A 576716-nucleotide genomic window follows, 5' to 3' on the forward strand; every position below is an offset into this window, starting at 1 on the left:
GTATGAGATGGTATGCCCCTCGGAGATCCAACTTAGTAAAAACCGTTGCATGCCTCAGTTGATCGAGCAACACAGGTATCAAGGAAAGGGGATACTTGTTCTTAATAGTACCCTTATTTAGCGCTCTATAGTCTACACAGGCGCGGAGGCCGCCTTCCCGTTTGGGAATGAAAAAGATAGCAGAGGAGGCAGGAGAGGAGGAAGGACGAATAAACCCCTTAGCCAACATCTCGTCTATGTACTCCTTCAAGTGCTGTTCTTCAGGTCCGGATAGGGCATAGATACGACAACAGGGCAGTGTAGCCCCGGGGGCCAAATCGATTCTACAATCGAACGAACGATGGGGAGGCAAGTCCCTCGCTCTTCCTTTGTCGAACACCTCGGCAAACTCTACATATGATTCAAGTCAAGTCAAGTCAAGTCAAAGAATTTATATAGCGCTCTACATACCCAGAGGGTCTCAAGGCGCTTGGGAAGGGGAGGGGAATTACTTGTCAAATATCCACGTTTTAAGTTGCTTTCTGAATGCTAGGTGATTCTGAGTAAGGCGAAGGTGAGTGGGAAGGGAGTTCCAGGTTTTAGCTGCCAGGTAGGAGAAGGATCTACCTCCCATGGTGGATTTGTTGATGCGGGGTACGGTGGCAAGGGCTTGGTTGGATGATCGTAGCTGGCGGGAAGGGGAGTAGAAGGACAGTCGTGTGTTGAGGCATTCTGGTCCGATTTCGTAGAGTGCTTTGTGTGCGTGGGTTAGGAGACGGAAGGTGATCCTCTTGTTGACGGGTAGCCAGTGGAGGTTTTTCAGGTGACCAGAGATATGTTCTTTACGCGGGATGTCTAATATGAGCCTGGCTGAGGCGTTTTGGATTCGTTGGAGTTTTTTCTGGAGTTTAGCGGTAGTGCCGGCGTAGAGGGTGTTTCCATAGTCCAGTCGGCTCGTGACCAGGGCGTGGGTGACCGTTTTCCTAGTTTCGGTGGGGATCCAACGAAATGTTTTTTTGAGCATGCGAAGAATGTTGAAGCAGGATGAAGAGACGGCGTTGATTTGTTTGTACATTGAGAGTGAGGAATCCAGGATGACGCCCAGGTTCCGTGCGTGGTCTGTCGGGATGGGTGCTTTCCCAAGGGATTCTGGCCACCAAGAATCGTCCCATGCAGAGGGGGAGGTACCTAAGATAAGGACTTCTGTTTTGTCAGAGTTCAGTTTCAGACGGCTATGTTTCATCCATTCGGCAACTTCTTTCATTCCTTCGTGTAGGTTAGTTTTGGCGGTGTGAGGGTCATTGGTGAGTGATAGGATCAGTTGAGTGTCGTCCGCGTAGGAGATGATGTTGAGGTTGTGTTGGCGTGCGATGGTTGCGAGGGGGCTCATGTATACGTTGAAAAGGGTGGGGCTGAGTGAAGATCCTTGTGGGACGCCGCAGATGACTTCAGTGGCCTCTGACTTGAATGGTGGAAGGCGGACTCTCTGGGTTCTTCCGGTGAGGAACGAGGTGATCCAATCTAGTGCTTTTCCTTGGATTCCGATGTTTCTGAGGCGCTGTAGAAGGGTGTTGTGGCAGACTGTGTCGAAGGCTGCGGAGAGGTCGAGGAGGATGAGGGCGACTGTGTCTCCGTTGTCCAGTAGGGTTCGAATGTCATCTGTTGCTGCGATGAGGGCGGTTTCAGTGCTGTGTTTGGCTCGGAAGCCGGACTGTGAGGAGTCGAGGGAGTTGTTGGCTTCGAGGAAGGCGGCGAGCTGGTTGTTAACGGCTTTCTCGATGACTTTGGCCGGAAATGGAAGGAGCGAGATGGGACGGTAGTTTTTGAGTTCGGTGGGGTCCGCTGTGGGTTTTTTCAGAAGGGCGCTGAGTTCTGCGTGTTTCCAGCTTTCTGGGAAGGTGGCGGAGTCGAGGGAGCAGTTGATGACGTCTCTGAGGTGCGGTGCTATGATGGAGTCTGCTTTGTTGAAGATGTGGTGAGGGCATGGGTCTGTGGGGGATCCTGAGTGGATGGAGTTCATCAGGCGGATAGTGTCCTCAGTGGAGATTCGGTTCCAATCATTAAGGGTGTTCGAGGGTGGTGAAGGTCCAGCGGATGGTTGGGTGGAATGGTCTACGGGTTGGTTGTCGAAGCTGTTGTGGATGTCTGCAATTTTGTTGTGGAAGAATGAGGCTAGGGAGTCGCAGAGGACTTGAGAGGGGGTGATGTCGTTGGAGTTGGCCGAGGGGTTGGTAAATTCCTTGACGATGTTGAATAATTCCTTGCTGTTGTGGGCGTTGCTATCTAGTCGGTCCTTGAAGGCGGTTTGCTTGGCTTTCCGGATCAGTTGGTGGTGTGCGCGAGTGGCGTTTTTGAAGGCTTCCTTGGTGCTGGTGGTTGGGTCTTTTTTCCAGGCTTTCTCCAGGGATCGGCAAAGTTTCTTGGATTTCTTAAGATCATCGTTGAACCAGGAGGCTTTCTTGCTGCCAAGTTTGATTTGTCGTTTTTTCAGGGGTGCTAGCATGTCGGCGCTGTTGGATAACCATAGGGTGAGGTTGGTGGCGGCTTGGTCGGGGTTTGAGGAGTGGGCGGGGGGCTTTTGAAGAAGCGATGAGGAGATCTGGTCGATGGTGATTTTGTTCCAGTTTCTTTGCAGAGTGGGTTGGGGGTGGTTGTTGGGTTTGGGCTTGTTGTAGGTAAAATGGACGCAGCTGTGGTCAGTCCAGAGGAGAGCCGTAGTGTGGCTAAAGGAGACATGGTTGCTGGAGGTGAAGATAGGGTCGAGTGTGTGACCTGCGATGTGGGTGGGGGAAGTGACCAGTTGTTTAAGTCCGAGGTTGGAGAGGTTGTCCAGAAGGGTAGCGGTGTTGCGGTCGTTGTTCTTTTCAAGGTGAAAATTGAAGTCTCCCAGAAGGATGTAATCTTTGGAGGGGAGGGCGTGTGGAGTGATGAAATCCGTGATGTCTTCACTAAATTGTGCGCGGGGTCCTGGAGGTCTGTAAAGGAGGGTGCCTCTGAGTGTGGTTTTGGGATCGGTGTGAATCTGGAAGTGAAGGTGTTCAGAGTTGGCGAGATTGATGTCAGAGCTGGTTGAGATGTGGATGGATTTTTTGTGGACGATAGCGATTCCTCCTCCTGTGTGGCCGGTACGGTCCTTGCGTATGATCTTATAGTCTTCTGGGATGGCGATGGTGATGTCTGGGGCGGAAGAGGCGTTCATCCATGTTTCTGTTAGGAAGGCGACGTCCGGAGAGAAGGTGTCTAGTAGATTCCATAGGTCAATGGCGTGCCTGTGGACCGAACGGGTGTTGAGCAAGATGCATTGTAGGTTGTTGGGGTTGGGAGTCTGTGGGGTGATCGTGGCGGAGTTGTTGACGGTGCCGATGAATTTGCAGGAGTAGCATGAGAAAGATCCATGGGTGTGTCCAGGAGCGGCTTGGACGCAGTTGGGGGTGCGGCCGGGGTTAAGGGCTAGGAGGGTGGGGGCATCGTAGGTAATGCGGGAGGGCCGGGCAATGCGAGGGCCAGGGGGAATGGCGCTGGGCGCGGTCCAGGCGCGGACGGGCGTAGACGGGCTTACCTTTGGCGCACCTTCGGCGCGAATGGGGCGCGGTCGCTGCGCGTAAACGCTGCGCGCGGGAACTCCTGTCATATATGGATAGTGGAGGGGGAGGGGCGAGGGCGGCTCAGCTGGGAGGCGGGGCGGGCTGCACAAGACGACCACAACAAACAAAATGGAGGAGGGGGGAGCACAGCAGAGCGCTTGGGGAAAACGCGCTAACACAGCAGTTAAAGTTACGAATTAAAATTAAAAGTGATTTAAAAGTAAAGCGGCAGCCAGGCAGAGCTGTAGGCAATAGTAATGAGGCAAAATCGACAATAAGCGCTGTCCAACGATACCAATTGACGCCAGGGGCACTGGGAGCGACCACTCCGGCCAAAGCGAAGAGCGAGTCAGGTATCTTCTGCACTTCACTCCTTAACCCATCTCCTACTGCACAAGTTAAAGGGGTAACCCAATCTGTGGCGACCTTATAGCAGCTCTGCAGACAATAGACTGAATCAAGAGTCACAGTTCGTCTAAACCAATCAATCCTTGGATTGTGTGATTGCAACCAAGGTACCCCCAACACAATACCAAAAGAAGGAGCATCAATCAAATCAAACCCGAGGTATTCGGAGTGTCCGTTATCACATATCATACACAAGGGTTCTGTTTGTTTAGTAATAGTACCAGAAGACAACTCGGTTCCATCTATGGCCCTCACAGGTTCGGGTTGATCTTTCATGATCCAGGGCACCTTTAATCGTTCTGCTAACTTGATGTCCATAAAATTACCCGTGGCACCAGAGTCCAATAATGCAGACACAGGAGCCCTATGGCTGTTAGATATAACCAAACACGCGGTGATCATGAAATGTTTAGGGACTCTCTTGACTATACCAGAAATCTGATATGATGGATTAAGTTTATCTTCCACTACCAAATCCTCGGGTGGCTGCACACATGCTACCACCTTTTTAGAAGAAATCAAAGATGGTTTTACAGAACAATCTCTGGCATAATGACCTCCTTGGCCACAATAAAGACACAAATTCTGAGAACGTCTTCTACTCTTCTCTTCGGCAGATAGGGGACCCCTTACTCCACCTATCTCCATAGGTTCCGGAGTTGTTCGGCCCTCTCCTGTACTCTTAGCTTCACTTCTAGCAGGAACCACTCGGGATACCTGAAAGCGGTTTTTCTCACCCCTCCTTTCCAGTAGTCTGTGATTCAACTTCACTACTAGATCAATGAATTCAACACAGTCCTCAGGATGATTCACCACCTGTGAAACAATATCTTTCAAGTCTTCAGACAACCCTTGATAGAACAAGAAGGTTCTCTTATCAGCGGGCCAATGGGTTTCGGACACTAAACGATTAAACGTGGACACATAGGTCAGTAAATCCTGTTTCCCCTGTCTCAATTTTAATAACTCGGCATCACTGGCTTGCATAAAGGCGTGTTTTGCGAAAAGACAACGCATCTGTTCTTTAAATGCCCCATAGTTATACAAAACAGGGTCATCATTGTCCACCAACGGTACCACCCAAGAAGCAGCATTTCCAGCCAAATAAGAGATAACAAACGCCACTTTGGAGGAGTCGTTTGGAAACGAAGTGGGACGACACATAAAGTGAAAATGACACTGATTCATAAACACACTGTATTTACTAGAATCTCCTGTAAACCTTTCTGGGACTGCCAACAGGACCGGGGTAGGGGTAGTAACGTTCACAGTTAAAGGGGGATTACTTGCACTTGTACTCCTGTCAAAATGGAAAGTAGCAGGCTGGACTAAAGACGGTTTGCCCATCCCCCAGACTGGATCCTTAGCCTTTCCTGCACTCATTTCCTGTCTTAGCCCTTGATTCTCCTGTTGTAACTCCTGAACTTTAATCTGTAGAGCATTAACAGCCCCATCAGTTCCTGCATCGTAGGGGCCCTCTCCTCCAGAACATTCCCATCCTCATCCATTCTCGCTCGGGTGGTGTAAAGTTCGTGGGCTTGGTTTTCTGTTGGATTTCCCCCAACTCGACCCACACCACGGAAGCGAGGATGGCCCCAATCCTCTGCCCCTATTCGGAACGCAACACGCCCCTTATATCACAGCGTGGCCGCGGACCGAACAAAGGGAGAAGGTAGGAAAAAAACAAAAAGAAAGAGAAACGCCAAGGCTCTTTCTATGTTACAGCTAGGCAGACCCTGTTCTTGCAGATATGGATAGGTCTTCTAACCTGGAGCAAAACAAAAGAAGAAACAAAGAAAAGAACAGAATGTCAACTCAATTTCCCAGTGTCCTCTCACCTGAATCCTCCTCAGTACACCCTTATCACTGCCCAACACAACCCAATTCCCCTCCTTACTTGTGTAACATGGAAGAATCCTCCAATGGGAGACGTGTGGAGGGAAGTCCAAAAGGTAACAGTCGACAAGCTCCCTGTTGCCCAGCGTTTTGTTTGTAGGGGGGAAAAAGTCATAATTCTGACATAAAAAACCCCTTGAAAAGTTATTAACAGCAAAAACCGCTGTAATCACATAACGTTTACCCTACTTGTGGCCACAAACTAAAGCGCGTTCCTTGATTAACGCCAGAAGCAAACTGCTTCGTGAAATAGTCCAAACATTCACATAACGATGTGAATCGGGTTACACAAAACCCGGAAATCGGCTCCGCCGTATATCACACAATATCAAGGATGTACACTGTCCAAAAACAAAAAAGAAATGTCCCAATCCTTTCCAGTGCTCCTTCGATCAGAAGCACAACGTACAACTCTGATGGAGAACAGCAAACGGGAAGGCGGCCGACGCGTACCGAATCCAGGACGCAGAATGAAGCCTCGTTCTGCTCGGCACAGCTTCCCAGCGTCTAATATCCGAACGCGGAAGAACACACCCAAAGGGAGAAGCGCTAACTCCCCTAAACACGATCTGGATAGTAGAAAAACCAACCAGGCAAGAAACCAAGCACTGAGCACTGGCGCTGGCACCCAGATAAGGAAGGAGGAAAAAAGGGGCGGAGGCTACCAAAAAGGAGGAAACAGAAAGAGGACACCGGGATTACCATGCACAAAGAAGCATAGAAAGGAGGAAAGCCGGCTAATCCCTAACAATGGACCTCTCACACGTGTCCTCTTCATGGACCTCTCACAGGTCTCCTCTTCATGAACCTCCCACAGGTCTCCTCTTCATGGACCTCTCACAGGTCTCCTCTTCATGGACCTCTCACAGGTCTCCTCTTCACTTTAGGACGAACTCCTTGTGCCTCAAGGACGCCGTCATAGTGCTCGGTCCTGCCTCCACTCAGGCAGGCTTCGCAGGGTCTGTGACACCCATTGACGACATTGGGGAACGCCCTCTGAAGATAGCGCTGGCGCTTTATGCGCTATCAGTATTACAAGCCAGCTGTCCCTCCTGGAATACCAAAGTGCCCCGGGGATTCGCAAAGCAGGTTCAAAAGCCTGTTGCGCCACTGGGCCACTTTCATAATATAGCCCCTAGGCATGTTGCCCTCTTTCCTTTGGCATACTCCTTTGTACGGGCAGAGCTAAATAGAGAGGGGGAGTGGATTGTCATCAGAACCGGTCTCATACCACTGCTGACATTTGTAACATTTCTGGCTACATTGAAAAGTCCTTTGAAAAACAAAGGAAAAGGAGAATTCAGTTGAAGTGGGGCTTGCAAAGGGTCTGTTTTTAGGCAATTCAAAACAGATTTACCAAGTTAACGTTAACCGAAATGGACATACGAGTTACTGAGTGGTGTATGTGCTGAAGAAATATTTTTACATGATACACAACACAGTAAAATAACCGAAGTAACAATTCCAAAGATTCAACAGAGTTTAGTAATGTTAATCGTTGTTTCATAGATTGTGTTTATGTTTACAGAAAATTCACCAAGCGAGTTTAGAACTCACACTAATGGTGAATGGGATCAAACAGAAGATTCTATTGACAAGAGAATGTTGAGAAATCTAGAGTGCATAGAAGGTGTACACTTTCTGGTTGTTGTTTTGTGCATTGTGTTTAGTAGTGTAGAGGGTGACTATGCAATGTATGCACAACCAATAATCACCATCACATCCATGATCAAAACGGAATATTGCAATAATATTCAAATGAACTGTGTGCGCTAAAACATTGTAAGTGGAGTTATGTGGTAACCTCATCCATGAAAGGAATGCTGCGGCACTCCCTGGATTCTAATTGTGGGTGACCTGTATCCTCTATTAGTTCCATAGAGCCAACTGTGTTTGCCTTATCAGACTTCCATCTTGTTTTCATTGAGCTGGGTCTCACCTCAAGCAAGTGAGGATTGGCTGGCTTTGTGTCATGTAACTATACATCACACATCCTAGGCAGGACATCCAGGGTTACCTGCTCTGGATATGAGGGCAAAGGGACATATACACTTGTAGGACTTAGGACCCCTACTAAGCCCTGGAAGAACCCAATGACAGAATCCTTGGGTCACAGTACACTCACCATCTCCCACCTCCACGGTGGTCCTGCCACCTTAAGGCATCTTTGTAGGCCACACCCAGAGACAACTGGAACCAAGCAGCCGTCTACTCTGGCTATTCAAAGCAGAGGATTTTGCTCAAATTACTTACCGGGAATACTCATGACCTTAGTCCATAACATCCTCGTCATTATTATCGAGGTGATTCCCAACTCATTACAGAAAAAAGAAATCAGGAAGTAGGAGAAGCTGTGCATAGTACCCGACCACGTCCATGAGCATCATTATAAAACTTGACTATCCACAGTTCCTCCAGATTCTACCAAGCCCAGACAGGTCTGCAGCTGAAGGAGGGTGGGTGGGCTATAATGACTGTGATGAAGTTGTTATGGAATAAAAAAACTAGAGATTACCAAGAATGAAAATGTTTCCAATTTTGAGAATACGCCTTTGAGTGGAAGGATGTTTGGATTTCTGAATAGAAGAGGCTGAGAAGGAGTACCCCTGCTCTGTTGCCTTCTACTTTCAACTTCCATGCAGACAGAGAAAGACTCAAAAGTGCAGGAGCCTCTGAGGATAGTATCGAGGATAGAAGTAGAGGAGTTTTCCAAGGAGTAGTTATTGACATGGAGAGAAGAAGAGGCAATCTTGATCTGGGTTATTAAGGTACCACCACAATTACTTCTACTGCCTCAGTCTGAATTTTAGTCAGAGATGAGGAATCAAGGGAAAAGAAGGAAACAGAGCAGAATAGGAGGCAAGGTATAGCCAGAACATCCTCTGCTCAAACATATAGTGTTGGAAATCGGCAGCAGAAGTTCTCCAGCTGTGCATTGTGAGGAGAGGCAAACAGATCTATTTGACCTACCCTTGAATGCCAAGACAACCCCTACTGGAGACACAGCGGGTCCTAGCTAGGCCTCAGTGTGCACACGTCTTCTTGCACGAGCAGGGTGGGCGGCATGCTGCAGCTCTGTGAACCTAGGCGGGGCCATGGATAGTGCTGCCACCCTTGACCAGGCTCAGCTATCACCTGGAGATGCACCACCATCGTTGGGCCGGTCTCCAAGGGTCTCCCTCTTTTGTTGCGGTCTGAAGGTGGGGTCCGGTAGGGGTAGGATGCATGGCTGAAGAGGGTGTAGTCTGTGGTGTTTTGAAGCGAGTGTCCTATGCCATGTTGGCTAGCACAGTACTTTTAAAGAGGGGAACACAACTTCTAGGTCAAGAACTGACTTTATTAAGAATAGGAGCAGCAACCCCCGGCAGCCGTCCTTCTGGAGAAACCCCAGCCTCTGTCTCCAAGATTCCAACAGACTGGGTTCTAGTAGTAGAAGCTGTAGTTGCTAGGAGCCGGTTGCCAGGGAAGTAAAACACAGCATAGCAGATAGAATACAACAAGTCCCCCTGTGTGTCATATTTATTCATGAAATTAAATAGCCTTTATAATGTGTTTCTGAAAAATATTGAATTCAACAATAGTCTATTATGTCCAAAAATAGTGTTTTATATATGGATGTTGCACCCATGTCTCTCTGAATATGAAATGAACCACTCATCAGTATACCGGAGGTAGCTGAGGAACTCAGAAAAATTTAAAACAACGTTTCTGTAACTTGTGCTCTATAAGCGCATTTTAGATTCCAACCGGCTGGATTCTAGTAGTAGAAGCTTGTAGTTGCTAGGAGCTGGTTGCCAGGGAAGTAAAACACAACAAAGCAGATAGAATAGAACATATCCTCTCTCTTAATAAACAACAAAATGGAAGAGCTTTGTTTATACATATACAGACTAATTGCAGAAATAGTCTTGGAACTTCCTAGGCGGTACTCTAGAATGAACATTAAGGGGCCCATTATAATAACGGGTATGGCGTTCCGCACCCCTAAAAACCACCGCCGGCTCCCAAATTCCCCCCACTAGATTACCATGCCGGGGGGACCCCGGCGGACGTAGAGACCGTCCGCCGGTTTTCCACCCGGTCGCAGTGACGACCGGGTGGAAAAGCAGCTAACATGTTGGCGGTGTCTGGGAGACACCGCCATCCATATTAGCATGTGTGCGAGGATGTGCATTTCTGCGGCGGCAATGCCGCCACGGAAAGGCAGGAGGTTTCTGCTATTGGGGGCCCATTGCGGGCCCCCAGGGACTTTGAGTGTGGGGGGTGCACATGAGGGTACCTATGGTACCCCCCAGCAGTTCCATGCACAACATAACAGGCACCGCGCGGTGCCTGCCATGTTGTGCATGGAAGTGAACAACCTGCCTTCCTGGCATTGTGGTGGACGGTGCTGAATGCACCGGCCGCCACAATGTCAGGAATGCAGGATGCACCCGCCACCGAGTCGGGTACATCCTAATGGCCCCCACGGGACCCCCGCCCTTATGGCGGGTGGTCCCATTTCACGACAGGATGGCGGGCGGACAAAGTCCGCTCGCCATCCTAATGGGGTCCTACGTTTTCTGCTCGGAAAATCACTATATTTATTTTCATCATCTGGTTTAGATTTTAACCACTCATGAACCTCAATCTCACTGCACTCGGCAACGCGATTAGCAATCAACCATTTTCCGTCAGAGAGTTTCAAAAGGTCACCCCTGATAAATAAAATCTTCCTCGGTTCAGACAGTTTGGAACTACCTTTACTATGAATGGTTCCCATTTGTACTCTTACAAACATACCTAACCCAAACATCGTTGGTTTTTTGACCAACTTGTTATTGCTCCTCTGCTCATACGAATAATGGTAATTTTCCACCTGTTGTCCTTATTGCATTTTCATTCACAAATTTCTCGCCACTTCTTCCCATCCATGCAGGCACAGGCACAGGTATGGAAAATGGAACTCTACACAGAAAGGCGTTTCTCCTGTTACAGAATGTGGGGTGGTCCTGTAATTCGACGGCATCTTCTTCACAAGACTCTTCCAACATACGTTGCTATGCACTCGCCTAAGACACGGTTGAAACGCTCTATTCAACCATTTCCCCTTGGGTGATAGACTGGTGTCCTAAGCTGTTTGATGCCCCATTTTTTAAGAAACTCACTAAACTCATTAGACACAAATTGAGGGCTATTATCTGACAAAATTTCCGCAGGACATCCTTCTCTACGAAAAATCTCTTAAAAAAAACTATTACATTACTGGTTTTGACTTTCACACAAAGGTTACCTTAGGCCATGAAGAGAAATAAACGATTGTGTACTTACTGCCAACACCTAATATCTCAAAAGGACCACAGATATCTATGGCCATTCTTTCCCATGCACGCATTGGTCATTTCACGTGATAAATGGGAGTTTCTTGTACCACATGAGCTTTGTCACTTCGTGAACATGCCTCACATTCTCTCACAAATCTCTCGATTTGCCTGTCCATACCTGGCCACCAGAAGTCTTCTCTAGCTTTCCTCTTCATAGTGGTTATGTCACCATGGCCCTCATGTAATAGTTCTAATAACCTCAGTCTCATGGTGATCGGAACTACCAACTTGTCATTCCTCCTTAGGATTCCCTTCACCACAGATAATTCACACCAAACTTCCTTATATTGTAACATGTCATCATGTAGTTTCCATCCTTCATTCATCGGTAAACAATTCATAACTCTTCATCACAACATCATCTAAACTGGCTTGAATCTATTCAGATTCCTCAATTGCCCAACATACATCAACAATATCAGCTACCACCCAATCATCATCTTCTGTGTTCAGTTCTTCATTGTCTAGTTTAACTACAGGAAGACATGATAGGCAATCGGCGTTTATTTTCCTTACTCCTGGTACCTATTTCAATGTGAAATTGAATTCTTACTTTGGGTGAATTCAACTCAACAGAAGGTTCAACACGTGTCAATTCCTTAACATACTGCAAAGTGTTCTCTATGCGTTTGGCTATATCTATAGATTTGTCTAAAGTGGGGTCCATTAAATCCAATAATTTTTCCTGAACATTCTTGTTATTTGTTGCATTTATGAACTGATCCCTAATAATCTCATCTTTAAGATCTCTAAATCTGCATGTAGTAGCCAATCTCCTCAAACCTGCAATGTATTGTTCAATCTTTTCCCCTTGCAACTGGTTACGGGAAAATAACTTATGCCTCTCCACTAATATGCCTAATTTCTTTCCATAGTTCTCCTTCAACATTGCCATGGCAATTTCGTACACATCTTTGTCGTCATCAGATTCATCTGCATTTCTTTCAGCAGATACAGGTTTGGGAAGAGTTTTTAATACTTTCCTGCCCTCCACACCTAAATGATGTTTCAAAATTGCAAGTTTTATATTAGCAACATAAACATCCCCTCCAATTGCCTCCAAGTGTGTAGAAAAGAACTCCTTCCAATCCTCCTAGTCCATACAAGTGGAACCAGGTTCTTGTAAAAATGTGGGAGGAGGAACAATAGCATGGTTGGTCATAGTTTGTAATCCCGACAACAGATAACAATTCCCAAAAAATAGAATTTAGCACTCCTGGAATATTTTGCAGTAAAAAAGTATCTAAAAGGTGTGGCGATCACCGATGTCCTCTGTTGCTCAGAAATACATTTCTTTTTAGTGACAAGCGGTGCGCTTGTCACCGACGTTTCCTACCAATGACAAACGGTGTGCTTGTCACCGGCGTTCACTTTCTCATCCTTAATACTTCCCAAGGGGATAAGAGCGTCGCTCGCTAATGGAAATAATTCCAGCACTTCCACAGCAAAAGTGTACCGTGTGAGAAAATTGCAAGTGGAAAAATCACCACCAAGATGGCCGCATGTACAACATGACCTCAGAAGACGTGGGGTCACGCATCATTGAGCCGCATAAGCTCAGTGAAGAGGAGAACACTCTGCGTAGAGCACAGAAGCAGGGATGGCTCGTGAACTGAAGAATGAAAGTCTCACCGGAGATTTTTCTCGAGATGCTGTGATGATTCAAATGGCGTTCTCGCTCACTCTGTTGCATTCCTTGTTGTGCTTTCTGCCATTTGGTGTAGCAGCCCCTGGCCCTTCCCCCACCTCGCTCCCGCCTCCCGGCTGACCCTCCCACCCACGGAAACCACAAGCCAGCCTCGAACCCTCCAAGGAGCTGTGACCGTCCTGTCCTGGACACGAACGGCCGCTCCCCTTGCCTCCTCCTGCGCAGACGTGGTATTGTAGCGCCTGACTCTGCTGCCCTTTCACCATCACGCTGATTTTGTAGCGCCTGTCTCTGCAATTCAGATCGTAGCGCTTGTATGCTAACTATCTTACCGCTAGTAGCGATTGTGTGCTCTGCGTGTAAAAACTGATATTGCCTGCATCGTGCTCTGTGTGTATAAATTGATATTGCCTGCATAGTCATAGTCCATAAGATCGCTAGCGCGCACTTGCTGGTTGTGCTTGCTACAGAGTTGAAATATTAAAAGCGCCTCCGTTTACTCTGTTGCATTCCTTGTTGTGCTTTCTGCCATTTGGTGTAGCAGCCCCTGGCCCTTCCCCCACCTCGCTCCCGCCTCCCGGCTGACCCTCCCACGCTCCGCCCCCCCTTCACTCTCCATTTATGTCAGATGTCCCAACGCGCAACGTCCACGCGCTACGGCCACGCCGAAGGTGCGCCAAAGGTAATCCCGTATACGCCCGTCCGCGCCTGGACCGCGCCCAGCGCCAGACCCCCTGCCCCTCGCGCTGCCCAGCCCCCCCGCACTACCTACGATGCCGCCACCCTCCTAGCCCTTAACCCCGGTCGCGCCCCCAACTGCGTCCAAGCCGCTCCTGGACGCACCCATGGACCTTTCTCCTGCTTCTCCTGCAAATTTAGCGGCACCGACAACATCTCCGCTACGACCACAACACAGATTCCCGACCCCAACGACCTAGAATGCATCCTTCTCAACACCCGCTCGGTCCACAGGCACGCCATTGACCTTTGGAACCTACTAGACACCATCTCTCCTGACGTCGCCTTCCTAGCGGAAACATGGATGAACGCTTCCTCCGCCCCTGACATCGCCATCGCTATCCCTGATGAATATAAGATCACACGCAAGGACCGCACCGACCACACAGGAGGTGGAATCGCTATCGTCCATAAGAAAACAATCCGCATCTCAACCAGCTCTGATGCCAACCTCGCCAACTCCGAACACCTTCACTTCCAGATCCACATCGGCCCCAAGACCACACTCAGAGGCACCCTCCTTTACAGACCACCAGGACCACGCGCAAAATTCAGTGAAGACATCACGGACTTCATCACCCCACACGCGCTCCCCTCCAAAGACTACATCCTTCTGGGAGACCTCAACTTCCACCTTGAAAAGAACAACGACCGCAACACCGCCACCCTCTTGGACAACCTCGCCAACCTCGGACTTAAACAACTGGTCACTTCCCCCACCCACATCGCAGGTCACACTCTCGACCCCATCTTCACCTCCAGCAACCATGTCTCCTTCAGCCACACTACGGATCTCCTCTGGACTGACCACAGCTGCGTTCACTTCACCTACAACAAGCCGAAACCCATCATCCACCTCCAACCAACTCTACAAAGAAACTGGAACAAAATCACCACAGAGCAGATCTCCACATCGCTCCTTCAAACCTCCCCAGCCCTCTCTTCTAACGCCAACGAAGCCGCCTCCAACCTCACCCTTTGGTTATCCAACACCGCCGACACCTTAGCACCACTGAAAAAACGTCAACACAAACTTGGCTTCAAGAAGGCCTCATGGTTCAACAACGACATCAAGAATTCCAAGAAACTGTGCCGCTCCCTTGAAAAGGCCTGGAAAAAAGACCCATCCACCAGCAACAAGGACGCCTTCAAAAGCGCCATCCGTACTCACCACCAACTGATCCGAAAAGCCAAGAAAACAGCATTCAAAGATCGACTTGACAACAACGCCCACAACAGCAAGGAACTTTTCAACATCGTCAAGGAATTTTCCAACCCCTCGGCCAACTCCAACGACATCACCCCCTCTCAAACCCTCTGCGATTCCCTAGCCTCTTTTTTCCACAACAAGATTGCTGACATCCACAACAGCTTTGACAACCAACCCGGAAGCCAACCCACCCTACCATCAGCTGACCATCTTCCCCCCGTCAACACCCTTAACGCCTGGAACCCAATCTCCACGGAGGACACCATCCGCCTGATGAATTCCATCCACTCTGGATCCCCCACAGACCCATGCCCTCACCACATCTTCAACAAAGCAGACTCCGTCATAGCTCCGCACCTCCGAGACGTCATCAACTGCTCCTTCAACTCCGCTACCTTCCCAGAAGACTGGAAACACGCTGAACTCACCGCCCTTCTGAAAAAACCAACAGCGGACCCCACCGAACTCAAAAACTACCGCCCCATCTCACTTCTTCCATTCCCGGCCAAAGTCATTGAGAAAGCCGTCAACAACCAACTCGCCGCCTTCCTCGAAGCCAACAAATCACTCGACCCCTCACAATCTGGCTTCCGAGCCAAACACAGCACTGAGACCGCCCTCATCGCAGCAACAGACGACATTCGAACTCTACTGGACAATGGAGACACAGTCGCCCTCATCCTCCTCGACCTCTCTGCAGCATTCGACACAGTCTGCCACAGCACCCTTTTACAACGCCTCAGAAACATCGGAATCCAAGGAAAGGCACTGGAATGGATCACCTCGTTCCTCACCGGAAGAACCCAGAGAGTCCGCCTCCCACCATTCAAGTCCGAGGCCTCTGAAATCATCTGCGGCGTACCACAAGGATCCTCACTCAGTCCCACCCTCTTCAACGTATACATGAGCCCCCTCGCGGCCATAGCCCGCCAACACAACCTCAACATCATCTCTTACGCGGATGACACTCAACTGATCCTATCTCTCACCAAGGACCCCAGCACCGCCAAAACTAACCTACACGAAGGAATGAAAGAAGTCGCCGAATGGATGAAACAAAGCCGTCTGAAACTGAACTCAGACAAAACAGAAGTCCTCATCTTAGGTAAATCCCCCTCTGCATGGGACGACTCCTGGTGGCCGGAAGCCCTCGGAAAAGCACCCATCCCGACAGACCACGCACGGAACCTTGGCGTCATCCTGGATTCTTCACTCTCAATGAACAGACAAGTCAGCGCCGTATCCTCTTCCTGCTTTAACATTCTTCGCATGCTCAGAAAAACATTTCGCTGGATCCCCTCCGAAACAAGGAAAACAGTCACCCACGCTCTAGTCACGAGCCGACTGGACTACGGAAACACCCTCTACGCAGGTACCACCGCTAAACTCCAGAAGAAACTACAACGAATCCAAAACGCCTCAGCCAGGCTCATATTAGACATCCCACGCAACGAACACATCTCTGGTCACCTTAAAGACCTCCACTGGCTACCCGTCAATAAGAGGATTACTTTCCGACTGCTTACCCACGCACACAAATCACTCTACGACATCGGACCAGACTGCCTCAACTCTCGACTGTCCTTCTACACCCCCTCCCGCCAACTTCGCTCTTCCAGCCAAGCCTTCGCCACTGTACCTCGCATCAACAAGACCACCATGGGAGGCAGATCCTTCTCATACCTGGCTGCCAAAACATGGAACTCACTCCCCGCTTACCTTCGCCTCACCCAGAATCACCTAGCGTTCAGAAAGCAGCTTAAAACGTGGATATTTGACAAATAATCCTCCTCCCCTTCCTAAGCGCCTTGAAACCCTCTGGGTATGTAGTGCGCTATATAAATATTATGACTTGACTTGACTTGACTCATGCGCACCACGTCTGGCCCTAAGAAATGGTGAAAAGTAAGTTAAGCTACTTACAAGTTTCCGTATCAGCAATTCAACAGTTTATGATTCCGATATCTCAGGCACAGGCACGCACGCTGCTAGGGGACTTCAGAACTGCTGGAAAGCGAAGTACTTGCCAAATCAGTTCCGATCAGTTACTGGAAAGCAAAGTACTTGCCAAATCGGTCCCGATCCCCCCCAACATTTTTTCCAAGTTAAATTATCCACCTCTTCTTCATGGGGTGGATTCCATCCTCGTCGCCATTTTTAAAGAGGGTAAACACAACTTCTAGTTGAAGAACTGACTTTATTAAGAATAGGAGCCGCAACCCCCAGCAGCCATCCTTCTGGAGCAACGCCGGCCTCTGTCTCCTAGATTCCAATAGACTGGATTCTAGTAGTAGAAGCTTGTAGTTGCTAGGAGCTCATTGCCAGGAAAGTAAAACATAACATAGCATAGCTCGTGGAATTTGCGATATTTTGACTTTTTCACGTTCGGCGGAGAGCGCGAAAATGGATACTGTTAAGACTGATTTGGCCTTTAATATCCAAAACTGGTCTACATGTTTCAGCCTTACCAAGGTATTATCAAGGCTTTCTTCAGGACTAAACGGTGTAGTGGGGCCATTATCACCTCAAAAGAGGGTGGAGGGGCCTTGTGAAGTATCAGTACACACACTAAGGTGTGCTGTGAGTGAAAGGGTACTGTACTTATTGTTCACACCAACATTATGGAATCTGAAAACACAAAACAGAGCATGAAAACGTTCACAACAGTCTGTTATAGTGGTTAAACGTAACTTTGTTTAATCAATCCCATATTTCCATTTCCAAATGCAGAGAATGGCCACCTGGCCAGCCTTTCCCAACTGTTAGCTCTTAAAGCGAACGTGTGTCACCCAGATACGTGCACAGGTCAGTGCTGTTCTAGTGATATTGAAGTGAAATGAAGAAAAACATGTGTGGAAAGTCATGCTAATGAAAAAGAGTCTAACCAACTCCGTTCATGCAAGGAAGTAGACTCAATGCGTTCCATACAAACATACAATGGTGCTTCGGAACCAAACATGAACAAAAGAAAGATATAGATGGCAGAGAAAAACATCCCAATTATGCTCTTACTTCTATGTGGCTAAAATGCAATGACATCAATCCTGACGGGGGACGGGCACGTATAGTCACACACTGGGAAAATGTGTAATATTGTAATGTTGTAAAAAGGTTTTGCATTGATTAAAAACATTTTTGAAAGGTTGAATAATTAAATTATTAACATAGAATACATTTGCATTATTTATGATGTATTAATTAAAATTGTGTTGTGTCATTACATGCTATAGTTTTATTTATTTAAAATCTATGAACAATATTTTGATAATGACATTTTTTTTAATGGAATAAGTTCTATAGGAATATACATTTTTAAATGTAATAATTCAAATGTAATACAAATAATATTTGTATTTATACTTTGAAATTTAGTTTCATATTTTTTTCTAAATGTTATTATTTTCAATTTTGGATTATTAATATTCTTTATGTTTTGTTTCAAAGTTTAGGCATATTAATACATTTTCATAAACATATATTAATTATCAATAGTGACTAATATATTATTTTACATGTTAACATTATATTTTAAACATTAAGGGCCCTATTTAGCTGGCCGTCGGAAAGCCTCTGAATGACCGACATCTTCAGTTTCACTTTTGACCACTGTATTACAATGATGGTGGTCAGAAGTGAAACCGGCCAGTCATTCAGTGTGACTTCTGACAGGCTCAAGGAGCCCGTCGGCCAAGCGGAACCAGCACCTAATCCCTTAAGAACGACGTTATAGTTGTCAGAATTACGATGCTGGTTTCCCACTGGCTTTTCATGTTGGGCTTTCTGACATGAAAAGCCTGTCAAAAAGTGACTTTGGTGGCCTCTAGTAGTGCTACCATCCAAAAGCAGCCTCAAGTTGGGGGCTTGGTGGTCACATATGGCCCCTGTCAATCCCTGCACCGAGTGGTGCCTGCCACGTGATGCTGGGCTTAACGAAATTCCCATTTCTCTATCGGAGCTTGTGCTGTGGCTGGTTTATGGCAGCAGCACAAGGTCCCATAGAGAAATAGGAGTATGAACTGCACCCTATGTGGTCGCGTTATAATAGTGGTGTCGGGACCGCTGACCAAAGGTCGGTCCCGTGACTGCAAATGTGCTGGGCGGACACGAGTTCAACCAACAACGTAATGAGACCCATCATTTTTTTTGTTTGGATAATTATGTCTTCTAAGTAATTTTTTTAAATGTTATACATCAAAAAGAAGTGTGAGTATGGAGTAATGATTTTGTATATAAACTATTTAGTGTCCTACACCATGCCTAAAATATTTTAGATGTTAGTAGAAATAGTGAAAATCTACACTTTAGTGCTCTACATCTTCCCCTAATTGGTTTAGATTGCTGTAGGGATAGTAACTGTCACACCTTTAGGAGGAGTAATTTATGACATTTAGTTAGTATAGTTGGTGTTTGTGGAGTTTATTTAGAAAGTAGTTAGCTGTATATTTGTAATAAATAACATTATTATTTGATATTTCAGATATGTAATGCTTTTTTCCATTTTTATTTATTTTTTTCAAAATGTATTTATTGTATATTTTTACAATTTTAAACACATATATTGCTAGTTAAACACATATCTATATTTTGCTAAATAAACTATTTTTAAATACATTTGTATTGTTTAATAAAACAATGTAATCATACTCATACAGTATTGTATGCTGTACATTGTCCAGTTTTTTTTTCTAGTGTTTAACATTTGTTTGAACATTTATTAAATTACTTCATCTACGTTTTCCTAACATAATTGTAACCTACATTTTTTCAGTATATATTGAATAATTGTATGTTTGTTCTACTATTATGTAATATATATTTTGCATTTTGTGCCTTTTTCTTACAACATTTGATGACATGTTTTACATGTTTTGTTCTTTACATGTTTTAAATCATTTATTCAACATGTTTAACTTATTTACCCTTTCATTTCTATGGGTAAATTTCACAGCTTAATTTAGCAGCAATTTTTATTACCACTACCATCTATTTTGAAGTCTATTCGTCTTATTTTTAGTCTATTTTCTGGGAAACAGGTTACAGTAAGGTTCTGCTATTCATCTGAGCAGGTAAGGCCTTTTGAAAGGTGTGTTTTTTGGGGTATTGAGGATTAGAGGGAGGTATAGAGGTAAGTTAAAGCATTGTTCGTTTTTTGTACCTATAGTTGTATACATTTTCATACACGGTTTTAGTAATGTTTCTATATGTTATGTGACATTGTGTTATGTTAATTGCCTTTTGATGATTCAGTGTAATGTATTTGTACTTTTTGGAATATAATGTTTTTTGCGGATGGGTTTTCTGTTTTACTTTGCAGTTATTTCTCTATGAATATGTCCACCCTGGCCTGATCATTATTTGGTCCTTTTTGCCTGGTCTCCACAGGAGGGTGGACAGTTAAGGGAACGGGAAAAAATCTGGAACCGGAACTGGGCTAAACTTTCCATTGACGCCTGGTCATCCTTGCTCGACAGTGGGAGGCCTGTGTTTAGTAATGACCATGATTCAGATAACATTAAAATTAATCAGTGGCTAGAGACATCCTTAGATAGCAATATTCCCAAAAAGTGATCTTTTAGTAGAAAATCGGATCATGGTGCTGCCTGGTACTCCCCGAAACTCAGAGAGATGAAACAGCTCTGTAAGCGCCATGAAAGAATCTGGAGAAAGGAGTTTTCAAATCAGGAGAAAATCAAATATAGAGAAGCCGTCCAGGCCTACAAAGCAGAGATCAGATCTGCCCAATCTGATTTCTTTACTAACAAAATTTTATTAGCGGCGAATTCTTCCAGTGAAATTTTTAAAATTACAAAATCTCTTACACGTTCTCCTGAGCCTTCTATACCCCCCGAAGACTCAGCTGCCCACTGCAATGATCTGGCGCTCTTTTTCCATAAGAAAATTCAGGATATCTACCTGGCTTTTCCTCCCCTTCTTGTCCCAGGAGACGGGGTCTACCCTCCATTGATCAGAGATCTTTCCCTTTTTCCACACCCTGCTATTAAAATCACAATTGGAGTGCCTAAAATCTGGCTCCCATTAGTGATGCGGCACCCTCCGCATTTTCTATCAGGTGTTTGATTCGGTCGCCCCTGTCTTTTTAGATCTAGTTAACAGTTCTTTCTCCTCTGGGGTCGTCCCCTCCCACTGGAAACAGGCTAGGGTCAAAGCCCTTTTGAAGAAGCCCTCTCTGGACCCCAGAGTCCTTTCCAATTTTCGACCAATATCGCTACTACCTGGGATTGCCAAAATTTGTGAAAGGCATGTCAAGTCTGTGCTTTCAGATTTTCTGGAGGAAAATCATTGCCTTCACCCCTCTCAAACGGGCTTTAGGCCCCAGCAGGGTACCGAAACCGCTCTGTTATCAGTTGTCAAGGCGGCCAGGAAAATCCTTGATGCCGGAGGCTCCGCTGCGATCATTTTACTTGATCTCAGCACAGCCTTCGACACGGTCAATCACCAGCTCCTATTGGTAAGACTTAGAGAGATTGGAGTGAAGGGCTTTTTATATAAATGGCTGGCGTCTGTCCATGCTGATCGTTCATTCCTTGTGTTCAACAACAATGCCACTTCCAACTGGATGCCATTACAGTGTGGGGTTCCTGAGGGTTCCTCACTGAGCCCCACACTTTTTTTTTTTCAATATTTTTATTGTTATTGCAAGAAAGATATTCTCTTCAAATTAACATATTACATCATTTAAGAAAGAAGAAACATTAATAACCTTTTAAACTTACGACAGAGGACAGCAATATATACGTTTCATAGAATGATCTAAAATGTACAAGTTCACATTGGTCTCATCCAATAGCTATAGCCCAAAAAAATGGAAGAGATGAAAGAAAAAAAAAAAGAATCGAAAAAACAAATGAATAGTGCCCAGATTTTTTCTCTCTTACTCAAGGCCTTAGGACCTCTGAGTTTAGCTAATGCCAGTTCCATTGTACGAACCTCGTTAATCAAAATCCACCATTCCATTATACTTGGAGTTCCTTAGATATCCATAATCTAGCTATGACTAACCTAGCACATGCATATATTATTGATATTAAATCTATATGGTGGTAAAGAACATCTTTGATGTCCAGTAGAACCGAATGTGCCGAAAGCGGTGGAGTTGCAATTTGCTTCTTAGTTAAAACGTCAATGATTCCTTTCCAAAATATAGATAGCTCCGGGCATGTGAAAAGCATATGTTCAATGCCAGCCGCTTCCAAATTTCATTTCGGGCATTTGGTTCTCTCGTTTGTTCGGTTTCCTGATGACCATTTAATAATTCTTTGAGGAGTATAGTATAGCTGGCTAATAGTTCTATAAAGCTGGAGCCTTAAGTTGGAAGATTGTGCTACCTGGTTAATTTGTCTAAATGAAGCTGAGATCTGATTAGGGCTGATGTTTATATCTAATTTATTCGACCATTTGGTTGCTATTTTCTCAGAGTCATCAATCTTACCTGAAATTAAATAGTTGTAGCTTTGACTAATAAGCAATTTTGTTTTATCTGAGTATAGACATTTTAAAATATCTGAACTAGCTACTGCTTCAATTTTCATTTTTCGAACTAGAAAATCTCGAATCTGGATGTATTTGAAATATATATCATCGCTTATTTTATATAGAAGTTTCAGAGTAGCAAAACTTAAGAAACCATTAGATCCATAGAATTTCCCCAATTAAATAATACCATATCCAGCCCATTGGGTCCCAGCCCCATCCGAGAAAATATTAGGTAATCCTGGATTCCCCCATAATTGTAATTCCGCATTATAGAAAGGGATCTTCTCGATAGTCATAATTTTATCCCAAATTTTCTTAATATGTCTGGCGGTCTTAAATTTTTCTCTTTTAAAGTAATTTGGATCATGAGCTCTAAGTAGAAATCGATTACTCTCGGGTCCTAGCATAAATTGATGGTAGAATATAGGCTTCCATTTTTAAGGAGACTACGTATACGACTAATGAAAGTCGCCAAAAAATATAACTTAAAGTCAGGGAATGTTAGTCCTCCTTTTTTAATCGGTAGCTTTAAAAGTTCGATTGACCTGCAGGCTTTTTTATAGCCCCATACGAAACTGCTACAGATACCATCCAGTTTCTTTAAAAAAAAAATTGTTAAGTTGTAAAGGAATAGATCTGAACAAATACAAAAATTTGGGCACAATTTCCATTTTTATTAAATTATTACGTCCCTAAGTGGTATCTTATGACAGTTTCTTAAGGTGGTAGTTATATCCTTAAGCAGTGGTTCGTAATTCAATGTTATTATCTTATCCACATCTGCCGCTACCTTAATTCCTAGATAAGTTGCATTTGGGCACAAACCCCTGATTGGTTCTGTCGGTTTGTGATTGGGAATAACCTCGATTTTATTAACGTTCAATTTATAACCTGACACTTCTCCAAAATTGATGGCTTCTTTAATTATCTCAGGAATTGCTTTTATTAGATCAGTGGTAAATACCGCTATATCATCCGCAAAAGCGGTTATCTTTAAACGTTTCCCTCCATGTTCCACAGGGATGATATTATCTTGTACTTCCAATGAATTTAAAAACGGCTCCAGAGAAAGAGCGAAGAGTAGGGGTGACAGAGGTCAGCCCTGCCTTGTTCCCCTCTCTATCATAAAATTCGCTGACTCTACTCCTAGGTAACTAATCTTGGCAGTTGGGTGATCGTACAGTGAACAAATCCATCCAAGATACTGCCCATGGATACCATGCGTCTTCAACACTGCCCACAAGTACTCCCACCCCACTCGGTCAAATGCTTTTTCTGCATTTAACAACACTATTCCGAGTGGGGTGAGAGTAGTCGAAGCAACATTGAATGCTGTAATGGCTGTATTGATGTGTGCGGTAGTGTCTCTCCCCATCACAAACCCATGTTGTTGCATATTGACAAGTCCCGGCATTATTGGTGCCAAATGATTTGCCAAGATTGGTGCGAATATTTTAGCGTCCGCATTAATAAGCGACATTAGCCGAAATGAGCCACATTCTTCAGGAATGTTATTTTCCTTAAGAAAAAAAACGATCTTAGCTGTTTTCCATGATGTGGGGGCCTTTTCTGTTTCATCAATAGCATTTATTACTAACTCTAGAAGCAGTAATAATTCTTTGGAACATATTTTACAGAGTTCAATAGGTAGGCAATCCTCTCCTGCTGCTTTTCCCGAAGGTAGGACTAAAATAGCAGTTTTTATTTCTGTAGCTGTTATTTTCGTATTAAGATGTTTTAAGGCTTCATTATCTTTTTGGGTTGGCATGAATTTATTGAGATATTGGGTAATTTTATCCTTCATAGGGATTGTTTCCGGGGTATAAAGATTCCTATAGTATTTTGCAAAATGATCTAAAATTTGATCCGATTGATTATAGTTAAGTTGGTCTGAGCCTTTAATTTAATCGTTGTTCTAGCTTTTTTGTCAGCCACTTTGTATGCTAATACTTTGCCAATCCTATGCCCTCCTTCATATTGTGCTAACTGATATTTATGGATTTTGGCACAGTATCTCTCTCTTAGTGTCTTTTTATTTGATATCTGTAGTTTTAGTAAATTCATTCTTATCTCATTCACATTAGTTTTCCCCTGCTCAAGGGCCTCAACTAATTGTTGTTCCATTAATAGTATATTGGTTGTGGTAGCCTTTGTATCTCTCTTAGTTTCAGCGTTTTTTCTAAATATATACTGTTGGGCGAATCCCATTATGTTACATTTACAAGCATCCCACACTATACTATTAGTTGCAGAGTTGATATTTAGGGCCAGATGCATCAAGCATCCATTTTGCGATTCCTTATTAGCGAAAAATAAGGAATCGCTAATAAGGAATAGCAAAATGGAATGCATCAAACAATCACTATAAAAATAGCGATTCCTTAAAATTCCTTAATTGCGACTCGCAAATTGCGAGTCGCAATTAATGAATACCTCCCCATTAATTCCTATGGGCCTAGAGGCCCATAGGAATGATTGGGAAGACAATCGCAATTTGCGAATCGCAATTAGCGATTCGCAATTTGAGATTGCGAGTTCAAGGGTGCAGGGGTGTCCAAAGGACACCCTGTTACACCCCTGAATGTGATCTGTACACATATGTTGCGCACACACATGCCCTTAGGGCATGTGTGTGCGTAACATGAAACTTTGAAAAATGCACAAAAGTGCATTTTTCAAAGTGTTTGCAAATTACCATGAAGTTGTACTTCGTGGTAATTTGCGTGCCCTATTAGCGAATTCGCTATTTTTGATACTTTCATGCATTGCATTTAAGGAATCTCAATTTGAGATTCCTTAAATGCAAACAATCGCAATTTAGCGAATTCTCTATTTGCGATTTTTGCATTTGGGATGATGCATCCCAAATGCAAAAATTGCACTCGCAAAGGGCCAGATTCTGAGAATCTGGCCCTTTTGCGAGCGCATTTCGCTTGATGCATCTGGCCCATAGTTCAATAAATTCTCTAATATGTTCTTGTAGTTTTGAAATAAATTGGAGATCTGGAAATAAATATCTAGGAAATGTAAAGCGTCGGGCCATTCGTTTGTGATCTATAATATCAAATGTTAGCAAGATAGGATTGTGGTCTGATGTGACTCTCAGTCAAAGTTCTATTTTACATTTATCTAGAATTCGATCAGCTGCCCATACCATGTCATTTCAGGAACACATTTTATGAGGTGCTGAATAATACGTATATCCAGCAATATGGGGATATTTGAAACGCCAAACATCTCGCAAATTATGTAACATACCTAGTTCTATAATGGCAGCTCTAACTTTATGCCCCACACTTTTTAATGTCTATATGCACCCCTTAGCTGAGACTGTTGAGCCGTTTGAGGTTAAGACTGTCTCATACGTTGATGACACTCGGCTTATTGTCTCCCTCAATCTGATGAACAACGATAAGTTCATCTTGGCTAATTGCCTGGAGAAAGTTTCAGCTTCGAAGGACTCTTCTTTCCTTAAACTGAATTTAGGCTAAAACTGAGTTGATGTTTCTGGGAAAGACTACTGGTTTGGCGAATGACTCCCTCTTGCCGAAATGTATGGGAGATATGCCTGCTCCCAAAGACCAAGTTAAAAGCTTGGGAGTTTGGCTTGATCATAATTTGAGCTTTAAGACTCCGGCATCCAGGGTTGCTGGCTTATGCTATGGCATGCTTAAGAGGATTAGGAGGATCCTGCCTCTCTTGCCTTTTAATGCCAGGAAACTCCTGGTCCAAGCCTTGATTTTATCAAGGCTTGACTATGCCAACGTCCTTTTCCTGGGTTCCTCCTGTTTGACCATAAAAAACTTCAAACGGTCCAACATTGTGTGGCACGACTTTTGATGCATGCCCACTACAGAGAATCTGCTAAACCTCACAAGAGGGCGCTGCATTGGCTGCCAGTGGACAAAAGATTTCAATTTAAGGCCTTGTGCATCGTCCACAAATCACTAGCGGCTAACTTGCCTCCGATTCTCCAATCTATTGTTTCTTTATATGCCCCTAGAACAACCCTTCGCTCCGAGTCGAAACATTTTGCCATTGTCCCGAGATTTAATCGTGCCCGGAGTGGGGATAGTCTCTTTTCTGTCATTTCTGCTCAAAGGTGGAATAATCTACCAGATTTTAGCCGTCTTGAGGCTAACCATCTTCGATTCCGGAAATTCCTTAATACTTTTCTGTTTTCTTAATTGTGTCACTATTTCTAGTTTAGGTGTGTCTTGTAGCGCTGGGAGGCGTTTGGTAGCCATGCGCTTTATAAAAGCTTTTTTCATTTATTCAATGGCAATTTGGATTGATCTTTTTTTGTATGAATTCTCTTCTGGTTTATAATAAACCAATATGTTTTGCTTTGATATCCGTTTTTGGGGGTTTCCAGGTGTTTCTTTTTAAAACAACTTTTTTAGTTTTTTTATGGTTCCTAGATTCTTTGGATTGCTTTGATGGATCTCTATTGGATTGGTTTTATTTTTATATTTTTGGGGAAAATATTTTTCACGTTTTTGGTGGATGATACTTTTAGACTACATGGATACAGAGGATGATCTGCAGCTAAGTGAGTCATATTTCATTTATTTGTTTTGAGGGGGCAATGTTATATTTTGTTATTTATGTATGCGTGTCTGATTGGTATTTAGAATTGAGTATTTTATTTGTTGTAATTCTATAATGCAATTGATTGTGTTTGTTCTCTGAGGATTTTGGTTGGTGAAGTTTGGATATTTTATACATACATAATTTATGCATTGTTTTATTATATCAGCCTAATTTAAGATGGGAGTTTTATTGAATGTACTGTCAAATGTAATAAAATATTATGTTTAATATTTATATACAAAATGATTTGTAATATTGGCTAAGAATAAGTAATTCTTTTTAGGGAGATTTGTATTGATTTTATAATATGCTTTGGGCTATTATTGGCAAGTAACATACTCCTTTGTTGTTTATGAAGAGTTTTACTTTAAATTGTAGCATGGCATACATTCATTTGGTTTGTTTGCCGTGTTTAGGTTCAATGTGGGTGCAGATTGCTCGATTCATAGTTGTTGGTAGCTTTGTTCTTTTTATGATGCTTCTATAAAATTATTGGATGCAGGTTGATTTCTACCTATTATGGATTGGAAGCAATTGTGCCATCCTTAAACTGTGTTGTTTGTTTTGACTTCCTGTGCCAAGTGCTGTCATTCACATCCCACTATGGTATTTGGAATTTGAATTGACTTCTGTGTCCGGAGTGATGTAGTCTGCCAACACCAGCATCTTCGAAATAATCCATTAAGGGGTTTAGTTTGTGTTTGTTTTGTTGGCAGGAAGGGGTTTATGTTAGTAAATTGTAGTTGTTAGCTGTGTCAGTGACAAGGACATAGGCTAGTGCTATTATTCCTTTTATTTCAAAGGCAAATTGAATGTTTGCAGCATATTTAACACAGAGTTGCATATTTACAAGATACTCATGTAGCTTTCCACAGCAGCCACCTTGCTGCATCACACTGCGCCAGAAGGAAAGGGCCGGAAAAGCACTATATTTAAGCAATACAGCGCATTTCTGTCCTTTTCTCCTGCGCTGGTGTCAATTTGGCAGCCTAGCACCAATGCAGGCACCCTCTCACCATGGTAAAAGGGTGCCCGTGTTGTAGGCAAGATTCCTGCACAAAAACAATCCATAGAGGCAGAATAAGGCACACATAAAAAGAGAAAACAATGAGAAAAAGTGAAGATATTTCTTCATATTACGCTTCACATAGGGAGGATGATCTATTTGGAACATTCCCAAATTTGTCAGGTTTGGGAAATCTGGGACTTTGTCAAAAAAATTAGGATTGCATGGCAACACCCACTGCAATTCCCATGGAATACCTCCCATGTGCATAATAAGGCAACACAGTGATTTGCGCTGTTTTACCTTACTCCAGATTTTGAAAAATTTATAATTTTTATTGATTTAATAAGAGAGTACCAATGTTACAATCAGCATAAGGAAGAAAAATAGCATGCTAAAAAAGTCTCAACTAAAAATATATAACAATAAGAAGATGTGGTACTGTTATGGTAGAAAAAGACTGTAAAATACTACCTCATGCTGTAGAATAAATAAAAAGAGATTAGGGTACATATCAAACATTAGTTATTTACATATTTTAAGAAAAAGAGAAGAAAGGGGGAAAAGAAGGGAATAGAAGAGGGGAGGGGAAAAGGGTAGTCAAATAGTTATTAGTGTAAAGATGAGTGTGAAGATAAGAAAGTAGTAAAAGGCAACTAGAGTAAATCAGACTTGATTTTATTGAGATAACAATGAAGTTGAAACAGTAGAAATTCTGTGTTTATCACAAATAATATTCCACCATGTTAGTGTACATATTTTAGAATTATCTTTCCAGCAAATAAGAATAACTTTAAATGCAATTGCGATAAAAAGGTCAAATAATTTCAACTTTGACAAGGTGTCATGAAAATCAAAAGACATGGATCCAAGAAAAACATTTTGAATTGATAATGGAATACAACAGTGAAATATCTTAGAACATTTAGACCAAATAGATATCCAAAATTTAAAAATATTACGGCAGTAATATATTAAATGAAGTGATGTGCCATTAGAGGAAAGACATGACCAGCAAAGAGGAGAAGTAGATGGATTGATTTTATGGAAAAAGATGGGTGTCCAAACCACTCTATTGCATAAGAAAAATAGGGATTGAGTGATATTGGCAGCTCTAGAGGTGGTCAAAATTTTGTGCCATCATTTACCCCATTTTTGAGTCGAGAGGGACATTGAAAGGTCTTGTTCCCAGGCTATTTCAATTGGGGATTTTGGTCTTTCAGAAATAGGAGCAGATAACAGTTTATACATAAAAGAAGCTTTAGGGTTAGAATTAGAAGAAGTATTGTACAAAGGAGTCAAGGGTGTAAATGGAATAGAGTTAGCAGGAAAAGTTTGGGTTAATAAAAACGATTGAAGTTCCTGTGATTATTGGGAATATTGGAGTAATCAAGAAGAGGGTAAATCATAGCATTTTTGTAAAGTAGTCAAGAGTATAATAGAGTTATGAGATACAAGTTGGTGAACATATAGAATATCCTTCTCTTTCCAGTATTTGAAATAGAAGGATTCATGGAGAAACTTAATGAATTTACTGTACCAGATAGAGGAGGCGTGGAAAGCTTGATATAAATGTGAGCTGTCTGTGAACAGTGAATGTATCAGGTGTTGGGAATATTTTAAGATAAGCTGTTTTGAAATAAAAGTGCAATTGGACATAGATCTCAGTTGGTGACAAAGAGATAGGAATTCTTAACATCTAGCACTGGTTGCATTGGAAAGATCCTGTGAGATAAAGATGTTCTGACCAGACCAAACAAGACAAGGTTTTTCTCTGGCAAATTTTAATACACGCATCAGGTCTGTGAATTCTAAGAAGAACATTATAATACCACATAGTCTGGTTGATTGAGGCTGAGGGCGATCAAGATTATGTGCTCGCTGGATATTAAGAGGTGTAGAAGAATGAAAGTTGAGAAGGTCAGGAAATTTAGAAGAGAAGATCAGGACCTTCAAAATTTCAGGTAAACCATAAAGCCGAAGATTGTTCCTTCTGTTGCATTTTTCGAGGTCTTTGTTGTGTAGCTTAAGCTTTTTCATTTTTGTAGCCATGTCCTGAAGGTGGCCCACGCGTGGTTCGATTTCGATCATTTTGCCTTCCATGCTGATCCATCGGTCTTCAATCTTTTGCAGTTTTTCATTGGTGGTATTCATGAACGGTTTTAGTGCACGTAGTTCATCTAAAATTGTGTCCAGGACCAGGTTTGGAGATGACTGATTCGGAGATGGAGGATCATTTTTGGCTTTTTTAGGTTTGTTGTCATATGAAGATGCTTTTGTGAGGTTAAGGGAGTGGCTAGCCATCTTGATGATGTGTACTGATCGGTGAGGCAGTTTTTTAATGGTAGAAAACCTGCCCATATAATAGGTGGTCAATGAGAGAAAGTTCGATGTAGTTGTGCGATGATTCACAAACGATGATAATGAGAATTGTGATTAATTATGTGTGACAGGCACGCAACCACATAGCAGACTATGAAGCCGAAATTATAGAGGGTCCCACTGGCTTGCAAACATGCAAGGAGACAGGGTGTGGAAGATCTTCTGGGATACCGCCTCACAACTTGTGTGATCTCATTTACATCCCCTCAGGCTCAGACAGCAAGGAATAAGTGAAAGCAAACCAACAATGTCATTCTGGCACATAAGCACAGTAATTTTATATATTAATATATATTAGGGCCATTAGGCATAAAGGCTTGAAGTAAACTGGAAACGATGATTCATTTGCATGGGTCCTTTAGAGAGAAGAAATACTGAAGGTCAGGCAGAAAAAAACAATAGTTCAAAGTTGGTCCACAGCATAATTGTGCCAAAGATGCAGAAATAAAGATGAAGAGTGAAAGGAAGCTCACATAAGAGTTGTTTTCCGCATTAGAGAACAGAGGAAAATATGAGTGGCGCACTAGCAAAATGGCGGTGGCTCGTGTGTGTGGAAAATCGGCGTTGTGGCAAAATTAGATAAAGGACGGGTATGCAAACTCTCCCGTTAGCTCTCGAGTGTGCCACAACACTAAGAGGCATGAAACCAGCTTAAGGAGCATTAGACATGGTCTGGGTGCGGACGAAAATCGCTTCATAAACTCCGTGAACAGATGGAGCTTAGCAGTCCACCGCCATCTTGTCCTGGTGCATAAGCTACACCCCTTATTCCAGATTTATGAAGCCAATCAATGCCATGCACTGGAGCTTTGGGTGGATTCATAAATCAGACTCAGAGGCTTGCGTCACACATGTACCAGTTTGAGCGGTGCAAATGTGACACAAGCCTCTCATAAATATGCTACTGAGTGTAGAATGTGGGAGGCATCTCCATTTGCTTTGATTGAAATTGTAATATTTTTGTTTAATGTTTCATGTGGTTTAAGAGTCTGTAGTAGGTGTTATTTTGTTTATTTGGTAGTAGGTCATATATAAAAGGGACCTAAGTGCTAAGGTTTTCACCATGCATGATTTATATCTGAGTAAGTGGATTGGGCCACATTTTGACGGTCCCATCCATCATCCAGGTTTGACAATGGCTTAGTTTTAATGAGTTATCTGCTGTAGAAAATATTAGGATTTATCTATCACTGTTTAGGTTGTCACATAACAGGGTTATCGCTGGTGACATTTTTAGTTAGTGCAATTAAACATTTTAAAGTAGGTTGTTTTGGTAGTTGGTCTGTGATATGTTTGGGCACTTTAGGGCGCATATCTTTTATGATTTTCACTGTGGGCTCCTGGCAGAGCCGGACTGGCACCGGGCGTTTTGGTATGCTGCCAAGCTGGGGGCTGATTTCACTGTGGTGGGGGCTGATTTAGTTGATGTGGACTTGTGTGTGCTTCTAAATAAACAAAGCAAAACAAATGGTTTTAAGCACACGCAGGTCCCCATCAACAAAATCAGCCCCCAGGCTGGCAGCACACCAAAACGCCCGGTAGCCCGCCCGGCCCTGGCTCCTGGGAGCTAGTGCTTGCCTCTCTTATATCCCACAATACGTCCCTTAATTATATTTCTATCACATATGGGGGGTGGTTGTTCTCTCTTACATGAATTACAACATCATCTTTTGTAGTGACCCTCAAATAGCATGCATCAGAATAATATTTTGTTCATTTCCAATTTACATTTTCCATTAATGTCCTTTCTTGGCTGTAGGTGTAGTCCATGTAACAGAGTAAATGTTTTCCTTTCTGCAATGTAATGTATCTTGCTCTTTCTGTCATTATGTCTGAGAATAGTATAATTGTATATTGAATTACAATTTTAAAATGTTTATACGTTTGCTATTTTCATGTAAAATTATGCAACTACTATTATTATTTATACTTGTGTGTTCTTCATACGTTTCGCAATTTTTAGCAGCTTTTCCGTTGGGGGTGTTGTAATGTGTAGCAGGTGCTTTCTTTTCAGGACCAAAAAAAGCTGTAAGTTTCATTTTAAATGTTTCTGTTTTTGGTCTTTGGTAGAGGTTGAGGTTGTTAGGTTTTATTTTGCTTGATTTTGGGGTGAGTTCCTATTTTATAATATTTCATCCATGCTTACTTTGTATGTTTTTTTTCCTGGTTTATGATTGGTGTTGTTTTTCGGCAGGTCAACAGTTTCTCGAAGTTGTAGTAGTTTCTTTTAGTAAGTGCACGTAAAGATATAGAGGTCGGAGAGTGTTTTTTGTTAGTAATTTGCTATTTTACAATATTAGCTTTAATTGTCTTTGAATTTTGATGTTGTCTGCAATAATATTATGTCAGTGATCCCTATTTGAGCATGAAAACCTCTATGTTATGATATAACATGTTATGTAATGCTATGCTATGTGATGATATATTATGTTATGCTATGTTATGTTCTGCTATGCTTAGTTATGTGACGGGATTCGTGTAAAGTGCACTGCCACCCATTGATCACATCACCTAGTCCTATGGATAAAGGGAGAGAAGTTTAGTGGGATAGCATTGCCATGGTATTACAGCTATATATGTGATGAGCCAGGACTACAGAAATTTGGAGTTCTTAACTGTTGATTTGAACATGGTTGGCATAAGCTTCCTCAGTTCTACAACTCAAAAACAGAATGCACAGACTCTGAATTTCGACTCAGATTTATAAATTTTTAATGTCACACAGAGCAGCATCCAAATTTGCTGTGCTACATTGTGCAACTGGGCAAATACAGTGCAGTGCGACATCTAAAACAATTGGCCTACTTCTAGTGTTATTCCTGGCCTGGCACGCAAATAGGCTGTGTTACGCAATGTACAACCTCACATTATGGTGTAGACGAGAGCCTGCACAGCCTAGCATAGTATTTATACTGGAGGCATACTCCTACAGAACAACTACCTATGCATAGCAACCTCCGAAGAATCCCACGCATAGGATGGGTGCTGAGCACAGTAGCAGACATACAATGGATTGTTAGCTTTTGAGAAATTAATGCATGTGCCCTTGTTTATACATGTTGCAGGTAAGGATTGGCTTTTGATGTAGAGTCCGGTCTGGTGTCTTCAGAGATCAGGCTTTGCCGCAAACTTGTGGATCTTTGCGTTGGTCTGCCCCATTATCTCCCCCTTTACACAAAGCAGGACAAACCAGCAGGAAGCTGTTTCAGCTTTCACCTGTCCAGCGTAAAACACCTTCTGTGCTGGACAGTAAATGGTGAATGGCAATATGAGTAAAACTGGCCCCAGCGCAGAGCCTTAATACAATTGAAGCTTGGTGTATTAGAATGGATGGACTTAGTAAAAAGGCTTTTAGGAGGGACATAAAGGCTTCATATGCAGTTTCAGGAGACAAAGAGCTTCAATCATTTTAAGACTAAGAGGATTTTATTTTTCTGAAACACTCTTGCTGCATTTCAAGCCAAAAAGGTAGTAGCAGTGCGTTGAATGTATCGCAACCCCTGAGTGGTTCAGTTTGGACTCAATAACGGCTCATGGAGGAAACACTAGAAATGGTAGAATTCTTCAGTGAAGTTAGAAAGAGCCTCAGGAAATGGTTTCTGTTGGAGGTTTTAGCGAAAGACCCAAACACATGAAGGTGGCAGCCTATCTACTGTTATTGGTGTTTGTCGATCTCCATTGATTAGGGCCAGCGGTATGGTCTCGATACATGAACACTTTGAGTGAAGAGGATTGCAGATTTAGGGCCCAATTAAGAGTTTGGAGGTCCAAAGCACTCCGAAACGCGCGTTGGAGGCGCAGTGGCATTCGGAGACCGCTGCACCAGCGGTCCAACACGCGTATTGAGAGTACAGCGGTCGGACCTTCACGAGCCCACTGCAGTCACCAGGGATCCGTGATCCCTGGCCTTGGTGTGTCAGTCTTGAGTCCCCTGCTGTGGCACCCCAAGCATATTACAAGTTTCCTCACTGCCAGTAGTATCAGGGCGGTTCTCACGCCATGAAACCTCTGGCAGTGAGGAAACAAAGGGAACCCTACAGGGACCCCTCTTGCCCCTGTGTATCCAGGGGGCAAATGCCGGGCCCCTCCTGTGTGCTGCACCCCTGTTTCTGCATAGCATGGACTGCACAGTCCTTACCGTGCAGGAACATGCATTGGTGGTCCTCTGGCAGTTCAGTTCTAAGGCTCACATATGTGCCTTTTTTTACAGCACCACCACGTTGACGCCAGACCACGAATTAACTTGTAATCTCGCGGGCGGACCAAGGTTGTGTTTTGGAGTGGGGCACTGGCATGGCGGACCACTCCAAGACTGCCTCTTAGTCGTAATTAGACCCTTAGTTGGATTACATTATATAAATGTGGCCTTGATCCACAGTTAGGTGGATAAACAAGTATCCGGAGGTGATTGTGTCTTCTGGGACCCCAGGGTTTCCTCTCAGGGTGAATAGTACCCAAATGTCCTCTGCACACATACAGAGTCATGGTGTATGAATCAAGGAAATGGGCCAGTGGCTAAAAGATAAATATTAAATGTTAACAAGGAGGATACAGAGCCCTGCCATCCCATCCCCCAGGGAGTGTCTCAGCCCATGGGTTTACAGGTGGAAATGAAAGATTTCAGAATACAATTCCGGCATTTGGAAGTATGTCAATAGAAATTACAGGATCTATTCAAGAGCAGATCTGAGAATTATGATCTATTTACATCGTATACAGAGTAATTAATGACTGACAGCATCATTCAGCAAAATTAGGGCTCTGACAAGACCATTGTCAACTCAATGTCATCTAATCCAAGGCAATGTAGGGTCCCATTCCCAGGGCCTCAGTACCTCCTATGGCGCCCAAGTTGTTTGCCAGAAACAATAGCATAAAGATGGGCTGGAAAGTGAAAGAAGGATACAGTGAGGCTTTTTTTAAAAAGTGGTTTAACCACGGGCAGTTTTATTTCATTAGGTATTAGGTAAAGGAGGTTGGAGTTTTTGAATAATATTTTAAGTTTACCTAGAACTTAATCTCATAGTGAGCCCAGTGTCTTACAGTTGAAAATAAGTTACAAAAGGTGCCCTGATCAAGTAGATTGAAACTTCTAAACAAAGACCAACTTATATAAAACAGGTGAGAGAAGAAAATTATCTCCGCAAAAATATTGTCATTTTATTCTGAAAAACAATTAAGAGCAAATCTACAAAATAGGTTAAGTGTACTGAAGAGGCTGCCTCCTTGGAAGGAGATATTTAACTTTCCCTAGATGAAAATATTTCCCACACAGATATTTGGACATTGGAAATTTTGCTAGAAGATCATCTTTTTATTTACCCTAATCATGTAATTATGTTTTCTCAACTATTATTGAAAGACAACTTTAGCTGTAAGGCATCAGTTAGATCTCCAATTTACCTCAAGATTGTGCAGAAACTCATTATTCTTTTCATATCCGCAGACAACCTTTTGGAATTCATTTAAAGAGTTTGGGGGAGATTTACAAGAAAGTGACACATCTGAAGAGATGCATCGCTTTCCCTGCGCCAACCTGAGAAACCCTTGCACAAAAAGTGACGCGACGGCGGTGCAAAAATGAAACAAAGGGCTTGTAAATTTGGCCCTTTAAATTTAAACTCTTGTGTGTCTGACTGGGCCTATATTTTCTTAAGCTGAGTTGATGGATCTCTGGAGAATATCTAAGTTACTGGTAAGACAATTATGCGAAGTAAATTACCTCATTACTGAAACCCAGGTCGGATAAAATACTTTCAGCAGGGGCATTTTTCTAATATTGCATCCAGACAAGGAAATCATGTTTTTATGAGACAGAAGATGTAATTAATTGCTATTAAATCACTGTCAGATTTGCCTTTGTCCTTTTTTTAATGATCTAAAGTTAGAAAACCTCTGTTACACCCCATTTACCCATTTTCTGTTGTTCCTTTGACATTTTGAACATTAACATTTCTTGAAATATTACTACAATACATTTAATTGATTAATATTGTACCTTCTCAGAGTTACAATTATTTATTATTCAAGTTAATCAGCAATTCTGTTAAACTAATGTTTAGTGACTAATTGTTGTGTCTCAGTCTTATAGAAGAAACCTATACATAATAAAGTGTTTTCAATCTCTACGTCACCTATGCATTTCTTCAGCCATGTGCATACTCACTAAACTGATGCGCCACACCAGCATCTGTCCCAGCCACACTCATAACAGAACACAAGCAAGCATGCCTTAATCCAGCATCCCAAACAGCCTCATCAATATTGCACTCATTGGTACTCCACAGCAAATGCAGACACCACACATGCGGCCTCATGCTCATCAATGCACACCCAGCAGTTGCAAATGCAGTGGAAACAGACAGAATTGTCAACTTGAATAACCTGCACACCATTTTCATTATAGATAACACTGTATACATCTTCAGTGTTTGAGTACTGGAGGGCTGCATACAGATAGACCTTGATGCAAAAGAGTTGGTGTCACAATCGCCTATCAATCTGGGTGATGCTGCATACTCGAACATCAACAGCAGTCATCTTCTAGAACATCCCCACCTTCCATTTCTCCTGACTTGCAACACAAGCCATCTTACTGAACCTTATCTTTTGTACACCAGGCGGGGCATTGCTTTCAATGGTCTGCCCAATCTCATCACTGCTTCCTCTATCTCTCCAATCAAAAAGCGAAGCGTTTTCTTCAAAGACAAAACAGAGAAAATCTGGAATTTCATTCACAACATCCCACAACCTGCAATCCACCCCCACCCCATGTCTGAATTGGGATTTGTATAGCACTAGCTTACCCGTCGCGTGTTGCTGCGATCTCAGAAGGAAATTTAAGGAAACTTGTTATGATAACATTCAATTTACATTGTGTCATTTTTATTGAAACTTATTCATTTTAATATGGAAAAGATTTTAAAGTGTTGTTTTAATTCTGTTTTTTTATTCGAGTGCTTGTGGACACTGTGTATTATTTGTTTTTCCGTCTGCTGCTTACACGAATGAATCAGAAGGTTTTCCGACGCGTGAGCTGGCCACATACATTTGTCCATGTGAGAAGCACGGATTCTCCAAATCTAGTCAAAACACTTGCAGCGATTATCCTTGTGCTTTGTTGATGGTCATTGCAAAAGCGAGTCGCACCGGAAACTGTAAACGTTCAGTATTGAAAAGATTATGTGGGCCCTGGGGGGTCGGGAGACCGATATTTAACATTTTTATTTTTTATTTTTGCCAGAAACCTTTGCGGGAGTGTACTCAACAACTTTTAACAATTTTTTTTTGCCAGAAACCTTCGCGGGAGTGTACTCAACAACTTCCCAAAGTTTCATGCCGATCGGACAAATGGTGTAGTAATGCATAAAAGACAAACAGACAGACATACATTCGTTTTTATTTATATAGATGAACCAACCTGCCATGCAATGCTGCATTGTACTTTGCAAGTGGATCAGCAGAGGATGTACAAGATTGGGCACATCAAGTGGGGACTATATAGCTACATTTTAGACTCATTTAATGATTAAGTAATATGCCCAGAATCACACGGTGTTGAGTCTAGCTCTGAGACCGGAATTCAAACCTGGGTCTCCAGGTTCCACAGGCAGCAGCTTGAGCTGCTAAGCCTCATCTCCTCTTTCAGCACACCCAAATGATCCTCATTCATTGCCCTCTCCAGAGAATGCCCACCAAACAAACTCTGACACTAAGGCTCCCTTCTCCGAGGATAATGTTCTCCCATTTCAGTCATAAATGGCTTAACTGGAGATGCACCTGTACCACTACTTATGATCATCAAGGTATCCCTGCAATGAGGGACCTTCCCAGAGGACGTCAAGACTGGACAGATTCTGTCTTCATGAAATGGCCCAATTTGGACTTCGACAACCATACACACTATCACTAATAACACTACTTTTGTTCCTTGTAAGAAAACGTTGATTAAGATGTTGCAATCAAACTCTACTACATTGTTGAACACAACAATCGCTAACACTCCTATTATCCCAGGTTTCGATCATGTGCACAGAAATACCAGCAGTCTAAGTAGGTGTCAATATCCTACAGAAAGCGAAAAAAGGTGACCCCTGCCTCCTCCTACTTGATCTCTGCATAATTTGACACACCCTCCTGAACGCTCTAAACCACAGAATGGGCTTTGACGGTACCAGGTTACAGTGGTCAAGACCATACCTCAAATCATACTACTTGAAGAGTAGATCCCAGTTAGACAAGAGTCCCCAGAACATCTGATGCCAATCACATGCAAGTTTTCTCGAGGCTCTGTCTTTTCTTTAAATATTCACAAATTTTACATGCAACTCTAGGACGCCCTAGTGAACCTTCGGCAATTCTCAAATTACACTGCTAGAAATTGGTCAATATGTTAGGGAGGTGAGTACTCACCTCAAAAACTCTTGTCAGGATGAACTACTAAAGTTGCTAAATAAAACTAAGCTCAACCCCTGGTAGTTATGGCACAGAGCACATAGGGTGAACTTAGAGGCAATGTGTAAAATGTATATGCAGTATCAAGCCAGTAATAAATTCAAAATGCTTAACAATGAATCCAAATTGTAAAAATAGAGCAAAATGTAATAGCCACAATTACAAAAATTCAATTAGGGGAACTGGAAATATGAATTTGAAAGTTTTAAGTTTAAATAGGGCCAAGAACCACAAAGTGCCAATGATAATCAATGGTTGCGGTAGGACATAGGAGCAATTTGTCACTGAACACGATGGGATTGCGGGTCAAATACACTAACCATGTTCATCCTGATCAAAGATTTTACCTTTTGACTTTAGTCCTTTAAGTTCCCATCTACCACACAAGTACACTTCTAAAACCACCAGGACCTTGGGGGAGGCACTTAGAGACTTACATGGTGCCAGGTAAAACCCCGTTCAGGTCTAGTTGCCATCGATTAGTTGGGCCGTTGAAGGAAAGGCCTCCTGGAGCTTGTTGTATCCTTGTAGCTTGAACAGTCGGTCAGCCTTCTGACCCTTGGGGTCTACATCTTAGTCCTGGGTACAGGAAGGAGAGCAGGTCCAGTCTTCTAAGTTTTTCTCAGGTCTCAGCCAGCAGCTTAAGTCCCCTTCTGATCTTTCACAGGTCTAAGAGTGTTCTGAAGTGAGTACCTGAAGATGCCACATTTATGACTGTTCAGGTCAGCTCATTGTTTGTGCCTGGGAGAAAGTTGACACCTCATTCACACCTATTCAGATACTAATTACTGGCTGGCAAAAGCGGTAGAGCAAAATCGACATTTAGCTTCCAAGTGACTTCAGGCAGGTCAAATGTAACAATCTAAAAGTCATCTTTCCATAATTTTTATTATAAATCTGACTCCACTAGTGAATTGAGGTTGTGAAAAATATTTCAAACCTGCCAAACATGAAAATCCTAGGTGTTTGCTAGCCGGAGATAAAGTTTATTAAACGTAATATTGTATCTATATGTTTTCCTATAAACCAGCCGACCCTGCTGAAGTGAAATTAGCATTTAGGGTTACTCTTTTCACTGTAAAGACATGCTTAGCATTAGCTTTTACATGGCCTCCCCTGCAGCGATACTAGTCTGATCTACTCCCCTCTGAACCTATCCCCACACTTCTGTCACAAACTTCCTGGACCACTGGACTGACTCACATGGAACCCTTACTCTCAACTGCAGACCCCATGTGTGAGGCTCCCAACCACAGCTTGTTCACAGAAGCTTTCCATTATGCAGATAGTATCACCATTGTCAAAAAGGTGGTTTGGCTCGTTCTGGCCCCTAAGCCAGACATGTGTCCCCAACGTTGGAAAACCTCTGCCACAAGGAAATCTAACAACAGAGTGGCTCAATGGTTAGAGCGGCAGACCGTGATGCAGAGGTCTGGCCTGGGACCAGGGTTCAATTCCCGCCTCTGCCGGTCTTGGCGGGGTCTTAAGCTCTAAATTCCTCGGACCTGATTTCTCGCCTCGGTGCCTATTCTAATCATGGGTCCCACGCTACAACTCTGGGCAATAGCTTGCTTAATCTCCACAATGGCCACAACAGCGCTGGGAAACCTGGCTTCACCTTGGGGATGGCCAGGAGTGGACATTTCACAGGGAAAAGCCAGGAAGGGTTCCTTAGCGGTATGAGTACAAACGCCAGGAGACCCGGTCCAGGTAGCTGTGCGCTATACAAGTACAAAAACATTTACATTTAACATTTACATTTACATTTGAAGGGTTGGGGCATCTGGCTTGGTCTCCCCATCCAGCTCTTCTCTCACCTGTGGAAGTTCATTGCCAAGGATGCAGTGAATGGGAATCTTGGAACTGGAATGACAAGGATCTTCCTCTTTGCCACTTCACACACAAGCCCCACTCCAGGGATACTAAAGTGATAAAGAAGAAAATGTCCTGCCTGCGGGCCTTGGTTACCCTAAATACCTGTCCTGGTAGCCACTGCTCTGGGGAGGACAGATTTCCCACCACCATGCATAGTATTAAAGCAGTGATGGGGACTCCATTTCCTGTAATCTGGTGAAAGTGACAACTCCCACCCTCAGGGACAACTAACTTACCTGCCGAGACCACCACCTAACTAAGAGAAACAATGGTATAGTCTATTCTCTTCTCCTCGGGGCAACACACCTTAAGGCAACACCGGGCTTTTGGAGTTTCAACCTGTGGGTGGGATCTTACGACAGGCAGAGTCCTCCTGCTTGTGCCCTGATTGATAACAGTTGTAACACTTGGTGGAGAACATAGGGCACCCTGGGATTCCACCAATCAGAACCCTCTTCCTTGTGCTCATATGGGGCATGGGAATCCTTTTTCTCCAAACCCCTTAGGGGTCCTTTGGGGACCTTCTCTGTCTTATCCCTCATTTTCCTGAGGGGGTCTTGAACTACACTTCTTAGGGCCACTCCCAGGTACCCTTTTGGACACTCTTGTACTGATCCTGAGTTTAGTTTCCTTCTTAAACGCTCTGGGTAGAGTGAGCTTAGAATCACTAAGGTGTTGGTACAACTCTGAAAAACAATTATGTACCTGCTTTTACATTCATAAATTGTAAAGCCCTGCATAATCATTTATTTGACTGCCCTTCGCAAAAATCGTTCTGCTAGTGTAAATCAAAAATCTTTCTACTAGTATTAACCAAAAATCTTTCTGCTAGTATAAATCAAATTTTTTTCTGCTAGTATAAATATGGGGAGACGGGTGAAATGGTTGGGTAACACAAAAAAAAACCTCAAGGGAGATTGCCTCATTGTGAACTTTAATAGACCCTACGAGGCTTCTCGGTTATTCTGGGATGCAACGGATATGTTCACACAGGAGGGAGAGATACGAGCTCTACCACTAGGGTTCTTTTATCCCCGGCCAGAGCTGCATAGGAGGAGTATACGGGAGAGCGGGCGAATAGCTACAGTGAGAAACCCAGTAAGTCAGCCGGCACACTTAAATAGTTGGGCCACCCAAAAACCTGGATTACTACCAAAGCACATAATCTTAGTTCTACTGTGATTAATGGGGGAATTGTTATGTCAAACAGATTTACACCTTTATCTCACTTAGGTGATATTGATTGACTGATACAAGAATGCTTACCAAACCGGCCCAAATGTCCCCTAGTAAACCAGGAAAGAAGGGAGCTTCCTGTAAAGCTCATGAGCTGGAATATCGCAGGCCTACGTTCTAAGAGGGATGATAAGGTATGGATTGAATTCCTGAGGCAGTATGATATAGTGGCACTCCAAGAAACGTGGGATAGGGAGTGAAATTTTTGGGTGAATGGGTTTACCTCATACTCTGTAGCTGCCAGCACATCTAGATCAGGAAGGGACAAAGGAGGACTGATGTTCTTAATATCGGTTAACATAAAAGGCTTAGTGAAGGAGCTTAATACTACCTCCCCTAACTTCTTAGCTATAGAAGTTTTAATGCTGAACAATAACACAGTTGTATATATTAACTTCTATAATGCAATATAGGGAGAGTATCCAAATGAGCATCTCCATTCACTATCAAAATTCTTATCTTCATATAAAGAAGCTCAAACCACTTTTTTATGTTATCCTAATGGGTTATTTTAATATTCATTTATGCGGCTTAAACTGCCAGTATAAAGATTTAGATTACCCGGCTTATTCAGCTTATCAGCACTTCGAGCATAATGCAAAGGGGGCTGCCCTGGAGGATCTACTCACAGATGTAGACCTGTTCAAACCCGGGTTCGCTGATATAAAGGACCGGGTACCCACATGTAGTGCAAGGGAAAGTGAAACTATCATAGATTATATGTTCTTATCTCCTGGCTTGTTAAATTCAGTTCTATTTTATAATGCAATCCAATCCATGTTCAGTGACCATAACCCAGTGGTGCTGGAACTGGATAATACCTCACTTTGTTTTAATAAAATAGAGACTCCTAAATTAGTAACTGAGGTTGTAACCAAGGATCAGGGGAGGAGATTAAAATGGAATAAAATCATACCAGAGGAGCTTGTAATTACAATTAGATCTAAGGTTGGGAATGCATTTAAGACCTGTAGTGACCCACTCAGATTTGGGGGGGAAGTTATACCATCTTTTGAGGTAATCTGTCAACAGGTTTCAATTGAACTTACAATGAAGCGACAACAGAAAATAAAACCGGTGCATAGATGGTTTGACCATAACTGCACTAAAATTCATAGTGAGCTCCTGCACGCTCTAAATAAGAAGCCTAGAGACAAGTCTGAGGTCTCCTCTTTAAGGAGAATATATAAAACTATTTTACAAACACGTAAAAATGAAATAAAGAAAGCCTTGGGACTCGTTATATGATAAAGCTACCCTAAGGAATAGTTCTAAATTCTGGACCATTGTTAATTCTCCTTTGTTTAATGGGGTAGAAAATGCACCGTTCGAAGTTAACATCACAGAACGGGAATGGTTAAATCATTTTGAGAACATCTATGGAAGTAATTTGGAACTTGATACCTATGTGACACATTCTAGAGAATTAGTGGGGCCCCTACAGAGTTTTACCATAAAGGAAGTACAGAAAGCAATAGCTGAAACATCGGGGCAGAAAGCACCGGGCCCTGATGGGGTACCTCCTGATATGTATTAAGCCAACCCTGACCTCTGGTCAATAATACTCACTAATGTTTTCAATCTAGCAGCAAGCTCTATCCCGGCCACTCTCCCTAATACCTAGTCCCGTTCCATTATAATACCAGTCTTTAAAAAATGGCCAAAGGGGGGACCCAAGATTCTATCGGCTGATTTCTTTGATTGATTCATCAATAAAAATATTGGGGAAAGTAATCCTGGCCATGATAAATGCTTGGGCCACAGATAAAGCTATTTTATGTGACGCCCAATACGGCTTTAGAGGGGGAAGAGGCACAGAAGATCAGTGCCTAAACCTACATCTTATTATCAACAAATACACGGTAGCGTCCAAAGGTTCAATCTATCTGGCATTCATGGACCTAACCACAGCTTTTGACCTAGTCAATAGGTCAAAGCTGTGGAAGATGCTCCTGGAGTTGGAACTAGATCAGGCTTTGGTGAACTTTTTAGCTGAACTGCACAGAGACTTTCCTGCATCGATTAGAATGACGCAGGAGGGAAAATGCACTGCTGAGTTTAAATCCGGTAGAGGGGTGCGTCAAGGATGTATATTGGCCCCAATGCTGTTCACACTTTATATAAACTCCCTGGAAGATGTCCTGGTAACTGTAACATCTGATATTCCGCGTATGGGAGGAACGCCCATCCCTGTACTCTTTACGCGGACGATAAAGTAGTGTTGGCGAGAACACCTAATGCCTTACAACGACTGCTTGACTCATTTGGGGAGTTTATGGAAAAGTTGGACCTGGTTGTCAACACAAAAAAATCTCCTGTTATGTCACTAGGGAACAGAAGAAAGTACTTTAAAACAGTCTCCTGTAATGACTCCATAATAACTAAGGTTAAAGTCTTCACCTACCTAGGGGTTGTGTTTGACGATGTAGGCACTTGGGCACTCCAAATACTGAATAAAGTAGCTGGCGTAAGAAGATCAGTGGCCGCTATTTTAGGCGTTGCAAAGAGATTGGGTGGCAAACCGGGGGAAGCAATTCTGTCCATCTATAAAGCAGAAAGTGTGGCCATTGCTACGTACGGGCTGCAATATGGGGCTATAAGGACATAACTCTCATAAGAGAGAAGAAAATAAATTCCTGCGAGCCCTTTTGGGTTTTCCCCAATCAACCGCTAGTTATGCAGTACATCTAGAGCTTGGGTTGGGATTAGGCATGGGCGGAAAATCCGTTCCGCTCGCGGATTTTGCGGATTTTCGGGAAATCCGCAATCCGCGAGATTTGCGAATTTCCTGCAAAATCCGCAAATCCGCGAGCAGCGGATTTTGCTCGCACGGCTCGCACTGTTCGCGTGAGTTCGCGCCCCGCGAATAAGTGCGAAATTGCAGAAATATGATCTAAGCAAAACTGAAAGTAACTACTTACCAGGTTCAAAAGTTCAGGCACATCATTAGTAGCCATTTCCTGTAGTGCTTCCTGAGGGGCCCCTCCAGAGTTCAGTTGCCAGTTGAAACTATTATGTGACCCTGCTCTGAACCTCAGAATAGTTACACATATGCCACAAAGGTCATGAATTACAGCTAAGGGAGACAAGCAGGAGCCAGGCTGGAAGTTAAAATCCATTAATCAGCCCCTAATTCATTATTGTCAGTTGGGGCAGGGCAGGTGTTGTAACTAATTTTGCAACAATGAAAGCACTTAGCAAGTGCAAAAGATCACTAATCAGGGCGCACTAAGGAAGCAGGTGCCAGCTAAAAAAATATTCTGTGACACATTAATCAGCCCCAAATTAATTCAGGTCACTTGAGGCAGGGAAGGTGTGCTTTGCTTTGCCGAAAATAATGTACACTGGACAACCAGAGGGTGTGGTGATGAAACAGAGGGTGGCATGGGTGGGCCAGAGGGTGGCATGAGTAGTCAGAGAGTGGCAGTGGTGACAGAGAGTGGCAGTGATGAAGAAGAGTGTCCCAAACAGGTTGGACACGTAGAAACAACAAGTTCGCAAAACTTGCGACCCGACAGGTAAGTTCGCAAATTGCGAAATTGTAAAAACCCTCGCGAACTGGCAGAAACACGGGCGAACACAAAAAAAAAAAAATCCGCAAATTCGCGGGAATTCGCGGATTTTGCGGATTGCGAGTTCGCAAATCCGCAAATTCGCGGATTGCCAATCCGCAAAATCCGCTCATGCTTAGTTGGGATACATCTCAGATCTATTGAATATGGCCCCCATCCTGCAATGGATAAGAACATGGATGAACCCCAATCTAACTTTGAAGCACAAGATCCTTAAGGACTGTATGGCTCTCGATAAAGTGGCGGAAATACAATGGCTGTCCTATATTAAATCCATACCTAATTATCTTGGACGTCCAGAGATCTACTCCAATCCAGAAAATCTAATTAAAGCCGATATTAACTGGGTAAAATACATTTTTTTAAATCTAGGGAACTGGACCGTGAAGCAACAGAACTCTGTAAACCAACTGTGAGGGCTCATTATTTGTTGATATTGACATTGTCTATTTAACCGTATTTGACAATTGTTGCTAAACCCTTTCACCGATGGTTGCTCACTAAATTCCGTTCTAATCAATCGCTCGTGTTAATGGGAAAATACAAGGAGTGGAGAAAACCAGAGGAAGCTGCTCCTTGTAAATGTGACTACCATTCATACCAGGACATGATGCATTTTTTTTTTTTTTGCCCATACTACACGGAAGGAAGGAAAAAGTTTATTACTCCACTGCTGAGAAATAGGGGTTTCGTACAAGTAAAACCTGCTTTACTTTACCTACAACTAATGAAATCCCCAGTTGTTATATTTGGGGTAGCAAATTTCCTGGTAGTCTCCGTTCGTAACAAAAAGATGAGGTCATTAAGGGAAAAACTCTCAAATTAAATGTAACATCATAAACTGTAACAAATTTTATACAATTAATCGAGTATATACATGAAGTTAATTTCTTGTTTGTAAATTTGTTGTCCCATAGATATTGTGTATATTTTGTAAAATACATTGAATATTTATCAATTCGACAACACTGCGTGTTATGTATATATGAATTGTACATCTATGTAAATAATTTTTAATATTTTTGTATTCTTGATTTTAACATGTGATTGAATAGCATACTTTTATGATTTTAAATAATCGAATAAAGTGGATTTGACATGACTTGACTGCCCTTCGTGAACATTCTAGTACCTTACTTGATGAATTTGAAGAAATAACCCATGACTGACCATCCCTCACATTGAGGTGATACATCTCAGGGGTCAGACCAATCTTCTCAACAAGGGCTTCTTTTATGGGGCATATCTCCCCGTCAGCTTTCTTAAGGGTCCACACGGTATCCCCCCTGTAATGGGCATGTGCTTCCACAGTGTAGACCCCCAGTTCTCCTGTAGGATTCTAGGCATAATCAAGGCAACTTTTTAAAATATATATATCTTTATTTATCATTTTATAGTTTTTGAACAACAATAAACAAAATACATGCTTTACAGTTGAGCATAGTGTCAGCATTCGTTGTACAGTACAATCAGTGTGCATCATTGTACTCATGTATTCAAACATACATGGTATGAGGGGGAAGTTGAATATATTTGAAAGGCGGAAGCCTCAGGCCTCAACAAGCAATCCAGAACACTGAACACATAGGTTCCCCACACAAGTCGTGACAAGGGACTCATAGCGTTCCACCACTGCCAACCTATCGTGCTTCCCTTTTTGTAGAACCCCATTCCTCCACCCCATCAATCTATGTTCCCCACTCTAACATCAAATGACAATCAATCTGCGGATTCGCAAATCCAACAATCATATCCATCCACACTCGTAGATCCCTCTAGGTGGGGAGAGCCATGGCTAGCCACCTCTTGGTGAGTAGTAGCCCCCAGCGTTACCAACCTATTCCACATTTTGTGACACTCTTTGGTGTGGGGATTGAGCCTAGCAGGCAGTGTTTAATGGTCACTTCCAATGGCAACACCCTCTTATGCCTCTGCACGACTGTGGCCAACAGGGAACCAATCTGTTGCGGGAGCAGGTCATGAGCAGGAAGGTACCCTGCCACACCTCGGGCACAGCTCAGACCTAGCTGGAAATATATTGTTTTATTTGGTGAGATAGAAGTGCGGTGGAGGTAAGGGCCTTCTCTATCGATCCAGCTTTAATGCTGCGGAAAGGGGTGATAGTACACCCCTATTGGATACCATGTCCAGTATCAATCCTAACGTCAAGGACGCTACTGGTTGCTCCGGGAAATCCCTCCAGACCTCTCGCAAAACTCTGGACACCTTCACATTCTGTAAGAATTGTCCTGGACCTAAATGAAAGATCTGTCGGGAGTTTTCAAAAGCGATAAATGTAATATCTATATACAGATCTCCTAGTGTCGGGCATCTCCCTCAATCCACGAATGCAAGGGCAGCAGCATGCCCCCTCAATCCACAAACTCATGGATATCAACTATTGTATTATTTGAAAGGGTCTAAGCCACTAAATATTCAACAGCCTAGTGCATGGATACTCGTGAACAATTTCCCCGGGGACACAAATGATGGTCTGTGGTGTAATCGTGGATGGCATTTATCCTGCAGGGTAGCAGAGGGGGGTAAGGTGGGCATAGGGGAAGCAAAGTCATGGATTTCATTCCATACTGCCCTCTAAAATAAGCCTGTAGTCCATAGAAGAACCTTATATTTGTCTATACTGTGTTATGCTGTATCTGAATGGCCATCCATCTACTTCAACCTGGGGTAAGCCTTCTTTGCTTGCTATCGCTACCTTGTGAGAGTCAAGTGGAAAAAGGAGGAACTTGATTATTAAATTGGAATGAAATAGGATTGCATAATGTGAAACCAGAAAGCCTGGGATCAGTCACAGCTTCCCCACTTGACCAAATTCGTTGATCCTGTTTTATTTTATTTTGCCTTCTTTTTTTCTTTGTCACATATACGAGCATTTTGAAATACACAAGTTCAGCATATGTGCTGTACAAAAACTTCGCATGTGTCTAAGTTAATACAGTATAATGTTGTTCATGTTTAATAACAGGCCAGGCCACCCAGAGGGTTCCAAGTGTCAACTGACCTGCCTCTTAGTTCACTACTATCATGGATGTCAGAGTGGGAGGAGGCATGAATGTTGCTCTGTTTATTTTTGGAAACCATTTTTTAAAAGCACTTTACAAAACACTGATGGGACCTGATGTACTAGGGTGAAACACTTCTGGATGTTAATGAAATACACTTTTTTAAATTTTGGATACGTTTTCATATTATTTTTCCTGCAAGAGGTTTTAAAAAAATGAATGCGTTCCTAAAGTTAAGTGGTGCAGGACACCTTATTTGTTTCTTATCTTTTCCTTCGTTAGTGTATAAATAAATGCTTGCCTTTTTATTTAACTCTTTCCGTGCTGATGACGGAACCGCTCCGTCATCAGCCGGGGTGGCGCTGTGCTGATGACGGAGCGGTTCCGTCAAGGCCCGCCCGACGCGCCAGCGCGGCGCGGATTCCGCGCCTGCGCTGGGAGTTCTATTGAGCGGGCGGGGACATGACGGAACCGCTCCGTCATCAGCACAGCTCAACCGCGGCTGATGCCGGAGCGGTTCCGTCACCAGCATGTGCGCGCCGCGCGGCACCCCGCCCCCTTAGCGCTGCAGCAGAATAGCCGCCGCAGCGAAGGTGTTAACATATTTCTGCGTGTTAGTGCTCTTTCAAGTGAACAGCATCTCAGGGTGTTCAGTGGGGGGCTGCATGTGAAGATCAGGCCACACTTGAGAATCACTGGCCTGCAGTCCAGTGGATGGCACAGTGAGAGATGCAGCCACTGGTAGCCTTTAATTTACAGGACCTGCGTACTCTTGGTAACATATGCTATGGACGTATAGGTGAATTGAATAAACTTATCAGATGCATACCAATTTAACCATGTTGAGTCTAGGAGGACAAGCAGGTTACCACTGGTTAGCAGAGGTAAAGTGCACAGATTTCTAAGGCCTGCAGAAATAGGTTTCAGCATAAAATCCAGAGTGACCCTGCAAAAAAGGCACATTTCAACCAGGCACCAAGACATGCCAATAGCTTACATCATATGTGCACAGAGTACCAAGAAACGATTCAACCCTAGATATGCAGATCCTTCAAATGAATCCAGCGAACGGTTACATCCATACTGAGAATCCAAAAAGAGTTAGGCACTTACCAGAGGTGACAGGTCTGCAGGAGGGACAATTCCTGCAGGCCCGGAAATTGATGACGTTTTTTATCTTTTGTATTTCCCCCTGTGTGGAACCCAAGAGACATTTGCCATATAGCATGTGTACTATTAAGAGTAGAGTGGCTCAGTGGCTACTAGGAGAAGATGATTCCACATACCTCCTTTGCATCCAGTCCTTCACACAAATACCAAACCTTTTTTATTAACCAGCAACAGGAACCTCAGCTTCTCAACACACATGACACAAAACTAAGGGCCAAATTAATTAGTCTGGTTGTATTTGACCGCCAGGCTCGCGGTGGCCCAGTGGTGGCGGTCCTAAGGCTGCTGTATAATGAGGCGGCCATTCAGACTGCCACCACTTCACCGGCTGCACAAGGGAACCGCCGTTGCCTGACCGTGGCACAGTAGACAGGGGTATACAATATGCAAGGCAAGACCGCTGCCTTCTGCCGAGCATAGTACGAGTTTCCTTTTCATGGCGGTGAGCCCACTATGAAAAAGCTGGCAGTGGGGAAATAAAGGGGGGCCCCAGGACCCCGCCGCCATGGGGCTACATTCAGGGGTGCACAACAAGTGTCCCCCTGTTTGCATGCACCCCATGTTCCAGCACAGCATGGACTTCACAGTCCACGCCTTGCTGGAACTGCTTTTGCATTCCCATTGTGGTGCCATTTTTCAGGGCACTGCCATGGGAACGGGAAAAGAAAAGCCTGCAAGACACAAGTTGAACTCGTAATGTGGCGGGCGGGCGGACAATGCGTGGCTTTGGCGGCGCTGTGCCAGCGCAAAGCTGGCGCGCCAAAGTCGCAATCAGGCCCCATGGCATCAAACCTCTTATCTCTGAAGAGTCTATTCCTAGCAGATGCTGCATTTCCCCAGCAGTAAAGAGATCAAGGCCCTGTTCTTCATGAATCGACCAAACCCCTTTTTCAGACCCCCCCCCCACTTCAGCTCCCAACTCTGTGGGCCCAATTCACAGAATGAACTTAAGACTCAATCCTAAACTTACTACTTTTGACATTCACAGAATGCACTTACTACTTTTGACATTCACAGAAGGAACTTACTACTTTTGGTATTCAAAGAAGTTAGGATTTCGTCTTAAGTTAGTCTTAAGACAAACTTAAGACAGACTTAAGACAAAATCCTAACTTAAGTCTGTCTTAAGTCTGTCTTAAGTCTGTCTTAAGTTTGTCTTAAGACAAACTTAAGACAAAATCCTAACTCCTGTGAATACCAAAAGTAGTAAGTTTATTCTGTGAATACCAAAAGTAGTAAGTGCATTCTGTGAATATCAAAATAGTAGTAAGTTAAGGATTGAGTCTTAAGTTCATTCTGTGAATCGGGCCCTGTGTGTTATTTGACCCCCAGCCCTTCATCTCTACAGCGACACTCCAGAACACCCTTGCTCCTTCCACACCCTACCTTGTATATCATTTTGTTGGCAGGCTCATTTTTAATAAATCATCTTATGTACATCCATACAGGAGCAGTTCCACAGAGATGGCAAACTTTGCAATGTTATGAAATTGCAAAGCATTTCGCCATCATAAAACATTGTCTGCAAAACTATAATTTCGTAATTCCTTGCACCCCTAATTGTAGGCTAATTTATTTGCTGTATGTCTCTTTATATTTTCAAATAAGGCCCTCTTTAATAGAGGCTTTAGTGGAGGGTACTACGATGCTCTCTGGAGCTTCTGCAAGGCACCCTTTGGGTGTGGAAAGTCTCCAATGGATACATGTTACACCTTATACTGTCTAATTGTTCACAAAAAGACAAACATAACATGGTGTATTTAGTGCGCGGTATCTTTATTATACCCCGTGCAAACTCGTTAAAATTCTTCCTGGTCAGTTGAATTACTGCCCCCAGGCACGATGAAAAGCAAATTGCTATGCTACATTTTCTAAAGTTGCCCAGAATGAATAGAATACTGTACTAGCCACAGTTCGTACATTACAAAATATATAGCGGGACAGTGGGTGAAGATCCATAGCTAAGAGTTTTTGTCACAAATGATCATACATTGAGCTGTCTGAAGAACAAACAGTCCTGCTTCCATCGGATGCATGTGTGTTTACCCACAGGTGTGAAGTAGTAAAATCAGGGCTGGATGTTGACCTCATATTGGCCTCTTGAGATCAAAATCTTCCTGATGACCAAGAATCCTCCTCTCACCTGTGGGAAGAGATGTCCGGAGAGCTTGCCAGTGGGCACGCGTGGGGCTATTCTCAGAGCTCCAATTCCTGAATTTGAGCAGGGATACTTAGGAAGTTTGCCCCATATTCGAATCCAGGCCTGAGGGGGTGCAATGGTGGCAAAGGACAACTTTGACAATTTTAATGAAGAATACAAAGACGGAGGAGTGTTGAAAGTGATATATAAAAAAAGCCTGAAAATGTAGTTTTTGTTGGAGAATAGCCAGCAAAACCTTCCTTTTGTGGGATATACAATCTGCAAGACAGACATAACACTATATTGCACCCAACTGGAGTAAAAGTGTTAAACCTAACAACTTCACAAAGTTATAAAGTTTGAAATTCACGAGGTGAACTTTAAAGTTGCCCACCTCTGGTTTATTTATTTCACAAATCGCATTATCTGGCCCTGCAGGTCTCTTCTGCTACATCAGGGACAACATTGTGAGAGGTTCGGAAGGCAACGATGCGGGCCAAATTATTTCAATGACTGTCAGGCACTGCAGAGAAGGGGAAAGGGATATCACCCAGCTGACCACTGAGCTCTCAAGGCTTGAGATAGCAGCACACCACAATAGGAGAGGTGACTGGCTTAGCCGCATAGAGGTCATCAGCTAGGGGGTCAGGGAAACAATACTAAAGAAAGCCAAGAGAAGCTGGGTTTCCTCCAGTGCTTAATGTGTGCCGGTGCTTTCCAGTGCTAAGCACCGGCACTTATTTCTCAGGACCGGGTCTACACTATGTAGTCTACTCTACAAACAATATTGGTGTAATAACTCTCCTCCCAACATCTTCTATATAAAATGGGGGACAAGACTAGAAAACTCCTCTTCTGGTTGGCTCACTGTGACCAGGAGCTTAGGGTGGCTGCCGGTGGCCGGGATCTTTCAGGTGCAGTGGTGACCAAGTCCACAGACACAGCTGACGCATTTGCAGATTACTATAGCAAGATGTACAAGGCGCCCCCTATCCCTGAGACAGAGCATGACAGTCCCATCATAAAAGATCTCTCAGTTGCAATGCTTCGACCGGATGACAGAGACGCCCTACACTTACCCATATCTGACACAGAAATATATGCTGCGATCCACGCTATGCAATGAAAAACTGGCCAAGAGACCTGGGGATGGGGGCAGTGATGGTTATTCCCAAACGGGGAAAAGACCCCATGGAATGCCCCTCGTATCGTCCTATCTCAATCTTCAATACTGAGGTATCAACGTTAGCCGGGGTCATCCATTCTCCGGTCCAACCCAATTAGAATGCTTTTATGGCAAGATATGGAACCAGGCACAGTATCAGGAGACTACATAGGATCTTCGTCATCCTCCCCTGATCTCCAAAACTGCGGTGTTATTACACTTAGTCTTTGAGAAGGTTTTCGATTCAGTGTTGTAGCCCTTCCTATTCTAGGTGCTGCATGGATGGAACTTTGGCCCATGGTTTATCACATACATACGGCTTCTTTACAACACTCCCGGGGCCTGCATCAATATCAACGGCTTCCTCTCCCAAGTCTTCCCAATCATACGAGGATCAGGACAGTGTTACCCGCGATCCCTGCTAGTATTTGCCCTAATGATTGAACCACTTGCGACCTGGATCGAAATGGATGCCCAGGTAGAGGGAGTAGATCGAGGCAGAAACGATGGAGGATCGGATCTCCCTCTACATAGACGACATACCTCTTTGCCCGGAACGTCCACTTTAATCAGTCCCCTACATCTTTCAGATGCTGACGGTCTTCTATGGAGAGCTGTGGACTTGCATCTAATCGGTATTAGTCTTTTCTTATACCGGTGGAGACGGCTAACAAGGCGGCCCATCCAAAGATTCCTGACCATCAACAATCACCCAGCCCATTCAAGTATTGGGGCATTCCATTCTGGCAGACACCAGAGGACTTCTGGGAGCTAAATATAGAAATGCTACTGTCCAAACTTAAATCACAACTGGCAGCCTGCAGCCAGCTCAAACTTTCAATCATGTGGAGAGTAGCTCTATATAAAATTGTTCCCTCCCACAACTGCTTTACATACTCCAAAACTACACACATGTGCTGCCTGGCGCCTTCGTCAGCGGACTCCGAACCATTCTCTCCACGTACGTGAGGGAGAACGGCCCCACACATTTTCATCTCTAAAGTGGTGCAGTCGCCATGAGACGGGGAGGGACTAACAGATACATAACTCTCCATTTGAGTAGCCCATATGTTCCCAATCAATTAATGGCTTCACAAGGACCGAGATGACCCCATGATCTGACTAGCACTTCAATATGAAGTAAAAAAAACTGCCAGACCTCCACCTGCTGCAAAGCGGACAATTGAGCGAGTACTAGCTAAAGGCTCTGTAACAATTTAAATGGATGGAGTGCCTCATACTGGCAAATCGCATTCATGCACCATGCTAATGCTGTAGTCTCCTCAGCGTTCCACACCATTAAAATCATAAAAAAACTTCTCCCTTATCTCCCGCCCTCAGCCACAAAAACCTTGATTAGCACTCTCATCATGTCCAAAGTGGATTACTGCAACAGTTTATTTGTTAATGCACAAGAAAGAGCTCTTAACAAATTCCAGTTGATACAGAATGCAGCTGCTAGGCTACTGACAGGCCCTCCCAAATTCAGTTCTATCTCCAAAGTAATACAACTTCACTGGCTACCGATCAGAAACAGAACCAAGTTTAAGGCACTATGCATTGCCTATAAAGCCATTCACTCCCCCGGACTGGACTTCCTTAAACAATCCCTTCGCCCCTACAATCCCACCAGACAACTACGATCCTCCACTGCCAATCTCCTGATTGTTCCACGCACGAAGAAAGTCTCTTGGGCGACAGATCTTTTCTCTGTGCCACTTCCAAACTCTGGAACAAACTCCCTTTCCACATTAAGACTAGTCCTACATTGCTCACCTTTAGGAAACAGATAAAGACATGGCTCTTTAATGAATAAATCCAGTACTTTAACCTATCCTGCTTCAGTCCCTAGCGCCAAAACACCCTCGGGTAGTTGTGCGCTTTGTAAATTGCATAAACATAAACTCCTTTTTGGGCAGGCGATTAGTTACCTTCAGTCATGTGCCTCTTAGGGTTCGGGGTATAGGACAAAATAGGTATAACTACATTAGGGGATGTCTGGGCCACATCACACATGAAATCACATGCAAACCTCAGAACTGAATTCGACCTTCACAGATCACAATACCTCAAGTTCCTCCAATTAAGTGGCCCTCGAGACTCATAGGCAGGGCCTCAACCACATCCCGGACAACAACCTGCTCAAGGCCCACCTGACACCCAAAGTAATCAAGAGCAAAGGGGTCTCCATGCTACATGGAACACTGGTACTTAACTCCCCAGACCCTCTGATAACACTGCGGGAATGAAGGGTGGCCGAGGTAGGGGAACTAGATGATGACGACTGGCAAGATGCCAAAATGGCAGCTAGGACACAGGCCATCTCCTCCAGGCTACATCTGGTACAATTCAAATACTTCCGCCATATATACTACAAGCCAGAGAAATTATAAGTAAAGAATACATCCTTGACCACCGAATGTACCTGCTGAAACACAGAGATGGGAACCCTGCTACATATGACCTGAGACTGCCCGATGATCTGCAAATACTGGACAAGAATCCACAATACCCGTTGCAGCATCCTAGGCTACCCTGTAGACCGTGAACCTTATGGGGCAATTCTGAGCCAACGTCAAGGGTGGGATGGCACAAACGGCGATAAGACACCGTATGCTATTGGGTGTCTAGTAGTAAAAAGGGAGATAGCCAATCATTGGTGCTCACCAGAAGCTCCCACGCTGGCAGAATAGCTATGCATCATGGACCAATGAGCACCAGCAGATGCCACGGCATATAAAGGCTGGGGTTGTTCAAGAAAACATACAAAGGTCGATGGGAAATGGATGGAGCATTTCCATAATGTACTACCATGATCCAACATTGACATGTCCCGGGAACCCGGGGTGTCACCTGCCGGGACACCCCAGCTTCTGTTTATATGGCTTCATTCTAACACTTCTTTTCTACCTTTCTATTTTAGAGAAAAAATATTGCTTTTATACAGTAATTATTTCATAGACAGCAAGAAAACAGTCTTTTAACATATACATTTTTTACATATACACATTGACTAAATACATGATAAAATGAATGAAAGCATTCAGCCTCATGTTGAGGGGTTGGCACGGGATACCACAAATATTGTGGTATTACATCTAGCTTTGATCTAGCTTCTCAAAGGCCTTGTGTCCTTCTTCATGTATTATAAAGTGCTGTACATGTTCTTGGTGCTGTGGAGGTAAACACAAAGCATCATTGTGGGAAGATCCAAGTGGCACATTATCTGTCAAGTTGTTGGAGAGGCACTGTACAGTCTGAACTGTGTTCAATAGTGTTCTGCATTTCATGAGGTAATTTTCCAGAGTGGTCGCCGGACAGATTTCTAAAATACCATTACAGTCTGAAATTTAGTGCCTGACTTCTCTTAGGTCCATTGGATTGGCTACATCCAGTCATGTGAGCTGAAGGCTCCTCCTCTGTCGATGACACTGTGAACAGTAGCGTTCCTTCTTCCCGGCCTCCACTGCGCAGCCCGGGCAGATTGTGTCATTGCAGGACCTAGAAGAGAAACAACGCAGGCATGAGGGACCCTTGATCACTCATGGTCAATGACACAAACATGAAATATGGATGAAGGGCATCTACGACTGGATTACATAGTATGTCTGTAGAGAGAGAGAGAGAGTCTAAAGGAGTGCACATATTTCCAGCACTGAAATAAAGAGTGAGGGTCCTTTTCACAAACAGTATGAACATGGTACTTACTACTATACTACTACAAAAAGCTGTTCACAAACATACGAGTTTAAATCTACACATCAATCTTCCATTTTTACTGTGAGGAAATCCTCACACACGACACTGGACACTGGACACTGGACACACACTCCTCACACACTGGACAGCGCACTCACCTTTCAAGCTCAGACAGAACTAGTGGCGGGCATTTGCTTTGGTCTCCTACGTGGCCGGAGGCCACTGCTCAGATTCTTTGACCTTCACACTCGCCAAGTTATCATCCAGCCCACCATAATTTCTAGACTGGACTACTGTAACTCTTTGTATCTGGGTACCAACAAGGCCAGCATTACCAGATTACAGAGGGTGCAAAACGCCGCTGCTCGTTCCATGTTTGCCCTCCCGCGGTCTTGCTCTACATCTAAATACATACAGAAATTACATTGGCTCCCAGTAGAAAAAAGAATTAAATTCAAATCTCTGTGCATTGCTCACTGAATTTTTCATGCCCAGGCCCCCTCCATTTTAAACAACCTTCTCACTCCCTATAAACCAGAACGTGGCCTCCACTAATCACACCAACTATTAGTGTGCACCCCCCGGTGCGCCGCAAGGGTGGGAGACAGTTTTGGGCCCTGTAACAAAATCGGACGAAAACCGGCCCCGCCAAAGAGCTCGGTCGCACCCCCAGGGAACCGGCCGAGCACTTTGCCAGGGCCGGTTTTGGTTCTCAGTCCGGCCCTGTCTAGCTGCGTCTCTCTGGAATGCTCTCCCTAGTACCATCAGGGACCTACAAGAGCATACTTTGTTTAGGGAGGCTCTTCCCCTGAGTGCTCCCAGATGCTTCTTTTCCCGGCTTTGTTTTGTTGCGGATCTAGCGCTGGGATGCCCCATCGCTGGGGCAGCCATGCGCTCTACAAATCTGATAACATAACACTCATGTTTATGATTTAGTAGAAAATGTGGGAGGGGCCAGGGAGTGGGAGGAACAAGGGCATACCTACTACTAAAGGGGAAAGGTTTAGGGAAGAGTAAGGAGAGATTGAGGGGGTTAGGAAGGAATGGAGGGACATACACTCATCCACAGTAGACTTTAGCCAGATTTACTGATCTTTCATGCAACACAGCAAAGCAAGTTGCTGTGCTGTGTCACCTGAAGGTGAGGCAGATAAAAAGCACCAGATTTACAAAGATCTTATGCTGTTGAACTCTCTCTGCGCTGGGACACTTGTGACTGCCTAGTGTCAATGCAGGCAACCGTTGCGCCATGGTGCATTGGTGGCTGCGTTGCCGGCAGAATTATTCCTCTTCGTGTTAGTGCTGCAAAATTCAGCCACATGCACAAATGAAATAACGAGGAGAAATATAAATGTTTCTCCTAGTTACGCCATGGTCAGGTGCACCCTTTTGACACAAACTCAGGTTTACTAACTTTAGTAAATCTAGGTTAGTGTCAAAATACATTTGTCAATCCACAGGAACACCCCTGCTCCGCCCATGTAAAACCCAGCAGCAGGCATGGTCACCGCTGGTGCTGCAACATCCTCACACTGAAAATAATGGTAGTAGCGACTTTAAAAAACCATAGGAAATATTGTTAGATGAAATTAAATTATTGAAAGCAATGTAAACATATAACTAATTAAACATTATTGTTAAAAAAATTACAAATTATTTAATTATAAAATATTGTAACAACGTTATTTACTTTTATAAATGAATAAGTAACATTAGTGCCCATTAAAATATAATTAAATTACTTTTACTTATCTTTACATCACTTTTGATAATTATTAATGCAAAAATATTTTTACATTAGGTGGGAATTCATGCTTTCATTTAAACTTCAGAAAAATAAATGTTTGATTAAATTAATATAGTTCAAAAATTGGAGATGTAATAGAGAATTAAGGTGATAGTGCTTTAGCAATTTGTATTATTTTGTTTTACAAGGAATTTACTTTATTATTTAACATAAAAGTATTGTTTACTAATTTATTTCCAGTTAAATACACTTTTTCTTTTACTTTTGTCTTTATTTTACCATAGTGAGAATCCAAAGTCAGCCATTATGTCACCTCCAACATGCATGGCGCATTATCAGTCTTTTTTTTTTTTTTTTTTTTTTTTTTGGGGCTCTTTTGTGAAGCTGTCTGAAAATGCATTTCTTTTTTTTTTTTTTAGTTCAAATCATATTTTTATTGAAAAATAACATAAACGGTAGCAGAAGTGATAGCGGCAAGAAGGCATCTGAAGGGTTATCGTCATGTTACAAAGAGACCGCAATCAGACATGGATTATACATAAAACAATACGTGTACATAAACGAAAAATAAAGTACCAACATTGCATACTCACATTTTTATATAGTTCCATAAAGCCCTCCGTCTAAATCAAGTCATATAGTACATTTACACTTCATTGTTCCTGTTTTATGGTTATAGGATTGTCAAGTCTGTGAGCACAAGATATAATCATTACAGTTCATGTAGCGTGCACCCTAAAGTTTACTGAGTAAAGACCTCATCATTTAGACCTTCATGGTGGGTCAAAGGTGAAGGAGGCCTGGTCTAAAGAAGACCATAGTTTTTTGTTGGTGACCTGCCATGGTGATGAGTGTAAAGCGGGATTGTCAGTGCCCCTAATGCAGGACAGCCACTCCTTCCATGCTTTGAAGGAGACCTCACCTGTTGATTTCCAATTGCATAGGATCACCTTACATGCTAATGTAAGTAGAAGGTCCAAGAGTTGGCGGTCATGGTCCCCCTTTAGTGATGGATCTAAGGCTCCTAGGAGAATATAGATGAATTCCCTTGTGTGATGTATATCAAACGTGTGTCCAATGTAGTCAAAGATTTTTGTCCAAAAGGTGTGAAGCATGGGGCAATCGAACAACATGTGTGAAAGGTCACCAATACCAGAGGAGCAGTTCCAGCACTTCGGTGTGTCCCGCAGGCCAACCTTAAATAGCCTCTGTGGGGTCCAAAACGCCCTGTTAATAATCATATATTTGGTCTGTGATAGTATCGGTGACACCTTGTGTGTGAGTGCTGATGTATGTATCCTGACCCAGTCTATACTTATTCCAGTGTTGTTTGTTTCTGATTCCCATTTTACCTCATTTCGCCTCATAGACTTGTTGGCCGTTGGTGCGAGTAGTTTATATATTTTTGAGCCAAAATGTCCAGAGGATTGAAAGTGTGGTAGTATAGCTTTTAGCCAAGGGGTCACTAGCTTGAATGCCCTAGTGGATAAGGCTGATTTTAGCTTTAGGAAGGCATAAAAGTCAATCGGTAGCAGGGAGTGTCTAGCCTGCAGAGTCGAGAATGGCAGCGGCATATTATTTTCGTATAGGTCAGAGACCACGTTAATACCTTTATCAGACCAATGGTCCCATATGATGGGTGATCCGCCAATTTTAATAGACGGGTTATGCCATAAAGACGCAGAGGAAGAGTTTTGGATTTGTTGACCAGAGGCATGAACGCGATCTATCTGCAGAAGTGCTCTCTTGGTATTGAGCATGATGTATTTAGAGTTCGTGAGGTGTGTGAGGTCCATTGTTAGGACAGCGTAGAGCGGGGCTTTGCCTATTAAGGATTTTTCAATATTGACCCATAAGGGCGTGTAGACAGGGTCTTCGATAAACCAGGAGGCTCCCTGTTTGCAGAGAAAGGCGGACTGGTAGTTTCTGAAATTTGGTAATCCTAATCCCCCTTTGAGCTTTGGGAGTTGCAGTTTTTTCATGGCAATTCTCGGTTTCTTCCCTTTCCACAGGAAACCAGAGATCAATTTCTCAATTTTATGTAAAAAGTCTTCCGTGAAGGTCATGGGGAGCATACATGCCATGTAGTTAACCATAGGACTGATCATCATCTTTAGTGTTTCTGCCCTACCCCACCACGAAAGGAATTTAGGAGACCAGCCGTCTAATAGCTTTTGTATTTTTTTATAGAGCAGCTCTTCGTTAATCTTTAAGGTGGATATCAAGTCCTTTTCAAATTCCAGTCCTAAATATTTAAAACTCTTCGACTGCCAGGTAAGCCCGGAGTCGCCCAGGATTGTTTTATCACATAGGTTATTCAAAGACTTCACCTCAGTTTTATCCTTGTTCAAGGAGTATCCAGAGACAACTGAGAATTCATCTATTGTGGACATTAGCGCTGGGATAGCTTTGTCAGCTTGTTCACTCATGACCAGCACGTCATCTGCATAAGCCGTGAGTTTGATGGTACAATCAGCGAACGGGATTCCAGCGATGTCAGAATTTTCCCTTATGTAGTATAGAAAAGGCTCAATAGCCAGGAGGAATAAGGACGGGGATAGCGGACATCCCTGTCTAGTGCCCTGTTCTAGACCAAATGGGGAGGAAAAAGCGCCGCCAGCTCGTACTCTAGCAGAGGGGCAGGCATATAGGGACATGACTAATTTGGTAAATACGGGGCCCAGGTCAAATTTATGTAGTACAGCATTTAAGTAAGCCCAGTCTACTTTGTCAAACGCTTTTTCAGCGTCTAGCGTAATGGCGACGGTAGGTGTGGATAAGAGTTTCGCTTTTTCAATGACATGAGCCAGGATTCTCGTGTTATCGCTCGAGAGCCTGTTCTTCAGAAAACCCGCTTGCGAGGGATGTATTAGAGACGGCAGGACTTTTTGAATGCGATTTGCTAAAATTAAAGCTAGGAGCTTGCAATCTAAATTTATCAATGAAATAGGCCTGTAGTTTTTGGGTAGTTTGTGGTCTTTACCTTCTTTGGGTATTACCGCAATTACAGCCTCTGCCATAGTCCCCGTAACTTTACCTGTATTGCTAATTTCGTGAAAGACCTCTAGGAGAGGGGTTGAAAGAATATGGGCAAAGGTTTTATAAAATTGGGCTGTATAACCGTCAGGTCCAGGGGCTTTTCCCTTTTTGAGGGATTTGATCGCGCTAATAACCTCCGACTCAGAGATCGGCTCATTCAAGGAGTCTCTTTCTGCGGCCGTAGGCGTTGGGAGTGTGCATTTGGAGAGGTATTTCTTCATTTTTTCGTTGTCCACTTGCATGTTCTTAGCATAGAGTTTCTCGTAAAAGTTCTTGAAGATATTCGCAATCTTAGTGGGATCAGAGTTAGGATTCCCCTTTTCATCGAGCAATGATGCTATGGTATTCTTTTGAATTTTAAATTTAAGATAAGCCGCTAGTCCTTTCCCCGCTTTGTTCGAGTCACAAATTTTGAAACGCTTCCTCCTGTCTAGCCAAACTCCCGCCTTTTCGCTAATAAGTTTATTATAGGTGTATTTCTGATTGGACAGTTCAGTTAGGACTTCAGGGTTTCTACTCCTCAAGTATGTGTGTTGGAGTTTTGAAATGTCTTCCTCCAGTTTCAATAGGGCTGCAGTGCGGTTCTTATTAATTGCAGACGATATTTTTATAATAAGTCCCCTTATGGTGGATTTCAGTGCCTCCCAACGGGTGGTATCTGAAGTGTCTCCCCTCTTATTTAATAATAAAAAGTCTTTAATGGCAGTGTCAAGGGTTTCTTTGTGTTTTGTGTCATTAATAATGGTGTCATTGAATCGCCACATAGATTGACGGGTGGTCGGTTTAATATTAGACAACGTAAGTGAGATGCAGGAGTGATCAGAGACTAATCTGGGGGCAATGTCCGCGTCCTCAACTCTTGCCACCGCGTTGTTGGAAATGAGTATGTAGTCGATTCTCGAAAACGAGTCATGTGGTGGGGAATAGAATGAGTAGTCTCTGTCATCAGGATGCATCAAACGCCACGTGTCCACCATGTGAAATCTATTGCATAGTTTCATGAACGCCTTATGGGCTCTTCCCGGGCGGAAGACGCATTTAGAGTCTCTATCCAGTATTGGGTCGTATGGGAGATTGAAGTCGCCCGCCAGAATATGGACAGCCGTGTCGGGGATGGAGTTTATCTGTTTCGTTAGGCCTACCCAGAAGGAAGGATCATATGTATTCAGAGCATAGATATTTGTGACAAAGAATTCAGTGTCATCTTTGAGTAGTCTCCCTGAGACCCATCTGCCTTTCGTATCTGTTGCACTAGAGACTATTTCTACATTTGCATTCTTGGCCACTAGTATCACCACACCATTCTTCTTTGAGACTGCCTCAGAGCCCACCACCTCAGTATAATACTTATTACGTAGTGTGTGAAATTGCTGTGCTTCTAATTTTGTTTCCTGCAGTAGGGCTATATCACCACGCTGTCTTCGTAGATAGTCAAGTGTCTTTTGGCGTTTAACCGGCTGGTTAAGCCCTTTCACGTTCAGTGATAGTATTCTGAGGTTAGCTATAATTGTCGTCCCTATAGGAGTATCTATAACAGGAGCCATCAATTATGCAGCCAGCAATATCGTGTCACAGTACATGTGTATGCATAAGTATTAGGTCGTGGAAGCAGTCTGAAACCCCTTAAAAAGTCAGCAGCATCTTTTAACACGTACAATGTGCGGCCAGCATAGTATTCAGGAAACAGAAGGACAGAGTGTAAGCTTCGGAACGTAATGTGGTACATTGGATGCAAGCTAGTATGCAAGATGGACATAACTAAACAAAACCATAAGCAAAATATCAGAACAACCCCCCCCATCACCCCTGCCAACCGCCCTCCTCCCTCCTCCCTCACCCACAGCCCACCCCTCCCTCCCCAATAGTAGAAACAACAGAACATGGCGACTTGGGAGTGACGACCAAGTGGCCGCCTCCAAGCAACTTACTCCTAACTAGCAATTATATGGGCTGCAACCCAATTCTAAGCGAAAAACACAGCCCAATTGTGTAGGCAACAATAAACAATAACCAAACTATGGTTTTCAGAGCGTTAATCACCGGAAAGTCACTGCAATGGCTTCAGTATCGTGGTCAGATATATCAGTACCTGCAACGGAAACATCGTAAGCGCCTTCGATAACAGGTAGGAGTACTACATGTCAACATGTCAACAGTGCAGCATAGCGTCAACATAGCATCAACAGTATAGTAGGACAGAACAGTACAGCATAGCGCCTATCCGAGGTCCATGAGGGACGCGAACAATATAGCATGGCAGTATGACGTCATGATATCATAGTGATGTAGGTATGGTATCGTGGGTATCGTGGGTATGGTATCATGGATAGCACCATAATGATGTGGGTTTTAATGAAAGAGCATTCAAGTTAAGGATTCAAGTTAAGGATTCATGCGATCGTTCAAGGGATCGTTCTAATATAGGTCCGGAATCAGTTGATTCACTGGCCCAAGGGTACAGAGAACATTATCATGTCATAATCGGCCACAACCCAGTTGCGTTCACCAACTAGGTAACAAGTCTAAGGAGGAGACCCTCCTAGCAGATCCAGTCCGGCTAGGCATTGTTACAAGGATCCTGGATTCTGAGAGTGGCAGTACAAGATCTCCAACTCATAGTTTATCCTAGGCCAGAAGCAGAGGCTCCTTGTTGAGCTGGAGGGGAGACTTCCATATTGCCATCTCCATGGTCAAACAGGAGCTGCCGCAGTTTTCGCGGGTCTGAGAACACATGAGACACGCCTTGTATAGTTACTCTAAACTTTGTTGGACCAATAAAGCCATACAGGTGACCAAGTGATTTTAGTTGGGGTCTCAATGCAAGGAAGGCTTTCCTGATCTCCATTGTTTCCTTACTGAAGTCCTGTGAGATGAAGATCTTCTGGCCCTTCCATAGCACGTGGTTGTTTTTGCGAGCGAAGGTGAGTATCTGCTCTGTGTGTTGGTACCTCAGTGGCTTGCACACAATTGCTCTTGGGCCTTTTTGGTCTTTTGAGATTCGTCCTGGCACTCTGTGTGCTCTGTCAAACTCCAGGGGTTGAGTGAAGGTTAGATTTGTGGCCTGTGTGAACCACTCCTCAAGGAAGGGTATGCATGAGTCATGTTTTTCCTCCGACTTGATGTCTCCCAGGCATGTAGCGCCGGAAAGCTGAAAAGCAATCTCTGTTTGATCGTGCAAGGCAGCAGATTATACACTTCTCCCGTTTTTGAAGTTGATTTTACAGTAGAGAGCTATGCATGCATTACCAACTTATGTGTTGCTTTCCCTTTAACGCACTCGGTTTGCGTCACTAATTTGTATAATTTGAAATATCACTCCTTGTAAATATCCTTGTAAATATCAATTCGTGAGGGTAGTTGCAGCAGTAGCAAACTCCCCCCCTCTGGTTGTCATGTGGTCTTGCACTCTATTCAATGCTGCACGGAGCTTTCACTTCACTGTCACTTCACTTATTTGCAGGCATGTAGAATTTTCAGGCGTTTTACACTACTTCATATGACCAAACCATATACACAGCCTCAAAACACTGAGCAGATCAACAGACGAAGCCAGTAGCAGGATGACCTAGCTGCAATATCAGCGCAACGACAGACGCGCCGGGGAAACCACCATTTCAGGCTGCCTACATAAAGCTATAAATTCTGTACTTCCGTTTTTCAGACAGTTCGTCAGTGTGCCTTAACGTGGGGAGGAGACTGTGTAGATTCACAGCATTCACACGTGCGCTGTGTTTTATGAGTGAAAATAGACATTATGAGGGCAATCTCCTGTGTTGCTGCACGTTAAACCAGATACAGTACTCTGCCCGCCGCCATTTTGTTGAAGCGCTTGTTGTTCATGGATCTTTAGAGACATTAGCACAGTTTACCCCAACAGTTAGTATAGTTGCCCACGGACTGCGCAGATTGTAATAATGGGGTCACTGGGCTTTTTTCAGGTCGCAGTCGCAGTCGGGTATTTGATCAGACCGCCATTAAGCTGCCATTAAGCCGCCGGTGTATATTGCCGGTGTTTCGCGCCTTTACCTCCCTTTCGTGTTGGTCGGTTAAAATGCGGCCAAAAGCATTCTTTCTACTCACGGTTCCGGGGGCTGGGCATGCCGCTGGTCATACCGCTGGTTAGGGGTCCATTTCATTTAGATTCCTGTCGCTGACTGCGGTGAGCGGACCAGGTGCCCCGGAGTGCCGCGCTGCTGTATCCGGCATCAGTCTCCGTCCCGCTTTACAGTCTACAGCGGCCAGAGCGGGCGGTTCTGCTGCTTCAGCATTCCGTGCACTAAATTAGTTCAAAATTCAGGGCATGTTGTAGAAAGACCCCGTGAATCGATTCCTTCGCTTTCCAGAAGCTGGGGGGTCAGATAGCAGCCCTCTGTGACCGTTAAAGGAGCAGTCGCCTGGAGGAGGTCAGAGCTACGCCGCCATTCTCTCCGGCGTCCAAGCCACGCCCCCCGCGCATTATCAGTCTTAAGCATTAGTCCAACATTCAGTAATAGACTTATAACCGTGATAGAAATAAAGGGGCATATTTACAACCAAGTGGCGGAGTGTGGTTTAGCTCCAAAATTGCTGACACAGCGCTACATAATTTTTTTAATGCAGTGATGCACCATATTTACAATAATAGAGTGCCCGCTGCGTTTCTCCCTGCGCTGGTGCTAAATTAAGCTGCCTAGCACCGATGCAGGCACCCTTGCACCATAGTACAAAGGTGCCTGCGTTGAGTGACTGATAGTTTATGTGCAGGAAGGTGTCTCTTCCTGTTCGTTTGGTTTAGGCAGAAAAATGCCAACTTTTTAAAAGTGTAATTTTACGACCAGTAATTCAAAATCTAACTTTACCATTAAAGTATATTTTAAATTACAATTCATTTGAGTGGAAAAAGCATTTCTCTTTCTGTTCCCAAACTGAAGTCATTACCCGTTAGGGATAATAAAGCAACCCATAGTTGGTATATTGATAGATAGCTTTACTACAGTGAAAACTGACTTTTGAAGTTTTTCACTGTTAGGACATGTAAAATGTAAGTACATATGTCCTTTTTAAATACCATACACCAGCTCTAGGAGTGCTTAGAGCCTACCTTAATGACTTAAAAATATTAAAAAGGAAGGCTTGGCTAAAGTTTATTTTACCATGTCAAAATGGCAATTTCAAAATGCACTAAAGGCTGCAGTGGCAGGCCTGATGCATGTTTTACAGTGTTACGTTGGCGGGTGGCACAAAGGGTGCTGCTGCCCGCTAGTAACATTTAAACTAACCGCCCTGAGTAGTACAATTTATTGGTAAATTAAATGTGCCAAATTGGTGTATGTCAATGTTACCATGTTTAACCCCTCCCATGCTGGTGACGGAACCGCTCCGTCACCAGCCTCGGTCGCGCTGTGGTGGTGACGGAGCGGTTCTCTCACGGCCTGCTCGGCGCGCCTGCGCGGCACGTTCTATTGAGCGGGCGGGGCCGTGATGTAACCGCTCCGTCACAAGCACAGCGCGCCCGAGGCTCCTGACGGAGCAGTTCCGTCACAAGCATGGGAGCGCCGCGCGGCCCCCCTTCCCCCTAGCGCTGCAGCGGAACTGCCACTGCAGCAAAGGGGTTAAGGGAGAGAGCACAACTGTTTTACCACTGGTTAGCAGGGGTAAGGTGCGCAGAGTCCTATAGCAAGGAGAACAATTTTCCCTCAATGGACACAATATTTCAATGTATATATATATATATATCCAATATTTAATATAATAATGGTGACAAATACACAACAATCTTATTCATTTTATTAAAAGAGTATAAAGTTTTATTCATTATTTCCAGGTTATCATTTCTTTCATTATTACTCTTTTCTCATATTTGTTCAAAATGGAACTTGACCAAGTGCGAGGTCTCATACAGTGTTTTGAGACCGTCAAATTGGCAGGGTGCCTCTGCCAATTTGGATCCAGTTTCCTTTTTTCAGAGGTTGTGGTTATGAGTGTGGTGAGGGTATGAATGTGTGAGAATGTTGTGACAGATTGGTAGTTACCAGGGGCATAACTATTTGCGTGTAATTGATTTTTGTATACAGTTGTGTATTATGCTTATATTTATGTATTTTTCTTTCCTATGTATGAACTATGAAATTGTTCATGAATCAAATACTAAAAAAATCGTTTTAAAAAAAAGAGTCGTTCCATTTTGAACAAATATGAGAAAAGATTAATAATTAAAGAAATGATAACCAGGAAATAATACATAAAACGTTATACTCTTTTAAGAAAATGAATAAGATTGTTGTGTATTTTTCACCCATATTATATTAAATATTGGATATATATATGCATTGAAATATTGTGGCCATTGAGGGAAAATTGTTCTCCTTGCTGTGTTTTTTCATTCCCCTCCTTTCTCCGGCCAAATCTAGCTTTGAGGGGGTCCCAATAAAATTGCTATGCGCAGAGTCCTAATGCCAACAAAAATGAGTTCAGCAAAACAAGGGAGTGACGGCAAAAAGTACTTGAGGAATACCAGACCAAGGATGTCAGGTCTAAGAGCCATGTGAAGTTTTTTGAATCTACACAACTTTGCATGAAGCATAGAAACTGCAATGGGCCATTGGCAGAATCTGCTACTTTAGAAAGTCTCTGGTGGCTTTGCAGCAACACCTCCCCAAACAGGTATGACGTATGAAGAAGGGACTCAAAGTGGGTGGCAATGGGAAACAGAGGGGTGCTTCTGGGTAGCATTGGATTTCTAAGGTCTGAATGTGGTATAGATAATTAGGTGGGCTACAAAGGGGTTGCACATGCAGGGAGTAAAGAATGGGTGCAGGATAAGTGGAGATGGCTTGAGTGCTTCAGTACAGTTTGTATGAAGAAGGTAGTAGGCACCTTACAGCAACCAATGTCCAGCGCATCCCTTTGCTACAGCTGAACTGTTTCCTGCTGCAGCAAATGGCTTATGAAGTACTCCATAACTGCAAGATTTGCCTTATACAAAGATTTCTAATATATATTTTTTTAATTCCACAGCTAGTGCATCAGTGAACACCTATACAGTTACATCTGATCTTAGCCATACACTTGCATTCATTAGTTCAGGCACCAGTCTCTTTAGAAGAGTTGGATTATGTCATTACTCTCTCTTTCTGGATTAAAAATGAGAGAGCCACACACCACTCCACAGCCTGCGTGATCTTTGGAGCAGGCTACCAAAGCCTTCTAAAACTTCTTACACCTTCTGATCCCTAAGTTCAACAAGCAACAATTCCTCATCAAACTTTTATTCAGGTGGTGTCTCTAGAGTATGAACATGATATTTTCTGATTTAGAAAACTTCTCACACCCTTCCTCTTGAACCACTTGTTTCTCACCTTGCATGACATGTCTTTGCTTTCCTACTTCCTTCCCTTACAGTGCTTTGAAGTGGTTGTTTTCAACTGCATAACCATATAATAAGTGGCAAATAAATACACATTTTTTAATTCAGGATGGGAAATCCGGCAGTACCTGCACTGGTATTTTTTGGACAGCCGCTTGAAATCCTTCTTGCAGGTCTTGCACGTGTTGGGGTCTGATGCAGCCATCACCTTCTGTTCGAGGGAGAGCCCTTCTGTCTTCTTCCACAAGGCATCCTTCTCCCTAGAATGGTCAAGAGAAGGAAGAGCAAAGACATTAGTCAGTTTGGTGACATCAGTCAAATCAAACCTGATCCTATCACCTAAAATATCACGTTAACCTGGAACAACTTTGAAGGTTCACCTCCTCAAATCATATACATTTAGGGTGTGCTCACATGAAGTGGCACTGAATCCCAATGGCATAGGTAAGGTAAAATTACATCCTCATACCCCAAACTTTCCCTCTTTCACATCTTCGCTTTACTTCCTTTTGGTTGGGAAGCCCAGCCCCTTGTCATATTCACGTTGGCATTTATTTGGACAGCACCCTGACAATCTGACATCAATCACAGATAAGATTTACACAAGTTAAACAACATAGTTAAACTCTCTCCATGACACCAACCCTTTTGCCCATTTTTATCATGCACGACTTGTCCCGGTTGCATTACCCTGTGCCCGAATACTCACTGTTGGCTCGTCGCCATGGGGCAGTAGGTTTCCGGCAGACCTCAACCTTATGCCATTTGAAAAGAAAAAAGGAAAGAACTTGTTACATCTATCACCTAGGCGAGAGCTCTGCCCTGCCCTCTTTACCTTTGCTCCCTGCCTACTGGGAGCTCACAGCGGCACATGAAATCCGTTGTAGTCTCATTGTGCTTATGTGTGCTCTCTCTTTAAATGCTTGTTCTATTTGGATTCCTTGTGTGGCGGTGTTCCATGTCTGGGCTTCTTGTGTCAGTTACCTGCTAGCCTTGATGGGGACACCAGGTCTTCTCTGTGGATCTTATTAACCTCTTCGAGGCTCATGACGAGCTGAGCTAGTCATGAGCCACGGCGCTCCGGTGCTCATGATGAGCTCAGCTCGTCATGAGCCGTGGAACGCTCGCATGCGGGGATAATTCCCCTGCTGTGCTGACTGTTCCACGGGAGGCAATACACCTGTGACGAGCTGAGCTTGTCATGAGCACAGGAGCGCCGTGCGTCATGACGAGCTCAGCTATTCATGAGCATTGGGGCGCTGTGAGCGCCCCCCTCCCCCCACACAGCGGGGGATTAACCCCCGCAGCGAAGGGGTTAAATTACAATAATCTTTTAATACATCTTGGTGAACTGTATTACTTCCCCTACATCAGGTGGCGACGATTGGTTAGCGGAGTATAGAGAACACAGAGTGAGTTATCGAACTCAGCTGGTGAAAAGAACCTCGCATAGTGAGTTATTGGACTCGGCTGGTGATAAGAATCTCGAAAAATTGGTGTGTACAGCCAGTACCTATTTGAAGCTGGAAAGAATAGTGACATATTTTGTTGGAAGTACCAGAGCAAGAGGCGAATTGGTATTTGTATGTCAAGTGGCAAATCTATTCAGAGGAGCTCATGGAGGAGAAAGTTATGCTCTTGGAGTTGGAGAGTTACCAGGAGGGTTATATCGAGCGTCGGTAGTGAAGTTACCGAAAAACTGCGAGTTACACGCATAAAATTTTTGTGGAGAAAAGATTAAGTGTGGATTTGATGTGCGTGATTTGAATATTCAAAAGAAGCTTACCGAGTGTCTCGGTGGAGAGCGATGACGACTGGAGGCGCGTTCGATGCCTGTGTGACGTGCCGAGGAACAGACGGTCAAGACGTATTCACTGGAGAACGCTGTGCAACGCAGGAGGTGACGCGGCACGTTGTTGGATTGCGTCCTGACGAGGTGCTTATGAAGTACGTGGCTGCCATTTTACTGTTATGCCGAGTTGCTAAGCAACGCCGTGTCCTATCGGCTTTCGGGAATTGCAGTGGACGCGGGAGCTGAAGAATCAGCCTGCAAGCGTTGAAGTGTCCGGAGGTACTGGGACAGTGACTGATTGTGGACACATAAAAGGAGGAGCGGTGTTGTCAACAGGGCGTGGAATACCTCAAGAGGAACGAGGACATTGTTTTTGTTGGTATCCACGAAGAAAGACTGAGTATTTTATCTTGTGTTTAACATCTTTCAGTTGGGTTTGTTTTCTTTCGTTGCATTAATTTAAAGACGGTTTTATTTTTGAGTGTGGGTGTTCTCAATTAGCGTCATGGAGAGTCAAAACGTGATGATGCCTCCATTATTTTTGCAGTAGAGGGGGAATCCTCCCATTGAATGGGATGAATGGATCGAGATCTTCGAGAACTATATTGAGGCATTGGACTTCAGTGCAGCTAGGAAGAGGGCGCTACTGTGGAGTACTTTGGGGAAAGAAGGGCAACATGCATTTACATTTTTGCCGACTGGGACAAATAAAGAGGGTAGAGTAATTACAAATGTGTATTTAGAGGCAAAGGCGTGGTTGAAAAAACAGTATTCAAAGGAGGTGAATATTGTGATGGCTAGACATAAGTTTTATACGCAGCCGCAAAGACAGGAAGAATCAGTTGATCAATTTGTCACTCGTCTGCGGGAGTTGTCACTTAAGTGTAATTTTGGAAATATCAGAGACGAGATGATAAGGGATCAACTGATTGTGCAGTGCAGGAAAAAGAAGATGCAGGAGAAGTTGTGGGCTGCGAAGAATCCTTCGCTTCAGAATCCGTTGTTCGGCCAAACCAGCTATCCGCAAACTACACTGGTTACCCATCATAGAAAGAGTACAGTTCAAAGCGCTCTGCCTCACGCACAAAATTCTCAATGGAAAAGCTCCCCCCATACTCAAAGATCTGGTCACTCCTTATATCACCTCCAGACCCCTTCGAACTTCTAACACCCACCTCACACGAGTTCCTAAGATCAACAGAGCACGAACAGGAGGCCGTTGTTTTTCGTATAATGCGCCCAAATTGTGGAACTCTCTGCCCTCTGACCTTCGGGCACAACCCAATTTGCTTGCATTCCGGAAAGCACTGAAGACATGGCTGTTCCCGTGAGCCCCCTCTTCCTATCTCAGCAGTAATGGGTCAGCGCTGGGACGCTTACGGGCAGCTATGCGCTTTAGAAATCTTAGAAATAAATAAATAAATGCTATTGATATTGTGAAGGTAGTGGAGGAGTCAAGTGCATGTATGAGGGAGATGGAGCGCAAGGAGAGTTTGAAGGAAAATGTGTCTTGCGTGGAGCTGGTTGAAGGGGTTGCTGCGATAGGCAGTAAGAAGAGTAATGAGAAGAGTGAGAGGGGTGGTAGGAAGTATTATGGCAGTGCTTCCAACAACCCAGAACAGTACAGGAGTATGGATAGAATGTCCACGAGGTGTGGTAGTACATATCACACGGCAGAGTATAAGAAGTGTTTTGCTCTGGATAAAGAGTGTAAAAAATGTGGGAGGAGAGGACACTTTTACAAGATGTGCAAGTTTGGGAACAAAGGGAAGGTGGCTGTTGTACATGATGAAAGTGTCTGTATTAATTCAGATGGTGGGGTTGACGGAGCAAAAAAGATTTTGTGTGTAAGTGATGAAGAATCCGATATGAAGCCAGGGAGAAGGATGATACCAAAAGCTGTGTATGTGATTGAGGGGAAGAAAACAGAGTTGATGGTGGATTCTGGTTCATTTTGGACCATTATCCCAGAGTGCTTGTTTCGTGAGAAGTGGCCGGAGATCATTTTAAGACCTAAGGACATAAATCTGAGTGGGTACCAGGGTGAGAGGGTCGACATTATTTGGTACATGCTTATTGACATCATATTTTAGAGTAGATCCGTGAAGGGTAAGGTTTATGTGGCCCAATCTGGACCACGGATTGTAGGATGGGGACACCAGTATGATCTCCATATAATAATCAATCCTAGGGTGAAGGAACAAGTGATGGTGGTCAATGAGATATCTACTGAGTCCATTGTCGAAGGGATGTCGGACTTATTTAAAGAAGAGATTGGGGAATTAAAGGGGTATGTGCACAGGATCATGCTCAAACGGGATGCTGTTCCCTTGCAGCACAAGGTTAGGAAGGTACCCATAATAGCCAGGAGTGAGGTTAAGAAAATGTGTGAGATGCTGAAGCAAGGTGTAATTGAGCAGATTGAGACTTCAAGATGGATTTCGCCTGTTGTTATCACGACGAAATTGGATGGCAAATACAGGTTTTGTGTGGATTTGCGCACATTAAATCAGAATATAGTCGTGGATAGTTTCCCCTTACCTAATATTAATGAGTTGATTTTGTTATTGAAGGGAGGGAGATTTTTCACGAAATTGGATTTAAGTAGTGCGTATCACCATATTAGGTTGCACGATGAGTCGAAGCCTTTGACAGCGTTTATAACTTCTGAGAGTGTTTTCCAATTCACTCGTATGCCGTTCCGGCAAGCATCTGCTGCTGGAGTCTTTCAGCGCATGATGGGCTCGGTTTTGGAGGGGATAAAAAACGTTGTCTATTTCCAGGATGATGTTTTGTTATTCGGTGAGACGAAAGAGGAGCACAATGTTATCCTTAATGAGGTGTTGAATAAAATGGAGAGTGCTGGTTTGACGTTAAAAAAAGAAAAATGTAAGTTTGCTGTGGAGGAGGTTGAATATTTGGGTTACACGCTGTCTGCAGAAGGAGTAAGGCCAAAGCGTGACTTGTTGGAATCGATAAGAAGAGCACCTGCACCGGTTGACAAGGATCAATTAAGATCGTTTTTAGGTCTTATAGAGTATTACGCGAAGTTTGTGCGCAATTTTGCTGACAAGACAGAGAAGATAAGGGAGTTGCTTAGGAAAGGGTGTAAGTTTGTGTGGCGTGTTGATCTTCCTTGCACACTTGCAAATGGTGATTACTAGCCCACACCACCTCCCTTGAGTAAGCCTCAGACTGCTCTGCAACGGTACCCTCCGAGAGGCAGGCGGTACAATTGGGTGTTTGGTTCCCAGTGAAGGACAAATGTAGTCCTGTTATTTGTGCAGGCCTCACAGATGCTGCCTCGTTTTCCGACGATAATCAATAAAAAAAATTATATTACTAATTAACTGTTAATAAAATAATTATATTTAAATAACTTCCCACCCTTTACCCCAACAACTCCTAATACCATCGTTCAACTCACAGCTTTACATGTGGATCTGACCACGAGCCTGACTGACATCTTCAATCCCCTGATGCACTCCAAGGGTAAGAGGAGCCCTAAATCTACTTGGTTTAATAATTCTTGCTGAATGGCAAAGGGTGCCCTTACCAACGCTATAAAAACCAAAGATAGATCCCTGATAATAACACATAAGGCTCTTTATACTGATAGTATAAAGCCAGCCAAAAAGAACTGGGAGCTTGAAAGATGGAATGCAATCAAACAGGCACTTACCAGCAGGGACATTAAGGCGTTTTGGCTCCTAGTTCATACAGATAGCTCCACAGAGAACTCACCTATTGAGCCGAACATCGCTGCAGACACCTGGAAATTTCATTTCCACTTGCTGTATTTCACACAGGATACATTAGAGCTTATTGAGGGAACTTTGTCAACCTCAGAAGGGAATACCCTTGAACATGTTGAAGGGTTCACTCTGACTGAAGTGTTGGGTGCAATGGGGAAGCTTCCCCTTGGAAAGGCCCCCAGTATAGATAAGATCCCTGGGGATTTATTTCGGGAACAACCCAATATCTGGGGCCCCTATCTTTGGCTAATATTCAACGCCATTTTAAATGGCATGAAAATCCCGGATACCTGGTAGGGGCTGACATTTTTCCAGTTTATAAGAAGGGTTCACCCCTCTTGCCCACTAATTATAGGCTGATCAGCCTGATTGACGTCACTCAGAAGTTGTTTGCCAGGATTGTCCTGGAGCGTCTCCAGTCCTGGGTGGACGAGCGCGAAATTCTGAGTGCGTACTAGGCTGTTTTTCAGAAAAACATTTCCACTATTGACCAAATCTTCAGGCTCCAATTATTAAATTGGAAAACAGTGTCAATAGAGGGTGGGAGCCTCTACTTGATTTTCGTTGATCTTAAATCAGTCTTTGATTTGGTACCTCAAGATAAACTGTGGGTGGTTCTTGAGCAAATGGGCATTCCGCCTTACTTGCTGTCTTTGATTAAGTGCCTGCATACTGGAAATTTTGCCCAGGTGACATACGGGAAAGATGGGGAATTAACCCCTTGTTTCCCAGTAAAAAGAGGTGTAAGGCAGGGGTGTGTTCTGGCCCCTACACTGTTCTGTCGTTTTATTAACGCTCTGATCGACCAATTAAATAAGGTAGCTAACAAGGAGTCCCCAAAGCTGGTCCGTGACAAGGTGCAAGCAATGATGTTTGCGGATGAGACTTTGTTACTACTATCCAAGTTTCCCAGGGCCATCCAAAGGATCCGTGACAGCTTTTCTTTTCTGTAAAGAAGGGGTGGAGATCAACACATCAAAAACCAAGTACATGATTTTTAACCCAAGCAAAACATCTCGCCCAAATCCCTCTATAAATGGTCCTCAGCTAGAGAGGGTAGCTCTCTTTGATTACCTTGGTGTTACGCTGTCAGATATATTTTGATGGGACCCGGAGCAAGAAAAGGCAGGCTTAAGGCTAGCACAGATGGCTGGGGGAATAGTAAAATCATTCAGGAACTCATCATATAGACTGCCGGGCCCGCTGGCCCAGATTTATAAAGTCCAAATATAGAGTGCTATAATGTATGGGGCAGAATTTTGGGGTCATCTCCCTGCAGGTGGACTGGCTAAATCTGAGAACAAGTTTAGGAGGCAGCTCTTGGGTCTACCGCTAAGAACCCCTCTCATCCCCCTATGTATGGATCTTAGGATTAGACCCATAGAGGAGGAGATTTGACTTTCTGGCATAAACTATGGGCGACCCCCAAATTAACAGTCTACCAGTCTGAATTTACGGTGATTCTGGGACTCCCAGGGGTGGGAAAACTATCCTGGTTTGTACACATAAGAGATATGTGCTTCATATTAGGCCGGCCAAACCTATGGACCCACCCTGATGAAGTGTCCCCGACGATATCACAGATAGTACTAGTTAAACCTTACAGACTGCTTAGACTGGCTGAAACGCAGGGAAGCATAAAACTAGGCCACCTAACTTCTTCTTAATTTTAAAGACCAGTATTTATTTGAGTCTTTCCTTGATGTTGTTCAACCATCCATGGCAAGGAAATTATATATGCAGTTCAGATTGGGTTCCCTGCCGGTTCATGCATTTACAAACAAATGGTCAAAAGCCTCTCCCTTTAGATGTTCTGCTTGTAGCAGTCAAGAAGAGTCAGCCTTTCATGTTTTTCTTCTTCTGTCCTAGCTATAATGTAGCCAGGAGGCATTGGCTCTTACCACTTTGCAGGAACTTGGGGTATAAGCAGTGTCTGGAGGCCTTTATAGTTTTGAGAACTGACACCCATCCTCCGATTGTTTTTGCTGTGTCCCGTTTCCTTAATTCTATGTGGCATAGGCGCCGTGAGTTTTTTAATTCCCCCCCGCATATGTTAAACGTCCTTTTTGTATTTTCTACTGTTTTAACACTATTAATTCATTAAATTGCTGTTTTAAATGTTATCATCTTTTTAACTGTTATGAAACTTGATCAATTCATTCGCATTCTGGATATATTTTATAATGTTTAGTGATGTTTTTATTGCCCAAATCCAGTGATGTTTGTATTATATTTTCTGTTTTTATGGTCTATAATGACCGAAATAAAGCTTGATACTAAAAAAAAAAAGAATACTTTTTCACCCTTTATCCATACAAAACAAACAACACACACCTACTATATATACATATTTTAAATGAAAGACTTTTCATAATTAATAATCAATTAAACAATTAATATTACTAATTAATTAATAAATTATTATATTTAATTAACTTCCCACCCTCTACCTCTACAACTCGCAAATATAACATAAACGATATCTTAGTTACATATTAAATAATTCATAATCAAGCACACAATTATGCAAATTAACATTTATTAAATATTACAATTTCCTACACATCCTTTACCTATACAAAAAACAGAAAACACCCCAAAAATATAAACTACACAATTTACATAATTAATTATCAATTAAATAATTATTTATGATAATATTGTTTTTTTAAATAATTAGAATTAATGTATTACCCACCCTATACCCATACAAAACCCACAACCAACACTTTAAATTTAACATAACAAATATTCATACAATTCACATAAATAATTATTGAATAAACAGTTATAAACAATTAATATTATATTAATAATACATTATAAATAATTAACTTTTCACGCTATACTCCTACAAAATACAGAACCCACACCTCAAACTTAAAAAAAACATTAATGAGACTATTCAAATTAATAATTATCATTTAATATACCCCTACAAAACCCACATCCCACACCTAAAACTTAAAAAAAATTATACAATTAACATAAAAAATTATCAATTAAATAATTAATATTAATTTTAAAATCTCAAAAATTATTTTCAATTAATTTAGTTCCAACCCTATTCTTTTATAAACCTCACAACCTGCTACGGTACTAAAAACAAAAAAAAACAATTACATTAAATTTAAAAACTTCTTTTAATTTACAAACCAGTTTGACCAGTTTCCTCATTAGCTGAACAAAGCAGCTCCACCAGGCGTCGGACATAATCCTCAGACTCCTCTGTCAGGAAAGAGGTCATTTGTCTTTAGGGAAAGACAGAGTAGTGTGGGGGGTGGGAGGCCATGGTCCCAAGGAATTCAATAAGTTCTCTTGAGGTCAGGCACTGTCCAGGCAGGGTTGGGTAAGTAAAAGTTTAGCAAGGGGGAAGAAGTCACCAAAGTTGGCCATGTTGAGGTCAGGTATCCTAGGACCCTTTTTTAAACCGAGAGTGAGCCGGGTATGACAGAGCTCTGTGGGGTACGAAGGGTCGGACTCCCATTAGTTATTACAGAGGACACAAGATCACTCACGGTGTCCCTAGGCTCTCGAGGCATAGCGCAGACCCTGAAAGGGTGCTGGGACACATCTCCCATTACGATTAGCAGCACGGTCGGAGCCGCCATTTTGCCTTGAGCCACTCTCTTTTTATTATACTCTAGATAGTCCCTTCTCCTTTCCAACATAGTAAGAATTCTGTTTTCAATCAAGCTTTAGCTGAAGCACAAATATCCTGTGGCCTATTAACAAATTCTGGCCTCATAAACATGTTAAATTGATCTTTAACATATTTCAGCCATGGGATGTTCCATGCATAATCATGCTGAATGCAATCAATCATATCTTGCTTAAGGAGTGTTTTGTGTATTGATCAGATGGAAAGCCATACCATGAGTCGAGTTAGCAGGACATGGTCTTCCAGATACGATAAGCCTAATTCTGCATGACAGGCGTAGGTAAGGACAGATAACAGTCTTCTCATGAACGTAATCTCACTAACCTGCAGGTGTCTTGTGTTGCAATTCTTGCATATGCTGGCGCCAAACATCAGCACATAAATACACTGTGCTTTGCAGATATTAACCACCACATCTAGGGGTTTAGAACCTAACTTTCCAGAGAATCTAAAAACTGCCTCCATAGTTAGGTCGAATTGGAGTTTTCTTAGTGTCATTAGATGCGCCCAGTTACACTTATTACCACAAGCTACCCCATGTACGTTAAGGTTGGAACAGAAAGGAGTTTAGTCCGGTTAATGTAATGTGATTTCAAATTACTGGGAATGCGACCACAAGCCATGGCAGTATATCTTAGCTATATTAGCTGCCAAACCTAGGTCACTTACAGAGGACAAATCTGTCGAATAATCTTGGACGACCCACTCCAGTCCTTGACAGAAGAACGCAGTCTTATGCATTTATCAATGTACGGAGACTTCTTTCTCGCATCCTGGGAATATTTGCCTCTCTCTAATTAGAAATTCTTCAATACTTCGGTTGTTGCTTGGTGTCTTTCCTTTCATGTTTGTTCAAGACGTGTCCTTCTCAAGTACGTATCAAACTGAACAGGCTATTATTGCGATGTCCTTTTTCTCAACTCAATGGGTCGCAGTAACCTGTTGTCAGAACCATCTTGTAGTTACTTCCACCGGACAAAATAGGGCTATCCAAATCGTGATAAGTTCTGGAATCAGAGCTGAATTGGAGCGGAGATGAGCGGGAAGCGAACCTTCGAGAGCGCTCCTCAGACTGTGAAGAGACGCTGACAAGCACAGTTGCATATGTCCTGTGCTATATTAAAAGAGCAATATTATTAGCAGTGTTATATAAAAATAAGATATGAAGTTATAACAAATCAAAACATGGCAGAATGAACGTCACATATTTTATACAATCTCATGTTCCGCCCAATGCTCACATGTATCTAATAGTTTTTTCTCAGCACTATTTAAAAAATGTCATACATCAACTGGCATGTCTCTAGATGGGGCATAGGGCAATCAGATTGTGGCAGTCAGACTGTATCGCAGAACAGCCATTATACAGTAGTGCCAAATTTCAAATTTCTTACTCCGTTTTATATGAGGTCCCAGAGGAAGTTTGTTGACAGAATATAAGGAATTGCACTACTGAAGAAAGGGTGAGGCGTGCTGGCTTCCCCCATGAGGAGCAAGCCGCACCGGCCTAACGCCGGCCTCTTCCGCCTCTGCTGAGTGACTGTGGCGGCCCTACGGTGTCGCCAAAAATTCCAAACACCCTCTTTGTCGGCTCGAAGCTCCTCCGTGCTCCCATGTGCTCCAACTGTGCACTGCAATGGTCTCCTACCACTGGGATCTGTTCGTCCCAAATTCGAACCGAGCTGGGGGCAGGGACTAGGGGTCACAAAGCACTGGGAGACAAGCTTGTCTAGTGTCTCATCAGCAGTGATTCAGCATGTGATGTCAGTACGCATGTGACGTCAGTACGCATATTCCATATTAAAAAACTAACAATATTTAAACAAACATTTTACAACTTATACAATTAACATGTATATTAAAAAACACAAAAATTATTAGAATTTATAATTATTAACAATATTTTTAACATCAATATTACTTACCTTAAAATCGATATTCTTGTCCATGATATTCTTGCTCACGATATTTCTGTGTCACAATATTTCCAACTCAATATTTGTGTCGATTGATATTACTGACACAATATTTTGTCTGTACACCCTTTGGGTATACTGAAGAGTAGAAAAAGTTGAATTTTTTGTTCAAGTTTACCTTTTTAGGATACTAAAAAGTAGTATAGTTAGAATTTTGGCATTAATTTACCTTTGTGTATACCAAAAAGTAGTAAACTTACTCAAAAGTGTAAGTTTACCTTTGTGAATCGGGCTTATTGACTTCAACCAGCTCTCTTAGATGGCCAATCATCTAATATACAGGGTAGATGCATCAGTCATGCAATTTCCCAAAATTGCTTTCAGTTCCATGAAAAGAAGAGACCGTATTAACATCAACACTCTGCTAGTTTCTGATTCTTTTTGCCTCTGTCCAACCCCACTCGTTGACGTCAACATCACAGCTACACCGCTTTTCTTCGTCTTTCATATCACCATGTGTTATTGCTACAGTTCATCAATTGGGACTCTTAACTCTACTATGGAATCATCCTAAGCAGTTAAACCCTCCCTCACATGCATCGGTTTTGCCCTTAAAGGGTCTATGGAAAGTGGACAAAACTTTACAAATTTTGCTCCAAGACATTTTACAACTCTGCTCCTTTATGATATGATCTCCCACTTTACCAGGAAAGACAGTTGTGATAGATGGAGCTACCTCAGGAATAACCTGCTGATAATTCTCAGATACATTTCTGGCAGCTTTTTTTGTTGAAGAAAGCTTGATGAATTACTAAGTGAAACCATGATTATGCTGGTTATTTCTCATGTTACAAGAGCTAGAATTAAGCACACACATGGGGTTGAGGATAACGTATTACCATCTCAGCCCTTTAAGCAAGAATTTACTGGAAAAGATCATACTCCGGTTAAGGAAACAGAATGCAGTATAAAAGAAGACAGAAATTACAATGCCCAATTAGGGGAGTTTTATAAAGTGTAGGAAAAGATTAAAAAAATTGATCTATTCTTGAATTGAAACCCAATCTCAACCCTAGTTGAGTACCTCTTCTCCTGCATTCCCCATTCAATAAAGACAAATATTTAAAGCTTGTAGCAGTCTCGGGTATACCAAGACTGCCTCTGGAATGCAAGTTTTTAGAAATAAAAGCTTCACCTTGAGATCTTGAACTCAAAGACCAGGGAAGATCTGATACTATAAGTGGCTTACTGTAATAACTTAAGGACACGCTCCTTCATGCTCTTCACCATTTCCTTCTGCTCAGCAAGCTTCACTTTGTACATCTCTTCTCTTTCGTTTGCTTCACTCCTTTCTTTCTCCAGGGCACTCTTCATTGATTCCTGGTCTTGCTTCGCTCTGGGGAGAAGAAAAATCAATAAGGCTAGTCGTAAAGGTCTGTGATGAGAGGTAAAAAGACACAAGAGAGTATGTTAGAAGTGATAGTTTGAGAAAGAGAGAGGAAAAGATAGATAGATGAGCAAGAAGGAGTCAAAGCCTAAATTTTAAAATAAAATAGTGTAAAGGTTAGGCACAAAATGAAGTAGGGATAAACAAACAAAGTGAAAAGATAGAGAAAGTGAGCAATAAAGAGTTAGAGGTCAATTCAATTCAATAAACTTTATTCGGAAACATGTAAATCATGTCCATAAAAGTACATACATACAGAAAACATGCTAAAAATGTTCAAGACAATCGCAATCACTAAGAAAGAAAATACAGTAGAGTACATATAATAAATCAAAATAAGACACTTAAAAAGATTTAGAATAGGTAAAATGTTGTATAAAAAACATTAAAAAATCATGCTTTTCCTATAACTGATGGCCCTGAGTAAGTAACTAGCTGTATAAAAACAGATGTCAGGATGATGCATGTTAAAAAGTAATTTCATTGCCGCTTTAACAGTTCTGGCTCCGAATTTAATAAATAAAGGTTTTAAAAAGAATTTACGACATTCGCTATACAAGTTGCAAGTAAGTAGAAAGTGCTCTGTGCTTTGTTCTGAAGTATTGTCACACCGACATGGACCTGTGGGGCGTGTTTTAATCTCAGGGAATGCAACCAATAGATGGGCCGTACCCATCCTCAACCTGGTAAGAACAAACCTATGTTGCCCTTTAGTTACCTGAGTGAGGTATGGATGTAGGCCCACAAATTCATTCAAATGGTTATAGCGTACACAGGTAGAAAGCTTCAGATCATCCGTGGCCCGTCTTTCTGCACAATGATTTAAGAAAATTAATTTCAGACTCTTTTTAGAGAGATCCGAAGCAGAACAATGATCTGATGCAACGTCAAACCCAAACACATTAGAAAAGGATTCAATAATGTATTTAATCCAAGGGATTCTGTGAAAATAGTCAAGACGAAGGCAATCCTCAATGATGGTCCTATTAAATGCAACTTCGTCTTTGATCCAAATAGAACGCCACAACATCAAAGGTCTCAATAATAATAAATCATTTAGATGACATAGTCCTAATTCTTTATGAACCAGACTATTAGCAGTAGAAGTCGGGAGACACAATAATTTTTTCAGAAATGTATTCTCTTCTACCTGCAAAGATTCTGCCCTGGATACTCCCCATACCCCTGCTCCGTAGAGGGCAGCAGATAGACACCTGGCTTCGAAAATCTTAAGCATAGCTTTAGGACTTCTATTACCTAATTTACTTGCAAAGGCGAATATTCCATTTGCACTCCTGGCCATTTTATCACGCACCACCTTGTGCTCGGTGTCCCAGCGGCCGTTTTTAGAAAAGTTGACCCCTAGGTAACAAAAGTTTTCCACGCACTGCACCTCTTGACCATCGATGAGATACCTATAGGGCTTTTTAGTTTTGACTTTACTAGCTCCACACTCCATCACATAAGTCTTGCTCTTATTAATGATCAGCTTTCTCTTTTCGATAAAGGCCACAAATTTATCTATCAGAAGCTGTAGGCCCCGAGGGGTCCTGGAGAGCAACACTGCGTCGTCCGCATAGAGTAACACGGGGATGGAGCTTGTGTTTACTCTAGGGGCGTCCGCTGGTACCTCCTTTAGGATCGAATCAATTTCATTAATAAACAGAGTGAAAAGCAAAGGGGCCAAAACACACCCTTGTCTAATACCTCTCCTGACCCTAAATTTATCTGTGCACTCGCCCGAAGGCCCATAACGGACGCACGAGCTAAGCCTCTCGTATAGACGGGCCAAAAAGTATATAATTTCCCTAGGTGCTCCCATTTCTAGCAATATAGTCCATAATATGGCGTGGTCCACCAGGTCAAAAGCGCTGCTCAGGTCAGCGAAACATAGGTAGAGCGAACCATTTTTAGCTCGGGTGTATTTCCCTATCAGGAGCTCCAGGTTTAAGCATTGTTCAATGCAGCCTCTACCTTTCCTGAACCCGTATTGACAGTCTGTCATTATCTGATTAGACTCAGCCCACTCTTCTAATCGGACGAGGAGTACACGGCTCATAATTTTGACAGACGAATCCAGCAATGAGATTGGCCGGTAGTTTTTAACATTTCCTCGGTCCCCTTTCTTATGAATCGGGACTATTATGGATTCGGACCAGGTGCACGGGAAAGTATAGCGAACAGCGGCATTAAAAACTTTGACCAATACTGGTCCCCAAGTCTCAGGTGCAAATTTGTACATGGCGACTGGGACACCGTCGGGTCCCTGGGCCTTACCGCCCTTACTAGCCCTAATACAACTTAGGACCTCCGGCAAGGTGATGTCTAAATCAAGTACTGGCCAAGAGCAACTTGTCGGCAACGTTACCGTATTAGAGTTAAAAATACCGGAGAAGTGCTGTACCCACGACTCCTTACCCACGTTTGAGGTTAACACGGGAAGTTTATCGTCTTTTAAAAAGGGGCTATTTACTACTGCCCAAAAAAGGGTACAATTGTTCGATGCAGCCGCCAGATCCAGCCGCTCCCAAGCTTCCTCGCGTAATTCATTTTTCCTTTGCTTAAGAGCCAGGTTATAATCGGATCTAAGCTTGGCTACGACTGTTTTGTCTCTAGGTTTATTGGATAGTGCGTTTTTCAGTAACTTCAATGCCACAGTGCAGGCATTGTTAAACCATCCCCTTGCTTTGTTATTAAAATTTCCAGTCAGCCTAGAAAACTTACCACTAATAAAAACATTGATTTTCGTAAAATGAAAAGTGCAGGCCTCCAGGTTTGGTTTCTCATCGATAATTGATGTAATATCGTTTAAGCAGTGTGAGATAATGCAGTTAGAAGTTACTTCTGCTCTATCTCCAACCCACCTTATCCTGAATCCGTTCGGCCTATGTACCTCAATGTTTATAATAGGGCTGCTATCTGGAATTGTACAACCTTTCCAAAACCTAGTTTCGATAACAAGACAGTTATGGTCACTAACCAAGTAATCAACAACCTTGACATCAGAACTAAAATGGGCTAATTCGGAAGACATGCAAATTAAAATCAATTACAGTGTTTGCCCCTCTCCCCACAAAAGTTGGCAAACTATCACCCTTCCCATCCTGTTCAATCTCTAGGATTTCCATATCGTAATCTAGTAGGAAGGAGTTCAGAGTATCTCCATAAGTATTATGTTGGAAATGCGTAGCTGGCTCTCCAACACGGTTCAGGATGCCACACAACTTGTGGTTGGAGAGAGGACAAACAGAAATATTAAAATCTCCAACATATATGAACTCAAAAACTGCATTGGAAACTTTCATCAATTGTTTGATTGCGGTGTCTAATTCTAAAATAACCTTATATCTACTGGCATCAAAAACATTATTATACATATTGATCAACAAAATGTTTTTGTGTGCCTCATCAACTAGCCACAATAATTGGGAGTTATTACCCACAGTGATGTGCTCCTTCACCCTTGTTCGCATTTTCACTGAGGTCAGGATTAACAAACCACCTTTAGCCCTACCTGAGGTAGTAGCCGTTGCTGGTAACTCGTAAGCTACAAAGCCATCAAGGCCCTTAAAATTTAGGCACCAGGTCTCTTGAAAGCATATGATATCAAATGTTCTAATAAGTTCTAACCACCCCAGTACTTCTAGTTTAGAGGCTAGTCCTGCAATATTCCAGCTGGCAATAAGGCGGGATGTTGTTGGCCCCGCTAAGGTATTGCAGGGTAGACCCACATGCTTAGGCTGTATACTAACAGTAGTAGCAGTTATATTTGGGGACTGATGCAAATCAAATCCTACATCCCCTTCAACAAGCTCATGTCTGACCTCTTGTCAATCGCAATTATTAAGACCAGACAGAGCATCATACCTATTATGTAGTAGCGTTCTTGGTACTAGGGGGAGTGCCCAACGATTATGCATATTCAAGTGATTATCCCACCCTAATGCTGGTGTTTTCGGTAGAGTTACGTTTTGTTGTTCCCCATAGAAGAACTTTAATGTTAGGGGTACCACCGTACCTCTTCTACGCTGGGGTGGGAGAATATGTGTTAGGACATTAGGAAGTACGTCAGGGTGGGCAAACGTTACCACCACACAATCCCCTTTAAATCTTTTGGGGCGATTCCCTATCCAGGGAACACGTTTGGCTGATTTGATATCATGCGCCAGTTGCTGTATCCCACCAGGCGCTAACCTCATGTTGGCGAGAATCAAGAGGGAGAGAGAGGACCAGAAAGCTAGTCCAGATCCCCGGTTTATATGTATCGGTATCAATAGGAGACTAGCTCTACAATGGATTAATCTGACACGGTTATGGTAGATTAATATTAGTTATGTAGCGACTCAGTATTTTGCCGGGTGGCAATGGCACCTCTTGGGTGTCTTTTGAAAGCCCTCACCCACCAACCTAGTTGGTGGCATGCTTCATCATCGGGCCCACCCAGTGACACCTAGCGTGTCCCGGGTGTGCTTCGACGCCTGATTACAGCGGAGCAGGTATGTCACTGTGTGTGCGGTGTGAGGTGCTAAGATAAGTGAAGTTAAAACGGCTTGACAGGTGGTCCCTGGGGTGAGGATATTTTATTAAAAGGGCCTCTGCCAGCGGTTAAAAATAAGGCTGTGGGACGTTAGAGGCGGGTTACGACCTCCTACGTCCTTGAGTAGTCAACATGTTTCAGCCAGTGCCTTATGTTAATCTGGCTTTCATCAGGACAATAAATATGTGTGGGTTAAAATTAGGGGTTGTGTAGTGTAGTCTATGTGTCTACACGCCCTAAAGTGTATCTAGCTGTGAGATGGGGGATTCCCTTCTCAAGATCACCTGTACATTTAACATTGAGGACAAGTACAGGACAAACATAGGAGAAAAAGAGTCACTAGAAAGTATGGGTCATAAAGTGTGACAGCCGACATAAATTGCGACAGGTGCAGACTATGAGCGGCTCAAGTGTAATGATACTGGTGGTATCATTAATGTGGTATCGCACTAGTACTTCGAAGGTGAAGTGGTTAAAACAGCGGTAAAAAATTACAGTGAAAGGTGAAGAATTGTGGCGCAAGGAACATTTCTTACGCTTTCAATGCTTGTTGGTAGCTCCAAGGTTATTGAAGTGGCAGGGTGAAGCCCTAGTTGGGGGAGAGAGAGGTAGGACCATTGGGATTAGGGAACCTGTAGGAAAAAAGTGGGGAGCGCTTACCCTTGGTGGTGATACTCAGCATACTCACAGGATTTCTGGCCAGCACCAGCGTGGGACCTGTTGTGCCTCCTTCGCAGAACCGGTAGAGAATGACTGCTGTTACCGGCTTTTATGCTGTCATAGATTGAGTGATTGACCCCACCTGTTGGGAGAGTAATGGTAGAAAGACTCGCGGGAGGGTCTAAATAGCATTCAGCTGCGTTAGGCAAGCTCGGGTGTGGAGCGCTAGAGTAAGCGTCTGCAGCTGCCGGGTGCCGGGTGCGGCTGAGTATTGCGCATGCGCGGTCGAGAAGCGGCCCGCGCATGCGTAGAGAGCGTGCGCGGCCGGCAATTGGCCCGCGCATGCGTCAGGAGTAGTGTTCTGGGGCGCGAACGGGAGACTATCCCAGTTCGCGCTAATGATGTAAAATTTACCCTTCGTGGTGTGGCTAGGGTAATATGTGGAAATTGACAATGCACCAGAATAGCATAAACACGGGGGGACTTCTCCCTTATCTACTATTGGGGAGAGTATCTGTTGGAACTAGGTAATTGGCAATAATGCACAAAGGTGGCACATAGGTGGCACAGCTAATGCTTGCTTATTGCACCAACTATTTTCAGGTGCCAGGAAGGCGCAGAGGTATTAGATGGGGCCTACCTGGGGCAGGTAGAGGTCAGGGGGCGTACTGTCCTGGTTAGTGGATATTATGACAGGTCCATTAGGATAAATGGCCTGATGGTTTGACTGGCATCATAGGGTCAAGGAGTTCCAGGGAATTGCGTCATTGAGCCCATCAGTAGCTGTGGATAGACGATATATCCACCTTTGTTCTTTGTTCAGAAGTTTTTTGTCATTGTTGACGGGACTGACTTGTATTTGCTCAATGACTGTCCATGTAAAGTCATTGGGAGTATGCCCATGCGTGATGAAATGATTTGTTAGTTTACTGATGTTTTTCTTGCATCGCATGGTACTGCGATGTTCTGTGATCCTGGTTCTCACTTTGCGAGTGGTCATGCCCACATATCTGAGTCCACATCTGCAGGTTATTAGATAGATCACATTCTGTGAATTGCAGTTTGTGTGGCTCATTTGGGACCACACTTTATTTGGTTCCAGGTTCAGGGTTTTTGTGTGAGATGTTAAATGACAGACACTACAGTCATTACATGGGTAGTGTCCGGTTACTTTCGGCATTCCCCATGCATTAAGGATGGTATTGTCGGGTTTGGGTGGAGGTTTGGGTCTGGTGTTGACCAGTTGGTCTCTGAGATTATGGCACCTCTTGTAGGCGAACCTCGGGGGTTCCCATTTCCTTTGTCCTGAATTTATGATTCTCCAGTGTTTTTTTATTATTTTGGCCACGTCATTAGAGGCAGTGTTGAAAGTAGTCACACATGTGGTGGGTTGTGTGTCGTTTTCCTTGGTAACGTCTTCAAGCAGTGCGTCACGGTTCTGGTTTCTTGCCCTTTTCTGGGTTTTCCTGATGATTGTCTTTGGGTAACCTCGATTCTCTAGTTTTTGGGCTAGGTCCGCTGATTGAGTTTTGAAGTCTTTTACATCCGAGCAGTTTCTTCTGATGCGGAGAAACTGACCAAAAGGTAAGTTCTCTTTCAGTGGTCGGGGATGGAAACTGTTGAAATGCAGCAGTGAGTTTCTAGCCGTGGGTTTATAGTATGTGGTGGTTGTTAAGGTTCCGCCTTTGGCTGTTATTTGTAGGTCCAGGAAGGCGAGTTGTTGGTTACTGGCCGTGCAGGTAAACTTGAGATAGGGGTCCCTGAGATTGAGCCATTGTAGGAAGTTGTCCAGTTCAGGTTGTCGCCCGTCCCAGATGACCAATATATCATCGATATATCGGTACCATTTTTGTATGTGGATTTTGAACGGGTTGGCTTCCGTATTGATGTGTGTTCTCTCAAAGTGGTGGACGTAGAGTCCAGCTACACTCGGTGCGAAAACACTGCCCATTGAGGTTCCGTTGGTTTGTAAATAAAAGGTGCCCTCATATTCAAAGTAGTTTTCTTTGAGGGCAAAGGCCGCGCAGTTCATAACAAAACTTCTGGGTGTATGGTAAGGCCAGGGTGAATCCTCCAAGATGTCATGTAGGACCTGCAGGGTGGCGTCTTGTGGGAGGCTGGTGTATAAGCTTTCCACATCCAGTCCTACCAATAGTTGAGTTTCGGGGTCAAAGGGAAAGTTGTCGATGACCTGCAGAAGGTGTTTCGTGTCCCTGATGTACGTGGGGGTTTTTTGTACCAGGGGGTTTAGGTAGAAGTCACAGTATCTTGAAAGTGGCTCCAGGATCGAATTGATGCCTGATACTATTGGCCTGCCCGGTGGCGGAATGACCCCTTTATGTACCTTGGGTACTGTGTAGAAGTATGGGGTTATGGAGATATGTTCGTCTTCCGCTGCCTTTTTCACGAGGTTGTGTACTGAGTTGCGTAGTTGTTCTGAGGGATCCTGCTCCAGTCTGCGGTAGTTCCGGCCGTCGCTGAGTAATCTCCGGCATTCCGCATCGTAGTCAGTCTTGTCCAACAGCACGATGCCTCCCCCTTTGTCTGCTGGTTTGAGCAGGATCCCTCAGAACAACTACGCAACTCAGTACACAACCTCGTGAAAAAGGCAGCGGAAGACGAACATATCTCCAAACAGGAGGCCGAATACCTCTGCCCGGATAATACCAGAACCCCATACTTCTACACAGTACCCAAGGTACATAAAGGGGTCATTCCGCCACCGGGCAGGCCAATAGTATCAGGCATCAATTCGATCCTGGAGCCACTTTCAAGATACTGTGACTTCTACCTAAACCCCCTGGTACAAAAAACCCCCACGTACATCAGGGACACGAAACACCTTCTGCAGGTCATCGACAACTTTCCCTTTGACCCCGAAACTCAACTATTGGTAGGACTGGATGTGGAAAGCTTATACACCAGCCTCCCACAAGACGCCACCCTGCAGGTCCTACATGACATCTTGGAGGATTCACCCTGGCCTTACCATACACCCAGAAGTTTTGTTATGAACTGCGCGGCCTTTGCCCTCAAAGAAAACTACTTTGAATATGAGGGCACCTTTTATTTACAAACCAACGGAACCTCAATGGGCAGTGTTTTCGCACCGAGTGTAGCTGGACTCTACGTCCACCACTTTGAGAGAACACACATCAATACGGAAGCCAACCCGTTCAAAATCCACATACAAAAATGGTACCGATATATCGATGATATATTGGTCATCTGGGACGGGCGACAACCTGAACTGGACAACTTCCTACAATGGCTCAATCTCAGGGACCCCTATCTCAAGTTTACCTGCACGGCCAGTAACCAACAACTCGCCTTCCTGGACCTACAAATAACAGCCAAAGGCGGAACCTTAACAACCACCACATACTATAAACCCACGGCTAGAAACTCACTGCTGCATTTCAACAGTTTCCATCCCCGACCACTGAAAGAGAACTTACCTTTTGGTCAGTTTCTCCGCATCAGAAGAAACTGCTCGGATGTAAAAGACTTCAAAACTCAATCAGCGGACCTAGCCCAAAAACTAGAGAATCGAGGTTACCCAAAGACAATCATCAGGAAAACCCAGAAAAGGGCAAGAAACCAGAACCGTGACGCACTGCTTGAAGACGTTACCAAGGAAAACGACACACAACCCACCACATGTGTGACTACTTTCAACACTGCCTCTAATGACGTGGCCAAAATAATAAAAAAACACTGGAGAATCATAAATTCAGGACAAAGGAAATGGGAACCCCCGAGGTTCGCCTACAAGAGGTGCCATAATCTCAGAGACCAACTGGTCAACACCAGACCCAAACCTCCACCCAAACCCGACAATACCATCCTTAATGCATGGGGAATGCCGAAAGTAACCGGACACTACCCATGTAATGACTGTAGTGTCTGTCATTTAACATCTCACACAAAAACCCTGAACCTGGAACCAAATAAAGTGTGGTCCCAAATGAGCCACACAAACTGCAATTCACAGAATGTGATCTATCTAATAACCTGCAGATGTGGACTCAGATATGTGGGCATGACCACTCGCAAAGTGAGAACCAGGATCACAGAACATCGCAGTACCATGCGATGCAAGAAAAACATCAGTAAACTAACAAATCATTTCATCACGCATGGGCATACTCCCAATGACTTTACATGGACAGTCATTGAGCAAATACAAGTCAGTCCCGTCAACAATGACAAAAAACTTCTGAACAAAGAACAAAGGTGGATATATCGTCTATCCACAGCTACTGATGGGCTCAATGACGCAATTCCCTGGAACTCCTTGACCCTATGATGCCAGTCAAACCATCAGGCCATTTATCCTAATGGACCTGTCATAATATCCACTAACCAGGACAGTACGCCCCCTGACCTCTACCTGCCCCAGGTAGGCCCCATCTAATACCTCTGCGCCTTCCTGGCACCTGAAAATAGTTGGTGCAATAAGCAAGCATTAGCTGTGCCACCTATGTGCCACCTTTGTGCATTATTGCCAATTACCTAGTTCCAACAGATACTCTCCCCAATAGTAGATAAGGGAGAAGTCCCCCCGTGTTTATGCTATTCTGGTGCATTGTCAATTTCCACATATTACCCTAGCCACACCACGAAGGGTAAATTTTACATCATTAGCGCGAACTGGGATAGTCTCCCGTTCGCGCCCCAGAACACTACTCCTGACGCATGCGCGGGCCAATTGCCGGCCGCGCACGCTCTCTACGCATGCGCGGGCCGCTTCTCGACCGCGCATGCGCAATACTCAGCCGCACCCGGCACCCGGCAGCTGCAGACGCTTACTCTAGCGCTCCACACCCGAGCTTGCCTAACGCAGCTGAATGCTATTTAGACCCTCCCGCGAGTCTTTCTACCATTACTCTCCCAACAGGTGGGGTCAATCACTCAATCTATGACAGCATAAAAGCCGGTAACAGCAGTCATTCTCTACCGGTTCTGCGAAGGAGGCACAACAGGTCCCACGCTGGTGCTGGCCAGAAATCCTGTGAGTATGCTGAGTATCACCACCAAGGGTAAGCGCTCCCCACTTTTTTCCTACAGGTTCCCTAATCCCAATGGTCCTACCTCTCTCTCCCCCAACTAGGGCTTCACCCTGCCACTTCAATAACCTTGGAGCTACCAACAAGCATTGAAAGCGTAAGAAATGTTCCTTGCGCCACAATTCTTCACCTTTCACTGTAATTTTTTACCGCTGTTTTAACCACTTCACCTTCGAAGTACTAGTGCGATACCACATTAATGATACCACCAGTATCATTACACTTGAGCCGCTCATAGTCTGCACCTGTCGCAATTTATGTCGGCTGTCACACTTTATGACCCATACTTTCTAGTGACTCTTTTTCTCCTATGTTTGTCCTGTACTTGTCCTCAATGTTAAATGTACAGGTGATCTTGAGAAGGGAATCCCCCATCTCACAGCTAGATACACTTTAGGGCGTGTAGACACATAGACTACACTACACAACCCCTAATTTTAACCCACACATATTTATTGTCCTGATGAAAGCCAGATTAACATAAGGCACTGGCTGAAACATGTTGACTACTCAAGGACGTAGGAGGTCGTAACCCGCCTCTAACGTCCCACAGCCTTATTTTTAACCGCTGGCAGAGGCCCTTTTAATAAAATATCCTCACCCCAGGGACCACCTGTCAAGCCGTTTTAACTTCACTTATCTTAGCACCTCACACCGCACACACAGTGACATACCTGCTCCGCTGTAATCAGGCGTCGAAGCACACCCGGGACACGCTAGGTGTCACTGGGTGGGCCCGATGATGAAGCATGCCACCAACTAGGTTGGTGGGTGAGGGCTTTCAAAAGACACCCAAGAGGTGCCATTGCTAACCTCATGTTACCAGAGAGCCAGTGAAGGGCCTTACTACACAATGAGCTAGATGACTCGGTGACACCGTCATCCGGCAGAGGTACATTCGCTAACACCAGTACGACAGGTGAGGCTTCCTCGATAAACTGCAGGGGGTCTGTTCCATGGACTTGTGCTTGGGGTGCATTTCCTATCAATGGACACTCTACTGTAGTTGCAGTATTATGGTCAACTATCGGGGCAGGCATATGCACTACGTTTGTCGTCACACCAGATGGCCCTTCACCAGCTTGATTAGCCCTTGCAGTAGTATCTATTGTTGATAATAGAGTATTAAGACTACCTATTTCCTCAGTTAACTTTGTTTGCACACCCCCAAGTCGTTTTACTTCTGCCTGTAATTTATCTATTTTGGAGATCAGAGGTTTTACAATTTCGAAAAGTTTACCCTCAACAACCTCAAGCAGTTTAGTAAACATATCATCATCTCCTCTATTTCTTGTAATCCCTTCCCCTACAGCCTTTTGTGGAGCTCTAAAGGGGCCAGGGGATAATATTCTTTTTCTTTTTACTCTTGGCCTTTGTCCGCCCTGTTTCCGTTGGTTCTTCACACAGGCGCGCACCGGCCGTGGTGTATGCTCAGTTAATGGTAGCTCATCCTCCACAGGACCAGATACAGTTTCTGGGTCTGAGTCAGTAACGTTGTCAGAGTCTACCTCCAGAGTAACGGGAGATGCTAGCATAATCAGTGGCTGGCTGTCAGTCTCAATCCTAGATGATACGTTTGGCGAGACCCTATTTTCCACCAGCACGAAGGGGCTATCCTCTGCTGACTGAGGCAAAGTAGGGCTTAACCTACGCAAGTCTGGTGACTGGCTTAACCCAAGTGATTCCCTCCTTTGTTCGTTTATTTTCTTCACCGTTTGCACAACATAATTATCCATGGTGTTAGTGGGCAGAGCAACAGGTTTCTTTTTTGTCGCCATATCGATGTCACACAGTTCGCAAACAATGCAGCAGCAAGGTCTTACTTGTGGGCGCGTCTCTGGTGGTCCAGGGGGTTGGGCCCTGCCCCTGCCTCCTCGTGCCGATGAGGGCCGTAGAGGGCCCGCCCTTTGCCCGGGCTTCGCCCCGGGCGCTCCCGCGCGCGACTCGCGGGGCGAGAGGCACTCCGCTGTTAAATCGCGCCTCCGGGCGCAGGTGATGACGCTCCAGGTGCGCCGCTTGCCTCCGGGGCACCTGGGAAGTGTAGTCCCGCAAGTGGGAGAGCCTCGCTATCCCGGCCGTTGCCCTCACGGCGCTGAAATGGTGGAAATGGCGCCACAAACTGCCGTTTTCCGCTCGGCGTGTGTCTCTGTTACAAGGTGAGCCCCCACTGAGCGCTCGGCGCTCCGCTGTTAAATCGCGCCTCCGGGCGCAGGTGATGACGCTCCAGGTGCGCCGCTTGCCTCCGGGGCACCTGGGAAGTGTAGTCCCGCAAGTGGGAGAGCCTCGCTATCCCGGCCGTTGCCCTCACGGCGCTGAAATGGTGGAAATGGCGCCACAAACTGCCGTTTTCCGCTCGGCGTGTGTCTCTGTTACAAGGTGAGAGTTAGAGGTCAATGGAGTGAGAAACTGAACAAAATGTGACAGGGCCCAGTAGGTGAAAGAGGAAAGAAAGTGAGGAAATTAAAGTGGAAGAGAGAGGATAAACGATAGAAGATAGGGGACTGATGCAAAGGAAAAGATGGATATTGAGGGATACAATAAAAGTGAGAGAGAAATATTTAGAGAGGGGAAAGGTAAGACATGTAGAAAGACAATCAGCAAGGGAAAGATAGAGATATAAAGAATGATAAAGAAAGACAAAAGAGACAGATAGAGAGATGTTACATGATCAAGAGAGGAGTATACATGGAGAAAAATGAAAATAATAGTAGTATAGCACATGAAATAAAAAAGAAACAGAAAGAGACAACAAAAAAAAATTAGTAGAGAAGTAAAGGGAGATGGAGATGGAAAAAGACAGAGAGAGAAGTGTAGGGTAAGAGGTTTGTTGAAGGATAGGTCAAAAGCAATAGCGAAGGAGAGCGAGTGACAAAAGCTAAGAGTGAGGTAAAGACCAAGAGAAGAGAGAAAGAAAAAAAGAGATTGAATTCTTCTAATTTTTACTAGAAATTCTCTGTCTTCAGACTTATTCTCTTTCTTGGTCCTCTGCTTCTTTATCCTCACTTTTCTCTCCTCTCTCTTGCTACCCCTTCCACATGCTCTTACCCTCAATAACAAGGAACTGAAATGAACTGATTGTGAGAGATCATTTGAGAAAGGAAGGAGGGCAAGAAGGCAAGAAAGAGAGAGAGAGGGAGAAAAAGAGTGAGAATTTAGAACCCAGACTCGTGTTAGGAATAGAGTTATTTTGTACAGGAGCTAAAACATGATTAGAGATGACCTCATAAATACCTACACACAGAATGTGTAATCAATCAAGATTTTCATCAAACAAAAAAAAACTTATGACTTCAAGAAAAAGTACAAGAGGAAGAACAAACCCAAAAAGTGTTAAGATGGGTGCAAGAATGTCAAATACACTATTTAGGACCACAAAAAACCCATGTAAAGAAATGCTTTATGAATAGGTGCTATATCTGTGCCAAACTGATCTCTGCACCACACCAGAGGCTCTGCTGGAGTAATGTCATTTTTTATGAATTTGTGTGTTTATATTAAATCTTTAACATAGTACATTTTATGGTTCTATGGAACATAAATAAAGGAAACATGTTGATAATGTCTCCGACCATCATTGCAGTTCCAATGTATACAGGAGTGCGTTGTGTTTAGGGTTCTAGATGCACAGTCAAACATACAGTAACATATACATTCATGCCCTCACAATCCAACCCTGGCAATCATAATCTGTGCATATATAAAGCATATAAAGGAGAAGAACTTTGGTAAGGAGTAGTAATTCCAGGAAAAGAATATGCAGTAACTACATGGTAAAAGATCACCCCTTCACTTATCTATGTATATCATTCTGTATGCTAAAGAAGACCTGTGGAAAGAGCACTTGTGATATACTTGCTCTGGGATGTTAGGGGCTGATTAGGATGGCGGGTGGAGGCACATCCGCGGTGTTGGCGGTGGCAGAAAATGTCCTTTTCCGCACTCCATCGGCGGTCCTTGCATCCGCTGTATTACGATGAGCATAGATAGCCCGTTTCCCATTCGCTGCGGTGTTTCGGGTTCTGCCAGAAATCTCTGTCTGCTCCGGTAGCGGACAGAGCCTATAGAGAGGGACCGCCGAGCAGAATGTGGTTACGACCGCCGGACATATCATGATGACTCAAACAGCCCCTCACACCGTAGCGGAGAATCCGGCCATTCGGGGACGGTGGTAACACTACTGCGGATAGCTCCATTCGTTCCAGACCGCAAGGAAAAGGGCAGTCTTAGGCCTATACGCAGCAATTCAGACTGCCGCAGACAGATTTCCAGCTTTTCTGGCGGTGTAGCCTGAAATCCGATTACCACGGTCGGATGTTTCAGGCAGTGCATCCTAATCTGACCACCAGTTTTGCCGCTGTACCTGTGGATGGTACTTTTCTGCTACAACAGCGGTCAGAATGTTTTTCCACCCGCCATCGTAATCAACCCCTTACTTTCTGGGTAGAAGATGTGGATTTATTTATTTTATAGCATTTCTAAAGCATAAGCATTCCCAAAAGTATAGTGGTACTGAAAATTGTTAGATTGAAACAGCATTAAGAATTTACAAAAAGCTTAGTCCTATATACAAGATAGAATGCAGAAAAATGCAGGTTTTTAGTGGTTTCAATGTTGATTCAGTAGAAAGCTGAAAGGGAAGAGTATTCCAGTTTCCCTGTGGGGAAATAAAAGACGCTGCCACATGGAAAGGGGCGACCACTCGGTCCCCCCGAACGTATGGTCGGGGGCCCGGATCCTCCCGGGAAACCATTTTGGGCGGGGGGCGTGTCACGGCTGGTATGCCCGAAGCGGCGTAGCCGGGGTGCGCCTTTTTCCCGCCCAAGAGGGGTTGTCCTAGACACCTACACCGATGGCCACGCCCAGTAGGCGTACCAGCGGAGGGTTCATGCCCTCCCGAAGAGGAATAAAGAGAGCAGGAATCCGAAGAAGCATCCTCTTGTTCCTGTGCTTGGAAGCTGCACCCACTCGTTGCACGTGAGCCCTCGACGGAACAAGGAGCAATTTTTAGAACTTGTAATTCTTGTGTTTCTCTTTCAGCGACTTCGAGGCTAAGGATTCAGGACCGTGTTGATCAACTTGGGTCGAATATTCGATAACAATGCCTGGCAAGAAGGCAGGAAAGAAGTCCGGGACTGACCTGATGCTTCGCATGCTGATAAGAGATATGGCGAACATGAAGAAGCAGATGGCTGCGATGAACAATACGGGTAAACCGAAGAAGGTAATAGGCCCGGCATTGCCGGGAGTTGTCCCCACGGGTAGGGGTAAACGGGTCAGGAATAGGGCGGCAGGGGAGGAGGCCCCGGTTCCCGAGGTACCGCCGGCAAGCCCGGCCATTCCAGTCGAGGCCCCGGCACCAATCCCGGACGCGGGTCAACCGATTCCGGTTGTTGTTACGCCCGCCAATGAGGAGGACATGCCTCCAGAATTAGCCGCCCAGTTGGCCGCATGGCTCAGTGGGAAAACAGGGGGTGCTACGGCACCGGTAGACACGGCCGAAGAGGCCAAGTTACTAATGCAGCAGTTGCGGCAGTCGCGAGAGGCCGCAAAGGCGAATCTCCCTCTTGTCCCCCCACAGGTCACCTTGGAAGGACCGGCAGCTGGCGTCGGAAAAACAGCGGGAACAACAATGGAGCCTGGTAAGCAGGCATTGCCAATGGCGAGGGAGGGGTCTTTGCCCTCAAGACGGGAGAGGGTGGTCCAGCATATACCGTTGGACACGAAAGAATTGATATGGGCTGATAAGTATGTGAATATGTTTTCTCTGCTGACTGACCATCGCGAGATGGAGTATGCTAAGACGCAGAAAGATTTGTGGCACCCGAGTGTATGGCGAGCAAAAATGGCGGGATTCAGGGTTGATGAGACAATCACAAATTGGGCCAAGGCCTTTGCGATGTTTACTGCAATTATTGGGGAACGTAAGCCCGAGGTTTTGCCCGAATTGTCCTGCTATCAGACACGAATAATGGATTTTTATGAAACGTATGAGGGCAATGAGTGGATGGGTTACGATATGAAGTTCCGTAAGGCCAAGGAGTACGATTCATCTCTGACGTGGGATTGTCTCGACTCGATTTCTTGGCAGAAGCAGCTCCTGCCGGGCGCGACAAAGTCGTCCTCGCTCGGCGGAAATGGGTCGGGTCTTCCCGCCAACAGCCTGCGGTGCCCTTTCGAGCGGGCCCCGGTGGCGACCACCAAGCAAGGAATGGTGGGAATGGGGGTAAGAGAGGGGTCTGTTGGAATTTTAACAGGGGCAATTGCACCAGGCCACAAGGGACATGTAAGTTCAGACATGCGTGTGCAGGTTGCGGGAATTCCTCGCACCCCGAGAGTTCGTGCAGATCCAGAAATAGTGGGATGGGGGTAGAGGAGGGGCCAAGCAAGACTGAGGGGGACCATTGTGTACCTCTACCTACCCCCGTTGATATCATGGCGATGATCCCCTGGCTAAACGAATACCCTGATCATGTCTCCGCTGGGGTGTTGAGGAATGGCTTCCTATATGGTTTCCACATCCCGGCGGGGGATTTTCGTGGGGGACCACTTTGTAGAAACCAACTGTCGGCTCAGCATAATCCAGCGGTGGTGGAGAGGAAGATTGCAAAAGAGGTTGCCCTTGGCCGGGTTGCTGGCCCATATTGGCACCCGCCAGTAACTAATTTCATCTGTTCCCCGTTAGGAGTGGTTCCCAAGAAGGACCCGGGGGAATTTAGGCTGATCCATAACTTGTCAGCTCCGAGGGGTCTCTCGGTGAACGATGCGATTGACCCGGGAGTTTGTTCGGTGCGGTACGCATCCTTCGATGAAGCCGTCACCATGTTGAATCGCCTGGGGCCCGGAGCGCTGATGGCGAAGTCAGATATCGAGTCGGCGTTCCGGTTGCTCCCGGTACACCCACGGGATCAGCGTCTGTTAGGCTTTGTGTTCCAGAGACGTTACTACATGGATAGATGTATGCCAATGGGTTGCTCCATCTCTTGTGCTTATTTTGAGAATTTCAGCTGTTTTTTGGAATGGGCATTCACCAAAGCCACTGGCCATAGCTATGTTATGCATTACTTGGATGATTTTTTGTTCTTGGGGGCAGCCGGCGACACAAAATGTGCGCAGGCGTTACAGGAATTTTGCACCCTCATGAAGGGATTCGGAGTGCCATTGGCACCAGGTAAGACGGTTGGACCATCTACTTCACTCGAGTTTCTGGGAACAGAGCTCGATTCTGTGGATGGATGTTTCAGTTTGCCAGTTGGGAAAGTAGCGAAATTCAGGGCTTCCCTGGAACTGTGCCTTAGCAAGGAGAAAGTTACCCTCCATCAGTTACAACAAGCAGTGGGTCAGCTTAACTTTGCCCTAAGAGTGATACCAATGGCCCGCCCCTTTTCCCGCTCTATCGCACAAGCTAGGGTTGGTCTCAAGGAAGGGCACCACCGCACGAGACTGTCTGCAGAGGTTCGCCAGGACATGCGCATATGGTTGGCATTTCTGGCGGACTTCAACGGTCAAGTGGTGTGGAACAAGCCGCCAGCGTCTTCGGACGAGCTGGGTTTGTGGACCGACTCGGCGGGGAGCATGGGATTTGGCGCCATCTTTGGTAATCGATGGTCGGCGCAAACATGGCCGACGTGGTGGCACACCAGTGGTCTCACGGGTAACATTGGGTTCCTTGAGTTGTTCCCCATTTTTGTGGCTCTAATGGCATGGCCGGATGAGTTCAGAGATCGCTCTGTGGTGTTTTGGTCTGACAATATGACTGTTGTTGAATGTATAAATAATAAGGCAGCATGCTGCAAGTGGATATTGAGATTACTGAAGGAAATTGTACTACTTTGCATGAGACTGAACGTGCAATTCAGGGCGAAACATGTGCCGGGTGTACTGAACCAGGCTGCTGATGCACTCTCTCGTTCACACATGCAGGCTTTCGGGGGTTATCTACCTTCCGCGGACCTAGCGGCGGCACCATTTCCCGAAGCACTCTGGCTACTCGGTGCCCCGGATTACAAGACCTCGTGGCAGCAAGCTTAGCCCCCAGGACAAGGAAGGCATACGAAGGAGCGTTTCGTTCCTATTGTGCATTTTTGGGTCCGGCAGGGGAGGACAAATGGGGTCAGGAGGATTACTTCCTGAAGTTTCTGGTAGCACTGCACAGAGAAGGCCGATCAGCGGCAACGGCCAATAGGCACCGGGCCGCCATTTCATTCATGGCGCAGGCGCATGGCATCAAGGACCCGACATCGTCCTTTTTGGTAAAGAAAGCCCTTCGTGGTTGGCAACGCCTTGAGGGGCGTAGAGTAGACGAGAGGCGCCCGATAGGGTTAGAGAGGTTGTCCCTGCTTATGTCAACACTTCCCACAACATGTTCCTCCCATTTCGAAGCAGTTCTGTTCCGGGCCGCTTTCGCATTAGCGTTCCATGGGGCTATGCGGGTGAGCGAGCTGGTAGCAAGAAATAAGAAAGATGTGGAGGGAGGTCTGTGTCGGGATCACATCCTGATTAGGGGTGATTCAATGGTAGTCACAATAGCCAAGTCCAAGACTGACCAGAGAGCTATGGGAGACAGTATTGTTATCCAGCGCATGCGAGGGTCCCCCATGTGCCCGGTAAAGTGCGTTGAGGAATATTTGGCGCGAAGGGCGGATACATGGGGGGGAAGTTTGCTGAGACACATTGATGCCACCCCACTGACGAGGTTTCAGTTTCAGAGGGTGCTAACAATGGCAATCGCAGCGGCGGGCTTGGACCCGTGCGATTTTGGGACCCATTCCTTTAGGATAGGGGCTGCTACTGAGGCTACAGCCAGGGGTCAGAGTGTTGAAGAGGTGAAACAACTGGGACGATGGTCCTCGAATTGTTTTAAAAGGTGTATGTGCGGTTGCACATGTTGTGAAGTCAAGTTCATGCACTCACGCTTCTTGTCTTCTGTTTGATTTACAGTTTCGCGAGCATGCTATGCGGGGCGGAATTTGCAGTCGACCCGGCACCAGGGAACCAGCGGTCAGAGATCACCGGCTGTGGAGAGAGTGGTGTGGGTCGTGGGCCACTCATACGTGAGGCGCGCCGGGGACGTATTCAAAGCAGGTGACGTGACTCACGCAGCTGGGGAATACGGGTACAGAGTGACCTTCCACGGAAGGGGCGGGCTCTGTATTGACCAGTTTCAATCTTTTGTCGAGGAACTTTTAGGGCGGCAGAGGTCACCGCCATCTGTAATCATAGTACACCTGGGGGGCAATGACATGGTGACACTCGGTCGGCGACTACTACTCGAGCGAGTTTTATCTACTGTTAGCTGGCTGGCGAGAAGGATCCCGGGGTGCACGATAGCATGGTCCCACATGATTCCCAGGAAGGTGTGGCGGGGGGGCCTCTCGGTGTCAGCACTGAACCATTCAGTAAAGAAGGTCAACAACAAACTTGGTAGGTTGTTTCGCTCGGCGCAGTTGCACAGTATTCCGCATGGATGTATTCGGGGGGATCACATGTATCTCGATGATGGGGTCCATTTGTCCAGGGAGGGGAATGTCTTACTCATAGGAGACTTCATAGCATGGCTAAGGGGTTTGTAAAAGCATGACCTTTAGGAGGAGTTTGTGGGGGGGCCGGATAGCCGGTCAACTATCCGGCCTGTGGCGGTAAGGTCATGATCGGTGAGCAGTAATTTCAAGGTCCCTAGAGGGGGGCGCCACCCACTATGGATGGGAGCGCCCGGGGGGAGGCGGCCATTGGCCCCTCCCACGGGGAGGCGGCACCCACTAAGTATGGGTCGCCTAGGGGAAGACAGCCATAGGCCCCTTCCAGGGGAGGAGGCGGCTAGATGCCCCTCCTACGAATTTCCCGGGGCCCGGATATCCGCGACGGCGGATGTGATAGACAGTGTGGAGTGGGAGGGGGAGTCCACGCTGCCTTCTTACAGACACCTCACACGGGTCCTCGGACGACCTTTAAGATGGCGTCGAGTTAAAATGGGGGGCCCCCGCAAGACAAGGGAAATTGGAGTTGGCACAGAGGGTACAGTCCTCTGCGCGGCCGCCCTCACACCGTGAGGGGGAGAGTTTTGGTAGTAGGGATCTGACACCGGTTGCGACCTTGCCGTTGGCCCGTAATGCTAGGATGTACAATTTTAATTTAGAAAGTATGCATTTGCAGGATGTTAGACTCGGCTAGGAAAACCTTTGTGCTAGAGATTTGTTAAGGTTAGCCAATGAACATGTCTTCATCAAAATGTAATAAATGAAAATTGTACATGATATGAAACTGTTATTTTAATGTTTTAATTTTGTTTCATATTTTAATAAATACGGCCGGGAGGGTAACTCCCTCCCGCCTTCCAAAAGTTCAGAACTGCGTCCGTCTTCCCATCCTTGGGGATTGTGTTGGGAGGGGGTGACAGGCATCCCGGCCATATGGAAAGGGGCGGCCACTCGGTCCCCTCGAACGTATGGTCGGGGGCCCGGATCCTCCCGGGAAACCATTTTGGGCGGGGGGCGTGTCACGGCTGGTATGCCCGAAGCGGCGTAGCCGGGGCGCGCCTTTTTCCCGCCCAAGAGGGGTTGTCCTAGACACCTACACCGATGGCCACGCCCAGTAGGCGTACCAGCGGAGGGTTCACGCCCTCCCGAAGAGGAATAAAGAGAGCAGGAATCCGAAGAAGCATCCTCTTGTTCCTGTGCTTGGAAGCTGCACCCACTCGTTGCACGTGAGCCCTCGACGGAACAAGGAGCAATTTTGACCCACCCACCAGCCCCTTATGGCAATGTTAGTACTGCAATAAAGTGATTTGCTTTGATAACATCTTCTTCCCTTTGTTTAGCGGTTTATAATGGTCTAGTTTAGTGATATGATGAATGTCTGAAGGTACTGTTTCTGGTAGTATAGACAAATATTGCAAATAAACAGTATAATTTTCTCCCTTAGTAGGTAATCAAATGTCGTATTTATTTTTTGGTCGGGCGGTAAGGTCATGATCGGTGAGCAGTAATTTCAAGGTCCCTAGAGGGGGGCGCCACCCACTATGGATGGGAGCGCCCGGGGGGAGGCGGCCATTGGCCCCTCCCACGGGGAGGCGGCACCCACTAAGTATGGGTCGCCTAGGGGAAGACGGCCATAGGCCCCTTCCAGGGGAGGAGGCGGCTAGATGCCCCTCCTACGAATTTCCCGGGGCCAGGATATCCGCGACGGCGGATGTGATAGACAGTGTGGGGTGGGAGGGGGAGTCCACGCTGCCTTCTTACAGACACCTCACACGGGTCCTCGGACGACCTTTAAGATGGCGTCGAGTTAAAATGGGGGGCCCCCGCAAGACAAGGGAAATTGGAGTTGGCACAGAGGGTACAGTCCTCTGCGCGGCCGCCCTCACACCGTGAGGGGGAGAGTTTTGGTAGTAGGGATCTGACACCGGTTGCGACCTTGCCGTTGGCCCGTAATGCTAGGATGTACAATTTTAATTTAGAAAGTATGCATTTGCAGGATGTTAGACTCGGCTAGGAAAACCTTTGTACTAGAGATTTGTTAAGGTTAGCCAATGAACATGTCTTCATCAAAATGTAATAAATGAAAATTGTACATGATATGAAACTGTTATTTTAATGTTTTAATTTTGTTTCATATTTTAATAAATACGGCCGGGAGGGTAACTCCCTCCCGCCTTCCAAAAGTTCAGAACTGCGTCCGTCTTCCCATCCTTGGGGATTGTGTTGGGAGGGGGTGACAGGCATCCCGGCCATATGGAAAGGGGCGACCACTCGGTCCCCCCGAACGTATGGTCGGGGGCCCGGATCCTCCCGGGAAACCATTTTGGGCGGGGGGCGTGTCACGGCTGGTATGCCCGAAGCGGCGTAGCCGGGGCGCGCCTTTTTCCCGCCCAAGAGGGGTTGTCCTAGACACCTACACCGATGGCCACGCCCAGTAGGCGTACCAGCGGAGGGTTCACGCCCTCCCGAAGAGGAATAAAGAGAGCAGGAATCCGAAGAAGCATCCTCTTGTTCCTGTGCTTGGAAGCTGCACCCACTCGTTGCACGTGAGCCCTCGACGGAACAAGGAGCAATTTTGACCCACCCACCAGCCCCTTATGGCAATGTTAGTACTGCAATAAAGTGATTTGCTTTGATAACATCTTCTTCCCTTTGTTTAGCGGTTTATAATGGTCTAGTTTAGTGATATGATGAATGTCTGAAGGTACTGTTTCTGGTAGTATAGACAAATATTGCAAATAAACAGTATAATTTTCTCCCTTAGTAGGTAATCAAATGTCGTATTTATTTTTTGGTCGGGCGGTAAGGTCATGATCGGTGAGCAGTAATTTCAAGGTCCCTAGAGGGGGGCGCCACCCACTATGGATGAGAGCGCCCGGGGGGAGGCGGCCATTGGCCCCTCCCACGGGGAGGCGGCACCCACTAAGTATGGGTCGCCTAGGGGAAGACGGCCATAGGCCCCTTCCAGGGGAGGAGGCGGCTAGATGCCCCTCCTACGAATTTCCCGGGGCCCGGATATCCGCGACGGCGGATGTGATAGGCAGTGTGGGGTGGGAGGGGGAGTCCACGCTGCCTTCTTACAGACACCTCACACGGGTCCTCGGACGACCTTTAAGATGGCGTCGAGTTAAAATGGGGGGCCCCCGCAAGACAAGGGAAATTAGAGTTGGCACAGAAGGTACAGTCCTCTGCGCGGCCGCCCTCACACTGTGAGGGGGAGAGTTTTGGTAGTAGGGATCTGACACCGGTTGCGACCTTGCCGTTGGCCCGTAATGCTAGGATGTACAATTTTAATTTAGAAAGTATGCATTTGCAGGATGTTAGACTCGGCTAGGAAAACCTTTGTACTAGAGATTTGTTAAGGTTAGCCAATGAACATGTCTTCATCAAAATGTAATAAATGAAAATTGTACATGATATGAAACTGTTATTTTAATGTTTTAATTTTGTTTCATATTTTAATAAATACGGCTGGGAGGGTAACTCCCTCCCGCCTTCCAAAAGTTCAGAACTGCGTCCGTCTTCCCATCCTTGGGGATAGTGTTGGGAGGGGGTGACAGGCATCCCGGTCATATGGAAAGGGGCGACCACTCGGTCCCCCCGAACGTATGGTCGGGGGCCCGGATCCTCCCGGGAAACCATTTTGGGCGGGGGGCGTGTCACGGCTGGTATGCCCGAAGCGGCGTAGCCGGGGCGCGCCTTTTTCCCGCCCAAGAGGGGTTGTCCTAGACACCTACACCGATGGCCACGCCCAGTAGGCGTACCAGCGGAGGGTTCACGCCCTCCCGAAGAGGAATAAAGAGAGCAGGAATCCGAAGAAGCATCCTCTTGTTCCTGTGCTTGGAAGCTGCACCCACTCATTGCACGTGAGCCCTGGACGGAACAAGGAGCAATTTTGACCCACCCACCAGCCCCTTATGGCAATGTTAGTACTGCAATAAAGTGATTTGCTTTGATAACATCTTCTTCCCTTTGTTTAGCGGTTTATAATGGTCTAATTTAGTGATATGATTATTGTCTGAAGGTACTGTTTCTGGTAGTATAGACAAATATTGCAAATAAACAGTATAATTTTCTCCCTTAGTAGGTAATCAAATGTCGTATTTATTTTTTGGTCGGGCGGTAAGGTCATGATCGGTGAGCAGTATTTTCAAGGTCCCTAGAGGGGGGCGCCACCCACTATGGATGGGTGCGCCCGGGGGGAGGCGGCCATTGGCCCCTCCCACAGGGAGGCGGCACCCACTAAGTATGGGTCGCCTAGGGGAAGACGGCCATAGGCCCCTTCCAGGGGAGGAGGCGGCTAGATGCCCCTCCTACGAATTTCCCGGGGCCAGGATATCCGCGACGGCGGATGTGATAGACAGTGTGGGGTGGGAGGGGGAGTCCACGCTGCCTTCTTACAGACACCTCACACGGGTCCTCGGACGACCTTTAAGATGGCGTCGAGTTAAAATGGGGGGCCCCCGCAAGACAAGGGAAATTGGAGTTGGCACAGAGGGTACAGTCCTCTGCGCGGCCGCCCTCACACCGTGAGGGGGGGAGTTTTGGTAGTAGGGATCTGACACCGGTTGCGACCTTGCCGTTGGCCCGTAATGCTAGGATGTACAATTTTAATTTAGAAAGTATGCATTTGCAGGATGTTAGACTCGGCTAGGAAAACCTTTGTACTAGAGATTTGTTAAGGTTAGCCAATGAACATGTCTTCATCAAAATGTAATAAATGAAAATTGTACATGATATGAAACTGTTATTTTAATGTTTTAATTTTGTTTCATATTTTAATAAATACGGCCGGGAGGGTAACTCCCTCCCGCCTTCCAAAAGTTCAGAACTGCGTCCGTCTTCCCATCCTTGGGGATTGTGTTGGGAGGGGGTGACAGGCATCCCGGCCAAACACTATAGCTCATCTAAAATTTAGAACATCTAATCTGCACATCTTTTCTAATCCACAATTGCTCTTTGGGTTGTAAAAGGAGAATACCCCAGACAAAAGATTTCCTACATACAGTTGCTTATGAACAGAGCATAAAGCTTTAAACTTTAGATTGGTAGCCAATGCAATTTAACCAAGACAGGCATGATGGATTCTGATTTCTTCCTTTTTAGAAATCATTAGGCTGCTGCTTTTTGGACTAATTGCAATTTACTTACGGATCTAGGTACATTAAATTGCAAAAATGCAATCTGGCCTACACAAAGCCTTTTAAAATCTGGACCCTCTGTGAAAGTTAAACAAATAGATGATTATTATCAGTTCCCACATCTGCAAGAACAAACTCTTTACAAAACACATTATATGATCTTCTAGTGAAAGGTTTGAGTCAATTAGGACTCCTAGATGTTTTACTTTGTGAACAGAAGAAAGCGAGATTTCACCCAATGGGGAAGACCTGAAATTATATTTCCAAATTAAAGTCTGTCTAAAAGGCAGAAAGACCTTGGTTTTATTTCCATTTAGTTTTAATTGGTTTTGCAGCATCCAAATTTGTACCTTTGTTAGACAGATATTTAGGGGCTGATTACGAGTATGGCGATACCAGGACCACCGTGGCCATGGTGGCGGTCTGAATGCCTCAAACTAGGCGGTCCGACCACCCGATTACATGTTTGCCAGTTGTACTGCCACCAGCCTGACACAACACCACCTACACTGCCAGGATCTTGGATTCCGATGGTGCCACCAAGGTGGCAGTGAATGGCGGAGGTGCCAAGGCAGGCATCGCGATCAGGATTACAAGTTTCCTTTTACACAGACTTTTCATGGCGAGAACCCCGCAGTGAAAATAATGACGGAAAGGGAAGGAATGGGCCCCAAAACGGGCCCCAGATATGGATCATGGCAAAGAGTGCACGGATATGCAGAAGGTGCTGCACGGCAGTGGCATCTGCTGCAGGCCTTCTCAATGGCTGATCCATGCCGCTGCCGTGAGAACGCCAACTTTAGACCGCAATCCCAACAGTCGACTCATAATACAGCAGTCTAAACACTACAGGCTTTGCGGTGTTCTCCCGATCGTAGAATTGGCCCATAGTGTTTCTGCACTTAGGATAAGATTTTCATCAATTCTAAACAAGAACTGTGTAGGATCTGCATACATTAGAGCGGTCAGCCCAAATGATTAGATCAGCTTTGCTAATGCGTTCATGTGCAAATTGACTAGTAAAGTTGAAAGAATCACTCCCTGAGGCACTCCAGATGACCGACCGATTACCTTGTAATGTAATCGGTCGGCCGGAAATATTACCTAGTCGGTCTGAAACATGGGTTCCGACACGGATTAGGACGAACCAAATGCCGTTCGGAGCCTTTACGTCCAACATCGTAACTGGCCCCTAAGTAGTAAACTTATATGTGCGAGGATCTCCCCGTAAAAAAGATAGGCGAGGTGGAAGTGGAGATTTACACTCATGTGTTTGTGAACAGCATTCTGTACTACTTTAAAAGTACTCTTGTGGCACTACTAAATATAGTGAAAAATGCGGTTTGTGAATAAGGGGCCAGTTGTACATAGCTTTGTGTTTGCAATGGCCTAATAGCGAATGGTTGCGATTTGCTACTAGGTAATCGCAAACCGCAATGTGCAAATGTGTGTTTCTCCCAATTTAGCCATTCTCAGTGGGTCGTAAATAGACCTACCTCATTAATAGTCATGAGGAGGGTCTAGGTTTGTGACCCATTGGGAATTGCAAAAATGACCATGTCTGTGATCGCTTTTAAATAAAGCAATGTTTTGTTTGTTAATGCAGCCCGTATTCCTTAAAGGGACCACTACCTGCTCTTAAAAAACGTCTTTACAGATGTTCACAAAGGGAAAGGGGTCCGACCCCTTGTTGTTTGCGAATGGGTTACCATCTACTTGAAGTAGGGGGTAAAATGCAAATGCAAATGTTTTGTGACCTCATTTTAGTCTCAAAACATTCACATATACCATTGCGAGTCACTAAAGGGAAGGGACGCCATTAATACGTTCCTTCCTAAAACCAAATCGCAAACCCATTTAGTGATTCGGTTTGCTCTTTTTCAGTCATAAATGGCCTGTTTCTGTGAATCGGGCTGTTTCCGACCAAAACAAAGCATCGTACATCTGGCCCAGGGTTCTTGTATTTAGCTCTTGCAATTTTTACGGCTTCTATGTATTTTAAAAAGACTGCAATTCTAATCTAATAGTTTGAGAATAACAATTAGAGAGTATTTGTTTAGTTAAAATGGTGAACAGTTGTAGCCCAATTTTCAAGGCAAGAAATTGATGGTCTCACTCAGTTTATCTTTATACTGCTAATAGATTATTAGGGTTATCCAAATTGTAATTGTCCCCCAAACTCTCAACAGATGCATTTAATGTAGTCATGCCGAAGTTATGGTAATATATCGCTGACTATGCTGAGCCTTTTACCCTCAACTTTTGTGGAGGGCGGATAAAACCCCTAACAAAACATTTAGAAAAGGGTCAGACTGTGTGATCAGATATACTGATTTAGATGTGCATAATTCATTATCATTCCAAATCACATTTGTTTGAAAGGTTTTATAAAGCACGAACATGACCCGTCACTGTCTCAGAGCGGTCGCATCAAGCGAAAGACCGATTTGTGAGTGGAGGAAACATCTATTAAACTAATATTAAAAAAACACCAGACTTTCTCTAAATTTTGACTAATTACCATTTGATAGATTGTCTAAATGTAAATTTAAATCTGCACCTTTATATAAGTTAATGGGCTTAATGGTGAACTCAGGCCAGTCAATACCTCACAGGGGACACCAGAGGGAAGTTTATAGCAAATAAATAAGTGCCAGATTGATTACTAAGATCATTTCCCACACCTCTAGTAGCTCCAAATCAGGGTACATGTCATCACCTCTTTTCAGCAGATTTCAGCGTTGGTCTGGAATTCCATGTTGTACCACTTCCTGCTAATCTATCTAACATGGCATAATTAACCCTAAGGTAATCTTTCATTATCATTGTACACTCATCTTTTAACCTTGTTCTCATACTTCAACTGTTGCCCTAAGTAGCCTGGGTTCTAATCTTTGTAGCTCCACTTGACCAAATTGTGAGCCTGAGCTCCATTATCTGGCACATATTGGGAACACATTGTATTTGGCTTAATGAGCTAGATATAGACATTGAAATTTTACATTTTAATGTTGCTTGTATATTACCTCAAAACTTGTTCTTCCAGGTTTTTCACTTCATTTTCTTTGGCACTCAGCCTTTGGTCAAACTCTCCGGTCACGTTGTCTAGATGTTCCTTCAGATTTGGACATGAAATAAAAGGAAACAAGTAAGTGCTCTGTCAGAAAGAAAATATGTCTGTCTAATTTCATTATTTATCAATGACGTGTTTTCAGTCTCATCTTTGACATACGTCGGTTTTCCAGCACTTTGCCTGTGCAATGTTTTAGACAGATGTTCACAAGTGTTGACAGGTGTAGACAGGTGTTGACTGTATGAATCCTCTACTCGCTCTAAAAAATCTCACTCTATGAAAGCTGTAATCAGAGATACAACTTTGCTGTGTAAAAGCAGATTATTGGTACTCATTGGGGCTAGTATGTCTGTAACCAGAAGCACAGTGTAGCTGTTGTAAAATAATAACTTTAATAACTAATCTATACAATTCCAGTATTTAATTAATGTTATATAAGGAATTCACATTTTTCCAGCTCTCTACATTTCACATAGATATCTAAAGTAAACACAAACTCAATAAACTACATCTTCCAGGATCAATTATTCTGTAAATAAATCAATGGCAAATCTCAATGATTAATCAGTATGTGAATTGACTGGAGAGCTCTTTGTTCCATGCCCATTTGAAAGCGCCATGTGGCAAAATACTGACCACTGCAAGAACTGTTTCTGTGAATTGTCGACAATACGTGAAAAGATGAAATACTCTCAGGTGTTCTTCTGATACAAAGTTATCACCAAGCATGGGTTAGAATTCCCATGTCACATAAATGCCACTTGCCTGTCTAGTGTGCTTTTGTTTCTGAGACTCAGGATGTATCTTTTGAATCTTCAATTCCAGACCAAGCTCTTAGATTCTTTCTGGATCCACACTGGTGTCCACACTGTCCTTTACATTATCTTCAGGGAAGTATATTTTTCCACAACAATGGGCAACAGAAATCTGTAAGTGTACATATTACTATTGAGTCTTACCTTTTCTGTATGTCTTGGTCCATTCTTTGTTACCAGCATCAGATCACCCTCCTCCGTGTTTAGGGATCCAGCAACGTATGGCGTTTGACTTCCCATCACTTTTAACCTTTCATGTAGTGCTTTATTCACTTTTTCTAGCCCTCTCATTGCCAGAAGCTTTTCTCTTAATGTTACATTTTCTTTCTGCAATCGTGTAAGCTCAGAAACCTTATCAGTATCAATGTTCTGGCCTCTTTCTCTCTGCTGATCCAGTTCTGAGGCCATTGCTTTAAACTTCTCCTTTAAGACAGCATTTTCAGACACCGCGGAAGACATCTGCTGACTGACATGCTCCAGCTCATCCCTGGATTTTTTAAGGAGGTCTGTGGCTTGCAATTTCTCCAATTCCAACTTCTTAATTTGGTACTTATGTTGCACTACTTCTTCATTCTGAGCCAATTTGTTTTCCTTTGCGTCTTTTCTTTGTTGTTCCAAAGCATCTAACTCGGCCTGTAGGTTTGTCAATTTTTCACAAAGCTTTTCTTTCTCATGGTTTGCACTGGATTGTAACTCTTCAACTTTCATTTTCAGCTGTTTTGCTGCTGTGGTCTGTTCTTCAAGCAGAGCTCTGGTGGACTGGAGCTGTTGATCAAGTACATCCTTTTCCTCCGAGATACTTTGCAGTGTAGTCTTGAGTAATTCTTCTGCCTTTACTGCCTCTTCTTCTTTCTTGACCATCTGTTCTTCCAAAGAAGCAAACCTGCTCTTCAGTTCATTCAGTGCTTCCTCCAGTTTAATAACACTTTCTGCTTCTTGAACTTGCATCTTGGCCTTCTCTTCAGCCAGTACTGCAAGTTCTTGTTTAAGTTTCACCAGTTGAGTGTCTGTAGCTGATTTCTCTGACAGGACCTGCTTAAGTTGGGTTGATGTGTCTTCCAGTGAACTTTGTAAAAGTTTGATGTCCTTCTCCTTGCACCTTAATGTGTTTTCCTTACTATCCATATTATTTTTCAGGGAAGCAATTTCTTCTTGATAAGAAATAAGTTGTGTACTCAGATCTTTAATATCAAGTCTAGCTGAGCACAGGTCTTGCTTATGGCATAACAAGGTCTCTGAGAGGGATTTTATCTCTTCCTCAAGTTCTGCCTTCTCCATCGAACAGAGCTCCAGTTTCTTTTCTAACTTCTCCCGTTGAGTTTGACAATTTCTAAGCTCTTCTTCAAAGCATCTCTGTTCTTCTGCAAGGTTTGACTCCTTGTCATCCTTACCGTCAATATTTGTCATCTGCTTCTCAGAATCTGGTGACTGTGTTAACTTGGTCTGAAGAGACGTCAGTAACTCTTCCTGTTCCTCCACCTTTTGCTGGCTTTTGCTGAGCTTCTCCTGGAGGGCATTGCATTGTGACTGCAGCTGCTGGTATCTGAACTCTTGTGTCTCGCTGTCTAACACGTTCTTCCTCTTCTCAGCCTCCAGGACCTTAGATTTTTCAGCCAGATGCTCTAGGGACTTTGCTAGAGCCACCATCTCCCTTGTGGACTGATGATGTTCACTGATGATTTCATTCATCTCATGCTCCTTAGACTCCAAGGCTGCCTTGACCTGGTTGAGCTCATCTGTGATCTCCAGCTTGGACTTCTCTAGCTGCTCCTTCATTTCTTCGTGCCTCTTGGCTAGCTTTGCAAGCTCCTCCTCATGGGCCTCTGCGAAGGCAGCTTTCAGTTGAGCCTCAACTTCCGTTCGCTGCTTGCTCTCGCTCTCCTTCGCAGACAGCTGTAGCCTCAGGTCATTGACCAGAACATCAAGCTCCTCAAGGGTTTCACTCAGAAAGCTTTTGCTGTCTTGGAGCTCTTGCACATGCCTTGCTTGCTCCTCCAATTGCTCTCGGTGTTTCTTCTTGTCTCTTTCCAGCTCCTCCAATAGCCTTTGCCTCTCGTCTTCCTTCGCCTTCTGTGCAGCGGCTATCTCTTGCAATGCAGTCAAATGACCTTTCTGTTCCTTCTCCAGCTTCTCAATTTGGCCTTGCAGCTCTGAGTTAAACCTCTGTAGGTCAACTTCACGTTGTCCACTGGCTATTAAATCATCCAGCAGGCTACTAGCATATTGGAAATTTCCGCTGGATTCCAGGCGTATTTTATGATGCGTTACATGCGATGCGGCAGAGAGCTCAGAGGGCGGTTCTTCTGAATTTTCTTTGTATTCTTTTTTCATAGACTCAGATACTCCATCAGAGGAACTTAAATAGTCTAATGTCCTATCACCATTAAACACGGAGGTTGACACTTTCCGCAGCTGTGTTTTTTGAGTTTCTTGGCCTTTCTCAATCCCTTTTTCTGCATCTTCAGTCTAAATGTGATAAGAAGGTCAGAGAATGAAATACAATATAGGTTGGAGGCAAAACATGCTTTACTACCTTAGTTCACTCTGGAATATTTAAGACAAACTTTGCTGAAGCAGATTCTTTAATATCAAAATGTCAAGAATGAAATCCAATTAAACAGAGCTAACTGAATTATAGACTACTATAATTTATACTTCCACACAAATAAAATAATTTTAAATATTTGTGGTTGGTGTCAGTTAGAGGAAGTTAACACATTCAGAATAAGTATTACATATAAATTGAAACATAGGGATTGATTAACAAAGAATAATGCTTCAGTCCTAAACAGCACTTGCACCTTCAAACAGTGTATGTTAGGTAAATACACAAAACATTTGATGAGCATTGTGCACAAAGTGTGTAGACTGTATAAGCATAAAATGTGCATAGAAATATTTGTGATAATGGTAACATAACAGTTCACACCCAAATGCATGACTAGCACATGCCTAGGTGCTCTTGTGCATAAGCCGGATTCCACTGGATTTACCCGTAAGACTTATCATGGAGAAGGATTTGTGAACTTTCCCAAAAGTAAAGTATTGTTTTGTTATTTGCATTGCATTGAAAATATCTTTAAGGGTTGCCAGTAGGAGTGGGCAACATTTATAATTACCTTGCTCACCCTGATATTTCCAGCAGCAGAATTCCACAAAAATATAATAATAATAATATTCCTCATTTGTAAAGCGCACAATCACCCGTAAGGGTCTCAAGGCGGTGGGGGTCGTCAGGAAGATTAAGCAAGCTATTGCCCAGAGTCACATGGTGCTGGGCTAATCTGCCGCCGGTGCCGGGGATCGAACCGTGATCCCCAGATTCCGGAGTCAGTCACCCTAGCCGCGGCGCCACACCTCTTCCCCTCTGTTGGGATTGCCTGCCCAACAGAGACAAGATATAGTGGTAGAACACAAAATGATGATAGGATGACGCTGCAGAATGAGATGAAGGGCCCCCGAGTTGCCATATATCACAGATAATCATTGCCTTTCGGTTAAGTGTCCCCCCCCCCCAATAAAAGGTGACCTCCTCCTGCACCACAAGGGAAGCAAGGGCCTTTATAGCACCCCTGAGAGCATATTGTGTCATGAAAACAACTGTTCTTCTGTGCTATTCTGTGATAACAAGAGTCCCACTCTCAGGCTTCTGGCTGGGATGAATGACATGGAGTGTGGTTTAACATAAAAAGTACAACACAATGAGAGATGAGATGCACGATTTTTTCTCAGCCACTGGCATTCTCTTACGCCTCATTTTAGCCTATAGTTTTCACCCACCATGCCCCACTAGAGAAGCCAGAGTTATGCAAATCAGACTATGCTTGATCCTCATGGGAACAGTCCACCTAAAAAGCTGTAAGGAAACTACCTCCAGAAGACAACACAAGCAACTCAAGACCAGTTTCAGCCTATTTCGGTGTAGGGTGCAGTTGAGTCCTACTGCACAGAGACGACGAGACCCACGTCCGGGCACTTTTCTGTTTTCCTCAGTGCAATGCTATAAGTATGATGGGTCTGCCTGCATGTTGGTCCCATGCTCACAGTGCCACTGGAAGCAAGCTGCACACTCCAGTAGAGGCCCAAATGGGCTGAAAACGGTCTGGGGTTGCTTCTGCTCCGGTTAAAAAGGGCTGGACTGTTTTTACAGGAGAGGGAGCAATACTGATTTGCATACGGCTGCTTCCTATTTGTAGTCCTAGGGCAGGCCACAAACAATGGCGGGCATGCTCAGCTGAGTAATTACCAGTAACTGAGATTAATGTATGCACTACACCAATAAGTTTTGTTTTCCTCACTTAAAAAAAACCCATAACTGCTGGCAACTGACCCTGAGAGCAGCAGAAAAGTTGCAAAGCATGTGCAGTTTAAGAAAATAAGAAAAGGTGCTCAGTCAGCGACTTAGATCCACACTTCTGGCTTATTCACGAGCCTGCCACATCGCCGGGGCATCTCTTTTTGGGACGCATTGTTGGCGCAGATTTCTAAATCATATCTATGAGGCCACGCACAGCCACTATGCTTGGCTTTGGACGGCCTCATGCATATGGACTAAGGCAAGGCAGCACAAATCGCTGCGTTGCCTTACTCTGCTCTCAGGAGGCGATCCATGAGTGTTGCAGTGGGTTTTCCTTGATTTTAATGCTGTCTCAGATTTTACAAGATCATGTAAACCTGGGGAAGCGCCAATAGTGCAATGAGGAGAAATATCTTTATTACTCCTCGATTTTTCTCTTTATAGCACACATAGGACATCATTAGGATGGCGGGAAGACTTTGTCCATCCGCCATCCTCATGGTAATAGGGACCGCCCGCCATAAGGGTGGGGTCCCGTGGGGGCAATTAGGATGCGCCCGCCACTATGGCGGGCGCATCTGCATTCCTGGCATTGTGGCGGGCGGTGCATTCAGCACCGCCCACCACAATGCCAGGAAGGCATGTTGTGCACTTCCATGCACAACATGGCACGCACCGCGCGGTGCCTGCCATGTTGTGGATGGAACTGCTGGGGGGTACCATAGGTACCCCATGTGCACCCCCCAGCAACGGGCCCGCGGTCAATTCCAGCATGCCTTTCTGTGGTGGTAGTTCTGCTGCGGAAAGGCATCTTTCCGCACCCATCTTAATATGGCTGGCGGTGTCTAACAGACACCACCACCATATTAAACCCTTTTTCGCCCAGTCAACTCGTTGACCGGGCGGAAAAGCGGCGGACTGTTTTTCCGTCCGCTGCGGTCCCCCCCACCATAGTAATATGGCGGGGGGGAAATAGGTGGTGGGCCGTATCGGATCACAGGCAGATTGCCACCGCTATGCGGGCGGTGGCGATCCGTTCGTGATCCTAATGGGCCCCATAGAGAGGAAGATGTCGCTTAGGATTATTTCTGTGCCGGAAGGAGAACCTTCCTGCACAAAAACAATCCTTCCTGCAATGGAGAAACAATTAAACCATGGTTCAAGGATGCCAATGATGGTTCTAGACTGCCGAAATGGCACCAGCCAGGGAAAGAGGACAGGAATGCATCGTATTACTTAAATACGGTGCATTGCTGACCAGTTGTATGACGTTACAACGCAGGCTTTTACCCTGCATGCTATTACAACGCAGGGATTACAACGAAAGTCGTTACAACGACTTGCGTTGGGGTGCGCTGAATAGTGGAATAGTTTAATTTTCTATTCCAACTCCAGCCCACGTTGATAGTAGGGAAGGTGTTGGATAGAAAATTAAACTATTCCCTATCCAACAGCGCCCTCCAGGGCTTTCGTTGTAATCCCTGCATTGTAATGGCATTGTGGGGTAATCCCTCGTTGTCATGGCTGTTCCCCTTTCTGACCTTTCACTTTGGGGTAGGGCATCGCAGCATGATTCCTTGCTGCGCTGCCCTATTGCAAAATCCCTTAACAATCTTCTTCTTCGCACAGAAACTGTGGTGCAAGGTGGCCTGCGTTGGCACTAGGCTGCTAAATTTAGCACCAGCGCAGGGGGAAACGCATGGCGGCATTATATTGTTGTAAATATGGTGCAGCCCTGCGTTTCTGAAGTGGCGGAGCATGGCATTAAGCCAAGGAGGCTAACGCCTCACTCCGCCACTTCTCTAGTAAATATGCCCCTTTATGTAAAGTTCTTTGATTAATCTACCAAGCATAACATGGGACAGGACTCTTCATAATTTAAACTCCGGTCACTAAACATGTCCGCAATCGCTCTCGGTGCTTGAAATCAAGGTAAGGTGTTCTCTGTCTCAGACTCTCAACTGTGGAACAGTCTCCTGGACTCACTCCGGATCACCACAGATTATTTGTTCTTTAGGAAAAAGTTAAAACAAATTCGGTTTATCTGCTATAAATTGTTCTTTCGATCTGCTCTTTCCATCTCTGTCATGTCATCCTTCTCTTCTTACACCCTTCTTCGTCTTTAGCGCCAAGGAGCAGTCACAGAGAAAGCTGCACTCTAAATACTTGTTTCATTAACCTAAAATATTTCCCAGATGTTTGTAGGGTCTGTTGTGTTTTGAATGTTCTTGGGGTACCTGGGACCAGTGCTTAATTTGTAAAAATTTAAGTGCCAGGGCTCTCGTCATAAGGCCACTGCAGCTTGCACTACACATTGCCCCTGCCAAGCTGCCGGTGATAGTAACAACACAACTACTAACCATCACACTCCTACAAGTGTGACAATTCAGACTATTCCAAGCCCCAAAGCTCTAAGAATGGCTTGGGTGGCAAGTAATACTCGTTTCATGTAATTCATAATTAACTCCTATTGTGGTCATTTGTAAATGAGCCAGACACTGCCACCTTGTGGCAGACTGTTACAAGCACTGGTGTTGACAATTAAATGCCAGTGCTGAGCACCAGAAACCACCGGCTCAAATAAAGCACTGCCTGAGACAGAATTTTCGTGTAACGCCCTACACAAACTAACCATCCCGTTCATTCTTTCACTTGGCGCCATGTTGCCTCGCTATCGTTGAACACAGGTATCCAACGCCTTGTCATACACCTTCTCATATTTTGCTGCACTCTTCTTACCTGTGATGCTGGCGCTTTTTCTTCGTTTATAGTTGTCTTGGTGGTCGGTTCACGAAAACGCCTGAAAAAATTAAAGTTGTGAAAAAACATTAATATGTGTTTCTTTTTGTGCAAATATTATTTGATGACAGAGTTAAAATGCTAAAAACAGATGCAGCTGGTGCAACAGAGCCTTACTCTCCAGGGACTGTAGAAGGCAAACCTGGAGTGGGGGAGGGGCGGGTGACCAGGGGCAAGTGAGGAGCTCTTGGGAGTAACATGACTGATAAAATGTAGACAGGATTTAAAGAAAAATGATGCATAACTATGAGAAAGAAAGAAAAATTAAGAAAAGAGTAATGACCATTTTCTATCTAATAGTAGCAAAAAAATTAACATTGGCAACAGGAACATTTTTGTTAGTTTTTAATAAAGTCAAATAACATTGGTGGAAAGCGGTGGAAGAACAACGGGGGTTATTGGGGACTATGACAGGGGAAGGCATAGAAAGAGGGTATCAGGAGACTATAATGGGGGTCTGAGCATGAAAAAGGATAGGCAAATGTAATATGGTGGACAAGGGGATGTGCGAGTGGTTACGTGTGGAGATGATGAGCAAAAAGGGCCACTATGTAGGAAAACAAGGAGAAGAAGGTGTCAGATTAGCATTACTTAATTTGAGCAGGTGGTTTCCGGTGCTCGGCACTGGCACTTAATTGTCATCACCACACTTATGACACTCTGCCACGTTGTGGGGCTGCTCATCTCATATAGAGATGAGCAAAACAACGATTGTTTACGAATACAATATACATAAAAAAATACTAATACCTACATCCTTTAGCTTTGGGAACTTGGAATAATCTGACCTGTCGCACTTGCAGGCGAGAGAGATGGTTAGTAGCTGTTTTTAGTTTTTTAGTACCATAATTGGCAGCGATGATGGGGCGGTGGGTGGTGCAAGCTGCAGTGGCCTCCTGGTCAGGGCCCTGGCACTTACTATTTTACAAATTAAGCACTGCAGGTTAGCGCACTCCGACAGGAGAGTGGATGGCTCCGAGGGGTTTGAAGAAAGAAGAGCCATGAAAGGGGCGATGACGGAGCAGACATGCAGTTTACATACTAGAATAGTGATGACTAATGGGTACGTTTCCATTCACATGCTAAAGGAATCTATGGGGTGTAGTTTAGTGTTAATTCATGTGAAATGCTGCAGCTACCCCATACGTCGCTACAGTACATGAGTTACCTTCCTACAATGAGCAGTGTGGTTATATACATGAGTTACCTTCCTACAATGAGCAGTGTGGTTATATACAAGAGTTACCTTCCTACAATGAGCAGTGTGGTTATATACAATGCTAAATAATTGGTACTGATATATCTAACCCTCTTCTCTCCTTGTAGATGTTTCAAAACGCATGTGATAAGTTTGTAAAGAGTGAAACAACTAATACGTTAAATAACCTCAATTTATATTTTAGTACACTCTGGGAACAGAAAGGCAAAGCAATCCTCCCTTTCTGAACTAAACCACTGACAAAAAAGGCAAAAGGGAGATGATGGAAAGGGGGATGGCGGAGAGTAAGACATGAAAACTTTTCTGTGGGGAGCATATGAAAATAAGGGGTGCAGGAGCTTCCCTCCAACTCATCATCCACGCCCTTAACGAGCAACATTCTTTCTTGTATTAAAGGAGCTAGATGTCGGTGTGCGGGGGTGCTGCAACACCCCAAAAAATAAACATGCTTTAGTTCAGAAGGCGAATGAGCAATAAAAATGTATTTAAATTCTGAATTAAATCTGTCACATGTGTTCAAAGACAAAGGTCAAATGTCAGACTGAGCCTTCTGACAAATTGCTGCTTATTCCTAATCTGCTATTTACGTTTATTTCCCTCACCAAAGGGAACTATACACAGATTTCAAAATATATCAGCAATTAGAAATGTACAACTGAAGCTCATTTTTTGTAATTCTGAAGAGAGATGGAAACAAATATTTTTTTAGGATCACAATAAATCAAGACACTTTATATAGGAGATGCTCAAATGATAAGTATGCACCAAAGCCCCAGCCATTAGCTATCATTTGGACGCCATACAGGTTTACCAGTAAAACTGCAAGTCTATGCAAATGTAGTGCACTAATGCATGGAGGCACTGTTTCTTTTGGATGTGTGAGGGCACTAGGGAATAATCCATAGGATCCCCCTCAGATTCATCCACCACCTCGTCTTCTTGCTTCTTCTTTCTGCTATAGATACAGTACCTCCTTACATTAGCATCTTTGGGCCTAATTAGGAAACTGGCAGTCATCGGAATGCCAGGCTCGTGGTGAAGCAGAGGTGGCAAGTCTTACGACTGCCACATTAAGACCCTAGTGGTCCTGCCGCCCTGGGACAACCGACAACTCTTCCCTGGCGGTGGCGCAGTGGTCTAATGGACATCCATATGCTTGGTGGGACCGCCGTTGTCCTGCCAAGCATATCACAAATTTCCTTTCTACCAGAGTTTTCATGGGGGTACCTCCTCCTTGAAAATCCTGGTGGAGAGGAAACAAAGGGGGCCCTACAGGGCCACTTCATGCTTCATGCCTTGTGGGTGTACACAAGGGGGCACACCAGGGGCTCCCCTGGTGTGCATGCACAGAAGTTCCAGCATGGCATGATCTAGCACCCAACACCTGGAACAACCTCCCTCTACACATCAGGGCCCCCTCCTCACTTTTTGAAAGCTGCAATAGGCTGAAGTCCTGGCACTTTGACAAATTCACTGACGCCGATTCTTATTATCCTCAGTCCTGTGCCTACTACAGCAACTGGATACCCTACCGGGTGATTAGCCGTGATAGATAAATCATCATAACATAACATGACCCTGGGATGTTTCGAAGACCCTTTGGAACCACGGCTGTGGTTGAGCCTGTATTTCATAGGATCACCTGGGGGACTTTCCAGCAACTTGGACTTTGCAGCTGTCATTGTGGATATTCACAGGAAATGGATGGAGGTGATGGTTCTAGGGCATTCATGGGAAATGGATGGAGGTGAAGATTCTAAAGGAAATCACTAATAGGACAACTAGTTATGGTACATGTGTGCACAAGAGCCATTTCTGAAACATCATAGACAATGTTATCTGACCAGTTTCGCAGGAGATGCTGAATTTCTTCAGGCTTGCAGGCTGTACAGTCCCCAAGCAAAGAGATGTGTTGAGAGTCAACAGATTGGTTAAGAGTAATTTGGAAATGGCTGCTAGAGCACCACTGTCAAAGAGGTCATGGGCGTACCCCGTTCAGTGCTAGGCAAGTAGGGAGCCTAGCACCAGAATGGTACCTGCATGGTTGGGAGAAGTTGCATTGGCGGGAAGTACCATGAAAGACAATTCTGACAGTCATTCGGTAGCTGGAGGGAATTCGGTCGGGTTGAAGTCTGGCACTGCTGGCTTTTCCAAGTTCAAAGGTCCATACAAAGTGAAAGCTGTGAGAAAGGGTTTCCTAGTTTTGGATAATGGTCAGAAGTAAACCGGGAGGATGAGGCCAGTGTTTCTGAGGGGTGGCAAGTGCCCCTTGGGGGTTGGAGGTTAAGATGGTTGTAGTGGTCCAATGTTGATAACAAAGGAAGACTTAATTAGAGTTCATCAATGTGCCATTGGAGCAACCTCAGTGGATGTGATAATTCCTAGAGAGCTTCAGGTAGGAGTGGGGAAATCTGTTTTTTTCTTCTGGTGTGGACACGGTCATTGGTGTGTCAACGTCCTTCGATAAGGCACGTGATGGGGTAGGAATAGATGTATACCTGCTTGATTATAGGTTTATGTGATGTCCTTTGCCAACGTGTTGATTCCTCTGGTTATCCCTATTCACTAATTTCTTGTCCCATTAGCAAACACTTTGCTTGTTCGTTTTTCAATTTGTTGTTTTCTGTATTTGTCTTCTGCATTGTGAAGAAAGAGAATATGTTATGCCTTAATCTGTATAATCATGGAACATATCTCTGTGTTCTATGATTCTCAGGTTCCATCCGGTCTGAGATTTGGACTTTGCTAGGGGTTCCATCACAGTTGTGGTGGGTCTGCCTGACAAATGGCACTGTTGTTGGTTTGGTGCTTGAATTCATTTTTTCAACTTTCACCCATGTTCTGGTCATAATGCATACTGCATACGCTAACTTTTCTGCATCTGATGACAGTTGAAAGAGAAGTTAATGAGATATTGGTATCAAAAGCTGGAAGCAGCTCCTTTTAAGAAAATCCCAAATTTCAATTTGTAGGCTTGAACATGTCTGTAACTTAACCAAATTAAAAGATATATTTTTCTGTTAGTGAAATGTTATGATGAGTAATAAATAGGGTCAGCTCTTGTGCAACCGCTCTACAGAAGTTGAAAAGCTTTAGTTAATTCCATAACCAAGATATTGCTCCTTATCTGAATATGCTAAAAGTTTATAAAGGCTTCCAAAATGGCCTAGTTGTTTGATAATGCATTTTCTGTAATAAGACTTTAATGTTGCTAATATTGTTCCCTGCTATGTTTTATTTACCAGCAATTTCACACCCAGATTACTAACTTTACGAAGAATGATTTCAGTTCCACAATATTGCTTTGTAGCTCTCAGCTAAAAAGGTTAGGAAGGAACTTCTGCTTCTTTGGTGAGTTCATTCTTTTAAAATAAAACGCTTTAGTCTCAAAGACCTTGAACTCGGTGTTTAACTGCATAATTAACGTCCTTAACGACTCTAGTCAATTTGTTTTTTAAGCTTGCTCTATGATTCCTAATCAAAGACCCAGTTGCTATTTATTGTTGGGATTCTCTTGAAATAATTATCTTACTTCCAATGGATTTCTCAAACTTCTCATCTTTTGGCAAGGACCAGGCTAACATCAAACTCATCTCCCGCCTGGTGATACTGCAACTGCCTTGTCATCTGCTAAAAGTCGGTGTCATATTTCAGATGTATATTTAGGGGATTCTTCATAAGTAAGAACAAGCATTTGCAATGCAATAGGTCTCTCATTTACACACGTTTAAGCTATCGGCATTGTAAATGACACTGCGTTTTATTTATGTTTTAAAAAACCAAAACAAAATTAAAGGCATTGTCATTTACAATGCCAATAGCTCAAACTGGCGTAAATGCGAGACCTATTGCATTGCAAATGCTTGTTTTCTTTTTGTTTGCCGATCCGAGTTGGAGCAGTAAAGGAAAGAAAAACAAGGTAGCATTGTTAAGGGATAGCAACATGGAGAGGAAGGCAAAGGGCTGGGGAGGCAACAGGAAGTCAGGAGGTGCTAGCAAGATCCAGGCGCGGGTGGAGGTTAACAACAAAGAGAGAGGGGGGGAATAAGGATGAGATAGCTAAAGCAACATGGGGCAGGAGAGAAGCACACAGGCAAAATAGAGGAGGCCTGGGGTGGCAAACAGCGATTGAGCAACACGAGCGAGCTCGGCAGCGTAGTACTCAGGAGAGAGCTGGAAAACACAAGCACTCTCTCAGAGTGCCTTATCAAAACGAAACAAGCAAAACAGAACTTGGTGACGGTAAGGGCAGATGGGTATATAAAGGTGGCGAGGAATTTAGAGCCTAAGAGGAAAAGGGCCAAATCAACCAAGAAAGGGGAGGGAAGGAGGACTGGTGAGGAGAGAGGGGGCAGAGCAAAGAAAATGAGATACTGGGGTAGAGAGTGGGTGCAAGGGGCAGAGAAAGGGATGGGCAGGGTGGAGAAAGGGAGGGGGTGTAAAAAATGCAGTAGGGTAAAAAGAAAATGATGAAAGCAAGCGGGAAGTGGCAGAACGGGCCGTAGGAAAGCAACACACAAGCGCACGCGCCTCGCGTTGAAAGTAAAAAAAAAATAAAAAGCAGCCCGCGCTCTGCTTAATGACTTTTTTGAAGCAAACTCATGCTTGTGGCACCATCCGCCTTGCAGGAGCGAGCAACAGCCAATTAGCATGCGCGCAGCTGCTCTTTCCCACAAGGTGGATGCCGCCACAAGCATGAGTGTGTTCTTCAAAAAGAGCAGAGCGACAGCTATAGGCCCTCCTATCTAGCGCATGCACGCTGCGTAGGCGAGACCTAAAAACATTATTCCACCAAAAAAAAACTGTCCTACATTAATATATTTGTAAAACGTTTTTTTATGAAGATCATACTTAATCATCATACATGTAATCGAGACATAATTTTAGTAAATATTCAAATGTCATAGTTTCAAGCATGCTCCTGTTCCTCCTGTGACTTACATCTCAAACTGGGAAAGCTCAGTGCTGAACTCAATTAAAGTTTTAATGTGATCAAAGACTAACGTGCAGAAGCTTGCTTAGGTGAATAAATACATCATCGGATAGTAGCCTCCTTGATTGTTAAACGTGCGATGATCTTGATAAGTTGAAAACCATAGATAGACTTATCGCCTATTTAGTAAGGTTTTAAAAGAACTTGGAACATCAAACCATATTTTGAGAATTGTGTCTGATGTTGGGTGGAGAGCCTGCAGTATTCTGAGCTATGTAAGAACAGTAGAGGGTTTCATATGATTTCTGTGAAATGTTATTATTTTGATCTAAGATCTAACATCACTCAGAACATGTCTTAGGTAATTATGTGCCTTTATCTAAGATCGAGAGGCACATTCTTAAGCCCCCGCCACCACCACAACCTCACTTTCAGTGACGTTGTGGTGGCGATAGGGTTTTAACCCCTTTTCACAAGGCAGCGTTAAGCCACTTTAAGTGGCTTAACGCGGCCTAACGCTGCTTTGTGAATAAGGCCCCCCTTCACGCTGTTTTTAGCGTGAAAGGGGCAGTCAGTGGGTGTTGCGGTGGGCGTGCCACTGCAACACCCATTGAGTTTAACGCTACCTCCTATTCACAAGGGCAGCGTAAATAGGAGGTAGCGCCAAACTTAAGACCAGAAAAAATATTTATTTCTCCTCGTTTTTGCTTTTTGCATGTGTGCTGCCTTGTGCAGCACACATGAAAAAAGCAAAATCCCATGTTTGTTTATGTACAGGAAGGTGTCCCTTCCTGTATATAAACAACCCTTTTTTTAAAATGCCGTTTTGTAACTTACGTGTGTGCTGCATGATGCAGAATACATAAGTTACAAACTGGCATCTAAGGTTTGTTTATGTGCAGGAAGGGACACCTTGTTTGCAGACACCCTTGCACTCTGGTGCAAGGGAGCCTGCTTTGGCGCTAAGTTGTTAAACTTAGTGCCATCGCAGGGGGAAACGCGAGGCTGCACCATATCCTTGAGATTAGGGTGCAGCCTCGCGTTTCCGAAGTGGGGGAGAGAGGCGTTAAGCCAAGAGGGCTAATGCCTCTCTCTGCCACTTCCTTGAGAATATGGCCCTCATAGTTTTACCAATAATCATAAACATGTCTGTTTTATCAAGTGTTTCATACTACACTTCTATTGTTTCTAAACATTCCAAATAACATCTGCTAGTTTTATCCAATTCAAAAGGTCATCAAATTACTGACCTCTGAATGATGAAAGACTGACTTTGACCATTTGAAATTTTCACCAGCACACTCACTGATCTATTTTGAAAGCAATAATATCCTTATTTTTTTAGCAATAAATTATAACAATAATTTGGACAGTTACATTCAAATATTTTCTGTAAAGCCATAATGGACAAGAAATTTTGAGGTATTAAGGTTACTATAACACAGGGTGAGATTAAAATCAAAACAATTTCTCAAAGTATTTTAAAGCACTGTGGATTATGCATTGCACCTATTTTTTGAGCCCCTCTTTCAGTGGGATTATTACTTGATCTCAAATGCAAGGTAAGATAATGTTGCTTACTTTCTTACTAGATCCAACACTGCAGTAAATATGTCAAACACACATAGTAACTTTGTAATCCAAGATATATTTCCTAATATTTATCCGAGTGTTCTTTCAGTGAACTGACTAACTACTTACCCTGGTACCACTGGCCATGCAGCATCAAGATCACCTCTCTTCAGCGACAGGTTGAAGGTGATCCCATTCAGTTCGTAGAGTTGTGAAATGATGTTTGAGCTTAAAGACTGGTTTAAAAATGGGTTCCTGGCATAGTACCACTCCCTGAAACGATAGATATTTCAAGTTATGTTTTACAATATTTTGCAATATATGCCAGTAGGTAACTTCAAACAAAAATAGGGTGTACCAGAATCTTTTATATAAAAAAATTCCCAGCATCAAAATGTTGTTGAGCCTACTTTGTATGTGGCAGGAAGTAACCTTTTGAAACTGGGAATGTGTTGATTGTAAACATATGTGTGACATCGCTCCAGAACATTATCACTATGGCTGCGGCAGAGGAAGAATAGTTGTGATATGAAAAGGCAGCAAATTCCACATACCCTCAGCAGATATGGTACCAGAGTATAATTGAGTAAATATCATCTGACGAAAACACTAGGTTCTAAAAATTGTCTACTCCCAATGAGACTATATTTTACTAAACAATATCTAGAACACAATTGTAAGGTCGATGCCACAACAATATTATCGCTCACAATATTCTTAAATACAACTCCTCTGCAATAGCTGCATGTCACAATATCCCTAATATAATTTCCAGAGCATTGAATGCCATAACATCAAGAAGTTAAGTATATATATGTAATTATAGGTTTACTTTGCTCAACACCACATCCTCATACCTTGAGGGTATATAAATACTTTGATGTGGAATTAAGACTAGCAAATCTGTACTTACCTATGCATAGTTACGTCATGTTAATATAGTAGTTGATCTTCAAGATACTATATTATGGCAGGATAATAATTAACATTCAATATTGTGGTGGATTACCTTAGCATCACGTTCATGAATCTGTAAATCCTGCCCAACCCCCAAAGACGAATATATCTGTTGCTCCTACCTTACTCACCAGCTCCGAGATGCTATTTTCTTGCCACCTCGTATTCTTGGTGAGCGCGCTTCTGTTCAGTAGAGATACATGCATCTCAAATGTTACTAGAATTTGTATTCTTGCTTTCACTATAACATCTACTATTAACACCAGGATCAGCGTCAGTGCTATGGGTAACCCTGGTGGGACTGCTGGCAGTAACAATAGTAGAGTGAGCCCTAGTTACTGGCAATGAATTTAAGGGTTGGGTAAGAGTCTACATTTGTACTACTGTTTTTGAATTAACTCTCTGTAGTAAAATTTAAAGAAGAATGGAGGCAGCACTAGGCACGAAGTAAATCAACAGGACCAGAGTTTTGTCAAAAAATATATTTTTCTTTTTATTTTCGTATTTTCAAAGTGCACAGGACAGCCAACGCGTTTCGCTCCCCAACCATGGGAGCTTCGTCAGGGCAATAATACTGGATGGTTAGTCTTGCAGTAGTGCAGTCAAGTTGAATAAAAAGGAACTGGCCAATGTAATTGTAAAGATACTAGTGCAGATATTGCAAAGTGGGAATAGAAGTATCAAAAAGCGTCACGGACCGTCGGGTTGTTCACACCGGTTGCATGAAAGATTATACCTCAAGTTCAATATTAGTATCCTAGATATACTGGACGTGAAGTGACGTATGTGCAGTCCTTGATAAGCTGCTACCACACGTGCTCCAAGAATTTGTCTCGAAATAACGGCCCGCGACGTACTTTTAACTCTCTGTAGTAGTTGTTGAGCTTCAGAGCATATCTGGGCGGTGAACCTTTGAGCTCCATGCTTTTGGCTTATGGAGTGTATAGTGATATTATGTATGGTGTATTTGTGTGACAAGTAAAGTGATGGATGTCCACGTAGGTGGAAGTTTGTGAAATGTGTACATGGTCCAGTTATGATTATGGAAGGCTTGGTTTGCTTTTATATGATAATGTAAAAATAAATTGTATTGGCCCTCTCTGGCATAGGGTTCTTATGCCACTAAATAAGAAGCAGAGCATTACCTTAGAGTCACTCAGTAATAAACTCGGAGCATGCATGTTGTACATGTATTAGTCTCTATAGCATCATCAACATTCCCAAATTACCCATCAGTTTGTCAGCTTCTATAAATACAGAAATAAAAAAAGCAGCACCCAGGAAGTGCCATATTAGCACCTTGCTATCCCTGTCTCCATGAACCCCATCTGGATAGACTCTGCCAGCTGTTGGTTGGCCAGGCAGTATCTGATGAAGGACCGTCCTCTGCCAGTAGAAGTCTTAAGCTGCAAGGGAAAGAAAAAACAAATTTTCTTTAGTATAACATTTCACAAAAATAATGCATAAACAGCATATTTATTAGAAATGACAAACACATTTATTTGTAGTGTTAACTTTAAAAAAAATGGCACTAATTGAACTCTAAGGGCTTATTACGAGTCAAAAGGTCAACAGGATCGCTGTACTAATGGTAGCGGTCCGACCACTGTTGGCCACCCGCCCTATTCCTGTGGTGGTCGGACTGCCACAGGACTGCCGCATCCACTGGGATCCAGGATCCCGCTGTGGTGGTGCAGCGGTCAGAAGCAGTGAAATGCTGGTGGTGCTGCTGCAGCACCGACGAGCATATTATGAGTTGCCTGTCCACCGCCCATTTCATGGTGGCGAGGCCGCCATGAAAAGGGTTGCAGTGAGACAACTAAGGGGGCCTAACCGGTCCCCCTGCCATTCCTGGGCCTGGGGACGCCTGTAGGGGGGCACAGTTTGTGCCCCCCTGGAATTGCACCACATTCCTGCACATTGTGGCAAGCATGACATGGGGCATGCAACACCATGCAGGAATGGGCAGTTGGTGCTCCCACAGTGGCAGTCGGCATGTTAGGTTCTCCTGTGAGCCTAAGATACCACTCCGGTGAGCTAACTATGAATCTGGGGGGCGGCGCATGATGGGCTTGGAGGTCCTCCTGTAGGCGTGGCGTGGCGGGCAAACAGGAGGACCACCAAACTCATAATAAGGCTCTTACTGATTGACAGATAAAAAATAGAAACACTATAAACATGGAGGTAGAAAAAAAGGGTTTAAACCAGCCAAGGGAGCGGATTCTGTCCTGTTGTTTCTGGAGTCCAAGACGGGGATGGAGGTAAAAGCAATTGGCTCTGGTTGTTTATCCTGCAGCTCTCTCTGGCTACCATTATGGATTAATCTCTTGGACATCCAGATAGCAGCCCTCACATGGATAATCTCCACATCTCTGATGCAGGGGCATGGACACAAACTTGATGCATTATTTCTGCAACATGAGGATCTCTTCCTACTCCCTCATCTTCTCCTCCATGTTCCTCCCCAACTCATCTTCCTCTGTCCACATCCCACTCCCCTTCCTGTCCTAACATCATGCTATCCCTAACCAGCAGATTCCTTTTGGGTCGTCCCTCTGGATAACCCTAAACCTTCTAAATAAAGTCATATCCTCGCCTGTAATCTTCTATGCAATTCCCCAACTAAGGGGCCCATTAGGATGTCGGGCGGATTGCCACCGCCATGCGGGCGGTGACGATCCGCCCAACATCCTTGCCCGCCCGCCACCCACCCGCCACCCATTTCCCCCCCGCCATATTACTATGGCGGGGGGACCGCGGCTGAAGGAAAGACCGTCTGCCGCTTTTCCGCCCCGGTCTCTAGGCAACCGGGGCGGAAAAGGTTTAATATGGTGTCGGTGTCTATCAGACACCACCAGCCATATTAATATGGGCATTTGTCAATGCCTTTCCGTGGCGGCAATGCCGCTACGGAAAGGCATGCAGAGACTCCCTGCGATAGCGAATAGCGATTTTTTGCGAATCGCTATTTGAGAATCGCAAAATGGCTATGTATGTAGGATTTGCAATAAGCCCATAGGAATGACTGGGAAGACATTCTCAATTTGCGATTAGCAATTAGCGAATCGCAAATTGAGAATGCAATATCAAGGGTGCAGGGGTGTCAAAAGGACACCCTGTTGCACCCCTGAAATAAGCATGGGTGCACATGCTCATTGCACTTTGAAAAATGCAAAAAAGTGAATTTTTCAAAGAAATCGCAAATTACCACCAACTTGAAGTTGGGGGTAATTTTCGATTCCTTAAGGCCAAATTGCATTTTTTTGGTGCATCTTACATTGCATTTAAGGAATCGCAAAATTTGTGATTCCTTAAATGCAATTGCAAAACAAGGAATCACAAATTTTACGATTCCTTATTTTGCCTTAATACATACCATTTGGCAAAATTGCCTTCGCAAACGCCGAAATTCTGCGAATTTTGGCGTTTGCGAATGCAATTTTGCTTGATACATATGGCCCTATATGATATACCAAAAACATTAAAATGCAATATAGATGTATAACATAAAATAGCAGAAACAACTGTATTCCTTTATTTTACTACCTGTTGAACAGGAGATGGGTTGGAGGGTAGAAAGGATCAGTTGAACATTGATTTTTTTGTGTAGGAAGTGAGGCTACTAAGTGTGAGTTTGTGTTATGTATGAAAATTTTCCCAAAAGCACCTAATTGTGTGATTCCTACTACTGTAGCTTTTAAAGTAAGGCAGCAGGAATATCACTTGATAGTTGAAAGACTAAATAAAAAAACATCACTCCAAAGTAAGCTTACCCGAGTAAATAAGGAAACATCTGGAAGATTTACATGTGCCACAGAAGCAAATCTGCTACAAGAGTCTCCTTATCCAATGGATTTTTCTGATTCCCAGTAAGAATTTACTATACATATAGCAGAAATATTCCTGCCTAACAGGTGTCCAGTTCTGATGCCAAATAAGTCTTGCACTAGAAGAGTTACTGCAAAAATAAGTCTTGCAGCAGAAGATTTACAACTTTCTTCCCAAAAAAGGATTTTCCTTTACCACCAAACTCTAAGGATGCCTTTAATGTTTGAAAAAGTATTTTGAAATAACACGCCTCTGATACGTCATAAGCTACCGCAGAACATTAAGCCCCCGAAAACACCCACAGATCATGAACTAAGATACCATACCATATTTTGATTGAAAGAAACAGATCATACTGAAGTGGATTATTGGAGCAGTGGCCTAGATTTTGAATGTAAATAAATATTGACACATTTATCACACAGATAGCTAAGTATTAACATAGATGTAAATCCTGTCACTTAGCTCAACTTTTTTTTATCCACAGTGATTGGAGCCCATGTCAGTCTACGACAAAAACCCTTCCAAGAGGTGCCATGAAGGCAAACTCTTTATACCTGCAACACTCATTCAGAAAGACTCTCCTCTAGATTTGAAAACTAAGGCATGTGCTTCCACTTATTTGGGGGGTGGTGAAAGTCCTCATTATAATTAGTGTAGTAGTAACAGGTTGGAAATCATTACGGTTCAGATATTGTTTGAACAGCATCTCAGATGGGTTATTGTGTCCAATACTTCCTGTTACAGAGATTAAGTGCCTTATTATGAGTTTGGCGTTGCGGGAGCGGGACCACTCCACTTCGGCACCCATGTTTGAACCGCCCACCAGATTAGGCGTTTTCTAGGAGTTTTCTCCTGTCTGGTGGGCTGTTCTTTGGCCTTCCCAGAGCTGTGCTTATGGAATAGGCACTGCATTGGGAACGTCAGTGTCAGTACCTGCACGGCGTGGACTTGCACAGTCAATGCCATGCAGGTAATGGTGTTCATGCACATAAGGTGGGCACATGTTGTGCCCCGCTGTGTGCATACACATGACATGAGGTTCAAGGGGGCTCTGTAGGGCTGCCTTTGTTTCCGCATGCCACACTTTTCATGGCGGTCGCACCGCCATGAAAAGTGTAGCAGTAAGGAAACTTGTAATATGCTTGGCGGAGCTGCAGCAGCCTCAGGATGACTGTGCTTCCGCCAGGGAATAGCAGTTCCCTGGAGGTAGCAGTGGATGCGGTGGTCCAAAGGCAGCCTCACCACTCTAGTCATAATGGGGCGGACAGGAGAAAGCCACCGTGAGTCTGTCGGTCCGGGGAATGCCAGACTCATAATAAGGCCATAGAACAGACTGATGTGCGGAAATTGTATTTATGATAATTTTGTCCACATTATTGCCTCTACCACACTATTTTCCAAGCCCACTTTTCTCCAGGTGGAAACGCTAGAGCAAATATTGTGAGTCAACACTATATGCGCCAATTCCGTAATGGGCAAATCTGGGTGAAAAACATGACTGTGTCTAATTGACTTGGAATGAGACCATAAAGTTCTAACCAAATGTATTTGTAGACAACAGAGCAAGGAAATTGACAAGCTGGTGTCCACTAATATGAACTAAAATCTCTTTGGTATTATAACTATAGATAATGCTCTTGTCACTCACCACACAATTGTGGTCTGGAATATCTAGATTATTCTGGCACACTAATATCGTGAGCAAAATATCGAGGGGCAAATTATCAAAAAGTAGGCACATATGGATAAGTATAGATGTATTATTTTTAACTCCACATCTACTTATCTTGATAAAGTATAAGGTATAGAAAACCTATACCTACTTGTTGATATTTTGTCCCACAGTATTCTGTAGTCCTTTTACAGGATCCATACCCACAGACCTACCATCCATGCCAATGGAATAAGGGTGCAGTATTGCACCAGAACTTTGACGCACAGCTGGATGTGGATGAATCCTCAATTTAAAGTTATCTTTATGTTAAGTATGTGGTTGTGTTGTATTAATTCATGGGCAAATGACGGACAATGTACATTGGCGGTTGATGCAATTGTTGTCTTTTTTCTTGTACACTCCCTCTTTTAATTTTGCATCTGGAGGCCCTTGCTCCATAGAAAATATTCTAGGATAATCTCCTTTAGATGTTTTATGATAGATATGATGTACCACATTTCAATTGCAACAATGAAATTAAATGAATGACTCTTGCTAAAATATGATCGACATGGTATGAAACTGAAGTAAATGACAAATAATGAACTTTTACCTCTGTCACTAAGTTGACAAACCCAATTCCCTTATGTCCTCCTTTAATGTTGCTGAAGCGGAAGCTGAAAAAGTCCCAGTAATCTTTTCTTGTTCCGAAAAAGCTTTTCTTCTCCTTTAGGTCACACTTAATACGTGGGAAACAAAAACATATGGTCACCAACTTAATATGATATACAGTTTTTGGGATTAAATAGACTTGTCCACATTCAGTGGGAAAGCACATGTTATCCAATGGTTTTGTCTCTTTTATTTCAACTCAGGTAATCCATCAAATCAGGTCTTTGCTGTTCAAGTTGGATTAACAATGATGTTATTTATTTAAAGTGGAATTCCAATTGTTTCCTGTTTTACCAGGTCTAATAGTGGCATCATGTAAGGATGATCATGCATTAATTTGTTCTTAGATTTACCTTATTGCACTTATAGCATCTCAAATATCCACCCCATGTCTACTTGTTAACCATTGCACAGGTATTTAACAATATTAGCTGACTTCATGAGGTCATGCAGCTGGTGAGTTACTTAAACTCATCTCACATATACTACATGGTTATTTTGGTTTATATATTGCTCATTTGCTTATAACTCCCTTCGTGCAAAAATAGTAAGAACTTCATGCCTCCACACTTAACACATTTGAATAATGTTCCAAAGTCAATGAGTGCCCTTGAGAATAGAGCAATGGGTTGGAATAGTACCCTGACAGACTGTCAGTGGTTAGACCTATTGAAAGCATTCCTTCCTTCACCTTTTGTGTGGTCGATGAAACACCCTAAGTAGCCAGTGCTGGTGTATCCCTTCTGGAGAGGCCTGGTCTAACAGTTTGGGATGGACTGTTCTCATGGTTAGCAAGGTCAGTATTGATTTGAATAGGATGGGTCTTTGTTTTCAACGGCACGTGGACGAAAAACTGATGAGTTGGAATGCTACCGGAGTGATTGTCAGTGGTTAGACTATTTGCACGCATACCTCCCATCACCTTTTGTGCGAGTGAGTTAGTGTGAAGTTAGCCTCCACAGGGTGTGAGGAATGGCTAGGCTTAAAAATCACCTAAATAAGTCCCTTATCAAAACTACCTGAGGTCATCCTATATCAAGAGAGAAATACTGATTGAAAAATACTCCTTTCTCTTCATTCGGGAAAACGCCTTTGAAACTCTCTACACCTTAACCCCTTCTATGCTTGAGATGAGCTCAGCTTGTCAATAGGCACAGTGGAGCTGTGCTCATGACGAGCTGAGCTCGTCATAACAGCTCGGCACTCCCACGTGTGGATGATTCTCAACCTGTGGGGGGTTCTATTGCAGTGGGCGGAGTCATGACGAGTCAAGCTCGTCATGAGCACAGCTCCACTGTGCAGCAAGACAAGCTGGACTCGTCATGAGTACCGCGGCGCCACACTCTGCCCTCCCCCCCACACCGCGGGGGAATCAGCCCCGCGGTGTAGCTGAATTATAGTATCATTTATTGCAACAATTGTGGTATTTTGTAACATAATTCAAGTATTTAAATTAACTTGTTTGGCATTAATATAGCTTTTGTGGGTATTACGTTTGTAGAAGAATGGGGTGGAAAATGTTTTAAAATGTATATTTATATGTATACATTTTAAATTGATTAAGTCATTTAGCAAATATGTAAATCAAGTATTTGATTTTTAAAGGAAAATTTATATTTCTTTACGTCTTAGTTCAATTTAATTCATCTGTCTTTATATAGCACAAGGCTACCCAAAAGACCTCTCCCCATGCTGACTGCAAACAAACCCACCACGGTGTTGTGCAGAGACCAATTTCCTCAAACCACTCTAGAAGAGGTGGGCTTTTAGTAGTTTGCTGAAGCAAACGTCCGACTGCTGACATCTGAGGAAGGTTGGGAGATCATTCAAGATCATGGGCATAAGCAGGGCGGACTGGGAACAAAAACCAGCCCTGGCAAAGTGCTCGCCCCCCCCACCTCCCCCGTGGGGGGGTGGGTTTGGGGAGGCCGCCGAGCTCTTTGCCATGGCTGGTTTTCTGCCGATTTTGTTACAGGGACAATTTTGCAGCTTTACTGCAAAAACGGCCCTGTAACGAAAACGACCCCCAGGGGCCCAAAACCGGCCCCCACCCGTGCGGCGCATCAGGGGATTGCACGGTGCCCGCTACGGCCAGTCCGGCCCTGGGCATAAGGAATGTGTAGGAACGGCCTCCGCTCCTCATTCTTTTAATCTTTTAACACGCTAGGAGTCCCTGATCACTTGATCAAAGCGACCTTCCTTGAGCATATCTGGTGAGAAAGTTTCGATTGATGAATGGGCCTTTTCCTTGGATGGCCCGGTGGGCAATGCACATAGCATTAAAGTGAATTCTTCTTAGAACTAGGAGCCAGTGAAGGGCTGGAGAAGTGTGGCTCAGGGGTTAGAGGCGGCAGACCCGGAAGCTGAGATCGGCCCTGGACCAGGGTTCAATTCCCCGCCTCGGTGGGTCTTGGGCTAAAAAATTCCAGGGACTCGATAATTCTCGCTCCGGTGCCTTCTCGACTCACGGGTTCACACTCTGCGACTCTGGGCAATAGCTTGCTTAATCTCCACAACGGCCCCTCGCAGCGGGATGCCTGGCTTTTACCTTGTGGATACCCTGCCGGGGTTATCTCACAGGGGAATACCAGGACGGGTTCCCTAAGCAAGCGCTTAGATACCGACCTCGGTCAGTGATTTGCGCTATATAAATACATGTACATTTACATTTACATAAGGCTAATCTGGCTGATTGAAATTTATGTATTTTCTGCAGGATTCTGGCAGCAGCATTCTGTAACACTTGGAACCTATTAATCATATATTTCGGGCTTCCTAAGTAAAGGGAGTTACCATAGTCTAAGTGTGAGTTTATCAGACTCTGTATCACTACCCTTCTTGTGGGACACGGTAGAATTTCTAGGAATTTCCTGAGGGACCTTAGGTTGCCAAAACTTGAACCGGACAGTTTTTTGGCCTGTGTCTCCAACATGAGCTTGTTGCTTTTCCATACGGCTAGGCTTCTTACTGCTGTGGGTGGTTTTGAACATTTGCCAAGAGGATCTGGCCATGACAGTTCCAGCCACCTTAGACTGTTGTTGCATACCACCAACACCTCAGTTTTGTCATTGTTAAGAAACAGCCTTCTATCAGACATACAATCAGTAATTTTCCTAAGAGAGGAGTTCAGCTGAGCGGAAGTTCAGCTGACATTAGGTGTAAGACCATGACGGTTTGAGTGACATCTGCTTATGATATTAAGGCAAGACCATGTGAACATACATTTTCAGCTAGGAGGCGTACATATAAATTAAATAGTCTGTGGCTGAATGAAAAGCCCTGTGGGACCCCTCACAGCAAAGATTGGACGGAAGTGAAAAATGGGTCTTCGCATACTTGGATGCTCTATTAGCTAGAAAAGCTTCTTCCTACTTAACTGCATTACCTGTTATGCCGACAACCAGCATCCTTTGAATGAGGATGGGGTGAGAGACCGTATTGAAGGCTGCACTTTGATCAACATTATTATTGCTTTCCCTCACATGGAGAACCAAGATATACCACTTAAGTTACCATCTAAAACACGTGCATGAGGGTTTTTTATTGGGACTAGTAAGAATGAACCCTGCATACCCTAGTTATGCAGGACAAGTGATCCTTCTCTCTTTGATTATATGACATTAAACTTAAGGAAACTGAAAGGATCACGTATTCCTTCTCCCCCCACTTTGATTCTTGATTAAAAATATACCACCAGGCAAAAATGAAAGGTTGGGTAAGGAATACATCAAGACATCCTAGGATTTACCATACACACACAGATGTTGGAGTGAGGGGCTTGAAGTGTTTCTTAGCGGTTCCAACTGTGAAAATGCACTAAGCGTTCTCTCCTTTGTCAGGGTATCCTGTCACCTGCAAGGTTCACCAGCTGCAGTGATTAATCCAATTTTTGGACTACTTTCTAATGTTACCTCAGGTTGAATGATCACAGCTGCTGTGGCATGTTGCCCGGTATCCCATATCTAGTGACTGTTTCAGCCAGGGTCACTTGCTGTATGCAAGTATTGTTTCCACAAACCAAGACAGCCAGGGAGTCACCTTTATGGCCTTCACTGAACATCTCTTCTATACGAATTGATACTTTTAGCAGAATGAAAGCCATTCTTTTACAACAAACTATGCCACTGACCTCGGCCAAAGAAACCTATGATCTACATGTCACAAGGACTTCTGACGAGAAACATGCCCTTTTGAATACAAACTGCCTTATACATTTCTCAGAAATGTTGGAACGTATCTTAAACATGTCTGATACGAGCGGTATGGTACATGTATTTAAGATTGTGTGTTCAGGACTATAAGCACCTTTTCAAGCAGTCCTCGGAATATTTCCCAACTTCGTGCAATCCTATTTTTGCTCCTCCTGCTACGATATGGCAAGCCAAATCACCAGCGTCACTTCGAGCACCATAGATTGAGCTCTATTGGGGATGAAGTGTTGTGAGCACATCGTCCAAATTTTAGGATTACCTAGTCTATGAGAATTAAATACCACATGGTTTCTGTCATTTAGACAAATCTGGCAAGATTGCATCTTACCTGTTCTACACTGCCTGCTTTGCGGTGAAGAATGCGTGCCAGACATCTGTCTAACACTCCCATCAGTAATGCATACGAATATCGATACTCTGCTGGACCCGGTAATGGCCCATGCTCTGTGTTGTCCCCAGCAGTTACAAATTCTGATGACGGCATTAATTGAGATCTTACAAATTGCTACTGCTGAGGTACGAGAGGAAACAACAGGCGCGCAGGTAACATCCGATACGAACATTGCTGATGCGACCAATGCTGACGGTGATGCTTCTCATCTCTGTGCAGTTCATCTTCTAAACGAGGTAATCCAACTTTCACCTACAACAGTAGATGCCTTTTTGTCTACAGGATTAGAAGATTTCATGTTTTCTCCATCCCCATACACTGACTTTTGATTCAGCACACAGTGTACTGGGAAGACTCTGAATTTGGCCTTCATTTTTTTCAAAACAAAGACTAAACTTGGAACTTTTTCCTATGATTAAATTTTTTTTGGCAAAGTAATCTGCTTACAGTACAACTATTCATAGAGAACAGAATTCTTTGAAAATACTTTTAGAGACAATATGTCACCTTGTCAATAACAATTGTTTTATCTAACTTGACATGAAATGGTTTCGCGCTTTTTTCATCTGTATTTAGGAGCCATTTCATAATGTGTATATATATATATATATATGTATGTTCATTCATTTAGCATTTGCTGTAAATATATGCTTGAAATGAAACATTGCTTTAATATGTACAGCACCATTGCATTTTATTCATAGCAACAGTTTTAATGTATTTTTTCAAATGCATTTTAGACATGTTTTTAGCACTTCATATGTAGCTATATTTTAGATATGTTTAGCATGTTTCAAATTTAGTAATGTCATTCATAGGAAAGTGGAGTGGGTGTTGTGTGTCGATTTAGATGCTGTATGTAGGTTTCCCGATTTATGACCCTATATAGGCACAATTCGCATTGCCCATATTTAGGCAAAGAAATCCAGCTCTTACTTAGGCAATCTCCATGCTATCCAAATACAGGCATGGTCACCTACATTGGTTCATCTATGTCACGAGTTCTTGGAAAACCAGACTCTAAAGCCTTTAGGACTTCCCCTTGCTTGGATATTGATTTCTCCAAGAACTCATTTATTATGCATGAACATCTATTTCTTAGGGGTTCATTCATGACGTTCTTATGCCCGACTTTTACGTCAATACTGGCATTTCTAAACACCTTCAAGGTATAAATATACCTTCACTTGCCATGGCAAATCATGGTCCATGGTTCGGCTGTCTACTTGCACAACATGGTTCGCCACGGCAAGTTCGGAAGGAAGTCAAGTCCCCGCCTGACGCACTGACCAGACACTGCCATCCTCCTCACAGAGAATCCAGCTCCAGTGTTTCTGACTCCCCTTGCGGGGTGTTAGAGATCGAGACCCAGAAAGAGGTTCCCACCTCACTTATTCTAAGTTATAGAGCGGACTAGAAACTAGAGGGACTTTTGGCAAATCTTGGCAACTATAGCAAAACTAGACTATAGCTAAACAGCACCAACTTCTTCCCTCGTACTACACTTAGGCTAGGTACACTGGGGTAGGACTATTTTAGAAGCACCAGATGAGTATTTTAGCCTGTGTTATTTATGTATGTATTTTTATGAATATATGTCATAGCTACAAACCCTGCTGTTGCAGCATTATCTAATCTTACTGATGACACTGTACGTATTATACTTCGCATTCTGTCTTACGATTGTAGCAGCTCATATCTCTTGCACAAGAAATAAGAATGTTCAATACCCCTTTTTATTGAAAATGCCCGTCTATCTTTTTCTGTGTAACTCTGTAGGAAACGAAGCATGCACGATAGACGGAGTGAACCTGTTATCTATTGTTTCAACGATTCTGACATTGGTCTGATTCTAAAGGAAACAAAGTTGTCATGTTTATGCTGTTGTCAGAAACGAATCCCTTCTTGTTCATTCAAGAAGTTTCTAGTGATCTCTGAGTTAGCTGGCACACACAAGTAATTACGTTTAATGTACTCGATGAGGCATACTGACCTCAGTCCTATGCCAAAACTATAGTGTATATTATTCCAATGCGCAGAGCCTATCAGGGATATAGGGACTACACCATAGTAGAGCATATTGGTTTTGAGTATAGTGGTGGAATTGAGTAACATAGACTGCAGTGGCATAGAGTAGATTTTTACAAAGTACAGTGTAGTGGTATAGAGTGTAGGGGTATGAGTAGCGTGTCAGAGTGCAGTGGTGCAGAGCAGATTAGAGTGGCTTAAAGTGGATTGGTGTAGAGTGCAGTGATGTAGAGTGGAGCAATGCAGAGTTCAGTGGTGTAGCGTGCCATAAAATAGGCTGTATAAAGTAAGCATGGCAAAGAGTGTTGTAGTGTATACTGTCATAGTGCGCAGTGGTGTATAGTATAGTGGCATGGAGTGCATTGGAGTGGGGTAGAGTGCTGTGCCACAGAGTAGTCAAGTCAAGTCAAGTCAGAGAATTTATATAGCGCACTACATACCCAGAGGGTCTCAAGGTGCTTAGGGAGGGGAGGAGGATTACTTGTCAAATATCCACGTTTTAAGTTGCTTTCTGAATGCTAGGTGGTTCTGGGTAAGGCGAAGGTAAGTGGGGAGTGAGTTCCATGTTTTAGCAGCCAGGTATGAGAAGGATCTGCCTCCCATGGTGGTCTTGATGATGCGAGGTACAGTGGCGAGGGCTTGGCTGGAAGAGCGTAGTTGGCGGGAGGGGGTGTAGAAGGACAGTCGTGAGTTGAGGCATTCTGGTCCGATGTCGTAGAGAGATTTGTGTGCGTGGGTTAGCAGTCGGAAAGTGATCCTCTTATTGACGGGTAGCCAGTGGAGGTCTTTCAGGTGGCCAGAGACGTGTTCGTTGCGCGGGATGTCTAATATGATCCTGGCTGAGGCGTTTTGGATTCGTTGGAGTTTCTTCTGGAGTTTAGCAGTAGTACCTGCGTAGAGGGTGTTTCCGTAGTCCAGTCGGCTCGTGACCAGAGCATGGGTGACTGTTTTTCTGGTTTCGGTGGGGATCCAGCAAAATGTTTTTTTGAGCATGCGGAGAATGTTGAAGCAGGATGAGGATACGGCGCTGACTTGTCTGTTCATTGAGAGTGAAGAGTCCAGGATAACGCCTAGGTTCCGTGCGTGGTCTGTCGGGATGGGTGCTTTTCCAAGGGCTTCCGGCCACCAAGAGTCATCCCATGCAGTGGGGGATGTACCTAGGATGAGGACTTCTGTTTTATCTGAGTTCAGTTTCAGACGGCTGTGTTTCATCCATTCAGCAACTTCTTTCATTCCTTCGTGTAGGTTAGTTTTGGCGGTGCTGGGGTCATTGGTGAGAGAAAGGATCAGTTGAGTGTCATCCGCGTAAGAGATGATGTTGAGGTTGTGATGGCGGGCGATGGCCGCGAGGGGGCTCATGTATACGTTGAAAAGGGTGGGGCTGAGTGAAGATCCTTGTGGTATGCCGCAGATGACTTCAGTGGCCTCTGACTTGAATGGTGGGAGGCGGACTTTCTGGGTTCTTCCGAAGAGGAACGAGGTGATCCATTCCAGTGCTTTTCCTTGTATTCCGATGTTTCTGAGGCGTTGTAAAAGGGTGTTGTGGCAGACTGTGTCGAAGGCTGCAGAGAGGTCGAGGAGGATGAGGGTGACTGTGTCTCCATTGTCCAGTAGAGTTCGAATGTCGTCTGTTGCTGCGATGAGGGCGGTCTCAGTGCTGTGTTTAGCTCGGAAGCCAGATTGTGAGGAGTCGAGGGATTTGTTGGCTTCGAGGAAAGCGGCGAGCTGGTTGTTGACGGCTTTCTCGATTACTTTGGCCGGGAATGGAAAGAGCGAGATGGGGCGGTAATTTTTGAGTTCGGTGGGGTCCGCTGTGGGTTTTTTCAGAAGGGCGGTGAGTTCAGCGTGTTTCCAGCTTTCCGGGAAGGTGGCGGAGTTGAAGGAGCAGTTGATGACATCTCGGAGGTGCGGTGCTATGACGGAGTCTGCTTTGTTGAAGATGTGGTGAGGACATGGGTCTGTGGGGGATCCTGAGTGGATGGAGTTCATCAGGCGGATGGTGTCCTCAGTGGAGATTGGGTTCCACTCGTTGAGGGTGTTCAAGGGGGGAGAGTGTTCAGCATATGGTTGGGTGGGTTGGTCTCCGGGTTGGTTGTCGAAGCTGTTGTGGATGTCTGCAATTTTGTTGTGGAAGAATGAGGCTAGGGCGTCGCAGAGGGCTTGAGAGGGGGTGATGTCGTTGGAGTTGGCCGAGGGATTGGTAAATTCCTTGACGATGTTGAAAAGTTCCTTGCTGTTGTGGGCGTTGTTGTCAAGTCGATCCTTGAATGCTGTTTTCTTGGCCTTTCGGATTAGTTGGTGGTGTGTGCGGGTGGCGTTTTTGAAGGCGTCCTTGGTGCTAGTGGTTGGATCTTTTTTCCAGACCTTTTCAAGGGAGCGGCAGAGTTTCTTGGACTTTTTAAGATCATCGTTGAACCATGAGGCCTTCTTGCTGCCAGGTTTGTTTTGACGTTTTTTCAGTGGTGAGTGTAGAGTGTGAGAGTAGAGTGGCGTAGAGTGGAGTGGCACTGAGTAGAGTAACGTAGAGAGCGGTGGCATAGAGTACATTGGTGTAGATTAGAGCAGAGTGGCATAGAGTGCAGTCATGCAGAGTAGAATATAGTGGTGTAGAATGCAGTGACAGATTACACGGGCGTAGAGTGCAGTAGCATAAAGTATAGAGGCATAGAGTGCAGTGCTCCAAGGTAGATTGCCGTAGAATCACATTGGTTTTGAGTGAAGAGGTGTAGAGTGAATTGTCATAAATCGCTGTAAAGTCGAGTGGTGAGGAGTGCAGTGGTGTAGAGCAGATTAAAGTGGCACAGAGGTGATTGGCATAGACTGTACTAGCGTAAAGTGAAGTGGTACAGAGTAGAGTGCATTGGTGTAGAGCGAGTGACACAGTGCAGTGTTGCAGAGTAGGGTGGCATAGAGTGGTGTGGCGGAGAGTGGTGTAGAGTGCAGTGGCAAAGAATACAGTGGTGCATCATAGAGTAGTGTGGGGTAGTAAGCATTGCCATAGAGTAGAGTGGAGTGGGGTAGAGTAGAGTGGAGTGGTACAGTGACGCAGTGTGGAGTGGAGTGGCGTAGTGGGGAGTGGTGCAGAGTACGAGTGCAGTGGAGTGGAGTGGTGCAGAGTAGAGTGGAGTGAGGTAACATTGAGTATGCATGGTGGGTAGCATACTGTCATTACAGACAACACATCTTCAAATTAAATGACCATTACATTTTCATTTGCAGTTTTACTAATAAAAGCATACATTGCACAAATGATAATGGGTGGCTATATCATCACACAATGTACTGCTTCAATCGTCAGCACAGTTAATTTACAGACATTTAAATGTTGCTGTGTGCTACAAAAAAATGATAACATTGTTCAGCCTTCTTGAAGTAGAACATCACAAGTCAGCACGACTGTCACATAAATCCTCTCACTTTGAAGTTAGAGAAAGAAAAATAAACGCCAAGCTCCCTGGAAGACACAGCCTGATATCTGACCTCTGTCTTTGAATGCATGGCAATTACAACATGATAAGAACAGAATGAATGGTTTGTTTACGGAAAGCGAGTTCATCTAAAAATACAGTAAACAAAGGTTTGGGCAACGGGAGGGACGATCTCAAGCTGGACAGCCTAAAGCAAATAAAGCCAGCAGATAGAAAGCTAAAAAATGTGAGTTACAAACCACAAAGCCAATGTTAAGCAGCAGGCAGAATGCATTCTTAGGTCAGATTTATGTATGTCCCCAAGTTGTCTTTGGCAAACCAGACAGCTGTGGTATCTGGTAGGCTGAGACCTAAAAAGGAAGGAGATGGGCGATTGGGGCGGAGGGACTTAAAACTGGATAGATAGCAAAGCTATCAGTGCCGGCTCGTGTAGGGCGTTCCACCGGGCGGTGACGTGGGGAAGGGTGGGGGGGGGTGTAAAATACGGGAAATGGCCGATTACAGGTAACTAACGTAAAAAATAAATAAAACGAATTTCGTTGCGCAATGCAACGCCAAATGCGACGCAGTGCACGCAACAAATTTTGTTTTATTTATTATTTACATTACTTACCTGTAATCGTCCGTTTTCCGTATTTTTCACCCCCGCCCCACGTCACCGCCCGGTGGAACGCCCTACACGAGCCGGCACTGAAAGCTATACACTTGAGCAGGACGGGGGATAAGAATAAGAAGAATATGAGGATCAGCATCCGATCAGTCTTTCAAGTTTGAGAAAAGTCTGAGACTGATGACGAAAAGGAAACTCTATTTCACGACTTAGAGGCCAAATGAAAGAAAATATGTACTGGTGTAGCATGGCAAATCTATTTGCATCAAGGTAGCTGTTAGTACTTTATAAATTAAAGCAAACTGATTTTGTTCCACTTTGCTTTACTGATATTGTTTTTAGCATGAGATAAAATGGAGGAAACAGACTATGAAAACATTTATAACACAATTGTAAATTATTTTAAATAGGCATTGGAGAGCTTAAGAAAGAAACACTAGTGAAGAATTATGTGTTAAAAAATTGAGGAAACTCCCTTTGTACATTATGCTGCTACTGATGTAAAATAAATTGGGGGAACTCATTTTGACTCGTGTTCTTATATCTGACATTGAAAAATAAACAAAAACGTATAGTTTCGTATTTATGTATCTAAAGGAAAAATCGTATGAAAAGTGTTTGGGTTTTATCTGCACCGTGTTTTGCTCTGGTCCAAACACCATCGCATCTTGTCATGGTATAATAGCATAAAATGCAAATGGATTAGCCTATTTGTGTACCTGTGCAATGGTTTGTGTTATAGTCCCAAAACCCTACTGTGGAAGTGCCCTTGGCCACACGTGGTGTTTGCGCCTAGGGCACATGAGAGGAGAGGGGCAGATGCACGTGCTTCATTGCACTAGTAATCTGACCAACATAGGGTCACAGGGTTCATTTAATCCTCACTGTTGGAGTCTCATAAAGGTTTGTCAACGCAACACATGTATTTGTAGGACACCGTTCACCCTTTGGGATTTTTTTGGGTGCTACATAACAGGTATTTATTGTTACCCAATGGGACTTGCTTTTTCAGCCTCAGAAGGATGAAGGCTCAGTGGAACTGCCAGAAAGGAACCAGTGGCGAAGAGGAGAAGCATTATGTTCTGGGGAGGATGGTTTAGTCCACTGAGCCCCCAGACCCAGCAATAAGTTGGTCACATTTTGGACAATGCGTCTGAAAATTTGGAAACGTCTGTTAGAAAATCTCAAACCTATAACGCACATTGCTCGAGGTGAACAGGTGAAATCACTTTCTAGTATAAATAGGCATTTTATTGTCACTCGATGCACCGAGAAGTCAGGGGCTCCTTTACCTGAAGCAGGTACTCCAGCTTCACACACAGGCTGTGGAGCTCAGGGCTGCCATCCGTGACAGGGAGACTCCTCTCTCTGTAGTTTGTGTTCAGCTCCCTGACGAGGTCTAAGAAAGAGGAAAAGAACAACATGGTGTAACAATGTAAACAAAACCCACAGCATTGCAGGAGATAGCACAGAGCAGTGAGTTGACTGCACTTCGCATGAAGTGTCACTTTATTACACGGCGGCTGACAAAAGCAGCAGGAGTACAGGAAGCAGTGCCACAGGACTCTTATCTACCAGTAAATGGCTTATTAAGGCAGCTGCAAAATGTGATACTCCCTACTAAAAGTACAAGGAGTAATAATCTCTTCAATTTGTACTAATTGTATATGAATATTTCAATTGTATTCCAGTTTTATTCCCATGTTAGACGATTTGGGGCGATTACACACACACATGTAGGAGTACCACAGGAGTACTGATATGCATTCTCCAAAATGCCTTTGTGAATAGGCACCACAGTGTTTCAATTGTGGTGGGTGCCCAGGGGCTGTAGAAAATATTGGGCCGGATGTATGACCATTTCATTTTGCAACTCACAAATTGTGATTTTTAGTGACTCGCAATAAGGGAGACGGTAAATGAAATGTACTGATGTGTCTCAGGCACACTAGGGATTCCCAGTGGGGCCACAAAGGACCTGCCTCATCGATATTCATGAGACAGGTTGCAAAATGAGACCCATTGGGAACTGGTGATAGCACAAGGATGGTGGCCTGTTAGGGATAGCAGACCCTGAAGTCTGTGTTTGCTTTTGAATGAAGCAACTTTTTTTTTTCAAATGATGCCTGTTTTCCGTAAAGGAAAACAGGATACATTTCAAATAGAAAAATGTAAGGTTTCTGTTCCATTTTTTAAGAAGAGGCAGTGGTCTGTGGGACTAATGCTTGCTCTTAAAAAATGTGTGCTGCCAGTCACAAAGGGGAAGAGGTTCCCCTGTGGACCACTTCCTGTTTGCGACTGGCTTACCACCTACTTGAAGTAAGTGGTAAACTACAATTGTGTTGTGACCGCATTCCGATCACAAAACAATCCCACATGCCCTTGGACTCGCTATTAAGAGGTGAAGCCCTTGGCTCGCCCCTTCCTAATAGCGACTCACAAACCCTATTTTGTGAGTCCGTAATAGGTTACCAACCAGGGCCGGACTGGGAACAGAAAACGGCCCTGGCAAACTGCTCAGCTGGCTCCCCCTGGGGTGAGGAGGAGTGCAGCTGAGCAGTTTGCGATGGCCGGTTTCGGACGATTTTGTTACAGGGGGCCGATATTGCCGACCCACGGTAACAAAAACGGGTCCGAGGGGCCCAAAACCGGCCCCACCCTAGCGGCCGACAGGGGAAACGCCTGCTGCCCGCTATGGCCAGTCCGACCCTCAAAATAGTTAGTTGATGCTGACAGCTGTTTTTGTGGTCGCAAACGGACCGATTCTCCGTTTGCAACCACTAAAAACAGTTGTATATCAGGCCCTCTATCGTTACATAGTATGCGGAGGACCACATGAAATGCATTTTGTGATCTCAGTCGATTTGGCATTCATGGAGTATTGACACCACACACAGAAGCTATCACTGAAATTAAGATTACCTGTCATACAACAGATGTGACTGAGATTAACGCGTATCTGCATCGCCAGCGGCAATTGCAATTAAGACACGTGGTAAATAGTTAAACAACAATCATCATTACTTACAGTGACATGTTTACAACCAGCTTTAATTTTACCCTGGAGGTACCCAGCATGAGTAGATTTTAGCTCAGGCTATAGTTTCAATGTTTTACTCAGTGGTGTTTTGTTAATGTCCGGTGATTAATGGTGTCCAGACACCTTATCTGTAGTGAGGGCTAGGCTGGGCAGCACAGTGTCAGGCTGTCAATTCACCCATCTAAGGCTTCCTGCCATGCAGAAAACACACGCCTTCCTTTTCTATTTCTTTCAGAGTGGCCTCCTCCACATTTAACACTTCCTCCAGAATTCAGAGCACTTTCCATTACCACTCAACTTATAACCAGACCCTAGGACTTCATCTTCCTACATAAAGCACGTGTAGAGGCCATATAAACTCTCCTCGCGAAGAGAGGGACACAGTGACACAGAACCAAATAAATAAAAGACAACATTCCACCTCAAATAGCACCTTCAGGTTTAAACAATCCACACGGACTCATAAAATACACATTTAGGACCTGTTCTCTATTTCAGGTGGACTATGTAAAATGCTAATCGCCTCTCACTTGGTGGCACCCAGATGCGTTGTATGTATTTTAAGTAGAGCTCCCTGTTTTCCATTTTTACTTATTTTTACAGATAAATACAGACAGAAAACAATTATGTTCTTGTCTGTATTTATTTTTAAATGTGGATAAAACGGAAATTGGGTTGCTTTTTGGGTAATTCTAAATCCTGTCTGCCATGACTGCCAGGCCACTAGCTGTGTGAATTGATAGATAAGAGGATCAAAAAAGAAAGACATTTTAGTAGAGAGGCTTTAACAGCAGTAGATATGCCCAAGGTTGATACTGAAATATGCATATTTTCATATAAGTGCATTGATTTATCTCCTATGGGTGTTCACAGCATTGAAACCTGGCAGGGATTCAAGATGGAGCGCATATTTATCGGTTAAATAAATGTGGATATTCACTAATTTCAGGTTAATTTTCCACAAAACCCAAAATAAATATGGATAAATACAGATAAAATTAACAAAAAATAAATATAGATAAATACAGATTAAAATGCCCAGAAAATAAATACCATAAAACTGGGAGCCCTAATTTTAAGGCAGAGATTGTAGTTTACTCGTAGCGCTAAGAAGGCTATTTCACAACTTAGGTGCAAGAAGAATAAACAATTAAACAGCTTTGGTCTGTCAGTGGTATTGTGGTAGTCACTGAAAGCACTGAGAAGTCCATCATGATCTGAACCTCTGCGTCAAGTCAAGTCAAGTCATAAAATTTATATAGTGCACTACATACCCAGAGGGTTTCAAGGCGCTTAGGAAGGGGAGGAGGATTATTTGTCAAAAATCCACGTTTTAAGCTGTTTTCTGAACGCTAGGTGATTCTGGGTGAGGCGAAGGTAAGCGGGGAGTGAGTTCCATGTTCTGGCAGCCAGGTATGAAAAGGATCTGCCTCCCATGGTGGTCTTGTTGATGCGAGGTACAGTGGCGAGGGCTTGGCTGGAAGAGCGAAGTTGGCGGGAGGGGGTGTAGAAGGACAGTCGAGAGTTGAGGCAATCTGGTCCGATGTCGTAGAGTGATTTGTGTGCGTGGGTAAGCAGACGGAAAGTAATCCTCTTATTGACGGGTAGCCAGTGGAGGTCTTTAAGGTGACCAGAGATGTGTTCGTTGCGTGGGATGTCTAATATGAGCCTGGCTGAGGCGTTTTGGATTCGTTGTAGTTTCTTCTGGAGTTTAGCGGTGGTACCTGCGTAGAGGGTGTTTCCGTAGTCCAGTCGGCTCGTGACCAGGGCATGGGTGACTGTTTTCCTTGTTTCGGTGGGGATCCAGCGAAATGTTTTTCTGAGCATGCGAAGAATGTTAAAGCAGGAAGAGGATACAGCGCTGACTTGTCTGTTCATAGAGAGTGAAGAATCCAGGATGATGCCAAGGTTCCGTGCGTGGTCTGTCGGGATGGGTGCATTTCCGAGGGCTTCCGGCCACCAGGAGTCGTCCCATGCAGAGGGAGATTTACCTAAGATGAGGACTTCTGTTTTGTCTGAGTTTAGTTTTAGACGGCTTTGTTTCATCCATTCGGCAACTTCTTTCATTCCTTCGTGTAGGTTAGTTTTGGCGGTGCTGGGGTCATTGGTGAGAGAAAGGATCAGTTGAGTGTCATCCGCGTAAGAGATGATGTTGAGGTTGTGTTGGCGGGCGATGGCCGCGAGGGGGCTCATGTATACGTTGAAGAGGGTGGGACTGAGTGAGGATCCTTGTGGTACGCCGCAGATGATTTCAGAGGCCTCGGACTTGAATGGTGGGAGGCGGACTCTCTGGGTTCTTCCGGTGAGGAACGAGGTGATCCATTCCAGTGCCTTTCCTTGGATTCCGATGTTTCTGAGGCGTTGTAAAAGGGTGCTGTGGCAGACTGTGTCGAAGGCTGCAGAGAGGTCGAGGAGGATGAGGGCGACTGTGTCTCCATTGTCCAGTAGAGTTCGAATGTCATCTGTTGCTGCGATGAGGGCGGTCTCAGTGCTGTGTTTGGCTCGGAAGCCAGATTGTGAGGGGTCGAGTGATTTGTTGGCTTCGAGGAAGGCGGCGAGCTGGTTGTTGACAGCTTTCTCGATGACTTTGGCCGGGAATGGAAGAAGCGAGATGGGGCGGTAGTTTTTGAGTTCGGTGGGGTCTGCTGTTGGTTTTTTCAGAAGGGCGGTGAGTTCAGCGTGTTTCCAGTCTTCTGGGAAGGTAGCGGAGTTGAAGGAGCAGTTGATGACGTCTCGGAGGTGCGGAGCTATGATGGAGTCTGCTTTGTTGAAGATGTGGTGAGGGCATGGGTCTGTGGGGGATCCAGAGTGGATGGAATTCATCAGGCGGATGGTGTCCTCAGTGGAGATTGGGTTCCAGGCGTTAAGGGTGTTAACGAGGGGAAAATGGTCAGCTGATGGTAGGGTGGGTTGGCTTCCGGGTTGGTTGTCAAAGCTGTTGTGGATGTCAGCAATCTTGTTGTGGAAAAAAGAGGCTAGGGAATCGCAGAGGGTTTGAGAGGGGGTGATGTCGTTGGAGTTGGCCGAGGGGTTGGAAAATTCCTTGACGATGTTGAAAAGTTCCTTGCTGTTGTGGGCGTTGTTGTCAAGTCGATCCTTGAATGCTGTTTTCTTGGCTTTTCGGATCAGTTGGTGGTGAGTACGGATGGCGCTTTTGAAGGCGTCCTTGGTGTTGGTGGATGGGTCTTTTTTCCAGGCCTTTTCAAGGGAGCGGCACAGTTTCTTGGAATTCTTGAGGTCATCGTTGAACCATGAGGCCTTCTTGATGCCAAGTTTGTGTTGACGTTTTTTCAGTGGTGCTAAGGTGTCGGCGGTGTTGGATAGCCAGAGGGTGAGGTTGGAGGCGGCTTCGTTGGCGTTAGAAGAGAGGGCTGGGGAGGTTTGAAGGAGCGATGTGGAGATCTGCTCCGTGGTGATTTTGTTCCAGTTTCTTTGTAGAGTTGGTTGGAGGTGGATGCTGGGTTTCGGCTTGTTGTAGGTGAAGTGAACGCAGCTGTGGTCAGTCCAGAGGAGATCCGTAGTGTGACTGAAGGAGACATGGTTGCTGGAGGTGAAGATGGGGTCGAGTGTGTGACCTGCGATGTGGGTGGGGGAAGTGACCAGTTGTTTAAGTCCGAGGTTGGCGAAGTTGTCCAAGAGGGTGGCGGTGTTGCGGTCGTTGATCTTTTCAAGGTGGAAGTTGAGGTCTCCCAGAAGGATGTAGTCTTTGGAGGGGAGCGCGTGTGGGGTGATGAAGTCCGTGATGTCTTCACTGAATTTTGCGCGGGGTCCTGGTGGTCTGTAGAGGAGAGTACCTCAGAGTGTGGTTTTGGGGTCGATGTGGATCTGGAAGTGAAGGTGTTCGGAGTTAGCGAGGTTGGCGTCAGAGCTGGTTGAGATGCGGATTGATTTCTTATGGACGATAGCGATTCCTCCTCCTGTATGGTCTGTGCGGTCCTTGCGTGTGATCTTATAGTCATCAGGGATAGCGATGGCGATGTCAGGGGCGGAGGAAGCGTTCATCCATGTTTCCGTTAGGAAGGCGACGTCAGGAGAGATGGTGTCTAGTAGGTTCCAAAGGTCAATGGCGTGCCTGTGGACCGAGCGGGTGTTGAGAAGGATGCATTCTAGGTGGTTGGGGTCGGTAATCTGTGTTGTGGTCGCAGCGGAGATGTTGTCGGTGCCGCTAAATTTGCAGGAGAGGCAGGAGAACGGTCCATGGGTGTGTCCAGGAGCGGCTTGGACGTCTCAACATTTTAGAACCACGACCCACTTTCTATCGACCGCGGTACTCGTTATAAGGACCATTCTCTCCTTGCATTTTAACTTTGTATAACGATTAGGTGGATTTTTAAAAGTAGGCTTCCTGGAAGCACTGGCACTCGTGTTTCTTTGCAATCATAAGAACGGTGCCACTCTATAAAGTACTGCTGCTGATGGGGATTATCAATTCCTTAAAATAATGTTGTTTTATGAGGCTACCTCAAGTAGTCTGGCTGCCTGTCTAATGTATATGATTACTCACAAACTGCATTTTGCAGTGCGTGTAGTCTTTTTCCAGTAGTACTGCTCACATACTGCAAAATGATAGTCACATACTTATGTGCAAACGAAATAATGTTAAAAAGTGACAATATTTTGAGTTTTAAATTATAAATATGGGTGTGACTATATAAAATTATACAAAATGAATTATTACGTATTTAGGTATTTAAAATAGTTACCTTCTATTTAATAAAACATATTACATCTTATTTTTTAACTTTTTATCATGTGGCAGTATTTTTGTTTGAAAAGGAATATTTATACAATAAATTAGGTGATACTTTTTTTTAAATAAAACTTTAGAAAAAGTATTTTCATTGAATTTAATATACTTTAATACATTTAATATTTAATGCACAATTATGTTAATGATGCTGTAGCGTTTTGTTTTATTTTAGTCTACATTTTACAATAAATATATACAATTATCATGTTGAGATTCTTCATAAAACTTTTTTTTGCTTTTTAAGATTTTTACTTTTCTCTATATCTTACCATATTGAGATCTCCACCATGATGGCACAGACCTACGCCTATGTATGAAAAGTTACTATCTTTATACTCATAAATGAGGCTCTGCCCGCTGAAGTTAGGGGTTGGAGACATGTACGTTTACACTTTGTTGTAGATTTAGACTAGTAATTGGTGAATAGCCAAAAGTAGTAAATTTACAAAAAGTTTAAGAGCCTATTTCCACATATAGAGTAACTTATGTTTAAGTGTACTCTTGTGAATAGCACACTTAGATGTAAATATACACTCGTAAATGGTGAATGCCACAAAGGTGTGGATGTATAGCCAGGTGCAGAAGTAGATTTACAAACATAAACGTACACTTGGACCAGGGCCCATGGAGTTAGTGATAGAGATGGCAATGCAGACACACTCTGCTCGTATGATGTAGTCGTCCCCATTGAGATGTGAGCAAAGCCGACATTCGGGCATGCTAAATCTATTGTCCCGCACTACGAATAGTTATGATCTCGTAAGTATATCCTTGTTCCACTGATAGGCCATTAGATTTTGCACTAAACCAAAATTAAGCGGACATGTTTTGACCTGATTTCTAGCTGCCAACGATGTGGAAATTGTTACCCAAACCTGATATCAGCCACAGGGATGAAAATTCAATGTCGCTGCATTGCACGATTTCGACAATATGCAGATGATCAACTGCAGATACCATGAGTTGTACAACCGCATACAGAGCATTCACAAAGCAGTACACACTGTACTATGTGCTTAATTGAAACATGTCTCAGGGTGCCTCACACATCTTTGCTTCCCATTTTTGCCAATCCCAGTGAGGAAGCTGATATAAGGAGGCGAAGTGCTGTCACCCAGAATACCCGACACACCCACTACTTAAAGGCGGTCCAGTGGGCTTACCCAAACTTTGATTGGCATTGTCTACAAGCCAATGGCTGAAGACTCCTGACCCATTTCCCGAACGTGCACGCTGTCCTCTGGGCTGGACAATAATGTGAATGATGCTTAAAGGTGAACATCCTTTACGACGCGGCTGTTACAGCGCCGTGCCGTTACAACGCGGTCTTTTCAACGCAAGTCGTTACCACGACTTGCGCTGGAAGGCGCTGCAGGACAAGGAATTTTTTTATTTACTATCCAACACCTTCCCTATTGTACGTAGGCTGGTGTTGGAATAGTAAATTAAAACATTCCTAAGTCCGCACCCCCTCCAACGCAAGTCGTGGTAGCGACTTGCGTTGAAAAAACCGCGTTGTAACGGGCACGCGATGTAAAAGTAAGCGTCGTAAAGCCGTACATCCATGCTTAAAGCAAGCAAAGTCTGAAAGCGGCTGACCCAAAGCCCTTCTATCAGTACGTAATGTTACACGTGCTGTTTATTCCAAAACATAGGCCAAAGCTGTCAGGCAAAACCCAAAAAGAGATATATATGTTAATGCATTTAGCAGAAGGCAAGGGAGCATATGGCGCCTGTCGGTGATGCTATTAGCTGTACAGGCAGAGGTGCACTCGATATTGTGTCAGAGGTCATTCATAAATATTCAAATATTATATTATTTTAGGAACTGTTGTTTTTCTTTTTTTTTCCCAGCAAGGTATTAACTGCAAAAAAGTAAAAGGAAAGTGAATATTGTTTAAATAGAGACAATTTTTATGTACTCCGATAAAGGAAAGCGTAAGATGCAAGCGGTCAGTCAATGGGTGCACAATCCCAATATTCCTATGCAATGTTCTTTCAAGATTATGTTCCTCTGGTTCCTTAACCCCTTAAGTGCTGCCTCGGTGCATTGGTCGACGGCAGCGCTACCTCCCCAGTGCTGCGCACGACCATTAAACGTCCATTCAGCACTAGTTCTAATGGACGGCGCAGCACTGGGGAGGAATGTTTAATAGCAGCTATGGGGTTAAGACTGATCTTAATTCTTTTCTCATAATTCAGCGCCTTATTGTTACCCTTCAACTACAGACACAGCAACAAACCATTCCATACTGAATAGTTTACATAGAGTAATGATGTCACAATACATCTCAAACCCCAAAGAGACGTCATCAAACAAAGCAACATTCTAGAATGCCTATTGTTGGTGATTGTTAGCTATGCACGGCTGGGTACAAAGGAGTGAATGACTCCTTTAAATGAACACTGCATTATTCAGACATGTATCTACGACTTGTATGGTGTAAACCTAGCTGCAACATCGCCGAGCACTATGTGCAACGGGACTTGGTGGTGTGGTAGTGAAGACAATGTGGAGAAGAAGCATGGTGCTCTGCGGTCGCGACAGGAAGGGCTTTGGCAGAGCTGCACAGGGCAGAGGGGTGGTCCTGAAGCTGGGAGGGGAGCATGTAATGAGGGGTTCCTTGAATGGGGGTATCAGCTCCTTGAGGAAGTGGAGAAGGGATGAAGCCTGGTGGATCTGGACTGGGGTGACATTCCAGATCACAGGAGCAAGACAGGCGAATTGCTGGGTCTATTTTGGATCTGTTACATTAAGCCGGTGGAACTGGATGGTTTGTTGTCCGCCATATTGCGCAGTCCGATGGAACTGAACTAGTCTGACCGTTTTACAAGTTCGATTGTGGAAGCCTTTCCAGTAGTATACTAGTGCACATGCACCCCTAACATATCAGAATTTTAAACGAATATTTAGGGAATAATTTGGAGTTTAGCAAGTGCCATTTATGAATTAAAGACATCTGCCATTGCAATGGTGTTTACAAAGCAGTACAGAAAAGTGCAAATCAGTCTTGACCCTGCTCATCATGGAAACAGTTAAGCCTGAACTGCCAGGCCAGGTCCTCCCTGAACAAGAACACAAGCAACCCGGGCCGGTTTCACCCTTTTAGGGCTCTAAAGCCAGGTATAGGTTGGTTCCAGAGGCACATTGAGCCGGGACCCACGTCTGAGCATACCTTTGTACACTTTAGGCGTCAGATGCAAAGACAACAAGGTGATGGATGGAATGCTTGAATTAATCGCAGCCTCTGGCAATCACTCAGGCTGCATCCCAATCCATCATTTTTTGTCCACCATGCTACCTCAGTTTGGACCCAGTCATATGCAAATCAGTCTTGACCCTTCTCCCTTTGTGGATACTCAGCACACTTAGAGCATCAGATACAAAGACAACAAAGTGATGGATTGAATGCTTGAATTAATATGAGCCACTGATTTTGAAGGATTGGGAAGTGGCCTGAGTATTGACAATGGCTGAAATTAATTCAAGATTTTTATCCATAACTTTTTTTGCAGTGTTTAATTAGAGCTGTTGGTTTCCGATGCACGACACCGGTACTTAATTGTCAGCCCCGGCTCGAGTAACAGTCCACCACATGGTAGCGCGGTCTGTTTAATTTTGAGATGAGATCAACAACTGTGTTTAGTAAGTCAAATCGCATTGAAAATGAGCATTACCAGCATCTTACACCATTTTTATAGCTTTGTGTGGCCTGAAATAGTCGAATTGTCACACTTACAAGAGTGCAATGGTTAGGTGTGGTGTTGTTACTGTCAGTGGCAGCTGGAGCCGGGGCAATGCTTGGTGCCAGCTGCAGTGGCTTTCTGAGAAGGGCCCTGGCACTTAATTATTTTTTCATTAAGGACTGCTTTTTTGTGCACTGTTGTTCATAGAGCCTATTGGCACAGGCAAGCACAGGATAAGCTTGTGGAGGTCCGTAGAAGGTTAAATAAGCCGACCAAAAGCCTCAAACATGGGCTGTGCCTGACTCAACATGATGTAGCAAGGCCATATGAAGAAAGCGTAATGCACAGAACAGTGGTCGTTGGTATAGACCACTGAGGCTGACCTTATTCAATGCTCACTAGGTAGGCTATGATGCCACTTGGCTTTTTTCCCATGGTCTGGCTGGTATATCCGTTTTTAGGGGCCCTCTACATTTTGCCTTTATAGCTACTTGGCTGGGAGTAAATGTAATGTAAATGTAAATTGATACTTGTATAGCGCACTACTCACCCGCAAGGGTCTCAAGGCGCTTGTACGAATACCGCTGTGGAACCCATCCTGGCTTTCCCTGTGAAGCGTCCACTCCTGTGCACCCCCAAGGTGGAGGCCAGGCATCATTAGCGTTGTGGGGGCCTCTGTGGAAACTAAGCAAGCTATTGCCCAGAGTTACAGAGTGAGACTCCTTGATTGGAATAGGCACCGAGGCGGGAATTATCAGGTCCGCGGAATTTTGAGCCCAAGACCCGCCGAGGCAGGGAATTGAACCCTGGTCCCGGGCTAGACCTCTGCATCAGGGTCTGCCGCTCTAACCATTGAGCCACACTTCTCCACTGCACTCCACAACGCCAGACCAGCATACTTCAGCAATCGTCTCACCTTCTACACCCCAAACGGCCAGCTTCCCTCCGCCGACTTCACCACCGTCCCACGCATCCACAGGACCACCACCGGTGGCAGATCCTTCTCCTACCTCGCCTCCAAGACATGGAACACCCTTCCCACCCAGCTGCGACAGACCCACCACCTGCCGGCCTTCAGGAGGCATCTCAAGACCTGGCTGTTTGGGCAATAGCTGCATCCCCTCCACCCTCCCTCGCCGCCTTGAGACCCTCATGGGTGATTAGAGCACTCTACAAGTGCTTGATTGATCAATTGATGCTTTGATGCTTTGAACCCAATTCCATCTCCTAATCCTTTCGTGCCCTTTAACATGGGGTGAGGTTCATAGTTTGACCCATTTCTCAAAACCTATGGATGTGAATAGTCCCTGCAGCCAGTGCTTGTTTAGTTAGAGTTTCGGGCTCATTTTGACAGGTTGTTCTGTCTTCCTTCTTCATGAGAGCGCTCAGGGTCGTGAGGATGACACGTGGAAGAAGCTGATGCAGTGATGCAGAAATAGGTGCCGTAATCTTCAATAAATGAATTCCTTCACGCCATGAGTATTATTTACATTTTAATTCAGAGAAGGAGACTGCCTCCTATGGAATCATGACATGTCTTTCGTCACCTTCTTCGATCTGGAACCCATGTCAAGATTCCATAGATTTCGACTAGGATATTACAATAGGCTCTTGCTTAATCACCATGAGCAGTCAGTCTACAGTAAGCACGTGAGCTGTTGTGCTATGAGGTGTGCCTGAGGGCAGGTTTGAACTTAAGAAGCCTTTATGTGTACATACGTTTTTCTGGGTGTATCTAGCATTTACTTTTATTTATTTATTCATCAAGTTTTGAAGAGCGCAAACTTGACCTGAAGGCATCAGAGCGCTTTACAAAGTTAGCACAACAGCAACTACACGGGTTACATAAAAGGCAAATAACAGTACATTGTAACCATATAAAAAGGTTATAATGATGTGCTTACAGTTTCACACAATAATTGTCTCTGTGGCTGTGTTTATTCGTGACCTGACGTTGCTCCAGTATGGTGAGCTAAGGCTGGAACAGTAGATACTAGCAGGAGGTCTTGCAAACCAAGGGAGTCCTCCCTAGGAGTACCCCATGGTGGTCCCCGTGATTAATGCATTTAAAGTTTGAAGACTTTACAGATCTCCTTAACGCTGGGTGAGTCAGCTAGGACACCCTTCCTGGTGGAAACTGGTGCTGATTGAAATTGAATTTGGAGCAATAGATCAGCGACCTTCTCATTAACTCTTTAAAATAAGATTGATTTCTTCAGGTCATCAGCCCCCGCTGCTAGTAAAAGTACAATAGCAAACTTTAAAATGCCCTCCATCTGAGAAGAGCAATAGACCCTACATAGAAACTTTACTGTCTCCATTTTTTTTCATGCATTCAACAGATAAATTGCGGTCATAAATATTGTGAAAATATTTGAAATAATTTATAAAAAAACATGCACAAAAATGCATTGAAGAAGGTCAATAGATAGTAAATCTAAAGTCAGGTGAATACAGTGTTGAGATATGTTGGTAGAGACAAAATTACTAATGGATTTCTTGTCATCATAAACACATTTTAATTAAGTTTATTTATTTGGGCTTCCCACATTAAGCTCCTTTTTTCTGCAATAGAACGTACGTTACGAATCAAATTGTGGCACATAGAAATATGGAGTATGTAACTGACTGCCCTATTTGATCAGCTTTCCCTCCATTTGCCTGACGACAGGCTGCCTTTTATCTAGGATTTCAGTCACTTCCCAACCCCATGCTTTTTACCCCATATGTTCAGTGAGGCTGGCTTTAGCACTAATGGCGCCCGGTGTGACAATGTTTGTTGGCACCCCTAAAGACCTCCTCCGCCGTGGATTCCCTCACTACCACCCTTTGACACTGCCCCTCAAGTCTCCATAATCACTCTCTCTCAGAAACATTTAATTAGTTATATAGCGCCACTCATAGAAGAGCAGGGTGTGGGAGCACTTTGCATCACTCACACAGTACACAGAGACAATCAATCATATGTGTGTAAATCAGAATATATGGAACTTTATATTAGGCAGAGGACTACAAAGAGTAGGAGTTACACGTCATCCATACTGGTACGCAGTAGAGTTTAAGACTGCTTGGTCTGGAGAAGCACAAACTCAGAATTTAAAATGGAACACCATGGTTGGGGGTTCCCTTTAATATTAGGAATTTATTTTTTTCCTAAACAAACCCTTTTTTCAACATTAGGATAATGAAAGACTGGGAGGAAAAAACCTAACAGTCTAATCCATACCTTCCATTTTGCACAGCAGCTCTTTGATGACAGTTAATAACTCACAGTTCTATATTAGGATTTTAACTTATAAACCGCAAGTAACAAAAGGACGTCTCTGGCAAAAGCAGCAACTATCTGACGTTTTTAAATCAAATGCACTTTGCGGTCTGCTTGGTGCATTTTCTTTGGAGCAGGCATATTAACCCTGTGCCCTACCTTATAATGAGTCAAACCCTCAACCAGACAAAACCCCTAACTCTCTCCAGGAAGAACATTAATCACATGATTTATCTTCACATTTTTATTGGTGCCTGGAAATTGCTGGAGATAAGGAATGCTGCAGCAGGTGCTTTTAAAACCATAATAAACTTGCAAACACAGCGCGCTCGAAGTCAGCGCCCCGTGCGGTGGCACCGGTCGCACCGCCCTAGAGGCGGCCCTGTGTTCAGTACAGGTAAAAGCCAACACAACTTACTTTTCAAGTCTTGGATAATACGAATAATCTCCCCATTTCCGGCCATGATATTATCTAACGAGGAGCTCCTGAAACAAAAAAAACCACAGGAAGTCATTTTCGAGTATATGAGCACTTATAGAGAGAACAGCAGACATTGAACAATATTAAAAAGTTAAAAAGTATACATTTTTTAATGTTTGCTAAGTCCTAATTTTACTACAAAAGTTCTTCAGAGGAAAATGCTAATATTCCATATTTGGATATGTCTTTGGTGGATTACTGATTTGCAGTGAGTGAGTAGACGTTTACCATTACTAGTTGTATTAAATAACATATTTAATTAAAAATGTCATTTAAGACATCTACTGTCACGATGCATAGCTGATATTTTTCTCCTCATTTATAGAAGCAACGCGAGCCTAGATTAAATATATAGAGGTATATAGGATGTGATCTTATGTGTAAAAATCTGATAGGATTGTGAAGGCAGAGGGCTAAACCAGCCTCAGAATGCCCGAGTTCCCCTCTGGAGTCTAACCTTATATTGTAGGGGGCGGGGTCAAGACTGATTTGAATATGGCTGGACTCTCAAGAGTGTCATGGATGACTAAAAAGATGGACTGGAAGGCAGGCAGAGAAAACACTACTGTCTGAGATTAATTCATTCATTCCACCCATATTTTTTTGACTAAGTTTTACAAATTGAGATGCCCTAAGTGCGACGGGTATGCCCTCCCTGACGCAGACCCCAGTGCTCACTGTGCCATTGGACTCAGGGTGCACCCAAGGATAAGACACCAAATAGTCTGAACCTATTCTGGGGTTTGTTGTCCTCCTGTCTGGTGGTTTGGCTGGGCTGTTCCTGTTGAAGCAGGACCAAGTTTGATAAGCATATGACCTGTCCTGGGGGTTCTGTGACATTACAAGTAATGTCTTTACTGTGCATGCCCTTTCCACGCAGTCTTAACCATGCATGTATTTACCATGCATGGTAAGTATATTTAAGGTAAGTAAAACCCATATATATATATATATATTTTTTTTGTATATATATGCTTACATATGCACAAACATATATGTATATACACATGCATATATATACATTCACATATATACATATATGTATATATTTTTTTTATAGAACCCCCATTGTTTTAAACTACTGCTAACCTTCCTTTAACACTATGCATCCCTAAACCCTTAAATTACCTTTCCCTCCCGTTTACCCCTGCCCACCCCTAAACCCTAAAATTTCCATTAACAACCTTTACCACTACTAACCCCTAAAACCTGTCTGTAGTTAAAGTTAGAATTCCCAGGTACAGGAATTCCTTTGAATTTTAGTTGCTAATAACTTTGCTCCTGTCTGATGAATCTCAACAAAACTTTCTAGACCTAATACTTATCCTACATTGGCAGAGGATGGAAAGTTTTGCAGAGACTGATTAAGAGCGCTCCAAGATAAATGGGAGGGGTCCCAAAAAGCATTTTTCCACAAAATAATTTTCTATAGATTTTTGTATCTCATGTAGCTCGAAAGCGGCTGAACGGATTTACATAAAATGTGGCAAGATTAGACATTTACATAAATGTGGCAAGATTAGACATTATGGTGTGCAGATGATTCCTTTAGGTACTACAGGTAAGTAGGGTAAGTATTTTTAAAGTTATAAGGCATTCTGTGGTATTTCGCTGAAGTAATGCAGTACATAGTGATGACAAGTCATGACATGATTGGCTAATGACTACCTTTACAAAAGTTAAAGGCAGCCATGTGTTTTACACTTTGCCTGTGTTCTGCAGGTAAATAAGTATTAAGTTTGATATTTTCCACCTACCTAGTACCATTTTTATTGAAGTAGAAATAGGTAGGGAAAAATATTTATATGTTTCCGTATATTTAAAAAAATGGACAGGGTACCGAGGTGCTACCTTGGAGTACCGCTGTACCAAATAGAAATCAAAACAAATATATGTTTAAAAAAAATAATAATACAGTGCACCACAGAGTATTTTTTTATTAAAAATACACTGTACAGCAGTGTATTTTCATTTTTAACATATTTAAATTACCAATAAAAAGTTTACAGAGTACCTTGGTAATACCTACAAATAACAGCTCTACTTAATTTTTTCCATAAACTGCTGTAAAAATACATTGAAATGTATAAATACATTTCTCTACAAATTACAAATTTATTAGAGTGGGGAACAATAATAAAACCAACTACTTACCTAGATCTAAGACACTAACCAAGAATGCAGCAAAACAAAGAATGCAGACAAAATGTGCTGAAAACAACACGGCTGCCTTTTACATTTGGGGAACACAGCCATTAGCCAATCACATAGTGCTGTATCATGCGCATGGACTGTGGTATACTGCAAACTTACTGCGGTATACCATGGCACAATATCTAACTAAGTATTTTTAAAATGATCACTTAAACTCTGTTTACACTATTCACACATAGGGGCCGATTATGATCGCGGACGGACTTGCGTCCGTCCGCGATCATTGAGGAGGAGGGGACGTCCGCATGGGCTGCGGAGTCCCCTCCTGTGCGATTAGGATGTGACCGCCACCCTGGCGGTCACATCCTCTATTTGTAACATTGCCGCGGGTGCAGCTTCAAGCTGCACCCGCTGCAATGTTAAAAATGCATGCATTGCATTTGCATGCAGAAAGAGGCAGGCACCGCGCAGTGCCTGCCGCTTTCTGCATGCAAATGCAGGGGGGTACCATAGGTACCCCCCATGTGCACCCCCCACCCCCCCTTCACCTAGGGGGCCCGCAACGGGCCTCCTAGGTGAAGATCCGCATGCTTTTCCACGGCGGAAAACCCGCCACGGAAAAGCACTTTTAAAATCCCATCCTGATATGGCGGACGGTGTCTGAGAGACACCGTCACCATATCAGAGCTTTTCCGCCGCGGTTGTAAACCGACCGCGGCGGAAAAGCTGCGGACGGAAACCAGGACCCACCAGCCATCCTAATGTGGCGGTCGGTCCTTGGTCGGTCCTTGGTCAGTCCGCTGCGGTTTTTCCGCATCCTCGGGGCCGGCGGTGGCTTCCGCCGGCCCCGAGGATGCGGAAAAACCGCAATCCTAATGACCCCCATAATACCGAAAATTACCATTTACACAAAATATTCTATTTTCCTACCTCGTTACATCTACATCCATTAACACACTTTCACACAACATCTGTTTCAATTACAACACTCCACTGTATGCCACTAAGCTCTAGGCCACTCCACTCTATGCATCTCCACTCTATGCTATTACATTGTACGCCACTCCACTCTACATCACTTCACCATGTGACACTTTACTCTACGTCACTCTAATCTACGCTACTCCATTATATGCCACTCCACTGTGCGTCACTATACTGTATGCCAGAAATACTCAATGTTATTCCTCTCTGCACGATAGCACTGTATTCTGCTCCAGTGTACGGCACTCCACTCTACATCACTCCACCATACGAAACTATATGTCACTCTACTCTATGCTATTCCATTTTATGCCATTCCACTGTACGTCACTAAACGGTATGCAGGTAATACTCAATGTTATCCCTCTCTACACCATTGCACTGTATTCTACTCCGCTGTATGCCACTGCACTCTACACCCTTCCACTCTAAGCCACTACATTCTACACTATTCCACCATATGCCCCTCCCCTCTTCTACTCCACAGTATGTAATTACACTGTATTACACTACTGCCTACCTCTCTACAATCTACCAGCTGTACTCTACGACACTCCACTCTACAGTAGTCCACTTTACAACACTCCAGGCTATGCCACCCTGCGCACTTTCATACACAGTGTCTTCTACTTGGTAGCCCCACTACATTAACTATAACTCGTGCCTTCTCCATCCTCTGCTGATACCGTTTTATATTTTCTCATGTAAAATATTATTATTTACAAGAAAAGTTATGGCATTGTAAATCCAATCTTTGTGAGCAAACACTGCATGAGAGTGGCTTGTTATAATAGATGTAGTGTGGCTACAGAGTTGAATACACTATGTCGGGAGGTGCGCAAGTTATAATAAATTAAAGGTGTTGCGTTAATTATAATTTAAAAGTAAAAGTATACGTTTAGAAATGTATACGTTTGTGTACTTTAACTTTTGTTTGTAGCTAAAGAATTAATAAAGTTTTAATACAGGCAGAAATACTTACCTGAGAGGTAAAGACATGCATGGTAAACTCCGCATGTACAGGTATGCATGGCACAGGCTTGATTGTAAATGCTCCAGGTACAGACAATGTGCCATCCAGATTGGCACAGGGGCCACAAAAGTGCACTGGAATGCAGCTCGACTAATTACCAATGGCTGAAGTTAATCTAAAGGGGTCTTCTGAGTAGGGAACAAACTTTTCTATCCATCAAGCCCATCATCTGAAACAATCATCAACAAGGTGTGTTCTGGAAGGTCCCTTTGATTGAAGATGTCAGCTTGGGTCTGAGGCCTTTAAGCTTTCCAGTCATCACTTGTTTACATTGCTCTCTACTACAGGGCACTGCAGCATCTCAAGGTAGGTTGTCTTGGAGATGTGTTTGGCAGGGATACTACTTGTGTTTCAATCGAGATTTAAGGCATTTTAATGAGTCTGGCAGACATGAAACATGGAAATATCAGAGCAATGCTGCCTCTGTCTTGGATGTGGTAATACAGTTGCTAAGTTCTAGTAGTGTCAACAGACAATGTTGTCTGAAGGAGAGAACTTTTGTATATAAATGACCCTATTCATATTAAAAGTCACAATCTGCACCTACAGCCATTTCTACCTGACTGTAGTGCACAATTGCTTAACCCCTTCGATGCTGATGACGAGCTCAGCTCGTCATCAGCCACGGGGGGGTCGTGTGCGGATGACGAGCTGAGCTCGTCATCTAACGCGGCTTTTGGAAAAAAGCCGCGTAGCGCGAAAATAACCGCTGCAGCGATGCGGTTAAGGAGGGATGGTATTTTCGTGAGAGTCAATGCATTCTTTAACCAAAGCGGTCATTCTTTTTTTTTTGTGCTGTGGAGAAACCCTAAATAGGGCAGCTGTGTTGTTTTGTAAATCTGCAAGTTCTCTGATTTCTGTCATACTATGTTTTACAAGCTGGGAGATGCTGATGCATTTACCTCTACTAATCGTAGTTTTAAAACCAAGTAAGGGGGTGTTCCATTTCCATCCGTATACGGAAAAGGGTTTACACCTGCTGTTTACCGGAGTAAATCTCCAACTGTTTACAGCATGGAAATTACGGAAGAAAAGTGTGTGAATACTCACAAGCCTATTTACAGCCTTTTAGGCATTTCCACTCTGGAACGCCTGATTCCCACCTGCTCCTTTCCCACTCCTGATTCTAGGAAAAAAGGCTGTACGCGGAAAAGGTTATTTGCATGTGTTAGCTACATGTAGACATGCAAATAGCTTTGTGACTTGCACCCCAGCCGTTAGGAGCAGGTGTATTTTCAGTCAGGATTCTGATGAAGGATTGCCTCAAGTGTGTAAATCTGCTTAGAACTGTCCACATTTCAACATGGCGGTATCATACAAGTACAACTTAGGGGCCGATTACGATGTCAGGAAAGGCTCCGAACGGGATTCGGATTCTGCAAATTCGATTTGGGAACAGTTCCCGACCAAATAGGTCACCTTTCCAGATGACCGATTATGATGCAAGGAAGCCGTCCGGGCTGTCAGAATCGGTTCGGAATGGGATTCAGGCAGCCTGATTCATTCGGAGCTGAATCATACAGTCCAATAGAGACGGTTTCCGAATGAGCGAGTACGATGATCGGTTTGGCCAAAATAAAACGGCTGTGGGAATCGGACATCAGGTACTTGTAGCAGGCCCCCCTTCACCTGTAGGCCTCCCGATGGGGTCCATGGAGGTACCCAAGGGCCCCCTTCCCAATCATGCATCAGTATGCATGATTGGGATAGGATCCCCGCCACAGGGTGCAAGGTTTTCCCCACCCACCCCTTTTTTCAATGGGAGCCTGTGTTCTCGTTCGGAACACAGGCTCCCATTGAAGCCAAAGTGAGAATGCCCGAACCGAGCCCGTAACCATCTGGACATATCGTAATCGGTCGGTAGGACTCCCTGAATACGAATCGATCAGAAAGCATTCCTAACTCAATTCGGTGCAAATGTTTTCCTGACGACATCGTAATTAGCCCCTATCAAGGGAATGGCGGCATTACTGCATGGATTAAAATATTTCCTTCAGTGTTAGATCAATTGTCTCAGGGGCATATTTATCAAATTTTTCCATAACACAATGCAGCTGGTCACCTTTCTGCTCAGCGTGAAAGGACAAGGGCAGGAATGCGCTGTTTTTAACATCATACAGCGCATTCCTGTCCTTTCCATCCGCTGGTACTCTTTTGGCAGCCTAGCACCAATGCAGGCACCTTTGCGTCATGGTGCAAGGGTGTCTGCATTGAAAATTGTTTTTGTGCAGATAGGGTCGCCTTTCTGCACAAAAACAACCCTGAGAGGTATTTTCCTCTCTCTATGTGTGCTGCATAGTGCAGCACACATAGAAAGTAGAGACGATGAGGAGAAAGATAGATATTTTATTGTTATGCCTCTCCTGGGGTGGCGTAACATTTTATCGCATTCCCAGGACTACCACTAATGGTAAATCTGGAAATGCGCCGAAATCCAAGGGAGGATGCATGAAAACACCCACATTCCACCCATGGGACGCCTCCTTGGGGCACAGTAATGCAAGGCAGTGATTTGTGCTACCCTACGTTACTCCAAATTTAGCAAGCCATGCAGGGCCTGGCATGTCTTGATTAATCTGCCTTTGCTGTTACATCACTCTTGCGTCCCTTTGCATGGCACACGGGCGATACAATACAATGATAAACATGCCCCTCAGTTCCTGAGGGATTCCAGCACCTGGATTTTGGATCCAGGAATGATCAATCATATATAGGAGATGTGTGACCCCCTGCATCTGGACAGTCCACCTATTGTGGTTTGTCAGATGGGAAGTAGACACAAAGGTGCTTGCCTGAGATGCTTTTTTCACTCTAGCCTGGGGACTAGAGGACATGCATTCCCTTTATTTACTATTATTCCCACAGTAGATGCTCAAGCCAAGAGGTCGCCTCTCCATCTCCTTTTAGTGATGGGTGCAGAAGGCTCAGTCATGGTTTTAGTTTCTTTTAGAAGTCACGGCGGAGTCTCTTTCAGAGCTTCAAATGTTTCAAGAGTCATTGTCAGCTCCTGATTGAAGAGGTCCTGGCCTAGTCTGGACTGCTCAGTTTCAGCTCATGACTTGATTCAGTTTAGAGGAGTTAGGGTAATTCACGTTTTCTCTTGGAGCACAGTTTACAAATTATTAGAGTAACTTGTGCTTCAGAACTATGCAAAATGTTGCGCAGATCGGTCTGTGTGGTCTTGCCAGTGCCTGGAGACGTGCATGACACATTTTGAGGAATGTGTGTTGGTGATAGCAAACTTTCCAGCCAAACTTTTACAGGGCTGGTAATGTCACAGAACAGTAGATCTATAGATATATTTTGTGGGAGCTTTACCCCAATATTCATCCGAGACCCAATAGTTTGATCATCCCTCTACTTGCCAAAATATTTTGGTTCCAGAATCTACAATTAATCCTGCAGTTAGAGACTACACTCCTCTTCAGAGAAACAACAGTTAGCAGAGTAAAACAGCAATAAAAATTAGATCCATAAATAATTGAGTACTATGTCAAAAACAAGCAAAAAGGATTTTCATAACAGAATAATCAAAATTGGTACAAAGAGAATAAACATAACATTTTGCTGTAAAGGTCAGAGTAGAGATCCAAGAAATAAAGCAAAATCTTAAAAAACGTAATCAGGCATATTGTAGACAAGAATTTGTAAATGTCAAACTCATAAAGAGCACTGGCATCGGAAAATGACAAAGTATCCCCTTATTTGAAAATGAAGCCAGAAAAAGCCCACAGGCAAAAATAATAATCTCCCGCAATATACAGGATTTCAGGAGGTTTCATAGCAAAACCACACAATCTATTTATAGATTCTGAAAATTCAGCATAGCATGAATATGATTAGTGTCACATTTGGCAACGTGACACAACAATGTGATAATTAAAATTATGCAGTTATTTGAGCATTAACCCATTTTTTAAGGTAAGATAAAACTTCCATTGCTTCCTCAGCGACTGCACTACGGAAATGTATAACACAAGGGAAACAAGTCTTAAACAATGGCTCATGCAACTCACACGTCTTCAGCGGAACTTACAGCGGAAGTCCTTGAAAACGATACTATAGGTACATCATTGAAGCCTCATTCACAATACACACTTTCTAACAATATATTACACAGTGCTGATTCATTGACCTCGTTTACTTGAGTCTCCGTGAAGAAGAGCGGTGGCTCTGCAGCAGAACAAAGCACAAGAAACAGCATCCATTTTTAAAATAATGGTGTACAGTATGAAAATATAACATAACTATTCATAGCTTTATCTAGACTTTTATATGACATGAACGCTTTGTTTCAGGTTCAAATGTATTCATTCATCCTTTGCCGCTTCATGCATCATTACAACTAAAGTCTTTTTTTTTTAAATTCACAATATTTGCATATTTTGACAATTACATAGCAGGAGATCATAAACGAGAAGATGGAAATTCTGTAGGACAATTTACTTTGATTTGTAAAATGCTAAGAACTATTCGCATTAAGATTTTCAAAAAACAAAATATACTTCTAGGTTGGATTCTGTTAAAGTGTTAAAATTGTTTCAGAAATGGGCAAATACTAGATATTCATATCGGAACCCAATAATTTTGAAATTGACTGATGTTCTGTTTATTCATGAAGGACATTTCCAGAGATTTGCTGAGATAAGAGATTTGGATATATCACTCACAGACGTTTTTTAAGGGGAGAGGAAGCGGAGGCTCCTCAGTGGCTGATACGTTAGCGCAGTTTACAGAATATGGCAGTCGGCAGGGCAATGTGTAATGTAAAGTTCGAGTCCACAGAAAGCTCCTTTCCACCATAGGGATTTCCTTGTAAATAGCGCCAACAGCTTTGGCACAAAGGGCATCAATAGTTGATGGATTGGGCTGGGTGGAAGGCTTCGTATGTTTGCCCACGCTTGATAACAGGGCTGCAGCCACTAATCCGGTCGTAGGTGAAACCAAGAGGCGTGGCCTGATCTGGACGCGAATGAGCAATGACAAGCGAAGAGAGGCCAGCCCTTGGCCTGGGCTCTGCCCGGCGTGACCCGCGAACGTTCCATGCTGCAGGGTCAGGGTCAGTGTCATGTAGCATGTGCAGATACCTCCTGCAGCAAGATTGGATCCTGGTGAAAAGGTTCTTGGGACCTGCAGTCCCCGTAAAGTACTCCGCCTGCACGTCTTGTTTTCGTCTGCCAGATTCCTTCTGACAGTGGTGAGTTTTTGGATACCGAGGCAATAGCCTCATTACTGCACATTCATTTTGAATTTTTTAGTTGCTGTTTAACTTGTTGTCTTAGTGACGTATGACGCTTTGTCACAGTTGAGGTTGCATCACAAGGTCAGCACAGTGATGGGCCGCCGGTAGCGGTCAATTGAGTTTGCAGAATTGTCAGCATGTTTACTCAAAGAGTCTTGTCTTTGTCTATCTAGTACCTTCTGATAGTGTTGAGTTTTGGGTGCCTGGCGAGGCGATTATGCTATCAGACAGTGAAAACATTTTGGTTGCCTGCCGAGGCGATTATGCCGTCAGGCAGTGATGAGTTTTGCGTACCTGCCGGGCGTTTACCTTCAGGCAGTGATGAGTTTTTGGATGCTGCGTTGCTGTTTTGGTTTCACAGGGTTAGCGCTTCGATGGGCCGCAGGTAGCGGTCAAATGGGTTTGTAGAGATGTCTGCAAGTTTCCTGATCAGTGGGTTTTCTTTTTGCTCCAATCCTTTGTAGAATGCCCTGTTGAGTTTGAGGAGATGATCGTCCAGCATCTCAACGCCTAGGTCTCTGTGGAGGTCTGCTGTTCGTTTAAACATAGGAGCACCTGCTGCAATCCATAAGGCCTTGCTCTGCAGTCTAAGTAGGTCTTTCCGAAGCTGCGGGCGGCAGCCATTCCAAACTGGTGAAGCGTATATCATATGTCTCTTGATGGTATTTTTTCTAATAACTCACAGTTATTAGTCACCAAGATTACTGCACTTCCGTGGTCAGACCACAAAGCTGTGTTATTTAATCTCTCTGTTCCAGAGCATCTTTAGCAGAAGCCAGTTGTAAAAAAGCAGCTGGTGAAAAGAGTGTGGAATAAAGTAGTGGCTGAGGATCTGTGTGATACCCTAAATAAGACCATAGGTGTCCCCCCCCCCTTAATTTAGAAGATGCAACACTCTTCTTCTCTAGCTGGTAAGAAACAGCAGGGAATGTGCTGGCCCCTAAAAAAAAATTCTATCCCACCAGACCGTGGTCATCCGCCCCATGGTCTTCACAGGAGTATAAATGCGCTCTTTCCATTTATAAACAGCAGGTTCACCAGGCTAAACTTCTATTTTTCTCCATGAGGATTTTTAGAGCAAAAAACTCAGCGAGGAAACTGTTTAATACAGTCACTAGCCTTGCCAATCCAGTGACAATCACAGCTATGCCTAGTCAGGAGTTATGTGAAAAACTGGCTAGTTTCTTTTTTGAGAAAGTGGATGCTATCTTTTCCACTTTTTCCAATGCTACAGCTAAGAACATGGCAAACCAAACTGTCGATCGACAGAGAGAGATGAAGGCAGTATTGGACAAATTTGTTCCACCATCAGCCATAGAAACTGGTAGACTTCTCAGTCAGGTGAAATCTGGATCCCTTCGGACCCTTGTCCGATTGCTTTATTTAAAGCGAGCGGCAGAGCCAGTATCTCAAGTTCTGATACCCATTTTCAATGTAATGTACTCAGAGGGATACTTCCCGTTAGATTGTAAAAAAACTTCTATTCTGCCCCTCCTGAAGAAACCTAATCTTGATTCAAAAGACCCAAACAATTATAGACCTCTTTCTAGACTCACGGTTCATGCTAAAATTATTGAGAAACATTTAAACATGCAGCTTAGCCAATTCTTGGAGTCCACTCAAGCCCTGGACCATACACAATATGGCTTTCGAGGGGCCCACAGTACTGAAGCTGCCCTCTTGAAATCAACAGAAAAGATAAGGACTATTCTAGATCTTGGCGGCAAGGCAGCCCTGATCTTGTAAGATCTCTGCAGCATTCGATACAGTCCATCACGCTTTGTTGATGGACCGGCTGCAGGAGATCGGGGTACAGGGCTCGGCCTGGAGACTCCTAAGATCATTTCTATCTAACTAGACTCAGCAGGTGGCGTTGGGGGAATTTGTATCTAAACCTTTTTCATTACCATGTGGGGTCCCTCAGGGGTCCTCACTGAGTCCGACACTCTTCAATATTTATGTGTCCTCCCTCGCACCCCTTATTCAGTCCTTTGGGTTTAGTCTGACTAGTTACGCAGATGACACCCAAGTAGTGGTGTCTCTTCTTCCAGCTGAACTAAAAAGTACGACAGTCCGTTTTAAAGATTGCATGAATGCAGTGGGGACATGGATGGCCCAAAACTGCCTTAAGTTAAACTCCAATAAGACGGAGGTGGTATGTTCTGGGAATGATCCCAATTTCTGGACGCCAGAATGGTGGCCAGATACCCTGGGTCCTCTTCCCGCACCTAAAAAGGAAGGTTAAAAATCATGGGGTGTGGATTGATCAGAAGCTTAATTTCAAAGACCAGGTTAATTCAGTGGCTTCTGCCACGTCTTTCGCTTTAAGGTCCTGCAAGAAAATTCTGCCTTTTGCTACTGATTGAATGTCGGAAAACACTGATCTCAGCTCTCACTATGTCAAGGCTGAATTACTGTAATAGTCTGTACTTTAATATCCAGAAAGGCTCGTTGCAGAAGCTGCAACTCTTTGAGAATGCAGCTGCTAGACTGCTGCTGGCCATTCCTAAATATGCTCCAATAGCGGAAGAGATTTGAAAACTACACTGTCTGCCATTCAGGAAGCGTACTATGTTCAAGGCGATGTGTCTGGTCCATAAGGCTCTTTATGGAGTAGGGTCGGCCTATGTAAAAGAACGTCTTTATTGGTACACGCCAAGCAGATTACTATGTTCATCTGATGCCAAACTGGTTTATGTGCCATTTGTTAGAAAGGCCACTTGGGGTGGGGAAAGCTTTGTGGCAAATGCAGCCAAAGCATGGAACAAGCTTCCCCATTGGCTTAGAGCTATACCGAAACTCTTTACCTGGTTAAGGAGCACCCATGATGGACTTGTCCAATAAATTTAATGTGGGATGTAGGAGTAACCCCGAATGTCATCAGACACCTTAACCTCATCGCTGCGGCGGCTATTCCGCCGCAGCGCTAAGGGGGCGGGGGGCCGCATGGCACGGCGCGCCCATGCTGGTGATGGAACCGCTCCGTCACCAGCCGCGGTTGAGCTGTGCTCATGACGGAGCTGTTCCGTCATGGCCCCGCCCGCTTAATAGAACGCGCCGTGCAGGCGCGAAATCAGCGCCGCGCAGGCGCGTCGAGCAGGCCATGACGGAACCGTTACGTCATCAGCACAGCGCCACCGCGGCTGATGACGGAGCGGTTCCGTCATCAGCACAGAAAGGGTTAAGTCTCTGAAACCAGACCACCACTGACCCTACGAAAGCCAAGATCCCAAACAGGAAATCATCTAAATACCTGCCAGTAAGTAAGGACAGGAGCAGATGTGCTATTAAATAGGGTGGGGACTCAGAACAGGGGTTCAGAGCAGATACTAGTGATGTGAATAGCTCAGATGTTCCGAAGAGGGGCAAGACTCCTCGGGGTGGGTGAGAAAATGTGCCAGATAAAATTAGTGCTTAAGGAGTGAACTAGAGAGGAGCTAAAATTTCCAAAGGCACCCCATCAGCCAAATGTGAGAACCAGGGCTCCATCCTCACCCTAAAGGTATGGACCAATCGTAAAGGACTTGAACTCAAGGACGTTGCTATGCAACCTGGTGTTTAAGCCCTACAGCCTTTTGAGATTAAAGTAATCGCAGGCAAGATTCAGTCTTTGTACACTCATTTCAGCCTTATTTACAGAGGTACAGCAATTGCATACGTAGTACAATATATTGCTATAGACCCAATTACAGCCACTCGATGCCCACCACTGCCTTATATGCCCAGGTAGAATGCCAAGTGCCCGGACACAGTCACAGATTGCCATGGTAAGCACTGAACGTCACCTTTCAAGACACATTCGAAACTCCCAGGCACAGCCTCAAATGTGCAGGGACAGCCTTTAACCTCAAGAGGCAGGCCACGCGAACACATTTTAAAGAATAACCAAACTACCCCAGGTAACAATCATTAAGCGCCTCATGTGCACTAGTGTAACCTTATAACCAGAACCAGACCAAATGCACTGCTGAAGATGGAAACCACCAGGTGCCGCTTCATGAACATGTGCATATAGCGCCTCATGCCAAACACACATTCAAATACCTGACACAGCTACACATGTACAGTTAAAGTCTTAAATGCAAAGTGCAGCCTCAAAAAGGCAACAACTGCCTAAACTGTATGGGACCGGCTTCATATAGCAAGCATTACACCTTATGTCTGGCTACAGCCTCACCGCCACAAGCAAAGCCTCATCTGTATAAGTCTAGCCTCATATCACATCCACTTAATGTCCCTCACAGCCTTGTATGTCTCACAATCACTCACACTCCTTTCTCACTTCTAGTACAAATGTGCTGTCCTGGGGGCAGATTTACAAGGAACTGACGCATCTTGTGTCAGTTTCTTTGCGTCACCTCCAAATGTCCTTGCGCGACCATGGATGCACTGTATTTACAATACAGTGCACCATGGCACAAGGAATTACAGATACTTTAGAAATTCTGACGCTTCTGTTGGAGGAAAAGTGACGCATTGTTGGAGTTTGTCACAAAAGTGACGCAACTCCAGCAATGCCCCAGAAAACATAGGTAGGTCCCATGTAAAATGCTCTGCGTCAATCCTTACGCCTGGTCTGAGCAGGCGTAGGGATTTTGACGCAGTGAAGGCGTAAAATGATGCAGTAGAATCTTGTAAATTTCACTGCGCCAGTTCTACGTGGCTTTTTGCATGGGGACGCCCACCCTGTATACATTATACCTGGTGCAGGTATAATGTGCTGCAGGGCTTTACAACGTGACGGGTCTCCCTAGATGAGCCACGTTGTAAAAAACAAACGCAACTTTTACGCCACTGTTGCGTCACAAAAGTGATGCAACTGTGGCGCAAAAGTGACGCACGGGGCTTGTAAATCTGCCCCCTGGTGTTGAAGGGAGGGGTCTCAGGAGCAAGCCTGGGTGGTGACTGCTTGTCTCCTATTCAGGCAAATGAAATACACGGGAGGCTGGGACCCAGGTGAGGCGGATCATTAACCTTGGTACCAACTTTCTCAGTTTGTCCTGGACTACAGCCGCAGTCGGCATGGGAGTGGTGGCACTCGGACAGGGGAGAGGTGTGCTAAGGGTTCTCTTACCCATGCTGAGCACTGCAGGCAAAGCTGACTGATAAAGGTGTGAGCAACAAGTTTCATCCTTGTAGGATACTTTTCTTTAATGGTGATGTGTCAGAAGTACGTAAAGCTGCCACATATTACTCCATCTGTTAACCCTCCGCCGCAACGTGATACATCTGTGCATCCTCTGGATGGGTGTTGGGTGGGAAACCTATAGAGAGGTGTGGTGGGTGTCAAAAACCCCTATTGCCTCTCTTTCTCTGTTGATACAGCTGGATGGAATGGCTGGGCTAGCAATGACAGGAACTTCTTAATAAATTCAAAAGGATGTACCTTGCTATCGCAACAAGCTGTGTAAACTATTTTCCGTGGGGGACCAATGATTTCTACAGCAGTTCTGTACAGGATCACTCACTCCAGGGGGCAGATTTACAAGAAACTGATGCATCTCTAGAGATGCGTCAGTTTACCTGTGCCAGCCTGCGAAACCCTTTCGCCACCACCATGGACGCACTGTATTTACATTACGGCGCACCATGGCGCAAGGGCTGACAGTTGCGTAAGAAATTCTGACGCGTCTGTTGGAGCAAAAGTCACGCATTGCTGGAGTCGTGTGGCAAGCAGGACGCAACTCCAGCAACGCACATAGAGGCCTATTCTCACTACACTGTCTCACTCCTTGCGCCTGCTTCAGGAAGCCGTATGGTTTTGATGCAGTGGCGTCCTGAAAATGGCGCAGTGAAATCTTGTAGATTTCACTGCTTCACTTGTACGAGGCTTTCCTGTGTGGGAACACCCACACTGTATACATTATACCTGACGCAGGTATAATGTGACACAGCCCTTTACAATGTGACGCATCTACCTAGATGCAGGAGCGGCACGAGGCTCATGGTGGTCCTGGGCAGGGAGGCATAGGTAGGGGACCCCGGAAGAGGGGGTCCATGCAGGGCCAAGCGCAGAGGCCAGTGAAGAGGGGGGTCAGGGTGTTTGGAAGTGGAAAAGAGCCGGAGGCTGACAAATCCCTGCAAGGGGCCGCCACGCAAATATGTATCCAACCTCAGAGGATTATTATATTAAGGATATATATTGGCGTGGTGGCCCCTGGGGTTTGGTGGCCCTGTGCAGGTGCACAGCTTGGACATGCCTAAGGCCGCCCCTGCTAGATGTGTCACGTTATAAATTAGCCACATTTTTTACGTCGCCCCAGCGTCACAAAAGTGGCGCAATGGCCATGCAAAAGTGTCCAAAGGGACTTGTAAATCTGCCCACCAGATGCTCTGCACTTGCAGTCCAGGAGTCAGGAGTATGAGCATTAGCACCTTGAGAACATAAAACATGGAATATCCCCTTGATAGAGGCAGGCTTGCACCATAGTCAATAAATGCAGTTTTTTAACTTCTATGTGTGCTGCTTAATGCAGCACACATAGTAGTTGCAAAATAGCATTCTTTTAAAATGATTGTTTATGTGCAGGAAGGGGGTCCTTCCTGTACATAAACAATCATTGGTGTTTTGCTGGCAACACACATGGGAACAGCAAAAACGAGGAGAAATAAAGCATTTCTCCTTGTTTCCCCTGTTTATGACCAGGTTTTCCCTGGTCTTAATTTTGGTGCTGCCTCCTATTTACACTGCTCTTGTAAATAGGTGGCAGCGTCAAAATCAATGGGTGTTGTGGTGGAATGCGCACCACAACACCCATTGCCTGCCCCTTTCACGCTAAGTGTAGCGTGGAAGGGTGCCATATTTACAAGGCAGCATTAAACCATGTTAAGTGGCTTAACGCTGTCTTGTAAATAAGGCAAAGTGGCTATCGCTATCGCCATCGCAAGGTCAATAAAAGTGAGGTTGTGGTGGCGATAGGGGCTTGTAAATATGCCCCCTAGGTTTGGCAAAAGACGCCTGCCATATTTAGAGATCATCTCGGCACAACTCCCCAAAACTGGAATTTCTGAAAAAAGCGAATTATTCCCCACATCACCAAATTCTGTGAGTTTTCTTCCAGGGAGTGGAGGTCATTATGTTTTTTTTTTTATCCAGGACTGCCAAGTTTTTCCTGGAGGGGACAGACAGAAAAAATAAACTTTCAGCATTTGTAATCTCTGGAAGAACAGCACTGGCAAAGCCAATAGGTCTGCTGAATGGGCATGCTATTTGCGCTGTCAATTTGAATGTCTTTTAGTCGTATTGTCAAGCAGCGCATCTTCTGTTCATCATGGCCTAATGTTACCGAAAAACACGCTATGATGCGGCCAGCAACGGCCACCTCATAGTTCTTTTTTGTGTCAGGAGCGGCTGGACTATAAACTCAACATTACACAAGGACACAGTCATTTTAGGTAGGCGCGGTGACATTAGGTGATGTGCCCAGAATGTCATGATGTTGATCTGATGCTGAGGCGTGAACCTGGTTTCCCAGTACCAAAGTCAGCGGCTCTGGCTGTTATGCCACAACCTCTCTTAATTAATGTTATCGGGCTTGAGAGAGAGGAAAGAATCCACGGGGATAGGGGCACGTGGGAGGGGGAAAGAAGCACCAGGAATGAGGGTGAGGGAGAAAGAAGTGCCAGGAATGGAAGTTTATGGTCCTGCCTGGGGAAAAGAAAGCCTGAATGGTGAGCACTGGATGACTTCAAATCTTGTTCCATTCTGCATTTGTTTACTACAAAAAGTAAATTCTCAGTATACTCTATTTTTGAGATTTTACATTGCTCTTGAGTGACTCAACAGCAAGGAATCCCTCTGTGTCACTCTTCCTGCTAGACTAGTCTTGGATCGTAAATATGCTTTGGGAGCTCAGTAAACATTGGACCTCGTGAAAACCACATCTCCGCATTTACACATTGTTAAACCTTGCTTCATTGGCGTGGGTTTCCCCTGTATTTTTGCCTTTACCTCCTGTGTTTTTGCTGTGTGTTGCACTTCGGTTTTGCTGGTCTAGATGCTTTGGGCACATTGCTACAGCTGTTCATTTCCCAAAATGTAGGTGCTCCCTGTGACTTGTTATGAATTGGTGATTCCATGATTGGCATATTTGATTTACTAGTCAGTCCCTAGTACAGTGCACTGTGTGTGCCCAGGGCCTGTAAATCGAATTCTGCTAGTGGGCCTGCAGCACTGATTGTGCCACCCACATAAGCAGCCTATAAATGTAACTCAGACTTGCCACTGCAGTGTCTATGTGCAGTTTGGTACTGCCATGTCGACCTGCCAAGTGCACCCACTTGCCAGGCCCTAACCTTCCCTTTTCTTACATGTTATTCACCCCTCAGGTAGGCCCAAGGTACCCCAGGGGGCAGTGTATGTGAAAGGTAGGACATGCCCTAATGTGTGGGGCATGTCCAGATAGTGAAATACTACCAATTTCACATTTTGTTTTACTATTGTTAGGCTATCTGTACGCATAGATTAGGGAGTTTGCTCATAACATTTTATGAGTATTACTGCCCATGGGAATAAGATAGGAAAATAAAGTTTGTTAAGCCTGAACTCGGAATGTTAAGATGCATCTTTTAGTGAGGGTGATTTTTATTTTCTGGGTTTGAAAATACCACTTTTAGAAAGTGGGTATTTTCTTGCCTAACCATACAGTGTGCCTCTGCTAGGTTGTGTATTGCCTAGCTAGCTTTGGAGTGACAGGGGCTGGGGATGTGCATTCTGTTCAGACAGCCACTTGGGAGGTCGAGGTGTGTCCTGCCTTTCCCGGGCGAGTCAGGGCTGGACTGAATAGACCTGGGCTGCATTCAGAGTAGGAGGAGGAGATTTCTTTCACACCTGAATGGGCTTGGCCTGCCTTAGACAATGCTGTCTCCACCTCCTACCAGGAAGCTGCACCAGAGAGGACAGAACTGGTTTTGGCTGAGCAGAGAGCTTCTCTGCCACAGAGAACAAAGGATTTTGTATTATAAAAAGAGTGCCCAGACTTTTAGATCAATTCTGGGATTCAAGAGAAACCTTTACCAAGGAGAAGAGGTGGAGAAACTCAGTAAAAGTATTGCCCCATTGCTGTGTGCTGTCTGGGGTTGGCCTGTAGTGGCTGTTTCTGCCAATAAAAGGACAAGGACTTTGATGTGTGCTGTGTCCCCTGCTTGAGCAAGGTCTCTAAGGGATTAAAGTGGAGCTTACCTCCTATTTTGAACTTTCAGGGAGAGAAAGACTTCACCCCCCAGCTCCTGTGAACTCCCTTGCTGAGAGTTCTGACCTGCCAAGAGGTGCCTGTAGCTGTCCTCGGCCTCTGGAGGTTGTTCTGGTTGTTGGGAGCTGGAAAAGTAACGCAACGAGGAGAAGCACGAGGCATCTGTACCTTTTTACGATGCATCGCCTACGAAACCGTTGTCCGCATCTCAAGAAATCGCCACACGCTGCATTAGGTGCCCCGATCTGTGAAATCCTATTTCACCGTACCGATTCTGACACAAGCCCAGCTGTGCGGTTGCAAGAACCCACGCATTATGCCAGATCGTCAGGCAACGCATCGAGGTGCGATGCCTGTCGCATCATTGGGGGACTCAGTAGGAAAGAGACGCATCACCTCTCCACGTAGTAAGAAATCAATGCATCTCCTCTTCTCCAGTAAGGAACCAACGCATTACCTCCTCTACACAGCAGTAAGGAGCCAACGTATCACCTGCCCTGCGACCTTTTTGTTTGTGTGCGCATCGTATCCAAAGTACTTTGAATGAAAAGTTTTGAATCTGCAATTTGCCTTGAATAGAACTATTTCTACCATTTGAGAGTCATATTTGTATTAGTGTATTGTAAATTCTTGTTGTTTTGGTAACGTTTGGTTTAGATAAAAATTACTTATTTTTCTAAACTGATGTGGTGGCCATTTGTAGTGTTTCACTGCATGTGTTCACAAATGCTTTACACACTGCCTCTGAGCTAAGCCTGTATGCTCATGCCAAGCTACCAAGGGGGTGAGCAGGCATTATTTTAAAAGTATATCCCGCTACCCTGACTAGGAGGAAGGGTCCCTACTTGTACAATGGTGCAGACCATTGCCAACTAGAGACCCCCATTTCTAACAGACATTATCAAAACGTATTGGAATGTTTTGTTGGGTTCTCATAAAGAAATCTTGCAAACTGTATTTCGTAAGGTTTTGTCAGTTTTAGAAAGTGAATGTGAATGCTAGCGGGAACAATATTCTAGTAAGGAAACTGGGACTTACAAAGAAAAATCATGGCTCCGTAGTTCAGGAATTGAATATATAAAGCGGGTTGTACAATACTATTAAACACGCAGGCGGCGTGCCAAACTCCCCGGTGCTGTTTTACTATTGCCATGCAGATCACAATAATATGAGATTGAGCAAAAACATCACATAAACTATATCATTTTTTTTGGAAAGTAGAAACAAGCATAGCAAACTATATACTTTAAAAAAAGCAAAACCAAAAATAATTTGGATTTCCTGACCAAGACTCAAACCTAGTTCCCCAGCTTACATCAACAGGGTAGGTATGAGAGGGAAAGAAGCAGTCGGGCTTGAGAGGAGACAGAATGAGTGAAATTACTTGCACTCATATGGAGTGTTTCATGACAAATAAAAAGTAGCTCCAAAAACGAGAGCAGTGAATGGACACAAGTACTTGGTCCATGCTCCTGGGGAGGGCCAAACACAAGACAAGGCATGACGCATGCATGTCATGGACAAAAGCCAACAATGAATATGAGAGCGACGTTGAAGCAACCAAATGGTAATCCAATGGGTGGGCTGTAGCCCGCTTACTGTAAACTACATGTCTGAATGAGACAGTACATGCACTGTCTAGCCGAGGCCTAAAAACACTGGGGCTTATTCATGAGAGGCTTGTGCTGGAGCGGTGCGTTTTCCCACGCAACACCCATGGGTATTGAAGCCGGTCCAGATTTACTTCACCATGCAAGCCTCTCCAGAGCAGGCGTAACGAGGAGGAACATTTTTATATCTCCTCGGTTCTTCCTGAGGAAAATGCCTTTTGGGGTTGTTTTTGTGCAGAAAGATTAACCTTCCTGCAAAAAAACGATCCTGCCTGCAACAGAGGTACCCTTGCTCCATGGTGTAAGCGTTCCTGTGTTGTAGGCAGGATTGTCCCTTGCATAATGGTGCAAGTGTTCCTGTGTTGTAGTCAGGATTGTCTCTTGCACCATGGTGCAAGTGTTCCTGTGTTGTAGTCAGGATTGTCCCTTGCACAATGGTGCAAGGGTTCCTGTGTTGTAGGCAGGATTGTCCCTTGCACAATGGTGCAAGGGTTTCTATGTTGTAGGCAGGATTGTCCCTTGCACAATGGTGCAAGGGTTCCTGTGTTGTAGGCAGGATTGTCCCTTGCACCATGGTGTAAGTGTTCCTGTGTTGTAGTCAGGATTGTCTCTTGCACCATGGTGCAAGGGTTTCTATGTTGTAGGCAGGATTGTCCCTTGCACAATGGTGCAAGGGTTCCTGCGTTGTAGGCAGGATTGTCCCTTGCACAATGGTGCAAGGGTTCCTGTGTTGTAGGCAGGATTGTCCCTTGCACAATGGTGCAAGTGTTCCTGTGTTGTAGTCAGGCTTGTCTCTTGCACCATGGTGCAAGTGTTCCTGTGTTGTAGTCAGGATTGTCTCTTGCACCATGGTGCAAGGGTTCCTGTGTTGTAGGCAGGATTGTCTCTTGCACCATGGTGCAAGTGTTCCTGTGTTGTAGTCAGGATTGTCTCTTGCACCATGGTGCAAGAGTTCCTGTGTTGTAGGCAGGATTGTCCCTTGCACAATGGTGCAAGGGTTCCTGTGTTGTAGGCAGGATTGTCCCTTGCACAATGGTGCAAGGGTTTCTATGTTGTAGGCAGGATTGTCCCTTGCACAATGGTGCAAGGGTTCCTGTGTTGTAGGCAGGATTGTCCCTTGCACCATGGTGCAAGTGTTCCTGTGTTGTAGTCAGGATTGTCTCTTGCACCATGGTGCAAGGGTTTCTATGTTGTAGGCAGGATTGTCCCTTGCACAATGGTGCAAGGGTTCCTGCGTTGTAGGCAGGATTGTCCCTTGCACAATGGTGCAAGGGTTCCTGTGTTGTAGGCAGGATTGTCCCTTGCACAATGGTGCAAGTGTTCCTGTGTTGTAGTCAGGATTGTCTCTTGCACCATGGTGCAAGTGTTCCTGTGTTGTAGGCAGGATTGTCCCTTGCACAATGGTGCAAGTGTTCCTGTGTTGTAGTCAGGATTGTCTCTTGCACCATGGTGCAAGTGTTCCTGTGTTGTAGTCAGGATTGTCTCTTGCACCATGGTGCAAGTGTTCCTGTGTTGTAGTCAGGATTGTCTCTTGCACCATGGTGCAAGGGTTTCTATGTTGTAGGCAGGATTGTCCCTTGTTCCATGGTGCAAGGGTTTCTGTGTTGTAGGCAGGATTGTCCCTTGCACAATGGTGCAAGTGTTCCTGTGTTGTAGTCAGGATTGTCTCTTGCACCATGGTGCAAGTGTTCCTGTGTTGTAGTCAGGATTGTCTCTTGCACCATGGTGCAAGTGTTCCTGTGTTGTAGTCAGGATTGTCTCTTGCACCATGGTGCAAGGGTTTCTATGTTGTAGGCAGGATTGTCCCTTGTTCCATGGTGCAAGGGTTTCTGTGTTGTAGGCAGGATTGTCCCTTGCACAATGGTGCAAGGGAGCCCACGTTGGCGCTAGGCTGCCAAATCTTCATCTCAGGCATAAAGGAAAGGAATGCCCTGCACTGCTTAAATACAGCGCTTTCCTGCCCTTTCACTTATGCGTAGGGCAGCTTTGCAAGGCGCCTTGCGGCACTGACCTGTGCCAAAATGCTATAAATGAGGCCCACTGTGTCCATGGTCCAGCTACAGACCTTGCTATCAGCACTGTTGGAAATTCTGGGCCCTTGGGCAGGGGCGTGCAAAATCTGATTCATTTGCTTTCAGTAATGGTGTGAAATTTCGAGAAAATTATGCAAAATTACATGTAATAATGAAAACAACATATCTGTCATTTAGCACTATATCGTAGCACAAAATGCGTCAATCTTTTAAGTGGGGACACATTTCACCCTACAAAAAACATCGTGCAGAAAAACACAATGCCACTCACAGCCGCTCATTCGGCCTGCTTGTGTTGTTCCGGTACTACAAGTTTGCAGCCAATGTCATCATAATTACACCACTCAATGTAATGGCGCAATTTCCCCGAGGCCTAGTAATGAGGGATTTCCAGGAAACTGAACCCGGGAATACTGATTGTAACTCTTAATGTATCTGAACCCCCTGCACTGGTAACTCCGGTGGTGGCACACGGGGCCCATTGCCAGGGAAGCAGGTGTGAGGGGCGGGCGAAGGATTTTTCAGCACGTGCTTCCGTCTTCCGAATCTTCAACAAGAGCGAGACAGACGCAGAAATATGAAGAAGCAGATCACCACAGCTGAGACAACACACAGAGACGGGTCTACATGGCAGAGCAGCTCGCGCGCCTCCATGCGTCAGAGCGCGAGGACTGGAGTACAAATGTGGGGGGTTTCGGAAGCAGGAAACGCCTTGTCGAAAGACCCCCTAAAACCAAGGAGTGAAATAGGGAAGCTGTTTCTGTTCAAGTGTTGTGCAGGGTTGGATTGGGATTAAAAATTGGTTAGGGCACGTTAAAAAAGTGGCCCTCATTTGCATATTGCCTTTCCCCAAATTACTGCTTTGGGGAAGTTTTATGAAAAGAAGGGAAGAGGGTGTCTCTGGTAGAGACATGTTTTCTTAACTTCACTTCCATAGAAAAAATGCAGGGATTAGTTCAGACGGAGGAAACACCTTAAAAGAAGTGAGGCCACTTCTGGTCGGGCCCCTGCTCAGTATGCATACATTAATGGGCTGGCCCAGCGAGAGAAAGGGAGTGACACCTTCACCCCGTTGGTAGAAGGGGGTAATTGACGCCTATCTGCCTCCAGAAAGGCCACTCAGGTGCCCACTGCGCCGCTGGCGGCATCCGAACAACACAGACACCGCCCAAATCAGCCCCCTCCCCGAGGCTGCACAAAAATACAGCCCACGGGTGGACCTCGGATACCGGCCCCTTCCTTGGCCGTTGCTCGAGTGCCTGCCTTACCAATCCGACCCCAGTGCTGCGTGCTGACAGACATGTGTCCCTGTCAACCCTTCATACACAGCCAGCGTGTCTCGTGGGTTGCAGTACATGCTGCGAAGATATGTTCATTACATGAGAAGCAGAGGACGACAAGGACACTAGTGTGGCGGGTGCATAAGTGGCGGCGAGCACGTGCCCCTTTTATTAGCAGGGTCACCTGACTTACTGGTGACGCTAGTGTCGAGTGGGTATAGACGCTGCCCCTACGGAGGGGCTGCTGCATGACGTGTCCAGCGTGACACTTAACAAGGCAGGCCAGCATCACAGAGAGGTTCTTAAACTGGCTGCGTTTAAAGGGATTAAAGAGGTGCCCCTGGTGCCCCTGGTAGGCCTGCATTAAAGGGGTTCCCTGGGTAGGCTAGTATGAAAGAGCGTTCGGAGTAGGCTTCGTAGGCCAGCAGTAAACGGGGTGTCCAAGGTAGGCATGAATTATAATGAGGGCCGAAGGTAGGACAGCATCAAACTGTAGGCTACCGCTAGAGGGGGTGCCTGTAGGCCAGCATTAAAGGGGCACCTGGGCAGGTTCCAAAGTGTGGTGGGCCGGCACTAAAAGTGGACAAGCAACGAAGAGAGAGGCTACGGTAAGCCGCTGGGTACACTAGCATGGAAGGAGGTAGGCCAGCATTAGAGGGTAGGCCAGCATTAAAGGGTAGGCCAGCATTAAAGGGTAGGCCGGCATTAAAGGGTAGGCCGGCATTAAAGGGTCGGCCGTCATGAGAGTACCCAGAGTTAGCTATTCTTAAATGAGAGAGCCTAGGTTAGGCCAACATTAAAGGGTCGGCCAGCATCAAGGGTGCCTAGAAAAGGTTAACACGAAAGGAAAATGAATCCTCGCTCCTGCAAGGCTTACCGTAGCTGGACCGGCCCTGGCTCCCCCGAAGGCTGCTCTCGGCCGGCTGTCGGACACTGCTGGGTCCGAGGAAGACTGAACTCCGAGGCCCTCTGTTGCAATGACCAGACTGGCTGCCTTTACTGGCAGGAAGTCTCCTGAGAGCGGGGAAGCCCCGTCTTACCACCTGGAGGGAAGGCCAGCCTTGCAAGGGAATGCCCGGACCACGGCGTGCCCGGAGCACAAACACCTCTGAAGGGCCGCAGGGAAGCTCGCTCCTCCTCCAAGCTAAAGTGATCAGTTAGATGCACGGACATGCACTGACTCTCACGAGCACGGCTCAACCGCAGTCAAAGTGTGATCTTGTACATGGCACATGGCAGCTCGCACGCAAGGCGATGACAGGAAATGCGGCTTGATGTGTTTCTTCTATACCAAATGAGCATGTTTACAGATAAGAGAGCACTATATGTGTGGATGGGGAAAGGACAAGACCTGGCAGGGGTATAAGTCACGTGATGTGGCACGATGAATTGCTCAGCGAGTTAAAAACGCACCAGGGCGCGCCCGCGCTTGTGACGTGGAGTGTGGTGTTGGGTGGAGGGAGTTAGGACAACACGAGGAGGATTAAAAGGGATGAGTTTTTATAACGCGCTTTTATGTGGTTCTTGCTGACACTCTCTGTGTTTATAGCGCTTTAAATGATAGTCGAGGGTCTTTGCTGTATTATAGTGATATAGTGCTTACTGCTACCGTTGGCAACTTCTAAATTCTGTCAATGAATACCAGAGGACATGACTCATGTTACTTATAGAACACCCTATGGTGTCTGATGCCATTTACTGACTGTCCTGCAGTACGATTGGTCACCAATGCACTGTATTCTCTCTACACATGATTATTTTTGCGTTTATACTTATTTTACTTTAATCAAACATTTGCTGTAATGTATTTATGTCATTACCATATGTTTATCTAATACCACACTTAACCAGTTTGTTCAACACACCTCCGTTCGATTTTCACCTACCCAAGATGGCCGCCACCGGTAGTCCTACGCTTATTTTTACACTTTCCCAAACTAACTCTCACTCACTTCCCGGTCCGCGAGGAGCAGGGACGCCGAAACTGATCACCCGCTTTGAAACCGAGCACGCCGATATCCAGTAAGTACTACGCCACAACCTGAGAGGTGCCTTTTGCACACATTTGACCCGTGGTAGTAAACAAATTACTAAAACAAAACCCATACTTTATTTCCAGAAGCCTGCATAGTTAACGGTCAAACGTGAGTCTTTCAGGTTTTTAGCCCCGGCACAGCTTGGTTAAACCCCGCATGTCACTCCGAAAAAAAGAGCACGCTAATCTAGCAGTTTTTCCACTTTTTTCCACTTATTCTCTTCCGCATGAACCCCTTTACCTGGACCCTTCACCTCGTTATGTGCACACCGTGAATCTCGAGTAGTGTAACTCGGCTAATCCCTTCACATCACGATCCACCACGCATGCTACGACTGCCACTCCATGTCAAATATTTTCTAAAACAGCGCTATGTCTCATTTATTTTTAGAAGCTCCCAGATGAAGGGTGAATAAACCCGAAATGCATTGGAGCTATATTGAAAACATTTAACCTACAAAAGAAACTTCAGTCATGCAAATAATGACGAACAATGATGATTAAAAATATCTCAAACATCTAAATGTTGTGGAAGCTTATTTAAGCACCGTATGGTGTGCACAGAAGACAGGGATGTTCCCAAGTCACATGGGAACACGACTTTGAGTGTATCTTCCGAACGCACGTAGGACGGACGTGCCACCTGCTTGTAGCACCCAATCTTTAATAAATTCACGTAATCAATTTGAATTCTCTTTTAAAAAATAGCTGTGCGCTCCCAATCAACAGAAAAGTCATTTCAATTATCCGCTCAGTGGAGAGCAGCACGCCACATACAAAATGCAATACGAAGAAATAGCCAGATCTACCGAAGCAAAGGCTGATACCCTTGCATTTGATGCAGAAGAAACAACACGCATTTATGCGCTAATCAATGAAGACATAGCAACTAACACCTCCAATCGCACGAAAGAACAGTGTATCCGGCAACTAATGTACTTATCCAAACGAGAAATTAACCAAAAACTTCACGCCACCACGTTGCTAAAATACCATCGGTCAATGCGGATTCCCAGAGGGTTACGACTGGCGCTAAAACCATCACTCTGTAAGAATTCGAAGACCTTCCAAGAAAAATGGAACGCCATTTTAAATAAGTGCAGTCTTGACTTAATCTTACTTATCGTTCAAGAGTTATCCAACATCATCACAGAACTAAACAAGGAAATCAAAGAGGTGGAAGAAGAACTAACCAAAATGATCACTACTGAGGAGTTAACACAGATCCTGGAGGACACTAAAATACAGATAGAAAAACACGCCAAAGAAATAAACGATCGAAAAATTAGGAAATTCAAAAGAGATACACAGGACTATAAGTTAGGGGAGGTATACACGTGGGCAGACGTGTATGCCCAGAGAAGACGCAACAAACCCTTTAACCCTCAGACCGATACATCGTCATCTGGGAGTGATACATCCAATCGACCACCTAGGAGAGAAGGACAACCACGAACCCAGGAAACCACACAAACAACTGAAGATACCACCACTGAACCCACCACTGCGGTTCCTTTTTTAGTGGAAGGCCAAGACAATCAAGACGACCCAGGAGGGGCCTCAGGAAGAACAACAGAGAAAGATCCGCCACAAGCAAACACGAGAGGCTCAAAGAAAACCAAGAAGAGAAACAACTAATTATAAACATCTCTGACACCATCATGAACCCACACGAAATTAGACTACTATCCAAAGGCACATCGTTCATACCAACCACCAAAACCAATCATTTGGAACTTCAAGTAAGTACATACAAACTGATACGGAAGCTCAAATTGAGACATTTTTTCGATCATATCATTCCCCCGACCAGCAACAAGACAGACCAGCTCATGGGATTAAGACCATCCAGCACCTTTGAGGCTCCCACAAGCCACAAAAGCATCGACCTATTTGAAACATTAATCAAACAGGATATATCCAAATTCAACTATAATAAACCCATCAACAGGAATCTAACACAGAAAGATTTTGACACTCTACGCAAAATCTCACAGAACACCAACATCAAGTGCGTGAAAGCTGACAAGGGAGGCGCACTTGTGATAATGAACTCCAGCATGTACAAATCAAAGATGGACGAACATATTAATGATGAACAACTCTACCTGAAACTCCCAAATAATCCCACCAACCAATTCAAAGAAGAGCTGGCTCACATCATTAACAAAGCACATGAGAGAACAATCATTGACGATCGGACAAAAAAATACCTTATCAAAACATTTCCCAGGAGCCCAACCATCACAATGATTCCTAAAATTCATAAAAATTTGAGGGATCCTCCCTGCAGACCCATCGTCTCAACCAAGGGCTCTCTCCATGAGCCAATAGGGAAATTCATTGACCGATATCTCCAACCGATAGTGGTAAACATGAACAGCTACATCCAAGATACTACAGACTTTTTAAAGAAACTGGCACTTGTCAAGGTGAACCCTAACCAACAGTTCACTATGTGTACTGCGGATGTACGATCACTATACACGTCCATCCCCCACGAAGGAGGGATAGAAGCGATGGAGAAAGCCATTCTGGAGAGTAACATAGAAAAAGAGATGCAAACATTCTTGATGGAACTAATAGTTTACACACTATACCACAGTTACTTCCGACAAGAGGACACCTGGTTCCTGCAACGGTCCGGGACTTCGATGGGCAATTGTGCCGCACCGACCTATGCCAACGTGTATATGAAACTCTTTGAAGAGACAAATATCTACAACGACCCCAACTGGAATAACCATCTTGAAATGTACGCCAGATATATAGATGACGTTTTTATCATCTGGAAAAGTTCAGAGGAATCCCTAATACAAGCACTAGCAACCCTCAATTCTATAAATGATAGAATACAATTCACGTGGGAAACCAACCAAAGAACAATCACTTTCTTGGATGTAAGAATTACAGCAACAGAAACTGGCTTCGACACGGACCTATTCCGCAAACCCACAGACAGAAATAATACACTATTATACACTAGTTTTCACCAAGGATCCCTGAAGCGACATTTACCGACATCTCAAATGTTACGAGTCAAAAGGATCATTTCCAACCCCCAAACAGTTGAATTGCGACTGAACGAGATGGGAAAAAGATTCCTCGACAGAGGATACCCGAATACAATCATTCAAGAAGCCATACAAAAAGCCCACAACACCCCAAGAAAAAACTTACTAATCCGAACCACCAAAAAGCAGGAAGACAGGATGGTCGTGGTGTCAAGGTTCTCTACACACAGTACAGCATACAAAAAAACCATCTTAAAACATTGGCCCATTCTCACAGCAGAACAAGACTTTGGTGACTCTTTCAAGAATCCTCCCATCTTTGCCTACACTCGCAGCGCAAACATAAAAGAAATTCTCAGCAATGATACAACTGTCAAACACCGATACAAAGGAACTCAACCCTGCATGAATTGCGGAAATTGCAACTGCATAATCAGAGGCCCGTCCATAAACCACCCAATGAGAGGCAACGAAATCAAACTAAGAGTCAACGCCACGTGTGATACACAGAACGTCGTTTATCTTATCAAATGCCCATGTGGCAGCATATATGTTGGAAAAACTGAGAGGAAAATAAAGACTCGGATCAACGAGCACAAGTCCAACATAAGGAACAACAGCACAAGATCGAATGTAGCAGTACATTTCACAGAGTCCAGACACAACGTGTCACAACTCAAGTTCCTGATACTTGAAGTGATCGAAAAACGAGAGGGAAAAGACAACCACAAGGAACTCCTCAAAAGAGAGATGGCATGGATTTATAGACTACAATCTATGAAACCCACTGGATTAAATGATCGCTTGGAGTACTCATGTTACTTATAGAACACCCTATGGTGTCTGATGCCATTTACTGACTGTCCTGCAGTACGATTGGTCACCAATGCACTGTATTCTCTCTACACATGATTATTTTTGCGTTTATACTTATTTTACTTTAATCAAACATTTGCTGTAATGTATTTATGTCATTACCATATGTTTATCTAATATCACACTTAACCAGTTTGTTCAACACACCTCCGTTCGATTTTCACCTACCCAAGATGGCCGCCACCGGTAGTCCTACGCTTATTTTTACACTTTCCCAAACTAACTCTCACTCACTTCCCGGTCCGCGAGGAGCAGGGACGCCGAAACTGATCACCCGCTTTGAAACCGAGCACGCCGATATCCAGTAAGTACTACGCCACAACCTGAGAGGTGCCTTTTGCACACATTTGACCCGTGGTAGTAAACAAATTACTAAAACAAAACCCATACTTTATTTCCAGAAGCCTGCATAGTTAACGGTCAAACGTGAGTCTTTCAGGTTTTTAGCCCCGGCACAGCTTGGTTAAACCCCGCATGTCACTCCGAAAAAAAGAGCACGCTAATCTAGCAGTTTTTCCACTTTTTTCCACTTATTCTCTTCCGCATGAACCCCTTTACCTGGACCCTTCACCTCGTTATGTGCACACCGTGAATCTCGAGTAGTGTAACTCGGCTAATCCCTTCACATCACGATCCACCACGCATGCTACGACTGCCACTCCATGTCAAATATTTTCTAAAACAGCGCTATGTCTCATTTATTTTTAGAAGCTCCCAGATGAAGGGTGAATAAACCTGAAATGCATTGGAGCTATATTGAAAACATTTAACCTACAAAAGAAACTTCAGTCATGCAAATAATGACGAACAATGATGATTAAAAATATCTCAAACATCTAAATGTTGTGGAAGCTTATTTAAGCACCGTATGGTGTGCACAGAAGACAGGGATGTTCCCAAGTCACATGGGAACACGACTTTGAGTGTATCTTCCGAACGCACGTAGGACGGACGTGCCACCTGCTTGTAGCACCCAATCTTTAATAAATTCACGTAATCAATTTGAATTCTCTTTTAAAAAATAGCTGTGCGCTCCCAATCAACAGAAAAGTCACTAAAAGTGGACAAGCAACGAAGAGAGAGGCTACGGTAAGCCGCTGGGTACACTAGCATGGAAGGAGGTAGGCCAGCATTAGAGGGTAGGCCAGCATTAAAGGGTAGGCCAGCATTAAAGGGTAGGCCGGCATTAAAGGGTAGGCCGGCATTAAAGGGTCGGCCGTCATGAGAGTACCCAGAGTTAGCTATTCTTAAATGAGAGAGCCTAGGTTAGGCCAACATTAAAGGGTCGGCCAGCATCAAGGGTGCCTAGAAAAGGTTAACACGAAAGGAAAATGAATCCTCGCTCCTGCAAGGCTTACCGTAGCTGGACCGGCCCTGGCTCCCCCGAAGGCTGCTCTCGGCCGGCTGTCGGACACTGCTGGGTCCGAGGAAGACTGAACTCCGAGGCCCTCTGTTGCAATGACCAGACTGGCTGCCTTTACTGGCAGGAAGTCTCCTGAGAGCGGGGAAGCCCCGTCTTACCACCTGGAGGGAAGGCCAGCCTTGCAAGGGAATGCCCGGACCACGGCGTGCCCGGAGCACAAACACCTCTGAAGGGCCGCAGGGAAGCTCGCTCCTCCTCCAAGCTAAAGTGATCAGTTAGATGCACGGACATGCACTGACTCTCACGAGCACGGCTCAACCGCAGTCAAAGTGTGATCTTGTACATGGCACATGGCAGCTCGCACGCAAGGCGATGACAGGAAATGCGGCTTGATGTGTTTCTTCTATACCAAATGAGCATGTTTACAGATAAGAGAGCACTATATGTGTGGATGGGAAAAGGACAAGACCTGGCAGGGGTATAAGTCACGTGATGTGGCACGATGAATTGCTCAGCGAGTTAAAAACGCACCAGGGCGCGCCCGCGCTTGTGACGTGGAGTGTGGTGTTGGGTGGAGGGAGTTAGGACAACACGAGGAGGATTAAAAGGGATGAGTTTTTATAACGCGCTTTTATGTGGTTCTTGCTGACACTCTCTGTGTTTATAGCGCTTTAAATGATAGTCGAGGGTCTTTGCTGTATTATAGTGATATAGTGCTTACTGCTACCGTTGGCAACTTCTAAATTCTGTCAATGAATACCAGAGGACAGGAAGTGGCACCAAAACAGTTTGAGCCAAATGACATATTTGGGTGTAAAGGTCATCAATGCTGCAGATCACGCATCTCGAGTGTATGGTGAAACCGTGCGACTCACACTCAAAGCTCACGCGACGGGGGTTAGATATGGTAATGAGGCTGTTGCAAAGGCAACTTCAATGCACCTCCCAATCGCGTCACTCTGCAGAAATCGAGCTGCTCCCTCCCCCCGGATGCGAAGAAGGAAGTGACGTGTTAGAAATGTCTTGCACCTTATGTGAAATGCCCCCGCTCGAAGGGGTGATGAAATCATGGCCACCAGCAGCCCAGCCAGGGGGCCGCGGGCCCTGGAGCAAGCATGGACAGAGGCCCCTTTGACTGTTGTAAAATACAGCAAGTATCAGGGTGAATGGGCCCCTCAGGGCTCTAAGTCCCGGTGCAACTGCACCAGCTGCACCAATGGTAGCCACGCCCCTTATGGCAGCCAAGACAACACACACCTGGCTTTGTCAGGCCGGTAACCTTTGAGTGGGAGCTGCAGAGGTGGCCTCCTGGGAGCAGTCAGTGTGGGAGCCTGCTGTAGAGTCCAGCTCTCTGCGGAGCTGCGGCTGCTGCGCGGTGTGTACCTGACGCCTGCTGCACGTGCACATACATGATACATGCTGCCAGTGGCGGCTCTTCCGCTAAGGCAGAGGAGCGTTGCCCCGCTGCACAAAGAGGAAAAATAAAATGACAATAACGTATCGATATTGTGATTTTATTTCTCCGACCGCATGCAGTCAGTGGACTGCGCGCAGTATGGGGCGGTGCGGGCTGCCCAGAGCGGGGCAGAGCGGTTCACGCCTCCAAAGTACGCATGAACTGTTCAGCCGGCCCTCTTGGGCCGACCAAACAGTTCATGCGCACTTTGTATGTTTCTACCAGGCTGCATTACACCGCCTGCTGAGGAACATGCGAAGTGCCGATCCACAGTGCTCAGACCAATCACAATGCTGCATATTTTGATTGACTCAGGGGAGCCTGTGTGCCTGCTGACGGTCGGACTGAAGAAGGAAGAGGACGCAGGGGAGGCGGCGGCTGTCCGTTTTAAAGTAAGGTTTATTTTTTTGGCTACTTAGGACACGTCACCTCCAGCTCCCCCCGCCCCACCACCCCATCTGGTAGCAGCCTCCACAGCATGTTGCAGAGGTTTCTGCCTGAACTCCATGAGTGTGGGCTGCGCGCACACACATACACACCCCTAAGCCTGCAGTACCGGTGTCTACTGCCTGCCTGCTGTGCAGTGTGCACCTCACACCGCAACACAAGCACTTACCTCATACATGTTGCAGAGGCATCTGCATAGACCCTCTACACACACACACAAGCACGAACGGACTGTACCTACTACGCCAGTCTCAACTGCTTGCCAAGAACCTGCCCATGGTTGTTGCACGCGTGTCTAGCTTGTCTTTTACTAAACTATACATTTTCTCAATTAACACCTCCGAATTGAAAGGGAAAATATACAGAAAAATCCTCCTCTTCTGAATCAGTGGTATGCAATGCACAGCCGAACGGTCAGATGTGACATCAACTCATGCAGAAGGGGGCCACCCTGTATCCTTCAGCCTTATGGGGCTGATAAACCCCGGAGAGCCCTGAACTGCATGAACTGGGAACTTTATGTCAGAGGTGTCTTCAAGCCCCCATCTTGGCCGCTCGAGTATGTGTGACCGTCAACGGGGAGTCCTGCGTGTTATGGGAGATTTAAGATGTTGCTTATAGCTGCTTTGACTTTGATGCAAGATTCTGGTCTGTAAGAAGCTCCGCATTTGACACTGTCAATTATAACATTCTGATTGACAGGCTCCGAGTGGTCGGAGTCTCAGGCAAGGCCCTGTCTTAGTTTACATCTTTCCTGAAGGATATAACTTTCCAGATGTTTGAGGGGGAGTGCACTTCAAAATGTTCACAGCTCTCGTGCGGAGTCCTCCAGGGCTCGTCATTGAGTCCCACTCACTTTAATATATACCTTAAACCACCGGCCGAATTAGTCCTACCTTATGGGATTCAAATGTTCACCTACGCAGATGATACGCAATTGGTGGTAGCCCTAAAGCACCCTACGAAGTCACGGATCAATATTGGAGCATGTATGGAAGCGGAAGCGGTGGCCTTGTGGATGGATCAGTCTTGTCTCAAACTCAATGGAGACCAGACGGAGCTAATGATTTTAAGGAACCGTCCCGGTATGTATAGCTCATAAAAAGATTTGGGGACTGGTCCCAAGATAAATCAATCTCTGGTGGCTTTTTATCAACCCACGAGACGCCTCCGGTCTGCAGATCAATTTTTGGCAGCGGTCCCAAAAATTAAGAGAGTACGATCTGGGGGCCGCATGTTCTCCTATAATGCAGCAAAGCTCTGGAACGCCCCCCCCCCCGATTCCATTACGTTTCACCTCACACCATCTTACCTTTCGTAAACAGTTGAAGACTTGGCTGTTTACAATCTCGCCATAATCAGCCTGCCTTTCGATTTTTCTTGTCACTAGGAGCGCGGGGAGGCCTAAGGGTAGTCAGGCGCTCTATAAATACTTAATAATAATAATAATAATAATTAGTAGGACCTCTTGCAGTGCAGTGCAAGGAAGGAAGAATGGGAGGGGCGGTTGGAGAGATGGTGAGAAGGATGGAGAGAAGATGGATGAATGCAGAGATGGGTGGATGAGAGGAGGATGGAGGGATGGATAAAGAAAAGGGTGGGTGTGGAGAAGGGTATGGATGGAGGGAGGAATGGGGAGGAGGACGAGGAGACAAAGTAAAAAAAAAAAGAACTAAAGGAGAAAAAAGGAGATGAGATTCAAGGATAGAGAGAAGGAAGGATGTGGAGAAGGCCTGATGGAAAACATGAAGGAAGAATGGATAAGGAATGAAAAGAGAAGGGCGGGAAGGAATAGAAAAGAAGGATAAACATAAAGAATAATAGATGAATGTAAAAGCCAGTAAAAAGGATGGATGGAAAAAGTATGGGAAGGATTGAGAAGAGAAAAGACTGAAAGAAGGATGTGAAAAAGGAAGGAAGAAAATTAAGATTCTAGGGCAGCAATCTTACGAACAACTGCAAATCAAATCCGGCTTGTTTAATAACAGAGGTCAACTAAGTTGGGTGGTATTTACTAGCGCGGGCATTTTTACATTGGCGTACTATCACCGATAACAACACATTTATACGATTTAATATGACCATATGAGTTGTGACCCTCCACTTTCTAGTGGCAGCATGGCTGCTGGTGTGTCAGAATGCGGATAGCATTGCCATTGCATATAGCGCATAGTTACTTACCTGCTGTGAAGTTTGGTGTAGAAGCCTCTGCACCTCCCCGGCCCACCGCAGCCATTAGCGGGCTGATTGTTGTGGAGGGAGCACTGCTCTGGCCCGGCCTATAGAGTCTTTTTTCACTTCCGGTTTGCCATCCCACAGCCGCCATCTTGGAAGGGAGGCGGGCTAGTCTTTTCCTTTCCCGGATTCAAGACTTCCTATATAGGCAAAGGCAAGCCCGTCTGCGCACACGTCCACGCCTGGACGCCGCCAGATGCCAGACACGCTGGTGGTTCCCAGTTAGGGGTGCTGAGTTACACCAGGGAGCAGTTGATGTCCATTGGTTTGCGCAGCGGATCATGTGGTCTGCATCAGGGTGTTGTAGCGGAAGGTCCTTTTTGCTGTCTAAAATGTGGCTATAGTGTCCGCTCCCCAGAGTCCACTACCTCTCTTAGACCTACCATGAAAATACTACATCTGAATGTCCGCTCCTTGGTAAAACGCTGTATGGAGGTCTATGACCTCATTTAGGACGAGTCGCCTGATGTGCTTTTTATCACCGAAACTTGGTTGACTGATGCCTCAGTGGCCGAACCTGGACTCGCTCTTCCCCTTGGGTTTAGCATCTTAACCCTCAATAGGGAGTTCAGAGGCGGGGGTATAGCAGTGATTTTCAAAAAACTTGTTACAGCTGCACTTTCATTAAGGAGGAGGTGGCTGGGTGCGAATGCACCCGTTTTGCAATCTCCTTTAATGCTCACTCCTCCATCTCTGGCCTACTAGTTTATCGCCCCCCAGGATCCATCACTGATTTTAAGGCAGTTATCATTGATGCTGTTGTCTCATTGGCGCTAAAGGCGTCAAACTTTTGCCTTATTGGGGACCTTACCCTTCATTTTGACCTCCCCAATGACCCCGAAATCAGCAGCTTGCTTGCTGATTTCGCTGCTTGCCAATTAAAACAGTTGGTAGTGGGCCCCACTCAGCCGGGCATTTTCTTGATCCGGTCTTTTCCAACATTCCTTCGCTTTTGGTTGAGACACCTAGCCCGATGTGTTGGACTGATCACTTATTAGTTACCTTCTTCGTCCCGCTCTCCACGGTCATATCCAGAACTAACCTCAAGGCTACTTTCAGACGCTGTTGGCATAAACTTAATATAATAGAGCTGTGTTCCACCCTGGCATCCTCCCTCCCCGTTTTAGAGACTGGACCCGAGCAAGCTTATAATACTTGTTGTGACTGGATATTCCATGCTTTAGACTCCTTGATTCCAGCCAAATGGTCTAAGGGTCGTTGTTCGAAGTCTAATCCCTGGTTTGATGACTCCTTGGCTACTTTGCACAGCTTCTGTAAAAAGCTAGAACGCGCATGGAGAAGGGCCTACGACTCTGGGTCAAAAAAGCAGTACCAGGATGCGATTAAATGTTACAACAAGGCCATACATCAGGCTCGTTCGGCCTTCCTCACCAATGAGATTAAGTCTAGCAACAATCCTGTCAAAAGTGTCTTTAAAATACTCAATGATTTTAAAACCAGGAAAGATCCCTCTCCTGCGTGGATCACATCTGAACAACAATGTGAGGACCTAGCCACTTTCTTTGTTCAAAAAGTTGAAAATATTTATAAATCCTTTGCCACTGTCCCTATGGACTCTGCTACCCCTGCCGTCCCTCGGCCCACGACTATCCTGGCAGCTATCCCCCCTATCTCCCATGACGAATTCCTTACTTTAAGTAAGAGGGTCAAATCTGGTTCCCCTACTGACCCCATGAAACCTGCCCAATTCAGAGATGCTCTATCTGCTTTATTGACACCTGTACGTCAGATCTCATAAATTCTTCTTTTACCACGGCAGTAGTGCCCCCGCCTTGGAAAATAGCTAGGGTTGTCCCCTTGCTGAAAAAACCTACTCTGAACCCAACTAAACCCGGAAAACTTTCGACCCATATCCCTTCTACCCTGGGTCGCAAAAATCGCTGAGGCCCACGCTAACAACATTCTTTCTGGCCACCTGAGCAACATTGGCGCCTTAGATCGCTCCCAGAACGGGTTCCGCCCCAGTCATAACACCGAGACCGCGCTTGTAGCAGTGTGTGAACATCTATAGACCATCCTGGATGAGGGAAAGACGACGGCTCTCATACTGCTCGACCTCAGTGCTGCGTTTGACACGGTCTCCCATAAGATCCTCCTGAGCCGCTTGGAGGAGGTGGGGGTGGTAGGTTCGGCCCTGGAGTGGTTCCGTTCTTTTCTATCTGACAGATCAATTCTGGTTGCGGCCCCCCTTTCCTCTCTCATGCTCATGCTATCAAGCAGGGGGTTCCTCAGGGCTCAGCATTAAGCCTGGTCCTGTTTAACCTCTATGTTCAACCCCTGATGGCGGTAGCAAGGGACTTTGGTTTGACCATGATTTCGTACGCCCATGATACGCAGTTAGTGGTGTCCCTCTCTGAAGACCAAACTCGGGGTGCAGCGCATTTTCAGGCTGGCCTTGCAGCAGTCGCGCAGTGGATGACCACCAATTGCCTGCAACTCAATGCCAACAAGTCAGAGGTGCTACTGGTGGGGAAAGACAAGAGGCTCTGGAGCAAACATTGGTGGCCGGATTCTTTGGGCAGCGACCCCACCCCTAAGGCGGTTTAAAAAAACTTTGGGGTTTGGTTTGACTCTAATCTTGGCTTCCAAGAGCATACCAAGAAGATCGCTGGCACCTGCTTTGGTCTCCTTCGGGGTCTGCGACCTATGCTAAGCTTCTTTGACTCACCCACCCGCTAGCTGATAGTCCAAGCAACTATTCTGTCTAGGTGGGACTATGCTAATTTACTTTTACTGGGAGCCAACAAGGCGGAAGATACGCGCCTTTTAAGGGTCCAGAACGCAGCTGCCCGAATCCTTCTGCGGCACCCTAGAACATGCTCAGCGACGGGCTCATTGCGGCACCTGCACTGGCTGCCTGTGCCTCAAAGGATTCAATTTAAGGCATTCTTTCTGACCTTCAAAATTTTAAAATGGTTTTCCCCTGAGATTTTGTCTAATCTGCAGATCCCCTATGTACCCACATGCCAGCTTCGCTCGGCCGAGCAAATCCTGGCTACGGTCCCCCAGGTGAAGTGCCTTAGAGCTGGGGGTCAGTCCTTTCGGTACCTTGCTGCCAAACTATGGAATTCCGCCCCTGTGCAGATCCGCCATCTAGACGGTCTTCTGTCCTTCCGTAAAGCAATTAAAACTCTTCTATTTCCTATGGTCTAGCTTCTGCACTCTGCTGACTTGGCTACAAGCGCAGGGATGCCTCTTTGCTGATGCAGCTGTTGAGCTCTACAAAACCACCAAATAAAAATAATAATAATAAATAGTTCTTTCGACGAGTGAAGTGGTTTTGAAAAAAAAACAGAGTGGCATTTTTGGGGTTGCAACTGATTTCAGAAATCTTACTTTGTGTCTCCTTTATGTTTTTATTCTCCCCCAGAGTGTGACTACAGGGGGTCTCCATCTCAAACTCGCCAGTTTTATCCGGGCTAATGTCAAACTCAGTGAGTTATGGCTTTCTTTTCCAGAGATGCAGTAGGGAAATGAGAGCGTGGGGGCTTTCGCCCCAGCAGAGTACGGCTCCGTCTGAGCATAATATATGCACGAACACGCGTGAAAAGTTCGACTTCTGACTTTTAATGCTGAAACATGGTATTGCTATGTTTCAAGGACACAGAGGTGGTATGAATTTGTACACATCATAAAAAAGTGCTGGTTGGTTGAAAGGTGTGCTTTTTGTTGTGATCTACAATAGGCACCCTTGTTTGACTGAAACCACTCTTTTTCTAGTTCTCCACTCGTTTTTCTATACCCACAGTTTAACAGAGTGAGTTACGCTCTCCGTGACCAACTGGTTCCGGGGACTCCCAACTCAGGGTACTGAGTGATTTTCTTTTGGACTGGGATAGGAAAGGTCCTGAAGAAAGCTGTGGTAACCTGCAACCTGTAGGCACACTCCATCAGCTGAAACATGTCGACAACCTGGCAATAAGAAGGGGTGACGGAACTCCTAATACTTTCCTGTCACCACCATCCTTCACACCTTTTTAACCCTGGTCAGTGGATCTAGGAATACATTATTTACAAAAAAATATCACTGAACTAGTTTTAAAGTTCACTGCACCTTTCTTTCGGTGATCCCAGGATCCATTATCCTCATTATTATTTTATATGTTTGTATTGTCATCCCCTCCCTTTGCTCCCCCACAGACGTTGGTCTCTGCAGGGGTGTACTGTAAGCAAGCCCGATGATGAAGCATGTCAAAACTTTGTGAGTGAGGGCAGTATTTTTTCACGAAGCATGTGCCACCTCTCTTTAACTGAGTCATTCACACTACTCCCCTTTGTGTGTGTTACACTTCCCTAGCATAGTGCTAGGGTGGTCATCCACGAGTAACAGTGTGCCCTATAAGTGCAACATTCATTCATTCACATGTCAGCCGTGAGGCCTAGAACAACCACTGGACAGACTCATTCATACTGACAAAACTCCTGAAGAACTTGCATATGGACATGCACATTCAAAGGTTAATTTGCATATAGAGCACTGTCAAAATTGCAATTTTACTTCTCTACAGTTTTCATCCCTTGATCTTTAGCAGTAAAGCAAATTCACTCCTGCACTCCCATGAAGTAGACTCCAGCTATTCACAGCACAGACACACTGTGGCCCGAACCCTCAGTACCTGGTCAGTATTTCACCCACCAGGCAAGTTTCTAGTTATTGGTACTTAATAGATAAATTGCAGGCCTCCATTGGGCTATATACATTTGACCCCATTATTGTTGTTTTTATTATGTAGATACTAGGTGCTCACACACTTTGTCCTGATGATGACCTCAACTCGATAGAGATCGAAACGCTGCCAACCACAGATAGACATGGCTCCTTCTTTATTATTTAAAAAATGCCCAAAGGACTCGAGCATCTTGGTGTTTTGAGTTGATGCCTGTTTTTAGGATTTCACTTATCACTGCACATGTCTTTCACTTATGTGTGTGAATTAGAACTTGACATACAAAAAAGTCTCAATATTATGCAATGAATACATTAAAATGCATTACATTGCTATGTAGTGGCCTGCTTTTATACCTGCTTTTGGTGCACTATGTAATGTTTGGCCTTCAAATTTCCATAAGACCATAGGTGTCTTTAACACGTATAAGACTATTTAGCTTAAGTGAACCACTGTTGCTTATTGAACGATTTATTACCTCAGGTTCTCGAAAATTGGGGGGTTCCCTTCTTTGATAACAAATATATTTTTCAAATAACAGCATCTCCTGATTGCACCCACATTGGCCCACCCTTGACTGCTTACATCTGTCCTCACCCCTAGGACTATAGACGTGGACATTAAGCAGGGGAAGCGTCTGCTTAGCCTGGCTTATCTTTTACTTCCTATTGTGCTAGGGGTTGTGAAGGCAGCAGCAGAAAGAGAGAGTAAACAGAGCTCCATTGGCCTTCTTTATTTGTGTAGCCTCCACCCCTCCTGTAGCTCCTCAGCAGTAACTAGGATGCTGAGAAAGCACGAGCAGCGAGGCAAGCTAGTGATGTCATTGGTGGACAAAGGATGGTTGACTTCTGCTTCACTGGCACATGTGATTGCCATGCTTTTTATATCCTGATTGGTTGATTGATTGATTGAAAAAAGGGGCCATCTGATTTAATTTATAGCTACATTGTGGTAGTAAAAGGATTTTTGGCTCTTGCACCCCTAACCAAGTTTACTTATGTAAGGAACTATTTTTTTTTAAAAAACAGTCACCAAGACTTCTCAATCTTGGAGGTTTGGAATTCTTTGTGTTTTTGGGCATCATGGTGCCAGGCGTTTTCTCCAACACTCTAGCTGCAAGGTTTGTCAGGAACTCCCAAAGGGAGTATGCCATGGGTGCCGACCAATCAGGACTACAGATAAAGGATTATGAGAAAAACTTCAAAAAGCATCCTTGATGCTCCTAGGGCCCAATCTTGAAGATAGTCAGCACACACAGCTGTCCGACCTATAGAAACAGATGTGAGCCCTGTGGCTTAGGGAGCTCCCCTTAGGCCACGCAGAGCTCTTTTAATCGAGCTTGACTGAAAGCCAACTGGGACCTGCACCACTGCGAAAACAGCAGGGCCAATGAAGAGCATGATTACTGAAGGAGCAGAAGGGCAAAAGCTCGCTTGATATCGATTTTCAGTATCAATACAGACCGTGAAAGCGGGACCTCGCGATCCTTCTGAGAGGGGGTGTGCTTGCCAGGCAGGCCACCGGCACTGTCAGAGGATAGCTCTCAGGGCAGCACTCTTCTGGTCTCTTCTGAGTAATAGGAAGGTCTCTATGCTGCTCTGCACGTGTCTTGGGCTTCTTGGCTGACTGGGGCCTTCCATGTCAGCAAGGTCAGCAGTAGCCGGCCGGCAAGCAGACATCAGCAGTGGCCTTCAGCAAGGTTCCTAGTCAGGACATGACATGTAACATTCACCTTAATGTTTTGGAAGCCCCACCAGCAGCAGGGTCGGTGCCGGGTGAGCGCCAAGGGATGTTCAACAAGCTGAAGGTACCTACTGGAATATATGTCCAAATTCACGCACTTGGGCGGGTCCTGCTGCCAATTTAAGTGCAACATCCACATTCAAATGGTCCAGCCCATCGCTGGGGCCACAGATTTCATCCTCAAAGAGGAGTCTGGTAATGTTCTCCCCACAAAAGGTAATGCATAGTTCAATGCTTCTGCACAGATGACAAGGTAGAGCTCACAAGAGTCTGCTCTGGTAGGAAACCTTGGGCCAGATGTTTCATACTGTTGCATTGCCCTTGCATCGCACAAGGTAACGGAAGGGCAACATACGCTAAAGTCAGATTTGCCATTCAACAGAAGGCCCCCTTGCGTGGCACTATTGTGCTTGGTAAATCTGGAGTAGCACAAGGAGGCGGAAATCGCAGTCTTGCGTTACTCTGAGCCAGGGAGGTGTTCCATGGGTGGGGTGTCGGCGTTCTCACACATCCACCCCTGGATTTTGGAACATTTCCAGAGTTACCATGAGCGGTACGGAATGCGTCAAAATACTGTTCCTTCCCAACTGAGGTGTAACAAGGAGAAATATGGATGTTTCTCTTAATTTTTTCTCTCTTCCTATGTGTTCTGCATTCTGCAAGACACAGAAAGAGGAACAAGCCTAAGAGGAGTGTTTTTGTGCAGGAAGGTGTTCCTTCCTGTACAAAACCAATCCTGCCTGCAACGCAGGCACCTTGCAACATGCAAGGCGGCACATTGAGCGCCACCATAAGGAGAGTAGAGGAACGCGCCGTATAATGTATAATGTTAATTATGGCACAATTCTGCCCTCTCCCTTTCACACAGTACAGCACAGCAAGATGTCTCACTGTGTTGCGTTGCATGAAAGTTTGATACAACGGGGCCCTTGTGCTTTCCTTCAGGATAGCCCTGGAAACAAGGAAGAGCAGATGCAGAGGAATAAGGGCTTGGATAGTGCTCCTTTTGCAGCTTTTTTCCTCTTTTTTACAACCGAAAGCTTCACAAAGCTAAACGTTTGCAGACAGTTATAGCCAACCCTAATGACACGTGCAACAGAAGTGTTTGCAAAGCGTTTCCATTACACCATAGGTCTTCAAACTGTGGGGCGCGCCCTGGGGGGGGGGGGGGGCGCATCCCTTCAGAGGGGGCACGCACTTCACGCCACATTGTTGCTTCCAGGCGCGAGACGTGCATCTCAGCCCGGGCTGCTGCAGCTCCAGCTGCTGGGGGTTCGGCTGAGAGTGTCTAGAGTCACAAGTCTTTAAAGGCCAGAGGCATGACGATTTCACGGGGGGCTCATTCTCATGGTCATGGAGATGCAGGGGCTCTAAGAAAGGGTGGAAAACAAAAATGCCTCATTAACGCGTAAATGATCTTTTAAAGACCTGTGAAGTACTCGGGTGCGGCCGGCAGCTCCAAAACTGTCTGTGTGTGTGCCGGGGAAGCTGTCTCAGCCGGGGCTGACACACAGGACAGGTGGGGGGTGGGGGGGGGGGGGTGGGGGGGGGGGGTTTGGGGGTGGAGGCATGCTGAAGCCTTTTGAGCCCATGAGCGTTGTGCGCCTGTTAAAAACCATGGGGCTTATTTACAAGCCCCTTGCGCCACTCTTACGTCACTTTTAACATGGAAAAAGTGATGCAAAAGTGGCTTAACGGGCTTGTAAATCTGCCCCCATGGGCATATTTACATACCTTTGTAAACTGATTAAAGAGGCTGTTTGTTTTCTGTTTCCAGTACCCCCTGTGCCCCCACTTTGCCTATTCCTTACATTTTACTTTTTACTGCTTTAATGTGAGAATGCATTTCATGAAAAGAAATACAAAGTCGGGTTACCAAAATAAAAATGCCAGCCATGTGCTGTTTAAAGAGCCTGCAAAGGCCTTGTCTTGAAACTAAATGGGGTTATAAATAAAATAGTATGTATTCCTTTGTAATGTGACGTTTCAATCTTTGTTATCTTTAATTATAAGTCATAGATCATTCCAGCAGCCTTAGAACACAATTAAAAATGCATTCTATGTATTTTTGCTGTTCCAAGTGTGCACAGATCAGTGCTGAAAATAGGCTTTGGGGGACTGCTTACTTTTTATACCTTCTGGGACATCAATATAATGAGTTGGCAACCCTAATCGCAAGACTGGAAGTTTATTGCAGGATGAGCACAATATTTATTTCCTCCACCCTCGATCCCTGGATCTTGAATAATGCAATACAAGCAATAGTTTAACTTATATCTGAAACCCTATGCCAAGCCTCAATAACACGCGGAGTAACTTCAACTGTGTCCGGGAATACACCCTGCAATCAGAGAACTCACTCCTCATTCTGGTCCTTCACTTTCACACTCACCCTGCACTCACAGCGATCACACTGTACTCACACTAATCACTATGCACTCAACCCACCCTCTCACCCTTGTACTCACAGTGACCACACTGGACTTATGTAACTCACCATGGATGTGAGGAAGTACTCACCGATGCGGTCCCGTGGGCCGATAACCTCCAACGGACTTCGAAAACAACAACACCCGATCCGGATCCATGTTGTCTTTTCCTCTCCTTACAGAGAGCTGAGAGGCAGAACCCGGTAGAGGACGGCAGTAACCCGGAAGTGGAGAACAGGGTCCAATGAAAGCGGAGCACAGAGGCGGGTTTTGGGAGGAAGGAGCAGAGCGGGAGAAGACGTCGGGTGCGGTGACGCTAGGAGAGAAGTTGAACCGGAGCCGAGACGACTGCGAGGAGAAGTCCAGGAGAAGAGAAGCCCAGGACGAGGAAGCGGACGAGCCCTGGAGTGAGGAGTGGTGGATCCACCGGAGGACGCTGAAGAGCGGCCGCGGACTCAGGAGAGTTTGCGGCAGGAGTCGGTGAGTTAAGGGTTACCACGCTATCTAGGGATCCAGGGAAGCAGGGACTGTACGGGAGTGTAGCGGGTGGACACTGTAGGGTGGCGGGTGGAGAGTATTTTACTATTCTTCATAGTGAACTGCTATCTTCCTTGTGAATTGCAGTACACCTGTAACAGGATTCGCAATAGTGGCCATTAATTGTCCGTGATTAGAAAACCGGCTAGTAAACCTGAAACAGACTTGTATGATAGATATTGAATATGTGTGATTAAGATACCCTGACTTCTGTTCAAACCTTTGTAGAAAGTATCGTAATATAACCAACCTCTATGTTGCAATCACTTGTAAATAAGTGAAAGTCATTTCTTTAAAGTGAGGGTTCCTCACCTGACTCTTGAATTACTTTTTCATTCCCATGGTTTTCTTATCCTCATTGCTACCCTAGTTTAAAATCACAACCCCTATTGTCTTACGCTGAGCACAACTGTGGTGCGGTGACGGGTTAGAACTCCCTGATGAAAGGTAAACTAGTGTTCTGACGACTCCCTATCTTTCCTCTTTTATGAGCCTCCGGGGAACACCCTTCGATTCCGAAGACGAAGAGCCAGGACCATTGCCAAGAACTGAAGAGGATTCCCAGGAAGAAGACTATAGTGACGCCCGGACATCTGTTTTACCTGACCCTACACTTGTTCAAAATAAACCTCTGCCTGTTCGCAAACCTATTCAGCCTCCTCGCCTGTATATTAGACCCGCACTCCCACAAGTGGTGTCAGAAGTGGGATCTAAAGGCGCTATGGAGGCCGCTCTCGCTAAAATAACAGAAAATCAACAACACATGGGGAAGGTGATGGAGCGTTTCTTGACTGTAGTGGAAGAAGATAGAGGCAAGATACAGCAAGTACTTTCTGGACAAGGACAAACTCATGATGCCGCCATGACTAAACTAACAGAGGCTTTGGGACAACAAAGAGGTCCCACAACCCTTCCCTCAGTAGTGTTACAGAGATATGTGAGTGGAGAAGATCCTGATTTTTTTTTCAATAATTTTGAACGGATGGCTACGGCAGCATCATGGCCTGCCGACAAATGGGGACAATACTTAGGTCCTTTATTATCAGGAGATTTACAGGCAGCATACCAAGCTGCGACGGTACAAGCAGGAGTGACCTATCCTGACATCAAGAGATGTATCATGGAACGTCTAGGAGTTGATGATGAGTCATATTGACTTAAACTCAGACAAATAAAAGAAGGACCTCAAGAGACACCCAGAGCGTTGTATTATCGAGTTAAGGATATGGCAGATCGATGGCTAAAACCTGCCGCCACATATAAAGATGGTATCATGGCCAAAATTTATTTGGAACAATATTTGACCTCCTTGCATCCTCCCATTCAAAAATGGGTACGCCAACAAGCTAATCTTACCCTGGAGACAGCAGTAGAGATAGCAAGTTCTTATAGTAGAGCACAGGAATTGCAGAGAGGCAAAGAAGACTTCCATGGAAGAGTAGGAGGCCAGGTGCCTCATAGGGCCCCTCGACCACCGATGGTTAAAAAGCCAGAACCGATATCCATTGTACCAGGAACACCCATCTTTAGAGCTCCGATGGGACTACAGTGTTTCCAGTGTGGAGGTATGGGGCATATAGCAAGATTTTGTCCACAAAGAGAGAAGGAGGAGCCCATGGAAATTGGAGTAGCTCGGAATTATTATTGTTCTCATTCAGAAAGGAGACAACCACCTTATCATTGTACGGTGTCGGTAAATGGACAACCAGTGACTGCCTCGGCCGATACAGGGTGTCTGCATAGTGTGGTACGTCCACAGGACCTAGGACCAAATATCAGCCCGATTGATGGTGCAGTTGCGATAAGATGTGTTCATGGGGACACTAAACCCTATCCTACTGCTCAAGTACAAATTCAGCATGCCGGCGATACTGGCACCACCCTAACTGTTGGTCTGATCCCAAAGTTACCTGAGCAAGCTATTCTTGGGAATGATTATCCCAAGTTGTCAAAGCTGTTAAAGGATAAACCTGACATTACAGACGAATGGTTGGCCAATGCTCCGTTTGCTCAAGATGAGGGGAAAGATTGGCCACCAGCTAAAGAACGGAAAAGCAAAAGGCAAAGGAGAGCAGAGAAGAACAAATCACAAAATAAGTTTCCGATCTTTCAAGACGAAAACCCATGGGAAACTGACAGAAGTTTTCATGCAGCCTAACATGAAGATCCTGTGTTACAGGAAGCTTGGAATCAGGCACTACAAGACGAAGACCCCCAACATGTAGGTCCTTATTTTTTTACGAAGAACGGTTTGTTGTACCAGAAGGGAAATCCAAATCAGAAAGCACAACTATTGGTTCCAGGGCCCTTTAGAGACAAGGTATTATATTTAGCCCACAGCCATCTTCTTGGGGGTCATTTAGGGGCTGACAAAACCGAAAAACAGATTCTAGAACTCTTCTACTGGCCCGGAATATACCAACAGGTTAACAGATATTGTAGGGAGTGTCCCGGTTGTCAACGGAATAGTAGATACCATTCACCACGAGATCCCCTTAGACCACTTCCAATCATTGATGAACCTTTCCAGAGAGTAGGAATGGATATAATAGGGCCCTTACTACCCTCCCAGAGTGGCTTTCGATATGTACTTGTAATTGTAGATTATGCCACGAGGTTTCCCGAGGCCATACCTTTACGAAGACCGGATGCGTCTAACATCGCCAAAGCCATGATCACGGTCTTTTCTAGAGTAGGTTTTCCGAAGGAAATCCTGTCTGACCAAGGGACACCCTTTGTGTCACGACTAATGATACAAGTATGTACACAGTTAGGAGTCAAACAAATCTGTACCTCGGCTTATCACCCACAAACGGATGGATTAGTCGAGAGGTATAATGCCCCTATAAAAATCACTCTAAAAAAACTCCTTGCCTTGGAATCTACAAAGTGGGAAGACATGCTGCCATTGGCTTTATTTGCCATCAGGTGCAAGGAGCAGAAAAGTACGGGATACTCTCCATTTGAGTTGTTGTACGGTCATAAACTGCGTACTTTATTAGAGATGGCACAGGAAAGATGGGAAAATGAACCCCATGACTCTAAACCCATCACAGAATATGTGTCGAATCTGCGCACCCACCTAGGTCAAATTAGGACCATTGTTAAAAACAATCTAGAAGAAGCTCAAGAGGCTCAAAAGAAACAGTACGATAAGGGAACAAAAGATAGGACTTTTAAGATAGGAGACTCAGTATTACTCATGATGTCCTCCTCAGATCGTAAGTTGTTGGGGCAGTGGCAAGGCCCATATACGATGCTTGACCAGGTCACCCCTGTAACCTATAAGATTGAGTTAGATCCAGTGAAGCATACGTCTCAGATATATCACATTAACTTGCTAAAGAAATGGGAAGGACCTGTTCCAACCACTGTAAGTATGGCACAAAGTGTGTCTACTCCGTTTGATCAATGCGTAGACCTTGGATTGCCTGAAGACTTCAAAGAAAGCCTAACCCAGGTTTTGAAGCCAATACAAGATACCTTTTCCACCAAACCTGGTAGAACCGCATTGATGGAACATGCGATAAAAACTGCTCTTGGGGAGGAGGTGAGACTTCGACCCTATCGCATTCCTGAAGCTCGGAGACAAACGATACGGGAAGAAGTCCAAAAAATGTTGGAGATTGACATTATAGAACCCTCCATAAGTGAGTGGAATTCACCAATAGTTTTGGTTCCAAAACCGGATGGGTCGGTGCGTTTTTGCATTGACTTCAGGGAAGTCAATAAGATTTCAGAGTTTGATACGTATCCCCTTCCACGGGTGGATGAAATGATAGAAAGAATAGGCCAAGCCAAATACATCAGCACACTCGATTTGTGTAAGGGCTACTGGCAAATACCCTCAAGATCTGAAGATCAAGAGAAAACTGCGTTTTCCTCTCCTGATGGATTATACCAGTTTAAAGTATTACCCTTTGGATTACATGGAGCTCCAGCAACTTTTCAGAGGGCTATGAATATCATCCTACGGCCCTATGAGACATATGCTGGTGCTTACATTGACGACATAGTCATATACAGTGAGACTTGGGAACAACATCTTTGTCATCTCTCCAATGTAGTTCAAGCTCTAGGACAATATGGGTTAAAGATTAATCCTGCAAAAAGCCATCTGGCTGCCCAAACTGTTAAGTATTTGGGATATTTGTTAGGAGACGGTGTAATCAGACCACAGGCCTCCAAACTGACAGCCATATCACAAATTCCTTTACCTCGCACTAAGAAGGACTTACGAGCCTTTCTGGGATTATTGGGATATTACAGAAGATTTATCCCCCAGTTTTCCCAGACGGCTGCACCTCTGACAGACTTACTTCAAAAAAACAGCAAAACAGAAGAGCAGTTACAACACCCCTCCTTAGGAATAGTACAGGCATTTGAAACCCTGAAACAGTCCCTAACGTCCGACTCTGTGTTAACCAGTCCAGATTATACTCTTCCCTTTGTGCTACAAACTGACGCTTCAGATCAAGGACTAGGGGCTGTTCTATCACAAGAAACATCCCAGTGAGAGAAGCCCATATTGTACATTAGTCGTAAATTATTTCCTCGTGAAAAGAAGTATGCCACTATAGAAAAAGAAGCATTAGCCATAAAATGGGCAATAGAAACCTTATGATACTATCTTGAAGGCAGGGAATTCACTTTGTACACTGATCACTTCCCTCTAGAATGGTTAGCCAAGAACAAGGGCCATAACGAAAGAGTGCTCAGATGGTTCATTTCCCTACAACCATACCGATTCCGAACCAAACATAGGAAAGGAAGCGAACAAGGAAATGTGGACTTTTTATCTAGATTTCCTCAGAATACAACCCGAGTAGAAGGACAGCAAGGAAAAGGGGATGCGAGGAAGTACTCACCGATGCGGTCCAGTGGGCGGATAACCTCCAACGGACTTCGAAAACAACAACACCCGATCCGGATCCATGTCGTCATTTCCTCTCCTTACAGAGAGCTGAGAGGCAGAACCCGGTAGAGGACGGCAGTAACCCGGAAGTGGAGAACGGGGTCCAATGAAAGCGGAGCACAGAGGCGGGTTTTGGGAGGAAGGAGCAGAGCGGGAGAAGACGTCGGGTGCGGTGACGCTAGGAGAGAAGTTGAACCGGAGCCGAGACGACTGCGAGGAGAAGTCCAGGAGAAGAGAAGCCCAGGACGAGGAAGCAGACGAGCCCTGGAGTGAGGAGTGGTGGATCCACCGGAGGACGCTGAAGAGCGGCCGCGGACTCAGGAGAGTTTGCGGCAGGAGTCGGTGAGTTAAGGGTTACCACGCTATCTAGGGATCCAGGGAAGCAGGGACTGTACGGGAGTGTAGCGGGTGGACACTGTAGGGTGGCGGGTGGAGAGTATTTTACTATTCTTCATAGTGAACTGCTATCTTCCTTGTGAATTGCAGTACACCTGTAACAGGATTCGCAATAGTGGCCATTAATTGTCCGTGATTAGAAAACCGGCTAGTAAACCTGAAACAGACTTGTATGATAGATATTGAATATGTGTGATTAAGATACCCTGACTTCTGTTCAAACCTTTGTAGAAAGTATCGTAATATAACCAACCTCTATGTTGCAATCACTTGTAAATAAGTGAAAGTCATTTCTTTAACCGCATCGCTGCTGCGGCGATTTTTGCGCTGTGCGGCTTTTTTTAAAAAGCCGCGTTACATGACGAGCTCAGCTCGTCATCAGCACACGCCACCCGTGGCTGATGACGAGCTGAGCTCGTCATCAGCAGCGAAGGGGTTAAAGTGAGGGTTCCTCACCAGACTCTTGAATTACTTTTTCCTTCCCATGGTTTTCTTATCCTCAATACTACCCTAGTTTAAAATCACAACCTCTATTGTCTTACGCTGAGCACAACTGTGGTGCGTTGACGGGTTAGAACTCCCTGATAAAACGTAAACTAGTGTTCTGACGACTCCCTATCTTTCCTCTTTTATGAGCCTCCGGGGAACACCCTTCGATTCCGAAGACGAAGAGCCAGGACCATTGCCAAGAACTGAAGAGGATTCCCGGGAAGAAGACTATAGTGACGCCCGGACATCTGTTTTACCTGATCCTACACTTGTTCAAAATAAACCTCTGCCTGTTCGCAAACTTATTCAGCCTCCTCGCCTGTATATTAGACCCGCACTCCCACAATGAACTTACACCGTTCTCCCTCCACTTACCCTACGGTCACATGAGCACACCACACACTGCACTCACAGTGATCACTCTGCACTCACAATACTCTTGCGCTGTTTACCCTGTACCTCACCCTGCAGTCACATGAGTTCACCCTGTACCTTACCCTGCAGTCACACGAGCACACTACTCACCCTGCTTATGCGACACTTCACTCACCTGTCTCTCTCACGTGTGCGATCAGTGTTAGGCCCAGCCCTGGCTGGGAATCTTAGGCCCCCCAAAGTTCTTCTAGTTGCACCCCGTGTTGCTTCCCACGTCATAAGTACATTTCACTGCAAGGAGTTTACAACGGTTACATCCTTCCTGTAGATTCCATTCTCTGGCAGGTAAGAGTGAAAAGCTTTTTGTATTATTTTTTTACAGCCTCGCTCCTTTCCCCTTCGTCCCAATACTAGTGGGAACATTGGATATTTCAAGGAGGAGTGGATTTGGCATTAATGCCATAGGTGCTGCCTTTGGCTCTGGGAACCCAGGTTCGAGTCCTTGGTTCGACTCAACATCTTATGATCCTGGGTAAAACCACTTAATTTACTAGTGACTAACGAAAAATGAATTTGACCTTGATTAAAGTCGCTGGTGCTTGTTTAACATGTTCCAATCCCTAGAGCTGAGGCCACAAGTCAAATATAACAAATATTGTGAAGTGTGCCTACCATATGTCCTCGCTTCTTTCGTAGACCAAATGTAAATGTTTTCTTGTGCAGCTATTTCTGAAGCTTTGGAAGGCGATCTTCTTTATAAACAAACTATGCTAACAAATTGACTCTTGATGCTGCTAGAGAATAAAGATGTATATATCCTCTTGAATCACTTATATCGCATGTATATGATGTAAATATCCCCTAGGCCTTCTTGGAAAACTGCGGCTGGCCTCCTACTGACATGGCAACACCTGGCCATACTCCACATAATCATGGATTTTTCAATTGTGTCCGAAAGCATGTTTTTTGGAACTTCTTTTTCTGATATCTTGTTTAGGGGCAAGGATGTGGCACAACAGCCAGAGCTGATGACCGTAGATCTGGGAAACCAGGTTCAATTCTTGATGTCTGCTCAACATCCTGTGATTCTGGGCAAATCACTTAATCTCCCTGTGCTTACAAAAAATGGATGTGTGCTTGTGTAATGTAAAAGAAGCTCCTGTAAAGCGCTCTATTACCTTTGGGTCATGTTCGGCCTATATAAAACTACAAAAAATATATTGCAAAATGTTGTGTGCACTCCCATTTCCAGGCACTGCTGAAGACTGGAAGTGGAGCACAAACGAAGGATGGCAGAAGCAAGAATCTATCCACACATTGTCTCTGTGGAGAAAAACATGCACTCCCACGCCTGTGTTTTGGGAGTGTTTTTGCTAATCTATCCTAAATGTTGTGTTTTATGTGAAAAATAAAGCACCAATGTAATTTTTTGTGCAAATTTTTTTCTTGGAAACTTTTCATTTGAACTTTGGAATAAGCACATGCACTACAAAAACTTCAGTTTACTAAACACTCTTACTTTATTTAATATTATTGGCCCTATCTGCAGGGGGGAATGGCCATCAATGATGCAGAGTACTAGCTTCCAGAACATTTTTGTCAGGTGGTAGTGGCGGTGGGTGGGCTCGACGTGTAAAAAGGTTTAGATGGGGGGACTCGGCCGACTAAAGTTTGAAGACCTCTGCTTTACACAATACATTACACTGATTATGGGCAGTTATTGTACGTTATGCCATCATTTTTGCATCCAAGCTATACAAAAAATAATAACCACTAACGGTCCCTATGTGCCCCAATTCTCTGGACTTAGTTTACTCAGGGGGTCAGTAGGCAGCTCAGTCGAATACAACCTTGCACCCCAAAACATATGAATATGCTGCCACAAGCCACAGCTTCCGTGCAGGCCCAGGTGGGCTACTCTCCTAAATTAAGGGGTGGACAATTGGGTCTCCCCTGTCAGAGTCCACCACAAGGAGATGCTGAGAAGTGCTCATTTCTAGTGTGGGTGGTCCCTCAGGGTCAGGTGCCACACAAACACGTGCAGAAATACAAAAAGACAGAAGAGCTTTGAGTGACAAAGGAAAACGTGGCAGTGAAGGCACAGCTGCACAGGCTGTCGGGGACTTTCATCCTTACAGTGTCCGTGTAATATTCCACACTGACTGACAAGACAGAGTAAATACAGAAATACTGGAGAGGGCTGATGGCTGTGAGGACCAAGGAAGGAAGCCCCCTGGAGATGTGTCTCCCTAGGGAGCGAGAAAGAGAGAACTGTAAACTACATCAGGGCAGGTATGAAGTAAAACTGTGCTGGGATGTGTTTTGTAATGTAACACGCCCAAGAAGTCCTAGGAAACATCTTTATAGTAGAAATTTTCTTAAGTGACCATCTGTCGTTTGTGCATCTGCCCAAACAGGTTGTGAAAATAAGCAGTGTTTGGTCTTCAGATGTCCAGCAGCCATGGAAGCGGGCTTGAGTGGTGAAATGTCTCCCTTTTCAAAGCACTTCTTTGCAACTCTTACTCTTTCTTCAATGTGTTGCCTCTGTAGCTCACATTTGCTCTGCCCCAAGGCGAAATTTAAATTACGTCAACGTTTTCACATGAAATAATTTTTGTGACCTTCTTAAACACCGCAAAGCTTGAGACGCTTTGAAAGGCTTCAGAAATATTGGCAATAAAAAGAAACCTTTTTTGCCCATCCCAACAACCACTCAAGGCAATTGACGGTGCTTTGAAACAGCATGGTGTGTATGTTATAACATAACACACTAGGTAAACAACAACAAGCATTTGCAATGCAATAGGTCTCGCATTTGCGAGAGTTTGAGCTATTGGCCTTGTAAATGACAATGTCTTTTATTTATGCGTTTGAAAACATACAAGCTGTGCATAAACAAGCACTTTGTACTTATAGTCCTTGCTTATGAGAAGTAAGGCTGGCAGTCTCTTTTTTTGCCAGTCTTTCTTTTCGAAAGTAGGGACTATATGTACAAAGTGCGAGTATATGCACCACTCGCGCGTTTTCAGAACAAGTAAATAAAAGGCATTCTGCTAGATGCATCAACGTTCGACTTTGCAAGTCCTTAATTGTGAAGTTTAAGGATTCGCATTTAGGGACTCGCAAAATCAGATGCATGCAGGATTTGCTAAAATATTATCAATTCCTAAATATTCCTTATCTGCGACTCGCAGAGTGTGATTCGCAAATAAGGAATTACATCTCATTGATTCCTATGGGCCAAGAGGCCCATAGGAATGAATGGGGAGGAATTCTCAATTTGCGATTAGCAATTAGCTAATAGCAATTTCAAAATGCAATCTCAAGGGTGACGGGTGTCCAAAGGACATCCTGTTGCACCCCTTAAATTGACCTGGACACTGGTATTACACACACATGTCCCAAGGATATGTGTGTGTGTAACATACAACTTTGAAAGATGCACTTTAGTGCATTTTTCAGTTTTGGCTATTTACCATGAAGTTTGACTTTCACAGTAAATAGCGACCCCCTATCGGCGAAATCGCTAGCTATTTTACATTCATGAATGGGGTTTAAGGAATCTCAATTTGAGATTCCTTAAATGCAATCGCAAATAGTGATTTATGCATTTGGGATGATGCATCCTAAATGCATAAATACTGGTTGCAGAGGGGCAGATTCTGAGAAACTGCCCCTTTGCGAGCAGTTTTTAGCTTCATGCATGGGCCATTGTTATTTACAATGCCAATAGCTCCAACTCTCGCTAATCCGAGACCTATTGCATTGGAAATGCTTGTTTTGCAGGCATTTACAACCAATTCTAAGGCTTCCCCCAGAGCAAAGCAAGACTTAATGTGTGTAAGACCACATGAGACTCTTGAACACGTGGTCCTGAAGTGTACAACTTTGAGCATAGACACATCTTAGTTCATCACTATTAGTGGATATTCAATCGGAGAACGACATGCACTTACAGTCCAAATACTGAATGGCAGATTTTAAGGCAAATTATCTGATTTTTTTTCAGGATTTCAGAAGGGGCTGAGCAATTGTCTTAAAAGCGTTTGATTAGTTCCTTGATATTCAATATCTTTTACGATTTATCTAAACCAAAAGACAATACGAAAAATGTATTTATCATATTTATATTGTATCATGGCAGTTGGATGTATTCGTTTTGTTTCGTTGGTGTGGTACAGCTTTCTTCTCTTTCATGTCCTTTGTAAAGAGAGATGCGTAGTGACCGGTCTCCGTCCTAATCTACTGTGGAATGTTGCGTTTTCATGCTCTGTAACATATCCCTTCCTGTTGGAAGTATAGGCTACTGCAGCAGTGATAATTCACATCCTGGCTCCTGATGGGCTTTCCATACCTGTAACCAGTTTCTGAATAAAATATTATTTTAGCATCTGCCTTACACCTGAGTCATCCGGTTATCATTGGCCATCTTTCACTAAAACAATAACTTTAACAGGGGACCAGCATCTGTGTGAACGGGATTTATACAGTTGGGAAGTTTCATTTTAAATACCAGGCATCAAAATGAAGCCAAAAGGGGTACAAAAGGGGGTGGTGATGGACGGAGCATCTGAATCAATCAAAACTCACACCCAGTCAAAAGATCTGGGTTTAATCCATCACCGTTCCGCAAAAAAATGATGGATTTAGGCCCAGATCTTGGTACTGGGGTGAATGTAAGACATTGTTCTGCAATCTGTCCATCAACTGTGTTTTTTGCAATTTTCACCCCGAGTGGGCTGGGTATGCTCAGACGTGAGTCCCATGCTCTCCACACCACTGGAGTCAAGCTATCCAGGCTGAAGAAGGCTGATAGCCAGAAACCGGTCCTTGGATGCTTGATACCGGTCTGGGAAAGACATGGCTTGGTAGTTTGGGCTGGACTGTTCCCAGGAGGCACTGGGTTAAGGCTGATTTGCATATAGCCAATGTCTGACCTAGGGTGGTGTGGAGTGCAAAAAAACGATGGATTTAAGCCCAGATCTTTGTACTGGGGTGAATGTAAGACATTGTTATGCATTCTGTCCATCAACTGTGTTTTTTGCAATTTTCACCCCGAGTGGGCTGGGTATGCTCAGACGTGAGTCCCATGCTCTCCACATCACTGGAGTCAAGCTATCCAGGCTGAAGAAGGCTGATAGCCAGAAACCGGTCCTTGGATGCTTGATACCGGTCTGGGAAAGACATGGCTTGGTAGTTCGGGCTGGACTGTTCCCAGGAGGCACTGGGTTAAGGCTGATTTGCATATAGCCAATGTCTGACCTAGGGTGGTGTGGAGTGCAAAAAAACGATGGATTTAGGCCCAGATCTTTGTACTGGGGTGAATGTAAGACATTGTTATGCATTCTGTCCATCAACTGTGTTTTTTGCACTTTTCACCCTTCCATGTGGGCAGGAGATCTTTGGGGTCAAATATGCCAAGTCAAAAGAGCATAAAACTCTGTTTGAGAACTGGATAGAAGGATGCGGTGACATATGCTTGAGGCCTTAGGGTATTATAGGAGTTTATCACTGCCCCTCTGAGCCGCAGTTGTGCAAAAATGTTTTTATCGTGTTTAAATTACAACTTTTTTGATGTGAAACTGCTAATCTTGGCAAATGTGGCTTCACCCATCTAGCTGTCCCATGTTTCTTGTAACACTTGATCTACCTGAGCTTTCTCAAGATATGCGCCCCATGAGTTGTCTTGTTCTCTCGCTATTTGAGACTTTATCTCAATCCAACATAGATTACTCAAGGTTCAACTCTCCACAGCATGAAGTCTCCAGCACAGTTTCGCAAAGGTGTTGATTCGTTGATATTTTTGGTTTTGGAGACCAAATTCCAAGTGTACCAGGGGTGGAAAGAACACTTTTGGAAGACTAAAGAGAGATTTATAGACCATTGGTTGGAGCCGATTTAAGATTGCTATCTCCTTGGCATGCCATATTTCCAGCTCGTAGGTGAGGGTGGGTAAGAGTTGAGCCGCCATCTTGGTCAAAACATGGCTATGTGACAGACCACTCAGTTTCTTTTTCAGACGTTTTAAGGCGAATATGAAGGACTGGGCTTTTACTGGTAAGATCCTAGTGTGATTGGTAAATGACATTTGGCACCCCAAGGTGATTCCCAGGTATTTATATGAGTTTATTGACACAACTTGCTCGCCTTTAATGAACGCTGTTAGAGTGGTCGGCAATGGGCGACTGCAGTGCATTGTTCGTGATGACCTTTTATCTCAGGACATACAAATGACCAGTCCTACACAAGGCTGGCTTTAGCGTGGTGGCGTGTGGTGCGACTATCACTTTCTTTTGGAGCCCCCACGTCCCATGACCACCTCCTCGGATTCTCTCCCTACCACCCGTAAAAGTGCTCCTCAACTCTCTTATCATAATATATTGCTGAACACACCGCACCCTGAGGACACAGCGCCCCACCCCTCCACAGGTCAGCGCTCAGTGTGGCCGCACTAGTTGCACTGCCCTAAAGCGGGCCCTGATCCTACAATAACCCCACCTATCCTACTGGTTTGTAAGCAGGTGACATGAAGTGCTATTTAATGTTCACTTTGAAATTGAGCATCTTGACGTGGAAGTGTTTGACAAAAGAAGAAGCAGGGTTGGGCATTTATATTTTATTAAAGCTGGGGAAGCTTGCCATGCTATCAAACAACCAATAGAGACATGGGTTTCTCATGAGGATTTGAGATATGTTGCATGCTTGACACAGACTGTAGCCCTCACAGAGAACATTAAAAGGCTGCTGGAGTGAGGGGAATTTGGGAGAGACAATAAGACAATTTATTGTAAGTTGATTTACCCAACCAGTACAACAGGTCACAGTGCAAGACGTAACCACAAAAAAGGTTCTATTTAAAGGAGAATTGGTGCCCCCAAATGGCAAAATGCCATTTTCCATAGGACTCCTAAAATTCTTTCACCAGAGCTAGGCATAAAAAATCCAGAGAGGTCAGATGGCATAAGTGGGAGACCTGGTGAGTGGGAGCTCGGCTGGCACGAGGGACCCTGACCAGTCAGGGAGTTTTGGGAGAGCCAGTGAAGTGATGGTGATTTGGAAAAGCCTGAGAAGTTAGGACGATTTGGAAGAGTCAGAAGACTCATGGAAATTTGAGCAGGTTTGGAAGTGCCAGGGAGAGGCCGACGTCCTATGGAAGAAGGAAGATTTAGAAGAGTGCTACCAGTGAGAATGATGTGAGAGAGCCTGGTTAGTCAAGGAGTTTGGGGAGAATCTGAGGCAGCACAAATATGTTGAAGACCCTAAAAGTTAGGGAGATTTGGTGGAGTCAGGGAGAGTCAGGGCGAATGGAAGAAGGCCTAGAAGAGGGCGAGGAGCCATGGAGTTACGAGACTGAGGAGTCAAAAGGATTTGGAAAAGCTTGATAAATCAGGGAGATATGGGACAGTCGGCAGCGCCAGGGAGGTTTTGGAGCACCTAAGAAGTCAGGTAGATTAGGGATCTTAAGAGGCGCCAAAGAGATCTGGAGGAGACTCATGAGTCGAGAGAGGAAAAGAGTCTGAGAAGCCTCAGTGGTTGTGATTTTTTTGGAAACAGTTCCAGGAGTCCCAGGGGAGACAGAGGGGATTGGTCTTGTACTGTGATCAGTGTCTTTAACCACTGGTGTCCCGAGCTTTACTTCACGACTGAGCTCACAACTGAGTGCCAATTAAACCACTTTAGGGTTTTACTCACAGGGTAGCAAAGTTGAGCATTCCAAGTCTTACTCTGAGAGGTGGTGTGAGGGAGGAGCTCAGAACGCAAGGGAACTTGTAATCACAGACAATAAACTCAATTTCCAGCTGGATCCATTACTTAAAAGCTATAAGTACTTTAGTTCTATCATACGAGAAAATACTGTACCTAGCAGTTCGGAGAGCAGATTACAAATGCGCACAACCTATATATCATTTACAGTGCGGAGAAAGACTAGACATTGTCTGATCAGCTACTTCGCTGCTATTGTATTGTAATACAGCACATTACAGTGCATACTCTCAGTGCAAAAAGTGGGCCTTGAGCACTCGTCAAGTAAACAAAACTTTTATCTGGTTCTACCCAAGATTTGCATCTATCCGCTCCACCCAAACTTAATTCTAGGTAGCGATTGGGTGGAATGCAACACAGATTTTCCTTGTTCATAGCTCTCTTTACCCTGCCTCTCTTGGGCACAGTACCTTTAGGAAACATTTACTATAATTTCACACTACGCGGTGCTGCAAGGGAAAGTGCTGTGCTGCATTGCGTAAAACGAAGACAGCTGAAATGTCCCATATGCATAAAGACATGGATTATTTCTGCTCCCTCTTTGCACTGAAGCACTGTAAGCTGCCTGGTGCCAACGCAGGCACCCTTGCTCCATACTGCAATGGTGAGATTGTTTTTGCGCTGGAAGGGAGACCTTCCAGCTAGGGGTGGATGGCAAATTCTGTTCTGCTCGCTGACTTGCAACATTTCGGCATTTTTACATTCCACACGGAACGCAAAAATGTCAAAACTTCTTCTATCCGCGGCGGAACAGAATTCGGGGGGCATGAGGTATTTTTAAACCTCACCAGAAAGCATTTGCAGGAGCCCGAGTAGAAGCTCAAATTCAGTAACACATTAATAAGCCACAAAAAATCGTGAGCTCGGTTGAGGCTGGGCAGGTGTGCTTTCTCCACATATCTACCATGGAAAATTTGCTGCAATCCTTGATGGAGGTCTTTGCATCTATGAGTTTCTCGAGTGCAATCCCCGTGTAGTTCCTGTGACCAAGAGGCTGCTTTCTCCTCATCGGCTGCTCTGATTGGCCTCTGACCCTTTATAAACAATAGGCATGTAAACTCGCATTGAAGGCAGCACTGTCCCACACACACTAGCGGTTTGCAACGTCTTCCCGGCATTTCTCCACTATTATTGACACTCAATCAAGGGACCTCGGCGCCATTTGGTGCGCTGACAAAGTTACAGACACATGGTCACTGGAGACAACTCTTCTGTCCTTTTACGCAGCTGTAGTTTAGGAAAAGCACTATACATTTACCCAACGAGGTAGCACTTACTGATTAGCCAGTAGAAAGTACTCCAGCACAGTAGAGGAATTATACAAAACGGTGGTATCTTCTTGGATAAATTTGCAGGGCAGGATTCATTCTGGCTGGCACGATGCTAGTCTGCACCTGAGAGTGACCCTGCATGGATATCGGGCGCAGCACAATCTACGCGAGCACGCAAAATTTTGCCTGCTCGCCGAGATATCTTGCTATTTCGCTGAATTTTGCGAAAGGCAACTTCGCAAATTCCGCCCACCCCTACTTCCTGTACAAAACAGTCCTTGGAGGCGTATTCCTCTTTTTATATGTGCTGTAGAGTGTAACACACATGGAAAGAGAAGTAACAAGGAGAAATAAAGATAATTCTCCCTGTTATGCCTCTGTCAGGTAGATGCACCATTTTGGCACAAACCCAGGTTTACAAGTCTTTGCAAGTCTGGGTTTGCATTAAAGCCATAGGAATGCCCGTGCTCAAGTAACATGTCTCCGAAACAAAGAAACTCAAGACAGAGGTATTCTCCATGTTGCTTTAGTTTGTATTCACTAAACCATGCAAAGCCGCAGAAAGTGGATTTGTGTCGTTTAGTAAATGTCCCCAAAAAATTTGTGTTGAGCTGTGTCACAAAAGTGATGCAAACTCGACAGAAAATCACAGTAAACATGGCCTTTGGTTTTTTTGTCTGATGTGAGTTAGACGCAGTTTGCTGCCTGAGGGCGGGGGTGACACAGCCTTTGTGGTGTGTCACTCTGTGCGGACCACCTGCAACATTCAACCGACTTGGTTCCAGCCCGGCCGACATCACTGATCTCTCTGCGGGACCGCAGGTGGGTGATCCAGCTGAAGAGGCGACGTGAGGCGAGCAAAGGTCAGGAGGGACCTACAATGTTGAATGTTATTTAACAATAGTGCGGCTCCTCAAGGGAGTGCTGAGGGGTGAAGCGGGGGAGGGTAGTACGTTCCAGCATGCGGGCCGAACGGATTAACTAAATAAATAAATAAAACAAATTACATTGCGCGCTCTGGCGATGCAGTGCGCGCAATGTAATTTGTTTTATTTATTCATTTATTTACTTAACTCCGTTTGGCTGTATGCCAGAGTTTACTAACCCCCACCCTGCCCCTCCCTTGCCCCGCCCCTCCCTTGCCCCGCCCCCCCCCGTAGCACTCCCTCGAGGGGCTGCCACTGCCCACCAGTGCTGGCCTTTGCTCAGATAGTGCGCTGGGCATGGACGGACAGACATACGGCGGCCTTTCTGATGGTAGTAAATTAAATGAGGCGGCAGTACCCGAAAACAAATATATACCCACACCTCCCTCAGCGCACCTCAATCACCGATAGCTTAGCTGCCACCTGCAGATTATAGGTTTTGTGACAGCAGGGGTCAGAGGGTGAAAGGAGGGCAAGGAAGGAGGCTGAAGGCAGCGGTATAGCTTGGGGCGGTTGGGTTGTTACCCCCCCCCCTCCCAATAAACATATTTTCTATTAAATAGTTGGATACGGGCGCTGTCAGTAGGGTATTGTGAGATGTCAGTCGGATTTCAGCAGGAATTTTGACATACAGAGAGACATAAATGCACACACTCTCTCCCTCTTTAGTTTGAAAGTTCACCAAATATTGGGTATTTTACAAAATAGTGTGTTTTTTCTCTAGTACTCATATCAATCTGTATTCTTCCCCCCCTCTCAGGCACCTCCCATGCACGCTGCTTGTCGCAGATTGTATTTAAACTTTATATGCCAGTCTGATTCTCAGAAAATCCGTAGCTCTCCTACCGCCCCGCCCCTAAGTTTACTGATCAAGCTACGCCCGTTGAAAACAAAAAAAAACATGCCCTCCGGTATTGCCGGGCCCCGGGGAAAGCAGAGTCGCAGACTAGTCTTTCCCCGGGGTCTTTCGCGCAGGGGATAGTCCAGGCAGGGGAAGGGGAGGAGTTAGGGGGTGGGTACTTAAGCGCGGGGGAGGAAGGGATCTTCCTCTTTTCCGCGCCTGGCACCATCGGGAGGGAGCTCGAAAAGAGTTGTAGTTAGTGCGTAGTTGAGGCCTAGTGCTATTTTAGGGATTGTTCTCGGAGCTGTTCGTTCGACGGCTGGGTTTGTGCTTCTTTCCCTTGTTGTGGTTCTAGATTGTTTGGGATGTCTGGGGTACCAGCGGAGCAGGTCCGTGAGGCCTTGTTGCTGCTGGCCAGGGCCGGCCGCGATGACTTGATTAGGCCCGGGGTCTTGGATCAGGCCTGGGTGGGGGCCACCAGAGGCACGAGGGCTGCCTCGGCGGGGGTGCAGGCGGCGGTTTTTGCCTGCCTGGAAGACGATCAGGTTCAGGAGGGTGGCTCGGGGGCCGGGAGAGGGGGGGGTGCCCCTAAGGATACTGCGCGGGGCGGGAAGCGCCGGTCGACTTCCACTCGCCCCTTCCCCAAATTGGATTTTGTGCCTGGGGCCTCGGGGGCGGCCGTGCGGGCCGTGCCCGAGGAGCTTCCGCTCCAGGGTCCTCTGATGGCGCCGGACGGTGCTGAGCAGGGGGTGGAGCTAGGTGACGCCCGGGCTGGGCCCGCGCAAGGCCTGGTCGGGTCGGAAGGTGACGGCGGGGCCCCCGGGGCCTTGGTCCGTTTGGATGGGGCTTCTCTTAGCGGGGATGGGCCTGGGCTTGACCTGCGGGTGTCTGGGGGCGGCCCGATTGACTTGTCCCGGGGCTCGAGGGCGGGCTCCCCGGCCGTGGTTCGGCCGTTGTTGCCTGGGTTTTCGATGGGTGGGGGTGCCCCCCCTTCTCTGGTCCCCATTGGCGGCCCGGGTTGGGTCCAAGGTTTCCAGCAGGTGGGTTTCTTCCCCCGGGGGTGCGATTTTTATGGCCGCGGCCAGCCGCTCCCCCCCCCTGTCTGGGGTTCCGTCTCCTGGGAGGAGAGGGCCAGGGGAGAACGGATCTTGGAGCAGATTCAGGAGGTCAGGTGGGCTGAGGAGACCAGGGCCCGGGTTGGTTCTGTGTGGGGCCCCGACGTTGAAGGGCCCCCCACCCCCACCTCGGAGGAGGAGAGGGAGGCTGAGAGGCAGGAGGAGGAGATCCGGCGGGCGAGGTTGAAGAGGTCAGGCCTGGCCGCCCGCCCTCCTGGGGGCGCGGCCGGGGTAGGGACGGCCAGCACGGCTTTGAGGCCCGATGGTGCCGGGGCCCTGCCAGGTTCGAGCGACCTGGGGGGCGGGAGGGGATCCAAGTCGGCAGGTGTCGGCAGAACTCAGGGGGGCCTAGCGGGGCGCAATACGGCTCCGAGACGCAGGCCGGAAGCAGCAGGGCAGTCCGCGGCGGCTGTCCCTCCCCCGCGGGATCGGGCAACGGTTTCTGGTGGCGCCACCGTTCAGCGTGGCCGCGAGTGTGGAGCCAAGGGAGTGAAACGTGCAGTGAAGTGTGTCTCGTCTGAAGGTGTGGATCTGGAACCGGTGCTTGAACTGGATTACGGTGCTGAGAGCGAGGAGTTGGAAGAAGGGGAGGTGCGGGATGACCTGGAAGGCGTAGGCCGCACGGTGGGGGGTGACGACCTTGGTGTCTTGCAGGTCGACCCCGGATCTCGGAGGAGGACTGGACCTGTGAAGGCCCGTGGGAAGGAGTCCAGAGAACGGCCCCGGGAGCGGACGGAGGCACCAACAGGTGAGAGTGCCTGGTGGGCGGTTTGGGATGACGCACCCCGGGGGGGGGAGGGGAGGAAGCGGCCCTGCCGTTCGGTGGGAGTGGGAGATGGGTCTGTGCGGGAGGGGGGGGCGCCTTCGGGCGGTCCACCTGAGGATGGTAAGGAGGTGGATGGTAAGTCGGTGACTTTGGGGGTACAAACTGACAAGGGTGACGGGAAGGAGGAGAAAGGGGTGAAGGTCCCGAAGAAGATGCCGTACATGGGGCTGGCAATGCCATTGGGGTCTCATTTGTCTGAGAAGATGAGGGAAAAGATCTGGAAACATGAGTTTGTGGACGTTTTTAAGTTGTTGCACAGGGAGGTGCAGGCCAAGGAGGGTTCCAAGGAGGAGGAGTGGGAGTTGACGAGGCGGCCTAGAGTGCCTATCACGATGGAGAATTGGACATCGGCTTTTTTGATCTATGCGAGTGTGTATTGTGTGAAGTACCTTGACCGTGCGATTGCCTTGTTCAAATACATGGACATTGTGCGCAAGGCGCAGATGCAATTTGGGGGTTTCGCTTGGTTGAGCTATGATGAGGAGTTCCGTGCCCGTGTCAGCGCCGATCCTGAGAAGTGTTGGGGGGAGGTGGATCAGGAACTCTGGATGCAGTGGATGGCGTCGTCGCACTCTTCGGCCTCTACTCACACGGCCAGCGGTCTCCCGGTGTTGTATCGGTCTTTTCCGACGCGTCCCGCCCAGGGCGGGGCGGGGGGCGGAACTGTGCCCAGCACCATTGTGTCCGGACAGTCGCCCAAGCCGGGGGGAGGGGGAGCCACCACAGGAGTGTGTTGGAGCTACAGTCGGGGTTTCTGCTCCAGGTACCCGTGCAAGTTTAAACATGAGTGTTCTAAGTGCGGTGGGAAGCACCCCATCACTCAGTGCCTCTCCCTCACTACTCCCTCGGAGCAGTGGAGGAATGCCAGGGGGCGAGGCCAGCCTGGCCCGAAGGGCGCCTACTCCGGTTAGAGTGGAGGCGATGGCCCCGTGGCTCGCGTGCTACCCTGACCGCGAGGCCGCGGCGCGGCTCTTTTGGGGTTTCTCCGAAGGCTTTCGGGTGGGTTATCAGGGCCCCAGGGAGCGGCGGTGGGCCGAGAATTTGAAGTCGGCGCGTGAACTGCCGGAGGTGGTGGCTGCGAAACTGCAGAAGGAGGTGTCGGAGGGGAGAGTTGCAGGTCCTTTCCTGGACTGGCCGCTGCCTGACCTGATTGTCTCGCCACTGGGGGTTGTGCCGAAGAAGGAGGAGGGGGAGTTCAGGATGATTCATCACTTGTCTTGGCCGGAGGGTAGGTCGGTGAATGACTTCATCGCCGATGAAGACTCGAGGGTGCTGTATGCGTCGGTGGACGATGCGGTCCGGATGGTGCGTTCCTGTGGGCCCGGGGCGGAGCTGGCGAAGTGTGACATCAAGTCGGCTTTCCGGCTCTTGCCGATTCACCCGGCGGATTTCGGGCTCTTGGGCATGCAGTTCGAGGGTGCCATCTATGTCGACAAGGTCCTCCCCATGGGTTGTGCTATCTCCTGTGCCCTGTTCGAATTGTTCAGCTCCTTTTTGCAGTGGGTCATGGTGAGGGTGAGCGGGTGTCGTGAGGTCACTCACTACCTGGACGATTTCCTCTTCCTGGGACGGGCGGGGTCGGGGGATTGTGGCAGGGCCCTGTCGCGTTTCCAGTCTCTGGCGGTGCAGTTTGGGGTGCCTCTGGCGCCTGAGAAGACGGCTGGTCCCAGCTGTTGCCTCACTTTTCTGGGGATTGAATTGGACTCGGTTGCGTGGTTGGCTCGTCTGCCTGCTGCTAAGGTGCGGGAGATTTTGGATTGTCTGGAGTGGGCAGTGGGGGAGAGGAGGATCCCGTTGCGGGCGGTTCAGAGGCTGCTGGGTTTCCTTAACTTTGCGTGCAGGGTTGTCCGGGCGGGGCGCACGTTCTGTCGGCGGCTCGGCATGGCCATGTCGGGGGCAGTGCTTCCGCATCACCGGGTGAGAATCACGTTGGGGGTGCGGTCGGATCTCAGGACTTGGATGACCTTTCTGCGGGAGTTCCATGGAGTGCCTTTGGAGTTTGATGAGGAGAGGGTGGTGTGGCAATGCCAAATTTTTTCCGACGCGGCCGGGTCGGCGGGGTTTGGTGTGTTTTGGGATGGGCGGTGGTGCGCGGAGAGCTGGCCGGCCTCCTGGTTGAAGCAGGGCAGGAGTATTGCTTTTCTCGAGTTCTTCCCTTTGTTGGTGGCGCTGGTGGTGTGGGGGGATGACTTTCGGGACAGGTCAGTGCTTTTCCATGTAGACAACATGACGGTTGTGGACCTTGTGAATAACCAGAGGGCGAGGGACCTGCGAGTGTTGAAGCTGTTGCGTAGGTTCATGCTGACGTGTCTGCAATTGAATGTGGTGTTTCGAGCCAAGCATGTCCCTGGGGCGAATAATGACATTGCGGATGCTTTGTCTCGTTCGCAGTGGCAGCGGTTTCGACATCTGGCGCCGGGAGCGGACGCCTGCAAGACCGAGCTGCCGGCCGGCATCTGGGCCTTGGGGGAGTGAGGATGATTGGTCTGGTGGAGGGTTCGCTGGCTCCGTCCACGAGGAGGACATATCGTTTGGCATGGTCTGAATTTAGTTCTTTTATGGGTTGGACGGTGGACGGTGTGGTGAGTGGTGAGTCGGAGGTACGGGGGGGTGTGCGGGGCTATGTGCTCTCTTGCATGGACAGGGGCCTGACGGCGGCGACGATTTCTGGAAAGTTGGCTGGCATTTCCTTCTACTGTGTTTTGTTTCTGGGTTTCGACCCCACCAAGGATGTGGTACTGGCTCGCATGTTGCGGGGGTGGGGCCGGGAGAGGAGTGTTGGGGGGGGGCGCCCGCGGGAGGCGGTGACGTTTGACCTGTTGGTACGACTGGTGGGGGTGTTGCCTGAGTGTTGCTACGACGGCGCTGAGGTGGGCTTGTTCCGTTTGTGCATGGTGTGGATGTTTTTTGGGGCCTTCCGGGTGTCTGAGTTGCTGGGCACGAGGCGGGGGCCTGGGCGCTTGTGCGAGGATGTGCGGGTGGATGCGGGTCGTTTGGGGATCTGGCTGGGCCGCTCGAAGACTGATCAGTTGGGCCGGGGTACGTGGGTGTGGTTGAACGAGGCTGGTGGGGCGGTTTGCCCGGTGCGAGAATGGCGCTCCTTCTGCGGGGCGGGGGGCCCGCGGGGGGGCGAGATTTTCCAGCATGCTTCAGGTGCGAGGTTGACGGCGGGCCAGCTGTTGGCGGTGTTGAGGAAGGCTTTGGGTCGATTGGGGATGAATGGGGCGGGGTTTGGTACTCATTCCTTCCGTATTGGTGCTGCCACTGCAGCGGCCCGTCTGGGTTGGTCCTGGGACCGGATTCGGAGCATTGGTCGTTGGAAGTCTCGCTGTTGCGAGCGGTATGTGAGGAAGTAGTGGGGGTCCCAGGCAGGTTGTTGGTTTGTGATTTCTGTTTTGCCCGTTGCTAACTTCTTTTTTCTTCGTAGGTTGCGTGGGTGGCCCGGGTGGGAAGACAGTGACGTGGATCGTCGGGCACTCCTTTGTGCACTGGGCATCCAAGTACGCCGACCAACAGGTTTACGGACGTAACCTGGGACTGAGAGGACAATTGCACGAGGTGAAGTGGTGGGGAAAGAGTGGAATGCGATGGGGGGCACTACTGCCCTGGCTCGCGAAGATGGTGCCCCAGAGGGGCTGCCCGGATTTGTTGATCATCCATCTGGGAGAGAACGACCTGGTGCAATTGTCCGGACTGGCTCTATTGCAATTGATGCAGAGGGACTTGGATGTGCTTAAATCAAGGATGTCGGGGGCCTGCATTGCCTGGACGGAGCTGGTCCCCCAAAAAGTTTGGAGAGGGGCCATGAAACATGGGGCCATTGAGAAGGCCCGGAAAAAGTTGAATCGGGCAATGAGACTTTACTGTGTTGACAGGGGGGTGAAAGTCATCGCACATCCTGGAATTCGCCTGGAGGAGCCTTTAGCCTTTAGGGAGGACGGTGTGCATCTGTCTCAGCTGGGGAATGCTTGGTATATGATGGAGCTGAGGGATGTGGTGAGCAAGCTGTGGAATGAGTCGATCTGGTGTCGGAGGGAGTGACTTGGCCCTGACAGACGGACGGCCCCGGGGCGGGGGGGGTGGGGCAGTGTACCGCCCTACAGGGGGTCCACTGGGTGGCAGGTTCCGAAGGGATAGGGGGTCAAGAGCGGGCATACCCATCCCTTGGGGGGGGAGACTTGGTCAGGACGGATCGAACTGGGTTTGAAGTTGGCAATGGCTGGGGGCTGGAAGGGTGATTGACGGCAAGTGGAGGGTGTTTGGAGCCGCTAGGGCTCAGTACTGACAGGAATGATTGAAAACGATTGGGGGGGATGTATGAGTGGGATGTTTCTGTTATTGTTTACTGTTCTATTGTTATGCGCAGTTCTGGTCTAATAAATGGCCTTTTACGCCTATAACTGCGTGGTCTGTTTATTGCGCGATGCCGGGCCCCGGGGAAAGCAGAGTCGCAGACTAGTCTTTCCCCGGGGTCTTTCGCGCAGGGGATAGTCCAGGCAGGGGAAGGGGAGGAGTTAGGGGGTGGGTACTTAAGCGCGGGGGAGGAAGGGATCTTCCTCTTTTCCGCGCCTGGCACCATCGGGAGGGAGCTCGAAAAGACCACCCACCCACCCGGCAGTTAGAGGTGGCTTGTGGGTTGGCTTTGTTGCGTTGCCAGTTTAGGCCAGAGCTGCGGTAGGCAGGTTCCGAAGGGATAGGGGGTCAAGAGCGGGCATACCCATCCCTTGGGGGGGGAGACTTGGTCAGGACGGATCGAACTGGGTTTGAAGTTGGCAATGGCTGGGGGCTGGAAGGGTGATTGACGGCAAGTGGAGGGTGTTTGGAGCCGCTAGGGCTCAGTACTGACAGGAATGATTGAAAACGATTGGGGGGGATGTATGAGTGGGATGTTTCTGTTATTGTTTACTGTTCTATTGTTATGCGCAGTTCTGGTCTAATAAATGGCCTTTTACGCCTATAACTGCGTGGTCTGTTTATTGCGCGAAATAATGAAGGAGTGAAATCACTTTAAACTGGCTGAGCGCACAGAAACGAGCAGGCAGGGACAAGGACAAGGCTGCAGCAAGATGAGAAGGGCGCTGCTCGCTGCTGTTGGCATAACGTTAATGCCCAAAGCTCCATGCGCCCCTCAGAATATCGGCGCCCTGGGCTTGGGCCCAGCTCGCCCGTGCTAAAAGCCGGCCCTGGCGCCCACCTTTTACGGAAGAAGTAAGAACTCTGTAAAAAATAAACACCTTCCTCGGCCTGGATGCTGGTACGTGTAGGAGCGTCCGCCGGTGGATTCTTTACTTAATTGAGCAACCACCCCCCTCCAGAAAGAGAGAATGAACTGTTCTGTTCAGGAAACTGCGATTGTTTGATTGAACAAGAACAGATTGGAACCTCAGACTTGGCACCAGGCTCTCTCATCAGAGGCCACACTGAATCTGCACACATTCACAACCATGCATCCTTGCATTCAACTACAAGGCTGAGCGCTTTGAAGCCACACACGTGGCAGCAGGGTGCTGCCCGCCTCCCGTTAGAATCACAGTAAACAGAACAGTATACAACAACATAAACATGTAAAAACATACCACGTCACGGTGTGATATAATGTAACTGCATCTCAAAAACGTACAATGGCATACAATAACATAACACAGCATACCCTAGCAGTACTACGTAACATGGCGTCGAATATCCAATCTCAGCCTAGCAGCATCTCACATGTGAGCCCTGAAGGACATACCAGGACATGGCTTAGTGCAACTACATAACAGCAGAAAATAGTGATCAACATGACCACCGAGCTAGCCATGACAAAGAAGAGAATCCAACGAACATGACATAACATACAACATGAACCGAGCAGCATCACTTGACACTACTTAACAAACCACGGCACTGCGTTTTACAAACATGCTGCCACAGCAGGAGGCATGTCCCCTGTCAGTGTGAGGCCTCTCTCTTGATCACCACAGAGCCTGTGGCTTGCACAGCCAGAGCGGACTGTCCCGGTCACTGAGCTCTGCAACTCAGCCATGGCCGTTTTCCTCCCCATAGCGCCTTGACGCCGTGCAGGTGGCAGAGCGGTGCCTCATAACTATGGCTCCCTGTGTTCCGTTTTTACTGATTTTTATAGATAAATACAGACGGGAAACCATTTATATTCCTGTCTGTATTTATTTTTAAATATGGACAACAACGTAAATTTGCTTTTTTTGGGTGAGATTCTACATGCCGCCAGGCCAATAGCTGTGCTGATTGACAGGTAAGGGGTTAAAAAAGGAATGGCATTTTAGTAAAGAGGCTTTAACAGCAGTAGAAGTGCACAACCTTGATACTAATATGTTCATGTTTTCTTTGACGTGCATTGATCTGTGGGTGTTCCTGTCACTGGAACCTATAAGGGGTTTAAGCATACATGCACATTTATTGGTTTCATGAATGTAGAAAAGTACTAGTTTCAACTTCATGTATTCACAAAACCCCAAATAAATATGGATAAATAATTATAACATTAGTAAAAAATAAATATGGATAAATACAGACAGAAACGTCAAAAAAATAAATACCAGAAAACCGGGAGCCCTACTCATAACCCACTGACGAGATAGGATGTATGAGGGATCTAATGTGGATGTCACAGACCAGAGTAGACCACAAGGGAGAAGCTTTTTAAGAAACCCGTAGTCTCTCGCGCCAACGTGCCCCCTTCAACAAAGCCCCACAACATTCTAAGTAACTGGCATTTCCTACCGAGGCTACGGAGGCTCCGAGGGGGGCATGCCTGCTCGGAGAGACCCGACTGCTGCTCCCGGGAGCTCCAGTCACTGGAAACCGAAGGAGGAAGTGAGCGCTGCCTGCAGGCGGCGGCACCTGCTCGAGTGCGAAGGTAGCTGGTTGTTCCTGTTCAGACGTCAGTGAGATGTCAAGGCAGAGAGCGGGAGCCACACCTTGGATCAGACACTGCGTGCGGTGCACAGGCACACACAGGCCGCATACCTGAGAGGCGAGCAGGCCTGCACGGAAGACACGCCTGCTCTGCCCCAGTGTGCAGGCCACGCACCCAGACTGCACACACCTGAGAGGCGAACGGGCCTGTACGGAAGACATGCCTTCCCTGCGTGCTATTAACATACATACATACAGGCCTCATACCTGAGAGGCGAACGGGCCTGTACGGAAGACACGCCTGCTCTGCCCCGTGTGCAGGCCACATGCCTCAAAGGTAAGCAGGCCTGCATAGAAGACATGCATGTTCTTCCCCCGTGTGCAGGCCACATACCTGAAAGATAAACAGGACTGTTTGAAAGGCATGCCTGCACTGCAAGTCATAAAAAGGCACATGTTTGAGAGGTAACCTGCCTATATGGAATACGTGCCTTCTCACCATGTGGAGGACACATACCTGGAAGGTAAACATACCTATAAAGAAGGCCACCTATCTGAGAGGTAAACAAACCTGTCTGGAAGACATGCTTGTGCTGCACCCATGTACAGGCAACATACCTCAGGCTGATAGGTAAACAAACCTGTCTGGAAGACATGGCTGTGCTACACCCATGTACAGGCTACATACCTCAAGCTGAGAGGTAAACAAAACGAAGACATGCTTGTGCTGCACCCATGTACAGGCAACATACCTCAGGCTGATAGGTAAACAAACCTGTCTGGAAGACATGCCTGTGAGCACCCATGTACAGGCCACTTACCTTAGGCTGAGGTTGGAAGACATGCCTGCTCTGCGCCAATGGGCAGACCATATGCATGAGAGGTAACAAAAGCCTGCATGGAAGACAGGCCTGCTCTGTGCCCATGTGCAGGCCACATGCCTGAGCGATAAACAGGCCTGCATGGAAGACATGCCTGCTCTGTGCCAACGTGCAGACCACATGCCTGAGAGGTAAACAGGCCTGCATGGAAGACATGCCTGCTCCGCGTCAACGTGCAGACCACATGCCTGAGAGGTAAACAGGTCTGCATTGAAGATATGCCTGCTCTGCCCCCGTGTGCAGAGCCCATGCCTGAAACATAAGCAGGCCACTATGGAATATATGCCTGCTACCCTCATACAGCCCACATAACCGTGAGATGAATTAGTCTTGTGAAAACATGCCCTCTGCCAGCGAGGGGTTGCGCACACGTGAATCTGCATGTCAGGCGCACCCTGACGTACCTCTGCCCCAGCCCCGCTGGCTTGTGAAAAGCCTGCTGCCTGGGAGTGTTCAAGGATTCTTTCTTCAATCTCCTGACAGCACCTTTCATGCTTGAAGAGTGTCAGAGAGGTCAAGGGCCCCATGACAACGAGCCGTGACTCTCAGAGAGTCCTGTTTAACAGGAACCGGCCCCTGCATGCTTGAACTTGTAGAAGGATTAAGCCTCCATTGTTAACATTTAACCTTCATTGTACCGAGTCTGTCTCTGCCCTGAGTAACAAAGTGTGGAGAACGCCCCCCTCTTTATTAGAAACAAATATACTCCCCTGACAGGGCGAGGAGCGCGGTCATTATCTTATTCACCTCACCTCTTGATTATATTTTATTTGTGATTGACACAATGATCTCCGTTTACCCTCATTCATAATTTTCCCTCTAAGTTTTATTTAGCTATATTTATATTTTCGCTTATTCAAAAACTATATTTGAAATTAGTATTGCTCCACATTTATTTGACAATGTCTGAAAAGCTTTAGCGTGATAAATATTGCTATCCAATAGGAGAAAGATATGTTAAGTATACCAATACAATGGGAGAATAGTGTGGTAAGAATCCATATTCAATAGGAGAATGGTGTGGTAAGTAGCCCTATCCAATAACAGAATAGTGTGGAAAGTATCCATATATCCAATAGGAGAATCGTGTGGTAAGAATCCATATCCAATAGGAGAATGATGCAGTAAACGTCCTTGCACAATAGGAGAATAGTGTGGTAAGTATCCAGATCCAATAAGAGAATAGTGTGGTAAGAACCCATATCCAATACGAGAATAGTGTGGTAAGTATCCATATCCAATAAGAGAATGGTGTGGTAAGTACCTATATCCAATAGGAGAATAGTGTGGTAAGTATCCAGATCCAGTAAGAGAATAGTGTGGTAAGAATCCAGATCCAATAAGAGAATAGTGTGGTAAGAACCCATATCCAATAGGAGAATAGTGTGGTAAGTATCCATATCCAATAAGAGAATGGTGTGGTAAGTACCTATATCCAATAGGAGAATAGTGTGGTAAGTATCCAGATCCAGTAAGAGAATAGTGTGGTAAGAATTCATATCCAATAGGAGAATAGTGTGGTAAGTATCCATATCCAATAGGAGAATGGTGTGGTAAGTACCTATATCCAATAGGAGAATAGTGTGGTAAGTATCCAGATCCAGTAAGAGAATAGTGTGGTAAGAATCCATATCCAATAGGAGAATAGTGTGGTAAGTATCCATATCCAATAGGAGAATGGTGTGGTAAGTATCTATATCCAATAAGAGAATAGTGTGGCAAGAATCCATATCGAATAGGAGAATAGTGTGGTAAGTATCCAGATCCAATAAGCGAATAGTGTGGTAAGAATCCATATACAATAGGAGAATAGTGTGGTAAGTATCCATATCCAATAGGAGAATAGTGCGGTAAGTATCCAGATCCAATAAGAGAATAGTGTTGTAAGAATCCATATCCAATAGGAGAATGGTGTGGTAAGGATCCATATATCCAATAGGAGAATCGTGTGGTAAGTATCTATATCCAATAGGAGAATAGTGTGATAAGTATCCAAACCCATAGGAGAATAGTGTGGTAAGAATCCATATCCAATAGTAGAATAGCATGATAAATATCCATATTCAATAGGAGAATAGTGTGGTAAGAATCAATATCCAATAGGAGAATAGTGTGGTAAGAATCCATATCCAATAGGAGAATAGTGTGGTAAGTATCAATATCCAATAGGAGAATAGTGTAGTAAGTATCCAAACCATTGGGAGAACAGTGTGGTAAGAATCCATATCCAATAGGAGAATGGTGTGGTAAGAATCCTTATCCAATAGGAGAATGGTGTGGTAAGAATCCATATACAATAGAAGAATAGTGTGGTGAGTATCCATATATCCAATAGGAGAATGGTGTGGTAAGGATCCATATCCAATAGGAGAATAGTGTGGTAAGTATCAATATATCCAAAAGGAGAATAGTGTGGTAAGTATCAATATGCAATAGGAGAATAGTGTGGTAAGAATCCATATCCAACAGGAGAATAGTGTGGTAAGTATCAATATATCCAATAGGAGAATGATGTGGTAAGAATCCATATCCAATAGGAAAATAGTGTGGTAAGTGTCCATATCCAATAAGAGAATGGTGTGGTAAGTATGTATATCCAATAGGAGAATAGTGTGGTAAGTATCCAGATCCAATAAGAGAATAGTGTGGTAAGAATCCATATCCAATAGGAGAATAGTGTGTTAAGTATCCATATCCAATAGGAGAATGGTGTGGTAAGTAGCTATATCCAATAGGAGAATAGTGTGGTAAGTATCCAGATCCAATAAGAGAATAGTGTGGTAAGAATCCATATCCAATAGGAGAATAGTGTGGTAAGTATCCAGATCCAATAAGAGAATAGTGTGTTAAGAATCCATATCCAATAGGAGAATAGTGTGGTAAGTATCCATATCCAATAAGAGAATGGTGTGGTAAGTATCTATATCCAATAGGAGAATAGTGTGGTAAGTATCCAGATCCAAAAAGAGAATAGTGTGGTAAAAATCCATATCCAAAAGGAGAATGGTGTGGTAAGGATCCATATATCCAATAGGAGAATTGTGTGGTAAGTATCTATATCCAATAGGAGAATAGTGCGATAAGTATCCAAACCCATAGGAGAATAGTGTGGTAAGAATCCATATCCAATAGTAGAATAGCATGGTAAATATCCATATCCAAAAGGAGAATAGTGTGGTAAGAATCCATATCCAATAGGAGAATAGTGTGGTAAGTATCCATATCTAATAGGACAATGGTGTGGTAAGTACCTATATCCAGTAGGAGAATAGTGTGGTAAGTATCCAGATCCAGTAAGATAATAGTGTGGTAAGAATCCATATCCAATAGGAGAATACTGTGGTAAGTATCCATATCCAATAGGAGAATGGTGTGGTAAGTATCTATATCCAATAGGAGAATAGTGTGGTAAGTATCCAGATCCAATAAGAGAATAGTGTGGCAAGAATCCATATCCAATAGGAGAATAGTGTGGTAAGTATCCAGATCCAATAAGCGAATAGTGTGGTAAGAATCCATATCTAATAGGAGAATAGTGTGGTAAGTATCCATATCCAATAGGAGAATAGTGTGGTAAGTATCCAGATCCAATAAGAGAATAGTGTGGTAAGAACCCATATCCAATAGGAGAATGGTGTGGTAAGGATCCATATATCCAATCGGAGAATCGTGTGGTAAGTATCTATATCCAATAGGAGAATAGTGTGATAAGCATCCAAACCCATAGGAGAATAGTGTGGTAAGAATCTATATCCAATAGTAGAATAGCATGGTAAATATCCATATCCAATAGGAGAATGGTGTGGTAAGAATCCTTATCCAATAGGAGAATGGTGTGGTAAGAATCCATATACAATAGAAGAATAGTGTGGTAAGTATCCATATATCCAATAGGAGAATGGTGTGGTAAGGATCCATATCCAATAGGAGAATAGTGTGGTAAGTATCAATATCCAATAGGAGAATAGTGTGGTAAGAATCCATATCCAACAGGAGAATAGTGTGGTAAGTATCAATATATCCAATAGGAGAATGATGTGGTAAGAATCCATATCCAATAGGAAAATAGTGTGGTAAGTATCCATATCCAATAAGAGAATGGTGTGGTAAGTATCCAGATCCAATAAGAGAATAGTGTGGTAAGAATCCATATCCAATAGGAGAATAGTGTGTTAAGTATCCATATCCAATAGGAGAATGGTGTGGTAAATATCTATATCCAATAGGAGAATAGTGTGGTAAGCATCCAGATCCAATAAGAGAATAGTGTGGTAAGAATCCATATCCAGTAGGAGAATAGTGTGGTAAGTATCCAGATCCAATAAGAGAATAGTGTGGTAAGAATCCATATCCAATAGGAGAATAGTGTGGTAAGTATCCATATCCAATAGGAGAATGGTGTGGTAAGTATCTACATCCAATAGGAGAATAGTGTGGTAAGCATCCAGATCCAATAAGAGAATAGTGTGGTAAAAATCCATATCCAAAAGGAGAATGGTGTGGTAAGGATCCATATATCCAATAGGAGAATTGTGTGGTAAATATCTATATCCAATAGGAGAATAGTGTGATAAGTATCCAAACCCATAGGAGAATAGTGTGGTAAGAATCCATATCCAATAGTAGAATAGCATGGTAAATATCCATATCCAAAAGGAGAATAGTTTGGTAAGAATCAATATCCAATAGGAGAATAGTGCGGTAAGAATCCATATCCAATAGGAGAATAGTGTGGTAAGTATCAATATATCCAATAGGAGAATAGTGTAGTAAGTATCCAAACCATTGGGAGAACAGTGTGGTAAGAATCCATATCCAATAGGAGAATGGTGTGGTAAGAATCCTTATCCAATAGGAGAATGGTGTGGTAAGAATCCATATACCATAGGAGAATAGTGTGGTAAGTATCCATATATCCAATAGGAGAATGGTGTGGTAAGGATCCATATCCAATAGGAGAATAGTGTGGTAAGTATCAATATATCCAAAAGGACAATAGTGTGGTAAGTATCAATATCTAATAGGAGAATAGTGTGGTAAGAATCCTTATGCAATAGGAGAATAGTGTGGTGAGTATCAATATATCCAATAGGAGAATGATGTGGTAAGAATCCATATCAAATAGGAAAATAGTGTGGTAAGTATCAATATATCCAATAGGAGAATAGTGTGGTAAGTATCAATATCCAATAGGAGAATAGTGTGGTAAGAATCCATATCCAATGGGAGAATAGTGTGGTAAGTATCAATATCCAATAGGAGAATAGTGTAGTAAGTATCCAAACCCTTGGGAGAATAGTGTGGTAAGAATCAATATCCAATAGGAGAATAGTGTGGTAAGAATCCATATCCAATAGGAGAATAGTGTGGTAAGTATCAATATCCAATAGGAGAATAGTGTAGTAAGTACCCAAACCATTGGGAGAACAGTGTGGTAAGAATCCATATCCAATAGGAGAATGGTGTGGTAAGAATCCTTATCCAATAGGAGAATGGTGTGGTAAGAATCAATATCCAATAGGAAAATAGTGTGGTAAGTATCCATATATCCAAAAGGAGAATGGTGTGGTAAGAATCCATATCCAAAAGGAGAATGGTGTGGTAAGAATCCATATCCAATAGGAGAATAGTGTGGTAAGTATCCATATCCAATAGGAGAATAGTGTGGTAAGTATCCATATCCAATAGGAGAATAGTGTGGTAAGTATCCAAACCCTTGGGAGAATAGTGTGGTAAGTATCCATATCCAATATGAGCATAAGATGCTAGGTATCCACATGCAATAGGAGAATAGTGTTGTAAGTATCCATATCCAATAGGAGAATAGTGTAGTAAGTATCAAACCATTGGGAGAATAGTGTGGTAAGAATCCATATACAATAGGAGAATAGTGAGGTAAGTATCCATATCAATAGGAAAATAGTGAGGTAAGTATCCATATCCAATAGGAGAATAGTGTGGTAAGTATCCATATGAATAGGAAAATAGTGTGGTAAGTATCCATATTCAATAGGAGAATGGTGTGGTAAGAATCATATCCAATAGGTCTAGGAGGATAGTGTAGTAAGTATCCATACATCCAATAGGAGAATGGTGTGGTAAGTATCCATATCCAATAGGAGAATAGTGTGGTAAGTATCCAAACCCTTGGGAGAATAGTGTGGTAAGAATCCATATCCAATATGAGCATAAGATGCTAGGTATCCACATGCAATAGGAGAATAGTGTGGTAAGTATCCATATCCAATAGGAGAATAGTGTAGTAAGTATCCAAACCATTGGGAGAATAGTGTGGTAAGAATCCATATACAATAGGAGAATAGTGAGGTAAGTATCCATATCAATAGGAAAATAGTGAGGTAAGTATCCATATCCAATAGGAGAATAGTGAGGTAAGTATCCATATCAATAGGAAAATAGTGAGGCAAGTATCCATATTCAATAGGAGAATGGTGTGGTAAGAATCATATCCAATAGGTCTAGGAGGATAGTGTAGTAAGTATCCATATATCCAATAGGAGAATGGTGTGGTAAGAATCCATATCCAATAGGAGAATGGTGCGGTAAGTATCCATATCCAATAGGAGAATAGTGTGGTAAGTATCCAAACCATTGGGAAAAAGTGTGGTAAGAACCCATATCCAATAGGAGAATAGTGTGGTAAGTATCCATATCCAATAGGACAATAGTGAGGTAAGTATCAATATCTAATAGGAGAATGGTGTGGTAAGAATCCATATCCCATAGGAGAGTAGTGTGGTAAGTATCCATATCCAATAGGAGAATGGTGTGGTAAGAATCCATATCCAATAGGAGAATAGTGTAGCAAGTGTCCATATATCCAATAGGAGAATGGTGTGGTAAGAATCCATATTCAATAGGAGAATGGTGTGGTAAGTATCCATATCCAATAGGAGAATAGTGTGGTAAGTATCCATATCCAATAGGAGAATAGTGAGGTAGGTATCCATATCCAATAGGAGAATGGCGTGGTAATAATCATATCCAATAGGAGAATAGTGTGGTAAGTATCCATATATTCAATAGGAGAATTGTGTGGTAAGAATCCATATCCAATAGGAGAAGAGTGTGGTAAGTATCCATATATCCAATAGGAGAATGGTGTGGTAAGAATCCATATCCAATAGGAGAATGGGGTGGTAAGTATCCATATATCCAATAGGAGAATGGTGAGGTAAGAATCCATATCCAATAGGAGAATGGGGTGGCAAGTATCCATATCCAATAGTTGAATAGTGTGCCACAACGCCCAACAATTAGCACAGGCAAAAGCACACAGGAGAAAGCTGCTCCTTTAGAAGGTACACAAAAACATAATGAAAATTATGACAGCAATCCAATAGCTCCATTGATTACGGTTGACCTACCGCCAGAGTCACTACCTTATGTAATTGTGCTCACTGGTGTGCCAGAATAAAAAATTAGCTAGATATCGCGCCAAGAATTTTCAATTCTATTAAGGACACGGAGGCGAGGATTATGCTTCTCTTTCTTTAATATGCTACACACAGCAGCCAATGAAATTTAAGTTGTACTAAAACAAACTACATTTCCCATGATGCTAAACACACATCACTTCCTGCAATAGTCCATAAGACCTGGTCACTCCCGGATATCCTCCTCTTTCTTTGCTCCGAACAGAAGTCCATAAATAACTGAAGTCCAACATAACAGCCTCCCACGTGGAAGAACAGCAACAGGAAAGAATTCCTTAATCAGAGATGTACTCAATCCATCTTCTTCTCAGAACCTGGAAGAATGAGAGAGAATAATGTCCGTAAAATCTGTAAAAACAATGCATGTAATATAACCGGGTCGGATAATCCTCGCCTCCGTGTCCTTAATAGAATTGAAAATTCTTGGTGCGAAAGCTAGCTAATCTTTTATTCTATTACAGAACCGGAGGCTTCATATTGTGCTAGTTTAACGCTCTTGAAACACCACAGTGGAAATATCACCCACTGGTTTATAGTAAAACTGTTTGAAAGTGGATTCAGAAGACCAATCAGCTGAATGCATGATATCTTGAATGGTACATCCCAACATAAAACCTTTTAGACGCCATGGCGCCCCGAACAGAATGTGCCCCAAACACTTGAGTATCAATGCCAGCCTCCTGCATGATAAATTTCAACCACCTGGCTATAGTAGCCGCAGTAACAGGCCTGAAGGGCTTCTGCAAGCAATCAATAATTGCGAAACACCCTGAGGTCTTACATTCTTTGTACATTCTTCGTATGTTTTAAGGCATTGAACCACACAAAGTTTAGCATTGCTAGGAAAAGCATAGTAATCAACACATCTAGACATAGTCTTAGTTCTGGCAGTTATATTAAAGGAAACCCCTTCAGGGGTGAATACTCTACCCGTAACATCCAGGGCCTTCACGTCTGAAGAACGTCGGCAAGCCGACAGACAGAGTAACATAGCGAGTTTAGCTGAAAGTTGCTTCCTGGACAAAAGATCATTATGAGGCCAATTAGCGAGAAAATCGAGCACCTTAGAGACATCCCACAAGGACGTATATTTAGTCTTAGGCGGATTCGCAACCCGAATCCCTTCAAAAGTTTACAAACCATAGGGTGCATACCTACCTGTTTACCATCGACCTGAGAATGGCCCGCTGAAATCGCGGAGTGGAAGTTAATAACAGAACGATAAGCTAACCCTTCTGACGCTTTCGAAGAAAGAAAATTTCTGACCGAGGATAATCCTGCCCCCACAGGATCCACGTGTTGTTCCACGCACCAACGAACCCAGCCCTTCCAAGCGGAAGCATACCGCTTTCTGGTGGAAGGAGCCCAGGCTTGATCAATGAAGGCTGAAGCTTGCTCCGAAAACTCTGGCATTTGCCAACGTTTCCTGAAAGTCTCCAGGCCATCAGTGTTAGATGCCCCGACAGTACCATCGGGTGCATCTCTCCCTGAGGGCCCTGGAGCAGTGTCGGAGAATCCGGGATCCTCCTGGGAAGGTCGCAACACAGTTCCAGAAGGCTCGGGAACCACGGCTGCGACTTCCAAAGGGGAGTCACTAAAATCAACTCCGCCTTCTGACGCAGAACCCAAGAGTACAATCGGGGATTCAGAATGAAGGGGGGAAACGCATAATTCAGTGACTGAGTCCAGTCCTGAGAAAAAGAATCTGTCGCTAGAGCCAACGGATCTGGTCTCCAACTGAAGAACAGAGGGATCTGACGATTCAGGCGGGACGCGAACAGATCTATCAGACACGTTCCCCAAATCTTTTGTAACCAGTGCACCACCTTCGGGTTGAGTTGCCAATCGCTGTAATCTTTCAGGTGGCGCGAGTGCCAATCCGCCACCACATTCGACTGACCCGGGATGTACTTCGCCGTGACAGAAATCTGGTGGGTCAGACAGTAATGCCAGAAATCCTTCGCTATCTCTACCAACATGGAGGATCTTGTACCCCCTAGTTTGTTGATGTAGCGCACCGCCAATACGTTGTCCATCCTTAGTAGGATGCAACAAGACACATTCTTGGGTGCTAGTGTTCTGACTGCGAACGAACCGGCGAGCAGCTCGAGACAATTTATGTGCAGCTCTAGCTCCTGCAGAGACCACCTGCCGCTGGTGGAAATACTTCCACAACGCGCTCCCCAGCCCCAACGGCTGGCATCGGACTCTATGATGACTTCCGGAACGGAGCCGAAGACGGCTCGACCGTTCCAAGCCTCCACGTGACCTAACCACCACTGGAGTTCCTGCCGAACCTCCGACGACAGAGGAACTAGATCCGTATAGGAGAGACCCTCCTGCCGGTGCTGAATCTTCAACCTCTGAAGGGCCTGATAATGCAGTGGCCCCGGAAATATTGCTTGCACAGAAGATGCCAGGAGACCCACTACTCTGGCAATCGCTCACAACGTCACCGTCTGTCTGGACAACAGGACGCGCAATTCCTTCTGAATGTCGCGCAGTTTCGACCGCGGGAGACTCAACTGAGCCTTTTGCGAGTCTCTGACAAAGCCCAGAAACTCTATCTTCTGGGTTGGGCAGAGAACCGACTTCTTCTCGTTGACTACAAAACCTAGATTTTGCAGCGTAGCAATGGTCAAGCGCAGGTGCTGGGAAGCTATATCCTGCGTCTGTGCCATGATCAGGATGTCGTCTAAGTACACTATCATACGGAGCCCCTGCTCCCTGAGATATGCAATCACCGGTTTTAACACTTTGGTGAAGCACCAAGGAGCCGATGAGAGACCGAAAGGCAGGACCAAATACTCGTACCATTGGTCTCTCCACTGAAACTGTAGAAACCTCCGATGGGGAGGAAAAATCGGAACTGATAGGTAGGCGTCCTTCAGGTCCAAACGGACCATCCAGTCCCCCTGTTTCAACAGATCCGTCAAAAGATGGATGCCCTCCATCTTGAAGTGCTTGTAAACTAAGAACTGGTTGAAGGTTTTTAAATTGAGTACCAACCTGTAACCTCCACCTTTCTTCTGTACTAGAAAAATATTGCTGCAGAAACCGCGAGGGCCTGCGTCGCAGCGTGCTATCGCGCGTTTCCGCAGCAATTCTCCTATTTCTGAAACGATAAAAGCTTCTTCTGCTTGGGAAAATACCAACTGTCTGGGAAAAACATCCTGAACGGGGACCTGAAAGAAATGCAGATGAAAACCTCGAACAGTCTCTAGGACCCAGGCGTCCTGAGATAACTGAACCCAATTGTGAAAGAAATGATAAGTACGACCCCCCAAAGGCAAAGGGTAAGGATCTGGAGCACTCACCTCCTGATTCTGAGGCCTGGAAGCTGCCACGGTAAGAACCCTTGTTGAACCATTGCTTGTTGAACCGCTGCCTGGTAGGGTAGAAGGTTCCCCCTCTGGTGGAATCCCACTCTCCTCTACCACATCCAAAATCACCTCTGTAGGGGCCTTGGAATTGCTGACGGCCAAACGAGCGTCCCCGGCCTCGTCCGGCCCTGTGAAAAACACCAGTTTGCAGGGCACGCTTGATACCGGATTGAGCCTTATCCAAAGTGGTAAAAGTACCGACGTACTTTGCCACATCCTTCACAAAACGGTCGCCGAGCAGGTTGCCATCCGCCAAGGGCCATGGTTCTGCGGTGGCAAGTTCAGTGAGATTAGTGTCCATCCTCATGAGAAGGGACTTGCGTCGTTCAGTTTAAATTGCACAGTTTGCATTGCCCAAAAGGCAAATGGCCCTCTGGGTCCAGCCCGCCAACACATGCGGGTCCATGGCCGAGTTGGATTCCTGGGCCTCTAAAGCCATCTCCAGGATCTTGGCCAGAGGGCCGACCACGTCCAGGAGTTTGTCCTGCCAGCCCCTCCATGCGCGGTCTATACACTTCTTAGGGTACTTTGCGAACTTCTTAAGGAAAGTTAACATACTAGGATCAATGTCAGCAGTCTCCGCCACCTTGTCTGATATGTCTGGACGTGGGCACTCCGAGCGCAATATATTTCTGACCTCTTTGTCGAAGCTCTTGTGGAGATTATCATGAATATATGCCGCAACCTCTGGCGCTGGAAGCCAGTCAGAAGAGCGCGGATGTACAATGTCCGCCAGATCAAAAGTAAAGGGGGTGGACAGAGACTGAGAAGACTCTACATTCTTGGACTTCTTTGCTCATTTCCTGGGGGGGAGATTCATCAGTATCAGTAGTGGCAGTAGTGTCCGTGTCGGTATCCGTGTCCTGAACCTGGAATTTCTTACCCGAATCTGGAGCAGGCAGAAAGGACATAGAATAGGAGTGAGGCCAAGCCTCCGAAGGCGCCCGAGAGGCAGTAGCATCCTTCTTTGCAGAATCAGCCGAGGTAAAACCACGCATTTTCGCAAACTTCTCCAGTTGCTTAGTGATTGGCTTCAGAGCACTAGCCAGAGCCTGCGGAACAGTTCCAGGAACTGCCTTCTCCAGGGCCTTGTTGACATAATCCTGAACGGAAGCGTCCAGAGCCTCAACAATCTTTTCCTCAACAGAAGGATTAACCACTTCTTCTGCATAGACATTCTCCTCATCATAGGTCACCCAGTCCTCCATAGTGGCCCCAAATGTATACATAGACTTACTCATGAATAAGTCAAAGTAATACCAGAGGAGTAAAAGGGGGGGAGCCAACCCACAGCACAAGGTAGATATAGAAATCTCTCAAGGGCAATCGGTACCTAGCTCCTCAGCCAAAGGCTGTATGAAATTATTGCAGCCCAAAGGCGTAGAATGGAGCCAAAGTTTGTAGACCAAGTGTAAAAGTCCAAAGAGCTGTGCACCCTCTAGGCCCAGCAGTTATTTCAGCCAGCAAAGCGTCAATGAACCTTCTCCGGTGGAAGGCAGCACCAAAATCCCTAAAACTAATCGAAAAACGGGCAGTAGCGACGTGCGTAGCCCAATCCTACCAAAAACAAGCCCAATTGGGCTACGCACGTCGAAACCAGTGAAAGCGAAACTAACTAAAGGCTCCTGAGCGTCTAAGGCCAATGAGGGGGGCCACGCGCTCACAATAGATTAAAACCTCGCCGTCGGCGAGTCGGTACCGTGCCCCCAGTTGAATAAAATGTTTGAAACACAAATGCAGCAACCGCCGCGATCGTCGCGCACAACCGCGTGAGGCAGCAGACTATAGCCTCTCTTCTGACAGCGCGAGCTCGAGCGCTGCTCCTAATCGCACTCGCGGCGTCCCGGTGCACTCGCAATCCCCCCGCAGGGTAGGAAAGGCGCGATCGCACCCGGCAGACGCCAAAGTGAGAGCGGGTAAGCGCCTGCAACAAGGGCATGAGAATAACGCGCCGCAGCGCGAGCTCATACAATAGTTTAGAAAAACAAGCGTGCCTAAGTACAAAATCAGCATACAATCGTTATCGCATAAATTGACACGGCAAAATAAATGGCACTTAACTGGCTGCGTGAGCAGCAAAGAAAGAGGAGTATATCCGGGAGTGACCAGGTCTTATGGACTATTGCAGGAAGTGATGTGTGTTTAGCATCATGGGAAATGTAGATTGTTTTGGTACAACTTAAATTTCATTGGCTGCTGTGTGTAGCATATTAAAGAAAGAGAAGCATAATACGAAGCCTCCGGTCCTGTAATAGAATTAAAAAGTCGGAAACCAGAATCGTACCAAGAATTAAAAAACAAAGTGATATTCTGGCTAAATAAAAACAGGCCGATTCCTAGACACCTGAATGGAGAAGTACTGTTTACAAGGAGGGTTTACTGGATAGGAAGAAGACCTAAAGATATACAGGGCGACACAATCATTGTTAACTTTAGGGATAGCAATTTAGCAAGACTAATCTGCAATGGTCACCATTTCATGTATAGGGGCTCTATCCAGATAAAAAACCTCACATATTTTTATAGTTCAAAGGCCATGCGACCATCTGGATACCAACAAACTATGGCTCATGTAGAAATGCTATGAGAGTTTTGCACCTATCCTCCGATAGCTACAAAAAAACGCTTTACAGAACTATATGGGTTAGAAGAGGTTGACTGACTGGGAGTAACTAATGGAAAGGAAACAAGAGCCTCAACAGATAACCCTATTCTGGGAAATGAGATTAGTCGTATCACAAGGAACGTAGCCAATCAGGGTGGTCACCCAGTTTAGATGAATAAGTCAGGATTTATTAACCCGTTAACACCGATAATGGAAGGGGACATAGATACAAACCTTAAACAATCGTATGGCAAGGATATAACTAAAGCTGGAATAATTTCCTGGAATATTGCTGGAATAAGAAAAAATTTGTCTGACCCAGTATGGAATGATTATATCAATACTGGGGACCTTATTCTATTCCAGGAAACATGGGGAGTAGATAATTACTTCAAAGTAGGATACAGGTCATTTTACATACCGGCTACAAACATAAATAAAGGCAGACCATCTGGTGGTTTGATAATGTGGGTAAAAATCACATTGGGCATTGTAATTAAACAAATAGATTTCAGCAGTCCTGATATCCTGGTTATAAAATCCCAAGACTATAAAGGACGAGTAGTCTGTATTATTAACATCTATAACAGACCACAAACGTCACATAAAGAATCAGAAACAATAGCCCAGTTGGATAGTGTCATTTCTAGTTTAGACCATAAAACTGTGTTTATCATAGGTGGAGACTTCAATAGGAAGTTCGAACCAGTCATGGGTCTGGAAGATAATTACGGGGAAGAAGATCATGTTAATAATATCCCCTGTATCGATGCAAGCCATACTATAGCTTGCACAAAAGGTGCCCTCCAACTGCTAAAAACGACAATTGAACACGGCTTACGCGCCTGTAATAGGCGCTTACCAACAGATTGCCCAAGTAAACCCACCTTTAAGAGAGGCTGCTATGTCAGCCATCTAGACTATATATTGGTCTCTATGCGCCTATGGCCAATGCTTCTGGACTTGAAGGTGGATAACCGTATTGAAAGTGACCACCTTCCCCTCGTCCTTATTGTGCATGGCTCATTATTTTTTACCCCATGGAGCTGAGCTCGCGTGATCATAACCTATCCGATGACCCCCTAGAGGCCAATAACCGCAGGTCTTTAAAATGGCCTGCCGTTATGAGCAATGTGTGTTCCATCAAGAAAATTTACGATCGCTATGTAACACTAATGTCACCATTAGTTGCCAACAATATTGAGGCCCCTTCCGTAATAGAAGTGCATGGGAATCTGACGCTGCAGCTTAGTGAGATCCTCTCCAAAGGGATAAAAAAAGCACAACCCGGGCGAAATAATAATTGCCCGAAGCAATGACCTTGGTACAACAGAGCTTGTCACCAGGCTAAATCAGAGTTAATAAAAGCTGTTAAAGGGAAACAAATAAACATTACCAGGGAAAAAAGAAAGCTTTACAAAAAAAAAACATTCAACTAGCAAAAAAGGGCTGGGATGAGAAAGTATGGTCAGATTTGCTTTCAGCATGCAAATCGCGAGACCAATCATTGTTCTGGAAGCTTATTGCAAGGGGCACCAAAGAAAGAACCAAATCGAGGGATAGGTTCCTTGAGGAAAGTGTCTGGGTAAAACACTTCTCAACATTGTACTCATGTGGTGGAAGTGATGAAGAGAGGATACCAGGAAGTATAGAAGTAGACACCCGTGACACATCCCTAAAATTTAGTTTGGCTGACACTATATTAGCTATTAATGCAGTCAAACAGGGTAAAGCCCCGGGTCCAGACAGAATACCTGGCGATCTCTGGAAACATGAGAACCTCCTGTGGGCCCCGTACATTAATTTACTCAGTAACGAGATCCTAAGAGGAGCTCCAATTCCGGAGACATGGTCGGGGTGCAGAAATCGTAACTATTTTTAAGAAAGGAGATAGATGCAATCCATCACACTACAGACCTATTAGTCTGATAGATGTGCTCCAAAATGTTTTTGCCCGTCAACTTTTAAGCAAATTGAATGTGTGGATCGAGGAAAATTCTATTTTTACAAAATACCAGGCAAGTTTTAGAGTTAGAATAAGTATGGTGGATCAGAGTTTTAGATTCTTATGTTTAATTTGGAAATACATTAATATAAGGAATTCTCACTTATATGTTGCTTTTGTGGATCTCAGGGCGGCCTTTGATCTCGTCCCGAGGGGGAAACTATGGGGAGCCCTAAGGGACATGGGTGTCCCCGCGGACATCCTTTACCAATTGATTGAGCTGCATGAGGGAAACTATGCAAGAGTGAAGTGGGGACCCAATGGAGAGTTAACGGAGAGAATAGATATAAGGAGAGGTGTTAGGCAAGGTTGCGTTATGGCGCCAACACTCTTCTCTCTTTTTGGAAATGACATCCCAGACACCCTCTTGGGCTGCGAGCATGACTCTCCCAAGTTGTGTGGTCAAGCCGTTCCGGCACTGTTATTTGCGGATGATATGATATTAATCTCACAGACCCCTAAAGGCTTGCAGAACTTGCTGAATAAATTCTGGTCTTATTGTTCGGATAAAAGGTCATGACGATTAGTCCTCACAAAGGTTTTAACAAAGATTTTAATGTAACTAAATGAAAAGATTGAAAACGTTCAAAATTTTAAATACTTGGGTATTACCCTTGACACTAAAATGAACTGGAAACCACAGTTAAATAAATCTAGGCTATTACTAATACAAAACCAAGCTCCTATACTTAGGAAATACAAGAATAGCTCTGTTAGAGCAGTCTCGCTAGCAATTGAGCTATTCAAGTATAAAGCTCAATCGGCCACTCTATACGGAGCAGAACTGTGGGGCCATGTAGGATATTATGCCTTTTCTGTACAAGAAAATAGTTTTTTTAGACAACTTCTGGCTGTTCCAGGTTGTACCCCCCTAATTCCCTTATTTTGGGATTTGAATATACGCCGTTCTGATGACTATGACTCCCTACGTCCCTTGCTATACTGGGTTCGCATATGGGCTACTGACGAGCTAGTGGACTACAGAGAAGCATTAAAGGAAATAATACAAATAAAGAATGCCACTCGGTTGGCCTGGTTAGTCCACATTGAAAGTTGGTTTTTAAAACTGGGCGTATATAGCTTCTGAATAGATCCTGATTCCCTCACCCACTTTTCAAAGAAACTTTTGAAGAAAAGGTATTGGGAATATATCCATAGTTGCACTTTACAAAATCCTAAAATTGGTAAATTGCCCCTTACATTTTTTGATGTAAAAATCGAAAGTAAATTTGAATGTTTCATGGAGGAAATTTTGCCCGCAATAGCTAAATCATTCTATCTAAAATATCGCTATGGCATTCTACAAATTAAAAATAGAACATCAAAGTGGGTGTGTAACAAGGGGTCTATAGCCAACACTAAAACTGATATGTGCGAACTGTGTGATATGGGTGTTAGGGAGGACGAGGCCCATGTTTTATTCCTTAGTCCTGCATACCTGCTAGCCAGGAAAAAGTGGATCAAACCTATTTGCCTCCTTCTTGGGTTCCGGAAAATCGAAGACGGGGAAAGAGTGTTTAAGGGGGACACGTCACAGACCATAGTATTTAGTTTGAGCCGTTTCCTTCTTGCTGTGGCAGTAGTCAGGAAAAGACATGGCCTAAAAATGTAATAAGCACCATCAGGATGCATACTAATAAGACATTAAATGGTTTTAAAAACGTATTTACTGAACGATAGTATGCCAAGTAAGACGGTCATGTACTAAAGCTATCTTTTTATATCTAAGTCTTATTTCTCCTTGTATAATGTTTACATACTGCTATGATCTGGATTCCTATGCACTGTACCAGTTCTTATTAGCTCCTGGTATTTTTTTAAGTTTTTAAAACTACCGATTACTGTATCTATTTATATTTGTTTTAAAAATGGATTCCCTGATCAATGAATTTATTCTGTGTTTGTAATGCTTTCTAATACCCTGATAGATTTTCTGCCCCAGATAGCTAACCCTTTAACTGCGTAAATATTCTTTTGTTTGTACCAAGTTCTTTTTTATCCTTTCGGTGGCTTAATTCATGATGAATGTATAAATATTGTGCTGTATTCTTTTATGGTTTATTTTAACCAAAATAAAGATTTAATGATGAATAGTGTGCTAAGTATCCATATCCAATCGGAGAATAGTGTGGTAAGTATCCAAACCATTGAGAGAAAAGTGTAGTAAGAATCCATATCCAATAGGAGAATACTGTGGTAAGTATTCATATGCAATAGGAGAATAATGGGTTAAGTATCCATATCCAATAGGAGAATAGTGTGCTAAATATCTATATCCAATAGGAGAATAGTGTGCTAAATATCCATATTCAATAGGAGAAGGGTGTAGTAAGAATCCATATCCAAAAGGAGAGTAGTGTGGTAAGTATCCATATCCAATAGGAGAATAGTGTGGTAAGTATCCAAACCATTGAGAGAAAAGTTAGTAAGAATCCATATCCAATAGGAGAATACTGTGGTAAGTATCCATATGCAATAGGAGAATAGTGGGTTAAGTATCCATATCCAATAGGAGAATGGCGTGGTAAGAATCCATATCCAATAGGAGAATGGTGTGGTAAGTATCCATATCCAATAGGAGAATAGTGTGGTAAGTATCCAAACCATTGAGAGAAAAGTTAGTAAGAATCCATATCCAATAGGAGAATACTGTGGTAAGTATCCATATGCAATAGGAGAATAGTGGGTTAAGTATCCATATCCAATAGGAGAATAGTGTGCTGAATATCTATATCCAATAGGAGAATAGTGTGCTAAATATCCATATCCAATAGGAGAAGGGTGTAGTAAGAATCCATATCCAAAAGGAGAGTAGTGTGGTAAGTATCCATATATCCAATAGGAGAATGGTGTGGTAAGAATCCATATTCAATAGGAGAATTGTGTGGTAAGTATCCATATTCCAATAGGAGAATGGTGTTGTAAGAATCCATATCCAATAGGAGAATAGTGTGGTAAGTGTAGGAGAGTAGGGTCTGCAATCCTATGATCACCCAGATTTTTTGCTTTTGTTTCACTGGTTTACGACTTTCTCTGGCTGTGGGCCTGCCAATCAGACCCACAGCCTGGCTGTTCTCTTTCTAAATTACGACATGTACCCTAGGTGCATCTACCAATTGGTACTGGGCCACCTTATCAGACCCTGTAACTCAGGGCATAGGTGTACCCAGGGCTGCCAGGGGCTGCAGCATGTATTATGCCACCCCTGGCTGGCCTCCTAAATTTGACACAACTGGCTGCATGACAGCTGGGGCAAAGTTGTGTAATCACCCTTTGCTGTAGGTGTAGTATACCTATACCTAACCCTAAAATGGACACACAGATTCCTATCAGTCACTCCTATGGCAGGCCTTGACAATCCTGAAGGCAGAGTGCTTAGAATCGTGTGAGATGGTGCTCTGGCATGAGCTGAGTCTGTCTGCAGCTTGCGGAACCAAGTCCTAATAGCTGTTCCATGATATCGCATACCATATACTCTTGAGTGCATTATAATCCTCGCGGTTAAATGCTATCTTTGGTATTGCTTTATCAAAACATGTCGAGTAAGGTGTCATACGAATTGGAATACTAACCCCTCGCCAATTCTGGCGACGGGGTTAGCATTCCACCCTTCTAGAGGGACACGACATGTATGTAACTGTGAACCCCGGTTAAAGTTAACTGAAGCCTCAGCTCCACAAAATGGATGCTGCCACCACAGACACGAGTCTGCCCTCCTGCTGCTGGGAGTCCTTCCAGCGAGGGAGTCCTGGACAAAGGGTTTCCTGTCCGGGGCGGTGCTAGCACCGTCCCAGACATGGTTTTGTGTATCCTGGGTAGGCAGGGCTTTTCAGGAAGGTGACTGCTGAGTGGCACCCCGGTGCTCACTACGCATAGGCCGGTCTGAACCAGTTCCAGGGGCACACCAGCCCCTGGCCTGGGGAAGTCCGGCATGGCAGAGGGGTGTAACCACCCCCCTCCTAGTCCCACCCATAGGCAGGACCTAGTCACGGGGTCAGCCCCCTTTTTTAGTATAAAGATGGGAGCGGGCCCCCTGTTCAAATTAGATCATCTTTGGAATCAAGACACGACTTTCTACGAAAGGACTTCACGATTTCTTCATCAAGATTCTCCCTTGTGGCTAAGGAGTAGTCACCCTGCATCCGCAGGCACCATCCTAAAGAACACTGCGGTCTGCTGCAAGTCCTTCATCACGAATCCGACGACCCAGCTCGACGAGACCCGGCTTCCCTGGCACCTCTGACCTCTACTCACCTCTACAGCCAAGCTGAGAACCGTGAGTGCGACGAGACCTCGAGGGACCGACGATCGCCAAGACTGCACGACATCTTTACTGCAAGCCCACCATGTCCTCCACGGGTGAGTGCTTTGGGGTCCGAGAAGCTCCGACCCTGCGCAGCTCCAGCACCCAAGGTCAGCCTCCCTGCATCTCCACGATCTGCGTGGGGCCCTTCTGCTGTTTGCTGTGCACCGCGTTGTTTGGCTACTAGCCGGCTGGCTTGTGGCCTTCTGAACGACGCCCGACGACATCACTGCTGCTGGTCTGGTTGCTCCAGACTGGCCCTTGCTTCCTTCTTGAAGAGAGGCACCCCGGACCCTCCTGGTCCACTCCAGACGCCATTTTAGGTCCACCGCGTGGGCTTGAATTTGCCAAGGCTTTGTTGCCCAATCCTGGGTCCAGCGACGCCGACAGCTTCTATCTTCGTGGGACAGCTCGATCCTCCTTCCTGGTCGCCGACAACGCCTCTTGGTCTGTGAGATCTCCGAGCCCAGCGTCACCCACACGCCTTGTCGAGGTGGCTACCATCCGGTGCCCTCCTGGTGCCCACTGACTACTGGCTAGTAGTCTCGAACTTGGTCCCCTCTGCTTTCAGGTGTCATCTTCCATCGATCCAGGCTTGGATCCACCGAACTTCCTTCACTGGTCGCCTGCCAGCAACTTCTTTCTTCCAGGCTCCTGGTCCGTCAACGAGGATTCCCGACGTCTTTTGAGTCCTATGCAGCTGCAGCCCCTGGGCTAGGTAACTTCGGCATTTCGGTGCCCCAGCATAGCCTCACTATCCAAGGGTCAGAATCTACTTTCGTTTTCTCCCTACCAGGTCGGGTTCGCCCGAGAACACTAACTTTGCAAAATCTAGCTACCATAGACTTTGTCCCGCATCTCGCGTGAGAGTGCACACACTGCACCCGAGTCCCCTGGGTCTCCTAGAAATAATCTAACGATTCTATAGTCAGGTCCTAGCGATTCCAAAGCCTATTAGTACTGTACTTACCTGCTAGTAATTTCGCATTCCACTTTTCAAGTATATGGTTTTCCGTGCCCCTCGGGCATTTGTATATACTGTGCTAACTTAAGTATTTTTGTAAGAGTTTTGGTTTGTGCTTAGTACCCTGTCCTCATAAAGAGTACAGGGCTGTTGTGATTCTTAATAAATAACTGTTTATTTTCATAACACTTGTGTGGTGTCCTTTCACTTGGTGTTCAAGGGGTATATGTGGTATAACAGCTGGCTTAACACGCCCTCTCGAGTCTTTAGCCTTAGACTGCTCGTATCCACACTACTAGGATAGCTGGTCTATAAGGTTGACTTACAGCCAATCATCAATAAGGGTTGCTGGACTGATACATAGTGTTCACTAGAATAGTGACCACTGCATATCAGGCCACCTTCTCACAGTAAGTATCCATATATCAATAGGAGAATGGTGTGGTAAGAATCCATATCCAATAGGAGAATAGTGTGGTAAGTATCCATATATCCAATAGGAGAATGGTGTGGTAAGAATCCATATCCAATAGGAGAATTGTGTGGTAAGTATCCATATTCCAATAGGAGAATGTTGTGGTAAGAATCCATATCCAATAGGAGAATAGTGTGGTAAGTATCCAAACCATTGGGAGAAAAGTGTGGTAAGAATCCATATCCAATAGGAAATAATGAGGTAAGGATCCATATCCAATAGGAGAATGGTATGGTAATAATCCATAGCCAACAGGAGAATAGTGGGGCAAGTACCATGGTCAGAATGACAAATTTAGGCTTTGTGGGGCTTTTCTCCCTGAACAAGGTACTGTTCCAGCTTTTTTGTCCCGGAGTTGGCAACGTAAATAAAAAGTTTCACAAAGTGAGCAGAAGTACATTTTTTAACTTCAGACACTCTTCAAGACTACCAACTATGTAACCCTTATTGTCAACGTAGTAACTAAAGGTCCGTGTCACAAACAGAAATCATTATTTTAGGTGTACCCTGCAAAATTTTGACTGTGACATCTCACCAGAAGAACTCACGTTTGATAGCATAAGCATACGCGTATATGCTCATATGTATAATGTACATGTTGTATTTGCTCAAATCCATATCTAGAAAGAGTAGAATTGCACTTCGTAGCTGTTTTGCTTCGTTCTGTACTCATTGTGCAGCAGAATTTCAATTGCACCTCAGTGATGAGGCACAAAGAAGACAACGTTTGACATCCTCCGCCCAATGCTGAATCTCCAATCCTGTCGTCGCCCTTCATGCTCCAAGCTCCAGCCAGCTCGTGAAGATCTTTCCGGGTGACAGCAAGTGCAGAGACGCCAGGGAGGTCTGGGCATTGAGGATGCCCAATCATGTGCTGACTGCACCATCCAACCACATACTGCCTGGTAGTACTATGTTCGCCTCTTCATCCCCTGAACGAGCATTGCCCCAGGTGAGCTGTGGGTACAAATGTAATACAATGTACTGGTGTCGAAGGGTCTCCGGAGGAGGCACATGGGACTCTGTCTGTCGTATCCCTCTCTTTGGCCCAACAACCAGCTGTGATGATTGTGCCACATACATTAATTCCTGCAGCAACCTTTCACTACAAAGCAGTGTTGTGTGAATGGAATGTGTAAATTTGACTTTTTATGCAAGTGTGTGTGTATACATATATATTCAAAGTCAGATTTTAACATTTTAAGTATCTACACACATGCATATCATTTTATATACACACACCCGCACACACACGTACAACCACGCGTACACACTCTTTATGATAGACCTTTGTAGGTGCGGTGCCCCTACCAGTTCATCAGTGGCTCTCTGTGTGCATCCCTTAAAATTCAGTTTTGAGACACCCCTCGTACAAATCACGCTTCTGCCACATCCTTAGAAATGACAATTTCGAACTATAGCTTACTAGATTCCTATACTTAGTGGACTTGCTCTTTCCACAGCGCAGCGCTGTGTAGTAGCTGCTTCTGTGATCCCCTGCTACTACTGCTGGTGCTACTGACCCAGAGGCAGCCGCGTAGCTAGGGGGGGGCGAGGGGGGCGGACCGCCCCAGGCGGCACTGTTTTGGGGGTGGCAGCAGCGCGTAACTGGTGTGCCCCGTTGCGGTGGCCTTTTTATTGTACAGTGCTGCTTGTACAGTGCTGCTTTGACACCTTCGGGTAAAAGAATGCATTAAATAAAATCCTGACGTTGAGGCTGTGCAATGATGACACATCCGTTAGTCTGGCACTGTGAGGGGACGTCACGTCACGTCACGTCCTGTCCTGCTTCCAAAGGCGGGGAAGATAGTTTTTGGAGCAGGAAGCGGCTCGGCCTGGCTCTGCGGGCGCCACCTCTATTATGGAGCTTGAAGCACCTGCCTCCTGCTCACAGCTGCAAGGCCGCCGTCCTGTGCTGTCTCGCTAATCCATTACCGAGGCGAGCTGAGCTCACATCATGGAGTCGGTAACCGGCGGTTCCAGCAGCGGCCGCCAGGACAGTCGAGACTCTGCGCCTGCCTGGGGCCACGCAGTGGCCATCAGGAGGGCGGGCTCCTAGTCACGGAGGGCTGTCCCGCCCCCGCATGACGCGGTAGTTCCTCTCCTGAGGCAGTCTCCCCTGGTAGGTGGAGACTGGTAGTGATGCACGTCCGCGGCGGTGGGGAGGAGCCGTCTGGAGTACATCAGACCCCTGCCCTGTTGGGGAGGCCTCTTTGCCGCCCCGGACGTCGCAGTTCCATGTTGGGACACTCTTTTAATCTTTGGGACACTTGCGTGGTAGTGTCCTCGCGGGGGACGCTCTATTTCCTGTTTCTGCTGGTCTGGCGTCGTGTTTGTTGGCTTCTACCGTGTGCGGTGAGTTTTGCCCTGGTTGTGTGTTGTAAGGTACGATATTACCGGCAGCGGCGGGTCCCGTAATTTAAAGCCGGCGAGGGCGGCGCGATCGGAGCAGCACCCGGGTGCGGGAGACAGATTTCTGCCAGTGCATGCGCAGCCCTTCTGTGACCCTTTTGCCAGCCCCCCCCCCCTCCTCCCCTGCTCAGTCGGACTCTGGAGTCGCGGAACTTCCTTAAGTGACTGGATGCCCGCGAGTAAAGGGGTGTGTGTTGGATGATGGCAGTGGGGGGCATAGGCAGGCGCGGTAGTTTTAAGGAGGAGTCAGTGGGGCCCCGTCCGGCGGGCATTGAGGCCTCGGCTGCCGGTGTCTCTGTTCCGTCATGGCTCAGCGGAATTTACGTGCATCCTATGTAGGGCAGTGGCTGCGTCGGGCTGTGTCGCCCTTCCGTTGGCAGCAAGTGTGGCGCTTATGGGTGACGGCCTATTTAACTTTAAGGCAAGTTGTTGGGTGATCGGCTAGAGCTCGGCGGTCACCGGCAGTCGCCAATTCTATGTTGCCCCCCGTCCCGGGGATTGTTTGCTGCTGTCCCGGACTTGGCGCGTAGGGGCGTGTAAGAGGCATGAGGTCATCCCACAGTTGTAGCCCCGGGCTATTGGCTTTGTAATGCGGCGCTGCCTGCGGTGGTTTCTTCGGTATGTTTCTGTCCGCGGCGCTAATTCTGTTGGGTACCCGAATTGCGTGGCCTTCCCAGCTTATATACTCTTTGCGACGGGTCCTACATTTTAACGCGGCGACATCTTGTATCCGTTCCGAGCCGTTATTATTGTCTCGCCCGGGCTCCTCCCCCCCCCCCCTCTTTCGTATCGCCTGCTGTCTCGGGTCCCCGGCCTTTTGTCCGCCGAAGGTTGTTTCTTGTTCAGTGCGGGCCCGGCCTGTACATGTCGGGCCCCGCTGTAAATTTTAAATACCTGTTAGTCCCTCCATGCCGGACGGGTAACCCTATGCTTTGTAATTTCGCTGGCCTTGGGGGGGGGGGGGGTTGTTGTACGTTACCGCAAGGCATTTCAGCATTTCGGTGGCCATTTTGTGAGGTATGGTGGTCGGGCGTACATTCAGTTCAAGTGGGGGCCGCGTGTTTGATCTAGGGGTTTGTGTTAAGGTTGTGCGCGCGTGCGTTTCTGTGGTGTTCACAATGGGGGCAGTTATGTATAGTAATCAGATGCCGAAGCTGGGTGCTTTCTGTCTCAGCGCTTTGATCGTTATACGTCTGTCTTATTTCGCCCTGTGCCCATACAAAGGTCTCGAGTATACCCCAGAGGTGGTGCTGATGTTTATGAGTGCGCTCAGAAAGCACTACTTCAGGGATATCGCCCATGCCCATACACTAGTATCCCCCGAGACCGATTGCTAGTCGCTCTTTCAGTGGGAAATGGGATTGCCTCACAGCAGCGTTGGTTTTGTGTGCATGTTCGGGCACACGCGCACGTGTCCGTGTTCATTATGGGGCATTATTTACCAGAAGACAAATTACACAAGCTAACGAGGCAGGGTCAGTAGCAGTATAGTTTCGCTAGTTTGAGATTTAACGGGCGTTGATTCTGGCTAAGGCACGGGTCGCCTCATTAGTGCCCCCTAACAGGATTTAAACGGCGACCAGACAATTCCCCAAGCAGTTTGGGGTAGACACAATGCCGGCCCAGTGCCTGTGTCGCACGTGGGGGGGCTCGCCTGTAGGCTGATGGGCGGCCGCCCGCCCCCCCCCCCTCGCGGCCATTTTGTCTGTGGGGGCATGTTTCCGAATCTCTCTACGCGCGGGGGGGGGGCGTTGGAAAACTGCTTGCCGGGGTTATTTCAGAGTGGTGCTCGCTCCTGTTTCCTTGCTACTCGATCAGAGCGCCTGTTGGGCACCATTTCGCCGTCGTGCATCATGTGCATACTTCATACTGGGTTGTGTTGTAGCCCGGGGGTACTTCGGGGCACGTGGAACTTGCATGCTGTGAGCATGTAACCCCGGTGGTCGGTTGTTTTCAGCGAGTGGCTTGGCTCGACCTGGTCCGCTTCCTCCCTGACATGTCGGGGTATTAAGGAATGTTCTGGCTGCACATAGCGCTCATTGGCAAGCGAGGGGGGGGTATGCATGTGAATGGGTGCCATACTCTTGGAGTTGTGATGCGGTTTACGGCTGCACTGTAAATTAGTAAAGCAACCTAGGCAGTATCTAAACAGTCATGGTGTATAATTGCTATTTCTTATCATGTGCATCCAAAAGCTTAAGTCTAGGTAATAGTCGGTCCATGTATGTCATTCCATGTATGTACCCTCGTGAATTTTGTTATCACGTATTTGACAGAAATGTTGTCAGTTCAAGTAGCGCTGCTTCCAGAAACTTAGACCTGATTAAGTGAGTGTCTTCATACCTAGTTTCTTGAGAATCCTTCTCGTCGGTGCCAGGCCCTGGCGCCCTCCCGGATTCTTGAAAATACTACATTACTTCATTTGTACAGGAACTACACTAGCGATTGACGAGTATTGGGGGGAAGATTAGCGACACTGCAGCAGAGTGCAAGAGTCTGCCAGCACTAGGGGTGGTGTGCCTCTTTTCAATTACACATTCCCCTTTTAGGGACAGGAACACACGGATGCCAGGTTTTGCTAGAAAAAGCTGCCCAGGGAATGCTCGGTGTTGGGAGCGATCTGCCCACCCTGTATTCTGCCCCCGGCATAAGTCTCCCTGGTTCACGAGTCCGCACCTACAGTAGCGTCCAAATGTTACCCTAACAGGCTATGACAAGCTCTCGCTGAGGGCCTACTTAGATATATCACACGACCCTATTAATGTAGGAAGGCAGCTTATAGTGGATATGTGGCCAGTTTGTCAGTACAACTCGCTGTAGCTAAACCTACATGTTCATTGCTTGTATCCATTCAATTGAAGTTGCTCAAAGCTGTATTGTGTGGTGGTGACTACTAAAAAGTATTTTGTTGTGTATATCATTGTCCAAAATAGTCTCTTTTCGCATACATCGCTGTGGATGTTTCAGGTGTTTCCAGGCAGCACTTGCGCCCGTTTCCTGCCCAATTTTCTTTTAGTTGGCTCGTGCATTTAGGGGTTTTTAGCAGGAGTTGCCGTAGAGGTCCAAACTGGACTTGCACATTGTACTAGTTATAGAGTTTTAATGACTGATTTCGCACATTTGTAAATTTTGCTGGTGGTAAGTGACACTGGTCGTCTTATAGGTTTCGGGTTTGTTAGCTTGATGTTATAGCTAAACCATACTCTAATGTAGTCCTGTACTCGATGCCATGCTTTAGACCAGCATTGTAGGTAGTCATCTACCCGGTAGAGTGGGTACCTACTGGGGTATTGCTGCTCACGGCATAAGACCCTGGTGCCAGTGTTCGCAGTATCAGTAGAGCCCACCTGTTTCCCTAACAGGCAACGGTAAGTTCTTGCAGAGGTCCAATCTCATGTAGCACGCAACCCAATTATTTGGTAGAAAGGGAACTATAGTGGATAGGTGGCCTGTTAAATATCAGGATCCTCCTGTGGTTACTCCTATCCTGTTCAGTACTCGAATCCAATCAGTGAGTTATGCTAAGCTATATGGTTTGCTTGCATTTGGTGTGTGTCTACCAAAAATTTGTTATCCGGTGTGTGCAGCACTGTCCAATATAGTCTTTTATTTCGCATATTACTTACCTTTTCCTTGTGTTTAGCAAAGTTGTAGTTATGTTTCCTGCAGATCAACAGTGGGTTCCTTTGTTTTATTCATGCAGTGTATTGTCCTCGGTCCCTCCTAGGCAGCAATTGCGCTGGCTCTTCGAGGCATATTGCAGGCACGTTAAGGGCATGATGCCCCGCCCGCTTTCTTTCCATCTTTGTATTGGATCTTTCTTTGGGTTTTTAGCGTGGGTAGCAGTAGAGACCCTAGTTTGTCCTGCTCATTCGTACTAGCAATAGAGGTTTCAGGACTGCTTTTGCCCCTTGTAAGGATCGCACCAGTTGGGCCCGCTGTGTCGAGCTTGGGCCAGACCATTTTCCCTGGATTACTTTACGTGTTAGCTTGTGGGTCGTTACGAGTGGAAAAGGGTCCGGTAGGCATGCTGCAAGAGTATATTATGTGCAGATGGAGTGGTGTTTTTAGGGGTGTAGTGCGCACTTCTAGTAGTGGCCCATGCCAGAGAGCAGGCAACTTGCTGCGTATTTGGGGTGGGGGCAGTCTTTCACCAGGGAAAAGTGACATTGCTGTAGTGATCACGGCTGCAATTTCTTCATCCTATCACCTTCCTGGGGCCCTTATTCTTCCTCTTAACAGTGCCTATGACACACTCATTGCCCTATTAGACAGGCATCACGCACCCAAACCTTGCGAGTCCTGCTCAAAGTAAACAAGGCAACGCAGCTATGGGTGGTGCTGCACCTCGGCCCATGTTACGTAAGTAACCTGTCGTCTGGGCTACGCACGTCTACTTTGATTTGATAGTTCTGCCATGTATCTTACGCGCAGGTATGCTCCTAAGAAAATCCAGTATCTGTTATGTATTATTATTTTCAAAGCACGTAAGTTACCTTGCCCCCTTTTACCACGGAGAGGTCTTCATCCTAATAGTCAGGCACAACGGCTGATCTCCTTTAGGCCTTTTCCAACATGCGTTGAAGTGCTGGACATAGTCATTCATATGTCACATCAAAACAAAAAGACTGGTTATGCCACTTCTTATTCCCAGACGTTGTCAGCTATGTATAGGTCCTCGTAATTACTCCAGTAAGTTAAACAGGAGGCTTGCTATTATTTGAATACTGGGGGTTTATTGTTTGGACAGCTCAGGCTGAGTATCGAGTTACACCTGAGTATTCTGAATGGATCTACATGTGTTGCATTACTAACTAGGGTAATCATATATGCTTAGAACTCGGGGGAGTTGATAGTACCCCCTATTATTTTGGGCAGGCAAAGGGGGTACAGCACAAGTGATTGTGCCAGGCTCGTCGGCAAACTTGCCACCCTGTGTGGGGTTCAATAGGCTTAGCACGTAGTGCACTCCAGACTCTCAAGTTCAAGAACAAACGTTCGTAGGCTATGTTTGCACCGGTGCGAGTGTTAGATGAGCACGTGAAAATTAGCAAACAGTGCGTTTTGAGAAGTGGCGTGGTTGTGCAACAAAGAGTACCAACACAGGTACATATAGAGCACTGCAATAATGGCAACCACTTTAAACTGAGAAATTCTACCTGTGCACCCTTGTTAACGGCACATGTGTTGCTCTTCCATGAATGGGCGGGTCATACGGGATAGCATTCCCCCCCCCCTCCCCCCCTCCTTTGGTTCTCCTACCTTCTCTTCCTAGGCTCTGGTTCCCACTGGCAGCTCACTTGCGGTCTGCAGCCTTCAGTGTAACACTCAATTAAGGTATACAGAGAACAACTGTGGCTTCTACAGCCCGAGCACGGACTGCCAATAATCGATGGAGGTGGGCCCGAGAAATCTTTTCGGAATTAATGCATTAACTAGGGGGGGGCAAGTGTCTCGGCTGTCCCCGTGGTTTTTTTCAGTTTGTCTCTTGCAAGACCTCTTCGCTAGTCACTCCAATATATGCATTTGCGTACTGCAATAGACTTCTGTATCCTGTGGGGATTAGTTGCTGATGCGTAATCTGGCAGTTGTTTGGTGGTGACAACGCTTGTTTATTTGGGAGAGATTCTCTGCAGGGGGGCCCTTCCAATCTCCTGGTCTCTTGCCTGGGATAGTCTTCCCTAGTGGGGTAGAGGGATTGTTCCCGGGTGGTTATGCCTATTGGTGTCGGAGTGGCTGGCATTTATCCATGCATGCCCCTGCGCGGGTCAGCCGAGGGGGCTCTCTGTTGCAGGAGCTGCGGTCCCCGGGAGGTGGTCATAGTCGGCCTTCAGTCTAGCTAATTTAACGGTACTATGTCTGAAGCCGCTTCCAGCCAAAAACCTAAGAGGGCAGGGGATGCCGGCTGTTTGACCTGTGGACCCGGATTATCGCTTAACTGGGACTCGTCCTAGTTCTATAGTATGTGCGGTGCCCTCCTATTCCCTCGTGTCAGTAAGCACCTTACTCTCCCTGCTGGATTATGAAGACAGTGATCAGATGTATCAGTGGCTCCTTGGCGCAGTTTTCTGACGCTCAGGGGGAAGGAATATGTTGGTGTCCCAGCGGCCTGCGCTGGACAGCCTATTTCATGTTACCTAGGGCCTCGGTAGTAGGGGCCCCTTCCTATCCCTTTGTTTCCCTGAGGGGTTGTAGGACAGGTTTATTGGTGCCTATGGTGGCACCCCACGCCTATGGGCATTGCCTTGATCCTCCTCTGTCTGGAGGTAGCAATTCTAGGTGTAGGTTGCAGGTAAGGAGCAGTAATTTTGGTGGGGGGCCCGTGCGGCAGCGGGAACCACCTCACGGGCTGTGGCGGAGTTACTGGGCGATCCGGAAGAAGAGAGGTGCAAACGCTGGACGTCAGCGGGCACATAGGGGTGCCAGAGCATAACCTCAGAGCCTAACCTGTAACCTCATGGGAGGTGCAGGAATCCGTGTCGGCGCCCCAGTAGTCCTTCGGGCGGTTGTGGGCCTGCGCAACCGGGGGTTTGCCTAGTCACGCCCCGCTATGGGCGTGTCATTATAATTATGGTAATTGTACAACAGTTGGGTGGTTCGCCACTGTGTTGTTTGGCTCAACAGGCGGGCAGGTGGCGAGAATGCGGCCTGCCCTAGGATCGCCCGTAAGCTAACCCACCGTCATTACATATGTTGTATGTAATAAACCTGCAGCAATTTTTACCCAAACCTAATACTTGTGTCTTTGTGTTATTTGCGGGTTTGGGCATGTGGGGCGGGGGTTCATGTGGCCCTGATGTGACAATGCGCCTGCCCGGGGCCACGCAGTGGCCATCAGGAGGGCGGGCTCCTAGTCACGGAGGGCTGTCCCGCCCCCGCATGACGCGGTAGTTCCTCTCCTGAGGCAGTCTCCCCTGGTAGGTGGAGACTGGTAGTGATGCACGTCCGGGGCGGTGGGGAGGAGCCGTCTGGAGTACATCAGACCCCTGCCCTGTTGGGGAGGCCTCTTTGCCGCCCCGGACGTCGCAGTTCCATGTTGGGACACTCTTTTCCCGCCCTTCCTCGAACCCAGAGTGTCGGCTTGAGGGGGCTCCGGGGGGAGCTTTTAATATGTTTCTTTTTCGTTGCAGGCGGAGTTACTGGGCGATCCGGAAGAAGAGAGGTGCAAACGCTGGACGTCAGCGGGCACATAGGGGTGCCAGAGCATAACCTCAGAGCCTAACCTGTAACCTCATGGGAGGTGCAGGAATCCGTGTCGGCGCCCCAGTAGTCCTTCGGGCGGTTGTGGGCCTGCGCAACCGGGGGTTTGCCTATTCACGCCCCGCTATGGGCGTGTCATTATAATTATGGTAATTGTACAACAGTTGGGTGGTTCGCCACTGTGTTGTTTGGCTCAACAGGCGGGCAGGTGGCGAGAATGCGGCCTGCCCTAGGATCGCCCGTAAGCTAACCCACCGTCATTACATATGTTGTATGTAATAAACCTGCAGCAATTTTTACCCAAACCTAATACTTGTGTCTTTGTGTTATTTGCGGGTTTGGGCATGTGGGGCGGGGGTTCATGTGGCCCTGATGTGACTATGAGGACAGTCCTGGACCAAGAAAGCGGGTGGCAAACTGACTTGAAGTAAGTACCAGCCACCCGACTTTCTATTAACACCATGCTGCTGCAGAAATACACGATCTTTAAAACGGCACACGCTCTTTGAGAATAAAATAATCAATAGAGGAATACAGAAGACTGGTGACTGGCAAGATGGGATGCACAAGGGCGCTCTAAATAAAAAAGAAAGTAAAGAAATAGGCGGCCTTCAGGGAGAGGCTGCGAGCAGAAGCAAGAGAGGGGGCACAAGAGATGGTAAGTCATGGAAGAGGGAAAGAAAGCACCAGCAGCAACAAGAAGATGATGGGGGAGTGAGATAATTGAAGAGGGTCGAACATAATGGCATGGAGAGCGTGAAATGGAGATCGGAATGAGACACGGGTTTGGGACAGTGGTGAGTGGAAGGTTGGTGATGTAAGAAGTTGAGAAATGAAGGGCAGGGGAAAAAATGAAATGTAAAGCAGGAGGGGCTGATTGGGGGAAAAGAAAATGATGAAAAGAATGTAAGGGGAGAGCAATGGAATGACGAGGGAGGGAAAGGAGAGCATAAAGGAGACAAGGGGAGTCTTCCTTGGCCGGGGGACATGATGACTGCAGACAGAAGTGTGAAAAAACGAGAGTAAGAAAGAGAGAAGGAGGCAAGAAGGGAAGGACTGAGAACGTGAGAGAGGGAAAGGTAGGGTGGAGATACAGGGAAAGAATTAGTAAAGAAGTGAAGAAAGAATGACCGTGTGAGTGGGAAGGAGACGGAAGAGGAGGCTAGAGGTGGAAGATTTGGGGAGAAATAAGAAAGAGACTGGGAAATAGAAGGAGAGAGGGGAGGAAGGGTTAGAGAAAAGGAATAGGGCCGAGAGGGGCGGAGGCTGTCCTATCATGGGGAGGGGGGGCTGTTTAAATAAGGGAATGGGGCAAGAGGAATAGGGGAGGGGTAAGGGTTCGAAGAGGGATTGAAGGGGTGTAAAGAAAAGTACGAAGCAAATGTAGGAATCCAGGAGGGACAGAAGGAGAAAAGATTGTAAGAAAAAGTATGTGAATAAGGGCGGGAGTAAAGGAGTGAGAATGGAAGGGGAAAATAGAGGTTAAACAATGAGGAAAGGAGGCCGCTGAAAAAGAGTGGAAGGGAGAAAGGGGGAAAATATAAGGACGAAGGGAGTGAATGAATAATGGGACGTATGAAGATGGACGAAGGAAGAAAGTGAGAAGGAATAAGGCAGAGAGACCTGACTAGAAGAATTAGATACATAGTATGAGCAGACGTGTCAGTAACAGCTGTAGTGTTCCTGGTATATCCGCTCTACGAAGTAGGGGAACCAGATACCCATGTTTCTAGCAGGAGCAAATCCCTGAACTTTCCAAGGATGGGAGTGAGGTGGGGGACCAGTGCGTGAACACATTGCACCTACAATTGTTTGCATTAGTTCACAATCACATGATATTACCGTGGTGAGTCGAAGCCCACTTCCTATCCAATTCTCGTAGACATACAAAAACCTTTTTCGTGTATTGACAACACATTCTTTTTGTCTTTATTTTGCACTTGACTTTTATACAGTGCGAATCTGAACCGAAGAAACGCTTTAAAGTAGCACCAGTCACGTGGCACTGTTCACAATTAGTTTTTAGGCCCGGGCAGATTTGAGTAATGGAATGATTTGCAGGTCCAATATGCTTCATGGCCGGGTGTGCGCGCTATCTACCATACATTGTGCTATGCGAAGGCCTGACGATCTGGGAAACTGTCATATCAGCTGAAGTTGCATTGCTCTGGGCTGATTAGAAAAGTCGCTGTGCAGCTACAGGTAACACACAAAGAGGAAATATGGAAATAGGATGGTTTTGGCGGAGCGTAAATTCAGTTTCTACTAAGTAGAACTGAAGTGTTTTTACCTATGTGCTTGTTGTTATGTTACACACAACATCTAAAGTAGGTAATTTGCATGCTTTATGACTCTTCAATCAGCCCGAGTTTCTGTTGCACATACCTTGCCACGCATTTGAGGTGAGTAAAATATATATGCACATAACAGCCCCTTCTCAGGCAGGAGACACCCGATTTTTTTTAATGCCAAAAATTGCATTATTGTAGCGCTGTCCTGCCTGAAATGCCGCTGCTTTAATATGGGAGTGCTGGCTCACAGGCCACATCGATGTGCCTGCTGTCTCGAAACGGGTCTCTATCGGGCTGTTTTGGGCCCTGGCACTTTTTTCCAGACTGCAGTGACAGCAAACTGCTGTCACTGCAGTCCGGAAAAAAAACGGACCACCTGTGCCAGGGCTCAAAACAGAGCCCGATAGAGACCCGTTTTGAGGCACCCTTTAAAAAACTGCCGGTGCTCAGACCCTTTGAGACCCGGTCCACTTAAAGTGCTGTCTGAGGCTTTCATGCACCCCATGCTCTATTCTGTCTCAGTGTTAATTGCTTAGACTAGCAATACATTTTCAGCCTCAGGTTGTGAATAAATAACGGTCGGCACCGCACACCCTGCTGTTATCTGAAAATCCATTTTTAGCAAATTGCTCAGTGTGTCTTTTTGAGATAAATTACAGTCTGCAGAGGGGTTGTGCCCTTGTACCCTTCCATTTCCAGTGCTTTGCAGCAGTTTAACAATCTTCTTACAGTTTCACGGTGCTCAAATGGGTGTAATATCGGATATATATGTTTCCGTTGTTTTTATTGCTTGATTTTCCCTGCGAAAAAAGTGTCGCTCATAGTTGTTGAAATGTCACCCATAGTTATGCTGACATTATAAAAATGTCACACTTAGCAATCTGAAACTTTGGCAGCTATGCTTCCTTTATGTCCGGCCTGCTGTTGTTCGCCGTACTTCCGGTGCCAGCTGCGCCCCTCCACATGCACAAACCATGAGCTGAACATTGCAGGCATTGCTCTGCAACTGCAGAAACGTAGACATGGCTGTCTGTTGTACAGTAGGGTGTCGGAGAACATTCCATAAAGTATAGAACCCTGTGAATGCTGGTAATTTCTAACTTGCACAGACATACAGTTTTACAGATAAAACTAATATAGCGCACAAACGATGTGTGGAAATCAGGTGTCAATCAATCAAACAAACAGGATTTGCATAGCGCTACATATCACCTGTGAGGTTATCTAGGCACTGCGGGGTAGGGGCAGTGCTGCTGTTGAGGGACGGTAATCGAATAACCATGTTTTTAGGCCCTTCCTGAAATCCTGCATGGTGGCAGTCTGTGTGTTCTCCTTTGTAGTGCCGGTCACCGGTGTATTTAACTGTGTAGCCTTGGACTGTGTCATGTATGTGCATGTAACTCGCAAGATCAAGGTAACTATTAGCGGCGATACTACGTGTTTCTCGGTCCTTTTTCCCCAGCACCCCTCACCCTCCTCCCAGGGCGGCAATCTGAGGGATAGCCCCGAGCGCCACAAGCTCTAGCTACGCCCCTGCCCAGAGGTCAGAAGTTCTAGGCCCTCCTCCACCCCAGGGGTGGCTCCTCCATTAGGGCGGAGGAGCGATGCCCTACTGCTTTCTCACAGTGTGAGAAGCAGATTCATAAGATGGTATTTATTATGGTTGGGGGCGGGCAGGTGGGCGAGTCGGGGAGGAGTGGCTTGCACCACTCTGAGTACCCTTACTGTTTGGTCAGCCTTGGGGCCGACCAAAGTAGTCATGCAGCCTGCATAGGAAAATGGCCTCCCTGCTGGTGCCCGGATGGTTGCTGTCCGCGACTGTGCACCAATCACAACGCTGCCATTGCAGTGTTGTGATTGGCTTACAGGAGGGGAGGGAGCATGCCTGTTCCTGTTTCTGTTCAGGAAAACGCAGAATAAGGGACCCGGCTCAAAAGCAGAGGTGGCGCGGGACCCGGTCAGGTAACTTTTCTTCTTTTACTTTTATTTTAACCCCGTCCAGTGGAAACCCCTGCGCGAACCCCCGCGTGACCCCCACCCACGAGTATTGCGAACCGCGACTTGAAGGAAGGAAGGAAGGCTTGATGGCATTTGTACAAAAAAGTGGTGTGCCTTTTCTATAACATAGCAACTCTTTTTTAAAGTGTATTATATAACAATTGGCGCTCACCGAGGTGAACATCGAAATAACCATTTTCAGCGATTCAGATTTGTATCTCTCGGACAATGCAGCACTTTATTTCAATACACCCTTGGTTGTATTAGGTTTAGGGGGAAGTTTAATTCTGGAGCCATATCATAAATAGCTGTGCTGGCTCCAGCAGATTTGAAAGACAGAGCAACTCGGAAACAGGAATTAGGATTCGTCTGTTTCTGAGCTGTGCTGTCTGAGAATCGTGAAACTATACAGTTAAATGAATGCACTTTTGATTGTGCAGGCGCATGAAAACAAGCGCTAAGTTCTTCTCTGAGCCAGCGCAGCTGTTCATGATACGCCCCCTGGTTATGAAGCATTGTGGCTGCCTGTGGTCTACGCAGGGGACCGTCTTAAGAGGACGGCCGCCTTAGTGCTACACAGGGTCGGATTGGGATCACAATTCGGCCCGGGCACTGACGAAAAAAGTGGCCCACATTCAAGAGGCGTGGCCCATATTTAAGGGGCGTGGCCCACATTCAAGGGGTGTGCCCTTTCATGAAACACTATTTGCACAGACAAGGAATGAAAGAGGGAGGATACTGTTCTTGCACAGGACACAGGGCAAAGGTGCCAATGGCCTACATGCTGAGCAACTAAAAAAACAAGGCCCCTTTCTGTCACAAAATTATTCCAGCCCTCCAGCACAGGAGCACCTGAAAAGCAGCAAAGCCCCTGCTATTACTAACCTACTTAGCCCTCCCCAGACCTTCAGCTCAGGAGCACATGAACAGGTAAGGCCCCTGCAATTAGTAAATTAATCAGCCCTCCAGGCCTCGCGAAAATGTCCTGGCAGGGGAGCACAAACACAGCTTTCTGGGACATGGCTTTTGTAGTTCGGACTGGACTGTTCCCATGGGGCAACAGGGTCAGAGCTGATTTGCATATCGCCATTGTCTAACCCAGGGTGGTGTGGAGTGCAAAAAAACGATGGATTTGGGCCCAGATCTTTTGACTGGGGGAATGTGTGACATTGATCCACATTCGGTCCATCACTTGTTGTTTTTGCAATTGCCGCCCTAAGTGCGCTGGGGATGCCCAGACGTGGGTCCCAGGCACTCCACACCACTTGGAGTCAAGCTAGCCGGGCTGATGAGAGGTGTTACCTCGAAACCGGTCCGGTCCTCGGATGCTTGATTCCGTTCTGGGAAGGACATGGCTTTTGTAGTTCGGACTGGACTGTTCCCATGGGGCAACAGGGTCAGAGCTGATTTGCATATCGCCATTGTCTAACCCATGGTGGTGTGGAGTGCAAAAAAACGATGGATTTGGGCCCAGATCTTTTGACTGGGGGAATGTGTGACATTGATCCACATTCGGTCCATCACTTGTTGTTTTTGCAATTGCCGCCCTAAGTGCGCTGGGGATGCCCAGACGTGGGTCCCAGGCACTCCACACCACTTGGAGTCAAGCTAGCCGGGCTGATGAGAGGTGTTACCTCGAAACCGGTCCGGTCCTCGGATGCTTGATTCCGTTCTGGGAAGGACATGGCTTTTGTAGTTCGGACTGGACTGTTCCCATGGGGCAACAGGGTCAGAGCTGATTTGCATATCGCCATTGTCTAACCCAGGGTGGTGTGGAGTGCAAAAAAACGATGGATTTGGGCCCAGATCTTTTGACTGGGGGAATGTGTGACATTGATCCACATTCGGTCCATCACTTGTTGTTTTTGCAATTGCCGCCCTAAGTGCGCTGGGGATGCCCAGACGTGGGTCCCAGGCACTCCACACCACTTGGAGTCAAGCTAGCCGGGCTGATGAGAGGTGTTACCTCGAAACCGGTCCGGTCCTCGGATGCTTGATTCCGTTCTGGGAAGGACATGGCTTTTGTAGTTCGGACTGGACTGTTCCCATGGGGCAACAGGGTCAGAGCTGATTTGCATATCGCCATTGTCTAACCCAGGGTGGTGTGGAGTGCAAAAAAACGATGGATTTGGGCCCAGATCTTTTGACTGGGGGAATGTGTGACATTGATCCACATTCGGTCCATCACTTGTTGTTTTTGCAATTGCCGCCCTAAGTGCGCTGGGGATGCCCAGACGTGGGTCCCAGGCACTCCACACCACTTGGAGTCAAGCTAGCCGGGCTGATGAGAGGTGTTACCTCGAAACCGGTCCGGTCCTCGGAGGCTTGATTCCGTTCTGGGAAGGACATGGCTTTTGTAGTTCGGACTGGACTGTTCCCATGGGGCAACAGGGTCAGAGCTGATTTGCATATCGCCATTGTCTAACCCAGGGTGGTGTGGAGTGCAAAAAAACGATGGATTTGGGCCCAGATCTTTTGACTGGGGGAATGTGTGACATTGATCCACATTCGGTCCATCACTTGTTGTTTTTGCAATTGCCGCCCTAAGTGCGCTGGGGATGCCCAGACGTGGGTCCCAGGCACTCCACACCACTTGGAGTCAAGCTAGCCGGGCTGATGAGAGGTGTTACCTCGAAACCGGTCCGGTCCTCGGATGCTTGATTCCGTTCTGGGAAGGACATGGCTTTTGTAGTTCGGACTGGACTGTTCCCATGGGGCAACAGGGTCAGAGCTGATTTGCATATCGCCATTGTCTAACCCAGGGTGGTGTGGAGTGCAAAAAAACGATGGATTTGGGCCCAGATCTTTTGACTGGGGGAATGTGTGACATTGATCCACATTCGGTCCATCACTTGTTGTTTTTGCAATTGCCGCCCTAAGTGCGCTGGGGATGCCCAGACGTGGGTCCCAGGCACTCCACACCACTTGGAGTCAAGCTAGCCGGGCTGATGAGAGGTGTTACCTCGAAACCGGTCCGGTCCTCGGATGCTTGATTCCGTTCTGGGAAGGACATGGCTTTTGTAGTTCGGACTGGACTGTTCCCATGGGGCAACAGGGTCAGAGCTGATTTGCATATCGCCATTGTCTAACCCAGGGTGGTGTGGAGTGCAAAAAAACGATGGATTTGGGCCCAGATCTTTTGACTGGGGGAATGTGTGACATTGATCCACATTCGGTCCATCACTTGTTGTTTTTGCAATTGCCGCCCTAAGTGCGCTGGGGATGCCCAGACGTGGGTCCCAGGCACTCCACACCACTTGGAGTCAAGCTAGCCGGGCTGATGAGAGGTGTTACCTCGAAACCGGTCCGGTCCTCGGATGCTTGATTCCGTTCTGGGAAGGACATGGCTTTTGTAGTTCGGACTGGACTGTTCCCATGGGGCAACAGGGTCAGAGCTGATTTGCATATCGCCATTGTCTAACCCAGGGTGGTGTGGAGTGCAAAAAAACGATGGATTTGGGCCCAGATCTTTTGACTGGGGGAATGTGTGACATTGATCCACATTCGGTCCATCACTTGTTGTTTTTGCAATTGCCGCCCTAAGTGCGCTGGGGATGCCCAGACGTGGGTCCCAGGCACTCCACACCACTTGGAGTCAAGCTAGCCGGGCTGATGAGAGGTGTTACCTCGAAACCGGTCCGGTCCTCGGATGCTTGATTCCGTTCTGGGAAGGACATGGCTTTTGTAGTTCGGACTGGACTGTTCCCATGGGGCAACAGGGTCAGAGCTGATTTGCATATCGCCATTGTCTAACCCAGGGTGGTGTGGAGTGCAAAAAAACGATGGATTTGGGCCCAGATCTTTTGACTGGGGGAATGTGTGACATTGATCCACATTCGGTCCATCACTTGTTGTTTTTGCAATTGCCGCCCTAAGTGCGCTGGGGATGCCCAGACGTGGGTCCCAGGCACTCCACACCACTTGGAGTCAAGCTAGCCGGGCTGATGAGAGGTGTTACCTCGAAACCGGTCCGGTCCTCGGATGCTTGATTCCGTTCTGGGAAGGACATGGCTTTTGTAGTTCGGACTGGACTGTTCCCATGGGGCAACAGGGTCAGAGCTGATTTGCATATCGCCATTGTCTAACCCAGGGTGGTGTGGAGTGCAAAAAAACGATGGATTTGGGCCCAGATCTTTTGACTGGGGGAATGTGTGACATTGATCCACATTCGGTCCATCACTTGTTGTTTTTGCAATTGCCGCCCTAAGTGCGCTGGGGATGCCCAGACGTGGGTCCCAGGCACTCCACACCACTTGGAGTCAAGCTAGCCGGGCTGATGAGAGGTGTTACCTCGAAACCGGTCCGGTCCTCGGATGCTTGATTCCGTTCTGGGAAGGACATGGCTTTTGTAGTTCGGACTGGACTGTTCCCATGGGGCAACAGGGTCAGAGCTGATTTGCATATCGCCATTGTCTAACCCAGGGTGGTGTGGAGTGCAAAAAAACGATGGATTTGGGCCCAGATCTTTTGACTGGGGGAATGTGTGACATTGATCCACATTCGGTCCATCACTTGTTGTTTTTGCAATTGCCGCCCTAAGTGCGCTGGGGATGCCCAGACGTGGGTCCCAGGCACTCCACACCACTTGGAGTCAAGCTAGCCGGGCTGATGAGAGGTGTTACCTCGAAACCGGTCCGGTCCTCGGATGCTTGATTCCGTTCTGGGAAGGACATGGCTTTTGTAGTTCGGACTGGACTGTTCCCATGGGGCAACAGGGTCAGAGCTGATTTGCATATCGCCATTGTCTAACCCAGGGTGGTGTGGAGTGCAAAAAAACGATGGATTTGGGCCCAGATCTTTTGACTGGGGGAATGTGTGACATTGATCCACATTCGGTCCATCACTTGTTGTTTTTGCAATTGCCGCCCTAAGTGCGCTGGGGATGCCCAGACGTGGGTCCCAGGCACTCCACACCACTTGGAGTCAAGCTAGCCGGGCTGATGAGAGGTGTTACCTCGAAACCGGTCCGGTCCTCGGATGCTTGATTCCGTTCTGGGAAGGACATGGCTTTTGTAGTTCGGACTGGACTGTTCCCATGGGGCAACAGGGTCAGAGCTGATTTGCATATCGCCATTGTCTAACCCAGGGTGGTGTGGAGTGCAAAAAAACGATGGATTTGGGCCCAGATCTTTTGACTGGGGGAATGTGTGACATTGATCCACATTCGGTCCATCACTTGTTGTTTTTGCAATTGCCGCCCTAAGTGCGCTGGGGATGCCCAGACGTGGGTCCCAGGCACTCCACACCACTTGGAGTCAAGCTAGCCGGGCTGATGAGAGGTGTTACCTCGAAACCGGTCCGGTCCTCGGATGCTTGATTCCGTTCTGGGAAGGACATGGCTTTTGTAGTTCGGACTGGACTGTTCCCATGGGGCAACAGGGTCAGAGCTGATTTGCATATCGCCATTGTCTAACCCAGGGTGGTGTGGAGTGCAAAAAAACGATGGATTTGGGCCCAGATCTTTTGACTGGGGGAATGTGTGACATTGATCCACATTCGGTCCATCACTTGTTGTTTTTGCAATTGCCGCCCTAAGTGCGCTGGGGATGCCCAGACGTGGGTCCCAGGCACTCCACACCACTTGGAGTCAAGCTAGCCGGGCTGATGAGAGGTGTTACCTCGAAACCGGTCCGGTCCTCGGATGCTTGATTCCGTTCTGGGAAGGACATGGCTTTTGTAGTTCGGACTGGACTGTTCCCATGGGGCAACAGGGTCAGAGCTGATTTGCATATCGCCATTGTCTAACCCAGGGTGGTGTGGAGTGCAAAAAAACGATGGATTTGGGCCCAGATCTTTTGACTGGGGGAATGTGTGACATTGATCCACATTCGGTCCATCACTTGTTGTTTTTGCAATTGCCGCCCTAAGTGCGCTGGGGATGCCCAGACGTGGGTCCCAGGCACTCCACACCACTTGGAGTCAAGCTAGCCGGGCTGATGAGAGGTGTTACCTCGAAACCGGTCCGGTCCTCGGATGCTTGATTCCGTTCTGGGAAGGACATGGCTTTTGTAGTTCGGACTGGACTGTTCCCATGGGGCAACAGGGTCAGAGCTGATTTGCATATCGCCATTGTCTAACCCAGGGTGGTGTGGAGTGCAAAAAAACGATGGATTTGGGCCCAGATCTTTTGACTGGGGGAATGTGTGACATTGATCCACATTCGGTCCATCACTTGTTGTTTTTGCAATTGCCGCCCTAAGTGCGCTGGGGATGCCCAGACGTGGGTCCCAGGCACTCCACACCACTTGGAGTCAAGCTAGCCGGGCTGATGAGAGGTGTTACCTCGAAACCGGTCCGGTCCTCGGATGCTTGATTCCGTTCTGGGAAGGACATGACTTTTGCAGTTCGGACTGGACTGTTCCCATGGGGCAACAGGGTCAGAGCTGATTTGCATATCGCCATTGTCTAACCCAGGGTGGTGTGGAGTGCAAAAAAACGATGGATTTGGGCCCAGATCTTTTGACTGGGGGAATGTGTGACATTGATCCACATTCGGTCCATCACTTGTTGTTTTTGCAATTGCCGCCCTAAGTGCGCTGGGGATGCCCAGACGTGGGTCCCAGGCACTCCACACCACTTGGAGTCAAGCTAGCCGGGCTGATGAGAGGTGTTACCTCGAAACCGGTCCGGTCCTCGGATGCTTGATTCCGTTCTGGGAAGGACATGGCTTTTGTAGTTCGGACTGGACTGTTCCCATGGGGCAACAGGGTCAGAGCTGATTTGCATATCGCCATTGTCTAACCCAGGGTGGTGTGGAGTGCAAAAAAACGATGGATTTGGGCCCAGATCTTTTGACTGGGGGAATGTGTGACATTGATCCACATTCGGTCCATCACTTGTTGTTTTTGCAATTGCCATCCAAGGTAGCCAGGTAGCTAGGGGGGAGGCTGAGGTGAAGCTGGTGCATGGGAAGTGCCTTCCCAGTGTGTTCTGGCAGTTTGAGTGTTTACCATTTACTGTAGTATTACCCTTGTACCTGTGTATGGTACCCTTTAGTAACTTGCACACGTCACTTTTCTCTGGTATCACACTGTATGCTACCTCTCACTTTTGTTTGCTTTAGATACTTGCACAAGTGCCACCATTGCCTACGTAACGTTTGTTCTTGTGCTGGAGTGTCTGCCATTTATTGCAGTATTATACCTCTACTTGTACTTTGCACGCTTTTGTAACCTGCACACATATCACTTTTTCCTCCTGTAATGTACCGATTGCTACCTCATGTATTTTGGTTGCTCACGATTGTCACTTTTGATTCATGTAACTTAACGTTTGCTTTTGTAATTTGTCCACTTGTAATTTTTCTCCTCATGTATTATTGCTGTTCCTTGTGTGAAGCGCTCTGACACCTTCGGGTAAAGTCGCGCTATATAAAATCGCATAAATAAATAAATAAAAGAAAAAAATTCCAAACATCACCTGGCCCCCACAGCAAGACCCATTCTTCCTCGCCCACTATGCCCTGAATGTGAAGGGCTGTGGGCGAGGTGTTAAGACTAACACCGTTTCTGGGCTGCATGGGCCCCAGGGGGTCCGAGGTGAAAATGGCTCAAAGGCCTGAGAAACACCTGGCCCACAGGGAGGCCGATTCTTACAAACAATCACCCCTCCCCAGCCCAGCCTCAGCTTGATTGCTTGGCAGGGCAGGGGTGAAGGAGAGGCCACAGCTGACAATCGCTGTCCGGCCGCACAGCGGGGCTGCTGTAATTTTCTCTGTGTCCGTGCACTCTGTGGGCCGTTTTTTTTCTCCCCTTTCCTAGTCCACTCTCTGTGGACTGGGTCAGGGGAGAGAAAAAAAAGGCCCACAGAGGGCACTGAGGCACCGGCCCTTCGGCCCATTCCCGAATGCCCGCCTTGCCAATCCGCCCCTGGTGCTACATGAGGGCACACGATACAGCCTAGTGCTAAGGGACCCCCTTGGGGTCCCCGCACCCCGCGTCATTTCTGGGCGCCGCTGGGCGGGGAGTTAGATATAAGCAGTCATTCCTTTTTGCAGGTGCAGCAAACTCAGCTTTCTGGGCGGGCTTGTCAGCGGGGCGCATCATACAGGTGGGACGAAGGGAATCCCAAGGTTTTAAAAGGTACAGAGGTCCATAGCCATCCAGGGGAGTGGCTGGAGGACAGGTTAAGTGTATGATGTACAGGAGAACTTGGAGTATACCAAAGGCATCCTGTGATGCATCAGAAATTGATGGGGTGCAGTGTTATTGTGCAATTAGGTGCAAGCTGGAAAAGTTGCATAGAATGGTGGGCAGTGCTCAATATAGAGTGTTAGCAACCTAGCATTTCTTTATTTTGCCTGGAATAATGGTCTGGGTGGAGGGCCTTCCGTGCATCTTGCGATCGGCAGAATCCAGGAATTGGAGGCAAGAGTATTTCCTCCACTGAGTTAGTTTGGTTGGGGGTCCCAGGCATGCGCTGAAACTGCTTGCTGAAGAAGGCGAGGCATGGACTAGAGGGGGTGTCTCCCCTCCTAACATGTTGGTCATAAACCTGGTAGACAATGAGTGAACTTTCCTAGGTTGGAGGGCACAGCTGTAAGAAATTGAGTCCTCGCGTGAAAGTAAAGCAACCAAGTGGGGCATGTGAGTTATGGTGGCAGAGATAACCCCACGTTTATTGTGGCCAGGGGCCCAGTCATGGGATGCCGTGGAAACTTCACGCAGGAGCGTTTACAGTGCTATGGCCACATTTACTGAACAGAAGGGGTTTGGCATTATTAGGAATGGTTCTCTGCATGCCAAGTCCACAGGGTGTTTTGAAGTAGAGGGGTTTCACCTGTCTAGAGTGGGCATGGACTTGAGTTGCTGGACCTGGGAGAGGTCCTGGAATCAGCAGGATGGGGGTAAGAATGCTTACCTTGGTGGGGGGCCTTGGTTGCGTCGGTGACCACACCCGGAGCTGTGGCAGAGTTACAGGGCGATCCAGAGGCTGAAAGGTGCACAGGGGTACAAATGCCAAATATCGCCAGTAAGTCCTCGCACGGGACCCTGGAGGAGCGACGGCGCCCGCTAGTCCTACGTGCGGTTGTATACCTGAGCAAACGGGGGTTGCCTGGAACACTTCGCCCCATCTGGGGGTGTGAGTACAGGGGTGGTGTTTTGGGCCACCTTGTGGGAGGGATTTACCCCTCCCCCAAAATTGGTAAGCACAGATTGGCTAGGGCCACAGCGAGATTGGTCTCATCAGGTGGGCAGGAGGCAAGGGGCTGCCTGCCCTTGGATCGCCCATACGTTAACCCACCAGGTTGGCATATTTTGGTATGCAAATAAACCTGCATCAATATTCTCCATGAAAAAAGGTGTCTTGTCTGTTTATTTCATCAGGAGATTACTGTTTGTGTGATGGGGAGTGTGTTGCTGATATTGGCACTATGCCACTGCCAGCTGTACATGCAGGGGACCCTCCTAAGAGCCTAGTGCCACATGAGGGCACACGATACAGCCTAGTGCTAAGGGACCCCCTCGGGGTCCGCGTGCCCCATCATTTTCGGGTGGGGTGGGCGGAGAGTTAAGTATAAGTACCCATCCCGCCCACCTGACATCCTCTTTTGGCCTCTATCCTTGTCGCTGTTTCCCCCCTACCGCTTACCCGGCGTACATTCAGGAGGTGTGGTGGGAGAGGCCTTTTAACTTGTTATTTGTGTTGCAGGTGGAGTTACAGGGCGATCCAGAGGCTGAAAGGTACACAGAGGTACCCTCTTCAGGAGCACAAGGGTGCAAATGCCAAATATCCCCAGGAAGTCCTCGCGCTGGACCCTGCAGGAATGAAGGCGCCCGCTGGTCCTACGAGTGGCGCCGCGGCTAGGGCGACTGACTCCGGAATCTGGGGATCACGGTTCGATCCCCGGGACCGGCGGCAGATTAGCCCAGCACCATGTGACTCTGGGCAATAGCTTGCTTAATCTTCCCGACGGCCCCCAGCGCCTAGAGACCCTTACGGGTGATTGTGCGCTTTACAAATGTGGATTATCATTATTAAACCTGAGCAACCGGGGGTTTCATGGAATGCTCCGCCCTCTCTGTGGGCTATAGTAGAGGGGTGGACTGGTAGTCCATCAGTGGGAGGGGTTTGCCCCTCCCCCAAAATTGGTAAGCACCGATTGGATAGGGCCACGGTGCAATTTGGCTCATCAGATGGGCAGGCGGTGAGGGGCTGCCTGCTCTTGGATCGCCCGTAAGCTGATCTACCATGTTGGCATATTTTGGTTTGCAAATAAACCTGCAGCAATTTTCTCCACGAAAAAAGGTGTCTTGTCTGTTTTTTTCATCAGGAGATTGCTGTGTGTGTGATGGGGAGTGTGTTGCCGATATTGTCACTGTGCGTGGGGATGAGGTAAGGGGATTCTAGGAAAGAGGTTCTAGGAAATTTGATGTGCAATGCACCAACTCCACAGCAAGCAGTATTTGCAGAAGCGCGGTTTCAGGTACACGTCACATACCCGAGAACAGGCGCCCAGAGCACCCCGTTTTCCATGATACTTACTAACTTCTCCAGACAACGGGGGGAATGCATGTATTACTAAGTCTACTGATGTGCACATTCTCTAAATAATTATTAATGTGTTCTGTCAGTCTGTTGAGAAATCCTTCTGTGTTTCTTTATTCTGTAGAAAACTGCAAAAAAAGTGATGGGAGGTGGCTCTTCTAGCATGTCCAATATTTGTTTGCCCTGACATTGTTCAAGGCTCTGGTGTCGGTGATGACAAGTGCGAGTCTCTTCTCTTCACCCTGTGTGTGAATACGGGCGACTCTCTTCAGGGCATGGATGGTGTAGATGACTTTGCTGTGGCCGTCCTCATGCATGTTTAGAGCCTGTGAATCAAATTCATCTGCCACCACTGCTCTCGCAATTGGTTTTGTTGACATGTTTTTCAGTGGGAAAGAGGAGTGGCACACTTTGGGATTACAAATAGGGTTTTTGTCCAGAGGCGTTGTTTTTAGGTCTCGCCTACGCAGTGTGCATGCACTGCATAGGAGACCTTTAGCCGTCGTGCAGCTCTTTCTCCAAGCACATACTTGTGCTTGTGGCGGCATACAGCTTTCGTGTGTGCGCAGCGGCCCGCCACAAGCACAAGTATGTGCTTTGAAAAAGAGCTGAATGCTTGCGCACATACACACGCACAATCGTTTTACTTTCGCGGCCGCGCCGGCCGCGTGGGCACACACACACACGATTGCTTTAACTTTCACGGCTTTTCCAGTCTCCCCTTTGAATTTAATGACCCATAAAATGCCCCCTCCTCGCCGTCTCCTCTCTGTTTCTCCCTTCCCGGCCCTCTTCACGGTTTCTCTCCCAGCCTCTCCCCGCCCCTTTGCCCCCCTCTCTGTCCAGACTCACTCCCTTGCACCGTCTTCTTCTTTCCCTCCCTTCCTCTCGCTCCCTCGCTGCATTTTAATGACCCGTAAAATGGCCTCTTTCTTATAGATCTGAACAGTTATTTCATTGTCTGCTGCGCTAATTTGGAGTGCTGTGCCAGCTTCGGTCACTGGTCTGCCATTCGCCTTGCCACTAGAAACCCTGTGCACATGCGCACTACTATACCATCGATGAGCTCATCATCAAATGAGTCAGCCATTCAGATAAACATGAGAGGAGTTAAACTTTATTCTTGGATATTCCTTGCTTGTGAGGGCCAGTTTGTGCCTTTCCCCAACCCCCAATTGTGTGTTCTCATTATACTGGCGTTGGTGATTGACCAGTTCTTTTGCTCCCATTGTGCGCTGGCCATGCCTCCCCTTCGTTAGTCTTGAGGACTTTGAACGTTTCTTATTGTCTCAACTCATGGTTGGCGGATGCAGTCAGTGGTACCGATTTTTCTACAAGGTGTGTTCAGTTGCTAGTCACCATTACAATAACTACCAACCTAACCACGGACAACGTCATCGTGGCAGTAACTAGCTCTGCAACTCCGAGTAAGGTGACAGCATCTAGCTGTCCTGATCTGTAGACTGAGGCTGCGGTAGGGACAACCTTCGACTGGGGTTAAAAGCAAATGTAAACAGCACAGCTTCGACTCTTACCCTCTCAAGTGCAGTGAAGCTGTTCTCAAACAGCACTTGGGACTAACCCTGGGCGAAGCACTACGCTACGCTCACGTAGTTTGCGCAACTTCGCACTACGCGAGCTGCACGTGGCACAGTGTGAACATACGTAGCGCAGCGTACTGCAGCGGTCATTTTTTGCTCGTTCGCGTTCCTCAACGTCATGTTTGCGACCGCGAGCAAGCAAAATGACATCCCGGCAAGACTTTTTCCTCGTTCGCGATCAGCAACATCAAGTTGCCGATCGCGAGCGTGGAAAATAAACCTTCCAGCGAGATTCTCAACACGGGGAGGTCAGGTTTCTCATTGCAAGTGGTCGCGAGCAATGAGAAACGACCATTGCGCGTTGAGAAAGCTACCAAAAATCTACTCAATAGGCAGAAAACTACAGCTCGCACTGTGCAAGAAGCCGTTTTCAATGATTGCACAGTGTCGGATGCTTGTCTGCACAGTGCAATCATTGAAAACGCATCTTGCACAGTGCGAACATGCTACTACACAGCTCGCATAGTGCTACGTGAAGTTCACAGAGTGCGAAGTGCACTTCGCGTAGCTTCGCGTAGCGCTATTTCGCAAACTACGCCCACCCCTACTTGGGACCTGGTTTATTGTTTCTTCTTCCCATCTTTCTTTTATATTACCTCAAGTTATTGGGATTCAGCCGCAACCACTGCTTTTGCACATGACATTGAGCGCGGTTCTCTTTACTTTTAGTCTCATTCTTTTCTGCCAGGACACCCCCACCCCAGTAACTTGGAGCAGTGTTTGATTTCAGGATTTAATTTGACAAACATGTCCTGCGCAGCCACATGCTGGGACTGGAACAGCATGCTCCAGGAAGTTATACTGAACTTTGCAATTAAACCATTGCTGATGTGACAGGCAGTAAACCGTCCTTTCATCACCAACTCTGGAGTAGCCTTGACCGGAGAGGCGAAGAATAGTATATTTTTAAAGATATTTTTCTAATCTGTTCTGAATTTTCCTTGCACTTATTTCTCCACATGGCTTCTCTTAACATTAAAAAAGGGATGTACTTAAGAACACTTATGGCTTCTGTCAGTTGTCACATGAAAGTCCTCCACCCATGTGTTTTTTTCAAACATCCGACCCTAATTTTCCCTAAAACTAGTCTTTTTTTGATCCCTGGGTACTGTAATTTGAGTCTCAATGACGTATACAACAAGCATTGGCATAGCCAATAGGTCTCGCCTTTGGGACCGTATAAGTGTTTAGCCATGCAACAGTTGATGTTGTTGCACCAAAGATATTGTGCTGCATAACTTAATACTAAAAGGTCCCAAAAGCAAGACCTATTGGCTATGCCAATGCTTGTTTGTGAAGATGGAGACATTAAAAGAACTCCCCTATGTCTCCTTCAGATGTTAGTTACGCCTAGCCTAGACGCCGATTACACCAGGACCACCATGAAACGAGGCACATGCATTATTTATCCGATTCGAAGTGACTTTACCTTGATATTGAAGATTATGAGAATAGATGGTACCTAGTGGACATCGTCTTACGTAGGAACTTTCAAGTTATGATCATCTGAGGTCTCGCCAATACCATAGATTAAAGATATCCATTGCCCTGACGAAGTCCGTTAACTATATTTAGTTAGGACGAAACACGTGTTGGCAAAGGAAAAGAAAAGAAAAAGTACTGAATGTCTGGAAAAGAAAGAAAAATAAAGAAGAAGTTTTGTGAAATACACTGGATTGATTTCTTCTGACTTGTTTTGATATTTGTTGGATGCCTTTTTTGAATTGATCCTAAGATATTGCTAGAGTAATTGCTCAGGAGGAGAATTGTTTAAAAATCTCGCCTCCCTCAGTCTTTCCGTGCTCCTGGTCCGACCACTACTTCATCTCCTTTCACCTACATCTGCACACTCTGTGTATTCCCCCCCGCACCAAGAACAAGATGGCTCGTAATTGGAAAGGGGTTAATCTACCTGACTTCTACGCCTCACTGGCTTCTACTGCACCCGCGCCGCAGTCCTCATTAGAGATTCAGTCTGATAAACTTGACGAATGGCTACGTCAGGCTAGCGATAAAACGGCCCCCCTGAAAACAATCAAAGCAATGCGCCCCCACGACGCTCAACGTTGGTTCTCGGACCAACTTAAAGCGGACAAACTCGCCCTACGGCAAACAGAACGCCGCTGGCGACGTCACTATGATCCTCAGCTTAAACTAGTTTACATCGAGACCTTAAAATCCTACAAAAAATCTATCTTGGCCGCCAAGACAGCCTATTTCTCACAAAAAATCGTAAACTCAAATAATAAAACGAAAGAGATTTTTTCAATTGTAAATGAGCTTTCCCTACCAGAGTCATCCCTCAACCTCAGCCGACCCAAATTCTCTGCGATTCGCTCAACTCCTATTTCATAGAAAAAATCACTACAATAAAACTTAACATCCCAACCCCGGCATCCCCTACCCCCCCCCCCCCCCCTTCTTTCCTCTTCAAACACTTGCATCTTGACTGAATTTCCTCCTATATCTATTCAAGAGTTCTCCTCACTGCTTCATAAAGTCAGCTCGGGCTCCCCTAATGATTGCTGTCCTCCGCAGGTTCTGAAAGGAGCCTTTCTTGCGTGCCCAGGCCCCCCGCTAGCACTACTTATCAACTCCCTTGCTACCGGGGTGGTTCCATCCTCTTTCAAACAAGCCGCAGTCTTACCAATTCTAAAGAAACCCAATGCAGACCCTTCTATACTCAGTAACTATAGACCCATTTCCCTTCTCCCCTACCTAGGTAAGATCTTGGAGACCTACGTTACCCGCTGCTTGAGCTCTTTCATCGAGAAATCATCTTTCCTTGATCCACAACAAGCGGGATTCAGACCCCTCCATTCTACCAAGGCGGTCATAGTAGCAGTCATGGACTCCCTTAGGAAAGGAGCTGAAAACAACATCTCTCAAGCCCTTGTCCTACTGGATCTCTCTGCGGCGTTTGACACGGTCGATCACACCATCTTGATCGACCGTGTCCACAACGCCGGCATTCAGGGTGTGGCCCTTGACTGGCTCAGATCTTTCCTTCACCAGCGCTCACAGTCCGTCCACCTCTCTACCTTCTCCGCACCCTTCACCTCCCTTCACTGCGGTGTCCCACAGAGCTCTGCACTATCCCCTATCCTTTTTAATTTGTATCTCCAACCACTTTTAGCCTCTCTCCGTAACTCCCCGGTCACAATTTTTAATTATGCCAACGATCTTCAGTTAATTTTTCCCATAGACTCCCTCCCTTCCTCCCGCATTAACTTTCAGTCTACCATGCTGACCATTGCTGAGTGGATGTACCACAGCCACTTAAAGCTGAACCCCACCAAGACCGAGCTCGTCCTGGTGGGTGGCCCCAACCACCCATGGAATGCCACCTTTTGGCCGACATCTCTGGGGACAGCACCCACTCCTGTGAACTCAGTCAAAAGCCTGGGAGTGATTATTTCTGAAGACCTATCAATGAGACCACACATTAACGCGGTTACATCTGCCTGTTTCTTCCACCTCAGACGGATCCGCAAGATCAGCAGGTTTCTCACCAAAGAGGCCCTGATCCAGGTCGTCATTGCGCTTATCACCTCCAGGCTTGATTACGCCAACATTCTGTATGCAGGCATTCCCGCATGTCACCTCCACCGACTTCAGCTGGTGCAGAATCAGGCTGCCCGCCTGATTTTCGGCCAGCCAAAACACCAGCAAGTCACCCCCCTCCTCCGCAGCCTGCATTGGCTCCCTGTTTCCAAACGCTGCATTTTTAAACTGGCATGCACTACCTTCAAGGCCTTATCGGACGCAGCTCCTAGGTTCATCTCTTCGGCCTTGTCCCGCCACATCCCTACCAGAACCCTGTGCTCAGCATCTTTAAACCTCCTTGAGGTCCCCAGATTCAAGAGGAAAAAGCATGGTGGCCTGAGCTTTTCTGTCCTGGCTCCCACCACCTGGAACTCCCTACCCCCTTCTCTCCGCCTCTGCCCAAAATACGATTGTTTCCGTACCCTCTTAAAAACACTGCTCTTCCAAGCGGCGTACGACTAACTCCTCACCCTGGATCAACGCTATATATATCAACGAGCGCCAAGAAACCAATGGTGATAGTGCGCGTTACAAATAATTTTAATAGAATAGAATAGGATAGAATAGGGTTCAGCGGGTCCAAGTTTGTTTTCTTCAGTAAAGGGCGTATGTATGACTTTTTGTGTTCTTCTGGAAATATTCCAGTAGTTATGAAATCGTTGATGATTCTTCTTACTGGAGTGGCAGCAGAGGTACTTAAAAGAATTGTCTTGAAAATTTGTGGCGGACAGGGGTCAGAAGGGCTGCCTGCAGGCCTGCTTGCTTTGACCAGGTCCATAAATTCATCGTGTGAAATGTGTTGGAAGAAACGGAGAATCTTGATTAGAGCATTCTTGGATTGTTGTTTTGTACAAGGGTTAGTGCTGGTGCTTTGTTTCTGTTTTAAGTACGATTCCAACGTTTCGCTTTGTCCGTGTAATGATTTGCCAGTTTGTCTGTGAAATCTTGAGTACCAGGATGAGGTCCTTCTAGGCAATTTGGTTTGCCAAATTCATTGAGTATTTTATAGAATTCTTTATTTGCAGATTTAGCATTTTGAATTCTGTCTGAATGTACCTTTTCTTAGCTCTTTTGATAGCCTACTGCATGAATCCCTCAGGAGTACAAAGAGCGCTACTGCGCTTCAAGTTCCAAGCGTGATGTGGCAGGCAAGTGCAACTTTTAAAAATCAAAGCCGGAGCCGGAGCACAACTTCTGAATTACAAGCCTGTAATGACCCAAAGAGGTGCAATCATAGCCAGACTAGCCGTAGCGGCCACTGGGCATTTCCCTGGTGGGCCGGAGAGGTGGGGGATGGTTTTCTGCCTGTGGGGGACATATTTCTCACAGGGGTCCGGTTTTGTAGCAGTGCTGCAATATGAGCCCCAAGTCACAAAAGTGGGAGTGGTGCTTTTTACTAGCAACCCAACCCCACCCCCTGGGCCAGTCAAGCAGCACTCTTCAGGGCTAGTTGCTGGTCCCAGCCTGGCCATGGGTGCAATCCTAAACAGCTTCGCTGTATAGGTAGGCACAGTTTGAAGGAAGCAATTTTCCCACAGTACTGAAGCAGCCAGAAAATCTTCAGTGGACGACAATGTAAATTTCCAGTTGTCGCCAAATTGTGTTGTGTAAATGTCACATAAATGACACACAAGAAACTGTCTTGTGTAAGCGTAGGTTTATTGAAAGTAGAATACACTTATATCCACATACATACGCACTACATGGTCACCCGAGTGTATTGAACCAGCCACGAATGCGCTACTTACCATGCAATACCTAATGGGAAATGAGGCACGGCTGACGAGGTGGCTAACCCACAGAATTTGCACCGAGAAAATTTTCTCCTTACAGCCGCTGCGTGGTAAGTGGGAGGGAGACGTAGGCTGTGCATTAACAGACAAGGAATGGGACACTATACTGGGGTACCCCAAGAAGGTCTCTCGGAATCCTACATTTAAATCTATACAATTGTTGTTATTGCATGGAGCTTACCTAACCCCACACAGATTGAGCTCAATGTTTCCAGGCGCGGACTACGCCTGTCCGCTTTGCCGCACAGAGGCGAGGTTGGTACACATCTTGTGGGATTGCCCTAGACTGGGACACTACTGGGCGACGATCTGCAAAATACTGATGAATATAGCCCCAGTGCGCCAGAACGACACATTGGAATACTGCATACTGGGACTGGGGCCCCATGACAAGAAGGGTGGCTCTGCCTGCCATTTTGCCAATCTTGCGCTCCTGCTGGCCAAGAGAGCCATAACAGTTTGAAGACCTCTGCCCTATCGAGTCTGACTACTTCATTGCTCCTCTTCCTTCACCACCCATCTACACAAGGATCCCTCCAGCTTGCGTCGTCATCTCAAGTTGCCTGACTCTAAGATGGAAACCGCATGCCCTTACTTCCTAATAATCCAGGGGCCACTGCTGAGGTATATCAAGCCTTCATGTGCCAACATGTTGGTCCACGGATCCCCACCATGGGTAAGGGAACTCTACCAGCATCTGTTACCCTTCCACCCACCCACCATCCATCCACACACAAAAAATCTAAGACTTAGGCACCATAGGCTGGGAAATCAGCCATCAAAGCACTTGGCATCACAGTGGGAGGGGCCATAGTCAGATGGTGAATCGTAATTAGTGCCTGTCATATTTTCCAGATGAGCTTCTCACAAAGTAGCAGAGGGAGCACAATTCTTTTGACGAACATAAATTACGACACTAGCGCTACCAAAACGAAAATACATTCCTCAGACACGTTCTTGTTTTTCGTTCTGTCTGTCAACACAGCCAGATCCAAGCTGATGCTCAATCATAAACAAAGCAGATGTAATCTGAAAACGCTGCAAACTATTTTTGTTGGAAAAGTAAGTGGGGAGGAAACGTCTAAGGCATCAAATATAAAGAGCGCAACGAATACCATCAAGAGCTCTCAGGCAAAAAAGAAAAAAAACCACAGTCTGCAAGGATATGTCAACAGAGACGATAAAGAATCACAGGCAGTATATTGGACTACCTTAACCAGCATGCCTTTTGACACGCCCACTGGGGCGGGATTCTGTATGTTTAAAATAAACCCCTGTTCTTTGTAACCTGTTTACTGCCTCTCTATGCCAGTGAACAAGAGCGTCTCAGCTCGAAACGTGTATGGCTTCAGGAATGCAGGGCGCATGCTGCTGACGCTGACGCCTATGATGTAGGGTGATTCCTGACGTGTGTGGTTCCTCACCTGGCTACTTGGATGTTTTATGTGAAAAGCAGCTGGCTCGGCTGCAAGGAACCCCGGGGCCGGATGGCCGATGCTGAGTGCTGTGAATCTTCAGCACTCGTTGGACTGATGGAGCCTCGCTCGTAGAGGCATTGGAGGAGTACAGCAGCTGTGCGCTCATAGCCTTTCCCCCTACAGGGATTCTTTATCATACTGAGTGGCAGGACAGGGGCCACATGGCAAGAAAACTTTGTGAGTCAAAGGCAGTATATTGGACTACCTTAACCAGCATGCCTTTTGACACGCCCACTGGGGCGGGACTCTGTATGTTTAAAATAAACCCTTGTTCTTTGTAACCGGTTTCCTGCCTCTCTATGCCAGTGAACAAGAGCGTCTTGGCTCGAAACGCGTATGGCTTCAGGAATGCGGGGCGCATGCTGCTGATGCTGCCGCCTACGATGTGGTGTGATTCCTGACGTGTGTGGTTCCTCACCTGGGCAACTTGGATGTTATATATATATATATATATATATATATAGCGTAGTCAAGCGTAGTCACCACTACAGTTTCGTTGCAAATCAAGGATTATTTATTTAAATTCATTCCAGCATGTAGAATCAAGTAATGGAAGAAAAACCCAACGCGTTTCAGCGACCAACTCGCCTTGCTCACGGGTGATTCACACAAAGAATCAGGTCCAATAAATAAAGTTTGTTCAAACAAAAAAGTTTCGTGACAGTCAAAGTGTGTAAATAATAACAAAGGACTTAAAACCAAAGCAAACCTCTTCAGCGGCCATATTGGAATGGTAATGTTATTACATACAATATAGTAATGTACGTTAAATCTCATCTAGGTGTTGACTGGTTACAAATAACTTCGAATTTGACAACACAAAGTCCTTACAATTTCTATCATGATTGTTCAGGTGAAATCACATTTTGTCCAGAAGTCGGAAATGTTCATATGAAAGAAGCACGCTACGCGTAATAAAGTAGATGGTATTAGGGCCATATTCAGACACGCCTACCAAGCTTATAAAATAAACTGCGCTTTATTGAAACTTACTGAAAGTACATGAATTTCAGCCCACTAAGGACTTCAAATCCCATGAAGCATCAGGAGGCTTGTAAATAGGGAACGCCCACTGAGGGATTTGTATTTAATAAACCGGATATACCAATTAGTGTGCTCATCCAGTTTTGTTTGTGCAGCCCATGAAGAAGGGGCCAGGTGGCCCTGAAACGCGTCGGCACCGTGATAAAATACAGAGCAGGAACGCAAGATGGGAATACATGCTGGAGAGCAGAAACGCTGTTGTGTGCTCTCAGAATGCTACAGGGCAATTTGTTGAATATATATATATATATATATATATATATATATATATATATATATATTTACACACACATTATGTTCAGACACACTTTAGTAGCAGAAAATTTACAGTGAGATGCTACGGCAAATTTCATCCGAAACCACATTCAAGCACAAAAAATCATTTACCTGCTTCAAAAGTGATGAGCTATGAAAAAAATGGTGTTTGTTAATGGATAACATTAACAGTATTAAGAGTAGGGGGAGGAACCAGTGCATTAAAAAAATACCAATCTTCCAAAAAGAGAAACTGTTGTATATGATTTTGGGACCCTAGTGTAATTTTCCCGATTCATGCCCATATATAAGTATACATCACCCTATCCTTATATAGGCATAGAAATCATAACCATATTTAGACTTAGCCTATGCAGTCCAAATATGGCATGGCTACTTCCACTAGTTCAGAAAATCCACAACAATTTCTTGGAAAAACTTGCCTTTAGCAGACAGGGACTTCCCCTTGCTTGAATATTGATTTATCCAAGAACTCATGGAGTTTTCAAAGAACTGAGTCTTTGATGACGTTATTATGTCCAACCTTACGTCAAACTAGGCACCTCCAAGGTATAAATATGCCGACACTTGCCCATTCAAACACACAGTGGTTTGGAGCAGTTCGACTAGCTACCTACACAATACAGCTCGCCGCAGCAAGTGCCGAAGGAAGCCACCCTCCAGCAGACGCACTGAGAGAGATGCTGTCTTTTCTCTTGCCGAGAAATCCAGCTCCAGTGTTTCCAAGCTACCCTTGCGGGTTGTTGGGAAATCGAGCCCTGCGAGAGAGATACCAGACCTCCTTCCTGTAAGGGAGCCTTCGCTCAGCAATGAGCGTTTACACGGAATCTGGAAGGATTATTAGCAACAAGACCCCCCAAAGGAATTGTGGGCACTCTCCAAAACAGAAAACCCGACACCCGGCAGAAGCACCAAGGTAAGGGGGGGAAGTGTCGGAGGATGCATCTTACGCGGGACCAGGGCTTCGAGGGGCCAAGGTTGAGCCTGGGGTTAGAAGTGAAAACGTAATGATTCCAGGATTTGGTGCAGAGTGATTCAAGGTGTATAAAGTTGTAGGCTGACTGACAGTGGGCTGTCAGGAGATTGCTCAGCTCAGCCTAGGACATCGTCAGCTACCATAGAATTCCATCCGAAATACAGGAAAGCGCAAAGACAGACACAATGATGGCAGCAGACGCGCTTAAGGAGAGGGAGGAATCGGCTGCTTCTGTGTTCAGCGATGAGAATGTACCAATAAAGATCTCCAAAACCCAGAAAGCAACAGCAGCAGGCAGTAACACAGGGATTAAAGAAAAATTGTAACAATTGGAGAAACTAATGAGGACAGAGCAAAAATGATGGTGTTAAGCCAAATCACTGCAACGCTACATAGAGGTGGGCAGGGTTCCCCGTAGTTTAAGAATACTTATAGCCCTAAGCTATGAGGCACCAGTCCGGGAAATGATGCGCGAATGGGCAGAAACCAATTTAGAGTCCTCAAGAAAATTGCTCTTCATTCTTGTGAAATATGCGGAGAAGAACTGCAATAAATTAGCAGAGGATATTTTAACAACAACTAAGGAGCTTGAATCAATGGAGAAGCAAGTGGAAATAGAGAAACTAAAGGCTGAGATGAAAAAACTTTGAAAAAAGGAAGATGTAATAAGGGAACGTAAAGCATACAAGTTCCACAGAGATAGATGTGACTACGAATATGGAAAAATCTTTACATTTGCACGCCAATATGATGCACTCAAAGCTGATAACAACGGAATGAAACAACGTGTGGAGGATGCAAAACAGCATCCAGATCTGACATCAGCATCAGGAGAAAGTTCTAATGTGGAGAGCGGTTCAGAAGAGGAAAATAGAAATTGGTCAAGAGCAGCTACCTCCCGCAAACACTCGCTCATGGAGGAAATTGATTTTTTATGTATGGAGTGCCTCCAATCGCTAAGACCACGGAAACAGCAGGTCAGCGGAAGTCGAGGAGGAGTAAAAAATTGAGGGAGAGAAGAAAAGCCAATAGAAGAAGAAACCAGCAACAAAAGAAACAACAGAGGAAACACTGGAAAAAATAAATAGTATTGACACACATGAAGCCAGTGAAATGACTAATCAATCTGACAGATCTAACATCCAACATTGCTGAACAACAACTATTGGCCTTAGGTCTCTCCTTTTGCCCTGAGAGCTCATTCAATTACTCAAAATTAAGAGTTGATATCTACAAAAGTGTGAGAAAACTTAAACTAAGGAAGTTCCATGCTCAAACCAAAAAAACAACAAATAGCAAAGACATTTCCGCTATATCTGTTCTGCCAACACAAGAAAACAAGAAAGATTCAAACATTGAGCAGGGGTCACATGAACTGGTTGAGACTATTTACGATCTGATGCAGGAAGGCAACCAAGCCAGTGGAACTTTGACTGAAAAAACAATGCATAATAACATGGTACTATGCAAGACTTCCTTTAACCCGTTTAGAGCGCCCAGTGCTGAACGTTCGAATAACGGGTGCGGCCCCGTCGGCCAACGGTCCTGCGCAGCACTGGCAAGGTAGTGCTCGCGACGACCGTTGGCCGACGACAGCACTTAAAGGGTTAAACCACCATCATCTTTCTATCCACTAATGCTGAAAGATACAATAAATGTATTCCAAGACCAAGTCATCAAGGACTTAAAAAACTCAAATAGGTCCATAAACAAAGAAAAAAGTAAGGCCAAGAAAAACATAAAGGAATTACAATACCATCAACCTATGACAAAAATAAAAAATGACAAGGAAGTAGTGGTAAGAAACGCCGACAAAGGCGGAAACGTGGTTCTGTGGAAAAGGGAGGATTACCTCAAAGAAGCAATGAACTACCTAACAGACGGAACATGCTACGGGAACCAGTAACAAAATGACCTGGAATGCAATACAATCTTCATTTTGGGTCAAATTGATGGCATGGCGAGAAATGGGCCTCTTAACAACTATGGATAGCAAGCCCTACAATCCCCATCCTGTACTTTATACCAAAAGTACACAAGGATAGTGTAAACCCGCCGGGGAGGCCAATTATATCAGCCAAAAATAGCATTTTTGAAAACACTTTAAAATACGTGGACTTTTTTCTACAATAATTTGTACAAAAACTTGCCTCATATATCAAAGATACAGGGGACTTTTTGTTTAAAATAAAAGACTTTCAATGGCAGAATGACTATCTTTTAATCACTGTAGACGTTACCTCACTCTATACGTCCATCCAACATAAGGATGGACTACGAGCATTGAAGTACTGCTTGGCAAGGGGAGGACAATCTTATACGGAACACAACAAAATGATTGTCAGCATGGTGGAATTGTGTCTAACAAACAATATTTTTTTGTTCCAAAATGTACTGGACCAACAACTATGCGGCGTTGCTATGGGAGGCAGCTTCTCCCCCAGCTACTCGTGTTTACACATGGGCTGGTGGGAGGAGCTGGTTCTCATGGCAAACTACGCGGAGACACTAAAGAAACATGTAAAATGCTGGTGGAGGTTCATTGATGACCTGTTCCAGGTTTGTCAGGGTAAGGAAGAGGCAAGTGAGTTCATTGCTTCACTCAATATAAATGAACTTAATTTGAACTTCACAGCAAACATAAGTAAGACCAGTGTAGTGTTTTTAGACGTGGAGGTACTGATCAATCAAGGCAAGGTTGAGATCAAATTGCACAGGAAACCAACGGCAGGAAATGCAATTTTGCATGCCAGTAGTTCGCACCCTAATCACCTAGTACTAAGTATTCCGTATGGCGAGCTACTGCGCATCAAACGAATCTGCAGTGATGATGAGGCACCTAACCTCATAAGTGCTGCGCCAGTCAAACGGCCGACGGCACCACTACCTCGGGAGTGCTGCCGTCGGCCGTTGGACGTTCCAACTGCACCTGCGCAATGGAACGTTCAGCACTGGAGCTGGACGTTCCATAGCTGCTAAGGTGTTAAAATAGCACAACATGAATGTATTGGCAGATTCAAAGCCAGAGGTTACAGCAATAAATGTTTGGAAAAAGCTTTAAGGAAATGCAATTTATCAAAAGGGAAAAACGAATGAAAAACAGCCAAAACAAGCCACTACTCCAGATGAGACAGTCAGTTATTTTAGATTCATTCTAGATTACAATTGTCAAGAGGTAGCTGTAAGAAAAATTATTAACAAAAACTGGCACCTCATAAAACAAGACCCTTTAATAGGCAAAACAGTCCCCAAAAAACCTTCAATAACTTACAGGAGGGGGGTGTCCATGAAAGACACTCTGGTGGAAAATAATCCATGCGGCACGCCAACCAAGGGATCTTGGTTGGCACAAAGAAAAGGTTTTTACAAATGTAAAATATGTAAAGCGTGCCAAAATGGAGTCCAGAACCGACCTCACCACAACTTTTGGAGGGCCAAACCAGGAAATAATAAAATCCCTAAACTGTAAAATGGATCGTGTGGTGTATGTGTTGGAGTGCCCGTGCAATTTAATATATGTTGGTAGTACCATCTTGCCGGGCCATAAACGGATACTCCAACACATACGAGCCATAAAAAACCACTTCCATGAAAAACATGAGGGCAATCCTAAAGACTTAAGATATTTCCTCATTGCTGCAGTTCCAAGAAATAAAAGAGGAGGGGATGGAGAAAAATCCCTAAGAATATTGGAGATGCACTACATCCTTAACCTAGACAGTAAGCATCCAAACGGGCTGAATAGTTCGGAAAAACTGCATGCAAGTCTTTAGTATAAGGATGGGCGGCCAGATCAAGTGGTTTTCAAATCCTCCGAAAAACAACATTAACTGTAGAGTCACAAGATGAGGTACATAAACTAGGATCGCACAGAAATAGGATTTAGCATACGAAACCGCCTTTCAGATTCTGACTATTTGTAAACAATACATTCCCCCTACAAAAGTCTTAAAGTTACCAGGGTTTTAAATGAAGCACAATTTGCACTTTTTCTCTATATGTGCACTGCTCTTTTTTGCACGAATCCCTTTCTTGTGATTGAGATTTAAATTTTCAAATTACCATACTAATTTCAAACACTATAGATCTAATAAACATAAGGGCTGACTCCTAACCAAATCGCAAGTAGAGGTATAAATGGATTTATCCCAATACATCTAATATTAGAATCTGTGGGTTAGTACAGAGGTGTGGATACAAAGGCTAAATGAGATTTTTAAATAATATTATAAATGACAGCGAATCATCTATTTACATATTTATTTATCTATATGTTTATTAAATTTATGAGCAAGGTGGTGTTTTAAATGTATATTTACATGCATTTGCACTTTTGCACATTTTAGCGAGTAGCCATGTTCGTAATATTATATAGATTGGTATTTATACTTATGTTTATTGCGAACAAGTGGATATAGTGTTATTTATATATATATTTCTTTATGTATGGATATATTTATATATTGACTTGGGCCTTTGCACATACGACTGTGAAACAACCGGTGTACTAACCATTTGGTTTGGAAGGAAATGAAGCCTCATATAGTCACCTGTGTATTTGTACTATTACAAGGAAGCAAGGTGAAATTGAATTATCGAACCACACACATTTCAAGCTCTAAGAAATTTTGCAACTTGATCTCACTATAATGAGGCAAAATTATGGATGGATGTTGTGCATTTTATTGTTATTTTATGTATATAAATGAGCACTGAGCACTGTTTTTGCACAAAAATCACATGGTGTACAAGGGACCTATGAGAATCAAGAATGCAAAAAAAGTGTAAAAAAGTAAGAAAAGAAAGAAAAAAAGTGCAACCTTTAAAAAGTAAACCTATTGGTAAAGCTGCGTCATGTGATCAATTCCCCAGGAGGGATGAAACGCGTGATGGCTGCCATCTATCTGTTTGTCGATCTGTGATCCTGTAAATAAAACAAACCGGTATTGAGGAAAGAATCCTGGGTCTGTGTCCCTCTTTGATGTTTAATAGTCACGTTGTTTAAATTCAAACGAACCCACTGACTTTGCAGCAGTTTGGCATTTGATAAAGAGTCTCAGACTCGAAACGCGTCATGCCCATGAATCTTTTTAATAAAAATAAAGAATACCTTTAAAGTAATGCTGGTGTGGCCTGGATAACGTGATAGACGGAGCGCGTTTCCTTTCTTTGTATATATATATATATATATATATATATATATATATATATATATATATATATATATATATATCCAAAGAAAGGAGATGCGCTCCGTCTATCACGTTATCCAGGCCACACCAGCATTACTTTAAAGGTATATATATATATATATATATATATATATATATATATATATATATATATATACACACACATTATGTTCAGACACAATTTAGTGGCAGAAAATTCACAGTGAGATCCTACGGCAAATTTCACCCACACCACATTCAAGCCCAAAAAATAATTTACCTGCTTCAAAAGTGATGAGCTATGAATAAAATGGTGTTTGTTAATGGATAACATTAACAGTATTAAGAGTAGGGGGAGGAACCAGTGCATTAAAAAAATACCAGTCTTCCAAAAAGAGAAACTGTTGTATATGATTTTGGGACCCTAGTGTAATTTTCCCGATTCATGCCCATATATAGGTATAAATCACCCTATCCTTATAAAGGCATAGAAATCATAACCATATTTAGACTTAGCCTATGCAGTCCAGATACAGCATGGCTACTTCTCTAGTTCCGAAAATCCACAACGATTTCTTGGAAAAACCCGCCTTCAGCAGACAGGGACTTCCCCTTGCTTGAATATTGATTTATCCAAGAACTCATGGAGTATTCAAAGAACTGATTCTTTGATGACGTTATTTTGTCCAACCTTACGTCAAACTAGGCACCTTCAAGGTATAAATATGCCCACACTTGCCCAGTCAAACACACGGTGGTTTGGAGCAGTTTGACTATCTACCTACACGACACAGCTCGCCGCAGCAAGTGCCGAAGGAAGCCGACCCTCCAGCAGACGCACTGAGAGAGACGCTGTCTTTTCTCTTGCCTAGAAATCCAGCTCCAGTGTTTCCAAGCTACCCTTGCGGGTTGTTGGGAAATCGAGCCCTGCGAGAGAGATACCAGACCTCCATCATTCTAAAACCAAGGTATGGAGCTGATTAGACCCTTAGAGAAATCTTGGATAGGTTCTTGGTAAAAGATCACTGAAACTAAGCTATACCTCACTTACTTCTTCCCTTGTACTAGACCTAAGTTAGGTACACCGTGGTAGGCGTATTTTAGAAGCACCAGTTAAGTACTTTTAGTCTTTATTTATTAATGTATGTATTCTATGTGTCTTATGGCTTAGAAACCATATCATGCTTTTACAGTATTATTTTGTAATACTCTTCGTACTGCACGCATTGTACTTTGCAACCAGTATTACGATTGTAGCAGTTCATTTCTTCTGCATGAGAAGACTGTTCAATAAATCAATAAATACTTTTATTGAAAACGCCCGTCTCTCTATTTTTCTGCACCTCTGGTGAAACGAAGCATGCACGATTGACTGAGTGAAATAACTATCTATTGTTTCCGCGACTCTAGAGATACATTTATTTTTCTTGGGAAACAAAGCTGTCATGCTTATGGGGTTGTCAGAAACTAATCCTTTCTTGTTTTTTCGAGAAAGTTCTAGTGACCTCTGAGCTAGCTGGCACACAATTAAGTCTAATATATTCGATAGAGACCCAGTCGACCTAAGTCCTACGTCAAATCTATAGTATATATTATTCCAATGCGCAGAGCCTATTGGGAATATAGGAACTACACTACAAAACAGTGTTAAAAAAAACGAAAATACATTTAACCCCTTCGGCGCTTATGACAGAACCGTTTCGTCACGCGCCTCGGGTGAGCTGTGCTAGTGACGGAACGGTTCCGTCACGGCCCGCTCGACGCGCCTGCGCGGCACTGATTTCACGATTGCGCGGCGCGTTCTATTGAGTGGGCGCGTTCATGACGGAACTGTTCCGTCACTAGCACAGCTCACCCGAGGCGCGTGATGGAGCGGTTCCGTCACAAGCGCAGGTGAGCCGTGCGAACCCCCCACCCCCTAGCACTGCGGCGGAATTGCCGCCGCAGTAAAGGGGTTAATGTGCAACAAACATATTGTAAACATTAGTGGCGCTCATTCCATGGCGCAGATGTGTGAAGCAGCGTGTTTAACTGTAACCTGTAGATGTGTAAATATAACTATATAAATCATGCTATCACATATACTTAACAATTTTACAAGGGGCCATATTTATGTGGCCAATTTCATCGAACATGCATCACGCACATGGTGCATGCGCAACGCAATTTGAAAATGAAATTAATGAAGCCACGCCAGGCCAATTTGTGTGGACCAGACCAGCTACATAAATCTGGCGTAATGCAACGCAGCGCAATTCAGTGCAGTGCTTTACTTTGCCCTGGGAAGGCTTTCTATGGGCGTTGCATGGGTGTTCCCACGCAACGCCCATGGATTTTGACGCATTTCCAGATTTACCAGAAATTATAAATCTGGAAATGCACAAAAGGATGTATGTTGTTACAACGCATACTTTTACAACGCATACCTTTGGAGGAGTGTGGCTCAATGGTTAGTGCTGCAGACCCTGATGCAGAGGTCTGGCATAGGACCAGCGTTCGATTCCCGCCTCGGCGGGTCTTGGGCTCAATTTCCTCAGACCTGACAATTCTCGCCTCGGTGCCTATTCTAATCATGGGCCCCACGCTGCAACTCTGGGCAATAGCTTGCTTAGCCTTCACACCGGCCCCAACAGCGCTAAGGATGCCTGGCTTCACCCTGGGGGTGCCCAGGAGTGGACACTTCACAGGGAAATTCAGAAGGGGTTCCACAGCGGTATGAGTATCAGCGCCAGGAAGCCGAATAGGCGACACCGCAAGGTGACCGTCTGGTGACAGTGCGCTCTATAAGTACCACGACATTTACATTTACATTTACCTTTACAACGCATTTTTTCCACCGCAACATCCATTACAACGCATTCCATTACAACGCATGCCATTACAGCGAATTCTTTGAAACTACCTGAAATCCGTCTTATATTTTGAAATCAGTCTTATATTGCGCTACTTAGCCCAAAGGGTGTCAAGGCGCCTAATCCAAAAAATGTCCACATAGTAAGCTTATTGATAAGCCTTAATGAACCACCATGTTTTTAATGCTTTTCTGAAGAGAGACAACGAAGGTTGCATCTTTATGTCGGAGGGGATGGCATTCCACAGACGGGGGGCCACGGTGGCAAAGGCCCTGCCTCCCCATCTGACTTTCTTACTACGCGGGACGCACAGAAGATTCATGTTGAAGGAACGAAGGCTCCTGCTAGGAGAGTAGGAAATGAGCAGAGAGCCTAAGGCATCTGAGGGTCCTGCCAGAAGCGCTCCAAAAGCCAGACACAGGATTTTAAACACAATTCTTTTCTGGATCGGGAGCCAATGGAGCTTCTTCCTGGCTGAAGTGGCAGAGAAAAACTTGGGGGCGTCCAGCACAAATCTCACCGCAGCGTTCTGCACGCTCTGAAGGCATTGAATATCGCCCTTATTGATGTCTGCATACAGAGCGTTGCAATAATCTAGTCGGGAAGACACCAACGCGACTACAGTCTGTTTACGTGCCTGAGGGGAGAGATAGTGGACGATTCTCCTCAGAATCCTGATGACTCCCCAACAGGTAGCCACAGTTCGATTTACCTGAAGGTTCATAGTCAGCAAGGTGTCAAAGATGACACCAAGATTCCTGGCAGAGGGCGATGGTGTAGGACAAGCTCCCAAAGAAGGAGGCCACCACTCATTGGACCAGACATCCTGGTCCTTACCAAAGATCAGCACCTCAGTTTTGTCGCCATTCAGCTTCAGGGAATTTCGAATCATCCATTCTGCAACTACTTGTATGCAGTTCCTGAAGCTGGACACAGTGGTGCTGACCGAATGGGTCAGGGACACCATAATCTGTGTATCATCTGCGTATGATACAACTTCCATCCCCTGCGATTTAACTAACCTAGCAAGGGGGGCCACATAGATATTAAACAGGGTCGGACTTAATGCCGACCCTTGATGAACACCACATTGCAACGGTTTAGCAGGGGAGAGGAACTCTCCAAGCTTCACCCTCTGCTCCCTGAGTTCTAAAAAGGAAGACAGCAAACTCAACGCTGGGCCCTGCAACCCTACCTCCCTCAGATGAGTTGTTAAAGTCGAGGGAGACAGGGTATCAAATGCTGCCGTCAGATCTAAAAGTACTAGCAGGGTGGACGGGTGGACTGTCCTTGATCAACCTTAGTTCGGATATTATTCATCACCACAGTTAGTGCTGATTCCGTACTGTGTGATTTCCTGAACCCATGTTGGGACTGGTCCAGGTACCTTCACAACACATTCCACTACAACGCATACTACATTTACAATGCATACCATTACAACGCATACCATTACATTGCATGTATGGTAAGTGTTGAATAGTGTAGGGGTCAAAAATACTATTCTAACTCCAGGGGGTGCAACAGTAGGGTAAGTGTTGGATAGTGTAGGTATGTGTTGTAATGGTATGCGTTGTAATGACTGCGTTGTAATGACATGCGTTGTAGTGGTATGCGTTGTAGTGACATGCGTTGTAATAGTTGCGTTGTAATGGCATGCGTTGTAATGGATGTTGCGTTGTAAAAGTTTTGTTGTAAAGGTAGTGCGTTGTAAAAGTTGCGTTGTAAGTGTTGTTTCCCTGCACAAAAATGCTATGACTTGCCAAGGGAGGCGCAGCGAGGAGAAATGTATCTATATCTATTTCTCCTTGTTACTACCTCTTTCTATGTGTGCTGCATTCGGCAGCGCACATAGAATGCGGAGTATGCCTCTTAGGATTGTTTTGTGCAGGAAGGGGTCAACATAGGCCCCCTTGCACCAGCAAGGGTGCCTATGTTGCCTGAAGGAATGTTTTTGTACAGGAAGGGGACCCTTCCTGCACAAAAACAATCCTTCCGGCAACGCAAGGGCCCCCTTTGTTGGTGCCTAGCAGCCAAAACAGCGCCAGCGTTGCATTCTTGCCCTTTTCCTGCAACGCAGCGAAGCAAGGTGACTTCCTGCTATGCACCACGTTGCGCGACTTTCTCATAAGTATGGGCCAGAATGTTTTAGAATAGTTAGAAGCGATAAATTCGTGTGCGCATATATACTGTTTGCAATTTGTATATAGTTGAACAATACTATGATGAATTACGGAATGTTGCAAAGTAGAACATGCAATTGAAAAAGCCAACATAATGTTTGTTAATAATAAAGGTGATCATTTGATAGTAGTTGTCGCGGGAGATAGGGACGTAGGGGCTCCAGTGGCAATCGTTGCTGTGCTACGTTTATTTTCTTCGCTGCCCCTGCTTCCTTTTGTAATGAGAGTGCAGTGCATTACTGTACTTGGCCGGTAGGTGGCGGCAAGCTCATGGATCGGCATGCTGGAGTCCTCGGAAAAGTATCCGAGAAGACAAGAGCATAGATCTGAAAATCATTTCTTGAGGCGGGCGGGCTCCCCCGTGTGGGCATGATGGGATTTGCAGCTCTCTTCATCTGAGTTTTGCCATTATTGTGGTTTTCAATGACGCGCTCAAGCACATTCACGTGGCCAGAGAGCCTTTGTTATTACCCATTCGAAGTCCTACGATGTATTTCACAAACGTGAGGGTCTGGGGCTGACAGACAGAACGCTTAGGATGCTATTAGGGAAGTACTAATTATTTGTATTATTATTACTATTATTCGGATTGGAGTTACTCAAAACCTTTTGATTTTTTAATAATTATATGTATAATATGCTTATTGAGGCTTTCAGTCAGCCTCTTCAGGTATTGGTCTGTTTTAGAAGGGGGGGTCTCTGGCTGGCAGAGGTGCACACCCTCTCCAAGCAGGAACCACAATTCTAGTCAGGGTAAGTGTAGTGCATATTAAAAGTTTAACTGCGCTCCCCCATAGCTGCCAAGGTTTCAGATTGCTATGAGTGACATTTTTATAATTTGAGTGCAATCATGAGTGACATTTCAACAACTATGAGTGGCACCATCTCACGATCAAAATCAAGCAATGAAGACGAGAGAAACATATAAATATCAGAAACTAAACCCATTTGAGGAATGAGAAACTCTAAGAAGATCTTAAAACTGCTGTAAAGCATCAGAAATGAATGGGCACTTAGGTGAGAATGTGCGAGGCGCTCTGCTTCTAAGCACCTCCTGCTACTGACCCCCCCCCCCCCCCCCCCCCCAGGACCTCCAACCCTCTTATTCCCAGAGTTCCGGAGCACTCCGTCCACCCTACCATGCCTCTCACATTCCTAAGGGAACACCCGGGCTGCAGACACAGAGAGCAGGTGCAGCCTCATACTACAGGTGTAAATGTGTGAGGCGCTCCACTTCTAAGCACCTAACACCAATGATCCACGGCACCTCCAGCCCACCTTGAGTTCTGAGGCGCTCTCTCTGCCCTACCATGCCTTTCACACTCATAAGGGGGCACCCAGGCTGCAGGCACAGAGAGGGAGTGACAGATGAGCTGCCTAAATGTAAAATTAAAAGTCAACACAGCTGACTTGTGGACGCAGCTGCAGACAGGAAAACACATTGATTGGGCAACAAGTAGCACTAAGCAGCTGAGGTACACAGGTCACTCACAGCAGGCAGCCTTATTTTAAAAATGACCCCTCGACTCAGTGACACCAAAAATAAATACAACACTCCCCCTTCACAGATCACACCACAGCAGGGCTCTCACAGAGAACCTACACAGTGCTGTGCTGATGACGCTGCTGAAAGTAATGTGTTATGTGAGACTGACGGTCGACCCTTCGGGTCAGTCACCACTGACCAGAAGTACTGTAAATCACGTCAACCTTTAAAATGATGCACTGCCTCCATTTCATTGAACATGCTCACGCAGCTCCATTAGTTTAGTATCAACTGAACTGCAACTGACGGAATTGGGTATGCACAACAATTGACTGTTGTGGTCCATGGATTTCAGTTCAGTTTTGTGAATTCAGTATTTGCCTGAACCGGTGCGGCCCAATTAAAACGATTTAGTAAATGCTGTGTGACTGCAATTTATGTCACCAACTGCGGGATCGCTCCACTCCGAGACTCCTCAAAAATACCATGTACCCAACACTGAAGCCGGACAGATTAGGATTAGAATACACAAAGTGACGGGCCCCGGGTGAGTGTGCCGTAGAGCTGAATTTCGGTGCTTCTGTTCTAAGTGCTGGTTTGAGCCTGGGGTCACGTGAGGACACGGCGGCAAGGACTGCCATGCTAAGAACTTAGAAAGAGTCCACTGAAGATCCCCAGGCGTGGCAGGGAAGAACACGAGTGGGGGCCTTCCCGCTTTGCCTGAGGGACCAGCATATTCTGTGCTCACAGTGAACAATTACTGGCGGCACACAGGGCCGGAGATGAGTTAGTCCTCTGACTCTGAGGCCCTGTGTCTTCTCAAGGCACAAAAAGAGGTGGGTTAGGCAAGCTGCAGTGAGTACGAGAGAGAGAAGTGTAAGGGCAGGGAGGTAGCTGACATCGAACACTCTGCAGCACTGATGCCAGGCTCAGGCCGTGATGATCACAACACCACCCCAGAAATCCTTTTGTTTTAAAATGCTGCTAGCCTTAGTGCACGCTGCCTGTCCCTGTGGTGAGCTCTGATGGCCTTGGCCGCCAGCTAACTCACAAACCTTACTGTTCAGTGAGCGTGAAAGATGACTCCCACAACGTTCACTCCACTGCACTCTTCCTAAGCCGGGCTCAGCAAAATCACATTCACAGTGAGCGGCGGTGGCCATCATAAGCCCCAGAGCATGGGGGCCCGGCGAGCAGACAGCAACTCTGAGATAGCCGAGCGCCAACCGCAAACCAGGGAGCCCCCACGGCGACGGCATTTCTCTCAAACTTCCTGTGGCGTTCTGGCAGAGGTCGTGATGTCCCATGCAGCTCCATCTGGCCAATTGAATCAAACAACCTGACTGGGCCATGGTGTCTGACTCATGGCCGCACAGTGCCAGGGAATCTTCACATAACTAAGATACATTGTAGCACTAAATGACTACGAGCTTGCCAGCGGCACTTTAGCATAGCTGGAAGCCCCCAAGCCTGCAGAGCAGCGTGCACACACCAAAGGCTGCACGCTGCCACCTACCAATCAGTGACTTCCACAGCACTTCGCAGTGACAGCTGGCATATGCACATGTGCGTGACAATGCATTTCAGTGTGGTGATGCGGGGCACCAGACTGCAATGCGTTACTTTAACGCCTGATGAGTGATACTTGGCATGGCTGCTCACTCTTTGGTACCTTGGCACAGAGCAGTCAGGCTAAACTAAAGAGGCACTGTGGAACATATTTTGCTGGGCTGTAGACAATGCATTGGCACGATGCCACACAGGGCTGGGAATGCATCGGAGTTGGGACATTGCAAATGTCGGCGATGTGGTGCCCGATACTCGTGCAGCAGTGATGATGCCGAGGCTCTACATCTGTAAAGTTGGGGCTGCATTGTAAGTCTAGGGCATTGCTTTGCTTAGTCGGCAAGCAGGGTCCACGGCTTTGGTGCAGGCTGTGGCGATGCAGCGATATTGCAGGGAAATGTGCTGGTTCCAATCCAATTCCAATTCCAATTCCAAAAATTCTTTATTTCGGCCGCAATGGGCCATAAAAGATACAGTAAAATACAGTACATAAATACACAGTAAAATGGAATGCATATGTTGCAGAAGTATTTTCATATAAAAGGCTAGAGAATCTGCATGGGGTAAGGAACACAATGGCACCAGTTCAGGGGGACATTTTCTTCCTTATTAACCAAGCTGCCATTAGGAATTTTGACACCGCAAAGACAATATGTCCCAGGGTATTGGTTTTCATAACCCTGTATGCTTGTAGGTATTCACGAAAACCCAGGTTCCGGCACAGCGGGGCAATCCAACGCTTCCTGGGATTCCGGTATGCGTGGCAAACAAACATTATGTGTAAGTCATCTTCATTCTTGGTTTTACAACAAGGACAGAGTTTGTCACCCCCGGTGCGCCATTTGTGAGTAAATACTTTAGTGGGGAGTGTGCCAAACCTCCATTGCAGAAACAATTTCCTTGCCAAAAGAGGAAAGATAAAATCCATAAAAGGTTCAAAGAGGTAAGAATTTTTGGACTCCATAAAACGACTCGTAAGGGTGCCGGTGCAATGAGCATTGTCCATGTCAGCCAAATTTTTGTTCTTGTACAGCTGGGCAAGAGTTTTGCGTGTGATCCTTTGACAACCCTGAACTGGATCATCCCAGAGGTCTGGCAAATTCAAACTGGACAATTCTGATTTAATAAAAGCCAGCCAGGGGATTTTGTTACTGCCATTCAACCTCAGTACATGGATAAGGTCCTGCCTATAATGATGCAGTTCCTCAGTGGACCATATCCGATGCCAGAACTTCACGGGTGTGGATAAAAGATCTTCAGCAATGGAGTGTAGGCCCAAGTCCAATCTTAGAGGGAGCAGTGGCGTTCCCTGCGGGAGAGCAAGCAAGCGTCTCAAAAATGTATTTTCCACCGCTAACAATGCCTTCCCTGCTTTGAAACCCCACAGCTCGCTGCCATACATGGCTGCTGCCTTCGCTTGAGTTCTATAGGTTTCAAGAGCCGGGCTTACAGGCTTAAAGGTGGATTTATTTGCCACCTTCAGGAGTGCGCCCGCTAGCTGGGATAGCTTCAACCTTGATCTCGCTATCTGGCAGTCCCAGGCCAGGTTTTCTTGTAGTGTTACCCCCAGATAGACAAAGGTCGAGACCCTCTCAAGGCTAACTTCCCCCAGTTTTGGGTTGGGTCTGGTTCTGGCTGGGGGATTAAAGATCATAAACTTAGTCTTTTCTGTGTTGACCTCCAACCCGTGTTGCCGACAGAAAAGGCCAAAACCATTTACAATCCTCTGGATCCCCATGGGGGATTTGGAAAGCAGGAGGGTATCATCAGCAAACATGATTGCCGGAACCCTCCTGCCTGCCAAAACCGGGGCATCATTGTCCTCGACAGTGTCAAGATGTTGAATGACACTGTTAATGAACAGGCAGAAAAGGGTTGGCGCCAGGACACAGCCCTGTCTGACTCCTCTAAGGACAGGGAATTTGCCCGAAAGCTTACCATCCCTCCCACACCTTACTTGGGCATAGTTGTTCTCGTGAAGCCTGATGATAGTACTAAGAAGGTGTGGGGGCACTCCTAGCTGATGCAAAACCTCCCAAAGTTTCCCTCTAGGGACTAGGTCGAAGGCTGACCTCAGATCCACGAAGACCATGTACAGTCTTCCACCCTCTATGGTGACAGTCTTCCAATATAGGAGAAGAAGGCGGAAGATCTGATCCATGGTCGACGTGTTCTTTCTGAAGCCAGCCTGAAGGGGGGTCATGATGTCATTTTCCTCCACCCAGTCCAAGAGGTGATTAAGGATGAGGCGCGCAAAAAGCTTCTGGGGGACATCTATTAGGCTAATGGGCCTGTAGTTGGCGGGGAGCAGAGTAGATCCCTTCTTATGGATCGGAACAATCTCTGCCCCCAGCCACGACCCGGGGATTGACATACCTCCTATGATGGCATTAAAAAGAACAAGGAGGTATGGGCCCCAGATGTCCAGGTGGTGCCTAAACAAATCCCCAGGTAGCCTATCTAGACCCGGCGCCTTCCCCGGTGGTAGTTGCTTCAGGGCTGCCTCCACTTCCCCCAGGGATAATTCCAATTCACGGTCCTGCATGCCAGAAGGCGCATCCAGAGCTGTGACAGGACAAGGATTGGTTTCTCTATAGAGTTCCCCAAAATGGGCCTCCCAGACCTCGGGGGCAATATTGGGTTCTACTGCGTTCTTAAGTTCCCCTGTGCCATTGTTAACAAGAGCCCAGAATTTACGGGAGTCCCTAACTTTTAGGGCATCACAAAGATCGTGCCAGTGGTTCCAGTCCCACTCGGTCCTGGCAGACGCCATCACTGTTTTATAGTGTTTCCTATGGGCACGCACCTCAGCCTTGTTTGACCCCTCTTTTATTGCAGCAATGAGCTCAGACTTTGCTGCCCTACAAGAGGAGGTATACCAGGTGGGAACATGGGTCTTTTTCTTTCTATTTGGCACCAGCGGGTGGAATACCTCAGCCAAATCTCTTACAAGACCCTGGTGGATGTCACCCAGTTTCTCATTGTATTCCGGGGTTCTTGGTGCGTTTAACAGTGCATCCACCTCCATAAACCTTGGGATTGCCAACCCGTATAATTTGCTAATGGCCTCTTCTGAGCTCACCAGTTTTCCCCACTTAACCCGTCGCCTGCTGGTTGTGAGAACCAAATCCCCCTCCTCTCCCCCTGAGTTTTCTACCACTTTTCCCGCTGCATGGGGAGGCCACTGGATATATAAGCACAGGGCGTTATGATCGCTATCCGACCTGTTTATTACCCTAAAGTCGTGGACTTTAGGCCAGAGTGAGATATCCACCATGATGTAATCTAGCCTCGACTCATGACCCCTCCTATTAAAGGTGCACACTGAGGGAGTATCGGAGATGGTGCGCCCATTACAAGCCCTCAGTGCGTAGTTCAGGGTAAGGGACATAAGTTGTATTACAAGGGGGGACCAGGCTTTAGGATATGGGGAGGACGAAGGTGGGACTCCCCAATAATCGTCTTCAGCCGTGAGGGCACCCTCCGACATGCCCTCCAGGGGTTCAAAGTGGCAGTTGAAGTCTCCTCCAAGCACCACCTTGAGGTCTCCCGGCAGCTGCCCCAGGAAGGAGGAGAGGTCGTTTAGGGTGGGGGATTCGTCAGGCGCCGCAACCGGTCGAGAGTAGACATTCACAATGGCCCAAGATGGTTTACCAGGCCATGTGAGCCGCACACACTGGATGTCCTGCGAGGACGTAGGTACCTGTTCCGCCTGACATCCAGTGTGACTCGCAATCCAGATCGCCAGCCCGCCCGACGGCCTCCCCCTCCCACCCCATTTGGCAGGAATCTCAAATACATCAAACCCATTCCTGGTTACAGTGTCCCGTGCCCAAGTTTCTTGAAGGAGGAGGATGTCGCTACTGGCCAGTAATTGGTCCCACTCCGGTGTGCCTTCCTTGTTTGCAATACCCGCTACATTCCAAGAAACAATTCTCAGTCCCTGATCTGTGGGTAGAGCGCCTTGACCATCAGTGGGGGATTGCATATGGTCGGTAGGTGGATGAGTTCCTGGCACAATGGTAGGTGGGCCAGCCAGCTCGACCCCCCCGGGTTGCAGGATGTGGCCAGTCCCGGCGTTGTGGGAAGTCCCCTGTAAGCCCAAACTATCACCGCTGTTAGGTAGTCGATCACTAGCGTTAACCTGCGGGGCGTATTCTATTGCGGGGGCTGCAGTCATTCCCACCCGACTTTGCGCTTTGCCTTTAGCATTAACCAGGGAGCCAGGTTCAGCTACAGGGGTTCTGCTCTCTCCCACCCCCCTGAGAACCTCATCTATCATCTTTCCCGAGCCAGACGAGGTGTCACTGATTTGTAGTCAGTCGACCTGGTCTAGGCAGGAGAATCTGTTGTAATGTATGAAATTTGCCTGGGCATGCGAAGGGTGGTGCCTTGGTCTGTAGCGTGAGCCATCCACAGCATAGCCCACCCTAGTCCACCCCTTCTCCCCCCTTGCCTCTGTGCTGCTTGCATTTGGGTAGAAGTACGAGAGGGGGACTAGTTCTATGTTGGACTTGTCAGGCCTAGCAAGCCAATTAGAAATGTAGTTGGCTATGTGGGGGCTTTTAAAACTTATGATGATACAATCCCCAGCCTTGTTCTTTGGGGTGTAACCAATCCAAGGGATCCTCCTAGCCATCAGGACCTCGCCTTTCAGGTTAGGGGGCAGCGGTCTGTTGATGCTAAGCCAGCTTATCACCTTGTTGCGTAACGAGTCTTGGGGCTCCCTCATATCACCAGTTAGCTCAGGTACTCCCACCATGATTACCGTATAAGGGACCGCTTCTGGGGGCAGGTTGACCACCCTACGCCTATCACATTGGGGAGCAGGACCATCAGTAGTGACATTTGTAGGGATCATGGCTCCCCCAGTCTGTGGCGCTAGAAGTTGCTTTGATCTCCTTGGGGCCGGAACAGGGGGCCTGGGAGCCGAGGGCAACAAAGGGGGCGCCTGAGGAACAGGCGCCCCGACCGTGCCCAGCAGTACCGCATTAGCCCCCTGCGACGGTGTACCGGACCGCAGGCTATTCACCAGGGAGGCCCGGGGGACTGGAGTGGGGTTGGTCATAATTCTATCTGTCCCAGGGCTTTTCCTTAGGTGACTGCTTTCCAGGGCCTTCAATCTGGACTCTATGGCGTCCAGTTTAGCTGCAATGGGAGTTAACAAATTCCTCATAATGTCAGTGAGTGTGTTGACTAATGAGTCAGTGCTGGTAGAAGTAGAAGTTGCCCCACCAAAAATGAAAGGACCCGTGTGCAAGGGTAGGGAAGCAGGAGCTGGAGAGCCTGTGCGAATCGGCCTGGACCCTGATAGGTTGAGGTCAGGAGAGGCAGAAATGTCTATGCTGTCAGTCTGATTTAACTCTACTATGTCCACTTTGGCCCTCTTTGCCTTCTTTGCTTTCCTAACCCTTTTCCTTTTGGGGGGGTGCTGTACTATGCTACCTACATCATCTATGGGCAAGTCGGCTTGACCTGCATCTTGTAGGACTGTTCCTCTGCTTTCCGGGATGGTAGTGTGATCAGAGATCCCAGATAGCCGGGAGGAGTTCCTGTCCCTCTGCATCAAGGGAGTTCTTAACTGCTGAAGGACCGACTCAATCGTCTGATCAATGCTGTCCATTAGTGACATGTGGGTGACATCCAGTGTGAGCGGTGTACTCGCCTCTGTAGAAAAGGTATCTCCCTGATCCAGAAACACACTTTCCGGGCCCATCTCAAGGTGGGCCTCAGGGATTGACGAGCATTTACTAGCTAGGTTACTCGTCTTTGGGAAAAATTTGTCCAGAGTGCTTGTACCTTGTTGGGCAGACTTGCTTCGTGAGGTTCTGGACGCCATGATGGAATATGTAGGGGGAGGTGGAGAAGACCCGAGGCGTCAGAGGGGTGGCCCGGTCCGGTCTCTGCCGGCCTCTAACGGCCTAGAACGGCCCGCTCTTTGCCCGGTCTTCGCCCCGGTGGCCGCCCCGCGCGCGTCCCGCGATGCGCGTGAGCAGGGTCACCTATATATGACAGGGGGGCGTGGCACTGGGAGGGGGCGCGGCGCGGTGGGAAGAGGAACCAGCTGGCGATGACCACTGGAATGCTGGTCCTCGCAGTCCCGCACGCCTGCGCCTCTCACCTCCGCTGCGGCCGGTCTTCCAAAGATGCTGCTGATACCCCAGGCGTTAGCTCCCAGCCAGGAAAGTGGCGAGCAATCCGAAGGTCAGAGTTTCTCCACTTCTCCACTTCGAGCGGCTCCCGCGGAGCGGGGGCCGCGAGGAGTTTTAAGGAATTACAGGCGAGGGGCGCGGCACTGGGAGGGGGCGCGGCGCGGCGGGAAGAGGAACCAGCTGGCGATGACCACTGGAATGCTGGTCCTCGCAGTCCCGCACGCCTGCGCCTCTCACCTCCGCTGCGGCCGGTCTTCCAAAGATGCTGCTGATACCCCAGGCGTTAGCTCCCAGCCAGGAAAGTGGCGAGCAATCCGAAGGTCAGAGTTTCTCCACTTCTCCACTTCGAGCGGCACCCGCGGAGCGGGGACCGCGAGGAGTTTTAAGGAATTACAGGCGAGGGGCGCGGCACTGGGAGGGGGCGCGGCGCGGCGGGAAGAGGAACCAGCTGGCGATGACCACTGGAATGCTGGTCCTCGCAGTCCCGCACGCCTGCGCCTCTCACCTCCGCTGCGGCCGGTCTTCCAAAGATGCTGCTGATACCCCAGGCGTTAGCTCCCAGCCAGGAAAGTGGCGAGCAATCCGAAGGTCAGAGTTTCTCCACTTCTCCACTTCGAGCGGCACCCGCGGAGCGGGGGCCGCGAGGAGTTTTAAGGAATTACAGGCGAGGGGCGCGGCACTGGGAGGGGGCGCGGCGCGGCGGGAAGAGGAACCAGCTGGCGATGACCACTGGAATGCTGGTCCTCGCAGTCCCGCACGCCTGCGCCTCTCACCTCCGCTGCGGCCGGTCTTCCAAAGATGCTGCTGATACCCCAGGCGTTAGCTCCCAGCCAGGAAAGTGGCGAGCAATCCGAAGGTCAGAGTTTCTCCACTTCTCCACTTCGAGCGGCTCCCGCGGAGCGGGGGCCGCGAGGAGTTTTAAGGAATTACAGGCGAGGGGCGCGGCACTGGGAGGGGGCGCGGCGCGGCGGGAAGAGGAACCAGCTGGCGATGACCACTGGAATGCTGGTCCTCGCAGTCCCGCACGCCTGCGCCTCTCACCTCCGCTGCGGCCGGTCTTCCAAAGATGCTGCTGATACCCCAGGCGTTAGCTCCCAGCCAGGAAAGTGGCGAGCAATCCGAAGGTCAGAGTTTCTCCACTTCTCCACTTCGAGCGGCACCCGCGGAGCGGGGGCCGCGAGGAGTTTTAAGGAATTACAGGCGAGGGGCGCGGCACTGGGAGGGGGCGCGGCGCGGCGGGAAGAGGAACCAGCTGGCGATGACCACTGGAATGCTGGTCCTCGCAGTCCCGCACGCCTGCGCCTCTCACCTCCGCTGCGGCCGGTCTTCCAAAGATGCTGCTGATACCCCAGGCGTTAGCTCCCAGCCAGGAAAGTGGCGAGCAATCCGAAGGTCAGAGTTTCTCCACTTCTCCACTTCGAGCGGCACCCGCGGAGCGGGGGCCGCGAGGAGTTTTAAGGAATTACAGGCGAGGGGCGCGGCACTGGGAGGGGGCGCGGCGCGGCGGGAAGAGGAACCAGCTGGCGATGTCCACTGGAATGCTGGTCCTCGCAGTCCCGCACGCCTGCGCCTCTCACCTCCGCTGCGGCCGGTCTTCCAAAGATGCTGCTGATACCCCAGGCGTTAGCTCCCAGCCAGGAAAGTGGCGAGCAATCCGAAGGTCAGAGTTTCTCCACTTCTCCACTTCGAGCGGCAACCCTGGTTCCAATCAAAACGTCAGTGTCGATGTGTTGGTTTCTTGGTTTGCAGCACCAAACACTCACTTCCGAGGGTCCTGGACTGGAATTGGCATCACTTGGCAGATTAGGACTCACAACAGTGGAGTCCAGGTGCTGGCAACACGCTACAGGGGAGGTCTTTAATACCCCTAAGACTTGAGAAACAGGAGGCAAATCGAACAGGCTCTTGGAGAACTTTTTGCGATGCAGGATGTAAAGTGTCAGGTCCAGTCCTATCCCTATCAGGCAAGAATTAGCAGTTTCAGCTTATTTTATTTTGCAGATTTACTTAAAACCAATGCAATGTGTGTCTAAAATAGAACCATGTATAAAATATTAATTCAAAATATTAATATTTCAGCATAATTAAAATAAAACACTTCTGTTGCATTCAAGTTTAAAAGATACATATTTAAACATGAGAGAGCAGCCAGTATAAGTTGACCGGTCATTACTGCGATTGTTGTGCCCCCTATAAAAATAGATAATCCAAAGTCTCCTATGCTCCAACACAGCTTTAATGGTTGTTTGGCATTTTTGCTCTGGTCACTTCAAGATATCCGACTAGTCTGGTGTTCAATTGAGGTGATGCTGGGTCGAAGCAAGCCAAAACTGCTTGTCTCCTTCTCCGAAATACATCTTTGATTAAAGGGGATTTTTAGCAGTTGCCTCCTTTCTTGAAGCATCTCAGTGCACAAGCAAATAGTGTGGATGATGTCGCCCTGGCCGTTTTTGCACAAACTGCAAGCTGTAAAAGTCTGTGCCCTTTTCCATGGTGGAAGATGCTGCATACATGGTATCACTCCAACTCATAGCTTTAGGAATTTTAATTTCTGTGCTTTAGGGTAGCCCAGGTTAAAATATTGCTGTGGGGCTAGAGTCTTGTAAGAATTTAGCGTCATCCAGGCGTGTGTTCTGGATGAAAAAGCAGCTTTATCCTCCACCAGTGACTGTTTTTTCAATGACTTCCAGACTAGTTTCTTCATAGTTAAGTGATGGCACTGTGCATTCCAAAGGGGCAATAAACCTGTATTTGCCAGTGCCTCCTGAAGATACAATCTTGTGGGTGAATTCTCCCTCTGTTGGATATCTTGCCACAGGAGGTGGTTTAGTGAATTGGGGGGTGATGTTCTCATTTTATTCCAACAGTTGATATATGCTCCATATCTGGCCTGGGTTTGCTTTAACAGGCCAAACTCCAGTCTAAGTTGCGCTGGGGAGGTGTAGTTTGGGAGGCTAAACATAGCTCTGTATGTTTTTACAAGTGTTTTATCCAAAAGATTGGTATCTCTTCCTCGCAGAGCTTCGCTACCATAGGTGTTTGTAGGTAGAATTTTGGCCCGTGCTACTGTTAGAAGAGGGCTCAGCATGGGACCTAGTAGTTTGGCAGATACACTTTTCATGGTTATGGCAAGGATCATTCCTTTCCTTTTGATCTTTCCTTGTTGGCTGGTAATCAGGCAAGAAATAGCAGGCAGCAGGCCAACACAGCATAGCAAACAGCAAAGTGTCAGTATCTGTTGGAACAAAAAGAGCTCTTATTCCTGGTAGAATGTACTCATTTCCTGAAGTGTTCTCAGTATATGGTTACAGTGGTCCAGTATGTATAACCATTTTTGCCTTGAAATAGGGAGACTTCAAAGAAAGATGTTTGTAGTGCAAAAGAGCCAGGCCTTTTCTGCCCTGGCTCCAGACACACTACAGGGTGGCATGCAATTCTTTGCGTGGGGACAGGCACGGCCCTATTCAGGTGCAAGTGTCAGCCCTTGCTCTAGCTCAGGAAGACCCAACAGCCTTGTGGTGGGCCATCAAGATATGTAGGGCACACCTCAGCTTCCTTTGTGACTGTCTAGAGGGAATGCACAAAGTCCAGCTGTCACCCAACCCAGACGTTTATTCCAGACATTGGCAGAGGCACTGAATGGTTAAAGTAAGAAAAAGCCAACTTTCTAAAAGTGGCGTTTTGAGTCCAGCCACTTAAAAACCAGCTTCACTAAAAGGTGTGTTTTTAAATTGTGAGTCCAGAGACACCAAATTTACTTTTCCTATCTTTTCCCAATTTGAAGTTTTACAAGGCAGCTCCAATACTAACATATGGGAGGGATAGACCTGCTGTAGTGTAAAACAAATGTAGCGTTTTTTCTCTACCAGGACATGTAAAACTCAAAAGTACATGTCCTACCTTTTAAATAAACTCCGCCGTGCCCATGGGGCTACCTAGGGCCTACCTGAGGGTTTCTCGTATGAAATAAAAGGGCAGGTTTGGGCATGGCAAGTAGGTGAATTTGCCAGGTCGATATGGCAGTTTACAAGCTGCAAACACTGACTCTACAGTGGCAGGTCTGAGACATGGTTTAAAGAGCTTCTCATGTGGGTGGGCCTACCAGTACTGCATGCCCACTAGTAGCATCTAAGTTATTGACCCTACATATAGTGCATGGTACAAGGGACTTATCAGTAAATCAAATATGCCAAACATAGAGAAACCGAATGCTATTACATTTTAGACACACTGCATATGCACTTTAGCACTGGTTAGCAGTAAGAAAAGTGCACAGAGTACTAAAGCCAGCAAAACCAAAGTACAGCACTCATTCAAAAACAGGAGGTCTGAAGGCAAAAAGAAGGGGGGAAACTGCACCAAAAAATGACAGGTTTAGCAATCTGTTATTGTGTCATTCACATTTTTCTTCTACCCCCTACACCATGGGGCAATGGGTTAGCTCTCTTTACCATTGGCTAACTTCACTGAAAGTGAAGGTATTTGTCCATTTCACAAGTATCACTTCCAAACACAAAGTAGTTCCCTTAAGTGCCAGGAACTACCATGGCAATGTGTGCTTTTTGAGACAAACATTTTTTGCTTTTTTCAATATTTTTTAGATTGACAAGTGCCCAGCAGCTTCTTCGAATATGCATTATTTGCAAAAAATGTGACAAACCAAAAGAAGTATTTACCAAGTAAAAAAGACTGGTTGACAACCCCAGACCTATTGTCTTTACCAATGCTTGTTTTTATTTTAAAAGGGCTTGGATTTTCGTGTAGCTACCTGGGGACTTGGTTATTTCTTGGTGATTATAAAGTGTGAAATATTGTTCATCTCTAGCATCAGTTTGTATGCATGCAGCTAGGATTTTCCCTTCTCTTGAGACACCAAATTCAGGACTTTTTATTATATATAACGCAGAGGTTCCCAAACGTTTTAGAACCATGATCCACCTTTTCGAACAACAAATGTTAGTGACCCACCATGCTTTATTGGACATGTGGATCACTAATCCCCATGTTAAAAGAATAAAGCAGCCAGACGTTCACTCTCTGTTCCCACTGCTACCTTCATGTCCCCTGAGGAAAAGTGGTAGCCTATGAAACTCTCGTACTCTTGCATCGGGATGGAGGAAATTTCTGAAGTCTACTCCCTAGCACACGTTTCAAGTAAATTAGTGGTTTCCCTCTTACTGGTAGATAAACACAATAGTACAATAATAGAAAAAAAACATATTTTCTCTATTCTTTTGTTTGTTCACGCTTTATTCTGGTTCTCTCGGCCACAACCAACACGTGTTTCATCGCTACAGGGTTTGATCCCTGCCTTCCTCAAGGCTATTCTGTCCAAGTAAATGCTTTTTTAGTCTGGTGTTAATTCCATCCCACTCAGGGGTTCTGTTAGTTATCACGATTGTTCCGCAGTGTGGTTCTTTTCGCTTCTATGTTCCGGTCCTTTCACCCAAATCAAGTCCTCATCTTATATATGATGCAGGGTACAATCATAATCTTCCTCTTGGCATGCGAAAACCGTGTGCGGCACGCTTTGATCTTGCCCTGTGGAGTTTAGTGGATCTCCACACCTTTTAGCCCCGGTATCTCACTTTTCTAATAGAAAACAATAAGTGCAACTCAAACCCTGTGGCGCCAGAAATACCTATACGAATAACCACTGCTCACGCATTTCTTTAAACTTGGTGGAAACTTCTGCTCTATGATCATGCCTTTCTTTCAAATCTTTATTTTGTCTGTAAGCCATAAAAGAGCAATAAAACATAGTACAAAACCTGAAAATCAAACAAGCATACACCAAAAAAGTAATAAAAGCTGCTTAGATCAAATACACATTCAAAAATATTTAATCAAATCATTGCAGCAAAAACCTTTAATAAATCCAGTAAAAAGAGTCACAAAGGTGAACAAAAACAGTCTTGGTCCATAAATTATCATGGTGCTAGTGCATAGGGGAAAACAAAACTCTAACGGCACCCTGTGCTTTAATAATGTACAGATACAGTCATGAACTTCAACGTCTCAAAGTGCTGGCGCACAAGGGAGAGGAGAGACACTGGCAGCACCCTGTGCTGTTGTGACATCAGGTCCCACATTAACCTTGGCCATCATGTGCCCAGCCCTGTACATCGGCAGAAGGTAACGGGAGACAGCAAAAACAATGCTTTGTCTTGTGGTGTATCTGAAAATATGAAGAGCCTCAACGTGTTTTTAACCCTTACATTTCAGCATACTGGGAGAACCCATTTTTCCTCCCCTTCACACAGGGGGAGGGAAGAACAGTGCATGTTCACAGTTTCCTTGCTGGCACCACAGTAGGGGTATGCCCACTTATCCCATTCATGTGGACGACCCCAACCAGAGGTGAAGGAGAGCAGGGGAAGGGTGCCATAATGAAGCAGGAGGTATAATTTCCTAGCTTCCCCGGGTTCAATCTCATCAAGGAACCGCTCCATTTTAAAATTATTCTTCAGCAAGAGGAAAGTGTCGGTCAGGGGCCCACGGGAGGGTTGGGACTGCGTTAGGTTAATTGTACACTGGCCATAATTGGCTTTGATGGTATTCTTACTAATAGACCCTGCTGTCATTAGGTCTTCTCAAAACAATCCCATTACTCGACTTTCTCAGTATATCTCTGATATATCTAATCTATAGTATTTTGTCGGAACCTGGCGGCGGAGAGCAAGAGTTGCCGGCGATCCGGCGTGGAACACCTGATGATAGCAGGTCTTCAGAGGGACACGTGATCCTTCAGGACACAGATGTAAGAATTGAGTGGGGTAGCAGGTACGCGTGAGAGACGCTAAACCCAGGTGTGGTTTACAAGAGAGTGGAAATTAAAGTGGATAACCCCTGTTTGCCCTGAAGAAGTTGCTTAAATTAATAGCAACTAAACATGTTGGCGACAATGATTCACACAAGATTCTGCTTGGTGTGAGTCGTTTTTAATTTGAAGATTTCGCAGCCCAGAATAAATCCAGAGTGGCCAGTGAATTCTTCAATTTTAATTGTGTGAGATTCACGTTTTCATTTCTCACTAAGGGTTGGTGTATGTGCACACTGAAATAGCAAGGGTTCATGCTAACTTGCTATGGTAAGAACAATCAGCAGACTGGGGGGCTGATGTTAAGAAAAAGCACTGTTTTATGTTGTTGGTCTTTTTCTTGTGTTTGTCTTTCCTTTCCACTATTAAAAGAGTGAGTTACCGATGATGATAAATGGGTACACTGGCAACTGCTAGCCAGAAAACCCCATTGGCGGTACTTCGGTGAGGGGTTCACTCTTTCTCCCACATTTTTTCCACTTCATTTTTTGTGGGTGATGGCATTGTGACAATTTTATCTGCATCTTGTGTGTACCTTGATATCTTCTGACACATGTACAGGTATGAATAGCCTAAAAACAGTGGGCTTGTGGTAGTAGAAATTGTATACCACTACATTCCTTGTATACAAAATAGTAATAATATGAGTTTCAGGAGGGACAGGCCATTTGTTGTTTATTACAGTGTGAGTGGGGGGCGGCCTGCACCCTCTCTTTTCCCCCTGAGGCTCCAATTAATTTTATAAGATCCAAGATTTCTTCCAACCCCGGTCAGTATGATACAAGATCGAGAATGTCCCAGGAGCCTCCACCAATGGAGGACCAGTCTCCTCCCTGTCGCTTCTGAGATTTACTGAATATTCATATCTAACCTCTGGGGACATGCAGAAATGCCCCCTAGACGGCAACCTACATGCTGCAGTCTGCTTCATTAAGGGTCTTAAAAAGTGATCACATCACCCCCATCCTGATGGAACTGCACTGGTTCCGCTTGCCCACCTGTAGGTTGCAACGCCAACTGCATCTTGTACAATGCCATTACGACCTGCACTCCTGCCCATCTACATCATAACCGAACCATTCCCCATGAATCTCAGCACACCTATTCCCAAAACACTGTCATGATGGAGATGAAGATGTGCTGGAAAGAAAAAAACAGGGACATGCCTTCTCCGTCTACGCTCCAGGGATATGAAATGGCATGAGGGTGTCCATCAGGACCAGCCCCCGCCCCCGGTCCATTTTAGGAATAAGCTGAAGATGAACAGCTTACAAGAACAATATATCTAGGGATGGGTGTAACTTGCGTCATTTGTTCCAGTGTAATTAAAACAAAAACAGAAAAGATTATATGGAACTATGAAGGGATCGTAACAGAGCATGTGGCACTCCTGTTTTGTGCCCAAAATGGGCAAGAGGATGCATTTTGTGCTAAGAAAATAGGGCTAAATATAACAAAACACGGACAGCAGCAGCCACTTTTCACTTGCGCTCACGAAGTTCAGTGTTCCCGTGCTCCTGCGGGTGGCTATTAGTGCCAAATTACTGATAATTATGCAAATGGGCATACTTGCCAAATTTTCTGTAATTCTGCTGGAAAAGAGTATCCGGAAATTACCAAAGTTACTTTGATTACTTTGGCATAGTTATCATTGAGCCTAATTATATCACTAAAATGTCCCCTTCGTCTCTTGGACCCAGGCAGCTCTACTCTCCTCAACCCCTGCCCTGTCTGTCCCCTCTGATTGTCTTTTTGACTTCGGGCCTGTACAGTGCTGTGCCCTACTGGGTAGGTTTGTGCTATGCAAATATCACATACACACATATATTCATACAAACAGTTCCAAGGGTACCACAGGCGTACCAGGTGTAATAGATGCAGTGTCCTGTTATGCAGGGCTTTAAGTGGGCCGGGTCTCACCAGTGCTGAGCACCGTCAGTTTTTTAAAAGGGGCCTCGAAACTGGTCTCTATCGGGCTCTGTTTTGTGCCCCGGCACAGACGGGCCATTTTTTTCTGTACTGCAGTGACAGCAGGCACATCAGTGTGCGCGTGCTCACACTGATCACTTCTCACTAGTGGAGAAGTTACAGCATGACGTCATGCCAGGTGAGCATCGTGGTGGAAAGGAAATTCTTTAAAGAGTCATTTTCTCTCTGGATTTCCCTTCTCCTTTTGAAACACAGGAGCAGCAACATCGTCATGGTGTCACCAGGGCTTTAAGTGGAAGCTTTTTCAATATTATATACAAGCCATAGTTTCTGCTTATTTATTTTATGCAACTAACAACCATTGACAAAGCCAACAGTCCTGACTTGTTGTAGGTATGATGTTACTTGTATCATATATCTGGATGCAATGATAGAAACAGCAAACTATCATTCGGGCAGCACACAATGCTAAACACAGATTTTTAGGTTATGTGTTTTTAAGCCACGCCCGTAATTACATCGGTCACACCCCTTTGAGAGACCCTCCAGGTATTTCATCTCACTTAAAGTCTACAGTGAATTCCTCTTGTTTTTTACAAATTCGGTTATTTCTTCTTGAATGCTCCTCTATGTTACCTATCTTTTTTTTCACATATATTATTTGGCAAATGTTGTCATTCTTAACTGAGGCTCAGGTCTCCATTACATACGTCTGTTGTGCGTTCTTTTGCAACTCCATGCTCTGTTTGGTAGGCAAATGCTACCCTAACAAGTTTCAAAATGTTTTATAAATGTTAAAATTGTTGATTTCTCTTCAACGTTATCAATGCATTCAGGCTAGTTGGGATTATGTCAGAAAATTTAATAAACTGTAGGGCTCAGAGGGCTCTGGGTTGCCCTAGGCAGAGCTATGCAACTCTTTGAGTTCCAGGTCTTTGTAATAACTTTACTATTCCTAATGCAGAGGTCTGTTATTTTGGACTTCTCTCATTATTTCTATAACACTAGTTCTTGCTAAAACTGTTTTTATTCGATGACTGGGAGTTACTTTGACCGTTGCAGAGGTTATTTTCTGATTGTCCCAGTGGTGTCTGGTATTCTAAGTGCCTTCGTACATGTGCAAGCATCTTTCACTCAGTTCAATAGTTTTTAAAAGTTTTTTATCACTCTTTGTGTCACCTGCTATGTCTATAAGCTGGGTATTGTTTAATAACATGCCTAAAGTATTGATTTTGTCTAATGATTAATTAATGAATCATTAATTGCAGGTCTGCTAGAAAACTTGCTACTGATATATTCAATCTCATTTTAGAAATTGATTTAGACATTATGGTCCTCACAGAAACTTGGTTAAATAGCTCGTCCTCACCCATCCTCGATTTACTGGATCCTCCTTCCCATGACCTAATCCGACTAAATAGAATCGGGAAACTAGGGGGAGGGGTAGCCTGCATTTATCATAACTCAATATCAGTCTAGAAAGCGGACTCCATCGGGCTATCCTCCTGTGGTTATCTATGCATTAATATCTCTGATGCTAAGGGCATCGCCAGCAAGCTACACATATTCTACCACCCACCAGGCGATAACTTGACCTGTATTGCCAAGATAATGGTGATCATGACATCCAATGCCAACTCACAAACTCCTCATATTTTCTTGCGTGACTTTAACCTCCATTGAAACAACGCAAACGAGCACATTGTAGGATGTCTTAAAGAGTTTCTGTCAGAACAGGAGCTATCTCAATTCTGTGACAGCCCAACTCATAACAAGGGAGAGACATTGGACCTCATCATTGCAAAATCAAACATCGTCCTAAGAGAATCCATCACCCCATGCGATTGGTCTGATCATTACTCATCCTCTTCTCCATCAATATCGAAGCTATTAAAAAAAGGGGCCAACCCTCAAAATCAAGGCAATGGAAACAGAACTTACAAAATATCAACCTCGTCACCTTGGTAAAAATAATAATAATAATAAAGGGGTTTGTAAAGCGCATGGTGACGCCATCCCGGCGTGTCCCCGCGCTGTGGAGAAAGGTCAGGGCCAAGTGTAGGAGATTATAAAGAAAACAGGTGGGTTTTCAGAAGTTTTCTGAACATAGTCTTTGTATCCGCTAGTCTGATGCTCATGGGGAGAGAGTTCCATTCTTTGGCTGCCACTACACGAAAAGAGCGACCACCCATTCTGGCTTTCTTGATGCGGGGAACTTTAAGCAATCCTGTTCCTCTAGAGCGAAGAGTTCTGTTAGGTTCATAGGGGATAGCCAGATCGGTCATGTAGGGGGGAGCTTTGTGCGAGACGATCCTGTAGCACATGAGAAGTGCTTTAAATAGGACTCTCTTTTTTATGGGTAGCCAATGCAAAGTGGCTAGGGCAGGTTTAGAGGCAGCTCTTTTTGGGAGTCTAAGGACTAGGCGTGCTGCCGTATTTTGGAGTACTTGGAGTCTCCTGATGTTTTTTTGCGTTGTTCCGAGGAGAAGCACATTGCCATAGCCTATTCTCGAGGTCACTAGAGCTTGGGTCATAGTACGCCTGGCTTCAAGAGGGAGGAGGTCTAAGGTGCGGTTAAGGGTCTTCATAACCCCGAAGCATTTTCCTACCACTTTATGCACATGGCTGTCATAAGAGAGTGTGGGATCAACCCAGATCCCCAGGTTCTTGGCTGCTTTGCAGGGAGTGGGTAACGGCCCCAGACATGATGGCCACCACTCCTTGGTCCAGCTCGTATCCCTGCCTCCAATTACCAAAACCTCCGTTTTTGATCCATTTAGCTTCAGGCAGTGTAGGGTCATCCATCCTGCAAGAGCCTGCATGCAAGTTTTAAAGTTGTCCGCAGCAATGGAGGGGGCTTGGGACAGGGAGATGAGAAGTTGGGTATCGTCGGCATATGAGACTAATTCAATGCCGAACGATTGAACCACTTCAGCCAGAGGGGCCATGTAGAGATTGAACAGGGTGGGGCTCAGGGCAGAGCCCTGAGGTACCCCCTGTTCTAAGGCTATGCTATCAGAGAGGTACATGCCTCTCTGGACCTGGAATCAACGGTTGGTAAGAAATGCTTTCAACCAGCCCAGTGCTTCCTTGGTGACCCCGGCTTTGTTCAGACTGTGTAGCAAGATTGAATGTGCTACAGTGTCGAACGCGGCACTAAGGTCAAGCATAATCAAAGCCATGGTCTGGCCCTCATCAGCGCCTGCCCGTAGTGTTTCAGTCGCTCTCAAAAGGGCGGTCTCAGTGGAGTATCCCGACCTAAACCCTGATTGTGAACTGTGGAAGGCATTATTGGACTCTAGATGGGCCATGAGTTGACTGTTTGCTATTTTTTCGGCCACCTTCGCCAGATAAGGCAGCAACGAGATGGGCCGCAAGTTTTCTAAGATGTCCTGACTTACGTTCGGTTTTTTCTTTATCGGAAGTACGATGGCTTTCTTCCACTCCGCAGGGAGGGTGGCCGTGGCAAAGGAGAGTTGGAGAATGTGTCTCGAGTATGGTTCTAAGACTTTAAGGCTAGCTGCTAATATCTTGGGAGGAGCAGGATCCCAAGGGGAGCCTGATTTGATGCTTTTACAGATGCTTGTTAATGTTGTAATAGAAGGGACTGAAAAGCAATTTAAGCATGTCTCAGCATGAGTGATCTCCAAGTCCTCTATAAAGTCAGAGCCTGAGGGCAGATCATTAGAGAAGTTTGCGTAGATGTTGGTAATTTTACCGGCAAAGTATTTAGCAATATCATTGCACGTTTCAACAGAGTCATTCTGGGACATGTTATCATTAGTTACCACCGAGATTTCTTTAAAAATTTTAAAAAGCTCTTTTGAAGAGTTCTCAGCCTCTCCAATACGAGTCTTATAATGAAGTGCTTTAGTGGAGCGAATTAGTTTATAGTAGTTCATTTGCGCTTTTTTATAATGGTTTTTAGCTGTTGGGCAGAAGTTGGTGCGCCATTCACGTTCCAGTTTTTTGCAGGCAGATTTGGCAGTCTGGAGTTCCGATGTAAACCACGGGGAGGGTTTTCTCATCTTCTTGTTAGTTACCAACTTACGAACGGGAGCGGTACTGTCTAAGGCAGTTAGAACACAGTTCTTTAGACATGTATAGGCAGTCTGCAATCTGACACTCCTGGAGGTCCTGTTGCTTCAAGTTTGTCGATAAAAGTATCTAAGCAGAAGTTTTTCTACTTACGACATTGGTAGATCTGCGTGCTATCTTTCCTAATTTCAGACTCAGACACCCATATCTGTAAAGGAATAACATAGTGGTCAGACCAGGGGACAGGTATTGGAGGAAGCGCTTCCACTCCACTCCAATTACCAAATACGGGGTCGAGCAGGTGACCTTGTCTATGAGTAGGGTCCTGGTTTTTAAGAACTAGCTGCAGGGAAAGTAATTCTGTTTTTATGAAGGAGGCATCTTTGTCAAGGGCATCGTCAAAATGAATGTTCATGTCGCCAAGCACTAAGAGTCTAGTTTTCCTCAGGGCGAGGTGTGCCGTAGCCTCTACTAGGCTAGCCGTAAAATCAAACAGTCTGCCTGGGGGTCTGTATATAAGAATGCCTGATAGGGAGTGTTGAGGTCCCAGTAGAATAGTGAAGGAAGCAGCTTCACAGTGGTCAATTGTCAGGGGAGACATGGAGCATTCCAGCGGAGCTCTAACAGCAATAGCTATCCCTCCGCCCCTACCGTCCTGTCTGTCAAGTCTGGAGAGGGAATAGCCAGGAGGCAGCGCCTCTATAATGTCTGGGTCTGACTGTTCGCCAAGCCAGGTTTCAGTTAATAGTAAAATATCGAGTGCTTCATCCTCGAGTAGGTGATAGATTTGGATACAGTGTTTACTGAGGGATCTGCAGTTTAGGGGTTCTTTCATAGAGCCAATTTCTGATGTAAAAGGACATATAGGACAATTGTGTATTGATAGAGCCTCCATGGAGTGTAAACATGGTAGAGTTATAGCGGGACGAAGTTTCAACAGGGATTTTATATCATACCGTATGTGTAGGGGCTTCGGTTGACCAAGATGTATGGCCCCGCGCCCCGTAAGCTGGTAAGCTGTTGCAACTCCACTCTGACCCTCATGACGGACATGACTGATGTACATGACCTCACAACCTTCTACAATGGCGCGTTACTCGAAATCCTGGACTCAACAGCGCCCCTCCAGGGAAAAAGTCTACTCTAAGATTTCCAAACCGTGGTTCAACGTGGGCCTGAACTCGGAGTGTAGACATCTAAGATTTGCAGAGCGTCTATGGAAATCGGCTCCCACCACTGATAATCTTGAGCCCCTTAGAAGGTTAAGGAATTCTTACAATAGGAAGGTTCTTAAGGCAAGAGCAGACTTTTTCAGAGCTCAGCTGAACCAAGCTATCAACCAGCCAAACAACTCTTTGAAATCGTCAAGCATCAATCAAGCAATACAACTAACTCTAGGGAATTAAGCAACCTGGCCAGACCCACTTGTGACATGCTTGCCAATTTCTTCCACGAAAAGACTAAGACCATCGAGCTAGACATACAATCCAAGATGACGCTCCCGCAAACTATGGTCCAAGATTCTAAATGTGGAGCTCTATTGAAAGTACATTTTAAAAATCCAGGGGAAGTCACAAAAAACAATGCCTCATGGCACACCTTCTCGCCAATTTCTCAACAAATTATCGACAACACTCTTCAAGCAATCAACCCCTCTAATAATTTCTCTGACCCCCTGCCTTCTGCATTGTCAACATTTTTAAAACTTCTATCCTACCACTATGGGCTAAAACTGTAAATGCCTCCCTGAGTCAAGGTGTCATTCTGGACTGCCTTAAAATAGGGCAGGTCACACCTATACTTAAGAAAGCTGATGCCACTCCATCTGATCTAAACAACTACCGCCCTATCACCAACATCTCCACTTTGGCGAAACGATTGGAGAAATGTGTACAAAGTCTATTATGCAACCACATTGAGAATTACAACCTCTTAGACAGTCACCAATCGGGCTTCCGCCAAGGACACTGGAAACAGAAAGGGGGGGTTGTGCCCAAATTACCCTCATGTACATGAGCACATGACATCAAAAAGATGTATATAAATACAAAGAAATTAAACAACAGGGGGTGGTGATGGAGTATTCTGAATTAAGCAGAATACTCTCACCCAGTCAGGAGATGGGGCTTAATCCAACACCGTTTTTTAGCTCACTGCACCATTCCAGCTCAGAACCTGGCTATATGCAAATTAGTCTGTCCCTGGCCCAGTGTATCATGGGAACAGGGCAAACCAAACTACCAAGCCAATTCAGACGTGAGTCCCTTGCTCATTGCACCATCAGGATTCAAGCAAGCCGGGCCGAAGAAGGCTGTAATGCCAGAAACCGGTCCCCGGAAGCTTGCTTCCTTCCCAGTGAAAGAATTGGCTTGATAGTTTGGTCTGCCCTGTTCCCATGATGCACTGGGCCAGGGACAGACTAATTTGCATATAGCCAGGTTCTGAGCTGGGATGGTGCAGTGAGCTAAAAAACGGTGTTGGATCAAGCCCTGATCCCTTGACTGGGTGAGAGTATTCTGCTTACTTCAGAAACTCTGTCCATCACCACCCCCTGTTGTTTAATTATTTTGTCCACCATAAGCGTGGAAGGGTATACTCAGACGTGAGTCCCTTGCTCATTGCACCATCAGGATTCAAGCAAGCCAGGCCGAAGAAGGCTGTAATGCCAGAAACCGGTCCCCGGAAGCTTGTTTCCTTCCCAGTGAAAGAATTGGCTTGGTAGTTTGGTCTGCCCTGTTCCCATGATGCACTGGGCCAGGGACAGGCTAATTTGCATATAGCCAGGTTCTGAGCTGGGATGGTGCAGTGAGCTAAAAAACGGTGTTGGATCAAGCCCTGATCCCTTGACTGGGTGAGAGTATTCTGCTTACTTCAGAAACTCTGTCCATCACCAACCCCTGTTGTTTAATTATTTTGTCCACCATAAGCGTGGAAGGGTATACTCAGACGTGAGTCCCTTGCTCATTGCACCATCAGGATTCAAGCAAGCCGGGCCGAAGAAGGCTGTAATGCCAGAAACCGGTCCCCGGAAGCTTGTTTCCTTCCCAGTGAAAGAATTGGCTTGGTAGTTTGGTCTGCCCTGTTCCCATGATGCACTGGGCCAGGGACAGGCTAATTCGCATATAGCCAGGTTCTGAGCTGGGATGGTGCAGTGAGCTAAAAAACGGTGTTGGATCAAGCCCTGATCCCTTGACTGGGTGAGAGTATTCTGCTTACTTCAGAAACTCTGTCCATCACCAACCCCTGTTGTTTAATTATAAATACAAAGAGGCACAGAGGGATCGATTCAGTGTTTATTTGTAATCAAGGTTAAATTAAAAGCCTTGATATATCCAAAAATTGATTTTATAGAGTAATAAATACACAAATTATGGTCACATATATAGCTGTATCAAACAACTAGGTGGAGCACGAAAAACAAGCAACAAATGATTATATACAACAAAGGTACCTCCACTTGTACTCAATCTTTCCATATAATACAATATACAACATATACATCACATATATATATTTACACTCAAATTGCACAAAGAACACAGCCCTACAAAAGACAAAAAAACAAAAATGACACGGAAAAAACACACTTGTATGTCTATGTGCGCATTCCTGAATTCCGAAACTACACTGCCAGGTAGTCCTATGTATCAGCGCCTAGGGCAACTAATTACCCCAACAAAATTATTTCAGCTGGTGCTTATGCTACAGGATAGCACAAATTTAACAATTGAAACGGACTCCTCCACAGAATATCCGCCAAGGACACAGCACAGAATCTGCACTCACACACATTATGGATGACATACTAAAAATGCTTGACCGCAATGATTCATGGCTATTGATACTTCTTGATCTGTCCTCCGCCTTCGATACGGTCAAGCATGACAACCTTCTGTCCCTATTGGAGCGATGGATGGGCCTCTCAGGCACAGTGTTGCAATGGTTCTTCTCCTTCCTGAAAAACAGAACTCAAAGGATAAAGATGAAGAATTCACTCTTGCAACCCTCATTGGTCACCCTAGGAGTTCCTCAGGGATCTGCCCTTTCACTCATTCTTTTCGACCTCCTAATGGAGCCTTTGGGGAACGCACTGAAATCAGCGAACATTCTATATCACTTGTACGCGGATGACACCCAGCTGTATCTGAATATCATCTTGCCAGAAGACTTCATTGCCCTCAACACTATTCTACTGAAAACGCAAAGCTGGCTCACTAACAACCACCTCATGCTGAATACCAAAAAAACAGAACTCATTCTCATCTCGTCACCGAGCCACACACCAAAGCTAGACTTATGGTTAAAACACATAACCTCCTTTGGCTGTGTCCCCCTCATCATTGACTCAGCAAAATCCCTAGGAATCACAATAGACAAACATCTGAATAGGCAGTCGCACATCTCTATTGCCACCAAGGGAGCTAATCACAAGTTGAGTATATTAAGGAAACTCATCCCCTTCCTGCCTCAGCCCGATGGGGGGAGGGGAGACGGCCCAGCACTTTGCCAGGGCCGGTTTTGGTTCCCAGTCCGGCCCTGGCACTTATATATGACAGTCTACCACAAGGTGGTACTATTTCTCTATTTTTAAACGGAATACATCACCGTAGAGTTACCAACATATTTAAAAAAACAAATGCGCTGTGATCAGCGGATTCAGGGCACCACAGGTCTTCCGGTATTAAGTGGAGGCTGAGGATATGTCTCAAAGGACTCGGCTTGTTCAGTGATCTGGACTACCTACCATGATGGCGAGTAATGAAGGCCACCCTGGGGGTCTCATCTCTATATTTAGGCACTGGGCAGCGGGTGGAGTCCTTTCAGGACCAGCGTGAGGTGGCAATAGTGGGTCAAATCCCTCCACTGCTCGGGTGGCATGGCTCTGCAGCTTCTACGGTGTGTGTAGTAGAGCTGCAAAAAACAGCCAATTATGAACAATTAAAAGGGAGACGTGGGTTCCTCGCTGAGTGTTGGCCCTCTGAGTTTCTTTTAAAGAGGGGCTCTGCCTGTCGAGAGTCTTCAGACAGGTGGGCAATTAACTTGTCCATGCTCAGTGTGGAATCGGACAAAACACAACGGCACTGAATCCGAGTGCCCACTTCATTCCGAGGGGGACTGGCGATATGAGAGTTGATGGCACAGTGCTTAATTTGTGTAAAAAGAAGTGCCAGGTCCCAAAATATTTCTTGGAAGTCCACTTCAGCTGGCGTCCCAGCTCCTGTCACAGCTGCCAAATGCGAATGACAAAATTCTAGTCTTTTTTAATATATATATATATATATATATATATATATATATATATATATATATATATATATATATATATATATATATATAAATTGGCAATAAGGAGTTGTGCTAAAAAAGGCACATCACACCAGCATGTGGTCGATAAATATGTGCTGGTGTTTCGATAAAGATGTCGGTGATTGCACAAATTAAGCAGGGTACAGGCCCCAGTACACGTTTGTGGTTATAGAAACGCTCTGTATACTGTGGTCCTCAATTACAAAAAGTGGCGCATTGCTATGTGAAAGCAGCGATGCGCTACTTCTCAGTGCACCCTCCTTGCGACACCAATGATGCGTCTTATTTACAATATGACGCATCATGTCGCAAGGAAGGACAGATACGTCAGTATAACTGACGTATCTGTCGCGCAAAAAATGGTGCATTGCTGGAGTTGTGTCGGAAGCCTGACTCAACGCCAGCAAAGTTGTGAAAGGGCCTGTGTCACCCTCACGCCTGCCATGAGGCAGGCATGAGGTTTTTAAGCATTGGCGTCCTAGAAGTGGCGCAGCGAAATCTCATAGATTTCGCTTTGCAACTCCTACGACCCTTTTTTGCAGGGGGGACGCCCACCCTGCATACATTATACCTGGCGCAGGTATAATGTAATGCAGGGGTTTACGAAGTGACGCATTTACCTACATGCGTCACTTTGTAAATATGGCGCATTTGTTACTCCACTGGTGCATCACAAAAAGTAACGCACCAGTGGCGCAAAAGTGACGCAGGGGCTTATAAATAAGCCCCTGTGTATTTCACCCAGAGACTTCCGAAAACAGCTGTGGTCTCTGGCGGTAATAACTAGGGGGGGTCAGCATTAACACCATCGATGCTCATGACGAGCTGAGCTCGTCATGAGGCATGGCGCTCCGGTGTTCCTGACGAGCTCAGCTCGTCATGACCCGTGGAACGCTCACACGCGGGAATAATTCCCCTGCTGTGCTGAGCGTTCCACGGGAACGGGTGCACCTGTGACAAGCTCAGCTCGTCATGAGCACCGGAGCTTTGTGCCTCATCAGGCGGGCGCTGAGCGCACCCCCCCCCCCCGCCACCCAGCACAGAGGGGGAATTACCCCCCCGCACCGAAGGGATTAAAATCTAGGATTTCCCTGCACTTCGTGAATCAGTGGATTCTCAACGTCCCACTTGTAATCGCCATTAACTTCACCGCTAGAGTTCCCAGTACTACTGGTAGCGGTAACTCCAGGTGAGAGGGGCGGAGGTCATGGGGAGGTCACAAGGGCACCCGTATTTAGGCCCAAGAGCTTAGACATTATAACATGTCGGCGTCTGGGAGTACTCAGCGCGCATGTTTAATTGAATTTATTACTTTGGAACCAAATGGGTGGAATCCACCAGAAAGCATTGTTTTTTTTTTTTCATCCGATTCTGGGCTACTTCAGTAACTTCATTACAGAGTGTCTATGTGCCGGTTAAACACCTAGCCTGCCTCTCACCAGCATATAGGTGAATCACCACCCAAGAATGACGTGTACACCTGTACGGGTTTCATTTCAATCTTAAAAAGAGCTACGGATGCGGGGGACAATTGGGAGACCCCGCTGGTCCGGCCAGTACGGGTGGTGATCAGAGATCCGCTCTCATAAGAACGAGGCAAACTAACCCTTTATATCTGTGCAAACCCCGGCAGCGGGCACTGCTTTGAGCGGTTGATGGTATCAAAGGCAGCCGACAAGTCCAGCAGTGATATTCCTTTGTCCCGTGTCCCCCAGGGCTCGAGTCGGGGTACCACAGGGGCGGACGGCATCCCCCCACTTATTTTACCTGGAGCTCGATAACTGGAGCACCTGGAGCCACACATTCACTCTTTGGCCTCTTTGGGGCGAGATCTGAGCTCATTCAGAACGCTGCTCACGCGATGGCTTCTCTGATGCAATCGCATGTAAGGGTTGAGCGAGGGGAGGCAATGAATCCGATGGTGCAAGCCACCTTTCGTGACATCACTTCCTGTCGTGACGTCAGCATCCCCTCCTGTCGTGACGTCAGCGTCCTCCCACTTCTTTTTTTAGGACTTGTTCTAAATAAATTTTGCCCTGTGAGGCGTGGGTGGGGCCTTAGAGGTGGCGCTTCCTCGTGCCTACCATGAACAGGCAGCCTGCCCTCCACCAGGCCCACCAGGCCCTCCCCCCCCCCCACAAAATACTGCAAAGGGTCGCAGATGTCCTGAGGTTTTGTCACTTCCCTTAATGGACGTGGGCGCCAGTGGCATAACAAAACTTGAGGTGTTCCCCCTGCAAAGTACATGGAGGGGGCCCCTACGCTCCAGACCCGGTCAGGACCAGGCCAGTGGCCCGCCAGCCGTGCACAGTGCCGGAGAGGGCACCCCGGAGCTCCACCTTCCACCCCGCATCGCTGGGACTGCAAGGCTGTTGCAACGCCACTGTCGGCTGGGTAAAGACGCCAAAGATGAGCCGGGAAGTCCCTCTCTGCAGGGGCTTCCAGCTCGTGTCATTTCGACTCCTCACCAGGTGACCTTGTGAAGGGAGGCGAAATCGAGAGACACACAGAGGCACGGCAACTTGTGAGTTGGCAGGTCTGGACAAGGATGTGGCTTAAAGGCTGGAGCAGCCAACCTAGAAGCTGGGGAACCCGGTCCAGGTCTGGCGGGAGGCTCAAACTTCCTGTGATTCTGGGCAAATCATCTAATCTCCCCGTGCCTAAAAAATTAATGCGTCAGTCTGTAACTCAACTGGTGCTCATGTAAAGCGCTCTAATACCTTTAGGTCGAGTTCGCGCTATATAAAGCAATACCCCCTCTTTAAGTCCTGACATTGCTGGGGGGTTGGGGGAGGGGTGCAGCTTGAAGCACTGCCCTTCCAGCTGTGCGTGAGGCCTCCTGCCAGTCACTGCACTCCAGCTCCCAAAATAGAAAGAGGATTGAATTAGACAACACGTCTGCTGGAACATTTCCACGTAAGAGCGCACAGCGTGACTCACGGGCTCAGTTACCAAAATAACCCCACGCCAGACAGATAAGAGGGGGGCGGGGGGGGGGGGGTCTGTTGTGCAGCTGAAAACACACGCAGGACATCCGCTGGGCCGGAGCTGTCCGAGAGCTCACACGTGCTGTCACGTGTACTGTTGTCTGCCCTGTCCAGGGCGATACAAGGGGTGAGGTAGTCTGCCGGGTTGAGGCTCCTGCTGCAGAGGTCTGTGTTCAGCATGTAGAATGTTTGTGCTTATAAGGTGATAAAATGGGAATCATTATTTAGATTAATGGTAGCACCTGGTGTTTCGAGTGCTTGAGCCTGCACTAGAGTTCTAAAAGTATGTAGAAAGCGAGTGTCTATTCAATCACTGTCACTGACATTGTCCTGCAACTACACAACTGAACACCCACTCTTCCCCTTAAACATACAATTGATTGTCACCCCACAAAAACACATTAAGATTCGTGATATGGGCCAAAGACGAATATTCGTGCAAGTGGGTAGTTTAAGACGAAATATTGTGCGTAAAAATTACTCACACAAACACACACGATTGAGCACATGCACACACCATTGCCAAATTTGAAATTCCAGGTAACCAGGCACAACTCGCTTCTCAAAATTCCGGAGACGATATTGGGGTTCTTGAACTATTTATGCTCAGCAAAAAAACAAATTAATGTCTACTAGTAAAATGGAAGTTACCAATGGACACCACGAAATGTAACTGAAATAAATCGGAATTTTTGACAAAGCAGTTTAGAAGATGTCTACCATCTACCTGCCAACAACCGGATCCGGGAGTAACCATTTGTAAGTGGTGAACTGGAATTTCTATCTGGGTAACTAAGTTGCAATGTTAGAATGTGTCATGGCCCGTTCAGTCTCGCATCCTATGGAGGGATTTTAAATGAGTGCCACTTAGATGGGTAATGAGCAGGGCACAAGTCCTATAAAAAGAAGTGGGGGGGGCGGACAATATGCAAATGACCTCATGACGTCACATGCTGAACGTGTCCCGGTGTCTGAAAATTACACCGGGACACGTTCAGCATATTTCTATGGGGCCCAGCTTCTTGGCAGGGGGGACGGCGTCCACCCTGTGAAAAGAAGTGGGGGACGCCGTCCACCCGCGTAGACCCCCGACTCGAGCCCTGGTAATGAGACAAGACCCATAGCGGACAGGTCTTGAGTGAGGATAAGAGCATAAACCAGGAAAAGGGATTTATTAACCAGCCTACATGAGCTATAATTGGCTGCAGACTACTGAGTGTTAAGGTTTTATTGGGGTCTCTCGTGGCAAGTGGCGGGCAGCTTGTGCTGCTTCCCGGTGGCATGGGAGCAGCGCCACCCAGCGGTACAACAGCAGAATGTCTCTTGTGGTACCACGGCCCAGTACAAGGAATGGGTTTCTGCTTTATGCCAGGCAGAAAGAGCATTTCAAGCTCGAGTTCCGCGCTTGATGTCTGACGTCATGTGTCGATTTAGAATTGCGGATTGAGTCACCCGGGGGTGTGGCATACATTCAGTCTTTCACCATTCATTCTGTCCTTCCATCTGCGCGCCCCTCCATATCCAAACCTATTTAAATGTTTCCAAACCTATCCATCATCTATCCTTCCATCGATCATTTCACTCATACATCCATCCAGCCTTTTCATTCATCCATCATCCATCCATACTTTAACCCCATCCATCCTTTCACTAATCCACCCACACTTCCACCCATCTCTCTATTCACTCATTCATCCAACCATTTTCCCTTTCACCCATCCACCCATCCATTCACTTACATGGTCTCAGTCACTCATATGTCCATTCGTCCATCCATTCACCATTTCACTCTTCCATCCTTTCTTCCAGCTCTTCACCCTTCTTTTCACTCATCTATGCATTCTTTCACTCATCCATCCTTACATCCTTATTTTCACTCATCCAAACACCTGTATGCTTATCCATCCTGTTAATCATCCTTCGATACTTTCACTCATTCATCCATCCTCCCTTTCTCTCTCCATCCTCTTTCACTTCGCCACCCATCCATGCACCCACCCATCCATCCTGTCATCCATACCTGAATCCATCTATTGACCCTATCACTCATCCATCCTTCCAGTAATCCATCCTTTCTTTCAGCCATCCACCCTTTCACCCATTCATCTATCCTTTTGCCCATCTAACTTTCCTTTCACTTACTCATACATCCTTACGTCCACACTTTCACTCATCTGTCCAGCCATTCAACCTTTCACTTATCAATTGATTAATCCATCGATCATTTCACTCATCCATCCACCCATTCACTTGCCCATCATTCACCCATCCACTCATCTATCCATCCTTTCATTCATCCATCCACTCTTTTGATCATCCATCCACCCTTTTACCTATCCATCCACCATTTTACCACCCATACATCTATTTATTTACCCTTTCTCTCATCCATCCATCCTTCCAATCACTCACTAATCCCTCCATCCATCCTTTCTCTCATTATCCATCCATTCACCCTTTCACTCATCCATTTATCCTTTCCCTAATCCATCCAGCCATTCACCTATTCCTTCACTTACTTACTCAGCCACCTTTTCACGTTAATTGTGATCTGAGCCTTTGTCTGCAGAGTTGCAGACAGAAGAGGCCCATCAGGAACTCGACCCTGCTATAGTTCCTACAGCAAGGGGTTGGGTGGAGAAGACTTCAATAATACCCCGCATACAGGCACTCTGAAAACTTAGAAGTCATGAGTTTTGCATGATGCACAGTGCCAGGATGTGAAGTGACTGTAGTTGTGAGAGCAAGATGTATCCCCGACTAAGATTCCAAAACCGGGATGAATAAATCAGTTGAAAGAAAAGTGTTTAGGAAACATGAATACAACTATGGACAGAGACAAACACTATGTGGTGATCAATACCATATGAAATCTTATAGTCAATTATCTGTGATAGGCAACAAAACAATATTCAAAATGTTATTTATTTTTCTATTTCATAATAACTTTTCTTTCAACTGTGAAGTGACTGTGACATGGTGTTGTTTACCGGCTTTAAGTGGGTTGAAAGAACTTGAGTGCGTGTCCGATGTAGTTAAGGGCGTGGCTTAAACACATTCGCTAAAAATCTGTGCTTAGCATAGTGTTCCACCCGGCTGGTATTCTGCTATTTCTGTAATTGCATCCAGATATGTAATACATGACACCTACAACAAGCCAGGGCTGTTGGCTTTGTCAATGGTTGTTAGTTGCATAAATTTAAAAAATCAGCAACTATGGCTTACTTGAATAGAACATTGAAAGTTCTCAGCTCTGAAATTATGAGACTGTGAAAGAACTATAACCCCTTCTTTGGAACTTCTTCTTTCGCTGGCTTCTTTTCAGGAACTGGATTCTGTACATTTCACCCATCTGGTGAGGGACAACTTTTTTCTTTATGTACAGTTAAAACAGACTGCCCTGCCCAGGAAGGAGGAGGCTCACCACATGCTTTAACAGCCCAGACGGGCCCAATGTCATTTGGTATGTGACAAACAGCTGGCATACAGAATGACAATGGGGGGGTGGGGCTGGTCTTGTGCTCAGTAGGTGAGTGCGAGGTGAGTGCGAGGTGAGTGCGAGGCAGCCCCATCAGGGAAGAGGCTTCTCACAGGGGATGCCCAAAATTACAGACAAAAGGCATCTGCAAAAGGGATCATCACGGACAACGGACTTGAGGTCCAAATCACAGACGGTCCACTACATTTACAGACTGTTGGTCACCCTAGTACTACGTAACGTATACCTCTATATACTGTGCTTCTGCTACATAACTTACAACCATATGTAATGCGCTAATGCTACATAACTTACAACTCCATATAATGCACTTATGCTACGTAACTCACAACTCTACATATTGTGCTTGTGCTATGTAATGTACACCTCTATATAATGCGCTTTTGCTACGTAAATTACATCTCTATATAAAGCGCTTCTGCTACGTAATGTACAACTCTATATAATGCACATAAGCTATGTAACTTGCAACTCTATATAATGTGTACCAGTAGATGGACTCAGTCACAAAGACACCCACCTGATTTCCTGCGCTCAGAAGTTTTAATTGTTTGGTTGTACTTGGATATGGGTCCTCTCATGGGCTGGGGGAGGTGGGGTCTACCGTCCAAAAGCAAAAAGAACAATTGATGGACAGAATGCAGAACAAGGTCATACATTCACCCCAGTGTAGAGCTCTGGGCTCAAATCCATCGTTTTTTTGCTCCATTACAACATTCCAGTTTGAACCCAGCCATATGCAAGTCAGTCAAAATCCCCTTGTAGCGGGTATATTGTATTCACTGCCTGAAATGTTGTTGGTTATCATTGCTGATCAAAATTAAACGGTGCTTAATTTGTAAAACAGTAAGTGCCGGGGCCGAGGATTTGCTCGTAGCCTGAGCTACCAAAGGTCAGTGTGCCGAGTACCAGGGCTCCTTAGTCTTGAATCCATCTCATGCCTCTTTAAACCACCAAGAGAAACTCCCTCCTTGTGTACCTTACGCTTGAAGTTCTTTTCCGTTCCTGATTCCTCCCTTTGTCCCTAAGGCCTGTGTCGCTAATGTTCTAGCGATCAGTGACTTTTGCTCAAATGGATTCGCACAGGTAGAGAACCTTTTGTTTTTGATTGCATTTACTCAAATAAACAACCAGATTCAATTAGCAAGAAATTTGCCTTTAAAATGTCGCCACTATATAAATCTAAATACAACAAATAAATGCTTAACCAAATTAAATTGAAAATCATTTTGCTATGTCATTAATTGATTCTTAAAACATACAGCGATTCTTTAAGAAAAAATCTGGAAGAAAAGCAATGTAGATCTACTGACATTCTGTGGAATACATCTCAATTGATTGCATTTGCATATTTTGTTTCGGAGCTCAATGGTGACTAAGGTTTTCAGATGGTATTTTTTTTTAACAGGTAAATTCCCATTTGCTTTTTGGCCAGCATCAATACAGACTAGTGTCCAAAAAAAACATAACTGACACTGAATCTGACATCCTGTCATTCATTCATAAAGGATAATTGCAGCTATTAACTGAGATTTAAAGTGATACCAATAAAAGGAAAGTTTGCTTGAGTTTAAAAATGACTAAGCATTCATACTGAAAACTCCTTTCCTGAAGGAGAAAAAAGATGGGTCCTGATAATTCATATGAAGCCTGTCCCGACCACTCGTATTTAGGCCTATCCTGACCACTCTTATTTAAGCCTATCCCGACCACTCGTATTTAGGCCTATGCTGACCACTCGTACTTAGGCCTATCCCGACCGCTCGTATTTAGGCCTATCCGTGCCCCTTATTCAAGGCCTTCTTGAACTTTCATGCTGAGGCCTATAATGATCTCTCACATCAAGGCTTATCCTATCCCTCGAGTGAAAGCCTAAACGTACTCCTCATGTCAGGGTCCAGCCTGATATCTCTCCTCTCAAGAGCTGCCAGTAATCCTTATCTGAAGGCCTTTGCTGACCGGCCATGTTCCGGCCTATCCTGAACCCTCTTTTCGAGGTCTACTTTGATCACTCAAGACAAGGCCTATCTTGGCCGGGAAACAGCCTTTACAACGAAACTGTTACAACGCGTGCCTTTACATCTATTCCAACTTCCAGCGCCCCGACAAAAAGTCAGAGTAAAAGGTTGGGTTGCAACGGCATGCGATGTATTAGCATGCATTGTAATGTCACATATTCATCTTAGCCTATTGTCTGCAAACGGCCTGAGAATGTCGAAGCCGATCTTAATCCCTCATCTTAAGGTGTAAACTCAGACTTCAAGTAGAGTGTAATCACAATAGATCCCTGTTATCAAGGCCAATCCAGATCACCTATTTCAAGGGCTCATGCCTCATGGTGAGGCTTATACTACAACTCCACCTCAAGGCCTGTCCGGATCTCATATGTGGAAGCAATGTCCACACCCCTCCTATGCAGGGCAGTCATGCTCCCTCAGGCCAAGATCCATCATGACATCTCATCTCAAAACCTGTTGTTATTCCTCAAATGCAGGCTAGACTCAGGTTAAATTTATATTAGTTTGGTGTGGCCTGCATCATTTTGGGAATTCCAAAGGATGAAATATGTCACAATCCCCAGAATGCTGCCATTGTGCCTTGTCGGGTAATTACGTGGATAAGTAGGCGCCATTTGCAGTAAAGATTTACTGAAAACATGCGTGGGTGTTAGGTCTCAGTCTCCCAGAAGCCATCAGCTGGGTCCAGGTGCGGGCTGGTCAGCTGAGCTCAACTGAGTCTTGGACTTCTTGCAGCTTTTTTGTTTCTGGAGCTTAACAAAGGCTAGCCAGCTAGCCCTTGCAGACCACTCTTCACTCCTGGATACAAGTGGGAATAGATCTTGCCCTTGTCGTTTCACTATACAGATTGCAGTAAGTGCATGTTGGACTTGACCCTTTTTGCAGGGTCATCCCTGAATTTTTTGCCTTCCTCCTATATTTTTTCTGACCTATTGTAGGCTATTTTATAACTCTGGGCAATTTGCCACTGCTGACCAGTGCTAAAGTGCATATGCTCTGCATATTGTAAATTGATATATTAATCAGTGGTTCCATGTTTGGCTATTTGGTTTACTTGTCAGGCCCTAGTACAGTGCACTAAGTGTGCCCAGGTTGGGTAAATCCAAATGCTGCTGGTGGGCCTGCAGCACTGGTTGTGCCACCCACAGGAGCAGCCTTGTAAAATGTGTCTAAGGTCTGCCATTGCAGAGCCTGCATGCAGTCCGGTACTGTCATGCTGACACGACAAGTGCACCCACTTGCCAGTCCCTAAACCTTCCCTTTTCTTCATATCAGTCACCCCTATGGTAGGCCCAAGGGCAGGATGCATTGTAAGTATGAGGTAGGACAAGCCCTGATTTGTGTGGCATGTCCTAATAGTGAATTACAGCCATTTGCGTTTTACACTATTGCAAGGCTACCTGTTCTCCATAGGCCAGAATGGGCTGTTAGAGTTATTACATTTTATAATCCTATCTGTCTCAGAGAACATGGTAGAAATTCGAGTTTAGTATGCCTGGACTCACAATAATAAAATACATCTTTTAGTGAAGTTGATTTTAATATTCTGTGTTTGCAAATACCACTATTAGAAAGTAGGTATTTGCTTGCCTAACCTTTCAAACCTGTCTCTGCATGGTTATGTATTCTTTTGTCTGGATTTGTGAGTGGCAGGGCTGGGGGATTCCAAGAGACAGGCACAGTGGTGAATAGAGAGATCTGCACCTAGATGGGAGAGAGGAGTTGCAGCTGAACCTTGAATAGGGCTGTGCCTGCCTTCCACAATGCTGGCTCCACCCTCTGCGGAGTGGCCGATGTCTCTGCCCTGCACACTGAAAGAAGAGAAGGAGTCCTGTAAACAAATTGCTCCAGGACCATACTTGCCTTCCACAATGCTGGCTCCACCTCCTGTGGGGCGTCTGATGTGCCTGCCCTGCACTGTGAAAGGAAAGGGGAATTCTGGTAAACAGAGTGCTTCAGAACTGGCTTGGACTGGGCAAAGCCCCTCTCCCCTTACAGAACAAAGGATGTTGGGGTATAAATATTGGGACCCTGATCCCATGAAATTAGATCACTTTTGGACTACAAGAAGAAACCTTTACTGAGGAGAGGAAAACCTGAAGAAACTGAGGAGAGACTATTCCCAAGCTGAAGTGCTGCTTGGGGGATTGGCCTGCAGTGGTTGCCTTACTGCCAAAGGAAGGAGAAAGGAACTATGTGTACTTTGCTTTAAACTTGTGAAGGATCTCCAAGGGCTTATAAAAGAGCTTGCCTCCTGCTGAAGTCTAAGGGACAACCCCTTTCAACCCCCAGCTACCCACAGTTCTTTGGAAGTGCCTGCTGCTGTTTTAAGCCTTCTGAGGGACTGCGTGTCGCAAGGAACTGGAAGCGCGACTCAACGAGAAGAAGCGTGCCGTTGTCGCTGGGCCTGCCGTCACAACTCCAAAGGAGGGTGTCTCCGCTGGAACTGTCGCACTGCACCGCATCGGAGTAAAAGCGTGCGGCAATGAAGAGGAAGCGTTTCGCCGTCACTGCTGCTGCCGTCGCAACTCCGAAGGAGGGTGTCACCGCTGTAGCTGTCGCACTGCAACGAGAGAAGAGTCTCGCAACGAGGTTGGAGCGTGTCGCTTTCGCTATGCCTGCTGTCGCAACTCCGCTGGAACTGTCGCACTGCACTGCATCGTAGAAGAGCACCTCGAATCTCCCGAGTAGTGTGCCGCCGTCGGAGCTGCTGCCATCGCATCATGGAAGTCGCCGCTGTAGTTGTCGCATCGTGTGGAAGCTTCACGCCTCGTGAGAGAAGAGTGTCACCACTGGAGCTGCTGCCGTCGCATCGCGCAACAAGGGTGTCGTCGCTGCAGTCCACGCATCGAACTGAGAACTTCTCGCATCCCCGAGAAGCGTGGCACATCTGGAAGATCTTCACGTCTTTATTTCTTTGCACCTGAACTTTGCCGCATTCCCTCGCCGCAACATTGCTTGTCGTGGAAGCGCAATGCAACCTAAGGTACATTGACGCAAAGTGTCGCATCTTAAGAACTGAACTGAACTAAGCTAAATCTACCATCTTAAAGTAACAGTATTGTGTATTTTTTTTGTTTACGGTCTTGTGGTAACTCTATATAAAGTATACTTCTTTTTGATATAAAACCTGGTGTGATGTCCATCTATAGTGCTGTCACTGGGTTACTGTATGTGGTCACAAATGCTTAACAAACAACCCCTCTGAAATTAGTCTGACTACTCGTACCAAGCTACCAAGGGAGTGAGCAGGGGTTATTTGAGGAGTGTAATCCCCTTATCCCGACTAGAGGCGAGGGCCCCAATTTGTCACAAGTACCTACCTGTGCCAACTAGAGACCCCCAAATCTAACAGTGCAGTCCTTTTTCTGAAGTCCAGGGTTCAACAGGCAAAGTCCTTCTTCTGCCTTCCACAAGTCCAGAGGTGTACTGAAAAAGGTACCCAGGGGTGCCACTATTTTGCTTGCCACTAGCTTGCAGGTGGGGACAATTCCTTACCCATTAGGGAAAACGATTCCAGGGGGAACCCTACCCACTCTGACATCATTTTCTGTGGGTATGGCCCTACACAATTACACAGTCCTCTGCTCTTCCAAAATACAACTTGACAGAATCTTTCCTCCCTGAGGTAAATTGAATTTTTATGACCAAGTATGTCACCTATCGTGTACCCCAACGTTCCATGTATGTGCATGACATCCATGCATTTTCCCTCCATGACCGAAAATGAAGACGCATATGCATTTGCGTCCAACGTTAACATGTCATCTACCAGATCCTCAATGAAAGCAACATAAATTCGGTTCTTAGACCCATGTTGCCAACGTCTTTACATGGTGCACTTTTAAATAACGCGAAGCACACGTTTTACACGTTTTTCTGGCTCAGCTGAGCCAGGCCCTGTATTGAGGCTCCGAGTCTCTTCTGTCTCTGAAGCTGCAGTTTAGGTATGCATCCCTGACCTCTGCCTTACTTCCTGCCCAGCAAAGCGGTGCCCGGCCCGGCCTGGTTTGCTTGCCAAGACGGTATTTTGCCTACAGTTATCTGCTCAGCCTCCTCGAAAACACATTCCAGTCTAGTGAAATAGGTAAACATGTTCTCGGCTGCAAAGCAAAGGGCCTTGCCTTCCTGTCTCCTTGCAAGTGATTTACAGCACCCGTTACCATGGTAGGCCTATGGCCCCCGCGCATTGCACCAAGACACGTATGCACCCCCTAGCATTCAGTGATGTATGGCCCCTGCCCGAGAGACCTTTTGCTTCAGATAATACATCCTCCAAACATACCAGATATGCTATAGGTGCAGGTCGTTCTGACATCCCAGACACCAAGACTCTTCTACTAGAGCTAAAGTCAAGCCCCCCAGCTCTCCCCAGTTACACGTCTATACCACGTCATGCCCAGTTGCGTACACACTCAGGATAAAGGTTTCTGCTGACCCTGCAGAATCTTTCTATGCATCCACCCACCTATGACACTTTTGTGACGTTTCTAGCACACACCTCCGTGTACGCCTATTACACGCCTACTTTTACGCCCATATGTTCTTATCTTTCTCTTTTCACTTGTCACGCCTACTGTATTCAATGCAACTGTTCAGTTTTACTATATATAATGTGTGATGTTAATAAAATGTTGAATATCCCTTCCTGAACCTTAGTGGTGATGGAACCCGATGTCCAGCGTCTCGAGATGCTTAATTAAAGCCCGTATGACTCAGATGCCACGGACTCTGCCTCTCATTTTATTGAGCTATCCTTATTGTCATTTAATGTATAGAAAAATAGTCCCGGTAATTTTATTTACCACATAATCTGGCGCCTGAACAGGGACCCCTCCCCTTCCCCACGCGCCGGCGATGTAACGCAGGCCCCTGACCCCTTCTACAGCCGTGACGGACTCCTTTCTGTGCACACCTGCGGGTTTTCCTGCTAACTCCCTCAGGCCCACGGAGGAGACGGAGACTGCGGTCCAGCATCCAGACGAGGCGGTGAGGAATGCGGAGAGTCCCGACCAGAGCCCAAGCCGAGAGAGCAAGGTCCGAGGTATCCAGAGGCCCACCTGTTCCGAAGCGCATACGTAGTGCGTAGTAGCAGCCAGACGTCGTAGCAGTCCAGCCCAGTCCAGTATCAAGTTTCTGAGGCCTTCGGTTTTGCTTCCCGGTGAGTACCGTTGTTGGGAACGCATCTAGACGGGTTCATTAATTTGTGCCCGGTCAAGACGGGTCTGGGTACACAGACCCGGTCCAGACGTGTTCACTTAGGTGGATACGGTATGACGTGTCTCTTTATGGGACCGGTATGTCTGTACTGTTTTAGCTGTGCATCTAGTGATCCAGTATTCTAGTATTGTTTTCTTGAGATTTTCAGACCTGTGTTTTTCTATGTACCATGTAGTATCAGTCTGAAATGTTTTAAAGTATTTTATGTCGTGGTATGAATGATTGTTTGCTATACATTACTGTGTTTATTGTGTTCACGTTCAAGTAAGTGCAAAGATGCCGCAGTTTTCGAAATTACGTCAGATAGGAACTAGGAAAGGGATACTCGAAGAAGCAGTTCCCGTCCCGCCTAGGGACACTCCCGGACATTTTATGTACCATAAACATGGCTTAGATGCCATACTGTACTTAGACATATGGGTTGATTATACAAAGGATCTGGAAGAGAAATATAGATGGCCTGTCTCAGGGACATGGGATGCTGAATGCATCATGAGAGTAGAGGAAGCACTATGGAAAAAGAAAGCCAGACAATCCCAGAAAGATGCTATAGAATTGTGGCGTAAAGAAGCGCATAGAAGAACAGAGAAAGAAATTAGGAAAGCAGAGAAAAGTAGAGAGGAATCAGAAAAAGCCCAAGAAAGAGAGCTACTAGAAGAAGGTGAACGAGTTAGAGCAGAACAATTAGACCGACAAAGAAACGCCCTTATTCAAGGCATGTATCCTCTTCTCGCCGAGGGCCTACCCAAGGCGACCCCGGAAGTACCCAGTAATTTACCGCCACCACTGGTTCCAACTAAACTCCGTCATAAACAGACCGCAGCTGATATATTCCTTTCATCTTACTTAGATGACTCTGTCCCAGATTATACAAACAGAACCCCAAATATTAATCCTCACATCCCTGTTCAAAACACGATTCCCCCCACAGTTTCTCCTGTCACTGGTCCTGCCACTGGTCCTGGTAATCCTTTTACTCCACCTGCAACCCAGGACCAACCTACATTACCTACACCTACTTTTCCAGCTACATTATCACCTGCGACAGCACAGCCAGTATTAGTTGACGATCACACTTCCGGAGGGGCAGTAGGAGGTCTCCCTATCACCCCGCCTCAAGTTAAATGAACCACACTCAGAGAAGCAGCATTACAGCGCACACCGAAAGTAACTACATACGCAGCCCTTAAACAGTCCCTTACTGATTGCAGATATGATCCAATACCAGGCGAAGACCAGATGATATTATATTCAATAAGTATACGACGTGTTACAAACTATTTGGCTATTTTACCAGAAATGAAGGAACATCTAGACAACATATATCATTTTATTAGAACAGGAGAGAGACCAGAAAGTATTCACGAGGCCATGGCACACAGGAAAGTGGAGATTCAAAATATGATCTTACAGTTTCTGATAAATTGTTTGATAAGGGAACAAGACCAGCCAGGTAAAGATAAAGACGAGATGAAAATTCTGATAAAGTGGAGTGACAACATAGCTGATGGTAAACATAGTAAACAAGGTTGTATAGAATCTATGTACAGAAAGATTCGTAAAGAAATTCTAGACATACACGCAAGGGAAAAAGCAGCAAGAGAAGCCGAGAAAGCGGATGATGAAGTCTCAGAAGACGAGATTGAGAACTCAGACAGAATAGCGGATGTAGGTAGGGTGAGACCCTTTGACAGACCCATACGCCCAGAATTCAAGAAACGTTTTCTTTCTCCCATACCAGAACAATGTTCTCTGGAGCATCTATTCCAAGCTACCGATAAAGTATTGAAACAACGAATAGGTTACAGTGAACTTAGTACCATGCATGAACAGGAACTAGCCCGGTCAGCAGTCCAATGGGCTGGCAATACTAGTGTATATAAAGATGACGCAGTAGCGCAAACATTTTTGAATCTCTCCCCAGACGAACAGCGACTAGCTGGTATGTACATGATTCAACACCTCATTACATTGTATGAAAGTCAGCATTCTGATCCAGGTCCCTTATATAATATATTGGAAGAGTTACTCCTAAAGAGATGGAGAGGCCTAGGTACCGATTTAATTAATGTCATTCTAGAACAGCGACACAAGTATAGAACTTTCCTGACTCCACATTTTGTTCCCGTTCCACCCCCAGTAAGGAAGGCAAGGCCCTTTACATTTTATATGGACAGACAGAATCCCTTACGAGAAGTTCATCCCGTCCGGAAGACAGACGGTACACTCGAACGAGTGTTTGTTTACACCCCCTTAACGAAAATGGAATTATTGGAAATGAAAAAATTAGTACCGTGCCATGATAAGGATCCAGCAGGGTTTCACCACGAATTAAAAGACATGCTCCGCATGGGGGAGTATACGTATCCCGATATACTTAAAATGTTAAAAGTACTGTTGCCTGCCGGCATTTACGAAAAACTGAAAGAGAAAGAATGGGAGGTGGGAGAGAAAAAGATTGATAGGACAGAATTAGAAAACGAAGAAAATACACGAATTCCTGGTACTGGTCTTGGAGAAAAAGCTAAAGGATTACCAGAATTATTAGTACAGGTTTTGCCAAGATTACTAGCAACTAAAAAGGAAGACTGGGATGCAATCTCAGCCTGCAAACAGAAACAAGACAAAGACACTAGTGATTTGTACTCCAGATTCGAGAAATGTTTCATTATTAATAGCGGCCTGAAAACAAGTAGTGAATCCTATCCACATCTTTTTGTGACCAAATTAGTAGAGAATTCCTTACCACAGGTTAAAAATAGAGTATTGAAAGTCGAGAGTACATGGCAAGCTAATACCCCTTCCCAAATGTTACAAATGTTACAGTATCACCAGAATCGAATTAGAGAAGAACACGAACATGAACAGAGACGTATTAAAGATACGAAAATGAAAGTACTAGTTGCCCAGTCTGTCCCAGCTGACAGTCAGAAGAGGGGTACGACACAGACTAGTCATACTGCAGCTCCTGTAAAAGGGAATTGCAACTATTGTAAGCAGCCAGGTCACTATATAAATGAATGTGCCGTTCTGAAACACAGTATAGCTACAGGCAGGACGAAAGAAAGACCGCGTCCACCTAGACAAGAACAAGTTCCGCAAAATACTCCGCAGAACACGCGATCTCCTCAGAACACACAACAGACACTAGCAGTACCCCAACCCCAACCCATAGCTGCCACGCAACATGTTACACAGCAAATGTACCAGTATGCACAGTCAGATTATCCAGATTATCAACAGTATTCATGAAACAGCCTAGAGAGGGAGGTTGGCTTGCTCCTCATCGAGGTTCCTGTAGATCAAGATGGTCCCTATGTACATAGTCAGGTATTAGGGAAAGACAGAAAATTTTTGATTGACACAGGGGCGAGCAGAACTACCATCAGTCATGACGAGGTTCCAGGGGCACCCCTCTCAGGCTCACAGAATGTTTCCCTGGGATTTTCAGGAAAGCCTATTGTTAACGAAGTGTCAAAGCCAGTTTCCCTAGAAGTTGGTCCGTTATCCCGTACTACAGACTTGTTACTTACGAAATCATGCCCAGAAAACTTGCTTGTCATAAAAACATTGAAAGCGCTGGGAGCAGTGATTTGTTGTTCTCCGGAAGGAGTGAGATTGTTTTTACATGATTTTAAAGGACATTATGTGTTAAGAGATTTTGATCCAAGATTGCAGAATGTACCACAGTATTTATGGGCACAAGGTCCGACTGATGTAGGTTGCATGCATATTACACCATATTGTGTTACTCTCAAACAAGGAGTTGTACTACCCCGAATTCGACAATACAAGTTACCGCCTGAGGCTGTAGCGGCCTTACTGAAAATTATTGACGAGCTCATTGTTCAAGGAGTGGTTGTAGAAACTGACTCCAATGTATGTAATTCTCCAATTATCCCGATTCTTAAACGAACTGACCCAAATGCACCTCCAGTCTACAGACTGGTGATCGACCTTCGAGAACTAAACAAATGCATCATACCCCAGTACCCAGTGGTCCCAGACATCTCTTCCCTATTGACTGCCATTGATTCCGAAGCAGCGTTCTTTACTGTCATCGACCTCAAGAACGCCTTCTTTAGTGTCCCCATTCATCCGGAAAGCCAGTACCTTTTCAGATTCTGTTTAAATGGCCGAAGTTTTAAATTTGCACGTGCACCTCAAGGATTCACAGAAAGCCCTAGTATTTACAGTCAAGCACTGAAACGACAACTAGACTGTATTCACATGCCAACTGACACTGCCCTGCTCCAGTATGTTGATGATCTATTGATCACAGCACTAACCGAACGAGATTGCAAACGTGCATCACTGACAGTCTTGTATTTTCTGGCCGAAAAGGGGCATAAAGTGTCCCCTTCGAAGCTACAATTCTGTGCCCAGCAAGTGGTATACTTAGGACACTTGCTGTCCAAGAGGGGTAGACAGTTGACACCAGATCGCATTCAGTTAATTGCACATCTGCCACAGCCCAAGACACAAAAGGAAGTACGGGCCTTCATTGGCCTCACTTCTTACTGTAGACAATGGATTCCCCAGTATGCCTATCTAGCCAAGCCACTCATACAGTTGACAACACAGGAGGCAGCGACTTCGACTGTCCTCCCTTGGACTCAGGAACATACACTTGCTTTTGATGAATTGAAGAAAGCTTTATGTCAAGCACCTGTTTTAGCGACACCATGTTACAGCAAACCTTTTACACTCTTTGTTACTGAACGCGATGGCACAGCATTATCTCTTCTCACACAAGATCAAGAAGGAAAACACAAGCCCTGTGCTTATTTTTCTAGTACATTGGATCCGGTAGCCCAGGCTCTGCCTGCGTGCCTAAAATCAGTTGCAGCAACAGCTCTAGCTATCAGACAAAGCGATTCCATAGTATTAGGGCATCCCCTGACAGTACAGGTTCCACACTCCGTGGAAGTTCTTTTAAACAGAACACAGACTCAACACTTGACCATAGCACGATTGACAGGATATGAACTGGCACTGTTTCAGCCACACATAGAGTTCAGACGTTGCAACATACTGAACCCCGCTACACTGTTACCCTCAATTACAGCAGATCCCGTACCACATGACTGTGTGGACGTCATTAATACCGTAACAAAGCTAAGACAAGACTTGACCGACATTGCCTTGCCTGACCCAGACCTGACACTTTATGTGGATGGTTCATGTATGAGAACAAGTACAGGAGAGTTAGTGGCCGCATATGCAGTGACTACTGACACTGAGATCATAGAAACACATCGTATTGACACACTGTCTGCTCAAGCAGCAGAACTCATCGCTCTGACCGAAGCCTGCATACGAGCCAAGAACCTGAAAGTAAACATATACACAGATTCACGTTATGCATTCGGAGTCGTTCACGACTTTGGTGTTCTCTGGCAAGAGAGAGGTTTTCTGACCTCCCACGGTGCCAAGATACAACATGGTCCCCTCATTCAAGCCCTGTTAGAAGCAATACACTTGCCTACAGCCATAGCCATCATGAAGTGCAAAGCACATACGAAAGTCACTGACACTATTTCCCAGGGTAACGACCTGGCAGATCGAACAGCCAAGCTTACAGCTCAGACTCATACAGACATTCCAGTTGACACGACAAAGACAGAAGTACCATCACTGACGCATTGTATGACGGTCAGGGATCCCACACAAGATGTACTCGACATACAGTCACATGCTACTCCTGACGAAATAAAGAAATGGACGGAACAAGGAGGGGTCCAGACAGATCAGGGATGGATGACGAAGGGAAAAGCCACATGGTTTCTCCCCGACTCAATGGTTCAAGTTATCATTAATACAGCACATAGTCCAGCACATTTAGGAGAGAAAGCCATGTTAGACAGCCTTCAGAACATATGGTTCAACAAGCATTTACGTGCAGCAGCAAAACAGAAAGTACGTACCTGTATGATCTGTTGCCAGTTCAATCCAGGCAAAGGCATTCCCGTGGAACAAGGTGGATTTCATCCTTCTGACCATCCCTTCGAAGTCCTCCAGATGGATTATATCCAGATGGACAGATGTCGTGGATTCAAGTACGTCCTCGTAGTTGTATGTGCCCTTTCCAGATGGACAGAAGCTTACCCAGTCCCAGATTACACTGCCGTGACCACTGCCAAACAGTTGATCCGTGAATTTTTCCCGCGATATGGTTTGCCCCGTGTCGTGTATTCAGATAATGGACAGCCATTCTCGTCCGAACTCATGAAACAGATATCACTCCTGTTAGGATACCAGTGGAAATTCTACTGCGTACGACATCCCGAGGCAGCTGGCCTCGTCGAGCGACACAATCAGACTCTGAAAACACGTTTAGCGAAGGTCTGTGCAGATAAAGGTGTAGATTGGATGGTAGCCCTGCCGGCTGCCCTCTTTTACATGCGTATGGTAGCCCATTCTAGAACTGGTTTGTCTCCCTACGAAATTGTTTTCGGTCGTCCCCCCAATATGTGGGGTACGCCTATGCCTCGTAAGATTACAGATGTCGATAGTAACATGCTGACAGATTACCTGGCTTCCTTGATGTCTGCACTACTCTCTTGTCGTTCACAGGTCGCGGCTGCCTTCCCGGACAATACCCAGGTGAAACCGCATGAAATCGTTCCTGGTGACCTGGTGCTGGTCCGAAATTTCGATCGCTCAAGCCCTCTGGAGCCCAGGTGGAAGGAGCCAAAGCTGGTGTTGATGACCACGCGGACCGCTGTGAAGATTGAAGGAAGAAAAGGGTGGCTCCACTCCAGCCACATTAAACGATTTCATGGACTGTGTCCAAAGACTTCTCCCAAGGACTGCCCCGTTTCGGATACTGATACTAAACTCCCCATGTTAGAAAAAACTCCGCAACAGGAGTACAAAACAAAGTTGAGGTCTAGTAAGTCAGACAGCGTTTAATTGTTTAAGTCCCCCCCTGGGTGAAGCAGTTAGACAGGTTTCTGACATGTATGAGATAGACCCAAATAGTGAGAGAGATAGACAGAAAGTCAAGAAAATGAAATACTGTAAAAATATGCGTAGCAGATGCATTATTACGTTGCTTTTTATGTTTTTTCTGAGTCTTACGATTATATGTATAAGCTGGACATTACATGTTTTCTTTCCTCCTCATGATTCACATGCACATACTTCTTTCAATGACACCGTAGAGCACACTTTCAGTGACCTGCCCCCACACGAACTTTCCTATCGACTTGCACTGCGCAACAACACTTTTATCCGTATGTTACACCATTCACACCAGACCAGCAATGTCACAAATTGCTGGGTATGTGGCCGACTCCCTCCCTATCAGAAATACAAGGGAGCCCTGCCCCTCTTTCCTTATCCGTTTTCACACAATGGTTCGTGCGGAGCATGGTTTACTTTAATGTCCTCATTAGACAGTGAGTCCAAAGTTTCCCAAGGCAATTGGATGTGGGGAAACTTGAATACAGTTATGAATAAAGCATGTTTCCCAGACAAGGAAGGTTTTCCCCAAAGGACAGGAACCGATCTAGAAAATGAGGTGTATGGATTAGGTAATTTTACACTTAATCTCATGATTCTGAACGTTCAGTCCGAGACTAATTCGGACTTGCCATCTATTACAGTTTTACCAGTGAAAGGTGAATTATGCGTCAGAAAGAATGGTTCAGTACACCTAGGACACAGTGATTGTAATACTGTGGTCGAATTCAGTGATAAAGGAAAGTCTACTTTCAAAGCTTCCCACCATTCCTATTTCATTTGTGGGTCAACTGCTTATGTACGTCTGCCCTTAGATTGGGATGGAACATGTTACATTGCGTTCCTACTACCACCTGTTTTCTAGCCCCACCTGATTATCATCGAAATTCACGTCTTGTGCATGTAAGACATAAAAGGGAAATCAAGACCCCGATTGTCGATCAAACTGAAACAACATTGGAGCAATATACCGATTTCAATAAAGGATTCTTTTTCTTCATAGGCCCCATTCAAAATAGTAAATTAATACGTAGGTTAACACGAACTCTTGAAGCGGTAGTGAATGAGACTACTTTTGCCCTAGGTAACCTGACCGAAGAGCAGTCTGCTATGAGACTTGTCGTTCTCCAAAACCGCCTTGTCCTTGACGTCATCCTGGCCGATAGGGACGGGGCCTGTAGAGTGATCGGATCCAGTTGTTGTATTTTCATTCCTAATAACGCACCGTCAGTATACAAAGCGATCACAAGGCTTCATGAAATAGCTCACCAGATACATCAGAATCCAGGCACCTGGACTTGGTCCGGTTGGCTCTGGAGTGTGATATCAGCATGGGGATGGAAAGTACTGTCATTCCTAGGAATAATATTCCTTATAGTATTCAGTTGTTGTCTCTGTCTACAATGTGGGCCAGCGATTTGCGGCTTGTGCGCCACAGCTTGTATTCCCCGTCCACGTTCACGATCCCGTGCTCGACTGAAAAAAGATGAGCAAATGATGTTATATGAACAGATAGATGGTCTCATGAAAATAGATATATCCTGAAGGGAACGTAGGGGACAAGGAGGGAATGAGGTAAATTGAATTTTTATGACCAAGTATGTCCCCTATCGTGTACCCCAACGTTCCATGTATGTGCATGACATCCATGCAGTTTCCCTCCATGACCGAAAATGTAATGTAATGAAATGTATAGGCATTTATATAGCGCACTACTTACCCGTAGGGTCCCAAGGCGCTTCGACCGCTGCAAAACCCTTCCTGGCTTCCCTGAGAGATGGTCCCTTAATGGGTATCTCCAGGGTGAGACCAGGCATCCCCGGCGGTCTGGTGGGGCTGTTAGTGAAGATGAGGCAAGCTAATGCCCAGAGTTGCCGAGTGTGATCGCTGATCAGAGTGGGCACCGAGGCGAGAGAATTATCGAGTCCGCTGACCCTGGTCCAGAAACCTGCCGCGCCGGGAATCGAACCCTGGTCCCGGGCCGTCCTCTGCTCTCGGGTCTGCCGCCTCTAACCAGTGAGCCACACTACTTCACACACAAATGAAGACGCATATGCATTTGCGTCCAACGTTAACATGTCATCTACCAGATCCTCAAGGAAAGCAACATAAATTCGGTTCTTAGACCCATGTTGCCAACGTCTTTACATGGTGCACTTTTAAATAACGCGAAGCACACGTTTTACACGTTTTTCTGGCTCAGCTGAGCCAGGCCCTGTATTGAGGCTCCGAGTCTCTTTTGTCTCTGAAGCTGCAGTTTAGGTATGCATCCCTGACCTCTGCCTTACTTCCTGCCCAGCAAAGCGGTGCCCGGCCCGGCCCGGCCTGGTTTGCTTGCCAAGACGGTATTTTGCCTACAGTTATCTGCTCAGCCTCCTCAAAAACACATGCCAGTCTAGTGAAATAGGTAAACATGTTCTCGGCTGCAAAGCAAAGGGCCTTGCCTTCCTGTCTCCTTGCAAGTGATTTACAGCACCCATTACCATTGTAGGCCTATGGCCCCCGCGCATTGCACCAAGACACGTATGCACCCCGTAGCATTCAGTGATGTATGGCCCCTGCCCGAGAGACCTTTTGCTTCAGATAATACATCCTCCAAACATGAGATACCAGATATGCTATAGGTGCAGGTCGTTCTGACATCCCAGACACCAAGACTCTTCTACTAGAGCTAAAGTCAAGCCCCCCAGCTCTCCCCAGTTACACGTCTATACCACGTCATGCCCAGTTGCGTACGCACTCAGGATAAAGGTTTCTGCTGACCCTGCAGAATCTGTGACGTTTCTAGCACACACCTCCGTGTACGCCTATTACACGCCTACTTTTAAGCCCATATGTTCTTATCTTTCTCTTTTCACTTGTCACGCCTACTGTATTCAATGCAACTGTTCAGTTTTACTATATATAATGTGTGATGTTAATAAAATGTTGAATATCCCTTCCTGAACCTTAGTGGTGATGGAACCCGATGTCCAGCGTCTCGAGATGCTTAATTAAAGCCTGTATGACTCAGATGCCACGGACTCTGCCTCTCATTTTATTGAGCTATCCTTATTGTCATTTAATGTATAGAAAAATAGTCCCGGTAATTTTATTTACCACATCCCTTGGTCAAAGCTCTGGGCACACCCATGAGGCATGTCTTGGGAAATGAGGCACTCCTCCTGAAAAACAGCTTCTGGAACAGGTTTTCTTCCCACTGGGTTTGGTGTCATACTGGCTACCTGTACAAGGTCAAGGGCAGGTCTAGGTGAGAGTTACATCTGCCTGCGACTATGGGTGTCTTTTAAAGTTTGTGGGCACATCCTCCAGGCCATCTTGTCAGGAGGAGGTCACACCTCCTCCCAGAAATGCCCCCTTTGTTCTGTTTTCTGAAAGACATTCACACCTTCCCAAAAGCTGCAAGGTGACAGTTTGAGAGGATCTCCGAAAGGGATTATTATGGCTGCATGCAGAAAAATGCCAACTTTCTAAGAGTAATATTTTAAAATAGAAATGTAAAATCCAACTTAATCATCAAGTTTTTGTGGATATTTAAGGAATTTTGGATTCCAGCTACTTAAAATCCTTGAACCATTGTTTTAGCTATTCCCCAAATCTGAAAGTACACATTATAATGTGTTATAAAATAACCCTAGCCTGGTGCTGTAAAACTGAAGTACACACAGTGCTTAGTTTGAGCCAGTGGTTTCCGGGGCACAGCACCGGCACTTAATTGTCAACACCGGCACCTTTGATAGTCTTCCACATAGTGGCGCTGTTGGTCTAAATTACAGATGAACACACCAACAATTGTCTATTAACTCATTATACATTAGAAATTACTTATATCTGCTGCCCAAGCCATCCTTATAGTTTTGGGTGTCTTGGAATAGACTGAATTGTAACATTTCTTGGGTGTGGTGGTTAGTAATTGTGTTGAATGTGTCATTTGTGGCGCTGGCAGGGGCAGTGGGTGGTGCAAGCTGCACTGCCTTCCTAACGAGGTCGTAGCACTAACCCTGTGCGAAGCACTACACTACGCTCGCGTAGTTTGCGCTACTTCGTGAATTGCACATAGCATAGTGCAAACACGCGTAGCGCAGCTGTCATTTTTTGCTTGCTCACGGTCCTCAACGTCAAGTTGGCGACCCGGAACAAGCAAAATGATACCCCGGCGAGACTTTTTCTTCGTTCACGATCAGCAACATCAAGTTGCCGATCGCGAGTGTGGAAAATGAACCTCCCGGTGAGATTCTCAACACGGGGAGGTCAGGTTTCTCATTGCGAGTGGTCGCGTATGCTCGCGACAACTCGCGATGAGAAACTACCAGTCCACGTTGAGAAAGCTGCTGCTCGAGTAGAAATCTACTCAAGCGTCAGAAAACAACCGCTTGCACTGTGCAAGATGCAGTTTGCACTGATTACACAGTGCGGACAAGCATCCGGCACTGTGCAATCAGTGCGAACAACATTTTGCACAGTGCACTACGCAGTTCGCATAGCGAGAAATGTACTACGTGAACTACGGCCTGGGTTACCTAGCACTTACTTTTTTACAAAGTAAGCATTGAGAACACATGTCCTAATTTCTAAATACTGTGCGTCTTGTCTTGTGGGCTTTTAGGGCCTACCCAGTGATGACTTAAAAGTAGAAACAGGAAATATAGGGAAGGCAAAAGGCTTATTTTAGCAGGTCCAGTTTGCTGTTTAAAACTAAGCCGCAGTGGCAGGCCTAGAGTCATGTTTTCACTTGTCACTTTAGCTGTGGTACAATAAGTGCTACCGTCCACTGGTGACATTTAACTTACCCTGGGGATGTAGAACACTATATACTAGGGATTTATAGGTAAGTTAAATATGCCAAACAGGAATTAATCAAATATACAGGTTTTTACAGGTCACTACACATACATGAGGTGTTGGACGGCAGCACACCTTTGTTCAAACAGTCCATAAACCAACAGCATCAGTCCAAAAATTAATTAGAGGGTGTGCATGCAAAAAAAACGTGACCTTTCCTTACAGCTTTGAATGGCAGACAGGCCCTGCGACAAGGTCTGATAAATGAATTGTAGATGTACTCATTTGTGTCTTCTTTCTGAGTTACTCATATTACTAGCCGATGAAATGAAAATGTTTTTGGATTTGTGTGTATCTGTCGGCGTGTGCATTACTCAAGTGCTATCAGCCATCCGCTGCTGTCAGCAACTGGCTTCGCCTTTACTAGCAATCACCTCACGAATATCTATCTGCCACCTAGGTGGGAGGAAACAATAGGTTTTCTCAAGAATATGAGCTGTAGGGTTATCAGCCTTCCTAATGATCTTAAACACATCTTTATGAATGTTATCAACAGATAAGATGCAGATTAAAAACAATCTTTGTGCTTTCCTAAATTCCAATTGGATATTTCAATATGTTTCCAATTCGAATCTTGTTTACCTTATCGTAAGAGCAGCACCAATTCTTTTAATCATTGTGACTACGGCTCCCAGTTTTATGGTATTTTTTTTTACATTTTTGTCTGTATTTATACATATTTATTTTTGGGACATTTTATCTGTATTTATTTTGTGTTCTGTGTATAAATTAAGCTGTAAAACTTTACATTTCCATATTTATTTAACCGATAGACATACACTCATACTTTGATGTCTGGCGCGATTTAGCTATTTAGGCTGCCAAATATAATGTAACAATACATGCACTAAATGTTGGCATTATACCACAAATGTACGTTGACATACACCATTATTTAAAGAAATTTCATATTTTTTACATTTCACATGCTGTCCATCTGCTCAGCTGTTGGGCTACAATTCATGAAAGACAGCACAATTTTCTGTATTTATCCACTTTTAAAAATAAATGCAGACAGAAAGCAAGATGTTTTCTGTTGGTACCAATATGTAAAAATCACTAAAAACGGAAAACATGGAGCCTGAATTATGACTGATGTTTTTGGGTTCCACTATCTGTATGGAAAACTAAGGGTCTACCTTAGGGTATGTAAGAGTTGCACTGGTGTGAACTTTGTAAAGGGGGTCAGCAGCAGGGATAATTCCATTAGGAATGTAGTAAATTTCACAGCTATTTTCAACAGTAAGAGTGAAGTGGAAAATCTGAGTTTCTTGGTCATGCTAGCAGCAGTGATATTCTGATCTTCTGATATTTTCTAGCACCCAAGCAAAGTTTCCATATATTAGTGTTAGTGTAGGAGAGAGGAGTTGGCCTAACGGCTTGGGCATCCACCTCGAATCTGGGGAACCGGGTTCGAGTCTCAGCAATGACGCTGAACATCCTGTGATTCTAGGCAAACCACTTAATCTCCCCGCGCCTAACAAAAAATGAATGTGTCCTCATGTAACACAACTGGTGCTATGTAAAGCGCTGTAAAACCCGATACCTTTTGGTCAGGTTTGCGCTTTGTAAAACTCTGTAAAACATAAATAGTATTTGCTAAGAGAAAATAAGACTAAAATCTTCCAGGGCAAGCACTGGGGTATTAGTGGTCTCCTTCCTGGGTTGTTAGTTAATTACTGGTTTCAAGGTGCATGATTTCAGATTGCAGACAGATAAGCTGTTTAGCTGGTGTCTCCCTGGATATCTTAAATCACCAAGAATCTGAGGGAAGCGGCTAGAAACAGTAAATTAGGTGGAAGGATCTGAGATGGCAGCTTGAGAGGCATGACTTCTGTCTATTGGGGAGGCCAGACACCGTCTCTGCTCACTAGGTGATCCAGTGGCCCATGGCCGCGGGTTTTCAGTATTGCAATTAGCATTCCACATGACTGAGAGGAGGCATGCAGCACCAAATGAACCTTCAAAATAAGAAAAGTACACAAAATAATTTGAAATACTGTACACATGGTAGCAGAGCAGTTTTGGTTCCAACTGGTGTCTACCAAAGCTTCAAGTTGTGAGATGTTAGAAATATGGTTGGAACGAGGCTGGTACCCAGATGCAAGAGGCAGCCTAAGCTCGAGCAGCACGCAGAGCTGCAGGAGGCGGACATTGACCCAGGAACACCCATTGGTGGAGGAGATAGATATTGATCCAGTAACACTCAGAGCTGCAGGAGGCAGCCATTGATTCAGTAACACCCATTGGTGGAGAAGACAGATATTGATTCAGTAACACCCATTGGTGGAGAAGACAGACATTGATTCAGTAACACCCATTGGTGGAGAAGACAGATATTGATTCAGAAACACCCATTGGTGGAGAAGACAAATATTGATTCAGTAACACCCATTGGTGGAGAAGACAGACATTGATTCAGTAACACCCATTGGTGGAGAAGACAGATATTGATTCAGTAACACCCATTGGTGGAGAAGACAGATATTGATTCAGTAACACCCATTGGTGGAGAAGACAGACATTGATTCAGTAACACCCATTGGTGGAGAAGACAGATATTGATTCAGAAACACCCATTGGTGGAGAAGACAAATATTGATTCAGTAACACCCATTGGTGGAGAAGACAGACATTGATTCAGTAACACCCATTGGTGGAGAAGACAGACATTGATTCAGTAACACCCATTGGTGGAGAAGACAGATATTGATTCAGAAACACCCATTGGTGGAGAAGACAAATATTGATTCAGTAACACCCATTGGTGGAGAAGACAGACATTGATTCAGTAACACCCATTGGTGGAGAAGACAGATATTGATTCAGTAACACCCATTGGTGGAGAAGACAGACATTGATTCAGTAACACCCATTGGTGGAGAAGACAGACATTGATCCAGTAACACCCAGTGGTGGAGTAGACAGATATTGATTCAGTAACACCCATTGGTGGAGAAGACAGACATTGATCCAGTAACACCCAGTGGTGGAGAAGACAGATATTGATTCAGTAACACCCATTGGTGGAGAAGACAGATATTGATTCAGAAACACCCATTGGTGGAGAAGACAGACATTGATCCAGTAACACCCAGTGGTGGAGAAGACAAATATTGATTCAGTAACACCCATTGGTGGAGAAGACAGACATTGATTCAGTAACACCCATTGGTGGAGAAGACAGATATTGATTCAGTAACACCCATTGGTGGAGAAGACAGATATTGATTCAGTAACACCCATTGGTGGAGAAGACAGACATTGATTCAGTAACACCCATTGGTGGAGAAGACAGACATTGATCCAGTAACACCCAGTGGTGGAGTAGACAGATATTGATTCAGTAACACCCATTGGTGGAGAAGACAAACATTGATCCAGTAACACCCAGTGGTGGAGAAGACAGATATTGATTCAGTAACACCCATTGGTGGAGAAGACAGACATTGATTCAGTAACGCCCAGTGGTGGAGGAGACAGATATTGATCCAGTAACATCCATTTGTGGACAAGACAGACATTGATCCAGTAACACCCATTGTTGGAGGACAGATATTGATCCAGTAACACCCATTGGTGGAGAAGACACATAACAAATCACTATTTGGCAAGATCAGTATGACACCCAGCAGGAAAGAATCAACACCATAGTATAGTGAGCTTCTAGGTATTTCCACCAGAATAAGTGGAGAATAATTACTAGATGGTCCTGTTAGCTCCAAGCTCATCATAACTGGCCCTTACCAAAGGAACACACCCTAGGATTTTAGGGAGAGATGGGAAACCTAAAATTGTTCTCAGTGAGGGCAGTACCGGCTCCCGCGGAGTCAGAAGGTAGATCTGTGACTTCCTTAGAGGGCGCTCTCTGGTACCATTGGATGACAGGACCATGTTCTTGCTCTGGGGCCAGAGGGCAGACACCCCTGGAGGGAGGCCGAGAAGGCGCTAGGCTCTCCAGGTGCCTCAACCCTTTGGGGCCTGTGGCCTGGTCTCAGCTCTCCCACGATGCACATACCATTGTTGACCCCCAGGTTCTGTCCAGGCCAGTTGTGCTTCAGAGACTCGTGGGTCTTTCTACGGGAACTTTTAGGGTGCGGCATTCAAACATTTAGGGCCTTAAATCTGCATCTTAATAATATATCTTTTTATCCAACAGCACTTTGCATGCTCGGACTTTATTATTCTTACTCGTGGAGTGGTGTGGCTCACTGGTTAGAGGCGGCAGACCCAGAAGCAGAGGACGGCCTGGGACCAGGGTTCAATTCCCGACACGGCAGGGTCGTGAACCAGGGTCAGCGGACTCGATAATTCTCACCTCTGTGCCTACTCTAACCAGGGATCACACTCGGCAACTCTGGGCATTAGCTTGCCTCATCTCCACAACGGCCGCCCACATACGCGGGGATGCCTGGTTTCACCTTGGAGATACCCAGGAGGGAACATCTCACAGGGAAAGCCAGGACGGGTTCCCCAGCGGTCTATAGCGCCAGGATGCCTCCGGGTAGCAGTGCGCTTTACAAGACACACACATTTACATTTACACGTACACGTCTGATGTTAAAGGCGAGCCTAGCAGCTAATTTAGTCTCCTTTTGTTAAGAGGTGAGCCGGTGTCTCATGTTGGTTTTTACTGCCAAGGACAGGAGCATTGCAGATGGCATAAATCACAAAAATTGTGCACCCACAGCTAAATTCTATGTATCCCTTTTCCGCGTGTCGCATGTTCAGCTTTTCTTTACATTCTGGTACTTGTAGTCCTGTTTATACAATTAGGAGGGTAAAAGACTACAACTGCTCGAATGCAAACTAAAACGCCTGACACAATGAACAACTTTCACTTGGAATGTGGAAATTTGAGATCGCTGGCTTTGTTCGCAGGCCTCTGCTTATAGTGAGAGAACCAAAACTACGAGTCCCAGAATGCAAAGTTCTACACTCGCTTAATGTGTATTTCGTTGTCTGCAACCATGTGACATGCCGAGAAAGGATACTATCCAAATAAATGATTGTGCCTGATTTAAACTGTTGTGTAGTGGCCGGAAACCTGTAGTGTTTCTAAAGATATTTAGAGTTCAAGAGGCTTTAATCGTCCACGGCGGTTAATATTTAGAATAAAACGCGTCACGGTGAAACATCTGTGGAGACGTCTGTTTTCCCTGGTGCAGGGCCGGCTCTAGGCTCATGGTGGCCCTGGGCAGGGAGCGTAGGTAGGGTGCCCCGATAGAGGGGGTCCGGGCGGGGCGGAGAGCGCAGGCCAATAAAGAGGGGAGGGGGTCAGGGAGTTTAGAAGTGTAACAGAGCCAGAGGCCGCCAAATCCCTGCCAGGGGCCTCCACGCAAATATGTATCCATCCTCAGAGGATTAATATATTAAGGATATATATGGGCATGGTGGCCCCTGGGGTTTGGTGGCCCTGTGCAGGTGCACAGCTTGCACATTCCTAGAGCCGGCCCTGCCTGGTGGATCAGTCTCCGGCTCTCTCTTGTCTATTAATCTTCTAATGAACGCAATCAAATGCCCCATCCCGTTTTTGGTAGCAAGAAACACCTATATTTAGGCTAGGGTTGAGCCCTCCTTATTTACCCCGGCGCCACTGCACCTAATGCACTACTAATAGCCACGCCCACCCTGTATATTCCATACCCAGCTCTCTCACTGCCTTGCCCTCTCTACCTGCTTCCTTCTCCTACAGAGCGCCGGCCGCGCCCCTCTCTTACTCATCCTCTCTCCGGCCTCCTCCCTGGGCAGGTGGGCAGGCGCGCTTCCCGCCCAGTGGACGTGAGCGGCTCCTCCTTTCACCTCTTTTCTTGTGGTGCCAACCATGTCTCTCATGGCGGGCAGGCCCCCAGAGAGGCCCCGCTAAGCCTAATAGCAGGCTTTCCCCCGTCGATGAGAGACGGCAGCGACGCACACAAAGGTGCCTTCTGGGGCCCGCGCTTCAGCGCTGCGCCCCCGTCAGTGCGGCCGACCCCCTCTACGCTCTCCTCAGCCCTGGGCTTTTAGAGGCCTCGTAAAACAGAGCCGCTATTCTTACCCAGAGCCTGAAAAGAAGGAAACAGGAATGATATTCATGCTTTGAAATGTACAGTCCCTTCCGTGTGAACTCTGCGCAAAATATGTGTCTGTGTGAAGAAGGGAAGGGAGGGGGGAGGGGGCCTGGGCTGCCGCTGGAGCCTTCGTGAGCATCTCACCAGGTAACGGGAGGAGGGGGGCCTGGGGCTAAAGGACGGCGAGTAGCGGGGGTGGTGGATTGGCAGAGTTTAAGTTTAAGTTACTTACGACGTCACTGAAAAGTACTCCAACCGCGACAGTGGAGGACTCAAAACAACACTGCTGCTCATGTGTAAATGATGAATTCGGCACGTGGGTTGCTGAATAAGACAGAGGTATAAACATTCAAATGAAATTAATTTTCGGTTTACCTTAATTAGGCTGTCAGTGTCTCTCGAGGCGGGGCCCCAGCAGCACAGGGGGCAGGCCACGCCCAGTGCATGCAAACACCAGCAGGCCCGGCTTCTTCTGCCAGAGAGACTGGCAGAGACAGTTCAGACAGTGAGGGACTGACTCGGAGTAAATCAAAAGTCCGGTCAGACTGACTGCCACAAACCTGCATAGCCCAGCACACGACTCCTCCACTCAAGAGAATCCCAGTCCATACATATCTCGCTGCTCCAGTCTTTTGATTTGGTTTGCATTCTGGGACTGGTAGTCTTGTTTATCCCATAATAAATCCCGGACTATGAACTCCACAACGGAAAGGAACACTCTAGACCAGAACAGCTGAGCACAGATGAGTGTGGGAAACTTGCAGTTATGCCCCCAATTCCCCATTGTAGGACAGTCCATTCCCAGAAATAATTTCAATGTGGATTGGGTGGTCCTACATACCTTACTGACCCCGCCCCCACCTACTCCCGAGTACACCTGACCTTGCGCTGCCCCCAAATGTTCTTGGGGGGGGGGGGGGGGGGAGGGACTCTCAGGGTTCGTGCGGGGACAGTTTCGCCAGTCAGGCTAGGAGAAAGCAGACCGGGGGTCGATAGTCAACAGCTCGATGGCTCCTGTGGACGTGACCACCGGTGGGGTCCGATGTGGAAGCGAAGGGGTGGGGAGGCCGAAGGGCCACGCTCGGCCGTGCAGGGGTTAGGCAAAGAAAGCGTGCAATGTTTGCGCTCTCATGCGCAGTGTAAAGTCCAACGTTGGGGCGGATGGATGGGAGGTCTTAGGATGTTCGAGCAAAACCGTCCTACCTCACTGACGATTTCCACCAACCCCCCACAGATGGCGCAGTGCCATTCTGGGGCTGGGTTATCCAAAAAGGTGATAGGAATAGGGGCGGCGGTAGTGCCGTTTTACGAGACAGAAGAGAAACAATAGGCACAATGCAAAATGGAATACACAATATCACTGCGACGTGTTTTTTCCACACAAATGATGCCAGAGTGTTGCATGTAAACAAAAGAAAGGAAATATGTTTACTGACATCACAAAAAAACACACAGTGTGCTTTCACAAAGTCCCCCAATGTACGCTGTGACCTCATTATATTAATATTTCGTGACTCTCCATTGTATTTTTTTTCCCACAGGAGACACCACAGTGTGGTGCAGCGTTTGTCTGCTGGCAGGTGTGCTTTCACTTAACAGATACACTGCCGCCTCCAAAATGGTACCGCCTGGGGCGGACCGCTCCCCCTAGCTACGCCACTGCATCTCACATCCTCCTGGTTCCAGCCCCCTTAAATGTCCCTGAATGGTTTCTGCAGAGGTATTTTTACGGTCTGGCCTGTGAGTTTTTTTTCGCATTGATTACGCTGTGCAAAATAGGCCCCTCAACTATAAAAGTAGTCCAAATAAATCAGTGCCAGGCCATGCATTTTCTTTTGGTGCTGTTTTTGCATTACATTTTTTAAAATTTCTATTTACTTTTCCAGTGCCCCTCCAGCTCCACAGAAAGTGCTCCAGCGGCCCCTCTGTCACATCCAGTGCACTGCATTATGCTCTGGCAGTGCTAGAAGGGTTGTCGAAGAATTCCGCTCTGCTGCCGGAGTTCGCAGTATTTTGTCGACTCTGCGCGGAGTTCTGAAATGCCCAGATAAGTGACGCGGAGCCCCTCCTAGCGAGATTTATGAACACGGATGGTCGCGGCAGATCGCTACTGCTCGCAATGAGAAAGCTGCTGCATGCGTTGAAGAAGCTGCCGCACGAGTAGAAAATCTACTCGAATGGCAGAAAGAAGCAGCTCCCTCTCCCACTCCCTATGATGCAGTTTCCGCGGATTTTTCATCACGGGCGAAACTCCTGGTGCTAAAATTCAGCGCGACGTACTGGACTCCGCAGCTCACAGAACTTGATGTAGCATTTAGATTTTTTTTGGGGCACTTTGCGGAGCTCAGCGTAGCATGACTCTGTGAACTTGTCCTAGGCCTACTGGTGACGTCCACCTTAGAACGCTATGAACAGGCAGCCATCTTGATGTAATTTTTTTTTATGCCAAAGCAAACCAGCATTGACAAAGTTGGATATTAATGGCCGGCATTATTGACTTTGCCAACATTGTCTCTATTCGGGGCACACTTTTGACCTTCAGATGGGCATTGACCACTTACCCATTACTTGCATGTTCATAAAACACGAGGCAGCTTATGCCCTCATTTCGAAAACTGTTGAAAATATTGCATCATTTATCCGCAGCGATAACTGGATTCCTGTAGTATTTTTTTGTAGTGTGGGCATGGGATAACTGGGGGCATTATCTCTTGGCGTTCTTTTTCTCCAAACTTGATTGGTAGATAATATAGCTGGTAACAACATCAGGGGTAACAGCAAGTAATGCAGCAGAGCGATAAAAGGAGCAGAGGCCTGAATATTTGTAGAACTTTATCGCTCACTTCTAATTGGGGGTAACATAACGTGTAGTTGTAAAGCACAAATTCACCCAGAAGGGTATCTTGTTGGTGCCGAATAGCATATGTTTACTGTTGCCCACCTCAATGGTACTCATTTTATCAACCTCAGAAGGATGAAAGGTTGAGTGGATCCACTCATGCCTGTGTCCATGAGGCAAACACAGGTCCCTACAGGGGTTTTATTAGTCCACTAAGCCACCAGACCCAGTGTTAGGTGGCAGTGACATTAACGTTAAGGGCAAGCAGACACATATCTTAACGGCATCCACCATGTTTATTATGTAGATGCATTCATTCTAGTGAAGATTTTCAGTGGATAACACATTCCCAGTACGATATTTGGTAAAGTATCAAAAGCAGGATCTACCTTTAATTCAGTGGACAGGTTGCTCCATAGTTTAGGTCAGACACTGGACGGGCGCCCACCAGAGCAGACACAGTTCACAAGTCACCTGGCACCCAGTGTAGAGGATCCTGCAGTGGTCTGCTGCCGCTTGAGCATGTTTGTCTATGGGGAGGAAAAGAATTCCCGTCAATATTCACAGACTATGTAAGAAGGCGCTATTTATAGTCTCAACCTGTTGAGCCAATGACCTTTCCTTGTGCACAAGGATTCCCAGTGATTTTAGATCCCCTAAGTGATGACCAGAGAGTGATATCCCTGTTGGGAGATATTATTTTCCTGGAGCAACAGCTCTGTTTCACTGATGGCAGGCTTCAAGTACCATAGTTCCTAAGCTTCAAAGCAAAAGCCAGTCTAGCCTAACCATACACTGGGTGTCATCAGCATGCGGCGTTGGCCGGCACCCAAGGCATCTGGCTGTGGAACAAGCCAGAGGCTTAGGTTAGAAAGAACTGGTGACGGGTAAAGTCCCTGCGGTGTGCCACGTCTTACCGCCATCGTGTCTTATTTGTATTTGGAAGCCAGAGTCCCTCAAGGGATGAGCCACAAGAGATTTAAACTCCTGTATCACTTTGCCTCTGATGCCATCTGTTCCAGACTCTGGAAGAGAAAACTATGGTTCACAATCTGATCATCAAAGTTGCAACTACAATACGACAGCTAACTAGATACTTTGTACCGTAAGGTATACTTGACAGAGACATTCTATATTCGCAGAGGTCATAACACTCGCCAGAATTCTTTGATTTTCTAGCCAAATTTGTACAATGTCACGGGTGTCTGACAGTGAGTCCTGGTTTGGTGTGCTGACAATCCACTTGTTTAACCCCTCCCATGCTGGTGACGGAACCGTTTTGTCACGCCCCTCGGGTGGGCTGTGCTGGTGACGGAACAGTTCTGTGACGGCCCGCTCGCTGCGCCTGTGTGGCGCGTTCTATTAAGCGGGCGGGGCCGTGACGGAACCGTTCCGTCACAAGCACAGCTCACCCGAGGGGCGTGACGGAGCGGTTCCGTCACCAGCGTCGGAGCGCCGCGCGGCCCCCCCGAACCCTTAGCACTGCCTCGGAATCGCCACCGCAGCGAAAGGGTTAATGGGCCTCCATCTCCGCGAGTCAATAAGCCTAGTTGAAGAACAGTGTGGTTTGCAGCCAACCCACAGCCATCCTCCACCAGCCAAGCCACCAGAAGGCCCTCTGATGTTGCATGCTTTCCCCTCGTCTGGGACTACTTTTTGCAAGATACAGGCAAGGGCACATAGTGCCACTAACATAGTGGTGAAGGTTTGAGAATCACCTGGAGGCATGGCGAGTGTGCAGGCATCATGCAAAATAAGAGTTCAGCTAAAAGGATCGAGAATTGTGAAGTTCCAGTTTGCGTCACCGTAGGACTGTTAAAGAGTGAGAGAGGAGACGCAGAGAGGATGGAATGTTAGCAACCATCTCAACATGTGAAAGTTCTACATTAAGAGCTAACAAAGGAGGCGCCACAGGTAATTATGCTCGAGGAGCCATTGTTAAACCATCTCACCAATCAAGGTTATATTATGTTTCTGTTCAGTCTCTGTGTCCTCCACCCCTTCTCTCCTCTTTTCAGCCTCTTTCTCATTGACATCAGTGGATCCCTCAACCCTTGCTCTGAATCTTGCTTAAACCTCGGAATTGTACCTGTCCTCACTGCTGTTTACTTGTTTAGACTCGGGTCGCCTTTGCAAGTTTTTTAATCCAACTTGTAAGCCTCTCCAACCATGATACTCTTCAGTTTAACAGATCTTGCGCTCTCACAGCAGTGTGAAAATACAGCCTCTTTTTATGTTGAAGAGTACGTCACAGATTTGAGGGAATGAACTTTCCTTTGCAAATTTGGAGCAACATTGGAAGATTGTCTTTCGAAATTAGGTTTGAGAAAAGAAATGATATTTGAGCCAGTGCCCAGGTAAAATCTTGCTATGTAACTGAAGGTCCCCTGTTGGAAGAAGAATCAGGTTCCTGTCTCTCCCAATTACCGATCTTCTGAATAAACTGGAGGAAAGGTCCTACCACCGTTCCTAATTGCAGATTCTGGGACTGCACCACAGAAACTTTCACACATCTCCTACTATGCTGTCCTGAATTTGTGACTTCTCGTTGGATCCTGCTGAAACCTACATTTCTATCATATACGGAACATGCACGTGTAAGGAGGCTTTAAATGTAAATGTAAATGTATAGGCATTTATATAGCGCACTACTTACCCGTAGGGTCCCAAGGCGCTTCGACCGCTGCAAAACCCTTCCTGGCTTCCCTGAGAGATGGTCCCTTAATGGGTATCTCCAGGGTGAGACCAGGCATCCCCGGCGGTCTGGTGGGGCCGTTAGAGAAGATGAGGCAAGCTAATGCCCAGAGTTGCCGAGTGTGATCGCTGATCAGAGTGGGCACCGAGGCGAGAGAATTATCGAGTCCGCTGACCCTGGTCCAGAAACCTGCCGCGCCGGGAATTGAACCCTGGTCCCGGGCCGTCCTCTGCTCTCGGGTCTGCCTCCTCTAACCAGTGAGCCACACTACTTCACTTTACTATTCTGCTTAAATTCAACAGACATTACAGTCCTGGTGTGATACCGAATTAAAAAAAAGTTTGCTTAACAGACTCGCGGAACTTCACCGATGTCTTTGATAACAGTGCCAATCATCGTCTAACCGTTGGAAAGTCATATACTGTTTAAAAAATGAGTCTAGCCAAACAACGAGGCCGAGGAGCTGGCCAGGTTGCCCACTGTGATATATGACAAAACTCACAAATTGACAACAAAAATTAACACCTTATCCTTGCCTTTCAACTAACAATAAAAACATTTGTTACTGGTACCTAAGGTGGGGACAGAGCTGCCCAGGCTGTACTTTGTAAGGAAATTTCGGCCTGAGATCATGGTTTTTATCTGTTTGTTTTAACTGTAGCAGTGTTTTAAATGTCCATTTTGAAAATGACTTTAAATAATTATATTTAATGAATACAATATTCATTCATTGCTAGTAACTATGTTTTTGTTGTAATTTCCAGTAACTTTGAGCATGTTGTGATTGTCACATTCTATGCTCAGGTCATCCTGTGGAGGATTCTATGCAAGGCAGTGGATGCTGGTGGATGGAGAGCAGTCACCCATGCTCGGGCCGAGGTGTTGAGCAATAAAGATCACATAAGAACCCATCTACCTGTTTATTTATCTTTTCTTTATGCAAGTGTATCATCTTCCCAGCCTGGGTACCCGCCAATGACTACGCCACACACTGAGCTCAGTATAACACGTCTTTATTATGCTGCATGTAACTGAAAACTCAACATTCTAAAACAAGCTTTCATGGCATTGTGCTCTGACACCTATGTCGCCGCTATGGAGTCCGTTAGGAGGCAAAAAGGTTGTGTCCTATAAATATTGCAAGACACTACAGCGAGTACAACCACAATTGATGGAAAGCAGGGATTGATTTGGTGCAAAAGTTTGTTTAAAGCACCAAACACAATGATTCAAAGAGGATCAGTTCCTTCAGAGGCAGCCAGTGAAGCAGGCAAGGGCTGCAGAAATGGGATTTCGAGAGCCCAGGCCCAGATGCAAGTGGGTATCATAATTGTGAATTTGCCGCTACTTCTGAATCTGATAGAATGGAAGATCAATATACACAAAGATGCAGTAATCTAGCTGAGCAGACACAAATGCAATAAGAATCGTAACCCTGTGATGAAAAGAATAACAAACTCGGAGACATTTAAAAAGTAAAGTTGAAACAAACAAGACTTAATTACAGATGGGCAAGGAGGGGTCGAATGTTACTTCCACATTTTTTGCAGCTGTAGGCAGAGGCTCCAGGACTTGGGGACAGAGAGGGAGCTCTGAAAAAGGAGACCATTTTAAAAGGTTTAGATTCAGTGGCAGGTCACATAGGGTGTGCTGCGGGTGGTGGTGCGGGGCGGGGAAGGGGCAGCGTGGGGGATAGCTAACCTGGTTATATGACGGAATGGAGCACCATAATAATTTCTTTTCTCCGTTCCGTCGTATGTCCGAGTTAACTACCCCCCACCACGCCCCTCCCACGCCCCGCCTCACCGCAGTGCAACATACCCTATGCGGGCCACCACTGCATAGATTAAGAATCGCTGATTTGACCCCATTGGGGTTTAGGTGTATTGTTCTTTCAGGGGGCCTGGTGGGAGCACTTTGATTGCCATATATTTGCGGCTGATTTTTGCTGTGTGTTGTACGTCTGCCTCCTACAAAAGCAGAAACAACAGTTGATGGACAGAATGCAGAACAATGTCATACATTCACCCTAGTACAGAGATCTGGGCCTAAGTCCATCGTTTTTTGCTCACCAAGCCATTCCAGTTTGAACCTAGCCACATGCAAATCAGTCTTGACCCTGTGCCCCATGGGAACAGTTCAGCCCGAACTGCCAAGCCAGGTCCTCCCTGGGCTGGAAACAAGCATCGTAGGACCGGTTTCGGGCTTTCAGCCCTCATCAGCCAAGATAGCTTGATTCTAGTGGCATGGAGAGCACAGAACTCACATCTGAGAATACTCGTCCCACACGGGGTGACAAATGCAAAAACAGTTGATGGACAGAATGAAGAACAATGTCAAACATTCACCCCAGTACAGGGATCTGGGCCTAAATCCATCGTTTGTTTTGCACACCATGCCATTCCTGTTTGAAGCCAGCCATTTGCAAATCTGTCTTGACCCTGTGCCCCATGGGAACAGTCCAGCCCGAACTGCCAAGCCAAGTCCTCCCTGGACTGGAAACAAGCATCCTAGAACCTTTTTCGGGCTTTCAGCCCTCATCAGCCAGCTTGATTCCAGTGGCATGTAGCGCATGGGACTGACGTCTGAGCATACCCAGCCTACTTGGGGTAACAAATGCAAAAACAACAGTTGATGGACAGAATGCAGAACAATGTCATACATTCACCCCAGTACAGAGATCTGGGCCTAAATCCACGGCTGACGGCTGATTAGCCAGAAACCGGTCTCAGGATGATTGTTTCCTGTCCAGGGAAGACATGGCATGGCAGTTCGGGCTGGACTGTTCCCATGAGGCACAGGGTCAGACTGATTTGCATATGGCCATGCCTGAACTGGGGTGGCAGAGTGAGCTAAAGAATGATGATGGATTAAACCCAGATCAGCTGACTGGGGGTGAATGCTTGCAATGTTGAACACTCTGTCCATCATCTCCTTTGGTTTTTCTTTGTTCGCCCTAAGTTGGCAGGGTATGCCCAGACTTGGGTCCCTTGCTCACTATGCACTGCATTCAAGGTACCCTGGCTGATGACATCTGATTAGCCAGAAACTGGTCCCAGGATGCTTGTTTCCTGTCCAGGGAAGACATGGCTTGGCAGTTTAGGCTGGACTGTTCCCATGAGGCACAGGGTCAGACTGATTTGCATATGACCATGTCTGAACTGGGGTGGCGGAGTGAGCTAAAGAATGATGATGAATAAAAGCCAGATCAGTTGACTGGTGTGAGTGCTTGCAATGTTCAACACTCTGTCCATCATCCCCTTTGGTTTGGCTTTGTTTGCCCTAAGTTGGCAGGGTTTGCCCAGACGCGGGTCTCTTGCTCACTTTGCCACTGCATTCAAGCTAGCCTGGTTGATGATGGCTGATTAGCCAGAAACCAGTCCCAGGATGATTGTTTCCTGTCCAGGGAAGACATGGCTTGGCAGTTCGGGCTGGGCTGTTCCCATGAGGCACAGGGTCAGACTGATTTGCCAATGGCCATGTCTGAACTGGGGTGGCGGAGTGAGATAAAGAATGATAATGGATTAAACCCAGATCAGTTGACTGGGGTGAGTGCTTACAATGTTCAACACTCCGTCCGTCATCTCCTTTTTTTTTCCTACAAAAGGACATCATGGCCCTCTTCAGTCCACAGCTCGAAGATCGGCGGGGACCACTAACCTTGCTATGCTGAGAATTAGGCTTGGAAAATTCATTACCAGAAGCCCTAGTGATACAGTGACTCCTTTGTCCTCAAAGCCAAATGTTCCCCCGGCACATGGCTTTCAAAACTATGGGCCTGGCACAAGGACATGGTAAAAAAGAGCTCAGATGTTCATGAGCACTCTGTGAGCAACGGCCAAATGGACTTGAACATACCATGCACACTGATTAACGCTTCAACAATAACGCGCTGAGAAATACATTATGGTGTAGCCGGAGGCCTATCAGTAATGGGACATACTCCCCTGACTGCTACTTCAGATCCTGCATGCTGGTACCTGTTGACTGGACATCAGCTGGCATCCTCAAATTGCCCATGGGCATGTTTAAGCATGTATAATATATATAATACACTTGTCACCAGGAGAAATGGTGGCTTCACTGGTGAATTCTCCTGGTCTCAACTAAGGGTGTGCAAAGTTTTTATTGCATGAGCCAAATCTCCTGTAGATCAAGGGTAATGGCCTATGTGTAGTTTGTGCAATTTCCCGATTTTCCAATTCCTTTACTCTGGTGCAGTTTTTTTCATGGTTTTTAGTGCTGAAAATGAATATCTTTTGAGTTAATTTGAAAACATTTTTTTCACCACTTTGAGACTGGATGGATGACGTCATTTCTTTCACACAGCAACAAAAAAAGGGTGTTAAAGTACCAATTTTCACTTAAAGCCTAAGTAAGCATGGTAGTCACGAGAATTACAAATGCTTACAAGAGAAGAAGTCTGCTCACTCTCAGTCTTAGCCCAAAAAGAATACATGAAACATGGGGGGGCTACCCCGAGCAAACAAAATCACTGTCTTCAGTCCAAAATATTGAGACTGTCTCTATAAGTTGTTCCAAATTTTCGATTCTTTATTCCAATATTCACAGTACAATCAGGTCGTTTTTCCAAGATCCAGCTTGATGCAAGGGTAAATTCACAGATAGCCAACACGTGTTTCCTCTTATGCTGTAGCACAAAAAAGACTTCTTCAGGTCTACGAACCCTAAGAGAAAACAAACAGTTACACCACAGTTCAGATACATGAGTTCACTGTAGTCTATCCGACACCCATGAGTAACCTTCAGAGAGTGTCTGTCACCAAGAAAAAATAGCATTCTGATCGAGAGTAGGGAAAGAACCAACACCACACTGAACTAAATAGTAGAGCTTTAGAAGAATCACCTGATAGGATCTCCAGTATCTTACACTAAAAAAATAAAATTCTTCAATCTTGATAAATCTCCTTAGAGTAGTGTATAAAAAACACCCCCGTAAATATATATAAAGACCGTGCTGGAAAACTATAACTTTAATTCTTGTATAACAGTGCATGTTATTAACATTTTGTAGGTATGAACACGTGACCAACTCTATACTCTATACTACTTTGCAACGTTGTACCAACTGATACATGTAGCGCACGTTTGATTGCAACTCTCACTCTCGTGCGCATAATAAGGTGAGCAAGTATTTGTTTTGTCATAATGCGGTTCTGTACTTAGAACACAATACTAGTTCAATAGTGGCTCTAGTATTTTTGAGCCTTAGAGTGAGATATCAATACACTCATTTATATTTTTTATCTTTTCTACCTTAGTAAGTGGAATTATTGTTAATTCCTCAAATTAACACCAAGGACGCTATCGACCCCCTCGCTTGCAAGGATTATAGTTGCAACTTAGAAGGTGATTTAATTTTCTGATTAGACAAGCACAATTATTTGTGAGGAAGGCATCTCGAGTAACTAATGATGGTCTTTATATATATATATTTACAGGGGTGTTTTTTATACACTACTCTAAGGAGATTTATCAAGATTGAAGAGTTTAATTTATCAATGTAAGATACTGGAGATCCTATCAGGTGATTCTTCTAAAGCTCTACTATTTAGATTGGTGCAGTGTTGGTTCTTTTCCTACTCTCAATCAGAATGCTATTTTTCTTGGTGACAGACACTCTCTGAAGGTTACATATGGGTGTTGGATAGACTACAGTGAACGTATGCATCGGAACTGTGGTGTAATTGTTTGTTTTCTCTTTGGGTTTGCAGACCTGAAGAAGTATTTTTTGTGCTACAGCACAAGACGAAACATGTGTTGGCTGTTTGTGAATTTACCCTTGTATCAAGCTGTATCTTGGAAAAACGACCAGATTGAACTGTGAATATTGGTATAAAGAATCGAAAATTTGAAACAACGTATAGAGTGTCTCAATATTTTTGATTGAAAACAGTGATTTTGTGTGCTGGGCGTATACTGCCCATGTTTTATGTTGTATCCCTTCTTTTTGAAGGAATTTATGTGGTAGAATTGGTAACCAACCACTCTTCCCTTTTGAGCACGACTCTATACGCTTACTTTCAGCCTTTATAGTGCCCTTTACTTCAGTTGAGGGCCCATAGTGTGGCCTTTACCTGGTTACCAAGCAGGAATTGTCAAAAAGAATCCATGGTGTGTTTAGCACAGTAGTAAGTAATGAAGTGGAGCCAACAAACAGCTGTGATATTGGAAGCAGGCCCCCAGATGTCTCACCGAGAAGTACCACCAGGACAGGTGGGTAAGAGGAGGGTGGATCAGGGAAAGCAGGGAGGGGACAGGAGGGAGGTCTGGGGGTCACAGGTAGACCAACGAAGGACTCACGAACACGTGCCCATATTTTGGGAACCAACCAAGACATAAATAAATACCCTACTCAACTGCTGTGTGTCCTTCATTCCGCCTGATGCCTGAGCATCACATGGAACAGGAATGGACAAAGCGCCTTGGAATGCCCAGGACCAAGCAGACACCTTTGTCCAGCACTGACTCCTGGATGGGGGGTAGTAAGTGTCTCAAAGTTGGCAGGTTCATCAGAGGGGGTGCTAGAGGGATTATTACTCTGCAGACCGCGTGCTTTTTAAGGGTCCCGCACATTTGCTGCAACATAGATTTCAAGGCACGGCTGCCTTGTGTGTCAACGATGAGCCAGATAACATGGACAACACCACTGGCTGGAACCAGACGCTGAACCTTTCCCGGCACTTTTACGCCACTGTTGCGTCCTTTTTGTGACGCAGCGGCTGCGTAAACAATGCGCCACAATGCAACACTATTTACAACATGACACATCAAGTGAGATGCGTCACGTTGTACAGCCCTGCTGTACATTATACCTGGTCAGGTATAATGTATGCAGGGTAGGCGTTCCGTCGCAAGTAGGCCCCGTAAAAGTAACGCAGTGAAATCTACAAGATTTCACTCGGACAGCAAGTATAGGGCGCCCATAAGCAGTGCTGGAGTTGTGTTGCGCTTGCGAGAAACAAGTTATTAGGAACTGGTTTTCACTAAAGGGCAGAACCTGACAAGCGACAGCAAACACTATAAAGAGACAAAGTGCATGGTACAAAACCTGGCTCTACTTATGCAGACGCCGGCAGACCCCCACATTGGAAGGTGAACGGATTTCGACTATCAGACCCTTACCGCAGCATTTTTACCATGACGGCACCCGCTCGCTAAAATTTCACCGCCTGTGAAGAAACCCACAGACCCCCATTGGACACCTAGTGGACACAACCAAAAGACTGACAGCGCTTGAAGAATCGTCCACAGATCTCCATTTAGACAACAATTGAGCATAACTTACAGATTACCTGCATACCTGCTTCATTGGCATCAGGAATTCGTAGCCCCTCAACTATGTAGGACCAATTATACAGAGCCACCTACTCTCATCAGATATATAGGTATCAGGATAACTGACCAAAGAATAAACGAACAAAACACCCAAACAAAGTAACCTACGCTTTAAGACAGACAGCCCTGCATATCAGACCAACTAACTTTCCTTCCTGTGAGACTTTGCACCGATTTTCATCCAGGTTCATTTGGATACTCACATGGCTCCCTGATGAAGGCCCTCAGCCGAAACGCGCGTAGATGTCATTCCTAGCCATGTTTTTATGTATAGTGTGCTAAAACAAGCTTCCATACAGTGCCCAAATCATAATCCTTTTTGAAATGTATTGAAGTGCACTAAGGACATAATAATGTGTATATATATGTAGATCTAACTATCACATGTATAGTGGAAGCACGCACATAACAAAAATTTGTGATAAAGTAACAATGTTTTTTATACAATAACTATAACTTAATAAAATAAAGTCCATAATTTTGTACCATGCACTTTGTCTCTTTATAGTGTTTGCTGTCGCTTGTCAGGTTCTGCCCTTTAGTGAAAACCAGTTCCTAATAACTTGTTTCTCTCAAACACTGTACCCATCCCGAATTAGGAACTCTAGTCGGGGATACCCCTTTCTTATTACACATATGTTGTGTTGCGCTTGCGACACAACTCCAGCACTGCATCACCTTTGCGGCATCAGATCCGTCACGCATCTGTCTAATCTTGCACCATGGTGCACTGCCTTATAAATGCGGCGCATCCATGGTGGCGCAAGGGGTTTCTGCTGTGACGCAAAATAACTGCCGCATCCCTGCTGATATCAGGGATGCACCAGTTATTGTAAATCTGCCCCTTCGTGTTTCCTCCTCTCTTTTTAACACTTTGAAAAAGGTTCTCGTCATGTGTGGACCAGCTTGCAGTTGTTGACCAGGGCACCATAAAAGCCTCCGATAGGCCTGGATGGAAGTTGCTGCTGTCCATCTGTAAGTGCCAAACCCCTGCAACGAAAGAGCTTTTCTGGCACCCCTTTCTTCAAGGTGATCTTGGATTGCCTGGCAGTAAGACCCACACCCTGCTTCAGTGCCAGAAATATCAGGTGCCCTGCAGAATAGGTGAAACTCGAGAGCTGGAACCAAATGAAAGGCGACCACGGAGGGACGGAACGGCAGTTTTAAGACAGGATGGGAACAAAAAAATATAATCTTTGAAGGAAGAGTCGACAATTGCACACTGCTCGCGCGCCTCTCAGAGCTTGTGTTACTCTGTAATGACGCCGTCAGACGACACACACATAACAAGAGGCTGCATATAGGGACAATCTAATAATGACTGTAGTTAGTTCAAGTTTGGCAAGGAGGGGGCGGTGTTGTTCGGCAGATATCAGGTAGCACAGAGGTGTCAGCATCCTTTTTAAGTAGAACGAATCTCTCGATGAATGAAAGGACATTTCCTTGCAACAGGCTCGGGTGTCACCTGAAAGGAGCCCCCTCCTTCAGCATCCGACACTTGATTCGAGCCCCCAGGTGTTCACAAGAGGGTGAACATGACATGAAATGCCAGTGTGGAGTTCTGCAAGTCAGGACCGGTGCACAGAGAGACACAACAGCAGGAGAGATTGATGAGGTAATTCAGTCATGACTTTGGAGCAGCAGAGAGCTGGGAATGAGGGGCATTAGTGGACTTATTGCAGTGCTGACTAGAGGTGGGTGTTAGAAATCAGGTTTCTGGTTGGCAGAGGTATGCCCAAGCAGGAACCACAATAATAGAACAAGCATTGGCATAGAATAGGTCTCGCCTTTGGAACCTTATAAGTATTTAGTTATGCAGTACAATATCCTTGGTGCAACAACATCAACTGTTGAATGGCTAAACACTGATAAGGTCCCAAAGGCGAGACTTATTGGCTATGCCAATGCTTGTTTTGTGCAAGTTTGGGGCGTACCCAAGCACTGATTACACAGGCTGGGGAAAGAACAGGCAAACACGTGGCAATAAACTGGTCACTCACAGCCTTATCACAGCTCAAGAGGAAAGACTGTAAATCACCAGGAGGAGATGAAAGAAACCAGGTGCCTCTCAAAGCAGCCATCACTGGATGCAACCGGCTTTCTCTTCTTTTTAGCCAACAGTGTGTACATCTGGGGAGATGTTGGCAAAAAAAAAAAAAACAACAACAATAATTAGGGAGGCCAGGAAACAGAGCGCCCAACTCCGATGGTACAGGGTAAACATGGGAACTGGGAACTACTGGTATGTGGGTCTCTGAGATCTCTCTATTGAACATAGGGTGGGGAAACATCAGCCATAACCTCACAGGGAGTTTGCACCCATGAGCAGCCGAAGCAGTGCAAGAAAGGGACAGGCTTTCTCCAAGTGACTGGGAAATGAGTACCATAGATGGGATATTTCCGTTGGTACCTTGATCGGACATATTACTCTCCAGAAGACCCACACACATTGAATTGGGTAGGTTGATATACAGTCACAGGTTGTTTGTAAGGGCACAACATATTTCACTCCTAAGCGGTAACACTACCAGACCTGCCACAGGTTAGGCGGCGTGGCTCAAGACCGAAAGCGTTACTGCAAACTACCATGAAGAGACGATAAACCGTACACTCATCAGACGGACTACAATGAATGGTCTAATTAAGTCTGCTGGCTTGCTGAACTGCTCAAGATCACAGATTTTAATCTCGGTGGGTCCACTCAGCCTTTCATCCCTCAGAGGTCGATAAAATTAGTACCACTGAGATGGATAACAATACACGTGTAACCTGCACCAAAAAACCCCAAGGGTTGATTTGTGCTCTTTACAAATACATGTTTTGTAAGACCCACTCGTCTCTCGGCCCTTCAGGAAATACTTCTTTAAAAATAACACATCCCTTTCAAAACACGCACCCACACCAGTGTGGTTCAGAAACAAATGCCTAACGGAGAACCTACTCTAGAGAATCGCAAGTAGTCAAATGTTTTCAGAAAACGCAAAGAGGCAAAGTAATAGCCAGCTGCTGTGTTATATAACTACGCAGTAGAGTAACATAGCATATGGTTTGCAGAGTTAAATGTGAATAGTAGGCTAGTATGCTAGCTAAAGTTTTACACAAATATTATGCGGCAGCAATGAATCATTTTCCTTCAGATGCTACAAGTCACAGTGTGTGCCAACATTTGTTGAGGCTACAAACATGCAGTTATACAGAGGGGTTAAAACAATTTAAAACTATTTGTGAAGTGTTGTGTTCAGTGGTGTAATCATTACGTCATCAATGTTGCTGAGAGTACAATAGTGGGATCGAACCGCGTAAAAACTACCAGTTACCGGTTTAATTGCTGTTGCTAAGACAATCAGAGACTGGCAGGGGGAGCTCCATGGCAAGAGGCAGGGACAGACGAGAGCGAAAGAGAGTGGGCGAGAGACCTGAAAAAAGAAGGAAAGTGCAAGAGACGAATAAAGCAAGGCAGAGAGGTATAAAGAGAGAATGAGACACAGACAGGGAACATTACTCGTGACGGAGAAAAGACAGCTGGCGGCTGCGCGCGTTCACGCGCACATGCACGCAGGCTTGAGGCCAGCGGCTGGCAGCACTTTGAAAATCCCCTTACTAAAAGTCGAGCAACAGCGCATGCACTGTTCTAGGCTTGACCTAAAAAAGAATACACAATTCAGCCAAAATTATCCTGTGCTCACCCTCTGGTAGCTTGGCACAGAGCAGAAGGGCTTAACTTAAGAGGCAATGTGTAAAGTATTTGTGCAACACGTCAAACAGTAACACAGTGAAACCACCACAAAAAGTATCCACACACACATATAAATAAAACAAGACCAAAAAATACAAAAATACAATAAGTAGAAGCGGAGATATGAATTTTTAAAGATGAAATGCAAAAATAGCGCTTAGAAGCAGTAAACTCACTTCTAAGAGCTGGACTGTGACAAAGTCAAGAGTTGAGGCTGACCACGATGGAGCGTGGACTGGATACAGGACCCAGGCAGGGCTCGCTGTGCCGAAGTACCTTGAATCTAGTCGTAAGAAACTAGATGCGTTGGTGATCCCCACTCATTTGGGTTGATGCACTGGACTTCTCCAGGCAATGGCGGTGATGCATCAGGTCCATGAACAATGCACTGGTTCCAAGAAGTGGTGGTTCCAAATGTGATGCAGGGGGTTTCTCCACGTTGCAGAGGCGATACGTCGATCTTCTCCATGCAGTGGCAGCTACGCACCAGTTCCAGAGGTGGTGCGGTGATCCCAAGTGTGATGCGTGGATCTGGTTACCACAACGGTCAGGATGCGTCAGTTCCGATCAGGCAAAGACATTGATGCATGTGTTCTTGTAGATGTGGCACTTGATACTCACTCCTATAAGTCCAGGCCTGGATTGGCACCAGTTGGCAGAGCAGGACTCACAGCAGACAGAGTCTAGGTGCTTATGATTGCAGGTTGAAAACAGAAGTCTTTGATATCCCTGAGACTTCAGAAACAGAAGGCAAACAAACAAGCTCTTGGAGATACTTTGGTTCTGGGGTGTAGAGATGCAGTTCCAGTCCTTCTCACTCCCAGGCAAGAAGCAGTAGGAAGTAGGGCAAATCAGCAAAGCAGTTCAGCAAAGTAGCAGTCCCTCCAGCAGTACGTCTTCCTGGTAGAATGTCCTCAGTTCCAGAAGTTTTTGGTTTTAGGTGCGTCAGAGATCTAGTACATTTACCCAGTTGGGCCTTTGAAGTAGGGGAGACTTCAAAGAGATGCTTTGAAGAGCACATGGCCCCATTCTTTCCTGCCCTGGCTCCAAACTCACTATGGGGGGAGGGGGGATGCAACCCATTTGTGGGGACAGGACATAGCCCTTTCAGGTGTAAGTGTCAGCTCCTTTCTCCCATCCTGCTCAAGATGACCTATCAGCATGCAGATGGCTACTCAGTCACACCTATCTTCCTTTGTGTGTGGCTGTCTAGAGGGAATGCAGAAAGCCAGATGCCACACACCCCAGATGTGTAATCTGAATTACACATCTGGGTGTGTGACATTTGGCTTCCTGCACTGACTGGCAGAAAGCACCAAATGGTTAGTGTAAGAAAGTGCCAACTTTTTGGATGCAGGGAGCATTTTTGCACTACGAAACAGTGCTAAATACAACAGAAATGTTTTAAAAATCATACCGGCAGCTGGCAGCATTGCACTATTCTGCTCCTCTTCTCGCAGGTACAGGCTTCCAGACTCCACTGCAGCCAATCCTGACCCTGCTCTCATGTCATGAGAGCAGAATCAGTTTTGTCCTGAGCACTCTGGATTTGCCCTCCCAGGGAAACTGTAAACCTGTGCCTGCTCACTCCAACCAGTAACACAGCTCGGGTTGGAGACAGCTTCAGTGCGCATGACAGTTTGGGTGGCCTGGGACTGCCGGCCAAAACCACATAACAGTGCACCTACCACTCCTCCAGCACCTGCCATTCCCCAAGGCCCTGCCCACAAAGACTCGGCAAAAAAGGAAAAATAAAACGATAATTAACTTGTTTATTATTGTTTTATTTTTCCTTTCCTGCCGTTGTGGACAGCTGGCGGTGGGTTGGGTGGGTGATGCTCCTTCGCCATATAGGCGGAGTCGCGGCTGTGCCTATAGTGCTGTACAAAACCTTTAACTAATTTGAACCGATTGTCTATGCTTTCCAACAGGGGAACATCCTTTTCAACGCAACTTTTACAACGCATGCCTTTACATCGCAAGCCTTACAACGCATGCCATTACAATGCATTGCGCTGGGGGGCGCTCTAGGATAGGGAATAGATTTAATTTACTATCCAACACCTTCCCTACTATCCACCAGGACTGGAGTTGGAATAGTAAATGTAACTATTCACTATCCAGCGCTCCTCAACACTATGCGTTGTAACAGCATGCGTTGTAAAACCTGCGATGTAAAAGCATGCGATGTAAAAGCATGCGTTGTAATGTCATACATCTTTTCCAACATGACTTCTTTAGTACACCCACTCTCCTCAACATACCTTGTTGAATGTTTCAGGAATAGTTGATTTATTTGCATAGCACAATTTAGGGGGGTACAAAGTCTCATAATTTGTTTGTGAGATTTCATGAAATTACACTTAGGGTGTAATGTGCTTTGCATACTGTGATGTCTTTCATACGAGCACTCACAAGTCTTTGGAGATCCAAAACTTGTTTTGCTGCATGGCACCCATGTGATCTCTAGTTTGACGCGCCACCCAAGGTGATGGACGGATACAGCTATTACAGTAGCTAAAATGGGTACTCATGAGACCTGCCTCAATGATATGTCAACAATAATGCTGAAAACACACAAGGAAGATTTACTATGATTTTGAGTTGGTGTTGTGTCACTTTTTTGGTGCAGCCCAAATGCAAAATAACTTTTGGCATTTACTAAGCCACACAAAGCCACTTTGCGTGGCGTCGTGTTCTTCAGTAAATTCAAAGTTAAGCAATGTAGCGCACAGCACTGCCTTACTCTGCATTGCGTAGGTGTTACATGGGTGGAACATAGGTGTTTCCATGCATCCACCCATGTATTTATGACGCACACTCAGATTTACAAAGACTTTTAAACCTGGGTTTGCGCCAAAGTGGTGCGCCTACCCAACAGAGGTCTAACAAGAAGAAATATCTTTATTTCTCCTTGTTACTTCCTTGTTCCATGTGTGCTACATTTTTCAGCACACACGGAAAGAGGAATATGAACTTGAAGGAAGGGGTACCTTCCTGCACAAAAACAACCCTTCCAGTAATAAAGGCACCCTTGCAGCATGGTGCAAGGGCGCCTGCATTGAGGCTAGGCAGCCTCCAGTGTGCCAGCCCAAGAGAGAACTGTACACTGCCATATCTTAGCCGATATAGCGCCTGTCAGCTCTCTCCCATTCATGCAGCGCTTCACAGCAACTTGCTTTACTGCACCGTGCTGCGTGAATTCCTAATAGATCTGCCCCTAATATACTGGTTGCTGGACCAGAAACATATCTGGTAATGCAATACGAAACTCATTCCTTTCTGATCTGTTTAGATGAGTTACACTTTTGTGCATTATTTGAAATGCTTTTTACCTGAGAGAGGTTTATAATTCTAAATAAGCCTCAGTCTTCTCGTTTAATGGCACTAGCTGGTTAACCTTAATATGTATAATGAATGTTGCCGCGGGCTATGTCATGATTATCTATTTTTCTTTCTAAAAATGTCTCCAAAATTTCTGACCATATGCCCTTTTCTGTATGTATTAAACAGAAAAAGTGGCCAGACAGGTTTAGTTTTTTTTTTAGATTTTATCACACCTAGCCAAACAGTTCTAGGTGGTGTGACTATTTTCTTTTATTTTTTTAATCTTTTTTTAATAAAAACTTTTTACATTAAATTTCATATGTCACCAAAGGAACAGTCATCAAACTATAATGAACACATACAGACATTAAAACATCAATGTACAATATACACAAATTCAATATTGTAGATTACAATATACACCAAATGCACACTAGTACAATGCCTCCGATAATTTCATTAGAAAGCACCAGTGTTTCATATTATATACAAGTAGACAGGCGGACAAAACAGTTCATTGGCACTGCCTGCCTGTCTCACAGAGTCAGAGACTAGATTGATACCTGGGGTTGCGCTACTAGGGATGAAGAGTGAAGTAATATTTAGTAACCCTAGCGGCACACCTCTTTTCTTTCTCAGGCTCAGGGACTGGTGCCTTCTACTGAAATTATCGGAGGCATTGTACTAGTGTGTATTTGGTGTATATTGTAATCTACAATATTGAATTTGTGTATATTGTACATTGATGTTTTAATGTCTGTATGTGTTCATTATTGTTTGATGACTGTTCCTTTGGTAACATATGAAATTTAATGTAAAAAGTATTTCTAAAAAAACATAAAAAGACTAAAATAAAATAGTTGCACCACCTAGAACTGTTTGGCTAGGTGTGATAAAATCTAAAAAAACGAAACCTGTCTGGCCACCTTTTCTATTTAATATATTTGAGTTGTCTAGGCCAGTCAGAGATAGGATCCAAACCTTTCTGTTTCCCTTTTCTGTATGTATACAGAACACAGTTAATCAAATAAGGTGATGTAGTTTTTATAAAGTAGCATTCAAGTGGAGCTGATGAGTATTCTGAATATAGAATAACGGGATAGTTTTGATATAATCTACCACATTTGCTACCAAAAAAAGTCAGCGAGGTTACAGTAACGCTGCAGGTGTTACCAAATTAAAACTACCTCAAAAACAATCTGCGGACACACGTTGGAGCCCTCGGAAATAGGCTCCAATTTGCACGTTAGTCAGGGGCATCCACACATCTGGACTGGGCATATTGAGTTAGAGAAACCCTCGCACTAAGCTTAAAGAGGATTGACATGTACGGGGGCGTGGCTTAGCGCCCGATGTGGATGGTGGCGTCGGCGTGAGCGCTCCGCTCTCGCTGAGGGGCTCAAGCGGTTCGCGTCCTTCTCCGAACTCGCTGACAGCGGGCTTCTGTATCGGAGGATGGCGAGCATGAAGTGAGTTCTCCTTGTGGCTTCTGGAGGCGTTCTTTTGCCATTATTTCACTGCTACTTCTCCAGTCGCGGCTCAACCATAGTCGCGGCCGCCATTTTGTCCATCTGAAGTGCCGGTGCTGTTTCCCTGCAATGCGCAGCTTCTTGTGACGGTCCTCGGCTGCCTGCAGCTCTGTTCCTCATGTGTGGTGAGCCATAATGCCTTCATTATTGACTCGATCTACCTATTAATTGCAGCTGCTTCTCAACGCTCTTCAAAATGCTGCTTTCATTCTCTTCAGTTTCTCAGATGTGGCGGCCATTTTGTGAATATTGAAATCCTCTCTCTGGAATCCTCATTTATGGTTGCTGCTTTTACTCATCTTCCACACTGAGTAAGAGACTACTTTTTCTTTATCTTTTGATACACTGCTCTTATCTAGCTGTCCTGCAGTCTACGGAGTTCCTGCGTATATGGTATTTGGTGTTCTTCTCCTTGACGGTTATCTTACATGGGCAAACTTACGCCAAAAGGCGTCAACAAATCTTCGCAGCGTGTCTTCATCAAAAATTCCAAGGTGTTGTCGGCTTTTGCCCAGCTAGAAGTTTCCCAAGTGTCTTCTGTCAACATAGCGCAGTCATCCATGGAGCATTCTGAGCAGACCGTAGGGAAGGGTATCAATAGGGGGTTCACCCAGAAAAAGTCACTGGGACCTGGGTCATAGCAGTACTGAGAAAGAAGGGGTCCCAGTGAGAGAGTAATAATTCCCACAAATTATAGACAAAAAATTAGTAATACACTGAATGAATCTACACTGTTTTTATTCACACTGTAGATGTAACCAGGATATAGTACAATAACCAATTCAAAAAGGTTGTGTAGTGCCCCAGGGAAAAAGGGAAAGGTGATATGGTGAGGATAGTGTGAGTGGGGATTTGTGACAATAAAATCAGGCAGTAATCTGAATGCACTTGTAAGTCAATTGGAACATACAGACGAACATGAATGCAAATATATCACTTTATCAAAAACATGCCCCTCGTAGTACATAAATGTCACAATTTGGGTGTGGGGCTGATAAGAAGAGGACAGTTGTTGACGTTTCGACCCTCAGGTTATGCAGGGATTAATGGTGCCCTTGCTGCGGCTTCTTCATCAGGACAGGGCGGGGGCTGGCAACCTATTAAAACATATCAAGGATTGGTTTCAGGTTACTAAACCTACTTAAATGATAGCATAGTCAACATAATTCGATTAGCACGCATTACGAAGGAGGAGCAAACCTATTTATTCAGTGCTCGTCATCATTGTCATTGTAGACAGGCCAATTAAACCTCATTATTGGGAACATACATTCCTATAAAATTAATAAAAAACAAAAAGTTTTTGTAACACTTATTTAAAATTGCTACAGTGAGGAGTTGAAATTGAAGATCACTCTCATTGAGAGCGTAGGCTTTTTGTTATCATGTATTAGATGTTAGAAACTTACATAATGGATTATAAGATCCGCGTTACTGCGGGGTTCGAAAGCAGGCCGGGGGACGCTGGGCACTGGGGATCAGGAGATACATCTACGAAATAAGGGAGCTTCGTTAAGTATCGCAGAGTGGAACTGCGAAGGTGTTGATAATGCTTGAAACAGCCCGTGGCTTACCCGAGAGGTATTTTGGATGCAGTTATCGTCCCCACGTTGTTGCCGGTGCTGCGAACATATCAAGAGGCACCCGCTGGGGAAGAATGAGAAAGCCAAGTTCCTTATTGTGGTGCTTGTCAAGGGAAATTCTATCTAGGGGGCATTTAGTTAGAGCGTCAGGGCGCTTACCGGAGTGAAAATCAATCCGGCGTCTTCTCGGCTCGTCTCTACAATGGCGAACAGGCTTCCTGTGTAGTTGGTAACCACGGAGACGGAGTCACGTGACCACACTGTCGCGTGTGGAAACTGTAAAAAGACTACAGCTTCCAAAACCAATTGTTCGTTGTTGTGAATTACATTGAAATTACTGGCTATGAGATCATTATGTAATTGTTAATGATCTCGGCTGCATTAATCAGAATTGGGTTCGTTGGTAATATTAATCAGAGTTGAGTTCGTGGTAGCAAAAAACGGGCATAGTATTAAAGGAAAGCCACTGAATTAACCAGGGTAGGGATTGATGCATGCCACAAAGGACTCATTAGGTAATATTAGGATTGGGTCATGGACAGCAACAAGGCCCTTGTGTGGATTAGTGACATTATTCAAAAAGGCCCTGAGCAAGGGTAATGGGTACATAGAACAGATGCCATTTAAGTGCAGTCACACGATTTATGAAGTACCGTACTGGTATTGCCTAAGGAGGATGTATGAACATGGAATGGCGTATCTATCATATGATGGTAAAGGCCATATTTCGGTAAATAGATTTTAACAAGCGCATTAATACTTCATTGTCACCATAATATAGGTATTGAAACATGCATTGGACCTGTAAGAAGATACAAGTAAACATCAATATTCATTAACAGGCGTACCTGTCACATGACGGTATAAGCCCACAGTTACCGCATGGGACGAGTACATAGGCTTCAAGTACTAAGGAAAGATGTAAATATACAGAGACGGATCTAAGGCAGAGTGGCTAACTGTGAGAAAGAGCTGTCATGTTCATTGAGACCCGTTTGTATTGAGTCAAAGAAGAACATCCACTTGAGTTCTCGAGTATTCAGGATGTATGTGATGTTACCCCCACGGGGTCCTAGTGTTGCTTTTTCAAGTACTACCCATTGGAGACTGTCTGGTGAATGCGAGGCCGATCTAAAATGGTCCACAAGAGGTGCACCCTGAACTTCACATCTAATCCTGCTCATATGTTGTAGGATTCTCATTTTGGCCCTCTGTTGTGTTTGGCCAATGTAGATCAAGTTACAGGGGCAAATTATTGCATAGATTATGTTAGGGGTGTTGCAATTGCTGAGTGACTTAAGCGGGACCTTCCGGTGCTTGTGCTCAAATTCCTTAGTTTGAATCGTGGTGTCACATGCCTTGCAGTGGCCACATCTGAAATGGCCAACAATCGGTGGAAGATTCCATAGTGATGTTTTAGTCGGTTCTTCAGGGGTTGGTAAAAGAGAGCGTACCACATAATCTTTAACACTTTTAGCTTTTTTTAAAGCGTTTAGCTGTGTGTCTGTGTGGTTAATGTCATCTGAGATTAGTTTCCAATGGTGATTTATGATGCGCTTTATTTTGTTACTCTTGGTAGAGAAAGTAGTGACACACACAATTTTGTCTTGTTGCTGGCCTGTGGTGTCTCTCTGAGCCAACAGATGCTCCCGGGGGTAAAACCAAGCACGTTTGCGGGCTTTGGTGACGAGTCGTCTAGGGTACCCACGCTGTTGGAGAAGATTAGAAAGGTCTTCAGATTCCTCAAAGTAATGTTCCTTATTGGAACAGTTCCTACGGATACGTAGGAACTGTCCAAATGGCAGATTGTCACGGAGAGCTTTAGGGTGATGACTGTTGTACTGTGGTAAGGAGTTCCTTTCTGCTGGTTTGCGATAGAGTGTAGTTAGCAAGCGACCTTTAAATAAGTGTTACAAAAACTTTTTGTTTTTTATTAATTTTATAGGAATGTATGTTCCCAATAATGAGGTTTAATTGGCCTGTCTACAATGACAATGATGACGAGCACCAAATAAATAGGTACGCTCCTCCTTCGTAATGTGTGCTAATCTAATTATGTTGACTATGCTATCATTTAAGTAGGTTTAGTAACCTGAAACCAATCCTTGATATGTATTAATAGGTTGCCAGCCCCCGCCCTGTCCTGATGAAGACCCCGCAGCAAGGCCACCATTAATCCCTGCATAACCTGAGGGTCGAAACGTCGACAACTGTCCTCTTCCTATCAGCCCCACACCCAAATTGTGACATTTATGTACTACGCGGGGCATGTTTTTGATCAAGTGATATATTTGCATTCATGTTCGTCTGTATGTTCCAATTGACTTACAAGTGCGTTCAGATTACTGCCTGATTTTATTGTCACAAATCCCCACTCACACTATCCTCACCTTATCACCTTTCCCTTTTTCCCTGGGGCACTACACAACCTTTTTGAAATAGTTATTGCTGGATACTATATCCTGGTTATATCTACATTGTGAATAAAAACAGTTTAGATTCATTCAGTGTATTACAAATTTTTTGTCTATAATTTGTGGGAATTGTTACTCTCTCACTGGGACCCCTTCTTTCTCAGGACCGTAGGGAAGGGCACCACCAAAAGGCTGAAAAAGGACCCTCCTTCTCCATCTAACCTTGCCTCAGCCATATCCATGGAACTGTTGTTGGAGGAGATAAGAGCACTTCGTCCTTTTATGGAAGAAACCAACACCAAATTACAAATTCTGACCGACAATAGGTCTCAAATGGATGCGAGAGTTACGTCTGTGGAGCGCAGCGTCTCTTCTCTTCAGGAGTCTTCGACCAAAGTCTCCCACATCCACTCACAGGTTGCATCTCTTCAAAAGCAGGTGGAGGATCTTGAAAACCGAAATAGATGCAACAACTTACGCATTTACGGCCTAGTGGAGGGCTGCGAGGGGACCGACCCTGTTGCTTTTTTTAAATCTTTTCTCCCCACCCTCTTGCATTTGCCAGAAGGTACTATACTTAACATACAACGGGCCCATAGACTTGGCCGAGCTCCCTCTCCTACCTCCGCTTCTTCGAAACCGAGAGGCGTCATCATGTATTTTCTAGAATACACTGACCTATTAAAGGTTCTTTCAGCAGCCAGAGCCTCTCCTCGTTTGACTTGGTCGGGATCCTCCTTGTTCTTCACGCAAGATTATGCAAGGGCCACGGCTAATCAACACAAGGCCTTCCTGGATAGGAGACCTGCGCTTCGTTCCATTGGTGCCAGATATGGTCTCTTTCACCTGTGTTTCTTCAGAGTTACCTACAATAACAAAACAACAACCTACAAAGATCCAGTCCATCTTCAGAGCTTCCTGAATTCTTGCCAAGCTGCTGACATGGACCTTTCTGGTCCCTCTTCCTATTTCCCTACATGATTTCCTTGTCTCCTCTCTTTTTGGATGGTTGCTATTCATTGTTGTTTTGCCTCTTTTATTCGTTCTCCGAGTTTATCAATTGGGCTCTTTGCTCCTCCATACTTCTATGCTCATTCTTTCTTTCCTGTATGTACTTTTTCCTTGTTTATTCTTTCTGTTCACGTAATCTCTTTTATGTCCGGTATCTTCAGTAGTCTTGTCCTCTAATGTTGTTCTCCTTTTTTCACAGATTACATATCGCGTTCCGTATTGTTCCCCTTGCTGGGCGGTTCGCTGACCCTGATCGCCCTACCTCCTCTAGTTGTTCTATCCCCCCTCCTTCTCGTTTGATCTTTTTCCTGATTGTACTCCCCTCCCTACTCGTAAGTACAGTTTTCCTTCTTGTTCACCATGTGCATTTTCTCTTCTGTTCCCCTTTCCTTTTCCCTTGTTTAAAGGTGTCTACTCTTCTCTATTTGCTTCTACTTTTTTACTTACATTGCTCCTATGCTTTGCTCTCTACTCCAGGGGACTTTTTCCTATACTCTCTTGTTTTTGCATCTCTTTCTATTATTTTTTCTATTTTTCCTGTTCTGTTTCCTAACATACACCTGTTTTTTCATACTTCTTCTTTCTTTTTTCCTTACTGTTTTCTTCTCTTTTTTTTCCTTGTTTCTTTTTCTTTTTTCCTACTCTTTCTCTCCTTCACTTCTGGCATTCATGATAATTTTTATCTCTTTCGCTCGTCTTTTTTTATGGGCTTTCTCTTTGAATTTACTCCTTGTTTTAATTTTATTTTATTTTGTATATTATGTCATTGAAAATAATTACATGGAATGTTAAGGGCATTAATTCTCCCATCAAGAGACAAAGAATCTTGTCTCACCTAGCTAGATTAAATGTTGATGTTGCATTCTTGCAAGAATCTCATCTATCTGATGCAGAATCAGCTAAACTCAAAAGAGGTTGGGTAGGTGAGGTCTATTACTCCCAAGGTGATGGTAAACGAAATGGTGTAGCTATTTTGTGTCGTAAAACCGTCTCCCATTCCTTGATTACTCAGGAATCGGATGCTGAAGGTAGATGGGTACATGTTAAACTGTCTCTTAAGGGTGTTCCAATTTCTTTTCTAAATGTCTATGCACCCACTGGTGGTGATCCTGCTTTTTGGCATGACCTCTCTCATCATATCACCAGATTTGTTGATGACAACTTCATTATGGCAGGTGACTGTAACCAACCCCTTGATCCCTTTCTTGACAGGAACTCCAAAACTCCTTACATCCCAAATAAATCCCATATGTTCTTTAATCAAGCCATTTCTCAGCACAAGCTTATCGATACCTGGCGTCTGTGCAATCCGACGGCAAGAGAATTTACTTTTTATTCCCCGTGCCATCATTCTCAATCTCGGATTGATTATATTTTTGTTACCCACAATATTGCCCAAACTCTTACCAGTGCCGAAATTGGTCCAATTCTACTTTCGGATCATGCCCCTACCTTAGTACATCTTGATATACTCCCTAAGCCTGTTGGACCTAAGAGGTGGCGCTTTAATAATGCCCTTCTATTGGATCCCAATTGATCCCAAGTTCACTGCTTCCTTTATTGAATTTTTTGATGATTTTTTTCTGTACAATGATACTCCTTCCATCCCCAAGCACACCATTTGGGATGCTTTTAAAGCTGCGGCCAGAGGTTTTATAATTGGATATGTAGCAAAGAAGCGGAAAATTGCCGGCAAATTTACTGGAGATCTCCTTCAAGATATTAAGAAATTGGAGAACGCTTATTTTACTTCACACTCACAAGACAGTTTAACAGCCCTGGTCAATGCCAAAATGAAATTCAACAAAAAATCCACAGAGGATGCTTCCTTGTATTTATTGAAATCTAGTGCAAAGTTTTATGGAGGTAGAAATAAAGCCGGAAAAATTTTAGACAATTACAAGAAAGTCAAGCATAACAAACTGAACATTGAATCCATCTACGACACTCAATCTACTCTTAAACCCAAAGACACAGATATCCTCACTGAATTCTCCATTTTGTACAAAACCCTGTACTCCTCCGAAACCCAACCCTCTTCTCAGTCTCTGGATCATTTCTTTTCTACCATACACAAACCTGACCACTTCCCTCTTGATATTTCTCACTTAGAATTGGACATTTCCCAACAAGAATTACTTAAGGCGCTCCAAACTCTCAAAAAAGACAAGGCTCCTGGACCAGATGGTCTTACTGCTGAATTTTTCCTTCATTTCTCAAAACTCCTCATCCCAAAATTACACTCTCTTATAGACACATTTGTTGCCTCGGGTGCTTCCTCAGGTTCTTTCTCTGACGCCCACATCTGCCTTATACCCAAGGAAGAAAAAGATGCTCAATATTGTAAAAACTACAGGCCCATTTCTTTGGTCAATATCGACTACAAGATATTTGCTAAATCACTTGCAGCGCGTCTTGACCTTTTACTCCCAGATCTCTTACGACAGGAACAATCAGGCTTCGTCAAGGGTCGATTTATCACTGATAACACCAGACTTTTGTTTAATGTCTTATCAAATTCCCAAAATTTACCCCACTCCCTTGCAGCAATTGCTCTAGATGCTGCGAAAGCATTCGATAGGGTTGAGTGAACATATCTTTTTCATACCCTTAAATGGTTTGGTTTTGGTCCCAAATTTATTTATTTGATTTCTTTAATGTACTCTAACCCCCGTGCGGCAGTTCTCTTCCTTTTTTGACTTAGGGAGAGGCATACGTCAGGGCTGTCCTTTGTCCCCTTTTCTTTTTAACCTGGCTCTAGAGCCTTTTTTATCCAACTTTGTCAAAACCCCAACATTCATGGCTTTCAAGCCTTGGATTCCCAAGTTAAGCTCGCCGCATATGCTGACGATATTTTACTTTTTATCTCCAACCCTATCGAATCTTTCCCTGCCTTCCTTGCCGAAGTAAGAGATTATTCCCAGATATCTGGCTACAAGCTCAATAATGATAAATGTGAGATTTTACCCACAACGAAGTTCACATTTAAGCCTGATTTTAGCACTTCCAATTTTACATGGAGTTCTTCACACATTAAATACCTTGGCCTACATATTACCCCCTCTATTTCAGGCATGGTCTCCCTCTGTTTAAATAAATGCATTCAAAAATTATCGGACTTAACATCTAGAAGGCATCCCCTTTATTTATCATGGTGGGGCCGTCTAGATACAATCAGAATGATGTTATCTCCTATAGTCCTTTACACTATTTCTAATATCCCTGTCTTTATCCCTTCTAAATTGTTCAGGAAGATTAACTCAATTTAGATATCCTTTCTTTGGAACAACAAAAAACCTAGAATGTCCTTAGCTAGGCTTATACGTCCCAAGTCAGAAGGTGGAGTTAACTTCCCGAATTTCCCAGCTTACCATAAGGCGTTTCTGTTGCGACAGGCTTCCTTTTGGTTGCAAGACCCGGTTTCCTCTTGCCCTTTATGGCTAAGCTTGAACGCCTTTTTCTTTCCCCCTTTTCCCTCGCTGAGTATCTTTCATTTTCACGTAAACCCTCTTCTATTTCCACTCCTATTCACAAATGCACCATTAAACTACTTTTATCTTCTTCTCCTGCTTCCCCTGCGACCGTTGCTGATTTCCTCACCTCAACCATTTGGCATAACACCTCCCTCTTGATTCGTGGCAAACCCTTTTACTGGAAGTCGTGGCGACAAAAAGGGTTAATCTGGGTTTCCCAATTATTTTCACACTCTTCTTTCATACCCTTCCCTACTCTCCGCACCATTTATGATTTGCCTGCTTCTTTTGCCCACAAATATCTTCTTCTTAAAGAGACTGTAGTGGCAACTTACAACCGCCTTTTGCTAGCACCTCTCCCCTCTTCTTTTTCACCCGCCCCTGCCTCACTACTTCATTCCTTTCTGCGCACTACTCCTAAAGCCTCCTCTATTTACAAACACCTTCACACTAAGGACACCATCAGACCCAAACCTAAAGTCGAAGAATGCTGGGAACATGATCTTGCCACATCTTGGTCCATCCCTTTGTGGGATAAGATCTGGAATAAGATTCGCAAATCGGCTAGAGCAGTGACCCTGACACACTCTTTGTTCTTCATTTACAACAGACTTCTTTTTACGCCATTTGACCTCCATAAGCGCTTTCCAGCTACTCCACACATTTGCTGGTCATGTTCTTCCCCGCAAGCAACTTTATTTCATATGCTGTTCTTAAGTAAATCTGTTCACGACTTTTGGTTGCAGGTTTGGGCTCAAATTAATGTAATTTTCCACACTTGCACTCCTTTTTCATACACTAACGTTTTCCTAGGTAGTCTTTCTCCCTGTTGGGAGGATATTACCCTTAACACTCTGATTATTTATTTATTGTTAGCTGTTGCGTTTCAGCAGATTACAGTCAACTGGAAGGACTCTTCTAAAATCTCCTTTAAAGCATGGTGGTATAATGTTTGCCATAATCATAGACTGGGCACTGCTTTTGTCTTTCCTGCTCAAATGGCAGCACAACACATGGATTTATGGCTTCCTATTACACTTTACCTTGATGAATGTGCCAAACGTTCATTTCACCCACGACCTTCACAGCAAGAAGTCTTAAAACCCCCTTAAATGCCCCCCTCATTCCATTTCTTCTTCATTACAAATTATATGTACTTCCTTTTGCATAATCGCATCTCTACAATTATTGCCTCCACTTTATTTAGTTCTCATGCTCATGATTAGATTTTATTATTGTTTGTAATTGTATTGTGCCCATTGCTTACTAATGTACCTATATTTTATACTCTTTTTGTACTATGTATTGACACCTTGTTCTCTTCTCCTTTTACCAAATAAAATTATTTTTTTGAACTTAAAAAAGGATTGACGTGTACAACACAGTAACAGTTTGTCCATCAATTCTACTCTTATCCCATGGCCAATGGAGTTACATACCCGTAAACTGCAGGATTTAAAATGTTAATAAGACCAAGGTCCATTTGATTCATCCACCTGAAATAGTTTCTGTCCTCTTGAATTTGATAACGAGCCTATCTCAGCATCAACAGAGAAAAGTATCAGGTCTCTATCATTCTATCTGATCAGCATCATCAACACTCCTGAAGAGCGCTTAATAAATACCAAGCTCACAGATCCAGGGGTTATGTTGTTCTCCCACAGCACAGGTTGTTTCTAGGAGTTATCTAGTAGTAAGAGATGAGTAACTGTCCCTATAATTGTTACTTCAAGGTAAGCTACAATGTGGATGCCTGAGTAGAAAAAACAATGAGTACCTATTATAATCCTTTAGAATTTACGTGGGAGTATGAGACTCTTGCTCTTGGACCTTAAAAGTCCGGGTGGATTGTAGATCTGTAGTTTTTTGAGAGGGAGCCACAGCATACACTGATTTATGCATGAGATTGTCCATTTGAATTTAGCATCTCCTTAAGACTCACTTTTTACAGCAGATAGGACAAAGCATTTTTTTAGGGCCAACATGATATCTATCCTTCTAGAGAAATGTGAACCTGTGCATTATTTCTATTAACAGTGAGCGTCAGTAAATGATTTATGAACCAATAATAGCCCTAGCAATACTTGCTCGGTTCTGTTCCTCCAGTAAGTGGTGGACTCACTCTTCTGGGGAATTACAAATATCCATTTAGTATCACGATGTCAACATTTGCCAGGCTGCTTATAGTAATTTAATATTTAAATCTGACTCCAATAGTCTTATTAAGCTCTTCAGATGCATTGAGTACACTTCCAGCTCTGGTTTTCCGGAATATCTTTACAGAGGCTTCACCCCCAAAGGCCAGAACTCTGCCTCCATTTTTTCATATGCACCCACCCCTCAAATGCTTGGAATCCCGCCTTCGCTGCATTAAGGTGCTTCTTGACTTCTTCAGACAGATGACAAAACATCTGAGTGTCATCAGCGTCTTCATGGAATCACACTCCCAGAGATTGCACCTGGATACTATAAGGAAAGGTAGACATGACAAACACATCTTCTGCATCACATCATGACTTACACGTGCCAGGGTACTATGACGTCATCAGCACATACTCTGGCCTGTCTACCATTTTAGAAGGACTTGAACCACTTAAATTCTTGCTCTGAAACCCTATCACTTCTTCCATTTTTTTCTGATGAATGAATAGGTCAGGGCGTCGAAGGCTGCCAGCAGATCCAGAGGGAACACAGCCGCTGGGTCAACCTCGTTCATATTGTAATTTATGAAGTTTGGGACATCCAGGAGGGCCATCTTGTCATCCCGGGTGAAATCCTGATGCCCGTAATCGCGTAACATTTTCATAGTGCCAAGGTCTGTCTCTAACTGCTGTGGCAGTCTTTGCAAGGACCTATAAGTTTGGAGCAACGCAAGATATGGGGTGGAAGCTCCTACGCCCCATGGGGTCCATGACAGCATTTTAATAAACGCGGGAGCACAGGGCTGGTTCAGTAGTTTTACAAGGGCTCCAGTACTAACCAGCCAATTGATAAAATGTGTGCCAGGCCTGCACTGCTCTGTTGAATGACTTTGAAGGTGCAGAAGTTCCAAGGGCAAGAGGTAGGGTCCAGGGTCCTTTTTATTGATTGACCATGTTCACTGTGGAATCCTGAGATTGAAAAAAGAGCAATGCTTGGGCTACTGAAGCCACCACGATGCTTTTAGATGCCACTTATTCAAATGAGTATCTCTGGATGCTGTAATTCACTGTTCCATCATCTACATTTTGTCTAGAAAGTATCTTTGCATAATTAGTAGACAGCTGGTGGCTATTGTATTGAACTGTGTTGACATTCATATATCACTTTCCGACTCGTGCTCAAAGTGCTTTCCCAAGGGAAACAGCCATTACAACGCTGGCTTTACACCGCGCTACCATTACGACGCGACGCATCACAACGCAAGTCGTTACCACGACTTGCGCTGGACGGCGCTATATACTAAGGAATAGCATGATTTACTATTCCAACACCTTCCCTACTGTTACGTGGGCTGGAGTTGGAATAGTAAATCATACTATTCCTAAATCCAGCGCCTCCAGTGCAAGTCGTTGTAACGACTTGCGTTGTGATGGCTGCGTCGTACTGGTAGCGCGGTGTTAAAGCCCGCGTTGTAATGACATACATCCTTTCACAAAGGACAAGTACCTACTCTGTGAGTTATTTGTGTGTAAAAGAATGATTGTTGTGGTGTTGCCTATGAGAGAAGTGTGTTGGCTTTGTGTGAGGTGTGAAACTCTTTGCCACTGGCCAGTTGCAGATAAGTTTTGCATGGTTTACGCAGACTATTATGCGAGAAATGGGGTCACTCTGTGCATAAATGGACCTCTATTTCTTGGAGTTATCTCCTAGTTAATATTATGTTTTAAGAAACAGCAGGTTGTATTGCTCTTCTAAATTCTATGTGATTGCTGGATATCCCTATTCTGTGACCAGGAACCCATGTCAAGAGTCTCAGGCGTGGGAAGCTCCAGTTTAGGCTTCTTGTGGAGAAAGCGCTACTTTTGGGCACTTACTTACCTGAGATTGGAGAGAGATTGAAACAGATGATCTCGCCCAGGTTCTTTGCTCCTAAAGAAGTGTTTGTTGGCGGCCCAATTTCCTGAGGCCAGGAATGACGAGCTCATATTATTTACCACTGTCCACAAGTGAGGGTCTCTGTTTTGCTTCAAGTTATTCTATTATCTCCAATAATCTACTTTTTCTAGGTTGAGGCCGAGTCCTGATGTGTCCAGGTCTGGAGGCTCTGTTCTTTCTAGAAGGAACTGAGTGTTGCATAGTTGGAACCAATACGGTTGAAGTAATTTTCAAACTCTGGAAATGGTGGCACTTTAAAAAGTAGGAGCGATCGTTCAGCCTTTAGGAACCCTACCTGGTGGGAGAATGGGGGGAGCAGGTAGGAGGAATCATGACAACTTAGACTATGTCGGCCAAAGATTCTGGGCCTGTCGCATTCTACATGAAAAGATTGATTTTGTTCACAACTTTCTCGAACTCCACCCAATACCCTTTTAAATCTTCGATCATGGCTTAGGCAGATGTTTCTGCAATTTCAGGAGCATAGATTTCTTTAGCCTAATTTCAGATTAGAATAATTTAATATTTTTATTTGGAATTAATTTTATGTGGTTCTTCAAACGTCGAGAATAATGAGTTAGACCTACCTTCATCCTCAAAAGGGTCCGCTCCGACACTTATCCAATTATACAAATCTCTCATTTGCACCCACGTTCTGTGCTGAATAGGCACATCTGTATTACAGAAGGAGATGCACAGAGGGCAGTCAGACCTAGGCATGGCACCATCTTTAATCTCAATTCTCTTATTTACATGGTGGTTAGTCCAGCTGCAAGAGAAGGAGCGCATGTGCTGGTGACCCTTCTCCATGTGACGGACGCAGACCCAGTGTCAGAGGCCCTCTTCAGGCACGTTCATTGTGAAACACCCAAGAAGTGGTTCACATCCCAGTTAGTCCACCCAAAGATGGTGTCTTTTGGGATAAAGAAAGGCGGTCGGAAGGACACCCCAGGGGTCCACGTGCTGCCCCTACCCCCCCCCCCCTCCCACACACTCCTCCCCCTTGTGGGTGTCGTTTCTCCGTGAAATGCTTCCTCCTACTTTTGAGGATGAACATATTCCTGGCTCAGGGACTTACATCTGTTGTATTATTGGCTCACGCTGTTTCAAAACCCATCACTGGAGGGAAACGCATTGAAGGTCTTTTGGACAATGCCAGGTCCTGCTTCGGGTGCGCAGCTGCATAGCTCTGAGCCAATGAGCGAGCAGGCTGCATTAGTGAACACCCAGCTTGCGTCGAGAGTATGGTGTGAGTTTGGATTTTCCTGATTGACAAAAGAAAAAGTTTCTTGCCATCTTGAATTAAAAAGTTATGCGTGTGAGTCAAATATTTCTGCTGTGTGCGTCCTGCCAGGTGGATCTTTCACCCCTAAGAATTCCTAGATAAAGACAACACGAACAGCTTCCTCCGGGGCACGCGGGCTGTACAGCTTAATACAGATCACTTAAACACCAAACCATGTTTTTTTTATGTGAATGTTTTGTCCTGCTAGGAGTCCAGCTCCTTGAAGCCCCGACAAGTCACGCACATGGTTTCTATGGTTCTTGAAAGAGTTGAACCCCATTCTGCAGAGTTCCGTGCTGCCGCACGCACGACCGTGTCGATTCTACAACGAGGTGCGTGCAACAGACAAGGAGCCCCTGGATACAAAGATAACAGATTCGCGGAACTGACATTAAAAAGGCCTATAATGGAAAGAGAACTCTTATTTTGAGTGACAGCCCCCAAGAGCGGCTGAGTGAGCGGATAAACTGGCGGATATTGCACATCCGTGGGAATTCTAGCTCCAGGGGGGCTCCTTTATCTCTTTAAATCAAGATTCTGGAAATTTCCAAAGCAGAGAGCTGTGCTTTGTGCTCTGGGGCAACTATCATTACTGCAGAAATGACACTGGTGTCTGCTCTGTGTGTAAGGTCACGAAGGAGGGATTCCACCCATCAAGCACACACCTGATGCCTAGTACACGCATTCATTCATTCAGCAGTGCGACTATCAATAAGTGGCCTGAGTATACCTGGCACTGCCACAGATTTCAGATGTCATCAGTGATGTAATATGAGAGGTAATTAGCAGCCCATCATAGCTGTGCAAATTATACACAGGTCAGCTAAATATCACAGGTGAATTTCAGTGTTTTTAAACATTTACTTTTCTTAGTAGTAGAAGACCTATATATACCTCAATTTTAATGTTTGTGTTTCTTTCTGTAAATGATAAAGGATGTTTTTATCATTAATTAAAATCGTACTATCTTATTTATATATTTTTTGTAACATATTTTATAGTATTTTTATTAGAAGGTTAAGGAGGTATGCAGTGCCTGTTTTCCAGTTCGGGGAGGACCTGGCTTGGCATTCCGGACTGGACTGTTCTTATTGGAGCAAGGTCAAGACTGATTTGCACATAGTTGGGACCAAACTGTGGTGCCATGGGGTGCAAAATAACGATGGATTGGAATGCAGACCGAGTTATTACCAGTGGCTGAGATTAATTCAGACATTCCATCCATTACTGTTTTCTACACTTATTGTATCGCCCTAAGTAGGATGACTATGCCCAGACATGGGTCAGTGCACAATGTGCTCTGGAACCAAGCTGTACACAGCTGATGAGCCCATAACTAGTGAAAAAAGAACAATTAATGGACAGAATGCAGACCAATGTCAAACATTCACCCCAGTACAGAGATCTGGGATTAAATTCATCATTTTTTTGCTCACCATGTCATTCCAGTTTGGACCCAGCCATATGCAAATCAGTCTTGACGCTGCACCCAATGGAAACAATCCAGCCCCGAACTGCCAGGCCAGGTCCTTCCTGGACTGGAAACAAGCATCTTAGGACTAAGTATGGGTGAATTTGGCGGATCTGCGGTTCGTGAATTCGCGCGAAATTGCAAACAAAACTGCGAGTTCGCGGATTTTCCCATGAACTTGCAGATTTTTTTGCGATTTGCATAACTATTACTGGAGTACTTTCTACTGGCTAATCCAGTAAGTGCTACCTCGTTTGGTAAATGTATAGTGCTCTTCCTACACTACAGCTGCGTAAAGTGCCAGAAGAGTTATCTCCAGTGACATCTGCAATAACGCATTAACGGCAATGTTAGCCTACGGGCCAAAATGCACCTTAGAAACAGGGCCACAATCACCTTTCACCTCAGCTTACAGACAAACTACTTTTTTTCCCCTAAACTAGACCTTCCCACCGTGCCTTCCAAACCCCTAAACCCATCCCCAAAAATCTAGAACACCCCCAAATAGCCCCCCAAAAAACATGCAATACCGCTACCTTGCAGGCCGCCAACGTTAGCCAATGGCAAAAATGCACCTCAGAAACACCCTATCCCCTCAACCTACGACCAAACTGCTATTTTTCCACAAAATTAGACCTTCCCAGCAGTGCTCCCAGATCCCTAAACCCACTCCCAAAAATCTATAACACCCCACATTACCCTCCCAAAAATGTACATTACCGCAACCTCACACAGGATTTAAAATCGTGCCAAAACGCACTCTGAAACTAGGCCCAAAACACCCCTTTCCCACCATGGATTTTCTTCAAACCACTTGCAATCAAAACTAGACATTCCCAAATCTCATCCCAGCTAAGCAAATTCACTAAGAACCACCTACAACACACTCCAATCGCACCCTGAAAACACGCAATAATCGAAAATGAACATGGGTGCCTATGGCAGCGGTTTCCATTTCTTGACTTTGCCTAAACACACCCTTCCCATCAATCGATTCCTCCCAAATTTCTTGCACAACCACCAAATCCCCCTCCCTACCACTCACAGAAGCCCCGTTCCCCTAGCCCAACTGGAACACCCCAAACACACTTTCTCCTTGCGCCCCCAAACCACCCTTTGGATAACATGGCAAATCGCGCCTTGACAAAAAATTGCTGTTTTCAGCACTTCCACTGCTTCGATCCTCTTGAAACTTACCACAAAACTGTTTCCTGCGATTCCTAAGAATCTCAGCAAGGCAGAACAAAATCGATCCACTGGAAGGGGTTCGACTTTTCACCCAAACACACGCCCCCTGCAAAACACCAAAAAAAGGCCAAAAAAGGCCAATTCTTGACCGAAAAACGCCAAACCCCCCTAAAACCTTGCAAACATCATTATGAACGAGCCTGCATTGGGCCCTGAGCCCTAGACTCCGGGAACCCTACCAAATTCAACCCAAAACCATAGTAAACCGCACTGAACCCCCAAAACATCTCTAAACCCTACAAAACACCAAAATTCCCTAAAACCTAGCCCTCAACCCTACACTGAGCTGGCCTAAAAAAAAAATCCACCCACTCGCGAATTTGCGAATTTTCAGTAATTTCGTGAGATTCGCGGATCGTGAAATTGCCCAAAATCCACAAATTTCGCGAGCGTAACGGATTTTTGGCCCATGTTTACTTAGGACCGGTTTCAGGCTTTCAGTCCTCATTAGCCAGGATAGCTTAACTTCAGTGGCATGGAGAGCATCGGACCCACGTCTGGGCATACCCGTCCCCCTCGGGTTGGCAAATGCAAAAAGAACAATTGATGGACCGAATGCAGACCAATTTCATACATACCCATCTCACTTAGGGCGAAAAGTGTTACAGCAAACAAATGATGGACGGAATGCTGACAATGCAAACATTCTCCCCCAGCCAAAAGATCTTGGTTAAATCCATCGTACTTTTACACCCACTACGTCAACCCAGTTTTCGACCCAGCCATATATAAATCAGTCTTGACCCTGTGCCCCATGGGATCAGTCCAAACTGAACTGCCAGGCGTGCCATTTAACATATACCACAATGAAGTTGCCTCCAAGAGAAGAGCCCACAATCAGGTAAGAATCTGCAACAATTTATTTGGAAGCTCAGCTTATTCAGGCTGAATGTGATCCACATTAAATACTTCCAGCCGACGCGTTTCGGGCCCCTGCCCTTTGTCGTAGGCTAAACATAGCGTGGAAAGTCATTGCCTATTTCAAGCATTAGGTGATGTTTAATACTCGCCCAGATGGGCGTGGCCGCCATTCTGCCTCCTGGTATCGGTAGTGCAGTGTTTCTCCAATGAGCGATATTCAATCCGCTGTTCAAATCGTATTCCCCATGGTGGTTAGTTTCGACACCCTGCTCCTCATCACTGTCGTTTTCATGCTCCCAAAGTCAGCACCTGTCCTGAACAGAGCACGTCCTATGGCGTCCTCCCAGGTCTGCTACAATGCAGCGGGGCTCTTCTACGGCTAGGCGAGCCGTTTAACATATACCACAAAGAAGTTGTCTCCAACAGAAGCGCTCACAATCAGGTAAGGATCTGCAACAATTTATTTGGAAGCTCAGCTTATTCAGGCAGAATGTCATTCACATTCATTGCTTCCAGCCGACGCATTTCGGGCACCTGCCTTTGTCAAAGGCTAAACATCGTGCGGAAAGTCATTGCCTATTTCAAGCACCAGGTGATGTTCTATGCCCGCCCAGATGGGCGTGGCCACCACGCTGCCTCCTGGTATCGATAGTGCAGCGTTTCTCCAATGAGCGCTAGTCAATCTGCTGTTCAAAACGTATTCCCCAAGTGGGTTAGTTTCGACGCCCTGCTCCTCATCCCTGCCGTTTCATGCTCCCAATGTCAGCACGGCGTATGGAGTCCTCCCAGGTCTGCTACCATTCAGCGGGGCTCTTCTACGGCTAAGTGAGCCGTTTAACATATACCACAAAGAAGTTGCTTCCACAGAAGAGCCCACAATCAGGAAAGGATCTGGTACTATCTATTTGGAAGCTCAGCTTATGCAGGCAGAATATCATCCTCATTCAATACTTCCAGCCGACACGTTTACCACTGGAATCAAGCTTTCCTAGCTGAAGAGGGGTGAAACCCGGAAACCGATCCTAGATTGCTTTTTCCGGTCCAGGGAGGACCGGGCTTGGCAGTTCGGGCTGGACTGTTCCAATGAGGCACAGGGTCAAGACTGATTTGCATATGGCCTGGTCTAAACTGGGGTAGCATGGTGGGCAAAAGAATGATGGATTTAACCCAGATCTCTGGACTGGGGTGAATATTTTGATTTGTTCTGCATTCCGTCCATCAATTGTGTGTCTTTTGCTTTCGAACCCATACCTTGGGCAAAACCAGTCCTGGGCTGCTTGTGTTTCTGTTCAGGGAGGACCTGGCTTTGCTGTTCAGGGTGGACCATTCCTATTGGAGCAGGGTTAAGACTGATTGCCATATAGATTGGTCCAAACTGAGGTGGCATGGTGTTCAAAAAGAGGTTGGATTGGGATGAGGATTACCAGTGGCCGAGATGAATGCAAGCATTCCACCCATCACCGTTATGTATCCTCATTAAACCAGCATTCATGAAGTAATAGCACCGTCCTGATCCCTGAGACAAACAAACACTAATCTTAACATATGCATGCTCAGCCACACACCTACACACAGTATAAGATTCATTTAGTGTGGGACTGTGGCAAGATAGTACATTCCTTCCTCTCCATGAGCAAGTTCATAATCTCCCGCCATAGTTGGAGATCATCCTGCAATCTTTCATGAGTCCATCCCTTTTTCATACAGACGTCTACCTCTAGAGACCATTCTGAAATGTATACCAGAGTGGTATCTGGAGCCCCGGTTGTGTCCAATGCATCATTATCCTTTGTTTTGCAAGCACTAACATTAAAAAGTAAACCTCATATATATCTTCCCTTTCTTAGATATAGCGTGCAGCACCTACATAAAATGCTTCAATGAGTGTTCTATATGATAAACCATCAGATTTGAGGCCAGTGCCTCCATTTTAAGTACCTTGGGCCAGATGTATCAACATTGCATTTTACGAGTCCATAATAGCAAATTTTACCGATACGCTATTATGTACTCTCAAAATGCAAAGTATGTAGGTTTCGCTAAATAAATTGCGATGTCTACCCATTCCTTATTTGTGACTTGCAAATTGTGAATCCCAAATAAGGAATGGCTTCCCATTCATTCCTATGGGCCTAGAGGCCTGTAGGAATGAATGGCAATAGGTACTCGCAAATTGTGCATGCAATTTCAAGGGTGCCAAATGGACACCCTGTTGTATACCTGAAATATGCATGTGTGCACAAGTGGCGCACAAACATGCCTTAAGTGCATGTATGTGCGCCGCCTGGCACCTAGAAAAATGCAAAAAAGTGCATTTTTCTTTGAATTCGTATATAACTTGAAGTTGGTGGTAAGTTGCGATTCCTTAAAGCCAGGTTGCACATATTTTTTGCTTCTTGCATTTCATTTAAGGAATCGTAAATTGCGATTCCTTAAATTAATTTGCAAAATACGGAATAGCAATTTTTGCGATTCCCTATTTTGCAAATGCCTTTTGAGATGATCATCTGTTCACAAACGCTTGATACACCTGGCCCCATATACTGCCTGACCAGCAGCTACTAATTTTGTGCGGGATTTGGGATTTTGCTTGTACTTCTAGGGTTCTTGACCACAGGATGGCCAGAGATTTTTAAATCCCCAGTGAGATGCTCAAAGATGAGCAACCTGGGCAAACAGTTTCCCTCGGAGATGGGAGGTTGAGGTCATGAAGGAAAACGACTTATCTCCCTCAGCATCCTAAAATGGTGGTTGGGGCAGCTTATTTATCTGAAGTTGAGTGCAAATTCTTGCACCTAGGACTCAGAAATCCTGATGAACTGTACTGGATGGGAGGTGTGCCTTAAGGGTCATGAACAAGGTCACTAAGGAGATTTATCGTGTCTGCTAAAGGCTGGAAAACATAGACCCAAGTGTCACTGTGCGTCAGGGCACAAGTCCTAAAAAAAGAAGTGGGGGGACGTTGCCACCGGAAGTGACGTCACGACAGTAAGTGACAACACGGAAGGTGCCGAGCGCCTCGTCCCAGAGAGGCCAAAGAGTAAAGTCCAGCTGTTTGGCAGGGGGGACGGTGTCCCCCGGTAAAATAAGTGGGGGATGCCTTACACCCGCGTGGTACCCCGACTCGAGCCATGCTATGCGTGATGAATCCATACTGAAATGCAAACAACTTGACCAAGTTGTTTTTGTGTCTCGTGTCCAGACAGACTGCCACTGTAACACCTTCGTGCCCCTCCGTCTCCCCCCATGAGGGCAGAGGAGAGTAGCCCCTCTGATTCCAGTCCAGCAATAGTGAAAAATAAAACGGTAATAAAATGGATTACTGTTTTATTTTTCACGGTTCCCAGTCCGAGAAGTGTTTGAGGGGGGGCATTGCTGCTGACTGGCAGCAGGGGGGGTGGTGCTCATTTCACCTGTTGACACTGCACATGTCTCTCTGGCCGGCTGTCTTGCCACGGCAAGCCTGACTTGCGCAGTGTAAACCTCTCCACCTAGCTGTCTCAGACAGCTGGGTGGAGAGCAGGCATAGGCCTCCTGTGCCAGCTGGAGCGCCGAGCCAGTACACTCCAGCCAATCCTGATGCTGCTCTCATGCTGCCCATCTCAGTGGCGGCTGGTGACATTTGAAAGTGGTGAGGCGTAGCACGCGTACCTGAACATACCCCCCTCCTCCCACCCCCGAAAAAATTGTCTTTATGTATGAACTGGCTTGGCTGTCCATGCTGGACTGTTCTGTTTGGAGCAGGGTGAAGACTGGTTTGCGTATAGCTGGGTCCAAATTAAGGTGACATGGTGTGCACAAAAACAACGAATTGGAATGCAGCCTGTGTAATCTCCTGATGAATGCAAGTCAAGTCAAGTCAAGTCAAAGAATTTATATAGCGCGCTACATACCCAGAGGGTCTCAAGGCGCTTGAGGAGGGGTGGGAAATTACTTGTCAAATATCCACGTTTTAAGTTGCTTTCTGAATGCTAGGTGGTTCTGGGTAAGGCGAAGGTAAGTGGGAAGTGAGTTCCAGGTTTTAGCTGCCAGGTAGGAGAAGGATCTGCCTCCCATGGTGGTTTTGTTGATGCGAGGTACCGTGGCGAGGGCTTGGTTGGATGATCGTAGCTGGCGGGAGGGGGTGTAGAAGGACAGTCGTGTGTTGAGGCATTCTGGTCCGATTTCGTAGAGTGATTTGTGTGCGTGGGTTAGGAGTCGGAACGTGATCCTCTTATTGACGGGAAGCCAGTGGAGGTTTTTCAGGTGACCAGAGATATGTTCTTTGCGTGGGATGTCTAATATGAGCCTGGCTGAGGCGTTCTGGATTCGTTGGAGTTTTTTCATGAGTTTAGCGGTAGTACCGGCGTAGAGGGTGTTTCCATAGTCCAGTCGGCTCGTGACCAGAGCGTGGGTGACCGTTTTCCTGGTTTCGGTGGGGATCCAACGAAATGTTTTTTTGAGCATGCGAAGAATGTTGAAGCAGGATGAGGAGACGGCGTTGACTTGTCTGTTCATCGAAAGTGAGGAATCCAGGATGACGCCCAGGTTCCGTGCGTGGTCTGTCGGGATGGGTGCTTTTCCAAGGGCTTCTGGCCACCACGAGTCGTCCCATGCAGAGGGGGAAGTACCTAAGATGAGGACTTCTGTTTTATCTGAGTTCAGTTTCAGACGGCTGTGTTTCATCCATTCGGCTACTTCTTTCATTCCTTCGTGTAGGTTAGTTTTGGCGGTGCTAGGGTCATTGGTGAGTGAGAGGATCAGTTGAGTGTCATCCGCGTAGGAGATGATGTTGAGGTTGTGTTGGCGTGCAATGGCCGCGAGGGGGCTCATGTATACGTTGAAAAGGGTGGGGCTGAGTGACGATCCTTGTGGTACGCCGCAGATGACTTCAGTGGCCTCTGACTTGAATGGTGGAAGGCGGACTCTCTGGGTTCTTCCGGTGAGGAACGAGGTGATCCATTCTAGTGCTTTTCCTTGGATTCCGATGTTTCTGAGACGCCGTAGGAGGGTACTATGGCAGACTGTGTCGAAGGCTGCGGAGAGGTCGAGGAGGATGAGGGCGACTGTGTCTCCATTGTCCAGTAGAGTTCGAATGTCGTCTGTTGCTGCGATGAGTGCAGTCTCAGTGCTGTGTTTTGCTCGGAAGCCGGACTGTGAGGAGTCGAGGGATTTGTTGGCTTCGAGGAAGGCAGCGAGCTGGTTGTTGACAGCTTTCTCGATGACTTTGGCCGGGAATGGAAGGAGCGAGATGGGACGGTAGTTTTTGAGTTCGGTGGGGTCCGCTGTGGGTTTTTTCAGAAGGGCGCTGAGTTCAGCGTGTTTTCAGCTTTCCGGGAAGGTGGCGAAGTTGAGGGAGCAGTTGATGACGTCTCGGAGGTGCGGTGCTATGATGGAGTCTGCTTTGTTGAAGATGTGGTGAGGGCATGAGTCTGTGGGGGATCCTGAGTGGATAGAGTTCATCAGGCGGATGGTGTCCTCAGTGGAGATTGGCTTCCAGTCGTTAAGGGTGTTCGAGGGGGGTGAAGGTCTAGCATGTGGTTCGGTGGGTTGGTCTCCGGGTTGGTTGTCGAAGCTGTTGTGGATGTCTGCGATTTTGTTGTGGAAGAATGAGGCTAGGGAGTCGCAGAGGGCTTGAGAGGGGGTGATGTCGTTAGAGTTGGCCGAGGGATTGGTAAATTCCTTGACGATGTTGAAAAGTTCCTTGCTGTTGTGGGCGTTGCTATCTAGTCGGTCCTTGAGGGCGCTTTTCTTGGCCTTTCGAATCAGTTGGTGGTGTATGCGGGTGGCGTTTTTGAAGGCGTCCTTGGTGCTGGAGGTTGGGTCTTTTTTCCAGTTCTTCTCAAGGGAGCGGCAGAGTTTCTTGGATTTCTTAAGATCATCGTTGAACCAGGAGGCCTTCTTGCTGCCAAGTTTGATTTGTCGTTTTTTCAGTGGTGCTAGGATGTCGGCGCTGTTGGATAACCATAGTGTGAGGTTGGTGGCGGCTTGGTCGGGGTTTGAGGAGTGGGCTGGGGGGTTTAGAAGAAGCGATGAGGAGATCTGGTCGATGGTGATTTTGTTCCAGTTTCTTTGCAGAGTTGGTTGGGGGTGGTTGTTGGGTTTGGGCTTGTTGTAGGTAAAGTGAACGCAGCTGTGGTCGGTCCAGAGGAGAGCCGTAGTGTGTCTGAAGGAGACATGATTGCTGGAGGTGAAGATTGGGTCGAGTGTGTGACCTGCGATGTGGGTGGGGGAAGTGACCAGTTGTTTAAGTCCGAGGTTGGCGAGGTTGTCCAGAAGGGTGGTGGAGTTGTGGTTGTTGTTCTTTTCAAGGTGAAAGTTGAGGTCTCCCAGAAGGATGTAATCTTTGGAGGGGAGCGCGTGTGGAGTGATGAAGTCCGTGATGTCCTCACTAAATTGTGCGCGGGGTCCTGGGGGTCTGTAAAGGAGGGTGCCTCTGAGTGTGGTCTTGGGGTCGATGTGGATCTGGAAGTGGAGGTGTTCAGAGTTGCCGAGATTGACGTCTGAGCTGGTTGAGATGCGGATGGATTTCTTATGGACGATAGCGATGCCTCCTCCTGTGTGGCCGGTACGGTCCTTGCGAATGATCTTATAGCCTTCCGGGATGGCAATGGTGATGTCGGGGGCTGAAGAGGCATTCATCCATGTTTCTGTTAGGAAAGCAACGTCCGGAGAGATGGTGTCGAGTAGATTCCAGAGGTCAATGGCGTGTCTGTGGACCGAGCGGGTGTTGAGCAGGATGCATTGTAGGTGGTTGAGATCGGATATCTGTTGTGTGTTCGAAGATGAGGAGTTGTTCTTGGTGCCGTCGAACTTGCAGGAGTAGCAGGAGAAGGGTCCATGGGTGTGTCCAGGAGCGGCTTGGACGCAGTTGGGGGAGCGGCCGGGGTTAAGGGCTAGGAGGGTGGTGGCATCGTAGGTAATGCGGGAGGGCTGGGCAGTGCGAGGGCTAGGGGGTCTGGCGCTGGGCGCGGTCCAGGCGCGGACGGGCGTAGACGGGCTTACCTTTGGCGCACCTTCGGCGCGGGTTGGGCACGGTCGCTGCGCGTGGACGCTGCACGCAGATGCATCTGTCATAAATGGATGGATGGTGGGGGGGAGGGGCGAGGGAGGGGCAGCGGGAGGCGGGTGCGTGCTGGGGAGCCTCGCTACGAGGCACAACAAACAAAATGGCCGGATAAAGTAAACAAACCCCCAATCAGGCGGCCAGTCCGATCAACAATGCACGCAGCAGGCAAACAAGCAAATGCGAGCGCGCATTCAAAGGCTACGTTACAAATACTCTGCACTAGAAAGAGGCAGATGCTAGCGCACAATACCAGTGTCAAGCGCTATGACAAGTCGGCAAATGCGAGCGCACAATATTAATGCTAAGCGCTATGATTATTCAGCAGATGCGAGCGCTCTGATAGCTGAAAAGCAATCAGTCACAGGTGAGGCAGTTGCGGGGAAATACCAGTCAGCCAGGCGGAGATCGGTCAGGGAGCGAGGTGGAGCGACCACTGGTCACGAGGATCAGGAGGTCACAGAGCAGTGGGCTGCGAAGCAGCCTGAAGGCAGTCCGTGGGAGGGAGGGGCAGAGGGAGGCGGGTGCGTGCTGGGGAGCCTCGCTACGAGGCACAACAAACAAAATGGCCGGATAAAGTAAACAAACCCCCAATCAGGCGGCCAGTCGGATCAACAATGCACGCAGCAGGCAAACAAGCAAATGCGAGCGCGCATTCAAAGGCTACGTTACAAATACTCTGCACTACAAAGAGGCAAATGCTAGCGCACAATACCAGTGTCAAGCGCTATGACAAGTCGGCAAATGCGAGCGCACAATATTAATGCTAAGCGCTATGATTATTCAGCAGATGCGAGCGCTCTGATAGCTGAAAAGCAATCAGTCACAGGTGAGGCAGTTGCGGGGAAATACCAGTCAGCCAGGCGGAGATCGGTCAGGGAGCGAGGTGGAGCGACCACTGGTCACGAGGATCAGGAGGTCACAGAGCAGTGGGCAGCGAAGCAGCCTGAAGGCAGTCCGTGGGAGGGAGGGGCAGCGGGAGGCGGGTGCGTGCTGGGGAGCCTCGCTACGAGGCACAACAAACAAAATGGCCGGATAAAGTAAACAAACCCCCAATCAGGCGGCCAGTCCGATCAACAATGCACGCAGCAGGCAAACAAGCAAATGCGAGCGCGCATTCAAAGGCTACGTTACAAATACTCTGCACTACAAAGAGGCAAATGCTAGTGCACAATACCAGTGTCAAGCGCTATGACAAGTCGGCAAATGCGAGCGCACAATATTAATGCTAAGCGCTATGATTATTCAGCAGATGCGAGCGCTCTGATAGCTGAAAAGCAATCAGTCACAGGTGAGGCAGTTGCGGGGAAATACCAGTCAGCCAGGCGACTCGTAATAGAAAATCGTATGAAATAAATAAAACTCCAATCTGGAAAAATTTACTAAAGAAGAGACACTGCGTGCTATAAAGGCAGTTAAGGCAGGCAAGGCGCCGGGACCGGACAAATTACCAGGCGACCTATTTATTCATAACATAGAAGTATGGTGCTCCTACATAAACTTTTTGTGCAATTCTATTTTGCTAGGTACTCCGATCCCCGAATCATGGAAGGGGGCGGAAATAGTAACCGTTTATAAAAAGGGAGACCGTTACAACCCTGGCAATTACAGACCTATAAGTTTAAAAGATATATTACAAAAAAAATTTGCCAGACACATTTTAAACCGCCTTTTAGATTGGATTGAGGGGGTTAGAAATCAATTCAAGCAAAACTAAATACATGGCCATTAACCCTCCAAAATCTTTTAAGAAAAATCTGGCCCTAAATAACACAAAACTTGAATATGTGGAATCATTCGATTACCTGGGCATCAGGTTTGATAGTAAAATGTCCTGGTCAAATCAGCTAGAAAAAAGTAGATTGATACTAAAACAGAACTCCATTCCCATTTTGAAAATCCATGGAAGGAGTACTTCAAAAGCTATAACACCTGCGATTGAAGTGTTCAAAGCTAAAGCACAATCTGCGGCCCTATATGGTGCCGAGATCTGGGGGCTAAACAAACATTCCACACTGTGGAGAATACGTTCTGCAGGAGGTTGTTAAGGCTACCAACACGAACACCTTTAGTACCTGTTTTTCTAGATATAAACTTTAAACGTACAGATTATCTATGCCGGTTGAGGCCACTGATTTACTGGGTAAGAATATGGACCACCCCGGAACTCGCAGACACTAGAGCGGGACTGCTAGAAATCATGGAATTGGACACTTACAATTCAATTCAGTGGCTGAGACATATATCTGCATGGCTCATTAAATTGGGTCTCTCACACTTTTGGAAAAACCCAGCATCCATGCAACCTAATTGCAAAGATCAGGTAAATTCTGCCTTCTGGTATTATACGAACACTAATATATATGATCATGCCACAGGTTCATTATCAATTAAGTTTCTGCAATTTAAGGACATCCCCATATTTGAGCAATTTATGGATGTAGTGGAACCACCCCTGGCTAAAACCTTGTATCTCCAATTTAGGTACGGGGTTCTCCAAATAAATGCCAATACTTCCCGGTGGGGGAATCCTAATCCTAACAGAAATGATACACTTTGTAAACTGTGTGACTTGAAGCAAAGGGAAGATGAGGCACATATCCTCTTTTTTTGCCCACTGTATAAAGCTCAACGTACAAAATGGATTAAACCCCTTTGTAAAAATTTGGGTATACGTTCATACAAAGAGGCGGAAAGATTACTTAGATCCTCGACCATTAGCCTGATAACTTTTGGAGTCAGTCGATTTCTTTTCAGTATCTGCTTGATAAGGAAAAAGTATGGTTTTAAAACATAGATACTAACTTTTTTTTAACTCTGGCTTTTAATTATTTATACATTTTATATAAATGTTTTTAATATGAGGTCTGCAAATTCCCATGAATGTAAAATGTATATGTTTCTCTTATGAATTGTAAACAATCTAATGTGAATTGTAAATAATTGGATCTTGCACGGGGATATACAACAACTTGCACTATATTTTTCTAATTAGATGTAATTTTGTTTTTATGATTATGTTAAATGTATTTTATGCTGGCTTCATGGCAAATTGCCGAATAAAAGCTTACAACAACAACAACAAATAAAACATTTTTTTCTAAAACTGCACGATTTTTAAAGCAAAACTACTAATCCCAGAATGCAACATCCTGTTATCTAAACCGCCGAACCAACTTGAAGGTGTCACACATTAGATGGTTTTACTTAGCCACAAAGAAAAGGTTAAAGTGTGAAATAAAGCATATGGTAGGCATGCTTGTAAACGATATTCAAATTGTACATATTTCGTCATAAAGATGTCTTCGGTGACCTCCGTAAGACACTTACCCTTCAGCATCATTGCTTCTGATGTCCCTAAACTCTGTGTCATTTGAAGAATAATTAGGCGGGCTCTTGGGAGGAATTACTTGACTGCAAACTCAACATAGCACGAGCAGCCAACTAATACTAAAAAAAACCAGCAAGACAAGGCTCAGAGTGCCTAACGATTAAATGGTCTCCGTTACTTATCAGCGCCAGGATTGGCTGTGGAGCAGCGTAACTCCCTGCCCCATTCGGAGACCGGAGGCTGCGGCATGAGGCAACCCTCGGTCTCCCAAGGGGGAGGCTACTGCGCATGTTCGGGCTGGTCAGAAACATGACCAGCCCAAAGCAAACATGCGCGCCAGCAGCACTGCTGAGCAGCGTGAGCACGCTCGCTCACAACAACCCATCAGATACAGCCCCACCCCCTTTCTCCCCTATAAGCTAAATCTGGTGCGGCCGGTGAAGTTTCAGATGGCGGTGCGCAATGGTCGGTGGGGCAACGCCCGAACGCCCCAATGGACGCACAACCGCTGGCCCATCTGCAGCAGGAGAGCAGCGTCAGTATTTGCAGACGGGGGTTGCCTGAGGTTCCATCAGGTGCCTTGAGGCTGACGCCAGAAGAAAGAAGAAAGCAAGGAGGAGAGCAAAACACGGGCAAGTATATTTAAAAATGAAATGTTTTCTCTTTTTAGCCACCACTAGGTTTGTCTCTCAGTTCCTTCTGCGTCCCTCCAATGTTGACAGTCACTGCCCGCTGCAAGCTGCCTGCACACATAACATGCTCAACAAAATCGGTAATAGTACACGTTCCATCATTCAGTAACAGTAGACACAATGCGCTGCATTGCAAGATTCCCTCACACACAGTGCAACAGGCACAGAACAAGGAGCACAGGTGCAGGGTTCCCTCACTCGGCACTGCATTACCTACCGTCACAAAACTGTGGAAGCCAAGATTCTGGATGCTACATAATGGCAGGATGAGATGTTGCCACTCAATATTGTGACATACAGCCCAGTGATGACTGTCAGTCACTGCCACCTGGAACTGACCTTTATATTGCACCAAGATGCACGAGTGCTGGTGAAAATATGCACTTGCATCTCTGCGTCACAAATGTCACTAGTGCTGGTGTCGTTTTGTACTAATGTTTGCATTTACAGACAAGTTCAGAAAGTTACCTATGAATGTGTTTTTCTAAATGGCAGTGCAAGGCACCATTGTAATGTAAAGAATCTGCAAATGTCCGTGCAAAAAATGCATCGGAGCAATCTAAGTTTGAATTGACTCGAGTTGCACTTAGAAGAGTCAGTTTCCTTCCAATAGATTAATGAGACAGTCACTGGACCAGTAAGGAGCGGTGGGAGTGCGTTGGGGCACTGCAGAGGATCTGAGAGCTGGAACCAGGCAGGCATCTCTCACTGACCTGTCTCTATCGTTGATGACAGAATGAGTTTGCATCTGTTTTCTCCACTTTTAGGTCGGTGTGTGGTCCAGCTGCAGGTGCTCCCACATACCTCATGCATCGAAGAAAGGATGCGAAGACAAGACGCATGCCACCTGGGTGCCAGGAACCAACCAGAGCAGCTCGAGGAATAACTTTGTGAGAGGCTCAAACTTAACTTGTAAAAATATATTTGTTCAAGTAGAAAACCAGATGGGAAAGGAGTCTGAGACCTGCCTTCTCGTGCGGTAAAATGTTTCACTGATCTACAACTGCACATTCCTGATGCTCACCTCTGTCACCACTTCAGTACATTAGGTAAACAAGAGTAGAGAGGAAGAATCCGAAAGAGAGAGAGGGGGAAGAGGGTTACAAGTGATGGAGGTAATGAGAGGCAACGGAGAGAGGATGTGTCTGTGAACGAGATGGAGACACATGGGCCCTCGCTCTAACCTGTATTAACAGCGCCTGGTACATTTACTCACCAGAAGTCACACTTTCCTGCATTGATCGCTCCAAGCAGCAGACGCGTCTTTTGCAATCTCGCCTCTGCCCTCAGCACTCGGCTCTTTCCACCTCTGCAGGGAAACTGTTGGTCCCTGGTGCAAAGAAAGCTTCACCAGCCATCTCAGAGCATGGATCTGCCAGAGTGAGAATTGTTGGCCCCAGGTCCCGGGCAAGGCTCCAGGAAGCATCTCAAGAACAAGGATCTAACAGAGTGGGAGCTGGAGTGAGAATCGCTGACGCCCAGCCCACAGGTAAGGATTCATCAACCATATCAAGAGGAAAAAGTTACTTTAGTGGGAATTGTTAGGTCCCTCGTCCAAGCCAATGCTTCAGGAAGCATCTCAGGAGCAAGAGTCTTCCAGAATGAGAATCGATCGCCCCGCCTCCCAGGCCACGCTCCCGCTAGCATCTCAAGAACCATAATCTACAGGAGTGAGAGTTGGAGAGAGAATCGGCGACCCCCAGCTCACAGGTGAGGATTCATCAACCATCACAAGAGCTAAAATGTTCTTTAGTGGGAATTGTTCATGAAGCATCTCAGGAGCAAGAGCCTTCCAGAATGAGAATTGTTCGCCCCAGGTCCCAGGCCATGCTCCCGGCAGCATCTCAGGAACCATAATCTATAGGAGTGAGAGTTGGAGAGAGGATTGCTGACCTCTAGCTCCCAGGTAATTCTTCATCAACCATCTCAAAAGCAAAAATGTACCGAAGTGGGAATTGTCAACACTCTTGTCCCAGGCAAGTCTCCAAGAAGGATCTCAGGAACCAGAAACTACCGGGTGAGAATTGAGGGCATTTAGAGGATATCTCTGGTGCACGTCTCCATCAAAGTGCTTGTAATCATTGAGGAAGCCCAAGAGTGAGATTCTGCTGTAAGAGGTGTGACTCACATCCACTGAGCGAGACCGCACATCCAACGAGGCAGAACAAAGCACGAAGCTCACAACGGATAAACAAGACGATACTTCAAGCTAGACTAAATTGGGACTCACATGACTTATTTTTATATAGCTCTTCATACCACATCTCTGTGGTTTCCTAGAAAGGTAAATAACTGATGTTGCTATAGTGCGCAACGCTACATTGAGCCCACTACATATACAAGACACTACATCGCCTTCATTACATCGACATAGCACCTTCATCACTGAGGTAGGAAATGACTACATTGTCAAAGGTAAGAAACATGATTCAAACAAGTGTTAGAATTATTAATATAGAAATCCATTAATAAAATTAAATTGAAAAAGAGGCTAAGGGAATTTAGGATATAGCATTTAAATGTTTTACCATACATTTACATTAATTTTAAATAATGAAAAGTAAGAGTAGTTAGGATAAGAGTAATCAGAAAAAGAAATAAATAATAGCGGTCGTCATCAATTTAAATATATCAAGGGCTGGGTAGTGCAACGCAACAGATTACTTATCATTTTAGATTTTTATTTGGAATAATATAAAACAACAAATATTGAAAATGAATGTTGTTATAATTGAAAAGACAAAGGTGTACATATATACAAATTAAGTATTCGGACACAAGAAATAAAATATCATGTATAAAAATGATTAGATGTAAAACCAGTCAAGTAAAATCTGAATTAGAGTTACGAATAATGTTAAGAGCAGGGTTAAGGATAATTAAGTGATCACATGTAAAACAAATTATTTAAAAAGATATTACAGCCCGGATTAGATTATGGGTGATAAATTAAAACAAACCTTAAAATTGCATATAAATGGTTCCAACTGCAATAAAAAATATACAGAAAGGGTGAAGTACATTATGGTTGGGGTTTGGTTGTTGCAGTGTGGTCAAGATAGTGGTGAAATATGTGAAAAAACCTAAGTAGAGGTCGATGTAGTATCATACAGTCTTTCTAATTACCCAATTCAATGGTACTTAATCTAGCAGTCTTTGGAATGGTGGAGAGCTGGGTGGGCTTTGCAAAGAGTCGAACCTGTGGCCTGCATTGCTTAACGTTAGCAGAAGAGTAAAGCTCAGCTCCAACCTGGCATCCAGTTAATGACAGGAGGGGCATGCACTGGACCACTGCCTACCTACCTGCCAATTCGAAAGACACACATTACCTCCCCGCCCGTCTTCCTTGCAACAGTAATTAACACATGAGCTTCCGCCTCCCACAGAAATCCCAAAGCAAAGGTTAGCATACTAGCGTCCCATCCCTCCAATATGGCTGCCTCCTCCAATCACCAATCAGATAAAAGGAGCAAACACCCCTCAGCAGGACCTGCTTTGTTATTTCTGCACTACTCTGAGTGCTGTTTATCAGAGATTGTAAGGTAAGTGGGGTTTGTGGTACTGCTTTAGCGGACTTTGAATCCCGGGGGTCTAAGTGTTGTAAAGCGAAACACGCACATTACCTCCTCGTCGGTTCTTCCTTGCCACAGTAATTAACGCATGAGCTTCGGCCTACCACAGAAACTCCAAGCAAAAGTTAAGTTAGGTGCACAAAGATCTTTGCCACGAGCGGTTGTGTAGTTTTGTCAAGATGTGCTTGATTGTGGTTACACTTGGGACATATGTCAAGAGAGAGGTAGGGAGAATCAAGGACACTCTCTTAATCCCCGGTTAAGTATCAAACAACAAAAGAAGAGAGGTCTGGTCAGTCACAAGGCTGCCAGGAATATGGAGCAAAGAGATAAGAGGGTTTTTTTTGTACACAGTCACTCTGATTGAGTAGGAAAGCCCTCACACACCGACCTGGTCAGTGTCACGCTTCATCATCGGGCCCCACCGAAGAGACCGAGTGTCTCTTCGGTGTGCTGCGACGCCAGAAAGACTGCGGAGCTGGTCGTGTGGGGAGGACGTGTTGTGAAAAATAGAAAATTAAAAGTGCCTAACAGGGTATCAAAAAAAACTTTTAATGAGTGATCCCTAAGACACGTGTGGGTGGTATAGGTGTCTGAATTTAAGTGCCAAGGTTGTTAGGATTTGGTTAAATTCAGCTAAATACCACGAGTTTAAAATTAATCAGTCTCTTCGGTGGGGCCCGATGATGAAGCATGACACTGACCAGGTCGGTGTGTGAGGGCTTTCCTACTCAATCAGAGTGACTGTGTACAAAAAAAACCCTCTTATCTCTTTGCTCCATATTCCTGGCAGCCTTGTGACTGACCAGACCTCTCTTCTTTTGTTACACTTGGGACACCAGCTTTGCACAAGGCATCCTTTGCCCCATCTCAATATTTACTTTTTCCTAGAGCAACAAGCTGTGCTCCCACAAACCAAGGGAGATCAGCAAGAACCAGAGAGGGTTTGCAAACCTAACTTCATCGGTCTGTTCTATTCTTCTCTGTCAGGGGGAGGAGGGGAAGGGTTTTCTTGTCTTGCTTTAAAGTAGTGTTTTTTGTTGCTGTTCTGCTAAGCACTTTTTCAAGTGTGGGTAACTGTTGACTCTATTGGTTACTGCTGCGTTCATCTGAACAGAGCCATTTCCAGTGGCACAAACTGATTTGTTCAACACTCTTTGAGGTCCAATTTACAAACCTCGAAGGATTAAAGCAGGAAATGTCCTCACGTGGTTTCACGCCTACTTATTACTGACTGGGAATGACAACTGTAAGAAACTGGAGTGTGGGAAGCTGGAGAGAGGGGTCATTCTCTTGATGTGAGGTGTGATAAAGTTCCCACAGGAATTAAATACTCTGATTCATAAAGGTGACCTTGATTCTGTGAAGCAGACCACAGCTTCCCTCTATAACATGGAATAAACAGCAAGGCCTTCCTCACAGGAATTTCATGTGCCATAGGTAGTGAATGTCCAGAATCAAGCACAACAAAAAGTTATGAAGTAAAGAAGTTCAATTTGTTTAATGTAACATCATTAAAAGGAAAACAATTTTTAAAAATGGCAAAAAATTGATATAATAGGATGTAGGAAGGCAAAATTGTAAGGGAAACAGAAAACGCGCCATGGGAGTTAGCTTGAAGAAATTGTTCAATGTGATCCTATACGAAATACAAAACAGTTTGAAAAAAAAGTCCAAGGGACATATTATCAAGGCCAATTTCGCCGCTTTAGCGGCCGTATTCTGCTGAAAATCGGCGATTTAAAAATCGCTCTATTATCAAGGACACACTAACACGTGTTTCCTTGAGGTAGCAGACGTCTTTTCTCCACTTTGCATTTCAGCGATATTTATCGCTAACGACATGCAAAGTGAGCGTTCCTCACTAAAATGACATGAACACTGTTGCTAACACAACTTCCCTCTATTATCAATCTAGCCCCAGACCCGCATAGCTATAACAAAAGTTGCGCTAACCACGATAATTGCTGGTTACTAATGCCTGTTTAAAAACATGACTTACCCATCTTGTCAATGGGAGGTGGATTGTCAGGCTGAGTCCGCACTTGCCTATTAGCAAGCTTTGCAATAGTGCAGTGGAAATAGCGCTTGTTGTCTCGCGCTATTGCTAGTTCTTGCCGCTATCGCTCAATTTGGTATCGCCTCTGAGATAAGTGTTTGTAATAATGCGCTATCTCGGCGATGAAATCCAGCGATAGAAAAAAAAGGGCTAAGCGTGCTCTGCTATATTTATCATAGTTTGTGGATAATATGCCCCCACGTGTCTTCCATGATGTTAACCTGGGCGTGTGCCCCCTGTGGTCAAACCCATAACTGCCAGTGGACAAGCAAATTTTGGTGGTCCAGCACACCAAGCAAGAAGTTGGAGCCAGAATTGGCTTTATGATATGGGATGCATTTTTTGTGGTCATAATGCAGCCAGAACACTCGGAGTAGTGAAACCTGTAAACCTTTCACGTTGTCTTGTCAGGTTGGCCCACACATTCATAAGTGAACATTTTCATGTTTCACATTTTTTGCATTGGTCCTGATGAAACTCCAAACTGGAAAAATGTTCTCAAACCTTAAGTATTACCTTCTCCCCCACATCCCCAGGTGCAGCAGGGTTTTCACAGCTCTGCTTCCAGGACCACAAAAAATTACATGTGCCAACTGACCCATGGGTATTCCTCCAAGAAGAAAATTGTGTTCTTAGTCCCAGGACACTGTGTCTCCTCCAGAGGCGAGACATTCCAGTGGGAACCAACAGGAGAAATGTCAAGATTAAACTGATCCAGTGGAAGGTGGGCATCAGCTTCCACTAGGCCATCTGTGCTATCAGCCACACAAGGCAAGCTCCACTGAGGTAAGGATTCTTCTCTGGATGACTCTTGACACCGGTAGCACATGTTGGGCATCAGTAAATGAATGATACAAAGAGCCCTGGAGCAAAATTTTGGAGTATTTCATGGCCATGCTCGAGGCTCCTCTTCTAACTACACAGGCAGGCAGGGATAATGCATTCAATGCAGAAGCATGCAGGGAATTCTTTAATATTCCTTTCTCTTAGGCATATGCTCTCTATGGAGTGTGTCAGGGCACTTTAAAAGGTAAAACAGCCAGCTATTGATGGTGAACGCGCTGTTAAATCCTATTACAATTCCCAAGCCACTCCCAGTGTTTCAGCAAGGAGATGCACTGGGGGCATGCCTTATGGAGACCTGTACATCAAATACATTTAGAAGATAAGATGGTGAGTCTGTGTTTTCACAATATGATGTTCTCTAGCATCCCGACTCCGCCCCTGGTCCTTCCACTGAAAACCAATGAACCTCAAAGTAAATCCCCTCCACTGAGCAACTGTTTAAACCAGGTTTATGCCTGGCCCCTTTACTTTGAAGAAACATCTTCTATGTATCAGAAGTGGAAATTGCTATGGTGTTCTTGCCTCCTATTCTGGACATAATGTGACCAGCCCAACGAAGTAGCAGCTGCCAGGCAGAGATCTAGAAAAAGCTAGAATGACGCGTGATCGTGTTCAGAAACGTGTATGAGTGAGGCAGTCCCCATGCTCCTGCAGCAGAAAGTGCATACTTTTGGTGATGTCTCCGCAATGTTGGGAGACTGGTTGTCAGGCAGACACGAGGCCTGGTTATACAACAACTCTTTGAATACTCTGCAGAATACTTGATTTCTGGGTCAAGCACAACTTGGGACTTGAACAAAACAGTTAAAAAGTTGGAAACACAGCAGAGTAAAAATCCCAATCCAATTTAGAAAACATAGCAAATATTTTAAAGAATAAATTATACCCAAATGACAAAAATCTAATAAGAGAAACCAGAGATATTAATTTTTAAAGTTTTAAATAAATATAGCACCAAAAATGGTGATGCGCCATCTGCAGGAAACTAGTCACGCTGGAACGGAACTAGAGTAAAGTTTAAGGCCGACCACGTGGCTGCGCTCGTTGTCCCACGACATCCACAATCGATTATCTGCTGCGCAAAAGCTTTGAATGGGTGCAATCCAAATCTTTGGCCCATCAGCAATGCACGTTCTTTGGACTGACTTGACAGGCTGTTTCGGTCTTCTGTCGATTCTCCAGACAAAAAGTATTTGGGGTCAGGGCTTACTCCACAGAAGCCACCAGCGGGGTTCAGAGCAGGTTGAGTTGAAACTGGTCTGTTCCAAAATTGACTTTACTAATGAATTGGATTTGTAAAAATATTGTAAAAAGTCCAAGAATTACCTTTTATATCTAGTTACCAGGTGGCAATACCATTATTAGACTTTAATAATGTATCCCAATGCTTTCCCATGGTACAGCTATCCTTGCTACAACAAAAATAGATTTGGGGACATTGTCACTGCAAGGACATGTTTAACCTACATTCTTACATATCCTTCTTTTAAATATCATGCACCCTGTCTTAAGGGCATGTAAGGCCTACTTGGAGCTGACATGCCTATTTAAAAGGAGAGTTAAGGCCAGGCAACAGGGGTTATTTTGACAGGTTGAATTTGCAGTATAAACCTGCACAGTCAATTAACTGGTGGCAGGCCTGTCGTTATGTTTTGCATTGTCACTTTAATGGTGGTTTAATGGTGGCACAATATGTGCTGAGGACATTCAACTTACAGGCTGTGGGTACATTTAGTACCATTTATTTTACAGATTTATAGGTAAGTTAAATGGGCATATTAGGCGCAAAGCCAATTTATGTTTCAGGGATTGACGCACATGCACTGGGCGTAGTTAGCAGAGTCATCGTACTCAGAGGCGAATAAACAGAAGCACCAGTCCAAAAAATGGGTATGATCATGCAAAATGGTCTGTCTGTCTGTCTGTCTTTCTACCTGCCTGTTTGTCTGTCTGCCTGCCTATCCATCCATCTCTTTAGACTCTAAAGGTGAGGAACCCCCAACATGGCTACCTACTCACTGCTCTCCATGATTTCTTAAAGCAGGACTTCATATAACACACAATTGTTAGTTTCCAATTTAATGTGTCCAAAGTTATTCAGCATATACTCAATAGTAGAGGCCTCATTGCCAGCGCTAGGAAGTAGTCACTGTAGCCTGCGCCAAGTACTTGGAATCAAGTCTCTTAACAACCTCCACCCCTGCTTGTAGTTTGTGCTGACAAAACTCTTCCTGTAGGTAAAGTCTTTTAAAAGTCCTAAACCAGCTGTTGAGAACATGAAAAGCAGTTTTGCACTCATAGATGTAAAACCGTCTGTGCGCGTAAGACAAAGAAAGTTAAATAACTTCAAGAGTAGGTAAAGGTCCGAAATCTGTATATTGCGCTCCTTGCCCCGCCGCCCTCAGCAGAAGGAGTCAGGGGGGCTTTGAGATATTATTTTCAATAATAAGTGAATTAAACGCTTCAAATCTTGGGGTGTGTGGACTCAGCCTGCATTAACATATTTTAACATTTTTTGTACTTCACAAGCAGATGCCACGCAACGTATGAACGCATTTCAATGTAACTTGCGTGAAGGCCTAGCAGGGGAAAAGATAGAATGAGAAAGATATTGTTATATTAGTCAAATTATATGACATGGCCTCAGTTTTAGTAATTAGTGTATAATCATTTAAGCAGCATATTTATATTGTAATATTACTTTTGTTCCTTTCGACTGTAATCCCTCAAAGCTTCTAAACATAGAAATCAGTTATAATATAAAATGTGATCTCTGTGGGCCTGATTCACAGAACTAACATTAAGACAAAATCCTAAACTTACTACCATTTTGGTATTCACAGAAGGCACTTACTCATTTCGGTATTCACAGAAGTTAGGAGTCCTGACTTTAGGACTCCTAAATGCCTTCTGTGAATACCGAAAGCCTTAAAGTTAGGATTTTTCTCGGTTTAGGAGTCCTAACTTTGCTACTCCTAAACAGCGGAAAATCCTAACTTTAAAACAGAAAACGGGCACAACGCGATGACAGACAACAGCGGACCAGCAGAAGAGCGAGGCTCTTCTACTGGACCACCAGGCCTGCGAGTGGAGGAGGGCCTCGAACACCTACCTAGGAGCGAGGTGAAGGGGCAGCGGCACTACAGCGGTGCTGCAGAAGCGGAGAGCCAGGTCTCTGACCACTACAGCCCTTTGGGATGGGGGTCTGCAGGGCTTTAACTTTAGGGGCGCCGGGTCCTACCGATGCTCAGTTCTAAATAGCAGGTGCCGAGATGGGTCTCTATCGGGTTCTCCATTTTTGCCCTCACCCTCAGGGTGAAAAAGAAATCTTAACTCTGCAGCAGGGCCACCCTTCACTGCCTTTGATGTAACTTCAAAGAGACTCTTAATAGTTCTTTCCCAGTCTCATCATTACAGAATGGAAGCAGTTTCAATCCATACTAATATAATAAAGAGAGAGCCCAAACCTTTGAGGCGGGTAATCTCAGGAACCCCAGCACCAATCACAACACTCAATACAGCGTTGGAAAGGGCCGTTGCAGCAGAAGACATAGGCTATGCAGACACCCACCATATACATTTAAAAGGTAAAAGAACAGTGCCAGCAAAGTAGTCCCTTGTGGGCGTGTCTGTGTTGTGCTGTGATTTAGAAAAGGGGGTGGTGATGAACAGAGTGTCTGAGTTAAACAGACCACTCTTACCCAGTCCAAAGATCAGGGCTTCATCCATCACCGTTATTTATCTCACTGCCCCATCCCAGCTCAGAACCTGGCTATATGCAAATCAGTCTGTCCCTGGCCCAGTGCATCATGGGAACAGGGCAGACTAAACTACCAAGCCAATTCTTCACCAGAAAGGAGACAAGCTACCGGGGACCGGTTTCTGGCATTTCAGCCTTCTTCGGCCCGGCTTGCTTGAATCCTGATGGAGCAGTGAGAAAGGGACTCATGTCTGAGTATACCCTGCCACACCTATAGTGGCCAAAAACGATTTAGAAAAGGGGGTGGTGATGAACAGAGTGTCTGAGTTAAACAGACCACTCTTACCCAGTCCAAAGATCAGGGCTTCATCCATCACCGTTATTTATCTCACTGCCCCATCCCAGCTCAGAACCTGGCTATATGCAAATCAGTCTGTCCCTGGCCCAGTGCATCATGGGAACAGGGCAGACTAAACTACCAAGCCAATTCTTCACCAGAAAGGAGACAAGCTACCGGGGACCGGTTTCTGGCATTTCAGCCTTCTTCGGCCCGGCTTGCTTGAATCCTGATGGAGCAGTGAGAAAGGGACTCATGTCTGAGTATACCCTGCCACACCTATAGTGGCCAAAAACGATTTAGAAAAGGGGGTGGTGATGAACAGAGTGTCTGAGTTAAACAGACCACTCTTACCCAGTCCAAAGATCAGGGCTTCATCCATCACCGTTATTTATCTCACTGCCCCATCCCAGCTCAGAACCTGGCTATATGCAAATCAGTCTGTCCCTGGCCCAGTGCATCATGGGAACAGGGCAGACTAAACTACCAAGCCAATTCTTCACCAGAAAGGAGACAAGCTACCGGGGACCGGTTTCTGGCATTTCAGCCTTCTTCGGCCCGGCTTGCTTGAATCCTGATGGAGCAGTGAGAAAGGGACTCATGTCTGAGTATACCCTGCCACACCTATAGTGGCCAAAAACGATTTAGAAAAGGGGGTGGTGATGAACAGAGTGTCTGAGTTAAACAGACCACTCTTACCCAGTCCAAAGATCAGGGCTTCATCCATCACCGTTATTTATCTCACTGCCCCATCCCAGCTCAGAACCTGGCTATATGCAAATCAGTCTGTCCCTGGCCCAGTGCATCATGGGAACAGGGCAGACTAAACTACCAAGCCAATTCTTCACCAGAAAGGAGACAAGCTACCGGGGACCGGTTTCTGGCATTTCAGCCTTCTTCGGCCCGGCTTGCTTGAATCCTGATGGAGCAGTGAGAAAGGGACTCATGTCTGAGTATACCCTGCCACACCTATAGTGGCCAAAAACGATTTAGAAAAGGGGGTGGTGATGAACAGAGTGTCTGAGTTAAACAGACCACTCTTACCCAGTCCAAAGATCAGGGCTTCATCCATCACCGTTATTTATCTCACTGCCCCATCCCAGCTCAGAACCTGGCTATATGCAAATCAGTCTGTCCCTGGCCCAGTGCATCATGGGAACAGGGCAGACTAAACTACCAAGCCAATTCTTCACCAGAAAGGAGACAAGCTACCGGGGACCGGTTTCTGGCATTTCAGCCTTCTTCGGCCCGGCTTGCTTGAATCCTGATGGAGCAGTGAGAAAGGGACTCATGTCTGAGTATACCCTGCCACACCTATAGTGGCCAAAAACGATTTAGAAAAGGGGGTGGTGATGAACAGAGTGTCTGAGTTAAACAGACCACTCTTACCCAGTCCAAAGATCAGGGCTTCATCCATCACCGTTATTTATCTCACTGCCCCATCCCAGCTCAGAACCTGGCTATATGCAAATCAGTCTGTCCCTGGCCCAGTGCATCATGGGAACAGGGCAGACTAAACTACCAAGCCAATTCTTCACCAGAAAGGAGACAAGCTACCGGGGACCGGTTTCTGGCATTTCAGCCTTCTTCGGCCCGGCTTGCTTGAATCCTGATGGAGCAGTGAGAAAGGGACTCATGTCTGAGTATACCCTGCCACACCTATAGTGACTCTGTCCCTCACCACCCCTTGTTGTAAATATTTTTGTCCACCCTAAGCGTGGAAGGGTATTCTCAGATGTGAGACCCTTGCTCATTGCACCATCAGGATTCAAGCAAACCGGGCCGAAGACGGCTGTAATGCCAGAAACCGGTCCCCGGGAGCTTGTTTCCTTCCCAGTGTAAGAATTGGCTTTTGTAGTTTGGTTTGCCCTGTTCCCATCATGCACTGGGACAGGAACAGACTAATTTGCATACAGCCAGGTTCTGAAACTGGGATGGTGCAGTGAGCTAAAAAACGGTGTTGGATCTAGCCCTGATCTCTTGACTGGGTGAGAGCTTTCTGCTTAATTCAGAGACTCTGTCCCTCACCACCCCTTGTTGTAAATATTTTTGTCCACCCTAAGCGTGGAAGGGTATTCTCAGATGTGAGACCCTTGCTCATTGCACCATCAGGATTCAAGCAAACCGGGCCGAAGACGGCTGTAATGCCAGAAACCGGTCCCCGGGAGCTTGTTTCCTTCCCAGTGTAAGAATTGGCTTTTGTAGTTTGGTTTGCCCTGTTCCCATCATGCACTGGGACAGGAACAGACTAATTTGCATACAGCCAGGTTCTGAAACTGGGATGGTGCAGTGAGCTAAAAAACGGTGTTGGATCTAGCCCTGATCTCTTGACTGGGTGAGAGCTTTCTGCTTAATTCAGAGACTCTGTCCCTCACCACCCCTTGTTGTAAATATTTTTGTCCACCCTAAGCGTGGAAGGGTATTCTCAGATGTGAGACCCTTGCTCATTGCACCATCAGGATTCAAGCAAACCGGGCCGAAGACGGCTGTAATGCCAGAAACCGGTCCCCGGGAGCTTGTTTCCTTCCCAGTGTAAGAATTGGCTTTTGTAGTTTGGTTTGCCCTGTTCCCATCATGCACTGGGACAGGAACAGACTAATTTGCATACAGCCAGGTTCTGAAACTGGGATGGTGCAGTGAGCTAAAAAACGGTGTTGGATCTAGCCCTGATCTCTTGACTGGGTGAGAGCTTTCTGCTTAATTCAGAGACTCTGTCCCTCACCACCCCTTGTTGTAAATATGTGTTGTGCTGTGGGCGTGTGCTGGGGGCGTGACAAACACTGGGGACGTGTGGTACGTTCCGCCCTTCATGCCATGTCTCATATCGTGTGCTAATCCACCCTGCTCCCTTTAAATACCTCTGCACCCCATAATCATAACCCACCCTTACTCCTTAAAATACCCCAACACCCTTAAATACTAACCCATCTTAACCCTATAAATATACCCTGTACTCCAACACCCAAACCTATCCCTAAACCCTAAAAATACCCCTGAACCCAAAACCCAAATCTATCCCTAAACCCTAAAAATACCCCTGTACACCAAAACCCAAACCTATCCCTGAACCCTAAAAATACCCCTGTACCCCAAAACCCAAACCGAGCCCTGAACCCTATAAATACCCCTGTACCTCAAAACCCAAACCTACCCCTGAACCCTAAAAATACCCCTGTACCCCAAAACCCAAACCTGGCCCTGAACCCTAAAAATACAACTGTACCCCACAACCCAAACCTACCCCTGAACCCTAAAATACCCCTGCACCCCAAAACCCAAACCTAGCCCTGAACCCTTAAAATACCCCTGTACCCCAAAACCCAAACCTACCCCTGAACCCTAAAAATACCCCTGTACCCCAAAACCCAAACCTAGCCCTGAAACCTAAAAATGACTCTGTACCCCAAAACTCAAACCTATCCCTGAACCCTAAAATACCCCTGTACCCCAAAACCCAAACCTAGCCCTGAATCCTAAAAATACCCCTGTACCCCAAAACCCAAACCTGGCCATGAACCCTTAAAATACCCCTGTACCCCAAAACCCAAACCTACCCCTGAACCCTAAAAATACCCCTATACCCCAAACCCAAACCTAGCCCTGAACCCTAAAAATACCCCTGTACTCAAAACCCATACTAGCCCTAAACCCTAAAACTATCCCTGCACCCCATAACCCAAAACTATATCTGAACCCTTAAAATACCCAAACACCCCCAACACATATACCTCAGTACCCCAAAACATATACCCCTATACCCATACTTACCTTATCCAAACATTAAAAAAAACATGCTTTTACCATTCATGCATTTACAACGAATTTCGTTGTAAATGTATGCGTGGTAAAAGCATATCAAATGTAATGCCATGGGTTATAATGGCATTGCAGAGTGATGGTACTTTCGTAATGAAAGTATGCGGAGTAATGGTATGCGGAAAGAAAGTTGCGGAATAATGGGTGTTTACCATCCCCCGGTAAGTACATTGGTGGCAAGCCGGCCCACATCTCCAGCAACATACTCATATTTTTTCACCACTCATTTGAAAAATGCACAGGTCTCTCTCATTGATGGCCAGCACCGACATACACTTTTAGACACACCTCACGCCACAAGTTCTAGAATTGCGAACTTTAGAGCTGGGGAGCTACGTTCGAATCTCGGCATCAGCTCAACATCCTGTGATTCCAGGCAAATCGCTTTGTCTCCCCGTACCTACCACAAATGAATGTGTTCTTCTGTAATGTAAATTGTGCTCATGCCATGTTGTCGAGTTCGCGCTAATATTGCAAGGAAAAATAAAGTAGGGAAACTCGAGTTCACACACTACTGAATGCGCACTCTTAAGTGCATCAGCAGTGCACTGTGAATCGGAGCGTTTCACAGGCCTGTCACAGATAAGAAATGCTATCTAAACGAAATCCTACAAAACAATACACTACTGGCCGGCAGCAATTCATACCTGGACAACGTTGGACGGGCTGCTAGTATTATATACAATGAAACCATAGTTTTTGCTAAATGTATCTTATACAGCTAACAACCATTAGCAAAGCCAATAGTTCTTGCTTGTTGGATGTATATCGTTACTTGTTATATTATATATCTGAATGCAATGACAGAAGCAGCAAAATTCCCAGTCGGGGGCGCACTAAGCTATACACAGATTTTTTAGCTTAGGTGGTTTTAAGACAGGCCCTTAAGTACATGGGACACACCCCTTTAAGAGACCCCTCCTCTCCCTTCAGGTTTTTCCATCCCACTTAAAGCCTTGGGTATCTATTGTAGGGTTTGGGGCCAAAAGCAGCAGCAAATTGCACATTTGTCAACAGAGAAGCAAGTAAAATGGTGTTGAGCATTAAGAATATTCAAAGAAATCTGGGGGCATATTACCAAGGAGGGCGATAGGCAATTATCGCCGATTTAGCGGCCATTTTCGGCCACTAATCGGCGATAATTCTATCGCCCTATTAGCAAGCTGTCGCTAACTGATGTTAGCGACAGCTTTTAGGCGATAGCGAGCGGTTTGGGGACCGCTTTGCATGTCAGCGATGTTTATCGCTAATGACATGCAAAGTGGGCGTACCCAACCAGTTAGCGACTGAAAGCAGTCGCTAACGTCGCTATCGCCTATTAGCAAGGCAGGCGTAGCGATGGAAATATTCGCGCTAAGCTCGAATATCTCCAAATACTAACATCTGCCCAGACCAGTTCTTAGCCATGTTATCCAATGAGAGGTGGATAACATGGCTAAGAGCATTTCATCGCTAATGCATGAATATCGCTGTATTCTCAGCGATATTCACGCATTTCGCCGCTATCGCTGGATATTTTAGCACAATGGAGAAAAACGTTGCTAATAGCATGTTTTCTCCGCTAACATATCCAGCGATAGGCAGCGATAAAAAAATTGTCGCTAAGCCAATTTAGGGATAAATATCGCTATTTGTTGGTAATATGCCCCCTGGTGTTTCCTACAAAGGATTTCTCTATAAATGCACTTCCAAAGTGTCGCTGCAGAATGCATCACGCGAAATGTGCAAAGTTCTTTTACATTCGTTCAACATTTTCCCAAAATCATAAGTTCGCAAAACTTTCAAAACAAATCGACCATAAATGTTTCGCAGGAGAGACTCTAGAGTTTTCTTGGGTAAAATGATCTCCCGCGAGCTATTTTTTGCAGGTTCTTGCAGGTATAGGTGACGTTGCACATAGGCCTCCTTTACAGAACCTTCTGATTAAGTTATAATGTCGCCCGTCCCTGCCAAATGCACCCACGCGGGGCCGTGAGGAGTGCGTGCCTGTGAGCTCGGCTCTTTGCTGTGAAACCCATCACCTCGGAAGGATTCACATTTCAAACCCCAGCATGGCCCATAGCAGCGAGGCAGATCTCATTACCACAACTTTCCCTGAAATCACATTCCTGTCTCTGTCCCGCACAATGTCTTTCCTGTTCTGTCAGATCTTAGGTGCCTGCGCGTGGGAGTCCGCCATGACGTCATCGGTGCGAGGATGATCTGTCGCTCACTTTCCCACAGGGCTTCCACCATTGTCACTGACTGACATTAGAGGCTCAGAGCTTCCCAGCCAACGAGGAGGGGGGTGGACCAGTGAAAGATTGAGAGATTGGATTTGAACCATGGAGGAGGGGGTGGACCAGTGAAGGATGGAGAGATGGGAATAAAGCCAAGGAGGAGGGGGTGGACCAATGAGGGATAGGGAGAGTGTGAATAAAGCCAGGGAGGAGAGGGATGGAGAGACTGGATTAAAGCCTAGAAGAAGGGAGTGGACCACAGAGAGATGAGAGTCTGAATGAAGCCATGGAGGAAGGGGCGGACCACAGAGAGACGAAGGAAGTGGGAATAAAGTTATGGAGGAAGGGGTGGACCACGATGGGATGGAGAGAGTGGGAGTAAAAACAAGGAGGAGGGGGAGCACAGAGGGAACGAGAGATGGGATTAAAGCCACGGAGGAGGGGGTGGACCACAGAGGGATGGAGAGATGGAAATAAAAAAATGAAGGAGGGGGTGGACCAGTGAAGGATGGAGAGATGGGAATAAAGTAATGAAGGAGGGGTGGACAACAGAGGTATTGAGAGAGTAGGAATAACGCCATGTTGGGGGGGGGGCACAGATGGATGAAGAGATGGGAATAAAGCCACAGAGGAGGGGGGTGGACAACAGGGGGATGGAGAGAGTGGGAATAAAGCCGTGGAGGAGGGGGGGGTGGACCACAGGGGGATGGAGAGAGTAGGAATAACGCCATGTTGGGGGGGGGGGGGGTGGACCACAGATGGATGAAGAGATGGGAATAAAGCCACAGAGGAGGGGGTGGACCACAGAGGGATGGAGAGAGTGGGACGAGATGTGGTGCCTGGCATGGGAAGAGAGGAACAGTGTAAACCTTTGCTCCTGGACTCTGAGTAGAGGATTTACAAAGACATAGCTGGTACCAGTGAGTCCTGAGTGAGCAGGGATGTGGAGATGAGTGGAAGGACGAGGGACTGGGAAGTGAGAAGCATTGTGAGGCAGAGCATTACCGATGACTTCTTGACAGAAATAGGAAGGGGAGGGAAAGAGTGAAAGAGGAAGATTAGACAAGATTCAGACTGATAGAGAAAAACAAGCATTGCCCATACTTATGTCAGATTGATTCACAGACTTGGTGAATCCACCAAGTACTTCTGTTTCTTGTGGGAACTCTCTCACTCTGCTTATCTCCTATGAACACAGCTTCGCCGCAGGAAGCTTGAGGATGAACACAGGCCCAGGACGGAAGACAGAGTTCCATTGTCCCGGTGAATGCGCCGAAGCCTTGGTGTGCTTAGAGAGGGCAGAAATAAGTTGACACACAGGAAACACACAATGGGGCCTTTTAACAAACTGCATTTTGTAGTAAGTTTAATGGTACTACAAAACATACTACAAAATGCTATTCACAAACCTACATCCAGGGTTTACTTCTCTGCCTCTCCTATCTTTTTCTGAGCGGAGAGCTCTGCAATAAGTGATGTGGCTCCACACACATTAGTATAACTTTTTCTATAATAAATGTGGGAGGGACAGGACAGTAGCTGGAAACTATAGAGAATACTTACTACTAAAAAGGTAGGGGAATATGAAGGAGCACAGAGAAATTGAGGGAGCTTAGATAGGGGTTTACGGAGGGAAGTGATCCCACCCACAAAAAGTAAGCCCGCTGCTATTCCCAAACTGCACCTTTGAAGTTTCTACAGTCAACAAGCTCAGAGCTGAAGTCTTTCACCACACATGACCAATGACTGGTAATGCAACAAACTCCCATTAAAATCAATGGTGTTTGGAACTTTAATTATAAACTCATAGAAAATAAAGCTAAATTCAATTCAATTATTTAAAATAGTTACAAATATACATATTATAGTTTAAACCATACAAACATTCATAAAATAGGACATCTTTTTTAGATAATTATAAAATAATTTAATATTTTTTTTCAAATTTAAAATTATTGTAACAAAACATTTTATCAAATATAATTCAATTACTTTTAATGAATTCTATACATCACTTTCAATACTTAATAATGTATAGTAAAAAATACTTAAGTTGCAAATTTATATTTTCATTAAAAAGTAAAAAGTTTTTACTGTTATTTAATATGTTTACATTCATTTAAGATGTATTTAGAAATTTAGTTCTTAGTGCTGTACCATTGTGTTTTCTTAGTTCCAAGTTAAAAAATATCTCAAATTAATTTACATTGATGTTTAACATTTAAATATTTTACAAACTTTTCCAACTTTATGAAGTTTTTTAATATTTCCCAATATTTCACCGTAGGGAGGCGTAGCAGTCAGTGCGGAGACATCTGTATGGTTTCACCTAGTCTATAAACAACCCTAAGTTGCCACCTTTACTATTGTTGCATCTGAGAGAGTGAAAGAAAATTGGTATGGTGCCAGAATATTGTGGTTTACTGTCTGACAAAAAGATAGTGCCCTAAATACTGTTTGCAAAAATATTGCCTTATGGAAGCTTATAAAAGAAATTCTACACCCAACAGAGCGATGTGGTTGTAAATTATATTTAGGCCACAATATTTATACCAGATGATATTTTTGTTATCCATATTCAACCTTGTTCTGGGCGAAATGTAAATTTCACCGGAGCAATGCAGGTAATTTCAGGAACTTTGCATTATGCTCATGATGTGAAATTCCTGCAATTATTCCATTACACCACTTTCCATAAATTTGTACTAAAAATGTACAGCAAGCAAAGATTTGTGGTAAAGATTTATCGTTAGCACACAAGAGTAACAGAACGCTAGTGGCTGTTGTTTGCAGTGCTTTTTTAAATGTGTTCTCATGCCAAAATTTGAAGCAAAGGTGCACTTCATGCTACAATATAGTGTGAAATGACGGATTAACATTTGAAGTAATTACGCGTCATTTTTGCGAAGTTTAACATAAAACGCAGAAGCATATAATGCAAATTTCACACACTCCTAATTAAGACATACACCCAGAAAATTGTACCCTGCAAACCTTGGAGCAACTTTAGGTGCTTATGTCCTGATCTTTTAAGGTTATAAATAAGAACCTGGGAGTTGATTCAAAGAGTACTGGCTCAGTGACAACTGTGTGTATTACTTTTGCCCATTGAATATCATGTGTAGAATTTTTCTGTGCCCTGGGACTAAAGTGCTTTTCATTTTCAAGTAAAAAGCACTGGAGAAGCAATGATATGGTAATTGGTGTTACATATTTGAGCTTTGTGGCTTTTGTGGCGAGGTGTGGCTCACTGGTTAGAGGCGGCAGACCCGTAGGCTGAGAACGGCCCAGGACCAGGGTTCGATTCCCGGCGCGGCAGGGTCGAGGACCAGGGTCAGCGGACTGATAATTCTCGCCTCGGTGCCCACTTTGGGCAGTGATCACACTCGGTAACTCTGGGCATTAAGCTTGCCTCATCGCTACAACGGCCCCCCACAGACGCCGGGGATGCCTGGCTTCACCTTGGAGATACCCAGCATGGGACCATCTCACAGGGAAAGCCAGGACGGGTTCCCCAGCGGTCATTCGCGCCAGGATACTCCGGTAGTAATTGAGCGCGCTACAAAACACCTTACATTTACATTTACATTTACACTTTGAATTTCTTCTGCACTTCACCTCCCTGAGTAAGCCTTCCTTGAGCGTCAGGTGTGGAATGGATGTACTCGGTGTTCAGTTTTGGGTCAAACAGTGACACAAGCCCCATGGCTGTGGTAGTATCCCCCTGGTTGGGTGGTGAACATTAATGGAGCAGGCTCTGCAGCCTCTCCACTACAAACCAGTTACCTGAGCATCATATGTGGCACAGAGAATCTCCTACATAACCATGAAGCCAATGAGAAGCCAGGATTTCAACACACTGCCATGAATGATTGCCACACGGATGCTGGAGGCGGGCCTGCATATAAAGTGAGATAGACAAGGGAGGTCTTACACTAGCGTTAAACCATTGCGAAGTCCGGTGTTCAGCACTCTGCCTTGAACGATCACCATGGCACAGATGCTGAAGGCGGGCATGCAAATACAGTGGGCTGGACAGGGGAGGTCTTACACTAGCATTAAGCCAATGAGAAGCCAGGGTTTCAGCAGTATGCCAAGAATGATTGCCATGACACAGTTGCTAGCGGCGTGTCCGTATATAAACTGGGCTGGACGCGGTAGAGGTCTTACTACAAAATTAAGCCAATGAGAATCTAGGAAAAACACTAGAATCACACCCCATGAAGAGATTCGCAAACAAACTATATGGAGGGGAGGCACAGAGAGCACCACCCCTCTGAGGCATCTGCATAAGGATAGGTAAGGTTCATGGTAGTGAGGAGAGCCACAAGCTGCATGGAGGTCAGGGCTGCTGCCTTCTCTTCCGCAGGAAGTGATATTCCTATCAGGAAAGCGACTGAGAAGAAGTACCTGTGGAAGATAAAGACTGGGCCCAGGAACCAGGACTAAAAAGGAAACCTCTCAAAACCAGCACTAAAAACTTAAACCCAAGATTACACAAACCTATACATTCTCTAGGATATGAAAGAACACTTGAGCAACTCGGGTCTGCTGCGGTGTCTACTTTCAACCAATGGCCATATGTAAAACTTCCAATGTGACTGAATAAAGTCGAAAATCATCACCATCCCTTCTGCCTTCTCCACACCAATATGTCCCTGGGGGAGGAGGGAGGGAGGCCTGGGGGAGGGAGGCAGAGAGAGGGAGAGAGAGGGAGAGAGAAGAGAAGGGAGAGAGAGAGAGAGAGAGAGAGAGAGAGAGAGAGAGCGAGAGAGAGGGAGAGAGAAGAGAAGAGAGAGAGAGAGAGCGAGAGAGGCGTTCCTGTCTTGGTACTTGACTCAAAATGTGATACTTATGAGCAAATTCCAAACCCCCACATTATGCACAGTGCTCTATTGCTTCATAGCTAGATTTGTGCTATATATATATTATATATTATATATATAATGTATGAATATAGAACATCCAGTGATAGCTAAACTTTATTTCATCCCTAAAGTTCACAAAAAAACGCCACTGGTTCCAGGGAGGCCAATAATATCGGCCATTAGCAGCGTAGGGTAAACTGTTGCACAATATGTGGATTATTTCCTTCAGGATTTTGTCAAAAAATTGCCTAGGTATGTGAAGGACACTGGTGACTTTTTAAGAAAGGTACAAGGTATTACATGGTCAGATAATTTACTTTTTATCACACTGGACATTGAATCCCTGTACACAAGTATCGAGCATTCTACTGGTCTAAGGGCTATTTAATATTTTTTAGATGTTAGACCAATTGAGTTTTATCAACATAACAAGCTGCTTTTAAGTTTGATCTCATGGTGTCTGCACAATAATTATTTTTTATTTGGCAATGGTATTTATTTACAGAAAAGAGGCGTTGCAATGGAAGCTTGCTTCTCCCCCAGCTATGCATGTTTGCATGTAGGCTGGTGGGAAGAGCAGGTCCTCAAAGTTTTATATGCCACTGTGTTTAAAGAACATGTTTTGTATTGGTTACGGTACATTGATGATGTTTTTATTGTGTGGTGAAGCATTGAATCAAGTGCATCTGATTTTATCAAGCAGATCAACATCAATACTGCAAATCTTAAATTCACTTCCAACAGCAGTAAGAGCAGTATAGATTTTTTGGACGTTAAGGTTTACCAATATGAAGGGAAATTATGTACCACCTTATATAGAAAGGTAACTGCAGGCAATCTAACTTTACATAAAAGCAGCGTACATCCTAAACACATGATTGATAATATTCCTTACCGTGAATTCTTACGTCTTAAAAGGATATGCAACAACAATGAGGATCTGAACAGATGCACAGAGGAGGCGTATTTTAGATTTAAGCAAAGGGGCTATAGTGAAAAGACACTTAAGGTTGCCATAAACAAAACTAAGGAGCGATCTAGGGAGTCCTTGCTAACAGATAATGCAGAAAAGTAGCCAATGATAACTCTGCCCCGAGGTTGATTACTGCCTTCAGTAAACAAGAGAGAAAAGTATGCGCCATTGTTAAACGTCATTGGCCAATTGTTCTGACAGATGGTGTGTTGTCTGCTAGACTACCATCTCAACCCACTGTTACTTACAGAAAGGGAATTTCAATGCGCTTGCAGATGGGGAAAGTTTGCCCAGAGTTGGCAGCTCCTAAAACGTGGCTGCAACCGAAGAATGGCTTTACAAAATGTGGTACTTGCAGACCTTGCAAGTTTGGGGAGAACACTACACATTACTCTTCTCCGTTCAGCCCAAATCAAATAGCCATTAAGGGTAATTTCTCATGTAGAACATAGTTTGCGGTATATATCCTGATATGCACCTGCGGACTGAGCTATGTGGGCAGCACCAAGCTGATGGTGCATGTTAGGATGTTGCAACGCATGCGTGCCATAGTAAACAACGACCACACGCATCCGACAGCTCACCATTTCAAACAAACACATAACAATGATCTTGGTTGCTTGTCTTATTTTGTGGCAGCTGGCGTTCTGAAATCACGACATGGAGGTGATCGTGAAAAAGCCCTGAGACTGTTGGAATCAAGAATGATTTTAGAGCTTGACACCAAATTTCCATATGATTTAAATACCACTGAAGATCTGCATAACTTTCTATAAATTATTAGTTGGATTAAATCATGAATATAGAGAAATAATGGCCCCCTGATATCCACTTTGTTATTTTTGTGTCCGTTTGTAAATAGGCATTTATCTGAGCAGCGGTCTTCAGTACGCAGGTGCAATCAGGATTGGATTTTTTTCAGTTTTGTATGCACGCTATTACTTGTGACCTATATATTGAGAACGTTTTTAAATGTTTTATGAGTTTTTAAAGGTTAGAACACTTAGGGAATTAGCACTTTAATATCATTAGTAATTTGCCCTTTAATATGCACTGGACACTTTGGTTGGATCTTAGGCGTATTCGGATGGATGATACTGTAGTGTCCTGTATAAATTAGGAGGAGGGGTGGAGTAGGTTCTAGGAGTGGTCATAAATAATTCTGCATTTATGCAGCAATGAAGATCGACACTTGTTACTTTACATTAAGTGGAGGGTTATAAGCTAATATTCATTTTTTTGAAAAATTTGCATATTCACAAATTCTGGTAGATTGTACAATGCATTGGCGGTATTTTGCACATACAATAATGAATTGATGATGATATTTTAATATATTTATCTATTTATCTATGTATTCATATTGAATTTATACTCTCTAGGAATCCAGATGTAAATGTAATCATCGAGTGAAACAATGTATTTATACCGACAACAAAGATTTTATTGGGACCTATCACCTAAGCAAAATATGAGAATCACAGTATTTATCTGATATGGACCCAACAGTGACTATGAAAAGTAAAGTGAAAAAGAAAAAAAGACATAAGATGAAACGAAAATGAGAGAAGAAAGACTGTGTGTCCTTATATACGTGTATATATATTTTTTCTATATCCATTGGTGGTGTTCTATCACGTGGTGTAAGCATTGTATAAAAATTGTGTTTCTTTCTCTCTGGTTGTGTCAACAAGGGTAAGTGGTGCCCGAAACGTGTAATCAGGAAACAACAATAAAAATTTGATTTGCCTGCAGTTTTGGTGGTTCATGAATCCTTTGTGGCAGAAGAAGCGCTGACAACGCTACGAGCAGGCGTAAGACCTTTGGTGATATATATATATATATATGTATATATATATATATATATACACTCCAACTTGCTTCCAATGCGCGTGCTGCGCCGACAGGTATGTGGTCCACTCAATCAAATGCCAGAGCCAGTCTAGAAATAAGAAAGTGATTTATTTAATTTGTGGTAAAAGGGTGCAAGCCTCGTCATACGCGTTTCGGGCACCGGCTGTGCCCTTGCTCACTGACAACTAGCCAGGACATTTTCACATCTTAAATACGTTATTTGAAAAGTGTGCGCCAAACAGCACATTGTTAAACATAGAAATGGGACTTGATTTTACAAACCAAAGTGTGTTCATGGTAAATAGTATTGCCATTTTGGAACAGGGTTTAATGCAACAATCCTGTACCTATTTACAGCGTAAACTGACACAAAATGATATTGACAACAAAATATATTATACCCATAACGTGGTGCATGTTATTTTTTACTTTTTACTTAATGTTGGCTAAGTGGACTCGTTCGACAAAAATTCGTTAATCGAATTGAACATCAACATTTTGCAATGCCCGAAAATCGGATATTGCAGTGGTCTCTATACATGACTACCGATGTCATAACCAATAATAATGACAGCTATACCAGGTACAAATACCTCATAACCTTTTACATAAAGTGCAAAGTGCCTCAAATTGTTAATGTAAACATTCGACTCATATAAATAGATTAATGGACATCTATAACAAAGTGCGAAGTGCATATGTAAACATTATACTCTATTATCATTCAGTTTATGACATGAAAAGAAGTTCTATTTAACATCCGGTAATCATGATATATATCATTTCACTACATAGATGTAATCACAGAAATAGCCTAACACGTGCAATTATAATGTCGCAAGTTGTTAGAATGTCCACATGTAGAGCCCCTAACAAGATCACATGTAAATCGGTGCTGCTTGGAAGCTATCTATATGTATATCCACTTGTACTTAAGATAATGAAAAAATGCTGAGAGGCCATTCAAAGAGAATCGTGAAGGAAATATATTAGTTCCCCTTAAAGAATGCATATGATAAAGTGATAGTGCTTTCGTGAAAATATATATATATAATGAAAATCCAGCCACTTCTTGACGTGAAAGCAGGCACCGGCAACATCGAATCCAAACAAAAATGTTTATTTAGGCCGACAATGGCATCGGATGGAATGATGCGTTTTGTTGGACACAACCACCTCGAGACTCACTACGAAATAAAAAGAGCACTCACCTGGTCCTTGTGTTTACAGCCCCCAGATGTTTGCAGCTCCCCTTTGAAAAAGGCCGAAGGTTTGGCCGAAATGAATCAGGACTAATGGAGCATCAAGTTGTTTTAACAAATCAATTAAGTCACCGTGATGTTGTGCGACTCACCTGCTTCCCGTGTGGGGAGCGTTTTTGAAAATATATATATATAGTGGGATAACTACAGGTACCAGGATGCTCGACATTGTAGTAACGCCCACTGGAGGGTTTGACATTTAAACGAGCAATGACGTGGCCCTGCTAGTTAGATCACGGCCCCAGATGCATGCCCGGCTCCTCCTCTGAAGAAGACCAAAGGCAATGGTCGAAATGCATTAGGAAAACAGAGCTCTTTTAGTGAAATTAAAAGCTGGAACCGACCGCGATGTGTGTGCGACTCATTCTCTCCTATATATATATAGATATATATATATATAGATAGATAGATAGATAGATAGATAGATAGATATATATATAATGAAAATCCATCCACTTCTTGACGTGAAAGCAGGCACTGGCAACATGGAATCCAAACAAAAATGTTTATTTAGGCCGACAATGGCATCGGATGGAATGATGCGGTTTGTTGGACACAACCACCTTGTTCACATAGCGGGCCACCATTGTCAGGTCCTTAAATGCCACTTGTTACCAGCATCTCCGTGATAATTGCCAAAATGTTAGGTCACTGGAGTTTTTGTCATGAAAATATTTTGTGGTGTAATTTTTGGAATGATTTTGTGCATTTTCTATATTGTTTACGTATAATTGCTATATCATGTTACCAGTCCAATAACCTGACCATCGTAGTTTACTGGTGGATGTGAGTTGTGTGGTATCTCAGACTTGAAACAAATGTTTACTTTCAGTAAAGATTGTGTAAAAAATGTAAATCATATACACTGAACATATGAACCTTACGGTCATTGTTTCTTCTCCGCACAAAATAAATAGCGGTGAAACACACAAACCAGGTACTGTCTTTTTGTTAAATATTATTGTTACCACTAAGCAGGAAATAGACACTGAAAACATACTGTGCTTGAGCAGCTGGACATAACAAAACCCAAATACAAGTATTCAATAGCATACAATAAACATAAAATATTTACCATAAATTGTGCGGCTCTTGTCGGTGTATTAACATAATAAAATAAAAAATAAAATACAATTACACTCAAAAACCATGTGAATATGAAATAATGCGAGAAGCAAAATGCTAAATTAGGCAGAGTGTTACAAATCATCGCTGGATACCCACTGCGTGGTCGGTCCATATTACACTCTGACTTGCGCATTTTAACAAAAGTATATGTGTGGGCATTTTAACAAAAGTATATGTGTGGGTATATATATATATATATATCCTGTGCACCGTCTGTTTCCCAGCTCGCACGCTTGCGCAACCACAGCAAGAAAACTCCGGACACGGACCTCGAGGTATATGCAGCTTTTAATCACGCAGAAAGAGTCACCAACGTTTCGGCTCTAACGGAGCCTTGATCACATGACAGCGTGCATTTCACTGGGTACACCTTTTAAAGTGAAAGCAAGTGAATAACAAAAGACACCTGTGCAAGTACGCTACTAGACATGGAAAACATACTATACATTGTACTTGGCAATTGGTTACCATTGAAGTCACCAAATTTGTGTAAAATACAGTCAAATTATCAAGAGATTATACAATGATTGTAAAATACATTTTGATTCAAATCTCTAAAATGATGACAAACAAGCAGATTAAATAACACGAGTGAGAGAAAGAGTATTGGGGTAAAATACACAAATCTATTGCGCCGACCCATTTTAAAACCATGATTGCAGGACATAGGGTAATAGAGACCTCGGTCGTTGTTTTCCCAAACTTCTTATATGGATCAAAAAATAAATTTCCACATTTCAGGAACCCTCGTAGAGGAGTACAAATAAAGTGCTACGTGCTGGCTTGCTAAAGTGCATGCAGTGCTAAAAAAGTGCCTCAATATGTGCAAAGTTGGCAATGTGCAAATATATGTGTAATACAACCTACTGGGGTCCTGATTTAATCCACTCAAAATTAGTGAACAGAAATCACTATGTAAATTGGGGATGAAGAGACAAGTTGAAATAACTCGGCTCATATCGGTCTCTATATGGTGTGTTCCACTGAAACTTATTAGTCCTGATCGGGTACACCCGACCAAATCATGGTCATAGTTTATTTGTACACATATGGGTTGAGACTCACTACTAAAATGCCAAGGTTTCCATGTGTAAAACAATATATGTGCTAAAGGGATTTAAAAACCAACACCACTAGGTCCACAGGGAGCCTGTAACCCGGTACCAAAACAATACAAAAGGTATAAATGAATATACAACCAAATGTTAAAATACCTATGCAATTCATCACATTTATAAGGTAATTAACCTGGTTAAGAGAAAACGTGCACAGTGGAAAATAAAAATATTATTGATAATGGTCATCTTAAAGCAGCATTATTATTTACAATGAAGATTATTCCGGATTGTGTTAACTCGCAGCCCCCACGGGATTTGTCCCAGCACTCTCCCAGCCGGGTATGTACCATGGACATAAGCCACGTGGGGGAGAGTACACAATCCTAATTCATAAAGACTTTCAGAGCAGGCAAGTGTGAAGATCTTCAGTCACATTTAACCCATGAGGCACCTTGGTATTGAGCAGGAGGATATACTTTGTTTCCAGTTTTCTAAGCTTACTCTCCCTGTCACCACCTCTTTTGGTGTTAATGACAGAATCAATAACCCAGAATTTGAGACCACTGTTATTACTCTGATGGTGGTCCTTAAAATGGCGCGCAACAGGATACGTGCTGTCCATGTTAGTAATAGCTCGCAAGTGTTGCAAAATGCGTTTGTGGACAGCATTCCTGGTGCTGCCCACATATTGTAGACCACATGTATATATTTTCTCCATTCCGCCGTCTCACCTCGCTCTGGAGTAACAACCAGCCAGGGTAAGTAACACTCGGACATGGACCAATAAAGTTTCCTTTTCTCCTTTATTAATTAGTGCAGGTAAAGTCCATATATATATATATATATATATATGAGAAAAACATTATCCTGATACACCAACTCCTCGGCGGCGGCAATCAGGTATGGACCACAACGTGCAGTTCAGTGATGCGCTTTATGTGGTATATGGCATCAAAAAATAATATGGCAAGTGCCCAGCATTACGCGTTTCGACCGTGTTGCCATGGTCTTGATCACATAAATATATATATATATATGAAAACAGCAAACTCACAACTGCTCTGGACGCAGTTCAGGCGAGCGCAGACCTCGAGCAATCTCCTCAATCAGATCGCAATAGATGAGCCAGAAACCAACGATGTTTTAGTTGAAGCAGTGCATTTAATAGGCAGTGAATAGTGCAGAGCAAGTGCCCTCCATGACGTGTTTCGCCCCGCGGACGGGGCTTGGTCACATGACGCGTCAGGTGGTTTCCCATTCTTTTGCCTATCACTGGGTCCAGTTGTAGGAGCTTCCAATTCCTTTTTAGGATTTGATTTACCTGTTTGGTTTCCCTGCTGTAGTCTGTGATTCTTGCTGTAGTCTGTGATTCATCACAGACTACAGCAGGGAAACCAAACAGGTAAATCAAATCCTAAAAAGGAATTGGAAGCTCCTACAACTGGACCCAGTGATAGGCAAAAGAATGGGAAACCATCCCACCATAACATACAGAAGGGCCAGAAACCTCCAGGACCAGTTGATCCATAGTCATTTTCAACCAAACATAAAAGGGAAGCAATGGCTACAAACCAAAGGCTTTATAAAATGTTACAATTGTAAGGTCTGCGAAATTGCAAAACCAACTACTGCAATAACCATGCCGAACAATAAAACCTGGAAAATCAAAGAATGCATTACATGTAACAGCAAATATACCGTGTACATGATTGAGTGCCCTTGCAAGCTAAGGTACATAAGCAGCACAATCTGTGAGCTCAAAAAGCGAATATTGGAACATGTTCGGGCCACTGTCCACAAGGACAGGGCTAACGCTGTTGCAAAACACATGGAACTAAGTCACAACGGTGATTGGAAACAACTTCGCTTTTGGGGCATTGAAACCATGAACCTTTCAGTAAGGGGTGGCCACCATGAGAAATCCCTTCGACAAAAAGAATCAAAGCACATCTTGAGCTTCAGAACAATGACACCTTTCGGGCTGAACCAGTCAGAGGAATTGTACATACACTTGTAAAAATCACTGTAAAATTGCTGCAACCATTTGAACTATTGAACCTTCCATATCATACCATTCCGCCACCATGATTCACTTGAACAATAATTTTTGTCCCCTCACTTTTCACTACCTCACAATTTTCTCACCCTTGTAAATAACTCACAGTAATCAATGGATTGTTTTGTTGGAATTTTCAAAAGATTGCCCACTGGAGGGCAGTACTTAGATACAGAAACTGTACAGGCAAATCCCAAATAGCCCACTGGAGGGCGGTAACCCAAATTCGAAACACAAATTCGGAATTGTTAATTTCAATTGTAAATTATAATTGTAAATCCAATTGATTGCCTTAATTCCATTTTGAAAAAATGACAAATTGTATTATTACCAGGTACAACCACACGCCCCCCTTATTTCTTTATTAACAAAATTGGTTAACTAACCGGGATGCCCAAAACTACGGGTCCCAGAATGCCTAGCCAAAGTGGGTGGACTCGGGTAAACATGAAGGTGTGGCTTAAAACATGTGTTGTCCCTTTTAAAAACTGTGAGTCTCTTGCACTAAACTGACCGTGACCAAGACAGCGGAAGCTGTCGAAACGCGTCGGTTGTTTTTTGTTTGACCCCCCATGGATTTGTGAAATAAACATCACGAGTAACTAAACCAAGCGATTGAAGTCCATTTTTGTCTGCGACTCCACGCATCCCCGGGATCGGGGAAAACCTGTTGGAATTGTCAGCGGTTGGCTCAACCGCAGGAGAAACGCGATCAGGAAAAGCAGCGCCTTACGAGGGGAAGGGGAGCCAAGCGGAGGATATATATATATATATATATATATATATATATATATATATATATATATATATATATATATATATATATATATATATATATATATATATATATATATATATATATATACATACACACATATACATGTGAGGAAGGGATAGAGAAATAGACGGGGACAGGAAGCGTGAGAGAGACAATGCGATTTATTAAGTGAGAGAAGAGTGTTATAAAGGGCCATAGGGGTAAAAGAGAGACAAGTGAGAAAAATGGTGCACAAAGGCTTGAGAAAGTAAAGTGGACTTGACAAAGAATGAATGTTAACAAAGCTACATTGGCTCCCACTCAGGCAACGAGTGGCGTTCAAGACTCTTTGCCTCGTTTTTGCTCCACGGAGTTGGACCCAAACCTCTGCAGGCCATGTTTACTTGGTATACCCCCACCAGAACCCTACGCTCTGCCTCTGCCTGCCTGGTAACTGTTCCCAGATACAACAAGGTCAGGACGGGCGGCAGATCTTTCCGAGTCGCAGCGGCTAAGCTGTGGAACAGTATGCCTCTCGAAATCCGTCAAATCCCACAACTCCTCCCCTTTCGGAAACATATCAAAACCTGGTTATTCCCTTAAAATACCTAACCCTTAGCTGCTCTCTTCCGCCAGTTCCCCTTAGTCTAGAGCATTTGCTAAGCACCAGGAAACCTGCAAGGTGTCAGCCGCGCTATACAAATGTTTTAAATAAATAAATAATAAATAAATTTTAAATTTTAAATAATTAAAGAGAGATGGAAACGAAGAAGAAATGAGGGATACACCCAATGAAGGCTTGAGAGGGGAAGCTGAAGGAAAGATCCATATTTTTATAGAAAGGCGTGTTCGAGGTGAAGGAACAATTTGAAATGATGATGGTGGATATAGAATGAACCACATTTCAACTTCAGTTTTTTTTTTAAGAACCTATGTTATCCAGGGCTATCCGTGGCTTAACCATCGCCCAACACAGAACATGGCCAGATATCAGTTCCCATTGATTCCCCTAAGGACTCGGCTCACTGAATCCAGTAGAGTCAGGGAACATGGACCACGTTCATAGTCATGTGGAGACAACAGCCATGGAATAGCACAGACTGTCACAGGCTTTAACTTTTGATATCCTGTAAGTAACTAGGGTTAGTGTTACCCCAATCCAGGGAGACATATTGGCAGATATTGTCACTCAGTCATGCACACTGATGCTCACTGTTACTCTGGGTACCTTATTGTGTTCAATGATGTTCAACAGTATTCAGTTTTATTTAATTATATAAAGCAGTACGGAATAACAAACAATAGTACTTCAATGGAAAACAATTGAGAATACATGAAGGTGGTTGTAAGTCCCAAGGATAATGCTTTATCATCGAAATGATGCTATTTTTATGCATGGATATATGTTTTCCTCGGTGACCCAGACATGAAGGAGAAGAGTTTAGGAAGACATCAACTTACGTTTGCGTGGACAGGGGGTGGAACCCCCGGATCTGACACCTGGTCCCTCCTCTGCACTACACCTGTAGGTGAAGCCCAGGACACTGGTGCGTCTTGCTTGTTGGCTTTGGATTTCTGTGTGGCGGTGCTGCACCCAGACACAGTTCTGACCTCAAGTGTCCTCCCCGGGGGTGTGAGGTGGCGTGTTATAAGTAGCATCGCTTGCAGCCTGTTCTTTTTATAGGCTCACTGAGATGCCAGCAGGTTCTGGGGCCACTGAGTCACAGTGCTGGTGGTTTGGTTTCAAGCACTGGCCTTTTACAAGAAGTCTGGGATTTTCCCACTGCTGTCCCTGCTGACACCTTCAGGACAAGCCTCACATCCTGTGATGCTCACAGAAACAATGGCTAATTAGTTCTAAATTAACCTTCAGACAATACAATACACGCAGCAACTTCCGGCTGGGCTAAACATGCGCAGTGTTGGATGTTTGCTGGGGTGGCAGGTGGTGGCACCTGGACTCGTGTTGGTGGATTTGGATGTAGATTTCGTCATCTGAATTTGACCCGTACCAAGAAAAAGGAAGAAATGGGGAGAGAAGGAGAAATAAGCATTTACAGTGACAAAGGGAAGAGGCAGATACACAAAAGAACCCCCAAGAACAGGATAAAGGCAGAGGGAGTGCAGGGTGGTGGAAAAGGTGTGAAGTGAGCCTAGACTATGCAGACTTACTACTCAGCAACCATGGCATTTGGCAACAATGGCATTGAGCTTGTTAAAAAACAAAAAATACCTTCGAAACCTTTGGGACCCTGCCCTTATTTTTTAGTTATTTACCAATAATGCACCGGACGTGCCCATGTACAGACAATGCTATCAATTGAAGACAAGGCCAGGGTTGGATTGGGATCAATGCTTTACATTTGATGAAAAGACTGGGGGGCATGTTTTCTTGACTTCACTGAGATAAATAGAAATATGCAAATGTTGCCGGGACTCTTTGTGCACGGATTAGTTCACAATGGTGAACCAGACTTAAAAATAAGTGAGGCCACTTCTGCTCAGGCCCCACTCCCCTCTATCTCCATACATTAATGGGCCGGCCCAGCGAGAGACGGGAAAAGACACCTCCGCCCCCTTGGTAAAAGGGAGGTAATAGAGGCCCATCTGCCTCTGGAAAGGCCGCTCACGCCCCCAGGGGGCCACTGGCAGGATCTGTCACAGCACAGACTCAGCCCAAATCGGCCACCATGCTGCCCAAAAAAAGCGTCCCACAGCTGCAACTCACATACCAGCCCCATTGCCCGAGTGCCTGCCTTACCAACCCGACCCTGGACAAGGCATTTCCTTATAGTGGAATACACACATGTATGCATGCGCACACTCATGTGTCCACATACGCACACACACCCTTCAGACATTCTCCACTCTTCTATCTAAACAGAGAGGGCATGAATTTGAAATTCCCTGGCCCTGCGCCCTGTATTTATGTCTTTTTAGATAGTGTAAGAAGATGTCTGTGATGCAGAATCAGCCGTCAGTGTTGTGAGGTGTAGGGCTGGTGTTTGGAACTTGCGACCACTCAGCTATTCCAAGATCAAAGATAGTGTATGATAAAAAGGCAAATTTTTAAGGTTAAAACATTTTTTTTTAAAAAAGGTAAGAATATCAATGAGGCTGAATATGAGTGTGTGTCTTCTATGTAGGTAAAGGTAACCCTCTTCCAAGTCAGTGGTTGCTAAAACAGTATTTTTAGGGTTCTCCATCAGGGTGGCAGAGGATTCTCCACTGAAGCCCCTGCATCTGGGAACAGATACTTTAGTACAGAAAACTGTCTATTGGAATAGCCATCAATGTCTGTCAATGAGGGTGGAATTTCAGATACGATGGGCTTCATTTACAAGGCCCCTAGCTGCACTTTTGCGCCACGGAACCATCATTTATTTGACGCTGCGGTGGCGCAATCTGTCGCAGCATATTAACAAGGCCACCAAAGGCACTTTGCAGAGCTTTTCGTGGCCTTGTAAATATGTACCCCTTACACGCAGAACACCCGTGGAATCTGAAGCATTCCTAGATTTATGAGGAATGGTAAACCTGGGAATACGTCAGATCCTAACACCGTCCCAGAAGTCATGCTAAGGAGGTGCAATAAAAATATCCTTATTTCTCCTCATTTTTTCCTCTTTCTATGTGTGCTGCGTCACATAGAAAAAGGAAAATACCTTTCGTGATTGCTTTCGTGCTGGAAGGTGTCCCATCCTGCACAAAAACAATCACCCCTACAACACAGACACGTTGGCGCATGGCAGACCTTTGTGCAGCAGTGCAGGGGAAAAGGACAGGAATGTGCCGTATCTCATAGATGCGACGCATTCCTGACATTTTCTTTTGACGCAGAGCAGTGCAGTAAGATTTCTTGTGGTGCGGTCCTGCGCCAAACCCTTGTAAATGAAGCCATATATGTGGGCACTGGAAATTTTCCTTAAAGTGGAAGTACATTGTCAATGCTTATTTAGGATGTATGACGTTACAACGCATACTTTTACAACGCATACCTTTACACCACATTTTTTACAACGCAACATCCATAACAACATATTCCATTACAACGCATGCCATTACAACGAATTTTTAAAAACGACCTTTACAACGCATTCTATTACAACGAATACTACCTTTACAAGACATACCATTACAACGCATACCATTACATTGCATGTATGGTAATTATTGCATAGTGTAGGGGTAAAAATGACTATTCTAACTCCAGGGGAGTGCAACAGTAGAGTAAGTGTTGGATAGTGTAGGGGTAAAAATGACTATTCTAACTCCAGGGGAGTGCAACAGTAGAGTAAGTGTTGGATAGTGTAGGGGTAAAAATTACTATTCTAACTCCAGGGGGTGCAACAGTAGGGTAAGTGTTGGATAGTGTAGGGGTTAAAATTACTATTCTAACTCCCGGGAGGTGCAGCAGTAGGGTAAGTATTGGATAGTGTAGGGGTAAAAATTACTATTCTAACTCCAGGGGAGTGCAACAGTAGAGTAAGTGTTGGATAGTGTAGGGGTAAAAATTACTATTCTAACTCCAGGGGCTGCAACAGTAGGGTGCGTGTTGGTTAGTGTAAGGGTACTATGCGTTGTGATGGTATGCATTGTAATGGGATGCATTGTAATGACTGCGTTGTAATGACATGCGCTGTAATGGTATGCGTTGTAGTGTCATGCGTTGTAATGGTTGCATTGTAATGGGATGCGTTGTAATTGATCTTGCGTTGTAAAAGTTTCGTTGTAATGGTAGTGCGTTGTAAAAGTTGCGTTGTAAAGGTTGTTTCCCCTTATTTACAAGCACCTTGCACTGCTCGTGCTTCACTTTTAATATGGGAAAAAGTGACATACCAGTGGCGCACGTGGCTTTTAAAAAAGCGCCATGGTACTCTTATGACGTGCTAGGGAATTCATAGCAGCATTTTAGGGACTCTGTAGTTACTGTTCCCTAAAAGTCTGCACCCATTTCATTGTGGATCTCTCACAACATGAAATCCACCGGGCGATGGCGGTGCACCGGTCACCCCAAACAGGGTCATCCAGCACCATATCTTATTGAGTGAACGCCACCCGTTTCCGGAGACGAAGGCGGAGCCAGCGGTGTCTCCGGGGGAGCCATGTCCGCCAACCAGGGTTCACTTAGGAGGGTGGCCATTTTGACAGAGATCGAAAGTGTAATCCACAGTTTGTTAGTGAATCCTACTTTATCACCTCTACAAAACCAGGCTTTTAAAGTGTTGCACAAATAGGTAAGTACCACGCAAAATGCTGCACTAGAAGGAATAAACAGCTCTGACACTTCCTCAGGGCATCTAATGGTGTAGCCCCCTGACTGCAAAACACCCCAAAAATCTTTTTTTTAGATATGTTGAGCACTCTAGAAGACAAGAGGTTCATTTTCCTATATACAATGCTGAAAATCGTCATGCAGTTCATGTGAATCACACTTGGAAAACATTTCCAATAAAGTGATAAATCATTTCAAGAGTAAAAATAGGAGATGTGATGTTCGGATCAGAAGAGGTGGGGTGAGAGGCGACATGGAGCAGAGAAGGTGCCGCATGGGCGAGAAAATTGAACAAAATAAGGGGAGCAAAAATATGGTTCAAGCCCTGCGATTATGGGTCAAAGAGTGCTTCCGCATTAGTCTGAGCCAATAGCCTCGGCTGAGGTCTGTCACGTGACACAAGAGCATTCTCTCACACTTGGCAGTGAGGCTGGAGTGTGGTGTTTGCACAGCAGCCAATGAACCTGCAGCACCGGTAAAAATAAAGAACTGAAAGAGTCAGAGCAAGTAAGCTAAAAAAGAGCAATGGAACAGGTCTGGCCACACAACAAGGAACAATTGGTTACTTGTTTTTAAAAGGAGATTTTATAAAAAAAGATTTACATTTTAATAGTTCAAAATGCGCCAAAAATAGTCCAAAGTTTTGTTGGATTCAAGATTGGCTTGAAAATTCTTTTTTCGAATTCCAATGAGTAGGTTTGAGCACGCCTTCCCAGTCATCATTGAGGTGGGGTTGAACTCACAGCAAGCCAGCGCCAAGACTCGTAGACCCAGGGGGTGGCCCTGGACCTGCGGCTTGAACATCTCAAGCAGCCCATTCCAAAGGGTGGGATCACGTGGACCAAGGTGGTACCTGCTGCCGGCTGCCTCAAAGTGACCGGATGGAGGAGAAGAGGCTGGCCAAGGCTCCATCCACCCTGGGTTCAGGTGGCTCCAGTGTTTGCCGAGAAGGTGAATCAATGGGTACTTCTTTGGCAAGTCGCAGGTACCTCTTTCCTCCACAACGTGTTGGCGGTTCAGCAGCCTCGTCTTGGCTCAAAAGCCAGCTGAAAGAAGAGGGGTTCAGGAGCATGAACTTCGGAATGGCAATCACACGTTATGAAATTCCTGATGCCAATTGCAGGTTTTCTTCAGATCTAGTCCCACCGATCCACGGCCCTTTTGTCCTTCTCATTAATCAGCTCCAGCTGGGCGTGAGCAGTGATCAGCAAAAACATCCCTGCTGCTCCTGACATCAAAGCTCCTTGAAGAAGGGCCTGAGGTTGCAACAGACGCATTTTCTCTGCATCCAGATCTCTTGGAATATCTCCTCTTGCAGGCAAACTTACCTCAAGAGGTGGATGAAATACCTTCTTGAGCTCAATGCAAGAACTCGGGGCAGATTAACAAGCCCCTTGCGCCGCTTTCACGCCGCCGTTGCGTCACCTTTGTGACGCAGCGGCGGCGCAAAAGATGTGCCATAGTCCACGGTATTTACAACGTGACACATCTCCCAGATGCGTCACGTTGTAAAGCCCTGCGCCAGAAGAGGCGTACCATCGCAGGGGGAGGCGTTCCGGCGCAGGAACGCCTCCCAAAAGTGGCTGAGTGAAATCTACAAGATGTCACTCAGTCACTTTTGGGCCCATGCTGTGGTAAAACCCTGCGCCTGCTTAAAGCAGGCGTAAGGATTGACGCAGCATTGTGCACATAGGGCCCCCCTGATCATTGCTGGAGTTGCGTCGCGCTTGCGACACAACTCCAGCAATGCGCCGCTTTTACGGCACAGATGCGTGACGCATCTGTGCCGTTTTGCCCCATGGCGCGTCGCATTGTAAATGCGGCGCATCAAGGGTGGCGGAGCTGCGGCGCACAATTACTGGTGCATCCCTGCCGAAATGCAGGGATGCGCCAGTAATTATAAATCTGCCCCTCGGTTTTTCCAGGTCTTAAAGCAATACTGAATACGGATGCTGAAGGTACAGCAGGGACATCTCACCCCACATGTCCCTGAAGGCTGTCAGGAATTATCCTGTGACCCATGCACAGGGGACTTCTTATCTTTTTCATCTGAATGTTCTCATGAGCCAGTGGCCAGAGTTATAAGCGCGCGAAGGAGACATGTCTACAGGCAGGTGTGTGCATGTCACAGGGAAGCAGCGTTGCTGAGTAAGGTCTGAATATTTCCTGTTTCTCCAATTCCTATGACCACTTCACCACTCGTCTTTTGAGTCCACATTACCTAAATGCTGCAAGTTTGGTTCTTATCACATTACCAATCACAAGATACAAATATAATGTTACATTACATTTCACACAACACTGATTTAGTTCTTGCAGCATTAACTACCAGAAAAATGCAGTCCAAAACACACTTTAAAAATTGGTTTAATAAGTTTCTCATTCGCTATCGCTTCCTGTATCTGTACTCGTCACAACTGTAGTAAGATATGTGTAAACAGACATCTGTCATATAAGAGGGACAGGTGGGGCAATCTCGAATACACAAATTAACACTTTTGAGTACATTTTACTGAGCCTATTGGGTGGTAGTCTACTCTGTGTTTTTGTGTCTCAGCCTCAGAGTGTCTCAGACTCTCACGCTCACTCTCACTCCATTCTAAACATCTCCCTCTTCCATTTTATTTGATTCTGGCTCCCAGGTTCCTAATCTTCATGTCCTAGCCTCTCCCATCCCAGGGCTGGTGTTTTGATCTCAATCCCACTGTTAGTTTGTGTCACCCAAAGACAGTGTCTTTGATGGGATCTTGCTGGACCAGCGTTAGTGCCTTCACATCTTGGTAGGAATGTTGGTGTCGGCCAGTCTCTGCGTCTGTGTCGACCTGCTCAGTGTCAGAAATTGTGCCGCCTACTACATGACCTCCAAAAATGTGGATAAAGATGGCGGTGCTAGGCACCTTGTTGACCAAACATCAACCAGCAATCCATTGGGTGTCCTCTAGAGCCGCTCAATGCAAAGCTTGGAAACATGATTAAATAGAATGGGCGGGGCTGTTGACCAGCAGATGAAAACTACAAGGCGGGATGAACAGGTGACAGATCTTGCTGAATCTTACTTACTCATGTAAGGCGCTCTAATTCCCTCCGGTCTAGCCAGTGCTATATAATAACTTATTAATTAAATTTGTTCCCATTTCGTACACTTTCTTTCTTTGTCTACCTCCCTAGCTCCAAGCTCCTATCCCCTCTCCCCTGAATCTCTCATCTTGCTTGCTACTCTGCCTATCCCCCTCACCTTTGTGCCCTTTGACTAAGCACTCTTTCTACCCTTTTTGGGGTAAGATCCAATATTTTTACTCTGGAGTCTCAGCAAACCTGCTGAGAGAGTCCACTGTGCCAAGGGAGTCACTCACAGATGAGGTATGGTGTGGCACCCCTTGCCAAAGCACTCCCTCTCCCCTTTTTGGGGAAGGATCCAGAATGTAGGCTTGGAGTCTCAGAGACCCCTCTGAGAGAGTCCACTGCCTAAAGGAAGCCTCCCGCAACTGAGATAGGGAAGTGTTACCACTTCCCCTGGGATCAAAGCTTAATGGACTTCGGACGTTGCTTTGACTCGTCTACCAGTTTGTTTTCTCCATCGCCCCTCCCCTGCTCTTCCCATGCGGTGTCCTTCACCCTCCCCTCCTCTTTCCCGCCTTCTTCACCTGTCTTCTTCCCCAGCTCCTTCCCCCTCCCCTGTATCTTTCCCTCTGCCTGCTTTTCCACTTACGTATTTGTGCTGATTGTTTATCTCGACCATACAAGTAACTATGTTGCCATGCTCTAATACTGTAACCTTTGTAACGATGTAACCTGTAACTATGTTCTGATGCTCATGTAAAGCGCTCTGATATCTCCGGGTATAGCCAGTGCTATATAAAACCATTTTAAATAAAAATAAATAAAAAGGTGTTATGTGGAATTAATGCACCGAGGGCATAAAAAATAATACAGTAACTGTGGCTCAAAAGTTGAAACCGCAATATATTAAGGATAATTATTTGTCATCTTATGTTTAAGCGCGAACAGTGAGATGTACTGGTGCATGGATGCTACTATGTTAGTCAATTCTTTTAAATAAAATGCAATAAAATTAAAATAAAACATTTTTGGTGGCTCCTTGTCCAGGTGTCAGTTTTAGGTCTGATGTCTATTTGCTTTACTGCCATTATTTTGAGCCTCCCCGCTTCAGTGTCAATGTCCACATGTCCCATTGCCAGTGATCATGACTCCATGACACAATCTCACTGCTTTCTGTCATGGTGTCTTTTTTTTTATCTCTCTGTCCGAGTGTCAGTGTCTCTTTCTCCACGTGTCAGTGCTTTTGTGACCCTTGGCCACTGGTGATTTCCCAATTTCAGTTTCTTTCCATTTGATGGACAGTATTTCAGCCTCTCTTTCCTAGTGTCAGTGGCTTTCTGAGCCAGTGTCACTGATTGTCCCCCTTCTCCCAGTGACAGCAATGTCCCTGCTCCACTGCCAAAGAGATTGGCTGTGCCTTCCATGTGCTGTGGACTGTATAAGCGAATAGTATAATAGCCCCTAATCGAAGTCTGTTGAAGAAGCAATAATTAGATCTGAATCAATCTATCCACCTTTTCATTTGTGTGCGCTGGATACTTGTTGAGGTGGCAACATTCCACGCAAGGGTTGGCAGAACGCCACCAGAGGAAGAGAACGCTCTCACTAGATAGCGGCTTCGCGGGTGACGTGTGAGCGCCAGTGATAGGGTCATCCCTTGCCGCGTCATGATAAGACTCGAAACTTTGATGGGCTCAATACGCTTTCGGGTGGGCTTGGAATATGTTCTACCACACTTTTAAGCTTTAATCATCACCTTGCCACATTTTCGACTTAAGGATGTCAACCAGAGGTGAGACCTCACCCTCCCCGGCTTATAAATCCATAAGAGACCCAGCAACCACAACTTGATAAAAACCACTCTCCGCTCCCACCCTTCCCCGCTCACCTCCTTGTCTCAGCAGTCAGTCTGAGTGCAGTTCCCACGACTCTTCGACTCCCAGCCTCGCCTCGAGTCACCTTCTAATACCGCAATTTCAAGTTAGGAGCAAGCTGCAAAATAGACCCCATTCTTGGCTGCTGCAGGCAGCTTGGCAGGATTAAGGAAAATTGTTGAATGATTAACTGTAGAAGGAATGTCTTGTTTTTGTGCAGTTCTGCCTGGGTTTGTGGGTTTTTCCTCTCTGCTGATGTCTGTGTGTGAACTCAGTGGCATGATTCAGGGTCCCTCACTCATGTTTGTAGGCTTCTAATTATATAACACTAGCAGCCTGTCCGAACGTTGTCCGGGTATGAATTGCTGCCGGCCAGTAGTATATTGTTTTGTAGGATTTCGTTTTGATAGCATTTCTTATCTGTGACAGGCCTGTGAAACGCTCCGATTCACAGTGCACTGCTGATGCACTTAAGAGTGGCGTTCAGTAGTGTGTGAACTCGAGTTTCCCTACTTTATTTTTCCCTGCAATATTATATAGCACAAACTCGAAAACATGGCATGAGCACAATTTACATTACAGAAGAATACATTCATTTGTGGTAGGCACGGGGAAACAAAGCGATTTGCCTGGAATCAAAGGATGTTGAGCTGATGCCGAGATTCGAACGTAGCTCCCCAGCTCTAAAGTTCGCAATTCTAGAACTTGTGGCGGGAGGTGTGTCTAAAAGTGCCATCAATGAGAGAGACCAGTGCATTTTTCAAACGGGTGGTATAAAAAAATGAGTATGTTGCTGGAGATGTGGGCCGCCGTGCCACCAATGTACTTACCGCGGGAGGGTAAACACCCATTATTCCGCAACTTTCTTTCCACATACCATCACTCTGCATACTTTCATTACGAAAGTACCATGACTCTGCAATGCCATTATAACGCATGGCATTACATTTTATATGCTTTTACCACGCATACATTTACAACGAAATTCGTTGTAAAAGCATAAATGGTAAAAGCATGTTTTTTTTATTGTTTGGATAAGGTAAGTATAGGTATAGGGGTATATGTTTTGGGGTACTGAGGTATATGTTTTGGGTTTTGGGGGTATTTTAAGGGTACAGATATAGTTTTGGGTTATGGGGTACAGGGGTAGTTTTAGGGTTAAGGGATAGGTATGGGTTTTGGGGTACAGGGGAATTTTTAGGGTTCAGGGCTAGGTTTGGGTTTTGGGGTACAAGGGTATTTTTAGGGTTCAGGGCTAGGTTTGGGTTTTGGGCTAAAGGGGTATTTTAGGGTTCAGGGGTAGGTTTGGGTTTTGGGGGTACAGGGTTATTTTTAGTGTTCAGGGGTAGGTTTGGGTGTTGGGGTACAGGGGTATTTTTAGGGTTCAGGGGTAGGTTTGGGTTTTGGGGTACAGGGGTATTTTACGGGTTCGGGCTAGGTTTGGGTTTTGGGGTACAGAGGTATTTTAGGTTTCAGGGGTAGGTTTGGGTTTTGGGGTACAGGGGTATTTCTAGGGTTCAGGGCTAGGTTTGGGTTTTGGGGTACAGGGGTATTTTTAGGGTTCAGGGCTAGGTTTGGGTTTTTGGCTACAGGGGTATTTTAGGGTTCACGGGTAGGTTTGGGTTTTGGGGGTACAGGGTTATTTTTAGGGTTCAGGGGTAGGTTTGGGTGTTGGGGTACAGGGGTATTTTTAGGGTTCAGGGGTAGGTTTGGGTTTTGGGGTACAGGGGTATTTTACAGGTTCGGGCTAGGTTTGGGTTTTGGGGTACAGGGGTATTTTTAGGGTTCAGGGGTAGGTTTGGGTTTTGAGGTACAGGGGTATTTATAGGGTTCAGGGCTAGGTTTGGATTTTGGGGTACAGGGGTATTTTTAGGGTTTAGGGATAGGTTTGGGTTTTGGGGTACAGGGTATATTTATAGGGTTAAGATGGGTTAGTGTTTAAGGGTGTTGGAGTATTTTAAGGAGTAAGGGTGGGTTATGATTATGGGGCGCAGGGGTATTTAAAGGGAGCAGGGTAGGATTCGTTTTTAGGGTGTAAAGCGTAATAAAATAAAATAATAAATAAAAATAATATAAATAATGCAATTTAAAAGAATAAATGTTTTAATTAAATTAAAAAAAATTGTATATATATATATATCTCCATCACAGGCTTCCATTCAATAGAACAGACGTCTCCGACACTCACGAGTTACAGTGCACATAGTTATTTTAATCAGCAGGAAAACAACGCGTTTCGCAATGTAGCTTGATCACGTCTACAGATTCCAACCAAACATGTGTCTTTTTACTCTTTCCCAAAAGACGTAAACATCAAAAGTGGACTTTCACCCAAGTGCAATGGTACTGGTTTTGGCAGACATTTTGAACTGGACAAACACTATGGATATCATAACCAACACTCGTAATTCGTTACAGTGATAACAAATTGCCTTCCATATCATATCTATTAGAAACAATTTCTAATCAGTTCATATTCACAGAAAAATTCATTATTGACATTGCGACTTTTGTTGTTCGAATGTTCATTCATATAATAACAATGAGGAATTTAGCCCAAGTGGGCATTTGATTATATCTTACGAACTTTGGCTCGGTATGAATCTCAATATAATATTAAAGTTCCAACTGTAGGAGTTCAGGCCCACGTGGGCATAGGCTACTTCGAACCTTATATTTTTCTTTTCAAGCTCCGCCCAAGTGGGCGTTGAATGTCAGTCTCAATCAGTTACAATCCATTCTTATCACTATTTCAAAATACAAAAGAAAATTGCACGTTACAGTCCAAGCCCCAGTGGGCATACTCCTCAAGTTAGCCGAACCCAAGAGCTCTGTGGACAGATCACAATGTCAAAAATTGGTTATATGTGGATTGGCAACCAAATACTCTTTCAGCATTCACATGTGTTTGACTTCATATTCATGGTCACAGATATTCGTCACAGTACCTATAAGATAAAATAGACGTTTTAAAAGAAAGACCATTAAGGGTCCTACAGCAGATACTTAATATAATTACATTATGCTTAGATTTTTCATTATGCTAAGTGTATTGCTAGTTCCTCATTACTGTTTAACCCATTCGGGTTCATGCATTCGAAATCGATTATATATCTTGACTCCATCTGTCGTAGTGCTAGTTTCTTATTTCTTCCTCGAATACCCAGATTAACCTTGTCTATGACAACCATTCCTAATAGATTTTCGTTCTGAAAATGATGGTCAAAGAAATGGCGAGCCACTGGATATTGCTCATTGTGGTTTTTTATGGCCCTACGATGCTGTAAAACTCTTTCTTTAGCTTTTAAAGTAGTGCTTCCAACGTACCACATTTCACACGGACAAATCAGTATGTATACACAGTACATTGTGTGACAGGAAAGGGATTTTTTGATTTTAAACCCCCTTCCTGTAGTTGGAACAGTGAGTTCTTTACAGTTTGTGCTGTGCCGGCAGGCTTTGCATGAGCCACAGCATTTGAAACCTGGAATAGCTTTAGGTTCTACTTTGCTCATTACAGCATTGGGGCTTAGATCATCTTTAAGTGATCTACACTTTCTGAAGGTAATCTGGGGATTAGGGTTCAGATGGGATTTCAGATGGTTATCGGTCAAGAGAACATGCCAGTGTTTTTGGAAAATCCTTCTAATCTCATATGACTGACTTGAAAAGGTTGTGATGAACCTGACCTTATTCTCCTCTTCTTTTATTTTGTTGGGGTTGAGTAACTCATTTCTAGTTGTGGTGTCCACCTTTTTACATGCTTCTGCAATGGTTTTGTTCTTATAACCCCTTTCTCTGAAACGATCACTCATGACTATCTTTTCTGCCTCATACGCCTCATTTGTACTGCATTTCCTTCTAGCTCTTAACAGCTCCCCATAGGATATACTGTTCACGAGGCTTCTAGGATGTGCACTCTTTGCATTGAGAAGGCTGTTTCCTGAAGTTTTTTTGCGAAACAGGCTCGTAGTCATGGCAGTCCCTTGTATTTTTACCTGGATATCTAGGAACTCAATTTCAGTTTTGTGTATATGTTCAGAGAATGTCAGGTTAACATTATTTTTGTTAAGTGAGCCCACAAACGCTCTTGCACTGTCAGTACATCCATCCCAAATCATAAAAATGTCATCGATGTACCTAAGCCACAGGACAACATTGGTGTTAAATTCGGCTAATTGATTGGACACCTGCTCCTCCCACCAACCCATGAAGAGGTTGGCATAAGGCGGGGCGAAGCAGGTGCCCATAGCCGTGCCCTGCAGCTGTCGGTACATATTGTCGTTAAACACAAAAAAATTGTTGGTCAAGCAGAATTCAATTAGCTTGAGCAGCATTTTAGAATGGTCCAAATATGAGACTGATCTAGATTTTAAGAAATGTTCTATGGCCACTAGACCTAGGTCATGACGTATGCTGGTGTATAGACTGCTCACGTCTAATGTGACCAATGTGAAAGAAGGTTCCCAGATGATGCCTTCAATAGCTTTCAGAAAATGGGTAGTGTCTTTTAGATATGATGGAAGGGAGGTTACAAACGGTCTTAGATAATGATCAATGTATTGGGATGTATTCTCTAATAGAGAGTCTATAGACGACACAATCGGCCTTCCCGGTGGATCTACAGCATCCTTATGTAATTTAGGAGGGAGATACAAAATAGGTGTTTTCGGATGATCACATCGCAAAAATTTGTACTCATCCCATTCCAATAATCCTCTCTCCCTGTAATCTTTGTAACAAGTCATCAAAGATACTCTTCACATTTTTTATATCAGACGGTGCACATTTGATAACATATTGTGTCATTTAGTTGTCTCATGCCCTCAGCCAAATAGTTTTCTTTCTCTAGCACAACAACATTGCCCCCTTTGTCCACATTGCGGATGACAATCTGATTGTCCTCCTTCAGATTTTGGATAGCTTGTGTTTGTTCAAGGGTCAAGTTTTTCATGTTGTAACCTAGTCGCGTTTTTCTGAGTTTTTTAATGTCATTGAGTACACCCTTTTCAAATACATCCACCGCTTCACAGGAAACGTGGGGAATAAATTGTGATTTAGTTTTAAAATCACTTCCAGGATTCACATTGGTGACCTCATCTAGCAATAAATCATCACTTTCAATTTCTCCTGATGATATTAGCTCCAGAAGTTCGACATCGTTCGAATTCAAATTCCTAGGATTGGCCACTGTGCCATCTACAGATGATCTGGACCCATGTAATTCAAACCACTTTTTAAGTTTCAATTTTCGTGAGAAATAAAATAAATCAATCCTGGTCTGGGCGTAATTAAAGTTGGTAGACGGACAAAACGATAACCCCAATGACAATGCATCGTTTTCATGTACAGTTAGAGGTCTGGCAGAAAGGTTAATTACCGTCATACTTTGGCCTTGCGGCCCCGTGTCATTACTCCCATGGGCGATTTTTCTGCGCTTCTGTCTTGCTTTGGCTTGTTTGTTCCTCTTGGCCTTCCCTGGTTTCCTCTTCCTCTTCCCCTTTGGGCTCCTTGGTCTTGTTGTGGATCCGTTCGTCCCTGGTACAGTTTCTTTTTTGTTGATCATCCGAGATAACTTGATTTAATCTCGCCGGGGATACATCAGGGAGACTTTCATCAGAGGCATCACTTTCCACAGCTGCTGCTTGCATCTGTGTATCAAGATTGATACTTTTCCCCGCATGTGGTTTTTCAAAAAGATGGTCATATTTTCTTTGAAAGGTTAATGTGCGACCTGATTGATAGTCTTTATAATCTCTTAGGAATTTGCGTTGTTTCTTAGTGGTGATCTCGTCCTCTAATTTCAACATCTTTGTTTCTAGATATTTTAGGTAGTCTGGAAGCGCCTCTTTTGACATCAGTGTATCAATCTAACTCATCAATTTTTCAATTTCTTCAAGAAGCTTGCTTCGGTCTTTCAAAGCGTATTTCACTAGTATACATAGCATTTTGGTGGAGCAAGAAGCCGAATTGTTGGCCCATTCTTCCAGCATGTCGGGGTCGGGATATTCAAAAGTTGGAATTGTGAAGATCCGAAGGCCACGAGGTACCCTCCCGACTTCCATGTACCGTTGGAGAGATTCAGCCTCCCACCACTTAGAAAGTTCTTTTCTATGTAATTTCTCCCATTTCGCCAATAGGGCTTGCAGTTGTACTTCTTTGTTTATATTTGTCGATGTTTGTTCGTTGGAGCCTGAGGGACCGCCAGCCTGCATAAAAAAGAGTTTATCTGCTGTGGCCTTTCATTTGGCATCCAGTGCTGACATAATTACGTGCTCCCAAAGGTTTTCTTAGCAGCAACTCGCACCGATTGAGAGGACGTCTCCCCGTTGTATATTCGGCTCTCTACGCTGTTCGCCAGGGGAACCTCGAATTATCACAGACCCCGCCTCCGAGCGTACTTACACCAGTAGTGCCATGGAATGTGGCGTTCCCGGGTTTTCCGCACACCGGAGCGTTTTCCGCAATTTTTCAAGATCACAACTTTTCACACGCCTGACCTCCGTAGTCGTATTTTCAATTCTTGTTTCAATGAGAGACAGTTTGTATCGCGAGTTCGTTGTTCAACTCGTCCTTACACGGATGGTCGGCTGGGCTGAACAGGGGAGCGGACCGGTATTTTGAAACTTTATCAACTCAAGATTCCGGTATATTACCAGTCCCGCTCACGAGTGGGTCTAAGTAGGGCTCCCGGTCACCTACTATTTCCATCACAGGCTTCCATTCAAGAGAACAGACGTCTCCGACACTCACGAGTTACAGTGCACGTAGTTATTTTAATCAGCAGAAAAACAACGCGTTTCGCAGTGTAGCTTGATCACGTTTACAGATTCCAACCAAAGATGTGTCCTTTTACTCTTTCCCAAAAGACGTAAACATCAAAAGTGGACTTTCACCCAAGTGCAATGGTACTGGTTTTGGCAGACATTTTGAACTGGTCAAACACTATGGATATCATAACCAACACTCGTAATTCGTTACAGTGATAAAAAATTGCCTTCCATATCATATCTATTAGAAACAATTTCTAATCAGTTCATATTCACAGAAAAATTCATTATTGACATTGCGACTTTTGTTGTTCGAATGTTCATTCATATAATAACAATGAGGAATTTAGCCCAAGTGGGCATTTGATTATATCTTACGAACTTTGGCTCGGTATGAATCTCAATATAATATTAAAGTTCTAACTGCAGGAGTTCAGGCCCACGTGGGCATAGGCTACTTCGAACCTTATATTTTTCTTTTCAAGCTCCGCCCAAGTGGGCGAGGAATGTCAGTCTCAATCAGTTACAATCCATTCTTATCACTATTTCAAAATACAAAAGAAAATTGCACGGTGTTGGGGTACAGGGGTATTTTTAGGGTTCAGGGGTAGGTTTGGGTTTTGGGGAACAGGGGTATTTTACGGGTTCGGGCTAGGTTTGGGTTTTGGGGTACAGGGGTATTTTAGGTTTCAGGGGTAGGTTTGGGTTTTGGGGTACAGGGGTATTTATAGGGTTCAGGACTAGGTTTGGATTTTGGGGTACAGGGGTATTTTTAGGGTTTAGGGATAGATTTGGGTTTTGGGGTACAGGGTATATTTATAGGGTTAAGATGGGTTAGTGTTTAAGGGTGTTGGGGTATTTTAAGGAGTAAGGGTGGGTTATGATTATGGGGTGCAGGGGTATTTAAAGGGAGCAGGGTGGGATTCGTTTTTAGGGTGTAAAGGGTAATAAAATAAAATAATAAATAAAAATAATATAAATAATGCAATTTAATAGAATAAATGTTTTAATTAAATTAAAAAAATGTGTATATATATATATATATACATATATATATATATATATATATATATACATGTATACAAACATATATTTGATGTTTTAATAATGTACTTTTACAATGTTTATGACTTTACCACACATGCATTTGCGTTATAATGGCATGCGTGATGAAGTCGTTATAAAAGTTTTAGAAATTATGTCTTTGCGGAGTAATAGTCCTGCGTTATAAAAATTGCGGAGTGATGGTATGTGGGATGTTGGTTTGCGGAATATCATCACATATTCCCGGGGGAGGGATAGTCCCTTTCTTGCTATTTCCGTGGAGGCGGGCCTTGTGTCCGGATGTGCGTGGCGCGAGGCCTGTGCACAACAGAAGTGGAAAATCTCCAGTGTGCTCTTCAGGTGTCACCAGAAGATAAGGTTGAGATTACATTTCTAGCACAATGGCCCCTGTTTGCGTTCCTTCCGGCCCTTGGGAATAGCGCCATGCCTGACCTCCATACAGTAAAGCAGGTGCACGTCACTGGGAGCGCGGGACAAGCACACCCGGAGCTAGAATGTACAGAACCCCCGCACACGCCCACAGCACATGATATAAGACATGGCATGAAGGGCAGAACGTACCACACGCCCCCAGCTTTTGTCACGCCCCCAGCACACGCCCATAGCACAACGCAGACACGGCCTCACCCGCTGCTGAGGCAGCGTTGTGATTGGCCAGGGGATTCTGGGAGGCTGTGAGCTTCCTGCCATACAGACAGGAGGATGGAGAAAAAAGAGGTGACGGTCACGGTAAAAAGGTATGTCTTTTTTTACAATGATTATTTCCACCCCCTTCTTCCCGTTGGAAGATTTGTGAGTCCTTGTTTGCGCTGCAGATGTCAAAAAACAAACATGTAGACCCCTTCTATGTATGCATAGTGCAGAGAACGGGATTATTACACGGCCCTAGCCGTGGTTTGTAAAGGTAGGGGTGGCGGTGCACAAAGCACCAAGTCTCTATGGTCCTAAAACCACTACAGGCTCTTTTATCTACTGTCAGTCACTTCCTGTTCCTTTAGCTCACTCTTTCAGGGTCCTGCTTTCTCCCTTGGTGATGGGTTTTCTGTGTTTCTCTGCCTCCTCCTTGCCCTTTGGTGTGTTTTCCCCTCTACAACTCTCAGGAAAATATCTCATTAGGATAATTAAGTGCTGGTCCCAAAAATTAGTGCCGGTGGGCCCCACTTGTTATTTTGATTTGTAGCGCACACGGATACTCACAAGTGTCCCGGTGCAAAACCAACAAAGGGTGAAAGTGTCTGTCATGTCACTTGCAACCACCAGCTCAAATTAAGCACTGGGCCCTAGCTATTTTGAAACTTGAGAAGTGCAGAATGTGGCTTTGTATAAAAACAAGGTATTATAGTTACCATTGGGATTTCACCTGCAGTTTACATATGTTATGTTATATGTTATGTTATATAGATTTGTATAGCGCACTAATCACCCAAGAGGGAATCCAGGTGCTTCTGAATGAATGAATGAATGAAGGAATTTATAGAGCGCATGGTTACTTGAGTGAGTGTCCTGGAGCCAAAAAAGGTTGCCAACCCATCAACCCGCTACCCTTTAGTTTAGTTATAAATCCTGCAGAAAATGCATTAAAGCTCAGAACTACCTGTACAACAACACATTGGTGATTCATTGTGTATTTGGATGCTATGAGTAGCCTCCTACATTCCTAGTGTGAAACTGAATGCTGCTGGCGTAAGGCAGAAACAAGACCAATCATGCCCTGTGAATAAATGGGTAAATAATATGACTATACCATTCTAGGAATTCCAGTGCCACTGTGAGGAGGGAGAGATCCTGTTTCAGAGTTCTGCATCCTGAAATACAAGCTGACAGATCCTTGGCACACACCCACCTCAGTCCTTGGAGTCCCACACTCAACTGGAATGTGTTTGATCTCCTGCCACAATAGAAATACCCAACTGGATCAGAAACACTGATTCAAGGATGCCTTCCCCTGCACTCTAAGCCCCTCCATCCGTATCAGGAAAGGCACTGGGAAGTTACAGACCCCCGAAAGCTGCTGACATAAGTAAGAGGGGTCTGCCTTGCAGGATGGTAGGGTATCAGGCTGTACCCAAGGATTGGACAGCGTGAAAATTAATCCTTCCTTATGCCCTTAACCCCAAAAATACTCCCCTGCGTTTACTGGTAATGTCCCCCTAAGTGAGCAGTCAAAGACGCCATCTCAACGTATTAGAAAAAGAACACAATGTCCAACTGCTGCCTCTGATGGTCAGTTGTGTTTAGTACACAGAGAAGTGCTTGCGTAAAAGTACATAATAAACATACTGCATAGAAGAGCGGGTAATACTTTTTGAAATGGCAGAGCTATGGGCCTTTTGTGTTCTCAAAGCATGCAATTACACGAGTTGGCGACTGCGAAATACCTTTATTCTATTTACACCCTGTCTGAAACACAAAATAATGGGTATGGCCGGGGACTGCCTGAGGACCTCCTCCCTCCTTCTATTAACAAACATTATTAACCAGGACATGAGAGGGAATTCTTTGGAGGCGGGGGTCGTGCAACCCCCGCTGTATTTATTAAAACATACAAATAAATCAAAAATAGAAATAAACAATATTTACACAATTACTCAGAAAACGTTACAATTGATATATACAGATATCAAATGGCTAACCTTAACATACTTCTAGTACAAGGTATTTCCTATCCGAAACTAACATATCAATCACATTATACAGTATTCCTTTTCTGCGTATCCTATTTGGGCCTACGGCAAGGTCACTAACTGGTCTCAGATCCTTATCTGCGCATGTGCACTCCTTTTGGAGTGCGCATGCGCAGAGGGCCCATTTACCGGAAGGTTCTTCTCCCCCCGGTTACCCCCGTACGCCCGATTAACCACGCGCTTCTGTCAAAGTGCGCATGCGCAGAGGGCCCGTTTACCATGAGGGTACTTCTTCCCCCGGTTTCCCCGTACGCCCGATTAACCACGCCCTTCTGTTGAAGTGCGCAAGCGCAGAGGGCCCACTTACCGTGAGGGTACTTCCGCCCCCCGTTTACACCCGTACGCCCGATTAACTCCATTAAAGGGGGCCCTTGCATCTCTGCGCTGTTTACTGGCGTCATTGTGCACGTGCGGGGTGGCCAACCAGCCTAGAGAAAGCGTGACTCTCCCCTCCCCTGCACCCATGTAGCCAACAGGCTGTAACTGCCCCTGGAGTTCTAGGAGAGACCACTTGTCCCTCCGTTTGGGCGACCCCATTCAAGAATGGCACTGCACCCTAAGGACCTTAAATTAACTGCTCACCAATCATGACCTTACCGCCAGAGGCCAGCGTAGTTGACCGACTATCGGGCCCCACCTACCCTCCTATATTGAAGGTCATGCCATGTCCTTAAAATTCACTAACCTAGCCCACTCACTGTAAGGTCCTGCCCTGTCCCTATACACCACTAACTAGACAAGAAGATTCTCTGCGACGATTTCATACTCAGATGTGGACAAATGGACGCCGTCTTTTGAGAAGCATGGCTCCCCGCAGATGCACCCCTGAGCTATATACTGTAAGTGTCAAGGCCTAGCTAGTCTCAGTCGTTTGTTACCAGGCAGATGTTTCCATTGGTCCTATGGCCTCACAGACTCGCTCCCCCCAATTGGATGCTCTGGATCAGTCATTCCACACCCCCAAGTGCGGGATAGAGAAGCTAGTGCTGTCAGACTCCGGGAGAGTGGGCATCCTGCCATGTGGTCACTAATACAGCCATGGGTCCACTAAATGGGCTCCATTAATGGCATCACGATGTGCCTGATAAGACACGTCACCCCAGCCACTGACACTCATTGACGGTGTAATTGGAAAGCTACCCAGGGAACCACAGGCCCCAGGATCTCCTATAAGCATACCACAAAGTCAGTGAACCACCTACACCTGCCCACTATGCTCAGGGAAATGTTCTGTGTATGCCTACCTCCTTGCTACGGAATATCCTATTGTGTCTGCTACTATGGCACCCGCGAGCACAGGCACTGTAGCGGCAGAATACTGAAGTACATGAAGCAGCGTACTGCTATATTACTGTGGTTGTCATCACCAATAAACAGCCAATACCGTGCTGGCAACTCCTGAGCCCATGATTGATCGCCCATCACCTGATGCCGTTGCTTGTCACTCACATTCCGTATCTACCGGTCCCGGGTGTCTGCCCCAGATCCGGTCATACATAAATAAAAAAACTAACACTACTGACTAGTGTTTTTGGGCTTACACTGGATTCCCTATGCTCCACTACATGATATCCTAACCATTGCACTGTCCCAAACGGTGGCACACGTAAGCATAGGTGCCATAAAGGTAGCAAATTGTTTAACACACCTATAACAACCAACACAGAGCTGGCACCTCGTGAGTCCTTGATTGATCGCCCCTCGCACTCGATGTCATCGCTTGCCACTCACATTCCGGATCTACTGGTCCCCTTGGTTGTCCCCCTCTTGCAGTTATTGCGGTGTGGAGCACTTCCCAGGTATCCGCCATGGATCCGGTCATACATAGATGAAAAGAAACACAAATGATTAGTCAATCAATCAATCAATCAGACCCGCTAGGGTCTCAAGGCGCTGGGAGGGGGGGAGCCGCTACTGCTTGAACAGCCAGGTCTTGAGTTGTTTCCTGAAGGAGAGATGGTCCAGGTTCAGCCGTAGGTGGGTTGGGAGGGAGCTCAATGTCTTGGCCCCCAGGTAGGAGAAGGATCTTCCTCCGGCGGTGGATCTGCGAATTCGTGGGACGGAGGCGAGGGCGAGGCTAGCGGAACGGAGCTGGCGGGTGGGTGTGTAGAACGTGAGGCAGCTGTTGAGGTATTTCGGGCCCATGTCGTGGAGAGCCTTGTGTGCATGGGTGAGGAGTCTGAACGTGATCCTCTTGCTGACGGGAAGCCAGTGCAGGTCTTTCAGATGTGCAGAGATGTGGCCGTGGCGGGGGATGTCCAAGATGAGTCGTGCAGAGGCGTTCTGTATGTGTTGGAGTCTTTTCTGGAGTTTGGCTGTGGTTCCAGCGTAGAGGGTGTTCCCGTAGTCCAGGCGGCTGGTAACGAGAGCCTGGGTGACCGTCTTCCTGGTTTCAGTGGGGATCCACCGGAAGATCTTTCGGAGCATGCGCAGGGTGTTGAAGCAGGAGGACGAGACGGCGTTGACTTGCTTGGTCATCTTGAGGGAGGAGTCCAGGATGAAGTCCAGGTTGCGTGCATGATCCGTTGGCTTGGGTGCGGTGCCCAGGGCAGGGGGCCACCAGGAGTCGTCCCAGGCAGAGGGGGATGGTCCCAGGATGAGGACTTCCGTCTTGTCTGAGTTCAGTTTCAGACACCTGAGCTTCATCCATTCCGTGACGTCTTTCATTCCTTCCTGAAGGCAGGCTCTGGTGGTGGCGGGGTCGTCGGTGAGGGAGAGGATCAGCTGGGTATCGTCGGCGTAGGAGATGATGTTAAGGTTGTGTTGGCGTGCAATGGCTGCGAGAGGGCTCATGTAGATGTTGAAGAGGGTCGGGCTGAGTGAGGATCCTTGCGGAACGCCGCAGATGACTTTGGTGGCCGCGGATCGGAATGGGGGGAGGCGGACTCTCTGGGTTCTTCGGGCGAGGAACGAGATGATCCACTCCAGGGCCGCTCCTTGTATTCCGGTGTTGCTGAGGCGCTGTATCAGGGTGCGGTGGCATACGGTGTCGAAGGTTGCTGAGAGGTCTAGGAGGAGGAGGGCAGCCGTTTCCCCGTTGTCGAGCAGGGACCTGATGTCATCGGTAGCTGCTATGAGGGCGGCTCGGTGCTGTGGTTTGCTCGGAAACCGGACTGTGAGGGGTTGAGGGATCCGTTGGTCTCGAGGAAGGCGGAGAGTTGTCGATTGACGGTCTTCTCGATGACTTTGGCCGGGAAAGGGAGGAGCGTGATGGGGCGGAGGTTCTTGAGGTCCGTGGGGTCCACAGTGGGTTTCTTCAAGAGGGCGCTCAGCTCGGCATGTTTCCAGCTCTCCCGGAAGGTGGCGGATGCGAAGGAGCTGTTGATGATGTTCTGGAGTTGGGGTGCGATGATGGAGTCGGCTTTGTTGAAGATGTGGTGTGGGCAGGGGTCGGTTGGGGAGCCGGAGTGGATGGTATTCATCAGGCGGGTGGTGTCTTCGGTGGAGACAGGGGTCTAGGTGCAGAGGGTGGGGGGCGTTGGTTCGGTGGTTGGGTGCGTGGTCTGTGCGCCAAAGCTGTTGTGTATGTCGGCGATCTTGCGGTGGAAGAACGAGGCGAGTGAGTCGCAGAGGTCTTGCCAGGGTGTGATATTGTTGTTGAAGGCGCTGGGATTGGAGAGCTCTTTCACGTTGCTGAATAGTTCCTTGCTGTTGTGGGTGTTGTTGTCCAGTCGTTCTTTGAATGTAGTCCTTTTGGTGGTGCGGATCAGCTGGTGGTGTTTGCGGGTGGCGTTCTTGAGGGCTGTCATGTTTTCTGTTTTTCTGGTCGTGGCGCCAGGCTTTCTCTAGGGAGCGGAGTTTTTGAGTTTGTTGGTGAACCACGATGCTTTCCTGCTGCCGGGTCTGCTGGGAGGGTTCTTCAGTGGTGCGAGGTCGTTGGCACAGTTGGTGAGCCACTGTGTGAGGTTGCGGGCTGCTTTGTTGGGGTCCGTCGTGCTGGTGGATGGGTTCTGGCTGAGGGTGGTGGTGAGCTGGTCGGCGGAACGGGGAACCTGTTGCGGGTTGTGGTGGGTCGTCATTCTCCTGCAGTTGAAGTGGACGCAGCTGTGATCTGTCCAGTGTGGTCCGGTGGAGTGGCTGAAGGAGATGTGCTTGCTGGAAGAGAAGACGGGGTCAAGCGTGTGGCCGGCGTAGTGGGTGGGGGTGTTAACCAGTTGCTTGAGTCCGAGGTTGGCGAGGTTGTCCAGCAGGGCGACGGTGTTGCAGTCCTTGTTGTTCTCCAGGTGGAAGTTGAGGTCCCCTAGGAGGATGTAGTCTGAGGAGGTGAGGGCGTGCGGACTGACGAAGTCTGAGATGGCTTCGCTGAATTGTGTGCGTGGCCCCAGGAGTCTGTAGATGAGAGTGCCTCTGAGGGTGGTCTTGGGGTCGGTGTGCATCTGGAAGTGAAGGTGCTCGGCGTCGGTGAGGGTGTCGTCGGAGTTGGTCGTTATGCGGATGGTGTTTCTGTGGAGGATGGCGAGGCCTCCTCCGGTTTGGTTAACGCGGTCCCTCCGGGTGATCTTGTAGCCATACGGGATGGCTATGGCGATGTCGGGGGCTGATGAGGCGTTCATCCAGGTTTCTGTGAGGAAAGGGACGACTGGTGATGTTGTGTCGAGGAGGTTCCAGAGTTCGATGACGTGCCTGTGGATGGAGCGGGTGTTGAGCAGGATGCACTTAAGGTAGTTGTTGCTGGAGCTCGGCTTGGGGGGTGCGGTGCAGGTTCGGAGGCAAGTGAGTTTGCAGGCGTGGCAGGTGAAGGGTCCGTGGGTGCGTTTCGGGGTGGCTCGGTAGCAGGCGGGTTTCCGTCCGGCATTGAGTGCGTGAAGGGTGGCGGTGTCGTAAGTCCGTCGGGTGCGCTGGCATCGTCGAGGACCAGGGTTCCTGGCTTTGGGCGCGATCCAGGGGCGGACGGGCATAGACGGGCTTGCCTTTGGCGTGCCTTCAGTGTGCCAGCGGCGCGCCTGCTGCACGTATGCGCGGGCTCCGCCCTAAATGGCGAAGTGGGAGGGAGGAGAAGCTGGGAGGCGGGAGCGGGGCGGCACATGTATTAATTAAACAAACACAAATAGATACCCCTAGTCTGAACAAAGGCAAAAAACCTAGTATATGTAAATATCGATCCCGATATTCACATTCCCGAAGTCATATATCTAATATTTAATCAAAAACTAGTCTAATATAACTCCCCCAGCAACCAATATTTTTCAGGGTTATTTCTTCAAAGTACAAACTGTGGTTCAGTAGCTAATGCTACAAGGCGTACAATGAGTAGCGTAAATGCTGACTACTAACATAAATCCCCGTCTAAATAAAGTGACTTTATGCTACAGTATCTGGGATATATATAAAACATTTTGGGGTAAAATTTGCCTATTATGTAGCAAATGATGGATTATGTGGCAAGCTCATATTATGCTACAAACACCGCAGCCTTAGAATCACATAATTCCAGTGGCCCTGCTTATAGGGCAATCTGGCAGTGTCAGGGGGGGTGGTCTGGTAGGTCAGTGCAATGCAATAGGTCTCGCATTTGTTTTTGTTTTAAAAACATGAATAAAAGACATTGTTATTTACAATGCCAATAGCTCAAACGCTCGTAACTGCAAGACCTATTGCATTGCAAATGCTTTTTTAAAGCTGAGGCAGTGAGGAGAGCCCCAAGGCCCCCTGGGGTCCCTACCGGCTCCCCAGCTAGCATCATTCGTGGATGTCAGTGGAGGGCAGCATTATTTTTAGCACTGATTGGCCCGGTGCCCACACAGGTCACCCAGAATATAATATTCACTAGGAGCTGTAGCTTCGGGGCTCCAGATCCCTTTGGCTCCCCTGACGGGAGGAAGCCACTAATATTATTGTTGAGTGCCCATGAGGTATGTTCTAAGGCCCCCACTGCCCCAGCCAGCTCCCTGGCCTGCACCAGATTGGGTGCTGGCGGTGCCAGCTCCATTGCTTTGTTTCTGCCCGGCAGGAGCAGCCATTTTTTCTTGAAATTTTTTCTGGAAATAAGCTCCAACTAAATGCGGGCAAGACAGAAATCATCCTGTTTGGCAAGGCAGAGAGGTGCTGGACCCGGGAGTGGTGGCCCGCTGAATTGGGTGTATGTCCTACCCCCAAGTCGGCGGTCCGCAACTCGGGAATTATTATTGACAGCACTCTGTCTATGAAAAATTATGTAGCCAGGGTCACTGGTACCTGCTACGGAATAATGTGCCGCCTCAGAAAGATCTTCAGGTGGCTCCCCATTGAGGCCAGAAAACCCTTGGTGCAGGGCCTTATCATTAGTCATTTGGATTATGGTAACGCCCTGTACCACGGCTTGTATGGGGACCTACTGGCGAAGCTGCAGATTTCACAGAATACTGCGGCCAGACTAGTGCAGGACATGCCGCCTAGAACTGCTTCTTCGCACTGGCTTCCCATTCGGCAAAGAAGCCAATTTAAGATCTTGAGCCTTGCCCACAACGCACTGTATCACAAAGGGCCTCGCTACCTCCAAAAAAAAACGTAATTGGTATGTTCCGAAAAGGCCCTTAAGGACTAGCAATAAGTCTCTGCTGACCCAACCTCGTTTGCGCTCCTCTAGGTACGGCCAACGCTCTTTTTCCTACCTCGCCCTGACACTTTGGAATAAACTGCCCGCTCACCTCCTTTCCATCGTGGAGCACCAGAAATTCCGTAAGGCACTGAAGACGTGGCTTTTCCCAAGCAGGACCCCCTGTGTTGTGTAAGCCTCTTTTCTTTTCTGTCTTCTCTTGTTCAGTTCTCTTGTGCTGCAAGTGCCTTGAGACCTCACGGTGAAAAGCTGCGCTATATAAGAACCTCTGACATTGACATTGACATTGATCCTGGGCAGGGGCAAAGCTGTGTTCCCTGCCCAGGAGAGTGCAGGCAGGGAATAGATTAATAATCCATGCCCATATTATTCCGGTCAGGGAACAGCAGAGTCCCAGGGACACTGTGACCGATCTCCCAGGGAGGGAGTCCTTGGAGCAGATCTTCGGGGAGGGAGGCCCATGCTTGCCCCCTCCCCCAAAAAATACACTGGCCCTGAGGGATTGAGTCCCTGGGACCTCTCCTCGAGGTTGCATGCCTCCTCCCAAATGTTCTAAAAATACTAACCCTGGGGAATCTACTCGATAGCGCCTCTACAAGGCTCAGGGAATAGGGCTATGCACCCCCTTCCAAATATATAAATACTGGCCCCGGGGGATGAGGTCACTGGGGCCTCAGACATGCTCAGGGAGGGAAAGCTACACGCCCTCTCCCCAAAAACTAACAGCGCACTGCCTTCCTGGACCTGGCCCACCACAGGGAGTAAATATAAAAATATGGGAGACCGCCATATTGTTTTTATTTGGCACTGTAGATCAACCGATCTGCAGATCCTGCATTGAACTGTGGTATAGATTTTCTTTATGCAGTTTTTAGTCCTGGGGGTGAAGGGGGGTCCCTTTGGGGGGGTCCCCCTTACCCTGCCCACCTATGTGTTTTTTTAACTGAGTCCCTGGTCCTAAGATGGCTCCTGCCACATCTTTGTTGATGTGGTGGTAGCCAATCAGATATTATCTTAGATCTGTTGGCTCTACGGATTCTTCGCGGTATGATATATGTATACATTTTGAGACTTAATTTCTCATAAACTACTTAACGGATTTGCACCAACTCACGGAACGCTTTCTGGATAAATCAATCAATCAATCAGTACATTTATAGAGCGCGCTACTCACACGTGCGGGTCTCAAGGCACTGACGGGAGGGGGGGGGGGGTGCTGCTACTGCTCGAATAGCCAGGTCTTGAGGTGTTTCCTGAAGGTGAGGTGGTCCTGGGTCAGTCGTAGGTGGGCGGGGAGGGAGTTCCACGTCTTAGTAGCCAGGTTGGAGAATGATCTTCCTCTGGTGGTGGCTCTGCGAATCCGTGGGACGGTGGCGAGGGCGAGGCTAGCTGAGCGGAGCTGGCGGGTTGGTGTGCAGAGCGTGAGGCGGTTCCTAGCTTTTTGGCAAATTTGTATTAACTCTGTTCAGCCATTTTGACTGTAGCTGTGTCTAATTTACTTAGGAAATTTGTTTTTTCTGGGCCCACCACTTGAGAAATCCTCCTGAAACTTTCCAGGATGGAGCGGAGGTGGATTCGCTTTTTTTGTGGAAAGTTTTGGTAGATTCGTCAAATGATGCCAAAGTTATTAGCAAGCCAAAATGCATTTCTTGTCGCAATGTGGTCCAAAAGATAACTACCCAATGTGGACTGCCAGTATGGAATTTATATATCTATATTTACTGAAAAAAACAAAGGTTAAAATAACGTTATAGTTAGGTGAATTTGGCAATGACACCATTAACGTTTTGAACTAAAAAAAAGCACAGAAATTCACCAGCATTAACTATAACTTGCTTATGACCGACATATGAAATCACTCCTGACAAGTTCTATGACATAATTTATAACATCACTGTTGACATCTCAAATGACATCATCCAAGCTTCATTTTCCTGCATATTGGTCTATAAATTACAATGCCATTAAAAGCCTGATAGTAAGTGCAGAATAGTCCAGGAGAATATCAGTCATCATTACTTCCATCACAGAAATAGCTCCTTTAGGTGCACAAAGATTGCATTATGTGCAACATTGACCCAATACCATACACTTTGCAGCTGCCATAGTTCACATTTACTATCAACCACAGATAGGTAGGAAATTCTAATTGAGTATGGTGTTCAATCTATATACAACTGTTCAGAAAAAGACAAGTTCCTAAAAGTAGTGAATGTCAGTTCCAGAACAAATGACCTACTATGGACAGCTTCTACCTGTATCAAACATCTGAAGCTCACCAAAACTATATTAAGAAATGAAGTTGGTATCAGTATAGAACTGGGTACTGTAAATAGTGCTTACTCTATATAGAGAGATTACTTTATTCCATACTGTTAGCAAACAGTGAAACTTTCATAAGAAACACACCGCGGAGTATTAACCCCTTAAGTGCTGCCGTCGGCCATTGGCCGACGGCAACGCTACCTCGCTGGTGCTGCCGTCGGCCCACGGCTGCACTTCTGCAAAATCGCGGGCGCAGTAGAGGGGTTAAATGAAAATGTATCTCCTAATAACAGTGTACACTCTATGCGACAGTTGTCAAAAAGGACACTATTTGCTAAATATAACCAAGATCTAAAGGTGCTAGGCGTCCTACTACCTGCACCCTTTATACTGTTGTGAAAACTTTACAGAAACCCATCTTCTCAAGCAAAACAAGCACATGTATATAGGTTAGTACCTGGCGCACACAGTCTTTTAAGTTATATAGAAACTGTCATGCTGACACGATTCTGTCTAATAACTAAGGGTCGGTGGTACACATTGCTCCACTGGTGGAGTTCACAGAGTTTTGCCCCTCTGCGCTCCACTTGACTCCACACACACTGCATGGCGGAGTATACCACCCAATCAGTGCTCAAGGACAGCGACAGCAACATGTCTGTCCTGTTGTTGTCTAATTAGGGAGAGGTGTGTATGTGTGCTCTGATGGCTGTAATGTCCTACTAGTGATGTAACTGGTAGGAATGAGGTTCAGTGACACTCTCATGTGTGTGAGAGGTGTACACTACAGATATTGACTGTTACACGCCGAGCAGTCCAGTGAGTTTGGTAAGGTTCCATACACCACGTGGACCACTGTTGATAAACATCAGGGAAGGCATGGCGGATCAAGGAGACCTTCCTCACCACTGCCGACAACTAGAGTACCCGTATAATTTATTGCAAGGCCTGTTGTTCGGCAGGTTATGTTCGAGCTTCATTTGTCTGGTGCTCCCCTGTGGTCTGGGGCTGCCAGCATACCAATGGCTGTCTGCACCCGCCCTGGGGAAAGTGAAGTTGCACGTCATGGAGGAAGTGAGGAGCCTCCTGACACCCTAAAAAGGAGCACAAACTATCTGGCAGCGGTCCCTGAGCTGCAGCTGCCATTGACCCTAGGGTGGGCTTCCCCTTCTGCCCTACTGAGTGCCGAGCTAGCCAGAGGAGCAGTATGATGAATGTCAGCATGCCGGCTGCGTCTCAGCATCCATTGTTCAAACAGAACCAGAGCTGCCCAGCAGCACCCAGGGTGAGTCCTTAGCTTCTTTAGGTCTCGCGCCTAGCGTTGCAGTGTGCAGCGAGAGACCTCATGTAGGGGGTTTGAAAACGGACCTAGGATTCGCACACGCTTGTGCATGTGCTTTTCTTTTTGGCCCACCCTATTGGCCTTTGCGTGCGTCTTTTTATCAAAGACAGCACGCAATTAGCCAAAGGCGGGCGCATTGCTCCGCCCATGGCCTGTTGGTGTCTATTACGCACAACGCTGCCATGTGGTTTCAATTATAGTGCTTCTTATTTCTTAATCAAAGAATGGCTTCAGTTGTGATTGGTCTCTGGTCAGAGTATGACAGAGAGCTACACTGAGTGCTTTCTCCCTCCCGCGTGTCGGCAGGAACACACCTCCCGGCATATGGAGGTCATAACTTCAGCTGCTCACTGTCCTTTTTAATTAAAAAAAGCAAATCTACACGCAGGGTCTTAAATCACACAGCGTGGGAAACGTCATTGATAAAAGTGTCCTAGAAACGTGGGTGGATTAGTGCACGTCTATCCGCATTGGCCAAGTATTAACCCCTTTCTGGACCCTGCAGGCCTATAGTTGTCTTTTGCTGACACCGGAATGACACCTCCCCTCATGTGTGGAGGGCCATGCCGCTGTGTAACCCAGGAGCGGCGGTGTGGGCCGCTGTGAAGTGCCTGTCTGCCCGTCACAGAGTTGAGGGGTGGGAGAAGCGAGCAAAGAAGGGAAGAGCAGCCTACTCTCACAAGCTCCTACGCGTGCAGTGTTCTAGTTTTAGATGCTTGTGGTGATTTATTTAGGAAATAGGCCATAGGATCCAACATGCCTTGTACATAGTGGGTGGGCGGAACGTATCAGAATCATGCAGAGTTTTTGTTTAACCGGAGAGAATTACGTGGAGTATAACTTCGCAAGCTCTGCCCACCCTACAAATAACTTGAGGCTGCTTACAAAAGTTAGTATCTGTGTAGTTAAAGTATCACATTACCTGTGCCCCTGTACAGCCTCTCTATGCACAGGTGCCCTGTTGCACTGTGCAGCCTCCCAATGCACAGACGCTCTGTTGCAATCTGCAGCCTCCCTATGCACACTTGTCCTGCTGCAGGGTACAGCCTCTCTATGCACAGATGCCTTGTTTCAGGGTGCAGCCACCGTATGCTAAGATACTCTGTGATGCCCTCTTGCTGCAGGTACAGCCTCCTGACACACAGATGCCCTGTTGCAGCGTACTGCCTACCCATGTACAGATGCCCTGTTGCAGCGTACTGCCTCCCCATGTACAGATACCCTGTTGCAGGGTACGGTCTCCCTATGCACAGATGACCTGTTGCAGTGTGCAGCCTCACTATGTACAGATTCCTTGTTGCAGCGTGCAGCTTCCCCATGCACACATGCCCTGTTGCTGGGTGCAGCCTCCCCATGCACAGATGCATGCGCGCGCCAGCCCCATGCAAACAGGCCCTGTTGCAGGGTGCAGCCTTGCCATGCACAGATGCCCTGTTGCAGGGTGCACCGTCACCATGCACACATGCCCCTTTGCAGGGTACAGCCTACTCATGAACTGATGCCCTGTTGCAGGGTGCATCCTCCCTGTGCACAGATGCCCTGTTGCCGGGTGCAGCCTCCCCATGCATGGATGCTCTGTTGCATGGTACAGCCTCCTCGTGCACAGATGCTTTGTTGCAGGGTGCAGCCTCCCCATGCACAGATGCCCTATTGCAAGGTGAGTCCTCTCCATGCACAGATACCCTGATGCAGGGAAAGCCTGCATACCAGATAGGCCAAGCAACCTATATTCAGTACTGTCTTCCCATACATAGGTGAAGTCTGGAATAATTCCATGGCACTCTTTGGCAAAATTCACAATGAAAATATTTTCCAGATATATTTCATCACTGCTAAAAGCAGTGGCGGCTGTCATGGATCGGAGTGGCAGGGCAGTGAAGGGGGTAACGAAAAAGAAAGATAAATTTGCCTCCTCACTGCTTTTCTCCTGCGTCGTCTCTTCAGGTCCGTCCGTGACAGGAAGCACCCCAGCTCCCCTAAGCCAATCACAATGCTGCCGTGCAGCATTGTGATTAGTCAGAGTGCTGTGGTTTGGCACTCAGGTGGGGACTGGGAGCCTGGGCCTGTAATACAGCCTAGGTGGAGAACATGAAAAGTGCACATGACTGGCCGGCCCAAGACGGCGGGCCAAATATTCATGTGCAATTACACAATGCCCACCACTCGTCCCCCTGCTCTGTGAGGAACAGCAGGGCACCAGCTCACAAAGCTTCCGCCGCAGGAAAAATAAAATGATAGGAACACTGAGTTAGTATCATTTTATTCTTCCTCTATCTACACTGCGAAAATCAGTGGGGCAATGCTCTTCCGCCTTAGTGGAGGAGCCGCCACTGGCTAAAAGTACATATTAATATTGTTAAACAATATTGGTTGATCCTCAGAATGTTGGGGGGGGCTAAGGTTGCATGATGGCACTGCCCGCATCCCAGGCATTTTTGTGAACTGATACTCATGAGTCTGAGCCCAAAGTGAGGTCATGTGTTGTTGCAGGACCATAATGAAAGGGATTGAGAGGGTCCCCACCACCCTGGAGAGAGAGGGCGGGTTGGGTGGGCCCGAAGTGGAAATGAAGGGATGGTCCTTTTAATAGTTGAATTATACTTTGTTTTTTCATAATTCGCCACCACCCATGGGGAACTAAGCTTCCCGTCCAATAGCTGCCAAGTTTTCGGATTGGTGATGTGCGACATTTCCATGTTTTCAGAAAAACACACTTATGTGTGACATATAAATGCTTTATGTGTGACTCTTTGTGTAACAAAGCACGATCGAATATGTAAGATTATTCACTATTAGTGTAATAAAAAAACTGACAGAAAACAAAGAGAGTGGTCCACAACCAACATCTATAAGGACAGGCTGCTCCTGTGTTCCTGCCCCTGATTTTGTCACCTCTGAGGCCAGTGGTCACAGTGGTAGTGCCAGGGGGTGATATATGCTAGCCTGGGCCCACTGCTGCGACCCCTGACGATTCCTAAATGATGTTCATGAATCACTGTGGTAGAAACCAAACCACTGTGGCTGAAAGCACCACCATCCAGTCCCACCTTACCACATCATTTTGAACCTATACCGTTTGACTTAGGTATCAGACGTGACCTCATTGGTGTTGTTTCTACCAGTGCCTGTAAGGCTGTCTACAGGTGCCGTCTCTATGTGAAGCTAAGCTGTGCCTGTCTGAGCCTGCCCAGGAGACGGCTCTCAGGCCAGGGTTGTTGCCAGCTGTAGCCTGGTTCTGCCAAGAGAAGTGTATGCAGCCAGGAGTGCCCTAAAACTGGGCGTGGTTAGTGAATGTAGCTGAATTTACTGCTTGGGGAGTGATCTGCCTGTGCCAAGTGGTTGTAAATGTAAATGTAAATGTAAATGTTGTATCAAGAGCTTGGCATGTGCTGTACCTGGGCAGATATGGTCTGGAGATTTGGGGCCAGATGTACGAACAATTCTAGAGTGCGCAAACAGGTGAGCAGCCAGTTTGTGCATGCTAAAATTGTCATGAGCATGTACCAACACAATTTTGCAAGTCGCAAATGAATTGTGACTCGCAAAAAAGTGTTTAGAGACTCGCTATTTGGAAGAGGGGTGTCCCTTCCAAATAGCGAGACTCAAACCCATGTACAAATGTTTTGCAACCTCTTGCAATTATCACCTACTTCAAGTAGGTGGTAATGCATTCCCAAATGGGAAGGGGTCCCCTGGGGATCCCTTCCCCTTTGCAAATGCATGCAGAATTATTTTTTAGGGGCAGGTAGTGGTCCCAGGGACAACTGCCAGCCCTTAAAAAATAAAACAAAAGCGTTTCATTTTTTTTCTTTGAAATGTATCCTGTTTTCCTTTAAGGAAAATGGGCTGCATTAAAAAAAACTGCTTTATTTAAAAGCACTTCCAGACATGGTGGTCTGCTGAGACCAGCAGGCCAGCATCCCTGGGAGGGCCTGTCATTCCGAATGGGCTCGCAAATTGTTAGAGGCTCTTTAATATTAATGAGCCTTTGCCATTTGCAACCCCATTGGGAATCGCAAACAGTGTTAAACACACTGTTGTACATTTCATTTTGTGACTCGCAAATTGTCGCAAATTGCGAGTCGCAAAATTAAATTGTCGGAAATGTGGCCCCTAGTCTGCTAAATGGGTTTGCAAATCTATATTTAGTAAGTCACCATGGCGAAGTGGTCTGTAACTTTCAAGTAGTTTGCCGGGATCAGCAACGTTCTATCTCACTCCTTGCCTCAGGCATTACATTACATTGTACATACCTTCAGTGGTGTAACTCAAAATGAGGTCCTCTCCCAGCAGAATGTGAAGAGGGTCCCGGAGTCTCCCGTGACTCGCTGATTTTCTTTGGTCTTGGGTTGAATGTGGTGCCCGTGGAGGCTTGGGGGATACTGAACACGTGGGGGCCCTCAGGAGCCGCACACCTCCCCCCCTAGCACACCTTCCACATGGGTCAGCTCAGTTCCACTGCAGACCCCTCCACGCTCCTCTGCACTGTGAATTTGTTTTGTTGACAGCTTCACGTAACATTTCAATAAAGAGATAGAGTACAATATGCTAACTTTGATTTATCTCAACCTAGTGTGTTTGTGTTCATTTTTGTACATTTAATGATGGAATGCAAAGAAAGTGGTCGCCTGACAGTACCAGTTGCTGCACTGGGCCAAACCTTGGCATCCGCACCACAATGCATGCTGCTTGCTGAAAAAGCGCTTCAACACCCCATCAGGGGTAACAAGCGCTTTATATATATATATGTATGCATACCTCTGTCCCTCTCCTATCCCTCTGCTACCCTTCACAATCCGAATAACCAACTAACATAAATTCCACCTCTCACATTACTTTCATATTTCACTATACTAATTCAACACTAATCCTTTAATGGGCTCCGGAGTAGCGTGCTACTCGACAAAAAAGCACTTCAACCCACCAACAGGGGTAACAGGTGCTATATAAATGCGACCTTTTTTCCCTCTTCTATCCCTCCGCTATCCTTCTGCATCCAAATAACTGACTAAGCTATCCACCACTCAAAATGCTTTCATATTTCACTATACTAAGTCAACACTAATCCTTTATGGGTTCCGGAGTAGCGTGCTACTAGCTGAAAAAGCGCTTCTACGCCTCGTCTGGGGTAGTAAGCGCTATATAAATGCAATTACAATTACATAATTTAGTTGAAATCCCTCCCCAGCAACAGCACCTCAGACTGTTTTGCTGCCACCCTGACACCAAAGGGTGATGGTCCATGGCAGGATGCAGCCTTGGGCCACCAAGGTCTATTCACAGGCCATCATCTGCTTATTTCGTTTGTTGTCCCTCCCAGAGACATCATAGAGGAGGAATCTGTGGATGGGGAGGCATGACAAGCATGCTGCTGGGGAGGTAAAATAGGGTCCAAAAACCAAGCTGGAGCTTCCCTAATCAGTTTCTACACCTGATCCCAAGCTTGCTCAATGAGGAATAACATGGGTCAGTATCCTTTGTGACAAATATTACCACATGGGCCCTGTTTTCAAGCTGGGGTTCATTTCCTATCCCTGAGCAAACAGAAATTGCCTCGGCAGTAGAATTCTGGGTTGTGAGACATATCACACCCATGCTGTCTTCCCCTGAGAGACCACAGTAGGTAAAAAGAGTCCAAACTCAGACAGGTAAAGTTCTAGAAAAATGAAAAACATATGACATTTGGTGTGTTAAATATAGATTCACATGGTATGCTGCAGTTCCTACTGATACACATGGAAAAGGAGGTACTTACAACAGCTCTCTCATAATCCATGCCACGGTACTGTAGTTTCTGCTGTTTTGGTCACATCACTTCTTGAATACCTTGAGTAATTTGGGGCCAGATGTATCAAAATTGTATTTTGTGAGTCTATAACAGCAAATTTTACAGATTCATTATTACAGACTTGCAAAATGCAATGTATGTAGATTTCTGCAAATATTTTGCTATTCCTACGCATTCCTTAATAGCGACTCGCAAATTGCGAGTCACAAATAAAGAATGGCTTCCCATTCATTTCTATGGGCCTAGAGGCCTGTAGGAAGGAATGGTAATTGCATGCGCAATTTGTGAGTACCCGATAGGTACCCATGGGTGCAAGGGTGCCAAAAGAACACCCCGTTGCCCCCCTGAAATATGCATGTGTGTACATATGGCGCACATACATGACCAGATGGCACTTAGAAAAATGCAAAAAAGTGCATTTTCCAAGGAATTTGCAAATTATCACCAAGTAGAAGTTGGTGGTAATTCGCGATTCCTTAGTGCTAAACCGAAATTTGTGATGGCCACAAGATTTGCATTTAGGGAATCGAATTACGATTCACTAACTACGTTCGCAATTTAGGTCATTACAAATAATTGCGATTACCCGTATTGCAAAATCAAACTGTGTGATACATTTGTAAAAAATGCATTTTTGCGATCGCAAACGGGCCAATTCTGCGAATCGGCTCGTTTGCGATTGTAAAAAGCGTTGATACATCTGGCCATTGGTGCCCAAACCCCCAGTATGGCAGAATTTGTGCTGACTCACAGACCTGGATTTATTCAACTTCACGGAGTCCTGTGTGAAAATCTGCATAGCTGCATTGTCAAAATAGTAAAGATGGATAGAGCAGTGTCAGATTTATAAAGAGCCGCATGTCCAATGCTGTCACGAGCCATTCTTGCCCTCGAGGAGATGTTTTAGCATGAAACTAGGGGGCATATTTCCTAATCATTCACTCAACTCACGGCAGCAAGCAAAGTTACTGCATGAAAGGGAGAGAGCAGAAATGCTCCTTGTTTACAAAGGTATGGGGCCCCCAGTAACAAAAACAGCCCCCACCACTCTAAAACTGGCACACACCCTTCTGGCCCACCAGGCAAACGCCTGGTGCCCGCTATGGCGAGTACGGCTCTGTTTTAGGGTGTCACACAAAAGCAGATAAAAGCAATTTTAGTATACCTGACTCTGAGTGAAAACCTAAGGATTTTTACACAGCTTGCAAGCTGTTATAGTCAGGGACATTGGAATTATGCGGCAGTAAGCAGTCAAATTCTGTGGTAGGATTGATTAAATTGTGTGGCATGAAAAGGCAAATTATATGGTGTAATGCTGCACATTCTGTTATAATATAATTCATTATTTTGTTGTTCTTACAGTTATTAAACACACATCAGAGCAGACAAGGTCTGGAAAAAGTGTGCAGCTGTAATGGCGAATGGTCTCTGTGTATTCATGTGGATGAATGTGTGTAACATAGTGTTTTTGTAAAACATTTTGTTTTCAAGGAAGAAGATATCCTTCTCTCCTTCCAGTGGGCATTCAAATGTGATGTTTCCTGGTAGATATGTAACCTTTTTTCTGAGTATATCCTCTGTTGTTTTTTTTTTTTTTCTTTTTCCACCCTACACATCATTCATAGTTGCAGTAGCCTTTCTATTTGTGGTCCTGAAGAAAGCCTGGGCAATGCCCCACAGGCTGAAACATGTCGACCGACCTGCACAGCGCCAAGAGGTAGTCTTACTACTCGGCGTGGTTTTATCCTTTGACACACAGATTGCGTTCTGAATGTCATACAGCGCCTGCGTAGTCAATTTTAATTTCATTTTCATCACTGTCACTTGAGCACTGCACTTTAGTAAATACCACTTCATGATGGATATCATGGCTAGATTTCTGACATCCATTTTACATCGGCACTATATGGTCGGTTGTGACATAGAATGATCAGTGAACATCCCACATGACGCAAATTCCACCATAAGGGTGGTCTGATGGGATTTTTTCCTAGCCAATGGTTTCAATAGCATGTGTTCACACACGCATCCACAGGTGCACATTCGCCATTACAGCTGCACACTTTTTCCAGACCTTGTCTGCTCTGATGTGTGTTTTGTATTCTAGAGTAGGGGAGCGAGCAGAGAGGTCAGTAAATATTCCCCTGGACCCTCCAATACATGTTTTGTTGTTTAGTTCTTACAGTTATTAACATTTTCTGGGCATAGGTTGCATCTCATAGCTGCAGTTTAACACCCATTTCGCAAAAAACAACAGAAAGGTGACCCTTCAACTTTTGGAAAAGACCTTCCACTGCGCAGCAACACATGTCGCTGCGGTTTTGTAACTCCTGAACCGTTTGAGCTAGAAATAACATTTCTTTTTTGTCAAAATCTTCAGATTGTGTGGCAGATGATGGATTACGTGGCAAATGCGGCAAATCCATAATCATGCACACAAAAACGCGGCCGCACTATCGCATAATTCCAGTAGCGCTTGGTGCAGCCCATTGCATCAATAAGATGGGGTCTGCCACTTGCACTACGTTTTGCCGATTGCACTGGCGTCATGAAGTGCCTCTTTGTGTCACACAAGCACCGGTGCACACGCATAGTGCATCTGAGCCTTGTGTGAAATCCAGCAGGCTTTGCATCGGGTTTGTGGTTTAGCAAGACGCTGGTAAAGAGGTAGATCGAGTGATCGTGCTGCCATAATAGCAGGAAGCAGACGGCGGTGCGCTTTTGAAAGTTCATGCCCGGCGGCACCTTGGCACAGTTGTGACAAGATTTCACGACCTCCGCGCCCGCCCGTGGCAGCTCCTAAGAGGCCCCGCGCACTGGCTCCGGTGTCAGAGCCGAGGGGGATGCCAAGAGTGGATGCTTTCCAGCCGAGAAAGTCCCTCTTCACCTCTCACAACCACAAGGTCGAGGTGATCAAACAGGACCCGCCCTCTGCGCCCACAGCGCCCGCCGCCCGTCACTCGAGGGACACGTTTTGACAGGTCCCACAATACGGAAATCCCGAGAAGCTTTTTGTGGTCGGCCGCCTCCTGGGAGCAGGGCCAAAGTGTCAGCAATTAATTCAATTACCAAAGCCCTTCAGAATCCCTAGCCCCGGGGCAAGTGCTCTACAGCGGTGCAGAGAAGCGAGCCAGCGCGGGGGCAGAGGGCTCGGAGCAGGGGGCAGACAAGGGCTGCCGCCTGCCTTCTGCCCCTACTGAAGTCAGCTATGGTGGCAGGGCCCTCGCAGGCTTGTGGCCAATAGCGGGCAGTGTCCATGAGACTGGACGGCTCAGCTCACTGGCCGTCAACGTGGCCAGTAAGGTTTCCAGTTCAATCAATCAATCAATCACAGGCATTTATATAGCGCACTACTTACCCGGAGGGTCTCAAGGCGCTTGGGGGGGGGGGGGGAGGGGGGGGGGGGGGTGCTGCTACTGCTCGAACAGCCAGGTCTTGAGCTTCTTCCTGAAGGAGAGGTGGTCTTGGGTCAGGCGCAGGTCGGGAGGGAGGGAGTTCCAGGTCTTGGCGGCCGGGTAGGAGAAGGACCTTCCTCCTGCTGTCGTTCTCCGGATGCGGGGGACGGCGGCGAGGGCGTGGCTGGCTGATCGGAGATGTCCTTTGGGAACGTGGAAGTTGATGCGGTTGTTGAGGTAGCTCGGGCCTTGATCGTGTAGGGCTTTGTGTGCGTGGGTGAGGAGGCGGAAGGTGATTCTTTTGTTGACGGGGAGCCAGTGCAGGTCTCTCAGATGTCCGGAGATGTGGCTGTGTCGTGGGATGTCGAGGATGAGTCTGGCTGAGGCGTTCTGGATCCGCTGGAGTCTCTTCTGGAGCTTGGCGGTGGTTCCAGCGTAGAGGGCGTTGCCGTAGTCCAGTCGGCTGGTGACGAGGGCCTGGGTGACCGTCTTCCTTGTCTCGGTGGGGATCCACCGGAAGATCTTCCGTAGCATGCGCAGGATGTTGAAGCATGACGAGGAGACGGCGTTGACTTGTCTGGTCATGGTGAGGGAGGAGTCCAGGATGAAGCCCAGGTTGTGTGCGTGGTCTGTCGGTTTGGGTGCGCTGCCCAGGGCGGGGGGCCACCAGGAGTCGTCCCAGGCGGAGGGCGAGGAACCCAGGATGAGGACTTCCGTCTTGTCTGAGTTCAGTTTCAGGCGGCTGGTCGTCATCCACTCGGCTACGTCTTTCATCCCTTCGTGAAGGTTGGCTCTGGCGGCGGCGGGGTCGTTGGTCAGGGAGAGGATCAGCTGGGTGTCGTCAGCGTAGGAGATGATGTTGAGGTTGTGTTGGCGTGCGATGGTTGCGAGGGGGCTCATGTAGACGTTGAAGAGGGTGGGGCTCAGCGATGATCCTTGAGGGACGCCGCAGATGACTTCGGTGGCCTTTGACTTGTACGGTGGTAGGCGGACTCTCTGTGTTCTTCCGTTGAGGAAGGAGATGATCCATTCCAGTGCTTTCTCCTGGATTCCGACGTTGCTGAGGCGCTGCACTAGGGTGCGGTGGCAGACAGTGTCGAAAGCCGCGGAGAGGTCTAGGAGGATGAGGGCCGCTGTTTCTCCGTTGTCCATCAGGGTTCGGATGTCATCGGTGGCAGCGATGAGGGCGGTCTCGGTGCTGATGTAGTGACTTCAAAGTTGCCAGCCCGTTGCCAGAAGACCCTTCTTCAAGCTGCTTTGTATCACCCATAAAGCAATACATGGAACAGGACCGCTCTTCATCAGGAATAAAATCACCAAATACAGTCCACAAAGGAACCTCTGCGCCAGATTGGCACCTCGCCTCAAAACCCCACCATAGAGGAAAAACACACAATTTGTACATCTTTTTCTGTTCAAGCAGCCAAACTATGGAATTCATTACCCCCAAACATAAGATCCATGGATAAAACAGAGACTCATAAGCATCTAATCAAATAACTTTTACAAAAAACATGCAGTGACCTACATACATGTTAAGCAGAGAGAATATATATATGTAGATATATATAGATTTAAATCCATAAGTAATATGTTCATGTGTTAAGCAGGCGTAAAGCATATCTATATATTTTTAAAACCATGGTTATTATACAATACATATTTGTACACAAAAAAATACACATCTAGATACAGACTTATAATCAAATTATAAATGTTGACATACACCGGGATATGCTGTACATTAGTGTTTGAGTATGGCAGTTATGTAGGAAAGAGCCAACTCTTGAGCAGCTATCTATAGATGCTGCCTAACATGTATGTAGGTCAGTGCATGGTTTTTATAAAAGTTATTTGATTAGATGCTTGTAAATTTTTCTTTTCTTTTCCATCACAATATGTAAATATTATCATAACTATCTTATCTGCAAGTGCTGCACTATTGAAATATTGAGGAAAATATACAAATAAACAAAAAATCTGTCATAAAAATACACAAATAAGTAACCTTAAAGTACAGCAATACTTGAAAGTCTGACTTTATAAAAAACAACGTTAAATCTTGATTTATTATCTACCTTATACATGTATACCCTTCTGTGTAGATATGTATCTATATATTTATTACTTTACGCCGACTATGAAAGAAGGGAAAAAAACATTGACTCTCTCCAGTGCACTAGTTTGTCTGGCCCTATACTTCTCTCAATATATCCTGTACCTCCACTCTCTGACTCATCCCAAAACGTCATTTTACTATTATGATCTCCCTAATCCCTTTCTAGAGACTCTTCTCTCCTCTATCTACCCTTTTATTCACCCCAAACCTCACCCTAGCACTATGATCTCCCAAATAACACTTTGGAGACTCTTCCCACCTCTATCCCTCCATTGTCCTATTCAATCCAGCTAACAGACTCATATGTCCACCGCTCAAATTAACTCATATTTCCCTACACTAATCCACCACTTATCCTTTTTGGGTTCCGGAGTAGCGTGCTGCTCGCTGAAAAGCGCTTCAACACCAGGGGTTGTAAGAACTATATAAATACAATTACAATTACAAAGTCAGGACAATTAGCTGGGTGTCCTGTGGGAGAACCCAAAAGTGTAACAAACCTCGCCGAAGACTGTGAACAGCATCAGTGTTATCTGATGGTGATTGGGGTGGGTGGGGTATGTGAGGACCAGGAGAGATCTCCTCAGAAAGATGGTGTAAGTGATGCTTTATTTTTAGGTCTCCCCTACCAGAGAGCCATTAGCTGTCTCCGAGCAAAAGCCTCTTGTGGACCGTACCAAACTCTTACAGTGAGCTTAGAGCCTGCACATTGGTTGGTTTTATTGTAGCTTTCATTTGCTTACGTCTGATTCACTGGTTTGCCTTTCTTTTTTGGTGCTTGTCAATTCACTGGAGTGGAGACTCTTTGCCAGAGGTGGATGCTCAGTTTAAAGCAGTGGAGAAAATATTTGTACCCACTGGCCGGTACTGATTAAAACCATCACTGCCCTCAGACTCAACACCAAAGCTTACTGAGAACTCTGGAGTTGAGGCTGAAGCAGTGAGAGATTCTCACAGTCAGTGAGTCAGAATCAAGTTTTAGTTATAAAATAAAAAGCGCACTTACCCACTGCCTTGGTGTTCCTCTCCGTCCCAGCAGTCCGTGGCTCTGAGCTCAGGGACCCAGAGTCAACTCTCCTAACCAATGCAGATGCTGCTCTCAGGCTGTTAATGATACTAATCAACATGAGAGAAGCATCAGAATTGGTAGGAGTGGGCTGGCTTGATATTCCTTTAGGCATTGGCGGCCTGTGCCTGCTCTCCACCCAGCTGTCTATCAGAACTATGGACGGGTTAAAGTGAACAGGTTCAAGTCTCCGTCACAAGACAGCTGACCAAAATGATAAGCACATCGTGACTGAAGGGTCCACCAGGCCTACCTGCTGCCAACCAGCAGCAATGGCCCCGTCATCAGACACGGCTCCAATGCCAGCATATAAAATAAAATGCTAATACATTGATTATATTACCATTTTATTTTTCATGTTTTCTGTGCTCGCAGCTGGGGGCGATACTACCCCGCCCTAATGAAGGAATTGCCGCTGCTCTGTACCACCCTTTTGATTGGTTGACTTGAATTCTTCAAAAAATATTTTTTTTAAGAAATCCATGAGACTACATGTTTTTACCAGCTCCCGCCTTGGGAACATGGTGACTCCAGTTCACTTCCTGGCCTCTGCACTAGACTCAACATTGTGTGAATCAGGTGAAATCCCTTGACCTCCGTGTGCCTATAATGAAAAATGTAATGTATTTGTGTAATCCCCACATGATGTACACTATCTTGTAGATCATCTTACAACCCCCCACGTAATGTACAGCACTCTGTTGCTTCACAGTTAAGACTCAGCTATATACATTTTTAATGCATACATACATGCCCTCTCTCTGTGCTGCTTATCCCCTGCAAATACCCGCTCCCCGCTGCTTAGTGACAGTGAACGGATATTATAGAGGGCTCGGCTACCCAGGAGTGTCCGGGAGCTAGCTTGTTCCACCCTACTGTGCCCCTGAAAGAAAAGGAGCGACCACCTGCAGTACCCAGATGAACCCTAGGGATCTTGGCCAGGTGATCATTGGATGAGCGTAACTCTCTCGCCGGCTCGAAATGGCAATCCTGGCCGAGAGATAGTCAGGTCCAGACTGATAGACGGCTCTATGCATTAGGAGAGCTGATTTAAAAAGAATATGGGGCATATCATCCATGGCCAGCGATAATTATCGCTGGCCGTGCTTAGCGATAATTTTGTTATCGCAGGCTATCTCTGGAATTTATCGCCATGGTAGCGCGTTATTAACAACGCGTTTCTCCGGGGCGATTAAAATTCCAGAGATAGCAAGGTTATCGCCGCTTTGCAGGGAAAATAGCTGGTTTTCCAGCGATGTTCCCTGCAAAACGGCGATAACGTTGCTGATACGACCCGCAGGGTCGTATGAGCATAATCCACCCCAATGTTGTGAATAGGTAAGTCTGCATTTTAGCAGACGTTAGTTTTTCAAGAAAACAACGATTTTCTCCAAAAAATAATGTGTGCTAAAATGCTGGGGCCGCCTTGTAAATATCGTGATGTGAACATCAGCGATATTTGCAAGGTAGTCCATCCGGGGTACGCCCAGTGATGCCCACTTTGCATCTCAATAGAGATGCAAAGAGAGGCGTTGGGAAAAAGGATGCTAACATGCAATTATGCATGTTAGCACCCACTTGTAAATAGGGCAATCGTTTTATCTCTGCTTTTTTGGCTTTTTAAGCCAAAAAAGCAGAGATAAAGCCCTTGTAATTATGCCCCTATGTTTTTCAATGGGAAGCCATTGCAGATTGCTCAAGTGCCTGGAGATATGTTCCTGTTTTGGGAAACCAAAAACCAACCAAGCTCAAGGAAGGACTTGAGCCATTTCCAGGCATTATCTCTAATGCCAATCTCAAGAAAGCATGTGGAATGAATGAAATGAAAGAAAATTTATAACGCACAACTAAAACCCGAAGGCATCAAGGCGCCTATCAAAAAATAAATCACAAAAAGGCAGCAGCAAAACTACAGGTAAGCTTTGGCAAATAGCCGTGTCTTCAGGGCTTTCCTAAAGGACTGAGGAGTGGAAAGGGCCTTAATTTTCACAGGGAGAGCATTCCAGATTTTTGGTGCTATAGTGGAAAAAGCTCTGCCACCCCATTTAACTCTGCAAATGTGTGGTACACATAGCAGAGATTTACTGGCGGAGCGGAGATTCCTAGAGGGGCTATAGGGGGCCAAAAGAGCCCCAATCCCCCCTGACCTATTTGTCGCTAAGGCGCCGAAGGTCATGCACAGGATTTTAAAAGAGATGCTGTCCTCAACAGGGAGCCAATGCAACGCCTTCCTCGCGGAGGTGGCCGACGCCCGTCTTGGTAAATCCAACACAAACTTGGCCGCCGCATTTTGGACCAATTGAAGGCGCTGCAGCTTCCCCCTGCTGAGTCCTGCATACAGCGCATTACAGTAGTCAAGTCGGGAGCCAATGAGTGCAACCACGACTTGCTTTCTAGCCTGCTGGGATAAGTAGTGTTTGATCTTCCTCAAGATGTAAATTATTCCCCAACAGGTGGAGACAGTTCTATTCACCTGCTGCCGCATATTGAGGGTAGGGTCGATCAAAACTCCTAAATTTTTCGCCATGTGGAATGCTGCCGACAGGTTCAACAATATCGGGACTGCCTTACAGCCCGCATCACTGGTACAGGAAGGAGGGAAATTGGCCTATAATCGCCTGGTACCTCTGGATCTGCAGTAGGATTTTTTTAAAAGATGAACAATGTTGATTCTCTTCTGCATATGAAGGCACTGTTTTAGTGGAAAGAAGCTTGTTCAGCACCGCATTCAGGACGGGGTTAATAACATCCACACCTAGAGCCAGGATGGAAGAGGGACCGGGATCATTTGGAGAACCCAATTTAAGATTTAAGATCACCGTCCTAGAGTCTTCCAGAGAAATAGAGCTAAACTAGGAGAGACCCGAAGAAATCGGAGTAGCCATCTGAACTGAACAAACAGCAATCACATTGGGGTTTATAACTGCGGGGAGGCTATTTTGCATGTCTTGGACTTTGTTATGAAAGAATCGCGCGAGTTGCTCACACCAATCCGCTGATGAGCCTTGCATCTATGACGAGCCACAGGTTCGGCAAAACCTTTCACAATCTTGAAGATTTATTTTGGTTTATTTACTGCTTTTTCTATACATCCCTCTGAATACTTACTCTTTGTGAAGTTTATCAGGGTTGCTTGCGTCCCCTCCACCTGCCCCTACCTGCTTCTCCATTGCTCCTGCCCCTCCTGATCCTTGAAACAAATGTTTTCATTTATTTTACTTTTTTTGGAGAGCACAGCAGCTGCGCCAAATTCCAGAACTTTTGTGCACCTCTGCTGCTTCCTTGGCCCCACTCACTCCTTCACTGCTTTGCTGCTCTCCCACCAAACCAAGGTGCTCTGCCATTGCTCCCTCAGCACTTGCAGTTTCATTTAATTTGCTTTCAAAAGCTTTTTTGAGCAAATTAGATTTATTTATTTTATTTATCATTCTAATTGGTGTCCACCATCTTAGAAAAAAGAAAGAAAAGTCCTGAGTTCTCAATTAGTCAATCAATGGGTATCCAGAAAATCAAAAGTCCAACTTTATTATTTTTCCATTATCATGTTGTATGTCAACACCGTGGATACATAAACAAGCAGCCAATGCTACACAGCCAACAGCCAGACGCCAGCACGTGTTTCGTCATCAGACGAGGAAGCCTTCGACTTCCTCAGGGCTGCAAAATTAAATGGATGCTGACTTTAGTCCAGCTCTAGTGCTTAAAAAAGCAGGACACACTATCACCTACCAGAAAATGGTGTCCATGTTTCTAAAGGATATATCAAAATAAACAGATGCGCACAAGGACCTCTAGTGTGCAGGAAAGGCGAATCCAGGAACGCAGAGATGCCAAAAAGGACTGTGCCAAAGGAAGAATAGCCAAAAGGTATGTTAGCAATATAGATATATTAAGAACGGAAGGAGGAAGCTTAAAAACGTAGAGTAAGTAAATAAAAAGGAAGAAAAAGTAGTGTACAGAAAAGAAGAGAGTAACTTATTTAAACTACCTTCAACTAATATTTGCAGTAATACTCATCACGGTCACCAGCATCAATCCGTTACTGGTCAAGTAGTATTATATCAATCGATAACTCTACAAAAATACAAAATGTGTAAAGATGAACTCATGATGGTTCCAAACACAGTATTGTAACACAAAAGGTATCCAACTTGTTCTCCGAAATGGAATAAAAAAGAGGTTAGCCTTTGGATATTCTGGATACCCATTCATTGACTAATTGAGTGCTCAGGACTTTTCTTTCTTTTTTTGGTTATATTTACCTTGAGGTGTTTGTGTTTTTGAGGTTGTTTGGTAGCCAACCTTTGTACTAGAGCAACATCAAAAGATTTCCGTATATCTGTCCTGGATATCTGGTGAGCGCCTCTTGACCCCCCCTCACCCCCCCCGTTCCCCTCTTGCTGTCCACCATCTTAGATCGGTCAGTTAAAGAAAGATAAAGATTCCCACTTCCTTCAGTCATGAGTGTCTAGTTTTGGAGATGCCAATCAGCATTTGCTGGAGAGAGGTTGGCAGTGTTGCTATTCCTGTTGGCCCCTCTCAGAACCCTTGTTGGAGCTTGGAGGGAATGTTCTCAACAGGTTTGGAATCCGATAGCTATGCTTTATCTACTTGAAATGTGCTCATCCATGCACCAAATATAAAGTCCAGTCAGGTGTTCAGGGTGGTCATAATAAAGATGGATGAGAAAAATTTACATATAGGGAACATAATTTGCATATTAAGTGACCAGTCGGGAAAGTCAGCTGTGTTTAAATTTTCCATGACTGTACAAACTGAGCCCTGTTTTTATTTTCAGCTGCTTTTCAGTAGGAATAAAGGGCCAGATGTCGCATTTGCAACCACAAAATGATTTTTTTATGTACAGACACAATACTGTGATTCTACAGAATCGCAAACTGCGTTTGCGATTCAGTATTTTAAAGGAGGGTGTTTAGGGCGTCCTTCCAAATACTAAATCGTAGTGTATCAATGTTTTGCTGATACTTCAAAAGAGAAGGTAACCCGTTCCCAAATGGGAAAGGGTCCTCAAGGTACTCCTTCCCCTCTGAGTGTGTTAAAAAATATATTTTTAAGAATAGATAGTGGTTCTATGAAAGATAGCCAGCTCCTAAAAAATAAAAGCTGTACTTTTTTTGTTTTTAAACACATCACGTTTTCCTGTAAGGGAAACACGCCGCATTTGTTTTTAAAAAAAACGATAATTTACTTAAAAGCAATCACAGACCTCAGCAGTTGCCACCCCCATAATGGCTGTCCTTCCTAATGGGTTACAAACTGTAACCTACTTCATTAATATTCATGAGGCAGGTCGATTTATGTCCCACTAGGAATCACTATTTTAAATATAAAACTTTTATACATTGTGATTTTTGAATTGTGATTTGGTAAAATCCCAATTTCGAAATTACATTTGGTCCAAAATGTTTACAATGCAGCACAAAGCAGCACAAAAGGACTTTACCACATCCTAGTGAATCAAAGTCAAAAGAGTTTTATTTGCATAATTACTTAAAATTGTTACAAAATTCTCATGATAAAATTACAGTGCAAAATTTGTTAAAAATGCTGAAGTTATGGTCTCTCGGCCTCAATTTTTATTGGAGACAATGTGTATAAAATCCGAGGATTAGAGTGTCCCTGCTGGCCCACCACCTGGGTAGCCCTCCTGTTCTGTTTGTTCTAAACATTTTCTTGCCTCTTCCAGGAATTTGACTTTGCGGCATGCCAAGATTATGGAGGAACCTCCGAGCCAGCTTGTGACTGCATGTCTGCAGGGTTGAATGTTTAGCGCGTTGAGGATGGGTTTCAATAAGAGTCGTTTCTGGTTTATCAGGGCCGGACATATACAGAAAAGGTGGACAAGTGTTTCTGTTTTATGCCCACAGCGGCGACATTGTTTCGCCAGGTGGGATGGTTTTCAGGATGGTAGTAGATCTTTTGAGACATGCATCCCCATCCGATAGGCTATGAATGCCTTTTTGAGATAACCACTAAAGTGGGATACTAGATATGCCAGTGGTGTTAGGGTTGTAAAAGAGTTCATGATGGTCCAGCCATGCCGACGTTTTGCCAGTGTCTCTTTATCCTCCAGAAAGGATTTTCTTTTTGCTACCGCATTGGCTAGTTTGCTTAGCCTTGCCTTATCTGTCCCTGGTTTCCATACTGATTCCAGCTCCAATTTTTCCACACAGAATTTCAAATACTGTCCCCAGATTTTCAGGGTTTCGGTTTCCCCCCGTTTTGTGATTTCCTCCCAATTTAGCCAGTCCAGTGTGTCTGGGTCTGCAGATCGAAGTTTATAACAGAGTTTCACAAAGCGCTCATGCTCCGGAACTTCTGGTTTTGCAGGCCGAATTCGAGCCTGACTTGCGAGGCTGAGGCAGATTTTGGCAGTTTGAAGACCGCTTTGTAGATTTTAATCTGTAAATCGTTTAAAAGATCGGCCTCCTTGCCACACCATGTAACTAGACCATAAGATAGGGTGGGCATTATCTGCGCTGCCATTACTTTTAATAGATGGTTATAGTTGGGGCTGTCCATTTTTCCTCTAAGGGAACGGTATGCAAAAATTAAAGATTGTGCCTTTGGTTTTAATACTGTTTTGTGGTCCTTGTGATTTACTCCTTTTGTGATTGTTATTCCCAAATACTTATAATACTCTTGTTCTTTCACTGTTATCCCTTGGGCCATCCATTTGTACTTTAATTTTTGCGGGTCAACTAGACGGACCACTTTGTTTTTTTCTTTATTTAGGTCCAAGCTTTCCCGTTCGAAGTACGATGTTAATTTATTGATAGCTCTTTGTAAGCCGATTGGGGTTTTACTCAATAGTACAATGTCGTCGGCATATTGCAGGTAGTGTATTGGGTTCTTTACCAGATGTGGTGGGCGACTGTCTGCTGATCCTAGTGAGGTGTCCCCAATTATGTGCCTCTAAAATGCCCAGGTGCTTATTGATAACCAAGTTGTGCGTTCATCAACACTGCAGTCCACCTTGCTACCTGTAAAGGGCACATGTTAGGCAGGCACAGGGGAGCAGGGGAAGCACCATACGGCAGTCCAGCAGACACAAACGAAGCGATGAAGCATATAGTGGTCCACGTTACACCACTAGACAGGTCATAGCTTTACCCTGTCTTGGCTATCTTTTAATATTGGTGTTAGGAGCTACACCCTATTAAACTATTTTTTTGCTCCTTTTAACCAATTTTATCCACTCCTCCCTACACTTCCTGGTTTTCCTTGCACTGCACACTACACTTTTTATCCCTGTCAGTTACTTCACCAACACATATGGTCTTTACCAATACACCAACACTTACTTACCAACAGGGAGGTTCATTCCTTTCTGTTGTGAAACCAAGATCCAGTATAGTGTTGGTCCTCGGAGTCCCAAATGATGAAGGGCGGTTCCGAGTGGTGACTGATGGGAGCCAGAGACCAGACACTGTTCTTGATCTGGCATGTTTTTCATTGTTCCTTTCACAGTTATATGGCTAGTGGGAGCGCTACACCGTCTCTGTCTCTGTTAATCAGCCTGTCTTACTTTTGACCCTCTGGTACCCTTTTGTGATTTATGCATATAGTGGTCTAACTTATGTCAGTGGCAGAGGTCTCTCTTAGGTTTCACATCCCCACAAGACCTTGTGCCATTCTATGTCTGTCCTACTATTCCCCGAAACATATGAAACATTGGCTAAGACAAAGGGTCTGATTTATTTTAGCTGAATGTTCTTTCTCTGTAATGGGTGACCTTTAGATGCAAGAAAAGTTGCTATATGTTGTAATGCAGATTTCAGAAGCTTCCAACCCGAGCCGCTGCATGCAAAGAGAAACAAAGTAGCAGAGCTGCAGTGCACCTGCCAGTCCCTCAGAGAAGTAAGAGATGGAAGAGGGACAGAACAAAGTTAAAGACTAAGTAAGGATGTCTGGGTATTGAAAAAGGTAGTTGATATTCCAAAATTAATGGAATTTATGATTGCTTTCTGTCTGGCCAGTCTGTGAATCTATGGATAGAGAGTAGTGGAGCAGGTGGCATGCAAGCCGATGTTGGTATTTGTGGTGATTGCTTCACAGTCCATGTGTTGCAATAGAAACGCTGACAGGCGTCCAGTTACCAGTAAACAAAGACTGCAGTGTCCCATGTTTACTTCTTGCCCATGCAATCTCAGTGGCGGCTGGTAAGGAAGGCTGGTGGTGAGCGGGTTAGGGTGGAGATTAGAAAAATAGGGAAACAAAAGAAGACTTACTAGATCGTCACCAGTCACCCACTGCGTCCTTGCTGTTCTCTTGGCTCCCGGCAGCACGCAGGCTTCCAGACTCTGCTAGCCAATCACTACGCTGCTGTCACCAGCATGACAGCAGCATCGTGATTGGTCTGAGTGCCGTGGTCCGGTGCTCAGACAGGGAGTAGGAACCTGTCTATGTTCTCCACCCTGGCTGCATGCAATACAGCGGGTTGAGAACATGCTAAGTGCACATGACTGTTTGGTTGTCATGCGCACTTATGGTGCACGCTATACCACTCCCCCTCCCTCTGATGTGGCGAGGGCTTTCCCGCCCTGCCCTAACCTGGTTCTAAGCTCCACTAAAAATAAAATGATTGTAACGTTCTGGTTTTATCATTTTGTTTTCCCTTTGCACTGCTCTGAGAGCAGTGGGGCAGCGCTCCTCCGCCTTAGTTGAGGAGCCGCCGCTGTGGAAGCTACAGAATGGAGATGATTTTGCTGTCATGTGACATGCAGAGCAGTAATGATGATGCAGAGAACTGAGTTAAATAGTTTGTCTCTATAAATCTCAGCCTTTACAGTGCTTCTTAAGGAATAAAGTCATTGTGGGAGGAAGAAGCTGTGTGTCTGTGCCACAACAAGGACCCAGGCGCTGTTTTTTTTTTTCCAATGGCTAATTAAAAGTACAAACAGCGTCCGGCTCTTCCTGACACACAGACGCACAGCTCCTTCCATTCTCAATGCTTCTCATGGGCAGAAAAAGCACTGAGAGATGAAAGCGCTGTGTGCCCCTGCCCAAGAAGGAGCCAGGCGCTGTTTGGGTTTCTCTCTTAGGTAAAGAAAAAAATCTAAACAGCCCCTGGCTCTTTCACAATGCTTCTCATGAGCAGAAAACCATTGAACCCCGAAGGAGCCATCCTCAACAATGACAGAAATGAACCAGGAAGTGGGACTGCAAGGTTTGAGACAAGGAACATTCCTGTTTAGTAGAAGTGTGGTGGTTTTGTAACCCTGCTAATGTGGCATGCGATTGGACACTGATATAACAAAGAGCAGTAGAGGAAGGTTGAAGCAGCCATTGGTGGAGAACGAAGTATCCCAGAGACGCTAGATGACTGTGGCACAGCTTGACACCTACCACACTCCCCTTCGAATCCCCACCTTCAAGTTCATTTCTTCTGTTGGTGAAGTGGGAGTGATGGTGGGTGGTGGCAGAGGGATCTCAGCAGCTCCGCCTACCTTTCCTTTAGTGTCCATCCCTACCCACCTCCAGAAAAACTAGATTGGGCCGGTGGATATATCTAAGAAGGAGCCCGGGGTAGTGGGCACTTGGATTGCTCTGGCCACCATCCAGATACTGTGGAAAGACCTGAGAGGGGAGGGGAATCCCTCACCTTCCTTCTGACATGCTTGTGACATCCATCAGTCTGCATGGAAGTTGGCACCGAACCACTTCATTTGGCATTAGTTGATGCCACCACCCTTCACTCTACCAGGAGGGGGGCACATATGACATACATAGATGTCACAAGAACAGTTTGGGTACATCTTTTAATTACTTATATACGTTGCATGGGCATTCAAAGGATTTACTTTAGGCAGCAAAGGAGGAAACTACACCTGGTTTCCAGCTGTTTGATAAAATAATAACAAGGCAGTTTCTATTATTATAGATATTGAAAAGATAAGACAGAAATGAATTGCAATACATCGCCTATACGACAGATTCCACAATCTTTCCACTGTTGTTCTCCAACATATTTCATTTTTCAATGCCTCATTGTTCTGCCCTGTATGGAGGTCTTAGGCTATGCGAACTGCAGAGTTTCCATTACAGATAGCTGTATTGATTCTGCTCAATGTGTGAGCTGTTGCCATTGTTGTATTCAGTCTGGATATGAGAGGTGTCCCTAGCTGCCTGTGGATCACTGACATAATATCGAGGGACAAAATATAGACTACTAAAAATATCAATGCCAAACTATCGAAAGACAAAATATCGTATTTTTATCTACAAACAGGTAAGTACAAAAATATTGAATCCAAAATATCGTTTAAAAATATATACTTTGTAAAAATATCGAATTTCTTAAAAATAATGTAAAATTAAAAAAATACTAAAAATAAATAACTAAAATATACTTAAACATACATAAATAACCTTAAATTTATTAAATAACTAATTTAAAATATAAAAAAATAATATAATTTTATTTGTTAAAACATATATATATATATATATATATATATATATATATATATATATATATATATATATATATACATTTTTATATATATATATTGTCATAATATTATTAAAAAATATACAATATTATTACTGTAGGAGAGCGGGAGTGTAAAAATTACTATTCCCACTCCAGAGAGTGCAACAGTAGGGAAAGCGTTGGATAGCGTAGGGGTAAAAATTACTATTGCCACTCCAGAGAGTGCAACAGTAGGGAAAGCGTTGGAAAGCGTAGGGATAAAAATTCCTATTCCCACTTCAGTGAGTGCAACAGTAGGGAAGGCGTTGGATAGCATAGGGGTAAAAATGACTATTCCCACTCCAGTGAGTGCAACAGTAGGGACAGCGTTGGATAGCGTAGGGGTAAAAATTACTATTCCTACTCCAAAGAATGCAACAGTAGGGAAAGCGTTGGATAGTGTAGGGGTAAAAATGACTAATCCCACTCCAGTGAGTAAAACAGTAGGGAAAGCGTTGGATAGCGTAAGGGTAAAAATTACTATTCCCACTCCAGTGAGTGCAACAGTAGGAAAAGCGTTGGAAAGCATAGGGATAAAAATTACTATTCCCACTACAGTGAGTGCAACAGTAGGGAAAGCGTTGGATAGCGTAGGGCTGAAAATTACTATTCCCACTACAGTGAGGGAAACAGTAGGGAAAGCGTTGGATAGCGTAGGGGTAAAAATTACGATTCCCACTCCAGTGAGTGCAACAGTAGAGAAAGCGTTGGATAGCGTAGGGGTAAAAATTACTATTCCCACTCCAGTGAGTGCAACAGTAGGGACAGCGTTGGAAAGCGTAGGGGTAAACATTACTATTCCCACTCCAGTGAGTGCAACAGTAGGGAAAGTAAATACTTGATATATTATTTAAAATATATATATTTTAATATCTATAAAAAGTTAATTAAAAGTAATCACCAATGTAATATAATATAATAATTAATCAATTAAAAATACAAATAAAAATTTATTATTAGAATTAATTACCTATTAATACACATTAATTACACATAAACAATTAATTGCCAATTGAAAATGAATTAACAATTAATTCAAAATAAATACCAATAAATAAATTTAATTATTTGATTAATTATATTTACATTACTTCCCTCCCTATTCCCCTATAAACCCGCAGCCCGCTACAGAAAATAAATGTGTAAAATTAACATAATTATCAATTAAGTAAAATTAATTGCCAATTACAATTTAACTAATTACCAAATAAAAATGAATTAACAATTAATTCAAAATAAATACCAATAAATAAATTTAAATATTTGATTAATTATAATTAAATTACTTCCCACCCTATTCCCCTATAAACCCACAACCCGCTACGGAAAATTAATTAATAAAATTAACATAACTATCAATTAATCAATTAAGTAAAAATATTTGCCAATTAAAATTTAATTATTACCAAATAAATATTAATTAACAATTAATTCAAAATAAATACCAATAAATAAATGTAAATATTTAATTAATTATAATTAAATTACTTCCGATCCTATTCCCCTATAAACCCACAACCCGCTACAGAATTTAATTACGTAAAAATTAAATAACATAAAATTCATTACTTAAAATAAATTATAACATAAATATACACTTTTCACACATATACTAACATACAAAACACTATAAAAAATTCGATATTTTTAAAAATGCGATAGTTTTAATAACCTATATTATATACTTCGATATTTTGACTTTCTATATTTATAAAATTCGATATTACATTACTTACCTTAAAAACGATATTTTTGATGACTATATTCTGTCCATTCGATATTTTGTCCATTCTATATTTTGAAGTCGATATTTTGTCTATTCGATATTTTGAAGTCGATATTTTGTCTGTTTACCGTGTGATTGAAGCCTGCACTGCTCTTGCTAGTACTCTACAGACTTAGCTCTGGAACTTGTTCCACAAAGCCTGTACTTTTTGAACAGAAATCGTACAGAATGGTGACTTTTCATCAGGACAGTCATCCATGCCAAGCACTTGTGCTGTGTGAGGGAAGCTTGCTTTGCAAAGGTTTGTTTGGTACCACTTGTGTATGAGATGTTTGCTACTGTACCTGCTGTGTATTAGGGAAGCTCACATCACAGCTGCTCGTCCAGGACATTTACTTTGTTGGAGAAGAGCATATGCTAAAGATATATTGAACGAGGAAAGCTTGCCCTTTCCACCAGTGCCGTGGCTAGTCTGTTTGTCTAGTTAAAACTCTGTGTGTGAGCCAAGGGAAGCTTGCACTGCAGTTACTTTTAAAATTGTTTTACTGTGTGTCGTTGTTGATATCAGGACTCTACAAAATCTGAGTTCTTATAGTCTGCCCACATGTATTATCCTGTGTGTGAGGGAAGCTTGAACTGTCAGGGAACCCTTTAAAGCAGATGATTGTGCTGTGTCGGTTTTTAAAAGATTCTTGAACTGTGGGTGCTGGTACTGTTCCCGCTGTGTGTGATGGGACCTTACACTGCTGATGTGTATCCCTTTGACAAGTACGCACACCTGGTACCTGTTCTATGTGAGTGGAGCTGGGAATGTGAAACCCCTTCTGCATGGTCCCTGATGTATGTGAGGGGATATTGAGCCAGGTGCTTGAACTAAACCTGCTCTGTGTCTAATATAAGCTTGAACTGCTTGGTAAGTATTGTGTGTGTGGGATTGAAACTGACACGGGTGCATGTACTGGAACTGCTCATTCTGCGAGGGAAGCTTGCATTGTGGATAACTGTGCTGTGTCTGCACTTTGTGTAAGAGAAGATTGCCATTGCAGTGTCTGTTCTGCATGAGAGTCACACAAAGCTTTCACTATAAATGCCTGTATTATATTACGTCTGCATGTGAGTGAAGCTTATTCTTCTGTTACCAGTACTTCCCACAGTATGTGTACTGACATTTGCACTGCTGTCCTTGCTGTGTATGATCTGTGTGTGAGGCGAGGTATGCCTGCACTGCCAGTGCTCATAATGTATAAGTTATGTGCATGACGGAAGCTTGCAGTTCTGTTATATGTTGCTGCACAATCTGGAATCTACGCTCTTGTCCTATGGTGCCTTTTCTGTGTGCGAGGGAACCTTTCACTGCAGCTGTATTTGTTCAGTTGGTTAGAGAAGTTTGCACTGCAGCCAACAGTGCTATAATCAATCTGAGAAATGGAAGCTTGGAATCAATGCCTGTTCTTTGTGTGAGGGAAGCTTGCAATGCACATGCTTTTCATGAGGACAAAGATCTACATCCTGAGCTTGTGATGTAGGGTCAAGAGGCTCGTGCTACTTACCTGCCCTAAATGTAGGGGACAATTTCACTGTAGATACATGACCTGTACCTGCAGTGAGTATGAGTGGACTGCAGATCATGTACTGTACCTGGACTGAGTAAGAGGGAAATGTAGTTGAATGCACTGTACCTGCAGTGAGTATGAGTGGACTGCAGATGCATGCACTGTACCTGCTGTGAGTATGAGTGGACTGCAGATGCATGCACTGTACCTGCAGTGAGTATGAGTGGACTGCAGATGCATGCACTGTACCTGCTGTGAGTATGAGTGGACTGCAGATGCATGCACTGTACCTGCAGTGAGTATGAGTGGACTGCAGATCATGTACTGTACCTGCAGTGAGTATGAGTGGACTGCAGATGCATGCACTGTACCTGCAGTGAGTATGAGTGTACTGCAGATGCATGCACTGTACATGCAGTGAGTATGAGTGGACTGCAGATCATGTACTGTACCTGGACTGAGTAAGAGGGAAATGTAATTGAATGCACTGTACCTGCAGTGAGTATGAGTGGACTGCAGATGCATGCACTGTACCTGCGGTGAGTATGAGTGGACTGCAGATGCATGCACTGTACCTGCAGTGAGTATGAGTGGACTGCAGATGCATGCACTGTACCTGCAGTGAGTATGAGTGGACTGCAGATGCATGCACTGTACATGCAGTGAGTATGAGTGGACTGCAGATCATGTACTGTACCTGGACTGAGTAAGAGGGAAATGTAGTTGAATGCACTGTACCTGCAGTGAGTATGAGTGGACTGCAGATGTATGCACTGTTCCTGTGGTGAGTATGAGTGGACTGCAGATGCATGAACTCTACCTGCAGTGAGTCTGAGGGGACTGCAGATGCATGCATTGTACTTGCAGTGAGTATGAGTGGACTGCAGATGCATGCACTGTACTTGCAGTGAGTATGAGTGGACTGCAGATGCATGCACTGTACCTGCAGTGAGTATGAGTGGACTGCAGATGCATGAACTCTACCTGCAGTGAGTCTGAGGGGACTGCAGATGCATGCATTGTACTTGCAGTGAGTATGAGTGGACTGCAGATGCATGCACTGTACCTGCAGTGAGTATGAGTGGACTGCAGATGCATGCACTGTACCTGCAGTGAGTATGAGTGGACTGCAGATGCATGCACTGTACCTGCGGTGAGTATGTGTGGATAGAAGATGCATGTACTGTATCTGCTCTGAGTATGAGTGGACTGCAGATCATGTACTGTACCTGTACTGAGTATGAGGGAAATGTAATTGCATGCACTGTACCTGCAGTGAGTATGAGTGGACTGCAGATGCATGTACTGTACCTGCGGTGAGTATGTGTGGTTGGAAGATGCTTGTACTTTACCTGCAGTGAGTATGAGTGGACTGCAGATGCATGCACTGTACCTGCAGTGAGTATGAGTGGACTGCAGATGCATGTACTGTACCTGAGGTGAGTATGAGTGGACTGCAGATCCTGTACTGTACCTGGACTGAGTATGAGGGAAATGTAGTTGCATGCACTGTACCCGTAGTGAGTATGAGTTGACTGCAGATGCATGCACTGTACCTGCGGTGAGTATGTGTGGATAGAAGATGCATGTACTTTACCTGCAGTGAGTATGAGTGGACTGCAGATGCATGCACTGTACCTGCAGTGAGTATGAGTGGACTGCAGATGCATGTACTCACTGTACCTGCGGTGAGTATGAGTGGACTGCAGATCCTGTAATGTACCTGGACTGAGTATGAGGGAAATGTAGTTGCATGCACTGTACCCGTAGTGAATATGAGTGGACTGCAGATGCATGCACTGTACCTGCGGTGAGTATGTGTGGATAGAAGATGCATGTACTTTACCTGCAGTGAGTATGAGTGGACAGCAGATGCATGCACTGTGCCTGCAGTGAGTATGAGTGAAATGTAGTTGCATGCACTGTACCTGCAGGGCGCATGAGTGAAATGTAGCTGCATGCACTGTACTTGCAGTGAGTATGAGGGAAATGTAGTTGCATGCACTGTACCTGCAGTGAGTATGAGTGGACTGCAGATGCATGCACTGTACTTGCAGTGAGTATGAGTGTACTACAGATGCACAAAATGTACCTGCAGTGAGTATGAGTGGACTACAGATGCATGCACTCTACATGGAGTGAGTATGAGTGGACTGCAGATGCATGCACTGTACATGGAGTGAGTATGAGTGGACTGCAGATGCATGCACAGTACCTGCGGTAAGTATGTGTGGATAGAAGATGCATGCACTTTACCTGCAGTGAGTATACGTGTACTGCAAATGCGTGTACTGTACCTGGACTGAGTATGAATGGACAGGAATCCAGATGCATGAACTGTACCTGCAGTGAGTATGAGTGGACTGTAGTTGCATACAGTGTACATGCAGTGAGTATGAGGGGACTGCAGAAGCATGCTCTGGACCTGCATTGAGTATGAGTGGACTGTAAATGCATGCACAGAACCTGCAGTGAGGATGATTGAACTGCAAATGCATGTACCATATCTACCTTGAGTATGAGTGCACTGTAGAACCCCCTCACCCCCCAAACCACACATCCTACCTCAAAGTAACTGGAACAGAATCAAAGAATCCCTATGGAACTCCAGACACAAAGAAACCAGGATCGACCCCGCGTCCACCCTCACACTCAATCTCCAGGTCATCTCTAAGTGAATCTCCTCCGCTGTCGACACCATCGCCTCATGAAGAACACCACCAGCCGCAGACCCTTCAAACATGCCAGCTGATTCACCCCTGAACTTCTGACCATCAAACGTGACTGCAAGAGACTGCAAAGACGATGGTGTTCCAGCAAAAACCCCACCGACCTCAGCTCATTCAAGGCCACCCTCAACAATTACCACAACCACCTCAGGGAGACCAAGAAAGATGCCCTCAACAAACGTATTGAGGCAAGTGCCAACCGCGCCCAGGAACTCTTCAGCATCGTCAGAGAGTTCTCCTGCCCAGCCGCCACCAAAAACACAATTTACCCCTTATAGGTCCTTTACGACACCCTTTTTTTTCTTTTCCTTTTTTTTTTTTTAGTCCTCATTGTGCAACATTTATAGTAAGGAATTCTCAGGGTCTCCCTTTCCTTTATCCGATCTATACCTTCGCTGCCAACAGAGGTGGAGCCTGGCAGAAAAGAGAAGATTCAGAAAAAGAGGAACCCCTTACTTCCGATTACTTTAAGAGAAGGTTACTTTTCGGGGGGGGAGGGTGAGCTAGCCACTATGGCTACTCTTTTTGGCCTTCATCTATTTTAAGTTGCTCGCACTTAATCATAGGACTTGATAACACAAAATAAGGAGTACATGTGGTTGGTTTAGTAACAACGAACACTAAGATACAATCATGTTAACCCATATGAAGATTTTCCCATATCACCCAGAAGCTAAACTTTTTAGAAAAAGGTTTCTTTTTTTTGTCCTGATTATAAACTTTTAACACTGACGATAACCATTCCCTATGAAATGGAGGAGTTGGACTAATCCATTTTACACATATCTCTCGCCTAGCCAAAAGTGTCAATAGGAAAACCGTATTTTCCTCAAATTTTGTTAATTTTTCCGCCATAGTAGAGCCCATCACCCCAAAAATAACTAGGTCAATACTCACAGTTAGATGTTTTCCAACTACCTCTTCTAGCGTCTTACCCACATCCTTCCAGAAACCTTCGAGATGGGGGCACTGCCGGAACATATGCAGGTCATCGGCCCTCTGTAGACCGCATTTGGGGCAACTCTTCACTGTAGACCCGCTGAATTTTTATAGCTTTTCCGGTGTCCAGTATGCTATTTGGATGGTATATAAATGGTTTCCTTTCAGTGCAGCAGATGTGACAATTGCCCAGCATTTGCTCATTGATACTTGCCATAGATTATTTGTGTCCATCGTTGGCAGCTCTTTCCCCCATGTTCTCTCTGGTATCCGAAAGTCTTCCTCCCCTGCTGAGATTAGGGCCCAGTACCAATACGATATTTCTTTCGTAAAGGGTTTTTCCAGCATCTTTACTTCTAGCGGTTGGTTTCCTTTTCTAACTTCTTTTTGTGACTTTGCCCAGCTTAAGAGTTGATAATATTTAAACTTAGATAATAATGAATTTGTGTTTTAGATAGGATCTCCCAATCCAGGATCTTGTTCTGAAACAGAAGTTGTCCCCATTCTATTATTCCAGCTGATTTTAGGGGGGTTGCAAGACAGTCTTTAAGAGACTCTGGAGTGCTTGGCGAGTCCCAAATCGGGGCTTTGTCACTGTAGAGAGGGATATCTAAAGTAGATCTTATGCAGTACCACAATTTGGCGGCTGACTTCAATGTCTTCAGCTTTTTCTTTTTTGAAAAATGTCGGATGTCTGAATTTAAATAGGAAGTGGCTGGTGTTATTTGTAATTTTCTGTAGATACGTTGGGTAGTCTTCATATGGACCTAACATTATCCTGCCGAGTTTGAATTGGAAAGCTCTATAGTATTCTAGGAGGTCAGGGCTAGCTAACCCTCCTTGTTCCTTTCTTCTCATTATTTTGCTCCAGCCGATTCTTGTTTTTTTTGAGGACCAAATAAAGCTCGAAAGATCTCCCTTAATTTTCTTTATGGTCTCCCTTTTAAACTCCAATGGGATGGCACCAAAAACAAAAGTAAATTTCGGCAGGACTGACATTTTAACGATGTTTGATTTACCCAAAGTCGATAGTGGTAAACCACTCCAAACTTTCAGCAATTTTTTCACCTCCAACTCTATTCTGTGAATGTTAATCTGGGCTACCTTATCTAGATCTTTGATTAATTCAATACCCAAGTATCTAATTTTGTCCTTATTGTGGGGGCCTAAGTATGGTCATGGTTTCTGTCTTAGATTTATTTATTTGGTAGCCAGAAATTTTTCTGAAACTGATTAAGGTTTCTTCTGTTGCATTTTGGGCCTCCTTCAGATCGCAGGTAAAGATCATAAGATCGTCGGCGTAAAGTGCCACTTTTTTATACCAGTCTTGATAACAAAAGGGAGCAATTAATGGATGATTCCTAAGACGTTCCTCCACTGGCTCGATGTAAAAATTAAACAACAGTGGAGAGAGGGGGCACCCCTGACGTGTTCCCCTCTTTTTATTTGGATGTTTTCTGTTAGGTCACCATTGATTAATATTTTTTGCTTTAGGGGAACTATAAATATTTTCCACCATATTCAATATATTTGCCCTTAAATCTAATTTTTTTAAGACCTCACTCAGATAGATCCAGTTCACTCTATCGAACGCCTTAGCAGCGTCAATTGTAATTATAGATAGAGGTAACTTCTCACAAGTGGCAATATCAATCGCTCCAATAAGCTCATGTGTTAAGTGTTGTAAATGTCTTCCTGCCACAAAACCTTTTTGGTTGGGGTTTATCAGGGACCCTACAATTTTCCCAAGTATTTTCGCCATGATTTGTGTAAAGATTTTATAGTCACAATTTAAAATGGATATTAGGTGATAGGACTCGCATTTGTTTGAGTTCTTGCCTGGTTTTAAGAGGATGGAGATTGTTGCGTCATTCCAAGACTCTGGGAGTTTACCATTATCGAGAAAAATTTTATTAAAGAGGGCCGTAAGGGGGATGACCAATGCATCTTTTAATTTCATATAAAACTAATTTGGAAGGGCATCGGGACCAGCAGCCGTGCCTCTTTTTAAGTTTTTTATAATGCCTTCTACTTCTTGAGTTGTTATTTCTGCATTAAACTTATTTTTCTCCTCCCATGCAAGACTAGGGGTATTTTGTCGATCTAAGAATTTATGTATTTCCTCTACCGTCAGGTTACAATCCTCAGAATAAAGATCTGCAAAAAAGGCGGTGAATTCTTGTTTTATTATCACTTCCTCAGAGCTATTATGGGATGAATTACGTGGCTCTATAGTCCCAATTTTATTTCTAGACCTATCAGTTTTCGTTTTCCAGGCTAACAATTTTCCGCACCCTTCCCCATACTCGTAATGGGCCAGTTTGCTGCACTCCCACCTCTACCTGATTTTATCCTCCAATATTTCTGATAACATGAGCTTTTTCTTTAATCTCTCGGTTTCTAGCTCTAGCCTTTCAGTATCGGCAAATATTTGCCGATCTAATAATTGAATATTACCTTCTAGCTTCTGGATCTCGTTTTTAAGACCCCTAGATTTATAAGTTGCTACGTTTAGAATCGTCCCCCTGATCACTGCCTTATATGCGTCCCACATCATTTGAGCTGAGACGCCATCATTGTTAAACTCAAAATATCGATCTGTCTCCTGTTTAAATTGTTCACATATTTGGGGGTCCAAAAGAATTGTACGATCCATCGTCCATCTAGGGACCTTCATTTCATCTCTTATTTGAATCGTAATCTGTACTGCCGAGAGATGAACAGGGAGGTGAGCTACTTTTTGTATCTTCTCCAATAGCCCTTGGTCTATTAGGACCCCCTTGTGGACTACTTCTAACACAAGATCACTGACATCTACAACAACTGTGACCCACAACCCATGGACCTCAGTATCCTCCACACACCAATCAACGCTACACTTAGCCACCATCTCACGGACTTGAAACAGCTCTCAATCCAAGACACCAGCAACATCATGAACTAAATCCACTCCAGGGCACCCACGGACCCCTGCGTGCAACACATCTACAACCTAGGAAGGGAGGAAATCAGCATCAACCTCACAGAGATCCTCAACTCCTCAATCACCACGACAACCGTCCCCGACACATGGAAGGACACAGAGGTGAAGCCGCTCCTGGAAAAACCCTGCACTGACTTCAACAAGCTCAAGAACTAGCACCCCTTCTTGCTCCTCCCCTTCCCCGCCAAGGTCCTGAAGAAAGTCACCAACAGCCAACTCACAGAGTACCGCAAAGAAAGCAACCTGCTTGATGCCTCCCAATCCGGTTTAGGGTCCAACCACAGCACTGAGACCACCCTTATCGCAGTTACGGATGACATAAAATGCCTCCTAGACCAAGGAGAAACAGCAGCACTCATCCTCTTTGACCTCTCAGCGACTTTTGACAAAGTCTCCCACCACACCCTCATCACCTGACTGCAAAACATGAGCCTTTAAGGCAAAGTCCTCAACTGGATCTCATCCTTCCTCTACGGTCAGATACAGAGGATTCACCTACCACCTTCTCTTTCACACACAAAAACATCATCTGCGGTGTACCCCAGGGTGCCTCACTAACCCCACCTCTTTAACACATACATGATGCCACTGGCAGACAACGTCCGCACCCACAGGGTGAACATCATCTTATACAGCAACAATTCTCAGTTCATCCTATCCCTCACTGAAGACCCCGACACCACCAGATCCAACTTCCAAAACACCATGTCTGATGACGCCACCTGGATGAAGGCCACCTGCCTAAAGCTCAACTTGGACAAAATGGAGGTGCTCCTCTTTGGGAACAAGCCATCTCTCTGGGCCGACATCTGGTGGTCCACCTATCTCGGCCACTCACCCATCCCCTCCAACCACACATGCAACCTTAAAACCATCCTAGACAGCCAACTGACCATGAAACAACAGGTCAACGCCGTATCATATGCATGCTCTGCAAGATCTTCTGCTGGATCAACATTTTACACCAGGAAACCAGGAACCAAGCCATCATAGCCAGCCGCCTGGACTACGGCTACACATTCTATGCCGGAACAACCAAACAGCTCCTCAACTGCCTCCAGACCCTCCAGAATACCGCAGCTAGACTCATTCTCAACCACCAAAGTAGAATCAGCATCGTCCCCCACCTCAGGACCCTGAACTGGCTCCAGGCCAGTATATATGCTTCTTCAATGTCCTGACTCATGCCTACACAGCCTTCCACAACGCCGGACCTGCCTACATCAACCACCGCATGACTTTCCATTGTCCAACCAAGGAGCACCACTCTGCCTTCCTCACCTGAGTTTGTACCCCCCCCCACATCTTTTGAAACCGTTGTGGAGGGCGTTCTTTCTCCTATCTCGCTGCCAAATCTTGGAACAACCTACCTCTCAACCTGCACACCTCACCCTTACTGGAAGACTTCAAGAGGAGGCTCAAAATGTGGCTTTTCAACTAACGCTCACAGAATCCCAGCGCCTGGAGAACACTCAGGATGACAAGTCGCGCTCTACAAGACTGACAGATTGATTGATTGATTCCAAATGTGGGCAGTGTACCTGCTCTGAAAACTAGTGGACTGCATATGCACGTACTGTACCTGCACTGAGTAGGAGTAGACTGCATATGCATGTTCTGTACCTTCAGTGAGTATCAGTGGACAACAGATGCATGTACTACACATGCGTGTAAATGCATGCACAGCACCTGCACTGAGTACAAGTGGACTGCAGATGCATGTACCTTTCCATGCATTGACTATGACGGAAACACTGTGTATGCTTCTTTCCTACCTGCTGTGTTTGTTAGAAAAACTTGCACCGTGAATGCCTCAACTGCACCATTGGGTGACGAAAGCTAGAACTGCAGGTGCCTGTTCCAAACTTGTGTTGTGTGAGAGAAGCTTGCCCTTCAGTTGCCAGTGATGTATCTAGTCTGTCTGTGTAATGGAACATTGCAAACCTGCCCTTGCTGTGCATCTTCTGTGTGTGAGCCATGGAAACATGTATAGTATTGGCTGCATATGAGGGAATCATGAGTTAGCATACCTGAGGCCCTATTACATATAGGACACACTTTCCCTTTTTGCACCTTGACAGAGCTGCTTCAAACAGGTGCACAATGAGAAAACGGGGAACGTGCGCCCTATTATGTAGAATGCATTACCCTCAGGGCAGCTGCAAACTGAGTGCTGTCCTGGGGGCAGAGCATTCTAGGGAGATGTCTGGGGGGTGAATAGGACCCCTATGGACCCCTACAGAGGGTTGCCATCAGGGGGCACACTAACAGCGCGCCACCTTTTTATGGCTCAATATCTGTGCACCTACTGACAGCTTCTTTGCCTCTGCACCCGCATCGATAATACAGTATGGGTGCAGAAGCACAGAGATTCCCTCATTTGCTTGTATCAAGTCCCCCAAGCAAATGAGAAACACCGTCTTGAAAAAGCACTGGTGCTACATGTGTGCCAACTCTATCTGTATTACAGAAAGGGTTGCATAAGCGCCTGTGACACTGTGTGTGTACTCAAAGCAGGCACACACGCCCTTAGCTCTCTAGAGCACAAGGTATAATACGGGGTCAGATGTTAATCCTTTACCTGTTATGTGTGTGGAGAAGCATGCACAGTGGCGGCTACTCCACTAGGGCGGAGGAGCATCGCCCCACTTCTATTGGAGCAGTGCAAAAAGGAAAAATACCATGATAATTATACAATGATATTATCAATTTATTTTTCCATACTGAGGCAGTTTTGCTTACTTTATGGGGTGGGGCGGGACTGGGCTGTCATCACAGCCAGCAGAGGGAGGAGTGGGAAGGGCACTTAAGTGCGCATGTCAGCTTAGCCGGCCTCTTGTGCCGGCCAAACAGACATGCTCACATAGCATTTCTCCACCCGGCTGTATTCCACAGGCTGATGGAGAACATGCACAGGCTTCCACTCCCTGCTGAGCACTGAAAAGGCTTCTCAGACCAATCACAAGGCTGCTCTCATGCTAGTGACAGCAGCGTTGTGATTAGCTTAGGGGAGTCTAGGAGCCTGTGTGTGTCCGTGTGTCAACAGAAGTGGTGGAGGGAGAGGCGCCGCCAGCAGCCAGATACATGAAATTGTATTTTTCTTTACCCCCGCCCTATCCATACTATTCCGTGACAGCCGCCACTGAGCTTGCAGTTTGGATGATGGCACTGCACTCACCCTTTTTAAATGGGAAATATGCTTTGCAGATCTTTGAAGAAGCTTCTACTGTACCTGTTGTGTGTGTACTAAACAATATGATCCAACAGATGTCTACTCTACTTAACTGTTCTGTGCTTTTTCCTTGAATAAAGGAAGCTTGCACAACATTTTCTGTGCCTCGGTGTGCCTATTTGCAGTGAGAGAAGCTAACACTCCAGAGGCCTGTAATGCAACTTATGATCAGGTTTACAGTTTCCTCCAGGGTCGGTTTTGTGAGTTTGTCAGAGAATTTTTGGAGACCTTGTGGTGCTTCGTGTGTCTTTTATGTACTGCGGTAGGAACTGTGCCCTCATCACCACTTCACCGCAGTGGCGTTTAGTGACTTATAAAAATGGTGAGCGCTATAGGTAATAATACAGACATAAAATGCATCAAAATAAACATTAAATAAAGAATAACAGTTGCACTTTCCTTAGCCTGCAGCACGTCCTTGATGTTCTCCAATACCTGGTTCCAGACTCCTCTGAGACCGAGGTCCCACAGCCAACTACCTTATCCTATCCAGACGCTGCTCTTAAGCTGTTAACCAGCATGAGTGAGGTGTCTGGATTGGCTGGAGCGGGCTGATTCAGCAATCCGTCTAAAACAGCTGACTTGGAGCGGTCTAAAACATACATGTCGGGCTGGCCGTAGTAAGATAGCTGGCCAAATCGACATGCGCACTTCAAAATGAAGTGGTCACTCCTCATTGCTGCCAATCAGCAGCAACGACACTCCGTTTAGGTAGAGAGTAAATGGGAATAAAATTATTTTATTACTATTTTATTTCTTCAGCTTTCTGCAGCAGTGTGGGGGGTTGATTTTTTTGTTTGAATATCTTTTATTGCATTTCTTATTTGAGGTTACATAACAAAGCAGTGGTCTTGTACAGGATGGCCTTGTTTTTCCTATTCTCCCTGTTGTGCATAATAAAAGAAAAGTAAATAGCAAGAATTCGAGTCACCAGTGTACAAAGATATACACAGTCAACAACAGTTCGCTAAGTAAACAGTTTCTGCCATACATTTCCGGCAAATCAAACCTCCGGGTCAGGGCACCTTTTCCAGAAAACGAAAGTCCCGGAGTAATTGAGATCTCTTGAAAACATTTAGGATAACATCCACCAAATCAAATCAGTTACATACCGACTAATGGGTGCCATCCCATTTGGATGGAACATAATGCAAAAGGAAATCAGGGCATACAATGTGTTGCGGTGTACCTGGTCATGTACAGCACTCTTATCTTATCTTATCTTAAGGGGATTTTGTATAGCGCTCTGTCACCATAAGTTTCCTGGCGCTGATTGAATGCTGAAAGGTGTAGGCACCGGGGTCTAGTCAGACTGTGTAAAAAGAAAAGTTTTCAGAATTTTTCTGAATTCCAGAAGAGAGTTAGAGGATTTGAACGGGAGAGGCAGTGGGTTCCAGAAGTTGGGAGCTAAGTGAGCGAATCTGCGGCCACCATATTTTTTAAGCTTAATTGAGGGGGTAGCTAGAAGCTGGTGATGAGAGGACCGTAGGTTGCGTGCCGGACGGTAGGGGATGACCAAGGATTTGAGAAAGGCGGGAGAGGTCCCAGAGACAGCTTTGAATGCCAGGCAGCCGATCTTAAATGCAGCCCTCCGTTCAACCGGCAGCCAATGAAGTTTGCGAAGTAATGGCTTCGCAGACTGCCACTTCGGGGTCTTGTAGACCAGCCTGGCCGCCTGGTTCTGTACTATTTGAAGCCTGTGAAGCAGGGTAGGCCATGGTACAGAGAGTTTGAAAAATCCAGGCGGGACAGTATCAGGGCAATCAGGACTTGTATTAGAGCCTCAGGTGTAAGGAGGTGGGAGACTTTCCTGATTTTTCTGAGCTGGAACATGCATTATGACATGACAGCACCTACCTGGGGCTTGAGGGAGAGCTCCGGGTCGATAATGACCCAAGGCTTTTTACTGACTTGGCTAGAGCAGGTGGGGGGTCAGGCTCCACCGGCCAGAACTGTGGGCCCCAATATGTGGGGCTATTGCTTGGGAGAATTAGCTCTGTTTTCCCCGGGTTCAGCTTGAGCTGGTTAAGGTTCATCCAATGTTGGATGTGGAGCATCACCGCTTGACAGTCAGTGGCTGCATTTGGAGTGTTGAGGGGGAAGATGATTTGCAGATCGTCTGCATAATTGAAGACGGTGATGTCCCACCTCTTCAGGGAGTGAATAAGTGGTTGGAGATAGAGATTAAAAAGCAGAGGGGACAGGGAAGATCCCTGAGGCACTCCGCAGGTAGATGGCACCTTGGCAGCCATGAAAGGGCCTAATCGAACCGCTTGGGTTCTGCCCGATAAGAAGGATTTGAGCCAGGCAGAGGCCAGGCCCTGGATGCCGGCCTGTTCGACACGGTGAAGAAGGATGTTATGGTCCACAGTGGCGAACGCTGCTGACAGATCTAATAGGACGAGCGCTTGAGGTGCCTCTTTGTCGGCATTGCCCCTTAGAGAATCCATGACTGCCAGGATCACAGCCTCGGTGGAGTGGGCTGGTCTGACACCCGCCTGGTTGGGTTTGAGATAGTTGGAGCACTCGATGAATTGAGAGAGGCAGCTGGTGACATGCGCCTCCAAAAGGTTGGATAGGTAGGGCAGACGGGTGATAGGCCGATAGTTGGCAAGGTCCTCTAGGTCGGCACCAGGTTTATTTAGCAGAGGCACCAGGATTGCCTTCTTAAAGGAGTTGGGCACTGTGCCTGTCTCAAGGGAAGTGTTTAACAGGGGTAGAATGCCGTCCGGCAGGGCCAGGCAGATGTCGTGAAACACAGAGGTGGGACAGCAGTCGTTGGGTGAGCCTGATTTGACTCGAGCAGCGAGTTTGACTAGGATGTTGGAAACAAGGGTCGGAAAGCTTAGAAGCGAGAGTGGGTTTCCGGGGGAGGAAAGAGATATGGCGGCGGGGGGGGGGATAGGGGGCATAGTATTCTTAATCTTAGTGATTTTATCGATGAAGAACCTGTTTAGAGCATTGCAGGACTCTTGGGTGGGGGTCTAGGAAGGAAGGGTTCTAGCGTCGGACGTGAGCTCGCTCATAACTGTAAAGATCTCTTTGGACTTATTAGGGGCAGTGAGAATCCTTTCAGAGATATGTAGGGATTTTGCTGCCAAGATTGCACTTTTGTATTTGTTTCGTGCAGTGACGTATAACTCTCTGTCGGAGGGCAAGTAGTTACGTCTCCACCAGAGTTCCATCTGGCGTAATTCAAGTTGCTGAGTTTTCAGGGTGGTGTTAAACTACCTGTGTGATTTGCTATGCCTGGAGCGGGGGTATCTGGAGAGGGGGGCGAATTGGTCGCTGGCCTTGGTGATCCAACCAGAGAAGTCTTCCTCCAGTGTGTGAAAAGTCACGGCACTGAGCGGATGGGGGCGAGTATCAGCCAAGAACTAAAGGAAGCCTTGGGAGTCAAGTGCACTCCATTTGCGGGCAGCCCCACCTGTGAGTGGGGGGACCTTTACCCGACCCCTGAAAGTGATCACGGCGTTGATCATATAATATCCGACCAGATGCAGGGCGTGATCACGGGGCAGGAGAGCGTAAGGTTGTGGGTCCAGATATGGTCTAATATGTGGCCCCTGATGTGGGTGAGAGCGGTGACGAGTTGAGTCAAGTTAAGGCTGGAGAGAACTTCGAACAGCTCAGCCCCATGAGGGCCAGTGTCGCAGTCGTTGTACCAATAGTTGAAATCGCCGAAGACAGCGACTCGAGCAGAAGAAGTGATCAAGTTGGCTAGCTGTTCGCTGAGGGCAACTGGAAACAGAGGCATAAGGTGGGGAGGGCGATAGAGAACGATAAGGGTAAGAGCTCCCTCTCCAGTTTCCAGGCTAATGATGAGGTTGTCCACATCAGCGAGGATAAAGGAGGACGTGGAGATAAATTTGAACTCCTTTCGAATGACAGCAGCCACCCCACCGCCAGCCCGACCAGAGGGTCGGTTCATGTTCAAGTTCAAGTTTGACATTTGTATAGCGCACTACTCACCCAGGGGGTCTCAAGGCGCTTGAGGGAGGGGGGTGCTTACCTATCGAATATCCATGTTTTTAGTTGTTTTCTGAAGGAGAGGTGGTTCTGAGTAAGGCGGAGGTGGGTGGGGAGAGAATTCCAGGTTTTGGCTGCTAAGTAGGAGAAGGATCTTCCCCCCATGGTGGATCTGTGGATACGAGGAATTGTGGCGAGGGCTTGGTTGGACGATCGAAGTTGGCGGGTGGGTGTGTAAAAGGACAAGCGTGCGTTGAGGCATTCGGGTCCTAGGTGATAGAGGGCTTTGTGTGCGGGGGTGAGGAGACAGAACGTTATTCTCTTTCTGACGGGGAGCCAGTGGAGGTCTTTCAGGTGACCGCATATGTGAGCTTGGCGGGGGACATCAAGAATGAGTCTGGCTGAGGCGTTTTGTATGCGTTGGAGTTTTTTCTGTAGTTTGGCTGTGGTTCCGGCGTAAAGGGTGTTTCCGTAATCTAGTCGGCTCGTGACCAGTGCGTGGGTGACCGTCTTTCTTGTTTCGGTGGGGATCCAAAGGAGGATTCTTTTGAGCATACGTAGGACGTTGAAGCATGATGATGAGACGGCGTTGACTTGTCTGGTCATCGACAGGGAGGAGTCCAGGATGAAGCCCAGGTTACGTGCGTGGTCCGTAGGTGTGGGAGCGTTTCCCAGTGCTGGTAGCCACCATGAGTCATCCCAAGCAGATGGGGTTGATCCTAAGATGATGACTTCTGTTTTGTCTGAGTTCAGTTTTAGACGGCTGATCTCCATCCACTCGGCTACTTCTTTCATTCCTTCGCGTAGGTTGGTTTTGGCGGTGTTTGGGGCTTTGGTGAGGGAGAGAATAAGCTGGGTATCGTCTGCGTAGGAGATGATGTTGAGGTTATGTTTGCGGGCGATGGCTGCGAGGGGACTCATGTCGACGTTGAAGAGTGTGGGACTGAGTGATGAACCTTGTGGGATACCGCAGATGACTTCGGTGGGCTCTGATCTGAAAGGGGGGAGGCGGACTCTTTGGGTTCTTCCGGCGAGGAACGAGATGATCCAGTCCAGTGCTTTTCCTTGTATTCCAATGTTGCTGAGGCGTTGTATAAGGGTTCTATGACAGACTGTGTCGAAAGCTGCGGAGAGGTCAAGTAGGATAAGGGCAGCTGTTTCTCCGTTGTCAAGAAGTTTTCGAATGTCGTCTGTAGCTACGATGAGGGCGGTCTCGGTGCTGTGTTTGGCTCGGAACCCGGATTGTGATGAATCGAGGGATTTGTTGGATTCGAGAAAGGCGGTGTCTTGGCAGGGTTTTTGGCTCTATTTAGCAGTGATATAGACTTTAATCTTGCTCACATCTAGGATAGGTATTCTTAGCTTGTGTTGGCCCTTTTAAGCCCTTTCTTCCAGACCTAGAGGAGGCCATCTATTGCCTATTGGCTTTGGCCTGTCATTATTTCTTATAGTAGAGGTTGGATCCTGTGGTCCTGACTTTATATTACACATTGGTATGGTTTATGTAGGTATTCTGACAGAGCTAAGGGGTATTTCATCCTTTTCAGGCCTACAGGCCTAGAACTAGAGGGACTCCATCTTGATGGAGCTGAGAGGCTTGCAGTGTAAAGGTAAAGTTTATAGTTAAAGCTGTTGTTCGCCCTAAGCGAACCGGAGAGAACCGGCCAGAGCTGAATCTAATCAGGAAGTGTTCCTGGGCTCAGGTCTCTAGACGAAACAAGCAGCTGGTCACTGTGGGAGCGTCTAGCGCAAGGAGCCTGGTGCATGGGATTGGTGGGAGGAAGCTGCTGGCTGGAACTTTCCATGAGGAAACAGCATTCTATATCAGTGAAGTGCAGAGGCGGAGTCAGTCAGTCGAGTTGAGTTGGAGGAGCGGTGAAGAGTCAAGCTGGAGTGGTAGAAGAGTGAGGAGCTGTTGGAGTAGGAGAGAGAGAGGGTTCAAGCTAGAGAGAGCTGAGATGAATTGGAGGAGCAGAGAGTGTTGGTAGAGTTGGAGGAGTGGAATTGCAAGAGGAGAAAAGACAGAAAATGCTTGGAACAGAGAGAAGACAAACAGACAGTCAGTGAGCTGGAACTGAAGGAAGCAGTCAGAAGCAGTTACTTATCAGGAGGAGGTGTGAATAGCTGGAGTCTGAAGCAATGCCTTTTAGAAGAGACTGAAGTTATCGTGGATTAACCTGTGGGAGCAGCTGGAGTTAATTGGACATTGGCACAGAGATCGTATCCAGAAGGAACAAGCTAGTGGAATGAACGAGTATCAGAGCGGCAGAAACCATTAGACTGAAGCTGGAAGGTGGAGAGAGTCCGTGGGGGAGAGAAATCCAGTGCAAAGTGATCAGCGCAGAGGTGTATCCAAGAGTGCAGGAGAGAGAGAGAGTCTGAGATGAGCCAAGGCACAGACGAGAGAGGAACCCAGATGACAGCTAGAACAAGACTTCACACTAATCAGGTGATATCGGTCCTGTCATATTAGTTTACTTTACACTTACATCTTAATCTTGTCTTTATTCCCTAGGCTATTGTATTGCTAATCCTTTTCCTTGCAGCGGTGTGTTCTATCTATAGTCTTTGTCAGTTACATGTGGATGTGTCCATTATAATACAGATCTGTGTATGTGTCTATATTGTTAAAATAAATATAACCCCAGTTCTTAGTGAACTGACATGTGCCTTGTATTCTTGTTCAATCATTGTAACTTATGTTTCTAGTTGAGCATTGTTTGCATGAACGGATGTGACATCCCGATCAGGTAAGGAGTGACCAAACAAATAGGAAGCAAGGGGACCTTTGATGCCAGGAGCAGAAGGCACATATTATTAATTGGCTAACTCCTAATATTGTAGTAGCAAGCCCTTAGTGAATAGGGAGAGAGACTTTCCAACATATAACTGAAGGTGTCCATAGGAAAGTGGTCGTCGTTGATATGCGGCGTTAATGAGAGCGCTGGGGAGGATACCAGCGTGGAGGTCTGCCGGATTGTAGACTGTGTGTAAATGAGAGCATTGGGTTCTGCAGGCCCGTGTGTAGACATGCCGGATTGTGTGTCATATCTGCCCTAGGGTAGATTAGTCTGGGTCTGGGTGGCCGCGAGACTAGCTGATGTGAATAGAATATGGTAGAAAACCTATGCATGTTTATTGCTATTTCCCCATCCTTAGGTACAACCTGTACATATATGTATCCATACCCATTGTAAATACGTTCTAAGGAGGGAGTGTGGTGATCTGTACTGCTGTGATGTCACTGATTGGATTCCTATGTATTGAACATTCCTCCCCAGTGTTCCCTGTTTTGGCAGTTGCTGCTGCTCTGCCTTTCCCTCAAGCTGGACGGCTCTTTTCTCCAGAATAAATCTCCTGCTACTGATACCTGCTTCCGCCTCATCTTTACACTGGCGACGGAGGATGGGATGCGGTTCTTCAGCTGCTGTTCCTAAACAACTATGTTAAGAAATTCAGGATATTTTTTTTTCTTTGAACATTCCTCCCCAGTGTTCCCTGTTTTGGCAGTTGCTGCTGCTCTGCCTTTCCCTCAAGCTGGACGGCTCTTTTCTCCTGAATAAATCTCCTGCTACTGATACCTGCTTCCGCCTCATCTTTACAGGGAGGTGATTACGTTCTGGCTGGGTTAGAGGGGCCCCTAGGGGCTGATCCCATCTAAGCAGAAAATCCAGCCATTACATCTGGCGTAGTCGTCTGCTTACGAATCCTGTGTGACCTGGCCATGTGCTTGGAGAGGTTCCCATGTGTTATGAGGGAGTGCCCTGAGCGCCAGTTCCATCTGGCGTAATCTTGCAGTTTATGTAGCCTGTGTGACCTATGGGCTTGAACAGTTGCAGTGTGAGGAGATTGTACTACATCATGGCATTTGGCTTATTCAGGGTGGACAAAATGGTTTTCATTTTGGTGTTTGAACTGTCAGGGTTGAAGGATGACATTACATGAGGGAGCCAGTAACATCTTTGTGGTGGTCCAATTGTACAAATGTGTGTGAAAAATGTTTTTAAATTGCCCATTAAACTTGCTTGCTGCATCTGCTTATGCTGTGCAATGTGAAATGTATTCATTGTAATATGACTTGTGGAGTTCTTTGTTAATAGCTTCTTGTAAATATGGCTTGTGAATAGCGCCATGTGGTCATGGCTTGGACAGGGCATGTTATCATTACGTTAGGCAGGAGAGAGCTGGATCTCTCTCGGGTGCTTGGGGATAACGTTTTGGAGATGTGCGTACGTGTTATCTGTAAACGTGGAGAGATGAGTTCATGACTTTCCCATGTATCTGCAGTCATTGGGGAATGATTGTGCTTGAGCTGCCAAAGGGTTAATTTCTTGGATTGAGATGGCAGTATTTATTTTAACATGCTGTTTAACATGCATGGTTATTTGAGCTGACTCTAAAAGTCAGTGAGTATTTTGATGATTGATGGTTTGATTTTGACTTTTATTGGTTCCTGGGTCTGCCTACGTGCTTTGACAGCTTCTTGACGGAAAGGTAACATCTTGTGCTGAGCGTAGGGCTCTGTTCATTTAACATTCTTTTTGAAATGCGTCTACGAATTTGTGTGGGTTTGCCTTCGAACTGATGACTTCATGTGTCTGACTCTTAGAGGTCGGTAAGTTATAAATCAACCAGTCGGATTGAGATAAGGGTTTGCACGGAGAGAGCTGTGTTCTTTTAAATGTGCTACTTAATATGCATCCACAGACGTGTGGAGAATTATTTTTGAATGCATGTTTAAAATGAGTGAAATATTAGAAGATGGCCCAGTTGGTGTGCGCGCGCTACGGGGCTGTTTTCATTAATTATTTCTTTGAGGGTTTTCCATCTAGAAAGGAATGTGCTGGCCGGTGTTTTGCGGTGATCACAGGTTGAGAATAATCAATCTTGCCCGACAGTGCATGGTAACATGTGCTTTTAATTAGTGAAAGGCAACCGTGTGCTTTTAAAATAAATGTGTTCTCATTATTATTTTCCCAAATGCAAGCGGAACCTTTTTTTTTTCAAATGTAGATGTTTTAATATGCTACGGACTTGCATATGTAAGTTAACCCACTCAGTTAGAAAATAAATGGCTGTTTGATATTATATGAATTTGGCTCTTTTATTAGGTTGAATTGAAAGGCTTGCACGATAAATTATGCTGTAATGCAAAATTACATGTTGCCCCTGGTTGAACAAAAAACAATTATGAAATGTGTTTGCATTTTATGATGTTTTAATATTATTTACCTTTCAACAGCTGACAGTATATTTTTTATTTTTTGGATGCTAGTGTGTATAGTTAGGGTGGAGCAGAATATATTGTTAAAAATGATAACTATGACACACTACCATCTTAATGCATTGCTATGTGTCCCTTACATTAGTTTAATTTGCATTTAGTTACAAGGCTCGCCTATGTACTTTGACAAGCTGTTGATAGAAAGGTAATATCTTGCACGGTAAAAGCAGTGTTCATTAAATATGCTGCCTGATAGATATATGTGCAGAGAAATATTAAACCCAACAGTCTATGATAATTCGTTTTTTCAAATGCAAAATGCATAGTCTTGTGTGCAGAAGCAAATTGCCCCTTTTTGTGTGTTGATCTGCATGCTAAATAAATGCCCATGTTTTAAATGTCTTGCCTTCTAGCTGAATTAGTTAGACAAAAGTCTTTTTAGAAAGTGGAGCTTTTAAGTAGACAGATTAATTTGCTTTTTACCACATTTGAATTTGCTTTTGTTAGTTAGAGAATCTGGCCTGGGAACAGAATTGTTTTGGCTTCCAGGAAATGTGTTTGACCTTGGAAAGTTAGCCTGGCTCAGACCAGATGTTTTGTAAAGGGGGGCTTTTTCCCTCTAGAGGCTCCGAACACTGCCTGTCTTGTTATGATTGGTTAACATCCAATTTTGTTCCGCGGACGGAATGTTTATGTAAGGGAGGGGTGAACTCGCTCTTCCTTGCTGTCGGCGCAGACAGCTTCATTGCCTCCAGATAAGGGATCCTTGTACATGCAGAGTAGTTGGCAGACTCTTGGCCCTTGGAGTTAGTTAGATACAGTAGGCCTGGGTAGGCTTCCCTGATTAGAGAAAGAGAGGCTTGAACCGAGTGCTTGGCAGCGCCCTGCTCCTGCTATGAGATCATCACTTGGCAGTGATTCAAATTACTTCACACTGTAGCATGGCTTCTGCGTATTTTTTTTTTGGGAGCAGATTCAAAGCTCTGAGCACGAACATCTTTCTGAAGGGAGGGGCTGTCTCACAGAGGATTAGGGTATTACTAGGCCCTTCTGGATGTGTTTAAAAATTAGATTTTGCCCAAACAAATTTCAAAGTATATGGTTTTAATTATTTCTTGACTTCAGAATAATGTTTTTAATTAATTAGGATATTTTCTTTTCAACAATGAAAAGCACTTGGGGTGCTTTTTAAATGGAAAATTTTATCCTGCAAGATTAATGATACTTGTTTTCTTGTCCTAGGTTGCTGGGTTGTGGTGTTCGGTGTGTGCGTCGGCCCACCCCCCTCCCACTCCCTTTATTATTTTAGTTTTTTACTTTCATGTTTTTATGTTAGTTTATTATTTTTGGAAGATGGAACCAGACCAGACCAGACCGGATTGGTGGTGGATCAACGGTGGAGGACGTGTTTCCTTGATGCCGGATGAAGATGCAGGGTGGTGACCTACACTGATGTCCCAAAATTGACTGCCTTGAACCCCGATATTAGGACATTGGACTTACAACTTGCAATTGGCTGAGCTCGTCATGAGCATGGAAGGGGTTAACTATAATCTATGTTTGGCCGCCTCAGCGGTCAGGTTCAAACCCCATACAAATAAGATTGGATATATTTTTGACAAAGCCAATAGTATTCTACATGAACCCATTTTTATTGGATTTTGATAATGTTTCCCACAACGGGAATATGTTATGTAATTCCTTGGCCTGCATTATTCCCATGTTTTTCTTTGCAATCACTATGAACAGGCCCCACTTTTAAACAAAAAGAAATGTTTTCATGGTTTTGATGTTTATGTAGTACTATCTTTGCTTTTTAGGATGCAGTCACCTATTATAGTTTTCCTGTTTTCTGCAAAACAGTTTTTGCCAATGAAGGATTGATACAGAAACAATTTAATTTTTTGAATGGTGGTGCACACATGTGTTCCACAGTGTGATGAAAACTAGGTGCTAACTGTTTTGTGCTTTTATGTATGCACCACGTTTAGATAAAGGTTTTATGTATAGTGCTACACCAGCTATTTTGTAGGTATGGGGTTGTCTTTATTTTCCTGTTATTACACTTTCACTTTGATTGATCAAAGGGTGGTTACCCTAGACTTTGGGTTGTCCTGGGAGGTGTGTCTTTTAGTATGATTATGTATTAATGTTTGCCCAGACCTTGAGAACCGTTTGTAATGTTTACTTCTCAGATTTCACCAATTTTTTCCTTAAGTTGACCAATGTCAGTAGGCCTCATTTAGGCCCATTGTTATTTTTATCCCACAAACAAGGCCCTACACCAATAGATTTCATGAGTTATTATTAGCTTAAGTTGACCATAGTAGGTAGGCCTCATTTAGGCCCTTTGCTGTTTTCTCATTAGAAGTTGAAACACATTTAGTTCTTAAGTTGTCCGAAGTAGGTAGGCCCCATTTAGGCCCCATTTAGGCCCCTTGCTGTTTTCATTCAACACATTAGTCCCTACATCACTAGACTTCACCAGTTATCACTAGAAGTTGAGGCACATTTAGTTTGCGGATGCTTTGGTTAGTTTCTGTTGTTATCAGATCCAATCTTAGATATGTTTAAGCATTCAGGTCGAGGGTGCTTTGATTTGTTTTCAGTTGGTTGTTAGATTTGTATTCCCTACATTAAGTTTCAGGTGGAATTTCTTTAAGTTGTCATTCATTTTAGAGAGTTTTTTGGTTTTTGGTTTGTTGATAGATTATGTTGATGTTTGTTTATATGGATGTTGTTGTTTATAGATGTTCGCAAAATAAAGTCTAAGGGTGGAATGTCTTGGCAGGGTTTTTGGCTCTATTTAGCAGTGATATAGACTTTAATCTTGCTCACATCTAGGATAGGTATTCTTAGCTTGTGTTGGCCCTTTTAAGCCCTTTCTTCCAGACCTAGAGGAGGCCATCTATTGCCTATTGGCTTTGGCCTGTCATTATTTCTTATAGTAGAGGTTGGATCCTGTGGTCCTGACTTTATATTACACATTGGTATGGTTTATGTAGGTATTCTGACAGAGCTAAGGGGTATTTCATCCTTTTCAGGCCTACAGGCCTAGAACTAGAGGGACTCCATCTTGATGGAGCTGAGAGGCTTGCAGGGTAAAGGTAAAGTTTATAGTTAAAGCTGTTGTTCGCCCTAAGCGAACCGGAGAGAACCGGCCAGAGCTGAATCTAATCAGGAAGTGTTCCTGGGCTCAGGTCTCTAGACGAAACAAGCAGCTGGTCACTGTGGGAGCGTCTAGCGCAAGGAGCCTGGTGCATGGGATTGGTGGGAGGAAGCTGCTGGCTGGAACTTTCCATGAGGAAACAGCATTCTATATCAGTGAAGTGCAGAGGCGGAGTCAGTCAGTTGAGTTGAGTTGGAGGAGCGGGGAAGAGTCAAGCTGGAGTGGTAGAAGAGTGAGGAGCTGTTGGAGTAGGAGAGAGAGAGGGTTCAAGCTAGAGAGAGCTGAGATGAATTGGAGGAGCAGAGAGTGTTGGTAGAGTTGGAGGAGTGGAATTGCAAGAGGAGAAGAGACAGAAAATGCTTGGAACAGAGCGAAGACAAACAGACAGTCAGTGAGCTGGAACTGAAGTAAGCAGTCAGAAGCAGTTACTTATCAGGAGGAGGTGTGAATAGCTGGAGTCTGAAGTAATGCCTTTTAGAAGAGACTGAAGTTATCGTGTATTAACCTGTGGGAGCAGCTGGAGTTAATTGGACATTGGCACAGAGATCGTATCCAGAAGGAACAAGCTAGTGGAATGAACGAGTATCAGAGCGGCAGAAACCATTAGACTGAAGCTGGAAGGTGGAGAGAGTCCGTGGGGGAGAGAGATCCAGTGCAAAGTGATCAGCGCAGAGGTGTATCCAAGAGTGCAGGAGAGAGAGAGAGTCTGAGATGAGCCAAGGCATAGACGAGAGAGGAACCCAGATGACAGCTAGAACAAGACTTCACACTAATCAGGTGATATCGGTCCTGTCATATTAGTTTACTTTACACTTACATCTTAATCTTGTCTTTATTCCCTAGGCTATTGTATTGCTAATCCTTTTCCTTGCAGCGGTGTGTTCTATCTATAGTCTTTGTCAGTTACATGTGGATGTGTCCATTATAATACAGATCTGTGTATGTGTCTATATTGTTAAAATAAATATAACCCCAGTTCTTAGTGAACTGACATGTGCCTTGTATTCTTGTTCAATCATTGTAACTTATGTTTCTAGTTGAGCATTGTTTGCATGAACGGATGTGAAATCCCGATCAGGTAAGGAGTGACCAAACAAATAGGAAGCGAGGGGACCTTTGATGCCAGGAGCAGAAGGCACATATTATTAATTGGCTAACTCCTAATATTGTAGTAGCAAGCCCTTAGTGAATAGGGAGAGAGACTTCCCAACATATAACTGAAGGTGTCCATAGGAAAGTGGTCGTCGTTGATATGCGGCGTTAATGAGAGCGCTGGGGAGGATACCAGCGTGGAGGTCTGCCGGATTGCGGGCCGTGTGTAAGTGAGAGCGCTGGGGGGATACCAGCATGGAGGTCTGCCGGATTGTAGACCGTGTGTAAATGAGAGCATTGGGTTCTGCAGGCCCATGTGTAGACACGCCGGATTGTGTGTCATATCTGCCCTAGGGTAGATTAGTCTGGGTCTGGGTGGCCGCGAGACTAGCTGATGTGAATAGAATATGGTAGAAAACCTATGCATGTTTATTGCTATTTCCCCATCCTTAGGTACGACCTGTACATATATGTATCCATACCCATTGTAAATACGTTCTAAGGAGGGAGGTGATTACGTTCTGGCTGGGTTAGAGGGGCCCCTAGGGGCTGATCCCATCTAAGCAGAAAATCCAGCCATTACAGGCGGCGAGTTGACTGTTGACGACTTTTTCAATGACTTTGGCCGGGAATGGGAGGAGCGAGATAGGGCGATAGTTCTTCAGTTCAGTGGAGTCTGCTGTGGGTTTCTTCAGGAGGGCGCTGAATTTGGCGTGTTTCCAGCTTTCTGGGAAGGTAGCGGAGTTGAGGGAGCAGTTGATGACGTCTCGAAGGTGGGGTGTGATAATGGAGTCAGCTTTGTTGAAAATGTGGTGGGTACAAGGGTCGATTGGCGATCCTGAATGGATAGAGTTCATCAGGCGGATGGTTTCTTCAGTGGTGACTGGGTTCCAGGTGCAGAGGTTGTTGGGGGGGGGGGGGTTTGAGATCGGAGGTTGGTGCGGTGGACTGGTCTCCGGATTGGTTTACGAAGCTGTTATGAATGTCGGCTATTTTGTTGTGAAAGAATGAGGCAAGGGAGTCGCAGAGGTCTTGGGAGGGAGTGATGTCGTTGGTGCCGGCTGTGGGATTGGTGAATTCTTTGACGATGTTAAATAGTTCCTTGCTGCTGTGGGCGTTGTTGTCGAGTCGATCCTTGAGTGCTGCTTTCTTGGTGGATCGGATCAATTGGTGGTGTTTACGGGTGGTGTTCTTGAGGGTGGCTAGCTTTTCGGTGGTTGGGTTTTTTTTCCAGATTTTCTCGACGGTGCGGCAGGTCTTCTTGGATTTCTTAAGTTCATCATTGAACCAGGGGGCTTTTTTGTTACCTTGCTTGGTTGGATTGTTTTTCAAGGGTGCTAATTCGTCAGCGCTGCGGGTGATCCATTGCGCAAGGTTGGTGGCTGCTTAGTTTGGGTCTGATGAAATGGTAGGAGGGTTTTGATGGAGCGATGTGAATAGCTGGTTATTTTGTTCCAGTTTCTGCGGGGAATTGGTTGTGGGAGGTTATGGGTCGTATTCTTTTTGTAGTTGAAGTGAACGCAGCTGTTGTCTGTCCAATGGAGAGCAGAGGTGTGATTGAAGGAGATGTCCTTGCTGGAGGTGAAAATTGGGTCGAGCGTGTGCCCGGCGCAGTGGGTGGGGGTGTCAACAAGTTGTTTGAGTCCAAGATTTGCGAGGTTGTCCAGAAGGGTGGTGGTGTTGTTGTCGTTGTTCTTTTCCAGGTGGAAGTTGAAGTCGCCTAGTAGAATGTAGTCTTCGGAGGGGAGGGCGTGTGGGCTGATGAAGTCAGTGATGTCATCACAGAATTGTGTGCGGGGTCCTGGTGGCCTGTAGATGAGGGTGCCTCTGAGTGTGGTCTTGGGGTCGGTGTGGATCTGGAAGTGAAGGTGTTTGGCGGCTGCGAGGTGATCATTGGAACTGGTCGTGATGCGGATGGTGTTCTTGTGAACAATGGCAATTCCTCCTCCCGTTTGGTTGGTACGGTCCTTACGGATAATCTTGTAGCTGTCAGGGATGGCTATGGCGATGTCGGGCGTTGATGAGGCGTTCATCCAAGTTTCCGTAAGAAAGGCGACGTCCGGCGATGTAGTGTCGAGTAAGTTCCAGAGTTCAATGGAGTGACTGCGGACTGAGCGGGTGTTGAGTAGGATGCATTTCAGGTCATTAGTGTCGGAGCTCTGTTTGGAGTTTGTGAATTTGGTGTGGGCCCTGCTGCAGTCAAAGTTGCAGGAGTGGCAGGCGAAAGGTCCATGGGTGTGACCTGGGGCGGCTTGGTAGCAGTTAGGGGATTGGCCGGTGTTAAGTGCTGAGAGGGTAGCGGCATTGTACGTAATGCGGGTGGAGTGGAGTTTGCGGGGACCAGGGGGTTTGGCGGTGGGCGCGGTCCAGGCACGGACGGGCGTAGACGGGCCTACCTTTGGCGCACATTCGGCGCGCATGGGGCGCGTCCGCAGCACGTGAACGCTGCGCGTCAACTGTTCAGACATATGTGGAAAGTTGGAGGGGGCGAAGCGAGGGAGGGTCAGCTGGGAGGCGGGAGTGGGGTGGGGAGGCTAGCTGCAGGCACAATAAACAAAATGGCAGTGATAACAATACAGTAACTGGGCGAGATTGGGGGCACAGATATGGATGACGATATGGGCAGATAGTACCGGCACAATCGGTCTATTATTACAAAAGTGGAAGTTATGCAATGCGAGCGCTTTGAAAGTAAGCGTACCCAGCTGCGAGCAGTAAAATGCGATATCAGGCAAAACACAGAGATTAAGCGCTACGTCACCAAGCAAACAATGCACTAGAGCGCTATGATACCAAGCAAAAAATGCACTAGAGCGCTACGATACCCAGTCCTCAAGCTTCTAGCAGGCAAGCAGTATTTGCAGAGTAATTTAGGCAGGGAGCGAGGGGAGCGACCGCTTCTTGGGGAGCAAGAGAGGTCACAGCGCTATTTCCGGCGGGGCAGCCTTTTACAGTCCGTGCGAGGGAGGGTCAGCTGGGAGGCGGGAGCGGGGTGGGGAGGCTGGCTGCAGGCACAACAAACAAAATGGCAGCGATAACAATACAGTAACTAGGCGAGATTGGGGGTACAGATATGGATGACGATATGGGCAGATAGTACCGGCACAATCGGTCTATTATTACAAAAGCGGAAGTTATGCATTGCAAGCACTTTGAAAGTAAGCGTACCCAGCTGCGAGCAGTAAAATGCGATATCAGGCAAAACACAGAGATTAAGCGCTACGTCACCAAGCAAACAATGCACTAGAGCGCTATGATACCAAGCAAACAATGCACTAGAGCGCTATGATACCCAGTCCTCAAGCTTCTAGCAGGCAAGCAGTATTTGCAGAGTAATTTAGGCAGGGAGCGTGGGGAGCGACCGCTTAAGAATGTAGTAGTCGGGGGGCAGTGCCGCCAAGATGTCAGGGAGAGAATCATCAGTCAGCCAGGTCTCAGAGAGTAGGAGGATGTCAGGTCTTTCATCAATAAGGAGGAGAAAAAGGTCGGCCTGGTGTTTTACAAATGAACGTGTATTTAAATATAATACATGGATGTGCGTCTCGGTAGTTCTGGGGCGGGTTGAGGGCTTGCAGCTGGAGCGTGGGGGAGAGGCATTCAGGGGCGGTGGATGACATTTGAAAGTGGTGGGGCGCAAAGTGATAAGCATACTTCACCGTAGCGAGCGAGCGCAGCGAGCGTGCCCGAACCCCAAAAGGGGAGTTTGGGGGGATTACCCCCCCCAAGAAAATTTTGAAAAAAAAGAAGAAAAATCGTGCATTTTCAAGCAAATTTGAGAAAGCAGGAAGGTTAATAAAGCAATTGTGAAAGTGCAGTTATTACATTAATAGATGGCATAACATAGGTAGCTTCTTATTCAGTATAACCACAGAGCTTCATACATTCCGTCCTATTACGCTCAGGTGCTGAATTCAGACTATAAGACTTTCATGAAACTAGCATAAACCACATATACCTTCCCTTATACACCCATCCATTTCAGCCAGTCCTTCACACCAGCATTTAGTCCTGGGCCCTTTGAGGCCTGGAGGAAGGGCGACTCTCTTATGGTGAGTGACCTATATAGTAATGGGAAATGTCAAGATGTGTAATAATTGCAAACAGAACTTTACCTTGCAGACACAGAAAGGTTCCACTATGCACAGCTTAGGCTTGATTATTGCCCTCAACTATCAAGGATGTAGTTCCAGAGACCTGAAATCTACAGAAATGTATTAGGCAAGATAAAGACCAAAAGGGATTATCTCCAAACTATCTGATAGTAGAGACACTATCAAACTAATACCCATACACAAATAGATGGAATGCATTGTTAGGGGAGGCGCCTACAGATCAACAATATTCACACCTATGGTGGGACCAAACGAGGCACTCCACACTGTTCTGGCAAGTAAGCACATTTTAAATTACTGTAGGACTGTTATATACATCTGGCGAAACTCCACAAATAATACCCTAGTGCTAGTGCGCATCGCTGCGCTGGCGAGATTGTAATAACATAGGTGATAGCCACGATCTCACCTCTCACAGAGAGCTGCACTCACACGCACAATGCTATCGTGCACTCATCCCACAAACAGCGTGGACTCACCTGCTCAGAATATCCCTGCACTGACCTCCTGCAGGAACATGCTCCGTCCTCCTTCAGTGAGCGCGCACTCACTCACCTGCAGTGTTCCTGCAGGCTCCTCTCACACTAACCAGGTTTTCATTCTCAGAGTATGCTGCTATAGTGTGACCACGCACTCACATTACACAGAGAGCGTGCACTCACTCACCGGCACTGTTAACCATGAAAATGTTTAGGTTTCCCTAAACCATTATTCCTTTTCAAAGAAATAGTAGTAACTGGTCACTTATCTTTATTGTATGTAATAACTAACCGTTAAATAAGTTATCTGATACAACATTAACACCACCTCCCATGAACTGGGCCTCGACTAATCTACACGGAGAGTCAAGTAGGTTTTGTAAACCTGAAGTTTCTATCAAGTACCAAACACCCAGATCAGATAGGAGCACACGCAGCCTCACGTTTGACACTGGGTGATGGTCCCCAAAGTTTCAAAACATAGGAAAGAAGCAGAACGCCTCTCACCTCCAATTATAGTCTGGGGCAAGGTCTGTGCAAATCAGGAGTGGCAGAAAATGGCTCACAAAAAGTAGCAAATTAGTAGTTGCTACTTGCCGCTCGAGGTTCTGTTGGCATCATGTCTCCAAAGGGCAAAGAATATGTGCTGGAGATGAGGAAACCCCTTCAAGTGTCGTAATTTAATACATGTACATGATTACTGGAGTGCCAATATTACAATTTTGAAAGGAACAACGAAACCTATGTGGACAGCATCAGGTGCACTCCTAAAATTCTATACTTTGGGCGGGAAAGGTTGACTCATCAATGATTTAATACAAGATGCATGGCTTCCCTCGACAAGTACCTCGCAGATAAGAAAACATGCTGTTAAACTGTTTAAACATACGGTACCGTCAACTTTTAATGACTGTGTCGAACAATAATGACATCATGCTGGACAGCTGAGTGTGATCAATGCACTGGCAACAATAATATGGGAATGCAATAAAAGAAAGAGTAACTGGGTGCCATAAATGTACCTCCCCCTCTGGTCCTCTCTCCTTCATGTCCAACGCTTCATCCCCTCTAAGTGTGCAGCGGGGTACCTCTCTGTGTAGAGAACCGGTCTTGGGTCTCCTCGGGTGGTCACAGTATCACACCTTGGGAAGGTTGAGGTCACCCTGTGTTCTGAAAGGCACAGAGTCAGTCCTAGGGGTGGACCCCGGTCGATTCTCTCCAATGTCTGTGCCTATACCTGGAGAGGGCTTCGGCCACCCAATGTTCGGATACAAACAAGGATCGGTTTCAGAACAGATCTCCCATCTTTAATGATTGGAAATCCCTCTTTGGAGCAGGCATGGGTCTCTTATGTAAGGTCACAGGAGAGTGTCGATGGACTTCTCTGGTGGGGTTTCCTCTTCCTTTGGGTCAGGGTGCGACGGCTGGGTGATGTTTTATACCCCGTTTGCAGCTGTCTGCTTTCTGCCTGTCTGGGTCATGGAACTTAAACACAACTTACATTTCTAGCTAATGTTCAAGGCAGAGGGAGCACAGAGAGGTAGACAGGAAGTACAGACAGGCTCGAGGTAGAGGGAGCACAGAGAGGCGCAGGAAGCACAGAGGGACTCGAGGCAGAGGGAGCACAGAGAGGCGCAGGAAGTACAGACAGGCTCGAGGTAGAGGGAGCACAGAGAGGCGCAGGGAGCACAGAGAAGTACAGACAGGCTCGTAGCGGGAGCACATGGAAGTACAGGAAGTACATACAGGTTCGAAGTAGAGGGAGTACAGAGACATACAGGAAGTACAGACAGGCTTGAGGCAGAGGGAGCACAGAGAGGCACAGGAAGCACAGAGGGACTCGAGGCAGAGGGAGCACAGAGAGGCGCAGGAAGTACAGAGGTAGGGACTCGAGGCAGATGTAGCACAGAGAAGTACAGGAAGTACAGACAGGCTCGAAGTAGAGGGAGCACAAAGAGGCGCAGGAGGCACAGAAGGACTCGAGACAATTCGGAGAGGCAGAGTTACTATGGTGAGGCACAGGAGGTGGGCTTCAGGCAGTACGGAGAAGGCACAGGAAACATAGAGAGGCTCAAGCAGTACAGAAACACGAGGTTGATGGGCGAGTACGGAGGACAAGAGGGGCTGAGAATGGCACAGTGGAGCAGGCGCAAGCACAGGGAGCTCTGTCTACTGCAGAAGAGCAAGAGGGGGAGGTATGTGGTGCCTGATGCCGGTGCCCTCTGACCCAATCTCTGCTTGTGATGTTGAACTCTAGAGAGGGGCAAAGTCTGCTGGCAGATGCCTGCTGGGAGCGGCTAAAGCGCGCACACATCAGTAGACTCTCACCTGTACTGTAAGGTGGCATGGCGGAGAGGACGGAGCACAGGAGGGCAGAGTAAGTGAACCACAGCATGGCGACTATACTGAATACTGCACGCCACCCTTTTAGTAACAACCGTTATCCCCAAGGTCTACAGCACAGGACTGTTGGCACTGCTCCTGCCTGAACAGGGGCAGCTGTCAGTTCCCAGCAGAGCTCTGTGTACCACGCCCTGAACTACCGCGGGGGTCGGGACTGTGTTGCGTTCGACTCCTGACCCACACGAGCTGTACACCAAGATAAGAACTGCCCTTCCTCTCTCCCCGTGCACAAGTCATCATGATCTTTGGCCTCACCTCAGTGGTGCATCTGTCTCTCCCAGGGCTCCTAGTCTCCTTCGTAGACTGTCTCTTACAGTCCCTGCTGGAGGTGGCTTGTCTCTGGCTGACCCGAGGCTCTCTCACTCACTCTCGCTGGTCACAGACCCCTCTCTTGGGACTCCAGGACTCTACTTTCTGTGCCTCCCCTATCTGGCCATTCCTCGGGGACACAGCTCCTCTCCTCTCCCCTGCAGACGAGCTGAGCTCCAAGTCACAGCACGCATCCCGGTGAAACGGCCAATCACTGCATGGCTTCACTGTGTGAAGCCATGCAGTGATTGGCCATTAAGTTGTGCTGAGGCAGTGTGTGCCACCCCCACGCGCGGCATCCAATGATGGATGCTGCGCGGTGGACCAGCCAATCCTGGCGCTGCATGCAGCGCCAGGATTGGCTAGGGGGGTAAATTTGCTGCTTGCCCTGTCGCCCCTTGGAAACCCGGGCTACGGCAGGCTGAGAAGTACCCCTGGGTCCCGCTGGGGAACTGTAGTGCGCATGCTTGGGAAAGTTGGAACCCAACTTGCACTTGCACACTACAGTCTGTCTGCTGCAGCCTGAGTGTACATTCACTCAAGCTGCAGCAGGCACCACCCCCCCTCGCTCCGCCTCCGAAATCGCCCGGCGGCTGACTTGTACTACTGCTACACTTGTGTACAGACCAGGGCTGGTACAGACTAGAGTAATTTTGTTAATGTTAAAGGATGCCGATTGCGGCCGGCCGCGATGCGTGTCCATGTGGCTGGTGGGGCTACGCCCATCCACCCCAATGGACGCACCGCGGCTGGAGGGATTATGCGTAATGCCACATGAGGAGGCACGCTCACGGCTTGTTTGAGAGAGAACACAGTGTGCGGGTTGTAGTTTCCTGAGAGCGGTGGGAGAATAAGTGAGGAGAGTGACAGCATTCCTGGCCCCTGGGCCCATCCGGCCGCGGACGGGCGCAGACGGGCAGGACTCTGGCACGACTCCGGCACAGGTCCGGCGCGGCCGCTGAGCGCGTCCGCTGCGCGGAGACATGGACGTCCCCTTTTATGCGCAATTAGAGCGCGAAGATTAGAGCCACACAAAATATGGCTGCCGCAAGTCTGTGCCTGGGACCAACTCCACAGCGTCGATACTCAGTTGGGAGTGGCCCAGGGCAGCGGGAAGGAAGGGGAAGAAGTCAGCGGTCAAAGCTTATTCAGTCAAGCAGTTTTAGGAAATGTTGCGAGTAAGTTAAAAAACGCCATATTACACAGGCTAACAGTTTAACCCCTTCCATGCTGATGACGGCCCCCATCCGTCATGCATTACAGTGCTCGTGTGCTGATGACGGCTGGGGGCCGTCATAAAGCCATTGATTCTTTAAAAGCCTAGCACACGAGGAAAATCGGCCCAGCATGGAAGGGGTTAAAATTAAAGTTTAAACAGAGCAACACAACCTTCCGGCTTCCGCCTCAGGAGGGCCACAAACAGTCAAGCGAGCGCTGGGTCAGAGGGAGCCCCTTTTATGCGCAACTAGAGCGCGAAGATTAGAGCCACACACAATATGCCACGCAAGTCTGTGCCTGGGACCAACTCCACAGTGTTGATACTCGGCTGGTAGTGGCCGAGGGCAGCGTGAAGGAGGGGGAAGAAGTCAGGGGTCAAAGCTTATTCAGTCAAGCAGTTTTAGGAAATGTTGCGAGTAAGTTAAAAAACGCCGTATTACACAGGCAAACAGTTTAAAATTAAAGTTTAAACAGAGCAAAACAACCTCCCGGCTTCCACCTCAGGAGGGCCACAAACACTCAGTCAATCGCCAATGTCCCCATTACTAAGCTGTGTCTTCCATCCCATTCCTAAAAGAAGCGCGCCCATTCTTTGGGATTGCAATGTCAGCTCACTCAAATCTGCGTCTGTTGCCGCCAGGGTATGCCCAAAGGGGTGTGCATGTCATTCGATATTCAATACCTTGTACGTGCTATATCGAACATAGAACAATAACTTTTAAAATAGGAACTGAAAACATAAAGGAAAACAAATCAAGTGAGGAATAGCATTTACTAGAGTTGGTGCGTGTGGTGCTCTGTCATCGATGTGAGTCGTCCGGTGTGGGGTGTAATTGTGTCGGGGGGCGGCCAGAGAGGGGGGAGAGGGTTCTGCAAAGTTCATAGCCCAGTGGGGATAGCAGACAGAGGTGGGGGTACGGGGGGAAGGGGGAAGAGGAAGGGGGGAATAAGGGGGGCGGCCGCGGTGGGGGAGCCAGAGGGGGTGACCATGGCCTCCGCCCCGGCGTCACAGAGGTCGAACTCCGTCGGGTCGCGGCAGGTGGGCCCGTTGGGTATGCTCCGACAAAGCCTGCCCTCCTGCGTAGGTGTGACCTTAGGATCATAACACTGAGCAGTCATTGGCGCGGGTGCTGTCGTCCAGGCCGTAATCAAAGGAGAGCGTGTCTAAGTAATGCCTCCCTGCAGGCACACCTAGTGAAAAGCAGTCAAGGTGTCATCCCAGGCCTGGGCTATGGGATACATGCGGAGCCCCGCTGTTTCTTCCCTGTGTAATGCTACACTCTCCGCTCTCGCCCAATTATCAAAGGAGTTACGCCAGTTTATTGCCTGGGGGGGGCTCGCTATTCTTCCAACGCTCAGTGACAAGCCTTTTCGCTTTTATTAAACCAAGGTCCCAAAATCTGGCTGGGACTTTCGTCTGTTTTGTCCGTTTGTAAAAGCCTAGTAGACATGCCTCTCACGTGTGCTGTAAACCACCTCCTGCCCCTGCTGCCAGGGAGGTTGATACCACTTTCCAGTAGTCTTGTAAAAAAGGGCAAGACCAGAGCATGTGTAGAAAGTCTGCATCCACTAGTCCGCACCTGCGGCATGCCGTCGTGGTAAGTCCATAATAGCGGTTCACCTTGTCTGGGGATAAGTATGCACGGTGTATGATATAGTATTGAATGATTTTGAAGCGGGAATTCCGTGGGATGTTGAGGGCTCCTGCTAATACCACCGCCCATTCTCTGTCGGTCCATCCCCGTCCCCTGTCCTCTGTCCACTTGTCTCGTAAGCGCTGGGAGGAGAACTGTGTGTGGGTGTGCAGGGCCTGTACGAGTCAGTGCACCATGCCGGACCCATTTCTGATCACGTGTAAGTATTGTATAAGCAAGTGAGTCGGCAGTTCTTCTGTGAGGTCTCCCCAGGCCTGTGTAAGCGTGCGTATGAGCACTGCATGTGTTAGGAACTGTCCCACCGGGAGCCCCGTATCTACGGTTAGCGTCTCAAATGGGATTAAAGCACCCTCTGTAAACAGGTCTCCCAAGGTATCCAGCTCAGCCCGTGTCCAGCTGCTCAATGCCACCTCCGCGAGCGCACCGTCTTCCCAGGGCATTCCCAACAATGGCAGGTTCGGAGCATACGGCTTGGCGGAGCTCGTAAGCTTCAAACTTCTGACGTAACACCTCCGTGCCACCGCCAGATGTAGCTGCTCTGGGCAGCGGGTTTTAGCTAACGGGTGAAAAAGTGCGTGCACTTGTGCAGTTGACATGACCGTGATGTCCGTAGCCGTGTCTTCTCAGTTTTTTCCACTTAACCAGTAGGTCACCCACTGTCGCTGTGCGGCCAGGTAGTAAAGCTCCTGATTAGGGACAGCCAGACCCCCAGTTTCCGTTGACGCATATAGCCTCTTCAGAGCAACTCTGGGCCTATCCGTGTTCCATATCAATCTTCTGATTAATGTCTCTAGTTCGCGAAATATTTGGGTGGGGACATAAACTAGAAGGTTGGCGTAGAAATACAGCAGTTTGGGCAACGCTATCATTTTTGCCAGAGTGATTCGGCTCAGGAAATTGAGTGGGAGAGAGTTCAAGAAGGTTACCTGCGCCTTGAGCGATGAAATTGCCTGTATTAAATTACCTTCTAACACGTCGGTGGCGTCTCGGTATCGTACACAGTCAAAATATTGAGTTTTAAATTTCGACATACCAAAATATCGTGTTAGAAATTTCGAAGGTGCAGAATATCGATGACAAGAATATCGTTGGACAGAATATCGACCCTAAGGTAAGTAATATCGAAATTCTTTATATTGATGTAAGTAATATCGAAATTAGTAATATCGATAGCATATATATCGATGTAACTAATTTCGATGACACTAATATCGATATTTGTATTATTTTTTAGTATTTTTTTATGTATGTGTTATATGTTTTAGTTAAGTATTTAAAATAAATTATATTATATGTGTATTAATCTTAAATATTAATAATCTTATTTATAAGTAAATTATATGTTTTAGTACTGGAGCGGGTTGTGGGTTTATAGGTGAATAGGGTGGGAAGTAATTTAATTGTAATTAATAAAATATTATTTTATGTAAAATGTATTTTGTAATTAATTATTAATTGGCAATTAATTATTTTAATTGATAAATTAATTATATATTTAGTAATTAATGTTAATTTTAATTAAATGTTATGTTATAGTACCAGAGCGTGTTGTGGGTTTATAGGGGAATAGGGTGGGAAGTAATTTAATTGTAATTAATAAAATATTTATTTATGTATCATTTATTTTGTAATTAATTATTAATTGGCAATTAATTATTTTAATTGATACATTAATTATTTAATTGGAAATTAATGTTAATTTTAATTAAATATTATGTTTTAGTACCGGAGTGTTTGTGGGTTTATAGGGGAATAGGGTGGGAAGTAATTTAATTGTAATTAATAAAATATTTATTTATGTATAATTTATTTTGTAATTAATTATTAATTTGCAATTAATTATTTTAATTTAAAAATAATTATTTAATTGGTAATTAATGTACCTGAGCATGTTGTGGGTTTATAGGGGTATTGGGTGGAAAGTAATTTAATTGTAAATATTTAATTATTTATACATTTTTAGTTATGGATAACTAATGTATAAAATAATTATTAATTGGTAATTAATTATTTTAATAGATAATTATTTTTTTAATTGTCAATTAATATTTGTAATTTGTAAATATTATTTAATAACTAGACAACTCAATTAATTAATTGTTAAACATATTTTTAAATTGGTTTTATTAATTATCAATTGTTCTTATTGATGTTGATGTATTTGAAAAAATAATTATACATTATTTCTAATATAAACATTATTTAGAAGTATGTTAAAATAAAAATCTATGTTATTAAACGCTTTCCCTACTGTTGCACCCTTTGGAGTTGGAATAGTAATTGTACGCCCTATGCTATCCAAAGCTTTTCCTACTGTTGCACCCTTTGGAGTTGGAACAGTAATTTTACCCCCTACACTATCCAACGCATTCCCTACTGTTGCACTCATTGGAGTGAGAATAGTCATTTTTACCTACCCGCTATCCAACGCTTTCCCTACTGTTGCACTCACTGGAGTGGGAATAGTAATTTTTACCCGTACGCTATCCAAAGCTTTCCCTACTTTTGCACTCACTGGAGTGGGAATAGTAATTTTTACCCACCCGCTATCCAACGGTTTCCCTACTGTTGCACTCTCTGAAGTGGGAATAGTAATTTTAACCCCTACACTATCCAACACTTTTCCTACTGTTGCACCCACTGGATTGGGAATAGTAATTTTTACCCGTACGCTATCCAACGCTTTCCCTACTGTTGCACTCACTGGAGTGGGAATAGTAATTTTTAGCCACCCGCTATCCAACGCTTTCCCTACTGTTGCACTCTCTGGAGTGGGAATAGTAATTTTACTCCCTACACTATCCAACGCTTTCCCTACTGTTGCACCCTTTGGCGTTGGAATAGTAATTTTAACCCCTACACTATCCAACACTTTTCCTACTGTTGCACCCACTGGAGTGGGAATAGTAATTTTTACCCATACACTATCCAACACTTTTCCTACTGTTGCACCCACTGGAGTGGGAATAGTAATTTTTACCTGTACGCTATCCAACGCTTTCCCTACTGTTGCACTCACTGGAGTGGGAATAGTAATTTTTATCCACCCGCTATCCAACGCTTTCCCTACTGTTGCACTCTCTGGAGTGGGAAAAGTAATTTTACTCCCTACACTATCCAACGCTTTCCCCACTGTTGCACCCTTTGGAGTTGGAATAGTAATTTTAACCCCTACACTATCCAACACTTTTCCTACTGTTGCACCCACTGGAGTGGGAATAGTAATTTTTACTCCTACGCTATCCAACGCTTTCCTTACTGTTGCACTTTCTCGAGTGGGAATAGTAATTTTAACCCCTACACTATCCAACACTTTTCCTACTGTTGCACCCACTGGAGTGGGAATAGTAATTTTTACCCATACGCTATCCAACACTTTTCCTACTGTTGCACCCACTGGAGTGGGAATAGTAATTTTTACCCGTACGCTATCCAATGCTTTCCCTACTGTTGCACTCACAGGAGTGGGAATAGTAATTTTTATCCACCTGCTATCCAACGCTTTCCCTACTGTTGCACTCTCTGGAGTGGGAAAAGTAATTTTACTCCCTACACTATCCAACGCTTTCCCCACTGTTGCACCCTTTGGAGTTGGAATAGTAATTTTAACCCCTACACTATCCAACACTTTTCCTACTGTTGCACCCACTGGAGTGGGAATAGTAATTTTTACCCGTACGCTATCCAACCCTTTTCCTACTGTTGCACTCTCTGGAGTGGGAATAGTAATTTTTATCCACCCGCTATCCAACGCTTTCCCTACTGTTGCACTCTCTGGAGTGGGAAAAGTAATTTTACTCCCTACACTATCCAACGCTTTCCCCGCTGTTGCACCCTTTGGAGTTGGAATAGTAATTTTAACCCCTACACTATCCAACACTTTTCCTACTGTTGCACCCACTGGAGTGGGAATAGTAATTTTTACCCGTACGCTATCCAACCCTTTTCCTACTGTTGCACTCTCTGGAGTGAGATTAGTAATTTGTACTCCTACGCTATCCAACGCTTTCCTTACTGTTGCACTCTCTGGAGTGGGAATAGTAATTTTAACCCCTACACTATCCAACACTTTTCCTACTGTTGCACCCACTGGAGTGGGAATAGTAATTTTTACCCGTACGCTATCCAACACTTTCCCTACTGTTGCACTCACTGGAATGGGAATAGTAATTTTTAGCCACCCGCTATGCAATGCTTTCCCTACTGTTGCACTCTCTGGAGTAGGAATAGTAATTTTACTCCCTACACTAGCCAACGTTTTCCCTATTGTTGCACCCTTTCGAGTTGGAATAGTAATTTTTACCCTTACGCTATACAACGCTTTCCCTACTGTTGCACTCACTGGAGTTGGAATAGTAATTTATACTCTTATGCTATCCAACGCTTTCCCTACTGTTGCACTCACAGGAGTGGGAATAGTAATTTTTACCCAGCTGCTATCCAACGCTTTCCCTACAGTTGCACTCTCTGGAGTGGGAATAGTTATTTTTACCCACCCGCTTTCCTATGTTTTCTCTACTGCTGCACTCTCTGGAGTGTGAATAGTAATTAATCTCCTTACACTATCCAATGCTTTCCCTACTGTTGCACCCTTTGGAGTTGGAATAATAATGTTTACCCTTACGCCATCCAACGCTTTACCTAATGTTGCACTCATTGGAGTGAGAATAGTCATTTTTACCTACCCGCTATCCAACACTTTCCCTACTGTTGCACCCACTGGAGTGGGAATAGTAATTTTTACCCGTACGCTATCCAACGCTTTCCCTACTGTTGCACTCACTGGAGTGGGAATAGTAATTTTTAGCCACCCGCTATCCAACGCTTTCCCTACTGTTGCACTCTCTGGAGTGGGAATAGTAATTTTAACCCCTACACTATCCAACACTTTTCCTACTGTTGCACCCACTGGAGTGGGAATAGTAGTTTTTACCCGTACGCTATCCAACGCTTTCCCTACTGTTGCACTCACTGGAGTGGGAATAGTAATTTTTAGCCACCCGCTATCCAACGCTTTCCCTACTGTTGCACTCTCTGGAGTGGGAATAGTAATTTTACCCCCTACACTATCCAACGCTTTCCCTACTGTTTCAACCTTTGGAGTTGGAATAGTAATTTTTACCCTTACGCTATCCAACACTTTCCCTAATGTTGCACTCATTGGAGTGGTAATTTTTAATTTTTACCTATCCGCTACCCAACACTTTCCCTACTGTTGCACCCTATTGAGTTTGGATAGTAATTTTTAGCCTTACGCTATCCAATATAATTTATATTTATTTATGTATTTTATAATATTTTTATGATGTTACATAATGTTGTGTTTAATTAATTAATTGTTCAAATATTGCAAGTAAATTTAATTGTTTTTATGTATTAAATATAAATATGTATTATTATTTATGTTATTATTTTATGAGTGTTTATGTATTTGTAATTTATAGTATTTGTTAATATTTTTAAATTAATTAAATAAATAAAATATATTATAATTAATTAAATATATATTACATTTTGATTCGGATTTGTAGTCTGACAGTTATGGATAAATACTGGTCAGCATTTTTGACTCGGATTTGTAGTCTGACAGTTATGGATAAATGACTGGTCAGCATTTTTGACTCGGATTTGTAGTCTGACAGTTATGGATAAATGACTGGTCAGCATTTTTGACTCGGATTTGTAGTCTGACAGTTATGGATAAATGTTTATATTTTCACAGGTTCCTACTAGGACTGGATGTCAATATGTTTCTTTATAGGATAAACGACCCCAACTATTTTAAAAGGGTTAAATTTAAGACCATACGGGACACTGTGAGTGTCTGGCGATCTATTATGGCTAAATGCAATACCTCTCTTTTTCATTGTAAAACACCTTTATGGGGCAATCCCGGTTTCCCTACTATTTTTCATGATCCAGCTTGTCAAATGTTTTTAAATTCCGGTATTAGATTTTTGGGGGATTTATATGACCATCAGGGTTTTATGGCATTTGATAAAATGAAATTCTGTTATAATCTACCTGAACTGGCAAGGTTTAAATACTATCAGATTAGAGACTTTGTGGTGAAGAAATTAGAACTCACTGCAGTATTAGAATCCGAGATATGGGACTGTATCTATAGAGATGTAGATAAATCTATCATAAGTTTGGGTTACAAGCTTTTTTCTGATCTTAGGACCAGCGATGTTATTACTTTAACAGAGAAATGGAATAGGAAATTGTCAGTGAGTGTTCCAACAGATTTAATTACCACATCTCTCAAAAGCCTTAATGTATCTGTTCAATCTTCCAGCTTAAAATTGCAAATGTTTAAAACTGTTTGTCAAATATATTATACACCTGAAAGGATACTCAAATGGGCAACGAATAATAATTATTCTGATAGAACGAAATGCCCTAAATGCGATATGAGTGGTGCGGATATTGTCCACATGTTTTTTTCTTGCCCTCATCTTAATGAATATTGGGAAGGAATAATTAAGGTTATTTCTGATAGACTTGAGCAACCCTTCTCACTTTCACACATTGATGTTTGTGTGGGCATCAACGGGGGTGAAATGTTTAGAGATCTTTTGAATATCCTAATCACTTGCGCAAGGTTAACTATTGCTAGAGCTTGGATCCAAAAGAATCCACCAATAGTTTTGGAATGGTGGAGTCTAGTCAAGGAGATTTATAGTATGGAAACCGCTATTGCGGACTCAAGGGGATTGCAGGCCAGACGAAAAATTGACAGAATATGGGGTTTATTTATGTCTCAGTAATTTTTACTTAAAATTTATGTTTATTTGTTCTTATCTATATCTTTGGCACGGTCTAAATAATGTTATATAATTATCTAATGCAGCCTTTGAGAATTGTTATATATTCTTTCTTTTTATGTAAAAATGAAATGTTTATTGTTGCCTATGTGTTCCTTTGATAGAAATAAAAACTTTTGAAAATGAAAAAAATAAAATAAATAAATATATATTACATATTGTATGTTTAATTTTAATTAAATGTTTAACATTAAATATGTATTATTTATTCATTTTAAACATTCTAAAATATTTTTACATAAGTTTAAATTATATTAAAGTATTATTTACCTAATATTTCTTTTTTAAATAACAAAAAAAACGATATATTTAATTACGATATTTTGAACATCGATATTTTATTTTCGATATATTAGTACTTACCATGTTGTAAATAGGGTGTCGATATACTTGCCTTCGATATTCCAGCGACAATATTTTGTCTGTCGATATCCTGTCTTTCGATATTCTGTCAGAGATTTGTCCCGGTATATTTATATCCCCAGATAGCGAAAAGTGGTTGGATACCAGTCAAGTCGTTCTTCTAGACCGTGATTGCACATTCCGATGTGGCAGCGTCAAAGGAGTATACTCCAGACTTTGCCCAATTGACCCTAAGTCCCGACATCTCTCCGAATGTACGGAATATGTCAGTGAGCATCGGTGAAAAGCAAGTCAGGTCTCTGATATAGAGTAGTAAGTCGTCAGCGTATAACGACAACGCATGAATTCCATCGGCTAAAGGGATGCCCCAGTCTGCACCGGGGGCTCGGAGCTGAGCCGCCAAGGGCTCCATCATTAGAGCGAAGATTAGAGGGGAGAGGGGGCACCCCTGCCTGGTACCTCTGCACACCCAGATTGGGTCTGAGAGTATCCCACCCGTGCGTACTCGCACTATGGGCCTTTGGTACAGGAGTTCCACCATTTGGAGAAAATCGTCGCCCAAGTTGTATTTACGCAGTACCGACACCAGGTAGGGCCATTCCACAGAGTTGAATGCCTTCTCGAAGTTGAGTATCAGGCATCCTGACTGAGGCCATCAGAGTGTAGCTAAGCTCTGCACCCTAAACAGCCGTCTAATATTATATGACGTGCTGCGGGTGGGTACAAAACTGTTCTGGTCAACATGAACAAGTGTAGGTATCAGGGGTGCCAGTCGCTGGGCTAACGTGGATGCCAGGATCTTATAATCAGTGTTGAGGAGGGCCAGCGGCCTATACGAGCCCATGTTGGTCTCGACCCTGCCTGGCTTCAGGAGTGATATCAGGTTTGCCTTGTTAAGTGTAGGTGGGAGAGCAGAGTCAGTGATTGCCACCTCAAACACACGCAATAGCCGCTGATTTCGCCACCATCCAAAGGGCTTCCTGTTTCTCGCTGTGTATGAGCGTGGCAGGGGGGCCTATCTCCGTCTCTGTGCGCTTCCGCCCTGCTGGCGAGGATCTTTGCCTGCGAAATCGCCGGGGTCCCCGGGTGTGTCGCATGGCCGACGTCGACACCATCGCACGGGGCTCCGTGTCGATACCTGAGTCCAGCCAGGACTCAACTGCCTCAGGAGTGGTGAAAAAATGAGTCTTGTCTTGAGCCACCACACGTAGTTGGGCCGGAAAGAGAACAGAGTATTTCAGGGCCAGTTGGCGAAGTCGCTGTTTCACTGCCAAGAAAGAGTGTCGCTGGTGTTGCACCTGGATAGTGTAGTCAGGAAATGGCATGATCTTGGCGTTTTCGACCCTCATATCCGGCAGCTTCAGTTCCTAGTCTCTCGTAGAATAGCATTGCGGTCTCAATAGTTCAGGACGCAGATAAGCATGGGTCCGCCGGGGAAGCCGGGTCGGCACTCAGTGGGCCCGTTTCACCACGAAGTGCTGAGAGAGGGTGCCTTCAGGAAGTAGGCCCGTGAGCCAGCGCTCCACTTGTATCTCCGGCTCCCTACCTTCCCATCGTTCCGGCAGTCCTACAATGCGGACATTGTTTCTCCTCACCCTTCCTTCTGCATCCTCCGTGCGGTCTTCCAGAAATTCCACTTGGCTGAGGAGGTCTTGGACATGCCTGTCCGTCTGTGTGACCTTGGGCGTAATGTCAGCCATGGTGGCCTCCAGGGCAGATGTGCGCTCCAATAGTTTCCTGTGGTCTGCCAGCAGGTGCGTGAGGTCTATTGCAACGCTGTCGATCTTCGTTTCCAGGGAGGTACGGGTCAGCTGCATCGATTCTACCAGTCGCTCCATCGCCGCCAGCAACATGTCCAGTTTGGAGGCAGTCTGATCTTGTAGGACTGATTTCGCCATCTTCCCCTTCACCTGCGTGCCACCAGTACCGGCTCTTGTCTTGGGTCCCCCTGACATGGGCGGTGCGGTGTGATCCGATATGCAAGTGAGTCTGGTGAGCCCCTCCAGGCCCCCGGAGAGGGTGCGGTCTACTGCGGGGTCAAAAGAATCCAGCCCGTGGGTGCGGGGGGGCATGGCATAGGGCCACCGCTAGGTCATGTGGATGACTCTGTCGTGCACCAAGAAAAAGGAAGTGACTGGGTGGGAGTAGAATGGGGTGTGATGTGCCTCCTCTGCGCTCGACCAACACTTGTCGGTGCGCCCAGGCAGCAGGTGTCCCCCCGCTATGGAGGGCCGGCGCGAGGCCCTCGTTCCTCCGGTCACCGTCAGCCGACTCACCAGCCCAGCCGGCTGCTTGGATGATTCAGATCACCCCCGCCAGCGCCCCAAGTCCAACGATGACCACTGTGCGCCTCCCCTGCACCTCGTGTAGTCCTCTCGGTTCACTCCGAGGGGGCGGCCCTCCCAGTAGCGGGGTGACCAAATCCAGGGCTCAGGGAGGCGGGCGACGCTGCCTACCGTTCTCTCCAGGCACTGTGTTGATGTCTGCCTCGTGGCCGGAGGGCAATCGTCAAGCGTCAATCAATGCCCTTGCTTTGGGGGGAGGGGCGCCCCCCGCCTGTGCATGGAGGCAAAGTTACCTAGGCCCGGGGCGACCAACAGTCTTGTGGATGCTCTGCAGGCGCCTCTCTTGTTGTCCAGTTCGGGGGCCCCCGAGTGTGGGTATCAGCAGTGGGGCCCACCGGCCACAGCCCGACCCCGGCCCCACGTGAGCACACGTGGGCAGCTGTGGGTGTCACCACACCCTCCGGTGTCGCCTGGCCGTGCTGCGCTCCTTCGCGTGTCCCCAGCAGCAGGGGCCAGGTGCGTGCTCCTCCGCCACAGCTGCGAGTTCTTACACTGCGGGCCCTCCGCAGTATGGCCCTGCGGTCGCATCTTGACCCCGGCCTCGCGCTGACTCACGCGCCGGCCGGGAAAATCAGCAGAAGGGGCCGTCCGCCCCCGCCGTCACCGGAGCGGTCCTGAATCCCCGTCCGGTCCCGAGTTCGGCAGGGGCCAGGAGGGTGCTTTCATCCGGCACCGTCAGTATCTGGGGCCGAGTCTAGGGACGCAGTCCAGAGGCCCGCACCGCGAACCACAGCGGTCGGGCTCACAGCCTCAGCTCGACTCCGCCCTCGTGTTGTTACACTCGCCGCCGGAAGAGCCAGCAGAAGGGGCAGTACGTCTCTGTCGCTGCCGGAGTGGCCATAAACCTTTGTTCAACTCCAAATTAGGCAGGGGCATAGAAGATTGTCTCATACAGATCCGCTGATGTTTGGGGCCGAAATCAAGCAAGTGTTGCAGAGAACTGGCCTGTGAAAGGGGAGCTCGGCACGGAGCTCTGACCGGACACGTCTGCCGCCATTGCGTGCTCAGCCACGCCCCCAGCAGTGTGGGGGGGGGTGATGCTCCTCTGCTCTTATGGAGGAGCCGCCACTGCCTCGCCGTTCCTTCTTTTCATGTAACTTGTCAACAATGTGAAAGAGGCAGAATATTTTGCCTCTCGGCGCTCCTCCGCTCCTACATTGAAAGAGTTGTAAAGAGTCAAAATGCCATCACTTGTGATGAGGGCTTCTCCAGTCACTGAATGGGTGTCCTTTGAGGTGATTCAAAATGTGAAAGACACGTTCATCGAAGCAATGGGTGAAAGGCACCAACCGGTTCTCCCACTCTCTGTAGGCCATCCTATGGCCCTGCTTATATGTTTGCCGGAATCCTGGTGCTGTTTAGTGCCCAGAGAAATAACTGTAACCTGGGTACATTATTTACTGGGAGTGATCGGCAACACCTAGTATGAGTTTGTGCGGAATAACAAGTGGCTTTTGATGCTCAATGCACCAAAGTCTGCATGGTACAGTAAATACTATACCCTTTTCCAACAAGGGATTAAATATTTAATGGATCTGGTAATTATCACATGCTGTAAATACCACCTAATTGTAATTGACAGCACTTTACACTTGAGATGGAAGGCACTCACTCACTCGTAATCGCTGAAGTGTTATAGAGTATTTACACAACTATGAAGACCCTGAATGTCCCATTTTATATCTATTGCTGAATCGATTGTCACTCACCTCACGCTGATGCAGTAACATAGGGCAATGTCCTAGAGATAGGAAGCTACATATTCAGGGTGTTGGGGGGCAATACTGGGATTCCAAAAGTGGATATATATGAAGAATGCTAAAATGGGGTCTTTGAATTATACCCCTGCTAACACCCCATTTTAATGTAAGGAAGTCAATGTGGTGCATTTTAAGGCGGTGTTGGGTAAAGGTGGGGTTTGTTGGCAGTTCTGTTAACATTATTAACCCGTTCTGTGCTGCCGTCGGCCATTGGCCGGCGGCAGCACTACCTGGCTAGTGCTGCCATCGGCCAATGGCCAACGGAGCCCCACCCACCATTTAGAACGCCCGCACCGTGGCGGAAAACCGCCTCGGTAAGGCGTTAAAAATGTTTTTATTTCATGTAGTAAAATGCAATTTCTTTTGAAAGAGTGATGTCTCCTTTTACAAGACTGGTGACCTTAGGTGTTGTTTCAAGCTTTAAAATATTTTCCCTATAAATATTTTGCTAAAATGTGTTTATCAAATCCTTTTTTACAATTACTTATTTTTCTATGTATTCCAGCATTTCTGTCAGGACACCTTGGCTCTCCGTTGTGCTTTCTTATAGGGGAAAGCCATTCCATTTCCCCCACCATTTGGTGTCCCTCTACATTGCTAAAACACATTAATTAAAATCATATAATTTCTAATCAAAATATTTTTATTTGGAAGATTTATAGAGCACTACAAGGCATCAAGATAGCAACAGTAAAATGAATGATTTTGCTGTTTTGACGTTTTGAATATTTGTATTTTATTTACTATTTAAATTTTAGAGGAATGTTATTATAAATGTTCCAAAATGTCTTAAAATATTTAAAACATTAAATGTAATGGTAGAGAAAACATCAGAGTTATGAAATTGTTTGTCTAAATAAAAAAACGTTGTGCAGTTTTTTTTGTGTTATAGAAAACAATGATAAGAATGATATGAAAGGTTTTATGGAATTTTAGATTATTCTATTAGAAATATTCAGAGAGAGCTTTTAGAAAGGGATGTAAGATGAAAGATTTGACTCCAGGCTACTCTGTGGAAGATCCTGTATTAACTTCTTCACTAAATGCAACAACCTACGCATAGCACTGTATAGTGTGTGTGTCATGTAGAGGTTGATTACACTGAGCATAATGTTTTGGTTGAGCTTAAACAATTGTTCTTCAATATCAGGAAGTTGTGGCAGGGCTCCTGGGCTGCAATATCTTCATGTGATTAGAGGTGATACCTAGGCAGGTGTGGAGCAGACACAATTTTCTTACGAGACCAGAGGCTCATATTATGCTTTCTTTTCTTGCTTTATAAACACAGCAGCCAAAAGAAAAAACTTCATTAACCATAACAACCCTAGGAAAACAAGCATTCGAAATGCAATAGGTCTCGCAATAGAAAAGTTGGAGCTATTGGTTTTGTAATTGACGAATTTATTTTAATGTTTGGGTCTTGAAACGTGCAAAAGTAATAGCTTTGTCATTTACAATGGCAATACTTTAAACTTTTTCAAATGTGACACCTATAGCATTTGTAATGTCAACGATACATACAATCCAGACCCTACTGCCTTTGACAGCGCTCGTCATTTGCCGAGAGGTACAATGGCAGGCAGGGTGGGTGTCTGTAATGGTGGAGCAGCCAAGGAACTGAGTTAAGGAGCCACCGTGATAAGAGAGAAGAGCTGTGTGACAACAGTCAAAGCAGCAGGGGACGAGCTGCATTTTTGCCACCCACTAAAAACAAGCTTTCGGCATTGTGGGGGGCTAATTGGGGAGAGTGGGGAAAGGGCCTGAGGTTTCAGTGGGGCAGAGTTGGGCTCGCAGTTTGGATGGGTGAGGGAGGTGGGGGGTCGCATGGCTTGGGAGGAGGCGAAAAGGGGATGGGTACAGGAGGGGAGAGACATTGCGTTAAGGGGGTGGTCGCAGCAGGGGACTTTCATCCTTCTGAGGCCGTTTGGGTTGGGGTGCAGATCGGCGGGCGATGGGAGGACAGGCCGGGGGTCGGGTATGGTCTGTTCCAGAGTGGGACCTAAAAAACCAGTAACTTGTTTTAAGGCCTAAAAAACACACAGCATGTACTTTGGGCTTGTTTTTAATATGGTAGCCATGCTTACTGACTGGGCGGGGCGCGGAGGCCCGAGGCTGGGTAAGGGCCAAAGCGTGTGGAAGAACTCGCTAATTCCCTTCGGACAGTGTGTCGGTCCCAGGTGGGATAAATGATGACTATGCCCGGAAGGGGGTGGGGGACGGGGAGAATCTGGAGCAATCCCCGGGAGCGCAGAAGCAGAGATGGGCTGGGAGAGTGGGGCGAGAGAGGTGGAAGGGAGCAAATGGCGCAAGGGGGTAGCGCACAGGGGCAACTGGGTGACAAAATGCCGAGTGCTAGGGGGCCTCTAATGGAGTATGGGTGGCGTGTCATCTATACAAGGAGGCTACAGGGTGAAGTGATGGTGCGGCGGGCAAGGAGGCTGGAGGGCAGTGAGGTGGCGTGCGTGCAAATGGGTGGAGGAGGGAGGCAGGCTGGCAGATTAAGAGACCGAGGGGTGCCGTGTACGTGATCGGTCAGTAGCAACGGATGAGAAAGCGGGACGGCAGGGAAGGGTTTGAAGGGATGCGGGAACCATCATACCTGGAGGTAGGAAATCAAGGCAGGGTAGTGGATCGGCAAAATGGATCCGATAAAGGGAAGCGAAAAAGCGTCTTCCTGGGGAGATCTGGAATGAGAAAGGTGCTGGTTGGAAAAAAGTACGAAGAGTGGGGCAGAGGGTGGGGCGCAGGGGTCGGACGTCTCTGAATACGATGGCGATCGGGTTGATCGTGGAGTTGAGCGAACAGGACCTGCGGGAGGAAGACAGGGGGTGATTAGTGTACGAGGGAAAACGGAGCGGTACGAGTAGGGTTGGTGGGCAAAGGGGGTGCAGTAAGCATACCTGGTTCAATCGTTGTCACTTTATGGAGTGAATCCGGTATGCGATCCCAGCAGCTAATCGGGCTGGAAACGGCTTCCGCGTTTGGCGCGGCTGTGGGAGTGGAGAAGAATGGTTATGACGTGTGGGAATGGGCGTGATCGTGGGGGTAAGACTGAGTGGGAGGGAGTTGGGAGGGCTGGAGGACGTCTCAGGCGAGGGATCAAGGCAAAGAGGAGGTCTGAGCCAACGTTGTGAAGCAAAACAAAAAATAAATCTTGGTACAAGACAAGTTAGACAATTGAGCCACTGATTGGAGAAAAAATCCTGTTAGCTAGAGGAAGGGCTGCAGGAACATAAGTACAAACATGTACGGAACACAGTTGGTGGGGAGAGATGTACAACATGGTCAGTGTGGTAAATGGTTTCTGACAAGGAACGAACATGTGACCCATTGCGATGACAATGTATGTAGAGGATGAGAATTGAAACAAGCATTGGAACAGCAGCGCAGCAGAAACGAGAGACACGGCCTGGCGGCCGTGAAAGTGAAAGTACGGCCAGCCGGCCGTGAATAATTAGGGGAGGAGGGAGGAGTTGGGGAACAGATGGCTGGCTTTGATGTGCACGCGCTTTATGTCAATACGCTTGCGCATTGAGCTTGCTTTTCACGGGCACTGGATGAAATCACCAGTTTGGTTAACCTCTGGATAAGCCCCTATATTCTCGCAAGCTCAATGCGCAGGCGCATTGGCAGGCGAGACCTAAAAACTACATCACATCACAATAGTGTAGCCAACAAGATGTCGAGTATAACAATAATTATCTTGACTGAGATCAACAAGCCCTCTTTTCTTGCTGCTTGCAGTCAAGATAAGTATTTTGCTCACTAATTTTAGCTTTATATATGCACGTTTCATCTGTGGTATAATTATATATCTTGTATGCCTTTTTCGTGTTTACAATACATACTGTTTAGGGGCTCGTGCGCTCACAGCGTTCGTCTTACGTCTGTTTATACCAACGGCATCATACACACTCGTTTTCCCTACGGATGGCAGGCTGCGCATGCCAAAAATAGAAACCAATGGGTTGAGCGTCTTAGGACATTAGCTCCACAGTCAGCATAGTGGTAAATGCACAACCAGGAGCAAGAAGGAGGTGCCACACCTAGTCACAGACGGCGTGGCTGACTTATCCTGCACACTCTGGGATGACTGACGGCAGAGCCAGGAAGCAAGAAAAGTGGGTACCCAGACAAAAACAGCACTCACAGAGCAGGCCTGCTGGATGGCCGACAGTAAGAAGATGTGCAAGGTACAAGTTAAGCCTACCCAGGGACTCCAATTATATATAATATGGTCCATCGTCATTGTCGTCAGAATTTATGATGATGCCGAATATGCTTGTGTAATACGAGTGAATGTAAGTTTGCAAATTTGGTTAAAACTGTGGTGTTTCCTCCCAAATAGAAGTTGTGTGATTGGGATTGGTTCTTGTTGGACAGGCCCCAGAAGGGGGCTCGCTCCCTCCCCGCATGACAGAGCCAGGACACCGACTCTCCTGAAACCACCCCCAGAAGTAACCCGTAACCCGTCCCACACGGGAACGACTGCCCTCGAACATCTCCGTAACACCGGCCTGGGCCTCCACCGGCACCATCGCCCGGGCCCAGCCGCCATCTTGGACACTGCACCACGAGGCCGCATGGCCTCAGCTCGACCCTAACCCTAGGCCTGGCCAGGCCCCGACAGCCCGGCACCACCATCCACCCGGGAGGTGAGCGGACCACTTGGCAGGTCAATGGGAGAGAGGAGTTTCGATGGCTCTCCCCCTCCAGGTGCCGATCGCCCCCAGCCTCCCCGGGCGCTGGCTCCACCCCACTGCTGGGTGTCTGGACTCCCTCATCCCAGACCTCCCGACCTCCAAGTGCGAGGGTCCGGACATCAAAGGGCGCGAGCCCTATAACTGGGGCAGCTCCAGAGCAGGAAGGCAGTTGTATCCTGGAGTCGAGAGACAGCGTGAAGAACTCATCCTTGACGGCCTGCTGGCGCTGCCGCAGCCCTGCCTCGTAAACTGTTGTCCTGCCCGCTGGCGCTGCCACGGCCCTCTGCAACCTTCATCCTCATCGGGACCTGCTGGCGCTGCCGCGGCCCGTTGTAACTACCATCTTCGTTGGGACCTGCTGGCGCTGCCACGGACCGTTGCCGCCTACGATCTTCTCGGGACCTGCTGGCGCTGCCGCGGCCCGTCCTCCTAGAACACAGAGCTCGAGGATTGTGAGCTACCCATCATCTCATCGTAACTACCAGATTGGTAACAAGACTGTCCCGCTACCCCCTTTTCCCTTCCAAAAGACTAGAATCGAGGGGACCCCTGAGTAGTGACCTCCTTGTACCATTCTACCGTACTTCAAGATTGCTTATAAAGAACGTTAAACTTTATCTTTGTGTGGTGTCCATCTGTGGGGGGGGAAGTTACTTGTCTGTACGATCGCTGGAGAAGGCTCTCCCCGGAGACCTCTCCCCTTGTCCTCGGCCGACCCTCCAGGTCCCGTCTAACATTGGTGGCCAGCGGCGCGATCCGAATCAACGCGTACGTACAGAGAGTAACTCACCCCACGACTAAACCACAATGACAACCAAAGAGAGCGGATCCACAGAAAAATTCCAGATGGAGAAATTGGAAGAGTACAGCCATCGTGAGTTAAAACAGTTTTGCATCGAACTAGGCATTGCTACCACCGGTCTGAGCACGAAAGACGATTTCAAGCACGCCATCGAATCTTGGGCGGAAACCGGGGCCGTCAGACCCCCGGACCAAAACGTCGCAGCATCAGAGATCAACACCACTTCTCCCGAAGAACGGAGAGCGGGTCTCTCACAGGAAGAGATCCAAGAAAGAGAAAGAAACAGACTACACGAATTAGAGATGGCACGGCTCAAGATGGACGGCGAGCTAAAACTAGCGGAACAAAAACTGAACTTAGAACACCTACAGCTCCGAGAAGAGCGGGAAGAAAAGCAAAGACAAAGAGAACTCGAAGAAAAGAGACTGGCATACGAACACGAGCGCAAGCTAGCTGAAATAGAACTACGAAAACAAAACAAAGAACTAGGGGTGCCCGAGCAACCGCGCACCCCCGGCGCTACGGAACAAAAAGTCCACATCCCCAAGGACGTCGTCTGAGAATAGTATCGGAACGACGACATACAACAGTGGTTCAAGGCCTATGAGATCGCCATGACCTCCCACCGGATCGATCAAAGTGACTGGGGAGCCGGTCTATGGGGTAGGTTCGTCAATGAAGGCCGCGATGCCCTGCTACAGCTCCCCGACCATCAGATGACGTCCTATGATTACATGAAGGCCGCCCTCCTCACTCGATATGGACTCACGCCTGAGATATACCGCCAGAGGTTCCGCGACTGCACCCGGATCCCGGGTACAACTTGGGTGGAATATGTGAACTATTTTAGCCGAGCCTTCGAAGGGTGGATCAAAGGTAGCCGAGTCACCACCTACGAGCAACTCTTCAATCTCATTGTATGGGAGCACCTCTCCAACAACTGCTTCGTCGAGCTCAGGCAGCACCTCCTCGACAGTAAATTGACTGACCCTCGGCAGCTCGCCGCTGAGGCTGACCGATGGGAGAGCACCCGAGTGGCCCGGAGTGGGCCAAACGAGCAGAACCGAAACAACCAAGGCCCTCATCGTCCCCGAGGAGGAGGTGTGAAAAATTAATACAATCTTGGTGAACATTATCTGCGCCATCTTGCCCCTTTTCGAGCCCATTCATGCGCGTAAGCGGCAGCCATTTTGAATGCCATGGCCTCCCTGCCCCTCGCTGATAGCCAGCGCGTCTCTCTCTCCCTTAACCTCGCAAGCATCCCCCGCACACTGACAACCCCCCGCTCTCTCATGCCTTGGGTCATAAACCCCTCTTCAGCGCAGCTTCACCACTGAATCCCATCCTGTTCCCAGGGCGACACCTCCCCTCATTCCTTTCATGGCCTCAAACCCTTTTGATGCAAAACCCTTTTCCTGTGTCCCCGTTTGTCTTCCCTGTTCCCAGGCCGCCACCTGGCTCTGCGGATACTGTTTATTACCCCGTACAGTAGGAAGCTTCCCCTCCCCATCAAAAGACCCCCGAACCGATCAAAGCCCCCACCCCATGAGATCCGATCAACCCCATGCATTCCGTGAATCGGCGGAATGCCCTGCTGTGCGACAACCATCACCTGTTGTGACCGGGGTGGGGAATCCAACTGTAAATGTATGTGGGAACGGGTCTGAAGGGGAGATTCCGAGGATGTTCTTTCAAGTACTAAAGTATTGCGAGAATGTGTTATGTGCAATAAAGGTCATAATCCCTAGTATAAGAGGCCAGGCCTCAGAGATGTGGTTAGAGCACCTCGTGACGATACTTGCTGTCTGAATTGATGTGTTCTCCTCCGGAGAGAATAAACTCCTCGTTTCCTGCCTTCCAGTCTCCAGCGCCTGCTTCTTCATTGATTAATATTGGTGGGTCATAGAGGCGATACCGCCGGGCAACATAAAAGGGTCTTTGGTTACCGGTTGTCTTTGGAACCCTTTTTAACAATTGGCGTCCCAAACGTGGGGCCCATCAGCGACTCGTGGATCCAGTGGGAGAGGTCCCGACGACAGAGTGAACGACTGCAACGATCGGAAGGGACCCTGTCCGATAGACCCTCGTCTGACAGCCGATCATCCGAACTTCACTGGTTCCGAACAGACCTCTCTCGAGTGATCTGCGGTCCTGACTGGGAACCATCAGGAGTGCCACGAGAAGTACGAAGAGAAGAGGACGATCGGGCGCTGGATTCGGAAGACAAGAAACTGTCCATGCGGTCCGGGTAAGGTCGTGTAAACACGACGAATTGCGAAAGTGATAGATAATTGAAAGTGATTGATAATTGTTGAGAAAATACTAGTATTACTTTTTGTTAATTTATTGGAGATTCACTGTCTACAAACGGAGAAACAACAGGCTCTCCCTTTATAAACAGCGAAGGATAGGTACGCACCCGTCGGACCTATTTTCCCCCTCCCCATTGAACAATTGCCCCCCCCCCCATTGATTAACTGTTATAGATTGTTTTCTGGAGATTCTCTGTCTACAAACAGGGAAGATTAGGTCCCCTCTTTGCAGATAGTGAAAGGGTAGGTGACGCGAATTTTTGCGAGCCTACTTATTCTCCCCATTGACCATATTGATTTTTTATTTTTGACCTAACATTGATTAACTGTTATAGATTGTTTTCTGGAGATTCTCTGTCTGAAAACAGGGAAGATTAGGTCCCCTCTTTGCAGATAGTGAAAGGGTAGGTGACGCGAACCTTTGCGAGCCTACTTATTCTCCCCATTGACCATATTGATTTTTTATTTTCGACCTAACATTGATTGCTCAGAATTGGTTCATGAGGTATTCACTACGTGCAAACAACGTAGAATAGAAATATTCTGTCTAGTCTTTGCACGCAGCGATAAGATAGGTAGTGCTGACTATTATCCCATTGTGATCCGTCATGCCTGTCTTCTCCCCATTGGTTAGTAGCCTGTTTAACCCGGACCGCTTATTAGAGATGAACCATCCGGCTCCGCTGGAAGGCACCCCTAATAAGGACATGTTCATGAAGCATGGATTAATTGCTATAGCCTATAGTGAGCTGTGGCATAAATATACGAAAAAGGATCGAGAAAGACAGTGGCCACTGAGAGGATCCTTTGATCTCGACAAAATAGAAACAGTAGAAATAGCCCTTCGTAGGAATGAAACAACACCTATTATGCTCGATAGCCTCGGTATGTGGCGCAAAGAAGCCACGCAACGAAGGGAAGGCGACGAATTCAGAAAAGGTGAGGGGACGCGACGGATAACCCTCCAAACGTCTAGTAGGCAAAGGGAAGGGCCAGCGATGGCACAGTCCCGAGGAGTAGACATGAAAAGCGAACGGTGTAAAGGGATGTGCCGACAAGCCAACCCCGGAACACAACGACCCGAAGGTAACCCCCCGACATTGCGCACAGGACGGACAGATTTAAAACAAAACCAATGTGCTTTCTGTAAATGTCTTGGACACTGGAAAGCCCAATGCCCGACTCTGCAAAGCATAGGTAAGAATGGAGGGTTGACAGAAAGGACGGACCGACAGAAAGGAAAAAGACGTGAGATAAAAACCAATCAGACTAGTGCAGACAGAACAGACAGGACCACCCCGTTTGATTATGCTCGGTGGCACAGATTTCGTCAGGCCAATTTTAACGACATGTTAGAGTTCTGGGACTGATTGCTCTCTGTTGCTCCCCCACTCTGAAAACCGAACACAATTACAGACCAGTGTAAACAACCCCCCGTTAGAGGAAAGACTCAAGGAAGCCAAGCATCTATTATATAACTTAGGATTTAATTACGGTAAAGAAAACACACAACCAACGGTAAATAGAATAACTAGTAGAACTCTCTCTAAAACAAACTTTACTAATAAGAAAAATACAAAACATATTATGCTCACTCCGGAAGTCCTCCAATGTAACAGTTCGATGGTCCCGCCCATCCGAAACACATAGCACGTGTGGGGCGGGGCCTGCCAGCAACCATGGGCCAAAAAGAGATCGCTGGCGAGAAGGTCCTGGAGGCTCCACCAAGCAGGCAATGAAATGGTCTTCCCATACTACCCTTCCAGGGATGGCGTCCCCCGGGCCGCGAGTAGGGAGGGGGCGGCTGCAAATGACCCCCTCCCTCGTATCTCCTGGTCCGGCCATCACGAATTCCTCCATCGAACGGATGCAGGGTGGGCAGGGAGGAAGAGGCGACGCGGACGAGCCTCTTCCACCTCCACAGGTAGGAGGCTTCCCTGCCCTGGTCCGGCGCCGATGTCTTCCAGCCGGGCGACGGCCATATTTCCTCAGCACAGGACATGCAATGACCGGCTGGTATATTTGCGCAGTACAGGACACACAATGTCCGACGGGCGCTTTTACGGAGCACCGGATGTACAATGGTCCCCCAAGAGTCGGAATCAGGGGTGTAGGGTGGTCATCATGTGCACCCCTGATTCAAAGGGACGGCGTGGGATGCGCCGGGAGAGGAGGACGGCACGGGCAAGCCTCCCTCACCTCCCCAGATGAAGGCTCCACTGCTGCACCCTGGCACCCCAAACCAAAATGTCCTACTCCAGCAACATGATGCTCCGTCTTTCACCATCACAAGAAGTTTTCTCCTCTCCTGATAGATACAACGAAGGGCGGTTGCTGCAGGGTCTCGAAATGGCGTCTGGGCCCTCGAAAAGGCGGGTCTAGGCCGCTGGAGTAACTTTTGTCCGAAGTTGCAACTCGGGCACTTGCCCACCTGGGCGCAAGCCCCCACCATCGACAAACATCCCCTCGACTTTGAAGATTCTACCAAAGTCCCAAGAGCCCTCGACCCCTTCAGGCTTCCGGTGAGGAACAGTTGCATTGATCTCAAATGAAATAACCACGGCACAGCAACAAGATGGCGGTGCCCTCGTGTCTGCATCAGCTTCCGTCTGAACCACCCAGGAACATTATGGACTAACGAACTTGAGCAAGTTCCGGCTGAACATCAACATGACCCGGTAAGAGAGACTCTACCCCCTCCCTCTCTTGATTGACGGTCCACACCACCAGCCCCTCTGTTAGCACAGTTTTCTTTTGAACTGCCGAAAGGGACTCTGGTCCAACCGCCAATTGTCGGGGATATTTTTGCCCCTGATGCTACTTCCGGACTAAACCGACCTCGCCCAAAATGGCGCTGGTATCAATGGAAACTAACGAATGCCTCGTGGTGTTCCTTAGCTAATGAAACTTGATGTACTAAGATATACATATATATATACGAACCATTGCGCACTCGATGTTAAAGGGAGGAGGGTTCACTTGGCGAACATTTAAGAAGGGTTCCGTAAAATGTTGATTTCAATGAACAATTTATTTTCGATATTTGTTGTAACTGATACATAACGTCGCTTATGATGCACACCCGCGGTTTACATCTAGGAAATGTGATTACGATGAGCTTGACTGTGTTTCCATTTATGAACTGAAATGCCCCTGATTCCTTTGTCACGCAATGAAATGTTTTTGGTTACTTGCAAATAATTAATTAGACCTTTTTACATGTTCTTGTGCTACAAAATAACCCCCTACTGTATGTGCTTCCATCGACGACATATCAGGCCAAAATATGAATTGCGCTCTCACATTTCACGTACTGAATAATTCTGCAAATAAAGGTCTTAAAAAGCTATGGATAGGCATCGCATACTTTTGTAAATGCGGGTATCGGTGGGAGGGTTTTTCTGTGCGCAACTGTTCTGCTCCTTTTTAAGGTTATCCGAGAAATGGTTGTTCGGCCCTGGGTTGATGGTCGAATCGAAGGTATGATACGCTGCCTCCAAGATATGCGACTAAACTCAGGAACTGACGTATGAAGAAGGACCTCGACTTCTGAGAATGGGTAAAGTAAAACGGTGTGATTGATAAAATGTTATAAAGATATGGTGATCGAAGGTACTAAGGTACAGGGTTGAACGAAGAACTGATATGCCTTAGAACATCACAGCTTTGGGAATGATTTAGGGATCCCGATGGCCGGATACATCTACAAAACCGGGTACCTCACACTAGGCACCTCGGATTCCTCTTTTTAGCGTTTTCACTACACACGATCCTTAATGCCATCCTCGAACCTCCCCATGAACAACCTATCACATTGCCTGCCCCCATGACTTTAGGAAACCAGAACCCTAAGGGATTATATCCCGAAGAGATAAGTACGAGTATGTGGTAAGTAAAGGACTTTCGTGCCCATACATTTGATGTGTTCGAATGTTGTCCCCCTACCTCCCCTTTTTTCCCCCTTTTTCCCTCTGCAGGTTACGTTAGAATCCCGATTAGAGTATCATAAGGGACCTGGAACCACGTCACGCCCGATGCATGAAGACGGACTAGCGCTGCAAAATGGCGCAACAAGGACGCTCTCACGGCCTTTTTACCTGATCTAATGCTCTTCTGTCCCAAAACTGCATGCCTTCTACCTCCTAACACAGACCCGAAACGTCTAAACGTTAGGTAACGCACTGAATAGCCCAAACAATACACGGTCATTCCCCATGTCACACGTGTACTGCTTGGCCTATTGACTCTCTCTCTCTCTCTCTCTCTCTCTCTCTCTCTCTCTCTCTCTCTCTCTCTCTCTCTCTCTCTCTTACTCTCTCTCTCTCTCTCACTCACTCTTCCACCCCTCCACGCTTTCCCTCTTCCTAAACAACTGGCACCTAATTGGCGAACCTGGTGCACCTCCTGATTGGCCCCAAATACCACAAGTATTTGCACAAATTTGTCCTAAATAAAATTGTATCGGTACCACGTTACTACCTCTCCTTTTCTACTAAAATATGGATGAAATTTTAATTGGCCGATAGGAAAGGGACAGGTAAGACGACAAAGGTTCCCTAAATTTGACCCACTCACAGGGAACTATTTGTCAGTGGCTTCTATGATAAAATGTGTCTGTAGTAATGCGACCATCCCCATTGCAAATTGTCTCCGTACCCCAAGCTGTAAGAAATGATCGAGACACCCCCATTTACCCAAAATGCCCCCAGTTTGGTATCAGCCGCCCTGAACGAGAACTTGAAAAACGCACATTGCTCCGATTCGCTGTGTTCCTAATCGTTTTCCATAAGATCCCTCCTTCCCGGAGGATAAGTTTAATAATTATTGCAAACCACCCCTCCCGAGTTTTTGTAGTAACCAGGTTGCGAGGACTTATATAGAAAGTTAGAAGGGTGTGTGCAAAGTTGAAAATTAGATTGAAAATCGAAAGAACTTGTTGCAGTAAGCCTGGTTGATAATAAAATGTTTTTATGACTTGTTTAGCCTATGTTCACCCCTCAGAAGGATGCCTATCAGACTATGGTGAATAGCACGTTACACTTTTTCGAAAAATACAAGGCCCTGAAGACCAGCCTAGCCTTGCAAGACTCGTACTAGGGAAATAGGTCTCTACCAGAAGAACTGACATCTACTATAATAGACGTATGCAATAAATGAGTACCAGACCTCGTACCTATTACAAATGAACGTAATAACCATCAAAGCGCCAAAGAATTAGCCAGCGAAAGGAAGTTGTAAGGAATCCAGCAAACCCATCATCAATTGTTTATACGTTAGTCGCAAGAATCTCCAATGTAGCGAGTGCTTACCCCAGTTGCTTGGTGTTGGGAGAGAAATAGACTTATGTAATTACCTTCTTCTGCAATATCTCTAAAGACTGTCTTTTCAAAACTCATTTAAGGGTATCACTGTCGGAGGAGAAAGAGACCGGATGTGGGAGCACGCGGCCTGACTGCGGATTGTGGAACATCAGCGACGGAGGCCGAGGCGAGACCACAGCAGTAAGGAGACGCCGGACGGGGCATTGTTTCAGACAAAGCTAAGGAAAGGGCTGACCTGAAGCCCCTGCTATATGATCAACGTGTGCCAAAAGCCCCCGCTCTCTGAACATGGTTACGGACTCGCCTGTCGCAAACTCTCCGCCTCCCCCTGATCTGTTCCCGACTTGGCCTTGCTCCATCCCCTCCTCCTCCGACCTACCATAAGGACTGTTCACACCCGCACCTTTCCATCCGAACTCCCAAGTTCCTCCAAATCCTACTGAGCTACCCAGAGAAGAGTACTCCCTGCGTCAGAAGGGAGGGAGCTCCGACTAAGTAGACCACGAACTATGTTAAATCCCAGAACGGTGACCTAGAACTCCACCAAGGGTCGCCCCCGAAGAAAAGATAAACAAAGTCTGTGGTTCTGCCCGCTACCAAACACCCTGAAGATGATGGAAGCAACAGGAAATGCCCACCACAGGGACTTAAGAACCGAACAGATCTCACAATTCTGGAACTATCGCATTTTTTTATTGCAAATCTATGCTCTGCGCTACAAAAGAAAGTGCACCTGTTCCAAAACCGTAACGCATTGCTCCTATGAGGTCTGGCGAAACAAAACAAAATGTACCCCTGCCCGCAGACCTCCAACGACTCAATCCACATGAACATTTCTGTTGATAGGTAACCCAGGTGCTCAACAGTGCTGACAGAAGACGACAAAGGACAACGAGAACTCTGATATTTTTACTGTATCTCCTTTCTCTCCCAATCACCATTGGACTGACTATGCACCCGCCGTATACAAAAAGGACTTACTTATATGATAACTTACCAGTTCTTATTCTATGATCTGTGCCCAACGTCCTCACTACGTAATTCTAGTCTGATATTGCATTACGATGATTTTTCCTGCAACCAACTTAACAATGAACCCGCTTACTAGATGATGAGATTTTTCAATGTGATGTTTATAAAATGATGTATATGCACAGTTCCTTTGCCTAAATCCCCTCTCCCTTACTTATGACCGCTGCAATAGGAATAGATAGGAAATAGGCCAGCAAGATGTCTTGGAAATGTTAAAGGGAGGACTGTGAAAAATTAATACAATCTTGGTGAACATTATCTGCGCCATCTTGCCCCTTTTCGAGCCCATTCATGCGCGTAAGCGGCAGCCATTTTGAATGCCATGGCCTCCCTGCCCCTCGCTGATAGCCAGCGCGTCTCTCTCTCCCTTAACCTCGCAAGCATCCCCCGCACACTGACAACCCCCCGCTCTCTCATGCCTTGGGTCATAAACCCCTCTTCAGCGCAGCTTCACCACTGAATCCCATCCTGTTCCCAGCGCGACACCTCCCCTCATTCCTTTCATGGCCTCAAACCCTTTTGATGCAAAACCCTTTTCCTGTGTCCCCGTTTGTCTTCCCTGTTCCCAGGCCGCCACCTGGCTCTGCGGATACTGTTTATTACCCCGTACAGTAGGAAGCTTCCCCTCCCCATCAAAAGACCCCCGAACCGATCAAAGCCCCCACCCCATGAGATCCGATCAACCCCATGCATTCCGTGAATCGGCGGAATGCCCTGCTGTGCGACAACCATCACCTGTTGTGACCGGGGTGGGGAATCCAACTGTAAATGTATGTGGGAACGGGTCTGAAGGGGAGATTCCGAGGATGTTCTTTCAAGTACTAAAGTATTGCGAGAATGTGTTATGTGCAATAAAGGTCATAATCCCTAGTATAAGAGGCCAGGCCTCAGAGATGTGGTTAGAGCACCTCGTGACGATACTTGCTGTCTGAATTGATGTGTTCTCCTCCGGAGAGAATAAACTCCTCGTTTCCTGCCTTCCAGTCTCCAGCGCCTGCTTCTTCATTGATTAATATTGGTGGGTCATAGAGGCGATACCGCCGGGCAACATAAAAGGGTCTTTGGTTACCGGTTGTCTTTGGAACCCTTTTTAACAGAGGAGGCCAGGGCCGGGGCCGAGATGCCGCCCTGGCAGCTCCCGTCAACAACACCCCACCCCCGGCTGGGCGGGGGAATCCGCCGATGCGCCCAGGGTTCCGAGCCAATGTCACGTGCCATCGGTGCCAGCGGGTCGGACATTATGCCAACGACCCGAACTGCCCCAAGAACCAGACTCCCGGGCCCCGCCAGGTCGCAGCCGCCGCCCTAGGAGAAGAACAAACGTACGAAGAGCCTGAAGAATATGAACAGGAACAGCCCGAGTGGGAACCTGCTGCCATGGTCCTGGCTTGCCTAGGGGGAAGAGACATGGTCCCGCGGGTCCCCCTACCCGCAAACACCCGAAAATACAGCCAGTGGGTGAACATCAACGGGCGCAAGGCCGAAGCCCTGCGTGACACCGGGGCCAGTGTGACGGTCGTCCGCTGTCACCTGGTGACCCCAGAACAAATCCTGCCAAACGTCCTTTGCCCTGTCCGTTCAGCTGACAATTCTGAGAGCCTATGTCGGATGGCCTGTGTCCCCTTTGAGTGGGGAGGAGTGTCCGGCATGCTGAAGGTGACTGTCCGCGATGATGCCCCCGTGGACTGCCTCCTGGGGAACGATCTCGAGAGTTCCCCGTGGGCGGCCGTTGAGAGAAGAGAACACCTGGGGATGCTGGGCCTCCCAGACTGGGCGTGCGTAACAACCCGGTCCATGGCCGCCCGTGCCGTCCCCAGACCCGAAGAGTCCGAATGGCCAGCACCTCCTCCCCCGATCACTCCAGAGGAAGACGCCGGCCGCCCTGACCCCCCAGAACAAACCCCAGAAGAGCCCGCTCCGCCTCAGGACCTTCCAGACCTGGCCCAGTGGCGTCAAGAGGGGTGGCCCACCCAAGAACAATTTCGGCAGGAGCAAAAGACCTGTCCCTCCCTCGAGGGACTCCGACAGCAAGCCCTCGCCCAGAGCGCCGGAGACACCGCAGGGGCGCACTGGATCTACTGGGACAACGACTTACTGTACAGCGAGCAAAGAATTGCAGAATTGGGGGCCAGTCGGGTGCTGGTGGTCCCCCTCCATTTCAGAGACTTCCTTTTAAACTTGGCCCACGATGTCCCCCTGGCTGGGCACTTGGGGCAAGATAAAACCTACAACCGCCTGGTGACGCACTTTTACTGGCCCAAGATGCGAAATGACGTTTCCAACCACTGCCGGGCCTGCCCCACCTGCCAAGCCAACGGCAAGAGCGGCCGAAAACTCAAGGCGCCGCTACAACCATTCCCTGTTGTCACCACCCCGTTCGAACGAGTGGGAATAGACATTGTGGGGCCCCTGGACCCCCGAACAGCACAAGGGCACTGATTCATCCTGGTCCTGGTGGATCACGCCACCCGTTATCCCGAGGCCATCCCCCTTCGAACAGTGACAGCACCAGTAGTAGGCCGAGCCTTGATGGGGATCTTCTCGCGAGTGGGCTTCCCCCGGGAGGTCGTCAGTGACCGGGGCACGAACTTTATTTCGAAGTATATGAAATCCCTCTGGCAGCAGTACGGGGTCACCTACCGTTTCACAACACCCTATCACCCGCAAGGAAACGGACTGGTCGAGCGGTTCAACCGCACTCTCAAGGGAATAATTATGGGGCTGGAGGAGCCCCTACGCCGCCAGTGGGACGTGCTACTACCGTGCCTCCTCTTCGCCTACCGAGAAGTCCCCCAGAAGTCCCTCGGTTTCAGCCCTTTCGAGCTCCTGTACGGGCACCCTGTCCGAGGGCCCCTCAGCCTAGTGAAGGAAGGATGGGAGATGGCCCCCCTGAAAACCCCTCCGGATGTCTACAAGTACCTCCTGACCCTCCGCGACCAGACCAGGCGATTCAGGGAGATCGCTAAAGCCAACCTAGAGGCCAGTCAGGAGGACATGAAGAAATGGTACGACCAACATGCCTCCGCCATTGAGTTTGAACCTGGTCAGCAGGTGTGGGTGATGGCCCCCACCGAACCTTGTGCCTTGCAAGACAAATGGACAGGACCCTTCAAGGTGGTCGAACGCAAGGGCCCTGTCACCTATCTCATCGACATGGAGTCCCCCCGAAACCCCCTCCGGGTCCTCCACGCCAACAGACTCAAACCACACTTTGTGCGCTCAGAGCTCAGCCTCCTGATGGCTACAGACAGTGGAGCAGAAGAAGACTCCGAGCCACTCCCGGACCTGCTGAGGACCCGTCAGAGAGATGGTTCCGTGGACGGGGTCCGACTCTCCGATGCCCTGACCCCGGATCAGCGCCAAGACTGTCGGACCCTCCTTTTGAAATTTGCAGACCTGTTTTCCCTCACCCCCGGGGTCACCCCCTGGTGCCTTCACGACGTGGATACTGGGGACAGTCCCCCTATTAGACACCGAGCCTACCGAGTCCCGGACCGGGTGCGAGCCTGCATCCAAGAAGAGGTCACCAAGATGCTCGCCCTCGGGGTCATCGAGCCCTCAGACAGCCCCTGGGCCAGCCCAGTCGTACTGGTACCCAAAGCGGCCGCCCCGGGCACCACCCCTGAGCTCCGGTTCTCTGTCGACTATAGGGGTCTGAACACTGTCACCAGAACCGACGCTCATCCTATCCCTCGAGCAGATGAACTGGTCGACCGCATGGGGGCTGCCCGCTACCTAAGCATCTTCGACCTGACAGCGGGCTACTGGCAGATCGGCCTCACCCCCAGGGCTCAAGAACGATCCGCTTTCTCCACCCCGGATGGGCACTACCAGTTCACCGTGATGCCCTTCGGTATGAAAAACGCTCCAGCCACTTTTCAGAGACTTGTGAACCAGGTATTGGTGGGCCTCGAAGACTTCAGTGCCGCCTACCTGGACGATATCGCAGTATACAGCCGCCACTGGTCAGACCACCTCTGCCACCTCCGAGAGGTCCTGCAGGCCCTTCAGCGAGCTGGCCTCACCATCAAGGCCAGCAAATGCCAAATCGGCCAAGGGTCCGTGACCTACCTTGGACACCAAGTGGGGAGCGGTCTGGTGGCACCTCTCCAGCTCAAGATCGCTGCCATCCAGTCCTGGCAGCCCCCCGTCACCCAAACCGAGGTACGAGCCTTCCTGGGGCTCACCGGATACTATCGGAGGTTCGTGAAGGACTATGGCAGCATTGTGGGGCCCCTCACGGAACTCACATCCAAAAAGCATCCCAAAACGGTCAACTGGACTCCAGACTGTCAAGCGGCCTTCGAGAAACTGAAGGCCGCCATGTGCACCGCCCCGGTGCTCCAGGCCCCCGACTACAGCCGCGAGTTCATAGTCCAGACCGATGCCTCGGACCATGGTATTGGGGCCGTCCTCTCGCAACTCAACTCCGAGGGGGTCGATCAGCCAGTGGCCTTCATCAGCCGATGCCTACTGGCCCGAGAACAACGCTGGAGTACCATCGAGCAGGAGGCCTTCGCAGTGGTGTGGGCCCTCAAGAAACTCCGGCCCTACCTCTTCGGTACCCACTTCCGGGTACAAACAGACCATCGCCCCCTGCAGTGGTTAATGCAGATGCGGGGGGAAAATCCAAAACTGCTGCGATGGTCCATCTCCCTACAAGGGATGGACTTCACTGTGGAGCATCGTCCTGGGCAAGATCACGCCAATGCGGATGGCCTGTCCCGCTTTTTCCGCCTCGACGGAGAGAGTCCCCAAGAGGATGGGTAACTCTCCCCGCCTTCAGCTGGGGGGGACGAATGTTGGACAGGCCCCAGAAGGGGGCTCGCTCCCTCCCCGCATGACAGAGCCAGGACACCGACTCTCCCGAAACCACCCCCAGAAGTAACCCGTAACCCGTCCCACACAGGAACGCCTGCCCTCGAACATCTCCGTAACACCGGCCTGGGCCTCCACCGGCACCATCGCCCGGGCCCAGCCGCCATCTTGGACACTGCACCACGAGGCCGCATGGCCTCAGCTCGACCCTAACCCTGGGCCTGGCCAGGCCCCGACAGCCCGGCACCACCATCCACCCGGGAGGTGAGCGGACCACTTGGCAGGTCAATGGGAGAGAGGAGTTTCGATGGCTCTCCCCCTCCAGGTGCCGATCGCCCCCAGCCTCCCCGGGCGCTGGCTCCACCCCCCTGCTGGGTGTCTGGACTCCCTCATCCCGGACCTCCCGACCTCCAAGTGCGAGGGTCCGGACATCAAAGGGCGCGAGCCCTATAACTGGGGCAGCTCCAGAGCAGGAAGGCAGTTGTATCCTGGAGTCGAGAGACACCGTGAAGAACTCATCCTTGACGGCCTGCTGGCGCTGCCGCAGCCCTGCCTCGTGAACTGTCGTCCTGCCCGCTGGCGCTGCCACGGCCCTCTGCAACCTTCATCCTCGTCGGGACCTGCTGGCGCTGCCGCGGCCCGTTGTAACTACCATCTTCGTCGGGACCTGCTGGCGCTGCCGCGGACCGTTGCCGCCTACGATCTTCTCGGGACCTGCTGGCGCTGCCGCGGCCCGTCCTCCTAGAACACCGAGCTCGAGGATTGTGAGCTACCCATCATCTCATCGTAACTACCAGATTGGTAACAAGACTGTTCCGCTACCCCCTTTTCCCTTCCAAGAGACTAGAATCGAGGGGACCCCTGAGTCCTGACCTCCTTGTACCATTCTACCGTACTTCAAGATTGCTTATAAAGAACGTTAAACTTTATCTTTGTGTGGTGTCCATCTGTGGGGGGGAAGTTACTTGTCTGTACGATCGCTGGAGAAGGCTCTCCCCGGAGACCTCTCCCCTTGTCCTCGGCCGACCCTCCAGGTCCCGTCTAACAGTTCTGGGAAGGGGCCGCAGCGTAGGCTCAGCTGACCATGTAGCAGGCTTCAGGCACTGGATCATTGACCCAGCCTGGGGCCGTAGATTCCATCATCCCTAGATTTGTTCGTCCCTTTGGCAGTTCCCAGTTGTCCAAGGTCTCAAACGATTCCCTCCTTGCTTCTGATTCTCATGATCTAGGCTGCTGTGCAGAAGGCTCTCGCCCTGCACCTTTAACTCGCAGGTCAGTGATTAGCCCTCACTACCAGGATTCCCACTCGTCCACTCTCCAACAATCGCCGTCACGGTTTAAAGGCAGGGGTCATCTAATCTACCGTAGCAAGATGGGTCGCATCGCTCGGATGGCCCCTTGTCTGTCCCAGTTACTGGTGTTACTATGCCCTGAATCCTGTTGGCAGTTCTGAGTCTTGCAAACACAAGAAGAGGATGGACAGAGCGCTGAAACTTTTCAGACACTCACCCCCAGTCACAGATCTGGGTAGAATCCATCATCATTCTTTAGCTTACTTCTCCACCTCAGTTCAGACATGGCCATATACAAATCAGTCTTGACCCTGTGCCTCATGGGAATAGTCCAGCCCGAACTGCCAAGCTAGGTCTTCCCTGAACCGGAAACAAGCATCCTAGGACTGATTTTGGGGTAACACCCCTCATCAGCCAGGCTAGCTTGAATCCAGTGTCAAGGTGAGCAAAGGACCCAGTATGCCTGTTTCTGGTCTAGGGAAGTCAATTAATTCAACCCAGATCTGTGACTGGGTTGAGTGTATAAAAAGTTTCAGCGCTCCGTCCATCATCTCCTTGTGTTTACTCAGTTCTGAGTCTTGTGCCTGCGCTTCACGGCCTTTTCAGTTTCCACAGGTTTTGTGCTCTGTTGGCCTTAGCTTCCAGTGGGGGGTCCGCAATCTTGGCACCTTTGTTATTTTACTGCGCTTCCTATCAATCCGCGTGGTTCTGACCATGGGCCCCAGGCCTACTGCACCCTCCGGCCCCTTAAGCCCACTTCACGCTCATGCCTTCACCAATTCCACGAATGAGGGAAGGCTTAGAGCCCGCATTCCTCTGCAATTCGAGAGAGCCAGGACATGGTACACCTCTTCTTTGGCGGTGCGCTTTGGCTTCTGCGTGGCCAATGGATTTCCGCAGTTGTTGGCTTGGAGCTTTGTGGTTGGTGAGCCAGTAGTGTAACAAAACGTGAGGGGGGCCCCTGCAAGATATGCTGACTGGAGCCCTCACACTCACATCAGTGGGGCTCTCTTCCAGTATGGGTGAGCCTGGAGGCTCCCCGCACGCGCAGGGCCCGCGGGGCCTTTGTTACGCGTCTGTCGTGAGCCCATCACTGGACCAGCAAAGCTGAAATCGAGGCTCGAGATAATGCCATGAACAGAGAGCCGGGCCGCCGTTCTCTCCCTCTCAGGAGCAGATGAAAAACCCTCCGCTGAGAACACAGCGGCCGCCTCCAAAAACAGGCCTAATCCCTTTAGTCCCTGCCTGGTAATTGGATTCCTTGGCCCGGGGGAACCGGAAGTCTCTGGTCACGCGCAGAACTGAGGAACGTGTCTCAGTTATTCGTGGTGGCAGGAAGCATCTCCAGCGGCCAGGCGCGTCACGGAGCAGCAACTGATGTTTATTTTCAGCAGCGCTGTGTTCTCTTTCATCCTCCTCTTCTTTCTCCCATTGGGTGGTGGGCGACGCCCCTCTCGCCCATTAATACCACCCTGGTGCTCTGGTGAACCTGGCAAACTAGGCACCTGTACCTGGTTTTCTGTGAGGGTCTTTGAACCTGCAGATAGTTCTTCTTTTCAAATTGGTGAGTTTGTACACAGTTCGTGAAGTATTTGAAGTAAACAGAAGAAGAAAAGTACAACTAAAAGGTTTGTAAAAAAAAATCCTCTAAAAAGCATTTGTCTTTTTTTATGAATACTCTCAGTAAAACGATTTTCCGACAACTTTCTTGGTTATTTTTTCATAGCAATTTGTGCCTCTCTATGAAGTTAAACACAATTAATAAAAGCTTGTTTATGTTGAGTGATTAATACTACATTTCTGTCATTTTTAAATGCTGTTACTAGTCCCCAGTGTAATAGTACTCACTTTAACAAGTGCGGGAGGATGAAAGGCCTTGCCAGCCCCAAGCCAGTACATGCATATAGCCACTTTTTCTAGTAGTGTATTTTCACTCCCTGACCAATCATGCTTGCTCAAACTTGGCATACTTTACAAACTACTAATTTCCCCCCCAACTTCACAGGAAAAATGTTAAACTTCAATCCCCTTTAGTCCTAAGGCCATGTGTGCTGTAGTGGTAGCACAAGACCTTTTTTTAATTAGATTTAAAATTTTATATCTAATTCGTTAATAGTTAAGGTTCACACAGAATTGTATAAGAAAACCAATTTTTGCACTAACCTTTCCACCGCTTTGACTAATTTGCATCAAACTTTGAACCAACATAACAAAAAAGTCACATTTCCATCCTGTCTAATTTGGAGCACATTGAACAATGATGGGAAAGATATAATCGGCGAAATAAAACAAGTGTTTTTTTTCCATTTACAGGAAATTTCCCAGTTAGCTTTATCCATGAAAACCTAAACAAGCATTGAAAACGACACTGGGTTTGCCTTTTATGTAGGGCATGCATCCATGTAAAGGCACGCACACCAACCACCGGCACATTTTCCCAATAAGAGGCAAGAATGCAAATAAGGGGACAGAGCAAGGTTCCTATGGACACCAGTGCACATAAACGCACAGACAAAGATGCATCCATGCTAAGAAATGTGCATGCACAAATGCCACCTGGCGTGCAGTCATCAACGCACCCAGCCCGAGGGATGTGGTATGTTGTTGGTGGATTTTGGTTTCCAATATCATTTCATTGACATCAAATAATGTAAAAGCGATTCTCAAGGTCAAACGTATATCCCTCCCTGCAGGGTCATTCCCTTGCATGGTCCTAAAGCGAGGACATTTGGGAATCCACAAAGCTTCTCAGAAGTACCCATGAAGCCTGTGGCAGTCACATGTTTCTACTTGTGCTCCTGGAAAACATCTGTGATTTCTATTAACATGTCTTTATACACCTGAAAATTTGCAGTACCAATTTAAATCACTTGCTAACTGTTTAATGGTGTTTGTGGATGTTCTCTAACTCTGCATCTATGCGAAAACATAAGATGTAGCAAACGTCTGGTTATGTACAAGGGGGATGAAACACATAGTTAATCATCAGGGTATTCTTTTTATAAAGATGGAACACCCTCACTAACCAATAGTGGCCTGCTACATCTTGTTTTGAATGTATCACACTAAGACCTCCTCAGAGCTAAACAACAATATGTTATTCAGAGTTGTCTCTGATGAGATTAACAAATATCCACAAATGGATGTTGGTTACTACTGTCATTGATACTTCCCTACGGTCAACATGTTTCAGCTTCTCTGCAGAGCTTAGAAAACAGGTCTTAGGCCATCATCAGGACTAGATGATCCCTTACTCCCCCTATTGTGCAAATTAATGTACCCCTGTGGCAAGAGTAGTCTCTGATAATTTATAGCATGGAAGTGGGCCAGAAATTGTTTTGTGAATACCCACAAACATGCAAGTTGTTGAATGTGCACAAACGTTCATGACATTGGAATGCCCACATCTCCTTCCCCTTAGAAGTAGACTAACAGCAAATTCTATGTATTTACATCTTTTTACAAGTGTGAAACATTGTTCTGTATTGGAAACGTGGTTTGTCAATGGAAGAAAAACTATTTAAGTGTATAAACCAAATTTACACATAATAACATGCTGTTATTAAATGTGTTAATTAATTGAGGGAAACTACCAGAATGCACTAATTTGGTGAATGAATGCTAAGAGCCATGGAAATGAAAATCAATACACATAGAGCAAGCTAGCTGAAGATGTACATTTTTCATAATTCTGATTTAAGTTAAATGTATCTTGACAGTTCAGAGTGGTTACTGTCAGGGCAAGGGAAATGAGGCCAACCTGACCACAAGGGTTCAAAGTTGGTAGTCCATATATTGGATTGTAATGCTCTCACACACCCAGTTGGGTGTCATGCTTCATCATCTGGGCTGCTCCTCGTTGGGTCGGTGGTGCAATACCCAACGGGATCCCTATATTAGGGGCACTTTAGCGGAGATCTTCTTCCAATGGCCATATGGTGAAGTGGGGGTGAGGGGCCAGAAGTGTGTAGATGTATGGATTGAAAGTGCTTTTTAAAATAGGGCTGGGAGTACCAGTGGAAACAAACATTAATCAATAGGTCTCTTACCCTAAGTAAATACAAACAATAAGGCGCTCAGCTAAGTGTTATGTCTTAGATCTAAGCGTACCTATTGGTGAAATAGGTCCAAATTGTTCTTGCTTAATGTAAATTCTACATGCGATTCGTCAGGACCAATACAGTTAAGACTATCTACACTTTAGAGTTGGTGGCATGGAATCATACTCACATCAACCAAGCTACTACCTATTACTACCTATTAGTGTACCTGTCAGACCTGGAACTAACTACCCACTATTGTAAACTAACCAGGCGTCAGCAGTACCCGGGAGGTAAGACACGAGGAGTTCCTAATGTGAGTTTCGCAAACGTCACGTGTTGTCTCGACCTGCCCACTCCTACCGGGCCCCTATTTTGATACCCTTTACTTCACTTCTCAAGTGTATTAAAAAACCTTTTAACATGCTCAGATATCTGCATGTTTATTTTACTTCCTGACAATTGTTCCATATAATGAATCACTTTAATGAGCTGTGCTTTGAAGACATGTAATCCTTAGCCAACCAAGCATGAAGCTATTTCAAGAACCTATTTTTCTAAAATTACCATTGGCCCAGCAATAAAAATAACATAATAAATTAGCAGGTAAAAGATTTAAAGCCATTGCCGAGATTTAAAGCCATGATACTTGCACAACTCTCTTTCTGCAGATCCACAGTCTAGCCTAGAGTCCCTTCTTGTTCTGTGTCATATGCGAATGATCGGCATGAACGCATGTACCATCATATCAGACATAACAAGCATTGGCAAAGCTAATAGGTTTTGACTCTGCGAGGTCTTGGCTTTGTTAGTGTTGTTAGCCATGCTGTGCAGCAGCATGGCTTCTGGCCAGCATGTCTGACTGTTTTAAGAAAGAATTATTCAATGGTTGTGTCATGGCACATCTTTTTATTGCTTGCGGAAGGGAGGTCTTGGTTTGCATCAGAGCGACAATGAAAGGAGTGAGGGTGTGTGTGGGGCGACACTGACAACAGACGGAAGGCAAATTGGGGAGCAATATGACTGACAGTGGAGGGTTGGCAAGCAAGAGGAACACATGGGGGAGAGTAGACGAGGAAGGCAGGTGAAAAAAATGTACCCTGGTAGAGTGCTTAAACACAAAGAAAAAAGTAGCGCCTACACAAATGAGCAGTGGAAAGACACAATGCATCCATTTTACAGGGAAGGGACAAAGACATAAAGAGAAAAGACACTTGCAGCAGATGACCAATAAGAAGCAAGCAAATGAGAGTGACAATGGATCCAACAAATGGTAATCAGTGGGTGGCCTCTAAGCCCACTGTTAGAAAACAATATTTCTTGCAAGAGGAAGCATATGCGCTTGCACAGGCGAGATCTAAAATGGGTGGCTGAAAGTACCTAAAAGTTGGCACGTACCTAGGGCTTGGTTTGATTTGTTAATTTTATGGGTTCTGAATAATTTTGAATATTTTCGTTTAGCCATTTTTATATCAAACACAAGAATATGAAGTGGCCTTTGGACTTTTTTCCATTCTGTATATTTGTGTTAATATTTTTCAGAACAGGGAAACCTTTAAAAACAAAAAGAAGCACTCAGATTGGTTTAATTTTCCTAAGGTAGGAGGGGATTACTAGTTCAAGTTCAAGTTCAGTAATTTGTATAGCGCACTACTCACCCAGAGGGTCTCAAGGCGCTTGGGGGAGGGTGGGTGCATTACTTATCGAATAGCCAGGATTTTAACTGCTTTCTGAAGGAGAGGTGGTTCTGTGTAAGGCGGAGGTGAGTGGGGAGAGAATACCAGGTTTTGGCCGCTAAGTAGGAGAAAGATCTTCCTCCCATGGTGGATCTATTGATGAGCGGAATTGCGGCGAGGGCTTGATTGGGTGAACGTAGTTGGCGGGTGGGTGTGTAGAAGGACAGTCGTTTGTTGAGGCATTCGGGTCCTAGGTCGTAGAGGGCCTTGTGTGCGTGGGTGAGGAGACGGAACGTTACTCTCTTGTTGACGGGAAGCCAGTGGAGATCTTTCAGGTGACCAGAAATGTGGGCTTGACGGGGGATGTCCAGTATGAGTCTGGCTGAGGCGTTTTGGATGCGTTGGAGTTTTTTCTGTAGTTTGGCTGTGGTCCCGGCGTAAAGGGTGTTTCCATAATTTAGTTGGCTAGTGACTAGTGCGTGGGTGACTGTCTTTCTTGTTTCGGTGGGGATCCAGCGGAAGATTTTTTTGAGCATGCGTAGGATGTTGAAGCATGATGATGAAACCGCGTTGACTTGTCTGGTCATCGAGAGGGAGGAGTCTAGGATGAAGCCCAGGTTCCGTGCGTGATCTGTAGGTATGGGTGCTGTGCCCAGAGCCGGTGGCCACCATGAGTCGTCCCATGCAGAGGGGGACGATCCTAAGATGAGGACTTCCGTTTTGTCCGAGTTTAGTTTTAAACAGCTGTTCTTCATCCATTCGGCTACTTCTTTCATTCCTTCGTGTAGATTGGTTTTGGCGGTGTTGGGGTCTTTGTTGAGGGAGAGGATTAGCTGGGTGTCGTCAGCGTAGGAGATGATGTTGAGGTCGTGTTGTCGCGCGATGGTTGCGAGGGGACTCATGTACACGTTGAAGAGGGTGGGACTAAGTGATGATCCTTGTGGTACGCCGCAGATGACTTCGGTGGCCTCTGATTTGAATGGGGGAGGCGGACTCTCTGGGTTCTTCCGGCGAGGAACGAGATGATCCAGTCCAACGCTTTTCCTTGTATTCCGACGTTGCTGAGGCGTTGTATGAGGGTGTTATGACAGACTGTGTCGAAGGCGGCGGAGAGGTCGAGTAGGATGAGGGCAACTGATTCTCCGTTGTCCAGTAGCGTTTGGATGTCATCCGTAGGAGCGATGAGGGCGGTTTCGGTGCTGTGTTTGGCTCGAAAGCCGGATTGTGAGGGGTCGAGTGAATTGTTGGATTCAAGGAAGGCGGCGAGCTGACTATTGACGGCTTTCTCGATGACTTTGGCCGGGAAGTGGAGGAGTGAGATGGGGCGGTAGTTCTTAAGTTCAGAGGGGTCTGCTGTGGGTTTCTTCAGAAGGGCGCTGAGTTCGGCATGTTTCCAGCTTTCTTTGAAGGTAGCGGAGTTGAGGGAGCAGTTGATGACATCGCGGAGATGGGGTGCGATGATGGAGTCTGCTTTGTTGAAGATGTGATGGGGGCATGGGTCAGTTGGTGAACCTGAGTGGATGGAGTTCATCAGACGGATGGTGTCTTCTGTAGTGATTGGGTTCCAGGCGCAAAGGTTGTGAGAGTGCTGTTTTGGTTCGGAGGTGGGTGGAGTGGGTTGTTCTTCGGACAGGTTTTCAAAGCTGTTATGAATGTCGGCGATTTTGTTGTGGAAGAAAGAGGATAGAGAGTCGCAGAGGTCTTGGGAGGGAGTGATGTCGTTGGTGCCAGCGGTGGGGTTGGTAAATTCTTTGACGATGTTGAATAGTTCCTTGCTGTTTTGGGCGTTGTTGTCGAGTCGATCCTTGAATGCTGATTTCTTGGTGGATCGGATCAATTGGTGGTGTTTGCGGGTGGCGTCCTTGAAGGTGGTCAGGTTGTTAGTGGTTGGGTTTTTTCTCCATGTTTTCTCGAGGGTACGACATAACTTCTTGGATTTCTTAAGGTCATCGTTGAACCAGGGGGCCTTTTTGCTACCTTGTTTGATCTGGTGGTTTTTCAGGGGTGCTAATTCGTCAGCGCTGTGGGTGATCCATTGTGTGAGTTTGGTGGCAGCTTGGTTTGGGTCCGATGATATGGCGGGAGGGTTTTGGTTAAGCGATGTGAAGAGTTGGTCGGTGGTGATTTTGTTCCAGTTTCTTCGAGGAATAGGTTGTGGTGGGATGTGGGTCGTGGGCTTTTTGTAGCTGAAGTGAACGCAGCTGTGGTCCGTCCAATGGAGAGCTGTGGTGTGATCGAAGGAGATGTGTTTGCTGGAGGTGAAGATAGGGACGAGCGTGTGTCCGGCTAAGTGGGTGGGGGTGTCAACAAGTTGTTTGAGTCCGAGATTGGCCAGGTTGTCCAGAAGGGTGGTGGTGTTGCTGTCGTTATTCTTTTCCAGGTGGAAGTTGAGGTCTCCCAGTAGAATGTAGTTCTCGGAGGTGAGGGCATGTGGGCTCATGAAGTCAGTGATGTCTTTGTTGAATTGTGTGTGGGTTCCTGGTGGTCTGTAGATGAGGGTGCCTCTAAGTGTGGTCCTGGGGTCGGTGTGGATCTGGAAGTGGAGGTGTTCGGCGGTCGCGAGGTTATCGTCGGTGCTGGTCGTGATTCGGATGGTGTTCTTATGGGCGAAATGCGATGCCTCTTCCTGTTTGGTTGGTGCGGTCTTTTAGGATGATCTTGTAGGTGTCCGGGATGGCTATGGCGATGTCGGGCGCTGATGAGGCGTTCATCCAAGTTTCTGTAAGGAAGGCGACGTCCGGCGATGTAGTGTCGAGTAGGTCCCAGAGTTCAGTGGCGTGTTTGTGGACCGATCAGGTGTTCAGCAGGATGCACTTCAGGTGGTTAGAGTCGGAGCTGTGTTTGGAGGAGGAGGATTTGACGTGGGTCCTGATGCAGGCGAACTTGCAGGAGTGGCAGGCGAATGGTCCGTGGGTGTGTCGTGGGGTAGCTACGCAGCATTGTGGGGTGCGTCCGGGGTTAAGGGCAAGGAGAGTAGCGCCGTCATACGGTAAGCGAGTGGAGTGGCTATTGCGAGGACCAGGGGGTCTGGCGCTGGGCGCGGTACAGGCGCGGACGGGCGTAGACGGGCTTACCTTTGGCGCACCTTCGGCGCTCATGGGGCGCGACCGCTGCGCGTGAACGCTGCGCGCGTAGGCATCTGTCATATGTGGATATTGGAAGGGGAGGGGCGAGGGAGGAGCAGCTGGGAGGCGGGAGCGGGGAGGAGGGACGGGCCAGGAGTCAACAACAAAATGGCTGCACAAACAAACAGCGATATTGGGGCACCACCGGAGCAATGCTACGATCTGGGCAGTGGAAGCGGCACAAAGGGGCACAATAAATGCAGCAGGCGATGCGAGCAGTGCGACAGTGGCAATTATCCCAAGAGCAAAGGCACAACAATTAGGCAAGCGCTACGATATCAGGCAGCAAGCGCTACGATAACAGAGCAAAGGCACAACAATTAGGCAAGCGCTACAATAACAGACCGAGTTACAGGCAATGATATGGCATCAAGCGCTACAACAGCAGCCAGCAAGCGCTACGATACCAGACAACGTTACAGGCAGCAGGATGGTCAGGGAGCGTGGGGAGCGACCGCTTCAGAGGGATCCAAAGCGGTCACAGCGCTAGTCGAGAAGGGGCAAGCCTAATATCTCAGTGGGAGGGAGGAGCAGCTGGGAGGCGGGAGCGGGGAGGAGGGACGGGCCAGGAGTCAACAACAAAATGGCTGCACAAACAAACAGTGATACTGGGGCACCACCGGAGCAATCCTACGATCTGGGCAGTGGAAGCGGCACAAAGGGGCACAATAAATGCAGCAGGCGATGCGAGCAGTACGACAGTGGCAATTATCCCAAGAGCAAAGGCACAACAATTATGCAAGCGCTACGATATCAGGCAGCAAGCGCTACGATAACAGAGCAAAGGCACAACAATTAGGCAAGCGCTACGATAACAGACCGAGTTACAGGCAATTATATGGCATCAAGCGCTACAACAGCAGCCAGCAAGCGCTACGATACCAGACAATGTTACAGGCAACAGGATGGTCAGGGAGCGTGGGGAGCAACCGCTTCAGTGGGATCCAAGGCGGTCACAGCGCTAGTCGAGAAGGGGCAAGCCTAATATCTCAGTGGGAGGAAGGAGCAGCTGGGAGGCGGGAGCAGGGAGGAGGGACGGGCCAGGAGTCAACAACAAAATGGCTGCACAAACAAACAGCGATATTGGGGCACCACCGGAGCAATCCTACGATCTGGGCAGTGGAAGCGGCACAAAGGGGCACAATAAATGCAGCAGGCGATGCGAGCAGTGCGACAGTGGCAATTATCCCAAGAGCAAAGGCACAACAATTAGGCAAGCGCTACGATATCAGGCAGCAAGCGCTACGATAACAGAGCAAAGGCACAACAATTAGGCAAGCGCTACGATAACAGACCGAGTTACAGGCAATGATATGGCATCAAGCGCTACAACAGCAGCCAGCAAGCACTATGCCCCCTTGCCTTGCACAAGGGTAAGGGATGCCGATCAAGTCAGTTATCAAAGAGAATAGCTTGGTTATCCAGCTGTGGTTCACTGATATCTACCGGCCCTAAGCCTCATATGCACCTGCCCCATCATTTTCCGTCTGTCCCTGCAGTTAGCCTGTATTTTTTCTTTCTTCATCTCAATTTGAGGGGGCAAGGGTGTGAAAGAGGGAGAGAGTGGTGAGGTATTGTATTGAATTGTCTGGAGGAGACTAAGCGAGCAATTTTGACAACAAAATAAGGATCACCATTTGATCCGTGCCCCATTAGACTCCTGCACCTTATTGTAGAAATTGTCAATCCAGTAATAAATGACATTGTCAATACCTCACTGACCACGGCCAACGTCCCCCCAGAGTGGAAACTGGCAGCAGTGAAACCACTGCAAAAAAAACAACTTCCCGACCCCACCACACTACCAAACCTACGACCCATCTCACTACTTCCGGCACTGTGTAAAATCACAGAGTCGATGGTAAATAAACAGCTTACACGCTTTTTGGAAGACAGTGAAGCATGGCATCCTAACCAAGCAGGTTTCAGGACTCAACACTCCACGGAATCGGTTCTCCTGTTCACTACTGAGACTATCCGCTCAGCTCTGGACCAAGGTAAGAAGGCCGTCCTGATCTTATTAGATCTGTCGGCGGCCTTCGACACGGTCTCACATGTTATCTTAATAGACCGGCTAGTAACATCTGGCATCACAGGCACAGCCCTGGAGTGGATAAAGAACTTTTTAAGTGACAGGAGGCAAGTGGTGACCCTGGGCGAATTCTGCTCCAGTGAGAAACCACTGTTGATGGGAGTACCTCAGGGTTCCAGCCTGAGTCCGACATTGTTTAATGTCTACACCGCACCCCTGATAAAGTTGATATCGACATTTGGCATGGATGTAATAGCATATGCCGACGATACACAACTGATCCTGGTAATGGATAAAGATAACCAGGTATGGGAGGAAAAACTAAAATGTTGCCTAACGGCCACTTTTGACTGGATGCGGAGAAATCATCTCAAATGCAACACAGGCAAAACTGAGATCATGCCGATAGGCCCAAAAAAAGATTTCATTGCCAGATTATGGTGGCCAGAGAAGGCAGAAATACCGCCTCACACTACCATCTCGGCCGCAACCTTGGGGTACACTTCGACGCTGACCTGTCCTTTAAACAACAGGCCAGCGTCAAAAGTGGCAGGCACATGTTTTGGGGTGATAAAGGGTCTGAGGAAGTTATTTGACTTGTTGCCTATTGAGGCAAGGAAAATGGTCACAGTTGCATTGGTGACATCACGTATCGACTATTGTAACAGCCTATAGGCTGGCACCAATAAAGTGGTCACCCATAAACTCCAGATGGTGCAACATGCAGCAGCAAGACTGGTTTTAAAATGGCCGAGAAGATCATCAGCAACCAAGGCCCTTAACACACTACACTGGCTACCCATAACAAAAAGGTTTCTGTTCAAAGTGCTGATAATTACCTTTCGAGCTGTCCACGACTTAGGCCCACTATACCTAAGGAAGAAATTTGTGAGATATTGTCCAACTCGAGCCCTACAATCCTCAAATGCCAATTTGCTGACCGTTCCAGGGTTCAGACTTAAAACCCGAGGGGGCAAGTCCCTGGCGGTATTAGGTGCAAAAGCGTGGAATACTCTCCCTTTACACCTGAGAGCATTGGGCAGGGAAACAGAGTTCCATAAACAATTAAAAACCTGGATTTTCAATCTTCAAGACACAATTGCCAGAGATCTAGTGTGATTCCGGATCTGGTCAAGTCAAGCAGTAAGGCAACATTACACCGGTTGACCATACATGGGCGCCTAGATGCTCCTTGGAGCGATTGTTGCGCGATATAAATGGGCAATTACATTACATTACATTACAATTGTAAGGTTATTTATATAGTGGTTCTCATTCCCCTTGCGAGGCATAAAGGTAGAACCAGAGAGGTGAGATATAGAGGTAAATAAAGACAACGCTAGGGAAAGAGGTCGTACAGAGACTGGCAGTGTAGGTAATGAGGGAAAAAAGAGATGGAGGTAGAAAAAGAAAGGTATTGAGAAAGAAGTAAAGTAGTGAAAGAGGTAGGCTAGAGTGAAGAAAGGTAGAAAGAGTAAGGTAGAGGTCCAAAAGTGAGTTAGTGAGCCAATGGTGAAATAAATAAACTGAGATGTTATTTAGTGCGAGATAAATGATTTAGAGCAGCATTTTTTCACAACAAGGCTGCCGACATATACATTGCTTTACAAAAAGCTAGGGCAGCCTTATATACTGGTCCAGAAACACCACCACTGCTAGAAAAGATAGACTGTCTTCATAAAATTCCCCTCATCATGGATAAAGCATTTCTCAATGTTTTTGAGAAAGTGAAATCAAGTTCCCTTCTAGACCCGGCTCCTCCCCAGATTCTGTCAATGGGTAGCCTAGAAATGTTGCCTAATATTTGGAAACTACAAAATCTGTCAATCTCCACAGGAGTTTCGGAGTACTAAAGACTCTAAACAAAACCTTAGACCTCCTCCCTCTATCGGCCAGAAGGACACTAACGCAGGCACTGGTGACCTCGCGATTAGATTATGGCAACATCTTATTCCTTGGGGCTACCGAGGGCAGCATAGGTCGCCTACAAGTTATACAGAACTCCGCCGCCAGACTGGTGCTAAGAAGACCCAGGAGAGCCAACTCGAAAATGGAGCTGGATGCGCTTCATTGGCTACCTGTGAAGAAGCGTGTGCGGTATAAGTGCCTCCTCTTCTGTCACCGTATCGTCTGGGACAGGTCACCGACTTACCTAAAGGATCTAGTCAGCAGATACGAACCAACTAGAACCCTCCGTTCGGAGGGCGCCGGACTGCTGACAGTCCCTAGGATTAAGAAGACCAGAATGGGTGGACGCTCCTTTGCACTCCAAGCAGCTCAACAGTGGAACAAACTTCCCTCTGCACTGAGACTGGAGAGCAGTGAAACGCGGTTTAGGGCTCTGCTTAAAACTCATTTATACTCTTCGTAAATCCTGGTAGTTTGTCTGCTGATCCATGGACAGCGTCAGCGCGGGGACACGCCGCGATGGCGTTACTGAGCGCTCTACAAACTCTATATTATTATTATTATTTGAATAGTCCCACAAGAATGTAAATATGCAGTGGTCAAGCCTCTGTTAAAAAAAAAAATCTTGACCGTGCATATCCAGGGAATTTCAGGTCTATATCATTGTTCCCGGTGTTTGGGAAAGTCTTAGTTTAGAGAAACACGTCACTCAACGTCTGTCTAAGCATTTGGAAGACAATAGGCTTTTGGACGACTCCCAGAACGGATTCTGTCCAAAGCACAGTATGGAGGCGGTGCTACTGTGGTAGCCGAGGAGGTGAAATACCTTTTAGATACGGGAGGATCGACCATTATCCTTCTCGACCTTAGTGCAGCATTTGATACAGTTGACCAAGGCACTAAGGGTGGAGTTAAATTGGCGTAAGGAGTACCGCTTTAGAGTGGCTAGTGTCTTTTTAAAAAAAAAAAAGCATTCCAGATTTTTGAACCTCCCTGCTACTCTGCGACGGCCCCTTTGAAATGTGGGGTCTGCTGGGCTCAGCACTCAGCCCCAGTCTAATTAATATCTATGTTAGACCTCTGGCCTCCATTGTCAAAGAATTCAAAGTCTCAATTGTGTCTCATGCTGATGACAAACAGCTTGTCATCTTCCTTTACTCAAGTTACAGTTCTCTGTCTCTGCCTGGCCCCTGCCTTGAGAAACTGACTGACTGGATGGCAAGTTGCTCTTTGAAATTAAACGGGGCAAAACGGAACTGATGGTACTGGGGAACAGTTGCAAACAAAACAGGTGATGGACCGAATGTGGATCAATGTCACACATTCAACCCAGTCAAAAGATCTGGGCCCAAATCCATCGTTTTTTTTGCACTCCACACCACCCTGGGTTAGACAATGGCGATATGCAAATCAGCTCTGACCCTGTGCCCCATGGGAACAGTCCAGTCCGAACTACAAAAGCCATGTCCTTCCCAGAACGGAATCAAGCATCCGAGGACCGGACCGGTTTCGAGGTAACACCTCTCATCAGCCCGGCTAGCTTGACTCCAGTGGTGTGGAGTGCCTGGGACCCACGTCTGGGCATCCCCAGCACACTTATGGCGGCAGTTGCAAACAAAACAGGTGATGGACCGAATGTGGATCAATGTCACACATTCAACCCAGTCAAAAGATCTGGGCCCAAATCCATCGTTTTTTTGCACTCCACACCACCCTGGGTTAGACAATGGCGATATGCAAATCAGCTCTGACCCTGTGCCCCATGTCTGAACTGGGGTGGCAGAGTGGGCTAAAGAACGGTGATGGATTAAACCCAGATCTTTTGACTGGGTGTGAGTGTTTGATTGATTCAGATGCTCCGTCCATTACCACCCCCTTTTGTACCGCTTTTGGCCGCCATTAGTGTGGCAGGGTATACTCAGACGTGAGTCCCTTGCTCACTTTGCCACTGGATTCAAGCAAGCCGGGCTGAAGACGGCTGGAATGCCAGAAACCGGTCCTCGGAAGCTTGTTTCCGGTCCAGGGAAGACATGGCTGGGCAGTTCGGGCTGGACTGTTCCCATGAGGCACAGGGTCAGACTGATTTGCATATAGCCATGTCTGAACTGGGGTGGCAGAGTGGGCTAAAGAACGGTGATGGATTAAACCCAGATCTTTTGACTGGGTGTTAGTGTTTGATTGATTCAGATGCTCCGTCCATTACCACCCCCTTTTGTACCGCTTTTGGCCGCCATTAGTGTGGCAGGGTATACTCAGACGTGAGTCCCTTGCTCACTTTGCCACTGGATTCAAGCAAGCCGGGCTGAAGACGGCTGGAATGCCAGAAACCGGTCCTCGGAAGCTTGTTTCCGGTCCAGGGAAGACATGGCTTGGCAGTTCGGGCTGGACTGTTCCCATGAGGCACAGGGTCAGACTGATTTGCATATAGCCATGTCTGAACTGGGGTGGCAGAGTGTGCTAAAGAACGGTGATGGATTAAACCCAGATCTTTTGACTGGGTGTGAGTGTTTGATTGATTCAGATGCTCCGTCCATTACCACCCCCTTTTGTACCACTTTTGGCCGCCATTAGTGTGGCAGGGTATACTCAGACGTGAGTCCCTTGCTCACTTTGCCACTGGATTCAAGCAAGCCGGGCTGAAGACGTCTGGAATGCCAGAAACCGGTCCTCGGAAGCTTGTTTCCGGTCCAGGGAAGACATGGCTTGGCAGTTCGGGCTGGACTGTTCCCATGAGGCACAGGGTCAGACTGATTTGCATATAGCCATGTCTGAACTGGGGTGGCAGAGTGGGCTAAAGAACGGTGATGGATTAAACCCAGATCTTTTGACTGGGTGTGAGTGTTTGATTGATTCAGATGCTCCGTCCATTACCACCCCCTTTTGTACCGCGGTACTGGGGAACAGTCATCTCCCCGTGTCAGTGTTGGGCTGTCAATAAATGTGAAAGACCCTCAAATGGATAGAGCCTTATTGACCTGCTATGTTCCGAGCAGGACGTTTAAATCTTCTAACACTCGTCTCTTAATAGTTCCACGTATTCCAAAGGCTAAATGGGGTGAAAGATCTTCCTCATACTTCTCCTCAAACTCTGGAACTCGATGCCAATCAGTCTGAGAACTGAGTTGGATGGGCTCAGATTTAGAAAGTGCCTAAAAAACTTGGCTGTACCCCCAGTCATTTTCAGGTTTAATGTTTGGTTCCATAGGTGTACGTTCTGACTTTCACAGCGCTGGGAAGTCTTAGGGTAGCTATGCGCTTTATAAGTCAAGATAAGATAGAAGAATACAGAAAAAATAGTGTGTGCTCCACGGGAGGGACAAACTCAAGCTGGACAGCCTAAAACCAACAAGCATTTTCAATGCAATAGGTCTCGCATTAGGAAAGTTTGAGCTATTGATATTGTAAATGACACATTTTTTATTTATGTGTTGGTTTTGAAAAGAGCAAAATTAATAGCTTTGTCATTTATAATGCCAATAGTTATAACTTTCGCAAATGTGACACCTATAGCATTTGTAATGCAATATGTGTTGTATTTTCGTGACTTAGATGTGTTGATATTACAAATAACAATGGCTTTTTTTAAATAATTGATACTTAAATAAAAGTTATTGTAATTTATAATGTCAATAGCGGAAACTTTTGTAAATGACTTTTGTGAAGATTATGTTCAGTGCTTTTTATTGTGACGAAAATCCAAGAACAGAAGTGAAATATTAACATCTGTTTGTGACATTTGTTATAAAGCTTGAAACATTGAGAGAACATATTTGAACCAGTTGTTGTTGAATGGTTGCACAGATTGATGCTGTGGTTGCGCTGAGTGATGTTGTGGTGGGGACGAGTGATGCTGTGGCGTTCAGTGATGCTGTGGTAGCGCATAGTGATGTTGTGGTCCCCCTGAGTGATGCTGTGGTGGTGCTGAGTGATGCTGTGGTGATGCGATAGATAGATAGAGTGAGTGCGATAGATAGGTAGAGGGAGGGCAATAGATAGATAGAGGGTGGGCGATAGATAGAGGGAGGACGATAGATAGAGGGAGGGCGATAGATAGATAGAGGGAGGGCGATAGATAGATATAGTGAGGGCGATAGATAGATAGATAGAGTGAGGGCGATAGATAGATAGAGTGAGGGCAATAGCGTGAGGGCGATAGATAGAGTGAGGGCGATAGATAGATAGATAGATAGATAGATAGATAGATAGATAGATAGATAGATAGATAGATAGATAGATAGATAGATAGATAGATAGATAGATAGATAGATAGATAGATAGATAGAGTGAGGGCAATAGATAGATAGACAGAGTGAGGGCGATAGATAGATAGAGTGAGGGCAATAGATAGATAGATAGATAGATAGATAGATAGAGTGAGCACGATAGATAGATAGATAGAGTGAGGGCAATAGATAGATAGATAGATAGAGTGAGGGCAATAAATAGATAGAGTGAGGGCGATAGATAGAGTGAGGGCGATAGATAGATAGAGCGCAGGCGATCGATAGATAGATAGATAGATAGATAGATAGATAGATAGATAGATAGATAGATAGATAGATAGATAGATAGATAGATAGATAGATAGATAGATAGATAGATAGACAGACAGATAGATAGATAGTTAGATAGATAGATAGATGGATGTGTGTGTGGTTGTGTGTGTGGTTGTGTGTGGTTGTGTGGGGTTGTGTGTGTGGTTGTGTGTTTGTGGTTGTGTGTGTGTGGTTGTGTGTGTGTGGTTGTGTGTATGTGGTTGTGCGTGTGGGGTAATGTGTGTGTGGGGTTGTGTGTGTGGGGTTGTGTGTGTGGTTGTGTGTGTTGTGTTTTAGGTTGTGTGTGTGGTTGTGTGTGTTGTGTTTGGGGTTGTGTATGTGGTGGTGTGTGTTGTGTTTGGGGTTGTGTGTGTGTGGTTGTGGGGTTGTGTGTGTGGTTGAGTATGGTTGTGTGTGGTTGTGTGTGTGCTCTTGTGTGTGTGGTTGTATGTGGTTGTGTGTGTGTGGTTGTGTGTGTGAGGGGGTTGTGCATGTGTGGGGTTGTATGTGTGTGGGGGTTTGTGTGCGTGTGGGGTTGTGTGTGTGTGTGTGTGTGGGGTTGGCGCCTAGTGCTCCCACTCCCATCTAGGAGATGCCAGCAATACACATATGCTGCGGCCTGTAGAATGCAACCTCTCCTCCATCTTCTTTCAGGTCGAGGTTGTGGGCTTTCAAAATGGAACATGCAGGCCTGCATCAATCATGCGCAACAAACTAACACGTTTAGCACACATGCACATGTACAATGCATGGCATGTCACTTTCAAGATTCTGGGATCATCATGAGCAGTGGAACTTTATATGAATAGGCCTGGAAGTGCACATTCATGTCTCTAAACAAAAAGCCTGCCATTATAATTCACCAACCATGATACTCTGCCACCACCACGTTCCAGGCATGAAACCTGCATTAAGGTTGGCAGTCTTGTGAGTCACTGTGAGAGTGTTATTGGTGCATCTCTCCTGGTACAGGACTAGGTCCAGAACTTACCATTGTCAGAAGATCAGGGCTAGGTCAACACACGCCCACATGAAACTAGTATGTGGCATGACCAAAAATGTTTTTTTTAAAACAGGATGGCAGGTGTGCAGTTTGGGCTTACAGAGGAGGCGACACAAATACACCTCACGCAGGGTACATTCGTGTCCCAGCACAGGTGTACACTATTTTCTCTAAGGTTAGTGCAGATACGATGCATTCTATTCCCTATTGAGCGTGGTGGCAACTTTAACGCCAGAGCATGACTGCACCTCTGTAGTATGTGTGCATGATAAACTGTAGCAGAAGCGAGCGTTCCACCCACTGGGACACTTGCCTGCCTCTAGAGGCTGCCACCAGTCCTGCTTTCATGAAACCATTTCCTTTAGTCACTGACCGTGGAGAACAGCACTCACTTAAGCAGATCCCGGACCTCCCCAGCAGAATCATGTTTCACAAATGGTTTGTTGACTTTTGACCAAGCCCCTCTACCGTTGCTGGCCCCTTCCGGTGCACGCCCTGCTCCGCCTTATCAGGTGACTGCAGCCCTGGAATGCCACTCCGTTTCCTGCGTGGCTGCAGCTCAGGCTCCCTGATGCCCAGGAGGGCACAGACCAGGTTACCATGGCAAGCCAAGCAGTGCTTTGTATTGGTACTTCGCCTGTCGATTAATGGTGTCATGTACATGGTGTGCTTCTTGAGTCACAGCACTGTACTCTGGCGCCCCGCCACATTCACACACCCAGACCATGAAATGAGGGCCTAGCGAAGACCAGGGATGGGGAGAGAGGCGATGAGGTAGAGAGAGGATGCGAGGGACAGAAGCACGAAAGGAGAGAGAGAAAAATAAAAGAGCGACAGAAACCGAGAAGGAAAGAAGAAGGAAAGCAATGAACAGGAGAGGGTAGGAACATCGGGATAGTGGGAAAAAGGAAAAAAGACAGAGGAGAGCAGAGGCACTGAGGGTAGAATGGACCATGCTGGACAGAAAGGAAGAAGGAGCTGGTACTAACATGACAGGAGAAGAGCAGACAAACTCTGAGAGGGACAGTGGAACGGCGACAGTAGGGAAGATGCGGAGAATAGAGAAGAGAAAGGGAGCGGGAAGCAGTGACAGATGAGAGGGCAATGAGAGTAGAGAAAAGTAAGTGGTTAGATGAAGTGAAAAGGCAGGTGAGCTAGAAAGGGAGGTTCCTGCAAAGACAGGCGAGGCAGCGGAGGAGTGTCAGATACAGGAGAGCAGAGTGGAGAGAGACAGTGCGTGGAGTAGAAACCGTGTGCCCTGTGAGACCAGGGTATGCTGGGGGGAGGTGGTGTGGATGTGCTCTGGCTGAGATATGTGTGGATCTCACCAATCAAAGGCTGGCATGAGCAGCAAGGTAGATGCTTATTAGGATGGCGCGTGAGAGAGAAAACATGTGGCCATTAAAAACAAGTGATGCGCGCTCTGTGCTAGGGGGAGGGCCATCAAAGGAAGGGGGCGGAGCGGAGCCTGTGAGAACTT

The 576716-nt window shown here is 45.8% G+C and overlaps 1 protein-coding gene across 4 annotated transcripts; it reads right to left on the bottom strand.

Moving 5' to 3' along the window:
* Window positions 1–55918: 55918 nt before the first annotated feature.
* LOC147729588 (uncharacterized) lies at window positions 55919–445126 on the bottom strand. 4 transcript variants are annotated; one of them, XM_086954483.1, is made up of 13 exons: window positions 445041–445124; window positions 357565–357705; window positions 157868–157935; window positions 144000–144106; window positions 131981–132106; window positions 127182–127288; window positions 125055–125198; window positions 117142–117202; window positions 110250–112571; window positions 109244–109332; window positions 81140–81286; window positions 68895–69026; window positions 55919–56437 (listed from the first exon to the last, which is right to left on the bottom strand). In XM_086954483.1, the coding sequence occupies exons 3-13, from the start codon at window positions 157911–157913 to the stop codon at window positions 56332–56334; spliced, it is 3387 nt and encodes a 1128-aa protein (XP_086810609.1). In that variant the 5' UTR covers window positions 157914–157935; window positions 357565–357705; window positions 445041–445124; the 3' UTR covers window positions 55919–56331. The 4 variants fall into 4 exon arrangements, with proteins under 4 accessions (XP_086810609.1, XP_086810611.1, XP_086810610.1 ...); XM_086954485.1 differs by lacking the exon at window positions 357565–357705 and having other exon boundaries at window positions 445041–445126; XM_086954484.1 differs by lacking the exons at window positions 357565–357705; window positions 445041–445124 and adding an exon at window positions 227940–228068.
* Between the last annotated feature and the right edge of the window lie 131590 nt (window positions 445127–576716).

Source organism: Lissotriton vulgaris, chromosome 2_1 (genome assembly GCF_964263255.1).
Source record: "Lissotriton vulgaris chromosome 2_1, aLisVul1.2, whole genome shotgun sequence".
NCBI classification, from domain to species: Eukaryota; Metazoa; Chordata; class Amphibia; order Caudata; family Salamandridae; genus Lissotriton; species Lissotriton vulgaris.

Coding starts and splice junctions, on each gene's coding strand:
- LOC147729588 (XM_086954481.1), bottom strand. CDS start 157,964: ATGACTTCCTGTGGTTTTTTTTGTTTCAGGAGCTCCTCGTTAGATAAT. Junction 144,107..157,867: donor TATTATCCAAGACTTGAAAA/GTAAGTTGTGTT, acceptor CCTCTTTCTTAG/ACCTCGTCAGGGAGCTGAAC. Junction 69,027..81,139: donor CGTGTCCTTAAGTTATTACA/GTAAGCCACTTA, acceptor TGACCATTCTAG/GGAGAAGGATGCCTTGTGGA.